The sequence below is a fragment of the Lonchura striata genome, chromosome 30 (genome assembly GCF_046129695.1).
Source record: "Lonchura striata isolate bLonStr1 chromosome 30, bLonStr1.mat, whole genome shotgun sequence".
Taxonomy (NCBI): Eukaryota; Metazoa; Chordata; class Aves; order Passeriformes; family Estrildidae; genus Lonchura; species Lonchura striata.
In genome coordinates, this window is record NC_134632.1 from 4,481,912 (window position 1) to 4,952,206 (window position 470,295).

General features: G+C 51.8%; 28 protein-coding genes and 6 long non-coding RNA genes across 46 annotated transcripts; 18 read left to right on the forward strand and 16 right to left on the reverse strand.

Annotated features, from left to right (window-relative positions):
- Positions 1-1,651: 1,651 nt before the first annotated feature.
- On the reverse strand, positions 1,652-4,217 carry RPL10A (ribosomal protein L10a). Its single transcript, XM_021536006.2, has 6 exons — positions 4,161-4,217; positions 3,887-3,961; positions 3,725-3,805; positions 3,270-3,418; positions 2,589-2,761; positions 1,652-1,853 (listed from the first exon to the last, which is right to left on the reverse strand). The coding sequence occupies exons 1-6, from the start codon at positions 4,163-4,165 to the stop codon at positions 1,683-1,685; spliced, it is 654 nt and encodes a 217-aa protein (XP_021391681.1). The 5' UTR covers positions 4,166-4,217; the 3' UTR covers positions 1,652-1,682.
- Positions 4,218-4,931: 714 nt separating this feature from the next.
- ZNF76 (zinc finger protein 76) lies at positions 4,932-13,719 on the forward strand. 2 transcript variants are annotated; one of them, XM_077789080.1, is made up of 14 exons: positions 4,932-5,707; positions 6,885-6,965; positions 8,092-8,169; positions 8,316-8,518; positions 9,090-9,167; positions 9,521-9,637; positions 9,875-9,950; positions 10,247-10,372; positions 10,474-10,653; positions 10,865-11,098; positions 11,423-11,553; positions 12,270-12,422; positions 12,512-12,625; positions 12,943-13,719. In XM_077789080.1, exons 1-14 carry the CDS (start codon positions 5,515-5,517, stop codon positions 13,045-13,047), a joined length of 1,869 nt encoding a protein of 622 aa, XP_077645206.1. In that variant the 5' UTR covers positions 4,932-5,514; the 3' UTR covers positions 13,048-13,719. The 2 variants fall into 2 exon arrangements, with proteins under 2 accessions (XP_077645206.1, XP_021391685.2); XM_021536010.3 differs by lacking the exon at positions 9,090-9,167.
- Positions 13,720-14,384: 665 nt separating this feature from the next.
- On the forward strand, positions 14,385-24,816 carry DEF6 (DEF6 guanine nucleotide exchange factor). The gene is made up of 11 exons (XM_021535998.2): positions 14,385-14,514; positions 18,256-18,396; positions 19,828-20,013; positions 21,313-21,540; positions 21,620-21,766; positions 21,934-22,042; positions 22,124-22,422; positions 22,807-22,973; positions 23,170-23,368; positions 23,760-23,850; positions 24,079-24,816. Exons 1-11 carry the CDS (start codon positions 14,419-14,421, stop codon positions 24,288-24,290), a joined length of 1,875 nt encoding a protein of 624 aa, XP_021391673.2. The 5' UTR covers positions 14,385-14,418; the 3' UTR covers positions 24,291-24,816.
- Positions 24,817-25,860: 1,044 nt separating this feature from the next.
- PPARD (peroxisome proliferator activated receptor delta) lies at positions 25,861-44,471 on the forward strand. Of its 3 annotated transcripts, XM_077789081.1 has the most exons (8): positions 25,861-25,897; positions 28,771-28,864; positions 38,462-38,690; positions 39,370-39,521; positions 40,210-40,348; positions 40,927-41,129; positions 41,454-41,904; positions 42,304-44,471. In XM_077789081.1, exons 3-8 carry the CDS (start codon positions 38,561-38,563, stop codon positions 42,549-42,551), a joined length of 1,323 nt encoding a protein of 440 aa, XP_077645207.1. In that variant the 5' UTR covers positions 25,861-25,897; positions 28,771-28,864; positions 38,462-38,560; the 3' UTR covers positions 42,552-44,471. The 3 variants fall into 3 exon arrangements, with proteins under 3 accessions (XP_077645207.1, XP_077645208.1, XP_077645209.1); XM_077789082.1 differs by lacking the exon at positions 28,771-28,864 and having other exon boundaries at positions 25,862-25,897; XM_077789083.1 differs by lacking the exon at positions 28,771-28,864 and having other exon boundaries at positions 25,868-25,897; positions 38,576-38,690.
- An 896-nt stretch (positions 44,472-45,367) lies between these two features.
- Positions 45,368-47,838, forward strand: LOC110473434 (putative E3 ubiquitin-protein ligase makorin-1). Its single transcript, XM_021535971.2, has 8 exons — positions 45,368-45,423; positions 45,901-46,020; positions 46,119-46,405; positions 46,618-46,712; positions 46,824-47,044; positions 47,287-47,397; positions 47,480-47,648; positions 47,701-47,838. Exons 1-8 carry the CDS (start codon positions 45,368-45,370, stop codon positions 47,830-47,832), a joined length of 1,191 nt encoding a protein of 396 aa, XP_021391646.2. The 3' UTR covers positions 47,833-47,838.
- A 1,536-nt stretch (positions 47,839-49,374) lies between these two features.
- FANCE (FA complementation group E) lies at positions 49,375-55,419 on the forward strand. The gene is made up of 12 exons (XM_077789084.1): positions 49,375-49,598; positions 49,833-50,454; positions 50,537-50,581; positions 51,134-51,193; positions 51,274-51,417; positions 51,493-51,616; positions 52,154-52,229; positions 52,351-52,417; positions 52,513-52,638; positions 52,761-52,850; positions 52,979-53,081; positions 55,166-55,419. The coding sequence occupies exons 1-12, from the start codon at positions 49,375-49,377 to the stop codon at positions 55,234-55,236; spliced, it is 1,752 nt and encodes a 583-aa protein (XP_077645210.1). The 3' UTR covers positions 55,237-55,419.
- Positions 55,420-59,027: 3,608 nt separating this feature from the next.
- LOC144247676 (uncharacterized) lies at positions 59,028-59,754 on the forward strand. Its single transcript, XR_013341255.1, has 3 exons — positions 59,028-59,077; positions 59,447-59,523; positions 59,688-59,754. It is a non-coding gene; the product is annotated as an uncharacterized LOC144247676 (long non-coding RNA).
- An 84-nt stretch (positions 59,755-59,838) lies between these two features.
- On the forward strand, positions 59,839-63,815 carry LOC110473436 (inositol 1,4,5-triphosphate receptor associated 2). Its single transcript, XM_077789021.1, has 11 exons — positions 59,839-59,857; positions 60,045-60,120; positions 60,363-60,390; positions 60,967-61,107; positions 61,217-61,348; positions 61,626-61,773; positions 62,214-62,266; positions 62,825-62,875; positions 62,976-63,058; positions 63,146-63,259; positions 63,562-63,815. Exons 1-11 carry the CDS (start codon positions 59,839-59,841, stop codon positions 63,719-63,721), a joined length of 1,005 nt encoding a protein of 334 aa, XP_077645147.1. The 3' UTR covers positions 63,722-63,815.
- Positions 63,816-68,690: 4,875 nt separating this feature from the next.
- Positions 68,691-77,542, forward strand: MICAL1 (microtubule associated monooxygenase, calponin and LIM domain containing 1). The gene is made up of 25 exons (XM_021536008.3): positions 68,691-68,728; positions 68,806-69,084; positions 69,738-69,945; positions 70,028-70,135; positions 70,300-70,398; positions 70,476-70,631; positions 70,838-70,938; positions 71,204-71,461; positions 71,858-71,973; positions 72,056-72,182; positions 72,454-72,526; positions 72,930-73,080; positions 73,153-73,340; positions 73,445-73,551; positions 73,634-73,684; positions 73,782-73,859; positions 74,186-74,360; positions 74,455-74,537; positions 74,647-75,103; positions 75,222-75,313; positions 75,477-75,575; positions 75,692-75,785; positions 75,863-75,962; positions 76,073-76,146; positions 76,251-77,542. Exons 2-25 carry the CDS (start codon positions 68,824-68,826, stop codon positions 76,379-76,381), a joined length of 3,387 nt encoding a protein of 1,128 aa, XP_021391683.2. The 5' UTR covers positions 68,691-68,728; positions 68,806-68,823; the 3' UTR covers positions 76,382-77,542.
- SMPD2 (sphingomyelin phosphodiesterase 2) lies at positions 77,354-80,800 on the reverse strand. The gene is made up of 10 exons (XM_021535975.3): positions 80,592-80,800; positions 80,044-80,140; positions 79,881-79,957; positions 79,577-79,670; positions 79,399-79,488; positions 78,999-79,081; positions 78,697-78,829; positions 78,522-78,626; positions 78,288-78,444; positions 77,354-78,067 (listed from the first exon to the last, which is right to left on the reverse strand). The coding sequence occupies exons 1-10, from the start codon at positions 80,639-80,641 to the stop codon at positions 77,724-77,726; spliced, it is 1,230 nt and encodes a 409-aa protein (XP_021391650.1). The 5' UTR covers positions 80,642-80,800; the 3' UTR covers positions 77,354-77,723.
- Positions 80,801-84,811: 4,011 nt separating this feature from the next.
- Positions 84,812-96,921, reverse strand: TEAD3 (TEA domain transcription factor 3). Its single transcript, XM_021536003.3, has 12 exons — positions 96,677-96,921; positions 93,292-93,356; positions 91,340-91,402; positions 88,623-88,634; positions 88,151-88,288; positions 87,901-87,944; positions 87,737-87,798; positions 87,295-87,398; positions 87,008-87,181; positions 86,020-86,160; positions 85,666-85,818; positions 84,812-85,147 (listed from the first exon to the last, which is right to left on the reverse strand). Exons 1-12 carry the CDS (start codon positions 96,810-96,812, stop codon positions 85,034-85,036), a joined length of 1,206 nt encoding a protein of 401 aa, XP_021391678.1. The 5' UTR covers positions 96,813-96,921; the 3' UTR covers positions 84,812-85,033.
- Positions 96,922-113,318: 16,397 nt separating this feature from the next.
- Positions 113,319-121,431, reverse strand: TULP1 (TUB like protein 1). Its single transcript, XM_077789022.1, has 16 exons — positions 121,425-121,431; positions 120,760-120,969; positions 119,900-119,945; positions 119,421-119,434; positions 118,366-118,488; positions 118,116-118,265; positions 117,224-117,361; positions 116,866-116,970; positions 116,595-116,759; positions 116,370-116,488; positions 115,978-116,151; positions 115,562-115,674; positions 114,978-115,086; positions 114,685-114,783; positions 114,231-114,402; positions 113,319-113,452 (listed from the first exon to the last, which is right to left on the reverse strand). Exons 1-16 carry the CDS (start codon positions 121,429-121,431, stop codon positions 113,319-113,321), a joined length of 1,878 nt encoding a protein of 625 aa, XP_077645148.1.
- A 1,895-nt stretch (positions 121,432-123,326) lies between these two features.
- FKBP5 (FKBP prolyl isomerase 5) lies at positions 123,327-142,281 on the reverse strand. Of its 2 annotated transcripts, none has more exons than XM_021535999.3 (12): positions 142,162-142,281; positions 136,208-136,284; positions 133,731-133,848; positions 132,732-132,876; positions 132,381-132,523; positions 131,392-131,506; positions 128,143-128,299; positions 127,583-127,673; positions 126,733-126,816; positions 126,099-126,284; positions 125,084-125,323; positions 123,327-123,724 (listed from the first exon to the last, which is right to left on the reverse strand). In XM_021535999.3, the coding sequence occupies exons 2-12, from the start codon at positions 136,216-136,218 to the stop codon at positions 123,617-123,619; spliced, it is 1,398 nt and encodes a 465-aa protein (XP_021391674.1). In that variant the 5' UTR covers positions 136,219-136,284; positions 142,162-142,281; the 3' UTR covers positions 123,327-123,616. The 2 variants fall into 2 exon arrangements, with proteins under 2 accessions (XP_021391674.1, XP_021391675.1); XM_021536000.3 differs by lacking the exon at positions 142,162-142,281 and adding an exon at positions 142,104-142,122.
- Positions 142,282-151,018: 8,737 nt separating this feature from the next.
- On the reverse strand, positions 151,019-152,024 carry CLPS (colipase). Its single transcript, XM_021535976.3, has 3 exons — positions 151,917-152,024; positions 151,324-151,446; positions 151,019-151,244 (listed from the first exon to the last, which is right to left on the reverse strand). The coding sequence occupies exons 1-3, from the start codon at positions 152,022-152,024 to the stop codon at positions 151,119-151,121; spliced, it is 357 nt and encodes a 118-aa protein (XP_021391651.2). The 3' UTR covers positions 151,019-151,118.
- Positions 152,025-153,785: 1,761 nt separating this feature from the next.
- LHFPL5 (LHFPL tetraspan subfamily member 5) lies at positions 153,786-158,390 on the forward strand. Its single transcript, XM_021536020.2, has 4 exons — positions 153,786-154,270; positions 156,823-157,059; positions 157,797-157,829; positions 158,089-158,390. Exons 1-3 carry the CDS (start codon positions 153,859-153,861, stop codon positions 157,811-157,813), a joined length of 666 nt encoding a protein of 221 aa, XP_021391695.1. The 5' UTR covers positions 153,786-153,858; the 3' UTR covers positions 157,814-157,829; positions 158,089-158,390.
- An 812-nt stretch (positions 158,391-159,202) lies between these two features.
- SRPK1 (SRSF protein kinase 1) lies at positions 159,203-182,481 on the reverse strand. 2 transcript variants are annotated; one of them, XM_021536013.2, is made up of 16 exons: positions 182,408-182,481; positions 182,262-182,322; positions 173,491-173,609; positions 172,501-172,609; positions 172,020-172,107; positions 171,771-171,858; positions 170,266-170,372; positions 169,449-169,614; positions 168,431-168,456; positions 167,720-167,936; positions 167,026-167,454; positions 165,472-165,572; positions 164,453-164,560; positions 163,102-163,171; positions 162,556-162,648; positions 159,203-161,722 (listed from the first exon to the last, which is right to left on the reverse strand). In XM_021536013.2, the coding sequence occupies exons 1-16, from the start codon at positions 182,418-182,420 to the stop codon at positions 161,538-161,540; spliced, it is 1,980 nt and encodes a 659-aa protein (XP_021391688.1). In that variant the 5' UTR covers positions 182,421-182,481; the 3' UTR covers positions 159,203-161,537. The 2 variants fall into 2 exon arrangements, with proteins under 2 accessions (XP_021391688.1, XP_021391689.1); XM_021536014.3 differs by lacking the exon at positions 182,408-182,481 and adding an exon at positions 177,093-177,363.
- A 160-nt stretch (positions 182,482-182,641) lies between these two features.
- On the forward strand, positions 182,642-184,415 carry LOC110473468 (uncharacterized). The gene is made up of 3 exons (XR_002465880.3): positions 182,642-182,777; positions 183,289-183,418; positions 184,023-184,415. It is a non-coding gene; the product is annotated as an uncharacterized LOC110473468 (long non-coding RNA).
- A 3,765-nt stretch (positions 184,416-188,180) lies between these two features.
- MAPK14 (mitogen-activated protein kinase 14) lies at positions 188,181-212,143 on the forward strand. Of its 2 annotated transcripts, none has more exons than XM_021536019.2 (12): positions 188,181-188,517; positions 195,154-195,283; positions 197,337-197,395; positions 197,761-197,872; positions 198,386-198,415; positions 198,834-198,881; positions 199,312-199,426; positions 200,375-200,446; positions 205,807-205,886; positions 208,485-208,563; positions 208,834-209,007; positions 209,779-212,143. In XM_021536019.2, the coding sequence occupies exons 1-12, from the start codon at positions 188,402-188,404 to the stop codon at positions 209,844-209,846; spliced, it is 1,083 nt and encodes a 360-aa protein (XP_021391694.1). In that variant the 5' UTR covers positions 188,181-188,401; the 3' UTR covers positions 209,847-212,143. The 2 variants fall into 2 exon arrangements, with proteins under 2 accessions (XP_021391694.1, XP_021391693.1); XM_021536018.3 differs by lacking the exon at positions 205,807-205,886 and adding an exon at positions 207,879-207,958.
- LOC116184504 (uncharacterized) lies at positions 188,967-195,629 on the reverse strand. Its single transcript, XR_004149262.2, has 3 exons — positions 195,519-195,629; positions 190,518-190,614; positions 188,967-188,996 (listed from the first exon to the last, which is right to left on the reverse strand). It is a non-coding gene; the product is annotated as an uncharacterized LOC116184504 (long non-coding RNA).
- A 1,263-nt stretch (positions 212,144-213,406) lies between the features above and the next one.
- Positions 213,407-224,113, forward strand: MAPK13 (mitogen-activated protein kinase 13). Of its 2 annotated transcripts, none has more exons than XM_077789088.1 (12): positions 213,407-213,869; positions 216,810-216,939; positions 217,291-217,349; positions 218,390-218,498; positions 219,387-219,416; positions 219,858-219,905; positions 220,817-220,931; positions 221,286-221,357; positions 221,841-221,920; positions 222,360-222,438; positions 223,341-223,517; positions 223,590-223,609. In XM_077789088.1, the coding sequence occupies exons 1-12, from the start codon at positions 213,751-213,753 to the stop codon at positions 223,598-223,600; spliced, it is 1,029 nt and encodes a 342-aa protein (XP_077645214.1). In that variant the 5' UTR covers positions 213,407-213,750; the 3' UTR covers positions 223,601-223,609. The 2 variants fall into 2 exon arrangements, with proteins under 2 accessions (XP_077645214.1, XP_021391691.1); XM_021536016.3 differs by lacking the exon at positions 223,590-223,609 and adding an exon at positions 223,809-224,113 and having other exon boundaries at positions 213,410-213,869.
- On the reverse strand, positions 218,484-231,670 carry LOC110473467 (uncharacterized). 2 transcript variants are annotated; one of them, XR_002465875.3, is made up of 4 exons: positions 231,441-231,670; positions 230,343-230,463; positions 227,706-227,836; positions 218,484-221,089 (listed from the first exon to the last, which is right to left on the reverse strand). It is a non-coding gene; the product is annotated as an uncharacterized LOC110473467 (long non-coding RNA). The 2 variants fall into 2 exon arrangements; XR_002465876.3 differs by lacking the exon at positions 231,441-231,670 and having other exon boundaries at positions 230,343-230,697.
- Positions 231,049-248,514, forward strand: BRPF3 (bromodomain and PHD finger containing 3). 2 transcript variants are annotated; one of them, XM_077789087.1, is made up of 13 exons: positions 231,049-231,193; positions 231,326-231,378; positions 234,159-235,561; positions 236,424-236,580; positions 237,958-238,089; positions 240,001-240,129; positions 240,474-240,786; positions 241,853-242,116; positions 242,271-242,748; positions 243,605-243,702; positions 244,246-244,343; positions 245,805-245,959; positions 246,256-248,514. In XM_077789087.1, the coding sequence occupies exons 3-13, from the start codon at positions 234,177-234,179 to the stop codon at positions 246,437-246,439; spliced, it is 3,393 nt and encodes a 1,130-aa protein (XP_077645213.1). In that variant the 5' UTR covers positions 231,049-231,193; positions 231,326-231,378; positions 234,159-234,176; the 3' UTR covers positions 246,440-248,514. The 2 variants fall into 2 exon arrangements, with proteins under 2 accessions (XP_077645213.1, XP_077645212.1); XM_077789086.1 differs by lacking the exon at positions 231,049-231,193 and having other exon boundaries at positions 231,274-231,378; positions 242,274-242,748.
- A 1,865-nt stretch (positions 248,515-250,379) lies between these two features.
- Positions 250,380-261,085, reverse strand: TBC1D22B (TBC1 domain family member 22B). Of its 3 annotated transcripts, none has more exons than XM_021536023.2 (13): positions 260,991-261,085; positions 257,199-257,255; positions 255,956-256,272; positions 255,075-255,254; positions 254,544-254,614; positions 254,021-254,149; positions 253,748-253,813; positions 252,830-252,944; positions 252,263-252,369; positions 251,830-251,905; positions 251,465-251,592; positions 251,151-251,246; positions 250,380-250,681 (listed from the first exon to the last, which is right to left on the reverse strand). In XM_021536023.2, the coding sequence occupies exons 1-13, from the start codon at positions 261,044-261,046 to the stop codon at positions 250,553-250,555; spliced, it is 1,527 nt and encodes a 508-aa protein (XP_021391698.1). In that variant the 5' UTR covers positions 261,047-261,085; the 3' UTR covers positions 250,380-250,552. The 3 variants fall into 3 exon arrangements, with proteins under 3 accessions (XP_021391698.1, XP_021391697.1, XP_021391699.1); XM_021536022.2 differs by having other exon boundaries at positions 255,956-256,296; XM_021536024.3 differs by lacking the exon at positions 260,991-261,085 and adding an exon at positions 257,979-258,054.
- A 1,128-nt stretch (positions 261,086-262,213) lies between these two features.
- On the reverse strand, positions 262,214-274,107 carry PHTF1 (putative homeodomain transcription factor 1). The gene is made up of 18 exons (XM_021536026.2): positions 273,969-274,107; positions 273,844-273,900; positions 273,696-273,765; positions 272,327-272,485; positions 271,794-271,953; positions 271,365-271,487; positions 270,402-270,561; positions 269,165-269,335; positions 269,006-269,083; positions 267,564-267,776; positions 267,119-267,247; positions 266,420-266,692; positions 265,792-265,923; positions 265,584-265,670; positions 265,025-265,180; positions 264,539-264,634; positions 263,841-263,966; positions 262,214-263,491 (listed from the first exon to the last, which is right to left on the reverse strand). The coding sequence occupies exons 1-18, from the start codon at positions 274,005-274,007 to the stop codon at positions 263,471-263,473; spliced, it is 2,250 nt and encodes a 749-aa protein (XP_021391701.1). The 5' UTR covers positions 274,008-274,107; the 3' UTR covers positions 262,214-263,470.
- A 1,965-nt stretch (positions 274,108-276,072) lies between these two features.
- RSBN1 (round spermatid basic protein 1) lies at positions 276,073-292,555 on the reverse strand. Its single transcript, XM_021535977.2, has 7 exons — positions 292,204-292,555; positions 288,016-288,686; positions 282,277-282,414; positions 281,722-281,864; positions 280,708-280,875; positions 279,487-279,595; positions 276,073-278,928 (listed from the first exon to the last, which is right to left on the reverse strand). The coding sequence occupies exons 1-7, from the start codon at positions 292,553-292,555 to the stop codon at positions 278,485-278,487; spliced, it is 2,025 nt and encodes a 674-aa protein (XP_021391652.1). The 3' UTR covers positions 276,073-278,484.
- A 1,466-nt stretch (positions 292,556-294,021) lies between these two features.
- On the reverse strand, positions 294,022-310,233 carry PTPN22 (protein tyrosine phosphatase non-receptor type 22). The gene is made up of 21 exons (XM_031506974.2): positions 310,112-310,233; positions 307,319-307,427; positions 306,286-306,362; positions 305,287-305,382; positions 304,924-304,962; positions 304,458-304,529; positions 304,321-304,380; positions 303,793-303,935; positions 302,978-303,044; positions 301,889-301,966; positions 301,273-301,365; positions 299,896-299,972; positions 298,219-298,952; positions 297,108-297,194; positions 296,848-296,978; positions 296,159-296,186; positions 295,708-295,788; positions 295,311-295,414; positions 294,614-294,644; positions 294,443-294,514; positions 294,022-294,130 (listed from the first exon to the last, which is right to left on the reverse strand). Exons 1-21 carry the CDS (start codon positions 310,196-310,198, stop codon positions 294,066-294,068), a joined length of 2,331 nt encoding a protein of 776 aa, XP_031362834.2. The 5' UTR covers positions 310,199-310,233; the 3' UTR covers positions 294,022-294,065.
- Positions 310,234-311,110: 877 nt separating this feature from the next.
- Positions 311,111-317,531, reverse strand: AP4B1 (adaptor related protein complex 4 subunit beta 1). The gene is made up of 10 exons (XM_021536027.2): positions 317,315-317,531; positions 317,009-317,233; positions 316,802-316,932; positions 316,443-316,590; positions 315,800-316,296; positions 315,049-315,132; positions 314,039-314,142; positions 313,674-313,881; positions 312,872-313,156; positions 311,111-312,462 (listed from the first exon to the last, which is right to left on the reverse strand). The coding sequence occupies exons 1-10, from the start codon at positions 317,425-317,427 to the stop codon at positions 311,987-311,989; spliced, it is 2,271 nt and encodes a 756-aa protein (XP_021391702.2). The 5' UTR covers positions 317,428-317,531; the 3' UTR covers positions 311,111-311,986.
- Positions 317,532-317,639: 108 nt separating this feature from the next.
- Positions 317,640-319,957, forward strand: DCLRE1B (DNA cross-link repair 1B). Its single transcript, XM_021535978.3, has 4 exons — positions 317,640-317,932; positions 318,044-318,188; positions 318,863-319,042; positions 319,119-319,957. The coding sequence occupies exons 1-4, from the start codon at positions 317,744-317,746 to the stop codon at positions 319,955-319,957; spliced, it is 1,353 nt and encodes a 450-aa protein (XP_021391653.2). The 5' UTR covers positions 317,640-317,743.
- A 5,623-nt stretch (positions 319,958-325,580) lies between these two features.
- On the forward strand, positions 325,581-349,984 carry HIPK1 (homeodomain interacting protein kinase 1). 2 transcript variants are annotated; one of them, XM_021536028.2, is made up of 16 exons: positions 325,581-325,711; positions 326,627-327,704; positions 332,256-332,379; positions 334,339-334,458; positions 335,188-335,274; positions 336,108-336,292; positions 336,579-336,741; positions 337,090-337,312; positions 338,142-338,263; positions 339,804-339,938; positions 342,401-342,543; positions 342,695-342,877; positions 343,392-343,607; positions 343,870-344,108; positions 344,442-344,578; positions 345,448-349,984. In XM_021536028.2, the coding sequence occupies exons 2-16, from the start codon at positions 326,629-326,631 to the stop codon at positions 345,931-345,933; spliced, it is 3,639 nt and encodes a 1,212-aa protein (XP_021391703.1). In that variant the 5' UTR covers positions 325,581-325,711; positions 326,627-326,628; the 3' UTR covers positions 345,934-349,984. The 2 variants fall into 2 exon arrangements, with proteins under 2 accessions (XP_021391703.1, XP_021391705.1); XM_021536030.2 differs by having other exon boundaries at positions 342,404-342,543.
- Positions 349,985-355,911: 5,927 nt separating this feature from the next.
- LOC116184500 (uncharacterized) lies at positions 355,912-358,003 on the forward strand. The gene is made up of 3 exons (XR_004149258.2): positions 355,912-355,931; positions 356,755-356,856; positions 357,716-358,003. It is a non-coding gene; the product is annotated as an uncharacterized LOC116184500 (long non-coding RNA).
- A 2,338-nt stretch (positions 358,004-360,341) lies between these two features.
- CD55 (CD55 molecule (Cromer blood group)) lies at positions 360,342-365,184 on the forward strand. Its single transcript, XM_077789023.1, has 8 exons — positions 360,342-360,426; positions 361,712-361,903; positions 362,397-362,588; positions 362,780-362,876; positions 363,045-363,130; positions 363,379-363,579; positions 364,840-364,899; positions 365,117-365,184. The coding sequence occupies exons 1-8, from the start codon at positions 360,342-360,344 to the stop codon at positions 365,182-365,184; spliced, it is 981 nt and encodes a 326-aa protein (XP_077645149.1).
- A 5,460-nt stretch (positions 365,185-370,644) lies between these two features.
- On the forward strand, positions 370,645-401,399 carry LOC110473441 (complement receptor type 1). The gene is given in 46 exon segments (XM_077789024.1): positions 370,645-370,717; positions 371,319-371,498; positions 372,063-372,245; positions 372,412-372,591; positions 372,722-372,904; positions 373,407-373,589; positions 373,756-373,935; positions 374,066-374,248; positions 374,476-374,715; positions 374,982-375,173; positions 375,419-375,518; positions 375,850-375,935; positions 377,124-377,318; positions 377,658-377,837; positions 377,927-378,118; positions 378,276-378,375; positions 378,531-378,616; positions 379,795-379,977; positions 380,336-380,515; positions 381,136-381,318; positions 381,452-381,634; positions 381,727-381,909; positions 382,496-382,687; positions 383,195-383,377; positions 383,579-383,770; positions 384,003-384,102; positions 384,629-384,714; positions 385,435-385,614; positions 386,290-386,385; positions 386,743-386,925; positions 387,106-387,285; positions 387,682-387,711; positions 387,856-387,931; positions 389,958-390,012; positions 390,573-390,720; positions 391,553-391,744; positions 391,968-392,064; positions 392,693-392,778; positions 393,124-393,330; positions 394,026-394,208; positions 394,722-394,910; positions 395,010-395,201; positions 395,495-395,521; positions 396,161-396,227; positions 397,710-397,807; positions 399,567-401,399. Coding segments are annotated over 45 exon segments (6,660 nt in total). The 3' UTR covers positions 397,801-397,807; positions 399,567-401,399.
- Positions 401,400-403,643: 2,244 nt separating this feature from the next.
- LOC144247680 (uncharacterized) lies at positions 403,644-415,185 on the reverse strand. The gene is made up of 2 exons (XR_013341269.1): positions 414,538-415,185; positions 403,644-411,637 (listed from the first exon to the last, which is right to left on the reverse strand). It is a non-coding gene; the product is annotated as an uncharacterized LOC144247680 (long non-coding RNA).
- Positions 415,186-436,386: 21,201 nt separating this feature from the next.
- On the reverse strand, positions 436,387-450,278 carry CD34 (CD34 molecule). Its single transcript, XM_021535981.2, has 8 exons — positions 450,051-450,278; positions 443,370-443,513; positions 442,295-442,548; positions 442,123-442,215; positions 439,325-439,472; positions 438,761-438,807; positions 437,896-438,060; positions 436,387-436,587 (listed from the first exon to the last, which is right to left on the reverse strand). The coding sequence occupies exons 1-8, from the start codon at positions 450,094-450,096 to the stop codon at positions 436,387-436,389; spliced, it is 1,098 nt and encodes a 365-aa protein (XP_021391656.2). The 5' UTR covers positions 450,097-450,278.
- Between the last annotated feature and the right edge of the window lie 20,017 nt (positions 450,279-470,295).

Genomic DNA, 470,295 nt, shown 5'->3' on the forward strand with positions numbered 1-470,295 from the left:
AAGATGCGTCAGTTGGAAAAGTCTCTCCTGATTCATCCCAGCTGTGGATTTTCCCCTCCTGCCGCCGGCTCCCAGCCTGTTTGGAAGCTCCACATCTGTGGGCTGAGCTGTTTGTCACTTGGTCGCTGTCTGAAAGCAGCTGCTTTAATGCACAAAAGCTGCTGTAGGGATCTGGAGGGGTTTTGTGGCTCTGGGACAGTGGCACAGACCAGTGACCTTCGAAAGGGCCCTTTGCGTTTAGAAGGAAAAAAAACACCAGCAGCAAAAATAAAATCAGCCCAGGAATGACCAATCCTGCTGTGGTGGCCTGGAGTGCTACAGCCCCTCCTGCCCACCAGAGCTCATTAACTTTGATTAACTCTGCATCAGGACCGTGGCTTGTCCTGGCTGTCACCTGTGTCACTTCTGCTTCCCTGTTGTGGAAGGATGAAGTGGGCAGCACATCCTCCTGGAATGGCCAAAGGCACCTGGAAATGGTGCTTCCCCCTTCTCCTTTCATCAAATACCTTAAAAAAGTCCCCAAAATTCCACAGGGCCCTGGAACCACCCACCCCGCAGTGGCCCAGCCCCACTCCTCACCCACCCCCACCTCAGAATGGGTTTGAAAGGCTGAAACCCGCGTCAGCCACCTCGGGGATCAAGGTTTTAAAGCAGTCAAGAAAAATTAAGGGTTGTTGAGGTTTTGGCTTTTTTTTTTCATGGAGTTATTTATATCTGCCTTTTGCAGCGGGCCAGGACTTGCCATCTCCAGCAGAAACTATTAAAAGTGATGAGCAAGATGTAGTTCATGAAGTTATTTGCACTTGATTAAAAGAAAAAAAATTGTTATTTGAACTTTGTAAAAAGAAATGTTTGCATTTTGTATTGTCTTTTTTTAATTATTAAATGGAATTTCTTGGTGTTGTGTTGATCTTTCAAAAACTGGCTCTGATGCTTATTTTAAAGGTTTTTAACAGCAGGATCCAGAGCTATTTTCATTGTTTTGTTCCCTCAGATGCTGACAAGCTTTTCCAGGGCCTGAAGTATTTTTTCTCCCCCCCACAGAAGCTTAAATGCTGCCCTTCCCTAAGCTCTCCAGCCCCTGCACAATGTATTTATTTATGCACATTATTTAAATGTAACAAATTTCATTTTTAGCCAAGAACACGGAGTTAAACCGGCTCAGAGGGAAGAGGGGAAACACCCTCTACCTCAGCCCCATCCCCTTGCTGGGCTGCAGCTCTGTCCCCTTCAGCACCCCTGGACCCACAGACAATGCCCAAGTGCTCAGGAGCTGCACCTGGGCAGGTGTGGGCTGTGAGGGGCATTTATTTAAACACTTCTGCTGCTCCTCACCAGCCCTCCCAGAACAGGGCTGGGCTCTGCACAGGACTCAGGTGAGCTCTGCACCAGGTAAGGGGGACACAGGGGGATCTGGGGGCCACAGCCCAAACTGCTGAACCTGCACCTCTGCTCTGGGGGCAGAGTGGAGCCCTTCCCCCTCCCTCTCTGAATACAGGGGGGATGAAGCTCCTTCCCTCAAAAGCTCCAAAATCCCACTTGGAATTCATCTCTCTCAACACAGCATCTGAGCATTCCTCAGGAGGAAGGGAGCAGTTCTTTAGCAAACCCTCCCCGAGGAGCTCTGGAGGAACAAAACCACACACAGCCATGGATGTCTGGAGGGTTTATTGCTGCCCCCCTTAGTAGAGGCGCTGGGGTTTCCCCATGGTGCTCTTGATGTACAGAGCTCGCACGTTCTGCCAGTTCTTCTTCAGCAGGGACACCAGGAAGTTGATGGCCAGGTGGATGTTGTAGACGAGCTCGTCCTCTGTCATCTTCACGTGACCCACAGCCACAGCCAGACAGAGCACCTGGGGACAGACACAGGTACAGCTTTCACAGGCCAAAGCAAAGGTGACCGAGCTGACCCACTCATCAGGAGTTGGGCTGTCCCATGGTCTGGACATGCTCCCACCAGCTTCACTTTCTGCCTCTGGGGCCAGCCCCCAGCCCTCTCTGCACTGTGGCAGAGGCCAGGCCTCCTCTCTGAGCCCTGGAAGTCGATGCTCCCACTTCCACAGGCTGGAGGCAGAAGGATTTATGAGTGAGCCAACAGGCCAAGTGTCAGGACATCGTTAACTCGGCTATTCTAAATGCTCAAGCATTTGCAAACCCTCACATCCGCTGTGGCCTCTCAGATGTGCTCCCACGATCCCCACAGAGCTGCTCCCAAGTGAATTTGGACAGAGTCGAGTCCCAAATTCAGCCCCAGCAAAGCCCCAGTCAGGCTCAGCCCCCCAGGGACACCTCTGGCCAGGTCCCACCCCATGAGCAGCACCCACGTGCTGGGAGCATTAATTACACTGGATTGTGCTTGGCACTGAAGCATCCAGTAATTTCTTCATCATTTGCTCCGAGATCCATCAACCACAGTTAAATTATTCCTCCTTCCTTTCTGGCTGGCCACGGAACACTCCAGGTACCATTTCTCCTTGCTGGAGGGAACCAGCTACAGCTTCAGGAACACTCGAGGGACACCTACAGCCCAACCCAGAGACGGCAGACACGGAACAACCCCCAGGCACACAACTGAAGCCATGCTTTACCTTCTTCATCTGAAACTTGATGGTCGATTTGACCTCATCCACCTTGGCCACCAGGTTCTCATTGTGGGTGAGCAGAGAAGGGAATTTCCCAGCTTTGTTCAGGCCTGGGCCCAGGATTCGAGGAATTTGTTTGATCAAGGACTCAGAGGCCAGGAAGGCATCGTACTTCTTAGCTGCAAGGAGACAACCAGGGGGCTAAGGATGGGCTAGCCAATAATTACATAATGTATGGCCCATTATGAACTATGGGGCGAGCTCCTGTCTGCCTGAGGAATGCACAAGAGGGACTCTGGAGCTCCCAGGAAGGGAAGGATTTTCTCTCCAACCAAAAGAAATGAGCACATTTCATTCTGTTCACACAAGAACTGCAGGACTAAAGCACTCTTGCTTCTGGCATTTCTCAGCTTTTGCTGCCCTCCAGCTCCCTGACCAGGTACTGAGGGACATAGCAAAGGATAAAACTGTTGACAGGATCATTTTGTGTCTCCCCTTTCATTGGACAACCAGCCCCATTCCTCCAGTACTGACCTGTCAGACCTGCACTGGAAACAGCCTGGTGGCTTTTCTGAAGAGTTTTTGGGCAGATTTTGGTACTGGAGCTGACTCTGCTCAGCTTTTCAGCTCTGTAACTAACCGTGGCATAGAAATCTGAGCATAGGGAAAAGCCTTATGGACACTCACCCAGCTTCTTCACCAGCTTCTTATTTTTGTTGAGCTTCTTCAGAGCTTCTATATCCATATGAGGGATATCAACTGCTTTGGCCTCATCGCAGTGCTGCTGGTCCCCCAGCAGACAGACCGAGAATTTGGGCCGCGGCGTCGACTTCAACCTGGGCAAGGAAGGAAGGTCCGAGTCAGAGACCGGCCAGCACCACCCGCTTGTGCACGGAGCCAGCACGGAGACACCTTACCGCAGCACGGGGCATCCTGCACAGCCGCTCACCTGCCGTCCCAGCAGGCCGGTGGGGCCAGCCCGGGGGCTGCCGCACCTCCCCTCATGTTTTAAGACCCAGGGTCAGGGTCCGTCCGGCCGCCCCCTCTGGGCGCGCCGAACTCCCCGAGCGGTTCGGCGCCGCGGCGGCCCCGAGCGGGCCGGGCAGGGCCGAAGGCTGGGTAGGAGCGAGAGCATGGCGAACCTGACGGTACCGGAGAACCGCTTGTCCTTCTGCGGGTCGTAATTCTTGAGGCTGATCTGCAGCTCCACCGTCTCCACGAACCTGCGGGAGGCGGCGGGTGAGGCCCGGCCGGGCACGAAGGGGGAAAGCCGGGGGTGACACCGGCGTGTCCGCGGCTCTTACTTGCGCTTCTTGGCACGGCTGCCGTGCAGCACCTCCTTCACCGCCTCGTACAGGGTGTCCCGGGACACTTTGCTGCTGCGGGGGGAAACGGCAGCGCGGGCTCAGGGCCGGCCCCGCCCGGGACGCGGCCCCGCGCCCGCCTCGCTACCCGCGCGTTCCCCCCGCGCTATCCACTCCGAGGATCGCGCCTCGCCGGCCGCCCGGCCGGCCCCGCAGCCCCCGGCGGGCGCGGATGGCGGCGGATGGCGCGGAGCAGACGCTGGGCCGTACGCACCTCATGGCTGCGGCTGCTCGGAGCGAAGGGGCGGAAGCGGCTCCGGCGCGGTATAAATAGTGGAGAGCTCTCGCGAGACCCGAGCGCGCGGCGCGGCGCCATGTTGGGAGCGGCGGGGAGCGCATCCGCGGCTGCCCGGCCGCATCTCCTTCCTTGTTAAATAAACAACCGGGACCCCTTTGCCCTCCGTCTCGGGCCACCAGGACAGGAATCCCTGCGTCGCTTCATAATGTATCCCAGGAGGCCTGGACTGGCCTCAGCGGCCGCAGGGAAAGAACTGCCGGTCCAGGCTCCAGCGGTGCCTGCCCGGTTGCCCGGCCGGGCAGCGAGACCTTTTGGCTTCAATGTTGGCACCGCGCATGCGCTGCCGGCTGGGGGGGGGGGGGGAAGCCCCCCCCTCCCCGCCGCGCACTGGCCGCTAGGCGGTGCGCGCGGGCCGCCCCGGAACCTGTATGGCGGGCGGGGCCGGCCGGGCGCGGGCGGGAGCGCCGCCGCTATGCGGGTTGCGGGGTGGGCGGCGCCGCGCGCGGTGCACGTCGGGCCGGCGGCGGACCCGGGCCCGGCGGGTCGCTCAGGTCGGTGTGGGGGCTGGGGGGCGGCGATGGCGGCCGGGCCCGGCGCCGCCTCAGCCCCCGGGTACCCCGCGGGGGGAGCCCCCCGTGGCCCCGCCGCCCCCGGACCCTCCCCGCTGCCCCCCGGTTGGCTCGGGGGGACGGCGGTGCGAGGGCAGCCCCGGGGGAGCCTCCGCCGGGTGCGGGGGGCGCGGGGCGAGGCGGCGGCGGGCGCGGACGGGGCGCCGCGCCTCGTTCCTACTGCACATCAAACCATCAGAAAGATTGGGCTGTCTCGGAGGTGGCCCAGGATGAAGGCGCTGTAGCGCCTGTGAACGATAACCCATCAGCAGGGAGTCTCTTCAGCGGAATGCTCTGGCGGGGGTGTGCAGGCTTTAGCATCATTTGCTTAGAGCCTGAAATTCTATCCCTCGGAAGGCTGGGAATTAGCCAGGAAAGGGAGGAGAGGAGGGGGAATAAAGCTCATCACCCTGCCCCTCTCTCCTGCAGCACAGGACGTGCTCAGCCTGTAGGATCAGGATTTAAAGTAGCTGGAAACCCTGCGGATCATTTGGAGGACGGGAAGGGCTCGAATGTGACAGTTGTACCATCTCTAAGAAGAGTTTGTCACTTCACTGGCGTGATAAGCTTTATTTTATATTTGGGTGTGGAATAGATTCTTATCCCTGCCTGAGCATTGTCCATCTTAACCCTTTATAACCTCAAAAGTTTTTGATTCCATTCAAGCCTTTCCTAGTGTGGAGAGATTAAAGGAGGAAGAGAAACTAAGGGCAGAAACTGAAATGGAATTGTTCTTTTTACTTAAGGCTCGCAGCAAAGACGACGACCCCGTGTCCCACGGGCCCCTGGCTCTGGGCCCCAGTGCTCCCAGGCAGGATCCATGTCTGGGGAGTCGGGGCAGGATGGAGAGCCTGGGGCTGCCAGCAGTGACCCTTGGGGATGGCACCACGGCCTGCCTGCAGCAGGCTGCCAGAGGTAACAGAGCCTCGGGCTGTCAGGGCTGAGAGGCTCCTCCTGGCTCTGGAATTAGAGTCAGACTCACCAGGAGTGCCCCTCACGGCGTGGGAGCTGCCACACGTGCGTGGCCACTTCACACGGGCAGCTGGAGACTGCTGGATTTGCACTGGAGTCGGATGTAAAATAAAATACAAATCAAACATGCCTCTGGTTTAGAAATGAAGCTGTGCAGATGGGAGAGCTGTTGCTGTAGAAAATAAAGGTGCTGTTCAGACCAGGAGAGCCCCGTTCTTCCCAGGGTTGCTGTGTAACTCTGCTCCACCAAAACTTCCCCTGGGCTGAGCAGGTGGTTTGGCATCACTGGTGTGCACAGGGTTTGGTTCACAGCAGTGCTTTCCCTGCTCAAAGGTGCCAAATTCCACACCTGCCCTTGCTCTGGTGTTGGTGAGGTGCCCCTTTCTCCACCACCCACTGCTCCCAGGAAGAGGAGCACGCTGTTTGCCAGCCTGCAGAACAGGATGGAGGAGTTGTGCAGCTCTGTGTCCTGGGGGTTGCTCTCCTGCTTTATTTTCTGTGCAAACTCACTGCAAGTTTGTTACACGTGTGCAGCTGAACTGTCTTGGAACCACCAGGTTGTGTGCCCCCCTCTCAAACCTTATGCTCCAGGTGAAAGCAGCCTGGATTCTCCATGTTCATTGGGATGGAGCAATCTCCACTCTGCACCAAATCTTTGGGTAACTAAGTCATGCTTCCACGTTTGCACAGTCAGGCTTTGGCAGAGTCGAGCCTCTATAGCCCAACACTGGCAGCACTTTAGGCCCCTTTAGGTGCTGTAATTGTTTCCTAGCAGTTGATCCTCTGCCAAAGTAGTAGATAAATCTCCCAGCACTTGCTGATGCTGCTGAGCACACCCAGTTGATCTTTCCTTCCAACACAAGTGTAATTGCTTTCTCTGTATGCTCTTTCTGCTCCTTGCCACGAGGAGCTGTGAGGGGCAGCTCCTCTACAAGTGATTCCTGAGGGTCTTTGTCATGTGTCTTGTCCAGACAAGGGCAGTGCCAGCATTTTTGGGAAGTCAAGTGTCTCTGTGGGGGAAAGCTGATCCCTTACAGCCTAGAAGTGACAATTCATCCCTTTTGTGGGACTGTGGGAAGCTTGTGGGACAGCAGCTGATGGTATGTTTTAACTATTCCAGGTGAAAAGCTGATTGAAGGGCAAGTCATTGAACTTGAAGATGGGACCACAGCTTATATCCATCAGGTGACAGTTCAGAAAGGTGAGGAGCACACATTGCCCTCTTTCTGTTTGGAAGGACACTGTAGATGTGGCTGCAGCTCTCAGTGCTCCAGGATTTGGGCTCCTCTGTCTGTTCCAACTCCCAAAAGTCCATGTGAGCGCAGGGCTTCTTTGGGGTTTTCTTTCTTGTGGTTTTGAGGCTGAGTAAACAAGGACATTACCTGCAAAGTCTTTAGCAATGTGATGAGAAGGTGAATTTGGGTGGAGGTGGAGGCAAATGTTTCAGTGTCATTTCACCTGTGGGCTTTCCCTGTTGTCATACCACAAGCCCAGTGAGCTGTGCTGTGTTGGTGCCAGCCACAGCACACACAGAGCTTGTTTCATGTGGGAGCAGCTGGGCAGGAGTTTCCTCTGAACTGTGAGATAATACATTACTTCTGGAATAGGTGGTGGTGGTGGGGAATCATGTGGGGATTGCTGGGAACAATGCCACCTTGACCGATCAGCCACCATCATCTCTGAAATTAGGTGACATTAGTCTGAGAGGTGTTGGGAACCCACTTCATGTGGCAGACACCAGAGTGGCACAGAGGAATCATCCTTGGCCATGCTAAGATGCAAAAGGGCAGGTAGAAAGAGCTCTGTTACTTTGTGCAGTCCTTCCTTGATGCTCCCAAGCTCCTTGTATGCCACCTCCCTTTTCTGTTCTCCAAAGGCTGCTTGAAATGGATGTTTCATAGCTGGCTGTGTCCCTTTCCCCCCTTCACCCTCTTCCCTGCCTTCACATGCACAGTGAGGGGGTTCTCCTCACCCCTGCTTCCCCTGTCATGGGATGTTTGTGTTCTCCTTCACACACCCCTGTGCCAGAGCCATCCTTCTTGATTATATCCCCTTCTTGCTGGGGCATAATCTGGCATTTTGAAACTATTGAGACACTGCATCACTCCTTTGAGCAAAGGAAGAGGCAAATCTGTGCATGAAGCCTTGAAAACCTCATCATTCACATCAGAAAAGCTCAAATGGTGTCTTAAAACCTACAGCTGTGGTTGCCTTTCAGGGCAAGCAGGCAGCCCCGTGTCCTCTCCTGCCTGGCAGCCTCAGCTGCCACAGCACTCCCCATGCTGAGTCCTCCAGGAAGGTGTGTGGATGTTTTTCTTTTCTTTTAGAGGCTCTGGCTTTTGAAGATGGGCAGCCAGTGGTGCTGGAGGATGGCAGCATGGCCTTCATACACAGCACAGCTAAAGGTAAAGCACTCCCTGCTCTTTCCCTGGCAGCTGGAGGAAAGCTGCTGAAATGTCTCAGATTCCCAAGGCTGGGGAGATGAAGCTCTTTTTTTCTGCCTCACACTGAGTTTTTTTTCAGCTCTTTACCTGAATGATTCCTCTTGCAGAGAGTTATGAGCCTGGCACATTCCAGGCTGTCCAGCTAGAGGATGGCTCCACTGCCTACATCCACCGTCCTGTCATCGTGGCACCTGGCAGCACCATCCTGGAAGTGCAGACAGAGCCTGGGCTCCAGGAGTTGGCTGGGGAGGAGGAGGAGGATGGCTTTGATGTGGACACCATGAATGCATTGCAGCAGTATGGCGGGAAGGTGAGGGCACAGCATCTCTTGGCCTGAGTTTGTGCCCTCCCTTCAGCAGTGCTTGTGTGCATCCGTCTGTCAGCAGTGCCAGCTTTGAGAAAGCAACTGGACAGGGCTCCAGTGGGAGTGCCACTGCTGAGGGGTGCCTGGGGACACAGAACGGGGCTGTGGGGTCCCGTGGGGTGCTGGGCCTGCCACCCTTAACCTGCTGCAAGCTCAGGTTTGGGGAGGGAGGAGAGCTGCTGTGACACAGCCTTTGGTGTGCCAGCAGTGGCTAAGCCATGGCCACTGTCCCCATGGGGACGAAGGCCTCAAAACCAAAGCAGCTTCAGATCCTGATGTGCTGTCACTGCAGTGCCCCACCTCAATATCCCAGGTACTGCCTTTTTCTCCCACCTCTGTAGTGCTGAGCAGCAGGGGCTGTGTGCTGGCAGCGCTGGGCTGGGCACAGACCTTCCTGCTGTGGCAGGCCCAGCCCCTGCTCTCTGGGGAAGGGTGGGGTGGCACTGTGGCTGTCACTGCCTTCCTGCTCCACGCTGTGCAGGGACACACAACAGTGCCTGTGCTTCTTCACTCACAGGGCTCTGATGAGGAAGAGGAGGCAGTGACAGACACCTGCCATGTGAAGAGTAAAGACTCCAGCAACATCTCCTCCCAGGTCTGAAGTTTTCAGTGACTGGAACTAGGCCGAACTCCTCTTTGCCAGTAATTATAAAAATGTTGTGGCTTCTCTGCCGAGTTAGCAAATGCTAACTGCACATATTTCAAATGCTGACAAAGGGAGTTTCGTGTCTGAGAGCCCCCAGTGAGCTGGGGGGTGGGAGGAGGAAATGCAGGTTCCCAGAGCCCTGTCACCTGGGCTTCACCATGTGGGTACAAGCTGGTTTGTAGGAACATGTTTTTGGAAGATAACTGCAAGAGTGCATATGTATGGCAAGGAGGGAAATATTTGTGTGGGCTTGGTGAAGCTGTGGTGGCTTGCTGGATTGATTCCAGTACTTCTCCCAGCAGGAATTGCAGGAGGAGGAGGTGCAAAGCCACAGGAAGGGGCAGCAGGTCGGCAGCAGAGCTTTCCGCTGTGGGTACAAAGGTTGTGGCCGCCTCTACACCACTGCCCACCACCTCAAGGTAAAGCAGGTGACATGGCAGTGTGCAGGCCAGACCAGTCCCAGGTAACGCTGCCAGAGCAGAATGTTCCCTTGTGTACAGCTGAGTTACGTGCTGAGCTCCCCAAGAGGCCCAGATGTGTCAATGGGCCAAGGTGAAATCCAGCATCGAACTTCACATTCTCTCCACCAGCATTTTTCCACTGTTCTTCTTCCTTCCCTTGGACATCATTTTAAGGACCTGTTCTTTCTTTTCCAGGTACATGAACGTGCTCACACAGGTGACCGGCCATACACATGTGACTTCCCAAGCTGTGGGAAAGCATTTGCTACAGGTAACAATTTTCTGTTTGAAGCAGATCTCATCTTCTGTCTAACCCAGTAGAGCACAATATCTAGAGCATCTAAAGGAAGGGAATCACAGCACGGGAGCCTGCTGGGACTTCACTGATTGTGGGCAGATAATGGTGGAAGCAAGGTTGGAAGTGGTGTTGGGGTTGGTTATTTCTTCCCTTTCAAGCTTTGCAGACACAACACGGACGCTCAAGTACATGGACTGAGGGGTGGTACTCAGCTTGTCATGGTGTTTCCTTCTCATTACAAAATGAATTGTGGTCTCTGTCCTGGACAGGGTACGGTCTGAAGAGCCATGTGAGAACACACACAGGTGAGAAACCCTACAAGTGTCCAGAAGACCTGTGTAGCAAAGCCTTCAAAACCTCCGGGGACCTGCAGAAACACATCCGCACACACACAGGTGAGCAGCGCGGGAGGAGAACTGCACAGAGGACAACCCAGAAAAGATCTCCAGGTGGCTGCATGGTGGCAGGTCTCACCCACAGCTCTCTGTCCATGCAGGTGAGCGTCCCTTCAAGTGCCCCTTTGTGGGCTGTGGCCGCTCCTTTACCACGTCCAACATCCGCAAGGTTCACATCCGCACGCACACGGGCGAGCGGCCCTACATGTGTGCAGAGCCTGGCTGCGGCAGGGGCTTCACCAGCGCCACCAACTACAAGAACCACATGAGAATCCACACAGGTAGCAGGGAGCCAGCAGCAGGGAGATTGGTGGGGCTGGAATGGCCATTTCCAGGCTGAAGGTCGGAGGGGTGGGTCTGGGAGTGGCCAGGGAGTTGGTTCATTGGATTGATTATTGTTCCAGCAGTCTGTCTCCAGCTATTTGCTCTGGTGGGGAGTCCCTCCCCAGAGCATGAGGAGGGTGAAGCTGAGCTCTGTGGCCTCTGCCCTAGGAGAGAAGCCATACCTGTGCACCGTGCCGGGCTGTGGGAAGCGCTTCACAGAGTACTCCAGCCTGTACAAGCACCACGTGGTGCACACGCACTGCAAGCCCTACACCTGCAGCAGCTGCGGCAAGACCTACCGCCAGACCTCCACGCTGGCCATGCACAAGCGCAGCAGCCACGGCGAGCTGGAGGCCACCGAGGAGAGCGAGCAGGCCCTCTACGAGCAGCAGCAGCTGGAGGGTGAGTAGCTGCTCCCCCATGAAGGTGTGGCAAAAGGGAGGGAGGTGACAGCGAGAACAGGCGCGCCCCTCTCAGACCCTGTGCCTCCCCGTAGAAGCCGGATCTATTGGAAGGTCCTTGCTGTAAGTCAGAGGTTGGGAGCAGGCCCCTGCCCATTCTGTGGTACAGGAGAGATAAAGGTCCTTCTTCCCAGGCCATCACTGGGCTGGTGTCATCGTGGTCTTGTGCTCTTCTGTGCTAGCCCTTGAGACCACAGGCAGGTCCAGAGGCCAGGCATGTGCATTCACACCCTGATAATGCTGCTCTTCCCCTTCTCTGATCCAGCTGCTGCAGCTGCTGACAGAGGCTCTCCACTGAAGAGTCAGCATATTGCTTTCCTGTCAGAAGTGGAGGAAGATGAAGAAGATTCTGTGCCTACACAAATCTCACTTATCTCTCAGGATGGGACAGAGCAGGTATGGACACAGACAGCCTCCAGCATGTCAGGGACAGCAGTTATTATCTGAAGTGAGATTCTGCCTCTACTCAGCCGTGGTGTTCTTTGCAGGGTCTTTTTGCAGCATTTTTTTCAGGCCTTGGAGCTTCCTGGTCTCTTCCTGCCCTGAGGGCTCCCTCCAACAGCCTCATCCACTGCTGCAGTGCTGGTTTGGGGGGTCTCTGGTCCAGGTGCCCCCCCTTTGCTGATGGGGGTTCTGGGTGTTTGTGTGGTGACTGGCAGCCCTTGGCTCCCTGCAGCTCCCCAGCTCTGCTGACCCAGGCTGGATTTGGAGATGTTTTGTCATCACTTGGATACAGCAGTGCTTTTCTTGAACTTCCCTCCACCAGCTGCCCCTGTGCTGACTGCAAAAAACTTCCTCCTGTGGCACGGGGCAAGGGAAACAGCTGCCACCAGTGACCTGTTTCCTCTTAGCCTCAGATGCTCCTGCTGCTGCCATGCACAAAGCTGTCCCCATCGAGGCTTGAGACAAAAGGCTGAATGGGAAGGGGAGATGTGGTGGAAGGGGGAGGGCTGGAGACCCAAGCTCTGAGTTGTCTGTTGTCACTTTTATCCATGGCACTGGGCAAAGTTCTTGAGTCTTGCAGAGAGTCTTGTTTCCTCCCTACCCAGAGCCATGCATTGCTAAACTCAGGAGTTGCCCAAGACTCCCTGAGCCTCTGCTGTCATCCCCAGGTCAGTCTGTCTCAGGAGGAGCTGCAGGCCCTGGGCAGTGCCATCGGTGTGGTGACGCAGAGCGGGGTCCTCGCCGTGCCCGAGGGAGAGCTGCCAGGTGGTGACACGGGGGCCATGACTGTGGCCAGCACTGATGGCAGCGAGGCACAGGAGGTACAGACAAAGCTGGGAGCGTCCCTGCTTCCTCTGCTAGAAGAGAGCTGCACTTTCTTTTAAAACATGATTAACTGAACTTTTCCCAGGTGACCATAGTCGCTTCTGGGGCAGTGGTGTCAGAGGAGTCGGACATCGCCCCGCTCTGTCATCAGCAGGTGGCATTGCTGGCCACCTCCCATGGCACCCACATCGCTGTGCAGGTACCACAAGGCTCTTGCCACCGTCCCCTTCACTCCTGGCCACTCGCTGCCTGCCCTCTGGCCCTGCTGCATCACTGCTTGCCCAGGGGCTTGCTCCTTAATTCCCAGATGCCCTGTGTGCAGAGAACAACAGGGACATCCTGCTGGGAGTGCAGAATGCTCCTTTGCAAACAGCCCTTCTGCATCTTGGCCCTGTCTGCCCTTCTGCTTCACACCTGTGTCACCCACCTGTGTCATCCTCTGTCCAGTGGGAGCCACCCTGAGGTGCCTTGTGGGGGTTCAGCACTCACTGTCTCTCTCCCCGTTCCCTCCCCCAGCTGGAAGAGCAGCAGAGCCTGGAGGAAGCTCTCAGCATGGCCACAGCAGTCATCCACTACGAGCCAGTGGCACCTGACACAGCCCTGCCTGGGAAGGGGAGCTGAGGCCAGCAGAGCAGCCGGGGCAGGGGGAGTGGCAGCCCCAGCCCGCCGTGTGCAGGGGTGGCAGGGCAGGGACAATGTCTGAGCCAGTGCCAGCGTGTGCCCTGTGCCAGCTGGGGCAGCACAGGGCTGGGGTGACCTGTCTGAAGGGGAGGGAGGGCAGATACACTGGGCTGCTGCCTGCTCCTGGGCTCTGAGCAGCAGCCCTTTCTTCAGGGGCACTTCCTGCCCTCTCCCTCAAGGAATGGTCCAACAACTTGGCTTTCTTGCTCACCCCTCCAGCTCAGGGGCAAGCGGGCAGCACATGCACAGAAGCAATAAAGGCCCATCAGAGCAAGGCCAGGCTGTCCTGAGCTCGGTATGGAGGGTGAGCAGTTCCTGCCACTGGAGCCAGCGCTGGGATGGTTCCAACAGCAGTTCTCCCATCTCTTTGTCACACTTCCTTTTCAAACAAGGCTTCCATGGCAGATTCCTTGGCTGTGGAGCAGAGCAGCCAGCACTTGCCAGGAGCTGAGCTAGATCTGGATGTAAATGCTGAGTTGAAATAAAAACAGATTTAAAATTTGGTTTTTAAAAGGACCCCTCTTCTCTTTGGTGGAAGAGAGGTGGATGGTGGTGTTCAGCAGCTGTAAGGATTAAGGACATTGAGATTTGTGGAATTGACCAAACATGTCCTGCCAAAGCAGCAGCTGTCCCAGAGGAGGGCTGGGAGCAGGGTGAGCTGTACCCTCGGAGCCCTCAGCATGTGGCTTGGAGGGGTAAGACATGTCCCTGAAATCTCACATCAGGCCTTGGCTCTTCCAGGGACCCCTGCAAGCCTAGATTTAGGGAACTGTGTCTGTGAACACATCCTATATCCTCCCCTGAGCTGGGGAGAGAGACCTGGGCTGGTGTCCTGCCCCCAGAGGTGCCTTCAGTCCTTTCACTGCCCTGGGTGCTGGGTGGACAGAGCCGGAGAAGACCTCTGAGATCCTCGAGTCCAGCTGTAAACCTGAGCCTGGCACAGGCTCCCGGCAGTCGTGTGGCTCGTGTTTTAGACATCCCAGAGGAGTTCGTAGAGAAAGATGTTTCCGCGGGCACAACCCGAGAGGATGCCAGGGGCTGAGTCTGCGCTCGCCCGGCGAGACCGATCCCTTCCGAAGGCAGCGCTCTCAGGGAGGGAAAGCTGCTGCTTGAGCCAACACAAAGATTCCTCTCCCCAAAACGCAACTTAGGACGGATCTGGGCCGCGCTGGGCAGGAGCGGCGGCGGCGGGGCCGGGGGCTCGCGGGGCGCCCCGAGCAGGCGGCGCTCCCGCCCCGCGTCCCGCCCGCCCGGGCGGCTCCAGGAACCGGATCCGCGGGCTCGGCAGAGCCGCCGCCGCCGCCGCCAGCCATGGACCTGCGAGCCGAGCTGCTCAAGTCCATCTGGTACGCCTTCACCGCCCTGGACGTGGAGAAGAGCGGCAAGGTCTCCAAATCCCAGCTCAAAGTGAGTCCCCCGGAGCGTGGAGGGAGGGTGGGCAGCGAGCGGCGGAACGAGCCCCGGGCTGCTTTGCATCCCCGCGGGTTTCCACGGAGAAATTGTTAAATATTATGATCTATAAGAGCTTGTTGTTGCTTCCACGCTGGTTCTGGTGAAGTTCTCAGGCTCTGTGGCATCTCCCTTTAAAAAAAAAAAAATGGGCTGGGGGGGAATTCGTGCTCAGAGGTGTTTTCTAGGTGAAAACGGTAAGAAATCTAAATTTTAGTTATCAGTTTATTGTGCTTTTTATGGCCAGCTAAGAGCCCAAACTCTGTTCACGTGTTCTTGCTCGCCGGAGCACCTGTGTTTCTCCTTGCTGAGCCAGTGGGTCAGGAGGTAGGGACAGGTTGTTTTTTAACAAAAACTCCTCAGTGGTGTGTCTAGAAGTAACAGAGCACTTTAAAAAACTCTCTACTTTCCCCTCTCCCCACTCTTAGCGGCTTTCAGAGGGCTTATGCTCTCAGCCCTTCATTAAACCCATCATAGCTTTAAAAATCTTTTTGTTTGCCCCCAGGCCAGGGTTGATGGAACTCACCAGGGAGCCCCTTGGCTCTGAAAATAATTTATTTTTTAACCTTTGCATACGGTGGGAATGTGGTTTTTTCATCCGTTTTGGTTCTTAGGCTGGCACTGGGGTTGGAAATGCTGCTTGGTACCAGGGTCTGTATGAGAGAAGAGACCTGAGCAGGAACATGCTGAGCACAGGGAGGTATTGCATCAGGACATGGCAGCTGCTGCCAGTCTGCGAGACCGTTTTGAACCACCGCAAAAAAAAACCTTTTCCTCCATTCCCTTTATTTTATAGGGCTTCCCCAGGACAGGCTGCAGGGAAGGTGCTGGTCTTTGGAAGGGGAGTGTGTTTTGCTCCAGAATTAAGAGTTTGTTTGCAGGGATCTGGAGGAGAAGCAGCGGGAGGCAGATTCTTCCTGCTCAGCCTCTGCGGCTGAGAGCCTTCAGCTGCCCCCCAGAACTCGTGGCATGTGCCCTGCGAGCCACGCTCACCTGCTAAAACTGTAGAAATAGCTGAAGGAATTAAGGAAAATCCTAAAGTAGGCCAGAGCTTAATTCAGTTTGCTAATCCCTGAGAGGGGCTGCTGTGTTCTTTGCTCGGTGCAGAACCTGGCCCGAGCATGGGGTGGACCCAAAACCACCAGCAGTGCTTGTCTTGAGAGATCTTTATCACCAGTGACGATGCTGAGACCACAGAAACTCTGATTTTAGTGGCAGTTTCATGGACAGTTCATGCAGGGTCTGCAAACCGTGGTGTAGGGGCTGTGGTGATGCTGGGGATGGCACCTCCAAAGTGACTTTACCCAGGGGGACACTTGAGAGGGGAAGGGATGTTCTCCCATACGCCTTTGGTGATGGGATGGGTTGGTGGCACATCATTGAACAACACAGCTCAGCTCAGCTCTGGATGACTTTCCCACTGTCTCCAGGCCAGGGAGATCTTGTTTCCACCCACAAAAACACTCGAGTTTGCCCCAGCCTACACAGGCCAGCCGTGGTTCAGTGAGAAGGAATCTGGGGTCTCGCTGCTCTGAGCAATAAAGTGTTAAAGCCACCGAGCCCTCTCCAAACCCCTGCAGGGCTGCTGAGCCCTGGGCTGTGCTCTGCTCCCTCACCCAGGCATGTTGCTGCACGAAAGGGCTTGAGCAGGGGTGGCAGAGACACGGGGTTTGTGCCTAGGGGACAGAGCCAGCCCCAGAGCTGGCCTGGCAGAGCAGGGGCTCCGGGCACTGTTCTGGGAAGGTGTCGGGGTTCCCAGCATGAGGATGCAGCTGTGGGAAGCCATTGGGCTCCTTGCAGGGGCACTTCTGCGCAGGCAGGCATGTGCAGATGCTGTGGGAGTGTAGGGGTGTGTGTGTGTGTGTGTGAGTGTGTGTGTGTGTGTGTGCACAGGAAGGAAGGACAGCTTGCGGTCGGGTGCTGCGCGCCCAGAGAGGTCGGGTAGTTTTGCTCCCAGCACAGGCACACCACCAGCCCTGCTCTTCTCTTGGGAAGCGTTGGTGCTCTCAGAGCCATCGCATCCCCCTCGCTGGCCGGGCTGGAAGGGCTGTGCATGTAGGATGGGGTGTGGTCCCTTCAGGGTGGCCATGCGTGCCTGGAAATACCGAGCGCTGCCCTGGTGCTTTTGGGCACCTCTGCTCATGGGTGATGGGTGGGAGAGGGTGGAGAACAGAAACAAGGCTGCTGCTCGGAGGAATCCAGGGCACTAGGAGGAGTCAGGCTGACCCCTGCCCTCCAGCCATCCCCTGCATGTCACAGGGGAACGGTTGTACCAGCAAGCCTTTCCTCGCATCCCTCTCCCCTGCTGTTATTCTCCTCCTCCTGTCGCTGTTTCAGAGCCTGCAAGGGTTTCTCACCTCTCCTATCTCCAGCCATGCCACCATTGACCAGGCCAGGGCTTTCCTCCCCATTTGTCAGTGGAGGGGCTTTGGGTCACAGGGTGCCAGGATGGGTGGAGGGGCTCAGGGTGCCCCCCACAGCTGGGATCACAAGTGAGACCTCACAGGACTCTTTAGGAGTGCTCTGGGAGGAGGGGTGAAGCATGGAGATGAAACGTTGGAAACAGAGAATGGGATACGATTCTCAAACTTTGAATTCATCCTAATGGATTTGTGACCTTTCTGGAAGATGTCTGTGATATTCCCAGGCCTTCCCACCACTGTGTGGACCCTGGGGCTGCACTGAGCCCCAAAAGGCACTGTGCAGCAGCAGTGCTCGGGGCTACAGCCCTGTTGTTTGAGCACAGGGTGGAGTCCTGCTGATCCCATTGGTCCAGAAGGTGGAAAAGAGAATGAAAATCTAGTTGAGCAAGAACTGTCTCCAGCTGCAGCAGCCATCATGGCCTCAGGCCACTCCTCTGCTGCTGGGAGGAAATTTCCAGCCCTGCACAGAGGAGTTGGGATGCTGTTCCATCACCTCCAGCCCCTCTCTTGAGCCCTTGGCAAGCTGCATAAGCAGATCCTGGTGCAGTGGTGAGGTGTCAGTCTGGGACGCTGGTTTGACCATCTCTTGCTTCTGGGATGTAAAGGCAAGGAGAGCACCACCTGCCCAGCATCACAAGCTAGAGATGCTGGTGGTGCTCATGGGCAGCCTTGCTCCAGGCTTTCCAGCACATGGGAAATCCATGAGCTTGTAAATATGCTTTGTTTAGGGGGATTTGAACTAAGCAGGCTGTTGGCAAGCCTTGCTGAGTATTTCTGGGGATGGTGTGTCTCCAGATCTCCATTGTCTGCTTCCATTCCAGACAAAACCTTTGCTTAGTTTCTCACCAGTCTTTCCTATTTTCATGTTTCCATTTTTCTGTGTCCCCAGCAGACAGTGGGTGCTGCCAGGCTGGGCTGTGGTTGTGCCAAATGCATAGCTTGGGGTGGCTTATCAGCTTTTCTAGATCAGAGCGAGTCCTGTTCGCTCTGAGAGGTTTGAAACAGCCCTTTCAAGAAAGAAGTTCCTCATATGCCAAGAAAAGAAACTAATGTGGGAAAATCCTCGATTTTTTGCCTGTTTCTAAATGATTCTCTAAAGTTTACATTTGGAAATGATGCCAAACCCAAAGCTTGACTGGATGCTGTGGCTGCTGGGAGGTGATGCCATGCAGGGCACAGTGCCCAGGGGGGTGAGGGAGCGGGTGGCACCTTGGGGATGTGCTGGGGCAGGGCTGGAGGTTTGCTCACCTTCTCACCACCCCTTGTGCTTGGCCAGGTGCTGTCTCACAACCTGTACACGGTGCTGTGCATCCCCCACGACCCCGTGGCACTGGAAGAGCATTTCCGCGACGACGATGACGGGCCAGTGTCCAGCCAGGGCTACATGCCTTACCTCAACAAGTACATCCTGGACAAGGTGAGCTCCTTGGTCATCCCCCAGACCTGCTGCTCCTCACGTGAGAACCCTGAGGTTCCTGGGGGCTCCCCTTAGCTCTTGGAATCACATTCCTTGGTGGGTGGAAAGAGGATGCAGAGAGATGGGGAGTGCTCAGACGAATGCCAAAATGAGTGAGAAATGTTTAATACTCAGCGTCTCCCTGGCAAGGATGAAGTCATCCCTTTACGTCACAGCTCTGGATGGAGCAGCATCTCTGACCACATTTCCTGAAGGGCTCAGAGAGAGAAATCAGCCCCTTTTATCCTCACCTTTGAGGTGTGACCTCATTTGGTAAAGAGGAGAGGGAGGAGGGCGAGCTGCAAGCAGGAGCAGAGTTGGGGTGGGTCGGGGCTTTCTCCCTTTTTTTCTGCAGTTCAAAGACACCTTTGTCTGGCACTGCCAGAGGTTGGTCTGTGGGTGCTGTTTCTTCCAGGCACGTGAGGAGAGGAAGAATGACTGACAGCTTTCTTCCACTGTGTGCTCACAGAAAGGGGCAGGAGCTGGGTGCAGTAACCCTTCACTCCCCTGGCTCTCCTGATGTTCTTGTCCCTGTGCCAGTCCTCATCCCTGTGCCTGTCCCCATCCCTGTGCCCATCTTTGCCTTGCCCAGAGCTGGTCAGCAGCTGCCCAGTCTGATCCTGGTTCAGATCTTGGCTGCAGGGATCTGGTCTGCAGCAAGCAAGGGAAAAGCCTTCCCCAGCTCCCTCAGCCCAGAGCAGGAGCTGCCCAAGGTCAGCCCAGCCTAATCTCTCCATCACAGAGTGGCCAAAATCCTTCCAGTTGCTCACATGGTTCTGTGGGAGGTGATTTTTAAACCCATCCCTTCTGGTTTCACCATGGCTAATAGAATCCCAGAGGCAGCCTGAAAAGAGGGAAGTGGGTTTTCCTAGTAAGAGACGTTTTTAGCTTTTGCCACCCAAAGGTTTTCCTCCAGCTTTGCTGCTACAGGCCACAGTTTGCTCCTGTGGTCACACAGCTGGGATAGAGCACCCAGGGACAGCCAGAGCTCCTCTGATCCCCATTCCAGTTGACCCATCTTCACCAAACGTTGTGCCTGGGGCAGCTCACAGTACCAGGACACAATTAAAGAACAGCAGCAGGGATGAGGCTGGTGGAGGCACCATTCCTGCTGGCTGCCCTTGGGTCAGCACTTCCCTTCACTCCTCAGTTCCTCTTTGTGGTTAAATGGGAAAACAAGAAACCCCAAATCATGGAGGCACTGGGGATGAGAGCTCCACATCATCCTGCCTGTGCTTCAGCCCAGGTTCCTGCTGGTGCTGCCTATCACCCCATGCTTCTCACTGGACAGATTTTAGGAGTGAGGGACTCTTCTCTCCAGCACTTCCTCCCCTCAGAACTCCCCTCTGTAGCTCTTCAGCTCCCCACTCACCCCCTGACTCCTGCCTGCAGGTGGAGGAAGGCGCTTTTGTCAAAGAAAACTTCGATGAGCTCTGCTGGACCCTGACGGCGAAGAAGAACTACAAACCCGACCGGAATGGGAATAGCCTTGTATCCCACCAGGATGCTTTCAAGCTCTGGTGTCTCTTCAACTTTCTGTCTGAAGACAAATATCCTCTTGTCATGGTGCCAGATGAGGTAGGACCTGCCTCTCCCCCCAGCCCTGTCCTCCCAGGGCTCCATGTGCTGGCAGAGCTCCATTTGTGGGTGACACTGTCACTTCCTGGCACATTCCACTGTATCCTGCAAGATGTGGTGCTCCAGGGGATGAGAGAGAGGAGGCTGGGGGTGGGACAAGGGGCTGTCTGCCCTGGACACCCCTGCTGTGCCCACAGCCACCTCCACTGCCCAGGGAGAAGAGGGGGACGTCAGAGGGGAGACCCCTCCAAAGTGCTCCAGCCTAGAGCAGACCTGGCTGTCCCTCTCCATGGCCACCCCGTGCTCAGCCCCTGCCCAGCATGAAGAGTGCTAAGGGTGAGGTGCCAGCCAAAGAAAAGCCTAGCAGTAATCTCCAAATTCCACAGCATTTAGAGGGGAAGGTTCTCCTTTTCTCTGGGGTCAGATTAAACCCCCATGAGAAGGGGGGCAGATCTGAGGAGAATGCACACGTGCAGAAGCCAAGAGTGGCCTCAGCAGGAGGAACATGGCTGCTGTTGCCTTCTTCCCCATCAACCTTCTGAGATCAGCAGAAAAGTCAAAATTAAAAAAAAAAAAAAAAAAAGAAAAAAGAGGAGAAAAAAAGGCAAGAAGCACCGTGCTGCGCAGATGTAGGAGGGCGACCGCACTTCCTGTGCCCTGGGAGAGGTGTTTCCTGTTCCCCAGACCATGAAAAACTGAATCATCCTGAGCACCAACATTCAATTCTTGCCCTTTTCACAATTAAATGACATAAAAAAATCCAGCATGGTGTTCTGCTGTGTGTCACCTTCCTGTGTGGCTCCCTGCAGTCACCCACTGGTCTCAGTCCCCAGACTGTGGGCAGAGGAGAGCTGGCAGCAAAACTTGAGCTGGAGTGGGTCTTCCCCACACCATGTCAACCCTTGACTCTTTTTATTTGCAGTTTTAAAATGATGCTCCTCTCTATAGGGACCTGTCCCCCTGCTCCTCCCCAGTGATTTTTGGGAAGCAGTGGTGCCGAGCTCACTGTGGCTGTGAGACATCAGTCCTGAATGATGTTCAGCAGTGCTGGCCTGTACTCCCTCAGGCTCTTGACTGCTACAGAGATTTTTCACTCTGCAGACAAACTAGCCAAAACATCCCAGCTTTGGGGTTAAAAGGAAAAACCTCTCTGTAGAGGTCAAACTTGAACCCAGTTCCAGTCTCCTGAGCCAGCCTGCTGCCTGGGATGCCATCACAAAGGGTGATCCCTCTGGGATCTCCCAGCTGGAGAGAGATGTGGCCTTGGGCTCTCCAAATTGTGTGTCCTCCTCCCCACAGGTGGAGTACCTGCTGAAGAAGATCTGCACAGCCATGAACGTGGAGCTGAACTCCTGCGAGCTGGATGATTTCCTGTCCCAGGAGCCGCAGGGGCAGGGCGGCCTCACGGTCTGGCAGTTCCTGGACATGGTGAACTCGGGGCGCTTCCTGAGAGGCATCGAGCAGGAGGCCATCAGCATGGCCGTGGAGGAGGTGTACCAGGAGGTCATTGAGGATGTGCTCAAACAGGCAAGGAGCCCACATATTCTGGGGCATGAGCTCCGTCCTGCTCCCACCCTGTTTTGATCTCTGTGTCTGTCGGGTGCAGGGCTACCTCTGGAAGAAGGGCCAGCTGAGGAGGAACTGGTCAGAGCGGTGGTTCATGCTGAAGCCCAGTGTCCTGTCCTACTACATGAGCGAGGAACGGAAGGAGAAGAAGGGGAGCATTGCGTTGGACAAGCACTGCTGCGTGGAGGTACAGCCCCGGGCTCAGCTTGGGGACAGCAGACTGTTCAGACCCCTGGAAGGGAGACCCAAGAACACACAACTTCACATCCCTGAGCATGGGAGAGCCGGTCCTGTGGCTGAAGAGGATAAGGTGGGGTACGGGGGGTCAGGCTGTGCTGTCTCCTCTCCCTGCAGGTGTTGCCAGACAAGGATGGGAAGAGGTGCATGTTCTGTGTGAAGACCTTGTCCCGCACCTACGAGATGAGCGCCTCGGACACCCGGCAGCGCCAGGAGTGGACGCTCGGTCCGTGCCCACCCCATGCCCCTTCCCCAGCTTCCCCCATGCCCCCTGCACGTCCCCACTGAGCGTGCCCTCCCTCTCCAGCCATCCAGACAGCCATCCGGCTGCAGGCAGAGGGAAAGAAGTCCCTGCACAAGGACCTGAAGCAGAAGCGCCGAGAGCAGCGCGAGCAGCGCGAGCAGCGCAAGGCGGCCAAGGAGGAGGAGACACAACGGCTCAAGCAGCTGCAGGAGGAAAAGGAGAGGAAGCTGCAGGAGCTGGAGCTGCTCAAGGAGGCCCAGAGACAGGCAGAGATCCTGCTGCAGGAGGAGGAGCAGCGGCGGAGGCAGCAGCACGAGGAGATGCAGAGGACCCTGGAGATCCAGCTGCGGGAGGCTGAGCAGGTGGGTACATCCCACATGGGCCATGGTGCTCATGGGGTGGGTGCTTCCTTCTCCTCCTGGGCAGCCCAGAGGTTTGGATGTACAGTGCTGCTGCCACCCATCACCTCTGGGCTCTGCTGTGCCTCAGATTCCTTTGAGCAGGAGATAAGGGCAACCTGCTCAAGGGGCTTTAGCTGGGGGACAGTGAGAGGCAAATTCTGGTGTCAGGCTGGACAAAGAGTCCGTTTCTGACCTCAGAGCCAGCACTGGCTCCAAATGACACAGCCTGTCTCCTGAGCAGGGAAACAGCTTTGCTTTGGATCTGTCACCATGGGCTGCCCCTGCTCTGGGTTCTGGGGACACTGGTGGTGGCCTGGACCACTGATAGCTCCTGTCCCCCCGCAGGCTCGTGCCTCCATGCAGGCAGAGATGGTCCTGAAAGAGGCAGAGGCAGAGCGGCAGCGCAAGCGCATCCTGGAGCTGGAGGACATGCAGGGGAGGCTCCAGGAGGCCCTGCAGCAGGAGGTGAAAGCACGGCAGGACGAGGAGGCTGTGAGATGTGCTCAGGCCAGGTAGGACTAGGGCATCCCTCCCCCTCCTTGGGCAGTCCTGCTCCCAGGGCAGCAGGTGGGCGTGGGGGTGTGCTCCCCAGGGCAGCTCAGTGCTCCCAGGGTGTGCTGGTGACTTCCCAGTATGCAAGCTGGGACAGGGAAAGCTGGTGGAAGAAGGGGCAGGGGGACATCCTCACCTCTTGCTCTTCATTGTCAGGCTACTGGCTGAGGAAGAGGAGAAGCTGAAAGAGCTGATGAAGCTGAAGGAGGAGCAAGAAGAATATATCATCAAAACTCAGAGGGAGAAGCAAGTCCTCAAGCAGGAGATGGAGAACAAGAACAAGTGTCTGGAAGAGGCGCAGAAGCAGCTGGAAGAAGTGAGAGTGAACAGGCAGCGGGTGGACCAAGATGTCATGGTGAGCATCACATCCGTGCCACATCTCCTCACATGGTGAACCCAGGGGACTTTCCAGCCCTCCCAGAGTCACCTCCATACTGGGGAGGACCAGGCTGGAACTGCCGTGGGGGTTTCTGAGCTGTGCCATGTGCAGGCAGGGTGTGATGCAGTGGCTGAGACAGGACAAGCGTGTCCTGCCCTGGGGACAAAGTGTTGCTGTCCAAAGCAATGTTAACAGTGGGAGTGTGTGAAGAGGGAAGGGTTGGAGGGGGAGCAAAAGGTCTAGAGGTTGGTGAACTGGGTCTCCATCCCAGAGGGAACCTCCAATCCAGGCTTATTCAGAGAAGGCAAACACGTGCCCATGGTCCCAGTGGGGCACCAGCTCACCCCTTTCCTCCATCCCCTGCCAGGCAGCCCAGAGGAAGCTGCGACAGGCCAGCACCAACGTCAAGCACTGGAACGTGCAGATGAACCGGCTGATGCACCCCATCGGGCCAGGAGGTAGGAGAGCAGCTGACCCAGCTGACCACCCTTCCCTGGACCTCCCTGTGCTGGGGCATGAGCCCAGACCCCCACCCATCTTCCCCTTTTTGGGGGCATCTGGTGGCTGGAAGGACTCTCAGAGAAGATACCGTAATGCCTCCGGCAAGGAGGGACTCCACAAACCTTTTCCTCAGCTGAACAGTTTGGGTCCCAGGTAAACAATTCTCTTTTTCTGTCCACCCCCAGACAAGCGAACAAACGTGAGTGGAGGAGTCTTCGCCGGCTACCAGCCCCTTCTGTCACGGAGAGATTCTTCCCTCAAACTCAAGCAGAGGGTGGAGGATAAAGGCAGTGACCCCACGAGGGAAAACAGCAAGGAAAACGTGAGCAACGGTGGGAACAGCAGCGTGTTGCCATCTCCAGATGCGGACACCATGGCCACAGAGCCCACCAATTAGCCCAGCAGGATGGCAGAGCCCAGCTGGGAATGGCAGGGCTTGTCCCTCCAAGTGGACGGTCAGTGTGGCCATCTCTGCATGGGGACCAGCACAGAGCCTGCAGGGGACTGCATAAGGTAGAGATGCTCCCATTTCCATCAGTGAAGAGCTGCAGCCACCACGTGCCAGGAGGATCAGGCAGCCCAGTGTTGGGGAGAGGACACTGGGACCTTCTCCTCTGGACTGCAGGACTCAATTCCTCGTGCTCTGTTTTACACCCTCTACTAAAAAAGAGACGCTGATGGGTCGGGACCCTGTGGCCCAGGGGCTGCAGTTTCCTCTTGGTTTCTACAACAACCCTTCTGCATCACTCACTGTGCTCCAGGGTGTGGGTCTTTGTCACCAGCCATGGACACCTGGACCTTCTTGTCACCCCCACACCACATCAGGTGTCCTAACTACAGCTACCACTGTGTTCCCTGGCTGTGGTTGGTAGTACTGGAGTCACTTAGCAGAAATAACCAATAAAGCTTTTGGAGCCACTGGCCACAGACCTCCTGCTGCACACACTAGCGGCCCTGCAGGCACCAGCCCCCTTTCCTTGGCTGGGCAGGGTTTGGATTTCCCTTCTTGTGTATGAAAGAGCCTTTTGAAAGGAATCAGCCACAACCTGTGAAAAGTGGCCCCACCAGCAGATTCTTGGTCGGTGTGTGGAGGGCCAAGAGGGACACAGAACAAAACAAAAAAGCCCCAATAACACACCATCATTTGGGTTAGTTTTTCAAGCACCTATGTATAAATATACAGTCCAGTCAGCTGTGCCTTTGGGGTGTTTCTAGAGCCAGGGTCGCCTCTGGAACAGGCCCCGGGGAGCGACTCCATCTCTGCACTCAGACGAGCTCAGTTCGTTAGCGATTGTGATCCGTTTCCTCCCGGGCCTCGAACGGTCTCACAGGGTCTCTCTCAGTTTTTTTCCACCGAGGCCGAAGGGGCCCGGGACAAAGCGCTCAGTGTGCCGGGCCCAGGCCCACGCGCTGACGCACAGCGGGGGCACGGGCAGGGCAGTGCAGGCCGAACATCGCCTCTGCCCCCTTCCCTCCGCGCTGGGACACCGCGGGGCGGCCCTCAGCGCTGTCCCGTGTGGGAGCCCTGCCCGCTCCGCGCCATCCCGGCCGGGCTACCGGGACACAGGATCCCGCCGCTCCGCACGGGTTTTGTGGGCTCAGTGAGCTCTTCCCAGCTCCGCCTCGAGGCTGGGTTATTGTCTTCCATCGAGGCGCCGGGGGGGGTCACTGGCAGCGCTCGGGCTCCTCGGGCGCGGAGCAAAACCCCGTGAGGCGGCGGCGCCGCCATGTTGGGCGGCCCTCAGGGGGAGTCCGCAGCGCCTACACTTCCCATGAGGCCCCGCTCCGCCGCGGGGCGCAGTGCGGGCGGCTCCCGCCAGAGGGCGGTGCGGCGCGGGGGGGGTTTGGGGGCGGGGCCGTTGCCGTGGTGACGCGGGCGCGAGGCTCCCCGGCGGCGGCGGCGATTGGCCGCGCGCGCGCGCGGGGTGCGGTGGCGTCAGGGCGTGCGCGGTGACGGTGAGGGGGGGCGGGGGGGGCGGCTGCGCGAGCGGGGCCGCGCGCGAGGTGAGTGAGGGCGTGAGGGACCGGGGGTGTGAGGGACAGGGGCGTGAGGGGCTGGGGGTGTGAGGGACCGGGGCGTGAGGGGCTGGGGGTGTGAGGGACAGGGGGTGTGAGGGGCTGGGGGTGTGAGGGACAGGGGCGTGAGGGACAGGGGCGTGAGGGGCTGGGGCGTGAGGGGCTGGGGGCGTGAGGGGCTGGGGCGTGAGGGGCTGGGGGTGTGAGGGACAGGGGGCGTGAGGGGCTGGGGCGTGAGGGACAGGGGGAGTGAGGGACAGGGGGTGTGAAGGACAGGGGCGTGAGGGGCTGGGGGTGTGAGGGACAGGGGCGTGAGGGGCAGGGGGAGTGAGGGACAGGGGCGTGAGGGGCTGGGGGTGTGAGGGACAGGGGCGTGAGGGGCTGGGGGTGTGAGGGACAGGGGCGTGAGGGACAGGGGCGTGAGGGGCAGGGGGAGTGAGGGACAGGGGGCGTGAGGGACAGGGGGTGTGAGGGACAGGGGCGTGAGAGACAGGGGGCGTGAGGGACAGGGGGTGTGAGGGACAGGGCTTGGTGTAAAGGGGACACGGGTGTGGAGAGCTGGGGCGTGAGTGGCATCAGTGACTTCAGGCTGTATTTCTTGGGAAGTCATGGGGGACAGAGGACGATGCATGGCCCACACGGGAAGAGGCTTAGGAGGACGGTGTGTCTGTCTCCTGTGCCAGGGTGGGGTGGTGGAGGGTGCCAGGCACTGCAGGAGTTTGGGGCTGGAAGGAGGAGAAGCAAGAGGGTCAGGATGGACCCTGAGCAGAGCAGGGGCTGCTCCAGGAGGAAGGATCTGAGAGTCCTTTCTCATCCCTCATATCTGCCCATTCTGCTCCCCCCTGCCCTGATATCCCATATGAAGGACATATGTGTGGGAAGGAATCAGATGTGCTGTAGGGTCTGGACAATGCCCATCATGGTGCTGCAGAGGGGCCTGAGCTGTGGCTGCCCCATGAATCAAGAGTCCCAGGGCTGGCTGCAGTGTTGCTCTCTAAAACAGTGACCGGTGGGTTGAGGCAGCCCATGTCCTGTTTCTTGTTTCTGCTCTCCTCTCCATGCAAATCCCTCGTTGCCATCAGCAGAGTATCCTCCTCTGTACAAACATGCTCCAGGCTGAGGTGGGAGATTTCCTGATGACTTGCCATGTGTCAGCCAGGGACAGCAGGGGAAGCAACCAGGTGGGATGTGCTGGCAGGTTCCCTCCATGCCCTGCTGAGCTGGTGCAAGTGTTGCCTTGTGTGTGGTGTGATGGGCATGTCCTGGCATTTAGCTGTGAGTGGGACAAGGTGAGCTAGGCATTTAGTTTTAATTCTCAGATCTGTGGCAGCAGAGCGCTCTGGTCTGCAATGAGAGAGAGCTCAGGGTGTGATTTATGCACTCCCTGCATGTGATTCAGCCCTCGTTGACAGTGTCAAGGCTAATGTTGTGTTACTGAATTGGGATGAGCTTTATTTCTGGTGGAGGTGGAGAAGGCCACCTCCTGATGTGCCAGTGGGGCTGGAATGACTTTAGTGTTGTTCTTTGTCAGAGAGATTAAAGAGAAACTTTGTCAGGATTGTTTAGAAAAACTGTCTTCCATATTGGGGAAGGGATGAGAAACCCGCTCTGCTGTGAAAGTGAAGCTCCTGAGGGCAGCTCTGTGGCCTCACTGGTGCTGGATCCACGCTTGGCAGAGCTCTGTGCTGTCCTGAGCCCCCACCTCTAAACAAGGACAATCACTGCCTTCAAGAGGATGTGGCTTTGACATCACTGATTGGGAAATCCTGATGTGATTGATGCTCCAGTGCATGGGACTCAGGTTGTATTTTTGGATCCAACACTTGTGACCTCCTCTGGATGTACCTTGATCCTGTAGGGAACACCCTCCACACTCAGGCCACACTCAGCTTTTGAGGCAGGGAGTTAATGTTCTTTTTTCATCTCTCCTGGACAGCTGCAGCTGTCGTGTCAGACCTGGAAGGATGTGCTGCACTGGGGGTTCACTCTCAGCACAGCACTCACAGGTTACTGCTGAGCTGCCTGCCCTGGTAGGGGCTGATGTTGTTGGTTTGTTGCTGGTTTGTTGCTGGTCCCCAGCTGCCTCATGAGTTGTCCCATCTCAAGGGCAGCAATGCAAAATGGGGCTTTTCATTGGAGTGGGAGGAGCAGATGAGTCTGGGTAATGTCAAGGAGGGTATGTGGGTGCAAATAGCATCATGTTCACAACATCTTTGTTTAATGTTTTATGTCCAGTTAGTCTGCATAACTCTCTAAAAATAGGACATATTTCCTCCAAGTCCTCTAGTTCAAAGCCTCATAAGCCATTTTTTTCCGGCATTAGTATCTTCCTTCTCTTTTGAGTCTGAAATTCATACAAGGCTAAGTTATCAGGAAAACTAAGAAGAGTGAATGAACTCTGTTGAATCCTTAAGTTTCAGCCACCCAAGAAGAAATTCATTAAAGTTGCAGGAACTTTCTGGCAGCCTCTTGAAGGTGTATTAAGCAAGCTGAGTAAACAAGCAGCCTGGTGGCCACCATAGTCCTTTTTCTAGCATCAACTTTGTGCATTGTCATAAGAGCTCAGGGTCATCAGCCTCTGGCTGCAGGTGACTTATGGCAAAGGTGACATCCATGGGGAGGGGATGGGGCTGTCTCTGCTGGGACACCCCAGGGTTTGCTCTGCCTCCTGTCTTGAGACAGATGCTGCCTGTGGCAGCAGCACCCTGGAGTCACCCTGACCCAGGGTTTCAGCGTGCAAAAGAGGGAGTGTGCGTTTAAATTTCAGAGCTGCTGCTGCTGGACCCAGCCCAGTGCTCCCAGCGGCATAAATATCTGGCCTTCAGCACAGCCGTGGAAACTTGCTGTCTGTCCTCCTGCAGATTGCTCCAGGTCTCGGCTGTCCTGGCTGTGCTGACATGGTGACCGAGCGGTGGCTTTCGGCGGCAGGCAGACAGGGACAGCTGCTCCGCAGAGGTAACCCTTCCCCTTTGCATGCGGGCCACCAACCCAGGCACTTAGCAGTGTTCCTAAAAACCTGGGGTAACTTCCAGCAAGATTGCCTTTGTCCATGAGCTTAAACTTTCTTAAATTTAATTTTAAATTTAAACTCCGTGCCTTGTTTTTGTTGTGTTTCTGAATATGATCTTATGGATTACTTTAGGAATACACTGTGAGGACCATGGTCTAATGCTGTTCCCCTCAGCTGGCTCTTTCTGTCAAAGCATAGTGACGTAACGTTTCATTATTTCAATGATGTTGATGACTGAAATTGGCTGTTGTAGAGGGAGGGCACATGAGATCCAGGACTGCATGTGGGTCACCAATCACCCAACAATCCAACACACGACCCGGCGGTGGTGCCGGTGCTGTCGGTGTCAGACAAAGCCAAGCAGGTCGTGGCAGAGGCAGGACAGGGCTTTGGAGGAGGTGGTCAGCAGGGCCATGGGCGGGCACTGTCCTGCCCACAGACCTCTGAAGTGATTCCTGGAATCAGCAGTGCCATGGCTGTCTGCATGTGGCTGTGGGTGTGTGTTTGCCTCAACACAGGTCTGAGGTGTTGAGCTGTCATGGGTTCTGTGTCAGATTAGTGCAATCGTTGCTCCACCTCTGTTCTGGTATTGAAGACAGACTTCCAAGGATCTTCACAGTGTGTCGAGAGGATTTCATAATGAGCCCATGAGGCTTTGCTGATCAGAAGAGCATTGTTGTATGGAATTGTTTTCTGGTGTTGATGGGCTCTGTCTTTCTTGTGTGAAGCCTTTTGAAAAATATGTATTTTTGTACAGTACATCTTGTTGCTCTTTGGGGACTATTTCGTCTGTGGCTATTGAATTATGGACTGGAAATCTGCAAATGTTCTTGGAGACTGAAGGACTGGCACAAGAAGAGGCTTTTGGGCTCCTCTGAACAACAGAACCTGACACACAAATGATGTTTTAATTGGGTGAGATGATGTTACAGTGTTTATGCCTGAAAGGTTATTTGCTGTCAGAGCCCAGCCTGGCTTGCCCTGACAATGACATTTTAGATGTCAGGGGTTTTGTGGTTTGTACCAATTCTTTTGCTTAGAGCAGGAACAATCTGATAACCACAGATTTTGTCGGGCTGTGTTGCTGCTTCTCATCTTCTTCGGTGCTGCAGAGTAATCTCTGCTTTTTCCAGAAGTCTCTGTTCAGAGATGCACTACTGCAGTAATTTTGGAGACTCTGGGAAAGCCTGGACAAACAGAAGTGATTTCCATAGTGAGGACAAGTAAGATTTTTCTGTAGAACTAGTTTTATTTTTTTGTTAATTACTCTGCAATGTGCTTGCCTTGGCAGAATGCCTGGGAAATTACTTTACCAAAGCAGGGTTTAGAGAGGAACAATTGATGAATCCTTTTGGTCAAGGAGATTGTGAAGTGCATCTTCCCCAAAATGTATGTTTTGGGATGATGTTCACTGGAGCCCTGCTTGACTGCAGGAAGGGTTCAGAGCAGAACTGACTCAAGATGTAGCTTAGTTTCATTATGACTTCTTGAAATGCTTTAATATCCACAGTTTCAGTCGTACTGTCTGGAAAATGTCTGTGTTCTCCAAGGCTTAGCCAAGAGCTTGTGAACATCTGGGATCGTTTTGGTCAGGTCTATTTGGCTTTGCAAAGGGCTCTGAAATGCATGTGTATGTTGGGGTGCTTTCCTGGGGATCTCACAGAAAGGCTCTGCTCCAAGTTTAGAGTTTTGGAGGGTCTGTGGTTTGCAGGGGAATCCTGACCATGGAGGAGGAAGCGGCAGGATGAAAGCACAAGCCAGAAACACAAGAATTCATTCTGGTGCTGGGTGAAGCCAGAACCCACCTCTGGGGCTGGGTAACCCACAACCTGGTAACCCCCAAGTTATCCAAAGTTGTTGCCATCAGGCTGCATTTCCTGATTTGCCCTGGTCTGGGAACTGGAACTTGAAATAGCAAAAACCAGAACATGCATGCTCAACCCTTAACAGATATGTGGGTTGGAGACAGGGAATGATTTTGGTGATTTGAAAGGGCAGATGAGCTGATAGGGAAGCATTTCTTTGATGGGCTGTTAAGACAGACTTTACTGTGAAACACATGCCTATCTCATTAGGACAGGCTTTGTCAGGCCTTTCCTGGCAGAGGTTGTGTGAGATGGCTTCAAAATAAGCAATGCTTTGTGCAGTCATCTTGTTGACGGGAACCTAAGCCCAAATCCCTGTCCTGCCTGACTTTTTACAAGTGTTTTTCAGTGCAACTCTTGATTTTATCCTAATGCATTCTGGGATATTTCTGAGAATGTCCAAATCAGCTTTTCACCTTAAAGTTGTTTATATGGGTTCTGCTAGAAATGTTGGCTCTTGAAAGCTGTTAACCCCATGAGGGCTGATGGTCAGAGACACACATCTCTGAAAATACCCGTGGATTGGTTCTCATGTCCGTGGGGTAGACCTTGTGTTGTGGAACTTAGGGACACGGGGATCTCTGGAAAAGGGTTGTTGGTGAGCATGAACTTGAGCCTGCTGAGCTGCCAGCAGCTGGCTGTGTGAGGAAGCAGTAGCTGTTGGCTGGCTGTGAGCTCTGTGGCTCACCCTGTACCCCCAAGACGATGCCAAAGGCATGAGGATGTTATGAAAGGTGCGAATGCTTTGCTCAAGCATTTTGTTTTCTGGGGGCCGAGGCAGAAATCCAAATGGTCAGAGCACCCTGTGAGTCTTGGCAGGATCACACTGACACGGTGGCTGCTCCTTTCCCTGCTGAAAAGGCAGGGGAATCTCTGCTGTCCAGGCAGCTATTGCTATGTGAATGTGGCCAAAAATAGTAATGAAACAGCATTCCCATCTAGTTCCCGACAGGGTGTTGTACTAGTTTGTGTGGAAAAGCAACTCTGGTGTTCTCTGGGGGTTTTCTTCTGGGGATTTTTGCAGTCAGACTGGGACCCCTCTGTTTTCCTGCTCCGTGGCTGAAGGGGAGCTGCAGCAGGCACAGCAATCTGCTCGATCCGTCTCGCTGCGCATGTCCTGGCCCTGCTGAATCATCAGAACTTGTGTCTGGGCACAATTGCTCTCTGTCAGCTGTGTCCTGGGATCGGAGTAGCATGGCTGGGGCCAGGATATTTTGCTAAAGTCTACAAAGCCAAGTAGCACTTTTCTGGGAGTCCAAGTGTAAACATAACAAAACTTACAGGCTGATGGATTTTTTTTTTCCTGGTTAGTCCATGGGATCTAAAATCTGTTGCTGCAAAAAGGAGGAGGCTTGCTATTTGTTTTGTGGGCATTTTTCTGCATCTGAGAGCACTGGCAACATAGCAATAAAACCTAGGGGCCTGCTCGATGTTTGGCTCCAGACAGAAGGCTGCATGCATGGGTGTGATCCTGACTCATTGGCCCACTGCTGCTTTTCTACCCCCATTGCTTTTCTGGGGAGCTGATTGCCCCTTCCAAAGCACGGGTGGCACTTGCTGGTGTCCCAGTGATCCTGAGACTTTGGGGAAATCGAAGCTGTGTGCTGGTGTGCACAGCACTGCCAAACTTGGCCTCACTAACCACCAGCAGTGCTCCCGTTCACAGCCACAGCTTGTTCCACTCGCCACTTTCCTGGAGTTCCATTTCAGTGCTGCTCTGAGCCTGTGCCCACTGTTTGCCTTGGGATTCTGTGAGCTCCTCCCTTACCAGCCCTGTTCTATAATTACTGATGTTCCTGAAACTGGATCCTTCCACGTGTCCTGCTCAGGTTCATGAGGACAAGGGGTCCCTAAGCAAACTGACTGCCTTGGAGTACAGCCAAGAGGGCTTCAGCAGTTTGGGAAAGCATCATCTTACAGTGGCTCATTGAGTTCTAAGCCCCTCTTTAGCCTCCTCACCTTTGGGATGCTAAAGGAAAGGGGAATACTAGACAGCTTCTCTGCCATGCAAGTGCCAGGTTTGCAGTGTGATTCCAAACCATTGCCACAGTTTCACAGCCACCTCTGCAGCGCCCCGGGCTGTGGGGGAATGATCCTCTCTCCTTGCCAGACTTAATGATCTTCTCAGATAGCAGCACTTCTGTGCCATTTCAAGCGCTGAGAAGCCCCAGTGGTGTCACCTTTCCAGTACCTGCTTGTTTCCTGGCTGCTGTCCTTGTTCCGATGGGTCAGACCAACGTGCCCTCCTGGCCATAGATACTTGGGGCTGTCCTGAGTTGACCACTAAACACAAATACCAATCAGTAGCTGGCAGAATGAGATGTGCCAGTTTATTTCCTGAAAGTCATCCTGGAAATGCCTTGTACAGGAATGTAAAACAGGAGAAGATGGTCACAAGCAGTGCAGGGAGCTGACCTGGGGCTGAGCAGGCCAGACCTGCGAGTGTGACTGCAAACAGGTGTCAAAATTTGTGATACAGGAATAAACAATGACACTTGGCACTGATCTATTGCTCTGCACTTCCAAAAATGCCATCTCCATGAGCTAATGCAGCCAGGGAATGATCAGGAAGGAAGCACTGTAAAAGTCCTCGTTTCTTTGTGATGGGTTTTGGTTTTGGTTGGGTTTTTTTTATAGTCAAAAAATGGAAATAGGGGACCTGACCAGATTTGCTGAAGGTCATGGAGCAGCACTTCAATTACGAGCTAAGAACTGTGCAGCTTTTCCTTGCCTGCCCTGCTGCTGCCCTTCAGCCACGAGCCTGATGAGGGCAGGGAGTCCCTTTGCTGGGAAGCTGTTGAGGGATGATTTTTCAGTCTTCCCAATCTGCCATCTCAAGATTTTGGAGCACATCCCATGCATGCTTTCTGCTGAAGCCAGGGACGGCTGCAACTCCTGGAGAAGAGCAGCCGAGCAGACCTTGCTTTGTGCATGGCTGAGAATTCAGTGCCCAAAGTCTGCTATTTTTCTGTGTCTGCAATACCTCTTACACTCTGAACAAAGCCAGCAGCAAGTTCCTTTTGGAGCAAAATGTCATGACCTGGTTTTGGGGACAGCATCAATCATGGTACAAAAAGAGAAGAATCCAGCAAGTTTCGTAACCTTTTTAATGAGCTGGCTATTTCTCCCCGTCAGTGCCCAGGAAGTGGGTGAGTTGAAACGTGCAATAGATGCGTGATTCATTTTGGCAAGCCAGGCTGCTCAAGGCAGCTGAGGGAATCTCCTGCACCCTGTGTCACAAGTCCCACAGTAATTAGCAGCAGCTAATGGTCATGGCAGCTCTGGCAGCACCCCTCTGCTTAATGAGCCCAGCTCACTCTTGGAGGAGCACAGGTGGTCCACACTGAGCAGCCTTGGAGAAAGAATCACAGGACTGGGCTCTGGGGCATGGTACAGCATCTGATGCTTCAAGGGGAAAAATCTGTCCCAGAATATCCACCCTGGCCAGTGCTGTGTGGGAAGGCTCTTCCTTGCTAGCTGTAGTAGTTTATTTTTGTGTGTAGCCTGCCTTGAGGCCAAGACTTTGAGTAAGGAAGGAAACACGCAGCTACTAAGTGTTACTGAGATCTCATTGGCTAATAGGGGGGTATGCTGATCTTCCAGGAGCAAACATAAACATGTTTTCAGTGTTTGTCTCTCATGTCTTGTACTCTCAGTTACCTTTCCTGTATTGCAGCATCTGCTTAGCTCTTATTTGGCTTTTATTAGTAGTAGCTGACAAGTAGGAGGAGGAACAGAAACTGGTACTTGATCAGCAAATCTTGGAAGCAGTGACACAACCTAAGGAAGTCTGCAAAAGGTGGTCAACGAGCAGCAATCACATCTCTTTTGTGGATTCAAGTCAGTTTTCAACTGTGGATTCAAAATGTGCTGCACATCACAGTGCTCAGTTCTCATCTCACCCCTTATGTTTCTTTTGGCTTTGAATTTGATGAATTTTCTTGTCCAGAGGTATAAACACAAGTGAGGAGTGCTCCCATGATATATTGGTTTTCCTTTATGACCTCCTTTATAGTACAGTTGTATTGAACAACTGCTTTGAGCAGATCAACTCTGTGACTTGATTCTTGGGAGGTTTGGACCTTTCTTTGGTGCTTTGCTTTGCATGGAAACTCTGAGCTTGGCTCCAGGGTCTGTGTGCTAATCAGCAGGATTGGCTGCCAGGGGAACTGCCAGGCCACAGGGACACAAGCTGTTGGTTGATGATCTGGAGGCTTGGATCTTGGTCAGCTCTGGAGAAGTACTACCTTCTTGCAGGGAATCCACACTGAAGATTTATCTCCTTTTAACTTTTATTCCTGTTTTTTTCCTCTCCTGGTTGTGCCACGTCTCTCTCCCTGTTCCCACTGATGGTTTAGCTTGGCGTAGATGCCAGCTTCTAGGAAAGACAAACCTGTTGCCCAAGCTGTTTGCAGCCAGCAGGCATCAGCCCAAGCCCAGAGCCAGCAAACAAACCCTCCCTGCACCAGCTGCAGAGGAAGCTGCTGGCTCAGCCAGGGTTACCAAAGCTCCTTGGAACAGGCATTGAGGCAAGGGCACAGCGAGTCATGAGATGCTTGTGCTCTTGCTCATTCCCATCCTGTGGGAAGAGGAAGGGAAACAACTTTGCTAGATTCTCTGGATATACTTAGGAAGAAATTCACAGTCTCCATCCTTGTTTCCATCAGTGTCCTGTGACAGCTGCCAAACGGAAAAAGGGGTGGGTGTCTAGGGTAGGCAGGAGTCTCTACCCATCTTCCTGCAGCTTGAAGCTTGTGTGCTGTGCTCTGGCACAGGACTCAGCCAAGAGGAGGAGACCAAGTTATCCCTTCTCCTGCTCTGGCACCTTGACCACTGAGTGTGGAGGTACCAAACGGCTGGAGAGGTCCAGGGGTGGAGATGGGCCCTTTGGCTGTCCTTTGTTGTCCCAGTGATGTCCCACAAAGATTCTGGGCTGTGGTGCTGGCAGGGCAGGTCCCTCCTTGTGCTCACACAGAGAGAGTTTGGACAAACTCTGGAGAGCTCGAGCTTCCCAGGCCCCCCTGTTCCCCCTGAAGGGGTTGCAGGGGAACAGAGGGGAGCATGTGAATCCTTGGTGAATCTCCACAGTCTCTGCCTGCTACCCCAGTGCCCTATCTGGCATGGGGACAAGGGCTGAGGTCCCTCTCCTGCCGGGGGCTCTGGTCCTCAAAGGGTGGCATAGGCCTGGCCATGCCCAGCCCTTTACCCAAGGCTGCCTTGGCCTTTCATCTGCCAGAGGCAGGGGCTGCGGCCTCCTGTGTCAGCTCAATCCGTTTTTCCAGTCCTCTCCCTCTATCCCAGTTGTTTAGAAAATGGGAAGGGCTGAGGGAGAGGCAGGTGTGCAAAGAGTTCCCACAGCTTCCCTCTGCTCAGGCCCCTGAACTCTTGGCCTGCAAGGAGATGTACAAACAATACATTCGGAGCCTTTTGGTAAAAGCTTTTCTCTCTCTGGCTCTCTAGCCACTCTCAAAGGGTGGGATTCACATCCATATCCTTTCTGTAACACCTTTCTACATGTGAGGCCCGTGGAGCTATCTGTCTATGTCTCATCCTCTGCTTTCCTCCTCCTCACACCCATCCAAGACGGACTCCATGCACAGTTTTGGAGTTGCTTTTTTGGGTTTTGAGGAGCAAACTGCATGCCAAAAACTCACTGCCTCCCTGGGAGCACATGGCCCTGAGTAGAGCCAGTAGATGGAGGACAGCATGTCAGGGATGTGCCCACATTATTCCAACATGTCCCATGAGACATCTGGGGCAAAGCAGAGAGCTCTGTCTGCAGTGGGTTTATAGCAAGGGGCTTGTGCTGGATACCAGGGACAAAGAGAATCTAATGAGCTGCTCATTAAGCTGCTGCAGGATGGATTTTCCACTGTAGACAAGCTTCTCCTGCCACAAGCTTCTCCCACTAACTGCTCTTCCAGGCAAAAGTGTTTCCCTGATGTTTGTGTGATCATTTATATATAACCCTGAAAACAGTGAAGTTCATTACCCTCCATCTCCAATGAATAAGTTTTCCTGCCTGTCTGCCATGTCCCACTGTGTGGGATGTGTGAGCAGAGGCCAAGGATAACACTGCCCTTCAATGGTCCCTCAGTGCTCGTGTGGAGGCACGGGAAGGGAGCACCCCCCTGCCTGCTCCTGCTGCCAAGGAGCACAGGGCAGTGTGCTCACTGTTGCCACTAATATACCTCACCTGGAAGCAAAGCCACCTGTCCTGCAGTCTGAATTCCCAATGTGGAGGAGAAAAATAAAGCCCCCTCAGCCACAGGAGACCCAGGCTCTGGTAGGGCACCAGCTCCAGGGATGACTTGTGTCCTGACTTTGTGAGGTGTCTGTGTTCACCCTCCCACCTGCAGGTTTTGTTCTCTCCCTGAGCTGCTTCCTTGCTCTTTCAGGGAGCTCTGACCTTGATGTCTTTCCAGCAATCCAAGGAGTTGGCTGCAGCTCAAATCCGAAGTGCCAGGTGTGAGGGTCTTCTCTAGAAAGGCAAACAAATCCAGGGAGTCCTGGGTCACTGCTGCCCTTCCCCAGCAAGCCCTGAGTTGTGCTGTGGGCTTGGGCATGGGGCATGGACCATCCCAGAGCTTGGGGTTGCCCTTATACAAGGCCCCTGCAATAGCCTGCATTAGTTTAATTTGGGTCTGCAAATTGAGGCTCTCTTGGTTGAACCTGGATTTCAGTGGCTTTCCTGATGGGTATTTCTCCACTTAAAAATAACTCTCTTAAGGAAGTGGATGGAACTTTACATAAGATGGGCTTGAGATATTAATTATTCAAGGAAGAGTCAGTTTAGGAATCAGGATCCAGCATGGCTGGGAGGGAGGTGGGATTGTGGGCTCTTTGGGATGGAGTAAGGCAAACAAGGAGCGGAAGTGTGTGGGGGAGGACGGGGCCGTTCCTCCCACAGGAAACCCGGGATTAAGACACTGGTTGGATTGTGTGGCTGTTGGGATTGCACTGCTGGACCCCGTGGCTGAGCACGGCCGGCAGCTGCGCAGAGCAACAGCAACACGTTCAACCCTGCTCTTGGCAGAGGAGCCAAGTGAAAACAAACACAGAGGCTGTAACTGGCAGCACTCTGACAGGAAGGAGTGCGAGTGCAGGGCCGACAGGAAGCCATCAGTCTTGCAGATGGCTTGCATGGGCCAGGGACTTTTAGCCACTGCCTGCTGCTGCACTGAGCTCTGCTCCCCCAGTATCTTCCACCCATGGGCACAGTGTGTCCTAATCAGCTGCTGCTCCCAATCCAGGCTCTGCCATGGCTGGGCAGGGACAGAGGGTGAAACCAGCCCTACTTTGATCCTTCTGGAGGTGTTGGCTCTATCAGAGCCTGGCTCTGGCTGCATCACATAGGTCACTGTCAGCTCTGGGGGACGTTATCTGGGGCAGCATTTCTGCTATGGGACTTGTAAGTTGGGGACCCTTGATCCCTGGGTGGCATATGGGCTGATTTGTGGTCTGCTAGGCTTTAAAAACAATTCTGTGAGCTTTTGCTTCCTTGAGTCCTACAGAATGTTTATTCCACAGTGCAAAGGGATCTTTAAATGGGCCCTGCTCTGCATGTCTCACTGGCTGAGGAGCAAGCACAGAGCAGGACTGGTGTGGTTGGTGACACTGCCCTGCTGCTGAGCTCCTCCGTGCAGGCACTCAGTGGCCTCTCTCCATGTCCTGCAGGCTAGCAGGAACAGCCTGGTGGGGTCCATCTTGGATAGACGCGGATGATGCCAGAGCTATGACAGGGATTGCAGTCTTGGCACTGAGGGGTGATCAATTATGGAACAACTACAGGAGGAAGTACCTGAGGTCAAGGAAGAGGAAGAGGAAGAGGCAGTGATGGTGGCAAGTGGAGCCTCAGACCCAACTGGAGGACCAGACAGCTCGCTGCCTTCAAGCAGCTACACAGGTGAGTGGAGCCACAGGATCTCATCCTGTGGAACATCTAGTTGCCCACAGCCTCCAGGCAGCATGCTCACCTGCAAGGACAGAGGATCTGTCCCTGAATGGAGTTCAGCTGAACTGAACATTTCACATTTATTTATGAAATAATGCTCCAGGTTATGGAGAGGCTTATTTCTTCCTCTGAGGTCACTGCACATCCATTGGCAATGGGTTTTGGAGTGGAAATTATAAGGACAGGCAGGAAACATTGTGCTTCAGAGCAAGGGGCCTCCCAGGGTGCTTGGGAATGCTTCCTTGGACACTTCCTGGGGTTCTCAGAGCAAAGTGATTGTAGGAGGTGGGAGAGATGGTTTGTAGATGCAGAAAAGCCTCCTCCAGAGCCCTTGATGTTCCAGCTGGGATGTCCTGTGCCAGCAGCCAGCCAACAAGGGATTATAAAATCTGCTGGTTGGAGTTTCATTGCCAGGACATGAATGCCAGAGGGAAGAAAGGAGCATTGATGTGGAGTCTGAGCTGCTGGGGCATTCTTGACTCTGTTCATGGCATTTGCCTGCAGCCAGTGCCAGATTCCAGATGTGATACCAGGGGCAGGCAGGACAGGGCTGGAAGTTCCTCCTCAGCCACGGCAGGAGCTGGGCCTGTGGCTGTGACACGGAAGGACGTGTCCCTGTGTGCGTTTGCAGACCTGTCACAGAGCTCCTCTCCCTCGCTGTCGGACCAGCTGCAGATGGGCTGCGAGGAGGCGGCGCTGGGAGCGCTGAACGTGGAGTGCAGGGTCTGCGGAGACAAAGCCTCGGGCTTCCACTACGGCGTGCACGCCTGCGAGGGCTGCAAGGTGAGTCCCAGGGACAGCTGGGTTCTGCAGCACCAGCAGGGCTTAGATCCCAGCGACTGGGCTGCCTCCTCACACAAGCAGATTTGCAACAGAACAGGGATTTGGGATTGATTGTAAAAAAACTCAACCTGTCTAGAATGGGGCAAGCATAGGCAGGCAACAAATGCTGCCCTGGGAAGGGGACTGAGACCTGTATGGCCCAAACCTTGCATTGTCATGCTTTGCTTTGTAAGGCAAATCCATCTGTCCCCAAAGAGACCCTGATTTTGCTTTTAAAAATAGCTTCTGTGCTGCAAATCAGCAGTGAGCTGTGAATTTATCTCCCTGGGATCACTGGCTGCAGCTTGGATGTTCCTCTGGAATTCTTTCCCCTGCAGCAGATCCAGCAGATTGCGTTAGCAGCCCAGGTCCTGCCAGACATTCCTGCAGGCTGGGGTTGGCCCATGGCTTGTTCCTCCATCCCTTTCTGTGGGCTGCTGACACAGTCACAGCACCAGGCATGGGGTGCCCTCACACCTCTTCCTCTGCAGCCCCTTTCTGCCACTACATGGGATAGAGACCCTGCTTGCATCACAGAGACCCAGGGCTCCCCCTCCTGAACCTCCCTGAAGCTCCTGGGGATAACAAACCAGTCTGGTCCCAAACCATAGGCCCTGCTGCTCCATGTCTCCCTGCTCCCTGCCTGCAGGGTTTCTTCCGCCGGACGATCCGCATGAAGCTGGAGTACGAGAAGTGTGAGAGGAGCTGCAAGATACAGAAGAAGAACAGAAACAAGTGCCAGTACTGCCGCTTCCAGAAATGCCTCTCGCTGGGCATGTCACACAATGGTGAGTGTCACTGCTGCCCACAGGCCTGGCCAGCTGGGTGGCACAGGGCCAGCTGCCCTGCTGTGAAGGGTGCCCATAGCCTCCTGTGCTTTAGTCCATGGCTCTTCTTGCTAGGTGATCTTTCAAATCTAGTGCTTCAAGCATTTGACTCCTCTTCCCCTTTTTCTGTATGAGAAAGGGCTGTTCATTCCCACCATGAAGTGCAGCTGCTGGCATGTGGTTGTCCCTTATGTACTGGCCCCGAGGGAGCTGGACACACAAATTGTTCTGTGCTGGGACTTTTAGATTTCATGTGTGAGAATCTCAGACCCAGACAAGCAAAGGTGTTTATGTGAGAAGCAGGGTTTGAGCAAGAGCCCAGAGGAATGGGATGGGATTCTGCTGTGAGGAAACAGCAGTGGATGTTTCGTGAAGGTGTTAGTGCTGAAGGAACTGCAGCCTCGAGAAGCATTGTGTTATATAGCTGCAGGTGTTCTCCAGCAGACCTGTCTGTCTGCAGTGGCAGAACAAACTGCTGCCTCTCTGGATGCATCTCCTGGGGTTCCCCTGCTGTCCTGACCCCCAGTTTTGCCCCCCAGCCATCCGCTTCGGGCGCATGCCAGAGGCAGAGAAGAGGAAGCTGGTGGCAGGGCTGACAGCAAGTGAGATCAGCTGCCAGAACCCACAGGTGGCTGACCTGAAAGCTTTCTCCAAGCACATCTACAACGCCTACCTGAAGAATTTCAACATGACCAAAAAGAAGGCAAGAGGTATTCTGACCGGCAAGGCCAGCAGCACCCCAGTAAGTTCCCTCCCAGGGCAGGTGGGGTTGGCCATGGCCAGCATGGGGGACTGTTCTCTGGGAGATGGTTCACATCTCCCTGCTGCCATAGCTGTTCCCCATGCACCATTTTCACCTGGGCTCTGCATGTCCTGCCCCTTGCTGGGAGAAACCCCATTGCTCTGCACACTTGTGCTGTGGTGGGTGGGTGCAGATTAGCTGGGCACTGTCAGCCCCAGAGGCAGGGCACAGCACAGGGACAGGCAGACAAACGTGACTGTCCTGAGCAGAGCTGGCACCTCGAGTCCCCGCAGCAGACTCCTAACTTGCTTCTTGTTCAAGCAGCCTTTCGTGATCCATGACATGGACACCTTGTGGCAGGCAGAGAAGGGGCTGGTGTGGAAGCAGCTGGTGAACGGCATCCCCCCCTACAAGGAGATCGGGGTGCACGTCTTCTACCGCTGCCAGTGCACCACGGTGGAGACCGTGCGGGAGCTCACCGAGTTCGCCAAGAGCATCCCCAGCTTCGTAGGCCTCTACCTGAACGACCAAGTGACTCTGCTCAAGTACGGGGTGCACGAGGCCATCTTCGCCATGCTGGCCTCCATCATGAACAAGGATGGGCTGCTGGTGGCCAACGGGAACGGCTTTGTGACCCGCGAGTTCCTGCGCAGCCTGCGCAAGCCCTTCAATGAGATCATGGAGCCCAAATTTGAGTTTGCTGTGAAGTTCAACGCGCTGGAGCTGGATGACAGTGACCTGTCCCTGTTTGTGGCTGCCATCATCCTGTGTGGAGGTGAGCGGGTGCCCTCGGCCGTGCCGAGGTCAGGAAGAGTCTTCCCTAGTTAGAGGTGGCTCAGAGGGGGCTAGGGGAGCTGAGCTGCAGCTGGGCTTGAGGTCAGCCAGGGATGTCTCGGGCATGAGAGAAGAACTGAACACTTCCAAAACTAAAGCTTCTCTGTGGAGGGGATGCCTGGCAAGCTTGGACCAACAGCAAGGAATGTAAAAGTGGCATCTCCTTTCTCATGTGCTGCTGTGGGATACATTGTCCAAGGGCACACTTCTCCCCTTTCTAGCTGATGAGGTTAGAGTCACAGTGGGTGGGTTACAGTCCCTGGCTCCCTTTCCCCAGGAGCAGTGTGTACTTTGGAGGGCTGCACCATGACCCTGCAGCTACCATGCTTCCTCTCCACAGACCGCCCTGGCCTGATGAACGTGAAGCAGGTGGAGGAGATCCAAGACAACATCCTGCGAGCGCTGGAGTTCCACCTGCAGTCCAACCACCCGGATGCCCAGTACCTCTTCCCCAAGCTGCTGCAGAAGATGGCTGATCTGCGACAGCTGGTGACAGAGCACGCCCAGCTGGTGCAGAAGATCAAGAAGACAGAGACAGAGACATCTCTGCACCCACTTCTACAGGAGATCTACAAGGACATGTACTAAGGACCTGTTATTTATGAGAATGAAGCCATGGATTCCCATCAAGACTCTTTGTACAGAAACAAAGAAAACCCTTCCCAGTGTCTTCCATTTCTCCTACTGGAAACTCTTTTCTATGTGACCCTGACATACGGTACGTAGGGCAAGATGCCGTCAGGATTTGCAGGTGCCTCCTGCTCGGCCAGGGCTTCCGTTAACACACACTAACAAATCTGCAACGCTGCTGTTCCCATTCCTTGGCCAGCTCCAGCTGCTCCCGGAGTGGAGCAGCCACCCAGTTTACGTGGCTCAGGCAGCAAGGTCACTGTGGCACCTTGGGTCCCCAGGGTGGGGAGCCCTGGTCCTTAGGAGGACCAAGGGGGTGCAGGGGCCAGCGGGGCTGACAGCAGCACTTACAGGTGTCTGTATTCTTTTGTTTGTTTGCACTCCAAGGACATGGTCCTGAGCCGTGAAGTCTGGGACAGTGTGATGAAAGGATGTTTCTGTCTTTCCCAAAGAAAAGCTCTGGAGTATTTGAACACGGGTAGGGCTGTCCCAGGAGAGACCCTCAGCTGCAGCCCCCACTGTGCTCTGCAGTGTGTTCCTGTCTCCCCGTGGGAATGTGTGAACTCTGCCTTCCTGGGTGCTGTGTGGGAGCCTTTGCTCCTGGCACCCTCGTTCCGTAGGGAACATGTCCCTTGGCACCTCAGTAGAAGAGAGGCTGGGATGGGGAAGTAGGAGTGAAAGGATTTGACTCCTTAAAATTCACCTTCAGAGCAGAGGCATGGAATCCGTGGCTTCCACAGGCTGCTCTGCACAGACATGGGTTACAAAAAAGGTGTGTGGAGGGTCAGAGGCCTTGAGCTGGTCAGGGTTTGGTGTCCTGCCTCAGTTTCCCCTCTGTGAAAGGGACCTGGATTGTCACATGCTGTCTGCTTAGAGCAGGAGCACCAGGATCTGTTAGTGCATTGGTTGCAGAGCTTTGCAGCTGTAAATGCCAAGGATTTATAAACAGGGAGGGGGGTGGTTGGGATGCTCACAATGAGCAGGAGCTTCCCAGTGAGCGTGGCTGTGTCAGGGAAGCTGCCAGTCCACCTCTGCCACTGTTCCCAAGAGTGGAACAGCTCCAGGCTTAGAGGTCTGCCTGATCCCAGCACCATTCTGGGACTTTACCTCACAACTTCTCACAGCTGTAGTGAAACACCACGGTGCTGCCTGGGCCAGGCAGACCCCTGGTGTGGGGGCTGTGTCCCCTGGGCTTTGGGCAGGGGGAGGATGAACCTGAGAATGGCTCAGTTTCCCTTTCAGGATAATGGTGTCTCACCTAAGAAGCAACACTTCTCTGTCTGCAGCTCCTAGTCCCTTCTGTCCTGAGCAGCCTTATTAAAATACTGATATTCCCTAGGAGGGGTTGTGGGAGCAAATTATTCGGTTTTATTTTACTTTCCTCTTCTTCAGGGTAGCAGATTTCCCTGGTGCAATAATTCCTTTAAAACCCAAAGGGGAAGAGCACTAGGCTTTCCCTCCCTATCACAGGGCTGGTTGGTCCCAAACCTCCCCCTGCTGCCACACTCCTCAGTTTGCCGTGCCTCAGTTTCCCTGCCCAGCCCTCCCCTCCCTACCTCGAAGGGGTATTGGGAATCACCGTTTCTGAAGCACTTTGAAGCCCTCTGGGGGAAGGCACTGGAGACATGAGTGTGCTGGTGGGAGCCCAGGGATTTGTCCTTCCCAAAATCCCGGTGGCGTTCCCACCTCGGTCGCAATGCAGGACTCGTGCCCATCACCTGGGAAACTTTTTGCTCTTCCTTCCTCAACAGTATAACAACCCTCAAACTGAAATGTATATTTTTGCTAGAAGTACAAACCTCCAAGTGTTTTTAATAATATAAATAGTGTCCACAGACTGACTTGACTTTAAATAAATCTGAACTAAATATTTAAGAACCTTTTAGCGTCCAGCCTATCTTTATGGGCTTTCTCTCAGCACCTGGAGACAGCTGTCGGTGGGAGGATTTCCAGCAGAGGCGATGGGATTTGCTGGGATTTGCCATGATTCCTGGGTTTCGGTAATTCCCAGATCTCGTACCTGCTGTGGTTTTCTTGCCTGCAAACCTGAAGCAGCAGAAAGAGGCAGTGTGGAGCAGGATCCCAACCTCAGCTGGATGCTTCCTGCCCCAAATGCTGCGGGCGGAGCTGGAAATGAGCTGAAAACACCGGGATAAGGGGAACAATGAGCTCCGGGGCTGTCCTTGGCTGTGGTGAAACACCTGAGAATTTGCAGAGGAGCCGAAAACCCTCAGGCTCCCCTGGGCCCGGCTTGAGTGCCTGGGGGCAGCCGTTCCGCGGCTCCCTGCCTCTCCCATGCAGCGGGGGGCACGTGGAGCCGCCGTGTGCTGGGCGGGGGTCCCAGGGGACCTGCCTGGGCACCCAGCGTGGTTACAACAGCCAGCATTACATCATCCAGCCGTTCCCAGCGTGATGGGGGAGAGAACTGAGAGAGAAGTGAAACCCACAGGCTGAGTTAAAGACAGTTTAGTAGGACTGAGAAGGAAGGGGAAATAGTAATGGTAAAAGAATTGGAATATACAGAATGTAGCGATGCACGCTGGAGTGGTGCCCCCGTGCAGGCTCCTCGCTGCAAAGTCCTTGACTCACTGTAAATAAGCAGTGCTCAGCGGCCGGCTGCTATCAGCCAGCCCGGGATTGTCCTCCGCCCCAAACACGTGTCCCCGCCAGGGGAGAATTATCCCAGCCGGACCCGGGACTCCCTGAGGCCATAAATAGCCCCGAGAGGTGGCCCAGCCCTCTTCGCTGCTAGGGAAGAGATGGAGGTGGGCTCGATGATGGCATCTGGACCGTTAAGGGCCGAGGCAAGCTCTGTGAGACCCCTGTGCAGGTAAAGGCTTGAGGATGGGCTGGCTGGGAGCAGCTTTTGGGGGAGATAGGCTGGAGATGGGGCTCCTCGCTGTGGGGGTAGGGAGTGGTTCGGGATGGCCTTGATGCACCTTTCCCGTTTCCCCACCCCCCCGCCGGAGCTGGGGGTCGGCGGCAGCGCTCCAGCCAGGACCCCCCTTCCTCCAGCCCCAACTCCTGCCCTTCTCCCTGCCCCAGCCCTCGGTACCGCTGCTCCCCCACGCCGTTCCTGTCCTGAGCTTCCTTTCCTTGGCAATTAGCAGGAAATGAGGCTGGATGGGGCTGGGAGGACCCTGGATCCTGCCCTGGGATCTGCCCTGGCCAAGGGCTCCCGAGCCCAGACACCAGCCGGGGGGCTTCCAAAATACGTCCCCACCCAAACAAAGCTGGTAGCGAGGGGACGCTAGGGCAGGGCTGGAGCAGGGTCTGACCCCATCTACACGGCTCCCCTGGCTAACAGGAATTTTGCCCGTGGATTCTGTCGGTGGGGCCAGAGCTGCCGCTTCTCACATGACAGAGAATCAGCCCGGGTCTGCAGGTACTTCCAGCGTGGGTTTTGCCGTTACGGAGAGCAGTGCAGGTAAGGAAGGGCTGTGATGCCACGAGGATGGGCTGGGAGCCCAGAGGAGTCATGCTGAACTGATGGGACCCTCTGTTTCTGTCCCTGGGCTCCTCCAGCTACCAGCACGTCCAGGAGGAGCCAGCACCAGTAGGGACCCAATATGGTGTGATGCCTCACTGCCACTGGGGCCAGGAACCTGGCACTGAGCCCACAGCCATGGACTGGGACCAGGGGGGAGCCCAGTGCACCGTGGCCCACAGCAGGACATGTGTGGCCTTCAAGTTCCCCAAAATGGAGGCAGAAGTGGAAGAGAAAGACAAGAAGAACACCCCATCACTTGGTAATGTCCCCCATGGGGACATCAGTGGAGAGTTTGTCCCCACAAAAGCTCAGAGTGCCTCAGGTAGGTGCTGGGCTGCCCAGGGGACAAGTGGGGTGACACTGGGGTGGTTATGAAGAAGTTGCCTGTGCATATTTCTGCCTGTGACCAAGCCTGTGTCAAGCTGGGCTGTGGAGAGCTCTCCAGTGTGGGGACTGTCACTGCTGAAGCTGCATGCTCTGAGCAGCCCACCCAGCTCGCTGAGCTTTTCCCTTCTAAGAACTCTCCTCCAGCAGGCTTGCAGCCACAAGGACCAGCACTGGATCCAGACTCCTCTGACCCCAAAGAGGCAATTTTGGAGATGGCAACATGGACTGGTGACCCTGCAAAGGTGGGTTTGGGGTCTCCTGTGGCCGGGTATTCCCTTGTGGTCACCTTGTGGTGTTCCCGAGGCCAGAGCAGTGACAGAACCAGGGGGTTTGCTGTGCTGCTCTGCTTGCAGGTCCCTGCAGAGCCAGGTGCTGTGGCAGCCCTGGCCACCACCGCAGCGCTGAGGGCCCAGAGTGAGTCTGTAGTGTGTGGCATCTGCATGGACAGGGTGTATGAGAAGCCACTGCCAGAGGAGCGGCTCTTCGGGATCCTCCCGAACTGCAGCCACGCGTACTGCGTGGGCTGCATCCGCAAGTGGCGGCGCAGCCGGAACTTCCAGAGCACCGTCATAAAGTGAGTGCAATGGGGACGTGGCAGGGTGGTCACCATTCCCCCTCCTGTGCCCTGAAATTCTTCCTTTGGTCCGGTGATGTGGCTTCGGGATTGGCGTGAGTTTCCTTTGGGAACAGGCGCTTTGGAGCGGTGACGGGTATGGGGGTGCTGGGGGAAGCTAGGGCAGCAGAACCACCCAGTGTGGGTGCTGAGCCCATGCTCCCTTCTTGGGACACCCAGCTGCACCCATCACCCTCATCCAGGGCCTGCCCAGAGTGCCGGATCACCTCCAATTACTACATCCCCCACAAATACTGGATCTCAGATGTGGGTGAGAAGGAGCAGCTCATCAGAGCCTTCAAGGCACGCACAGGGTGAGTGTGCGGCACTGCCCCAGGGCTGCGGGCTCTGTGCTGCTCTGGGAGCTACCCTCACACTATGCTTGGAATCCCACAGGAAAATCAGGTGCAAATTCTTCCTCCGTGGCCACTGCCCTTTCAGATCAGAGTGCATCTACCTGCATGAGCTTCCTGCCAAGTGCCTGCGGCGGCACAGACAGCGGCAGCTGAGGATGCCCACTGTAAGTGGGGTGGCACATCCCGGGGCTGGGCTGGGCACCGGGAGCGTGGCTCATCCTCCCTCCTCTGCTGCAGGTGTTCATCCCTTCTTCCTCGGAGAGCTCTGACGAGGAGGATGAGGAGCTCTGCACGCTCGAGTGGGCTCTTACCCTGGCCATGCTGGAGACAGAAATTCCCCACTCGAGTTACGGCCACGAGATGCTTCTCATTGACTTCATCGATTCCGACTGAGCCGTGGGGGCCACGCTGGGCCTGGGTGCTGGTGGTGGCCTGGACCCGTCCCTGGGAGGCAGAAGTGTCTGCTTTGACTCTGCCGTTGTTTTGGGATGGCTCCTGCCGCGGGGGTGTTGCAGGGATGGGGTGGGATGGGGAAGCAGTTCTGTCTGGCATTTATGGGTGCACCGGGGAGACTCAGGGCACAGTCCCACTGCTCTTGCCGTGGTGCCCAGGGGAGACCCACGGGTGGGGTGGGGTGGGGTGGGTGCTGGGAGCCAGCGTGGGGGGGTCCGACATCCACGGGCCGGGCAGCAGGGGGGCACCGTTTTAAACTCTTTTTAGCCAAATCCGGGAATAACGAAATAAAACGGGTTGTGTAAGGCTGCGCTTCCGGGTGCCTATGATCTGTGGGCTGGGGGATCCACCCTCGCGGGAGGGAGGGGAGGCGGTGTTTGGGTTGGAATTTAAGGAATATTTGCATAAGTGAGCTCGTTTGCCGCGCGGGCGATTTGCGTTTCCCGGGGCGGGGCCGGAAGCGGCGCCTTGGGACAGCGGGCGGGGACGGGGCGACAACCGGGAGGGTGCGGGACAGATGTGAGTGTGCGGGACAGATGTGAGTGTGCGGGACAGATGTGACTGTGCGGGGACAGATGTGAGTGTGCGGGGACGGGGAGACAACCGTGAGTGTGCGGGACAGATGTGAGTGTGCGGGACAGATGTGAGTGTGCGGGACAGATGTGACTGTGCGGGGATAGATGTGAGTGTGCGGGGACAGATGTGAGTGTGCGGGGACAGATGTGAGTGTGCGGGACAGATGTGAGTGTGCGGGGACGGGGCGACAACCGGGAGGGTGCGGGACAGATGTGAGTGTGCGGGACAGATGTGAGTGTGCGGGACAGATGGGAGTGTGCGGGGATAGATGTGTGTGCGGGGACACGGTGACAACCGGGAGGGTGCGGGACAGATGGGAGTGTGCGGGACAGATGGGAGTGTGCGGGGACAGATGTGAGTGTGCGGGGATAGATGTGTGTGCGGGGACACGGTGACAACCGGGAGGGTGCGGGACAGATGTGAGTGTGCGGGACCGATGTGAGTGTGCGGGACAGATGTGAGTGTGCAGGGACACGGTGACAACCGGTAGGGTGCGGGACAGATGTGAGTGTGCGGGGACGGGGCGACAACCGGGAGGGTGCGGGGACAGCCGCGAGTGTGCCCGGGACTGCCCCGTGTCCATCTGTGTCCTGTGTGTGTGACCGTGTCCGGCTGTGTCCCGTGTATGTGACCGTGTCCAGCTGTGTCCCGTGTATGTGACCGTGTCCAGCTGTGTCCTATGTGTGTGACCGTGTCCAGCTGTCCCCCGCGTGTGTGACCGTGTCCAGCTGTGTCCCGTGTGTGTGACCGTGTCCAGCTGTGTCCTATGTGTGTGACCGTGTCCGGCTGTCCCCCGCGTGTGTGACCGTGTCCAGCTGTCCCCCGTGTGTGTGACTGTGTCCGGCTGTCCCCCGCGTGTGTGACCGTGTCCGGGCTCCCCGTGTCTGTGCAGCCCCCGCCGCAGCGATGGAGCCCCGGTGCCCGTCCTGGCTGCAGCTCTGCCCCCGGCCGTGCCGCCTCCTGCTGCAGGCTCTGTCCTCGGGCCCCGCCGGGGCGATGGCCGCGCTGCGGGTGCTGCAGCGGGGCCAGCCCCACGAGGGGCCGGGCCAGCCGTTCTCCTGGCAGGCTCTCACCGCAGCCCTGTGCGCCCAGGAGCCCTGCCTGGAGGGGCCAGAGGACAGCCTGGCTCTGTGAGTTGGATAAGTTTCTAAAACTGGGTGTTTCGTGGGAGTTTTGGGTGTCAGGTGCACAATCTGGGAGAGCACATCCGCTTCCCCTGGCGCACTGGTCCATGCGTGAAGCTGAGGTCACAGCAGTGACCCACTGGTGTCCCAGAGTGTGTCTGCTGTGGGACTCTGCTCTACGGGGCGGGTTGGGCTCAGGACGGGGGAGTTTGCTCTGATCAGTCACCTCTCCTTTCCCAGCAAGCCACGGCTGCTGCTGCTGCCCGTTCTGTGCCAGAGAAACCTCCTCTCCCTGCTCCTCGTGGTGCAGGATGCAGTGCCACGGGACTGCCTTGAGCAGCTGCTCCAGGCCCTGGAGCAGGATTCCCATGTGGATCCCTGGGTGCAGACGCTGGGGGATCTGCTCCGGCGGGGACTGAAGGCAGAGGAGAGCTCCCCATGTCCCCCTGCCCTGTCTTCTGCGTGCCAGCAGCAGCTTAGGGGCCTGTGCCAGAAAATTGCCCAGAAGAAACCAGAGGGGCAAAGAAAATTGAACTGGTGCTTCAGCAAGCAGCCTGGTGCCCCTGACTCTGTGCCTCAAGGTGGGAAGCGTAAGGAAGTGCCAGAGGAGAACCTGGAGTTGGACAATGAGAGAGAGGGGAAGAGGTTGTTGCTGGAGGAGGCGGCATTTGAGCCCCTGGGGCCCCAGGAATGTGGAGATGAGGCAGGGGTGGAAGAGGAGGTGCCTGAGGAGCCTTCAGGGGATGCATCTGCTCAGAGCACAGATAAAGCTGCTCGGGACAGCTCCCAGCAGGATGCAGCTGGGGAGCTCAGGAAGATTTCCCAGACAGAGCTGGCAGCCGAGGTCCAATCCTTTGTCCAGGTACTGTGTAGGGTTTGCTGTCCCCTTCCAGCCACTGAGCCTTTACAGCCTGATTCCCATTCCTTCATCTCATTTCCCTCAGATGCATGGACAGGGGCTGAAAATGCTGCTGCTGCAGGAGTCCAGCGTAAGTGGTTGCTTCTGTCTCTGTCCTGGAGCTGATGCTCTAAACAGGCTCGTGTCAGGGCCTCAGGAGGGGTGGAAAAGGAGGTGGATTTCACAGAGCCAACTGGATGGGGATAAAAAGCCCTGTTGCTACCTCCTCTGGGCTGGGGATACCAACACCTGCCTGCACCCTGCAGGGGTGAGAGGCTGCCTGTGGGCTCAGTGCTGACAGACATGGGGGTAAGGGAGAAGCCCTGGAGCTGCATTTTGTGTGTCGGTTTATTTGGTGCTGTATTTTGTGTTGGCTTATTTGGTGCTGTATTTTGCGTGTGGGTTTATTTGGTGCTGCATTTTGTGTGTTGGTTTATTTGGTGCTGTATTTTGTGTGATGGTGTATTTGGTGCTGCATTTTGTGTGTGGGTTTATTTGGCGCTGTATTTTGTGGGTCGGTTTTTTTGGTGCTGTATTTTGTGGGTTGGTGTATTTGGTGCTGTATTTTGTGGGTCGGTTTTTTTGGTGCTGTATTTTGTGGGTTGGTTTATTTGGTGCTTTACTCAGGACAGTTTCTCTCCAGCACTCCGAGCTGCACACCCTGCCCAAGCTGAGCATCCTGAACAACTGCTCCCCCAGCCAGGTGAGCCCCAGCATCCCTGCTGCAGCTGCTGCAGGGGCCCTGCTGCTGTCCCTAATGTCCCATCCCCTCTGCACCCCCAGCTCGAGGGGCTGTGCTCCTTCCTCCAGCTCTCCACGTGCCCAGAGCCCTTCCTGCTGCGTTTCTGCAGCTGGCTGCTGGCTCTGAGCCCTGACCTCAGCTACACCAGCGCAGCCATCCTGGCAGAGCAGCTCTTCCTCAGGCGAGTACGTGCCAGGGCAGCTTTCCTGCTCCCCGTTCCCCTCTCCACTGTCCCCACCTCCTGCCTTTTCTGTCCCCAGGTCCTGTCCCTCACCCAGCCGCCTTCCCGACACCTCATGGCTGCCCTGACTTCGTTTTGCTCCAAATATTCCCATCCCTTCTGCCGTGTGCTGGTGGCTGTGGTGCTGCAGGGGCCAGGGGAAGGTGTGCTGGGCTGGTGGGAGGTGTGGCTGCTCCTGGGAGCTGGACAGGGGCCCCAGCTGCAGAGTGCTGTGCCCTGGGTGGCATTTGCCATGTGTAAGGAGGCCTGGGGCTGGTTTTTTCAGGGCAGGGGAACACCTGGGGGTTGGGATGGGAGATGGGTTTACAGATGCCCGAGATGGAGTGGGAGGGCTGGCCAGGCTGGCTTCTGGCTTATTTTTTCCCAAAGGACAGTTGCCATACCTCCATGATTGGAGGGCTACTGACAGCTCCTAATGCTCAGGCCAGTGCTGCTGTGAGGAGAGGGTGAACCCCTGCCACAGTGGCATCCCCTTTTCCCAGAGGCTGGTGCTGTTTAAACCTTTGCTGCAGCTGGGCAAAGGAAACAGAATTATCCTGAGCAGTAGCAGGGGGCACTCTGTAGTTTCTGCCTGTCCTGACTGGGACATACTCCTGTGAAGAGGTGCCAGGAAGGGCCAGGTACATCCCCATGGATTTGGCAGCCTCTGGAGGCTCTCCCCTGCTGCTTTGCCCTTGCAGGTGCTGAGCAGACCAAGCTGCTGTGCGAGCTCGTGGAGGAGTGCCTGGAGCCACACGCTGTGCAGCTGGTGCTGAGGTGAGGGGTGACAGCTCTGCTTTGGCCTGACGCCCACCTGGGTGGGTCCAGCTGGCTCCAGCCCTCTGGGAGCACCAGCAAGGCCACGGAGCAGCACCTTTCCTCCTCACCATCCTTCCAGCCAAGTCCTGGAGGTGCCTTTGTCAGAGAAACTCCTGCCAGTGCTGCAGGCCGTGCTGGGGCGGCAGGTGAGGGGCCCACCTTGTCCCACGGGTTTCCTTGATGGCTCCAGCAGTGCTGGAGCAAGGACCCGCTCTCCTGCCTGCTCCTGGCTCTGTTCCAGGAGGTGCTGCCCCCGGAGCTCTTGGATCTCCTGGTCCTGACCCTGTGCCAGCAGGCTCCAGCCTTCGCCACCTCGCTCAGCTTCGCCAAGCTGGTGACGGCCGTGCTGACGGCGTGTCAGAGCCAGGTGAGCCCGGCCAGGCTCAGCTCCTGCAGCTCCTGGGGCTTGCCTGAGGTCCCAGGTGAGGTCCCAGCTGGGCTCCAGGCAGGGCAGGGCCCTGAGCTGCTGCTGCCTCCACCCCAGGTCAGCCCAGCTCACCGGAGCAGCCTGGCTGCCGTGCTGGAGAGGAGCAGTGCAGCTCTGAAGAAATCGCTGCAGGCGGTGCTGGAAGGGGCCAGGTGAGGTGGGACAGGGCAGGTTCTGCACCCAGGCTGGGGAACCAGAAGGTGCCACGCCTGCTGTGCCAGAGCTGTGAATGGTGGGTACGGCAGTGGCTTCTCTCTTCTTGATTTTTGTCTTTCCTCAGGTGACAGCCAAAAGGAATCGTGAGGGGTCAGCTTCCTTGTGTGGAGGACACTCATTGCACAGCAGCAGCCACAGCCACCCCTCCCTGGCTTCTCCCTGCTCAGGTGGGACCCTGCGAGTGGGGTCTGTTCCCCCAGAGTGCCCAGGGCTGCCCCTGGTCTGAGGGGCTCTTGCTGAGCAGTGCCATCCCAGCCCCCCCACACTCCCGGGGGCTCAGAGGGGTTTTGGTTGAACAATTCAGGTTTTTCAGGTGTTTCTGTGTGTGTTCTGCCTCGGGCCTGCCACACTCTGCAAGGTGACCTGGCCCTCCTGTGCTGGGGCAGGGCTGTGGGGGCCAGGCAGGACACAGCCCACGGAGAACTTCCAGGCCCTGGGTTCTTACTGCCCAAAACCCATCACTGAGCCAGCACAGACATTGGATTGAGGCTGCACGAAGTTGATAATTCTGGATTTAGCTCACTATCTTGAGCTGGGCTGCTGTTTGTATATCTGATCTGCTGGGATTTACAGACCTCTGGCTGCAGCAGAGTGGGATTTTACTGAATTCCAGCTGAATTTAGCTGGGAAATTTGAGTGTTCTGCTTTAAATCCACCTTTCTATCCTGTTTGCCTGGCCCGTGAGGGGCCCTGCTGACACATTTCTGGTGATGATGACCCTACTCATTGCCCTAATAGAAAATCTTGTGTGGCATGACTCTGCTCAAAGTTCTGTCCTGTATTCTTGAAAATACCCACTGGAAACCTCATCTAGGCACCTCCTGGTCTGAGAACTGAGAAGAAAAGGCTGGGACAGAGTGGAGACTCAGGCACGTAGAGCTAGGGTTTCAGTGGAGGTTTTGAATCATTGCATTCAGGAGCTTCAGAAACTATTTAAAAATCCATAAACATCTACAAAGGGAGAAGGAGAATTAAAACTTGCAGGTGTGACTGCTCCAGGTTTGCACAATAATGTTTATATCCCAACCAGAGGAAGGAAACTCTGAAGCATTAGGTGACACTCTTAAGGCTGAGAGCCAGATTTCTTTATATAAGAATCCCTTAAGCTATTTTAGGTGACAGGGGACTGATGAGGCTTCAAAGTCCTCATTAGCTGCAGGATAGAAACCTCCAGGGAGCCAGATTGTTGATGTGTTTGCATTCCAGTGAGTTAGTGGCTGAGTAAAGTGAAGCTATTGTAGGGCTGCCCAAAATACGACATAAATAGAAATTGTGCCATGATCATCAAGGTCTAAGCCCTGCTCTTCTGGCTTTATTAGGTAGCAGGCTCTGATCTTTGCAGTTTCCCTGCAGAGCTTCTACCAAGTGTCCTCGGTGTCATTGTCCCCAGTGCTCTGTCTGGCTGTGGCTGTTGGTCACATGGAGGTGACCAGTGGCTTGTGGCAAGTCCCTCTTGGTCCTGTTTTTGCTCTTGGCTGCAGCTCCTCGTGTGCTGTGGGTTCCTCTGAGGTGTACATGCAGATAACAATCCTGTAAGGAGAGCTGGGAGCACACCCTGGGGACACTGCACATGCTGGTGGAACACTTTATATGGAGGTTGGCAGCACAGAAAACTTCACTTTTGACTCCTCTTGACCCTTTAAGAGCTTAAAAATCCATCCTGAACAGTGCAGAGAGGTGGATGCAGCATAAGACATCAGTCAGATTTTATAGTTCAGCAGAACCTTGGCCAAGGGTGGCAGGAGTTCCAGGACTGGCTTTGTCCTTGTCCTGGTTTAAGAGTGGTGATGGTGAAGGGAATGGTCTGAAGCTTTGTCTGAGACCTTTCCTAGTTTACTTGTGATAATTGGCAGTGGTTCCTTACCTGCTTCCTCTTCTGTTTGTAGAGTTTTACTTCACATTACAGAGGGGAATTCCCTTTTTGGCCTAGTAGTTCTTGGGTTTTTTTAGAGGAAATTCTTCATATGCAGTTGCATGGGTTGTCTGTCCACTCTGCTGCCTCCACACTCTCCACAGGGATTTTTGAACCAGTTTCATGACAGGATGATTCCTCCACTGCCCCGGTGCCTTCGTGGGGCTGTGGTCAGGCAGCAGTGAACCTTTGGGGTGAGCAGGCTTGTTAAACACCAGACATCTGAGCCATGCTGGGGCCTTGGGCCATGCAGCACCTTGTTGGAAAGGGCTGAAACTCAGTGATTTTCCTGAAAATGCCCTGTCTCCATCCCCCAAGGGGCTGCCCTTCTCCAAACAGGAGCTCCAGGTTGTTGCTGTTTCCCCTCCTGCAGCAGTGCCAGGGGTCACCCCACTTCTCCCTGGAGGTAACTGCATGTCCAGTGACAGCCTGCTAATCTCATGTGTAATCCCCAACGTGCTGATGCAATTCTACCTGGAAACCTGGGGGCTGTGACACCCAAATGTGAGGCTGAACTGCTCTGGGGGAGGCTCAGCAATATTTATTTTTTTCACTTGGGATTTAAAACTGAATAAAAAGGAAGAGCAGTTTTCCTTCTTGTCTGTTTGGTGTTTTTTGTTTTTTTTTTTTTTTGCCAATAACCTTTTAATCATAGGCAAGGATCGTGTTCTCTCTTGGGTAGCCTGGTTCCTGTCAGCTAGGGAAGCCGGGGCCACAGAAAGGTGAATTTGAGGGAGGGCTGGGCTGCTGTTTCGTGGTTGGGCCCCCGCACAGACCTGTAAGTCACGCTTGCCACATCAGTGGCAGCAGTCAGCGTCAGTCTGAGCAGCTTTCTTCCAAGAAGTGAATAATCCAGATGACCACTCTGTGATCTGAGCTGGGAGTTCAGCTCGGCTTCAGGTGCCCTGGGAGGTGCTGCTGCCGTGAGGGACCTCGCTGGAAGGAGCCCAGGGGACAAAGGCACAGCCACATGCTGCCACCCACGCCCCTGGGCTGGACATCTCCCCCGAGGGTCTCGTTCCTCCCTGCTGGACAGGTCTGTGTGAGGGGAACTGGGCTGCTTTTCCTTGCCTGAGGCTCTGCGATACCTAGATTGCAATCACCATTTAGCTGCTCCCAGCTTAAAAAATAAGAATGCCTAAAAATCCCGGCATGCTTTTAGTAAATGCTTTTAGAGACTCTTGGTTCGTGAACAGTCAGGGACATTGCCTCTTGTGAGCCCTCCCCTGAGTGAGGGAGGGAACAGAGGCAGCAGTGAGATGTGTCCCGGGCTCTGTGTGCCCCACGGAGCCTGATGTGCCCCCTGGTCCAGCTGCTGCTCCTCTCTGCGCGGGTTCCCACCTCACCTCCCCCTGTTTTGTAAGACCTGGGGCTGCATTCTGGGCTCGCAGGTGGGTCAGAGCCAGCACTGGGAGATGCTGTTTGCCCTCTCAGGGCTGGAGAGGTCTGCAGACCCCCTGGGCATGGGGGGAAATCAGCAGCAGCCCCCAGGTAGTGCTGAAGGTGGAGCCCGAGTCGCTGTAAGCTCCTTAGGGGAAGAAAGCGGCTTTAGAGGATGTGATGGATTTGAGCAAAGGGGTTGAACCGCGGATGGGGCAGTGGGGGGATGGCTGGGGGGGAGGTGGGGCTGCTGAGAGGGGCAGGAGGGAAGGGGGACCCGGGCAGAGTGGCTTCCCTGCATCACCCAACAAGATGCTACAGGGGCTCCTCATCAGCCGCTCGGGTTTCGCCTGGTGCGGGACCCCCATGAAAGCACCGGGGGGATCCCCCATCTCTCCCGGCTGCCCGGGAGCAGGGAGATGCCGAGGCTGAGCCCGCAGGCACGGAGGGAGCAGTCCTGCTCTTTCCCGGCTCCCGGAGCGGCTGCGGGACCCGGCCCCGCACCAAAAGCAGAGGTTTCCTGGCCACCTGCAGACCACTCTGCCCGCCCTGGCCGGCGCGGGGAGCTCCCGGCCGCTCTCTCGCATCTCCTTTAAAGGCCTTCTCTCCTCGGGCTCGGCCCCGCAGCTCCGCTCGCCGCTGTGCCCGCGGGGAGGCTCCGCCAGCAGCCCCGAGCCGCGGAGCGCCGGCCGCGCCGCGCCCCGGAGCCGCTGCCGGCTCTGGGCGCCCAGCAGAGCGGAGCGGGTCCGAGCTGGGCTCCAGCATCTGCCTTCGGCTGCCTGGGAGGAGATCGGGCAGGTAATGATGTCCCGGGGAGCGCCGAGTCGAGGGAAAGCCCGGTCTGGCATCTCAGGGGGTTCCTTATGCTAAACCAGCGGCGTGTCTCGTATCTTTTCCATCTGTAACGCAAAGATAAAGGAGCGAGCGTCTGCGAGGCTCGGAGCTGTGGGAAGGCAGCAGGCGGCAGGGTCTGCCGCAGCTGGGATGGATTGAGCACTTAGCAGCCGGGACCAGCCCTCCGGAGCGCTCTGATGCTGATGGTGTGATGAGTTTGGCTGATCCCTGCTGGCTGGAGACGCCCGAGCCCCTGGGTGGAGGTGTCAGCGACAATTCCCACTGTATAGGTGTGAAATGGGCTGGCTTTGGTGCCAAGTGCTGCTTTTTACACCTCCACCCAGAGCCGAGTGATGGCCCTGCTTGGAGCTGGGCTGAGCTTGGCCAAGGCTTTCCACAGGGCTTCAAGCAGTCCCTGCTCTCTGTCCCCCTAGGTCTCTCCTGCATTTCCTGTCCTGGACAAAAAAAATCTCCTTCTGTCCTAAATCTGCGTGTCCATGGGCCCAGCCTGCGAAGGGTCACTGTGGGACAGTCCCTTGTGCACAGTGACTTCACGCTGGGGCTTCCTGCATCCTTCTCTGATCCTTTAAACATTGCAAAACAGCTGACATGGGTTGTCCAAGCTCCCTTATATTTGGAAATCTTTTCTATTTGTCTCTCTGGGAGCTCAGGGACCTGGAGAGCAAGGGTTGCTCACACCGGTTGGTGGCTGCAAATCTATCTCCCCCCAGGAAGCTGACCCACATCACAAACCCAAAATGAGGATTGCCCTGGGGGAAGGAAATGGGGCTGGCAAGAAGGAAAGCCCACCTTCTTGCATTGAATTTCTCATCTGCCTCGCTCGGTGCCCGCCCAAATCCCAGCAGATTCCTCCCAAATCGCAGCGGGCCTCCCCACCTCTTTTCCCACAGATGCCTCCACGCTAAGCAGAGGAGCTCCACGCTCCTGCTGGGTGAGAAAACACTTTAAAAATATAACATTTAGAGGCGTTCTCCATCTGCGCGCAGCTAATGTGGGTCTCTCCCGATAGGTGTGCTGGTCCTGGAGCCTCGGCACTGCCCAAATGAAGCCGCTCGAGGGGCAGGGGGAGGAGGAGGCGGCGCAGGCACCGGCCCAGGGGCGCCGGCGGCGGCAGCGGCAGAGGACGAGCTGCCGAGCCAGCCCCTCGCCTCGGAGGTACGTGCCCAAAAAGCTGCCCCAGCGGCCCCCGGGGTGCTAGCAAGGATGGGACAGTGGTGGCAGTGCCAGGCAAGGGACGCTGAGCATCGTTCTCCTGCAGCCGCTGCTCTCGGGCTCGCCAGGAGGAGAGGGAAAAGCTCTGCTGCAGCCCTTTCCAGAGGCAGGGGGAAAAGTTTGGGGGTCCAAACCCTCTCCCAGTGGGATGCTGGGCTCCAGCGTGGGGCTGCTGAGGGCTCTTTGCACAGCAGCTCCTGCGTCTCCACGCACTGGTGACCTGCCGTCCCTGGTGGCCTCCAGCATCAGTGGGCAGGGATGCTACAGAGCTGCCGGACCTCCTGGCAGCCAGGACAGGGGTTTGGGATGATAAACATATCCCAGTGCGCTTTTAGGGGCGCCTGCCATCCCCGTGGGGTGCTGTGAGATGGTGCCTGCTGGGCTCTGGGTGAGTTGTGGTGCTGGAAGAAGCCGGCTCGCAGCGAGGTCCGCTTGGCAGCCGGAGCAAAATTTAAAAAAAAAAAAAAATTAAAAAAAAAAAAAAAAAAGACCAGGCTGAGGCAAAGTACGGCAGTGGCTGGTGACTCATTGCTGGCTGGAAACGGCTCCGGCGGGTCCTCAGTGGGGCTGTGCGGCGGCGGCAGGAGCCGAGGGGCGGCTCGCAGAGCGGGCCGGGGACGGAGCAGGCTGCGGAGGATGCTCGGGAAGGAGCCAGGTCCGGAGCAGCCCCATCGAGGGAGCTGGGGGAGCGCGGGGGGTGCGATGCTGCCGGTGCTTCCTGAGTTTCTTTAGGGTTTACCCGGGATTCCCTCCACAGGGAGCAGCAGGCAGAGCTCTCTGGGCTCACCACATCTCCGGGTGAAGGTAAGGGCAGCCCAGGTGGGGATGGGGTCGCAAGGGTGGGTTTGTCACCTTCCCTCCCTGAGCAGCAGGAGGGTGTTCCCTGGCCTGGCACCACACCTGCAGCCCCTTCCAGCCCTGGGACCCCAACACCATCCCCTGGATTTGCCTCACCAGCTGCAACCCACCCTCTGCACTGGATCCATTGCTCTCCTCCTCCTGACCTGGTCCAGTTTGGCTCCAGCTCCCTTTATCCCATAGGGATATTTTGGGGAGTACCTGCCAGCTGATGCCCCTTGGTGCCAGGGGCAGCTTTGGGGGTCTCTCCTGAAGTGGGGTCAGGCTGGGGAGGGGTCCCTGCTGCCCAGCTCCCAGCACCCTTTCTGTCCCCAGGCAGGATGAGCAGTCCCCAGGGACAGCCAGGTGGGGTTTTGGCCAGGAGTGAGCAGAGTGTGGAGCAAGTCAGCCAGGTGAGAGGGAGGGGAGGGTGAGAGGGAGGGGAGGGTGAGTGGGGCCTTCCCTGCCTGGCTCCTTGGGCTCAGCCAGGCCCCCCAGCCCCTCTGTGCTGGTCCTTTCGGGGTGCTGGGCAGCAGCAGGGAGAGGTTTGCCCCAGCTGCACCTTTGTGCCCCTCAGGAGCCAGGCAGGGCCATGCAGGAGCAGGCTGTGCACCCTGGGGACAGTGACAGGACTAAACAAGGTGGGTGAGACCCCGTCCCACGTCCCAGCTGGGTCCCCTTAGGGGAAGGATTGCAGCCGCTGGGGATGAGCATGGGAACATGTTCTGATGAGAGTCATCTCCTCCGGTGGGGACATGGGGAAGGGGACACTGGCCTGGGAGGAGCTAAAGCCCCTCTGATGCTGGGGGAAGGATTGGGATGGTTCCAAAACAGGGGCACCTACTCCCTGCTAAGACTGGAGGGCAGAGGGAAGAGGAAGGTCAAGGGAAAGCCCTCACGTGTGGTCTCTTGTGGCCCCACTGCCCTCCTGCAGATGCAGAAACCCCAGAGGAGCCGCTGCTGAGTCTCCCCAGTGAGCTCTCAGTGCTGGACAGATTTGGTTTGCACAGGTAAGACCAGTGAGCACCTGCATCCCTCTGGGGGCTCCAGGACAGGGGGGGTTCCAGGGCACAGCAGGGCTCAGAGATTGGACTTCCCTCCTTTTCCATTGCACAAGAGCTGCTGTCCACACAATGGGCACTTGGCTTCCCACTTCTGGTGGTGGCTGGCACCCCTGGGAGCAGAGCAAGGGCATTTTCAGCATGCAGCCCCCATGATGCCTCCATCCCTGACAGCACTTCTCTTTCTGCAGGGTGGCTTTGACCGAGCAGGATCTGGAGGTGAGGGCAGCTGGGGGCTGTGGGTGGGCTGAGGAAAGGGGACACAAGGACGGACCCTGCTGGCTCACAGTCCCACGGCCGTGCCCTGCTCCTTCAGGCACCGCAGGCCCCTGGCAGCCACCTTATCAACCCTTTCCCAGAGATGCTTTTGGCATTTGGAGGCAGCTGCATTTCCACCAGCCTGTCCTCTGCGTGCCCGGCAATCCCACAAAGTGCTCTGCAGCCGGGGAGGCGGCGGGAGCCACGCTAATAAAAATCATTTCCCTGCGAGTGCCAGGGCTGAGTCAGGCTCAGCCGGCAGCCGGGACCCGCAGCCAGGGCTGCTCCTGCCAGGAGGGCTCAGGATTTCCATGCGTTATCAGCTGCCTGGGGGACCCGGGCTGGCATCTCAGGGGACTGTCCCCAGCATGCAGCAGCCTAACTGGTGCTGGGGCAAGGCAAGTGCTAATTATCTTTAGCACTGGCCTGTTTGGTGGCACGCTGGGAGCTCTGTCTGTGCCTTGGGGACAGCAGCACACGGCCCTGGTGGTTTTCTTTCTGCCCCCGTGTCCCACCTCTCACCTCCCCACACTGCAGGCAGCCTTTGCCCACCTCGCCCTGGCTTTTCGCTGCGACGTGTTCACCCTGCAGCAACGGGTGCTGGTGGAGAAACGGGCACGGGATGCAGCAGAGGAAAACATCCAGGAGGAGCTGGGGCAGTGCCGGGCTGCCCTGGAGGTAGGTGGGCACAAGGGCAGGGGGCTGGCACGTGCTGGGGTCATCCAGCCCCAGAGGGGTTTGGGCACTCCAAGTGCCAGCTCCAGCAGCTCCATCCTTTCCCCCACAGAGGCTGGGCCGATCCTGTGCCAATGCAGGCTGCAAGGAGACGCTGCAGCAGCTGCAGCACAGCCTGGCCGTGCTGTCAGCGGCCGTCGAGAGGGCAACCAGTGCCGCAGAGAAGCTGGGGGCTGTACACCAGGTGTGCACACAGCCCAGGGCTGGGAATGATGGAGGTGCTCCAGATGGGCTTGGGGTTTGTCCTGGGCTCACTGGGGTTTGTCCCTCCTCCTCACAGCGCTGGCCTTGACTCCTGTTTGCTCTTAGCAGGGTGCAGGGGATCCACCCGCCTGCCCGAGGGGTGGGAAGGGGATGCCCCTGCAGTGCCCGGTGGAGGCAGCACGGGGGGCACAGGGAGGGGCTGGCAGAGCTGCTCCTCAGGAGGCAGAGCCCTGATCCCCCGTCCCGCCTGGCTGCAGGAGGCACGGATGAGCCGAGCAGCAGAGGTGATGGTGCAGCACGTGGAGAACCTGAAGCGGCACCAGGCGCGGGAGCACGCAGAGCTGGAGGAGATGAAGCGCCTGATCCAGCAGAACTCCCGCAACCGGCAGCTGGCAGAGACCCAGGGTGAGGCGGGCTCAGGGATGGCACGGAGCAGCCCTGCAGGATTTGGTCCCGAGCCCCTCGGGGGGGATCAGTGTGACCCTGCACCGCAGAGCCGCTGGTGGTGTGAGTTGAGGACTGGCAGTGGGGAAGGGAACAGCTGATGGCAGTTGTGAGGGGACAGTGGGACAGCAGATCCGTGTGGGAGCAGGTGCTGGTGGCCAGAGAGCCACAACCCAGCTGGGAATGCAGGGCAGGGGGCCCCATGCACAAAAAGGACTCTGTTCCTGAACACCAAGCCCCACACGTGGCACTGTGTGCACGGGACCAGGTCCCCCTGCCTGGGGCACCACCTGTGCCAAGCACAGCACATGGCCAGGACAGCTTTCAGGAGCTTTGTGACTGTCTGCATCCCCCATCTTGGTGCTGGGGGATGATGTAAGGCAGATTCTCTTTGCTCCCAGATGATGTGGAGCCACGGCTGAGACCTCACCCCCTGAAGAGAACTTTCCAGCAGGTAACTGGTTCCAGTTCAGGAGTCTTGGAGCCACTGTCTCCCCATGGCCTGCTGTCCTCCCTCGACTGGCTGTCCCCACACACCCGCCTGTTCCCAAAAATGTCACTGCAGCCAGCTGCTTGCTGCAGGGAAGATCTGCTGGAAATGCCAGGGATGAGGCAAAATGTAGGGACAGCCTCGGAGGGCTGTTGGTAGAAGGACAGGATGCCCAGCAAGCTGAGGGCTGCCTGTGCAAGAGATCTTAGGCAGATCTTTCTTCCATTGCAGGGTCACTGCAAGAGCCACAGGCTTGGCTGTTCTTTAGCACCAGCTTGAATCTGATCCTGATCCCCTTTATAGCTCCAGAGGGAGGGGAGGGGGTCAGGCAGCCCCACCAGGACAGCTTGCAGCAGTAATGACAGGCACAAACCTCTTGGCTTTGACCTGCCCTGGCTTCCTGGCTTCCCCTCTTAGCTCCAGAGGGAGCTGGCAGTGCCCCGTGGTGTCCCTTGCCCGTGCTGGGGAGGTGCTGGGGCAGGAGGAGCTGCACAGTGCTCACCCCCAGCCCCTCTGTTGCAGGGGTCTGCCCGCCGCAGAGTCAGCATCGCCGTCATCCCCAGGCAGCTCTTGGTAAGGACGTGGCTGGGGGGGACAGCCAGGAGCCGTGTCCCCAGCCTCGGTGCCACTGGGGCTCCGTGTCCCCACTGATGCTCCCACCCTCGGTGCCCAGCCAGGTGCCAGCCCTGAGAGCCGAGCAGCCCCAGCGGGTGCCCTGGAGCCAGAGGGGGCCCAGCGCTGGCCCAGCAGCCAGAGGTAACTGCGCTGGGTGGCCGGGCAACGTGGCACCAGCTGCCACTGCCCCGTGTGGGACAGCACCGACCCCGTCCTCTCCCTCCCCAGGACTGAGCTGGAGCCACAGGGCCAGGACAGCGCCGTGACCGGGAGGCTGGTGGCAGAGGCAGATGGCAGAGGCTCAAACACAGGGAACGAGGAGCCAGAGCAGCTTGGGCTGACGTGAGCAGCACCCTGCGCGTGCCCAGCATCCCCCCATGGCTCTCTGTGGTCCCCAGGTGGCCAGCACTTGGGCAGGGGGCTGGGGGATTTGGTGGTGGAAGGCTGGGATGTTGTTTGGCTGCCTCAGTTTTGCCCACACATTGTGGGTTGCCCACGCCCTCCTCAGCCTTGTTCACTCGGGTTTGTAAAAGGGCCAGTGAGGTTTGGGGCTGAGTTAAACATCCTCCTTGCCCCCAGACGGGGTGGAGGTGGGATTTGCTGTCCCCCACGGATGACAGTGTCCCTGGTCACCTTCTCCCCAGGTCCAAGGGGTCTGCAGCGGAGCTGTGGCGTCCCTGGCTCTTCTTCCCACAGCACTACTGGGTTTTCTTCTGGCTGCTTCTCCTGAGCATCGCCTTCCTCCTCCTCGTCCGTGCCCTGGAGTTGCAGCGGCTGCAGTCTGCAGCATCCTCCAAGGCCTAGCTGGACCAAGGAGGAGGAGCTGAGAGGCGTCTCTGCTCCTTCCCCACGTCCTAAAACACCAAAACACTAGAATAATAAAATGGGAGGAAAAATGGGGGAATTGTAATGACGGAGCAGGGGCTAGGATCAAAGGTAGCATCTGTGGTAGGGTCCAGGGTATGGTTGGCACCTCTGTCTAACCATGAAGGGTTCAGGGAGCTGCAGCAGCTCTCACTGATGCTGTGAGCTGCCTATTCTCAGCACATGGAGGGATGCAGGAGTGCTCTCACCCATCCCCTGCGCTGGGGACAGCTCGGGCTGGCACGGCCGTGGGTTTCTTTAGAGCCACGTCGCTCAGTGCCACCAGATGCCCTCAGCCCCTGCTGTAATTCACACCTAATGCTGCTTTGCTGCTGCCGGGGGACAGCGCTGGGGCTGGAAGGCGCAGGTCGGTGATCAGCCTTTCCCAGGCACCACGGAGCGCTCACAAACAGAGGGAGCTGTTCCCGAGCGCCTGGGAAAAGCGCTGGGTTTGACACAGACGTTTCCGTGTCCGCCCAGCCTCCCGCGGCCCCGAAACTCGGGTGGGTTCCACTGCACCCGGAGCCAGCAGCTTTGCAGGGACCAGCACAGCCCGGCCGAGCTGCCGCGGTGGCGGCTCTGCCCCGGGATGCCCAGGAAGGCTGCAGAGGGCAGGGATGGAGGTGCGGGGCTGGTCACCCTGCCGGGTGACTCAGGGTGACCGACACAACCAACGCCCGTTTGCCAGCTGGCCCCGTGTCCCTGAGTCACCGTCCCCAGGCTGTCCCCGTGCGTCACAGCCCCCTCGCCCTGACACCCGTCCCAGCGCACCGCCGATGTCCAGCAGCACCCCGAGGACACCGCCACCAGGAACCCCAAAAAGCACCCGGCCGGCAGCGATCTTCGGCCACCCCGGGGCTCCCCCGCCCGCCCCAAGGTACCTTCACCCCCACACGAAATGGAAACGCAATCCCAGAAGTTTCCAGGCGAGCTGTGGTGGTCGGGGTCCGGAGCTGGCACTGGGTGGGTTCCCCCCCCCCGTCCCCCGGATCCTCCGGGGTCCCCAGCACCCTCCTGGCCGGTTTTTGGCTGCGGGGGGAGCGGCACAGCGGGAAGGGGGTGAAGCGCTTTGGCTTCATCACCCGAGTCTTTTTGCTTGCTTGGCGAAAAGTCTGGTTTCTCACCCTAAAAGACAAAAAAAGCCCAGCTGGGGCTGCGCTGTGCCGCTCGTCCCGCTGTGCCAAACCTCCCGGCGCAACATCTGCAGCGGCACAAAGAGAAGCGGCCCCGGGGCCGCCCCTCTGCCGGCACCGCCCGGCCTGGGCGCCCCCGGCCGCGGGGGAGGCTCGGGCAGCCGAGGGGAGGGGAAGGCCGAGGAGGGGAGGGCAAAGGAGAGAGAGGAGGGCCGGGCCGGCCGGCAGCTGCTGCTCGCAGAGCCGGAGCTCGTTTCCTGCTTGCTATCTCTCCCGGCTGCGCCCAGCTCCGCTCCCTCCGCACGCCCCGGTCCGTGCCTCAGTTTCCCCCCGCGAGGGGCTGTGGAGGTGAGTGGAGGGTGAGGATGGGCAGAGCATCCCTGGGTGGGGAGGGCAGGGCTCTGCTGCCCCCCGGGCCCGCGTCCCCCCGCTCGGTGCCAGCATCCCGAGCGCCGGTCCCCTCCGCCCGCCCCGCCGCGAGCATCGCAGGGCGGGGACGGGGGTGGCAGAACCGAGCGGTGATTCTGCCGTGCTGCGGAGGGCTCAGCCCCCCGACCCCGTGTCCTGCTTGTCGCTGGGACGCTCCGTGGCAGGATAGCGCTTTTTCTCCGGCTGACCCCTCCCCACAGCCTCTCTCAGAGGCAGCGGCGTCCCCCCTGCTCCATCCCCGCTGCTTTTCCCCTCCAGCCGCTGACCTCTGCTGCCCCGGGGACAAAGGGGAAAGAGATCCCCCCTGCTTCTCCCCCTCCACCAGTGCTCCCAGCGATGAGCAGGACGGGCAAGAGCTTTGCTAAGATCCCTGAGGGATGCTGTGTGCATCATCAGGGTGATGTCTTTGCCACAGATGTGCTTTGGGCTAAAGGAGAAGTAGGAAGAGGAAAATGATGTAGGGTGTGAAACCTGGCCGTGACCAGACTTCCTCTTCTTACCAAAATTCAGCTGCAAGAGGCAGGTCCTTCCGTAGGCTGGTGTTGGGCAGGGGTACAGGCTGAGCAGCAAAAATAGGGGGCCACCTTTGCTCCTCCCCAAGCGTTGTCTGTGCCCAGGATGTGGCCAGGCTCTGGTGTGTGGATCCCCAGCAAAGCCTAACCCAGGTTTGTCCCCCCTCCTCAGCCCTTCCCCCCGTAGCTCCATGCTGGGGCCTCGCAAAGCTGGGGTGTGCTCATGCACCCACATCCCTGCCTCAGACCAGAGGAGCTCAGAGGGATTTTTCCCTCCCTCCAAGGATTCAAACCCACCCAAACCAAGGCAAGTTGCTTTGGCTTTGGCCAGGGTGGTCTCCCTGCCCAGTAGCACACCCAGGATGTTTCTCCTGGGCACAATAACGTTTGCAAGAGCTTCCAGTGCCTCCATCCCTTCCTGACACCCTCCCAGTTCAGCTGGTGGTTGGAAGTAAGGGCTTTGGCCAAGCTGTTGGGTGAAACCCTCTGTCCTGCCTTTCACTGGAGGGGCTCTCCTGGGGTCCAGCCCACCTCGGCAGCCTGGCCTGTGGTGTCCAGGCTGGATCCCAAATCCAGGACAGCCCGTCCATGCTGGGAGCCTGGATCCCAAATCCAGGACAGCCCGTCCATGCTGGGAGCCAGCGCAGCGGTGGCAAGGCGATCTGCTGAAAATCCTTCCAGCTTTCATCAACTCTGGATGTCCTTTCCCACCCTATTTCCATGTGCCTGGGAGCCACGTGAGCCCCCAAGCAGCTTCCCCCACCTCCTCCCAAGAGGCTGCTTCTCCTGCAAGGGCAAGAGGGACACCCTGACCTGCAAGGTGGGGTGCGGTGTCCCTGCTCCAGGGGTGCTCCCCGTGTCTCAGACCCGGGTGATGTCCCCACAGACATTTCTGCAGCCAACCAAAGCTGCCATGAGATGAGTCAGGGCTGGCTGCAACCCCCCCTCCTCCCCGCTGCTTGCAGGAACAGCGTTAAGGGAAGAAATGCAAAAGGCTTTGATGGAAGGAGCAGAGCCCGAGGCAGCCTGGCACAGGCTGTGCCCTCCTCCACTGCCGCTGGCTGGGCTGAGAGCTGGGGTTTTGTATCAAGCCTGCAGGAACTGAGTTTTCCTAGGAGTTTCTGACCTTGCTTGCAGTTGTCCAAGGGGGTTTGAGCATGCCAGAGTGCTGGCAGGATAATTTTTCTGTAGGAAACTGTAACACAAGGCTTCTTGTTCTGCCTCCTCTGAGCCTCCCTGCCAAAGCGTAGGGGCTGGAAAGCTTTCCCAGGCAGCACGCTGCCCCTGGCATCGTGTCCAGTGGGAACCAAGGCTGAGAAATTGGCTTTTTTCAGAGCCAGGGGCTGCTGAGGCTGCAGCAGATGCTCCCAGCCTGAGCAGCTGCCTTTGCCCATCTCCCCGGGGCTCCTGTGTGGTGACCTTGGCAGGTGCCAGGCAGTGACTTGAGCTCCTGGAGGACAACCCATCTGCATGGGGCACTGCTGCCTGGCAGCCAGTGCTGCCTGGGCAGCCTCCGTGGTACAAGGATGGGTGGGAGCAGTGCAAACTCGCTGGGGAGGTTCTCAGCGCTGCCTCAGTTTCCCCAGGCTCACTAGCAGCGCTCAGGGGAGGAGCAGAAACCTGTCCTTAGGTCTCACAGGCCTTATGAATGCATAGGCCATGTCCTGTGTCCCCACGCTGGCACTCTGGTGTGCGCCAGCCCCTGCTGTGCCCCACTGGGTGGCTTATCCTATGTCTGCCCAGGAAGGAAGGGGTTAAAATGCCCGGATTTCCTGAGTGTGGTGCTGGAAGGGAAGGTGACCTGCAGAAGTGATTAGAGGGAAGGTGACCCGCGGAACTGCTTTGCAAGGCACGTTCTGGTGTCGGGAAAGTCCTGAGTGAGACTGAACTAGAAATCCAGCCAGAATTCGGTCTTTTCAGCCAAAATTTAAGCGCTTAAGCGACTCCTTTCTCCGCACACCCCCAGCCTCCTCCTCCTGCGGGCTGCCTGATTTATTCACGACATCCTTGCCCCGCTGCAGTGCTGCCACGTGCCCACGATAACACCCAGGGGCGAGAGGGCAAAGAGCTGCGGCTCAAAGGTGGAAGCTCCTTGGCAGCACCGTGTCTCTGCGGGCTGGGGGAGCCTTTCACAGCCCCGGGGCTTGGTGACAGTGGCTGGAAAAGGCAAAGCTTTGTTCTTCGTGCTCGGGCTGGCAATCTGAGGGCACGGGGCAGTGCTGGGGGTGACACAGACTGGTCCCCTGGGAGATGCCAGGGGTAGGGGGTTTTGGGATGCTCAGGAGGAATGTGCTGCACCCCTCCTCCCACGGCTTCTGTGGCATGATGGGGCTGCTTGTAGGGTGATTTGACTTTTATTGGATTTCCTCACCGGTGCTTTCTCTGTGCTAATCTGCTTCCACCCGCTCCAGGAGCGCTAGAAGGGGAGCTGGGGGAAAAGACCACCCCATTCCAGCTGCACAAGCCAGGTCGGCGGGATGGACCCGACCCTGCTCCCTCTGGCCCCAGGGCTGCTCTTGCTGCTTTCTGCAGCAGCTGTGTGGCTGATTCCTAAAGCCAGGAGCTCCCTCCCATCCCCCCCGGTGAGGCCGAGGCTGCGGAGGAAGGAAGTGGTGTCTTCTCTCCAAAACAACTCGCTCTGCTCTTGGCTGTTGCAGGTACCCGCTGCATGGAGGAAGCCACTCACTGCTGCCACAGCCCTCCCCATCCCCTGCCCTGACGCCACCGTGGCTGGGTGACACCGTGGCTCTGTGGGTGCAGCATCCGGGGACGGTTCCATCACTGCTGCCGCAATTTTGTGTGTGCCGGTTTTTGACAGCGCCGTCACCACCCGACAGCACCCGCAGCGGGGAAAGCTGGCACTGAGACACCAGGTCTGGCGTGGGACGCCTCTGTGGGTGGGGATCCAGGAGGGTCCCCTCCCTGCTGACCTCTGCTGTCCCTCTGCCAGGCTTCTGGGTGACACGGGATGAGCGTGCCGGCCGACGAGCCGGGCAACCCGGCCCATGCCATCTTTGAGAGGTTCCTGCGTGCCGGGGAGTGCCGCGAGGTGCTGGGCTGCTTCGTGGAGCTGTGCCAGCAGCTGGGGCTGCAGGGCAGTGGGCTACAGCTCTACCACGGCCTCAAGGCTGCCCTCAACTACTGGAATGCCAAGGCCCTGTGGAGCAAGCTGGATAAGAAAGCTGGGCACAAGGACTACGACCAGGGCACAGCCTGTGCTGGCACCAAGGTACTCGGGATGTGGGGTGAGGGGTTTGGGTCTCTCCCTGTCCTGTGTCCTTGTCTTGGGTGAGAACATCCCTTGGGAAACTCTGGCTCCCATCCCAGGAGGATGCAAGATGTGCCAGGCGGGGAGGTTGATGGAGTTTAATGGGACAGGAAGTTAATTAGCACTGCTCAGTTCACCATGGCATGATGCCACCTCAGTGCCACCCAGCCAGCAGTGTCCTTCCTCCTCCCAGCTGCCTCTCGCTGGGGACATCCCATGGCAGGGCTGAGGGAACTGTCAGGTCCTTGCTGGGAGATAGGAGCATCCCAAGTATGATGTCCCCTTGGGGACATCTCTTCCCTGTCTCACAGATGATGCCTTCTGTCCTGACTGCTGTGCCCTGTTCTCCCAGCCCTGTGCAAAAGCTGTCAGAAGACCAAACCCATGGCAGGCCCGCAGGACCTGCACCTTATCTCACCCAATGCTTTAATTGCTGCCATTGCCCTGGGAGAAGGCAAGGTTCAGGGGATGGGGGGCACCACGGTTTGCAGGGAAAATCAGGCAGAAAAGGGAAATACTGAGGAGGGCCAGATCCTGCCCCAGCAGGGGAGGTGCTGGCGCCGCCTTTGGAGTTCACTCCAGCCCTGCCTCCTGTCTGTCCCGTGCCGTGGCAGTGCCTGGTGGTGGGCGCCGGCCCCTGCGGGCTGCGGGCGGCCATCGAGCTGGCACTGCTGGGTGCCCGCGTGGTGCTGCTGGAGAAGCGCGACTCCTTCTCCCGCAACAACGTCCTGCACCTCTGGCCCTTCACCATCCACGACCTGCGGGCGCTGGGCGCCAAGAAGTTCTACGGGCGCTTCTGCACGGGCACGCTGGACCACATCAGTGAGTTGCAGGGGGACCAGGCTGGCTGTGGGGAGCCCAGGGACTCGGGGGTGCAGCCCTGAGGATTGCTCTCCCCTCCCAGGTATCCGGCAGCTCCAGCTGATCCTGCTGAAGGTGGCTTTGCTCCTGGGGGTGGAGGTGCACATCAACGTGCGGTTCGAGGGTCTTGTTCCCCCCACGGGCAAGGCAGGTACGGTATCTGTGCAGGGTGGGTGGCATTCCTGGGGACAAGGACAGGGCTGTGGGTGGTCACTCTGAGCCCCCCTCTGCTAGCCCTTTTTGGGGGGAATGAGGCGCAGCCCTTTCCCTGCTCCCTGGGGAACAGCACGTTCATGACCACCCCTCTCCCTGCAGGAGGTTGGCAGGCTGTGCTGCAGCCCAGTTCCTCTGCCCTCACCAACTACGAGTTTGACGTCCTCATCTCAGCTGGCGGCGGCAAATTTGTCCCTGAAGGTGACAACAGGTGTCCCTGCAGCCCCAGGACCAATTTGGGGGGCTGAGTGGGGGCTCACGCCTCTCCCCTCCCGCAGGGTTCAAGCGGAAGGAGACGCGTGGGAAGTTGGCCATTGGCATCACCACCAACTTCATCAACCGCCACAGCCGGGCCGAGGTGGAGGTGGCCGAGATCAGCGGCGTGGCCCGAATCTACAACCAGAAGTTCTTCCAGAACCTCTACAACAAAACGGGTCAGTGGTCCCATGGTCCCAACCCCCACATGTGGGGTGTTGGGGGATCCTGCCCCCTCCTGAGGGAGCTGGAGGCTCAGCTCCAGGATGTCCCCAGTAATGGGGTGCGTGTCCCCACATGGTGCCCCATTGCAGGGGACATCTGGTGTCTGAGCCCAGTGCTGGGACACCCCATGGCCCTGGCTCAGCCCCTTCCCTGTCACCAGGCATTGACCTGGAAAACATCGTGTACTACAAGGATGACACTCACTATTTCGTCATGACGGCCAAGAAGCAGAGCCTGCTCAAGAAGGGGGTCATCCTCCAGGTGAGAAGGGCAGGATCTGGCCCTGGGACCTCACAGCAATGGGCAGCTGAAAGCCTTGAAAGTGGGATGCAAATTGTGGATGCTGGTTTAACTGCACACCCCTGGGGTGGCAGGGGCTGCAGCTGCTGTTGCCTGTGCTGCAGGAAAAATCCTTCCAGGATGCTGAGAGTGCAGTGGCACAGCTGCAGCCTAGAGCTGGGTGCTCCCAGGCTGAGGGACAAACATCACCTCCCACATCCCAGTCAGCTTCACCCCATCCCCACAGGACAAAGCGGACATCGAGAGCCTCCTGGCCCCGGAGAACGTGAACCGGGATGCCCTCCTTAGCTATGCCAAAGAAGCTGCCAACTTCTCCACCAACTACTGCCTGCCCCAGCTGGAGTTTGCCCTCAACCACCGGGGCCTGCCGGATGTCGACATGTTCGACTTCACCTGCATGACGCGCTCGGAGAACGCGGCGCTGGTGCGGGAGCACAACGGGAGCCGTGTGCTCCTGGGGCTGGTGGGCGACTGCTTGGTGGAGGTGAGAGTTTCCCCTGCAGCCCCACCTCACGCCCCCATTTCTCCTCTCCTTGCGAAATGCATTGGTTGCAATATATTTCCCCTCCCTAAGTGCTTCTCATCCCAATTGCCCAGTGCACTCCATCCTTGGGCAGGCTCTCAGGAGTGGCATGTTTTGGGGAGGTTATCCCCTTCTCCAGCCCCACCGATTTGGGGTTGGTTCAGGATGGAGGAGCAGCCCAGCCCCTCCCCAGACGCAGCCGTGCTGGCTGGGGAGGAGACGGCCACCCGTCGTCTCCGTGCGCGTCCTGCCGCCGCTCCCTCTTTCATCCCGGGCCAAGCCTGGCAGCCGCCAGCCTCCTCCCAGCTGCCCGACCAGCCACGCAGCTCCAGCTCAGCTCTGCCCTTCCCTTTGCAGCCCTTCTGGCCGCTGGGCACCGGCGTGGCCAGGGGCTTCCTGGCCGCCTTCGACGCAGCGTGGATGGTGCGGCGCTGGGCAGCCGGGACACCCCCGCTGGAGGTGCTGGCCGAGAGGTGAGTGTCCCCGTGGCGCTGGGCTGGCTCTGGGGCGCGTGAGGATGGCAGCAGTGATGCCAGCCCTGTCCCTTGCACCCAGGGAGAGCATCTACCAGCGCCTTTCGCAGACATCCCCAGACAACACCAACAAGAACATCAGCCAGTACAGCATCGACCCGGCCACGCGCTACCCCAACATCAACCCGCAGGCCATCAAAGCCAGCCAGGTACCTGGCCAGGTCCTGCCGTGGGACAGCCAGCCCAGCCTCTCTGGCTGCCAGGGTGACACTAATTTACCAGTCCCCTGTCCCCAAAGGGTGTGAGACTGAAGCTGTTAGTACACAGGACATTGAATGTGTTGCCCGTTGTGGATGGTGGAGGGTTCTGGAGAGTTGAGGGGGGGTGTCCAAGTGTCCCCCTTGCCAGGGCCACCTCCCTGCGTGGTGCCATTGGCTCTGTACAGGCGGTGACCCACCACTGATATGTCCCCGTTGGCAGGTCAGGGACCTCTACCTCGTGGGCATGGTGGAGGTGGACCACAAGAGGAAGAGCGAGAACCGGCTCAGCACCGGTAGGAGCGACCACGCCTGCCCCGTTCCTTCCAGCAGCCCATGCCCAAGTAACTCCTGCCCTGGTTCTCCTCCCCATCCTCGTTTCTTGCACCCTGGCCTGTGTCCAGCAGGCTGTCCTGGTGGCACCAGTGGTTTCTGTCCCCTCTGCTTGTGGCCCATTTGGGGACACAGGCCCCTGCTGCCTTCTGGGGTGGAGGCTGTGCCCCTCCAGGCTGCACTGATGCTGAGCCATGAAATATTGGACAGATGGTTCCTCAGCATAGTTATTGAGACTTGTGGGGAGGGTTGCGGGGGCCAGGGGGTGTCTCAGCTTGCTCCCATGGGATCCCTGCCCTGTTAAAGCAGGGAGTCTGAGGCAGGAGGTGGACTGGGGGGTTGTGTCCCCTCTCTGTGCCTCCCCAGTGGCCCCTGGAGCTGTCTCTGAAGAGCTGCTGAGCTGGTGCCAGGCCAGCACAGCTGGATACCCTGGCGTGGCTGTGACCAACTTCAGCACCTCCTGGACCAGTGGCTTGGCCCTCTGCGCCCTCATCCACCGCTTCCGCCCCGACCTGGTGTGAGTGCCTGGGAGCCCCCAAACCCTCCACCCTGCAGAGCCCACCCTGATGGCAGCCACATCTCCCCACAGGGACTTTGACTCTGTGGAGCCCCAGGATGCCATTCGGACCCACCAGATGTTGCTGGACATAGCAGAGCAGGAGCTGGGCATCCAGCCTGTCCTCTCCAGTGTTGAGATGGCCACCATGACAGAGCCTGACCGCCTGGGCCTCATCACCTACCTCAGCCACTTCTATCAAATTTTTGGGACCTCTCCAGGTGTGAGATTTTGGGGGACATGTCCCACCCTGAGCTGCACTGGGGCTGGCTGAGCGCTCTCCTCTGTTGGGTGGGTGCCACCAAAATGGCTATGTCCTGTGCAGAGGTGGAGGTCAGCAAGAAGCCACTGTCTCCCCGAGGCACACGAGGGGCCATCCTCTTCCTCAGCAAGCTGCAGAAGAGCCGGACCCTGGCACACAAACGTAGCCAGGTGAGGACCCCCACCCACACCCTCACGGCACACCAAAACCCCGTCACACTCCCCACCCTTCCCACCCCGTTTGGATTTGCAGGACGGTGCCCAGAAGGACAGTGAGGTCAAGAGGAGCCGCAGGGACACTGAGGTGGGCCTGCCCCAGGTGCCCCAAGGGGGGCTCTGCTGGGGTGCAGCTGTCCCGGGGGGAGAGTGGGGGGCTGACCCTCCCCTCGGGTCACTTGTAGCTGGACACGGGGCTGGATGGAGACACTCAGGACAGTGCCCACAAGCTGCCACAAGCCACCGTGATGGACCCAGGGCAGGTTGGTCCTTGCGTCACCTTGGGATGGAGGGTCCAGCTCAGGGCAGGGGGGCACCTGGGAGGGCACCAGTGGCTGGCAGGGCCAAGCCAAGGGCTGGGAGCAGGGCTGCACAAGCGAACGCCCACATGTTCCCAGCTCCTCCCTGCCTGTTTCCTGACCCGACTGGTTTTCCGGAGCCTTGCCGCTGCCTCACCCATCCCGAGCGGACCCAGCGCGGCGAGAGGGGCAAAGCCCTGCCCCGTGCCCCCATGGCTGCCGGCACAGCCACGGGGCAGGGTGGGTGCCAGGCCCCCGGTGCCAGCCCTGCCCGTCCTCTCCCCCCTCAGCCACCCAGGGAGAGGGCAGGGGAGAACAGTGATGCCTGCTACTTCTGCGGGCGCCGTGTCTACATCGTGGAGCGGGCCAGCGCCGAGGGACGCTTCTTCCACCGCGGCTGCTTCCAGTGCCGGCGCTGCGGGGCCACCCTGCGCCTGGGCGACTACGCCTTCGACGAGGAGGATGGTGAGGCGGCTTTTGGGGAGAGGGAATGCTTGGGGCACGACTTCTCCACCTTGCAGGTTGTCACAGGAGTTCACCCTCCCCTCCCCATGCCCAGGTAATTTTTACTGCTCGCTGCACTACCCCAATCCAGCCGGCATGGACCTGCCCCGGGATGAGGCTTCAGCACTGCCTGATGGGGTAAATCACCCTAAATTCCTGTAGGTGATGGAGGAAAGGCAAAATGTTTAGGGGGGGTGGTTGGGTGTGGCCCTGTGCTGCATCACCCCTCTGCTCTGCTCTGCCACAGGATGCTGATGCTGCTGCCCGCCCACCCCCAGATGCTGGAAGGTCAGGTGTGTCCCCCGTGGCGTGGGCACCCAGTCCCCTTCAGCCCACTCCTGCAGCCCCACAGGCAGGGGCAGAGCCTGGGGACGCTGAGGACACTGCGGATACTGGTGACATGGAGGAGCAGGAGCTGCTGGCACAGCCTGGGGGGGACGTGAGGGAAGAGGAGGCTCCCAGAGCGGAGCCCCAGGGGACAGCAGAGGAGGGTGAGGAGAGTGGGGGCAGGAGGAAGATTGTCCTTACACCACTGGAGAAGCTCTGTCTGTCCACACTGAACCTCACCAGCGAAGCAGAGCCCGAGCCTCCACCGAAGCCAGCTCGTCTGCGGCTCCAAGCAGCACCCGAGGCCCTCCCTGCCCTGCGGCAGGGACAAGGCGCCTGGAAGGAGGAGGAGGAGGAGAAGATTGACATGGAGAAAGGTAGGTGGTACAAACTGGAGTCTCCAGATGAGCAGAGCTTTCAGTCCCTCCAGGACCTTGCTGTATCCCACATCTTGCTCGTGAGGAACCAGCCTGAAACAGTTCTTTTCTTGGGCAGACTTGGAGGAGAGTGACAGCGAGGAGGGGGAGGGAGAGGAGGAGGAGAAAGAGGAGGAGGAGGACACAGGCCTTGGCATCATGAAAGAGATGGTGAGGATTTTCCCAAGTGATGGTGGCACCACCAGCACAGGTGGCAGATGGGGCTCTTGCTCCTCTCACAGAGGCATCAGGTCTGGCTCAGCTGTGGCTGCCAAGGCAGGAGGTGCCTGGTGCAGGGACTGACCCCCCTGCCCGTGCCACCCTCCTTTCACAGTACCCAGACCCCAGGGAAGAGGAGAAATACCCCACCTGGAAGCGCACGTTGGCCCGCCGGGCCAGGGAATCGCAGATGAAGAGGTTCTGCAGAGCCCAGGTAACCTCACAGGGGAGAGCCAGCGTGGCACTGTACCCTGTCCCCTCCATCCTGCTGCTGGTGGCCACATGCTGGCAGGTGCTGGCCTGCAGGTGAGTGCTGCCCTTCTCTTACAGGCCATCCAGAGGCGGCTGGAGGAGATCGAGGTGACATTCCGGGAACTGGAGCAGCAGGGCATCAAGCTGGAGAAGTTACTCCGGGATGAGAACGGTAATGCCAGGGTGGACAGAGCCCTGTGACTCTGCAATGGGGGTCTGCACCCTGCTGACCACTCCCCTGTCCTGCAGAGAGCCCGGCTGACCAGCAGACACAGTGGACAAACCAGCTGCTCTACCTGGTCCAGAAGAAGAACAACCTGATGACCGAGGAGTCGGACCTCATGATCGCGTGAGGCTTGGGGGATGCTCCCTGGTCGGTGTGGGGGCTCAGCTCACCCCAGTCCCCTGTAAAGCTGTACCTGTGTGGGTACTCACAGCACACCCTTTTCCTCCCCACAGGGTGCAGGAACTGAAGCTGGAGGAGCAGCAGTGTCAGCTTGACAAGAAGCTCCGGAGCTACATGAACAAGGAGGGTGAGTGCCAGCGTGTGCCAGGGAGAGGATCCCTTTGCACCGTGCAGGGAGCAGGTCAGGCCTTGTGGCCTTCCCAGCTCTACTGTGGCCCCCTGCACCCACAGATGCCCTGAAGACACCCGAGGATGAGAAGGCTGAGCAGGAGATCCTGAAGCAGCTGGTGGAGGTGGTGAATAAGCGGAACGTCCTCATCCAGTTGCAGGAGGAGAAGCGGCTCAGCGAGCTGCGGGCTTGACCTGCACAGCCCCAGAGCCACCACGTCCTCCCCGGGGACAAGCAGAGTGTGTGTGAGTGAGTCTGGGCTGGGCATCACTCTGAGCTACCTCTGGAGGTGGCGATGCCCCAGGTGCCAGCAGCTGCCACAGCAAATCCAGCTTCCCGCTTGCCAAAGCCTGTCACGGAGGGGCCAGGCCCGCTGGTGGATGCCCGCAGGAGGAGACACCGAGAAGATCTCAGCCTTGGGGTGCTGAGAGGGCATTCCTGTGCGTGGCTGGATTGCCTTTGCCTCGTGCTTGCTGGAAAAGAAGACTCGCAGGGGACTGCAAAAGGAGGCTGTGGTGGCTCCCAGCAGCAAGGAGGTGATGGCCACCAGAGCAGATGCCATATGTGCAGGGGCACCTTCCCTTGAAGCCAGCCTGGGACATCCTTCCCAGCTGAGGGCATCCATCCCAGTCTGGACTGTCCATCGCAAGGGACATCTGGCTGTACAAGATGGGGCCAGTGACAGACAGACTGGGCTGGTCCAGCTGCTCTGCACCACTGCTTTTGGATGCCACGTCCACGCTGTCCCCAGCTGCTGCAAGAAACCAGGGGCAGAACCCTACCATGAACCCCTTGGGCCAGGGAAGGGCTTCTTGTCCAGGAGCTCCTGTGGGAATTGTGCTCAGGGCCAGCACTGTTAACACCGAGGACAAGGGACACCAGTGGCTGTGCCGTCCTTGCCCCTTTGGGATTTCTTCTGCTTGGCCTTTGCACAGACCTCAGATGCCCCTGGAGTCCCTGGCTGTTGCCTCTGTGGCCAAATGGTGCTCACGTGTCAGGATGGGGGTCCCAGGCATGGGTTCCTCTCTTAGCAACACCACCCTGTGCTCAGCCCTCATCCTGCCATTCCCCTCAGCACCTCCTCCAGCCCTCCCTGTGTTTGTACCAGCCCCAAAATCCTGCTGCAAACTCCCTCCCTTCAAATAAAGCCCCCCTGACCTGGTGCCAAAGGTTAAAATATCGCCTTTATTTTCCATTAGTCAGGACTGGTTGCCAGAACAGCCACCAGTGTAAAATTTGAGGCCACCCCAGGCAAGGGGAGCCTCAGTGTCTCAAGCCTTCCAGCCAGGCCAGTGGGTCCCTCCATGTACAAAAGAGTGTATTTAAAAAGACAGCAATAAAAATCTGCCTCCGTTGTGATTTTCACAGGGGTCAATGCAAAAAATCTACCCCAAAAACCTTAATTTCACCCAGAGGCAGCTGTCAAACCTGCACTACTGCATTGCTGCAGTGCTGCTTGCCTAAGAACTGATGCTGGATGAAACAGGGGACATGGTGTGACCAAGGGGACATTGTGGGACACCCCGAGGCTCAGCTCAGCCTTCGCTGGGACGCTCCTGCAGGGCCCTCAGCACCATCCACATCTGGTCCTCGGTGCCGTGCAGCATCTTCACCTCCATGGTGTGGAACAGGTGGAGACCGCTGGCGAGGACGAGGACGCCGAGGGCGAGGAAGGCCAGCAGGCAGAAGGAGAGCTTGGGGAAGGGCTGCTCTGTGCCCAGTCCAGCCAGTGTGCCCAGTGCAGCCACGGCCTGGAGCAGCAGCAGCAGCAGGGCCAGCACGGCCATCCTGCCCGAGGAGTAGCGCTGCTGCCGTGCTGCCTGCAGCCCCACGCCCACCTCTGTCCGTGCCTCTGTCACCACATCTGCCAGTGCAGGGTCTGTGGGGAGAGGGGCCCTCAGCAGGGTGGGATCCCCAAATACCATCCCTATACCCCCCCATACCACCCCAACAGCCTTCTCCCCATCCCCACTGCTCTGCAGCCCTCCACAAGCAGCACCGCAAGGAGAAACAGCCCCAAAAAACTCCATCCACCTCCACCAGTCCATCCACCAACCCCTCAGCACATAGTGGGTGCTGGCAGCAGCCCCCCAACTTACCAGCTGTGCCAAGGGTGGCACCTGCAGGCTGTCCCTGCCTCTGGATGTGCAGTGTTGCCATCACGGCTTCGTGGTCTGAGAAGGGGATGTCCACGCCTGGGGCTCGCCCCACGGTGGTCTTCAGCTCTTCACACTTCACCGTGAAGCTGGAGATGGCCTGGGTGAGGGGACAAGGGGGTCACACCTGTGCCTCACCTCCCCAGTCACAGGTGGCGGGCAGACACTCCCCGGTACCTTGTAGAGGATGTAGTCGATGCGGATGCCCAGCGGGAAGGGCAGCAGCTCTGACTTGTCAGTGAAGCAGTTGTCAGGGACAAGGGTGCAGCCGTTCTTACAGCCCTGGGAGGAGAGCCTGGGTGAGCTGGGGGCTCTTGGTGTGCCTGGGACCCCACGCAGCCCCTCGGCTCACCTCAAAGTGCGTGGCCTCAGCAAAGGCGTCCCGCAGCCCCGTCCAGCCGCGCAGCAGCCGGATGCCCACATCTTCAGGGTGCATGTTCAGGTCCCCTCCCAGCAGCACCACGTCTGCTGCCTTCGAGGTGTGGCTGTGGGGACAGGGGTGGCTGTCCTTCCCTGCCCTGTCTGCCCAGTGCTCCTCCACCTTATTCCTGACTGGGACTGGTGCAAACGGGAGCTCTCTGGGGCAAGCCCCAGGGGCAGGGGTGACCACACACGTCCTGGGGACATGCAGGGGGACACCCCGCAGCTGCTCACCGGATGAACTGTGCCAGCTCCCAGGCCTGCACCAGGCGGTGGGGCAGGTAGGCGTCCTTGTCCCGGCAGTACTCGGCGTGCAGCTGGAGAGAGAGGGAAAGCAAAGGGGCTGTGACTCCTGCCCTGCTCCCAGGCTCCCTGCAAACCCACCCAACCCCTCCAAACAGTCCCTGCCAACACTGTCTTTATGTCACCCCAACGGGGAAGAGCCTGGGATGCTCACCCCAGTGCATACCCTGCTGCCCTGAGTAATAATTTATTAAATCAGTGAATAGTCCAGGGCAGAGGGTGGAGAGCAGTGGTTAAAGCAAGGGGACAGTAAAGGAGGAATATGGTCACTCATTGCCCTCTTCCCCACTGTTCCTCCCATGCTGGCTGGGTTCTTCCCTGGGTTGCTCACGTGGGTGACGTAGATGTTGAAGATGATCCCTGAGATCTTCATAATGACGAGACCGACGGACTTGCCGCAGAACCAGTCCCCGTGCTGGAGCTGCCCAAGGGGAGGAAGGGCAGGTCAGAGCTTCTGAGGCTCTGTGGGGATGGACACCATGGTGCCACGTGTCCCCCACCCCACTTACCATGTAGGGGTACCCGTTCAGTGAGTACTGGTAGAGGAGTGTGTCCAGAATGGGGAACCTGGAGAAGACGCAGAGGCCGCTGCCGATCACCCCACTGTGGGAGGGAAGAAGCAGAGTGAGGAGACGAGGATCCCAAAACCTCTGCCTCGCCCTAGCCCTGGCCCAGGAGGACTCCCCAGGTGCCTGGGTCCCAGTGTGCTCCTGAGAGCATCCTGCTGCCCAGGCATGGGATCTCCCACAGCAACAGAGGTGGCACTGGCACTGCCCCACAGACAGCCCCGGGGGCTGACCTTGCCCTTCTCACCTGCGGAAGTAATGGGAGAAGGGATAACAGCCTGCCAGCTTCACCTTCAGGTCACTGTAGTCCTGCTCGCTCCACACCTGGAGGACAGAGGGATAGGCTGAGAACAGTCGTGCCCATCTCCCGGGCTGGGAATGGGTGCACTTGGCTCACAAACTGCCCTCACCTCCTGGAGCAGCACCAGGTCAAAGCCCTCCTGGCGCAGCGTGTCCCCGATGAGCCGGACGCGCTCCTGCCGCCGCTTGCTCAGGTAGCGGATGGCCCTGCAGACAGGGTGACAGTCACAGCCTGGTGGGGACAGGGTCATGGGGCTGTTGGGGCCCACTGTGACCCAAAACGAGGGAGAGAAAGAGGGCTCCAGTACCAGCAGAAGCAGGATGCAGGTGGGAAAGACGGGAACAGGAAAGGGCCATGCGAGGACATAGGGACAAGATGCAGGGAGGCTGTTTGGGGACAGCTTCTCCTGCCTGCAGAACTGAGACAACTCATCCTTGCTTGGGGTGCAAATGGGGTTTTTTTCTGGGGCTAACAAGCACGGAAGAGACAGGAGGCACTACCCAGCCAAGCACCTCATGACCCGCTGGGGCAGGGAGAGTGGTGTGACCCCAAAATGAAGGGGCCATGAAGGTAACCCCAAGGTGGGACCCCCCCCAGTGTGGTGCCCCCATCTCCACCCACACTGCCTGGCACGGACCTGGCAAAGTCTGGACTCACCAGCAGTTGAGGTCGAAGATCCGGAGGCGCAGGGTGGGCTCTCCCTCCATCGCTTGTCGGGGCTCTGGGGGGCTCAGCGGGCAGCGCCGGGCAGAGGGGGGACCTGCAGGGAGCGGGTTGGAGTGGCAGCCCCCAGGAGCCCGTGCAGGCTGCAGGACAGAGCCAAGCAGCCAGGCCAGGAAGGCGGAAGGGCTGAGCCAAGGCCAAGGCCAGGAAGGAAGGAAAAGTGCTCGGGGTGCTCCATGACTTTCATCTCCTTTCCTGCACGCAAGGACCACCCCAAACCCCAAACTGCCCCCGTACAGGGATCCATGTACCCAAACCACCCATGCGACCCTACACGCAGTGGCTGGGGACACCGGTGGGTCAGGGATGGGCTGCAGGGCTCAACCCCTCTGCCTGGCAGTGAGTTGTGTTCCAGGATGGGCTTTCCTCCTGGTTTCAAAGTGGAGCTGCGAGGCACGGGCATGGGACATCGTCACACACCTCCCCACTCGGGAAGCCCAGGGATCCTTTTCGGGACCCCAAACCCCGCAGCAGCCCCAGCGCTCCGCCGGCTCCGCTTCCCTCCTCCCCGAGCCCCGTGAGATTGTCCAATTTCCGGCTTAGAAGCTAAAAAGAGCAGCCCCGGAGCTCCGGGATGGCGGTGCGGGCAGCCGGGCTCTGCCTGCCCCGGCGGGATTACCCGGCGGGCTCATCCCGATCCTGAGCCGCGCTAATTAATGCCGGCGGCTTCTCCCGAGCCTGAGCCCCCAGGGGCGCTCCCCGCGGGATGCGGCGGGGACAGGAGCGGGACAAGGAGCGGGACAGCGGCAACAGGTGGAGCGGGGACAGGAGCGGGGCAAGCGGGGGGACAGGAGAGCAGAGAAAGGAGCGGGGCAAGCGGGGGAAATGAGAGCGGGGATAGGAGCGGGGCAAGCGGGGGGACAGGAGAGCGGGGATAGGAGCGGGGCAAGCGGGGGGACAGGAGAGCGGGGATAGGAGCGGGGCAAGCGGGGGGACAGGAGAGCGGGGATAGGAGCGGGGCAAGCGGGGGAGCGGAGCCGCAGGAGGTTCGGAGCTGAGGAAGAGCGGAGCCGCGGGACGAGCGGGGCGGCGGCGGGGTAAGCGGAGGAGCGGGGCAGTGGGAGGATCGGAGCAACAGGCGGAGCGGGGCCGGGAGGAGCGGAGCCGCGGGACGAGCGGGTTAGCGGAGGAGCGGAACAATGCGAGGATCGGAGGAGCGGAGCAATGCGAGGATCGGAGGAGCGGAGCCGCAGAGCATCGGAGCCGCAGGACGAGCGGAGCAACAGGCGGAGCGGGGCCGGGAGGAGCGGGGCGGGCGGCGGGGCCGAGCGCGGACCTGCAGCGGGCCGGGAGCGGCGGGGCCGCGGGACTACGCGTCCCGGCAGGCAGCGGAGCGGGGCGGAAGGGGCAGGACCGGCACCGGGGCCGGGGGGGTGAATGGGGCCGGGAAGGGTGGAGGAGGCCGGGCAGGGTGTGCTGGGCGCGCCGGGGTGCGGAGGGATGGCGGGGCTCGGGGGTGAAGCACGTCGCGTGTGTCCCTGGGTGAAGGATGGGAGCAGCGAACAGCCGCGAGCAGCGCTTGGAGGGGGGCTGGTGAGTGGTGGGGCAGAGCAGCTCCCCCTAAAAGGTGATCCTGAGCGCAGGGATGCTGCGGGAAGGCACAGGGAAACGTCTATGGCCAACCCAACTTTTCCCAAGCAAACCCTGCAGCAGTGATGCAAACTAGGGCAAAACACATCCTGGTACCCAGAATTGGGGTCCCAGGAGAAGCGTTACCCAGCCAAGGGGTTACATGGGACGTGGCAGCTTTCGTAGTCCTGGCTGTCGAAGAAAATACCAAGAAATAAAATAGGAACTTCAGAACTGCTTGAGCCAACCCATGAACAAATAATTTTAATGGTTTTTTTCAGCAGACCGTAGTTTTACCGGAGCTCCACAGTCTCCTCTCTTTGAAGTTGGACAGATACAGTAAACACAACAAATATATGATACAACCCATCACAGCTGGATTAAAAAAAAATACACAAAAAATATAATACATAAAAAAATGGATTTTTAACATTGTGGATTGACGCAGCTCTAAAAATGGTGATTGTAACCCTGGTAAGCTTTACAAAGTCTTTAAAAAAATAAAACAGTACTTCATGTGAAATTCATAAATACACTGGAGGCGAACGGAGGGGCTGGGGGAGTTGAGAAAGTGTCTCTGGGATCATGACTAAACCCCAGCCAGGGCTGCTGGGGGCACCAGTCTGTGTGCGTGGGGTGCAGTGTGAGCCCTGGGCTCGGTGCAGGCAGGAGGGAGGGAGGGATGGAGGCACAAACCGGTCCAGTTAACAAAGAGCTTCGTCCCCACTGGGGCTGGGAGCGGGGCACGTCTGTGTTTTATGGTGGGGGAGTTTTGAGTTTTCATTCCCAGAGTTTTGGATCAGTGAGTGAAACAGAGAAAAAAAAAAAACAAACAAAAAAAACACCAAAAACCTACAAAATGACAAACAAACATGCTACATATGAGAACTTGGCCAAAGAGCCCCAGCACAGCCCTGGCATGGCTTGCCAGTGCCTGGCCTTGGATTTTTCCCTCTCTCTTTCTCCTTCTGCTCCGTCTGCCCTGCTCACAGCAGCCACCTCAGTCCAGCCCCACCACTGAGCCCTTGGCCTGGCACGGGGCTGGGATGGCTCTGCCCCATCCCACAGGGATGGGTGGCTTTTCCCAGCAGCAAGATGTTGAAGTCGCCATGCCTCACAGCACATGTGGCATCAAGGTGGCAGCCAAGGCGCTTTCCTGAGCTCTGGGGCTATTTCTGCTCCTTGCACTGGCAGCACTGAGCCTAAACCTGCCCTGTGCCCCTCCCAAAGTAGCTGCAGTGCCCCTCAAAACACTCCTGCTCTCCTTCCCACTGCCTTCACTTCCCTGCCAACATGAGAAATCCATCCAGACCTGGCCACCTCGGGCTCTGTGCCCCTGCCACCCTGCTCCCCGCCACCTCTGTCCCCTCTGTGACCCTTCTGCACCCTGGGGTTGCTTTCCCCAGACTCTGCCCTTGCAGTTGCAGCCTCAAGACTGGGCACTCTGCCTTGGCTTACTTTGGGCTGCAGCCACAAAAATACCTCCAAGCTGACCCAGTCCCTTATCCTGGCATCCCTCCTGTTCTCTGTCCCCTCTCTGTCCTTTCTGTCCCAAACTCTGCCCACTGACAGCTTGGCCCTGCATTGCTCAATTTATTTTTCCCCTCCCTGGCCACTTCCCACAGGATGCAGGAGAGCGGATGGAGCAGTTTGGAACAGTCATTGCAGAAAAAAAGGCAAAAAAAGGTGAAGGAACAAAGAAAAAAAAAACCAACAAAAACAAAATCTGGAACAAGGAAAATGTACATATACCGAATAAATCAAGCAATCTGCCCTCACTGCTCTCTACTCATGACTCCTCAGCAAGCGACCACAGTGGGGACTCTGAGCCTGGGCCACCCCCCAAGTGCAATTCCTGAAAGTACACAGCTCAAGGAATCCCCCACAAAACCCAGCCAGAGATGGAGGCATCCCAAACCTTTCCCTAAACAAGACACTTCCCGTGCAGGGTGGGAAGGGAGCACCTGGGCACTGCAGAGGGCCATCAGCCTGATTACAAGCATGGTATCTTTTTAAAAAGTATTAAAAAAAAATTTAGTTTTCATTAAAAAAAAAAAAAAAAAAAAAGGGTAAAAAAGGAGCCATAAACCCCCATGGTTTGCATTGTCAATGCCCTCATGCCCTCACTGCCACTGTTCCCAGTGCCCCAGCTGGGCGTGGAGAAGGAGCATCCCTGGGGGGTGGCAGTGTCCCCCTCCTCCACTCTGCCCTGCCCTGCACGTCCATCCCCACGTCCTCCCTGGGCCGTGCCACGCGGTGCCAAGGCTGCTGTCGCTGCTGTGCCCATCAGTTTCAGACCTGGCACGGTGCTGCATCCTCCTGACCGTCAGTGCTCGCTGCCCTCCTCTCCACTCAGGACTGGGGCCACTTCTGAGCGAGGCTGGGGGTGGAAGGAGGGGTCGTCCTCTGCTCCAGCATCCTGCTGTGCTGCTGCTGGCACGGGGGATCCTGGCCTTCATCAGTAACACTGAGGGCTGCTCTCTCCCTCTCCAGTGCCAGATGTGGGTTTCCTTTCTCCCTACACTTCCTTTCCTATTCTTCTTGTCTTTTTCTTTTTTCTTCCTTTTTTTTTTTTTTTTGGTAATTTTGTTTATTTATTAAAAAAAAAAAGAAAAAGAAACTGTTCCTAAGTAGAAAACATCTGCGATCACAAGTCAGTCATTTTTGGCTATTGGTTTTTCTTCCTCCTCCTTCTTCCTCCTGTCTTCAAATGACTTCTCACGAGGCAACAGGCACGGGTGGCATTTCTGCACGGCCCCCTCCCTCCCCTGCACGCCCCTCGTGCCCCTGCCTGTCCCCAAGGGCCCCTAGTCCTTGACCAACTTGTACACGTGGTGCTGGGCGCCGTGCTCGCTGGTGGACACCTCGAAAACGAAGGCAATGCAGAGCAAGGTTTCCTGGGTATCCCTGTTGGTAACAACCTGCAGCAGAGCAGAGGGTGTTAGGGGAGTGCTGTGCCCGTGCTGTTATCTGGGGGGGTTGCATGGGCTCAGCCACAGCCACTTCGCACCATGAAAAGATTTGCTACCCGTTATTCAATTTAATTGCACCATCAAGACTTGCTACCCAGTTTTAGGGATGTTGCACAGGCTCAGGAACAGCCCAAACTGCACCACCAAAAATTTGTTTGGGGGAGGTCGCAGCCAGGCCCAGCCACTGCATTTGCGCCACCAAAAAACTGCTACAGATTATTTGGTTAAGTCAAAGAAACTCAGGCACAGCCAATTTAATTGCACCCTATTTTTCTCCCTATTATCTGGAAGATTTGTCCAGTTTTGGGCACGGCCACTTTGTTTGCAGCACCAAGATCTGCTGCCTGGAACTCAGGCTCTGCGTGGGCTCGGGCACAGCCAGGTCTAAGCAGGGCCAGCAGGGTGGATGCAAGTGTGGGCTCCACACTCCTGGTGTGACACACCGCCTGGAAAAGGAGGGGAGGTACCTGCAGGATGGTGAAATTCTCCAGGACACTGTTCATCATGTACTTCTCTGGGAGGTGCTTGAGTTTGTGGATGAAGTTGATCATGTACTCGCACATGGGAGACCGGTGGATGCGGTAGACGAACCGGCCGTTCTCCAGCCGTGCATACTCCGTCTGCAGGGGACAGCCAGGGTGAGCAGCTGTCCCATGGCTGCTGGTGCCCAACTGGCACATGACAATGTCCCCTCCACTCCACCCATAAGCATGGTATAGGCACCCATGTGTCCTACACCCAGCTCTGGGTTTTTTTCCATCCCAGGACCCACCGTGCACCAACCCTGACCCCTTCCCGACCCTGTGGGGCACGGAACTCACCTCCACCTTCTCCACGACCTGCTTCCCAAAGGAGCACACCTTGGTGGAGACTGTGATGGTCATGTTCTCTGCACTGCTGTACTGGCTGCTGACACCATAGAAGGTCCCTGGCCCGTCCTGGATCGTGCTGTTCAGATCCGCCTGAAGAGAGGAGAGGGACAGAGGCTCCCGTGAGGCACCACCACGCCCAGCTCTCGGTGGGGACGAGGGACACCAGCTTTCGGAGCTGCCCAGGATGCCACAGCCCCAGAAGCCTGTAGCTCAAGGATGACCTGTTGGAACTCAAAATGTCTCTCAGACATTTTTAGAGGTTCCAGGCCTTGGTCAGAGGCATTCTAGACCCTGGCAGGCAGCTGCAAACAGCTGTGATTTTGAGTTTGAGCCATGGAATGAGTTACCAACTTTGGAGGTGGAACAAGCAGTCACAAAGGGTTAGATAGGATAGTAAAAGTAGTTACAAAACAGAAGGGAAATTTTTTAGTATTGTATAGGGGAGTTTTAGCACCTGTACAGGGGGGTGTTTACTTTGTACATGGGGGTCAGAAGTTCTAAGATGGAGGAAAGTGGGCTGATCCTCTTCTTCCTCCTCCTTCTTCCTTGCCTCCATGTTCTCGGTGATGTTGGCATTCACAGATTGGTTTAGAGTAGAAAAGCACTTGGTAATATAGGTAGTAGGTATTGGGGAAAAACTGTAAACATATTATATGTAATATATCATATAAAAGATAGCAGCAGCCCTGGGTGGGGGGAGAGAAGAAGAAGACACCAGACAGAGAGGGTGTCAGAAGTTTGTGTGTCACAGCCACAGCCCGAGAACACAATCTGTTAGATAACTAGCAATAAACTGCCTTGAGACAGAACAAGAGGCTGCGGAGTTTTTCTTTGGAAGCTCGGGTTGGAGGAGAGACTTCACCACCACAAGAGACCCCAGACCAAGCCCAGGGTTCTCACAATGCCCCTCCCCACCCTAACCCTCCCAGCAGCATACCCAAAACTTGACGAGAAAGAAGGAGTTCTGGGGCCCACGCTCATAGAGCTCCTTGAGGCCGCCTTTCTTCTCGGGAAACTTGTCGTAGATCTGGCGGATGTCCACGGCCTCCAGCAGCGGGTCGCTGTACGAGGGGTTCGTCTGGCCGATGTGCACGAAGAGGTGTTTGCTGTACTGTAGGGAGCGGGGTGGGGACAGCAGCACGAGAGGTCAGGCGGGAGCGAGGTGCCGCGGGGCACGGGGAGGGACGGGCAGAGCCCGGGCGGGCTGGCGGAGGGGACCGTTACCGTTTCGGCGTCCCGGGGCACCTCCATGAAGGCGGAGTACTCGAGCAGCCGGAGCTTGGCGGAGGCGATGGTGCGGTCCTGCCAGACCGGCACGGCCGAGGCAGCTGGCGGGAGTGGAGCCAAGGGCTCGTAACCTGGGCCGGGGGAGTGACACGGGGGTGGAGGGGCAGCCAAAAACCGGGGTGACCCCCCCTGCAATGCTGCTGTCCCCACTGCATCCCCCACCCTCTCGTAGCGCCCAGCACAGCGTGGCTAAAACATGGGGGTACTGGGTGGGAAGGGGCTGGAGGGTCCTGCTCACTTTTTGCTGGATTTCAACCCAGGATTTTCCCCCATAGAGCTGGGGAGGAGACACAGGTGGGGGGCACCGTGCGTGAGAGGGGACAAATATGACCTGGCAGGGACACTGGGTGCCCTCCAAGGGGGTAAGGACGTGACTTACTGGCTAGTGATGGAGGTATGGGTGGCTGGATGGGGTAAGCTGGTTGTGCAAACGGTTTAATGCTGGAAAGGAAAAAGCATCATCAGGTTACCAAGCCTGGGATGCCCAGCCCCTTGCCAAGGTGGGGTCCTGCTGGTGCCAGGTGTGGAGGGGTCTGTACTTACTCCTGAGAGGGTCCAGGCTGTCCTGGGATAGGCCCACTCCAAAACTGGGGAAACAGCACAGGGAGGAGTCAGTGGTTTCTGACTCCCCACTCCTAACATTTCCTTCCTCACCTGCTGCAAACAGCAGGGAGCCCTGCATTGCCCCCACGGCTGAGAACGGCTGTTGAACATCCCCCTGCCCCGTGTGCAGCTCACAGTGTCCCCACCACCCCGGGGTGTCCCCGTCTGGGGGCCGTGGGGCTGTCCTCACCCTGGGGGCAGCAGAGAAGACGGCCTGAGGAAGAGGAGGAGGGGGGCTGAGCTTGTTCTGCAGGACGCTGGCCGACACGATCTGCGCCGAGGACATGGAAGCCATGCTCTGCAGAGCCTTGTCCTTCGAGACCTGGTCCTGGGGGGAAAAGGGGGGACAGGGGGGAGCAGGGTTACAGGGGCAGACTGAGCTCCCTCATGCTCAATTCAAACATGTCTGACAGGTTTTGCAAAGCCAGCAGCCAATCCCACAGCCCAGCCAGGGACGGGTGCAGAGGCATCCCCCCACCCCCTCTCAAACATTAATAAACAGCTGAAGCTTGCCAACATCCTCTGGGCAAAAGCTGACGGGTCTGGAAAATGCCCCCTCCCACTGCTGCTGGTGGCCCTCCCTCCTTGGGGATGGCCCCTCCATTGGAGAGGGCATAATGCAATGGAGAACAAAAGGAATTTCAGACTCAAGCTCAACTTACCAAGTTCATGGCCTGTCCGCAAAAGAAAGGAAAAAAAAAACAAGGTTAGAGTGTCATGGGAACCTTTGGGTACTCTGTACACTTCCCCTGAGTCAGTGCTGGTGTCAGCTGGGGCAAAGTTAATTTTCTCCATGGCACAGGCATGGGGTGGCATGAAGAGAATTAACTCTACCCAGGCTGAAACCAGCAGAGCTGGGTATCCCCCACCCTGGCTCATCACCACAGCCCGACCTGGGGAGTGAAGCCCCTGACCTGGCTGGTCACCAGGGGAGGCACAAGGTGGCCTAATCCCACCAGGAATGGGATGCCAAAGCCTCCCACCCATTCTTTGAAGAGGTCACTGTGGTGAGCCAGGCCTGTGCCTTTCTTGGCTTTTCAAAATCCCCTACAGCCTCCTCAGAAGCCCCCAGTGCTGGTGGCTGGGGCACGGAGAGGAAGAGCTGCTGGGATGCCCTGGGACGTGGGCACCAACTCCCCCTGTGCTGTGTGTGCACTGACAGAGGAGACCAATCGTTTTTTCCTTTTGCTCCAAAAGTCACAGCACTGCTGGGCAGGAGCTCCAGGGCTCCCAGGTCCTGCCTGCAGCAGGGCTGCTCCTCCACCTGCATTGCTGGGACACGTTCATGCTGGTCCCAGAGCACACCCTCCCTCTGCTTTTCCTCTGAACTTTCCCCAGGGATCAATGCTTCATTTATTTTCACCTGGGGCAGGGCAGGAGGGTGGGCGTGCAGCCACACGCCGGGAGCACGAACACACACATGACTGCAGCTCAAAAATACAGATACTGCTCGTGGCTGCAGCTCAAAAATACAGATACTGCTTGTGGCTGCAGCTCAAAAATACAGATACTGCTCGTGGCTGCAGCTCAAAAATACAGATATTGCTTGTGGCTGCAGCTCAAAAATACAGATACTGCTCGTGGAAGTGTCTTCATCCCACAGGACAGTGCTGGCTGAGGGCAGGGGGCTGCCTGCACTGATCTTGAGAAGGAATGTTCTGTATCCTCCCAGTATTGGTCAGGGGGATCTCTGCCCTGGCTGCTCCATGCCAGAATCCTTCAGGCAGCAAGGCTGGAGATGAAGAGCACAGCCATAGACCCCTGGGGTAACTCCTGCCTCCAGTTCCCCCTTGCTCTGCACTGTGCCATGTGGCAAGGAAAGATTTTATATTTTTTTATATTTTATTTTATTTTATTTTATTTTATTTTATTTTACTTAATTTTATTTATTTTATTATTTTATTTTATTTTATTTTATTTTATTTATTTTATTTCTTATTTTATTTTATTTTAATTTTTTAAAGGCTTCTGCTGCTGTTGACCCTGCTGCCTGCCCCCTCACTTCCCCAACTGCTCCTCTTGGGGCTGGAGACTGGGTTTAAGACATACAAGCCCAAAGGAGCATCCCAAAATAAGGTTCAGATGCTCTCCCTGGCTTCTCCTAGCAGACCAAACCCTGGTCTGGTGGTGGGAGCCCTCCTGGCATCCCTCTCATGGGGCACTGGGGCTCCTGCTGAAGGATTTGGGGGACATGTCTTGCTGGGCTCCCAGGCAGCACAAGCTGGAGTTTGTTGTGAAAGCTTTGAGGATGAAAATGCTCCAGCTCTTGGCAGTGCCCCTTGCTGCCAGCTCTGCCAGCGGCCTGCACTGCCAGCCTCAGTGCTGGAGATGGACACAGCAGCAGGACAGGGGCACCTGGTGATGCCTTTGGCACCTCAAGGTCGGCAAGGCTGAAAGATTTCCTGGGCTCCCACTCCCACAGCGAGGCAGCAAATCACCCCTGGAGCCAAGGAGCTGCTCCCTGCTGTGACAGTGCAGAGATTAACTGGGGCACATGGAAGGAGCTGGCTGTGCCCAGGAGGTGACTGTGCACTGAGGACCTCTCTGTCCCCCACCTGGCATCAAGCAGGGCTTGGTCCTTTGGTGATGCCCTCAGTCCTGGTCATGCCCCTCCATCATCACCCTCCCCGCTGCCACCACGAAGTTTGGTGGGAACAGTTATGGAAAGGTTAGTTGGGCTCCAGTTAGGAGGAAGGAGAGAAGGAAGGAAGAAAAGAAAAGCCAACCAGAAAAGAGAACGATCAATTTTTTTTCTCACTTGGCTCCCTTGGCTCCTGGCACTGTGGCCTCGTCCCCAGCAGCATGGCCCCAGCTGGACCTGCTGCCACTCACATACATCCCTGTGGTGCCCCTGGGCTGTGCTCACACCCTGGTGCATCACCCTGGGCTGGCAGCCTGTGGGGACCCCTGGGCCCCCCACATCACACCAGAAGCTGTTCTGAGCTGGGGCAGGCTCCCTGGTGGAGGGGAGTGGGCTTTGCACAGCTTGCCTGAACCCCACTGTGCCTCACTGGCTGCCCTGGGGGGCCCTTCTCCTTGTGGGAGAACCCCTGATGGCCCAAAAAAGGGAGCAGCCTTCACACATCACCAGAGGAGGGTTTAAACCCACATGGCAGAGCCCTCGCCTGGATGCAAAGGGGGATTTTGGCACCAATTCGCCCTCCTGGAGGAAAGGGAAGGGCTCTGCTGCCCCTCCTTGCGCTTCTCTCGGGGCATCCCACAACGACGCCTGTGAAAACCATCTGACCCAAGGAGCCAAGTGAGGGGGAAGGAAAATAAACACCAAAAAAAGAGAGGTAAAACAGGAAAGCAAGCAGCACACCGCAGAGCCGAGTGCGTTAGTCGCCAGCAGGCGGGGGCCAGGCGAGGCAGGGCGTACCTTCAGCTTGGACTGAATCTCACGAGATTTCCGTCGGGCAAGAACCTGCAAGTGGCTAGAGACCTGCAGAGAGAGAGCAGAAGGAGAGGGGGAACAGCAGAGCCGTCAACCAGAGGAAAGGAGGAGGAAGGAGAGGGGCTGCCCATGCTCACAGAGACACCGCCGCGGACACCTGGGCAAGGGCGCCAACGTACCTTGATGCCAACCTGGTACTCCCGCACCTTCTTCCGAGCTAGAACCTGTATGTGGCTGGACACCTAGCGCCCGCCACGCCGTTCGGAAAGGAAAACACAGAGAGCGTGAAGATCCGTTCCCCCCGCGGGCGGGCTGCTGTCCCCGGGCCTACGGAAACGGGGGAGCGCTCTGGCTGCTCCCGGAGCTGCTGGGCGTCCTGCACCCGCCAAGAGCTGCAGGAAGGAAAGCTGTGGGGCACCCCGCTGCTGCTTTGTGCCCACCCCAGGCTGGGGTGGAGCTCCTTGGTGTAAAGCTGCTGCAGTTGAGAGGGTCCCCGTTTACCACCTCTTGGGGACAGACAGACCCTGCCAGCACCGTAAGCCTGGCAAGTTGGAGGTGCCCCGGGCCTGCAGGTCCAGGAGGGACTGGCACATTGCCCCAGGGCTCATGCATGTGGGAAAGGTGAGAAAAAAGTTGGGGTTTTGTGTCCAGGCCCCTGTAAGAGCAAGACCTAAAGAAAAGGGGCTGATGTCCAGGCAGTAAAGGCACAGCGTGGCTGAAGGGCCATCCACAGGAAGGTGGGTGTCCACACGCTCACAGGGCTTCAGGGCAGATTTTGGCAAAAATCTGCTCCCACCAGTGCCAGGCTGTCCAAGAGAAGACAGCAGGCTGCCCAGGAGATTACTGCACAGTGGGATCAGTGCTCTGAGTGCTCTCTCCCATGGTTTTCCTGAGTCCCCCCAGAACACTGCATCCTTCCCCCATGGAGGGGGGTCCAGTTAAGTCTTTAAGCCAGAAATGAAGCACTGGTCTGAACATAAAACCAGTGGCCAGACCCTGGTCCCTCTCCTTTCAACTTAAGTCCTGGAGGAATGACCTCTGCAGTGTCTGGGGACCAGCATCCCTCTCTTGTGGGGACTTGTGGCCTGGGACAGTCCCAGAATAAGTGTCCCAAACCCAACCATCTCCCTGTGGTGGGGGATGCTCCCAAGCATCCAAGGCCATGGGCTCTGCCTGGATGGGTGGCCTGGCTCCCAACTAGGGGCCACCAGGAGGGAAGAGCCACTGGACTCATGACAAAGGGACAAGTCCCATCGAGGGCTGCAGCAGGCCACTCCTCAGACAGGTTTGGTAAAACAAAGGCTTGCAGGGACCTCTGTGTGCTCCTGCCCTGCCTGCATCCCTGCCTGTCCCAGCATCCCACCAGGCAGGGCGGTGAGAGCAGGGCAAGGGCTCTGTGGTACCTCCAGCCCCACCAGGACCAGCACCACAGCTCCACACAGCCGGTCCCTGACCCGTGGCTGGCATGGGGATGCCTTGCTCCCAGCCCATGGGGTTTGCAGTGCCTTTGCTGTGGCACCTGGCACAAGTGGCACAAAGCCTGGCAAGGGGCAGAGATAGGAACAGTCCCCAGATCCAGAAGGCGCAGCAGAGAGACCCATGCAGGCACACACAGACACACACACACTGCCCAGAGAGACTCTGAGGGCTCCTGTCACCCACAGGTGCCCCCAGCCAGGCGGGGGGCCCGGGTGCTGCCTGCCCCCACACCCCCAGTTTCACGGCATCCTGGGACTGAGGAAATCCCAGGGGTTTTGTGCTCACAGATGAAGCTCTTTGCAGAGGATGGGAGACCTGCTGGCAGCAGCAGTGGCTTGAGGAGGGCACACAGATGATGAGCATGCAGCTGGACATCCGCTCCCCCTCGGGCTTACCTGGCACCGCCTCCCACCCCGCCCCAAGACCACCCCAGGAGAAAAAGCAGAGCAACGCCTCACCTGCTTCCTCGTCCGTGTCTTCCCCGTTCGCAGCTTGATGTAGCGGGCAATCAACTCGTTACGCCCTGCGGGCAGAGCCTGGGGTCAGCCCCGGCACACGGGGGGCATCAGCCCCAGGATCCCCGCGGGGCATCAGCCCCAGGGCCCGCGGGCATCACCCCCAGAGCCCCGCGGGCATCAGCCCCGGTACATGGGGGGCATCAGCCCCAGGGCCCCCGGGGGATATCAGCCCCAGAGCCTGTGGGGCATCAGCCCCAGAGCCCGAGGGGCATCAACTCCAGGATCCCTGGGGGGCATCTGCCCCAAAGCCCGCGGGCATCAGCCCCAGAGCCCGCGGGCATCACCCCCAGAGCCCCGCGGGCATCAGCCCCGGTACATGGGGGGCATCACCCCCAGAGCCCGCGGGCATCACCCCCAGAGCCCCGCGGGCATCACTCCCGGACCCCGCGGGCATCACTCCCGGACCCCGCGGGCATCAGCCCCGGACCCCGCGGGCATCACCCCCAGAGCCCGCGGGCATCACCCCCAGACCCCGCGGGCATCACTCCCGGACCCCGCGGGCATCAGCCCCGGTACATGGGGGCATCACCCCCGGACCCCGCGGGCATCACCCCCAGACCCCGCGGGCATCAGCCCCGGTACATGGGGGGCATCACCCCGACCCCGCGGGCATCACCCCCAGAGCCCCGCGGCCCCCCGGCTGCCGAGGCCGGCGCTGCCAGGAGGTGGCGCTGCCGCGACAGCGTCGGGGCGCGCTGGGGGAGCCGGGGGCGGCCGGGCCGGGCCCGGGCAGGGCTCCCCCGCACAGGTCACAGGTTCGATACCAGCCGCGGGGTCCGAGCGGGGTGGCGGCACCAGGGACCCCCCCCGCAGCCCTGCCTCAAAGCACAGCGCCCCTCGAACCCACGGCAGAGCCCCCAGCAGAGCCAGCGAGCGCACCCCGGGCATCCCTGCCCGCAGGGGACGCGGGCTGGCCCCCCACCCCCGGCACCCCGCTTCCCGTTCACAAGCCGGGCTGGCCTTTCCACCAGTATTTCCTAACGTCCTGGTCTAATTCGAAGCAGAAGTTGCTTTTGCGCCACATTTCGGGGGCCAGCTGTGGCCAATCTACGTTCAAACGTCAGAGCAGCTGGGAGCTTTCTTCTCCCGGCCCCGGCCCCCGCCGCCCCCCCCGCGCACGGGGGCAGCCAGGCACGCCAGATTTATTTTAATGGACCAGATGGTCGCGGTTGGAACTTGTCGAAATGCCCTTGGAGCGGGTTTCGGCTTTAAAAGAATAAAAAAATCCCTTAAAAAAAAAAAAAATACACCCACCCCCCCGCCCTCCTCTTCCAGCCCCATTGGCCCCCTCCCAGCCCCACAGCAACTGGGCCCTCCTGGGGGACACACACATGGGGACAGACAGGGCCAGGTGCCACGCAGAGACAGCTGCCCCTTGGGGTGCCCGCGGCAGACAGGAGCTGTGGGTGGGTGACAATGGGGGTACCCCTTGCACAGCCAGAATGGCACCCCGGTGTCACCCTGAGGCACAATTCCCACCCTTCCTGCCTCCCAGCCCGTGCTGGCTCCCTCCTTAGCACCCAGCAGGGGCCAGGTCTTCAAGGGTGTCCTTTAAGCCAGGTGAGATGACACCTGTAGCAGGGACCCTGCTGCTGACCCCCAGTTTGGGGGTACGCCTTCAAAACCCCCCTCTGCACGCCCTGCTCCTGAGTCCCATCCTCTGCCCCCCATACCCTGCCCGTGGGAATGAAATAGGGAGAAAAAAATACTGGAAAGAAATGTGGGGCCTTCCTGGAGTTGGTGAGCCACTGCCGCCCTAGTGCCCAGCACGCAGGGCCAGCATCTCCTGCACCCATCCTGCCAAACACCATGCCCAGGGCTGCACCCTCACACCATCCCTGTGCCCACGTGCCCTGCCCCTTGTCCCCTTCCCTGTGATTCATCAGGACCGTGCCATTCCCTCCGAGAGGGCACGTCCTCCTCCAAATTACCACATTCCCCAAATTCCTCTCCCCTGACACCACCACGTGAACCAGTTGGACAGGCTGGGTTAAAAATAACCCGAGCCTAGCAAGGCCCAGGGTGCCCGTGCTGGGTCCTGGCTCCCCAGCTCCCACCTCGCTCTGCCACCCCCACAGTGCTGGCACCAGCGTGCCAGGGGCTGGCACCGCCATGGGCACCCATGGGACCCCCAAAAAGAGGGGTGCTGAAGGAGAGCAGAGGCACTGGCACACCATTATGCTGCCTGATGGCATTGCCCATGCTGGCAGTGCCCCCGGCACGCTGGCTAATGCCAGCCAGGGGTCCCGGGGGTCCCAGTGGGGAGGTGCTGGGGAAGGTGGGGGGAGATGAAAGGCCGGCAGGGGCTGCTGCCTCTTTAAGCAGCTGCCAGATGTCTCTGAAAGGCTGGAAAAACCGGTTGGGGCGTGCTTCGAAGGGCCAGGCTCCCGGCGGCACTTCAGCTATTCCCAGAGAAATCCAAAAAATGCATAGGCTTGGGAAGCCCTGTGCTCCCCCGCCTCCTCCTCACCCCGCTCCTCCAGCAGCCCCGATGCCGTGGGTTGGGGGCCCTGGCAAATGGGGTGGCACAGGTAGCTGGCACGGGTGTGGGGACAGTGGCAGAGTGCTCTCCAGCAAGCCTCGTCCCTTTTGCCCCTCTCCAGTGGCGCTGGGGGAGCCATCGCTGCGACAGCAGCATCCTGGGCAGGTGTATTTTGGAGGCTGGGGATAGAGATGCCAGCCCTGGTCCTGTTGTCACCATGGGGTGCTGGTAATATGGCAGCCTGCTCCTGACTTTGTGGTCACTGGCCCTTGGGGGTGACATCATGGGACGTGCAGGGCAGGAGGTACCAGTCCCTCCCCTGGCAGGGACAGGAGTTTTGGGAGACACTGGAAATGAGGCCGACACTCCAAAATCATCCCCCCAGCGGGGCTGACCAGCCCTGCTGCCACCAATGAAGTCACCAAAAACTGAGCAGGGTGCAGGTGGCTCGGGGTGGCTGAGTGACCCTTGCCACAGGCTGCTCTGGCCACCAAGTCCGGTCGGGGAAGGTTTGGGGAGCGCTGTGGAGGCACAGGGGAGCAGGAGGGCTGGGGCTGCCCTGGCCCCGCAGTCCCGCGCCCGCTCCCTGCCCGACGGCTTCACCAAACCAGTCGGTCCGGCAGGGCCGAGAGAGGGAGGGAGCGGGAGGGAGAGCCAGGGCAGAGGGAGGGGACACAGGTCACCGCCACCTCCCCAGTCCTGCTCCAGGATGAACCCGAGCCAGCTGCTTTCGGGGCTGGGGGATGCTCGAGGGCGATGCCCCAGCATGAGTTTGGGGCAGGAGGTTTTTCAGCTCAGCCCTGGCCGGCAGCGCGGTGCCTTGGCGGTGCCTCCATCACTCACCGTACATCTTGCCCTCATCGGAGAGGATGATTTTCCTCCGGCCGCAGGGTGGGTAGATCGCCAGCGCCTCCTGGAAGCTCTGCTCGATGTCTGGACTCCACACTCCCTCGGCATCATTGTCCAGACTCTTGTCCATGCCGTCCTGGCCATCTTCCCGCCCCTCCCCAGGGCTGCCGCTGGCGTTCCAGCTGTTGGACGCTATGGTGCTGGCTGCTCTGGGCTCCGACCCTGAGCCCCCACGGATATGGGACAACCTGCTGGGACACAGGGGACACCTGTCAGAGCCAGGAAGCCTTGCTGGGGCATGGGGTGCAGTGGGAGCACGGGGCCAGGTCCGTTCATGGCCCTAGCCCTGCTCTCACTTGCACCCAGAGCAGCATCTCGTTGTACGGCATCAGACACACAAACAGGCTTTCCTTGGGGGCAGAACAAGATTTCTACGAGTACTCCCAAATCCAAGCCACAAGTGACCACCCAGGATCCACCCAAATAAAGTTTGGGAAGAAAACTGTCCCCAGCTACTGTATTACCCATACAAGGAACTTGGGCACATGCTGTTTATGGCTGACACCTCGGGACAGGGTGGCAGCAGCCCCACAGCCTGTGAACCCTGACCCTGCACCAGTACCCACTGCCAAACAGCAGTCTCCTTGGGCAAGCTGGCCCAAAAAACATCCCTAGGCCCCAAAATCCCGGCTCCACCATGCCTGGCAAAGGCAGAGCTGGGATTTGAAGGGAGATGCTGAGCAGCTCCAAGCCAGACCCCACTAATGGGAACCAGGTGGCTGGAGCAGTCCAGCAGCCCTTCCCCTGGTACCAGGAGAGGCCCCCCCACCCTGAGGATGCTCAGCTGGGGCCTCGAGCCCTCCCCAGCTGGTTGGGTGATGCTGGGGAGCCTTCAATCCTCCTCCTCTTCCTCCTCCTCTTGCCCAGCTCCCAGCGCAGCGTTTCAGTGTTTTGCAATAACATGTTTGGCGGCAGCTGCCGGCGGTGGGAGCGGAGAGGTGTCTCCTGCGCCGCCGCGCTTCCCGGACGGGCTGGGAGTGTACAAAGGTCTCCAGCACAGACATCTCCTTTTAAAGGAACTGCTGAGCCCGCTGGCTCAAGTGCGCTGCGAGGCCTTGCTGCTTTTTTTTTTTTTTTTTTTTTTTTTTCCTTTTATAAAAAAAGAAACTTAGCCCCCCCATCCCTCCTCTCCCTCGTCGCGATGTGATGTCAGCCCCTCCGGTCCCGCCGCCCGTCCCTGCCCGCGTCCCCCCCGCCGCCGCTCCCCCTCTTGCCGAGCGCTGTGGCCAAATAAGGAGAACTGGATTGTAGGATGGAGCCAGCCGGCCAAGGCAGGGATGGCGGCAGCGCTGCCGGACGGGCCAGCGGCACCCCGGCTGTGCCCGCTGCCGGGGGCTCCGTGGGGCAGCCCCCGCAGGGATGCAGGCTCCAAACCCTGCCGGGTTTTGGGGATGGGAGGGCAGGGGAGCAGCGGGACCAGGCACGGCACGGGGACGGCGGGGTTGGACATGGGGACAGCCCAGGGGACCCTCACTCGCCCCATAGCCCAGCAAGTGCATCGGGGCTCTGTCCCAGTGGGGCACCTACATCGGGGTGCAATGCCTTGGTGCTGAGCCCTGGATGCTTCACAGCAGCCCGAGACCCCCTGGCAGACCAGGACCCCCAGACATGGGGGAACCTGAGGCTCCTCAGCTTCTGCAGCAGCCCAAGGCCCTGCAGCCCCCAAAGGCCTCAGTGGTCTCAGACCCCACAGCAGCCCCGTGACAAACCCAGACCCCTCAGCACGGTGGCAGCTCAGGAACCCCCAGTGTCACAAAACCTCAGTGTCAGGAACCCTGCAGGCCAGTGCCAGCCCAGGAGCCAGCAGAATCCCCCGGGCTGCCATCAGCTCACCCTAACAGGGGAAAGGCCCAAGAGCTGGTGCTGGAGGGTGACTTTATAGGGACCCACTGGATTCCCTGGCCTCCCCAGCTGACGGGTGTTTTGGGGCCAAGGGAAAAGATATAGGGCTGAGAGCAAAACCAGCTCGGGGCTGGCTGCACCACCGCAGGCAGCGTGCCCGGTGCCCTGGGTCACCGTGCCAGGCACTGTCTGCACAGGCAGGGTGACACTGACCCCACACCCTGCCTGTGACATACGTGTCCCCCTCCCTTGGAGGTCCCCAGCCCCCTCCCAGCCCACTCCCCCTCCAGCAGGGAAATCCCAGCCCAGCCTTTCCAGGGAAGCTGGGAGAGGAGGGAGGGTGATGCTGGGGCCCCGGCCAAGGTGCGAGGAAGCAGCTCCTCCTCCTTCTCCTCCTCCACCGAACCTGCTTTTGGCCAGGCGAACATTGGATTTCCTGGAGGGAGGGTGCATGCACCGCGCTGACGCAAGGCACGGCCGAGCGCTCCACCCTGCCCTTACAAAACACCAACAACAGCAGCAATTAGGGAACCGGCACGGCTGGACGGCCTGCGGACACCCTGGCCAGACCTGCTCAGCACAGGCAAGGGGACTGGACCAGCCAGAAAACATGTCACCAGCTCCTGCCTCCCAGCTGCTCCCCAGGGACCAGGGCTGGAAGACCACCACTCCCACAGCACAGGCATTTTGGGGATGCCAGGACCGCTGAGCCACATCCCCAGGGAATGCTTGCCTACTCTGAGGATGCTCACACGAGTGGGGATGGTCACTGGTACCCAGGCCAGGAGGGTGTCCCCACTTCCAGCTCACTCGCCCCTGACACCCTGAATCTGTGCGGGGCACACGCTCCAGTCTGCAGCTTCAGAGGGTGATGGAGGGGGCTGCACCCTTGTGAGGTCCCCCAGTGGTGCCCACAGCAGGCAGGGGAGGATGCCCCCAGGGCAGCCCTTATCTAAGGCTGCCCAGGAGACTGGGATGGTGTTCCCAGGGCTCCCAGAGCTCGGTCCCAGCACCACGGGCAGGGGACATGAGGCAAACCTGGGGCTTGAGCAGGCAGCGGGGCTGCAGGCAGCCACTCAGTTGAGGGAGCTCCTTGGGGCTGGGGACCCTGCTAAAGCTACAGGAAACCTCCTAAAACCCTGCAAAAGCAAAGGGGGACACAAAGAGAGAAGGGCATATAAGAAATGGGTGTTTTGTGAGGGAAGGAAATACTTTGGAGGCAGTGATGCAGTCAGAGAAGCACCGTGGGCACCCTGTGAGTGTCAAAAGACAGGAGCAAGGTGCTGCTGGATCCAGCACAACCAGCTGCGATAGGGATCGGGGTCAGGGATGTGCAGGGTGGCACAGGGGAGAGCACCTGGGGCTGGGGACATTGTGACATGGGCAGAGGTGCCCGTCACTCCCACAATGCCCCCGTGCACCCAGACCTCATCCTTGAGCCATGCTGCCGAGCTGGGGGACAGCATATTCCTCTTTCCCAGCATGGTCAGCCCCAAAAGCATCATCCCATCTGGTGCACCATGAGGCACACCTCCAGCAGCCCTTGCACTGCCCCGAACCCTTCTGCCCTGCCCAAACTGGGACAGGGGTGGTGGCTGTTGTCACAGCTTCTCCTCAAACCACCTGGATTGGAGGGCAAAGTCACCAGCACTCGCTTCACAAGGGGGATTGCAGCACAGCACATGCCCAGCTGGCACTATCCAGAGGGACAAGGTGTGGGGCAGAGCAGCCCCAAGGACTCCTTCTTACCTGGGGCAGCCTGTGGCAGGGGACATTGGGACAAAAAGACTCTGCAAAGGTGCTGGGGACACTGCGAAGGCAAAGAACCCTGCAAAGACAGGGAGGGGGGTCCAGCTGCATCCTGGCTCCATCCCGCCTCCCCGTGCAGGGGGCCCAGGGCAATCCAGCCCTTCTCCCTCCCCCCTGCACCCAGACCCCACGGCAAAAGGATAAAAGTTCATGACAAGCCTGGGCAGGATCAGCACAGAGCAGCTCAGCCCCGCACCGGCTCGGTGCCGCCTGCACCAGCCCTGTGGGGGAGCATGGGGCTGCTGTCACCCCCTCCCTGCCACCGTGACTGATGGCACCCACACTCTGGAGGTGAGGGGGACACGAGTCCCCACCCTCCCTGGTGCTGAGCGTGCAGCCCCTGCCAGGGACTGCTCTGTGAGACCTCAAAGCTGGGCACCCAGCTCCTGCGTGTCCTGGCACACTGGGGCTCAGCGAGGGCACAGCTGGGGCCCTGACACTGGCACTGATTTGTAGGCAGGCAGAGGATTTTCCTCATTTCAGGCAGGGGAGCGCTGGCTGGGGGCCCTGTCCCTGCTCCTGCCTGTCCCCACCTGGTGACACGGCCGGGAGGAATGCTGCCCACACGGTCACAGGGCCACCAGCTCTGCAGAGCCCCTGCAAGGAAACCCAAAAGCTGTGGAGCTCCTGGGGGACACCAGCAAGACCACAACACACCAGAGAAGACGTTGCCGTGCCCACGGCAGCACACAGAGTGGGATGCTCTTGGCCCTGCCAAGGATGACCCCGCAGCTCTTCACAGGAGCCCCACACCCCTGGCACCCTGCCCAGGGACCCTTTGGGAACACCGTGCCCCATTCCTGCCCGGAATCACCATCCTGGCTGGCCCATGGCTGTCCCAGGGACTGGCAGAGCTCACCCAGGCGGGTGGCAGCGGCCGAGGGCGGTGGCAGGAGGTTTGTTTACACTGTGCTCCTGTTCCAAACAGCTCTCAGGCTGCGCTGAGGGATTCCCTGGCTCGTGCAGGAAAGGGTGGCCACCCTGCTCTCTCCCACCCAGGTTTGCACCTCTCGACCGGCCACGTCCTCTCTGACGGGTCCCCCTGGCACAGTCTGGGGACGCAGCTGGTGGCAGAGCACCAGGCCAGCTCCCCGTGAGACAGCCCAACTAATTTCCTCCCCTGTATCACTTCCTGTCCCTTCCGGCTTGGCGGGCGGCTCAGGAAGCAATCGGAGTGAGGAAACCGCAGGAAGCCACGTGGCAGCATCCCACCAGGGTGGGAAGAACTGCCAGGGCTGCCCCAGGCTCCCCATGCCCCCCAGCTCCAAGGGGTCCCCTAGCTCCCAGCAAAGCCCTGAGCTGGCAGGGATGTGGCTGCTCCTTGCTCAGCCGTGCGAGGCTGAGGGATGCTCAGACCCCTCATCCCAGGGAGCTGTGGATGAACAAAGAAAAAACGTGAGCGATTTGCTCCAAAAACATTTGGGGTAGAGAGGAGGAAGGGGATGAAGCAAACCCAGGGCACAGCTCCCTCCTAATGGCAGAATCACGGGCATCCAAACCAACCCCTCCATCCCCTCCTTTTCTCCAGTCCTGGCAGGGTGGCACAGCTGGGTTTCGGTTTCTGGAGGACCTGAGCCGGTTTTGCTCGAGTTTTCAGGCTCAGGACCCGAGGGCAGAGGACAGACGGACACTGTAACCCGGCGTGCCTCCCTGGCCCAATTACGCTGCCCTGCCCAGCCAGCACGGGGCGTTTCACCCAGCAGCGCATAAATAGAAAGCTTTTAGAGCATTAATTGCTCTCTGTGTTATGAAACGAGCTGGATGGAAACAACAGGGTTGGAGTTGCCTGCTGGGGATGGGCCACCCCCATGCTGTCCCGTGACACCCCCAGTGCTGGTAGCCCATGGCACGGCCGGTGCTGGACGCAGCAACCATTGGGGACTGCTGAATTTGCCAAAATATATCCATCCCAGGATGTCTTCTCCTCAACATCCCCCGTAGATGAGCTCAGGGTGACCAACAAGTCCCAAGTCCTTGGGGATTCCCAGCTTGTCCCAAGGGAAAGCCAAGAGTCTCTGGTGTCAGGGGGCACCAGGGAAGCTGGGTCAGGCAGTTCTGCGCCTGCAGTGGGACAGTGTCCTACCACTGGGGCCAGCCGGGCATCCCAGGGACCCCAGCAGCCTCTGTCCTGCTCCTAGGAGGAGAAATGCCTCCACAGAAGAGCTCCAGGTGCTGCTGACCCCATTTTATGCCATTGCAGCAGGGCCAGGGAAAACGTCTCCCAGGGGACACTACCAGGCAAGGAGGAGGAGGAGGAGGAGGAGGAGGAGGAGGAGGAGGAGGAGGAGGAGGAGGCGGAGGAGAATGAGGAGGAAGGCTGCAATGAATTTCACACCTGCCCCCAGCTGCCTCCGCCCCCGTGAAACCCAAGCCTGCCCAGGCAGCAGCTGTACCCACTGCCCGCCCTGTGGCACCCGCTGCCGCACAGCTCCCAGCCAGAAAAACCCCGTGGGCTGGGGGGTGTGAGAACTGACTGGGGGGGATCAGCTCCTGAGACACCGGGCAGAGCTGTCAGGCATTGCCACCCCAGCCGAGACACGGAGATGTTCCTGGCTGCCAGAGTCTGACACGGAATGTGGCACTGCACTGTCACCTAGCCACTGGCACCCTGTGAGAGGCATGCCTCCCTGCCCTCCAGCTCGAAGCAGTGCCCAGCTGAGGTCCTCCAGGAGCTGCAATAGAGGTACAAGCTGCCCTGCAACAAACCCATCAGTGACTTATTCCCAGAAAGGGCTATTTTGATTTAGCACCATTTTACTGCCATCACCCCAGACAAGTCCCAGTGAGCAAATCCTTGTGCTTGCCAGGAGCGTGCTGGGAGCCCGTGGCAGCTCATCGCCTTCTCCCAGCATCTCCTGCCACAGCCCGAGCCGAGAGCTGGAGACGGGCACAGTGACTCCAGCTCCTGCAGATTGAAAAATTGCTCTGGAATCCTCGGGGAGGAAAATTGCTAAAAATACATGAAGGCGGTATTCTTGGTAAAAGAAGGAGCTCCAGCAAGGAGCGTGGCCCAAGAGTGCCAGGGAGCCCAGCAGAGTGTGTTAGACCCCTGCCCAGCACGCTGATGTCCAAACACCGCAGCTGGACCCTGACAACTCTGCAGTGCCACCCATGCAAGGCTGCAAGGGGACACGGCATCCACCCCATGCAAGAGCTGGAGCCCAAACTCGTGCCAGAGCTGGGCACAGGTGCTGGCAAACACAGAAAGCAGAACCCTGCCCAACTCATCCGCCAGCACAAAGCCGGGCAGGGAGAAGCGGGGTCTCGGACCAGACCTCTCCCGGACTGTGAAGCGCCCAGATCTTCCTGCTAATAAAAACCCGACGCTCGGTTGGGTCGGGAGCTCGCATGCCTGCGTGCGGGTGTGCTTCTTCCTAAACCCGAATTGCCTAAGCGGGCGGGGGGGAGGCAGGAGCTGCCTGCCTCTGGGGGAAGGGCGGGCGGCGAGGAGCTGGCATGGGAACGGCAGCCCATCCTCCACGCACCCGCGTCTGTAAACTTTGAACATCTTCCGGAGAGAAGTTAGTGGCTATTGTGAACAGCTGGATCTAATTTTACGAGGAGCGAGGAGGAGACAGTTGTGGGGAAATAATAAGGCTTGGCGCTCACAGGCGAGGATCCCCGAGCCCGGCCAGCCTTCCTGCCTCCGCCGGGGCAGCGCTGGCGAGACGGTCACGGTGAAACTGAGGCACGGAGCAGCGGATAATGCCACCCGGGAATCCGGGGCTTTGCCCTTGAGTGTTTCCCCGGGCCCACCGGGGCACGGCTCTTCCTCGGAGCACCAAACTGGTTGCCAGCCCCACGGCAGCATCCTCAGAGCCACGCTCACCCAGCGCTCACTGTGGATGCTCGTGGGCACCGCGGTGCGAGTGCGACATCTCCCTCCAGCCGGCTGCTTCCCCTGAGGCTCTGCCCACCTCCTAAAATTAGCTGCGGCCCCGCTGTCCCCTCCCCGGCCACCCCCCGCAGCCCGGGGAGCTCTGCCAGCACACGCTCCGGGTCCGTCCCGGTCCCCCGGTGGCAAAGGGGGAAGGGGGATCCAGCAGCCTCCTCCATCACTCACACCTCGCTGCCACCCGCAGCCAGCGCCTCCCGGGAGCGGCGCGGTCACCTCGGTGCCTCCGGCTCGCAGAGTGTGCCCGAGGGTGAGCTCTGGGTCGGATTTATAGAGCAGAGACCCAGCACAGCCTGCGACACACCCAGTGCCCCGCTGGGAGGTGGCAGAGGTGGGCACGCTGGGTTTCCGTGCTGCTGTTGTCCCATGGCAGCGTAACGGGGGGACGCTGAGGGTGTTGGAGCATCACATCTGTTTGGGACAGGATGGGGGGACGAGTTCCATCGGGATTTGTGTTGCCAGGATGGGACGTGCCTCGTGCGATCACCGCGTCCCCAAATCCTTCGCCCGCAGGTACAGCTGCACCAGCGTGGAGCCCTGTGTGAACGCTGTCACCACAAAGCCACCGACCCCAAGAACGGGACCGTGGGGTTCACGGCCTGTCACCTCCAAAGGGCTCAGCCTCATGGGCTCATCAGGAAACCCTGCCACGAGCTGCACAGGGAGCCCAAAGTGGCACCAGCACCGCACGGCGCCCTGCTCCCACCACCACGGCCAGGCCAGCGGCTGACCGGCACCACGAGGAGGTTTTCCCGGGGCCCCTCGCTCCCATTTCACAGGCGGGGAAACCCGAAGCAGTGGGAGCTGCAGCAGCATGTCCAGACCCGCAGCGGGATCCGGACGTGCGTTATCGCGCGGCCGGGGCCGCTCCTGCCGCGTGCCCGCTGCAGGCTGGTGCGGGGCACGGGGCATGGCCCCGCCGGCTCACCCCATCATTACCTTCCCTCCCTCCCTCCAAAAAAACATTTCATAAGTCGCCACGTGACGGTGGCAACAGCGAACGCCCATGCGCTTCAGGTGTCTGCCCCAGCCACAACACGCAGGTGCCTGGGCTTGGCCCCCACCCCAAATATCACCTTGGACAAACAGCTGAGAAGGTCAGGGCACGGCCTGGCCGCTCGGCAAATCCCCCGCGGATGGAAGCTCCCAAAATCAAGGGTGGTGGATTCCCATCCACCACTGGCGCTCAAGGTGATGTAAACACTGTGGCCACCCCGCCAGCCTCTTGCCATAGCCATCAAGGATTTAATGAGAGAGGGAAGCTCCTAGAGATGGGAGATTTTTTGGAAAGCATCCTTCCAGTTCAGTGATGGATGGAGAGATTCCAACCTCACAAAGAGCCTCAGGATGGCTCTTGCCACACAAATCCCAGCAGCACCCCTGGTTAGGGTTTTGCTGCCACTTCTCCCTTCTTCCCCTCCATTTCCCACTCCCACAGACAGAAGAAGAGTTACGAACACAGGAAAACATATTTTACCCCCCAACAACAGCCCAAAATTGCCCATTTAATGCCATTTCTGGCTGCTGCATGCCTGCACCCAGTCTCACCACCGAGCTCACCTGCCACCAGCCTCGTGCTCTGTGTGTGTTTGATGGGAGCTGCGCGGTTACTTGCTTTTTAATACATTAATTATAGCTGATTACTCCTGCCACCCCCACCTCCTCAGTGCCATGACCTGCTCACACACCGCCAGGAAAAGGCTCCTTCCTTCGGCACAGCGCCAGGGCCACCGGGACTCGCCTCCCAACCCACTTGGTGGTGGCAAGATGGGGATTAAACGGCGATTAAGAGGAGATGCTGTTTCTGATATCATGATAAACAGCCACCGCATGGCATGGCAAATGGATGCAAGTCCCTTTTATTGATGGAGCTGGAGGATTCTGCTTTGGAGGAAAGGGATTTTAGATATGGGATGACTGCTGGAGGGTTATGCTGTCCAAAATGCCCTGGTTGAAACATCCTCTTACTCTGAGCTGGCGGGGGCTGCACCCCAGTGTTGCAGCCACCTTGGGCAGGACAAGACTCCTTGAAATACCTGGGTGCCATTTATAGAAGGTGGCTAGACCCGCTGTTTTCAAAGGGTTATTCCTGTCAGAAAATCCAGTGTGGTGCCAGCCACATGCCCACCGTGGGGAGGTAGCTGGGTGCTCGAGGTCCCTGGGGATGGCAATGTCCCCCTGTGTCACCCAGCTGTGAGGAGGAGCCTCTCACCCCACAGCCATCTGCAGCCTCTTCCCGTGGGAATGCTGACCCTGTAACACCCAAACAGGGTCAAATCCAGTGCCTTCTCCCCATGGGACAGTCATGCTCATCCTCTCTGGTGGGGAAATGCTGGGGCACTGCCACAGTGACCACCACCTGCCCTGTCACCAGGGTCCCAGCCCCCCTACCCATTTCTCTTCTGGCTTCACCACCGAGTGACCTCGGCAAGCCCTCACCCCTCAGCCGCTTTGCGGTCTCTCTTTCCCCCAGTCTTGAGGGAAATGACCCCCAAGGGCTGTGGGCTGTGAGGCCACAGAGGCCCCAGTGCCAGTGGGTGCATCAGGGCTGCATCAGCCTGGCAAACCCCAACTCTCCACTCAGCATCACGAGCGCTCCAGCACCGGGGGGAGGTTGGCAGCCGGGCTGGCAGGGCCCCCCAGGGTGGCCGGGCACTGCCAATGCCCTGACTCACGACACGCACGTACCCGCGCGGGGTAAAGCGATAGGAGGGGAGCGAGGATGCCGGAGCCCAAAATACCCCGGCGTGCCTGACACAGGAGATTATCGCTTCGCTGATGGGACTATCGCCCAGCCCGGCTTGTCCCGGCTCCCTGCAAAGCACCAAAACCCCCCAAAATCTCAGCCTTCACCTTTCCCCCTGCCACCCCATGCCAACCACCCAACAGTAGTGAGCAGCTGCAGGGTGGCCGCCACACCAGCCAGGCCACTGGTATCATTTCCAGCTGGTTTCTCCCCAAACTGTTTTTTTTCTCAGTCAGTAGAAGCCAAATGTGTTGTACAGGGCCTGAGCAGTTTCGGGGGGTTGGAGGTGGGTAGCTCTGCAAGGGCTTGGCCGTATTTTCCTCCCAACGGGGTTAAGGGGAAAAAAAACAACACCAAACCCAAGGAGGGTGTAAAAATAAAACAATAATAATAATAATAAAGATGACACACTGCTGAAAATTATACATCTAATTGCCGCCTTGTTAGCAAAGCACCCCTATGACGAGGCACAAAGTGTTTAGCATACAGTCAGTGCACGATCATCCCCTACATGCGTGTGACACACATGTAGCGTGACACGCGGGTGACCCCGCACCTCACCCGGGACCCTCCCCGCCGCTTCCCCGGGGGGCTTCGGCCGGGGCGGGCAGTCGCCGTCCGCGGCGAGCGGCGCCCGCCCCGACCGCTCCCGACGTGCGGGCACAGAGCCCCTTTGTCACCCGGGGATGCTGCCCCGGGGACCCGGCGGGCACCGGCGCGGGGGCAGCGCAGCCCCGACGGGGCGGCAGCCCCGGGACCCGACGGGGGGAGCGAAAAGAGCCGGGCCGTGCCCCGCCACCAGCGCACAGCCCATCGCGGAGAGCCCCGGGGGGAGGCACCGAGCGGGGCCGGTGCGACCCCGCCGCCATCCGCCGGGGCTCGGGGCAGGCGGAGGGCTGCGGGCCGGGAGGAAGGAGGGGCTGGAGGAGGAGGAGGCGGAGGAAGGGGGGTTGGGAGTCTCTTCCCGACGAGCGCTTACCTGCTCCGTGCTCCGGAGGGGCTGGGCCGGCCGCGGGTGCCGGGAGCGGGGCCGGGGCCGGAGCGGGGCCGGGGCCGGGCCGGGCCGGGGCGGGCGGCAGGAATGCGGGGAGCGCGGCGGGCTCCCGGTCCGCGCACGGAGCCAGGCGCAGGGACGGGAAAGTTTATGCGAGGGAGGAGCGGAAAGTTGGGAGTCAATCAGGAGGCGGCGGGGCCGGGCCGGGCCTCCTCCTCCTCCCCTAACCTCCTTCTCCACCTCCTCCTCCTCCTCCTCCTCCTCCTCCTCCTCCTCCTCCTCCTCCTCCTCCTCCTCCTCCTCTTCTTCCCGGCCTTTCCTCCCGCTCGACCCTCCCGACCTCCCCGTCGGGGCAGTGGGGACGCGGGACTTCCCTTACACAGGGAGCTTTATTTTTTGGGAAAGGGCAGCCCTGCAGTTCAGCTCGGCCTGGGTTATGGGAGCGCCCTCTATGAGCCTTCCTCACCTTCCTCCTCTTCCTCCTTCTCCCGCCAGCATTCCCCGGATGCGGCCCTGGGATGCGGCCTTTGGCCAGGGCATGCAGGTGCTGCTGTCCCGTCTCGTCCTGTCCCGTCCGCAGCCAGCCAGGGTCACCCGTGCACAGCTTCATCCCCTTCTGCACCTCTTCATCGCCCTCTGTGCTCACCCTCATCCTCCTCTTCCTTCCCATCCTGACATCTTCATCCCCCTCCAAACACCCTCATCGCTCTCCTCATCCTCACACACACACACACACACACACACACACATTCTCAGTCCCCTGCATCCCACCAATCTGCAGATTCCCCGTTTGTCCCAGACACGCACCCCATGGTGCCCAGGATGGGGATTTCAGCCCACACTCTTTTGGGATTTCTCAAGGGAATTCAGCCAGGATCTGTGCCATGGTCACTTCCTCTGAGTGAGCTGATGGGTGGTAATGTGCTAAGCCACAGCAAGCAGAGCAGATCACATACAAACCCCTGGCCATGACCCAGCCTGACCATCAGGAACTGCAGCCCAAAAGGGGCAAAAGCCCCAGTCCCCCTGGCCACTGGGCCAGCACACACCACAGGCCTGTGCCACGGTACCCAAAACCCCCAGGGATAAACCAGGGCGAGGAAACCTCCCAGCACCCTGCTGTTCTTTGCATCCCATTCCTTCTAGAAACATATTTTTCTAATTTTCATCGTCAGCTCGGTTGTATTCAAGCGTTTTGGGACAAGACAGCCAATGCTTGAGTCCGTGAAGTGACAGGCTCTGAAGCATCCAGCGCATTCAGCAATTGTGTGTGATTCATAAAGCCATATCGCATTCTTCCACCCTTGGCCTGCTGCTAACTTGTACGAAATCTGGACCAAAAACTGCAACAAAATGGCTGCTATTCTCCAAGGGCTGTTCAGAGCCTCGTTACTCATCCCTTACTTGGGCAAAAATGACATTGAGTGCTCCTGGAGATGACAGCCTTAATTGAGTTCAATAGGAGTTTAGGCTGAGTAAGGCATGAGCAAACAAGTGTGCATTAGCCCATGAATAAAAAGCCTGATCCACAAATGTTTAGGAACACATGTAACACTGAGCAGGGGAGAGCTGAGGGGGTCACTGCTGCTCTGGCCTTGCCATTTGGGCAGGGGTCTGGCTACAGCATCCAGCAAAACTGATAGTGATGCTGGGATGAGCTTGTTCAGGAGTGCAAAGGTTCAAGGCTGCCTCAGTGGTTTGTTTCCATTCTGCCTCTTAATTTTTATTTATTTTCCTCCTTCTGAAGTCCATAGTCCTCGTTTCTGCTATTTTTTTGTTCACTGGTGGGAACAGCAACTTCCTTTCTCAAATTATAATATAAAAGAGCTGCAAGCTGCAATGCCATAAATAATATTTTCTTATGGCCAGAACATCCAAGTCTAGGCAAGACACCAAGAACAGCTACAACATTGTAAAACTCTAACACTTCTCCAGAATGGATTCACTAATTAAAAAATTACTCCTTTTAAAAAGCAGTTGAAAAATATTGGCTTTCCCACTGCTGCCTGTCGCTTGCTGCATCGAAAAGGAGACCATCCTGCAAAGCTACAGCTGAGCTAACCAGCAAGCAGTCTGCCTTTCCCTCTAAAAAAGGTCACCAAATAAATAGAAGGGGAGGGGGAAGGAAGAGGAGAACACCTCATTGCAATCACTTCTTTAATTCATTAAAATATTGCCACTTCAAAGCTGGAGAGAGATCCCCCAGGGCTGGGGCCATGGCAGCTCACTGGGAAGCAAACAGCTCCAGCCCCTCCATTGCTGGAAAAGGATTTTCCCAGTGCTGGTCTCCCCTCCCACACCCCCCAGGATGTACCAGCCCTTCCCTCCTCAGGTTGCCTTCCTGGTGGGGCATTTGCCTCCTGGAACCCATGGAAATATCTGCCAGCCCCTCCAAGAGAGCAGGGCTTAGAGCTGGGTGCATGGAGCCCCCCAAACCCCATGGGTCTGTGGAAGAGGGAGAAGCCAGTGGTTGGAGAAGAGTCCCCACATCCAGCTCCCTGCTCAGCTCTGGACCAGCACCTTTCCACTCATCAGCACGGGATGGGGAGGAACCATGGAGAGAGCCAGCACTGCAGTGACACTGGTCCTGGCGGGGATGTGCTGCTCAGCAGCGAGGTGGGGCCTTGGTTTTATCCTCCCCTTTGCCTTATAAGCACCACTGCAAAAATAAAACACATTTCCCAGGAGGTTCCCTTGAGGAGCTGACGACAGTCGCCTGTGGCCACTGGCCATGCTCGGTGCCCTGCACGAGCATTTTGAGGGGTTAAATCCACGCCTGCAGCACCAGCCCAAAGCCAGCACCCCTAAAATGAAGCTTCAGAAACCTCAAAGTCTCACACTGCAGGGAAAACATCATCCCTGGCGATAGAGGAAATCCTTTCTCTAAGGAATACACACACTTTGGACCCAAACACCATTGATAAGGCTCTTTCTTCTTCTTTTTTTTTTTTAATCTTTTCTTGCAGCAAGCATTCCTTTCACACCCACGCACACCCCAGCATCCTCAGCCATTGGCCTGCCGGCGCATCCGTCACACTTTCCACGGGCCAAAGTAGATACACATTTCAACTGCTTCCATCCCTCATCTCCTCTGGTGTTAACAGCCAGCGCAAACAAAGGGCCCGAACATCCATCGCCCCATTAAATTGTTTTCATTTGTTTCTTCTGCCGCAGTTGGTTTGCGTTAGAGGGTTTGTAAAAGGGATTTCGGGTGGGCGGCTGATGCAGCGGCTGCTCTGGCATTGGGTGGCACCACATGGGACACCCGTGACAGGGATTTTTGCTCTGCCACGGGCAACGGGCCAGGGAACCTGGAGGGTTTGCAAGCAACAATGGGCAAATGGGAAATGGAAATTTTCTGGGTGAACGGAGGGAGAATCAACCTGGGGAGCAGCTGGGATATCAGCAGACAGAATCTGGGGAGCCCAAACCCCTCTCTCTCACCCGGCTGCTTCTTTTCTCCTTGCACTGGAGGAAATGGGGACGAGCATCAGCTCAACCGTTAGCTGAGCTCGTCCCGATTTCAAACAGATGTTGGGTTTGTGGCTGGATTTGGGCAGAAAGCTCTTGCTTTCCCCACATTTGCTGGCCATACCTCGTCAGGGACGCTGGTCCCGAACTGCTGTGGCTGGTTCTCCCTTGAGCTCACAAGATGTTCTCTGAGCTCACTCTGTGGGGAATGGATGATGTCCCACGTGGGCTGGCTTGTCCCCAAGTTGTCCACCTCAGCCTGCCTCACCATGAGCCTCTGCCCAAGAATCATGAAACCCAGATTCATACAGCTGGGGGAAATCTCCACTCCCCTCTATAAAGCCACTGGAGCAGATGTTCACCAGTGGTCCAGCAGCTCATGGTCCCCCTGTCACTGTCATCTGTCCTCAGCTCCAGGCTCTGGCCACGGTGATGTTGTGACACTGCCCAAAGAGGATGAGCATCCCTCTTGCACAATCACATCCATCTCATCCATCCTCAGCCTTTCTGCTTCAGCTCCCTCTCAGCTGCATTAACTTGGGGGGCCCATATCACCCCCAGAATGGGGGAACAAGCCCTTTGTGTCCTGGGAAGGGAATCCCACATGGTTCTGGAGCCAGAGTGTGAGCTGAGCAGGTGAGAAACAGCCCCAGAGTGTTGAGGATGGTGTTTCAGGGCTCCTTGGCACGCTGAATTAATCAGATTTGTTTGTGCAACCGAATCCTTACCCCATAACTACTGAAACTGGGGGCATGAGCTGTCCTGCTCCCAGTGAGCTGCCTCTCTTCAACATCTCCCCACCAGTCTGAGACAAGGGATGGCACCTTCTGTCCACCACCTCTCATGAATGAGAGCACCAGCGAGGCAGCTGTGGGGACACCTGGGGCACGTGAGGTCTGGAGTGGCATCACGGAGGAGAGGGGCAGCGAGAGCTGAGGGCACGGGGAGCTCAGCAGGGCCCGTCTGGGTGCTGAGCGTGACTCAGCACCGCACCACACCTCATGAGTCACTCCACTGCTTCCTGGTGCACCCTGACTTTTCTCTTCCAGGTCTCTCCTGGCAGCATTGACCCAGCTGGGCCACCTGCCAGCAGTGCAAGCTCTGCCTCACGTGCCTACCAGCCCTCCTCTGCTGGCACTGCCACCCCTCAGCACGTGCCTGTGCGCTGTTGGTGCCAGGCTGCTTCTTAGGGACCCAAATCCCCAGCGATTCCTGGGCAGTGAGGTGAGACCCAGTGGGTACAAACACACCACGGGCACCAGGCATCCACTCACACCAGGGCAAAATGGGGCAAAAGAGGAGCTTTGTGCTTGCTGGGCAATGAGCTGAGATGGGGGCTTTTGCTGGAAGCTTAGGCAGAGCCCACCAGCATGTGGGCAGGGATGAGGAAACACAAAGTGAGGAGACCACCTACCCTCTTCTCACTGGGAGACTGAGCATAAACCATAACAAAAAGAAATAGAAAAAGAAAAAAGAATATGCCAACAAAAACAAAACAAAACAAAAAGTGGGGGAGGGTGGATGACTTTCCAGGATCTGAATCCAAAAGGATGAGACAGGGATTGCAGTCAGCCTCATCTGCTGAATATGAATATACCTCCAGCCTGGCTCTGCCATCGCCCCAGCCCAGCGATTTGCCCCAGCTTTGCCTGGAGAGGGTGGCTGCAGCTGGCTGAGCGTCCCACAGCACTCGGTGGGCACCAGGTGCCTTGAAGCACCCCAGGAAGAGCCGTGACTGCGAGAAGGTGGCAATGCAGGGAGAAGAACAGGACAGGGATGCGGGAGCATCCCCGGGCAGCCTCGTGCTCCGGAGCAGGAGCTACTCGCAGGCCAGCTTCCCGTCGAAGCTGGAGAGGGCGATGGCGAAGGCCTGCACGGCACACAGGGGGTAGCTGTAGTCCATGGTGAAGGCGTCGTCTGCCACACGCCCAAACTGCATCACGATGTAGTCAGCTGCGGGAGGGAGGGCCGGGCTGTCACCTGTGCACCCAGCACGTCCAAAAGGAGCTGCCCAAGCACCCCCACCCAAACCTGGCCCGCGACTCCAGCGCTGGCTGCGCTGTACTGCAGCACAGGTCACCAAAAAGCATCATTTTCCCGTGGCACCCTCTGGTTCCTCCAGCATGCCCGTCCCTGGGTGCCACAGCCCCCCCAAAGGGACGGGGACCCCACTCACCCCACCCCCCCTACCCCGTGGGATCGCTGCTGCTGGAGGGCGGGTGACAGGAAATCTGTAAAAATAACCAGGGGCCCTCAAGAGGCTTTTTCTGTCCCGTAACCCAACACCCCGGAGGCCAAGGGCTTCTGACTGCGCCGGACAGGTGACGAGCAGCCGCATCCAGGCAGAGCTGCTGCCACCCCTGAGGGACGTCCCCGAGGCACCGTGCACCCCAGGGTGAGCCTGCCAGCAGCGTGGGCTGTGTGCTGGGGACAATGCTCTGGGCTGACTGGGTGGCTGGAGTGTGATGGGTGCTCAGCACCCCACAGGATCTGTCCTTGCCCTAAATCTGGCAACAGGAGCCCCACGTGCCACCCCTGCCAGCGCCAGGGCCCAAGGGCAGCTCCTGCAGGGAGTCCTGTCTGGCTCCATCCCAGCTCCAGCAAAGGCAGGCAGGACTCCAGAGCGTGAAAAAACTAAACTTCAACAAAAACAGTGGGAGCTGGGGCCATGTCATGAGGCAGTGCTCCTCCACCCTATCCCCTGTCCCATCCCACCCCTGTCCCAGCTTACGGTCACTGCTGTGCACAATCTGGAAGTTTTTGACAGAGGCGTGGGTGACCCGGCCGTGGAAATTGAGGACGTAGGATTGGGTCTCGTCGTTCCACACCGGGGCTTTGTTGTGCAGCTCGATCACGTTGTCCATGTTCCTGTTCTGCCATCGCATCAAGAGGCCGTCGTTATCCTGGGGAGGGGCAAGAGGGAGGGGAGCAGAGTTGGGGTGACCCCTCCAGAGCCCTGCCACCTCCTGTGGCTTGCCTGGGGGATGCTGTGTAGCAGTACCCAGCTGGAAATGGGATTTATCACGGAGAAAAAAATCAGATACCATGTCTCCCACCTCCCAGGGACACCTTGAATTTCAGGGACAGCTGAAAGCATCTCCATGCCCCAAGATGGGTAAAATCCGAGGTGGTGCCCAGCAAACCCAGCTCCCAGGGAGCTTCTCCCTGTCTGGCCCCTGACTTACGTTCCGGGGCCGGATGGGCACCCTCTCACAGTCAGCATTCATCCCAGGGATGATGACAGTCATCTTCCGGGGGCCTTTGAACCCTAAAACGTTGGTCTCCTGCAAGAGAAACCCTGTCCCTAAAACCAGCAACCGCTGCGGGTTACGGCCGCTCATGGGGGCTGAACGAGGGCTCGGGGGTGGCTCCAGCCCACCCCACATGTCTGCAAGCCCCAGTGAAGGGGTGCAGGGTGGGAACCCCTCTCTCCCTGCCTGGGGGAGCCAGGGAAGGCTCCCTGTGTGGCTGCTCTTACGTAGACCACGGCCGAGAGCTCCTGCCGCACGTTGGACCAGTCAGCGTTGGCCCGGTCGGGGTTGGCGCCGTTGTCGAACACGGTGAACCTCGTGCCCATCAGGTTGGATCTGCAGCCAAGGGAGGGACGTGGCCCTGGCTGATGCCCCTGAGCCCCCACCACTCCTCTCCAGGCACAACCTTGGTGTTGGTCTGGCTGCAAACCCCCGGTGCTGCTCCCCACCACCGCCGACCTTCCCACTCTTCAGTGATTTTCTGGGGCTCAAGGAACCCCTAAATCGGGGTGTGACAGGGTGCTGCCACCACGGGGACCCCCAGCACTGCTGTGTGGCTGCTGGCAGTGCAGGCTGGGACTTGCCAGCACCTTTTCTAGCCGTGACCTGTCTGCTGGGAGGAACCGGCCAAGCTTGTTTTCCCCTCTCAGCCCCCCACCACTCTTCAGGTCAGACACGGCAGTGGGAAACGCTGAATTTAACCTCCTGTCTGTGCCAGCCCTAGCTTGGGACAGCCTGTAAGTCATGGAGTGAGAAGAGGGTGCTGCAGAAATGGGGTGCCACCAAACTGGGGTGCCAGCTCTGCTCCTACCTCAGCTTCCCGATGAAGTTCTCTCCACCCCGTGACAGGTCAGTGGGGTCGATGGAGATGAGGTAGTTGGAGGTTTTGCTCTTCTTACGCTTTCTCCCAGCAAGGAGGAACACCTGGCAGAGCAGTGGGACCGTGTGGGAACGGGACATTGTCACTGCCAGTGCCACTGCTGTCCCCCACAAGGCACTGCTGTGACCTTGAGCAAGTCATGAAGATGCTCCCCAAAATACTGTCTGCGTTATGGGGCAGGAGGGGCTGAGCCCAGCCCAGCTTCAGCACGGCTCTCTGGCCACTGTTCACTCATCCTCCAGGCACCACCCACAGGGGATGCAGGCAAGCATCCCCCAAACCCTGAGGGTGCTGTCTGGGATGGATGCAGAGCCCCAGAGGTCTCCATGCCCCCCACCCCAAATCACCTTCTTGTCATTGTCCAGGTGAAGGTAGTAGGTGGGGTAAAGCCCCCGGTCCATGCCCCTCTTGTCCCGTGTCACCCGGCACTTGACGGTCACGCCCTGCGGCGCCGGCTGCAGCACGAACTCCTCCAGGTTGTCCACCTCGATGACAGGGGACGGGGGCCTCTCCTCCTTCTGCTGCTGAGTGAGAGGGGATGGTGATCCCAGAGCCCCCCTCCCTCCCCAGAGAATTGCTCCTTGCTATCCACCCCCCGGGCTCTGCAGCTGGTGGCTTTGGGGACACTCTGGTGGGTCTCACTGGGGGATGCTGCAAACCTCCTGACCCACCCTGAGGGGAAGAGCTCCTCTTCCCCCACCCTGAGGGGCTCCCCATGGCTCTGAGGGTTCTTTTGTACCTTCTTTGATTTCTTTGCTTTTCCCTTCTTGTTGGAGTTTTTCTGCAGGGTCTCTGGGGTCTCCTCCTCACTCTCAGCTCCTTTGGGAGGAACTGCTGACAGAAGGGAGAAGATCCTGACTCCACTGAGCCCCAAAATCAAGCTCAGCATAGACCCGTGCCAACACCGATTGTAACCCCCTCTCCATGGCCAAGCTCATTGCAGCTCCAGAAGCTCCACCAGAACCTACCGCCCCCTCCAGTGCTGGGCTCTCACCTTTCTTTTTGGATTTTTTCTCTTTTGGGGGGTCCCCACCAGTCTGAAAGAGGGATGCTGGGTTTTTCTTCTTCTCTGACCTAATGGGTTTGGTGCTGGAGTCGGAATCATCCTCCTCATCACTGCTGGTGGAGGCTGTGAGGGACATGGGGGGACATGGTCACACAGCACCGGGGGCTGTTGGCTCAGGGTGATGCCATCAGGCAGCAGGACTGGCTGCCACCTCCTGCTCGTCCCATACCTTTCTTCTTGTTTTTCTTCTCCTTCTTCACCTGGAACACGGACATTGGCTCCTTCTTGGTACTTTTGGCAGATTTGGCTTTGCTGTCAGGGTCGCTCTTGTCTTCTGCTGGGACAGAGGAGCTGGTGAGCAGCCAGCCAGGGGATGGGAACGGGCAGTGACGGGGACAAGGAGGGGACAGGGTCAGAGCAGCAGAAAGGGCTGAGCTGGGGGGAGATTGCCTGGGGAGGGGGCGATGGCTCTGCAGCCCCTGAGCCTCCCGGGACAGTGACGGGGTGCAAGACACTTCCTTCATCCCAGGACAGATCCCAGGGGCAGCAGAGCTGGGCTTAAGCCATCCCTGTCCCTGGGCACTCACCCTTCCTCTTCAGCTTCTTCTCCCCCCCGCCCGAGAGGGGCTCTTTGGGAAGCTTCTTCTTGAGCTTTTTTGGCGGGTTTTTATTCTCCACCTCCTCTTCCTCTTCCTCCTCATCCTCATCCTCATCCTCTGCCGGCTCTGCCCAGAGGTGACCACGGCATCAGCCAACACAACGTCCTTTGGTGGGGGGGGACCTCAGGCTCGTGGTGAGCGAGGAGGGTCCGGCCCTGGGCGGTGTCGCTGTCCCCCCGGTGGTGACCCAGGTCCATCCCTGGGCGGTGTCGCTGTCCCCCCGGTGGTGACCCAGGTCCATCCCTGGGCGGTGTCGCTGTCCCCCCGGTGGTGACCCAGGTCCATCCCTGGGCGGTGTCGCTGTCCCCCCGGGGTGGTGACCCAGGTCCATCCCTGGGCGATGTCGCTGTCCCCCCGGGGTGGTGACCCAGGTCCATCCCTGGGCGGTGTCGCTGTCCCCCCGGTGGTGACCCAGGTCCATCCCTGGGCGGTGTCGCTGTCCCCCCGGTGGTGGCCGGGGCCCCGGCCGTGTCCAGCTCCGCGGCCGCGGCCAGAGCGCTCTCTCGCGGCCGCAGCCTCGCCGTGCGGAGCCGCTTTTCGCTCCGGTGAAGTGTCCGGACACCTCAGTGCCACCTACCCAGGGAATGTGTCACCCTCCTTTCCCACTCCCCCTCGATTGCCAACTCCCCCAACAAGGCAATGAGCGCAGGTCCCCTGCCACATCCCCGTTTCTCCCAGGTCCGTAGCTGGGTTTTAGCCAAAAAAGCTCTGCCGGGGATGTGCAGAGCCCCAGCGGAGCCCCAGCAGGCACTGGGAGCACCAGGACACGGTCCAGGGGGACACGAGGTGCCACGAGCCGGGGTGGGTGTTGCCTCCGCACCTTGTGGCTTCTTGGAGCCCTTGGGCACTTGGGAGCGGGCAGCCAGGCTTTCCTTCTTCTTCCGAGGCTCCTTGGTGAATTTAGAGGAAGGGTCCTTGTCGCTCTCCTCCTCTCCCTTCTCCTCCTTCTTCTTCCTCACCTTCTTCACCGCTGTGGATTTCAAGAGATGCACACGAAGGAGAGCGCTTCAGGTGAGGGATGGGGCACCCCATTTCCCCATTTCCATGGGGGCTGGGGGGTTTGTGCTCACCCTGTGCCGGGGCTGGGGGCTCCTCTGCAGCCCCTGCCTCGCTCGGCTTCTTCACCCGCAGCCGCCGCGGTTTGGCCTCGGGCTCCAGCCCAGGCTCCTGCCTCTTCTTCTTCAGCTTCTGCCCTCATGGACGGTGCTGCAGAGGTGGTGCCAGCCTTAAACACTTTTTCCCTTTCCCAGGCAACCCCTGCTCATACAGCACTGGGCTCCTTTCAGAGATACAGCCGGGTTTTGCCCCAGCCCAACACAGGGCACCCTGACACCTTCCGATGTGTGACTTACCATGGGGCAGCCCCGGGGAAGGCAGAGGGAGGAAAACAGAGAGGTCTGTTAGCAGACAGACAGAACATCTGCCCTGGGCCAGCCCTGGACATGAGGGATGTGATGATGGTGCTGCTGTGACACCGTGCAGCACAGAGGGACAAATCCCACTGTGGCCATGGGGACCCTGGCTGGGAGCCACTCTGGGCACCTGAGCTGGGACAGGGGACACAGGGGACACAGGGACAGGCAGACAGCCTGGCCTCCCTCCTCCATCTCCTCTCATGCCCGCAGGAGGCTCCTGTGGATGGCAAGGAGGTCAGCAGGAGCAGGGAAGCAGGAGGATTAGGCACAGCACACCTAATCCTGGTTAGCTGGGGCTATAAATAAAATAAATAACCCCGATTTACCAAATACGGAGCATGTGGGTCAGCACCTGGCTCTGGGCAGGAGGTATTTGGGGAGTGGGTGTCAGCTCAGGGCTCTCAGAAAGTGATCTCAGCAAATCCAGGTCACCAAGGCTTCCACTGCCCAGCAGAGCATCTTCCCCCTTGCAGGGGTTTTGCTTCTCCCACGTTCTCCAGGGCGGTGTGTTTCACAAAAAGTGGGATCATGATGGATCCCAGTGGTTCCCAGGACTGTGAATTTGGGGAGGGGGAGCTGGGGGCTCCATGGTGAAGCTAGGAACTGGCTGCTTTCTTCCATGTCATGAGCTCATATGGAAAAGCTCCTTTGCACCCCCTAATCCCTTAAGCAGCTGTGGGGTGGGCAACCACTCCCTTACTTAACAAAGCCCTTCAAGGAGGAGCTGTTGATTAAAAATTAAATTGGGTGGTGGATGAAAATGCTGCTGAGACCCTTCCAAGGCTGGGGGGCACGTGGGGCTGTTCTGAAAGGCAGGGAAGGGGGGTCTGGCTTTCAAGGTCATGGCCTGGGGAAAGTGAGTCACAGTTTACAGCTTAACTGAGGGGCTTAATTAAATTGTTACTTAAGAACTAGCAACCCTCCTCATGGGGTGCATCAGAGTGATGGAGGGGGGATTCAGAAGGATGCACAAAGAAGGGGTAGCTGTGCAATTGTCTATACCCACCTGCTCTGGAAGGGGTTCCCAAAAATCTCACGTCCTCACAGGCTGCAGCAGCCCAATAGAGCAGCCCAACCAGCCTTGGTGTGGACTCTGGGGTTTGAGGGTCTCTGATGTCCCCAGCCCTCGGGGACAGCGCGCAGCAGGGGATGGTGGCACATGGGATGGAGAGGAAGGATTTTTTCTCACCTGTTTGGGCTTGTGCTGCTGGGGGCTCCCTGGCTCTTCACTGGGGCTGTGGGGCACAGAAACCAAAAGGGTGGTGAGGGCTTTCAGCCCTCCACGGAGCCTGAGGGCACGAGATTGCCCCAGGTTTTGGTAAAGGGGGAAAGGTCAGTCTTTCATTTGGTGCCAGTAGCATTTCCCCCTGTCTCGACATCCTCCTTCCTAACAGGGAACACAGGACAGGCTCTGCCTCGGCCGAGGGGGACATCAAGGAGCTTAATTTGGGGATCCCCACCTAGCAAACTTTTCCTCTCTGTAAGTGAATGAGCATCACCCCACCAGCCCCCAAAGAAACAGCACCGTAAACATGCTCAGTAAACTGCTCTGAAACTGAAATCAGGAGAAAAAGGTGCTGGAGGAGAGGGGAGCCCACTGGGGGTGCCCAGCACGTCACCCACCCTGGGAATCCCACCCTGGGAATCCCACCCTGCCAATTCCACCCTGCCAATCCCACCCTGGGAATCCCACCCTGGGAATCCCACCCTGCCAATGCCACCCTGGGAATCCCACCCTGGGAATCCCACCCTGCCAATGCCACCCTGGGAATCCCACCCTGGGAATCCCACCCTGCCAATGCCACCCTGGGAATCCCACCCTGGGAATCCCACCCTGCCAATGCCACCCTGCCAATCCCACCCTGGGAATCCCACCCTGGGAATCCCACCCTGGGAATCCCACCCTGCCAATGCCACCCTGCCAATCCCACCCTGGGAATCCCACCCTGGGAATCCCACCCTGCCAATGCCACCCTGCCAATGCCACCCTGCCAATCCCACCCTGCCAATCCCACCCTGGGAATCCCACCCTGGGAATCCCACCCTGACCTGTCGGCAGCCCAGACCTCTCGCAGGATCTCCGTCTGCAGCGGCATCGCTCCCGGCACGGCTCGGCTCGGCTCGGCTCGGCTCGGCTCAGCTCGGCTCCGTCCTGCCCTTCCCCGCCCCGCAGCCCCGGGCAGGGCCGTGGGCTCAGTCCCAGCCGCAGGAGCCGGAGCGGCCTCGCAGCATCGGCCCGGCCGCCCCCGCGAGTCCGCGCTGGGAGGAGGAGGAGAAGGGCAAGGAGGAAGAGCAGCTGCAGCAGGCGATTAACTTTATTTCTCCTGAAAGTCGGCTAATAGGATTTCAGGGGCTGTCAGCCAGGCTTACTGGGAGCAGCTGGCAGGGGAGTGACCACAGGAATGCAGGGGGTCAGCCGGACCCCCAGCCCTGGCTGGTTGGGGTCCCTGCACAGCGCAGCCAGCGGGCAGAGCAGTGGCTCTCACTGCATTTAGGGTTATCCTCCCTGGGTATCTTTGTTTTCCACCCAGAAATGACTTCTTGCTGAGTGAAGAGCAGGATTTGGGCTGCTCCGTGTGAGCTGTGCATGCTGCAGGGGAAGGCAGCATCCCTGGCTCTGGGTGGTGCTGAGGTTTCTGTGCTGAGGTTTCACTGCTCTGCCCTAACCCCTGTCCCGAAATCTCTTTGGATGTGTTTCATCATCTCCTGCTCACGTCTCATCTCCTCATTACACTTGAACATTTAACATTGAACATGTAACTCTTGCTGTCCCCCCTCAGAGGGTCCCACGGACGCTGTTGGGTTGCAAAGCCAGACAAGCCAAGTGTCCCCAGGGTCCCCACAGGACCCTCGGCCAGCCCACCACGGGCCCCTCGAAACCCCCAGCCCGTGCTTGGTGCCACTAGATGGCATTTGAGCACTGCGCACCCACCAGCGCCGGGAACTTCTAAATCCTCTCTACAAAACCCTCCTGGTTTCCCTTTCATCTCTAAACCTCATCACCCGCAAAAGCTCAATTTCTCTTCCAAGAGACAGAAAAGCACCAAGCCAAAATAAACCAAAAATCTGCTTAAAAACGGGGAGCAAGCCCAAAAACTGCAAAGCAGGTTGGTGTTTTTTGGTGTTTTTGGGTTTTTTTCCTGTTGAGATTGTTTCCTATGGAAAATGTGGCTTGGGCTGCCCCCAAATGACTTTTTTGCCCTGCAAGAAAACATGAAAAGCCCACGTTTTGCAGAGGCCCTGGGTCTCGCAGCAGACTCCAGGGAGGTGCATCCCAGAGTGGTTGAAAACCCAAGAGCTGGGTGAGCAGCTGGAGCAGCCACGGGGATGCTGTGCTCCTCCTGCAGCTGGGAAAGCAGACAGGCTTGAGAAACTATGCTTCAGGTACCACCTGATGGGACTAGAGAAGAGGAATTTTAACCAAATCCGGCTTAGTCTGCCGATATTGTGGAGGGGGGTACAAAAGAGGGATGGGCAGTCCTAATAACCCCCTGTCTCAGCTTTCTGTCCTCTCCCCACCCTCGGTCAAGGAGCACAAATGACTCCTCCACCCACTCAGCTGACCCCCAGGAAAACCCCTCCTGAAATAATACACTAGGGATAGAGGAAAAAAGCATAAAGATAAACCTCCCAGGCTGGAAAAACAGCTGGGATCCCCAAAGAGCATCCCCCAGCCAGGCACTTCCAAAGCATGGATTGCTGGCCCTTCACGGGCTCTCCAGAGAACAATGGCACTGATAAAAAGGGGCAGCACCAGCTCTTGGAGACACCAATAATTCCTCAGCTGCTTGGGCATCTCCCCTTCAAGGAGTACCCACCCATCCTCCCCACAGCCACCCCATTTCCTGGGCAGGATCCAGAGAAAGAATACTATTTTTTTTCCTTTAATTTTTCTTTCAGTTGTTTATTTTCAAGCTCCAAAAGGGGTATTATTATAAAGACAGGAAAAATAACAACTGGAAAGCTGTTCTGATGGGGTAGTGACGGTGTCCCTTTAGGATGGACAGGGCTGGTGGCTGAGGAGGCAGCAGCAGCTCCGGTGCAGGGACACGATGCACCTGGGACCCCCTCACCATGGGAAAGCTGCTCAGTGACAAACCCATGGCACCAGCTCGGACCCAGCCAGTTGCTTCCTGAACCACGTGTCAACCTGTTCTTTTATCTTCCCCACATACAGATCCCAATAAAAGCAATAAAACTCCCATTTAAAGCTGGGAGCCAAGGGATGGGGTGCAGGCTGTGGGCTGAGCGCCTGCAAAGCTGGACAGGCTTTTGCTCTCTAAAGAAACAGGAACCAGCTCCTCCAGAAGGTAAAACCCGTGTGTGCCCCCCTCCCCAAACAGTGCTTTAAAGATTAATCATGTCCCCGCACCCAGGGGCTGCAGCAGGGGCCATGTGGGTTCTCATCCTGGCTCTGCCCTGCAACTTTTGGCCACGGGCAAGGAGTCAGCAGGAGACAAAGCCAATCCCTGCCCCGGGGCTGCTCTGGGACAGGCAGAGGCAGCACTGCAGTGTACCAGGAGCGTGTCCCACATCCCAGCTCCTCTCAGAGGATGCTGTGCTGAGAGTGGACACACAGCCCAGGGAGCTGGAACAAGCTGTCTACGGAGACCTCCCAGGAGCCAAGCGTTTTAATTTATCATGATAATATTATTTTTTTTCCTTTTTCCTGCTGTTTAAAAGGTGTTTGTTCCACGTGCAGTGGTCCCACGGTGTCCTGCCGCTCCTGCTCTGCCCCCAGGGCGGTGGGACGGGGTCGCTTTTCTTTGCGAGGTGCTTTTGGCTTCCACGATCACACAAACTGTAACAAGCTTTACAAGAAAACACTGGCAAGTCCCAAGGTTTGGCAGCAACCTTTGTCAGTGTGGGCTGAGGGCACGAGGCTATCCCATCCCCTCCTCCTCCATCATACATGTCCTTCAGCCTCTTCACCCTCAGCACCAGGAGCCTGAGGTCCTTTTCCACGCGCTGCCTTCTCCGCTGGTTTTTCCACACCGGTTTTGCTGGCTGCTTCCTGCCAAACAACAAACAAAACCCACTGAGCTGGAAACAGGAGAGGGAAGGGGCAGGCAAGTGACAGGGATGCTGGAATTAGGCTCAGGCAGTCCAGCCTGGGAGAGGAGAGGTAAAATTGCCCCCCACAACTCCCCCGTGCCCACTGAGCAGTGCAGCTCCCACCACTGGGCTCTGATTCCTGGGCTCAGTGGCTGGTGGAGGTTAAAGCTCAGCAGCCCGGGCAGCTCTTGGGGAAGGTGTGGGACCCCTGGGAATGATGTGACCCACCTCGCCAGAAGCAGGGTGCTGACACAGAGTGAGGATGGATGCATGGAGGGAGGGATGGAGGGATGGATGGGTGGATGGATGGATGGATGGATGGATGGTGGATGGATGGATGGATGGATGGATGGATGGATGGATGGATGGATGATGGATGGATGGATGGATGGATGGATGGATGATGGATGGATGGATGGATGGATGGATGGATGATGGATGGATGGATGGATGGATGGATGGATGGATGGATGGATGATGGATGGATGGATGGATGGATGGATGGATGGATGGATGGATGGATGGATGATGAATGGATGGATGAGGAGGTAAGTCAGCAGTGTCAGAGTGGAGATACAGGACTGAGCCGTGGGTGCAGCCCATCAAGAGGAGCACTCAGGCACAGGGAAGCCTCCTGCCTGCTCCAGCAGTGACTGTGCCCATCACAGCTGGCCACACAAGCCAAGCACAGGCCCAGCAGCTGGCCAGGCTGGCGCTGCTCCTAGCCCAGGCCCCTGGCCTGCTGCTCCCCAGGGGCTGCACCAGTCACTTAATCCACAGCCTCAACCTCCAGACACCGCTTCAGAATAAAAATGACCCATGCAGATGGCTTGCAAAGCCGTGTCCTCTCTCGTTACAGTACAGCAGGTTTTGTTCAGTGGAATTTTGGATGAGAGCCTGTTCTGAGACAGCGATCTTCCCGCCTGAGCAGAGGAGCAGGTATTGCCTTACCAGCTTCAGGAAATCCACACTATCATGTCTCAAAATACTCCTGCCAGAGATGGAATGATACTTCATTTCACTTGTGACCAGGAGTTCACCAACACTCTCTAGCTGGGAGCAGCCAGCTGAAGTACCAATGCCAGCCCCGTTCTCAGCCCCTCTGAACTCACACTGCAAATGCTTTTATTGGTGATTGAGCACCTGATGGCACCCTCTGCATAAGAGAGACCAACAAGTAAAACACTTCTTCCCACTGCAGTAGGCTCTATCCCTCTATCCTGCATCCTGACCTATAATTTAATTCGGTTGAACCCATCTCTCCTCATCACAAACCCTCAGTGCAACACCTGGATGGCCAAAAACGAGCAGCACTCACCTTTGCATCCCTCTCTGCAAACTTTGTGAACATGTTGGCGTAGATCCTCCGGTCCCGCTCGTTGTGCTCCTTGGTTTTCTTCTGGCACACGGAGATCTGGGACTTTGCTGCTTTGTTCTGTGGGTTCACCTCCAGCACTTTTTGGAAGTCACATTTGGCCAGCTCGAACTCGTTCATCAATAACCTGGCTTCACCCCTCCTGTACAAGCCTTTCTCATTGTCCTGGTCCAACCCCAGAGCCTGGAAGCACACACAGGTCCCTGTGAACATCTCAGAGCCCTCCCAAGAGATCCCCTACAGGCAAAGCCTCAATAAATCTGTCAAAATTAGGACAAGGTGGCTTCAAATCTCCAGAGGACTTGCATCTTGCTCAACAAAAATTGCCTCATCTCCATTAGCAGCTGGGAGATCATTAATATAGTTTTATTATCTCTCCTTGCTTAAAATACCCCTAAGTGTGGCAGGGATATTCCTTCTTATACAAAAAGAAATTTTAAAAAACTCCATCAAACTCCTAGTGAGAACATGCAGGAGAAGAGGATGCTTCATCCTCCAGGCTCATGCTGATGCCTTAGGACTTTAACTTTTATATTTTTCCTATATTTGTAATCCTGTAATTCTTTAGTGTATAACTCTAAACTCCATATACAGTGCTAGCTGCTCTTCTCCCATTTTGGTCAGACACAACAATTCCTCTCCATGCCTGGAATCAAGGACACCTCACTGCATCAGACTCGCAGAGATGGAAACAAAAGTGAGTTTTAGGGGAGAAAACTTGGGGTAAATTACTTCATTACCTGAAGCTGTAATTGGAGGATCAACCCCCAGTATGCAAATGGACCAAACTTAGAAAAAGTGTGAAAACCCGTGACCCATTGTCATTTTTTTTGGGTTTAACCCCTAAATGCACCTCAAGGCCCTTCAATAAATATACCTGCTTTTTATTCCTTTAATTTTGCCTGGCCCCTGGTTTTGGGTAGCCCATGAAGGTACCAGTTTGTGGTGACCCCCCTACCTTGTCACAGCACTCGACAGCCTTGGCGTACTCTCGCAGCTTCAGGTAGCACATGGCCAGGTTGAGGAAGGCAGCCAGCAGGAAGGACTCAGAGGCTTTGGACTCCTTTTCAGACAAGCCATACTCCATTTCCAGCCAGGACACAATCTTCCCATACTGAATCACTGCCTGCAGGTATTTGCCTTCCTGAAAGGAGCAAAAAGAGGCTCAGTCTTGGCCCTGGCATGTGCCGTGAGCAGGTGACAAGTGTCATGTGGGGTGTTCGATAAATACAGGAAAGGAGGAGGATCCCGACTCCTCCAGAAGCAGCAGGTTTGGGAAAAGATGAGTCAGAACAGGGGGGAGCTGGGATGCTCCAGCTGGGAAGGGGAATGCAAAGCCCCTCAGCACTGGCCCTGGCCTGGGAAGGGTTTGATCTGCTGTCCTGCTCTGCAGGGAGCACCCAGAGCCAAGGCAATGCTGGGAAAGGATGAGATGTCTCGGGGAGCACCAAGGAGTGAGAAAAAGGCAGAGGCAGAGCAGGACTCGCCTTCCCCAGCCCTGTCTGGGGGCACATGGCTTCTCTGACACTGCTGGCTGCCAAATTCAGTCCCAGCTCCCCCCCTCTGCCTCTGCCACCCCCAAGTTCACAAACCTTGAAGTACATCGTGCCCTTTTCCTTGACCACAGCTGCCTGCTCCAGCTTCTCCTTGGTGTCCATCTCCCACGACTCCTTGGCCTGCAAAGGAACACTTGGAGCACTCCCAGGGGAGCAGAGCAGCCTCCCCTGCCCCAGCAGGACCATGCCACTCTCTGGGACAGCTGGGCACGCTCAGGGCTCATCAGGGCTGTACCACAGAGCCTGGAGAAAGGTGCTGCCTGCTTTGGCCAGGGTGATGGCACAGGCAGGGGACCCACGCAGGGATGTGCAAATCCCATGGGCTTTTCCTGCATCCCATCCCCAGCCTTCTCAAGGGTACAACAGGCTGGACAGACCAGCTTTTATCTGTGCAGTCTGGGGGGGAAATTAAGTGGGGGAAAAAGGAGAAAATTGGAAAGAAACTAAAAGGAAAATAGGAAAAAAAGGAGAAAAAAAGGAGAGAAAAAGCAGAAAAGGGAGAAAAATAGAAAGAAAGTAGAAAAAAGGAAAAATAAGGAGAAATGAGGAGAAAATAAGAGAAAAATGGAGGCAAAAAGGAGAAAAAAGGAGGAGGAAAAAATAAAAAAGAGAAGGGGAGAAAAAAGGAAGAAGAGAAAATAATATTAAATAAAAAGAAAGTACAAAAGGACAAGGTTAGGAACAAATAAGACACCCAGCCTTGGACCTCAGCCACAAGAATAAAACAAACCAACAGAGAAGAACAAATTAAGAACACGAAGCTCCTCGGTGACGTCTCCACTTCAGCTGGGGTTGGGCTGCAGCCACGCCAGGGACAAAGGCTGGAGGCTGCACAGGCCTTGCCATCCCTGCGACCAGGGAAGGACAGGAGCACCTCTGCCCTCACCTTCTCAAAGCTCTTCAGGGTCACCTCGTACACCAGCTCCGCGTTCCCCTGGATGCCGAATTTGGGCTTCCCAGCCTCGCCGAAGCCGTACCTGCAGGGCAGGGGGAGGCACTCAGAGGAGGGGGAGAAAGCTTTTTTTCAGCACAGCTTGCCCATAAATGCACGCTCAGGTTGCCACCCGCAGCTTTCTAACATTTTGGGGACAGGGTGATGTGACTCTCCGCGAGCAAAGGTCCCTGTGGATGTACAATGCACACACTGGGAACCAGCACTCCTGGCTGCATCAAAACCATTTTTTTACACAGGCTTCTCTCCAGCCCTGGGCATTTGCAGGGAGACATTTTTATCTCAGACACTGGACTTGGATAAAGCCCTTTCACCTGGTTTTATGGTTTGTTTTTTTTTAAGTATCTCAACATTCCTGTTTACACGCCACTGGTCACCCCTGCTGTTCCTGCTGGTGTCCTCTGAGACTCTCCTGGAGAGTTTTCAGGATCACCATCTTCCACAAGGGCTGGAGGCTGGAACTCACTCAGCAGCCCTGTGGAGATGCTCCTCACCGTGGGCTGAGGTAGAGGATGCAGTGCTCTCCCCTCTGCATCTTCTCCAGGGCCTTGTCAATGCCGATGGGGATGTCGTGGTCCTCCCCTTCGCCCACCACGAATTTCACATCCTTGCAGTCGAACCTGCGGCCGCCGCAGAATCCCTCCAGGTGAACTGCAGAGGGGCAAGAGGGGCAGGATGGCACCCAGAGTCACCCACACCTTGGAGAAAGGTGGGCTCCAAAGCGCCTTAGAAAGCATTTTGTAAAGCTTCTCTCCCAAAACTCAGCAGAGCCCGGAAGAGGGAAGACCCAGGGCTGGGGGCATTCTGGAGAAGAGGGATGGGGAGGGCTTGGGAGCACTGCTGAAAAGCAAGGCAGGCATATCTTGTCCAAGCAAGGACCAAACAACAGATAAACATCGTGACTAATATGTTCCCCTCGTACTCAAGTGCACGAGTCGAGTCTTACTGGAACTGGATATTGCTGCTGGCACGGCGCCAGGCAGAGTTTATCACGGTGATTACAAATCTTCTATACTGTGCTATACTGCCTTGACTCCTGCCTCCAAAACAAGGCCATGTTCTCCTGACTCTGAGAACTCAAAGTACAAGATAAACTTTTTTTTTTTTTTATTTTTAATCTTCAACCAGGGGCCGTGCTGTTCCAGCCCCAGACGCTGGCAGAAGCGCCGGCAGAGCGGACACTGGGTACCTGGCACACTCACCACCTGGCACTCCTGGCTGGCTTTCCACAGCAAGATTATTCTTTATTTATTCAAACCTGAAGACGTTCCAGGCTTTGGGGATGCTTTTGCAACCTTTGCATTCTGCTTGCAGGGTAAAAGGCATACACACACGTGCAGGCAGGCATCAAGTAAAAGCAATTTCACAAGGGACTCCTACATGTTGTTGGGGGGTGGGGAAAAAAAAGCCAAAACAAACAACTACAAAAAAAGCTTTGTAAGAGGAAAAAATCACAAGTGTTCTTAAAGGTTTTGCAGCCTGCAAAGACATGAGCTTTACCTTTGTTTGAGGGGAACAGAATGCAACCTGAGATGCTGCAGGGCACTGAGCATCCTGCTGTGGTGGCAGGTGAGGGGCAGGACAAGCTGGGTACAGGAACAGTTGTGAGGGTCTGGGCTCTGCACAGGAGAGCTGCACCCTGGGCTGAAGGAAACCTGCGTCCATCCCCTGCCCTGGGACCCACAGGAGTCCTTAGGGTGAGAGGCATGGACCCAGCAGACCCGGCAGCCCCCATTCCAAGGGCAGGTCCAGCTGCCCTAAGAGAACCCAAGGATGGGTTCCTCCTGCAGGAGCAGGACGCCAGGCTCTGCCCTGTCACCCCACTCTTGCCACCAAAGCCGTGCTGGGACTCGAGCAGAGGATGCCCAGGTGCTTGCCAGCTCCCTGGGACACATCCTGCAACCATCTCTGGTGCACAGTGACCACGGCAGTCAGGCTGTGAGCTCACCCAGCTTGGGATGAGGACAAAAAGCAAATCCAGCTCCTCCGGGGACAACCCGTGCTTCTGCACTGCCCAAAGCCAAGCTGGCAGGTGTTTTAGGCACGGAAAATGTGGGAAATTCTGCCTAAAATACAAGTAAGCCAGCCACCCCACAGCACCGTGCATCTCCCTGCACCTCCCTGGCGAGCACAGATCCGCAGTCCCTGACCCCAAAAGCTCCCCAAGGTCCCACATCCCCTGCGGGATGAGGCAGGGATGGGAAGCTCCACTTTAAAACAGGATGCACGAGGGGATGTTGTGATCCTTCCTTCCAAGGATAGCTCTGCTCTGTTTTAATTGCACAGAAAATACACCGAGCACGGCGGGGGGAGGAATCTCTGCTCGGGTTTCCAGGAGTGGGTCAGCTGGTTCAGCCGCTCTTGGATTACAGAGAAAAAAAAGTCACTGAAGGAACATCACTCCGGTTGCAGCTCTGACTTATTGTTCTCTCAGTGCCTGCAGCGATTTTGTTTTTGAAGAGCTGAGAACAGAGTGTACTGAGTGCGGCTGGCACACGAACTTGATGTGCTGACAGCAATTTGTACTCAGATTAAAAACGGAGAAGGAGGAGGGGTGTGGGGGGAAAGGATGTAACAAAAGCTAGAATGCCAGATTTCAACTGCAGCACAGGTTTTAGGGACCAGAACTGGCATTTAGGGTCCGTAAAACTTCAAGCCTATTAAAACCCAGAGGTACTTGCTCCTGGACGAGTGATTTATTCCAGCCTAATTCCAGCACCTCCCAAACTACACAGCTGAGGTAAAGCATCACAGCCCTGCCCCAGGGGGGACTGCTGTGTCCCCACACCGCTCAGACAGCAGAATTTGAGTCAAAATCTCATTTTTCCCTAAAAGAGAGTCTCGTTAGAAGAACCAGCCACTTAAAGCTGCGAACTTTGTAAGCTCTCACAGATCAGATTCAATTTCTCAGCTGATAGAGGGACTTCAGGATCTTTGTGAACAGGAGCTCTGGAATTAAGAAAAGGAAGTGAATGCTTCCCATATGGAACAAGCCCTGTGTGTGTGTCTGAGCAGTTCCTGTGAAAGAAAAACCCCAAACCCCAGTCTGCCCTCCCCTGTCCAGCCCCATGGAATGTCTGCTCCAGAAATGGGACCAGAAGAGGGAGAACCCAATGGGATGTGAGCTCCTCATCCTCCCGTGGCAGCTGAGACCACCCCAGCCTCAGCAAACCCCTTGAAATAATTTCCTTCCCCTCACCATCAGCAGCCCCGTGGCCATAAGAGAAGGAAAAAGCCCTGCTCTATAAGAAATGTGATGAGACCCCCCCAAAAATACCATCAACACTGGAATGAGGAGGCCAAAGAAACTGCTGGGCATCCAAAATATGTAGCAAGTGTTGAGGGAGGAAGGGCTGGCAGCTGGAGGCAAGGCAGGGCCAGGGGTTTTGGCAGATCCCAGAGCACCCTGACCACTGCTCTGGGATGCAGAAGGGCTGGGGGAGACAGCAGAGCCCTGAAACCCCACGGGGCTTTGTTCTTCCATCCTCCCCCAGCCACTGCCTGAGCAGCTCCAGGGTTTTCCTGGGCTGGTGGTTCTCCAGCCAGCCCTGCAGGGCAGAGGCAGCGCAGGGGCTGGCCAGGGAGAGCTCAGAGGAGCAGCCCCAGCTGCTCTCCATCCCCTCTGGCCCCCGGCTGGATGTCACTGCACCCCACAGCACGCACAGCCACCTTCACTGCCAGCAGCTCCTCGCCAGGGATCAGCTCGGGACAGGCTGGGCCCTCCCACCAGGACCAGCACTCACTCTCCACGGTAGCACCTTCATTAGGGTTGGAGTAACCTTCTCCCTTGCTCTTGATCCTCCGGATTATTCCTCCATCCTCAAACAAGTCCTCGCCTTTGAAGTCAAGCAGCTCGACCTAAAAAAAATAATAATAAAGAGAAAGTGGGCAGAGAGTAGGGAAGGGGAAAGGAGAAGAGAAAAACAACAGAGAGCCACAAAGCAGCAGTTCATCCCCTGGCTGGAGAACCAAGCCAGCGAATTCTCCGTTCAGCTGACGAGCAGAAGTTGCCCATAAAACCCAGATCCAAACCACAGCAAAATACACGTGATTTATTAGAAATGGGGACTCATCCAGTACCTGCAGCATAACACAATGTAACAGCAAAAATAAGTTTATTGAACCTGTAAAGGTACAATACAGCTGCTGCTGGAAGATGCTGTGAAAGTCCCCCAGTGTGGGCAGGAGCTTCTCCATCATCCTCTGATGGGACCAGCTCTGACCCTCAGCTTAGTCCACACCCGACCTGAGCCTTAATTTAGGACAGACTCCCTCCTTCTGTGTCCCCATGAGCCCTGCCCAGGGAGCCCTCTGTGCCAAAACCTTAACTTTCCTACCACCCCTCAGCACGAATGTTTTTTTAGCACCTGGAGGCATTTCCCAGCTGCTTTCTCCTTCCCATGTGCATGTTGAAACCAGGAATCTGCCCACTCCCCGCCCCAGCACCAGGACTCTCCTAAGCTGGAGTTTCAGTCCCAGCCTTCCAGCTCAGACACACATTTCTGAGAAAGCCCTGGCAGCAGTTCCTGGAGCAGAGGGACACGTTTCAGGAATCCAAGTTGGGCTGGTTATTATTTTTTTTTTTTTGGTGAATTTTTTTTGTTGTTTGGGCTTTGTTTTATTATTATTATTATTGTTATTAATTTTAATTTTTTTTATTTCCGAGCTGGCTGGCAGGGCAGAAAGGGAGCGAGCTTGCTCAGCCACACAGCAGCTCAGCAGCATTACTTGCCTCAAAAAAGAGGGTGGCATTGGAGGGGATTTTGGGGGCGCTGCCGGCAGAGCCGTAGGCGTACTCGGGTTTGCAGAGCAAGTAGCAGATCTCTCCCTTCTTCATGGTGGCCACCCCGATGTCCCACGCCTTGATTACCTGACCTAGGAGAAAGGCAGATGTCAGGCAGGAGGGAGCAAGCCAGCAGCAAACCCAGCCTGGGTGCAGCGAGGATGCACCAAAACAAAACCTGAATTCACAAGTGATTTAAGGCAGGGCTGACACTGTCCTGCAACAGGATCAGCTGCTCCCCCTGCCCCAGGGTGGTCCCCCCTCCACCACCCGGGGATGGACACCCCTGCAGCAGCTCACCCTTGCCCAGGCTGAAGATGAAGGGCTCGTTCCGGTCGCGGCTGGAGTCGAACTTTTTCCCGTTGGCCAATTTCCCTTTGTAGTGCACATAAACCTTGTCTCCAATCATGGGAGACTCGTCCTCACTCCCAGCTCTCTTAATGATCTGAGACAGAGAAACCACCTGTGAGCTGGGGCCATGGGACAGCAAAGATGCATATGGAGAGGGAGGGAGATACACACGAGCATTTACATTTAAAAAATATATTTATACACACATGCATATACACCCCAGGGCTGCTCTAAATGACAGGAGGCAGCTATTCAGTTTGCCCCTAAATTTGCCTGTCATCAGCTCCTAAAAACAAATCTCAAAGTGGAGCCACAGGAGTGGAGCTGGACTGGGCTGGGAGCAGAAACCAGTCCATACTGGGGGGATAAACACCGTGGCTCCAAACCTGCAGTGAGTGCAGCTCCACTCACTCTGTCCGTACACATTTTACTCCCAGGGGTGTGTCAGTTCACTACTCACTCCTTGTCAACACTTTTTTCTGAACGCTGCAGCCGGGAACAAGCAGTTCTCGAGCTGAGGATGGAGCAGGGGAGGATGCTATTCTTGGAGGAAAGGTCCTATTCAAGTGGAGAAGTGTAAGTGCTGAGGAGCAGAAGTATCCAGAAACGGCCCTGAATATGAAAAAGGGGCCGTGGAGCAGACTGGATGACCTCAGTAATGCGCTCTTTCTAATGTTTGTGAGTCACACACAGAAATGCTTTGTGGATTTACAGCTAATAATCTGATTAGGAACACAATAGCAGTGAAATTCATGGAGCAGCCTGGGCCCACCAGCCTCAACCACCGCTCCATTCTCCTTTACTCCGAGCAACGCTCATCCTCTTTGCCTTGGAAATGAAAGAACTCAGTCCTCCAGCCCTGGAGCTGCGACCCTGAGGGCTGGGGGTGCAGGAAGTGCACCCCAAAGTGCAGGAAGGCAGGATGCTGTTGGCAGAGCCCCCCCTTACCTTCAGAACCCCTCGGTCCTTGGATGGTGTGATGTCCTCCCCACGCTCGGCCAGAGCTGCTGCCTGCACCTCCCCTTCACTCTTGGTGGCCTCATCAGTGGTCATGGTGTCCTTGGACCTGGGGGGACACAGCACACACCCTGTCAGCCTGGCAGGAGCAGGGCAGCTGCTGGAAGAGGAAAGACAATGCACAAGCAAGCATTCTCCCCAAAAATTAAAGCAAGCCCAAATACCAAAAGAATCCCAGCTATTTGGGTGGATAAAGAGAAAATTCTACAATCTAAGGAACTGGAGGGGTTTTGGGCAAACTGCTGGAGCACTTCGTTCCCAAATGTCACCACATAAGCAGCCAAGGTGCCAGAAAAGCCACGTTTTCCATTGAACACAGACTTTTTCCAATGGTTCCTGGTGAAAAAAAGAATTGCCTACAGTTTCAAAAACATATTTCCTGATGATTTCCTTCAGACCATGGGGCTATTTTGGTAGCTGCACTGCTGGGTGACACATCATCAAGGAAACATGTGACGGAGAATTAGAAAGCGATGGGTTTTTTAAGACATAAACCAGATCTATTAAAGCCACTGTAATTGTGAAACTTTCCCACAGTCTTCAGCGTGGAAGCTGATGTTAACCAGCAGGAGAAATCATTCATTTGGGGGATTCAGAAAGAGCAAAGAAAGGATGTTTTCAGCTCCAAGGAGAGATAAGTCGTGCTGCAAGAAGAATTGCTTTCCTCGCACCCGGGTGGAAAGGGAAGGACTGGAGGCCAGCCCCCCCAGCACAGGAAGCCACTGAGACACAAAGAGCCCTGAAATGGAAGGAGCAAAGAGAAAAATAAGGGAACTACTTGTTGCAAGGCTCAATTATCACAGTCTTTTAATGGGATTCTGTTCCCTTTCCTCTGTGCTGCTGGGGTTTCAGATGGGAACATCTTATTAAAAAAAAAAAAGCATTTAAACGGCAAAGAAACGTGTGGTGAGACCCATTATCTCACAGGTATTTATTGGAAAACGTGCCATGGGTTACTTTGGAAGAAATGTTTGATGATGTGGGTGGTGAAGCACTGGTTACCCAAAAGTGTGATGGACACCCCATTCCTGGGAGCATTTGGGTGAGTTTGGACAGAGCCCTGAGCAACCTGCTCTAATCTAGCTGGACTAGATGACCTTTAAAGTTTCCTTTTAATGCAAACTATTCAATGATTCAAAGATTTGGGTGCTGGGATGGTCTGCACGCCACCACAGCCTTCCTCTTGGAGAGGAGTGAGGAGGAGGTGGTACCCATCCCAGCACCGTGCACCAGCTCAGGACTTCCCAGCACAGACCAGACCCAGCACCAGGGACACACCACCCATAACCCACCCTTAAGGACCAGGAGAAGCCCAAAAAGCAGGGAAGCAGAGAACCACCACCTCGTGGGGACAGAACCTCCCCCAGGTCCACCAAGCAGCCACCGCCGGGATGCAGGAGACAGCCAGGGAGGTGCTGGCTCCGGCTTTGCCGGTTGCTAAATCCCACCAAGAGACATCTAAAAATACACCCGACGCATCCTTCTCATTATTTTTCGACGTAAGCAATTAGAGGAGTCATCCAGGGAAGCTGGCCAAGGCGGGCGGGAGGGGAGACGCTCTGCGTCAGCAGCAGTGGGAGGGAAGGAGCCCACAGGACCCAGCTTTTAGAACGTGGCCCACGTTAGGAAAGAGCTCACCACTCCTCCGTCCAGCAAAAACAGCTCCAACTAGGTTAGGGAAAAGAGTGCACTGCTCCCACTTATCTCCCAGTTGGAGAGACAGGAGGAGGCTGGCCACGGGCCAAAATCCCAATTAATTTGAAACAAACTGTTGTAGGGCAAAAAAAAAATAAATTAAAAAAAAATCTGCTACTCCCTGAGGTTTTAATAGTGAGATGTCACCCAGCCTGAATCTTCTTGTTTGTATGCTCTGGATGTAGGGAGGGATTAATTAATTACTCTGTGCAAAAGCGCCTGGTGTTTTCTGACACCCCAAGCAGATCCTGCTTTCCTGTTGCTGCTGCAACCCACAAGATTAATGCTGTAAGTCTGCGAATGAAGCCAGGATAAACCATCCTCCCTCCTCTGAACATCCACACCGCTCATTTCCCTGGGATATAAACACCGATGGGCCGGGGAAGCAGAGAAATAAATAAAAACAAGCTTTTTAATTTTACAATTCCCTCTCCACACAGGTGTTGCTGTCTCCCAACACTGAGGAAGAGGTGGAAATTCAGGGGGGAGAATGGGATGCAGATGTCTGACCCCGGGCTGAGGACAGGCAGGTATCACACATGCTAGGGTTTCACCAACCACACCATCCCCAGCCACGTTTCCCAGAATTCGGCATACCGGGAATTCGCCAGCTCCAAATGGAAACTTCATGTTGCAGATCCCTCCCGGAGGCTCGCAGGAGGGGAAGGGGACAGGGAAGAGCAAAGGCTGGCCAGGGTTTTGAGGGGTCTCACCTTGCCACCATGCAATCCTTGGAGAAGGTTTGAAGGTGCAGGGAGAGTCCAGGCCCAGGGACACAGCGGGGAAATACCTGGTAAGAAGAGAGGAGGGGGACAAAAAGAAAAAAAAAGATGAAAAAAAAAATTCTTTTTCATTCTAAAACAGGATTTCAGAAGAAGAAGGGAGAACAGAGCAGTTTTGAGGCACAGATCGTGCTCCACCATGTCAGAGATGGGTGATGAAGATGATGGCCAAAACCTGTTTTGACTCGCTGTTTCCACAAAACAGCATCTTACCATCATCTTTAAAAAAAAATAAATCCCGTCCAACTGTTTCACTGGGATGAAAATTAACAGGATGAAAAAATAAGAGTTGGCTGCCCTGGGGTTTGTTTTTTTTAAGACCCACTTAGCACAAAGCACTTTCACTTCCACGGCACCACAACAGCCCTAAAAGCTTCAGATTGCAACACAGGAGGGAGTTGCTTGAAAATGCAAAGGTCAGGCTTGAAAAAAAAAAAAACCAAAAAACAAATCTGAAAGCCCAGCAGGGGGATGTGGGGCCCTGGATCCTGGTGATCATCACCCCAGATGCCAGCCCCTCGAGCTGGACAGCAGCACAGGGCTGCACAGGCATCCTCCAGCCCCAGCACAGCCTGGTAACGAAGAATAACCCAATTAGTGCAGCAGCTGCCTCTCTCCGCTGACCCACAGTGGATTGCTTCCCCTTCCAGCACAAGAACTGCTTTTTTCCTAATAAAATCCCTTCTTGCTGAGCAAGCTGTGCCTGTGCAGCAGGAGAGGGAAGACCAGAGCAGTGATTTCTCCTGGATGAGGGGGTTTGAAGACACCTCAGGGCCAAGCTGCTGAGCAGAGACCAAAGAAGGTGATGGTAATGAGTTAAAATTGGGATTTCTAACAAAATATTACTTTCCTAAGATGGACAAACAGCTCCACATAATCCTCAGCTGCATCCCAACACATAAGGACACACCTAGACATTGAGTGCTAGTTCTCACACTCATACATCTCAGTTAATTAATTTATTTATTTTTTTTAAATCCTGGCCACTTTCTCGCTCTCCTCCAAAATAAGCAGGGAAGCCATAAAATTGAAAGTTCTGTTCACCAGCTAAGAGCTCCCAACGGATCCATTTATGTCCCGGGGTGCAAGCGGCCAACATCCCGGCGGGGCAGCCACGGCAACTTCTGCTCAAACGAAAAACCAAAATGCAAACAGAGCTGCTGGGACTGCCCAGCACCCTGAGGAACCCCCATGGCACCCAGGGTGAGCTCTGAACCAAAGCACAGCCCCTGGTCTCCTGTGTCCATGGCCAGTCCGTGGAGACCCTGGTGCCACCCACGCCGTGGGGACACGTCAGAGGGGGATGCAGTCCCCAGACACCTCCCAAGGACCAGGAGGTACCTGCCTATTACCTGAAAAACACCAGCAGGGGAAGGTTTTAAAACAATTAAGAGGATAACGAAGTGAAAAAATCAAACTACTGCATGCAGCTCACTTTAATGCAGCAGTGGATGCTCCCATCACACTGGCTTCATCGTTCTGCCTAGCTAATATTTGTAAGCTTCTGAAGTGGTTTTATTTAAGGTTCAAGCCATCAACTAATTGATTTTTTTTTCCTAAAATATGTGGAATAAGAGGCTGTTCCTGAGCTGCAGCGAGAGGAACAAGTGAGCAGGATGGGTCACTAACCCTGCCAGAATAAATATCTCAGGCAAAAGCAAGATGGGTTCAGTGTCTCTGCATCCCCTGGAGCGAGGTGAGCAGGCCCGTGCCAGCAACACACAAAAGACCTTCAGAGAGGAGAGGTTTTATCCCCCCAGTTCACAATATAAACCCATTAAAAATAATCTGGCTCTTCTGCTGGTTTTCTAGCAAAGAAATGGTCGCTTGGTTTTCCCAGGTCGCTTCAAAAGGAAAAACAAAAACCAAATCAGAGGGATAAAGTTCCTCTGAACTCTCTTGTGAGCAGCCTGTGGTCCATCTCCTCCAGAGTGGGAACCCAGAGACACAACACCCTCCACTCCCCATGCCAGAGGGAATTAAGAAAAAAAGCAGCATTTTCTTTTCTCCTCCCTTATTTTGAAGGATAAACTTATACCAGGGAAAACAAAATCCACAGACATTTATGGGTAGCTGCTGTCCCCAGGGGAGAAGGTGCCAGGGGCAGGGTGAGGCTGAGGATTCAGCTCTGCAGCTCCTTTCCTACCTGCCCCCAGCAGGGATTTCAGCTGTTTCCACCACAAAAATCACAGCAAGCCTCTGCCACGAGAACAGATCCTCAAAACACTGGAAAAACCAGGAATGCCCAAAACCTTTGCTCTGACCAGGAGGGAGAGGCAGCAGCCTGCACCCATCCTGCTCCTGAGGGGCTGGCACAGCTTTTGATGATGGCTAAAACGGAATAATCAAGGAAATATGGTAATAATGAATGGATAAAGAGCTGTTCCACACCAGCCTGAGCTTCCTGGGAGATGCCTGGCAGGGAGGCCAAGCACCTTAACAAGCTCAGAGGCCACGAAACAGTGGGGAATGCAACCTCCTAAAGCTTTCACAAATTGGGATTATGTAACTGGACAGGAAAAATAAATAATATAGCCAAGCAGGTTATATAAACCATCTGTAAAATGTGAGAAAGTACTTGACATCCCACTACCCACTCCTTGGCACCCTCCTGCTGGGTTTTCTGCCACCAAAAATGAGCGGGGTCCTTTCAGTCGTGTCTTCTCCTCTGGTCAAAACAACCAGGGACAACAGACCAGATGGGCTTTTTGGAATTAAATATTCCACCTCTGGCTGCTGAATGTGAATTTTCCCTCCCCGTGCAGCACACCAAGTGAAGTCCAAGCCCTCCACAGGCGACTCAGAGCAGCCTCCTGGCAGCAGCTACACAGTGCTGAGAAAATTGAATTTCAAGTGACAGCTTGGGGGGGGACTAAAATAAATACAAAATGGGAATAAACAAGGAACTCCTTGTTTGCCAATTCTGTTTTAATTTAGCCTTTTCTCCGGACTAAATGTGGCAATTAAACTTGGATCTATTAAAATGTGTTTGTTTCTTTGTTTTCCGAGCAGCTTGCAGCCAGGTGACCCCTGGCAGTGGGAATGCTGTGCTGGATGATTTATCCCCACACACCAGGGCTCAGCAGCACCTGGAGCATCCCTGAGCTGAATGCCATGAGGGGAATCCCCAGCTCAGCACCCAGCACCGCCAGCAGCAGCTCTGGCACCCAGAAATAACTCAGCACCCAGCACCATCTGCACCAGGGCGCTGTAAATGCCAAATGATTCTGGGCAAACGGCAATTCCCAGGGAAACGCCAGCCTGCTCGGGTGCCAAGTGAGGATTTCTTGGAGAAACATCACGAGGGGACAAACTGCAGGTGGGGAGGGGGGTGGCAGTGGCATCGCTGGGGACGCTGCGAGGAGCAGCAGGGGCAGATGCCACCACAGCCTTGGGGACAATGCCAGCACAGGGGTGAGGACAGGCTCTGACACACTGGTGTGCACCACCTGGGGTGGGGAGGAGGCTGCATCCCACCTGGGCTCCTTTTTGGGGTGGTGTCACATCCCAGGAATGATGCTCTTGGTCAGGCAGTGCCTCCCAGGGCTCGTTTTATTCAGTGGTTAAATTTCATCTAAATCAAAAAGTTCTTGCAATGAGAATATTTTTCCATCTAAGGACAATACTGCTATTTACAAAGATGGGACACTGCAGGTAGAAGATGATTTAGCTGCAGTCCCTCACAGTCCTGACTCTTCACTTCTGACAGTTACTTTACCATTATTTTCCTAATTTTCCAACGCACTCGCTTGCAAAATCAGAAATCCTTACTAATCACAATTACTGGTTATGGAAAAAGCCTGTCAGCTCCATGACAAACAAGTTACATGAACAACTTGTACGTTAGAGCACTCGTGGCCACTTCTTTACACCCACAGGCACAGAGCATTAAAATAAAACCCTTGCTAAGTAATATCTATTTCCCTTTTACGTGCACAAGATCAGTAGGAGCTTCACAGCTCCCTCAAGGGGCTGCAGCAACTTTATAGAAATACATGTAACCAAGAGTGAGTATAAAATAAAATTGATATAAAATAGCATAGAATGAGAAATAACTGAGGACAAACTATTTTTCAAACCACTTACAAAATATTTTTCCCCTGAGCCAGTCTGCAGCCAGCCCAAGGAAATTTTGGTGCTGACCATCTCAAACCTTCCAGCAAACTTTCTCCTTCTGCAAGCAGGTAATTAATTAAAACACACGTAACTACACAGCAGTGGTGTTCCTGAGGGATGCAGTCTGCTTTTTATTCAGTTGTCCTTATTTTTGGCTCGTCCCAGCAGGAAGGTGCTCTAACAGTGCTGGGAAAGGACCTCGACATGACTGAAATGTGTGCTGGGCAAACACAGCCTTGGGAAGATGAGATTATTTGCATTTATTAAAAATAAAAAAAAAATTAAAAATAAAGCCCAAAAATCCCGAACAAACAAGGAAAGATAATTGCATGAGCAATTATCCTGGCAGACATCTCTGTTCTGAGCTGGATGGGCACCACGAGCAGCCTGTACCACCGGACCTCTCCATCCCCCAGAGCCACCAGCCACGTGCTATCACCTCTCCCTGTGCACTTCAGCAGAGGAGAAAACTTCTCCACGACTCCCCAGAAATCTGCTGGGGATTTTTTCAAGGACCTAAACCCACCCAGGACCCCTCCACCCCCTCGCTGTGCTGCACAGCTCCAGGTTGTGGACGCTGCTCCCTCTCTGGCAGGGATTTTCTGTCCCCTCCCCAGCAATTTTGTCCCATTTTCAGAGTACCAGGCTGGAAACGCAGCCCAAGTATCTCGGAGTTGCAGCACTGGCACCCAAATCAAAGCCACAGCACCTTTGGGAAGACAGAGCAGAAAAGCCAGATAGATACAGGCTCTGCCAGACCTTTTTAATGATTTTCTTCTCCTCAGCCCTTCAGCAGGACAGGGGAGGAGGGAGGCAGCTTGCTCATGTTTTAAAGGAAGCGGCAATTTGTGCTTTCAACTCTTTTTTTTTTTTAACTTTTAATTCCAGTTCCCAGGTTGGCTTTGATATCCCAGTGATGTCCTCAAATCCACCTCAAGTTTAATAGCTCGTTAGGATGAGACACTATTTAAACTCTAAAGCCATAAAGTATCAGCTCCTGGCTTTTTTTTTTTTTCTTTTTCCCCATTATGTTTTATTTTTAAGCATACTTTTATTGTTTGCACCGTTGGGGACAGAAATTCGGTTCAGCTTTGGAGCCTCAGCTGGAAGCCGCAGCCTGGGGACACACCGATGACAGACAAATCTCCTACGAGTTCCTACAGCCCATTGTGTAAAATACAGTTTCCTGGGAAGAGCAAGCTCACTCGAACGTGAAAACAGAAGCTCTGGAAGAGTTTTGATGTGAGGAGAGGAGGAGAAAACGCAGAAACTTTTTTAAAAATCACATTTACCCTGTGCAACCACTTCTACCTGCTGCCAAAGGCTGTGCGTAGCGATGCACACACCCTGCGGGGTCTCTCTGCTTAAAAGAAACGCTCCGGCTGCTCCCGGGAGCCTCGGACGGGGATGGGGAGCGGGGAAAGCAGAAATTCCCTCCGGTAGCGGCGGCAGCAGCCCGGGATGTGCCGGAGCATCCCCGGGCACCGCTGCGGGAGCTCCTCCCGGCATCCCGGGGAGCTCCGTGGGGCACGGACCCCGCTCCTACCCTCACCGCCACCATCCCCTTCCCCAGCGCCCCCGGCCCGCTCGGGACAGCGCTGTCCCCGCTGTCCTGTCCCCGCTGTCCCCGCTGTCCCCGCTGTCCTGTCCCCGCTGTCCTGTCCCCGCTGTCCCCAAGCCCGCGGTGCCCCACGCTCACTCAGCCGCTCACCCGAGCAGCGCAGGGTGCGGCAGAGCGGGCACGGCGCTGCCCGGCCCGCGGGTCCCACCTGTGGCAGTGGCTGTCCCCGCTGTCCCCGCTGTGGCCGTGGCTGTCCCCGCTGTCCCCGTGGCTGTCCCCGCTGTCCCCGCTGTCCCCGCTGTCGCTGTCGCTGTCGCTGTCGCCGCCCGGCTCCGAGCGGCCCCCGAGCCCGCCCGGCCGGGCCGCCCCGCCCCGCGCCCCTGAGCCCGCCCTGCTCGCGTCTTATTGGCTGAGCCGCCTGTCCGTCCCCAATTCCCACCTTGCCATTGGCGGCGGCGGAGGCGATATGCAAATCAGAGCGCTGTGCCCGCGCGCTCGCCCGGGTGGCACCGGCGGGGCCGGGCGGGAGCGGGGACAGGGACAGGGACAGGGACAGGGACAGGGACAGGGACAGGGACAGGGACAGGGGACAGCCCGGCCAGGGTGGGACAGGGGACAGGGACAGGGACAGGGACAGGGACAGGGGACAGGGACAGGGATAGGGACAGGGATAGGGACAGGGGACAGGGACAGGGACAGGGACAGGGACAGGGATGGGGACAGGGACAGGGACAGGGACAGGGACAGGGACAGGGAACAGGGACAGGGACAGGGACAGGGGACAGCCCGGCCAGGGTGGGACAGGGGAAGGGATAGGGGACAGGGGACAGGGACAGGGACAGCCAGGCCCGGGTGGGACAGGGGACAGGGATAGGGGACAGGGACAGGGACAGGGGACAGGGACAGGGGACAGGGACAGAGACAGGGGACAGCCAGGCCCGGGTGGGACAGGGGACAGGGATAGGGGACAGTCCGGCCCCGGCGAGAGCGGGGACAGGGGACAAGGGACAGGGGATAGCCTGGCCCCCCTGTCCCGGCAGGGAGCGGGGACAGGGGACAGGGGACAGGGGACAGGGGACAGGGGACAAGGGACAGCCCGGCTCCGGCAGGAGCGGGGACAGGGGACAGGGGACAGGGGACAGGGGACAGGGGACAGGGGACAAGGGACAGCCCGGCTCCGGCAGGAGCGGGGACAGGGGACAGGGGACAGGGGACAGGGGACAGGGGACAGGGGACAGGGGACAGCCCGGCCCCGGGAAGTGCCCGCGGTGTTTGACCCCGGAGCTCCGTGCAGCGCTGGAGAGCAGCTCCGTGCAGCTCCGCCACCCGCAGGGCTCCTCAGCCCCCCGTGGGGCTGTCCCCACCCCGCGGCTTCATGCGACCCCGCAAGGACACCCCAGAGCCGCAGGTGCCCTCGTTGCCCCCCAGCTCCCCGGGGTGGCCCGATCCCTCCCAGCTCCTCCGGGAGTCGCAGGAAACACCGCGCAGAAGAGTGAAAAATTGCCTCAGAGCTGGGGACAGAGATGTGGGTTTGGCGGACAAGCGGCTGCTGGAACACGCAGAAATGTTCCAGTTCGGGAAGAAGGAAATAAGGTTTTTGTCAAGAGCTGCCCCAAGAATAGCGCCCCGGGTTAGAAATCAGCGCTTTTGTGATCATACACCTCATCGCTGCAGTGCCTGAGCAAAAAAAAATGTTGGGGGCAGATTTAAATTGGGACATCTCTGAGTGTTTTTATGAAGTGGTCACTTTTTACCAAGTTTGTGCTGTAATGAGTGCCTGCAGCTCCCAATCCGCATCCTCATTCCCAATAAAATCTTCGGGGCCAGGCTGAAGGCAGCACTGCCCTGGTGGGTGTTTTCTCACAGGTCTGCTCTATATGCTGAGTTTGATTTCCCCAGCTGTAATTTATACACCGGTGTCACTCAACAGAAATACAGAGTGAAAATTAAAGCCTACTTTAGAAAAGGGGGGGAAAAATTGTTTTCATGGCATTTAATTTTCCCCCCGCTAAAATAACCCTGGTGAATCTTGCATGTGGTTTCAAACATTTCCCTCCCGGCTTTAAATTTCCAAGAGCTTTAAATATTCATTTACAAAACAAAATTAAAATATTGTGGGTTTGCAATACCAGGAAAATCCACAGCACAATTCCATCAGGCCCCTGAGATAACACCAAAACCCTGAAAAACCCCATGGGACCAATGGCAGCAATGAGGAAGTTCAGCCTAGTTTGTCCTTGTACTATAAAAATGGTAATTTTTTTTTTGTTTGCATAGAACCCCCCTCCCCCAAAAAAATACATGGGAATAAAGAATCAGAGTTGCTTTTTTAGAAAATAAAAGACACCTTCCAAATCACTGCTATGCCAGTGCCAGACCCCCCAGCTCACTCTGTTTCTTGGGTGGGGAGATGTCCTAAAGTCTCCCCTCTCCCAGGGCTGGGGTCTGCCCCGTTCGCCCCCATCCCTGTAACACAACCTGGAGGAAATCTGTTCCATAAATAATCCTGTTTGGCTTTGTGACGCCTGCCGGGGGTACTGCTTGTTCCCCCTCGCCCTCCAGCTGGCCACACATGTCCTGCCCCAGCCCTGAGCCCAGCTCTGAAAGGACAGGGAGTTTTGGGAAAAGTCTGGAAGCAGGGAGCAAAGCCAAGGAACCTTCTCTGCTGGCTCCCCAGCACCTCGTGTGAGGTGAGAGCAGCCTTCCTCCAAGGGAGAGAGAAAAAAAAAAAATAAAATAAAGCAGGGGATATTTTTATTCATCCTTGTCTTCTGCTAAAAATAACCAGCGTTAATCTGCCTGGAGAGCGTGGGGAGGAGAGGAGTCCCTCCACCTTGGCTGCACATAGAGCCACATCAGTGAATCTCCTGAGAGCGGAGGAAGTGGCTTTTCTCTTTTCTCTTGGTTTCCTTTCGCGTGCGGCAGCACTGCTCCATGGTCCCGGGGCAGGGATCCTCCCCTTCCCGGCGGATCAAACCCATCCTTCCCCTCAGAACCCGGAGCAGCAGTGTCCATTTTGGGGCTCCGAGCAGCGTTTCTTGCGGCCCGGCGATGCCCGCGGTGTGCGCGCCCCTCGGGGGGCCCCGTTCGCCGCTGGCACCGGGGGCGCAGCGCGGTGCCGTGCCCGTGGGAAGCCGCGTGTTTACGGGAGGTGCAGCCGGGGCTTGCACAACAGGCGCCGGAGAACAGGAGAACACCGTGTCCTTGCTGTGGGTGCAGCGCAGCTCCCGGCAGGAACGGACGGACGTGGGGACATGGGGACATGGGGACATGGGGACGCGGGGGATGGGGCAGGAGGGCAAAACCTCCTGCTTGGCATGAGGAGTGCCGACCCCGGCGATGCAGAGCAGCTGGAAGCCGCTTTCTGGCTGAAACTCGCCCCCAAATCTCCCTGCGGGAAGGCCGCTGGGAGGGATGCTGGGTGTGGAGTGACCCAGCCTGGGGCAGTCCCTGGGGTCCCTCCCGAGGCTGCGGCAGCCTCCCCCTCTCTGCCCGGACTCACGGCTCCCCATACGACTTTTTAACAGCCGAGGGGCCGACACATCCCCCTCACACGTGGGGACCCCCAGGGAAGTCCCTGCTCCGTCACAGGCCTGACCCTGCCCTACCCTGCGGTGTGGCCAGAGCCGGATCTTTCCAGGTGCATTCTAATCCATAAATTACCAGATTGTGGCCTAAATTCTGGCCCTTGTTGCAAAAAGCCCCCAAGCCAGCAGACAGGGGCACCTCCCTCCAGAGGCTTCGCTGATCCTAGCTCCATCCCTGAGCTCCCATTTTCCTCACGGCGCTTCCTTCCAGGCACCGGGGACAGCTTTTACTAGAGGAAAGGACGCAAATATTTCCCCAAATTATTTCCCTTCTGAGGAAATGAGGAGAATCGCTGCTTTCCCCGGCTGGCAGTGAGCAGCAGAGAGGTGGACAGAGCCCAGAGCTCCCCCAGCCCTGCCGGAGATGCAGCCCCACAGCAGCAAGGGCAGGATGCAGCAGCGGGGCCGGAGCAGGGAGGATAAATAAAGTCCGGCTCTGCCGTCCTGGCTTGTGGCCACTTCTAACACAAAGTACATTCCGGTCTGGACGTAACGAACTGTACCAGCCTCCGGCGGAGAGGGCGGGTGCCTGGGGGTGCCTGGGGGTGCCTGGGGCTCCATCTCCAGCGTGGGGGTGCGAGCTGGCAGCACCGGGGGTGGGCACAGGGGTGACGGGGGCATCAATCCCCCGAGGACGCTCCGCTGTGAGGAGGCTGGGTCCTTCCATGCAGATGTTCCTGCCGGACGGATCCGAGACCCAAGAACTCCTGCAGATCGCCCTCAGGTGCCCCAATGCTTGCGGCGCCGCCCGGAGAGCGGCGGGTCGGGGGCACAGCCGGGCTGGGCACAGAGCGTGGCTCGGGGGTCAGCGCTGCGGCTGAGCCCCACGAAGCCCCGCCGGGGTTTCGGAGCCGCTCTCAGCCTCTCCTGGCCGGGAGCCGCCGCGGCCGGAGCGGGCCGTGCCCCTGCCGGGAGCGGCACCGGGCGGGCGCGGTGCCAGGCGCCGGGACGGGGACGCGATGTACCGGCCGGGGAGCGCCGGGAACAGCCTGACTCAGCGCCGGGCCGCCGGGGAGGCACCCGGCCAGCGCCAGCCACGGCCCGGCGAGCGGCTGGGCTCGCCCGGGGCTCCTGGCTGCCGCGCTCCGGTGTGGCCCCAGCACCACCGCCCGGCAATCCCCCCGGCAGCCACCAGCAATGCCCCCAGCATCCCCCCCAATGTTCCCCCCAGCACCTCCCAGGACCCCCCCGCCATCCCTTTCAATATCCCCTGTAATATCCCACCCCAGTATCCCCCCACCATCCTCCCATCATCTCCCCCAGTGTTCCCCCCAGCACCTCCCAGGACCCCCCGTCATCCCTTTCAATATCCCCTGTAATATCCCACCCCAGTGTCCCCCCAGTATCCCCCCAGCATCCCCGCCAGCATTCCCCCCAGCACCTCTCAGGACCCCCCCATAATCCCTTTCAATATTTCTCCTAATATCCCACCCCAGTGTCCCTCAGCATCCCCCCAGTATTCCCCCCAGCACCTCTCAGGACCCCCCCGTCATCCCTTTCAACATCCCCCCTAATATCCCACCCCAGCATCCCCCCCCTGCTCCCCCCATGTCCCCCCCGATGTCCCTGCCGATATCTCCCCCCTCATCCCCCCGGCCTCAACCCCCGCATGCCCCCAACATCAACCCCAGCACCCCCAGAGTGAATCCCCATCAATGTCATGGAGGTATCCCCCGGAATCCTCCCCTCCTCACCCTCGCTCTGCTCCCCCGGCCCAGCTCGCCAGCTTTTCAGGGAATTTAAGGCTAAAATTACCCACTGAGGGGGAACCCAGCTGCAGGGAGCACTTCCCCCCAGGCTGGCAAAGCACCCAGCCTCCAACACCCCCCGAGCTGCTGCAGCCCAACATCCCTTCCTTGCCCTCCCCACCTCTCTGTCGTGCACCACTTCCAGCAGCTCAAATTATTCAGGAGGAGGATTTTTTTCCCACTTGTGCCCTCGTGGGCAGCATCAGGGGGGGCTTGTGGAGATCTGTGGGTGCCTGGATGTCCTCCCAGGGCCACTTCTGCATCCCCATGTCCAGTTTGCAACCTCCACCACTGCCCTGAGCTGGGCAGTCCTCAGCCCTCGGCAGCTCTGGGGGGATATCTCAAGGGACCCCACTTCCAGCCCCAAGGCCAACCCTGAGGATGGAGGGAAGACTGAGATCCTCGTGCCAGGTTTGGGAGCCCCTGGGGCTGATGCTTGCCTAGGAGGGGTCCCTGTCCTTCAGTCTAATCCTTCTCCTCTCCCAGCTTCAGGAGAAAAAAATCAGAGTGGGAAAACAGGAGCATGTCTGTCATTTTTCCCTCTGTCACAGGCAAAGGCAAAGCCAAAGCAGACGAGAAAAATCATCAACAACTGGTTTTGGCAAGAAGTGGCAAACCAGAGCTTTCCATGAATTTTTTTTTTCTTTTTGCTAGAAAGGTTGCTTTTCTTCCAGAGAGAGCTTGAAGGATGGCTTCTCGCCAGCTTCATCCTAAAATCATTTCCCTGGCACAGTGAAAACCTGGCCCAGATTTAGGAAAACCCTCAGCCACAGGATCAGCCCCCCACATCCCTGGGGTCTGCACCCCATTGTGCCCCATGGCTTGGAGCTTGAGGGGGTGGGGGCAGACCGGGGCATCTCCCCGAGGATTTGGGATTCCCCAAATCCCTGGTGCAGGCTGGGGTGTCCCACACCCTGCAAGGATGTGTTCCATCCCTCTGGATGCTGCTATGGCCAAGGGACACCCCGAGAGGGGCTGCTGCCCCCCCAAGCTGCCCCAGCCACGGCTTCGCCCTGAGCACCACCAGGGGTCGAGGCTTGTGGGGGGCACCAAACCCCAGAGCCAGCAGCAGGCAGGGAGCCCCAGGTGCCTCTGTGCACCCCCAAACCCCTCTGGGCACTCTCGGATGGCTTTGGGGGACCCCTCAGGCACAAGCAGCCCTGAACCGCCCCACAGCCCCCCCTGTGCCCCCCAGCCCGAAGCCCAGGGGTGCCTCGGACCCTGCTGCAGGGTCACCATCGTCACCCCAGGCTGCAGCAAGGTGGGGCGCGCAGTGTGTGGGGACACGGGGTTAATTAGGGGTTTTCCCCTGCTGAAATCACTGTCCTGAGCTGGAGCTGCAGGGCTGCTGCCTGTCCTTTCCACCGTGGGGGCCAGGGCAGCTCAACCCCCCAAAAAACACATTCCCCCCCTGCCGGGGCTGGGGCTGGCAGCCTCTGTGCCCCCGGGGCGAGGGCTGAACGAGCAAACATCCACAAACACACAGACAGACAGACAGACAGACACACACACACACACACACACACACAAAAGTTTTCCTCGGAGTGTTTTGCGAGGCTGGGAGTGGGGTGACTTTGCTGGGGGTGTCTGCAAAGCTGGGCATTGGGTGGGCACCCCACTGGAGCTGCAGCGAGTTGGGGGTGCAGGGACGCCCCAGGAACGGGCAGAGAGGGAGTTTCAGTGCATCTGCGCAGAAATGAAAAAGAACTCGAGAAGGAGAAAAAGAAGGAGAGGAAAAGGCGGTGCTTGGGGGCGAAAAAAAGGGTTAAAGCAGAGCAGAGGAGGAGAGGTGAAGGCCGAGGGCTGGAGGAAGGGGGGGAGGCTGGGGAGCGGGGCTGGGTGAGAACATCCTGTACCCTGGGGTGACAGCGGCCGGGGGGCGAGGGGGCGAGGGGCGGGGGATGTGCCACACACCTCCTGGTGCCCCGCAGGGGCTGGGCTCGCACAGGGGGGACGATCCTGCTGATGGGGTGAGGCTGGGGAGGGTCCTGGGCTGCCCTCACCCCCAGCGTCCCTTCAGTCTCATATTCCCCGCTGCTCTTTAGCCAAGCACGGAGAGCCCTGTGCAGGGCAGCGGAGGAGGAAGGGGCACCCCAATCCTTGTATTCCCCCGTGGCCCAGGTCTCCCCGCAGGGAATCTCGCTGCAGCAAAGCCCTCCTGCACAAGGATGCCCCGCTGGCACCGCGCTTTGCAGCTGGGGCTGTCCCCACCCTGCCGGGGGTCCCCCTGTCCCCAGGGCTGGCAGCACCCCACAAGCGCCGGGGGCCCCTTCCTGTGTTTGTTAAGACGCCGTGAGTCAGGCGTCTGGTTTTCGGTTTAAGCCAATATTTACCAGCCCAGAGCTGCCAAAACAAAGCTGCGGCTTCACCAGTAAATATAGGGCTGAGATGGGGCGGGGGGAGGGAGATTTATGCGACCCCCACCTCAGCACAGCCACCCCCTCCCCACCTCTCTGGTGCCCCCATCGTCCTTCTGCCAGCGTAGGGACCCCACAAAAAAAAAAACGGCGACACCACAAAACCCCATCGAGCACACACCAGGGGTTAGCCCCAAACATCCCTGCCCGTCCTCCCAGGGGACCCTCGGCAGGAGCAGAGGGGTGGCAGGGCTGGGGGCATTCCGGGGCTGCGCTGTCCCTGGGCGGGGGTCCCGGCCGGGCGGGGGTCCTGCCCGCTGCCGGGGCTGGGCGCTGCTCGCATCCTGGGCACGCAGGGCTGCCCCGATCCCGGGCAGTGCCAGCCTCTCCGGGGCGCTCCCGCTGCTGGGGAGCAGCTGCTGGAGCGGGGCTGGGAGCCCGCAGAGATGAGGAGCCCAGGGACAGACCCCGTGCCCCGTGTGCCCTCCCCTCGCTCTGCCCGGGGCTGGCTGGATGCTGCAGGACAGGGGCTGCTGTCCCCGTCCCTGTGCCCAGCTCCCCCCACCTCATCCTGCACCGGTGAGGACATGGATCTGTATTGCCAGGACCACCACGACAGGGAGAACAAGACCCTTCAGATTCTACCCACCCGCCACAAGCTCAAAACTAAATTCCAGCTCAGAATTTGCTCCTCTCTTGCAGCCCCTCTGAGCCAGACTGGCAGGGCCAGCAGGTCCCTGTATTGCCCCCCATGTTCCCCTTCCACAATGGGGACTCCCCCCAGCTGTGCCACCCTCCCAGATGTGTTCCTGGTGTTTCTGCAGCTGCAGATCAAGCTGCCAGTCACCCTTGTCCAGAAAAGAAAGTTTCCTGCAGCACCTCCTCAGCTGCCAGGGGTTGCCCCCAGCCTTTGTGGCCTCCCCATCTGCTGCAGAGCCCTCGGGGCAGTGGGGAGTGGTGCTGGAGGTGCCTGGTTTTGTGATCCCCCAGGATAGAAAAGCATGGGGTGAAGCCTGCATTGGAGAAGCCAAGAACTCCCTCTCTATGATGCCCTCATCTCCTGCTGCTTCCACAGCTCTGCCAGACAGGCGCCTCCTCTTCCTCACCAAGGCAAGCACAGCCCAAGCAGCTCCCTCAGATCCTGGGGCTGCTGCATCTTCCCCTTCCCTGCATCCCCTTTTTCAAACTCCCCTTGAGCAGAGCTCAGCCCATGGCTCGCTGCTGGCCTAGCCCACTTTGGTGTATGATTGCACACAATACAGGTAAAGCCATCATGTCAGGGTGGCTTCTTCCAGGACCTGCTGCCCTGCTGTCCCTGTCCTGGGCCAGGGACCTGGCTTGAGTGAAAACACCACCTTGAAGCTTGGCAGAATCTGGTCTTAATTCAAATTCTCCCACAGCCAGACTCAGGGATGCCTGGAGAGGGGGAAAGGCAGGGTGGCAGGGGCAGCACAGAGGGGCACAGCGGGGGCTCTAGAAGTCCCGGGGGTCCTTGCAGACGCCGAAGTTGCTGTTGGTGATGGAGCCCACGATGGTTCTGTTGGCATCACAGGACAAGCCTCTCTCGCAGGGACACTTGTAGTAGACCCCATAGATGCTCTGCAGGGCACAAGGACTCAGTGCAGCGTGGGGGACGTGCCCCATCCCTGCCCAGCCCTGGGAGCAGGGCAGCACCTACCTTTGGAGAGCACTCCTGGGACTCTGCTGCCTTCGGGGCACATCGGGCCAGGCTGAGGCCGTTCTCCCGGTGGCAGCAGCCGCTCTTGCACTGGACACTCTGCAGGCACAGCTCCCCAATGTCCTGCAGCACAAGGCAGGGCCTGAGCACCTCTTTGTTCCCCTTTTTGTTCCCCTTTAATCTCAGCCTGGCTGGGAACCCATGGGGTTTGGTGCTGAACACCAGCTCTGCCTTTCGGCTGAGGCTCAGCACCACTGCCCCCATGCCCCAACCTCCCACTCTGCAGCATTTCCACAGTCTGGCCCAAAATACCACCCACCAAAGTGTATTTTGCAGGACTCACAGGAGGGCTGAGACACCAAAGGGAAAGCATTTCCCCTCCCCAGGCCCTGTGAACCATCCAGGGTGTGGGTCCTGGCTGGCTCAAGCAGCTGAGAGCTTGTCTGATCCATTTTCTGAGTTCCTTATAACTCCCCAGGCTCCAAGTCCCCTCACAGCACCAGAAAACCCAGCAGACACCTCCAGCCCTCCGTGCGTGTCCCCTGCAGCAGTGGGAGCATCCTGTGCCAAGCCCAGGGCTGGTGCCCCCTTACCAGCCTGAAGGTGAGCTCTTGCCCTTGCTCCTGCTCTTGCTGTGTCAGCAGGGCTGGGGTCAGCACCAGCAGGGCCAGGAGCAGGCAGGCAGGCAGCACGTTGGCCATGGTGGGCTTGCTGTGGCTGTGCCACGGGGCCAGCAGGTGTTTTATAGCCCCAGTGTCCCCCAGCTGACGTGGCTGCTCCTATCACACCTCAGCCCGTGGCACCAGGGCACTGCTGCACTGCCCAGGGCAGGGACCCAGCGATGCCTGGGCAGCCAGGGCCACCAGATCCTGTTCCCAGGGCCACCAGGTGCTGTTCCCATGTGACTGTCCCCACCGGCCATGTCAGCCTGCCCTGAGCAGCTCCTTTGGCCACAAGAACACAAAATAATGGCACTTCTGTGCTTCTTTTCCCTCCTCTGCTTCCCGCAGTGGGCTGCGGAGCTGAAGCTCTCTGGAATGCCCTCCGTGCTGGGTGCTGCTGATGGTTCATGGGCACACTGAGGGCTGGCTGCCATGGCAGGAGATCTGCTCCATGGCAAAGCCACCAGATCCTCCATCTCTCAAATGGAATCATGGACACCAGGAAACTGCAGGAGGAAGTTCATATTGTGCAAGATAGCACAGCCCCCTGCAAGGACCCAGAGCCCACCAAGGTCCCCAGCCCAAGGGCCAGCACCTCGGCCTGCCCTGCCAAATATTTGCTCTGCGTTTCAGTCCTTGGGGGGGTGGGGCTGCTGAAAGGAAACAACCCTGGGAACAGCACAGATTTTCATGCCCACAGTGGCTTGGCTGTTCTTGGACATGATTAATGGCCACATAGCCCTGGCCTTTGACAGCCACAGGAGTGACGGCCAGCTGAGGCTGGCCCTGGCTGCAGGGTGACTGTCACACTGTCACGTGCAACTGGTGCCCACGGCAGGAGCTGAACCTGTGTGGTCTCTCAGGATGCGGGGCAGATGTGGCTCCTGGAGAGAGGTGCCAAGGTGGCTACAAGTGCCTGCAGCCCTCTGGGGCTGCCCATGCTCCTCTGGCAGCAGGACATGGGCCCTGGGCAGAGACCTGGCCTTGCCCAGGTGCTGGTGGCACGCTGGTGTGCCCTGCTCGCAGGATGAGCCATCTCCCTTTCTGCAGCGGAGCTGTGGGGATGTGCCCTCCCTGTCCTCCCTGCCCGTGTAGGAAGACCCTGGTGACACGGGCTGGGAGGGCAGAGGGGAGCAGCCAGCAGAATTTGGGACACATCGCAAGGCACACAGCAGCGCCTGGTGACATCCTGGGGGTCACGGCACAGCCCCTGGCACACTCTGGGGCACACGCTGGAGGTCAAGGCACACCCTGGGTCTCATCCTAAAATGCCTCCCAGGGCGTGTGGCCCATGCTGGGGCACACCCAGGGGTGCACGGTGCAGCCCGGGCACATCCCCGCACCCATCCCTGGTGTGCAGGGCACAGCCCAGGGCGGTACTGGGGGCACAGCGGGGCACGGAGCGCACCCCTGAGCGCACTGCAGGGCACAGGGGCACAGGGGCACAGCCCAGGGGCGCAGGGTGCACCCCAGCACAGACCACGGGGTGCGCACCGGCGATATTCGGGTTATCCTCGGGCACACGAAGGAGGCGGAGGGCGAATCCCGAGAGAGCATCCCAGGCACGCAGCGCGCATCCCCGGGGCTCGCTCCGGGAGCATCCCGGCAGCGCATCCCGAGAGGCACCGCCCGCCCCGGCTGCCGCAGCGGGGTCGCTCCGGCTCCTCCCGAGTCCTCCCCGGTTCGCCGGGGGTGGGAGGAGGTCTCGCCGCCGCCCCCCGGGGCGGGCCCGCCGCTGCCGGAGCCTCCCGCCGCCCCCGCGGCCGCCGGGCGGGGCCGGAGCGGGGCCGGGGCCGGAGCGGGGCCGGAGCGGGGCCGGAGCGGGGCCGGAGCGGGGCCGGGGCCGGAGCGGGGCCGGAGCGCTGCCCCCGCCATGTCCAAGCTGCTGCCGGCGCAGGAGGCGGCCCGGATCTATCACACCAACTATGTGCGGAATGCGCGGGCCATGGGGGTGCTCTGGGCCCTCTTCACGCTCTGCTTCTCCATCCTGATGGTGGTGACCTTCATCCAGCCCTACTGGATCGGCGACAGCATCGACACGCCGCAGGCCGGCTACTTCGGCCTCTTCTCCTACTGCATCGGCAACGCGCTCACCGGTGAGCTCATCTGCAAGGGCAGCCCCCTGGACTTCGGCACCATCCCCTCCAGTGCCTTCAAAACTGCCATGTTCTTCGTGGGCATCTCCACCTTCCTCATCATCGGCACCATCCTCTGCTTCAGCCTCTTCTTCTTCTGCAACGCAGCCACCGTCTACAAAGTGTGTGCCTGGATGCAGCTGGCAGCGGGTGAGCGGCGCTGGGGAGATGCGCGGGGAGCGGGGGCTGCCACGGGCCGGCCCTTTTCCCTTTCCGCCCTCGGTTCTGCTGGGGATGGGGCTTTGGCCAGTTAAGAGACCTCAGTGTCACCTCCGTGCCATTTGCTCCCCTTTGCTGGCTACCAGTGGGGAGTTTTTAGTAAAAAAACTCCTTTTAGAGCAGTTGAGACACGGCAGACTCGCCGCATGTCGGGTGATGCTTCCCTGTGCTGCAGCCCAAACCTTGTGGCTGCCAAAACTTACCTGGGGCAGCTTCTCCCAGCGCCGCTGCTCCTGCTCAGTCGCAGGGAGGCTTCAGAGGATCAGGTCGAGACAACCAAAAAAAAAAAAAAAAAAATAAATAAAACCAAACCCAGGGCACAGAGCGCTCTGCTGTGCTCGGCATCCTGCAGGAACGAAGCAGGGAGACAGCGGGGTGATGTTTGCTGGCCCGTTGATTGTAGAAACTCCCTGAGCTCAGGGAATAACGCACGAGGAAGATGAAACACGAGGAGGGCACTGACTGACTGGTTTGGTGCCATCACTCGCATTTTCGCACTTTGCTGGGCGCTTCTCAAGCCTTCCCCGAGGCACTTGAGACACCTGGTAACCCAACTCCTGCGTTTCCCCGAGCCTCGGCTGAAACCCGAGCCGCCTTTGGGCTCCTGAGTTGATGCGAGCGCTGCCGCCCCAGGGAGGGGCAGCGGGGCTTCTTCAGCTCCCGGCTAAAGAATCGAGCTCGAGCAAAGCTTTAGATAAGAAGCTTGGGGCAGCTCAGCCTCCTGGGGAGCAGGAGCAGAGACAGGCTTTGCTGTGGTTGTTGGGGGTTTTATGTTTTTTGTTGTTGTTCTGGATGGGGGAAGAGGAAATTGTCACAGGCAGTTCTGGCCAGATGGACAGGTACTGCTGCATTTTAGGAATTATTTTAAAAAGTGCGCAGGCTAATAGAGGATCCGTTTCCTGGTCTTTGCTCTGAACCAGGGCACAATTTCACAGAAATTATTTCTTTCCCACTCCCCCCATTTCTCTGTTAGTTACAGGGAAGATTTAATCTGTATGCAGTTAACCTTTCCAGGAAGAGAAATCCTCTCTGCAGACCAAGGAAGCTGCCTGCTCACCTTGCTGCTGGTTTGTCCCCAAGCCAAGGGAAAAGAAAACATTGGCAAAGGAGAAGGCCACTGCCCCAGAAGGGGGTTCTGGTTTACTGAGCACCTGGTGGCAGAGAAGGGGCACAGGTGTGGGACAAGGTGCATTTCAGGAGGCTGCAGGTGTCCATGAGGCGCAGGGACAAACATCTGCTTGTCCATCACGGGGTTGTGTGAGAGGAGTCAGGGGCTGCCTCACATCTGCATCACTTACTTCCAACGTAAGAGTGGAGCATGTGAAGGGCTTTTGTTAATCATGTCCCAAAACCTTGTATATGAACTCATCCCAAGCCTGGTCATTGTTCTTGTCCAGTAAATACAATTTCTCTGAGCAGGGGAAAAAGGCACTTCTGAGATTTTGGGGTATGAGCCGTCCTTCACTGGGGATGGTGCAGCTGACATGCTGGGGACCCCGTGGCCAGGCTGGAGCAGCTCCCAGGGTGGGTGAGCTCTGAGAGCAGTCACGGGAGCTGCTGCTGGAACCACCACAGCTGAGCAAGCAGAATTCATCTGCCCACAAAGCTGCTGCTGACAGCAGCTCTACCTTAGCAAACCCCAAGCTGGAACCAGCTGCAAGGCGCTGGGCCAGGGTCTCCCTCTCGTGCAGCCTAAACCCATTCCAGTTTTGTTTGGAGGAGATTTCCTTGGTGTGACATGGCCAGGGCTCTGTGCAGAGGGAGCAGAGACGTTGCTGGGCAACGCTGAGACAGGAGATGCTGGTGCTGCACGTCCTTGACTCGTGGGAAGGCAGCACAGCAGCTCCTGCTCCTCCCTGCCCGTGCAGCAGAGCAGAGCCCAGGGGGGTGAACAACCACAGTGCCTTTGAGGGACGAGTCTGTAGTACCTGATGCGTTTGCAGCATGATGTTTGCTCCTCCAGCTGCTCTCTGCACTTCAGTGTTGATGCCTGGAAAATAGAATACATCTTTCCAATTGGGGTGAATATAAAAGCAAACCTTTAGTTGAAAGCTTTCAGGTGAACAACGTGGTGAAAAGTATATGTGGTATAGTTAATTCTACAATTTTTATAAGGTTAGGAGATTAGTGCACTTATCATACACTGTTCAATTAAAGGTTAGTTAGTTAGGTAATAATTCCTGTGGTCCTGACCCTCTGGGAGCAGTACAGAGGTTTCTTTTGCCCCAGTTTTGTTATGTCTGGTTTGGAAACCAGAACATTCTTGAACTTGGTTCTCTTCTTGGAATAAGACTAAACAATATATAGGAATCTATTTATAAGGTTAGCTTACTGTTCCTAAAGGTAAGAAAGAAAGATAGAAAATAAAACCCACTAGAAGTTACAGCAATCTACAAAGCTCCGAATTTATGTAAAACATAAAAAGCTAAAAATCTGAGGCACTGTCATCAGCTCAGGGGCCCGATGTCCCCCTGTCCCCGCAGCTACAGGGCTGATGATCGGCTGCCTGATCTACCCCGACGGCTGGGACTCGAGCGAGGTGAGGCGAATGTGCGGCGACAAAACGGACAAATACACGCTGGGCGCCTGCACCGTGCGCTGGGCCTACATCCTCTGCATCATCGGCATCCTCGACGCCCTCATCCTCTCCTTCCTGGCCTTCGTGCTGGGCAACCGGCAGGACAACCTCCTCCCCTCGGATTTCAAAGTGGAGAGTAAAGGTGGGTGTGCTGGGATGGGCCCCTGCACAGCCACGCAGCCCCACGGGGTGATGCCTTGATGCCCAGAACAGAGGCAGCCTTAAAGGAATGAAGTGGGGATTTACTAAAAGCCTTTCAAAGGATGCACCTTGGGCAGTGCAAGAGCTCAGCCACGGCTCCACCCAAAATGGATGGCTAGTCACGAGTTTGCACACTTTTATAAGTTTGGTCCATTCCTGCACTGGGGTTCATTGCCCAATTCCAGCTCCAGGTGATGCTGTCCCATCCTCCCAGTTTGCTCTCCTCAATTTTCTGTTGTTTGCACTTTTTGAGCCTGGAGCTGCAGCGGTGTCCTTGGTTCTGGGGCTGGAAAAGGATTGTTTTGTGTGACTGAGCTGTGAGGAGACCTGCTGACACTTTATATGAAGTCCAGGGTTAAATACCAATGCAGTACAGAATCTGGAGAATGTGAAAGCTCAAACTTAAGGCATCGAGGTCCTTGCTGTTGCTTGGGTGGATGGTGGGTGGCTTCATCCCTGCCCCAGTCACTCACTGCTCGGTAGGGATGGAGAGCCAGCAGCAGGCAGAAAATTGTTGGAGAACAAGGCAGGAACCCAAATTCACCCAGATTGCATTTCCCAGGCCTCTGGGGCTTTCTCATCTTGTTTTAAACATCTTCGTTTTTGAAAACAAACCTGCAAAACTCACTCATCCTTTCAGTTTTACACACTAACTCTGCAATTCTTTTTGTTTTACAGAAGAGGGAAATGACTGACAGAGCTCATCACCACGTAAGTGATAACCCACACAGATTTTTAATATTCCCAGCATGCACGATGTCACTGTTGTACCCTGATTACCAAAGGATTGACAGCTGATTTGGGTGCTGGAGTCACATTGGTTTTATTTGTGGGGAAAGAAGAAACAGTCTTTGCTTTGCCTCCCAAAACTGGGAAAGCAGAAACCCTTGACAAGTGCAAAATAAAAGCAGCATAAAATTTGAAGTCCTACTACATTTCCCAGCAGCTGCCTTACTCTTTCTGTTCCCAGGGACATCCAGAGCTCTTCTTCCATCAGCCCTTTTCTTTGAAGTGACTCTTCTAGGAAGCTTGCACTTAACCAAATTCTGTGGATTTTCTACAGCTGTTTTCTTCACCCATGGAGCTGCTCTTGGCTCACAGCTCTTGTGGAGCTTATTTGGTGGGAAGAGCCCAAAATGGACATCAGAGTTTTTCTGAGTCCATCAGCAAGAGGGACAAGAGGGCAAGGATGACAATTTGCTGCTTTTTTAGGGGGTTTGTACACCTTCTTTCAAGGAAATTATTTATGAATTAAAAAAAACACCACCAAAACATCAGTGTTTTGGGTTTTGTGCTCGTCTCCTGAGGGCAGAGGAAACCCTCTGCCATATTCAAGGTTGCCCTTTCACTGGAAAAATATCATGACAGACCAATTTCTAGCTGGGCAGGAATCACCAAACACAACCTCTGGAAAAGGGCACTTTCCTGGGGAAAAAAAACAAAACAAAACAACAACAACAAAAAAAAAAAAAGAAAACCAAACAGCAAAACCAGAAACCAACGTGCTGAGCTGCAGCAGGCCTGGGACAGCACCTGCAGAGCAGAGCAGATGGTGCCAGTCAGCATCAACTCCCTGCACCACCCAATTAATCTGATTAAGCCATCATCTCCCATCCCATCCAACACCCACCCACAGCAGCCCTTGGCACAGCCCATTTCTGCAGAGGACAAAGCAGCTGTTACCTGGCCAGAACCCCAAATCAGCCTGCATTACAATTTTCATCTCTACTCACTGTAAATTGCTGGCTCCTGCAGCACTCGGTTCAGTTCTAACAAGCACCTTCCAGTTTTAGGCTTCCCTCTAAAATTTAAAGTGGGAAGGTTTTATTGAGACTTTTGGCTAGATAAGACAGCAGAGATATGACAGACTTGAAGAAAAATGTATTTTAGAATGGAAAGATTTCAGCAGAGTTGTCCTATTTTTTACTCTTCTCCCCTTTTTAAAATAGATCACAACACCAGCAACAAAATCTTTACCTCTCTCATTCTGGTAATGAAAGCTGACTGTTCACAAGTGAAGCAAATTGCATCCCTGAGCCCCTACTCAGAACAGAATTACAAGGGGAATGTATGAAGACTAGGGCTCAGTTATTAAATAATCTGTTTATTGCAGGGCTTTCACAAAGGAAACAAACAAACAAAAAAAGACAAAGCACCCAAGTAGAAAGAATAAAAATGTATTTTCCTTCAGGTTTTAGACTGACACAGCAAGTACAAATCCTTTAGTGTGAGCATGTCACAGCAATTTGGAAATGGAACAGACCCCAAATGAACGAGCAGACGGTACAAGACTGAATCATGACAGCTTCTGCAGGGCTTCAACTCACAAGCTGGCTCTAGCCTTGGCTATCATGGCAAAAAAAGCCCCCCTCCAGTCAGGGCTGGCAGAGGGAAGGGAAGGAAGGATGGGAAGGAGCTTTCAGCAGTCAAAGAGTGCATTTCCCTTGTGGGAAATGTTCCTTCATCAGCCAGTCTCAAGTAGGCAGGACTGGCTGAGCTTTCAAGACCACAGGAATTGTTTGCCCTGCCAATGTTATCTTCACAGTCAGTTGGAAACCAGTATTGTCTGCAGTCCTCCTGTAACAGAACATAGAAATGACCCACAACTGCAAAATGCCAGATGAAAGGAGAAAAAAAACCAAAAGAAAAGGTTAACTCAGTTTAAAACACTTTTTGGTATGTTACCTGCCTTTCTTTTTTTATTATATGCATAGAGAACCTGATCTACCACTAAAGGAACATGCAGCATGATTTGCATAAATAAGCCAAATCAGGCTCTGAGCTGGAGAAACTCTGTTCAAGTGGATTAAATGACCTGGTTTGTGAGTGAATGATCCTTACAGTTCCCAAACACACACAGAGAACTGACATGTAACAGTGGTCTTGGCAACTTTGGCAATGGAAATGGTCTTGGATAGCATCTGCATGGTCTCCAAAAACTTCTATCCTCTGCAAGCCACCACAAATCCAAAGGCCTGTTTGGTCCAGAGTAAGGAGGTGACTCTGAAGTCTCAATGCTGCCAAATCTTGCTTAGAGAAGAGTGGGATGCACTGAATCTGTAACAGGATGGGCAAGCCATCACAGAACTATTAAATGCCACAGTCATTTAACTTTTAATTAAAATTAATCCATTTAACCCATTATATCCAAACCCCCTCTGAGAAGGTTACACAGAAACCCCATAGAACATTTCTTACTTGGGGTAACTCTAGAAACAGCTTCTAATCCAGTATCTATGTGGAAAAGTCATTTCTCTTCCACTTCTGCTAGCTCTCTTCTTGTGCTAATGGCCCAGATAATAAAAGGCAGTCCCATCCTGGGAAGTTATTTCTGAAGGCCTGCACCTGAAGCAAATTAAAAGAAATCTTTACAGTGGAATTTCAGATATTGATTTTCAAAGTCCAGGGCTGCAGCATGGCTGTGATACAGGTGCTGCAACCCTTCCCTTGGGAAAAAAAGTGAATGGTCAAAAATGAAAAGTCAGAGCAGACTGCATCAGTGAAAGCCAATCTCTCAGGAATACCACCTCAAGCAAGGCAAAAAAGTGCCAGTAAGGGATACAAAACCCCAAAAACTTATGGCTCACTATAATGTTAAGAGTTGCCTGCAATAAGGCTCTGTCTGCAGGCTGAGGGTGCACCCATCTGTTTGCTGAGGGTTGTGCGTTGAGTCAGTTCCAGCTTATGCTTATTTTGCTTGTCACTTTTTAGTCACAGGCGTTGTGTGGAAGTAGAAAACATCACCAAATCCAGAAACTATTCTGACTATCAAGGGCACGGGGAAGGAGAAAAAGTAAATGGACAGGGCACTTTGGAGGAAGAAATAAAGCATACTAAAACCTAGGTTTAAAAAGCTCTTTCAAAAGCAGCTAGAACTAAATAAACGTTTCTGACTGGAAAGCAAAAATACAGTAGACACCTAGAGAGTGATGGAGGATTGCAAGGTCTTTGCTCTACCAAGGATCTGGCACCACCTTGATGCCAACTGTTACTTCTCACCCCATCAGTAGCTACTGAATCAACAGTGGGAAAATTGACTCCTGAGTCAGTGAGATCTTCACAGGAAGAAAGGAGAGCTGGAATTTAGCTAAGGGAGATATCCGAGCACGGGTGAGCTCACATCTGTCACACACGGTGAGGAGACTGAGGAAAAATCTCTTATTCTAGTCAATTAGTCTTTGGTGAAGCCCAATCAAGGCAAAAACACAGATGATGCCCACTGGCTGAGGAGAGTCCCCATTAAGTCACACAAACAAACTCAGCAGAACAGGTTAGATTTATCTAAAATCTTGGAAGCCTTGAAGGAAGAACTCCACACTGAAAGTGAACAAGGAGAAAAATGGATCTGGGAAAGGGCAGCTGGGTGTGTAGGCTATGCTGTAAACCAGAGTGTAACGTTGTGGCATTGCTTGGAAGCTTCTAGGAGTTAAGCCAGGGGTGCCTGAGACATTCTGCTGCTGTAGCTCGTTTCTCTGGGATCAGCTCCAGCATAGGGAGTAAGAAGTCTGTGAATGCAGCTGCCTCATCTTGGGACCACTCGTATTTTTCCACCAACACTTCAAAAAGGCCCCAGGGCTTCAGTTTGGTGATGTGCTTCAGATCACCTGAAAACCCAAGACAAATGGTTTAAGTGCAAGATACAGGAAAAGAGCAGCTCAGTAAAATTGGCTAAACAGCTAAACATGACAGAATGAACCCAGGAACTGTTGTAAGGGAATACAAACTGCTAGGGCATGCTGAAGAGAGAAGTCAATTTTATTAAACCCTCTTTTCTATCTGCTTTAGAAGCCTGTTGTCAAAGGAGTCTTTTTTCACCTCCTGCTATTTCAGATGCCCTATCAGCAATTATCAATTTCATTAAATCACCAATTATGCTGCTTGACATGACAGATAAACTCTGCCACTGACTCTGGGATACACACAATGCATGGAGACAGCAACACACTACTAATAAAGAAGGACTTGTTTTTACAAAAAGAATTATTAAACTAGGTCAAAACCTAATTTTTTGACTCAATACATTTCTGGGGTACTCAGGACTTTATGATAATGTTCTGTGCTCTGAGCAACATGGTTCATGCCAGAAATGGAGTCAAGCTGTCTAGAAAAGCCTTCAAAACTGACTTCCCACCTCTAGCTGACAGAGATCAGCTAAATAAAACCACATCAAGTTTGACAAAACAGCTGCTGTGCTGTTCCTGTACCTGCTGCATTTGATCTACACCAAGATGCTGTAGGATGCTTTTAGGAGTAAGATAAGAATGCCTCACATTTAGCTGCAGTTTTACTGATAAAGCATTTCATGAAACAAAGGAAAAGATTTAAAGATGCCACCTTTGCTGGCATCTATTTCTAACAGGCATTTCCAGCAAGACACTCCTGTCTATTTGGGCAAAGGATGAGGGGATAAAGTGATACTTGCTTTGTTTCCTTTTACCTTTTTTGGTGAAAAACTCCTTGGAATATTTTCCTGCCAAAATGAGCTTGCGAGGTATTTTCCCCAGAAGTTCTATGATCAATGCAATATGATCTGCATGTGAAAAATAAAAAAAAACCCAAAAAGACAATGAGATTCATCCACACAAAACCTTTCTATGCTAGTTTCATGCTCTGGAATATAAGGATAACTACACAATCCCTTAAAAATTACTTTGGAAACCCACCTGAAACCAGGCCACACCAAGCAATAACAAAGACAAGGAGCAAGGGGAAAACAAATAGGGGCAATCTGAGGCACAATCAGTTTGAAACACAAGGTACAGAACCCAGCAGCAAGAGGAATGCAAATCACCAGAACAAAGCATGGACTTCATTGTACAGTGTTTGACTGAAGAGGCTTGAGCACAGTGGCTGCTGATTTGGGTAAATCATCTTTTTGCAAGGAGCTTTTGCATTGCTGATTTTTAAGACGTGGCTCATTTTGAAGAGGCAACCATTGGATTTCAAGTCCCATTTTAAAAAGGAAAAACTGAGACAAACAAACCTTCATCTCGTGAGTAGTCTTCCCCAGAGTGAGGCTCAAACAGGTAGTCCCCTGTTGCCAACTCAAAGGCCTAAACAAACAGAAATGAGCACATCAAATCACTTCAAAACACTGTAAGATGTGCTGCAGGTTGACTCTGCAAATCTCTGTGGGCCAGAAGTAAAGCAGTGGGAAAGAAAAAGTGCAAAACTACAGTAAACAGCTGTAATCCTAAATACTCCATTACAGCCTCAAATGTGCAGTGACTTTGCTTTAAAAGCTGCATTAAAAGCATCATAGGCACACCTAGGATGAATTATGGGTGCAGGGCCACCAGTTAAACACAAAGTTCAGGTATTTCACATGTTTGGCCTTTCCTCTTCCTCTTCAGAGTTTTGCAAAAATAACACTAAGTCCAAACTATAGCTTCTGGGGTTGGTTATTTTTAGTTTGTTTTGTTTTGCTTGGGGTTTTTTGGGGATTATTCCCTCTCCCTAATTTTCCCATGTTTTTCAAACAGTTAATCTCTGAACATCTGTCTGTAGAGACAAAAACACATTTTAAATGAGAAAAACATCTGCACTCATTTCAACTCACCACTCCTAAATTCTGTAACACATTCACTTGTACTCAGAACACTGCCCCTGACCTTCTGTATTCTCAATTTTTTAAGAACTGCTGGTGCCAAACAATGGAATCAGGCACACTGTGTAATTCAGGCCACATGCTCTGCAGAGAAAACATGAACTTCTGCATTTTCTTTTGCCACATTCATCAAAATCTCAGCTTGTTTTCCAAGACAGCAAAAATGTCTATTTTTCCAAGCTTAAATTATAAAACCCAAGCTTTGATTTGTTGAAGACACAGAGTGGAGACACCGAAGAGGCACAGGCAGTAACTGGCTTGACTGATTTTTTTCATTGTCATATTCTACATTTGCCAGCTGTTGAAGGAACAGCTTTGGCCTCATCCCAGCATTACTCAGACGAAAGATCAATTCCAAACCTGCAGAGGATGATTAAAATTAGAAATTATACTTGTGAAACAGTGCTACGTGAAGCAGAAAGGCTTTTTTTTTTTTAATATAAAAAGACAATGTGTTCAGAATTGCCTGGTTGTCCTGTTTTTTCCAGAAAGCATGATGGCAAAGTACAATCACACTTGAAATCTGCTGATGCTGGAGGACAAAACCTTCAAAAGGAAAGCCACATGTGGAGAAAAATAGATAAATTTACAAAACAACTCTGGTGTGGAAACCTATGATTCAGCAAGTCTGGAAGTTGACTGAACACTGCTAAGGGATTTTTGCCAGTCCCTCAGCAGCTCAGAGGGCAGGCACAGAGGAGGGATGTCCCCAGCTGGCAGGACTCACCATGCAGGCTGTGCTCCAGATGTCTGCAGGGGTGTTGTACCCCGAGCCTATCAACACCTCCAGGGAGCGGTACTGCCTGGTCTGGATGTCCTCGGTGAAATGCTTGTGCTAAAGAGAAGAAATGTTTTACTCAACAGCTCAAAACTGCTTAGAAGAGGAGAATCAACAACCTGGAAGGCTAGAGTGGATGAAAGCTCATTGCCATTACATTTCAGCTGCATTTTACATCCTCATTAACTATTTCCTTATATTCCTCTAAGTGCTGTAAATGAGATATTCCTCCTCAAGTGGAACAGCCCAGCAATTCAGAGGAAAGCAAGTCACAAAACCAGAAGAAATGAAGACTCTGCAGCATCTCCTACCCAGTCCTGGCAGACAGGCCATGGTCCTGCTACCTTAAAGCAGATAAGCAACACCACTGTGAGAAATCACCTTGCCAGGCACTGCAAGCCTGACTGCAATTCTGAGTTGAGACTCATCTCTCCCAACAGATTTGAAGTGATTTGCCATTTTAGAATCCAAGTAAAAAGAGCTATTTTTTTATATTTGAAATGTCAAACATTTGAAAGAAGCACAGCACAACCATCAAAGAATAAAATTGGGAGTTTTATGGTGAGAGTCTTCTTTCATGTGCTTGTGAAGGCACTGCAATGGTCTGACAAGCTGCAGAACCAGCATGTCAGAGCAATTGTTTGCAATGTTGTAGGCTCTCCTGGAGACTGAGAAACTCCTTCAGCAGTTTCACACAGCAGATTTCTGCACTCTGTGTGTGACGTGGCTCACAGCCCTACAAGAAGTAATGAAATGGCAGTGAGAAACCCAAAGCATGGACTGAAATCTTCTTTTTAGAGGATCATTTCTTTGTGTCTCTGCTTCCCTTCTTTTTTCTCTGTCATAGTTTCAAATTGTCACTGCTTGCACAGCCAGGTCTAAGGATGGGTTTTACAGATTATTTTCCATCTTGGCAAACTGGCTGAATCTGCAGCTTTAAAAAGTCAATGTGAAAAGACCAAACTTACCACCCAGCAGGCGTTTCCTAGGTCAGCTATCTTCACTTTGAGCTTATCTGCATTCTTGGGCTCAAGAGGATTAAGAAGGAAATTCCCAGCAGCTGATTTTCCTAGAGGCAATGTGTACAACAGCTGATTAAAGCTACATAGGCAGTGTCACCATCTGTCACCCAAATCCTATCAACCTCTCCCCAGCCAGGAAGTTTTTCTGATGGATCAGAACTGTTCCCTCCCTGATGCTTGGGTATAAAAATGAGCATCATTCTGCACTATCAACAACATCAATTAAGACCCAACTGGTGTCATTAAGCAGAAGGATAAATGAGCATATGCAACAGTGACTATTTCCCAGAATTTTTTGCACAGCCTGTCTATATTTAAAAAAAAACCAAACAAAAAAAAACCCCAAACCCTGTTGAAATAAAGGCATTACCAGAAACAAAACAAACCTCACAACCCCCTTTAAGCCTTCCTAAATCTTTGAAGGAAGGTTCCCATGTTACAGCATCTTTCTGGCATACCCCTCATTCACTGCTGCAACACAAATACAAGAGCTAAAGGAAGTATTGGGAAAATGGAATGACACGATGGAGAGCAAAAGTATTAAGTCACTAAATGACGTCCAGCTGTACCTCTGAACCAAAAATTTGGGAGAGTTTGAAGCTGTAAATTTGGGAGAGGGCTGTGAGAAGCAAAAATGTCAGTAATCTAGCAGAGGCATTCAGCAAAGTGCAGTTCAAGTTTCAAAATCTAAATTTCTCCTGTTACTTTTCATCCATATAACTCCCCTAGTGGTACTCTGGGCAAGAAAATGCTGGAATAGTTTTTTTTTTAGTAAGTACAAATGGTAGTTTTACCCTCCTTCTCCAAGCAGATATAGATCACATGGCAAGGACAGAAAGATGCAAGAATGGACAGTTTTACCAATTCATATTTTTATCACATACACACCTGGAATGTGTTTAAATTGCTGTACACTATTTCATGCCTTATTTTCTCCTAAGCTTACAAGACACAATTTTTCCACTCTGAAGAAGATAATATTTAAATAAAAGCATTAAAATAAATTTGGTTTCTTTCCCCACACTATACAAGCTTTGTTTCAAGGCTGCATTTTCTGGGAAAACACCCATCTTGAGCAACAGAGAGAAGTTACCTTTGCTCCATATTAAAAACCAAACTGTCAGAACATACTGAACATACCTATCCCTTAATTTAACACCAAGTGACAATCTGCAGGCTTAATGAAAATTACATTAGCAGCACGTGATTCAAAGGAGGAAATGTTCCTCCACTGAAAACCAAAGGCACGGGTGTTTTTAAAAAGTAAGAATATTTATGCAATCAAAAGTCAAAACTGAGGCACAACTACAACCAACACCTACAAAACAGCAAACATCTTGGAGTATGATAATCAGGTTAATTACTCCTGGCAGGAAAACTCTCAAACAGGTGGTTCTGATCATTTCAGCCTACAAAATGCACATCTCTATTCATATGATGAGGTGTTGTAAAGAAATCTCCCCCACCAAGGAGCCCTTTCTTACAAGGTTCCTCTTATACCTTTGTTGTCTGTCGGGCTGTTATTCTCATTCTCATCCTCTGAAGGGATCTCTGTCCTGATGCTTTCCTGGAAATTGTTGATCTCCTGCTCCCTGAACGCCTGCTTTTGGTTGGGTATGGGCTGGCACACCATGGAACCCTCTGGGACCAAGGGCACAAACAAGTCCAACATTGCTTCTTGGGGGCTGATCTCTGAGTCACTGTTGTGCTGACTGTAATTACAGCTGTGCAAGTTCTCAGTCTTCTGTGTGTGAGGGTGGTTTTCACAGTCATTGGCGTTGTGGAGGTCGTCCTCGAGCTGCACAGACCCCTCGTTCCCAGAGTCTGTCAAGTCTGTTATCGGGATCACTCCATTGCAGTTGATTTCTCTTGCATGTTTTCCCACACTGCTTTCCATGAGATTGGATCCCTCCTGTCCAAGGGCTTGTGCTGCAAGAGGGGAAAATGAGAATGTAGCAGAATATGTCTTAATAAATAGCTGGAAGATGTTCAAGGGCACCCTGAGGGGTAGGGAGTACTGTAAGTGTAACTGAACACAGCCATTCACTCAGATTGTAACAGGAGATTTCCCAGTCCCATCACAAAGACAGAACAGGTGAAATGACAACGGCCACCTCTGCTAAAGGTATACACCCTCCTCACACCCCTGAGACAACGCTGTCCATGCCATGTTGGCAATGCTTTAGCTCCATACCTGGCTTTTTGCTGATACTTTCCTCTGATGGACTGACTTTTATGAGCATTTCCAGAGGGGTCTGAGCTTCTTCCTCCTCCTCCTCAGGCTGTGTCTGCTCAGGGTTTGCTTCCTTCTCCATTTCCTCTATCTCTTGCATTCGTTTCTCCAACAACTCAGCCTGTCTTTTCTGCTTCTTTTTCAACTTCTTTTTCTTATTCTTTGACATTTTGTCAGCCTACGCAGTAGCAAGCAGAGAAATTGGACTTAACATTTTATACTTCAATAAATTTAAAATGCACCAAGGTTTAATTTATCTTAGAGCTAAGGAAACAGTCTGTGATGAAAATGATGGAGACAGCTCCTCTCCCAGATAAAAAGCAGCTATTCTAGGTTTTGAACCACTTGTCTCTGGCTCTAATGAGTACATTTTTGCCCTGACCTGAAAAACCTACATTATTCTCCAAGTGAGGAAGATCTCAGACTCCACAGAACAGTCACTTTCCCAAGAGACCTTGAGATCACCACAAGAACTCCTTGTTCTGGTGATAAATGAGCTAATACCATTTACAAGTCCAAGACAGCATTGAACCTGATGCCCATGCCAAACACAAATCCCACTTCTTCCTTCTTACATGAGACTGCTCTCTCTTAATGCTGACTGGATCATGAAACAATGCAGGAGATACTATCAGTAGATGCATACTTACAGGTGAAAGCTACTACACTTACTGGTTTTGGCTGTGGTGCAGTACTCACTGAAAGGGAAAGGAAAATCAGTAAATCAGTATGGCTATACTCAACAACTGCAACTGCATTCTGAATTTAAGGTACATTTTTCCTATGTGGCATGATAACAGCATTTTAATGATATCAGCAAATGTGATTTTGAAGGCTCATTTATCTACAAAAACACAACAATAAAAAAAAAGATAAAAACATCAAATGAGCAAATGCATAATTCAAGTTTCAGACAGGAGACTTGCTTGACTGATATCAAAGACTTCCTGCCACGTAGCTTCATTTACTGCATGTATTATGCATCCTACCCAAATGAAAATGCAAATCAAAGCATTAAAATACCAAACTTCAGGGAGCTTCCTTAAGCTAAAATCTGCTGTGATCAGTTCAGCTCAATGTTGGTGTTGTAAGATTATGACTGACAGAGCCTTCCAATACACACTGCAGTGATTTTTGAAAAGTGCACACAACTACAGATGGATGTTCCGAGGAGGAACACAAGAGAATTTGCCCTCAGATTTTTAAGGATGTTTGCATGTCAAGGAAGCTGGTTTTGTTAAGTTTTCCAGACGTGTGCAAACTGACAACAGGCAGCTCATCTTATTGAGACTCTCATCAAATACATTTCCAGCATCATGCAATGAAAGGTAATAAACTTTTGAAGGAAATGAGGATTCTGCCACATTTTTACACCAGTTCCATATTGAGTGCATCAACATTGTGTTATAGAAGACTGACTTTGACTTTACCAGTGCCAGATTAGCTGTTGTTAAAAGTAGGCTCCAGTGTGCATTTATCCTCCCTCTTGTTTTCTGACACAGACTGCCTTCCCCATCATCTGAGTTACAAATTATGACTTATTTCCCAATTTACACTCAGGTTTTCAAAGGTTACTTGCATTATTGTTCCACCATACTCAGGAAGTTCTCCTTAGTGATGATTTGGGGGTATGTGGGAGAAACAGCATCAATTTTCAGGGAAAAAAAAAAAAAGAAAAAAAAATAATCACCTGCAGAGCCAGATGGTGGGGGAGCCCCAGATCTCTGCCACTCTGTTGCCTCTGCAGCCAGCCTGCGAATGTACTGGTCATTCACACACAGCAGGATGTTCTCAGGCTTTATATCTGTGTGGATGATTCTACATTTCGTATGCAAGTAATCCAGACCCTGAAGAACCTGCAGGCAAGGGAGAAGGAAGTCAACCATTAGACAAAAGAATTGAGAGCAAAGTGGAAATGCAAAAGTGCCTAGGATGGCAAATGAAGCTGAAAAGGTTTGTGTGTTTGAGAATACTCCAGGTCAGAGCTGGTGTGATCACTGCTTATGACCCAGTTCCACAATAGCAGATTTGCATACAGATTCCAGCTACCATTTAAAAATACCCTATTTACCCTCATAGCTTAACTAACCACAGGTGAAAATCCAATTTTAATACTCTACAATAAAATCACACTTTTCTCCTCCCCTGCACCTCCCATGTAGAAAGGTGTTTCTTCTTAGGCTACCACCCAGTAAGGAGAACCAGTTTCTCCTGCTCTTCCCATCATTAAGCACTGTGCTCACTGTGACAGCTTTAAAAAAAAACTTCACTTAAGAGGAATGACTGAGGTAAGAAGAGGTTAAAAGCAAAAATCATCACTGTTTAAGTGTCAGAAAATAGTATCTGCAGCAGAAGGGGCTTGCAGTAGAGAAAAGAAGTACTAACCCAAGAATATTTTGTTGCATGGAGATACCATGGGTTTTTAACTTTGTTTGATTTCTGAGAGAGATCAGTGAAAGATTTTTAACTGGGTCAAGAGGAAGAGTGCAGTCAGAACTGGAAGTTACCTGCTGGATGATTTTTTTGACACAAGGGAGCGGAAGACCCTGATAATTTGACTTGATGATCCACTTCAGGAGATGATGCCCTAGAACTTCAAACACCATACAGATATCTGGAACTGAATCAAGGAAAAACCTGGACATCCAGAGCCAAGGAGCCCCAAATTCCCAGGACTGAGGATCAAAAGAAATCCAAACCAGTTAAGCACTTCATATAAAGAACCCTTATCCTTCTGACACAGCTTGGAAAAGCTGCCTTCCTCAACAGCATCATTTTATCCTACACAACAGTGCCATTACCGAAAATAAAATGAAATCCAGAGGGATGGAGCTGCACAAAGGTCCCACTGCAGCAGGAGCAACCTCCTGCTTTCAGTGGGAGCCAGTTGCACAAATGTACATCAGTATTCACTGTATGTTTTGGAACAGCCTACGCTTCTGCCCCAGGCAAAACTTGATGCCAGATCTCTCTGTCCCAGCATTACCTGTAAAGATAATAAAATTTCCATTTCATAAGTAATCTTCAGACCCATAGCCACTTTCTTTGCCCTCCTTTGCCTCTTTACCAGCAAAATAAACTTTTGACAAGCCTGGATTTCAGCTATATTTATATGATCTGCTTTTTAGCTCTAAGATCTCAACAGCTACAGTAACTCCAGTGACATATTCAGTACAGTGCCCCTGTTTTAGAAGCCAAACTTCTATGAGTTTATTAGGCTTCTTTTCATCTACACTGAAAGTACACATTTCACAAGAATGGAAGAAATATTTCTAAGCTCAAATCAACATTTACTCAGAAAAAAAAAGTTAGAGAAAAGAGAAAATGCATTATAGGTCTACTTTTTATAATCTACAGCTCAATTCTCTCAAGCAGCCCAGCAATTCTCTCTGAAATAAAATTTAACTTATCTTGAAGTGAAAACAATGCATGAACGCCCAACTTTGAAATTGTGAGGATCCATTATTACCACTTGCTATAAATCACTGCCTATAAGAAGGCTGTTCCCACAACTACAGGCCACTGTCAAGGCAATGCACTGCAAATATCCTAACAATGCTGATAAATTACAAAGTAAGATGTTTCCATAACTAGATAACCAAGCTTATTTTCAAGTTATAGATGGCTCATTCACTATTTTCAGCTCCTGGTTTTAACATGCTGTACTGCTTTACTGAAATAACAGGTTCTTAACAGGCTGCTTGCAAAATTGAGGGGTTGAGGTAGATGGGGTCTCCTACCTCCAAGGTACCTCTGACACAGCCACTGGGTCCTGATTCACAAATTGGTGGCAGAAGATGAAAAGCACAAGCAAGCAGTGCTGACACAAATGACACCAGCCTGAATCATCACTCTGGATGTGAGCTCAGCAGGCAGTTTGGAGGCAGAGCCTCCTACACCAGGTTTCCTTGGGCAGGGAAAAGGATGCCTGGGCACTGCTTGCCAAAGCAGGGCAGCTGCCCAAGAAATTCCCATCTTTTCAATTCTTGGCTTTTATTCCACAAAAGGATACGGGATCCATTCACTCCTGAAATCTTGAAGTCATCTAATAACTGAACAACTCTCTCTTTGCTTGGATCATCTGGATCACTGTTGCGGACCTGCAGAGAAAGAGGTTATTTTGATATCAGATCCACTGCACTGTTTGGTTCCTACACAAATTCTTGATGATCTGGAAATATCAAGCACCTGACAGATGCAAACTCACCAAAATGGAAAAAAAAAAGAGTAAAATAAAATTGAGTCCAACCCAGGCACTCACCGATTTCAGCAATTTGATTTCATCCAATGCTGTTTCTGTGTAGTGCTCTGCACTCTTCACCACCTTCATTGCCACAAATCTCCTCCCTCTGTGCACACATGGAAAGTAAATTGGGAACTGTTAATGTTCAAAGAACTTATTCTCCAGGATTATCCCAATTCTTTTGCATGCAAGAGAGTTTATTTCACACATCACAGAAAAATAAGATTTAAACACTCAAGAGACTGCCCAGGAGTCTTTTTAACAAAAGATTCACGTTAGTAATTTCTCAAAATATGGAATAATAGGTCAGAGACACAACAACTCTTCCCACAGATACCATTTGTCCTGTTGAGTACCTCCCACACAATAGCAGAAAGGACTCCTGTTCTAGGATGTAGACAGCTAATGCTTTGTGTTTTTTATCTACAAGTAAAAGGATATTTTCTGCTCAGGTTTGTGCATGACTGGCAGGAGCACCAGCTGGAACAGGAGCACTTACTGAATGTCCCAAGCCAGCCACACGGTGGAGAAATGACCCCATCCAAGCTTCCGAATCACGTGGTAACGTCCATTGAAGAGATCTCCTATTTTCACAAGGTGGTAACCCCCTGGAAAAACACAAGAACCAGAGAACAGGTGTGGGGAACAGGCACCACAATCACTGCAGCACCACAAAATACTTCCCTAGTGAAAACACCTGAAATCTCCTAGGCTGATTATCTTTAGAAAACACAGGTTGTGATGGTAACAGAATCTTCCAGCTAAATCTCAGCACTGCTTTTGTATGCTCTGACCCTAGAACGTGAAAGAGGTACTGCAACCAAGATCCCAACAGCTCTCCTTGCAATTCTCCTGACTGGAAGGCACTCTGAAAGTTTCCACTGAAAACAGGCAAGTCTCCTCTGCACCCTTCATATCTCTGAAGCTACTGATGATACAGGGGGATTCCATCACAGAAGCAAAAATATGAAAAGCCAAAGATGGAACTGGCAGGAAACAGAACAAAGAGAAGAAAATGTGATTTGGTGTTTTTATTTGTTCTATATTTCGTTTCTGCTCAGAGAAACAGGGGAAGGCTATTTGCAGAAACAAATTTTTCTGAAGAATGGATATCAAGATAATGATCTGATCTTCAAAAGAAAACTGAAGAATATTAAAAGGTTTTGAAAGTGTCCCTTTTACAATGAAATAAAAGTAAATGCCTACTTGCTTTTATCAATATTGAAAGTCCTCTGGCACAGAAGAAAAGTTAACAGCTTTAAACTTATGCATTAGAAACAGTTCTGCAACTCAAGTCTTGACTGATAAGAGATGGAAACTTGGAGACCACCTTCTCCATTTCACGTTGGCTTGAAAAATGTTATTATCGTCATGCAAAGTACTCTTAATGTAAGAGAAAGTCTATTTTCATTCTCTACATCAAATGGGAAATGGAGGGGATTCCTTGACTGCATTTAAAATAATGCATCTTAAACAGGCAAGTGCTCACCTTTACAGTAATCATTTGGATCCTCTTGCTCATCATCATCTGATCCCAGGATTTCCTCCTCTGGCTCTGGAAGTTCATTCTCGGAATTAGCAGCAAGGCCCCGGTGCTGGGTGTCAGGTCTGAAAGAAATCACACAGAATGTCACACACAGAGATCACACACATAGATCACGCTGCATGTCACACACAGAGATCACACACATAGATCACGCTGCATGTCACACACAAAGATCACACTGCATGTCACACACACACAGAGATATCACACTGCATGTCACACACACACAGAGATATCACACTGCATGTCACACACACACACAGGGATCACACTGCATGTCACACACACACACAGGGATCACACTGCACATCTCACAGAGAACACACAGCAGTGCTTTTATCCCTAAGCTAAAAGTAGACAGAAATAATTTTTGCCTACTAGTGAGAGATGCACCTTAATGCCCTAGATCCACTTTCATAGTGGAACCAAGCAAAGTCCACACAAGATAAGTTTTAAAAGCTTAGTGATCCCACCAAAATATTAGCCTCTCAACCCCTTCTCTGCCTTTCTCTGAAGCAGATTTGTATTTTATTTGTTATCCTAGGTAAAACTTGAGAATTTAAATATTGATTAATTTTATTTTAAAGACTAACATCAATTAGTTTTTTATTCTTTTTCGGGGGAAAAAAAAGGTTAACCAGTATTTTAGAACTTGTGTCCCTTTGTTCCTTTCACATTCAAGGTCAAACGAATATTTAACAATCCTTCTGCTTCTAACACTTTAGAACACTAGAGCCCCTAATCTCAACATTTATTTCTCCCATTCTCAAGGGGCAAGCTGCATTTTTAGTTCATCTCTTGACTCAAGATCCAAAGTTTATTACAGTTGTCTGAACTATGGAGAGTGGGAGGACGCAGAGCAGATGTTCATTAAACCCTCCCGAGAGCTTGTGATTGCAGAGGGATTGGAATCAGGCACTAAGGTGGTGAAGGTTTTTCACTCCCACATTCATAAATAAAAGTGTTCATTTTATGTGTTTAACTTTCCATCAGATGTGCTACTCTGAGCTCTTGCTTGTGAAGCCCGTGTCAGCAAAGGCCACCTCTATGCTCTCAGACACTCAGGCTGTGCTCCCCAAATAAAACATCTCCTGTATCTCAGCTCCTCCATGGCATCACACTGATCACAGCCAAACAGCTCATGAAAGGCTAATACCAAAATCAGGTAATTGATTTACTTTACAAAGCATTTCAGGGAATGATTAAATACCTACAAAGATTCAATATACCTCTGTACAAAGCAAACATTTACAATGAAAACAATGCCTACAGACCACTTGCTTTGGCAGGATTGAAGGGCAAAGAATGCAAGAATATCAACATTGAGTTTCCTCTCCTCAGAAGCACGAGATAGTAAAAAAAGCTGGAGTTGTCCAAAGAAGTGGGCAGCAAACTTCATCCCAGCAGTGACACACAAGCACAAGATAACATTCTTTACAGAGCGTTCCACAGTGAATTACAGGAAGTTTATTCCATTGAAACTATTGTTGCAGGGAAGCAGCAGATAACACTGAGGCCCTCTTTAAAATTCAGCTCATTTTGCTGCAAGAAGGAAGAACTGCCCACCCAGTGGCCATGCCAGCAACACAGGCAGGCCCTCAGATGCAGTTTTGACAACTTAGTCCTGAGCTGGACTCTTGAAAATCATATCAGGGCCGTACTAACTCATCTTAATCCATGGAAAAAATGTAATATTTTACTTTGGAATAGTTATACAGTAGAATGAAAGTTCAGCACTGACCTACTGCTGAGACTTCACACATTAAACACATCGCTAACACGTTCGAACTACAGCCATGTTCAACGTCATAAAAAGGGAAAAAAATCTTGCGCTCCAATCTGATGATGACTAAATTTCACTTAAAATCCACAATTCAAGTTCATTTAAACAAGGAAGAGCTACAAAGATCATTCCAGGCAAAGCCCCACCACCAGACATTTACTTTCAGTCTGTTTTCAGTAAGTCCTGCTGATTTTTTTTTAATTCAGGAATAGCATAGTGGTCTCAAACCAGACTGCCAAGCTAATGAGAATTCTATTAAGAACCTTGCAGCTTGATCCAGCCCTGAGATGTTTAGTATATAGACCTTTTAGTCACTGAATTATAAGTCAGGGATAGGAAGAAAGAAATCTGTAGAGATGTTTAGTATTTAGACTTTTTAGTCACTGAATTATAAGTCAGAGATAGGAAGAAAGAAATCTGCAGTAGGGGGTGCAGAAAGTCTTAGAGCTTCTTGAAAATTGCTGCATTCCGTTGGGGACAATTGAGATACAAATAAAGTCACACGTTATCCCCAAATTAAGAGTGGGCAGCAAAGACAAGAAGCAGCCACAGACAGAATGGTGGAAGGGGAGATTAGATGCTTACAGACAACAAATCCTATAGACAGGGTAAAGAGAACAGGAGGTGGACAAAAAGATTTTTAAGCCAGGAACGTCACACATAGCGTGAGTAGCAAAGAGTAATTCTCCCCAGTGCTGTTTTGGGATTTTCACATTTTTAACTGCACAGGATGAAAGGGATTAAAAAGGACTCTAAAGAGAATTGCCCTGAAGTGGCAGTGATGCAGACAAACACATCACGCCATTCTGCAGTCCCAGTGCTTCTCAATAATAGCAATTCCATGCATGGAGGAAGAAGTTACTGGAAGCACTAAAGCCCATTCTCCTGGAAGCTTTCTGTGCCCCTCCTAAGGGGCTGAGTAATCCTGCTGCTGGCAGTCTCACACACGACACGCCCTGGAGTCTGCAGCTGAGTCTTTCATGGGGATCCAAAAGCATTTCACTTCCACATTAGAGTCTATGATACCAACTAATGTAAGAAAGCCGAATTCAGGTCACACACATCTCTACAGTGCTATTTCCCTTATGAAATCACCTCCAAAATACACCTCATTCTTTTGCCTTCCTGTGAAAATTTGTTTGATGTTATTGCACACCACCCTGTTCTTCCCCCAAAATGACCGTGTCAGCCAAAGACAGAGATTAAGAGAGAATTAATCAGTGCACAACATGTATTAATATCTAAGAAAAAATTATATACAAAAGCACTAGCCTCATCTGTCTGCTTTGCTCACCAAGACAGTACTCTAAAAGGCACAAAAGGCTGTTAAAGACAGCAGAAAAATCCATGCCCAGTGTTTAGATGGTAGCTGAAACAGCTGTTGTCAAAATTTCAAAATGCAGATAAAGTATATAAAAATCCCATACTAAATGATTGTTTACACATTAAAACCCAAGTGTTCTAGGGTTCTTTTTTCTTTTATAGCCACCTCTGATCTACAGAAGAACACTGTGATCACCTTTTCCTTTTGCTCTCTCATTGTGCTAATTAATCATCAGAATGAACTGGATCTGCAGGGTCTCTCTACAACTACATAGCAATATTTTACTTAAGAAAAACAATGTGGAACAGAACAGCTAAGGCAAAACACTAAATCTTCTATGGAATTTGTGTGAATCCACATCGAGAGAGACCCTCCCAAAAGTCCTTATTCTCTGAAGAGCTGCAGATTCTCGAGACAAAATTAGAGAGGGGAACCTACCTGCAAGAAGCACGGCCTCCCATGGATAAAGATACTCCTGAAGACAGCCCAACAGTTTTCGAAAAAGCCATCAAAAGTCAGACACCACAGTGCTGGGGAAGGAGGGGGACATCAGCAGCAGGCAGAGGGGCTGGCTCTCCTCAAATGCAGCACAGCTTTTGCGAGTGAAGCAGGAGGGATTTGCCTCCAGCACCCAGCTGCAGCTGCCCAGCACTGCATTGCAGGTGAAGGGCCGTGCAGCAAGGCTGGGGCTCGCTCTCAGCTGATCTTCCTGCAAATTCAGTCATGTCAGGGGGGTGATCATAAAGATTCATCCCCTCCTCTTGATGTCTACGTGTCTCTTCTTCCCTCTAATGAAATTAGAAATTCAGGCAGATACTTCGTTTCATCTTCCTCAACCAGCCGGTTTTATTTGCCTATTCAATAGCCCAGTGGATTCAAAGCTGGGATGAAGACAAGGATCATGGTAATTGTCGACAGAGCAAGCCTTTTGATAGAGGAATTCCAGCACAATAACTCAGCAGGGAAAGAGCATTCAAAGGAAAAATAAATTTTCTGATGTAATTCTGCACCTCCCCTTCCAGAGTTACAAGAAAAACTTATCCTTTATGTTTAAAATGACAAAACAAGCAGAAGGAGTCAAATCTTCTTTAAAAGGCTGGACTGAGTATTTTTCACAGCAGCGGGTACTTAACATCATCTTCCAACAATGTACAATTCCCAGTCATTTCCTGTGCCTGTTTATCCTGCTGGTTTATGTAAGTGACAGGGGAAACAAGTCACCAACAATGTGACATAGCAAGTAACAATTTAGAGATTTCTCTCCTAGGGAGCACTTTATTAGTGAAAAACACAATGATGCTGCCCCTGCAAGCAGGAGGTTTAAAGAACTGTCTTCATCCAGTTCTATGTCTAAAATATTTTCACCTTAAAAGCTCACAGAAGTCTGAATATGCTTTTAATGGTTTAGCATTACCAAACCTCTTCATATTAGAAAAGGAACTAAAAACATTCAAAATTTTCCACTGTAGACAAGATTTTGCTCCATGTTCACTGAAGATACCACCCAACCCCTGCAATGCACAGCAGGGATGGTGAAGTTATTTGCAGGAGCTAAGATTTGAGTCACTCACTTGCTCCTTCCAGAAGGTGTTAAAGCAATTTGGAAAAACACTGTGGAATTCTCTTGCCAGTTTTCAGTGGAATCACTTATCTGGTCCACATACAAGGCAAAAACTGATTAAGAAATCTCAGCCACACAATGTGAGTTCTTACAGGTTTGCAGAGAAGGAAGGGTACCCTCTATAAATTACCAGACACACAGCCAAGTCTCCACATTCAACTTCACCATCAACCTCTGAATGTCTTCTTTGCTCCAATAACTTACATTAAAAAAAAAAAAAAAAAAAACAAAAAAACTTGAAAGGAGATGTTTGGTTTTCCTATTCAAGAGCATTAAGAGTGACTTCAAAATTTTGTTATGGACAGAAAAGATTCTTCCTTGTCTCTAAAACAGCAGAAATACTGTCCATGCTACTTAACTATTTGCCTTGAATAGATACAGACTCCTTCCACCCTCAAGCAAGGAAGGCAAGTTACATTTAAAGCAAATCACTTTTGTCACACCCATCATCCTTAAATACATACTAACAAAAAAATATACTCTCCTTATTCCCGTGTCTGCCACTCCCTTGAATTTGCAAAAATGACACCCAAGTGCAGGAAATTGAAGGGAACTGCTTTCCTAATTTTAAGTAGCCTCCAACCCAGTCTTTATAAGCAGTGTCACCTCTATTGGTGCGCTCAAATTACACACACGAAACGCCCCCAAGCCGAACGCAGTTCAGTGAACGCAGGAGGGATGACGAACCCAGCTCCCACTGGAGCTTTATCTGCTCCCAGCAGGCACCAGATAAAGGCACTGCAAACACTCCACGACTCTTCTTTCCACCTTAACCACCCAGCCAATGATTTGCCGGGCTGCACACCCAATACAGCAGGATCTCACTTAAGGATTCCGTGTTTTCATTTGAGAAGAAGCTCCATACGGCACCGTGAAAAGCCAGGATTTAAAATCCCTCTCCCATTTCCACATCTGTGCATGGGGACAATGTCTCTTTAAGGAAGAACGCTTGCAGGCTGCATCTCATTACTATTTCTTGGTGTGTCTGTAATTTCAAGTTAAGGCACATCTAGTGAGAATGAGTGCTCACACGAAGATCTGCTGGCAAACCTCATGCTCAATGAATATGGTAACCGAGTACACACAACTTCCAGCATGAATCCAGGTCTGAAATGATCCAAGTGTTTTCCTGCTCGTATGCAGCAAGCCTTTCTGCTCAAGCAATCCCAACTATTTTGGGGAGAATGGTGGGGGACTTATGAGTGTACAATCCATGTTATTTTGTGATTATTGCAACTCGCTCACTGTTGCATTCCTATTTTTGTGAATAAATAACTGGTGTTTTCTGCCAGTAAGGCAAATCCACAATAGTTGCTGCTATAGAGCACTCATCCCAGAGCTACAGGAACACCACTGCCAAGAATTTAGAAGACTGGAGATGATCAAACATTTAGTTTTTAAATACAACTACTCAGAGGCACCAAGACACACTTTTGATTAGCAGATCTGTGGGAGCTCAGTTTGAAGATAAGTACTGGCTTTCATATAAGAAAGGTATTAAAACACAAATAACAGGCAATCAAGTTTCTTTCTTCCCATCCCCACTCCCCCACACAAGCACTTAACAAGCTGTTTGTAGAACTGGCTGATAGTCCAGCTATCACAAACCAAGGGATTTCTATGGAAACCAGTAAATTTCAGTTGTGTCCTGTCATGGTTTGATAATCACTTCTGTATTTGAATGAAAAAAATTACAAGGGCAATGGAAATTACAGATATCTCACCTTCAGAATTCCAAGAACCTCTGCCTGCTCTCTTTCTACAGGAGAGTGTTAGGAGAAATGCACGCTCTACTTCATTGATATAAAATGAAACTTTTAAGACAGGAAGGAGTGAAAGAAATAGGATCATCCTGATTTGGCAGAAAAATAAGAACGTGATTGACGTTCCTATAAAAATATATATTCATTTCAAAAACATATATTCATTTCCTATTAAAAAAGCTTAGACACGGAATCATAATTATTATTTACAAGGTGTTTCTGTAAATCATCAGTTTAGACTAGTCTCGTCTAAACCAAGCAAACAGCAATATTAACTACTGGATGATGAAAAAATAAGTAATTTTCCAATTTCTTTTAATGTTTGGGGGTTTTTTGTTATTTGTTTTTATGTTTTTAATGATATTAGGTTTAAAAGCAGCTGTAGCTCATTTTTAAAATGAAAGATATTTTGAATTGTTTTTACTTCCTTCAGAACATTCTCTGCACTTTTATATAATAATTCAGAACACTAAACTCTACTTTTTAAATTCATTGTTTCATGCTTTCTACTGCAAATGTAAAGAAAAAATGTATTACAGAAAAAAATTGCATGTTTGATCTAAACTATCATGGAACATCAGATATTAAAAGCACATTGCATGTGGTTTCAAGTATAGATTTTATGAAAAGTCATGAAACAACCCAGTTAAGCCTATTTTAGAAGATTTAACTAGAGCAGCTTTTTATTTAAATAGAATAAATGTTGTGGAACTGTACCTAAACTTAGAGACTGACACTGAGTTCATTTAATTACACAGCATAAAGCACATGCAAGTTTCTTTCATTTCTGAGATACAATCTAATAAATTTATGGTACCAGGGAAAAGAGTTGAAGCATAAAGCGTAAGAATATAAACACAGCATTTGAGAAATAACATTACTCTGCACTCAAATCAAGGTTAGTGGCAAAATCAAGAGCTAACTGGCAGTGCATTCAACCTGTCCTGAATATGTGGTTAAAAAAGACTTATAAAAAAACCCTAACATTTATCATTCAGCAACCTCAGAATCTACACAGATATTAGCCTTCCCAGCTGCACTGTGGACTCTGTTGGCAGAATCAGTATTGCTGGTCTGCAGCTAGAGAAAGAAAAAAAAAATAACATGTATAGAATTAGACAATGGATTATTCATACAGAAATTAGAGAAGGAGGAGAGCAGTTCACAAATTGTCCTAATGCTACCTTCAAGGTATACCAGGGACTCATATGGAAAAGGATGGAGCCATAATGCACGTCTCCCAAACACTTTGGTTAAGGCTCCTCACTCTTCAAAAGCCCCATCTCAAAACCACTGACTCTTGGCTGAAGGCAACAAGAAAAAAATATTTTAAACCCCTGTGATGTGTCTGAGGAAGTGGCTGAGAAAGCATTACTCTAGGCCTAAAGAAAAAACCCTCCAACTCCCACTCCCAAAGCCTTAGCCTTACTATCTTTGGTCCTAGGCACCTTCAAGAAAGAAACATCCTGAGTCACGGGAGATTTTACAGAAATAAGCAGCATTTTATGGAGTATACAGAACCAGCTCTAGGACTGACATCACCTTTCTGTAGAAAGGAATCCATGAGCAGCACTGAACATAGCACTTAGTGCAGCCTGCTGAAAGCCATTGTTTAGTATTTACTCGAGTTCTTGTAATTTCTACATTTGCCTCCAAAAGTTCCCCACACATAAAGACTCGTGACATTCCTGCGGTAAGACAGAAGCCACACGAGAGCATCAAAGTTAGAGAACGAAGTAAACAGCACATCACGGCATTCTTTCGGCAAGAAAAAAAAAAAAATCTCAGGGGGAAAGAGAATCAAGAGTGGGGAGGGAGTGGAGAGAAGCTGGTTCCTCAAGCCGGCAGCTGCTGAAGCGCCCCGGGGGCTGCAGAGAGGGGACGCTGCCATCTCCCTCCAGGACACAGCCCGAGCCGAGGGCAGACCAGCACCCGCAGCTGCGTCCCTGAGCACCACCGCGACCCCGGGGCCGGGTTCCGGGGAGAGACAGCGGAGGCAGAGCCTGCCGCTCCCCGCGCAGCCCGCGGAGCCGCGGCCGGAGCCGGCGGCGAAACGGCCGCCCCGTGCCCGCCCAACCCGCCAGAAACCGGCCCGGCGCCGGGGATCCGCGCTCCCCCGCCCCGAGCGGCCCCCGGGCCCGGCAGCCCCGTCCCCGCGGGGGCGGCCCGGGGAACAAAGAGGCGGCGGGAGACAGCGCCCGAAGGAGCCGCGGCCGCACTCACTTCCTCTGGGCCTTGTCCTTCTTGGCTTTGGTCCGCTTCTTCCGGGCCTGCAGCGCCAGCACTGAGGGAGAGAAGGAGAGAGAGGCGTGAAGGGCGGCGGGCCCCGCGGGGGCCCCGCGGGCCGGCGGAGGCCGCGCCGCGCTCACCTTTCCGCTCCATGGCCGCCACCGCCCGGCGGCCCCGGGCGCCTGCGCTGCGCCCGCCGGGCTGGGCACGCGCGGCTCGGCCGCCCCCGGTGCGGAGCCGCCCCCGGCGCGGAGCCGCCCCTGCCCCGCCCGCCCTGCGCGGCTGCGGCGGCGGCTGCGGCGGCGGCTGCGGCGGCGGCGCACGCTCGGGGCGGGGCGGGCGGTGCTGCCGGTAGTGCCGCGGGGCGCGGCGCGGGCTCCGTTTGGCACCCGCCGCCGGGGCCGCTCGGGGCGTGCGCTGGCCGCCCGCGCCCGCCCCCCGGAACACGAACAGCGGCCCTTTTCCCTGGGAGGAAAACTCGCCAGCCCGTTCCTGGTGTCGGTTTGTAGGGTGCGCTGGCACTGTCAGGGCAGCACCAGTTTGATGTAGGGGCAGCTGGGGTCTGGGACACATCCTTCGATTTTCGGATTTTTTTGCAGTCAGCCACCCCCTCTGGGCCATATGCCCCTGGGCAGAAAGACCAGCCCTTTTCCCTGTGAAGGAAAACTCATCAGTCCAGGTTCCTGATGTCAGTTTGTAGGGTTTGCATGGGACTCTCAGAACAGCACATGTCTGAGGTGGTGGCAGGTTGTGTCTGGGACACATCCTTCGCCCTTCAGATTTTTGCAGCCCACTCAGAGCCACAGGCCCCTGAGCACAAACAATGTCACTTTTCCCTGGGAAAGAAAACTCCCCAGCCGAGGTTCCTGATGTCGGTTTGCAGGGTTCCCTTGGGACTGTCAGGGCAGCCCAAGTTCGAGGTGGTGACAGGTTGCATCTGGGACACATCCTGCACCGTTTGGAATTTCAGGAGGTGGCCATGATCATCTGCATGTCTGAGGATCTGTTTCTTCTTGTTCAGTGCAGTGGGAGAGCAGCCTGGGTTTCTGCAGCAAGCCCTGCCAGGAAAGCATCGTGTCATCCCACCAGATGGGAAGAACATTAGAACATTGCTGCATGCAAAACAACTGATCTTGTTGCAACTAGGTCAGGTAAGAACTTCAGGCTGCTAACAAAAATAGGCCTTTAAACTCTGACTTCTGTGGATGTTTAGAGGTATAGGTGGAATATTTGGCTATAAAGCAGGTGCTTTGTCACTTCACAGCCCATGTCCAGGGATTTGTGCTTGGCTGAACACAGAAGCCTTGTGTGTGTATGTGGGAGCAACATTATGGGGAAAAAGATCAGGATTGACTGGACTTCCTCTCAGCAGGATATTTGTTTTGCAGCATGAATACCCATGACTTGCATGCTGACATTCTGATGTCTGATTTGTCCACTGGTGCTAAACTCTGCAGTCATTGCAATAGGAAGGGAAGATTTGGAACTTTGCTGAACAAGAGGAAAAAAAAAAAACCTTTTAAGTTTTCAGTGGAGACCTTTCATGGTGCCAATAGCTAGGAATCCATTTCATCTTAAATCAAAGCTGTCATAGGAGAGCCAATAGAATCTGAAAATTAGGGCTATGCCTTTCATGGGTTTTACATTACTCATTTTGAACAGAGCTGAGAGAAGCTTGGCATGAAGCCACTGTCCAGAACAATGTAGGGAAGCATATGTGGTTTGAGAATTACTCAATACCATTTGGGCCTTCAGTTTTTCCTGTCTTTCAGTCCAAGAAGATCCAGGATTCAGTTTTCTCTGCAGTTAAGAGACTCTACACAGTCTTCTTGAAAATCCAAGTTCATATCTGGATATAACTCTTAGCCAAGGGTGGCCAGAGTGTCAAGGTGGTCAAATGCAGTTCCCATAACAAGGTGACACCACCTGAGCAGCGAGAGGGCCCTGCTGGCATGGGAGCACAGGACAGCCCAAACCTCCAGCCCTCGAGGAACTGGGCTCACAGGGACTGCTGGAGGTGACACCCCTGAGCTGCTGTGGGTCCCTGCTGCATTCCCAGGCAGCCTCACCTCAAAGGGGGCTCCTGTGGAAACAGTCACCTCTGTGAGGGTGCTCCCCACCTTCCTGCATTAAAGGGAGACTGGTGAATATTTAGTGTCACCTTCATTCTTTGAAGCTTTTTCTATGGGGGAAGAGTTTGAAAGGTCAATATCCTTGCATTAGACTATTTTGTGCAATGCCAAGGTGAGGGAGTTAAACAAGTGGTTTCATGAGCAGCAGAAGTCAGGAACCCTGCTTTCCTCCAGATTTGGGGAGGGTTTTCTTCTCCTTCTTGCCTCGTTCAGGTGTAGGACCCCAGCACAGGATGATTACCCAAGACTGGATTCTTTCCCTAGGTGGGACAACTACTGGAATATTTTACTCAGAACAATTGCTTTTCCTGGAATTTCCAGCCACCTGCCCAATTCAAACTTGGCTGAGACAGCTACCAAGCTTAAAAATTATTGCAGAATACTGACAGAAAAGGCATAAGCTCCAGTTCTTCAGGAAGTCAAGCTATCTCTGTTTTTCACTTCCCCCATCATCCCAAAGACAGCTGGTGCAGTAACCTCTGGAAATAAAAAACTTGGAGCTTTTGCCCTCCGCTGGCAGGATTCTCACTCTGTCAGAGAAATAAAAACAACAACAACAAAGTCATTCCCTCCTGCAAAACTCAACAGGATGCTTCTCCAGCTTGCACACAAAGATGTCTTTGCCCAAACAGGAACACAGGACTCAAAGCAACAAACTGGATTATCAATCCATTACATTTGTGAAAAAATGGAGAATTCAAAAGGGGATCTACCCAGCCGCATTTCCTCAACTCCATGACAATATTTAAGTTACTGGCAGGATAATTTAACGTGAAGGCTTAAATGTCAAGCCAAATATTCTACCTTCTGCTGTTCAGCCTGACTTCAGCAAGCTGTTCTGCAGTAGATTCTAACTCACCCAACTTTCTGCCTGTCCAAAGCAGCCACCTGTGTCTCTGCAGTGCTCTTGTGTGGCCTCCTGTGCCCACCAAGGTTTGCTGTGTTTGCTCTCTGCAGGCACAGGTGTTATCCCAGAGCTGGCACACACCATCCATCCCAGGCAGGCACCTCTGTGCCCTTGCATGCCACTCAGATGAATCACAAATGCTCTGTGTGCTGTTCACCTGATAGCTGGAGAAGCACAGAGCACTGGATACATCAGTTGCTTGACCTAATTAACACTGCAGAAAAAAGAGGGGATGGTATTTTGATTCCTCCTGTTCTGACCTAGAAGAAAACCACATAAACACTGCATCTGGGCAGCAAAAATTAACAAACCTATCCCACCTCCCCAAAATGAGACAAATGTTTCCTGAATTAAATTATTTAGTGAGTGGGTTAAATCAGGACTTGACCTACATGATATATTTCCCATGTATGTGTTTGAATCAAAATTTCCAGTAGCTAAACTCTGACTAACCCCACCGCCCAGTGCTCCTTCTTCCCCCTTTTAATTCCTGGCATGTTGGTGATTTTTTTTTTTTTTTTTTTTTTTTTTTTTTTATTCACAACCCAAATATAAGTAAGGCTTTTGACATCCCTGAACTGTGAACAGTGACCGTGGGGACTCACATTAACATTACAGAGCTGTGTCCCCCTCCATAATTTCACTGTCAGGGTGGCTCTGCTGACAAGTGCATACAAAATGGAGAACAGAAAAAACACATGAAACAGGGAAGTGGCAAAGAAACAGGGAAAAATCATGAGGAAGCAAGGCAGACATTTTTCTTAAACAATGAGCTGGAGGAAGAAATAAAATATATTTTCTTATTAGACAATGCAATGATAAAGTTTCCAATAATATTAGCAAAATTCTGCCTTTGAATTCTGGGCAAAACTTATTGTATTACATCAGGTAATTTTGGGTGGACAGACTCTTAACTCTACATCACATGTCACAGTTATACACGATTCAACTCTTGCCATCAAGTGATTTTGTTTCTCTGACTCCAGAATTTCATCCAATCTCCATCTTAGATTTTTAAAGATATTAAATGACAGAACAGAAGGCTTTTGCACAATGTAAATGATCTCACTATTACAGAAGGTAACCTTGTTGACAAGTCTTCATGGTTACTGAGAAAACAACACCAACTCAAACTACAGCTCTGTTTGCCTGCATTTATCACCTGAAAATTCCTTTACAGCAGTGTAAGCTGGACAAGACCCGTAGTTTCAGGCTTCAGTACCACACGTGGCTAAGCTGATGAAAGAGCTGGTTATCCAGAAAGAGAAGCCTGGCTCCCCTGCTTTCCTTTCCCTGTGTGGTCCTGTCCCTTTTGGCAGCAGCAGGCTGATAGATTAGCTCACCACACCTTGGAGAACCTCACCCAGTGGCTCAGTCTTGAGTCTCAAGCCTTGTCCCCGTCTCAAGAGAACAGTTTAAGTTTCAGTACACACTGAAACAAAGCCCAGATAAATGATGAATAAGAGATTCTGTGTTTACTTTCATAGGAGGACTTAGCAGAACAGAAAAAGCCATAACCACTGAGAGTCCAGACTAGATCCAAAAAGAGATTCAGAAAGAAAACTGCAATATTCATAGTCAAACCAAACTAAAACAAAGAAACAAAAGCACAATCACTGAGACCTGTTTGTTCTGATACCACAGCAGGGACTCCAGCATTAGATTTACTGTCTTGTACACATACACATCCCCAGCCACTCCAAACCACAGCAGGGCGAGGTGTGTCTGACATCCTTGAGCACAATCACCCTTTTCAAGGCAAGGTCATACATGCAAAACTAACAGCAAGAGTTTGCAAATTAAAGGTGTTAAGAATCCTAACATACCAAGAAGTAGTTACTTTATAGGTGCAAGCAGTGGTAACTTTTAAGTGTTTACTCCTGTGGGCTTCAATGACTTACACCACCATAGGAGAGGGTGCCACTTTGTGTAGAGAAGGGGTTTGATATGGGAAGCCAAATGTTTTAAAAGCAAGCTTCCGTGACCCATTCAGAATGTGTGTATCTTGCTAACAATTCACCTTTCTAAAGCTTGAGATTAAAAGCTAAGTGGCCTGAACATGAATTATTTTCTGTGATATTCTGTACTTACTGTCTGGTGAAGACACCATGGGTTCCACTCCAAAGTCAGCTTAATCTGCCGCACTTAATAACTTTAGACTTATGCATGTACTGGAAAGCAAACACATCTGTGTCTTTGATACTGCAAGGCCTTTTGAGCAGTATTGAGACGCAGCTTATTCTCAAAAAACACAGAGAACGATCAGGACACTGGGAAATGTGTGCAGCGCGAGCTTAGCTCTCCTCAACACCTCTGGAAGGGAACAAACCATCCTCGGGAAGTTTAGAAACAATTCACACCAACTCGCAAGCTTCCGCAAGCATTCTCATCGATTCTCCTTTTGTTTTTTCACTTTCGGAACACCTCGGGGAGAAGCGAGGCGCTCGCTGAGGCGCGGGCGGTTCGCGCCGCCCTCCGCGCCGCTCTCGCGAGACGCCGCCGCGCGGGCTCCATCTTGGGCATCGGTGCGCGGAGCTCCGCGGGCGCGGCCGTGCCGGGCCGTGCCGGGACAGCGGGGACAGCGGGGCCGGCGCTGTTTGCGCTGTGTACGAGGTCGCAGCGAGGGGCGGAGGCGGTGGCTGCGGCGCCGCCTGCGCCGTCCCACCTGCGGCGGCAGCGTGTCCCCGCCCCGCGCGCCGGCGCCCCCGCCTCGCTCGCCGCTCGGCCGCACGACCGCCGGCCGCGCCTCTCGGGGCCATCCAGCCCCTCGCGGCGCTGCCCGCGGAGGGAGAGAGGGAGGGAGAGCGGCGGGGGAAGGCGGGGACACGGCCGCGCTCGGCCTCGCCCCCCGCGGCTGCGGCAGCGGGGCGGGGCGGGAGCGGCCGGCGGCGGCAGCGGGGGCGTCGCTGCTGCGGGGCCGCCCCCGCCCGGAGCGCCGAGGGGAGGGAGCGAAAGGAGGAAGGAAGGAAGGAAGGAAGAAGTCGCTGGTGCCGCTGCAGGAGCAGGAGGAGGTAGTGGCGGCGGCGGTGCTGCTGCAGCCGCAGGCAGAGCCTCCCCCTCCCGCCGGGCCGGGCGGGGCGGGCTCCGCAACCGAGATGTCTCAGGAGCGGCCCAAGTTCTACCGGCAGGAGCTGAACAAGACGGTGTGGGAGGTGCCCGAGCGCTACCAGAACCTCTCCCCGGTCGGCTCCGGGGCCTACGGCTCGGTGTGGTGAGCGCAGGGAGGGGACGGGGCAGTGCGGGGGAGGTCGCGTTAGGTCGCTGCCCCGCCGCCCTGCCGGGTCCGTGCGGGGCGGGCACCGCGGCGAGCGGGGCTGCTCCGTGCCCCGGGGGTTCCTGTCCCCCCGGCCTCCTGCAAGAGACACTTCTCCTCCCGGGTTTACGCGCGGTGCTGCCGGGAAGCCGCAGTCTCGTCTTTGGAATGCGTCGGGGATTGCACCACATGGCAGGTGGCTCCGAAACATTTTTGCAGGGGAAGATAATAATGTGTCCTTGCCGGCTCCCCCCCGTCCCGCCCCGAATGAGCTCATATGGATATATTTCAGTGACTTACGGACATATTTCACTGTGATTTCTTGCAGTTTGTAGGTGGGCAGTGCAGAGGGATGCAGCCTGGAAAGCCCCCCCCGCCATAGGTGGCTTTGCAGAGCTAAGGGCTTGGCAGCTCTTGTCCCAGTTTTCTTTCTGGACCTGAAGAATAAATTGTATTTGAGTCAGTTGTATTTTCATCCGGAATTTGTTGATAGGCAAGAAATAGAATGTAGGGAGGGCTGTTTTTGTATTCCTGACTTGTTAATAGTGGATTTACAAGCACCGATATTTTATTGGCAATAATAGATGAACACAGGAGGACTCGTTTTATTGCTATAGAATTACTGCAGCATGTGCTCCCTGGGAGAGTAAAGTCCTGCTATGAGACCTGCAGGAATACAGGGAGCTTGAAGAGTTTAGTTTTTAATGCTTACCTAATAGGAACAAACCAGGCTGCATGTGTGAGATACAATGCGTCCTTAATTTGTAGCTTCTCTGCTGGACTGCGGTGGATCATTAAACATAAATAGAGCTGCATGCTTGGCTTAACCTTAAAGACAAGGTAGTATTTGAATCGGTTTGACTCTTAGACTTTAGCAGTCATTTAGTTAAATGTGCACAGATTACTGCCTCCTTTGATTAAGAAACATCTTCCACCTGAGTCTTTGGGTTTTATTCTGTGTTCTTTGCTTCTGTCAAAGTGTGAGCAGAATTTTGAAATATGGGTGCATAATTACAAAGCTGCTTTGCTGTTTTGTTGGAGCAGGCATGCATATGTGTTTATTAATGTATGCAAATTTACATTATGGGTATCAGTTTTATTATAAGGAGGGACACATGCTGCATTCTCTTAGTACAGAAAATAAGCTCCTTTGGACATGCTACAGTTTTAATGAAATGCTCAGCTGTTCTTAACCTGTTATAAAATTGTTGGTAGAGTTGAGCTTAAATAACTTGCATTTTTTAAAATGCTGTGATTGAAGTGTGCAGAGGCTTGCATTTCATAAAAGTAAACCAGGCTGGTCAATTTTGTAGTGAGAATAACCAGTATATTTGCTGAGGTGTGTTTTTGGTTTGTTTCTTGTTTTTTTTTTTTTTTTTTTTTTTTTTTTAATATAATTATAGAATAATTTTGATTGGAAAGGAATAGACAGGTTTCTTTTGGTGAAAGAAGAACCTTGTTGACACAGCTGATAAATACCCCTGTCGGTGTCACAGAGTTATGCAACTTCTGAAATGTAATGGGAAATAAATTTGCTTGGTGCCTTGTCCTTTGTATTTTAAGGTTGATTCTACATCATATACCCCACTCCTATTTTCTTTTCTCCCTCCCTGTAAACTCCACTGTATAAGTAATAGTTGCAAAGTTTGTTTTCAACCAGTAACTAAAGACTTTGCATCATGAATTTCCTGTTCTGCTGTGTCAAAACTTTGAAAGATTGTGCAACTTTATTCAGACCAAGTGAAACAGTTTTGTATTGGAAGCAATTTCAGACATGTGGCAGACTTTTTTTACAGTCCATGTTAATGGCTTCCTGTATGTTCTTCTAAAAATAGTTTTCAGAAAAGATATAGTGATATGGAAAGTATGTCAAAATTGAAAAATTCAAGAAAACGACAAAAACTTTTGCATATTTATGGATGCTTATTAAGCTACAAGTGGTGATGCATATTACTTACGGTATTCCTGCGAGGACTTATTCTGCTCTGTCCCTTTAGAGATTTTTTTCCTCTCCAGTAAAAAGCCACCTAATTTCATTTGGTGTTTGGTGTATCCCTGTTGGGATAGTACATAGTGGTGTTTTAACAATCCTTAAAATGGTAAATCTATTTTCATGTATGTTCACTATTATTATATTCAAATGTAATCAAATGCTCTGTTGTTTAAGTTGTCAAAATGAGGCATTTGAAAATGAGGCATCTCCAGAAAGTGGAGGGGAAAATGAATAAAAAAGGAAGCATTAAGCTGCCAGATGAGTCACTTAGACTATGGAGCTGTTGTAAGCTGCTTTGAATATGGCTTGGAACTCCCTAATACACAAACCTGACAACTGGGGAGTCAGTGGATGGAGGGAGAGGCATTTTCTGCAGGACTGCCTGAAGTGAGAGCAAATATTGCAGTGTTTTCTGAGGGGTGGTGTGCAGTGTTGCAAGAATGAGGTTCAAATGGCCAGCTCAAGTATTTTTCAGGATCTATTTTTTAAGAACTACAAGTGTTAGAGATACAAATAGGGATTTGTTTCCAAAACTTAGAGAAAAATCTACGCATATCCTCAGATTGATTCTTCCTAAGTCACGTAACAATTGCCATGGCACCTGTTGTAGGAAATGCTGTTTCATTCATTCTTGCAACATTTTGTGTATTTATTCAACACAGTCTTTTGCATGGCTTTTGTAACCAGGCCTGCATTGAAAAAAAGAGTTCCTGATATATCCATTTTGTAATATTTCACGTAGGGAGAGGGGCCTAGACAATACAACATCTTGCAGTGGGAAGTTGCTGAACAGAGATGGGATTGATTGGTGACTCACACTTCACTTGGGGAGGATTGCTTCATTTCTTGCGTGTGCTGGAGGGAAGTCTCACAGTTCAGCCAGCTCTGAGCTAAGCAAAATGGTGTTTTCACAAATTTCCCATCAATTTCTAAAAGGCTGTGATGCACATTTGGTATACTCTTAGTTTACTTAATTGTTATATTTTTGCAGCTGTTCTTTGTTGTATTGATGCCTTTGTAATATAAGGGGTTTGGTTTACTTGCTTTGCAAGCTATCTGTATTGCCTTAATTAAAGGCAAATGCCTCAAAATCTTGCATAAGATCTTTTTTTATCTTTTTTTTTTTTTTTTTTAATACACTGTCAGGTGATACAGCCCTCCAAAACCTGTGATTTCTTCCCATTTCAACCCACAGTTGTACTAACACGGAGTCTGAATTTCTTGGATACAGAGAATTCTGGAGAAACACTATAGATTTAAGAAATTTTAAAACATTAGGGTCTAGAGGAAATGAAATAACCCTAAATGCCACATTTGTGGAAACAGTTCCTCTGTGGATTTTTTTCCTAATCCCTTATCAAAGCGTGCAAGTGCCTCCAAATCCTGTGGGTGCTTGGAGGGACAGGTGCCTGCTCCTCCAGCAAGGTGTGGTAGATCTGTGAGGAGTGATAGGAACAGAGCTGTAAAACTGAGTGGGATGAAGCAGCCACACAGGAAGGATTGGCAGAAGATGTGTGGGGAGGGGAGAGTTGAGTAGGAGAAGGGCAGGCACAGAAAAGCTGTGAGCAGAGCTCTGAAAGGGCTGGCAAGGAGCTTGGACTGTAGGAGAACTTGGTATTTTAAGAAGGGAAATTAGTGAGAGCACATCTGTCCTATATAGGGAGATTTTTATTGCAGCTTTCTTAGGAGCTAATCTAGCACAGGAGAATGTTTGCAATTGTTATAGTGTGTTGGGAGGGTGATGACTAAAGTGCAGGTACAGAAGGGACTGCAGTGAATAATAGACTGCCAGGTGCTGTGTTTTCCTGTCTGATTAGGAGTGCATAAATTAACTTCCCAGGTAGCACTAAGGAGATTCAACTAGCTTGGGTATTTGCAGAGGCACTAGCAATGAGCCGCTATATTTAGCAAACTAGTCTTTGCACAAAAATTGACATTCTGATTATTTAATATTTAAATAAGTTGTGCTCATAAGTAACCTTGTTACTTGGGTCTCTAAAGTAATTGTTTTCTTCTACCACCTGTGTTCTGGATTCAATTCAGGTTAGATCAGAATTGTAATTTTAGCTCACTTAGAGTGAGGTGGATGCAGTTTGTTTGCCACAGCACAGTACTATGTAAGAGGTTAAAAAAAAAGTGTGATAAATTCTAAATTTGTGCTGATCTTGTTTTAAAAGGGCTTTAAAACTGTGGATCATGCAATTTTTTCCTAATTGGGCTTCTTTAGCTGAAATGTGATCGGTGTAATGCAGCTGTTTTAAAGTCTGTGATGAAAGGCAGCTTAGTGTTCTGTAAAATTCTCCAGCTGACAGCTGTTCTGTAGCTCTGCAGGAACCTTTAGCCAGTTATCTGTATTGGCAGAAAATTACTCAGCGTGATTTATCTGTGGGGAAATAGTCTTTAGGCCTCAAATATGACCAGACTTTTTGTGTTCTGACTTTAAGTCTAGATTGTGAATGTGCAGTTATCCACAATTTTCTTTCCTGAGCTTGTGCATTGTGCTGTTTAACCAGTACTGCTAACTGCATTTCCCTTGGAGATTGTACAGCTACTAAAACAGCACAGTGACTTGATATGACCCCAAAAATGTAATTTAAAACCAAACGTGAAATTGAATTTCATCTGAATCCTGAAATAACTTATGTCTGGTGGCTCTAAAAGCTCAAAATCTTGGAAACCAAAGGAGAAATTTGACTCTGGATCTGTGGAGGTTTGAGATGCAGGGGATCCCCTTCTTTTCAAGATGAGTTACTGGTATTTGCTGCATTTTGTACCTGAAATGTTTGGAAATTGGTGAAGATCCATGACTAATTTACAACAGCACATGCTGAGTGATGATGACTACTCTTATTTTTGCTCTAAGTCCTAGAAAACACCTTATGTATCAGTAAAACACTGGCATGTATTTTCCGGCCAAACTAGGAATATTTGTGTGTTGCAAGATGGTGGTTCTTACCCAAGGCTGAAAAAAATTGAATTCTAAATTTCACGAAGCATTGCTGCTTAAATATTGATTTTTTTTTTTTCCCTAGCGATGTGTGAAAACTTGAGAATTTGAAATCAACATTAAAAAGTGAATGCTTGATGGCTCCTCTTGTGTGCCTGGCACACAAGTTATCCTTGTAAAAAAGTTATCCTTGTGTAAAGGATAACTTGCATGTGGAAGTAGTTGCTAATGGGTGTTTTTTGAGCCAGTGTGATGTAGCTGGAGTAATTCAGCTCTGGCAGGTTGCTGCTGCTGTGACCTGGTGTACTCCTGTGTGTTTTCCAGAGAGGTCTTTCCACTCTGTGCATGCCCTTTATAGAAAGGGAGATGTTCTTCTTCCACTGTGCACAGAGGGTTTTTCCATTCCCTGCCAGGGCTGGGGGAAGGGTCACTGCTCATAGGAGGGTGCTGCTGTTGTGTTTTCTATTTCTCATGAACTTCACTTACCAAATTCCTTGGAAACTGGGCAAATTTGAGCTAAGGAGTCTTTCTGCAGGTTTATTCCTGGTGGTTGCTTTAAAAGTAAATGACAGCTGCCTTTATTTCAAATAGCTCCTTTGGTGGGGTGGGCGTTGTGGTTTGCATATGCAATTGTGGGTTTATTCTAGGACTGCTCTTGTGATTGGTTTTGAGCTTTGTTAGTTAAGCTTTATATTTCACACTTTATCTTTATGAATATGTAGCATTCCTTTTTGCTTGATGTTTATCAAGAACTAGTGCATACTTACTTTTAAATGGAATCAGGAGTTTACCTGAATCATAAATAGGACAGGAAAATCAACCAGTATTGTCCTTATATGACTCTTTCCATGCCAGACTTTCCCCATATTGATTACCTTGAGTGAAGTGTTGATTTCATATCCTCTCTTTCTCCTCCTCCTTCCTTTTGGACAGACCTTTATAAGTTGCATAAGAAATTACTTAAAATACAATTTTACTGTACTATATATATATATTGTTACTGAGTAGGATTAAATAAGTCCTCATGGGCTCTTAAGAAAAAATACTATTCGTATGTACAAGGTTTCCACTAAAGAGACAAGTTTTGGTAATGTACAGCTACGTATCATTCATTCACATGCACTTTTTTACAAGAACTTGGTGATTGGACAGGATTTACCAAAGAAAGTTAATTTCAGCTTCAGTTATGATTAACAACAATCATAACTGATTTTATTAGGCACAAGTCCTGGATTTTTGTGTGAATTTAAACCACAAAAATAGTATATTGAGCATAGCATTTTGTGACCAAGTGTGGTGTTTGAAAGTATGTTTAGGAATAGTGATAGTTTTTACAAGTACTCTTCTCTCCAGAGTTTTAGTGCTTAATTATGTTTAAGAGCACTTCAGACAGCAAAGTCATAAACATTTCTCTTTCTACAAGAATTCCCTTTACTGTGTGGACAAGACTCATCTTTTAAACATTTTCTCCAGAAACCAATAATTGTGTAAAATTGTGAAGATTTTGGGTGGCATGCAGGTTATAGACCAGGATACCTAGAAATAATTTGAATTGGAGGAATGGCGTTGCCTGTAACTCAGTGTCTAGAACAAGTGTGAATTTGAAGGCATTCATAAAGGGTTAATTTGCTAATGTGGTTGCTCTGTGTTGCAGTTCTGCCTTTGACACAAAAACTGGTTTGAGAGTGGCAGTGAAGAAGCTCTCCCGGCCCTTCCAGTCCATCATCCACGCCAAGAGAACCTACCGGGAGCTGCGGCTGCTCAAGCACATGAAGCACGAAAATGTGAGTGCAGCAGAGGCTTTCCTCAAGCTGGACTGAGCATCCATCAGGATTGCTTTTTTCTTGGTGCATATGGTTTTTCCCTCATGCTGAATGCAAAGCTTGCAGTAGTCCAGTGTATTAGAGCTGTAGAATATCATGCAGAGTAACAAAACCAACCCCAAAAAACCCCACAATGACAAATTTTGTATGGAAAAAAAATAGTATTTTCTAGAATAATCTCAAAATGACTACTTACCAAGGATCATAAGGATTTGGGACACAGGTGGTGTCACATTCTCTTGGTTACTTGTAGTAAACTGCAGTTTTTGTAGTGTTAAGCATTTATTTAAATAAAGAAAAATTCCAAAGTTTCTTTTTAGTGTCTTCTGGAGGGTTTTTAACAATTTTTTCTTTTGGCTTGCCTGTGTCAGAAAGTTATGAAGCAGACATTCATTAAATTCCTGTGGGTAAAATAGGGAGGAAAAAAGGGGTGGTGATGAAGGGGTGGAAATTAGATGGCTGTTTATATGAGCCATCTACTTAAATCATCAACAAGGAAACAAACATGAATGTGGCAAATGTAACATTGAATTATTTTTTATAAACCTTCCACTTGGTATGGAGAACAATTGCCTGAGCATTTTGCTCTGTGCGTGACAATAACATGCCAAAATATTTATACTGCATAGTGTTTGGAACAAATTCTGTGTGGAGTGGAGCAAAAATTCTCATAACCAGCTCTTGGTTAGAGTTGTCAGGACATCAAGAAGAAAGGAAGGCTCTTGATTTCTTTTGTCCCAGCAAACTCTGGCTTGGCAGAAGGGGAATACTCTTTGGACATGAGCTGAGCAAAGCCAGGACAGTTACCTGGCACAAAAAGCCAAGCAAGCATAGTCTGATTGTAAGGCTCTCCTTGGTTGATCTGTTCAGAACTTCTGCTGTGGCAGGAATGGTTGTGTGGTGGTTTCTGACCACTGCAGTCAGCATCGGGTAGCCCATAAATCATCTTGATGTTTTTAGCGTGGCTCACATCCCTGGAACTTGTGTTGCACTTGTGTGCTACTGTCAGTAATTCTTCCTGTGTAATACCATTGTCTCAGCAATGGTAACTTCTGGTCCTGCTTAATATCCATACAAATAGCAAAGGGTCCTTAAGATCATTGAGTTCTACCTCCTGCCATGGCAGGGATATCTTCCACTGGACCAGGTTGTTCCCAGTCCCATCCAGCCTGGCATTGGACACTTCCAGGGATGGGACAGCCACAGCTTCTCTAGGAATCCATTCCATGGCCTCCCCACCCTCACAGGGGAGAATTTCTTCCTAATATCTGATGTACATCTGCCCTTTTTCAGTGGAAGGCCATTGCCCCTTGTCCTGTCATAACATAGCCTTGTAAAAATCCCAGTAGTACTCAGGAGTTTCTTTTTCTCATGCCTGAGACATTCTTCAAATAATAAAGCTTTATAAAGCTAATAAGGTTAAGCATTGAAATTTACTTTATGACTACAACTGTCTGAGACTCATTAATATTTTTGATTGGCATTGCAAAGAGCCTATCTTTAATAAAAGGAAGTTAAGTCGTTTTTACAGATATATATATATTATCAGTTCATCATCCCTTCATTTATCTGTGGGAAATTTATGTAGGTTGTGATTTAAAAATCCTGCAGAGATGATCAGAGCTGGTTCAGGCAGGCATATTAGTGCTACTGTCATGACTATTTAGACTACAATTTTATTAAAAAAAAAAAAAATTGGTTTTATGGGGTACAGAACACACCAGCAAATGTGGAAGGTATGGTGCTTTGAGGGGCTTGGACATAAGGTGTTTTTTAATATCTTACATATCTAGTTCATGATGATTTGAGCAAGTAAATGGAGCTGCAGAGCTCTCACATGTGCCTGCCTCAGGTTTTCAAGTTCCAGGAGGCCTTGTTAGCTTGCATAAAGCACAACACTGAACAGATGGAAATGAAACATCTACTGGAATAAATACTTCAGTGCCACAAAGGGTCTCAGTAACTGTAGTATGCTATAAATATATTTCACAGCTTTTCACTGTTTTCTTTTTAGGTGATTGGCTTATTGGACGTGTTCACCCCTGCCAAATCACTAGAAGAATTCAATGATGTGTAGGTAACTTCTCTGAAGATTGCAACAAAATGGTTTTTTGTATCTCCTTACACCTCCCAGGTTATGACAGAAATATTTGTCTCTTTAATTCATCTGCTATCACTCACAAAGAATCCTGAATTCCAGCACAAAGTTATAGTATATCCTAAGCTGTTGGACTTGTCAGAATTGTTCACTTACTGTGGTTTACTGCCCAATGCTGTTGGAATCACTCAATTTGCTGTTATTTAAAGTGTCACAATCTATGTTTCATTGAACAACGTGCTTTGGGACAGTCAGCTCTGAGACTGGAGATTTATAGGGAATTATCCTAATCCTATTCAAGAGATTGCTTCATAGCCCACGTGTTTGCTTTTGTTCACAGGTACTTGGTGACACATCTCATGGGAGCAGACCTGAACAACATTGTGAAATGCCAGAAGCTCACTGATGACCACGTGCAGTTTCTCATTTACCAGATCCTTCGAGGCCTGAAGGTGAGTGTTCCTGTCTTCCCTGAATGGGGACAGCTCCCCATGGGGGGTGGGAGTTCCTGGTGCATGTTACATCCTCAGAGATTCAGATGTGTGCATATGGCTTCTGTAACTTCCCTAAAGTATTGTAGAATAACACTTTATTATTCTTCTTTCACTTCTGCCTCTCTGGAGCTCTGCATCAGTAAGGTTACCTATCATTTTTGTGTGCTCCTATGGGCAGAGTCTAGAAAATGATGAACTGTGATGCCCTCTGATCTGGCAATGGATTTTCCATTTCCTCAGTTTTGTTTACTTGTGTTGTTCCACTCGTGTGGCAGCACTCCTGGGTGTTCCTAAGGAGAGGCAAACTGGAACACCCACCTGGTGGAACCCACAGACACACAGCTGGTTCCTTCTGCAGGCAGACTGGAGCATCTGAATTGTGTGGGCTGGGGTAGGGCACTATTTTGCAGGGAAGAGATGAGGAGGTGGCTGCTTGGACTGTTACTTAAATTTTGTCATCTTATTTTACAGTACATCCATTCAGCTGACATAATACACAGGGTGAGTATTCATTCTAAGATTGTTTCCTGTAGTGAAACATATCTTCAAAAAATGAAGCATGAATTTTACAATGTAGTACCAAGAGAAACCAGAGAAAATTTTCTGAGATTTTGTTTTGGTTAAGTAGTAAAAAGATTGAACAGGGGGAGTGGTTGTCAAGATCCATAATTTTCCTTTGTTAATTAGATCTCTTAAATACAAATATGCAGCACTGGTGTTGCCTTTATCCATTTTTGGTTATATGTGACACTTCTGAGAACCACAGAAGAGATTTCTGACTCTGATAAAATAATTTATCCAAAGTTAGTATTTGCACTCAGTTAGAATTTCTATTTTTATCTCCATTTACAATTTTATCTACTTCAGGCTTGTGGAACAACACATACTCCACTGTTAATGCTGATGTTTAATTTTTTAGGATTTAAAACCCAGTAACCTAGCTGTTAATGAAGACTGTGAGCTGAAGGTAATGTAGTTATAAAATCTGATTTGTTTGACTGAGATTTGAGTGAATGTAATGCGAATATCCCTTGCATCTTAAGTGTCAAAGCAATTCCTTTTGAAAATACTTCCATAGAAAAGTAATAATATGCTTCCCAGCTGTAGAGTTGTAAGGATGTGGTTTTTGTATCTGACCCCGTGTTTTTAGTGAATCATCATGAAAGTGCAGAGTTAACAGCTTTAGTTTGTGTTTACTTGTTTTGGAGACAAGATACCCAGACATAATTCTGATTATGTTGAGTCCTATGCTGTTCTAGCCTAGTGTCTTCTCACGGGTTGTGAAATTTGGTTTCATAATCTGTTTTTGCAGCTCTCCCCTCTCGTGTGCCCAGTTCAGTGACTGTGCTGGGTGGTTTGCACTGCTGCCTGCAGTGGTTGTTGTTCTGTGTTTGCAGATCCTGGATTTCGGGCTGGCCCGGCACACGGATGATGAGATGACCGGGTACGTGGCCACCCGGTGGTACAGAGCTCCCGAGATCATGCTGAACTGGATGCACTACAACCAGACAGGTAATGCCTTTAGCCAGCACAAGAGTTGTGTTTTATCAAGTTTCTGAATTGTGAGGAGGGGGGAAAAAAGGGGTTGTCCTTGCACGTGCTCCTCCATTTGATTGCATAAGTTGGCACTCTTGATAATTATGCTTTGGAGTTGGTGTTTGAACCGCTCTCTGTCAGTTGGAAGTTAAGAATCATTGTGATAGCATTCACCAGGATTATGAACCTTTGAAACTGCAATCAGCAAAATATTGTCAGCACTTAGCCCTTGCTTTTCCTAGCAGAGTGGTTTTTAAAATAAGTGACTGGAATGCGTCTGGTTGAGGAGAATGTCTGGAACTATAGTGTGAAGAAATGATGAAAAGTGGACAAATCTCCCATCCTTTCCTCTCCTGTTAGCCCCTTCTTCACAGATTTATCTTCCTCACAGTTTCCAGTAACTTCTCACCAGGAATACTTGCAGATCAGGTGCAGAGAAGAAAATCACAGTCTGAGAATAGTTCTTGTACAGGAGAGCACCAAAGAAAATGATGTGCCACCCCAATTTCATATATCAGTATCTTATGGGGTTTTTTCCCCCTCTTGCATGTGTATAGGCTTGTCTTGTATCATCAGTGAAATAGTTGGTGGTTGTTTGGGTAGCATTTATGTAAGGCAAAGCCATTCCTCAGAGTCCTCTTGGACAGATTTCTTCCTCGTTGCTGGTTTAGATTCCTCCCCAGCTCTTTGGTGTTCAGGTCATGTTATAGTCTGGAAGGGAGAGTTGCCTGATCTTGAAATCTGTTATCTGTACAATTTTTAGATGACACAGAACAGTATCAGTTAGCTTGCAATGTATTTCAGGTTGCATCAGTGCCATGAGACTGTTTCAGGACAGAGCTGTTTGCCCAGGTTGGATGGGATGGTTCTGCTCAGGCTGTATTTTTATGCATCATGTTTTGTTTTCTGTTTTATTTTGTTCAGTTGATATTTGGTCAGTGGGATGCATTATGGCTGAGCTGTTGACTGGAAGAACATTGTTCCCTGGCACAGACCGTATCCTTTAGAAGTAATTTCTTTTTTTCAAATTGAAATTAGATCTTAATTTTCACATAATTGACAAGAAAATAAGTTCTGGGTTTAGTTATGGACTTTTGTGTGTTTGTTTTTAAATTAATAGCTTCTTTTAATCACAGTACAAAGAGGTGAGTTCTTGATTTTGCTGCACATCTGTTCCTCTTTATTTTCTGTTGTCCTCATTAGATTTATATACTCTTTGTTACTTTCCTTTAAGTTTATTTAAATTTATTAGTTGAGTTTCTAGCTAATACTTGCATGGATGTCTGCCAAGAATCCTCTCATGCTTCAGGTTTCTTGCAAATGTGATTCCCTTCTGGCCTCTCTTCTTTTCTCCTGGAGGTATCCTGGCTGTGAAAGCAGTGGGTTTGCAGATTCTTTAGTGCCAAGGTTCTCATTAAAATTCCTCTGAAATGTTTAGGTTCCATTTCCATGCTTGACTGTGAATCTTCTTCCACAGTGTGCTTATATTGATGTGAAAATTCAACCTTGAATAAGATCTTTCCAAAATATTTTTTTTTGCCTCATCAGAGTGGACTGGGTAGGACACTTTGGCAAATTTGAGAGAACTTTGTGAAATTTGGTCATATTTTCCCCAGGAAATTGGAAGTGAGACTTGATGGAAATTGGGAAATTGTTGCACTTAAAATTTTTGCTCAGCCACAGAAGGTTGGGGTGTAATTTGCTACTGGCAAGATTTTTCATTGCCTAGAAATTTGGCTTTCATTTGCCAGAGAAAATTACACTGCCCACCATGTACCAAAGTTTATTAGTTCAACCACAGTTTGTTCATTTTAATAACTTCTGTTAATTTGTTAGTATTTGTGTCAGTTAATTCAAGTATGGTAACACTTGATGAAAAGAAAGCTGGTGTTGGAATTGCTGCCTTCTGTTTATTTACCTTCAGGAAGCATCTGGGTTCCAAAACTCTCTCCTGAGGAGAAGATTTCATTCCAGCTTTCACAGTGTCACCTCTCTTTTCAGTGTGCTTTAACTTTATCCTCTCCTCTCTTTCTGCTTGACTCCATCTCATCATTTCTCTCTAAATTTGTTGAATTTGTTGTACTGTGCTGTGTAGTCATCTCTGCTGTATTTTGCTGTTGTCAGAGACAGAAATTGAATTAAATAAAAGCTGGTGTATTTTTATCTGTTGATTCAGCATGTGTAGGTTGATTTGAACAGATTTTTTTTTGTTTCTTTTAAGAAAAACTGAGATACCAAGAATTGTTCGTTCAAACAAAGCAAAAGCCTTTAAGCCGTTACCATTATTTAACCCTAGCAACAGTGACACTTCAGATTTTAAAGAACTTGACTCTTGCAAGTAAAATATTTGTAATAGGATTTTCAATGTGTAAGAAATGCTGCACGGTTTTGATTTATTTTGTGGTTTTTATGAATTGAACAAAATGGTGACCTTCCAAGTCTGAGAAGTTTTTTCGCGAACTCTGTTCTTAGCTGTAAATTAAAGCCACTGATATCTGCAATGCAAAATGAAGTTTACTTCTAGGATCTAATTTATTTGCTTTATCATAATAAGGTACTTCATTAATTTATGTCTCCCAGCAGATGCTTGTAATGATTTACTTCAAATGCTCAATTTCATTTGCAAATGGCAGTAATGCTTTTTAATTAAATGCTCTTTCTGTTCTGAGTTGCTTAGATTTAAGAAAAACAGACCAAATCCTTTCCTATCTTAGACAAAACTTTGTAGTACTGTAATTCTTTCAATCCTTTTGTTTGTGCTTTTTGATCATGAGATTAAAACTAAAAGGGGAGTGGGGATGGTTCTGAATCTTGTTAGTGCATGGAACCCTTACCCAAGGATTGGATGGCTTTCACTCCAGATTTGCTGACAGCTAAAGACAGCAAGGAGAATTAAGATAACAGTCAGTTCCAGCTTCTTTCTGTCTTAAAGGTTTTTTGAAATCTTTATGTGTACATTATTTTAGGAGAGAGTTTTAGGGGTTTTCCAGGTTTAGATCCTGTTGGGTAGTTCTGGGCTCTTAATAATTTCATTGTACCCACAGATCTGCCCTTGTAACTCCTGTAGTGTCACTGTACAATTGCTGACTTACTGACTTTGGAGTTAATATTAACATGAATAATTCAAGGTATGTTTGCCTTGTGTCCAGTTGCCAAGGATGAGATATATCCAAATCTACTGCAGTTCTAGAAAATTCCCTGTGCAGTTGGAGGCAATGTGACTCTGTGTTGCTGGAAACTGCTCCTGTTTGACAACTGAACATTTGAAACAGATCTTCTTTTTGGTCTCAAGATGTAAATTTTCTCAACCGTGTAGCCTTAAATTTCCAAAATTAGAGTGACAGGATATGTAATGGCTTCTCAGGATGATCATCCCCCCGTTCAGATGGTTCTCTTGTTTGAAGTGTTGGTCCCTTTCAGCAAGGATTTGGCAGAAATGCTGTGATGTTATTTACAGTCCATCACATATTTCTTTGTACAGCTGGGGATGCACCTGTTCAGTGCAGGTAAGCTGTAAATTCATTTAATCAGGTAAGTAATAAAGTTGGACTCTGAAATTATGATCTTCAGTGCTGTCTGTGATGGTTGTGCCTCTGATAAATGAATGTTGAGTTTAAACTTCTGAATCTGTAGAGATTCTAAATACAGCTGTCATTGACTTAAAGAAAGAATTGTGATACTCTTAGGAAAAAACCCTGTGGTTAATTTGGGCTTAGCTCTGCAGGATTGCTGAAGTACTTCTAATATTTACAACTGAATGTAAGGTAATTGAATTATTCCTATTGTAATCTAAGGGTAGAAGCATTTGGAGGAAAGATGGATCTCTAATATTGGTAAAATCTCTGCCAGTAGGTGGAGAAGGGGATCAAGATTGTGGGAAAGAAGTCAGAAACCAAAAAGTGAGCTGATGAAAAATCAGAATCCTTCAGGCATTCCAACTCAACATATTCTGTGCATGGGAGACTTACCTGAGGCTTTCTTGTTGATATTGTTGTATCTGTCTGATGCCAAGATCAGTTTCTGTTAAACATATATATTAAACTTTTACAGCTCTGAATGTGAATATTCATATAAATAAGTAGGAAAGTTGACTTTGCTTGAATGCTTGGCTTGCACAAAGTCATATAAAGTAAAAATAAGAAAATCTTGATTTTTCTTGTACTAGTTTAGCATTTTTGCATGATTTGTGTTTCCTTAAACTCTGGAGAGTTTTTTTTTTTTTTTACTGTCTTTATTCAGTATTATGAAACTTCATGATAACTAACCAGTCTGAAATTACATATTCTTCTGATACACCTTATTCTTGCTTGTGATGGCAGCTAAAACAACTTGGAATTTTGCTTTGCCTGAATAAGCTGTTACAATCTTGTGAGATTTGCTGTTGGTGGTGATAGCAGGTTATTTACTGAATTTTAGAATCCCTCATCAGTCCTTGGGAGTACCTTGAAGATGGCACTTGGGGTTTGCATGCTGTGCTTTCCTTCTCCATGCACATGTGGTGGCGTTTTTCTTCTGCTTTGTATTTACTGAATCTCTTTCCTGTCTTTAATTGCTTGTGGCTCATTTCTCTGGGAGGTGATGGGCCCTGTAGTTAAAGATTGCTACAGTTCAGCAGGTTATAGATGGCAGGCTTAAAACCAGAAGCAGGGTTGGGTTTTGGCACTGCCAGTTCCAGAGTCTGTGTTTTTTCTTATTTATCTGAGAAGTATCTTCCACTAGCAAACAGGGCAGCAATATTGTTGGCACACCAGTGCACAGGCTTTTAAATGCCTTTAAATAACTTAAATATTTAAACTGAACTGTGGCATATTAACACTCTAAAATTTGCACTTCAACTGCTGCTTGCACAAGAATAAGTGAAAGAAGTAAAGACTGTTTTAAATAGCTCTGAAGAAAATCTAATTGAAATGGGCTAGTTGTGGTTAGTAGAGTGCCCTTTGCTAATTCTCTTAAAGGAGTGGATACTTTGATCTCATTTTAAGCATTGACTCTTCAGAGTTTGCAATTCAGCTATGCTAAATCCAGCTAGATACTGGGTTTACTTTTAGATCTTGAGTAGCTAGAAGTTTGACAAGTAACTTTACAAGTGAAAAAATAATTCAGCTGTTCTGACAAAGTGCTAATTGCAGAGCTCTTAATTAATTTGATAGATAAAACTTTGGTCTAAAGTTTACCTCAAAAGATGGTGGCTTTAGCAAAGCATTGGTAATTTCCTTCATACAGGGTTTTTTTGTTTTCTAAGGTTTTTTGAAGTTCTTGTTGTACTCAAAAGATACTCTAAGTAGGAACTGCAGCTGTATCTTCAGCCATCAGGGAGGCATTGATCCCAGAAAACAAGATTGTCTAAAAAATTTGTGTAACTACTTTGGTATAATTTTAAAAGCAAATATAAACATTATGGAGAGTCTGAATTCCCTGTGGAGGATAATTCAGGGAAGAAGGGAGATTATGCATTGATGGTTTTAAAAAGGATGCTCTGTGTCTTCTTAGTGTCTTGAGATTTAGCCATAAAAGTGTCTTTGATGGATTTTCCCCCCTCAGTCGTGTGTTTTGTCACCCAGGCCTTGTTAAAGGGGACAGCTCAGGCTGGCACGTGGCCTGCTGGGAGCTCTGCTCCTGGTAGAACATTCTTTCCATCTGCAGTGTTCCATCCTGAGAGCTTTCCACAGAGATGTGTAAAACCTGAGCCCCTGCTCTGTTTCTCCCTGCTGCTCCAGCAGGTCTGGAGGGCAGAAGGGATGTTCAGGTGCTTTGATCCCCCTGCCCTGGTGGTCCCCAGGAGGTGCCAGGGCAGGAGCCTGTGCCAGCTGCAGCAGCTCAGCTGCCCTGGCCGTGGGCAGGGTGTGCCCATGATGAAGTGATGCTGCAGGGTCCAATCATTTCCTTACCTCCCGAGCTTTAGAAGTGGCTGAATGAGCTCACAAAAAGTTCACAAAAAGCCTTGACTTTCTTCTTAATACAAGTGCCTACCCTTTCCAGCCTTCTGCTTTACTTCAGCTGTCACTAATGCAACCTAATCCTGTGAACTGCAGCTTGGTGTGGGGCCTGAGGGGGTGAAGGGAGCGTCAAGGGAGCCCATCTTTGCCAGTGGGGCTAAAGATTTCTGTTCCAAAATAGTTCAGGATGCAGTGCCCAATTCCATGCATGTGGGATATCTGTAGACAAGATGTTCAATCTGTCTGATACAGAGAGAGCTCAGTTATATTCAGTTGTAACAACAGGAATGAATATGGTTTGCCTAAAACAGCTTTTCAGTCAAGGCCTTGGCAAGAATTAATTTTCAACATTAATAGGGTGATGTGTTGCGCTTTTCATTTTGATTTCTCCCAGCATTTTCCTTTATGGTCCATCATTAGATATTGATCAGTTGAAGCTCATTTTGAGACTCGTTGGAACCCCAGGGCCTGAGCTTTTGAAGAAAATCTCCTCAGAGTCTGTGAGTTTACACTTTGATTGTAATATCTGCCCTTTCAGAAGTCCCAAGTTTGTGTGTTGTTCTCCTGTAGTCTTATCTGTAGAATGTGTTGGGATTTATTTTTTGGTTTTTTTCTTCCTTTGTAATTCTTTGCTCTTGGATGGCTTTAAGTTCTTATGCTTTGTGTATCTTTATTATGATTTTATTCTTCCATATTCTCATTTTACTGCTTCGTGACTTTTCTCTCAGTTTGTGGGTTTATGCTTTGTGATTTATTGTATCATCAGGTGTTACTGGGGAAGTATTTTTCACAGCTAAGAGCTTGAGGCTTGTCTCAGTTATTATTTCTCCAGATTGCACACCCAGGGATCTTTCTAAATAGGAGCAGGTGTGTTATCCTCTAAACACACACAGTCCCTTCTGTAGTGTGATTAATTTCTGAAGCACTGCTGCCATATCTTTGTTTTTGTAGCAGAAAATGCCATTTAGGTGCCTTTCTGTAGCAGCTGTTCCAGGGCACACAGCAGAGTCTGCTCTTCACTTGTGCTGTGTGGGGTGTTGCTGTATGGAGCCCTTTTACCGAGGGAGCAGCACAAAGGCTTCCTGCAGTCACTTTGGGAGGGTGACCTCCATTTTCAGCCACTTGCTGTGCTGCAGGAATCTTGAACTGGGAACTTGTGCAAAGACAGTGTGAAACAGCCTTTAATTCTACCTGTTCCTGAAGGAGGAGTGAATAAATCGGAGCCAGGGACTAACAGGTGAATGCACAGTGAGCACTGAGGTCACTGCTGTTCCTGAGGTGCAGCAGAGGATCAGAGCTGTGGAAAGTGGTGAGAAGATTATGTTGTGCTGCAGCTTAATGTTCTTGTAAGGGTAATTGTAAATACAAATGTGAGATTAGCCTTGAATAAAACAAATGAAAACATCCCTGCTGAAGGGATGTGCAGTGCAAATTGGGATAAATTGGTCAACTTGCTCAATATGCCACCAAAGTAAAAAGCCCTGGGATGTCCCACCTTTGGAGAGGTTAGAGCTGAATAACCCAGATTGATTTGGTTGCCCTGTGAACTGACCTTAAGGCTTCTCTGATGTTATAAGTACAGGGGATTAGCAAGAGACATAAGATGGAAGGTTGACTAAATTAAGCAGAAGATTAATTTGCATGTGTAAGTTGAAGTGGGTCTTTTTTTAAACATTATTGCACAATAAAAATAATAATTGCTCTTATCTGGGTCTGAAGCAAGTCTGTATGAAAAAAAGGGCAGTAAAATGCTGTTTCTACTCTTTACCCATTGTATGGGGGAAGCAAAACTCTTAAGTGTTTGATGGTTTTGCGTGTCACTATAACAAATTCGGGTTTTCTGCTGCATTACTTTACTGACTCTGACTTTCTCTGTTCACTGATACCTGCTAACTCTGTTTTATACAATGCTAATGTTTTGCTAATTTTGCATTCAATGCTTCCTGTCACCCAGCCCACATCAAAGGGCACTCAGAGCTGTTCAAAGATGTTAGTTGTGAGCCAGTTTCACTTTGCACCACAAGAAACTTAAGCACTTTTTATGAAGCAAAAGGGGAAAAAAAAGCTGGTAACCAGTGCAGAGGGTCGAGTTTTTGTTTCTGTTTTAATTTTGTTCATTTTCCTGAAGCTGTGTATAGCTGCACAGCTCAGGGAAAATTTTGTGGAGTAGCTTCAGCCACAGGAAATGTCTACTCTGATGGCTTAAAACTGCTGGGAAATGTGAACACAACCTTGTTGGAGTGTGATGCTAATTGCACTGGACAGAAATACTTTCTGTACTGGCAGTTACCAACTGAGCAGTGATTCTCCATTGCTTTAAGTGTTCACTCTTGTAATTGCTGAACATTTCAGGTAGCTGAAAAAATTAGTGGACCCTGCCTGTGTGGCTTTTGCCTTGTGGTTTGCAGAAGAGATGCTTTTGTATGCGACTGTTTTCTGTTTGAAATGGTTTTTGCACTGTTTTTAACAAAGCCCTTGACGAGGCACTTAAGATATTAACCAGCTTCAGCAGATCATGCGTCTGACGGGAACGCCCCCTGCATATCTCATTAACAGGATGCCCAGCCACGAGGTGAGATCTGAGCAGAGGAAGGGGATGTGCAGGGCAGGGCTTCACTCAGAGTGTTCACCACTTCTGTGAATTAAAGCTTGCATGTGGCATGGGGTGGGCAATTAACTACCTGCTCTTCTGCAAGATCTTTGTACTAAATGAAGATGTGAGATTTGGACAGTGCGTGCTCTGCCACAGATGCGTAGGACTCGGGAGAGCCTGGCTGTGAACTGGTTTTGCATGGTGTTCTGTGTTGTGCAGCTCAGCAAGGGACAGCAGGCTGCACCCAGCCTTGCTGGGACACCAGGGAGTCAGCTCTTCCTGCACATCTCTGCTTTCCAGTCTTGCTTTACCACAAGTAATATCAGCTCTTCCTCTACTGTCTTGAGTGCCTTAGTTGGGGCAGAGTAATGTTGATGTGCTTAGTAGGTGTCAGAGTAAGCAAGGAGACAGACCATAATAACCAGTGCTTCAGGATGGTTGAAAAGTACTTGGTCTTGCTGGCTGGATATTGTCTGATACTTCAACAGAGCATTTATTTCCACAGGCAAGAAACTACATCCAGTCTTTGTCTTACATGCCGAAAATGAACTTTGAAAACGTGTTTATTGGTGCCAATCCCCTGGGTAAGACCTGTTTATTAAATTTTCCTGAAACTGAAGGTAGCATGTCCTGAGACATGGAGATTCCCAAAGCTTTGTTCTGGTTGCAGGAGTAGTGCAGAGCAGGGTTATGTTTACATGTGGACCAAGGGTGTAAGAGGAAGGAAATGCTGGATGATGGCGGGTCCTGAGAAACTACAGACTGCTCATCTATGTTGGGCTTTTAGAAGCTTTACATTTCAGAGTAGTCACACAGCTCATGTGAGAAATCCTTTCTGTCTGGTGCTCTTGCAGCCGTGGACTTGCTGGAGAAGATGCTGGTCCTGGACACGGACAAACGCATCACGGCCGCCGAGGCGCTGGCCCACGCCTACTTCGCCCAGTACCACGACCCCGACGATGAACCCGTGGCAGACCCCTATGACCAGTCCTTTGAAAGCAGAGAACTTGAGATTGAAGAATGGAAAAGTGAGTCTGGGGGAGGGGAGAGACAGTAAGCTTCTCTTGTGGTTGTAAAATCATGGGATATCCTGAGTTGGAAGGGACCCACAGGGATTATGGAGTGCAACTCCTGGCCCTACACAGGGGTCCTGTACAACCCCAGAATCTCACCCTGTGCATCCCTGAGAGCATTGTCCAAATGCTCCTGGAGCTCTGGCAGCCTCGGGGCTGTGCCCATTCCCTGGGGAACCTGGGCAGTGCCCAGCACCCTCTGTAGGAAGCTTTCCCTGACACCCAGCCCAACTCTCCTGACAGGGCTCCAGCTGCTCCCTTGGGTGCTGTCACTGCTCATAGAGAGCAGAGATTGGAGCTGCCCCTCTCAGACTTGGATGAGTCTCCCCTCAGTCTTTTCTCTATCCCATGAGCTGAGATTCAGCTAAGCCATGGTTAGAGGCACAGCAGAAAGTTATAAAAATGTGGGCATTCTGTTGATTCTGTCATTACACCAAGTGAATCTACCTTTAGCATAGTCCCTGGTAACTAACTACTACTAGGAGCACACAAACATATCCTTGTTTTCAAACTTACATCTCCTCAATGCTCTGGAAGTATCTTTTATTGTGTGTGTTGGTCTCTGAGAGTGGTGTAACCATCCTTTTCTTGTCTTAATTAAACAATACTTTTGTTTTAAATGCTGTTAGATCACTTGAGATGGTTGCAGGCTTTCTTGCATGAAGGTGCGTCTGGTAGTGTTGTCCTAGTCCTGCTGCTAAGTTTCTGTCCCACTTCTCCCCCCAGGCCTGACTTATGATGAAGTAATCAGCTTTGTGCCACCCCCGCTTGACCAAGAGGAGATGGAGTCCTGAGAAACTGCTCTCTTCTGTTCGTCCCACTTCACTGTGAAGGGAAGGCCTTTTCATAGGGACTCTCCAATTATCGTTCAAGTGCCTCATCACAACAATATTCTCCTTAGTGGAGGGGTTTTGTGTGTGTTGAACTGGGGAGGGAGGGGGGAGGGAAGGAAGCTGAGTCTATGTAAACATGCTGCATGCTCTTGTATTCTGTGTACAGCCTGGGGCAAGCCTCTGGAGACCTGTTCTGACTGCACTTAGTTCTTCCAGAGTAACAGTGCACCACCAGTCTGCACTGCTGGGGTGAGGTGAGGAAGGTGACAGTTAAAGGTTTGGTTGCAATCATTGCCATTTATCAATTCTCCTACAACTGAGTAACCTCAAAAAGAATGAAAGTTGGTTTACAGGTTTAGAGAGTCCTCTGTTTTCTTCAGGACTGAAGGTGGGGTTGAGGGATGTTCTTGTTCAATGCCAGGTGTCTGATTTACATCCAGATCTTCCTGGTACAGAAGAGTGTAGAGGCCTTCCAGCACCTGATTCTTGGAACATGAAAAGATGTTTGAAACTGTAAATATGTTTGTGCCTTAAATAAATGGGGAGAGAGAGGAAAGGAAGTCTGGGGTGGAAATCTGACCCACTGTTCTTGAGTGAAGGCTCCCAGATAGCAAGGCATGAACTCAATGTAATTGGGAAGAAACTTTGAGGCAACAACTTCAACCCCTGGATTGGGTATTCCTGTGTTTTTCACTTTCCTCCTCCTCTTGTTCTGAGGCTTCTCAGCATTATCTTCCAGGAGCCAGAGGTTGGGGAAGATCCTTGCTAGCCACATGTTTGTGTATTCTGTTCCCTACAAGGTGGTGTGTTTTTGCATGTTGTAGCTGTATGTGCATGTAGAGCTGCTTGATTTTTGTCCTTACTTTTTGGGGATGGCACTGGGGGCAGTTCCTCAGACAGTGCCATAAAATCACAGCACCCTTCCTCCTGTGCTGCAGCTCCTTGTGAAATACCTGCCATCCTGGAGGCTTCAATGAGGGAAGGATGTTGTGTCCAACAACAGAGAAACATGCACCTTTTTCTTTGTTCTGACCTTCTCTCTGCAGAGGAGGAGAGCTTGGGTGGAAAGGCTTCTTGTGAGATCAAGTGTAAAAAATGTTCTTTAAAGAAATGACTATAGTATCTTGTGAACTTAAGTTATTTCCTGAAGAGATTTTTTTTTAGAAATATTGGAACCCAAAGCAAAGAAATAAGCATGCATAAACACACAATCACCCTTTCACTGTCTATATCTATAAATACAAATATTTATATACATAAAACTAACATTTACTAGAAGTTTTTTTTATCCTCTCACATAAGAGCTTCTTGGCTATTTCTTAGCAGGTTGATCTCTGCCCAAGGAAACATGAGAAGGGAGTATGTTTGAATACAAACGTGGTTCAAATATTTTGTATTTTCTAGGACTCTGCATGAGTGAAGTGCCCAGAGTTAGAGAGTGGCAGGAGGGAGGTTTCTCAGCATGTTTGTGTGCTCCATCTGTAGCTGGGGAACTCAGAAGCCCAATTTTAGGGCTTCTGGAGGAAACATTTTTAGACTTTAATTTGTTGCAGGCATCCTGTGTGGGCAATGTACCCGTGTATGTGAGGAGAAAGGCTTTTGCAGTATTTTGTATTCTTGTTACCTGTGGGGCAGAGAGTGTTTTTGTAGTGTTTTTGCCCCATGTTTGAAGAGGCAGCACAAAGGGATGGGACGTGGATGACAAAGCCATTGATTCTTCCTAGGCTACTTCCCAGGGATCTCTTCAGGCCAAAAGTTCAATAAAGGTCTGGGCTGAGATGAAGAGAGCAGCTCTGTTGTGCTCTAGGATAAAACTCTCCACAGCCCAACAAAATCAAGACAAAAAAATGCCCCTTTTCTGCTGGGCCAGCAGTCTGGGTATTCAAATAAACATGTAGATATACTATTGTAAACCTACAGCAAGTTTATTTTTATCAGCCATTTTCTGTGTAGATGCTACAGTGTGATTTCATGCAGAAATATTGCTAAAGATTTTTAAAAACTATTGGTGTTGTGTGTGTGGGTGTGTCTGTGTGTGTGAGTGGGAATGGTTCATTGGAGTCTGTCCTCTGAGGGAGCCCCTGGGGCACAAACTCCCTGCTGCCAGTGCTGTGCTGTGCTCAGCCTGCCTGGGCATGATGCTGCACCCAAAAGCAGAGATCTGCTATTTTGTTTCTATCCATGAATTTTGCTGTAATTGGTTATGCCAGATAAGATGTCACAATACCACTGGTTAAAAATAAAATCTATTTTTCAGATTTACTGCACTGCTGGTACTTGGAAACCTCTTGCACTGAATTGTTGAGTTTTAGTATGGTGTGAATTTCTCTGCTGTGCTGTGGGGGATCCTGGGTGTGGTGGCTGGGAGGGGACAAGGTGGCTGGTGGCTGACTCTGCTGCCATGGGGCTTCTTGTCCGTTTTTGCACAATTCCAAAGTTTCCTGTTTGATTTGGTCACAGAGTTAACTCAGCACAGCCCAGACATGCCCCAGCTATTCAGGACTCCCTAATTGGGTGCTGATTGCCTGCATGTGCACCAACAGCTGAGCAAGGTGTTCATCAAATAACCCAGGAGTTACATGTTTGCTTAAGGACCTAGAGCTTTTGCTGTGACACCTCTTGCTCACAGGTGTATTTATAGACCCAGCCAAGCCCTGGATTATTTCCAGGCTGTGCTGCTGCTGCAGCTGGGGCTCATTACACAGATACTGCCATGGTGCCTTGTCCCTGTTTGTGTTCATGAACAGCAGGCTCTGGGGCTGTTTGAAAAGCATAACGGCCAGTGCAGTGGTTGCACATAAAGCTGGCACAGTGAATTTTCCCCACACCCCTGATTGTACTTTTCCTGTAGGGACACTTTTGCAGGTGACCTGTATGGAAGGAGCAGAGGCTCAGGGCAGGGTGGAGGGCTTCTGGTGTAGAACACTGTGCAAGCAGCTAGGCTGGCTTGGTAAGGCTCGGCTTAGTCACTTCCTCTGAGGAGTGGGGAGGATGCACCTCCTGTGTGGGAGCCCGACCTGAGCCTCCTCATGCTGGACAGAAATGTTGAGATGCTCTCTGCTTACCAGAAATGGTCCTGGTGGGCTGGGGTGCTGGGCTGATTGGTCACAGACACGGTGGTGAACGTGGGCTTTGTTTTGTCCCAGAAGAGCCAGGAAGAGCTGAGAGCTGCTGCGGGAGATGAAACCGCAGCAAAGCCTGGGGCACAAACCACGGGGATGTTCCCATCAGCTGCTCCTGCAACCCTTGCAGCAGTCACTTGGAGAACCTCAGCCTACTTTCAGCACCTCCCCACGCTGCTGGGCAGCCGGGCTCGGGAGAAAATCGCCATCGATGTGCCCCCGTGGTGTCCTTTGTCACGAGCCTGGAGCTGTCCATCGGCTTTGAGAGGATGCTCCTGCGTGTCTGACGCGATGCTGTCTGTGGCTTCTCCCTCGGATTCCCCGGCTCGACGAGTCCTTACTCATCCCCTTGTTTGGAGGAGGGATTTCATAAGCCTCTGTCCGAGCCCCGTGAGGATATTTCTCGGCTGATGGAGCAGCAGAGCGGGAGCTGTGGATGACAGGGGCTGCCAGAGGCGTGCCCGAGCGGGGCTGGCTGTTCCCCCTCTGCAGCAGAGCCCAGAGGCACCTGTACAACACCGAGGCGTGTCAGGAAACCTGATGCCTCACCTCTGCCAATGTGGAGGCGGAGGGAGGAGGGCCCAAAGACATGTCCCTTCACGCTCGCAACAGCTGAAACAGAGAAGGAAACTCGCTAGAGCCTTTTTTACCAGCGCAGGAAGCCTCCCTGTCCCGCTCTCACCCTAGAAGCCCTCGCGTACTCCACTACTCTGGGGGGGTGGCTGTCCCACACCCGTCGTGCGATGAACATCGCAAGGAGAAGAGGCTTTTACAGACAGGAGGTGAACAACACGCTCTGGGAGCTGCCCAGGAGATACACATCCCTGCACCCGCTGGGCTCCGGCGCCTACGGCTCCGTGTGGTGAGTGGGGTCCTGCTCGCACCGCCCCGGCTGGGGGTGTTGGAAGTTCCGTGCCGGGGGGAAAACGAGGAGGTGCTTGGCAGCACCCCTCCATTAAGGAAGGACATTTGCATGTGTGATGGGAGCAGGTTGTCTCCTGCTCCAGCGCACGGCTGGAGACTCGCTCGCCCGAAGCGAATGGTCAGCCCGGGTGGGCAGAGAGCGGGCAGGGCAGCGGTGCCAGGGCAGCCGAGAGTCACCTCGGCACTGCGGACAGGCAGATTTTGAGCTGCTTTGGACTCGAGCTTGCGTTAAGGTTCCTGTCTGCTAGCACAGGCTGGAGGCGGGGGAATACCTGGGTGTCTGGAAGAGATTTGTTGGCGATTCCAGAGGGGGGAGATGGATCAGGGTGTCCTCGCTGCTCAGTACCAGGCGGCTGAAGCAGCTGGACAATACAACCCCTACACTGATACAGTTTCCAGTTTGAAGTCATAAAGTGGATAGAAATGATTGTAAACCAGGATCAGTAACAGACCGGGTCTTCCTTCAAGACTGATGATAAACCCCAGCCTACAAGAGAGCAGCAGGAGCTGCTGTTAATTATTCAGCCAGGCAAAGGTGCCTGAAGCAAGAGCAAGCACAAGGCAGACATTGCTGGGTTTGCACTGACAAACCAGAGATGGGCAACCTGAAAGGTTAAATATGAAACAGTCCATTGATAGTATCTGAACAGAGCCCTTATTTCATAACATGCTGAGCTAAAAATAAGTTAAAAAAAAAAAAAAGGTGTGTCCCTCTTCATAGGTGTTGGGCAAAGTCTGGCCTGCTACTGGCACTAATCCTGAAACCCTGGTGTCCAGGTTTTGTCCTTTTTTTTTCTAGCTTCCAATTCCAAAGAGAGGCACTTACTCATCTCAGGCTGCCCAGATGCACTTATGCTTCTTAGATTCTTAAGTAGGTCCTGCAAAATCAGGCAGGATTAGACTTGACTTTTAATTTTTATTTGTACAGTGTTCTATGATTTTTATCACAAAGAAAATCAGGAAGAAAAATAAAGACGGGACACACACACACACAAAAAAAAAAAAAAAAAAAAGGAAGAGATAAATCCTTTCAAGTTTCCTTGCCCAGATGAATAAAACAAACATCAAAAGAAATCTGTACTGGTCCCTGTAAAACTCTCGGCTGTTCTGGAGCTCTCAAGAAGGGAGGTTGAAGCAGCCCGGGGGTGCGTGGTGGTTTTGAATGGACAGAGCTCAGACAGGAAGACTCGATGCCGATTCCTGTATAAAGTTGAGGCAGAAAATGTGGAGTTAGGATTTGCTGTCCTCTGCTGGGAATTGCTGGGAAAAATTGCTATTGCGGCTTTTACACCTTCTTGAGCAGCTGAGAAAGTAACTCAGGAGAAACAGCAAAGGCTTGTTTCTGCCCTTATTAATTTGCCAGAATCTGTAGTGATTTGGCTTCCAGCTGAGTATAAGTGTGAAAGAAGAATCTTCTGACCCCTCCAATGCTGGTCTTGCTGCTCTCTGCCAGCCAAGACAGGGACACAGCTCTGCCTGCCCCAGGTCACCCCAGACTGCATCTGTTCACTAAATCTGTGCTGGGGAGAGCAGGGCTCTCCCAGCTGCATCGACTGGATCGGCTCTGGGCTGTGCTGTGCAGGCTGAAGCTCCACCAGCAGCTCTCCTGTGTTGGGTGCTGGGGTTAGATGCTCTGTAGGTCAGCAGCTGGGAGGACACTCTCAGATTGGGAAATCTGCCTTGAATTCTGCAGTTTGACTCCCTGGTCTGAGTCCTTCTTCTTATTTTCCTGGCTCCTCCAAAAATTTTACGCAGTGCTGTCCCCTCTGCTGACATCTGTTGAAGTCCTGGAACGGAGACAAAACTTCACTGGGAGTCCTCCTAGGACACCCTGCAGCACCTTCAGCATTTCAGCTGCCTTGTGTAGCTGTTCCTGCACTTCCTTTGCTTCTCCTGACTCAATATTTGTCACTGCAAGGCTGGAGGGTGCAGCTGGAAGCCATGGGATCGAACATGATGATTTACAGCTCTTCTGTTCCTCTGGGAGATGGGATGGGGATTTCCAAAGCAGTGGAAACTGCTCTGGAAATTCACTGTGGGATTTGGCAGGAAAAACCTTTTTTGTCATCTGTTTGCCTCTTGGGAGGGGTCAAGGAGGTGCTGAGACACCCTTGGAAAACACCACTGAGAATCCTGAATTACAGCTGTCTGTCTGAGGACCTCCCTTCCCTCCTTGGCAATCTGAGCAAGGAGCCTCCAGAGGGAGAGGAGCTGTCACGGAATTGCTGCAAACAGCCAATGTGGCCAGCAGGAATAACACAGCATGCTGCAGCAATGGCTGCTGTACCAGGTTTTCATCAGCTTCAGAGAATAGTCTCATTTTCAGCCAGACCTGCTCTTACACAGAAGCGAATATGTAATCAAGGATTCTGAACACAGCAGGATTAATTGCAGCAGTGTTTTCAACATGTGACATCCACTGTCTTTGTTCTAGAATACAGTGAAGGCAGCTGGCCTGCCCTAAAAGACAACAACCTCCAAGCAGATGGCAAAGCAGAAATTTCCATATCTTGATTCCCTTATCTTCATGCATTAGGGAAGGAGAAGGCAGTTAGAACTAATTCTGACCTTTAAGCATTTGTGTTTCCCTTTTCTTTCATCTCTGTTACCTCCAGCTCATTTCTGCATGTTGAAGGGAATAAAGATGAGCCCTTCATGCTTTTCTTGGTGTCCAACCTCATCCCTCAAAGAGCACAGGCTGCCAAAGCCACACAGGGTAACACCTCTGTGTGCAGAGCTCCACTGAGCTCCTCAAAGGACCTTTCTCTGCTGTCCTTCCACAGGAATCAACTCTTCTCTAGGAGATGACCTGTCGGGTTGCAGAATCTGTTAAAACATACTACTAACATCAGATTGGTTTTTTATTTGCCTGCTGCAGTTCGGCCATAGACAAGAAGACGGGGGAGAAAGTGGCCATCAAGAAGCTGTGCCGCCCGTTCCAGTCAGAGATCTTTGCCAAGAGAGCCTACAGAGAGCTGATGCTGTTGAAGCACATGCAGCATGAGAATGTGAGTGCCCATTTCTCCTCTTCCTGCTGACACAAGAGGTGTTTCCTTGATACCTGGGAGCAAGTCCTTTTTGGTGGCATCACCTGTGTTTTAATTGACATTTGGTATGTGCAGGTTGTCTCAGGGTTTACCTGTGACCTGTTTGCTGTGCTCAGGATGGAGCAGGTGTGTAATGGGTGAGCCCAGGTATTAGTAAGAGGGAAAACATTTGTGCAGCATCAGTGAGGAGTCCCTGGGTTCCTCAGATGGAATTTTCTGTGTTCACCCACGTGTGCCAATGGAGAGGTGATAAGTGCTATGTGCACAGCAAATGCTTTCCAGATTTAAATGTGGGCTTCTCTCCTTCCTCAGGTCATTGGGCTGCTTGATGTCTTCACCTCCACTGCCTCCTACCATGGGTTCCAGGACTTGTAAGTCTGGAGTTGTTTGCTCTGTATAGACTTAACTGTTTTCCAAGACAGCTGTGTCTTAGCAGCAGCATAACAGAGAGGGTTGAGATGCAAAGGGACCAGATTAGAATCCAGGCATCCCCAAATAACGCAGAGAACCCAGAGCACCCATCAGCTCCCATGGCTGACACACCCAGAACACGTAAACAGATCCCACCCCTGCTCCCAGCTGGGACACCACAGCAGGCACAGACCAACCTGTGCAATGAGGATGTGTTACATTCCATGGTGCATCACACCTAGGGTGATCCAAGTCACTGTGTGACTGCTGAGCTGAGGGGCTGCACTCAGAATGGGAGAAGTATTGTTCATCAGGCCTCAGGGCAATTAAACTTAGAATTTGAAAGATCTGTCCTTCTTTTCCTCTTGATTCTGGCTAGTCTCAATTTTTTTGGCATTTTCCCTCTGTGTTCATGGTCATGTTGGACAAGTCCTTTTTCCTTCCCCATCACTGCAGATGAGCAGTGTGTGCCTGGGTTTGGGGTTTGGCTGATGGCTGAGTGTTAGCAGCCTGCAGGACGAGCATGTGAAGGTTCTCAGAGCAGCTCCTGCAGGAAGACCATCAATTAGCAGCCTCAGCAGGCAGGTACTGAAGAAAGCTGGATGTTGTCTTCTGAGGCAGGGCTGGAGAACATTACAATGACAAATTTGGGAGCCAATGCAGCTCCTTTGCTGTGTAAGACGTTTCAGCTCCTGGGTGGTGAAAGGCTGTACAAAATTGAACTTCACTTGAGGTCTAAACTAATTCAGGATCCTGAAGATCCTTGTTCTTACTTGACCTCAGATACCTGATTTCAGAGAAGGAGAAAGAGCAATTTTCAGAACAGGTTGAAATTCCAACTTCTCTTAAGGATGTGCTAGTTAGCCAGGAACTGTCACAACAACTCATCTTCCTTACAGTGAGTTATACAGCCAGAAAAGCAAACCAAAGTGAGAACAAGGCTAGCCTGGTCCCCTGCATTTTTCTTCCAGACTCAGGGCCTTGTCTTACTGCCTTTTAGCTACCTGGTGATGCCATACATGCGGACAGATTTACAAAAGATCATGGGACATGAATTCAGTGATGAAAAGATCCAGTACCTGGTCTACCAAATGCTGAAAGGGCTGAAGGTAGGTGGGTCTGGAGGAGTTTAGTGACTCCCTGTGTCTCCTCTGTGTGTCACCTCTGGGCTGACCCTAACTAAACTCCCCTCCAATACTGTACAGGAGGATGTGGGGAGTTTATGGCATCCCCTCAGAACAGGTATTGGCTGTTGAACCATTCCTGTTCCAGCACACAACAATAAAATGAGTGTTTGCTTACATCAGCTGGGTATCAGAGTAATCAGCAGCCACAGGCCTTGGGATGTTTTTTCCATCTTGCTTCTTGCCCAAACCCTTAGCAAAACTCTGCACAGAGAGGGAGAGACTGGCAGCAGCAGGAGCTCCTGCAAACTCTGGGATGTAGAGACAGAGCTTTCCAGCTGTCCTCTCACATCCTTCACCTGGAGTCACAGCAGTGGCTTACAGGCATCAATGGGTTCACCTCAATCACCCCTCTCCCCCAGTCACTGCTACCTTGTGTTTAAATAAAGAGGGAAAGAACACACAGAAGGGTTGACTGGTATGCTAAAAACCCTGAAGTCAGTTTTGCAATTTTATGGTTTTGGGCCAAGATTATTTTTGAACACCCAAAACAACCATGTTCTCATGTCATCTGCTGTAACCTTGATGACTTTGATAGTTTGAAGCTGTTGCACTTGCTCTGAGGAGCTATTGCTTCATCCCTCCTCTTCTCCTCTATGCATCTTCTTTAGACTGGCAATATCATTGTAAATACTGACAGTAATTTGGGGCAGAAATTTCTCTTTCAAACTGCTTCCCTAGGGACCAGGGACCTGTAGAAGGCTGCAGAAGTTTGTTCTCAGCAAGTTCTTGTTTATAGCTCTCATTTCTCTGCTGGAGAACAGAAAATTTTGTCTGCTGGTGATCACATTGTGGCTCCTCTTTTTATTGCAGTATATTCATTCAGCTGGCATTGTCCACAGGGTAAGTTCATGTGTGTTCTTATTCTGATTTTTGTCTGAGAAACACAGTATAGTCATAAAGTTAATAAATTCCTAGCCATCATTTCACTAATAGCATTGTCTGCTCTATTTTCCATCCTGTCTGCTCTATTTTCCATCCTACATCCCATATATGTTTGGATTTGCTAATTTGTGTGGCATTTTGAGAAAATGCTGTGTCTTCTAATGAGCTGAGAAGCATTTTATGATGCTTTTTGAATTAAAACGGTTTCAGAAAAGAATAAAATAGTAATCTAATGCTGTTCAGTATAGCAGGCATGGTGTTTATTCAGTCATTTGCTGCATTGATACTGAACCTGGGGTGTTATGCGACCCCATCAAAGGCAAGCAGAGGTTCAACTGAGAATTGTGTTGATGCATTGCAGCTTGAATCATCCAATTTTTCTGCTCCTGTCTGTTGTAGGACCTAAAGCCAAGTAACCTGGCTGTGAATGAAGACTGCCAGCTGAAGGTAGGTGGCAAAGCAGCACTTTGCAGCACATCAGCTCCTGGAGGAACTGCTCTGCCAGCAGGAAATTGGCACTGTCATGTTTCCTCCTTCCCCCTGAGCCACCATTCCAGGCGTTGTGTTCCTTGGCGGCTGCAGCAGTGGGAAATACTCCCCTGCTGATGTCACTTGCTGAATCAGGACACAAGACCTCAAATGAGCCTTCTGTCACTGTAATCCCCACGGATAGCAATGTGTAATGACTTCCTAGAGAAATTCAGCACTGCTGAGCAATGCTTGAGCAGGTGAATGATCCCTGAAGGGTAACTGGATTCAGCTGCAGTTGCCCTTTGGTTCTTATGGACATTGTGGTTGTGATTCCAGACAAAGTCATTTTCAGGATTGCTCTGAAGGGTTTGCTTGCTGCTGGCTGGTGTGGCGCTCTAGCATGCATTTTCTGTAATGTATATTTCAGGGAGTGGCTCTGCTGCCCATAAAGATTGGGTCAAGCTTGTTCATCTGCAGCATTGAGGGAGAGGCCATGCTGTGTCACCTGCAAGGTGCTCTTATAGGAAAGGGTGAGCTGTAGTGACCTGGGAGCACACCTTCACCACCAGGTCACAGACCAACTCCAATAAAGCACACTGACTCAAAACTTAAGTTCAAGAAAGGCAGAGACCGTCCAGGGAGCACAAAGCACTGATCCTTTAGCAGGGTCTTCTCATGACAACAGGTTTTGCAGCTGGCTTGCAATTTACAGTGGAATTAAGACATATTAATTCTTTGAACCATCCCATGGGTGTCTGTGGTTTAGCTTTGTTATTATCTGATTGGAGCTACTCCATTTTCTCTTAGAAGTAGAGTCTCACTTGCCCATAGGATTTCTCTTTTATCTCCTACCTTCCCTTCTCCTTATTCTTCTTTTGGCACTGCAGATCTTGGATTTTGGCTTGGCCAGACAGGCTGATGCTGAGATGACTGGCTATGTGGTCACACGGTGGTACAGAGCCCCAGAAGTCATCCTGAACTGGATGCATTACAACCACACAGGTGAGCAGCCCTGCCCCAGCATGTGACTCCCTGGTGATGAGCTGGGGGATCCTGCTGGCTCAAATCTCACAGAACTGTCCAGTTGTTTTTCCTCTTTTTTTGTCAGTGTTCCCTGGAGCAGAGCAGGTCCCAGAGGTATTGCACAACTCCCAGTGCTGCTGCTTGCAGGAAATGATGAAAGCAGAGATTTTAGCAGCATAGAAAAAACAGAGGAATGGGGGAGGGAATGAAATTTAAATCAGTGCTTGCTACAAGCAACAGCAAAAGTGACAGCCCCAGCAACCACTGCTGCCTTTTAAATGATTTTTTAAAATTTTATTTTCTTCCTTTTTCCTTCTTTTTCTCTCTGAACAGTGGATATCTGGTCTATTGGCTGTATCATGGCAGAAATGCTGACTGGGAAAACACTCTTTAAAGGAAAAGACTGTATCCTTTCAAGCTGATCCTTTTGCCTCAGCAGAGTAATAATTCTTAGTGTGTGTGTGGAAGGGTTTTTATGAATGATGCTACAGAGAAAAACAGGTGTCAGTCTGGTTTATCAGGAGGTAATCACAAAGACCAGTCTTTTTGGGGAGGAAACCAGAAGGGGACATCAGAAATACACCTCTGTGGTGGCATGGTTCTTCATCAGCTGTTCAAACTTCTGTGGCCACAGCTCCATTCCCAAAGCTTTGCATATCCTTCCAAGCCCATGGATGTGTGTCCTGGCATAGTTGTGCCAGGAAAATGATCTATTGATGGAAATGCCATTTCAGGAAGAAGGGCTTAGAGCTCTTTTTGCCAGTCTAATGAATCTCTACTTGTGTGACTGTGGTGGGTTTGTATCATGAGCTAATCGTACACTTCTCGCAGGCTGAGCTGGGGTGGGGGTTTGCTCCTCAAAGGCTGATCTTTAACACAGCTTGCCAGACCTGGATCAACTGACCCAGATCCTGAAAGTAACAGGGCATCCAGGAGAGGACTTCTTGGAGAAGCTGGAGGACAAAGCGGTAAGGAAGTTCCTGTGGCAGAGGTGTCAGGGGAAGAGCTTGACTTGTGTTTGGCATGGGAGAGGTGCTGCCTCCACAGCAGCAGGGAAGTGCAGCAGCAGCCTTTCCCCCTGGAAAGGGAAGCATTTCTCTGTGCTGGTGGCACATCTGATGGACGCGGTGCTGTGTTGGGAATGGCTGTGTTTGGCAGGGACTCCCACATGAGGTGCCTGATGCCCCAGCAAACCAATTTTCTCTGTTCTGCTTGGCTCCTAAAACATAAGTATTTTTCTGTCTTGACCGATAAAAACAGTTCCTTGTAAACTGTTTGCTGAAATGGGACATATTTGGGATGCTTTGCTCTTCTCTTCATTTGCTTTTGCTCATCAGAGCCATGAGACGGAGAGCTGTATTCCACACCTGTCCACGTGCAGTAACTGTGCTCTCCTTGCTCTTTCAGGCGAAGAGTTATATCAAGTCTCTTCCTAAAATCCCCAAGAAGGATTTGTCTGTGCTTTTTCCTAAAGCAAATCCTCAGGGTAAGTAATCTCCAGCATTTCTCATGAGTTTTCACAGTTGGAAGGGAGGCAAGCTGACTGCCACGGACCCAACTTTATTTCTCCTTCTCATAATTTTTTGCTACTTTTTTCCCTTGCAATTTGTGCCCCTGCCTTTCCTCAGGAAAGTATCAGTTAAAAGCAGAATTATCTTTTATTGGCATTACAATGGCTATGTTCTGCTGTTCTTGGCCATTTACTACTTTTTTTTTTTATTATTATTTTTAACTACAGTGTAGAAACTGTTCATTGAATACCTGGATCTAGCAATATTTAACAGACAGCTGATGTGAAATTTTCAGGGTAAGAATTAGTCTCTTAGAAAGAGCTCTCTTCCCACATAGGTTAGTGGTGAGAGCAAGCAAAACTCTTCTAGAAACTGAATGAAAGAAAGTCTTAAAATGATAAAACCAAGTGGGAATGGGACTGACAGACAAGTCAGCATCTGAGTTTCCTGCCCTCCTCTCTACCAGGGATGTATAGGTTTCTATGTTTTTATACAGATTACTCATGTTAAGACTCCTTTGAGATTCAGGTCTCTGAATGAAAGCAAATGATTAAAATTGAAAAATATCTTGAGGTTACTGGCTTACTCCTCATGTCTCTGCAGCCCAATCTGTGCAGCAAGGCTTATTCAGGTCTAATTTGGTATTTCTGCACAATTTAACTTGTGTTAGTAAGAGCTTCCCTGAGGCTGTTGTTGGGCAGACTTTGCATCCCCACTGATGGGAGCTCCTTGCTGCCTTGGCCAGGTTGAGGATTCTCTTCACTGCTCAGGTCTGGAGATGAAACACTGGAAATACCAGTGCCACTCCTGCAGGGTTCAAGCACAGGGTGCCTGTGCTCCCCTGCACCTTGCCTAGCCTTGTTCCCATCCTCTACAGCTGTGGACCTGCTGGACAAGATGTTGCAGCTGGATGTGGAAAAGCGCCTTACGGCAACACAGGCCTTGGCTCACCCCTACTTCGACCAGTTCCGAGATATCGAGGAGGAGACAGAGGCACAACACTCCTATGATGATTCTCTGGAACATGAAAAGCTTTCAATAGAGGAGTGGAAAAGTAAGAAGTTGATTTTCTTTGAGGTTCCTGTCTAGCATGGGACTTCCCTACCCCTCTTTCTTTCCTGTACAGATGCTGAGTAAAGCTGTGATTGCCTGCTGATGCCTCATGGTAGTGCAGAGATCCCTTGCTTTCATCAAAAGATCCCTCCAGCTCTTCAGACAGACTTTTCTTTCTCCTTTGTCTCTTTCAGCTGCCACTAAATGCCTTTTTCTGCACATCCAACACTCCAACTTTTATTTGTGTCCTCTAAAATCACACATTAATGGTTATTTTGTTCTGCTTTTCAAGAGCACATTTACAAGGAGATCTTGACCTTCAGTCCCATTGCACGGAAGGATTCAAAGAAGAGAAGTGGGATGTCATTATAGCGATGGGTGCAGCTGTGGATGGGATTCAGTTCTCCTTGATGACATCAGATTCATTCCACACTGCGTTGCTGGTGGCCAACTTTTGGCCTGTGGGACCTCTCTCTATGTGCCAACACAAGGATGACACTGTGCTGTGGGCATTGGACTTTGTTCTATAAAGGGGAAACACCCCAGACAATTTTCAACATAAAAGACAAATATATTCTTGTTGAAACTTTGAGAGAATTTTACATGGTGTTTCCTTTTTTTTCCCCCCTATATTTGTCCACTTGAGAGAGGATGGGTTTCATTCTCATTAGTCTTTTCAAGCACAGAGTTGAATACATTAATTATGGATGAGGTAACAAAAAAAGGTAAAATTGGCTGGGAGTCCTAAGCAGAAGGATCAGAAATACTGAATTTCAGCATAACAAGACCTTAACTGATTTCACTCTGGCTGTGTCCTGCTTCCCTGAGCAGTCACAAAGCACCCAGTAGAGCAAGGCTGCTGGAATGGTGTCAGCTCCAGGGCACCAGGGGATCACCCTGTGTTCAGAGCAGCGATAAACTCATCCTCTCATCCTATACACACAATTCTGCTCAGATGCTTCCTCTCCAAAGAGCCACTGCCTCTTTTCTTATTTTTCCCCTGATTATTTCATCCCTGGGTTTTGATCAGTGCTGTCTCCTCCTCACTGCCAGCAGCAAACAAAGCCTGGGAATTAGAGGCCACTTCCTACGGACTGGGAGTCCCAAGCAGCTGCACAAGTTACTATGAATATGGATCTGCAGGACGTTTTCCAGCCTGTGCTGAAACTTGAGGATCTGCAGATCCACAGCTTACCAATACAGTCACTTGATAGTGCAGGCACAGCTGCTCGTTGTGATAACACCTTTGGACTGCAATACCTTCCCTAGGGTGATCAGGCAAATTCAGCCAATCATTCCAAAGTCCATCCCAAGGGATATGTGCCAAGAGCCAAGGGCCTTCTCTGTATCAGAGCTCATACCACAGAGTCCCCAGGACTGGAGAAAAGTATTGAGAAGGTATTTGACCTCAGTAATACATACAGAATTCTCAACTCCCCCTCTCTTCTATAGCTGCTGACTTGGTTTGGTTTGGTTTAGCCAGGTTGTTTGTTTTCAGTACTCTCTAATTTTCTTCTTAAGTAATTTTCAGTTTTGCTGTAGAGACCACAAGTAAGGAAAAACTGCAACATTTCCAGAATTTTCTGGTCTCTCTTCACTGGTAACTGGGCAGTGATGTCATGTTGCTTGGCTGCCTCCCTGTTGCAGCTCATGGCATGCAGCACTGGGGATAACCCTGCAGTGACTGCAGCTTTTTGATAGGATGGTGTTGATGTTTGCCTGCTGTAGCTGCACAGATGGTCCATGATGATAAGGTTTCTCTTGGCTTGCATCTGTCTGGGTCATGTACAAGGCCTTTGCTTCACTCCTCTCTTAGGTAGGGGAAGTGAGCACAGAGCTGTTGTGGTGTGTCCTCAATTCCCTGGAAATTAAATGTTTTCTTATGCAGCACTCTTTTGTGAAGAGTGCTAGGGAGATGCAGTAATGTTCTGCTGCCTCTGTCCTGAAAAACACAGCTTGATGAGTTTAGGTTTCATCCTTTCCTCTTGCTAAGGAACAACCTTAATCTTCCTTGAATGGCAGAAGGCAGTTCTAGCTCCATCTGTCAAACTGCAGCTGGAATACTGTGCTTTTGAATCTGACCTGGCTGCCATGTGCATAATCTTGAACAGAGGTTGGAGAGAAGCCCTCTGCAGCTGCCATCAACATCTCAGAGAGCTGCAGATGTTTAGAGCTGCCTGTGCCAGGGTAAAATGAGGCTTGGTGCTTTGCAGCAGAGGGTTGCTGTCCAGGTGAGTGTTTGTGAGTGCACAGGGAGATGTTTCAGGGCTGTGGGTGAAGCCCTCCTGACTACATGCAACCCTGGACATGGAGAGGCAAAGAAGTCTTAAAAGCTCTGTCTCGTATAAATGTAAGTACCTCTATGGTGACCCTTAAAGTAGAGATCTTTCTTTCAGAAAGTCATCTCTAAAGTCAAAGTCATCTGCTAGGGCAAAGAACCCATCCAGACAGAACTCATGAACCACAGTAAATGGGAATGTAGGGTATTTCTTAATCATTTTGCCCTCCTTCAAAAGGGGATAGGTAAACCTGAAGAGTCTTCTGTCTCAATAATGATGGCTGAGGGAGGAAACATCTTCACAATAAAGGAATGTACTGAGCAGTCTGCTGGTAGTTGAAAAGGGACTTGGATAGTTGTAGAAATAATTTAAAATGTCCTTTGGGAATTGTCTGTCTGAGCAGAGGACAAGCATGAAGAGGCACTGGGGACATGTGATACAAATAGGTGTGAGAAGAACAATTGTGAGCATAACCAAGTAGGGTACACAGATTCTGCAAACATCAGTCTCACTTGTTTTAGGGATTGCACATAATCTTCAGCATCAGTCTTTCTGCCGAGTATACAGCCAGTTTCAGGGAGTGGGTTTCTCGGTAGGTTTACACTTACCCTGAATGCTCTGAAATTGCAAGAGCAATCCCAACAGCTGCTGTGTGGGCTCCATGCTCTGGTTTCATTCATTCACCCACCAAACCCATACAGTGACAGAACACTCTGCAAAAGGATTACCCAATACCCCAACAAATATGGGGAGCAGGTGCTCTGTAAGTTCAGGAACCCTGGAGGTGTATGTATATTTGGTTTTTTGTGGTATGTATAATCCAAGAACTCAAAATAGACAGTAGAAAATGTAGCAGGTTGGTAGTGGAAAGAGTATCTGTACATACCAACCATCCCAGTGCTCCTACAGCATCTGAGGACGCGTTTCAATGAACAGCAATGAGCTGCCAGAAGGGGGAGGTGGGGAGAAATTCTATTGACATTTCCTGAAAGGAATTTGAAAATCACCTGCTTGACAGAGCCAGTGACTCAGGCCAAGGCTGGAATCCTTCAAAATCAGCACCAGAACCGAGAGGGGGTGTGTGACCCTGACAGACACTGTGAGTCAAAGCAGAAATTACCTCATGCAGAGGTGCACGCAGTGCCCGGTTGATGACTCACACTGACACATCATTCATGGACATTCCTTTCATTACAAGTATAATTTACATTCTTAAAAACACAAAACCAAGTGATAAAAATCCCTCAGCCATTAAGTGGTCCAAAATTCCATAAATCAGGCCAGCCAAAAATATGTTTTACTGTTTGTATTAAGTTTCTATTATATAAATTTACACAGATATATTTATGGCATTTTTGTGCCTGTCTCAGATAACTTACAGATGTCTAACCTGGAATACTATTTACTTGCTATTCTTACATTAATTTCTGACTTCTAAACATCTTTCTTTAATTTGGAAAATAAAGCCTTCAGAAACAATCTTTCTCTGTAAGTTTGACAGTTAATTAGGTCTGTGAAGTTGCAACTTTATGGGGCCTATTTGTTAGGTGTACATGTAAATGGGAAAGAAAAAGAAGATGAAGGAAGAATTATTTTATTTTCTTAAGAGATGCCACAGAATCAGAGGATTTTTAAAGACAGATAATAGTAGCTGTGTTTTGGATACCACCTAGAAACCTTTCAGTGCATAATTTTGAAAATTTCCACAGCCACTTAGCAAATTACTTATTTTATCCTGTAGGAAAAAGACATGTTATCTGTTTTTATATTTAACATTTTCACATTCTAGGTAGCAGATAAACAAATAATGTTAATATTTTAAGTATGTGACAATGGAAAGAGGAAAAACATAGAAAATTATAAACACATCTGAGAACTCTAGTGAGATTCTGTACAAAGGATGGTAATACCTTTTCATATTCCCATGTCTTGCTGTTGCCTGAGCAACCAGGGAAAGCGTTCCTAATCCTCTGCATTTTTCCTGTATCATGGGTCAGCAGTGTTGGCTGGAAACGTGATTATGGCTGTTTTTCTATTTCAGCTGAAAGAAACAAGACATGAAAGATTGAATGAAGACCAGAATAGCCACTAGTAATTTGCTTTCCCCCCAGAAAGGATGGACACTCGCTGCACTAATTGTACTTATCATGGAATCATTCAGGTTGGAAAAGGTCATTAAGATCGAGTCCAAATCTACACTGGAAACATCAGAATTTCCAGGTGAATGCAGTTTAGGGGATGTTTTGCCTGATTTCTCTTTACAAGGCCATTTTCTGAGCCCATGAGCTTACACAGCTTTTAATGATGATGTTCAGCTGGTGCTGGCTCACAGCTGATTCAGTCAGCTCTCCTTTATTGTCGGAATGTACTCCATTAAATAGTACTGAAGGGTTAGTATATTTGCAACCCTCATTGATTTGCTGTTACATGAAAGTCAGTTAACTTCTTTTAGCCAAGTTTGGCTGGAAAACTAAATATCCTCCTGCCACAAACCATTCTTTCAGATCTGTCTTCAGAACACTTCGACAGAAAAAAATGTTTTAAAATTAGAGAACATTGAAATTAAAAACATAAGAACCACTGAGGAGATAGTGCTGGGTGCTTGTGTGACCTCTCTGATGTTAGTGAGGCTGAAGAGTGTTATAAATATATGTATAAAATTCCAGTGAAAATACATGGCAGCTGAGGCTTATGACTTTTGAGATATCAGGGTTTAACCTTTAATGCACAAAGGACCTGTATAGCAATTGCTCTAATTTTGGCAATTCTGAAGAAAACAGCAGCAGAACAGCCAAAAAGAGATACAAATATAAGTCAGTTTTGAAGCTTCATAAATCAAAGAAAAAGGTCATCTCTCAATTTTAAATGATACTTCGCTTCCCTTTTAAAGTATGTATTATATACTTGAATAAACATGAAGAAAACTGTAATATGAATGAGGGTGCCCAACTCTGTTTGAGGTATCCTGGCTGTTGCTTTCATTTGAAGCAACTAATTTTGCACTTGCACCCTTTAAAAACTGGGACAGCAACTAAATTGAATTAAGCTGTGCCTCTGGGAGTTGAGAGAAGTTCAGAACTTTCTTTTCAAATAACACGTTAGTTCCACGGCTTTGATATAAAGTGAAATTATGTATAACTTGTTTTGATGTTGTAACACATGGCCCTCAGTCATCAGAGATGTCTGGACATCTCTGTGCACAAGTCATCCCCAGTGTTCTTAATAGTGAACCTAATGTAATTATAATAAACTAATTCCAGTGCAAATTTAAGAGTATAAAATTTCAAAACTAAGGTAAAAAATTAAAGAGTTTGCAAAAGCTGGTCATATTAAAAGATAATAAAAAAAAGTCAAGTAAAACCCAGTTAAAATTCCACTTCAAGAAGAAAAACCATGGAATGTCCTGGGCTGGAAGAGATTTAACATCTGTTTGCAGTCTCCTGCTGTGGGACACCTTTCACTAGAGCAGGTTACTCCATCCAACCTAGCCTTGGACAATACCAGGAATGTGGCAGCCACCGGCTTCCCTGGACAACCTGCTTCAGTGCCTCACGAGCATCACAGAGAATTTTTTTCCCATTACTCAATCTAAACCTCCTCTTAGTTTGAAACCATTCCCCCTTTCCCTGTCCCTCCATGTTCTTGTAAAAAGTCTCTCTTCATCCTTACTGTAGGCTCCTTTCAGGTACTCAAGGGCTGCAATTAGGTAACCCCAAAGCTTCTCTTTTCCAGGCTGAAGAAACCCAGTCCTCTCAGCCTTTGAAGACACTCATCAATTATTGAAATTATTTTATATACTGTTTAACCAGGTTGTTTTAGGGTTTGTTTTATCCTTTGTGGCTAGGACCATACTGTTATACAGCTGTTCTTTTGAGGGCGAGATCCTTTGTAAATCAGTGAGTTTATTGGGAATTTATTTCTAAATCCTTGATATTTTTCAAGCAAAAAAAAAAAAAAAAAAAAGACTAGTTTTTATTTATTTTCAAGTTTTGATATGTAAATAGCAGACCTGTAAAAAAGTATATACCATATATACACAGTAAATACTTCAAAGGGATATGTAAAGACTGTTCAGCAGTAAGTCACATCTTTCTCTTTGCATTTCAAGCTGCAACAGCTCTGGTCCAACCTGAGTACTTTGCAAAACAGACTGTCACAGACTAGCTGCTCTTGGATTCCATGGTTAACATACGTTAAGAGACAAAAGATCTCCAGTTGGACTGTAAATGAGGGAAAACAACATTCTTTGCTTCCTTCTAAAACAGTTAATTCTATAAATTCAGATGGTGATATTATGCAATACTCTGCGCAGAGTGGGAGGTGGAACGCACATATGCTCAAGTATGTGGCATGCTCTATAAAAAGTAAGTGTGGGAGCCTCTGCAATTCCTATCTAAATTCTTATCTCAGTTGCTAACTTAACTTCTTCCTTGTTCAATCCCCTCAGTCCCTCTCTTGCTTGTCCCTCCAGCCTGTCACACCTCTGCATGTGAAAAGGCCATCTGAAATATTACTCTACAAAATAAATACGGGCTCTCGCTATTTACATTGTTTGTTTGATGTTGCTTGTAGACTAACTGTGGCAGGCAAAGGTTCTCTGGGAGTGTGGCCGGGTTGGACTCTGGCACCCGACCATGCTTCAGGGTGTTTCCTGGGACCCCACGCCTCCTGCAAAAAAAAGTGGGCTGCAAAATCAAGGCACCCCAAACAAGCCAGGGACAAAAATCCCACTTAATTTCCCGTGGCCTGCCGGGGGAGGTACCACTCACAGCCAGTACATCTACACCCGAGCTCCCAAACCCCAACCCCGCGGATGATGCGGGGGGCAGGCGAGGCACAGGGCGAGCCCGCTCCGGCCTCCGGGAGGCCGCGGCTCCCCGGTGCTGCCTGGTCAGCTACGGAGGGGGAGAGCACCGGCAGCGGCGACCCCCGCCCAAGCCGCGGGCAGCGCGGAGGGACCCCCCGGCAGCGGCCGGGGGCCTCCCGCTCGGCGCGGCCCGGGTGTGGGAAGGCACCGGGGAGGGGCGGGCGGTGCCTGCCCGCGGGGGGAGCGGAGCGCGGAGCCCCCTCCCCCGCTGGCCGCTGGCTGCCGCCTCTCCCCGCCGCTCGGCCGGCCCGCGCCGCCACCGCCGCCGCCTCCATCTTGAGCGTGTGTCCCCTGCTCCCCCCCACCCCGCCTCCACAGCACCGAGAGCGTCGGGGGCGCTGGAGCCCCGGGGGGGAGCGGGGGGGAGGTGAGGGTGGTGGGGGGCGAAGCGGCACCGGGGCCGGAGCGGCAGCGGCGGGAGAAGCGGCGGCGGCGGCGGCGGCGGCAATGAGGAGGCGGCGCTGAGGAGGCGGCAGGAGCCGGAGCGGACGGAGCCGACATCTTGTGCCCTCCCCTCCCGCCGCCGGCTGGGTGAGCCCGTCCGCCCCAGGGGGGAGGGGAGGGGGAGGCGGAGAGAATTTAAAAAAAAAAAAAAAAAAAAAAAAGGAAAAGAGAAAAAAAAAAAGGAAAAGAGAAACAAAAACAAAAATTTCCCCCCAAAAGGAGGCGGCGGCAACGGTGGAGAAGCCGCGGCAGCGGCGCGCCGAGCCGGCCAGGTAAAGCTCTGCGCGGGAGGCCGCGACACCGTTCCCTCAGGGGTCTCTCCTCCCTCACACACCCCCGCGCCGGGGTCGCGGGAAGGTGACCGGGCGGGCGGGAAGGAGCTGGGGGAGGCCGGTGCGCCGCAGCCTGCGGTCCTCTCCCGCGTCCCTGCTCCGTCTCCGTGCGGCGAGAGCGGCCCGCGATCCCTCGCCGAGGAGGGGGCAGCGGCGGAGAGCGCCCGGGGCCGGGGAACGGGCAGCGCCGTGTCAGCCGGGCCCCCCCATTGCCGCCATCTTGGCCCCCCCTTCTTCGCGGCGCGGCGGGGGCGCCGCCCACCTTCTCCCACGCGATTGGCCCAGGCGGGGCCGAGCGTACCCGCCGTTAGCCCCGCGGAGACTCGCGTTGCGATTGGTGCTGGCGCTGTGATGGACGGCGGCGGCAGCCAATGGCCTTGCAGCCCTGCTGCGCTCGCGCTGCCCGCTCCCTGTCTCTGGAGGCTGTGGCCGTTCCGTGGGGAGACGCGGCCGCGGCTCGGTCCCGCGGGTTCATCGCCTTCTCCTCCCCCCGGGACGGTTTCGTTCCTGTCCGGGTCCCTGCCGTGCCTTGGCTCGCAGCGCTGGCTGCTACTGGAGTTCCCTTCAGGGAGCCCTCGGTGCGCGGGGTAGCTCCTGAGAGGAGCTCCCGACAGTGCCTGACAGCTGAGGGCATGTCACCGTTCCCTCAGCGGCTGCTGAGATCTGACACCGCTCATGGCGAGCCCTGACTTTATACCTGAAACTTCACCCATGGCCCGTCTCGTGCTCTGCCTGTTCCAGAGGGAGGGCCTCTCTCAGGGGCCCTGCATCTCCATCAGCTTGGCTTGGTTACAGCAGCACCAGGGCATTGATAAAGATCGAGATCTCTGCGTGTGCCAAGGCAAGCAGCTCTGTCACATGTCTTGGGCACCGACACAATTCGTTGCAGGCATCAATGTCAGTGTGAGGAGCATAAACCCTTGGCAGGAGTGTGAGGGGACCATGGGCAAGCACAGATGTGGCAGGAACATGAAGGGACATTGTCAAGGGCAGCAGGAATTTTGCTGGTGTTTTGGTTGGCAAAAGGTGCAGAGGGGACTGCAACTGCTTTCGGTTGTTTCTTTCCTCTGGCATCCATTGATTTTATCTTACAGATGTGTTTTTTAAATAGCTCCTGGAATTTGCTCCTTCTTTCTGGAATAAGCTTGGACCTCTTATAGGTCCTGGTCCTGTGAGATGCTGCATGCTGTGGCACACAATTGAGAGTTTCTGGAACTATGTCCTTCATGGAGTACAAATATTGCATTGGCTGAGTACAAATAGTGGGTTTGTAATGTGTTTCCTTGTCTGTGGGTCCCACAGAAAGGAACTGAATGCGTGGATTGCTTTAAATAAGGGTGAGGTGCTGGTTCAGGCCTCTGCATAGCAACAGATAAGCTCTGGGCTGGCTTATCTTCTCACAGAGAATTTACATTTGCTTTTCTTTGTCTCCTTTCTGACTTCTTTCAGCCTCAGCTTGTTTATTCCCATAAGTCATGTTCCCATCCTTGACTCTGCCCTTCTCTCTTGCATTACTCACTTGGCTTCCTCTCTGCTTTCCCTCTTGCCAGCTCCCTCCTTCACCCTCCGATCTCTGAGCTGCAGCCACCATGTCTGAATCCTTCCCCAGACCATCTCCCCAGGCTTCTCCTCTGCTCCCCTCTGACAGGCACCTCCTTAATGTCAGCAGCCGACTCTCAGCTAATTATCTGGCTTGCTGATTAGCAGTTTGTGCGGGCAGAGCTGGCTGGGGCTTTTTGTTAAGGCTCTGAGCAAATGCCATTTCACGGCTCCTGGTGCTGGGAGCTGTCTTGCTGCTTTCCTGCTTGGAGCCCTGTGGACTCTCCATAGCCAGGTGACTCAGGTGGATGAATGGGAATTGTGGCTCCAGAGGGGCTAACGCCAGAGCTTGTAAGTCCATTCAGATCCATGCTGCTTGTTGCCTTTTTATCCTTCTTTGCTTCCTCGTGGAAGAGCAGAAGGGCTTCACATCTTGTCTCTGCTGCATTGCTCAGTTCATCCTCTGGTTCTGTTTGTGACCCTTGACAGAAGGAAAAGCAAAGCTGGAGGATGATTTTTCATTATGGGACTTTGCATCTGCAGTGTCAGAATGGAAGGATTGGTGGTGGCAGCCCTGAGCTGTGAAACCTGGAGGAGCTCCCTCCTGGATTGAGGGAGAACCATTAGTTTTCTCATCTGGAGCTGACAAAAAAAAGAATTAATTTGGAAATAGCATTCATAAGACCCGAATAGTGCATTCCTTTTCACCTGGAAAACAACCAGCACATTTGGGAATATAAATGAAAAGTCACAGGCAAAAGAGCAGAGGAGAACTTGTTGGTTTGTGTGAGCTTGATATGTAAATGGTGCAAGAAGATGTGAACAATGTTGTTTGAATTTCAGGGGATCTGAATGGTTTGCTGATCTGGATGCACAGCAGACTGTTTGTATATTGTGCTGTCAAATTATTTTGAGGTTTTCTCACTGGTGGTGTGGTAGAATGTACATCTGAGGTGCAAATAGAGGAAGTTGGAGGGTGCTGTGCTCTGATACACATTGCAAGAAATGGCTGATATATCAAAACCTGCCTGTATCTGAGGTGTAAAGACTCGGGAAGCCTGAAGTTACTGGAGTGTCTGGTAGGAATTCATACTATTGCAGCATTGAGTGAGTTTTTCAGTCTGTGCTGCTTCTCGCTTGTCTCCTTGTCTTACCCTGTCCTCTGTGCTGTTGTGTCCCAGGGTCTCTGGACCACAGGGATGAGGAAGCCTCGGAGGAGGTGCCGGCAGCACCTGGAGGGGAGGCGTTCTCCCTCGCCCTACAGCCTCAAGTGCTCGCCCACCCGCGAGACGCTGACCTACGCGCAGGCCCAGCGCATCGTGGAGGTGGACATCGACGGGCGGCTCCATCGCATCAGCATCTACGACCCCCTGAAGCTCATCACCGAGGACGAGCTGACAGCCCAGGACATCACCGAGTGCAACAGCAACAAGGAGAACAGTGAGCAGCCCCTCTTCACTTCCAGATCTAAGAAAACACCTTCCAAAGGCAAGAAGAAGGAGTCCTGCTCCAAACATGCGCCGGGGATATCTTTGCATTTGCCCCAGCCCAAGTTCCGTGTGGTGGACTCCTTCAGCCAGCCAGATGCCCCTCCCCTCCCTGCTGCCTACTACCGGTATATTGAAAAGCCTCCCGAGGACCTCGACGTAGAAGTGGAGTATGACATGGATGAGGAGGATCTGGCATGGCTGGAGATGGTCAATGAGAAGAGAAGGGCTGATGGTTATGGGACAGTTTCTGCTGACACTTTTGAGCTGCTGGTGGATCGGTTGGAAAAGGAGTCGTACCTTGAGAGCCGAAACAGCGGGGCTCAGCAGTCCCTCATCGATGAGGATGCCTTCTGCTGTGTCTGCATGGACGATGAGTGTCACAACAGCAATGTCATCCTGTTCTGTGACATTTGCAATCTGGCCGTGCACCAGGAGTGTTACGGTGTGCCCTACATCCCTGAGGGGCAGTGGCTTTGCCGCTGCTGTTTACAGTCCCCTTCTCGCCCTGTGGATTGTGTCCTTTGCCCAAACAAAGGGGGAGCCTTCAAGCAGACCAGCGACGGCCGCTGGGCTCACGTGGTCTGTGCCATCTGGATCCCAGAGGTCTGCTTTGCAAACACTGTGTTCCTGGAGCCCATCGAAGGGATCAATAACATCCCTCCAGCTCGGTGGAAGCTCACATGCTGTATCTGCAAGCAGAAGGGCATGGGAGCTGCTATCCAATGCCACAAGGTGAACTGTTACACTGCCTTCCACGTCACCTGTGCACAGAGAGCCGGGCTCTTCATGAAGATTGAGCCCATGAGGGAGACCAGCATCAACGGCACGACGTTCACCGTGCGCAAGACTGCCTACTGTGAGAGCCACTCCCCGCCTGGCACGGTGAGAAGAGGGTGTCCAGCTGCTGGTGGTGATTGGCAGGAGGTCACTGTGAAGGAGGAGGAAGAGGAGGAAGCCAATTCTGGCCCTCCCAAAGGGTCTGTGAAGAAGAACCAAGTGAAATTGAAGCAAAAGATCAAAAAGGAACCCAGTGACACGACCAAAGGGCGTTCATCCATGCCTGTGGTGGCCGTTGCACAAATTCCCTCTTACAGGTGAGTGCTGCAGGTTTAGGGAAGGAGTTGGACAGCTGTAGCTGAACAGGGTCTGTTTTAAGGACTCAGTCCCTCTCACTGTTGACCTTGGAAACACTGAATCTTCAGTCAAGGCTTTAGCAATAGCTGTTTTCAGAGTGTCTGCAGCATAACCTGTGGCTGGGTTTCTTCTGAGTGTCACTGTGGTTTTCTGGCTTTGCTGAGCAGCCATCCCAAGCTGTTGTGTAATGCAGACTCTTAGGTGGTCCCTAATAGAAAATACCCATCTACCATGAAGGCATTTTTAAAATACTTGAGGCATTACAGGTTGGTAGGCAGGTAGGGGTCATCCCATTATTAAAATTATTGAGATCTCATTCCATAGTTTCTTAACTCCTCCTCATGCAGAACTAGGTAGTGCTGAATTTTTGTTTGGTGCCTTAGGAGGTGTGTTGATGTGTCTATTTTAACAGATAGGCTGATAAGGCACCATGTGTAAGATAAGAATGGTAAGCAAAGGTTAAAATAGGTGATCTGTTATTCTTGGACTCCTGTCAAATTAATTTCCCAGGCTCCAGATTAATAACATCAAACTTAAACGGCCCCTGGAAGGTTCTTGACACGGGAAGTAATTTTGAAATTAAGGCTTGGAGCTGAATGGATGATTCCATACTTTGTGCTGTGGCCACTGCTTGGTGGGACCCTCCAGTAGGAAAAGGGGGCACATCTGTCTGCATGTGAGGAGATCCCAGATTGTCCCAGTTTGTGTGTACGTCAGAGTGAGCATTGACACAACCCTGCAAAGCTTCATCAGGAGACGCTGCGCTCTGCAAAGCCATGATTGCTTTGCAGCTGGCTCCATGACACCCTGTGCTTCCTTCAGGCTGAACAAGATCTGCAGTGGGCTCTCCCTGCAGAGGAAGAACCAGTTCATGCAGAGGCTGCACAACTACTGGCTGCTGAAGCGGCAGGCGAGGAACGGGGTGCCCCTGATCCGGCGGCTGCACTCGCACCTGCAGTCCCAGAGGAACGCCGAGCAGGTACCGCTGCTCCCAGCGCGGGGGGCAGCACTCACAGCTTGCCTTCCAGGAGGAGATGAGCTTTACACGTGGCTGGGAGGGGAGCAAGGGTGAAGAGATCCGTTTTAAGCCTCTCTCGATCTCCTCTCGGTGTGCTCATGCCTGAAGAACTGAGCTGGTGTATTAGGGGGATATCCATGATGCCACTAAAGTTGCTGTTGGTGAGACAGCAGGTGGGAGTTTTTCCTCTGAGTCAGAAGACCCAGGGTTGTGCAAGGGTGTGATGGGCTCTTGGTGGAATGATCTCTTATATGAATGATTAAAACAAATTCCTTGGAGTGAGTAAAGAAAATTATTTTAACACCAGAATTATGGCCAAATTCCAGTTCAGGTCATTCTCCCTGCAGCTTTAATTTCTGTCCATCCCATGCACATTGAGATATAATTATCAATTCTGGAGTCTTTATGTCCTCTTTTGAGCTGGCATCTGTGTCCTTTTATCTTGGTGCTATTAAACAACACTGCATTTGGCATGAGCAGCAGTTGCTGGAGTAATGAAGCAGTAGGACTTTACCCTCTAACACAGCCTGTCAGGAGGGATTGTATACAATGTATTTCTATTGTAGTTGGAGGAATTTGTAGACTTTCGGTTTGCAAGAAGACTGCTGTGGGTGCTAAATAAAAAAAATATTCCCCACTCATCAGTGCAGAGCTTGGGAAAGTGCAGCATTTCCTTTGTGTATTAAACTGGCAATTTACATTAAGTTCTTAGAAACAAATATCCTATTAATATAAACCATGAAGATCTTGGGAAGCAATTGTTCTGTTTGCAATCATGAAATTGTATGCACTTGAGGTATGTCATCCAAATTACTAAAAAATCTACAGATTTAGGAGAGGACAGATGATTGTGTTGTGAAGTCACTAAATAGTGTCTTGGAAGGTGTGAGCTCATCTCCCACTGTTGGCCATTCTTGGCAAATGTCTTTCCATGGCTCTGTTTTTTATGGATTACAAGCTAGCTCTATTCTCCCCTGCTTTGGTTGCCTTCCCTTGAGACTGTAAGTGCTTTGGGCTGCTGCTCCAATGCATAGGAAAATTTCCAGCCTCTGTAATAAACTTAGATATAAAAGCAGGGAGGGTGTAAATGAGCACACACTGAAGTGTGTTCCCAGGGTGAAGCTGCAGGATAATTTGGGGTAATTTCACAGCTAAGGTAAAATCTAGAAAAGCTGATGTTCTCTCTGTTAGACAGCTAAATGTTGGAGGAAGGAGGGGACATAGTCTGAGCAAGAGACAAGGCAGTAAGAGGAAGACTCTGAGAACAACTCCCTAGAAAAAGAAGGAAACACAGGAAGCCTATGGTGTTTTTTATCTCACCCCACTCATACTTTGCAGAAGGAGCAGGATGAGAAGACCAGTGCAGTGAAGGAGGAGCTGAAGTACTGGCAGAAGCTCCGGCACGACTTGGAGCGGGCTCGGCTGCTCATCGAGCTCATCCGGAAGAGGGAAAAGCTCAAACGGGAGCAGGTAGGGAGTTCTGACCATCCAGTTCCTGCTCTTAACTGCAGTCCCATGCAAGCTCTCTGTGCTGCAGGAGGCTCAGGAGGAGCATAACAGTTTTTCTTGAGCCTTTTCTTCTTTTGACACATTCTGACTGTTGGGTGTGCAGAGCCACCTTGCCCTGTGCCAGTCACACATTTGCACTGTGCAGCCTCTGCCCTCAGAACCAGGGCTGGGCTGCAGAGTGCTGACAAAATGTATTTGCATCATTAATAGTGGATTTGATTCCTGACCTACAGAACCTCTTCTGTTTCTCAGCATGGACCAAGTGTTTTGCAGAACAGAAGTTAAGTTTCTTTCATGATTATTTCAGGAATTTGGTAACACCTTCTCCAGAGAGAAGTCTAAATGACAATTTGACATTAATTTCTGAAGCTAAAAACTCCTGTGGTTTGTCCTCTAAGAACATTTTTAGAAAAACAGTTTTAAGATGGAGACCATTTACTAATTTTCCAATTTCTCCTTTGACCTGTGTGCACATCTCCAAAGTTTCACCAGTTGCTTCCAATGCTTGCCAGCCTTGCTTGTCTTTGCTATCCTTATCTTGTTCGTTGCTGCACCCACAGCTGTGCTCTCTGGCTATGGTATCCTCCAGGGCAGCTCCAGAAAAGGCTCACTGGCACACAGTGAGCCTCTGCACATCCTCAGGCCTTGCCTGGGTACTTCCAGGCTGTCTGCAGGGAGAGGGAAATCAGCATCCTCTGTGATCACAGCTCCTCTGAGAGCAATTTTTCCATGGCCAGAAACTACCCACAGCTTTTCTGGAGTCCTTTTGATGGTTCATTTGCTGCATTGTCCTTGATTTACATTTACAGTTGCTCAGCCCTCATTGCTGTGTGAACATATTTTAAGTAGGAGGAAAAAAAACCAAAAACCATTATTGGGCTTTGTTTGCTTTTGATATCTTGATAGAACTCTATCACAGCTGGCTAAATCCATAAAAGCCTATAGAAACTGTGATGTGTTTTTTAAAAGGATAAAATACCACAGGAAAGTAAATCTAGTTGGGCTCTGTCCCAGCCCAGCTTTTAGGTGAGTGCAGAAGGATGCTCCAGAATTGTGCATCTCTGTTTGGTTTTTTTCCTGTTTTGGGGGAAAAGTGTGGTCTTTGTCTATATTCATTTCCTCATTTATGCAGTCTTGTTGCTGAGCACATCAAATGCAGTTTGCTTTGTGTTAACAGACTCGCTTACCTTTGTTACTGAAGAGTTGATTTAATGACATAACGAGTGATTACAAGATCAAAGAAATGAAGATGTTAAAGGACAAATACTTTTATCCTGTTCTTTGAATAGATTTTCCATGCAGGAGGTTTTCAGTGCTACAACTTGTTTGTTTGAAATCAAACAGTATTAGAGACTTCCTAAAGGATAGAAGGAACTGTATTAGGAATTTGCAGACATCTAACCACTGTTGTTTGGTTTCTGCCTTGAAGTCTGAGAGCTTATGTCTTCAACTTTGTTTTTGCTCTCTATTCTTAATTATGGATGTTGTTCATATAAATGCCTGCATACTCTTAATTTTTATATAATGTTGCTAATTAGCATAATAACAATATCTTGAGGCAGGGAGTTCTCCAGGATAATTTACCAGGCGTGAAAGCCTGTTTTCATTTTTAATTGTGGTATTCTTTAACTTCCTGGGGTTTCCTCTTGTTTTGACTTTGTGAGATTGAATAAACAGGAGTTTCCCCTGTAAAAGGATTGGACTGGGCAAGGTACATGGAGAGTGCAAGGTGTTTGCCAGAAGTTCTACAACAATGCCGGCCTGAGGTTTCCACCACTGAGTAAAGCTAGGGGGAAGATTCAGAGGAATCTGGAGGGAGACACCACCCACGGATCCTGTCCTCAGTGGGTGTCCTCATGGCTGTGTTCCCAGGTGAAGGTGCAGCAGGCTGCCATGGAGCTGCAGCTGACCCCTTTCAATGTCCTGCTCCGCACAACCCTGGACCTGCTGCAGGAGAAGGATGCTGCCCAGATCTTCACAGAGCCTGTTAACCTGAACGAGGCAAGTCTCTTTCCTAGAGGTGCTTAGTGGGTTGTAGATGAGTTTTTCTGGGCAGAAGCACAAACCACCTTGTCTCAGGCTGCTGGTGGACTAAAAACTGTCTCATAAAGGACTCATGATGTGTCCAGGACAAAAAAAGGGTATTTTTTTTCTGAAAGTTTAGCACATTTTGGATGAGTAATGTTTTGCAGAGCTAGGGTGTGTCTGCCTTGCCTGGGTGACACAGAAATGAACATCTGTTGCTGCCTCTTGCCAGTGGAAAGGGCATTAAGAGTGCTTGTGATGGGTGCGCTCTGGTTGGCTAGTAAATGGTTTTTGTAATTGTACAGGTTTTATATGTTTAGGTTCCAGATTACCTGGAATTCATTTCCAACCCAATGGATTTTTCCACCATGAGGCGGAAGCTGGAGTCCCACCTGTACCGAACCTTGGATGAGTTTGAGGAAGACTTTAACCTTATAGTTGCCAACTGCATGAGGTATAATGCTAAAGACACGATTTTCCACCGAGCAGCTGTCCGGCTCCGGGACCTCGGGGGAGCGATTTTGCGTCACGCGCGGCGCCAGGCCGACAGCATCGGCTTTGACACTGGCGTGGGGATTCACCTGCCTGAGTCGCCCAAGCCCCACGACTTTTACCGCTTTTCTTGGGAGGATGGTGAGTAATGATCAGTGGTTTTTATCCCCTCAGGCAGATCATAGCTTTAGTTCTGAGCATGCCCTTCAGCCTGCATGGAAATTGTGGCCATTCTGCATAGGAGAATTTTCCTATCCATCTGTTTACCTAGGCACATATAGAACTCCTCTAGAACCCCAGAGTGGGATTTCAGGTGAGCTGGGCACTCTGAGCTAGGTGCAGCTTAGCTCCAGCTCTCCTAGTGCATGTTGGTGTTGGCAGAGCCTTGTAAACTGCCCATGCTCTTTGACTTGTGCCAGGAATGTCTTACCAACTCACTAATTTAAATGGCATTGCAAACTTGGGTCTGGGATTTTTTGCTGTGAGGAAAGCTCACATATTTAATTGTTAACTGGCAAAATGTACAGCAGCTGGGTTAGATGGAGCACTGAGGGCTGAAAGGGGGTGATGAGGGGTGAAGGTGCTGGGACCTTAGCAATCCTTCTAGCTGAGTTTTTCCATTCCCAACACAACCTCATCCATTCCCACAGTCCTCTTGAGGCAGCTCCAAAGCATTGGTTGAGTAACTTGGCTAAACTTAGTACAGCCATCAAGCACACAGAGCTTGCAGTGTGCCATCTGGTTCCTAAATGTTGAAGGCCACTTGGGTACAGATGGACGGTCATTATGAAATTTGTGTAGGTGTTCAGCTGTCTGTCCTGCTCCAGTGGATGCCAGCCCTCCAGCAGAGCCAGAGGAATGGAAAATATGTTACGTTTTGGCCCCTTATGTTTGCGGTCTGATTTTGTCATTTAATCTGACAATGAAATAGATTTCTGACAAGGGCCTAGACCACAAGTTGTTCTGTGTGGGGTGCAGACATATCCTTTCACTGTTGCCCCCGTGGCAGTAACAGGAACTGAGGGATGGTCAAGTTGAATCAACTGCTTTTTATCCAAAGAAGGAAGTCCAAGCTCCAGTTATTTCCCCAGCCTGAAGTGATTGATTCATAGACAGCATCAAAGGGAATGAGGCCTGGCACTGGCCCCAGGTGCTTCTCCAAGAAGCCTTGCTCCTTCCTTCACTGTTCCCTTCTCTTGTGCTGCAGTGGATAACATCCTGGTCCCGGAGAACCGGGCTCACCTGTCGCTGGAGGCGCAACTGAAGGAGCTGCTGGAGAAGCTGGACACGGTGAGCACCATGCGCTCCAGCGGCGCCCGGACGCGGCGCATCCGGCTCCTGCGGCGCGAGATCAACTCCATCCGCCACAAACTGGCCCAGCAGCAGAGCAAGGCCCTGCCCAACGGGGACACTGTGCCACGGGAGGGGCTGGAGACAACATCCAGGGAAGGGGATGAGGAAGGGGAGAAAGGTGAGCAGCGGGATTTTGATTCCAGGTCTCTAGTGCTCGTCAGCAGTCAAAGCCTGCTGTTTCTCCTGTGACTTTAGGGAAAGATGGGAATGCTGTTGGTAGTTTTGGGAATGACTCTTGCTAAAATGTTCAAGCAGATTCTTTATTCCTTTAGCAGATGGTGCCAAGCTCCCGTACCCTCCAACCCTGGAGCCCACAGGACCTGCACCCACCCTCTCAGAGCTGGACTCTCTGCAGGACCCTCCAACACTCAAACCCATCAGTGAGAGCAGGTCCCTGAACCAGCTGCAGAGGAGGATGGTGTCGGACAGGGAGCTCTTCGACAAGAAGGCTCTGCAGCAGGAGAGCCAGGCTTTCCAACGCCTGCTGTCCAGCAACGGCCTCAACGGCCTGGCCCTGTCCCCTGCAGACAGCCCTGCCAGCCCCGCCCTCAGCAGCGTGGGCCGGCGGACATCGGTCCTTTTTAAAAAAGCCAAGAACGGTGTGAAGCTGCAGAGGGGTCTGGAGTGCTCCCTGGAGAACGGGGAGGAGCACAGGCAGGGCGGGCAGCACTCTCCCTCCTGCCCCGACGGGGAGCGCCAGGCGCGGAAACGCTCTGCCCTGGGCAGTGGGCTGGTGCTGGAAGCCTGCAGGTGAGTGGCCCAGGCAGAACTGTTCCCTGAAACACCTTCTGTGTCTGGATTAATCTCTCTGATTCTGTTCTTTGACTTCTTAGTTCCAAACCCAGCCCAGACTGTTACTTGTGTATTGACTCTAAAACACAAAAAGCTGCTGGGTGTTCCTCCTGTCCTCTGAAGCTGCAGGTCCCAAAAGCAGTGCTTGATTTTTCAAGCAAGTGGATGTGTGTTACACTGCTCTTTCTCAGTGCATGCACATCCTCTCTACTGATGCAGTTCCTGGGAACCAAAACTTGGAAAAACTTCAGATTTTCAGTTCAGCACTGCAGGAAATGCTGAACTTTTACCACCTACTAAATATGTGGTTTCTTCCTCTCAAAAGTTTAAGAGCAGAACTAGGCACTTCAAACATGACTGAACAGAATTAAAGCAAGCACCTGACGTCTTCTGATGTCTCGTGGATAACTTGTGTAATTATTCTATCCAGGAGCAGCTCTGTTTGCTACTTTTTCTCCAGTCTTTCTTTTCCAGCACCAAAATCACTCACAATAGGTTGCTTTTTAGAAAACTCTAAAAGAAAAAAAATTACAATATGTGAAAAAATATGATTGCTTGAGGTGGAGGTAGTCCATTTTCTGAAATGTTTGTAGTAAGAGGATGGAAGGATGTTCAGGATACGGGCTGACAAAGTCCAGTTTGATACTGGAGTTTAAGTTTAAGCCTATACACAACTGGTGTTCTTTTCATGTCAGTGTTGCACCAGTGCTGTAGTTTTTCAGGATTTTAACCCAGTTTGGGGAATCCATTGTCTCTGTTGTCCAGGGTAATCTGTTTTCTCCTAATGCCCTACTTCTCCACATCTTCCTGACAGTGGTTTGATGCCTCCCAAGCGGAGCCGAGGGAAGCCAGCTCTTTCTCGGGTGCCCCTCTTGGAGGGTGTGAATGGAGACTCTGATTTTAGTGGCTCAGGTGAGAATTGCTGCCCTGCACCCACCTGAACCAAAGCATCTCGAAGCACACCAGGAGCCAGTCCTGCACAAACTACCCAGGCTGCTTTGTTACAGATTTAGGTTATTGCATATAGCATTTTCATTACTCCTTTTCCAGGACCAGGACTGGCTGATTTCATATCTATGACCAATTCCATTGTGGGGCCATTTGATTTCAGTGACTCAGTCTGATTAACGTTTCTGATTAACATGAAGAGTTCATGTGAAGCCACATGATCCATGATTTAGGAGACTGTGGCTTTATCTTAGTGCTGAACCTGACTGTACTGACAGAGCACAAAGAAGGCTGGAGTTTGGTACATGCTGAATTTTATCATAAACACCCAGTTCATATAGATACAAACAAGTGATTTTCCTTGTTGTCTTGTCAGTGTGCTTTAAGTACTGCAGTTGTTCATCTGTTTTAGTTGATTGCTACTGAGATGAGGCCTGGGTGAGATGACAGTGTGATTCCTTGTGTTTTCTTGCTGGCACCTAAGCTCTGTCTCCTGCTGTCCCTTAGGCAGGCCTCTCCTGATGTCCTTTGAGAGCCAGGCTGAGCTGGAGCCCCTGGAGCTGGTGTGGGCCAAGTGCCGTGGTTATCCCTCCTACCCTGCCTTGGTAAGTGCCCTGTGGCTCTCCCACAGCCTCACCCTGCAGCTCAGGTAGCCCAGAACACAGTTCTGTTGTGCACAGTAACCAGACAGAAAAGGAAAACTTCCCAAAATAATGTAAAATGTGCTTTTTGTTTCTCCTTTCCCCTTTGCACAGTGAATCTTCCCTGTGCTCATTGTTTCAGAGCTTTGCAGAGGATTCATAAAACATTGGTCTCTCATTGTCAGGGGTAGGAGCTCTTTCCTCTCCTCTGAGGAAAGTCATCAGTACTGTGGGGATGAGAAAACCTAAATTTTATAAATGCAGGCACTGGGTTCTGCTGCCTGCACGTTTTCCTGTTTGGTGAGCACAGCTCCATCTGTAGGTGCCCAGCTGGCCCTGTCATGCCTACATCCTCTTGCAACAACCATATGTTTGATTTGAATATGAGCATATATGCATGTCCCTTGAATGTTATTTCTTACTGTTTATCTGCCTTTGCATATTTATCTATTAATAAATAGATAAATATCAAAAAGAGCAGATTTTGCTGGAAGTGTGACTCTCATCCATGCTCTTACTCCTAGTGGGAGCCCAGAAGAGGGACTATCCATGGATTTTCTGGCCATCCTGGCCAGCCAAAGCAGTTTTAGTTCTCCACGTGGCTACAGCCAGAGTTAAACTGTGGCTTAGAATGGATTTAACCACTGAGACTGCCTCCAAAAAAGGCTTTTTCTATAGCAGCCTGTTGTGGTGGCAAAGTGTCTTAATAAATTCCTACAGATGGCCAATGTCAAAGCCAATTTGCTTTTTCAAGGCCTTAGGAGGGGAAGAAAAACAGACTGAGTATTGCAGCCACCTTCTGCTGTTTTCTTGTGTGCTGACATAGCACAAAAGTGCACATGAACATTTCTGCTTTACAGGGGGAGAATTTGTTGTGACTTATCTTCAAAATTATTGTAGTCTCTGTTTCCCTGGCTTGATGGTGCCAGAACTGCTTGTCAACTCTCAAAATATTTGGCCTGGTTCTGATCTAATGCAGTGCAAATCTGAGCAATGCCACTGATGTCAAGTGAGTTGTCCCAGAATGGAGCTGTTGTGAAATCACATTTGCCTGTGGAGTACAGCAGGAGCATTGCATTTATTTGGAGTTTGGTGTGAGGGAGGGAAATGCTTTGCTGAACAGAATAACACTGAGTTTGTACTGAATTACACATTAGTGTAAAGGCATTTACAGCCACACAGAACCACACACATCCATTTTTCAAGATGGGGTGCCTGGCTTTGGGACTGGCTGGCTTCCCTCCCACAGGGGAAGCCTCAGGCTGAAATTTTTTTTTAGAAAGAGATACTGAAAAAAACCAATTCTGCTTACCCACCCAAAGTAGACTTAATTTGTCTAGCTTGGATACACTGAAAGAACAGAAGAATGCATTCTGTTCATTGCTTGGAAGGATTTTGTGCTGAATGTCCTCCCCGTGTCCCCAGATTATCGACCCCAAGATGCCGCGCGAGGGTTTGCTGCACAACGGAGTCCCCATCCCTGTGCCCCCCATGGATGTGCTGAAGCTGGGGGAGCAGAGGCAGACAGAGGCAGGAGAAAAGCTCTTCCTTGTCCTTTTCTTTGACAACAAGAGAACCTGGTGAGTGTGTGCACACAGCTCCGTGATGAGGGGGAGCGAGAAGATTTAACATAATCTTTGGGATGTGGGAGCACGCAGGGATTATGATGATGTTACATGGAAATTGGGGAATTTAAACAGGCAGAGAGAAGTCTGTGCTCAGAAGGCATTCTGGCTGCAGGGACTTCTATGTCAAATGCAGAGATTTAAACATTTGTACCATCGTTGTGGGGCATTGATGATGGATAAATACATTACATGGGTGTAACTGCTCCTGGGGAGGAGGTGACAGCTCTGTGCACTCCTCCCTGCTGCAGGCAGTGGCTGCCACGGGACAAAGTCTTTCCCCTGGGCGTGGATGACACCGTGGACAAGCTGAAGATGATGGAGGGACGCAAAACCAGCATCCGCAAGTCGGTGCAGGTGGCCTACGACCGAGCCATGATCCACCTGAGCCGAGTGCAGGGGGACAACCCCTTCATCCCAGCCACCTACCTGTGAGGGGCTGCCGGGGCAGCCTCCTGCTCCTCCACACCCACTGCACTGCAGAGTGCAGCACCTCCAGCAGCTGTCAGCACGCCTCGGAGCACCCTGAAATGTGCCAAAAAACCCTGGTCCAGCTCCTTCCTGAATGTGTCTTGCTGAAGAGCTGGCAGGAGATGAAATGTAGTCTACAGGGAGTAAGGTAGGTAGGAAAAGCTGACAGGTGACAGGAGCCAAGGTGAGTTGCTGTGGTGAGCAGAGCACACAGCACTTGGATGTTGGGACCTCATGCACCATCCCCTGCCCCTGCCTCTCCTGGACTGCCAGGGTTTTGGGTCATCAGCCAGTCCCAGGTAATGCCTGGGAACCTGGCACCCCCAGGATTCTTTACAGAAATCCCAACTGGACTTTCTTGTGCCAAATTTACCCTAACCATCATTGGCCTTTTCAATTTTCTTTAAATCATTGTCCTATCACATAAAACCCGCACAGAATCATAGCTGGGAACTCTGATTGTGATTCTCCTGCCTAAGTCCATTGTGTTTTCATGTTTAGATTTTTCTCACTGCATTTAGAAAAGCTTGAGATTTTGGTAACCTTCTCCCCCTGCACATTTTCATGCACAGATGCACAGAGCTTTAAAGATGAAAATCAAATTACCTGATCTGTGTCTGTATGTATGTCTTAGAAATTGATTTTGTAGTTTCACATTTCAGCTCTGGTTTCTGTGACTCTGCTTGTTGCAGTAACATTTCATATCATGACTTAGCACAGTACCTAAGAAAATATAACTTCCTTTTTGTAAGAAGTAATTTTGGAGGTGGCTGTTGAGCTGAAGCAGCTCTTCAGGCACTGAGGTTGATCAGGGTTGAAGGGAGATGCATCTTTTGTGTTGGTTTATGCACATTTGGTGTAAGGCTCCTCTTCCTTTTTTCCCCCTTCCTCTTTTCTGTCTCCCTGTTTTCCTCTGCCACATTTTGGACTGAAACCAAGCACTGAGCAGAGCACACATCCCTTCTGCTGTTTCACCTTCTCCCACACGTGCACATCCTTCCCTGGTGTGTGGGTCTCCAGTGTTGTCATCCAGCTAAACCCAGACAATCCCTGTTGGTTTGGGTTTGCATTGCAGAAAAACAGGGACAAACTGATGTTTGGGAACTTGGCGACTAAATCTTTTCTATTAGCCAAGGACTTTATGATTTCTCTGATCTCTTCTGTTGCATATCCCTCTTTGCTTTCCCATTTTAAAGAGCCAAAGGTGCAAAGCAAGATTGTAGATTGAAGATCATCATTTTGCTTTTTAACTCAGTATTTTTAAATTATTTTTAACTTTTTCATACTGAAGAGAATGTGGAGTCAAAATAATAATAATTAATGATAATGAATAGTAGGGAGTAATCACTGCCATTTCTACTTGCTCTACTTTTTTAAAATACCACTTCTTATACATTGGGGCATGGAACTGCAGTTGAAGGAATTTTAAGATTCCTTTAACATATAAAGATGGGGCATAGGAGTTTATAAAAATATTAATAGTGATAATAATGCCCATGGAGTGTGGCTAGGGAAGGATGTTGTGTATATAGTTGTAAAATGTTCTAAATTATTTAGACCTATTGTCACCATTCTTGAAGTCCTCAGTTGTGTTGCTGGGTCTTTTATATGCACACAGTGTAATTTATTTAAAGGAACATACACTTTTCCAGGTGGTAGCTCAGCTGTGGACTAGTGACCTGTGTATATGTTTTAAGGTCTTGGGAGTTGGTCTTCTTTTTTTTTTTTTTTCTTTTTGTTTGGTTTTTAAATGAGTTTAGAATTTGGATTGGCTGATATCCTGTTGTTGCTACAGAACCTAAATGTTACTGTCAGTCTGCTGTAAAGCACAGATTGCTCTATTTATTGTAGAAAGTGAGTTTATTTGCTTTCTAGAATTGTTTATATCAGATGGTATAAGAGAAGTAATAAGAAAATCTATGCTTGTAAAGAAAAAAAAAAGCTAATTTTACCTACTATAATCTGACTGTCTGAGACTATATTTTCTCTCTGAGAAATAAATGTTCTAATGTATGGAAAAAAAAAGCAAAACAACAAAACATCACCCTCAGAAAGAGTTCTTCCTTGCTAACGTTGTCCTGAAGTCCAGAACTCACCGTGATGGCTTTTAGTGATCCCAGTGGTCCCAGGTACAGGTGGGCAGAGCAAGGACAGGGAGGTGACACAGGGAGGGGTTTCTTGTTCTGCCTCCATGTCCTGTGTCCCCTGTGCAGGGGGTGACACCACTGGGTGCTGCATGGAGAGGTCTCACCTTGAGCTGGTTTTGTTTATTTGTAGGTTTTTTTTTTTTTTTTGTTTAGTGGGAGATTTTTGAATTCTTTTTAAAATTGATGTTAAACTAAGGATCACTCTGTTTTCTCAGAGAAAAACAACAAAAGGCACACACAAACCAAGTCCAAATGCCTGAGAAAAATAAGTCCACCTTAGGAAAGTGACTTTGTGAGATACTGTTTGGAGTTTTATTGGCAACAAGGTTCTGCCTGTCACATGCTTGGCCCGGGCCTCACTGCCTGCTGCTTTCTTCCCCTGGGAACAGAAAGGGAAACGTGGAGGCCTGGGAGCCTCCAGCCCTGCCAGGAAAGCCCTGGTGGCCCAGCAGAAGTGCTGGGAGAAGCTCAGGGTGGCCCAGATCCACCCCCTCAGGCCTTCCCAGATGCAGCCCTGGCACAGCACAGAGGTGCTGCCCACGGAAGGGGCTGGCCCCAGAACCACCCCCAGCTGCTGGAGCTGACAGCACCCAGAGCAGGGCCAGCCCACAGGGACGCTGGGGGGGACAGCAGCGAGAGCTGCCCTGGCTGCTGGGGACAGCCACTGCTGCGGCCAGGACTGCTCCTGCCCGAGTGCAGCCCTGGCACAGCCCTGCCGGGCCCGGGGGCACTGCCAGCACTGCAGCCCCGTGTCTCCAGCGGGCTCTGCCTTGCTTCTGCTGGCAGCTCCCACCTCCTCCACTGCCCAAACCCTGAGAGGCGTTTCTGGCACACCTCGGGCAGAGCCAGCACTGCAGGAACACATCAGGGTAGAAATCTGCAGCTCTGGAACAACCGCCCCACCCTCCAGAGGGGTTCAAAACCCTACAACACCACAGCCAGGCATCCTTCTCAGGCGTGGAGAGGATGGGGAGAACAAGGGGTTCATGTTATAAATATAAAATCTGCTACAAAGAGAAGACATATATTGTACATCTTTGACCCATATACACAAGAACACAATATACACAGAACGCCTCGGAGGAGTGGGGACGTTGTCAGGAGGTTTTTGAGAGATGTTGCTCCCATACCAGCACCCCCTCTCTGCCTTCCCCACACTCTGCATGGGGCTGTACTCCCAGAACATCAGTCACCAAAAGTTCCACCAGGCTGGCACGCATCATTCCAGGTGTGTGTGGATGGAGTGGTCGTGGCCCCTGTTGTGCCTGCCCTGCTGCCCTGGGGGAGAGGTAGGCAAAGAGGATGGAGAGAAGGAGGGAGGGCAGGCACGAGGGACTCTCTTGTGAACCCACAAAGTGCTTGGGGGGGTCTCTGGACCCTCCTGGAGCGAAGGTAGGCCCTGAGAGAAACTTCTTGCCCTGCCACCCTCGTGGGGAAGGATTCTGCGGCCAGGCAGGTCTCTGATAAGGCATTTTCATCTGGGACTTGGTGCAAATGGTGTCAGAAGAGAGGAGGGAGCAGGTGGGGCAGCGCACGTGGTGCAGGCCAACGGGAGGCAGCAAAGCTGAAGTGGTCCCAGCCAGACAAGCCCAGGACAGGGAGTGCAGAGGACAGGAGGGCTTCGTCTCTGGCTCAGTTTATCTGTAAAGCTTCCCCCATGTTCTCTCTTGGCCCCTTGAAGCCTCCCTTCCTGGTGTGAGCCACCAGCACGGAGTGAAATACTGAGAGTCGTCAAAATGGCACATCCAGGCGCATGGAGTGGCAGACAGGCACACGTTCAGAGTTAAGACAAGAGTTCAGGTGAGCTTTGTACAGCAAAGAGCAGCTGCTGGCTGGAGTGTCCGAGGACTTGGGATGACAAAAATGCCACAGTGATCAGATCGGGCCAGGACAAGGGATGGGCACAGGAGAGAGGAGCCAGTCTGGGCACCTATCGGCGGTAATGGTTTGGGGCATCTGCAAACATGTATTTGAGTCTGTAGGCTTCAGCCAGCAGCAGCCCAATCTCTTCATTACCCCAGTGTATCGTGGGCAGGTTTTGTAGCAACATCAGAAGGCCCTGGAAGAGGGGAAGATGCTTAGTTTGGAGAGGCTGCAGGCAGAGCACGGATCCGGTGCGGGCTTGGGGCTGGCCTGAGCAGCGGCAGCAGCGCTCAGTAACTTTTGCTCACCACACTTGCAGGTCTGAAAGGCTCAGGGACAACATCAAGATGTGTTTGGGAATAGATCTGAACCAGTGAAGCAGCCTAAGGCCTTTGGAATAAGGGTGCTGTTACAGGGTTACAGCTGGGCACAGGAGGGCAAACACTTTGATCAGAGCTGGAATGGGATGTCTGAACCCTCCAACAGCTCCATTCTCTGCCCTTATCACCAAGGCTTAAGTTACTTCCAGGCAAAGCTCCTGAGACCAGATGATCTTGAAGCCAGCTCTGACAGCTGGCTATGTCCACACTGGGCTCCCAACCAGAGCAATTCCCTGCCCTCTACATCCCCTCCCCAGGGAATCACCCCCAGCCTCAGGGTCTTACTTGGAAGTCTTCCTCATCCAGGATCTCCTTCCGCCACTTGATCAAGAAGGCAGCACAGACGTACAGGTGGAAATGGGAGAATCCTTCTGGCTCTGACTGTGGACAGCAAAACTCTGGGTGAACCCCTGCAGTTCAGCTGGAGAACAACCCCCCAGACACAGGTGTGAGGCACCCATCGTCCAGCTGGCTGCAAACATCCTGGGGCCACACTGCTTTGTGTCCCTCAGCACCCCAGCTGGTGCCAGACCTTTGTCCCCGTGGGGACAGGGACACAAGTGACAAGCCAAGCAGAGAGGTCAGTGGAGCCTGCATACCTGGTAGGTGTCCCAGAGGCGGATGGTGCAGCGCAGGGGCAGCTCCCTCATGAGCAGGTTGTTCATCCAGCGAAAGGCAAACTGCAGGTACTCGACCTCGTACTTCCTAAAGTGATTATGTACCTGCTCTGAAACAGCACATTTCACTTACACACCTGGGGCTCACAGGGCCCCAGCTCCTGCACGCGGCTCACTGCACAGTGGCTTTCACACACTTTCAGGCGGAGGCTTTTTTCTCCCAAATTCCTTCTTTCCTCACCCTGTGCTGTCACCAGGGGGTTTTTGGCTGACCCTGCCCTGAGAGTTCTCCCAAAGGAGGCCTCCCTCTGCTGTGACAAACCTGACCGGACTCCCGTGTCGCCTACCATCGATCCGGCTGACCAGCTCCTCCAGGGCTTTCACTTTCTTCTGGATCCCTGGCTGTGCAAAGGTGTAATTGTCCTGTGGGGAGAGGCCCTGAGTCAGAAGCAGCAGCTTGAACAAGAAATGATCAAACCCAAATCAGCAGCTGGACAGTTGGGATGAGATTCCCATGAGCCAAGGAGACAGGGCTCATGAGCACCGGGACTGTCTGCCTGCTGTGAGTTCCCTGGTCAGGATGGGACCACCTGGACAGGCACAGCACTCATCTCCCCAGGATTTCACAGATTAACATATTTAGTGAGGAAACTAAAGTCACTGAAGTAGCAAAACCTCCCTAATGCTGGAGCATGCAGAACACACACACACGGGGAGAGGAGACAACCACACTGGCACCCCAGCGAGGGCAAAGGAATTCCTGTGGCCCCAGAGGCTCACCTGTATCCCATCCAGCAGCTTGCTCATGCACCAAAAGCTGTCAGCCTCGATGCTCCGTAAAACATCCTGGGACAGGTTTGTCACGTCAAAGTTTTCCACATCCTCCTCTGCAAAAGAGAGAGAAGAGCATCAGGGAGATGGAGGACACCAGGGACATCGGACAACCCCAGGGGCTTTATCAGGCAAAGCTTTGCAGGAGCACTGCAACACTCTAAAAGTCAGGAGACACAGGGCTGGCCCTCCTGGCTTGACTGACCCAGCAGTTCCCTCCCTTTTCTCCTTGGGAAGAGAGCACCCACCACGCTGCTGTCAGGCCACTAAATCAGATTGAATAACAGGGCTAAGCTGGCCCATTTCCAATTTCAGAGGCTCAGCAATCCTGGCAAGCAACCAGGGAGCAGAGATACAGCAAGAGGTCAAAATATAACTCCAGCCTGGCCCAGGTACTCTGAAGGAAGAGCACATCATCATCCTCTTCTCCAGCAGAGCAAGTTTTTCTCATGCCAGCATTTCACACCACTTCAAGCCCCACTGTCAGGAATGCTTAGAGCAGCAAGTGTCACTTACCAACATGCTCAGAGAGGAACACAACAAAGAATGGGGTGACCAGGTCATTGATGCCCTGCACATAGCCGCTGGCTGGGTGGCGAATGGCCCAGATAAACAGGATTCTCTCAAAAATCTAGAGAAGAACCAGGGAAAAAGCAGGTACCTGCATTAGCCATGCACAAAGGGAAGGCAGAAAAGCATAACTGCTAAGCTCAAAGAGTGCAGACCATGCACTAACAGGCTTTTCTGTAGCAGGAAGGTAATCTTAGAAGCATAAAAGTCCTGTGCCATCCACAGATCCCACATGCAGGCCAGCCCACTCTTCAGACAAGACAGCCCAGGCTCCTCATCAAAACCTCTACCTGAAGAAATGCAGACAGAACTTTTTAAGACCCAGGCACCTTAATATCCACAGGACAGGGCAGAGCAGCCTCCTTGGCTGAACATCAGGTGGGAAGATGAGGTATCAGCACAGTCACAGCCACCAACATTCCCAGACTGCCCCAACCCCCTGTGCTCTGACACACCACATACACACTCTGAGCTCCTTTCCAGAGAGGACAGCTGCCCACACCTCCTGGCCACCTCTGGAACCCATCCCTGCCCAGGTTGCTCCCATAAAAGAGGTTTTGAAGCAAAACAGAACTATCCTGTGTTGTGGTTCAAACACCTTCAATTTGTCTCAAAAGCTTCAGGTTTTCTTCCAGCTCTTGGCTACATCTCACCAAGACAGAGATCATCTCATAACCCCCAAGCTCCAAGTCTGATGGCTTTCAGAAACGTGGGACAAGACCAGACAGTTCCAGGAGGTATTTGCATCAGGAGCTGTCAGGCAGGGAAGTTTCCCCACAGAGTTCACTCCCTAGGAGCAGTGCTGGCCTCACTCCACACACACATCCCATGGCAGATGCAGGGCAGGAGCTTCACCCCCCTTACCTCCTGCACGAGTGGCTGCTGGAAGAGGGGAATGAGTGGGTTGGTCCTTGGAATGTCAATGTGGATCTGGAAAAGAAGGTGGGTTACAAACACCAGCTGCACTTTCCAGGGGCACAATGACTTGTCACAGGCTAACAGAGGGGAATCCACCATGAGTGTTCCCCCAGGCAAGAGCTGACAAGCACAGTGAGGGCTACAGATAACAGCTGTACTGAGAAAATCATCTGCAGTCTGCTCTGCTCATGTGCAGGCAGGCAGGAGGAGGGTTCCTACCTGTCTGTAGGTGTCCTGGTGGTGCTCCTCATTCCGGGAGTCGTAGTACTGCTGGATGAAGCCGAAGTACTCCTCCCTCTTGCGCTGCAGGGTCAGCTTGCGGCGCTCTGAGTTGGCGGGGAGGTAGCCCTGCATTGGGAGAGCTCAGCTCAGGGCACAGCCTCCCTCCTCACCAGCCCCGAAATCCTGCCAGCTGTGCACAAACATCAGGCACACAACCCGGGAGCTGGGGAAAGAGCTTTCATGGAATTTGGCCTTCCTAGCCCCTGAGCTTGGAGTAACTCAACTTCATCAGGTCCAGTTCCCCAAAAGAGAGTGAACCACCCAGTGCCCACACCAGTCTGGGCTTTGAGCTCCAAGAGGATGCAGCAATGGCACTCCCTGATCAAAAAACCCTACAGCTCACCTGGGCACTGGGAACATACAAGCAAGGCTGGCTATGGGACACAGGGAGGTGCAGGAGCACTGTCCCTGAGGTGGCACAGTCACGCCAGACTCCGGTGTCACAGCTCCTGGTACTTACTGACAGCAGTCTCCAGGTCACAGGCCGGACCTCTCGGGGCACACCAGGCCAGCTGCATTTTCTCAGCTCATCTGCAAACGGACAGTGGTGGCAATGGATTAGATCCTAGGCACGTCCAGGCACCACTACACCTAGAAGGAGAGGAAAGCCCAGTCTGCTCCTGCAGGCTCTGGAGACAATGAGCCTCCAGGAAGGCTCCCACACTAGCAGTGACTGGGGATGTGGGTCTGCTGCAAGGAGAGCAGAGATTATTTCAGCCCAGCTCGGGCACAGAACAGGGAGCTGGAGGGTCACCAGTGTGCCAGGACCTCAATTCTCATGCAGAGACAGCCCCCAACCATCATGTGCAAGATGGGCAATGATTAGGGACAGACAGGGAGGGGTTGGAGGACACTTGCCAACAGGGCGATTCCTGCAAACACCCATCTGCTACAACTGCAGGCAGTGATTTTTTCCACCCCAAAGCAGACCTGATGCAGGCAGCAGGCCCCTTGTGCCCTCCCCTGCCCACCCTCATTGTGCCCCACTCACCCAGGTCGGTGTTGTGGCTGGAGAGGAGCTGCCGGAACTTCTCCAGGCGCGTTTTCTCCCGCACGGTCATGGGGGGAGCCCCGGAGGCATTTTGGTCAGAGATTCGAGCCACAAGGGGAATGACAGGCCGGAGGGGGAGGGACTGCTGCTTCTGCAGGGGGCTCCTCACACAGGCCTCCTCTAGCAAGGAGCAGAGGCTGCACTGAGCTGGGGATGGAGGTTGCACCTCTCCAACCCCACCTCGCTCCCACAGCCACTGTCAGACACTGCAGATTTCACCTTTCTGTTCTGATCAGACTGCACTCCACACGTGGACAGGACACAGGAGACAAGGCAGAACTGACATTCAGATCTGCTCTGCTCTCCAGATCCAAATATCAATCAAGCTAATTGCAAGTGCAGAGCCAGGAGCTGATGGGCTGCCAGTGCCATCTCCTGAGGTACTCTCAGTGCACAGGCAGACAAGGCAGTGAACAGGGGCTGCTGCTGCCCAATTCCCTGCTCAAGCTGTGTCAACATGACCTCACCCAGACTTTTGCTAAGAGCAGCACACCAAACCACCCTGGAAGCAGACAGTGAGCAAGTCTCAGCAAGAACTGAATAGATCTCAAAACTGACATAGCACCCAGAACATGGAATACTCTGGGGCAGACATGCCTGTATGCAGGCTATTGAGCAGCTGAGGACACAAGCATTAAAGCCAGGCCTCTGAAAATGGCTCCTTGGAGTACAGGACACTAAAAGAAAGAAAAAGCCTCTGTCGTTTTTACGGGCTGTGCCACAGCCTCTTGCCCACACTGGGAGTAGCAATGAGGAGGTGAGTTCAGTGGCCAAGTAAGAGAGCACTGGAGCAGGAGGCTGCTCCTGAAGATGGCTCTTACCAGAGGTCCTGGAGAGCTGGGCCTCGCTGCTGGACTTGATGACCTTGCAGTTGGTGGGCAGGTCCCCGAGGGCAGGCTGGCACCGCTCGGGCTTCACCCGCAGCTTGCTGTGGTTCTCCAGGACCTGCGCTGCCGCGGCCTTGGCCACTTTAGAGTTCAGAGTTTGCAAAGAGGACGAGGAGGAGGAGGAGAAGTCCTCGTCTTCATCATCCCCGATGTCCCAGGCGTCGCTGGTACTGCGGGCAAACTCGTGGAAGCTGGAGGCCTTCTTGCTTTTCATGGGCAGCCCACTGGCCTTGGAGCGGTCCTTGATGAAGCTGTGAGCCAGAGGAACAGGAGCCCTGCTGTTGGGTGAGTTCATTTTCTTTCCTTTCCCCACGCCCTCACTCCAATCAGCCAATCCCTCTTTCCAGTTTCCCTGCTCCTCCTCCCAGACCTAAGGAATATGTTAAGTCTCTCTGGGCTGCCCACTGTCAGGAGTGGCTGTCACAGTGGCAGCACACAGCTGGAGAGGTGCCAGCCTTCCTGGCTTGGAAGGGCAAATGGGAGACAGGTACAATTCCTCCAGCTCTGCCTTCCCCACCCTACACAAAACAGGTAGATTAACACCCAAAAAAAGGCCTTGCAACCTGGAGAGAGGCATGTCAGAGGGTAGACAGAGCAGGTCTCCTTCCATGGACACTCCCCAAACAGCTGCAGTTGTTCCCACAGCCAGGCCAGCCTGGGTTTTTCCTCAGGCACAGAAGGAATTTACTCTTTAGCTACAGGAGCCAAAGTCCACCACCTGAAGCAGGGAACTTCTACCACTACACAGCACGGGACAGGGATAAGGAGGCAGTTCAGACCAGGAATTCTGCCTTTTCCTGATGGGAAGGCTGCTGCAGCTCTCCAGCCTTGTAGCTGCTGGGCAGTTTTACCTCCCTTTCTTAATTCCTCCAGCTCCAAAGAGAAGCAGAAGGATCAGACACTGCTTAAAAAAGAAAAAAATGTCTGTTTCCTTTGATGTGGGTGTTACTGTATGGATTTCTGGCCATAAAGGGCACCAGCAGATAATCTCTCCCTGCAAGCTTCCACAGAGCTCAAGGCAGCACCACACCCCTTGCACTGCTGTCCTTCTCTGTTGCAGTATCACAGTGCCAGGGATGCTGGAGACCTCCACCTACAGCAGAGCTGCCAGGCCTTGTGGCTGCATCTCCAGGAGACAAACACTTGCTTTTTAAACACTTATTTTTTAAACACTTACTTTTTGGTGAGCCGGGAATCCAGTGGAGGATGCTGTGCTCCATAGACAGGCTGAATGCTGCAGGAAGGGGAAAAGAAAAAAATCCAAGATGCTGTAAAAAGAGGTCCAACAAATAATCTCAGCCTAAACTGGGGTCATGCTTCTTGCCTGCTATCAGGAGTTGAATAAAAGCCCAAAAGCAGCTTCACAAACCTTCTAACTTACAAGCCTTAGATCCAAAGTGTCACATGCAGATGAAGATTTGCTCTTTGCAGTAGCAAAGAGAAGCCTTGTTTAAACTCTTAGGCCCAGTCCAGCCTGAGCTGGGATTTGAGATCTGCTTTTTCCTGCACCACCAGCTCACTCCACGTGGCCACGTGTCTCAGTCTACCTGCTGCACACACTGACACTTGTTCCCTTTTCCAGTTTGGGGAGCTCACCCTCCCAGGCTCTGTGGGACAGGGAAGGGCTCCAGGCAGTGACCCTGGGGCTCCTCCATAAATGTACTCGAGGGTTTGAAGCCCATGCTGGCTCTCAGGATCACAGCCAGTGCCATGGAGGAGGAATTCCTGGTACAGTACGTGGTTTGACTCAGGTCCAAATCCCAGTTTAATCAACTACTTCCTATGTGGCCTGAAATGAGTCACCACATCTGGGTCCCTGGTTCTTGGGACTCACGGGACAAGGAGCCTGAGGGCTCCAGGCCCTACAAGGGGGGCATCACCTCAGAGAGGAGCTACTAAAAAAAAGCTCATCACTGTTTTTACAGACCCTGGAGGTGAGACAGGGATCCTGACTTACCACCTGCATTGGAGGAACTATTCGCAGCCACCCCACCCTGGAAAAGAACCTCTGGAAAACAAGTCCTGCAATGCCATGGCACAGACAAAGGCCCTTTCAGAGCTGGCACACAAGGAACAAGCTTCTCTTGGGTCAATAGAGCTGGCCTGGTTTCTAGGAGCTGCAGATGGTGCCCAGCAGTAAAATCAGCAGAGCCCAGCCACAGAAGAGAGGGATGGCAGCCTGGTGCAGCTGGGAACAAGCTGAGGATGCAAAAGCAACAGGTCCAGCTGGCAGGGGAGAGATGCAGAGAGCCAGGGAAGAGGCTGGAAACAACCACAGCACAGAGAGATCCTGGTGGAGCAGCCCAGCCAGGGGTGGGCTCACCACTGCAGTGGTTGTCCCTCGTGGCTGGAAGTCCTCACAGAGTTTATCCATCGAGGATTAAGCCTAGGACAGAATGTGATGACTAATGAGCACCTGGAAGTCAGGACTGCAATTAAGCAGAGGCACCTCCACGTGGACATAGCAAAGAGATGATGAGGAGTGAGAACAAGCCCTCCAGAGCAGCATTGCTTCCCAGGGACGTGTGGCAGCTCCCTGCAGCACAGCAGCCAGCAGAGCCTCTCTCTCCCATGCCCAGAACCAAACTCACACTGTCCCAGGATGTCCAGCAAGGTTCCTCCTCCCTGTCAGGGACCCACAGGCTGCCAGAGGGGAACTGCTTGACCAGCCTGGGAAGGCCTGGGCTTCACAAGACCCATGAAGGATGTGTGTTAGAGAGAGGAGGGGATGGGCAGCCAGTGCTGGGGGAGGAAACCCTTTCCTGGGGTTCTGAATCAATGTTTGACACAATGGCAGAGGGTGCCACCTGCACACAGCTCTTCTTGAAGCCTTACAAGCCAGACACTCTCCAAGAAGAATCTCAAGCTGATCTAAGCTGTGCTCCCAGCCTGACTGGACGAGTGCCCTGTTCTGTCCCAGTTTAAACCCTTTGGGACAGGCATTTCCTGCTCCCTGGATGCTCAGTGTAGGGTACAAGGGGTGACCAATGGTGTGAGGTACAAAGGCTGTGCTCCCTGTGTGACACCTCCCAGGATCATCACAGGGTGTGGGCTATTGACACTGCAGCAGAGCACAGCCTGAAACACCACTGCCACTGGACACACACACATTTACTTCCAGCAGGCTGTTTCTCCCCTTTTAAAACAGCATTTAAATAACCCCAGCAGACCTTGCCTGCCCATCTCTCTAAAGAGCAGGGAATAAACAACACATCACAATACGCCAGAGCACTCGGCCAACACATCCCTAGAAAATTACCAGGCAGAAAATTCCCAGTGCAAAAAAGCCACAAGACAGCGCTGTAAAAACAAAACAGCATTTACCAGTTCTAAACTTACACCTAAAATCCACCCTAAATCTACAGGGAGCAAAAGCAAATAAACTTTATCAGCAAATAAAAGCTAATACAACTAAGTGACCAAACACACAAAGTGTCATGGAAAAGGAAGCTAACACAGTATCCAAGTCCCTACAAAGCCTCCCTCTGCCAGATTGTCAGGGGAAAGAAAGGAGAGAGCCAAGAATCTGTACAGGAGGGTCTCTCAAAGCTCAGACAAAAAAGAAGAAAGGGAGGTTGATGTTTAGTGACCATGGGTGAAGGACATCCCACCTCACCCTCGGAATCAGGCTGCTGAGGACCTGTTGGTGGCTGTCCCTGGAAAGAGCCAGCACACAGGAGGGAACAAGGATGCAGGAGACCTGCCAAGCAGGCAGGCAGGAGGAGGAGAGAGCACTGCCAAAACCTTCCCCGTGCAGCGTCTCAGGCAGGCCCGGCTGCCGGCCAGACCGGTTCACCTGGTTTGAGTTTCCAAGGAAAGCTCAGAAGTCACCAAAAGGAGAAGAGGAGAAGGTGCTGTCCACGACCACCAGCTGAGAGCATGGCTGACAGCTTCGGGTAAGAGGCAGGAACAGCTGGGAAATAACCCAGGGAAAGCACAGGATTCTCCTCCCACAGGGGCAGCAGAGGAGGAACAGAGCCCCTTGCTCTCCCTCTGCTTACCACAGACATGTTCAGCCAACCTGAAGGAGCTGCACATGACAAGCAGATGAGTGAAAGCACTTCAGAAAGAGATATTCAACTGGGCCAGCAGGATTTAAAACTTACTAAGCATTTCAGACTGCACCCATACCCCAGGAGGCGAAGGGCAGGGTTCAGATAAGGCAAATGAGAGCAAAAGTGAGGAGCACCAGGCAGGAAAAGCACTTGAGAAGCCTCCACAGAGAGGCTGATGCCCTCTTTCCACATCAGCCTTGCTCCCGAGGCGCTGTAGGGAGCCTCTCCATCAGCACCAGCCTCTTCTTCCCAAGCACCATGTCAATCACTCATTTCGCTTGTTTCTCCCATCCCTGAGAGGAACATCACAGCCAGAGGAACCGAGGCAGGGGAGGTATAACCAGAGCCCTCCAAGTCCTTCCCCTTGAGCAGAGGGGGACCAGGAGCGCCATCCCACAGAGCTCAGGGTAATGTTAGGGTTACCAGGGACACCCCTTTGGGACACAGCTGCTGCCACCCAAGGCGACACCCCTGAGGACTTTGGGAAGGACGAGTTTCCTTCAGTTGCTGTGGGAAGGAGGAGGGTACAGCCCTGGCTCTGACCTGCCCCAAAGAGGCCTCCAAGGCATCCTGCTCCCTCCATCCTGCTTCCCACAGGGGGCACACAGGGCGTCCCCGCAGCCCCACACCGCCTGCCCTGTCCCACAGATGGGGGAGCAGCTCTGCCCCTGCCCCTGTCCCCTGTACATTGAACCTTCCCGCAGCAAAATCACCTTCCCACACCTGGGGTGGCCCTGGCATCCCCCCAATTCCAGGGAGGAACCCCCAACCAGCTCCTCAGCCCCGCAGCCGGGCCAGATCCTTCTGGCACCCCCGACCTTTCCCCTCAGCCCCCGAACCAGGCCGGGTGACAGCGCCTTCCCCGGCCGGAGCGCAGGGGGGGCGCGGCCCTCACACCCCTTCCCGGGGCTCACCTGCCCGGCAGCTTGGCGCTGCGCTTCCAGAACTGCCTGCCGCTCTCGGCCGCCATGGCGGAGGGCGGGGCGGGCCCGGCGGGCCGGCGGGCGGGGAGCGGAGACCCCCGGCCGGCCGGCCCCGGGCGCGGAGCAAGGCGCGGCCCCCGCAGCCGCCTCAGGCCCGCCCGCCCGCAGCCCGCGCCGCCGCCATCTTGGCTCCGGCCGGGCCCGGCGCCGCCATTGGCCGCTGCGCGCGAGGCGTCGCGGATCCACCAATCGCAGGCGGGCACAGCCGCGACGCGCGGGAGGGGGCGGGGCTTGCTGCGCCGGTAGGGTGGGAGAGACCATGGGGGGCGCGGGGGGGACGCGGGCGGCACCACCCGGCTCCTGCCGGGGGGGGCTGAATGACATTTTCGGGGTTTTTGGGATTTTCTGCTTTTCCAGGGAATTCGCGGCGCGGTTCCATTCCCGCCCTGGATCCCGCTCGCCTGTCGTGTGGGGTTTTAGGTCCGGTGAGGTGCCTGCTTCGGTCTGACACCTGGAGCAGTTTCTGTTCAGACTTTTAGAATTAAATAAATTAAAAACTTAATTTTTAATTAATGGCATTTTCTGCACCAGACGCTATTATTTGTCTTCTTTTTATTTATAGTGCAAAAAGCCCATAAATAGTGCTCCAGATTGGAGTAACACCTCTCATATTATTACTATTATTCTCCACCCCACTTACTCCCATATGGAGCACTGAAGAATAATTATTAATGAGTAATTATGCAAATAGTCTATTGTATATGCAAATTAAGGGACAAAATCTTTTCCTACTGCCACCCCATAGTAAATACCAAACACCTGCAGCACAAAGAACTGCAAAAAAAGCAAAAATAAATGAAAAGGAAAACCATACACATATAGAAAATAAGAGTATGTGTACATTGTACGAGTCAAAACCCAAACAAGCCCTACCTGTGTGGGATTTCCCTTCCCAAGACCTTCCTCTGCGCTTCCTGCATGCACATGGCCTTGGAATGCTACACAATGGCTGGATGTGCTGGGTGTGAACATTTATCTCCTGCACACACACTCCTGAGGTTCTGACTGCAGACACCTGCAAATCACTCATTATTTTTACACAGATCTTAAAACCCAACTCCAGTTCACGGCCTGTTGGTTCTGCACTGTCTAAACCACGGTCTTGGTTGGCTTTCAGGGGTGTGAGCCAGATTTTACCCACAAACATGTTGCCGTTCTGGAAAATAAATGTAATTTATTATTGGATATTGACCCCCCCATTCCAGTAACAGATGTTCAAAAAGATGGTATAAAAATCATCAATTGCTGTAGAAACCGTTGGTAACGATGAAGTGCTTGTCCTGCAGGTTTATTTGCACATTTTGCTATATAAAAATGTCACCTCCTTTTACATCTCACAATTTTTCCTTGTACAGAAAATAGCTGTAAACAATTTACTACCAAAAATTCTTCTGCCATTTCACCCTCCCGTGAAGGAATGAGAATTTCCTCCGTTTTTGCTCTTTTCACTACTAATAAATAGGAGCTATTGGAGCCAGTGAAATGTTGCAGAAGCCTTCAAATGTTCTCTTGTTCTCCACGACCTTTCTAAGCGTGAACCTGAGGAAGTCTTTGCCAAAACTGGTTTTTCCCCCAGATTTCCTCCCCAGGTGTTCAGGGTGAGGCTCTATTGCAGTGCTGGGCTGCAACAGCTGAGCACGGAGCAGAGCTGCTGTCCCAGCCAGGACAGGATGGAGCTGAGCATTCCAGGGAACAGATGTGGCAAAACATCCTCCAGCTCGTGAACCTTGCCTGTTGTGTGTTGGGAGTTTTTTCTCCTGTAACCGCTCTCCTCCAAAAACACTGATCATTTCTTTGCAGCACAAGCCACCAGCAGGATTTGGGATTGGCAGCAGGGAAGGGGAATTCAGGGGAATTCACCTGGTGCATCCTGGGCTGCTTCAGGATGGAGGCAGAGCCTTGAGCACACAGAGCTTTAGGGAAAGAAAAGCTCTTCAGCACAGCCAGCTCAGTGCAGCAAAGGATTCTCAACCTGGAATATTCCAGTGCAGCCCCAGGAAGGCTGACTGGGCCAGGAGGGCTCAGTCCCTCCTTGCCACATGCCCAGGGACCAGATTTTACAGAAACCTGGCCCCAGCCACAGCCACTGGTGTCCCCCCAGCTGCAGCTCTGGTATGGCTTTAGTGTTTGGTGTCCCACAGCAGTTCCTGCTGGTTCAGTGCCAGCTGCCAGGATTTGGCCCCATTAATCCAGTTTTTCTGTGCATGCCATGGAATGACATCACTGATGAGACCAGTTCACTCTGGATGTTGTAGAGCAGTAAAGCAGAAAGAAAACTTCTGATGCATACACTGAGAATCTGTTTAAAAATTGGAATTACAGATTTCTGTCAGTTTTCTTCTTTCTGCCCACACTGCTGGTTCTCTTCTCTGGTGTCTGGTGGAGATGCCCAGGGCTGATGTTCTGCCAGCTCATGGTTTAATTTTCCATAACTGCAAAGAGATAAGAAAGGGAGTTTGGGTCTAACAGGAATGGTCTTCATCTCCAAGCAACATTCTGTGTCTCCTGCCCATCTTGCTCTGCTCAGTGAGTTCCAGTTTCAGGACGAGCCACAGGAGGACTGGGATAAAGGGAGGAACCCTGGATTCTCACAGCTTCACCTGAAGGGAACTGAAACTGAAGTGAGCCCTGTCCTTCCCCCCAGAACTGGCTCAGGGAGGTGGGGACACACCCAGCAGGTTCTGGTGTTTGGGTTCCCAGTGCAAACCCAGGCTTCTCTCAGGGCTGTGGCCCCAGAAGTGACCCCAGAGATGTTCTACTGGCTGGCACAGGGACACTTACTCTGATATTGAACCCCAGCAGGTCACTGATCACTCCTGAGACAGCAGAGAGGATGACAACCCGTGTGATGTTGTAGATCAGTGGGTTCATGGTCAGTCCATACAGCCTGAATGGACTATCCAGCTCCTGCAGTGACAGGACAAGGGTCCATTAGCACTCCCAAACACCAAAGAATTAATCCTCTGACTTTTACCTGAGCACTGGCACTCCAACAGACTGGGCTGCCTCTGTGTCCTTTCTTAGATACAAGTACAGGAATTGTCAGTGCTCCAGAGACATCTCCTGCTGAATCCAAAATCTCTGCAGCACCCCAACTGCCCCAGAGCCTGACACTCCAGGCTGCAGAATCACCCAGCCCAATCCATGGACTCTCAGACTCTGCTCACTGCTTCCCAATCCTCTCCCTGCTGCTAGCAGTGAGCTCCAGCATTAGAGCTGATGAAGAAAAATGAGACTGAGCAGTCAGGAGAAGCTGTGCTCACCCAGCCTCTCCTCTCACTTAGTTAAACCACTGCTCATCGAGTTCTCAGCACTAATTACCCACACTGGCCTTGTGCTGCTCCCTTTCTCGTCCCAGCTGCAGCAGCACTGAAAAATCCCTCTGTGAGCACTAACTCCAGGAGCCAAGGGAAGGCCACATGACATTGCCATAATTCCCTGCTGCCATCAAATTCAACCATTCAGGCACAGCATCTCACCTTCAGCAGCTTAGTGGACAGTTTCAGCACATTGTTCACCAGAGAGAGCTGCTCCTTCTTGTTTGGCTTCTTCTCCATCTTCAGGTACAAGTTTATCTGTGACAAACACCACAGGCCAGGGGTTGATATTCCAGCACTAGCCCCCAGCTGAGTCCTATCTAAGGGAAATTGGAGCCATTTTTGCAGCCTGCTGTCACTCCTGAAGTAGTGAATTTAGCACTGATAACATAATTTTTTTCCAATTGTTTTGGCTAACACACATGAACCCAGAGACAAAAATAATCTAGAACTTTGAAGTTTGAGTCTGGCCCAACAGGACTAGCTCATCCCCCCCATGCTGACCAGTGCTTTGATGCCTTCTGGCCAACACAGGGGTTGATCCATACATTTTAAAGTTTGATTCCAGTACTTAAGCTGGTTTGAAATACAATAATTATACCCAAACAAACCACAAAGCCCAGGGGAGAACAAGCTGAAGGGAGCTACCTGCTCAGTGAGCAGGATGGAAATGTTGCTGTATTTTTTGTTGGTCTCAGAGCCCAGAGATGCCAGACGTAGCAGAAAGAGGAGCAGTGCTGCTTCCCACATCAGGAACTCCCAGTTGTAAGCTGCACTCAGAAAGGTTTTGTGACCCTTAAGAACCTGTATGGGGAGAAAACAAAGCACCAAATGTCATTGACAAAATGCCTGTTCTTGGGACAAGTGCACAAGCACTGCTCTTGCTCCTCCTCTGCCCAGTCCTGGGTGCTCCACAGCCACTGACAGCTCTTCCCAGGAAGTGTAAATCACTCCTGAGATGGGCTTACAGGGAAAGGTCTCATTTCTAACCTGCCTTTAGCTTGGAATTGGATATTTTTTCCTTCTGCTCAGAAAAAGAGCCTTATTCCTCCTCTTCCCTCCTTCTATCCAACTAACAGGCAATGAAGACAATTCCCTTGTCCCACTGACAGTCTCAGCCAAGCCTTTTGTAGGCTGGTGAAAGAAAAACCTCCAGCACTTGGGAGGGTTTTCCCTCCTTTATAAACCACAAAGGTGAAAATCTCACCTGGGCACAGCAGATAAAAGCAATTGAAAGAGCCAGTAAAAAGACTGAGGACACCACAACATCCACAGACCTCTGGGGGCCTCGTCTCTGCAGGAACAAGGACACAGGGTCAGGGCTGAGTGTAGTGTGCAGGCAAAACCCACCACAAACAGCTGGCACTGGCACTGGCACTCCCTCTGCAATAACCAAACCCCAGATCAGAACTCACCTTCAGGTAGGACCGAAGGGATAACCAGATCTTGATGTTCTCCACTTTCTTGAGCCTGAAGTGAGGGATTTCATATTTCCTGGCTTTCCTAGCAGATGTAATGTGACTGAAGAGCTTGGCAAACAAAAACCTCTGCAAGTTAAAACCAGAACCATAAATTAGTGTAAAACAGACCAGATTGTTTGGGATTCTTAGGGTCACTGGGTAAGCTCAGCATGAGACCTGGGTGCTCAGCAGTTGTTGTCATAGAATTCCAGATTGGTTTGTATTGGGAGGGACCTCAAAGCTCATCTTTTCCAGCCCTTGTCACGGGCAGAGACATCTTCCCTCTCCCAGGCTGCTCCAAGCCCTGCCCAACCTAGCCTTGAAGACTTCCAGGGACGGGGCAGCCACAGCCTCTCTGGGCAACACAGAAGGGACAGAGTAAGACTTTGGGGACAGGTAAGGGGTGACAGGGGAGTCAGGAATGCTATTGATAGGTATAATTTGTGACTGATCAATAAGAGCCTTCCCAGGCTCCCCTCCCTGACCTTGGCAAGGGCTGGGATGAGATGAGCTTTAAGGTATTCATGCCATTTTTATTTCTGCTTTCCAGGTTCCTGAAAGGCACCAGGACCTTTAAACCCACCTGTTTGTAGGTTCTCTCAGCAACACACATCATGAAGAAAAACATCCAGGTTAAGCACAGCCTTTCCAGAAAGTTGATGGCAGATAAGATGAGCACAGGGGCGCTGATAGGGGCTCCACAGAAGATGTGCAGAAGCTCCATCAGAGAAATGGAGCAGAGCTGCTCCAGGTTATCCGTGCGGAACAGTCTGTAGAGGAATGGCAGGAAGGCCAATCCGATGGTGATGATGTTTCCCAGCATTTGATATCCCACTCCCTGCTGGTGGGCATTAACCTGGCAAGCAGGAATAAAAATGGGATGATTACCTGGGGTTTGCATCAGAGAGAATGCCTGTTGTTGTGGTGGCATCAACTCAGACAAGCAGTGGGTTCCCCTTCCCTTCACAGGACAGAGCCTGAAATAATTCCACACATTTCAGTCCAAACCCAAAACTAATCAACCAAATAATCAACCCCCCACTTTCAGCACCCTGCAGAGACAATCAGTGATAAGTAGCACTTGTCAGTCTTCAAGAGACCTCAGAAATTTGGTGGTTAGGCAATTTTCCAGTAAGAATATGTGGGACAATCATCTTTGCAGCTGGGGAGGGACCAGTGTCATACTGCCCCTAATATTTGCATGTGTAGCTGTTTCCAGGGGTTTTGGTGGATGTTCTCTGAAGTGTGAGGGAGAGGTTGCAATGCCGCACAGCCTCCTTACCCTGCTCATGATAATCCCACTGATTTCCAGCACAGACATGTCCACCTTCTTGCAGTCATTCCCTTCCCAGATCAGAGCACTCACTTTGGCAGACGCTGGGCTGGTGTTTTGCAGCCAAAACAGATGGTTCTAGAAAAGAGAGAGGAGTGCAAACGCTGGGTCAGCTCTTTCTGTCTTGCTGTAAGAAATGCCTTTGCCTAGAATGCATTTGGATTGAGGGGGAAATTCCAATTTGGGTGAAATTCTTTGTTTTGGGATAAGCAGCCATGCAGAGGGGAGGGATAGACTTAATCATTAATCACTGATATAATTTCGAGCACTCTAGCCTTCCAGGGTGACTCTGGCTTCATCCAGGCTGCCCACCTTACACCAACAGCATCCTCATGTGCCACTCATTTGGGAGACAAGGGGAAGGGGGAGAAGATCCTGGATGGAAATCACCAACCTGCTGGAAGACGTCTTCCTTCAGGTCGCGGCGGGAGTCGCCGCAGGGGGAGCGCTCCTCGCTGTCGCTGGTGCCCGAGGAGCGGCACTCGGGGCCGTGCAGGAGATCGTCCCACAGCATGTCCTCGGTCTCCGAGTCCTGCCGGGTGCTCTCCGAGTCCCGCCGGCTCCCGCCGCAGCTGCGCGGCCCCGCGCTCAGGCACGGCCTGGGCTCCTGCAGCAGGAGAGGCCACAACCGGCACCTCCTCACCACCGTCCTCATCATCATCATCCTTCTCTTCCTCATCATCATCATCATCCTCCTCCTTATTGTCCTCCTCACCGTCCTCATCATCATCATCCTCCTCCTCCTCATCATCATCATTCTCCTCCTCCTTATCGTCCTCCTCCTCCTCTTCACCGTCCTCATCATCATCATCCTCCTCCTCCTCATCATCATCATCCTCCTCCTCCTTATCGTCCTCCTCCTCCTCTTCACCGTCCTCATCATCATCCTCCTTCTCCTCCTCCTCCTCATCATCCTCCTCCTCATCATTCTCCTCTCCTCATCATCCTTCTCTTCATCATCCTCCTCCTCCTCAACATCCTCCTCTCCTCATCGTCCTCCTCCTCTTCTCCCCCAGTTTCCCCAAGCTTTGAGTGCTCCCAGTTGCACCCACACAGCGGAAATGGTTTAAGACAATGTTTGGGGAAAGAGCATTTCGATACCAGAACTCGCACAGAGCCCATTAATTCCCCATCCCCATTCCCAACCTACAAAATAAAAACTGCTATATTCAGTTTAATATAAAAATGTCCTTTTTTATGCCTTTTGCAGAATCTGTTTTAATATTTCATTTCTATTTTGTATTAATTTATATATCTCCATATTTATAACTTGATATTCACATATTTATATTTTATTTTCAGGTAGGGTGAATGGCAGGGACAAAAAACCAAAATAATGAAGTGACTGAGAATGTCTCACAGAATAGATTAATTCCTTCATTACAGGAGTTGGACTTGTTCCTTGTGGGTCCCTTCCAACTCAGGATAGTCTGTGATTTTAAAATCAAAATTGATTAGCTTAAAAGCTGCAAGCACAGCCCTGCCTCCCAACCACAAGAGCAATTGCAGCAGCAATTAGAAGCAGCTTCAACTGCCCTTTGCTGCCAACAGAGTTAGTTAGTTATTTGTTTGTTTGTTTGTGGTTTGCTTAACAAAGCAGCACAATCAGGACTGTGAACACTGTGAAGGTTTATAAAGCTGCCAAGCAGCAGGGAGGGAAGAGGTCACACCTCGCACCTGAGAATTCTGAAGCACAATCATTTCATAAGTGTCTGTTCTGATGGAGGGGGGTGGAACGAGATGAGCTTTAAGGTCCCTTCCAGGCCACCCCATCCTCTGATTCTGTGAGCCCTGCCAGGCCTGGGAAAGCTCCCTCTCCTGACTTTATGACCATACCTGCCTGTATAATGTGGATTCCAGTTCAGACTCCACAACACTGTCAGAGTCTCTGGCACCTTTCAGGGCTTGCTTGACCTGCCAGGACCAAAGGAAAAACCACCTCATTATCCACAGCAAATCAGGGTGTGGAAAACAGCACTAATCCCACCTGGGTACCTGTGAGACAGCCTGGTTGAGAGAAACCAGAGGCCTCTTCTTCTCCTCGTAGCTGTTGTCACTGGAAGCCCCTTCCATGCTGGGGCGTAGCAGGATCCTCTGCGCCACGGCCTCGGCATCCTCCTCGCTCGACAGCTCGTCAGAAGCACCGTCCCTGTTGGTGCCATCCTCCTACAAATGCAAAGCCAAGGCCCCACCAAGGACCAGCCTGAGTCCCATCAGAGGCTCAGAGGCAGAGCTGCCCCCCTGGCACTGCCCTCAATGCCACATGATCCCCACAGAACACACAGAAACAGAATTCTCTTGGCATCAAAGACTTCACAGATTTTAACTCTTTCCCCCTGCTCTTGTCTTGCCTGAGAGGTAATGAGAGAGAATTTTGGGTGGGTGGATTTGGAGTTGGAGAAAGGGCAGCAAGAGGACGATGCAGCAGCAGCTCTTGGCTGTCTGTGCCTTACCAGCAGCCTCAAGCCCAGATGTATCTGCGAGCTGAGGGGTAACAAACCCAAAATCCTGGGCTGTGCCCCTACACTGAGCTCTGCCTCCCTCCAAACTCCTTCACAGAGAGGAGGTGGGATGGCACAGTACAACAGAATTCCACACAGGATCTATTCCAAGTTCTTCATGTGGAGTTAGCACACTACAGGCCCAGAGGAAACTCAAGAGTAATTCCCAAAATCTTTATGTTTCAAAGCTTTCAACAGAGGTCATCATGCTTTAGCTCTTTCTCTTTCCCCAAGGGAGGTCTCAGTCTTGCAAGACAAAATATTTTATGGAACTGCTTTTGAAAATGGCCAATTTAGTCATCATCAGCACTCTCCCTTAACTGAACACCTTGTGATCAGAAGTGTCAACAATTATCAGAGCACTCTGGTAAAACACACATTCCAGACTGTCTGTCTGACCATACTTGCTCAGGCTGGGCAGGGCTGGAGCACCCTGGGACAGTGGAAGGTGTCCCTACCCACAGCAGGGGTGGAATGAGCTTTAAGATTCCTTCCAGCTCAAACTATTCTGGAATTCTATTCTATGATTATGAAAAGAAAGCACAAGCAACTTTTCAGCTGCTTAGTGAGAGGCAGAAAGGGGTTTCTAGGTTCTCTAATGCAGGGAAAGATCAGCAGAAGGAGGGAATATCTTGTATTAGATCAAACCATACAGTTAAATACCAACACACTTTTGGGCACACAAAGAACACGCTGAAACTGTGCTTTCAAAGGATCTCCCCTGGCAGTACCTGATGGCTCTTCTCCCCATCAGAAAGTTTACTTTTCTCTTTGGAGTGCAGCAGCCTGTGTTCAGATCTGGCCTGTCTGGGTTTGAAGCCATCACCCACAGCACTCACACCACTTTCTGTCTCAGTCCCTTTCTCAGCTACCAGCTTTACTGTTCTATTCCTAGGAGAGAAAATACAATTAAATGCTTTTATGTCAGGGAAAAACTCTTTGGTGTAAAATAAACTGGTCTTCCCTTGTCACATATGTGCAGCATCAAACAAGATAGCTAAGGAATAAATAATTTCCTTTGGCAGGCTTTGTGGGCTGAGTCTGTTAAAAGATTTATATCTGCTTCACTCTCACTCAACATGTTTTCTGTATCTCTAATAGTATCTTAAAACTTCTAAATCAAGGGGAAACTTTTCATTATTTAAAAAAAAAAAATGAGAGCAGTTCTAAAAACAAAAAGTTCTGGTGAAGAGAAAGCACCTGTGAGCTGGAAACTCACCAAGAAATTCACCTGGGAAAACAGGAGAAAACAATGAAATATTATTCCATACAATCTCTCCTCCATTTCCTTGAGTTACTTTTAGAGAAGAAAGGTGCCAAAGTGAGAAAACTGTCCAAAGCAGAAGCCACAACTGCTTTTGGAAATCAGCTAAAACAGCAATATAATCTGAGCACTCACTCAAACAAGGTCACTTATCTGATTAATAAAAATAAACTCAACCACATTCTACAGCTCATGTAACACTTGGTTTCACATGATCTAATTTTATACAGTCTAATTTTATATGATCTAATAAGGACATACTAAATATTCCTGAGGAATCAGCTTCCCACATTACCATGGAAGTTTTAATTCAAGAAAAGACTGACAGGCTGTGGGGATGTCAGTGACAGCACATGCTGTGCCTTCATCCTCCAAGTACCAAATTGCTGCCAGTGTCATGAGCAGCACAAACCCAGCAGGAACCACGTACCTCCTCTGGAAAAGCAGGCTGGATAAATTGGTCAGCAGAGATGCAGAGCCAGACTGCTCTTCCTTGCTGGTTCTGTCAGAACACCAACTGCTCCCATCCACACCCACAGGTTTGCGTAACTTCCTGAATTTTAAGACAAGGAGAATTAAGTTGGTGTAAGAAGCTACTTTAAGGCCTTCTTTAAAAGATCTGAATGAGACTGGAACAGCTTTTTGGATGGCTTTTTTTCTGAAGCCATGCAAACAGAATGTATTTTCCAAATACAAAAATTCTGCCTATACCCCCAGCACATCTGGGTATCCCTGGGAAAGGCACAAGGGACAAAATCAGGAGGGAATCAGGTTTGCTGCAGCCACCTGAAGGAGGAAAGCTGGGTGCAGCCCCAGCATGCCCAGCTGGGAGCTCAGTGAGGGCCCTGCTGGTGCTCACCTGCGGCGCCGGCCGAGCCCGTTGCTCCCTGCAGCTCTGTTCACCTGCGTGGACACGATCTGGCAGTGAACTGTCCCCAGCAGCAGCATAAGGCACAGGGGTCCCATCACTTCACTGGCACTCACAACAGGCACCATGAAGTACAGCACCACTGCTACAACTGGAAATGGGGAAAGGCAAAAATTAAAGAGTCTGTTTCAACTATTTCTTTTTATTCTGCTTTGTTGTACTGTTATTTAATTTCTGCAATTGTTATTGTTGTATTGTATTGTTGTTGTTGTACTGTTACTTAATTTCTGCAATTACTAGTGCTACACACCATGAAACGCACATTAAGTAGATTCCAGACAAGATCCTCATGCTTTAGATTACGGACTACAAAATCACAGCCTCACTAAGCTTGGCTAAGCCCTCTGAGCCCATCGAGTCCAACCACTCCCCCAGCACTGCCAGGGCCACCCCTAACTCATCTCCCCATCTTTGATGTCACATTCTTTGCAGGACAAGGTTTATGGCACAGCCTGTTCCCTCACCTTGCATAATGTAGAGCACCAAGAGCCATGTAAAAATTCGCTGGGAGGTGACCTGTATCCACCACTGGCTGAACAAGGGGAAAAACACCACTCTCACAATTCCCTTCCTCGTCAGAGATGTCCAGGGAATTTCAGGCTTGGCTTTGGCAAAGGTAGAGCCTTGGAATTAAAGGAGAAACAAGCCACCATTAACTGTGAATCACAAGAACTCCCTTGCTGGAATTCCCCTCTGGGCAGCCCCAGCCCTGCCACAGGGCTGAGCAGGGGGTGACAGCAGCCCAGTTTCAGGCACCATTCAGAGCTGCACAGTTCTAGCAGACACAGCTACAGCAGCTCCTTGTCTTCCCTCAGAGCTCTGGCTCTGCCCTTCCCTGCCCACCCAACCCTGCTCCCCCCGAGCACTCCTGCAGGGCCACCCCAAATCCTCCTGCCCTGCTCTCAGGTTTTCAGGGGGCTCCCATGGCAGCAGGGCAGGTTCTGCTTCCCCCACCCTGCACAGAGCTGGGATGTACCTACAGAACCATGGAATATCCTGAGCTGGAAGGGATCGCCAAGTCCCTGCAGACACCCCAACAATGCCACCCTGGGCATCCCTGGGAGTGTTCTCCTGGAGCCCTGGCAGCTGTGCCCATCTCTGGGGAAGGAACCTTCCTGATACCCAATAAAACTGTGAAAAACATATATCTAATGATTGGCTTTTCACAAATGTTACAATGAATATTATATGGTGTGATGTTATAAAGTTATGCTGTATTAATTCTCTTAAATAGTGTGATAAGTGTAGTTTGGATTACAACATAACGTTAAAATAGAAAGTCTATGATATAGAATTTGTTACAAGCTCAAGCAGAAAGATGAGATAATCAAGAAACTCTTCACACAGAGATGTCAGGGAAGGGGGCCCATGAAAAGTTACGGCCTCCTTATCAGAAAAGACAAACATTCTTCCACCTTCTCTCCATCTTTTTGGAACCACCAGGATTAAGGAGAATTTGACAAAAACCAGAAAAGTTCTTAATTTGCAAGGAATTTGTGCCTCATGTATGAGATAGATGAATATGCAACAGGCTGTTGCTTTTAAGGTAATTCCTTTGTTCACAAGAGATGCTTTTTGTGACTTAGTGACCGAGAGCATCCAGACATCCGCAATTCTTTGCTTTTTACTGTCTTGTAATTGTCCTAACTCTAAAACTTATCACTCTAATTGTATTATTATTTTTACAATTATTTTATTATTATTAAGCTTTTAAAAATTGTAAAAACCAAGTGATTGGCGTTTTTCACACAAACCCTCCTGTGAGCCAGCTCCGGCCGCTCCCTGGTGCCATCCCCGTCCCAGGGAGGAAGGAACAGAGCCAGCAGCGCTCACCGCTGATCAGATCCACGTCGATCAGGTCGGGCTGGATGTGCCCCTTTTTCTTCGGCTTATTCTTGAAGCCCTGCGGGGAGGAACACACGGCCGAGTTAGCGGCGAGGGGAGCGGGGCACACCCTCCCTCTCCCCCCCGCCGCCGGTACCTTCATCTGGGTCTGCTCCACCGCCTTCTCCCATATCTGCTGGTCGTAGGCCCCGATCTGTGGGGAGAGGAGGCTGAGGGCACGGCCGGGCCCGCGCCCGCCCGCCCGCCCCGCGCCGCACTCACCTTCTTCTGGTACCATGAAATGGCATCGCGGCAGGCCATGGGGAGCGGCGGGACCGGCACCGACCCCGGTACCGGCACCGACCCCGGCCCGGCACCGACCCCGGCCCGGTCCCGACCCCGCTCCCGTTACCCTGGAAACCGCCCGGCGCTCGACTGGCTCCGCCTGCCGCCCCCCCACCCAGGCAGCGCCAGCCGAGCGCCGAGCGCCGCCCCGACCCCCCTCCAAACCACGGACGAAAGAAGCGCCCAAGCGGGTAAAGGACAAAATCAGACTTTTGTTTATTTAAAAAAATACTTTACAGGAAAAAAATTCTATGCATTCCGCAGGACTATTTTACAAAGAAATAGCTTAACGGTTTGACACTGGTGTACAGTCAGCTACCGACAGCGCGGGGGGGCGCGGGGCCGCCCCCGCACACGCGCGAATGTCAATAAATACACTAAGGCCGCACAAAGCAAACAGTCGTCCAGGCAATTGTACACGTCCTCTGGAGGCAGAGACCTTAGATAAATTAAAACCACAGAAAAAAATAATCGTAGCTGCCAATCAAATCAAATTAAATCACGAAACAGCAATACAGGAGTCGGTATCTTTACATGTTGTACAGAGAAATCGGGAAAAAGCGGTGTTTGAATGCTCGGGGTGCCCTGGCCGCTGCTCGGAGCCCACGGGAAGGGACAGAACACGCTCTGGGGGACAGGAACGGTCCCTCCGCTCCTCTCCCACCCCCGGCAGCACGGCGGAGCTCAGCACGCAGCTCCTTCCCAGCCCGAAGCGCTGGAGCGCTCGGGGAAAGCTCGGACAATTTGCCTTGTCCCGGGGAACTGACCTGAAACACGCAGGAAACCTGGCAGAGCGCAGCAGAGCCCTGGGAGAAGTGTCCCTTAGAATGCCCTGGGGACACCTGCTGGTGTCCCCGCTCCTGGAACAGAACCTGCAGGAACCTGCACACAGCGACCTGGAGCTGGTCTAGAGGAGAGAGGAAAGCAAAGGCAGCTGCCAGCTCAGCTGCACGCTGCATTTGCTAGTCCATTTCTAACAAAACCGAACCACTCTATCCCTGGGATTTTTCAGTCACCAGCACTTGATTTAAAGTCGAGCCTAAGCCTCGGTTCTGTTTCACACACAGAGCATTTGGTCAGTGACAGCTGTCTCCAGCACAAAGCTGGAGTATTTTCTACCTGACACACATCACCGAGCAGATCCTCACAAATGGAGCACTGAGGATTTGCAGAACTGACCAGCACATTTGTATTTAGGAACTGTGCTGCATCTGCTTTCCACTGAGGGTAACAGAATGTTAAGGTGTTGGAATGGACCTTAAAAATCATCCAGTCCCAACTCCCTGCCATGTGCAGGGACACCTCCAGCTGGGCCAGGCTGCCCAACCTGGCTTTAAAAACTTCCTGGACTGGGGCATCCACAGCCTCCCTGGGCAACCAGATCCTCACCACCCATCACATTTCTTCTTCATCTCTAACCTGAATTCCTCCTCTTTTGATTTGCATCCATTCCCCTTGTCCTGTCACCCAGTTCCTGATGAACAGCCCCTCTCCAGCTGCAGCCCCTGCAGATCCTGGAAGGAGCTGTGAGGAGTCCACACTTAACAGCCCAAAGTTCCTCAGCCTTAGAACAAGTCATCAAATGTGGCTCAAAAAATCACATCAAATCAAAGGTGATGAGCTCATTAAGAAGCCTGGTTTAGGAAATCTTGGAGAAATTCAAATAGCAGCTATTTAACATGAGATACTCAGAAATATTTACTGGATTTGTTCTGCTCAAATACTAAGTGGCCTGAACTTGTTACTTCCTCTCTAAACTACTCTAGCTCATTAAAAGAAATCAGTGTTCTACAGGTCTTGTGCTGGGAAACATTTGCATTTGTCCCATCAAGGCTTTGTTCTGGGCAACTGAAGCAATGGCTGGGGATGAGCAGCTTCCCAAGCAATTCCTCTCACACTTTACATCCAGAGTTTAGATGGAATTTGAAGCCTGTCAGTTTGGTTAAAGCACAGCAAAGCTGAGCATGGATTTAGTAAGAGATTCTCAAACAGCTTGTTCCTCTCTCCCTCAGTCTTCCAAAGTAGGATAGCATCAGCAACATTCAGGTCATTCAAAGATACCTTTATTTATGTGCATTTAAATCTGACATTAGGTTTTAAGTTAGTAACTGAGCAGAGCACAGAGAGCATGACGCTATTGGTCATGTCCCTCCATGCAGGAGGAAGTCAGCATTTTCCTGGTACTATAGGCTGTTGTCACAGATTTCACTAAAGCTACAGCTTGGAAAGCAGCACAAACCACCCTAGTCTTCCTTCATCCACTTGAAAACGTGCTGTTAGAATTTACAGAGGACTTCCAAATGGATTCCCTCTTCCTTCCATTGCAATTTTCCCAACAAACAAACAGGTTGGTGCACGAGGGCTCTCGCCCTGCTTGCTCTGCCTCTGCAGGTCCCTGCAGGTGTGACAGTTCCTGAGAGATCAGTGCTGGCTGCCAGGGACCAGGGAAGGCACCCCGGGGACGGGACGGGCAGGAGCAGCACGGGAGAGGCGGAACAGGCACGTGGAAGACTCGCAGACTTGGTCAAAAGGAAAGAACACCCCTGGGGAATCTTTGAATGTGAAGGATGAACTGAAACCACTATTGCCTGTGAGGAATTTTACTTTGCACAACCCTTAAAGCTATGAAATTCCTCTCAACATAAAAAGTGGAAAAAACCCACCAGAGAACTGACGGCTCGTCTCTGAGCCGCGCTGAGTCATCTAGAATTTCTGCTAAGATTAAATTACACCCCTGCATGAATCACATTACTTCTCATCATAAAAGCTTTCCATTCTAACACCTTATTTACACAGATTACTAAACGAGTCACTACCACTTCAATCTGTAAATTAGTTTTAAATTGAAATATTTCCTAGTCCTCATTTTTGTACCGAAGACAATACATACATACACATAAGGAGTAATACAGGTTCTAACTAATCACTGCAGTATCTTCTGAGGATTATTTCTCTATCAGTTTAAAATAGTGACCTCTACACTGAGGTGCTAATATGTATATAAAAGCCTACACAAACAATATTGCACAAAGTAAGATTTATAATAGAGTAACATATTTTAGAGACCCTTATAAAGAGAAGAGTAATAATTGATATTAAAAAGATGCATCCAGAACTAACACAGCATCTTTGCTTTTGTCTAGTCTAACATAGTGTTTCAAATCTTTCCTCCCCAGTGAGGATTAGAACAAATAAAGTTATCTGGAGACAGCTTAAGTTGCACCAAACCCCAACTTGTACTCTAAATGTGGGGAGGGGGGAGGAGGGAAAAGGGACTTTTCCTTTTGATGACTGGAAAGGGCAGTAATAAATGGGGTGAGTGAAAGTCAAATACAGGTTACACGTTAACATCCAGAAATATTGAAAGATTGTTTAAAAACTGTTGATAGCTGACACTCTACACATTGAGCACGTGCTGCTGATTTTTCCACAGTAACTGGGCACCCAGGAGCTACACATGGAAAAAGCAGTCCAATGCCAAAATACTTTTTATTGTGAAATACTAATACAGAACTTACACAGTAAGGCTGTCCTTATTCTAGGGAGTCAGGTATCAGCTCAATGCTTATTATATTAAGTGCATCAGTACAAGGGAAATTGTGGATCCATTGGACACGTTACGACCCGATCAAAACAAGCTGCCAAGTTGGTTAAGTATTTTAAAGCCTTAAAGTGCTCAAAGATAGCAGTTTCCTCCACAAGACTACCAAGAGGTTCTCTAATTTTGACACTAGCATTTATCACATTCAGGGAAGATGTATTTTGGAAGCAAAAACCCCCACACCAAACAACATAAGCAGTGCTATGAGAAGTGTTAGGTCAGTAAGTCATTGCATTTCAACAGGAATCAGACACTTGCTTCAGTTCTTTTTACAGGTCACCCTTGTAGGAACTGTAAGAAACATCAATTTCTATAGCTTGTATATAAACCAACATGTCAAGAACAGACATACCGAAAATTCCACAAATCATCAAAAGTGCTGTGCTTTCTCTATTTTTTCTTTTTTCTTTTTTTTTTTCCATTTTTTTTTTTCCTTTTTTAAGCAATTAAAATGAGATGGGGAAATCACTTTGCAAGTCTTCTACAAAAGCATCACTTTCTGGTGAAGATTAGAGATAAAGTAAAAGTAGGGAAATAACACTGACCAATGGAGCTCAATCATTTCATATTCCTGGAGGAATTTCAATCTGATTTTGAGAAGATATTCAACATCTCTTTACTTAAACAGAAAGAAGTGGTAGACCACTGTTACAGGTTGTACTAAGGGGTTAAAATACAACTTGAATTTTGCATAATCTGTGTAAAAAAGATATGCTTGACATTTTGGAATGTCACCTTTCTTTATAGAATTATAGGCAAGATTTCTCCAATAAAACATAAGCCAGTTATAAAACTATAACTTCACATCAAAATTTTAAAAAGTTGTTTAAAAAATGTTTGAATATATACATATCACACAGAAGAGCCTGCATGATCCTGTGGATTGTGTTGCTGATCAGACTCTATTTTAAAACCTGGAAGGGGCTGCGCCACCTGATCTGGTTGCACAAGTCCTGATATTGAAGAAACAGAGGAGAGCTGAATTTCTATACCTGGTTCTTCAGACTCTATTTTTACACTCACTCCTTGGGGTTCACCTTCTGCCTCTGTATTTCCAGGAACATCACTGTTCAGGCTTGAATTGCTTTCTGCTTTTGGAGAAGTCTCCCCCACGGGGTGATACTGTTTGAGTCTGATGTGCCAGGCTAAGCTGCAGACTGCTGACACTGTTTTGAACTGGTGAATGACATTTCTAGGGATGAAGTAGATGTCATTGTCACACAACTGAATCCTAGCATAGCGAATGCCTTCCCGTCTCATTTGGTTTAGTTTGGCTTCGTCCACCCATTGAACACACTGGGAGAAGGAGAGATGGGAAAGTTAGTGGTAAACTCTTCAAACAACTCAGCATCTTCCTATTTTCAAGAGAATTCATGTCTAAATAAGAATGTCTCTGTTTCATGGGTAAAACTTCAAATTCAGAGGAAAACTGGACTTTAAAAATACAATTTCTCTGATGTCTTGAGAGGACATCTTGAGAGGAGAATGAAAAGGTTTCTGTAGTTACAGTTAAAAACAACAACAATGGGCTGCACTGTTTGGGCTGACAGGACTGAGTTTAGATGTTTCCATAGCCTAAGACAACATCAGAAGAAGCAAGAACAGGCACATATGGCTTAATCAACAGGTTGTTTCTATAGCACATGCTGGGACTCACAGAATGAACCCCAGCTTGGAGGAAAGGAAAAGGTCCCTTCCAACTCAACTATTTTATCCTGAAACACAAGGAAATTCACCCAAGAGAGCTGAGAACTGAGAGGATACTAAAGGGCTGACTGTAGGGAGAAGCTGGGATCTGTCAGAAACTCCTCTCTAAACAGCAGGAAGGAGCTGTCACAAGGGAAGATTTGATACCTGAGACACTGGAGGTTCATGCAGGTCCAGCTGAAGTCTCTGCACAACGTCAGTGAAGTCTTCAGCATGAAAACAAACCACATCTTTGGTTATACGAGGCTGGTCACTCCTAGAAAAAAAAGAGAATTCCAGGAATTTTTGAAGTATTTGAGTTACAGAGCATTCCAACTCTTCCCAGCAGAAAGCTTCATTGAACCAATGACCTGCTTGAGTGTTACACTGTGCACAAAAGCTCAACATTCTCAATAGTGTATTATTTTGAAAAACAGGTATAATTCATATATTTCCCTTTTTTCTTTCTCCATTTTTGCTGCATTCACAACAGAAGGGATGTTTGCATGGACAATGCACTGAAAAGCCCGAGAACCAGGTTCAAACTGCCACTATCAAAGTTCTCTGTGTTGTAGGAACCACTACTTGCCTCAATTCTTCCATTCTATAATTGAATAGAATAATTCTGCATTAAGGGAAAAATACAAAATTACAAAGTAATACTGAAGTTGAAGCAGTGAGGAGTTTTATTCAACAATATAGGAAATACTGGCATCTTTTATTCTAATGATAATGCTAATAACGCTATCCAATTTCTAATGTAATTTCTAACTATTATTATAATGATGCAAGTCCAGTTTCTCTGCAAGGTCAACAGCAATATCCTGGGTACATGACCTGAGAAAGCACTGCAGCTGTGAAATTAATTACACTGAGCCCTTAGACTACAGTTACAAAAGCTAGAATTAATATACCTGCTCAGGAAAGGAATAATCAAGGATGACAGTCCAAGTTTAAGGCTTTTGTATATCACTAAAATATTCTGCAAGCTGCTGTTCCAAATTTTTTACTGCCTCAAGATGGAAAAATAAGACGTACACAGCTTGAGGTTTTCAGCTCTGTGCAGCTTTTGACCCACAGAATGAACTAGGTTGGAAAAGACCTTTAAGATCATCTAGTCCAACCTGTGACCTAACACCTCCTCATCAACTAAACCATGGCACTGAGTGCCACGTCCAGGCTTTATTTTTAAAAATATAACATTTTTTAAAACTAAAGCCACGTCCAGGCTTTATTTTTAAACACATCCAGTGATTCCACCACCTCCCTGGGCAGACAATTCCAGCCATTGCTACATTATAGGGTTTAAACCATTTATGATTAGGTTTATTTTGAAAGGATTTTTTTTTTTTTTAGAAAAAGAAGTGTTGCATCCCAGCAGCAACTTACCATTCCCCAAACTGCACAGCCTTGAGCACCCCGACAGCAGCTGTGCTCTGCCAGTCAAAGCCCTGCCCCACGTGGTCAGCGTGAGCTCTGGTCCTGTCCTCGAACAGGACCTCGCGGGGCTCGCTGGTCCGAGGTAGGTACTGCAGGTTCTTGATCTCGTTCATGGACCTGCAACAGCAGAAAAACACACACTAAAAATGTCCCTGCTGCTCAAAAATTCACATTTGTATTGAAATAATCTTAAAATTCTGGGTGCTGCAGGCTTCAAGGGAACAAAGGACTTCCCTCTGATTTTTTTCTAGGTGTTGATTTGGTGAAAGATCAAAACAAAACCAGCAAAGTACAATTCAGGTTATAAGATCAAACTTTATGAAACAAATCAAATCACATAATGTTTGTGTTTACTTGTGCTGAAAGATTTCCTCCAAAAATGTACCAGTATGTAAAACAGAGCTATCTTACAGAAACGGAGCTTCAGTTATTTGGGAGTACATCCAAATATTCTTCTTGAAATGACAACTAAAATATACTTCCAAATCTCCTGAAATTTGTTTTAGAGCACTCTTTCAGAGACAGAAAGCAAGAATACACAGTAATTCATGGGCAGGCAGTGTAATAAGTGCTTTAGCACTGACTTTAGAAGGCAGCAGGAGCAGTGGAAGGATCTCTACTGTTTTACAGCATTCCACATGCCCTCACCACCAAATTGGTTCACAGAAATAAGAAGAATTAAGTCTGCAGGATAATAAAAAGAGGTTTTAACCTTAAAGCACTGATCTAGGATATGTGAGAAGTACTGAAAGATACTGTCAGAAGTAGTGAAATAAAATAACCACCAAGGGTAACATTTACTTTATCAGCTGAGCCAATTTGAAACAAAGTGAAAGTGAATCTTAAATGTGAATTAGTCCTCTGAAGAGCCAGTTACACATCAAGTATTTAGCTTTTGTTCCCAAATCTGACAGACTTAACTGCAATGTTCTACCTCAAGTACAAAAGGACCCCAAACCTTACCGGCGCCGTTTGAAGGGTGATTTTGGCATATCAGCTGTGGGGATCATCTGCTCTCCCGGCCTCACCCACATGATGGGCCCATCATCACTCTGGGACCTGCACTGCAGTCTGAGACTGGAAAGAGTCCCCCAGGGCAAAGTCATCTAAAAGAAAACAGGAACAAAACAACCCACAAAATACACATAACACAAAACACTGGGTGAGATAGAAAAATTAAATGATGCTTTTGGTAAAACTGGTTCAAATCTGCTGTCAAAAAAATTGCATAGAAACTAAGCAAGTTTGAGAGGTAAAAGATATTCAATGCTAATTTTATCAAGCATAGTTTTTAGGGAAGTAGAAGTGCATGTATTGCAAGTATATATAATAAACTTGATTATTTTTAATTAGCCACCTCATTCCATGCCTTTCAATTGGACACAGGAAAGAATGAACCTCAGTAGCCCAAATAAGCACATCAATAAAGAAAATACCTTACAGTTCCTAATTACTTGGAAACCTAACAATTGCTTAAATATCTAAAGTGCTCTGAACACACCAAAAGTTACTGCTTACTCTAAGAAATGGAGATTCTTCCAACATATCTAGGAATTCTGGGAAGTAGTCCCCCACTTCTTCATCCACTGCTCCCACCAGGCTGATCTGGCGCATGGGTCCTGCTCTGTAGGTGCCACAGCAGTACGTCCGATTGACCTGAGGGCCAGACAGGAACACAACACCAGCACAGCTTTAGTTCTCTCACAGGAGGATAAAAGTGACTGATCTAACACAGCTGGGATCAATCTTGAACTCCTCTACATCTGTTTCAGCAGATGTGCCTTTGGAAATATGCACAGGGACTGTTTAGAACAGAAGAGAAAGAAAGGACTCCTGCCTGTACTCCTGACAGGAAATCCTTCTGGAGTCTGAACAACAGCAAGTGAATATTTGACTAATTCAGGAACAATTCAGCACTTCCAGGCTGACTTGAGAAAACAACCACACAAGGCTTCATTGTGACTCAGTCTCTCACCAGCAAGCTTCAACTCTCCACTAGTTTGTGCATTTGGACTTTTGCTTCTTCATTTCAAACCGGATGCTCTTGGGATATGCACATTCCTCAGTTCAGTGCTGTCCCTGAGGTCCTTCCTCTGGGACTGCAGTGAAAAACCTCAGGGTCTTTCATGCAGTGGTTCTGGTCATATTATACACAGGAAATTGGACAAAAAACAGATGAAATGAGGAGTTTAGCTGGAAAGCCAGTGCTCATGCAGAAGAATTTTAGGATAGCCATTTGCAGTAGAACCTGCTGTCAGTGCTGGGGTCAGAAAAACTTTAATCTCACAGCTCGTGGACATCCTGTAGGACACAGACTGTCCTACTTTGCTGGGTCATCTGGAAACTTCTCTTGTGAACTTCCTGTTCCCAGAGGAGAGGCACTGGCAAGACTCCAGTGTTCTATAGCCTCATCCTATGGACTGCAGCTGGAATGTGCCATATGGCCACAGAGGAGGTTCTGCACAGACACCACAGATAACTGATGTACAGAGCACAAGTTTTACAGAGCACAAGTCAGCTGTGCCTGAGCCCCAGCCTTCCACCACCCTTCACTGTTCCAGGGGTGAAAAACTGCAGCTGCTCTCCATGGCTGAGTGGTGGGACAGGACAAACAATTACTGGTAAATGTGCAGTTTAACAGTCATGTTCACCCAATGTTATGCATTTTAGAACTCCACTTATAGATACATGGACATAGCAGCTTAGCTTTAAGTTTAGTTTCAGTTTTGCATGTTTAGCCAGCAAACCAAACGTCATTAAACTACTCCATGCAGTTGTTAAATTAGGAGAGACTAATAAAGAATAAAGTTACTGCTGCAATTTTATCCTCCAGTAGCAGCCATAGATATTTCACAATTATACAAATTTAGCTCACTCTATTTGCTGAATGCAGTTCAGAGCAGAGCAGGAGCACTGGAACACCGCAGCAATATTTTTGTTCTGTGCATCTATAGAAAAACTGAGGACTGAAGTGTTCTGGTCCTTATCCAGTGAAATTTAACTGCCTGGCACTGTTTGTGTTAAGTGGAGACAGACTCCTTCCAGATCAGTTCTGTGCTACTGAAACCACCTGGTGAGAGTCACTAGTATTTTACAGGTGTTTGTCATGAGTTAAAATGAATTATAATTCCATATGAAGCTTTTTCTTGTAATGTTTTCAAAGGAAGTGAAAAATTGGAAGCTTTAACTTTGTTTTTTTTTAATGCACTGGAACAATAGAAAAACAGACAAGTACTCAGGACTTATAAAGCAAACAGAAGAAATACTTAAGGGAAACATTTGATTTCAATGCTTTGCTAGTTTTCAATATAAACTAAAGGAATATACACACTTGAGAATTCAACCCAGGACATGTTTACACTGACAACATGCACCAACCCACAGCAATCCCCAGCAGGCTGTATTATTCATCTCAAGCACCTCAATCACAGGGGATGTAGTCTACTAGTTCAATATACCATAAAAATCTTCACAGCAGCTCTCTCATTCTTAATTCCTTCTGAGCAGCAAACACTGGTTAGGCCAGTGGTCTCAAAAATATGATGCAATCTGAAAGAACAGGCACCTTTCTCTCCCTTTACAACTGCATGGTTTAGTGTCCCATGAGTACACACCCTGCTTGCTGCACTGCAAGGTGCTTTGGTGTTTCATTCACCAGGTGCTCCAGATTCCCTCTGAGCTCTGTTCACTCCACAGTCACCTGTGTGCACCCCTCATTGCAGGGAAGAAAGCTGAGATGATGAAATAGCTGAAGTCACTTCATTATATCCATTAGGACGTCTCTTCTCTCAGTGATTTTTATTTTTGTTTAAAGTTCAACTCTTGTTTAGGAATTTAGCCAGGGTCACTCCAGTTCACACAGCTGCCAGAAGTCAGTAACTTATTACCACAGCACCTCCCTTGCTATAATTTGTTCCCTGTGCTGCTTTAAAAGCAGCAGTGGATCACAAGCAGTCACTGCCACTGTTTTTACTGTTGCAAAAGGACAATGGGGCCAGTAAGACTGCTCAGGCAGCCTGTGCCCTTTCAAATGCCACCCAGCCACCACTGCTCTGTGTACCCCCTGCTCCACACACCAACACTGACAGTGAGTTATGGGCACGTTTAAAATTAGCTCCAGTGCTCATGGAGACATTTTCTCTTGCTGCACCACGTGCCTCTCAGTGTTTCCCACACTTGGGTGAGAACAGAAGCAGACAGGCAGTGCTTCCCGGCAGAGGCTCAGAGCTGCTGTTTATTTGAATGCTCCCGAGGCACCCCGGCCTCACCACGGGTTAAGTGAGCAGCACAGGATGAGAAGAGGACACACAGATGAGGAATCAGCTGGAGACAAATGAGGTTAAGTCTCTGAAGTTTCTCTCCAGTTGCAAGAAAAGCATGAATCAGTTGACAGCAACAATATTTCAGCATGCCAAGTCAGCTATAAAACCAACCACACAAAACCTTGGCTACAAGAAGAAAGCAAGAACACAAGGCTGGCTCCTGCTGAAGGACAATGAGGCACAGCAAGGGTGACATGCTTGACTAAAATCTGACATAGTGCAGGACCACTGGGCATTGTTTATATGGCTTTAGTGACAAACCAAGTGAAGGATGCAGTACAGATGCACAATTTCTCCATTTCATACTTTGATAGCTACTGTGAAAAAAACAGAAATTACCCCTCCATAATCAGAGATGTTCATATGGGGTAGGCAAACTACCCCATATGATGTGGTTCATGAACCACAGCTGTCAGGAACAGAGCAACCTATTCTGAACAGCAGGAGTAAGAAAACTTACCCAGTTATCACCTGTTGGCTGCTTCTCTCACATTCTTCCCAGAAGGAAGAGCAGCTTATGCAAAACCTACTTCCCCAATTCTCTTTCCTGGCCTCTTCCCAGAAACCCCACACACCCTCTGTGACAGTGTAACTGTTCTTTGGATCAGAGAGAGAATTCATCAGGCAAGTTGATCAGTTGGGAAAAAAAGCAGAAGTGGTTTTTTTAAAACTCTAAATATATTCCCATTCACTGAGTGGAAGCAGTTGTACAGAAACAAGTGATAAGGAAAATAAGAGTTCATTCTAGCTGCACTGCAAAGAACTTCCAAATTAAAGCGTGCCCTTATGTGAGGAAAGCTTACAAATTTCTGCTCAGTGATTTGAGTCTTGAAAGCTCTCAACCCAAGTGAAAAACTCCACAATAAAGCTGAGCTCCAGTACTGAAGTATTAGAACCCATGAGAGCCAATGCAAGAAAAAATCCTCAGGACTCTAAAACTTAATTATTTTAAGATACCGAAACCAAACATTTAGGTAACAAATACATATTGGAGTGCTTTGCTATAAACTCACTGCCCTGAGAACAAAGGAATTCACCTTGCAAGGCAGTTAATTATCACAAGACTTACCAAGTCCTTCAGATTAAAGTCCTTATTTTGAATACTACAATTCAGTTTCTCTAAAAACACAAACCAGTTGAATGTCATGCAAGCCAAAGGTCACATTAACTTGCAGTTTACAAAACAAATTTTGATTTCTGAACACTGAATCTTCAGGATTCAAGACTCCCTAAAGCTCCCAAACCCCTTGGCACAGGTCAGCGCAGCAAAACAAACTCATGCACAGAGAAGGAATCCAGAATGGAGGCAACTTAATCATAAATAACCAGTGTTACAGCATACAATAGTGCAACATGTTTAATCTGCAAAAGCACAACTATGAAGTGCTTCTGTACTGCACAGTTCTCTCACAGAAGGGTGAAAAGTGAAGCTTGGCCAATCTGTTCAAGCCTCAGCAGAGCTGCCAAGGAACAGCAACACAACAGCCAGATTCATCATCCCCAGCCCTCGAGCAGGGCACTTCTCCATTCCAAGCCAAGGCAGCCTGCAAAACTTGGTGAACCCACCACAAATTTCTATGTTTCTTCAGCTTTTCCATCATCTGTATTCCCTGCAGAGCCCTGCTCCAGCTGCCTGTGACAGCTCCCCTGCTCTGTTTGCTGAGGGAGAACTGCACTAACACACTTCAGCCAGAGAGGATTAACCAGGTCATGCTGAAGCTGGGTTTAGAGAAGTGGTTTAGACCAACTGAACCTTATGTCATGACTCAATCTTAATCAAGTTTAGACAGTGCTTAAAATAGAATTAATTGAAGTACCAGCAGACTATAGCCCAGCAAAGCCTCTTATTTATTACCATACATTCCTCACTTGTATTTATAGTGCCAGTATTCGTGTTCACAGGACATTCATTGAGCAAAAATGCAATTGGTAAACATTCTGGAGACTGTTTAGCCATTTCAGGGGTCATCACATGTACTCAAGCCAGAATGCAATCAGGAACTAAAGAACACAGATAAATCACTAACACAGAAGACTTTAAAGCCTGACCTGTGGACACATTTCACATCTGCAGCACACAGGTGCGTGCTGTGCAGAAGTGCTATTGCCCACAGCAGTGGTTAGTGAACTAGTAAATGTAATTAATGTCTCAAGTAAAGACCTTAAAGGTAATCAGCAGTTTGGATCCATTCTCAGACTAAAAAGAAAGAAGCTTTGTTCCATCAAAAAGAATTTTATCTAAACTGTAATCTTGTGGTATACTCATCACTGCTAAAATCCAAGAGACTTTCATATGGGAATCTTAAAATTAGCTTAGTTTTTACTGTTGCATCCCTTTAAGTTACACGGAGATACAATTTCAGAATTTAAACTAGTTTAAGCCTACCATGGAAACTGAGGGAGTAAATAAAACGAAGCTCCTTTTCAAGGGAATTAAAAAGATTCTCTAACCACTGACAAGTTAGAAAGTTTAGACAGCACAAGCTACTGAGGGAATTAAGATGTTAAAAACCTTGGGAAACAGATATACTGAAACATGAAAAGTAACACTGCAAAAAAACCAAGTCACATCTCTGACTAGAAAAGCAGTGTTAGCATTTGCAGTCTGTGCAATTCTTGACACAGACTTGGCTGTTGTTTTGAACAATTTCAGTGTTTTCCCAAGTTTAGAAGAAAAAGATGCTCAGTGCAGATCTTCCCTCAGGTCACAGGTAGCAGTGTCTGACGTGTGATTCACCAGCTACCAGGGAGCACAGAAAAGCTTTAAGCAGAAGCAGGAATACACAGCACAGCAGTGTAGTATAACATCACCTTTCTTCATCTGCTCAGAAAATACATTTGTGACTTGCCTATTTTAAATCACGTCTGCTCTGGGTTACTGAGATTAATCAAATCTAGGTATTGTGCAACATTTATGCATTTGAATAGTTCTTACCTGAGAGTGAAAATTTGAAATTGTTGTAGTTTCAATGTCCTTCTTGCCCAAAATTTCCATTTTTACTGGAGTGTTTGGAAAATTAAAAGCAAAGTAATCCAGGAAGTCTGGTAAATAGGCAGCTGCTCCATGCACTATGGCTAAAGCATAGTAAGCTGCATTTTTATCATTTTCACTGAATGACAACGCAAGAAACTCTTCTGCAAATCTCTCCATCTCCACTGGAGACAAAAATGAGAGTTCATCCATGTAAGCGTGCAGGACCAGGGCACCTCCATTGGACTGATGCTCCTCGTGAATGAAGTTACTGAATTTAGTGCCAGTCTTCAGGAAGCTGCTGCGGACAGAGTGCTCCTGGTGTGTCACAAAGGGGGTCTGGACTCCCTGGGGTATCCGGTATTCCTGCATGCCCAAGTTCAGTCTGCACAGCTGCTCATCCTTCAGGTACCTGAAGGATTCCTTGCTCATTTCCAGGCTGTCACACTGTCCTTGAGACAGAGTCTCCTTGTCAATGCGAGTGAGCCCAGCACACACTGTCTGCACCTCTTTGTTGTACATCTTCAGGCGTTTTCCCCTCACATCTTCCCGGTGTTTCTTTTTCTTTTTTTTCTTTATCTTCTTCATAATAAGACTGTCAGCTCGCTGGCTTTTGCCATTTTCATCTGGAGTTTCTGGCAGCAACAATAAAGAGAAGATTAGAGTTCTGCAGTTGCAGCATATTCACCCCAAAAGAATTCAGGCCACTCACTTGCTGAAGCCATGTATTCCCAGGGAGACCGACCAGTTGTAAAACATTGCATTTTTGGTTGTATAATTAAGTCAAAAGTCAGTACCTATAATTATACAAATAAAGCCTTGAATTAAGGAAACCTTCCAAAATTCTAGCTTAATATTTTAGAAATACTTCCATTTTAAACAGATTTATTAGAATACCTTTCAAAGGAGTCTGTAGTTCGGGACATCTATAATTAAGTACGTTAATAACTTCTGACATTTAAGGCAGTGCCATACAGGGGAAGAGGATAAACAAGTATGTGTAACATTTAAACATTAAGACTTTCATTACTGAACACTTCCCTGATTTTGGATACATGATACAGAAGCAAACAGAGTAGCACTGAAGAGCTACAAGCTTTACTTACATTTAGAGAAGAGCTACAAGCTTTACTTACATTTAGAAGTAAAAACACTTAAGTAAAGCTTAGATTGCTGATCTTTTAAAATTAAAGGACCCAAATCATCACATCAATGGATTCAGTCCTGTAGTTAACGATTCAGTTAATGGAGAGAAAGAAATTAAGAGCCTGTTTCAGTTGTTTGGTTTTATTTTTAGGTTAATCAACCTCTAAAAGGATGAGAGCTAAAATGTGAAGTAGTAGCTCTGTCAGGCAAAATGGAACAGCTTAAGTTGTTCTTCTTTCAAGAATAAAAACTAATTCAAATAACATTTAGCAAGGGACAAAGGTAATTAGAAAATTTGATGGCCCAGCTGTTACAAACTCAATTGCCAATACAAGATTTTAACGTGCCTGAATCAAAGAACCATTCCATCCAACAGTGTGCCCATAAATCCCCAGGAGCTGTGTTAGCAGGATAGCCAAGGCGATGAGAACAACCTGCTGCTGAAGGCAGCACCTGACTAAAGATGCAGTAACTAAAGTTTTACTATTTCCCCTCAGAACAAGGCTTTGTCCTAATGAAATTTCCTTTCTCTGGCTGCACACTGGTATTCCCTCTTTATTCTCTTAGAGTGCTAAAGTTAAAGAAAAAAAAACACATTACACTCTTTTATGAAAAAGGGTGCAGTGATAAACAGAGGCAGCTCCAGGTTCTTCAGTGTAACCAGTGTTTAACTGGATCATTACTGGTTTGGTCTCGTTACTGGAGAGGGCTGACCTTCATAACAGCCTGGAGTAAGGAACAGAGTTACTCATGGAGCAAAGAAAGAGCTGATTGCTTAATCCTCACTTCATACAATAGTCTTAGGACCTGAAAGACAAGTTTTCAGCGTGCTGCTGCAGCCCTTGCAAGCAGCAAAGGCCCCGATCTTTCTAATTCAGAGAAACCAGGAAAAGCAGGGCGGTATCACTTGTTCTGGGAAGCCAACTGAAACGGTTCTTGGAATGAGGTTTGCTGCAAGGCTCGGATGCGAGGAGCACACGGTTTGCTCAGTCACTGGGCTCTAGAGCACAGACATTGCTTTACTCACTGAGTGAACGCGCAATTCACACACCAGTATTTGTCCTGGTGGCACCAGAGATCCCAAGCTGCAACTAAATAATAATTTCATGCCACCACTGCACTGCTGGGAATACTTCCCTATGTACGTTTCTAAGAACATTTAGTTGTTAAAGATTTCTTATTGTAAGCATTTCTGATTTTACATATAGTTTTAAAACCTCAGACATTTTAATTCAGAGTATCTTCCTGTATGAAACCATGTCCTAATAACAGACAGAAGAATCCTTGCATTTGGGAACTTCCAGTGAACATGTATCTGTTTTCAGGATAAAAGCTGCCCTGGCTGCTGCTGGATCCATTGAACACAGCAGAGTCTCACTATTACAGTGAGTAACTGCTGTATTCAGTGAAGCTAAACAGTGACATTATAATAATGCCTGGCAATCCTGAAGGAAATATAGTTTTAATTATTCCTTTAAATAAACAGAAGGCCTCCAGCACCTCAAACACAAGGAGGCTGTGGACAGGTCACTAAACTAAGGGCTCCACAGTGAGGCAGAGTGACAGCAGTGCCAATAACTCAGCTACTCTAAAATGATCAGACATCCCACAACAAAAACAGAATCATTATTAAACAGTAAAAAAATGGGGGTTTTCACTGTCACCTGGGGCCACAGATAAGCATGGGACAGTCAATGTAATAGATAATTTAATTAGATTATACAGCAAAATAAAAACAGATAGTCAGGGAAAGAAATACAGCCCCATCCCAAAAGGCACTACCCCTACAGCTGAGGACAGGCAGTGAAGAGCTTCAGATGAACAAGCAGCTTTCCTTTACAAATCTGGAATTTTGATGCTCATTTTCACGCTGTTTAAGCCTTCATTAAGAGGCCTAATTTAATTCTGGGTTAGAACTGACACAGTGACACTCCACTCTACAAAGTTACATCGCTCCAAACTTTTGCTTTATGAATACTGATAAAATTTCAGAGGTTTATAATCAGAAGTTTTTATAGTCACTATTCAAGCACAGTGGTGTGGAAGTATTAACCAGAGGAGAAAAACCTCTCCTGGTACTAGTTTTGCCTGTTCTTAAGACAGTACTACCTAGACTTTACTCCAGACACTTGACTTCTGTAAGCAAGTGCATCTTTGGTTTCTTTGGCACAAAACCTGCCCATACACTCCTCAAGCATAATTCACCACATTATATTTTTAATTACAGAACTTTTGCTGTTATTTTCTATCTATGTTGCTCTCTCCAAGAAGCTTTTTACTACAACAAATCTCTGAGCAGAACCAAAACAATCACTCTGTACTGTTAAAATAAAATAAACAAAACTATGCACAGCACATACTAAAATCCAGAGTTTTTTGGCCTTTCAATAAAAGAAAACACAGAATAATTCGGGCTGCAAGGGACCTCTGCAGATCATCCAGCAAAACACCCCTGCCAAGGCAGGGTCACCTGGAGCAGGTGACACAGGTTTGAGTTTGGAATATCTCCAGACAGGGAGACTCCAGGACCTCGGTGGGCACCTGTTCCACTGCTCTGCCACCCTTCATTGAAAGAAATTCTTCCTCGTGTTGAGGAGGAACTTCTTGTGTTTTAGTTTCTGGCTATTCTGCCTTGTCCTGTTGCTGGGCAGCCCTGAAAAAGAATCTGGCCCCATCCTCTGACAACCGCATTGGAAATATTCGTATGGAATCACGAGATCCCTTCTCAGGCCACTTATTAAAACCAAACAATTAAACATTTAAAAACAAACCCCAACAAACCAGCACCTCCTCACACTTTAACGTGAAGAACCCTTCACACCCTCAACACCCGCACGCTGCACCTGTGACGAGACCGATTCTGACAGCAGCAGGAACAACGCGGCCGCCCCGCGCTCCGTGCCCGGGGCAGCCCCGCCGCCCTCCACAGGTGCGCCGGGGCCGCAGCGGCGCCGCCCGGCCGAGCCCGCCGGGGCACCGCGACCCCCGCGCTCCCCCGCCGCTCACCTCGCTGGCTGGGCCGCCCCGCCGCGCCGTCCGCGGGGCTGCCGCGCCTCGCCTTGTGGCCGGCGGGCTCGGCGTGGTGCCGGTGGTGGTGTCGGCGCTCCCCGGGAGGCGGGAGGCTGAGCGGGGAGAACGTGAACAGCCCCGCGGCGGCGGGGAGGGCGGGTGGGGGCAGCGGCTCCGCCGGGCCGGGCCCCGCCAGCAGCGCCTGGCTCGGCCGGGCTCGCTTAGCGGCCGGCGGTTCACCGGGTGCCGCCCGCCGGCGGCGGGGTCCGCGGGGCCGGGCGGGCCGGTCCGCTGAGGGCGGCGGCGGCTCCTCCGGGGCCCGCGGCACCGCGGCGACCTGCGCGGCCATTTCAGGGGCTCCCTCACACACATTTAAATGGCCCGAGCGCCGGGCGCCGCCGCGCACGCGCCGCCCGCGGGGCACCCTGGGACTTGTAGTTCGGGGGCGGCGGCGCGGGTCACGTGGGCGGCGGGAGGAGGGCGGGAAAGTGCTGAGGGAGAGCGGAGGAGGGGTCAAAAACTTTTATTTCAATGGCGTTTGGCGCTTTTCTCAAAGTGCTTCGTCCATTAAATACCGGCCGCGGGGTGCTGCGGAGGTTTTCCCCATGAGGGAGATGATGCGGAGCTGTTGGAGCGAGCTTAAGGAGGCCATCCCTGCCCGTGGCTGTGGGATGGAATGAAATCATTGAATCATAGAATGCGAAGGGTTAGGAGGGAACTTAAAAATCTCGTTTCACCCAGTGCCATGGGCTGGGGCACCTTCCACGACAGCAGGTTGCTCCAAACCGTATCCAGCCTGGGAGAAACAGGAATATAATTTGGGTAAAGGTTTTCACTCTTTTCTGCTGTTAAGAAACTCTGTGACCACAGTAATAAAAAAGGCAATATTGGCTATTCCCCCAACTTTAAACCAACTGAGTTTTCCATTCCAGCAGTGGTCAGCAGATTCTTCTTGACCAAATTCCTCAGATACCACCTTGGTTGGTGGGGTTTTTTTGGTGTTTGGTGTTTTTTTTCCTGTCTTTACAGGAAAATAATATAAAACAATGTTCAGCATCTTTATCCCTCCCCACTGATAGAAACATCGGTGGAATCTGGTGAGGAATCTTGTCTTCCCTGTTCCCACCTGAAATTCTGTGCTGGAGAATCACCAATCCTTGAAAACAGCATTGCTTTAAAATACAATAATATTTTCTTGCTGTCATGGTGTTTTGGGATTTTTTTCCACCAGATAGAAGAGCAGCTGGGTCAGCCACTTGTGCAGTTGCACCGGTTTCATTTCCATGGGATCAATCACTGTCCCAAATCCTATTGCCCAGAAATCCAGACAAATGCTCTGGTTCGCCCAGATGGGGGGGAAAAAAAAGCTTATATTATTTCTAAAATTTGGGGTGCTAATTCCCTCTTAGTCCAAGTAATGTAAACATTTCAGTGTCTTTGATTAGAATAGACCTACAAATGTGAGAGAGGGTCTTGGTCACCTCACTCTGCTCCGTTTGTTTCCAGTTCATTCCAGAGCCTTCACTGGGTCCCATCATCAGTTTATGCTCAAATCCGTCCTTTTCAAGTGATTACATTCCAAAACACGACAAAAATATGTTCTTCCTTAGGATAAAACTTGTATTCCAAGGTTTACCTTCCATCCCATTGCGAATGAACTGAAAGCTGCTGGTACTTTTACATTCTTGACTTTAAAACTCCAGTTTTAAATTCAGTGAATGTGCAAGTAGTGCCTGAGCTGCCAATACCGTGTAACAGCTTTGGATGTGTTTATTTTGGTGGAAGCTTCACTGGGATGGGCATTCCAAGTATTTCAGGATGACTTCACAAATCTGCAATGCCAAGTCTGTAAAATACATCTAAATATTCCATGCTGGGGGTGGATTTCTTGGTCCTTTAGGTTTTGAAAATCGATTTGCAAAGCCTAGGAAGAAATGATATATTTTTTAATGCAACAAATTCTGTATGTTGCAGATGTTGATTATATAATCCCTTAAAATAACACAGGAATTGAAGGAATTGAAAATACTTGCAATTTCAGATCTTTCCCAAGCTTTAAGATATGACAGAAAAGCAACATCCCGTAGTTGCAAATGAAGTTGTAAATGTGTAAAACCAAAATCTTTAAAACCCAATGAGCATTATTTGAAATATTTGTCGTTTATAAGTGTTCTGCCTGGCATTTAGACTTGCAAGAACCAGGTTCTTCCTACCAAAACATGAGAGCAAAACATACCAAAGTTAAGGAAAGACCTCGAAGAGTTTGTTGGGGCAGGTTCTGATGATTTTGTTAGTGGACTGCAGATGCCTAGAAATAAAATATGAGGCTGGAGCAGCTGGTCACTGGCCCCACACATTTAAATACTTGTTTAAAGCCATTGCGAAGATATTAGCCTGAAAAACTTACTTTTTTTCACATTTTTCAATATTTTCAAGCTCTGTAAAAAAAAAATAGAAAAAGGCTAGTTGGAAAAAAATGTGTGAAGCAGTGGATCAGCTACTGTGGTAAAGGGAATTTGCTGGTAATGCACATGTGTAAAAACACTGATAAATGTACATGCATAAATAGATCAGCTACTGAGGGAATTCACTGGTAAATGTACAAGTATCACATCTCATAAAAAGCAAATTTTTTGCCACGCTCTTTGGCTTTTTCCTTGTCATCCCAAATGCCTCCAGTTTGTACTTACTTGCTGTTTTCCTCAAGCGCTTTTCTGTTCCACCATTGCACCCCAAAGTACAATCTCGTGGGGATAATTAACAGGAGGCTCAACAAGAGGGGGCTGGCCATGGTTCTGTCCTTGCAGGACAGACTCAGACCCCGCTGGAGCAACTTCTTCCCAGAGGAGCTGGCACTCCAGGTGGATGGAGTGCCAAGGCACAGGCGCTGGCACGGGCAGGGCTGGGTTTCCCTGTTCCCAGTGCACACAGGGTGGGTGTTTGCAGTTCTACACCAGAATATTTGTATTACTCTTGTTTTCTTGCCCTAAACACAAGCTCTCTCAAAGCAGGCCCTGTTCCCCCAGTGACCAGTGAGAGAGCAGCACCAGCTGTGCCACAGCTCTTCTCTCTCCCTTTTTTTCCACACCTTTTGTTTCTTTTACCTTGCTCCTCCTGAAGCATTTAATGAGTTCTTTGGATGATGTTCCTGAGCCCTTGTTCTCCAAACCTGCAGGACTCAAGGAATTTCTTGCAGCAGGCTGGAGACCTGGGAACATACATGATACATACATTTTCAGTGGTCATTCACAAATCCTCCTGATTTTTTCCAAGTGCTTTATTGCTGCTTTTCATCTCCACTAATGCAGCACTTCTAGAAATTTTCTGCAGGTTCCCTACTTGTGTTTATTTTCATTGCATTTGCTGAACTCTCCTGCAGGGAAGTGCTGAAGCAGTACCTGGTGAAGCTTTGAACAAGTGGGCCACGCTCTCAGAAACCTACAGGTTTAGGTGTGAGTGTAAAACCTCAGTTCCATCCTGAGAAAAGAGCTCAGCACTTACTTGCTGCCTCAGCGAGAACGAACGACTCCGGGGTTCTTTCAGGAAGCGGAGGAGGAGAATTGGAGCAATCCTGGGTTGTCTCTGAGAAAGCAAAGATAAAAGAGTTGGTTACCTAGCTTTAATATATATATATATATATATATATATATTAGAAGCAACCAGGTAATCTCAGTTGTCTCAAAGGAAACGCATAACATGCAGACAAAGAGGAGGCTGCAAGGAACACCCTCATGAACAGGATGAGGCAGGAGCTGATTAGGAAACACAAAACTACCAGTTCACTTTGTTGCAGAACTGTTTAGTTCTGGTTGGAGCTATTTAGTTGCAGAACTATTTAGCAACAATTTCCGTTGCAGTGAGCACAGATCCTAAACACTTTTACTAAGTAAAGCAGTTTCAGAAAAAAAAGCAGGTCTTAATTCCCAAGATTATCCCAGCGTTAAACTTTTACCTGTTTGTGGGCTCCAAAGCTTCACGCTCTGGAAACAAAAAACAAGGCAGGTATTTAAAAGTCCCACATCCAAATGTTGTTTTCTTGCACACAAGGAAGCCAGAGAAGATGAGGAAAGGATGTGATGTGCAAACACCCTCCCACATACACCTCCACACTCGTGTAGAGGAAGACAGACTTGTGCCTCATTCTTCCACTTCACAGAGCTGCCACTCAGCTATGGGATGATCAACAGATGCCTAAATTTTGTTCAGCTCCTGTTGGTTCCACAGGGCTGTGTCAAGCTCAGCAGAACACTAATGTCCTGTGTTCATTATCCTTCTCTAAGTAAGGGACAATATGTTTATTACCCTGTATTGGTCTTAGAATCCCAAAAAGTAATGTTTGGATTAAAGTAGGTGTTGATAAGAACCCATCTTCTTTCCAATCCTGAGCCCTGAAATCCCTGAAAGTGTTCAAAGCCAGGTTGGACAGGACTTGGAGCAACCTGGTCTAGTGGAAGGTGTCCCTGCCCATGGCTGGGGGGTGGAATGGGATTTTCTTAAGATATTCCATAATTCTGTTATTCTATGAAATAATTTATGGCAAATATAAAGTTCCAAGAACTAGAGTCTTTCTTAGAGAAGGAAATATGGTAAGGAGATTGGCATAGGAATAGTGCTGGAAAAGAGGTGAAAGGCCACTCTCACCTTACATGGTCTCAGTCTCACAGGGTCATGAAACCCCTTTGAGTGAGACTCACCACTCCACTCCCAGGAGGTTCCAATATTTGGATTTCTGTCTGGAATCTGGAAATCCGGAGTGGCCTGAGGAAACTGCCCTAGAAGCAATTGAACACCAGAGAGATCATTCCTCATCCCAGGCACTGCCAGATGCTACAGAACCACCCCGGTGTTGGGTGAGCCCTCAGTGCTGCTCAGACCCACATTTAATGTTGTTCATCTCTCACCTGGCTCACTGGCCACAATGAAGGACTCCGGGGTGCGCTGGGGCAGGGGTGGAGCATCATCATCATCATCAGGCTGTGGCAGGGGGGCTGATTGGAGAGACACAGACAGGTTACTGGCATGGCAGGACACGAGGGCACCACAGACCTGTGTAGGGGAGGGGGCTGCTCCTGCCCTGCCACACACCAGAGATTAAGGTTAAACACTTCTAAACTGTGGTTAAACATCCAAATAAGTCCCAGCACCAATTGCACGAGGAAAATGAGCATAACCCAGCACAGAGCCAGGCATGCAGCAGGTGGTTCTGGTGCTGCTTGGCTTGGGTTGCACCTCCCAGGACTTCCCAAGGACACCGGATAACAAGCATGTCTTTGTTCCATTGAATGCTGAGGGGCCTGGGCAGGACGAAGTGGAGCAAGTACCAAAGCTGTGGACAATAGGAAATGTCCGACTGGACCGGACTAGCTAGAACAAGGAATAATTCCACCTTCCTCATATGACAGGTGATGGATTTCAGGCTGCAGATCTGGGCAAAACACTTGTGTTGAAACATGGAATCATGGAATGGGTTGGGTTGGAAGAGACCTTAAAAGCCATTTAGATCCAACACCCCCACCATGGGCAGGGGTGTCACCCAGGTTGTTCAGGGCCCCTGAAGTCCTGGATCTCTCAATCTTAGTGAGATTTCAGTGTCCCCCACATGACACTCTACAGCAAAGATTGGGGTTTGACCTGAAAACTAAATCCTCAGAGAAAAGCATTTCTGGGAGCTTTCTGAATGCTTTTTGGAGCACCTCGGTGCAAGAATTGGTCAGCACCATCCCTGCCTCCCTGTGAGAGCTGTTCTGAGGTCACACAGTGGTTCAGGGCAGCTGTGTAAGTCAAACACCAAAGTGACACTGCTCTAAAAATGTTTGTGGGGAAAAAAATTCAGGCAGGATGAAAAGTGTGAGGATGAAACCAGTTGCTCCCTCAGCTCCCATGAGAGCCCAGTCCTGAGGAGCAGCTACAGACCTTCCTGGACACCAGATGACCTCACTGACCACTCCCTCCAGCACACCCCAGTCCAGAGTGAGCTGGTCCCATGTGTCCCCTTGTCCCAGCAGCACTTACCCGAGGAGAAGATGCTCTCCTGGTTCAGGGGGACGTGGTGGGATGATGGGGAGCTGGCTGTGGTGGGCTCTAGCGGGGCACTGGCAGAGCACGAAGGGAGGAGCTCATCCTGCCCCTCCAGAAAGGGAAACACGGGGGACACAGAGTCATCTGGAGAGAGTGATGAGAAGTAGGGGTCTTCTGCTGAGCACAGGGAAGGGTGAGGGCATTGCCTCTGCTTCCTGTGGCCTGGGGGGCCACCCGCTGCTCGTCTGGAGGGGTTCAGGTCCACAGGTGAAAATCCATCCTGGAAGCTCGAGTGACAGGCTTTTGGCCACTGGGGACTCCACACAGGCTTGGCATCCCCTGCATCCCATTCCCAGGCTTCTCGCCGCTGCTCCAGTGCTAGAGGGGTCGATACAGTCCATGCCAGAGGAGCTCTGGCACCAGGCACCCTCCTGCCTGCTCCCTTTGGGTCTGGCTCCAGCTCCAGCTCCCAGCTGCAGCGTTTCTGAGGGACATCCCCAGCAGCCCAGGGCTCGCCAGCAGCTGCCTTCCTGCAGCTGGAGAAGTTCAGAGCACCGAAGGAGATGGCCTGTCTGATGGGGGGCATGCCCCAGGCAGAGCTGGGCTGTGCACCCGGGGCACCCAGAGGGGGCAGGGATGCTTTGCCCTGTGCCACCGGAGAGAGATGTTGGTGCTCATCCTGCTGCTGAGGGAGATGTTGGTGTGGAGCCTGCTCCTCTCGCTCTGAGCTGCAGTAAAAGCACAATAAAGTGGTGTGGAGTCAAAGCCATGGAGGGCTCAGGTAATTTTAGCCCACTAACAGCCCACAGCACTGCTCCCAGGAGCAATTCCTTCAGGAATGCAGAGCCCAGCCCAGCCTCGAGCAAGGAGCACAGGGAAGGACTGTGCTCCATTTCAACACTGTTAAATGATGAACAGAGGAGGCCTCTTTATGTCATCAAGCTGAACCAAAAGGCAAAATTATTTACAGAAAGCAGACACTGTAATCCCAAACATGTCCACAGAGAGATCCCACCACCCTTGGAAGCTGCTGGTATTGGGAAGCTGCATCCTCAGGATTGCTATTCCTGCAGCAAGGGGCACTGGAGTGGAACATGCAGATGGAAGAGAGGAGCAGTGTGGGGGCATTCCATGCCAGGCAGAGGGCTGGGATGATCCAGCCTCTGTGTTCATGAGACCTTTTTATACTCTTTTGTACTGTTTTATACTGTTTCCAGTTTACATGTGAAACCAGGGCAGAAGAAGGGGACAGATAATGGCACACAGGGAAGAGGCTGAGACACATCAGTGAGAAAAGCAGGAATTATTAGGAAATCAGAAAAAGTTTCTTCACTCAAGGGGTGATGAGGCATTGCAACAGGCTGCCCAGGGAAGATGGAAACACCATCCATGGAATTGCTCATAAAACATGCAGATGTGGCACTTGGGCACATGGTTCAGTGTTGGACCCGGCAGTCACAGGTTAATGGTTGTGCTCAGTGGTCTTAGAAACTTTTTCAACCTTTATGATTCTATGAATTATGTTAGGAACAAACATGAGAGTCAAAGTGGGACTCAAGGGAGGCAGCAGATCCTGCGAGATAAAGTGTTTCAGAGCACACATCAGCAAGTGAATCTCTCTGAAATTGTGTGGGTGACTACAAACACCAACCAGGGATACTTGTGCCTTACCAGGTGAGTAAACTCAGGCCATAAATGTCTTCCACTGGAGTCGGGACTGGCTTGGCTACAGGATGCCCTGCTCCTTCCTGGGGAAAGGAAATGTTTGCAAACAAGAGTGAGGAGGCAGAATGTAAAGAACACCAATGTGCTGCTTCAGGAGCTGGGATTTTTGCCAGATCCTTCTAATTTCTAAAGCACTTGGGAAATGACACCAAGGTGGAGCTGAAAACTGCAGACAGAACTTCCTGAAGGGCAACTCTGCCAGCACCTTTCTGAAAGGAGGGTACAGCGAGCCCTACAACCATCCAGCTGTGCCAAACAGCTGGCAGGCAGCCTGTGCAGACACTCTGCCTTCAGGAGCCCACACTGGGCAAGCTGGGTGCTGGTTTTGTGCATGACAGCAGCTCATGGCCATCCCCATGCTCTGCACAGTGCCCTCAGAGGACAGGGAGGTTTAAGGGGGCGAGAGGTTTGGGCAAGAGATACAAAACCACATCCTGACTTGAAAAGTCCTCTGCATTTAGTGTCAACCCAGCCCTTTGTGACCTTTGCTCACAGGCTGTCCTTAACCAGTCCAAAAAGGCTTTTCCCAGTTCTTTTCTCACTCAGAATGAACTGCAAATCATATGGCAAAACTGAGGCACGAGTCCCATTGCAGGATCCCCTTTCCAATTTTTTAGATGAAAGTTTCTGACAAAATGAGCTCACTGTGACCTTCCAGGCTTTGTTGTGATGCATTTACTTTCCTGGATTTGATCCAGTGGAGCTCATGTCAGCAGTCACAGAACAGCAAGAGCAAAGAAAACCTCAACCAGAGATGTTTTGGCTATTCCTGTTAATATGCAACTTCACACCAAGACCACATTTCTTTTCCTCAGAGGTGTAACAGATTTGTGAGACTTTGCCATGTTTTTTCACAAGATATTTCCCCCATGCCCTCCCACAGACAGGCTGTAGTGCTGATTCCCTCACTAGCACACATGAGCTATCACTTTCAGCCTCACTGCCTTGTGATCCCAAGCTTCCCAACCTGGACCTTCCCAGCCTGGTCTGAAATTCCCCCAAGTTTCACTGGCACATCCCCATGGAAATCAGTCAGTCCTGTAGAAAATTTGTGGTGTTCCATCCACTCATAACATTAAACAATTATAAAAATATATAGAAAATAGAAAATGGCTTTGAGACTGAATAAAATCTAGGTCTTGTTTGTGAGAAGCATTGCACACTGAGGGGAAGAGTTGGATTCTCACGGGTTAATGTCAAAAGAGACTCGGTTTGGGTATCAAGGGGAGCAGAAAATGTGGGAGTTCACCCCAGATCTGCAGCAGGAATTGAGGTTAGAGCTGGAATGCCCAAGAGGCAGCGTGTGTGTCCTGGGACTTTTACCTGTGAAGCAGCAGAATCTTTCTGGCCATCGAGTGCTTGAATCTGCCTTTTGAAGAGCTCAATCACCACATCGTAAACCAGCTCATACTGCTCCTGCATTCCAGACAGGCACAAAATGTCACAGCCAGCACCGCTGGGACCTGTAAATGGCCACCTCTCCCCAAGCAAGCATCACCCTGAGAGAAGCTGCCTTTCCTGTCTGTTGGCAGGGTGTGAATTTTGAGAAGAGGCAGAAGCCACAAGTCTCCCAGGGTTCACACTGAAGCATTTTAGGGGCTTTTGAGGTGTGCAAAAAAACATTGTTCTGCATTGAGCTTCCTCTTCAGTCTGTTGCAGCTGAGTAAAGTTCCCACTTTATTGCCTGGCCAGTCGTGGTCTCACAGTGTAAGCATTTGATAAATCCCACTGTGAGCACTGGCCCAGCAGTCCACAAGGAAACGCTCAGCTACCAAATGAACTTCTGCCAGATCATTGTTCTGTTCAGAAAAGGGACTTTGCTCAACATCTCCCAGCTCCCACCAGCACCACTGCTCTGGGTTTCCCTGCTGTGAACCCTCCTGGGGGAAAGGCGAGGTGCCAGCACGGAGCAGCTGCTGGTGGCATTCCCCAGACACACCTTGGTCTGCACTATGCAGGGTCTTTGTGTGCGCATTTCCTGGATCAGGCTGAAAACACTGAAGTTCACTGGAACAATCTGGTGAGAAAGAGAAAAGGGCAAAATGGTTTTAAACTGAAAGAGGAGAAATTCAGGTTTAATATTGGGAAGGAATTCTTCCCTGTGAGGGTGGGGAGGCCCTGGCACAGCTGTGGCTGCCCCTGGATCCCTGGAAGTGCCCAAGACCAGGCTGGATGGGGCATGGAGCAGCCTGGCACAGTGGAAGCTGTCCTTACCCATGGAAGAGAGCTGGAAAAAGAGGATTTTTAAGATCCTTCTGACCCAAATCTTTCAATGAATCTTTAAATGAAATCTTTAAATGAAATCTTTAAATGAAATCTTTCAATGATTTCTATGATTTCTCTGATAAAAAATTACAGACAGGTCTAATTCCACGAATCCTCCAAGTCATGAGGCAGTTCAGAGCACTGTCTGAAATCCAGGCCTGCTGCTGCAATAATTTTTAACAAAGGGCCTACTTAAAGTTCTATTTTATTTATTACAAACCATCCTCCTCCCTGCTGTCTCACACTCCACAGAACATACCCTTTTTATAACAGCTGTGGGCAGCACGAAGGACATGACACTGATTTCCCAGCTGGATGGGCTCAGGGAGCTGAAGAACACAGCAGGCTCTCCTCTGAGTCCCAGCACCCGCCCTGAGGCCAGGGATCACTGCCTGTGCCATTATTGGAGAGTCAGAGTAAAGCAAATTCAGTGTTTGGAAACACTGAATATCTGATGTGTGAGTGTGGAGAGACAAACGAAGACAGTAAAGATGTATTGAAGGGTGAAGGTCAGCACAGGGCCAGAGGGAGCAGGGGAAGGGGGATTCTGCCCCACTGATGATGCTGTCAGTGCCTGGAGAGAGGGGAATGGCACAAACTGGGAGTGGGGAATCAGCACTTTGGCTCTCCAGTGAGGCCGTGGGGAGCTGCCATCCCCCTGAAATCCCCCCGAGCGCAGTCAGAGGGGGTGAAAGGCAGAGGGAGGGCTGGCGAGGCACAGAGGGGGCAGGAGCCATGGAAGGCAGCGGGGGCTGCCACTCACCCCGTCCTTCAGCAGCTTCTGGGTGTAGTCGATGGCGCAGATGACGCCGGTTCTGCCGCAGCCAGCACTGCAATGACAGCCACAGGGCACAGGCTGGGCACGCTGTGCTTCTGACAGGGGTGTTTGGGGAGGACCCACAGCCACCTGTGACCCTGCAGGATGCTGCAGCTTCAGCCCACGCAGGGCTGTGCTGCACGGGGTTGGGAGGCGCAGCTCATCCCCTGGGAACAGCTCTCAGCCCTCCTGTGGTGACCAGCCACACCTGGACATGGCCAGTGGTGGTCTCCGAGCCAGACATTCTCACTCCCTGACAGGAGGGTGTAGCCAGCTGGGTGTTTGTCTCTTCTCCCAGCTAACAAGGGACAGGACAAGAGGAAACAGCCTCAGGTTGCCCCAGGGGAGGTTTAGATTGCATGTTAGGGAAAATTTCTCGACCAAAAGCATTGTCAAGCACTGGCACAGGCTGCCGAGGGCAGTGGTGAAGTCACCATTGAACAGATGTGTAGATGTGGCACTTGAGGACATGGCTTAGCAGTGGTCTTGGCAGTTCTGGGCAAATGGTTGGACTTGAGCATCTTAAGGGACTTTTGGAACCTAAACAATTCCATGGCTCTGTGATTCTATTGCTGGCTGCCTCCTTCCCTGTCCCCTGGCCATGCTGGCTGTCCTCAGAGGAACCCTTTGCCTCAAGGCTCCCTACAAGAGGAGCTTGGCTATGGGCTTGGCCAGCTTCCCTGCCCTGTGACCCCTCGGGCCATGGGAGCAGGGGGCTCTGGGGGCCAGCAGCCCTTGCCTGTGGCAGCCAGGTCACCCACCTGCAGTGGATGCAGACAGGGACCCTGTCATCGGGCTGGTAGCAGCGGATGTCCCTGACCAGCTCCAGGATGGGCTCGATGGAGGAGGGGACGTGGTGGTCTGGCCAGTTCTTGTAGTGGAAGTGGTAGATGGTGCGGGTTGCCTGTGGGAGAACAGCAGTGGCAGGGTCTGGCATGTTGGCGTGGCAAGGGGAGCTGCATTTCTGCTCCATCCCCAGATCCCAGCTGCATCAGCAGGCAAAGGGCAGAGCAGCAGTTTGCAGTTGGTTTTGCTGCAGGAGCTGTTTGATGACATCCTTGGCCTCACTTATACGAAGCCTGATTTGCCATGACTGACAAACAGCTTCAGAAACTGAGGTCTGAGTTAATGAATTTTTTACTTCCTTTGTTCCCTCAACTGCTGTCAAATCTAATTCAGCATCCTGAGCAATGTAAAATTTTCTGCACAAAATGTACCGTATTTTAATATATTATTTATATAAAAAAGCCACCCCATGTACATTTTCTGCCTTGACCTTTCCTCCTTACCTCATTCAGGGTCACCTTTAAAGTTCTAATCACATACTCATTCCTCTTCTCCTCAGCCTCCTGCAGAAGAAGGAGTCAGAGTCAGATTTTCTGTGGTGGCCCGGGGTGGGACAGGGTGCTGGGGTGGCTGCACTCACACAGGTGATGGAGAAAGGGCCACAGTGCAGGGGGGAGCTCTCCACCTCCGCCCAGTACCGCTCACATTTCTTCTGTTGGGACAAGAAGGATGTGTTTGGTTATTCCCCACTGGCCCAGCTGTGCTGTCTCCTTTTTCAATTTTCAGGACAAAATTCACTCTGGGAAGAGGCTCAACTTTTGCTGCTGTCCAGCCCCATCCTCCCCTTCCTTGGAGCTGCCTCTGTGGGTTTTCTCCTTCCAGGGAGATTCCCTACACTACTGGAAATGGCTAAAGAAGTTCATGGAGTCAGAGACCATGGTTTGGTTGGAAGGGACCTTAAAGATCATCTCCTTTCACCCTCTGCCATGGGCAGGGACATCTCCCACGGGACCAAAAACCAGTTTATATCAAACAGAAACTCACTTCAGTAATGGGATTTAATAAAAATCTGCATCTCCCACCCCTCATCTGTGACAACTACTCACCTTCCCCATTTCAAACTCCATACAAGCCATGACCACGACCTGCAGGAAGAAGGCTCATTAGAGAAGTCTGAACATGAGTTTCTTATCCAGGCAGCAAAATTAGACTCTCTCTTGTGGGTGTTTGTCAGTGATGAGGAAACACCATGGGCTGCCTTCCCCCAAGCCCCAAGTGCCAGACAAGTCACACTGGGACATCACCCACAGCCTGGCACAAGGACCCCAGCCAGAGCCCAGAGGCAGGGACAGCCACCAGCAGACCCTGCCCTGGCACGAGTCCCACTGCCTCAGAAAGGACTTCTGGCTGTAAGGACAACTTTTCTTAAAAATATAAACTTTATATTGAAATATAAACCTGCACCTTACCAGGACTTCATACTCCCAAATCATCCTCCAAAAGTCAGTGACAGTAGTGGGCAGAGGACCCTGGGTTGCAATATATGCTCTTGGCCCGTAGACACCCTGGAACATTCAAACCAGACATGGGGACATCTGCAGAAATAAAGTCATTCCCCTCTCTGAATTTGCTTCTATCAGCAAGGCCGTTAAGGACTTTCATATAGTTGAATTTTGGGCACATACATTAACTCAAGCAGTGGTGTGCAAACCAAAGGCTGGGGAGCTGGGATTGAGCTGAAATCTGCTCCCAGAGACCAGCACCAGTTCTTCCAGCACCTCTGGGAGCTTGGAGGTGATGTGGCCACAGCTGTGCTGCTGATGGCCAAAGAATGAACTGTGATCCTGTTGGGAAGGTCTGATCTTCTGCAGACAGGCTACACAGAGCCCTGGGCCACTGGTCACCCTCATGGAGAATGAAGGGAACTATCTATCTATCTATCTATCTATCTATCTATCTATCTATCTATCTATCTATCTACCTATCATCTATCTATCTGTCAGTCAGGGCAGGGCTGAAGGCCCAGGACAGCCCCAGGGCTCGTGGAGCTGCAGGTGGAGCACTGTCCCACACTGATCTGCCCTGTTGCTCGCCCCAGCAGTGGGTCCCAGCCATGCAGCACTGCAAGGCTTCCTGCCTCTGCACTGGTTTCAGCCCAGGTGACTCTGGCCACAGGCATTTTTGCACCACTGTCACCCACCAAAGGCAGCAACGGCGACGAGGAAGTTGGGGCTGAGAACCACAGACTGTTCCACCCCCAGCATGAGCGTGTCCCTTGCCCTGTAGCCTGGTGCCTCTGTGCTGCACAGGAGGTTTCTGGAGGGCTCGCTCATCTTCTTATACCACTTATCCTTGAGCACAGCCCAGAAACTGCTGCAGAGCCCCTAGCCTGCTCCTCCTGGCACAACCCACCGAGCTGGCACCACCAACAACTTTGCAAGGACAAAACACCACAACAAAAGGCAAACCTTGATGAAGTTGGCATTGATGTAATGAGAATCTGCGTCTGATGTAATCAGGGACAGCTCCACTCTGCTGTGGTCAACTGCAAAAGTGGGGGAAGCAGTCAGAGTCTGTCCTTCAAGGTCACTGAGCCCTTGGAGGGCAGCACCAGGGGCTCTGGGGGAGCACTCAAGTCAGAGAGCCCATCCAGGGTGGGTGGGTGGCTGTGCAAGCAGCTGGTGTCCCTCCCACACCTCCCACAGCCCTGCTGCTACCCGCACAGGGGATGGACAAGATCCTTTTGGAGGGTGGGGGAGGTTTTAGGGGAGAGCTGCAGGTGCTGCCACTACCCCAGTGCAATGCTGATCCCCTCTGACCATGCAGCAAGCCAAGCCCAAAAGCACCTAACAGCACTGCAGACTCAAACCAGCTCTGTGGGGTCTGATACAAAGGTTTGAAAGCTGGACTCCATCCTGGAGGTCTTTTCCAACCTTAATGATTCTGTGATTTACTTTCTTTTCCAAGTTGGAGTGGATAAAAGAGTCAGTCTGCTCTGATGCTGGGACAGAGTCCTTTGGAGTCACTGCACCAAGCCAAGCCACAGCAGGGTTTGCCTGTTGCCTGCTTTGCACATCATTGCTGTCCAAAGGCCTTTGGGTGCAAGTGGTCACAGAGCTAACCAGAAAGCTTGCAAGGATTATCACAGGAGGATGTGTTTCCTAGTGAATAGAAGCTCTTCTGTCTGTGGAAATAGCACAGAACCACAGAAAATCCTGAGTTGGAAAGGACCAACAAGGATGATCAGGTCCAATTCCTATCCCTGCACAGGACATCCCCCAAATCCCACCATGCGCCTGACAGTGCAGATATGTGCCCAAGTCCTCCAGAGCAGGCACTGCAGCAGCCAAAGCCCTAAATCTGAGCAGCAGGACTCAAAGCCAACAGACAGCAGTGAGATGCTCACATACAACCACTGTGCAGGCAGGCAGCAGAGAATGAGAACAAGAAAAGCAAGAAAAACAAAAGGCTGAGTAGGAACATGTGCCATTTCCAACCTACAAGGTAAGATGTCCTTGTATCTGTTTTTCTTGACGTTCTCTGGCTGCTCAGATGCTGCTGTAGGGTAGATTTTATCCGCTCTGTACTTTGTTGACTGTCTCTTCAGCTTCTGTGATAAAAGAGTGGAACAAATTACAGCAGACGTGCTACAGCCAGCTCACTACTAGAGAGCACATGAAGGTCTCCAGGGGTCACGTTTGCTACCACAAAGCAAGGCTGGCACCATTAATTCTTTCCTGAGTGGCTTTGCTCAGAGCAGGAACAGAGCCAGAACCATCTGAGAGCCCCAGCAGAGGCTTGAGAAGGATGGAAAGTGTGTGCTGAGGCAGTGCCCACACGTCGGTTTGTGAAGTGACACAAAGTGGGTGAGGCCCAGGGGAGCCACTCTCAGTACAAATGGCACCCAGATCAGAGGAGTGACAGTGTCAAAGCACCTTCAGCGAATGATACCAGAAAAGACAGGTAAATCTCTTGATTTTTCTCACTTTGGTAGAGGTGCTCCCATCTGCAGCTGGAAGCAGTGATGCTCAAGTCACTAAGGGAGCACAAGCAACTGGGGCAGAGTGGCTCCATGGACTGATGAAAGACAAGGAGTCCTGGGACAGACCCTTAGGGCTGCAAAGCTCTCATCTCTTTCATTTTAAGGATAAAGCTGCAGCACTCACAGGGAGTTAAAGCATTTTTCTTCTGGTAAAGCATAGAATTTTATTTCACTGCCACCAGCTCCTACATAACACACACTATTTGTTACCATCAGTTTCAGAAGCACCATTCTCATTGCATTTTTTCTTTCCTATTTTTGTGTCCAGATTGCTGGCTTTTAATATTAAATTGCAGTTTTAAAACACTAAATTCAGCCACAATAGAAGCTAAATCTCAGAGATCTGATGGAATGAGTGAGGGAGGAGGTACAGGAAGCTCAGGACAGTCCATGTGTCCAGTCTCGCCAAGGCCCTGAATCATCTGACTTTTCTGTCCCTGAATAATCTGACATGAAACAGCTTGGGAACTGCCTAGGCATGAAAAAGGAAGTGGGAATCACAGAATCATGGACTACCCTGGGCTAGATGGGACCCATAAGAATCCTTGAGTCCAACTTCTGGCCTTGCACAGACATCCCAAAATCCCACCCTGTGCCTGAGAGCGTTGTCCAAATGCTCCTGGAGCTCTGGCAGCCTCGGGGCTGTGCCCATTCCCCGGGGAGCCTGGGCAGAGTGCAGATGAGACTGCAAACAGAACAAGGGGACTCTAACAAAACCCCTATCATTTATAGTAACATCACCACAATTTGCCCATAAAAATGCTTGGTCCCACAAGGAGAGGGCAGGAATTGGGGTGGAGGAACGCCACTGGATATATCTGTCACGTCTGGAAACAAGCCAGCACGATGGCCTGCTGAGGCCGCTGCCTTGCAAAAGCGGCCACAAATCTGGTGTCTCTGAGAAGATCTTATCCCATACAACAGGAAATGCAGCCTTGACCATTTCCACCTGCCATTTTGGTCAGAAATTAATACATCAGGCTGCTGGAGACAGCCTGAGCAGCAGGGCAGAGCCCACTGCCTCACACACGCAGACACCAGGCGGAGCGAGGGGAAACTCAGCAGGCTGTGACAGCGCTTTGTTCCATGGAACAACGGGCTGCCACTGCAGGCTCAGATTAATCACTTCCCTCCACCCAGACACCTGGAAACCAAGCACGCAGCTTTCCCCTGAGTGTTTGAAGTGCCAGTTTTGCTGGTATGACAGAGCAGGGCTGGAGCTGGAACTTGTGTGGACCCCTTGGTAACCTGGAGCCCACTGCCCGGGTCGGTGCAGTGTTTGACACCTCTCAGATCTCACAGAGGTACCAGTTTTACCCTTCCCTGTGTCTGTGAGAGCTGGGCAATGTCACTGCCCTCAGAGCAGCCCAGCCAGCCTGTCAGAGCCACCTGCCTCCAGCTGAGGCACCAAGAGCCACTCCAGCCACCAGCTTTAGCCATGAGATGGTGCATTAGCATCCGAGCCTCACCCCTGGCACCCAAACCACAAAATACATCAGAGAGCTCACAGATTCAGGGCAACACAGAACACAGAGGGTGGTGGGAGCCATCAGCATTTTGTGCAGCTTTTGCCTTGAGGGAACAAGAAAGCAGTTTCCAGGAGGAGCCAGGAGCACTGCTGGATGTGGAGCACACAGGTCCCAGAATGGCTTAGGTTGGAAGGGACCTTAAAGCTCCTCTAATTCCACCCCTTGCTGTCGGCAGGGACACCTGCTGCTCTCCCAGGTTGTTCCAAGCCCTTTCCACCCTGGCCTTGGACACTTCCAGGGATGGGGCAGCCACAGCTCCCTTGGGCAACTTGTGCTTTATAGAAACAAGGACAAGCTAAGTCAAGGTGAAACCAGAGATGCCTGGCAGGAACTCGTGTGCCACAGGTCTAACAGATTGCAATGGGGAGAAGGGGAAGAGGCTCCATATTCCTCCCTGTATCCCCAGTTGTGTCACCAGGGCCAGAGGCTCCATATTCCTCCCTGTCCCCCCAGTTCTGTTACCAGGCAAAGTGAAACCGTGTCCCGACAAGTGCATTCACCAAGCAGAAAACAGGAAGCACTCGGGTGATTAGTTAAAAAGCAAACAGTTCAAATGCAAACTATTAATTTCCTATCATGTCTTCACATTCCTCTTAGCCCAATTAACTTCTGGGTGTCTGCTGTAAAACTCCTAGAAAACCTCACTGTTACAGGTTTGAGAGGTGACCGAGCGATTCCCCCGACATGAGCTGAAGCGCTGAGCCAAGCCTTGAGTGAACTCACCAAAAACTCCTCTGCAAACTCTCCTCGGCTGAGCTTCTTGCCCTGGGCCCTTTCCAGGTTCTGTAGCAGGATCTCCCTTTGGTCCATGGTGCCGGAGCGTGCCTGGCCTGGCCCTCCTGGGAAGGGACATGTCAAGTGATCCGCAGCGGAAGGCGCCGCCGGGGAGAGCTGCCTGTGGTTTTCTGACTTCATCACAGCCCCAAAGGAAATTAGTGCGTAGCAGATAATCCTGGTCAAACACAACAGAACACACGGCACAGGGCCCTGGCACCTCCATTCAAACCAGCCCCACCTGGCACGGGGTGGGCAGCACTGAGGACAAGGGTAGGGACATGCTGGACACCAGTCCAAGCCCCCCACCACCCCAATTCCTTCAGCACCGTGTCCAGCCATCACTGCCAGGGGTAGCCAGGGGTGAGCACAGGGGGCAACTGTGGAGCATTCACATCCCAAGGATCTGTGCTTCACCAGGAATGCTTTGAGCCTGGAATGGGGCTGGAAGAGTCCATAAAACAGCATGGAAAATCCACAGTTCCCCTTCACGCTTTTAACATAGAATCCCAGAATGGTGTGGGTTGGAAGAGAACTTAAAGCTCATCTCAATGGGCAAGGATACCTTCCACTATCCCAGGTTGCTCAAAAGCCCATCCAAGCTGGCCTTGGACACTTTCCAGGGATGGAAGTTCTGGTGTTTTCCACTTCAGCTCTCCCTGAGGACAGGAACACAACACAGCTCTGGCAACTGTCAGCAGGAAACCTGCTACAGCTAACTGGTGATCTGCCTTTGAGTCCATCTGCAGGTTCACCCTTTACAGTAATTTGGCATTTGAGGCTGAGATTAATTTATTGCCCAATTGCTCCTTAAAGCTTTGCTGCAAGGAAGGTCAGAGAGAAAGGCCCTGTTGGACACAGAGGCAGGAGCTGGGCTGCAGAGCTGCCCTGATCCACAGATCACTCCATCCACAGTCCTGAGGGTTGAAAGAACAAGAAACTCCAGAATCAGCCAAGAATTATTCACCTTTTTATTAGGGAAGTGTGTTTAACAGTGGCAGGGATTTGGTGAAGTGCATGGGAGGCACAGTGCCGTTTGAGGGTACAATCGAGTCATTCAAAGAAACCGAAAATCAGAAATCAGAAGAGGGTTAAAAGAAGCTTGTGCTCCTCACAGAGTACCCTAAAGCCCTGTTAGCTCAATCTCACTGTGTACATCATCCTGAATGAAGGAGCTGGGGGGGAACTTCAGAGAGAATTCTCACCTCAGTACCACATTTCAATTAAAAACCCACATCTGTCTCTTGAAGTGTTGGTTCCAGCAGTCAGGATGTCCCTGCCCACCCTCCTCTGGCACAGCAGAACTCTGCTCACCCCAAAGCAAAGCTACTACTGAAACCAGACAGCAAATTAAAACAAGTGTAAAAGGAGCTAAGAATGAAAGATTCTCTTCTCACTGCTCTGTTCCTCTTAATGTGAGGTAAGTGGCAGAGTCCTGGTGCCTCTGGTGTTTGGTTTGGGTTTTTTTAAAATTATTTTTAAGTCTCAGGAAAAAAACCTCTCCAAAACACACCCCTGAATTCTGCTCACTTCTGGTTCCATCAGTGATGTTTGTGCCTCGTGACACCCACCACAGATGCCACCAGTCCTGTGACTCACACCAGTGACCCTGTCCTTTCCCCAGCCTGGGGGAGGGCAGACCCTCCACCCTGCCCTGTTCCCCAGCCCCAGCTGCAGCTTCCCCCACACCACCTGGGCTTTCCAGGTAATCTGGAAACTCTGCAGTTTAAAACTACCAAACCAGCACTGGGTAGGGTGAGAGAACGCAGAGAAATCAAATTTTCCTGTGCTCTGAGCATGCATCCTGCTGGGAGCAGGGACCAGTCAAGACTCCAGTCCAGCCACTGCCTCCAGGACTGTCCTCAAGGCTGAGATGAAGGATTGCAGTGCCTCTGGCTTTGCTTCAGTTTGCTTCACTGAAACCTGCAGCTCTGAATCTGCTGCCTCAAGCAGGAGCTCTGTGAGGAAGAGGCAGCCTGAGTCATCCTGGGCACTCAGATAAGCTTTCCAGGGCTGGGCTCCAGCTTTGCTCATGGCAATGGTCTGGATGTGCACAACACGAAGGGCTGTCTGGATGGTGTCTGCATGGACAGGCCCACACCAGGGCAGAGAGAGCTGGCAGCTCGTGTCCAGGCTCAGCCAGGTCTTCTCAAACTGTTCTGCAGTCAGGGAAACATCAGGAATCAAGCTTAGGCTGCCTGCATCAGGATGAGCCTTGAGGAGTTCTTTATTCCCTTCAGACATCAGAGTATCAGGATGAACCTCAGGGACTTCCTTATTCCCTTCAGAAACCAGTGATTCTGAAATGAAAGCACAAACACTTGTGAGATGCAGCTCCCAGCTCCACAAAGCCCATTGGATGGAGGAGGGCTGGAACCCCAGTGCCACCAGCAGCATTTCCTGGGCTAGTCAGTGACCAGCCACACACTGCACACCAAATCCCCAAAGCCCTCTGACCTTTTTCCAAACAAACCCACGGGAGAACATCTTGGCTGCCCAGAGCAGCTGGGGCTGCCCCTGGATCCCTGGCAGTGCCCAAGGCCAGGCTGGACAGGGCTGGGAGCACCTGGGACAGTGGAAGATCCCTGCCCATGGCAGGGGGTGCAAGAAGAGGAATTTCAAGGCTCCCTTTAACCCAAGCCATTCTGGGATTCTGTGATCTGCTGGCAAGGGGAGAATGGCTCCCAGAGGAAGGCGAGGCAGGTTTACCTGTGTCTCTGCTGCTGGAGTCAGCACAGGGAGGGCAGGAGTAAGAGGGTTCCAGAGGCTGCTGAGCAGTGGCCAGGGCCCAGCGCTCTCTGCCATAAACTGTGGCCAGAGTGTTGAACTCCGAAGCCCAGGCATTGACAGGCTGCTTGCTCTGGTCCCCCAGGAGCCCCATGGAGGGGTCAGACTTGGGGCTGCACAGGACCCTCCTCACTTCCTCCACCCCAGACTGCAGAAGGCGGTAGTAGAACAGCCCACGGTCTCGCACGGCCATGTCCTGCTCCTCCTCTGCAACCACAGAAATGCAACCCAGGGAGGATTCTGTCAGCCACACTGCCCCTCAGTACTAACACCTCATTGTTAAAGCAGACTGTCAGGCATACAATGCAAGCCTGCTTACAGGCAGACAGCCAAAGGACAAGGGAGAATGGTTTTAAACCAACAGAAGGCAGGATTAGATGGGATATTGGGAAGGAATTGTTCCCTGTGAGGGGGGAGAGGCCTGGCACAGGGTGCCCAGAGGAGCTGTGGCTGCTCCTGGATCCCTGGCAATGCCCAACGCCAGGCTGGACAGGGAAGGTGTTCCTGCTCAGGACAGGGGGTGGAACTGGATGATCTTCAAGGTCTGTTCCATTCTGATTCCATGACTCCACACTCATCAGCCAGCCATGGGCCAGGCAGCAGCCCAAGCCATGGAAGCACCTGGAAGCAGCCTGGACGGCCTCCTCAGAGCCAGGGCACTGACACAGCCTGGGGACACAGCCAGAGCAGGTCCCTCAGAGCTGTGGGGATGCAGGGAACCCACCAATGCAGTAGTAGAGCAGCCTGCCCAGCATGTCCTGGCACTCGGCGGGCCGGGCCAGGAACAGGCGCAGCAGCGCCGTCAGCAGCTCCATCTTCACTGCTGGGAACGACTCCGACTTCACGTTCTCCACAAAGTCCTCCAAGACGTAGGGAGCATTGGGGATCTTCTCCCCATGGGTGCCCAGGAGCCAGATCAGTGCTTGTTTGCCCTGAAGGAACCACAGGAACACCAGCAAACAGCTGCTGTGTGCCACGTGTTGGCACCAAATAAGCACAATGGGAGAACAAATCTGAGGATTTCTGATTTTTGCCCCCAATCTCAAGGCAAAGGGAAGCTGAGCAGTCGTTGTCCATCCTCCCCCTCACCTCACTGTCCTGGATGGTGTCCTCACAGCCAGGCAGGGCCTGGCACACGGCATCTGTGCACTGGGGACACAGCCAGGCCAGGTCCCGGAAAGTACGGACCACAGCTGCAAGAAAAAACAAGTTATCAGCATCCCCCAGGAGTTATAAAAACCACTAGAGAAAAGAAAAATCATTTCAAACCCCCCCTACTCAAGGGGCTGTGTAAATCTCTGCCAGGAGGGTCAGTGCCCTGCCTGAGACTGTGATTTGAGGCATCCTCCTTCCCAATCCCACGACTGCATTTGTCAGAGCAAAGCTGCACCAGGTCTAAAATAAAGCACTGAGACTTCAGATTGTTCCTCTGCTGGAGAGCAGCCTCTCTTCTGGTCACTGCCAGCCTTTAAAAAGCCTCTGACTCATGATGCTTCAGACACACGAGGTTGGAATGACAAATTAAAGCTGACCCCGATTCAAAATGAGGCTCATGAACTTTAGGTCAAAACTTGAAAGGTTTTGCTGCCCACTCAGGCACACCAACAGCTCCTGAGATGGAATTGAACAGCTGAGTGCAAGTGTGTGGTTTTCAAATCTGAGAGCAAGACCAGTTAAAAGAGAACAGCAGGAACAGCAGCGATGTGAAGGTGGATCTGAGGGCAGAGGAGAAAAAAGGAAGCTTGGGCACAACTGCATCAGACTATTATGTGAGGAACAGAAATCACAGAGATCAAAAAGATTTATTAATCATCTTGGCTCTCAAATAGACAGCAAGATGTCTCTGCTGAGCCCTTCACTCCCTGAGTCAGCAGGTGGCAGCCAGAAAGAAGCATGAACACAGCTACAACCCCTTCCCCTTTCCCACAGAGAGCAGCTCCTGCAGAAGGAACACACCTTACACCCCTCAACCCACCTGGAAAACTTCCAGCTGAAGGTGCCAATTAAACTGAAAGCCAAGTGTCTTTGAGTTTGGGATCACGAGCTCCAGCAAAGGCACCTCCTGAGAGCATAAACCAGCAGCAGCCTGCAATGGTTACCTGAGGTGATGTGCTCCTGCTGAAGCCCCAGAAGCTCTGTCAGAATCCCCACACACTGCTCTGTGTATGTCCTGGCAATATTGGCTGCAAGGATGCCAAAAAGACAAAAGAATCAACCTTCTAGCAGAGTGAAACAGGAATCATAAACCCAGCTACTCATCACAGTCGCCCTCCTTTCCTTTCTGACTACTGTTTCTGGAAGTGTGGCCACATGAGCTTGTTCTCCACACCAGGGACATGTTCTTTTTTTTGAGGCCATGCCTCAGAAGATTTCTGAACTTTCCTTAAATATAATACATCAAAAAAGGCATTTTATCATACTCCAACTTTCTCCTTAAGAATACTGTAGTAATTCACCTATTTTTAAAGCTCACAAAACCAAAACTATCACCTTAACTCTCCCCGCACCAGAACTCAAAGAACAAGCAGGTATTAGAGCTCCTCCACCCCCCGCACAGCCTCACTGAATGCTAGAAGGCTCATTAACAAGATGAAATTACACATTTTGTCTAGAGCATCTCCTACAGCATGAGATTCAAGGACTTTCTGCACAACCTGAAGCAGCACAGCGCCAGGACTTGTGAAACAATCAGTGCTCCAGAAACTCTGACACAAACTGCTCCTGGGCAGGTGGGTGTCCATGCTGCTGCAGCACAAAGCAGTGATTTGGTGCTTGCCCAGGCACTCCTCAGCAGAGAACAGCCCCCCTGAAAGGTGCAGGGCTGCAGCCAAGCCAAGGCACAGCTCTCACCTATGGCAAAGATCGCTCCCTGCGCCAGCTCCTCCGACACGTCAGTGCAGTAACCCTTCAGCTCCTCCAGCACCTGCTGCACGTTCTCATCATTCACCAGCTCACACAGCACCTCCATCTTCTGGCATTTGATGTAGTGGGGCTCCGAGTAGGAGCAGAAGAACTTTTTGTAGTGGCTGCTGAAGTGGCCGGGCAGACTCCTGAGGATCTGGCGCACGTGGCAGAGCGCGGTGAAGCAGAGCTCTCTGCTCTCCGAGGTGCAGGCAGACAGCAGCGGGCCCTTCACCCGCACCAGCACATCTGCCTGCACATCTGGGTACTCCCTGGCCAGCACCAGGAACAGCTTGGTGGCTGCCATCACCACGCTGGGGCTGCTGCTCTTGAGGTAGCCGTCGAGCAGGTTGAGGATGTCGAAGAGCTCGTCCTCGCTGCGGGGTTTGTAGCGCAGCAGGAAGGTGAGCACCTCGCTCTGCCCCCACTGGTCCAGGTCAGGCATCCTGCCAGGGGCACAGGGGGCACGAGTCAGGGAGGGCAGGAACATCTGTGCAGAAAAGGCTGCGTCCCCCAAAAACTGCCTGTCTGCATAGAACGCAGGAGAACAAGAGAAGCTCCCAGCATCATCTTAACGCCAAAGAAAACAAACCTGTTGAGAAGATGATGGGCAATGGGTTTGTTGATGACAACACCTCCCTCCTTCTTCAAAATCTCTTCCAAGGCCCTCAGACAGTTCACGACCACAATGGGGTCCTGGTCACGAAGCAAACTGTACAGCTCGTTCACCAGAGCACCATCTGCAAAGCACAGAGCTCCTGCCTTCAAGATCTGTTGGCACACTGCAATTTTCTCAGTCTTTTATTAATTACCTTTAATTACTTTCTCTCTCCTGCCCTGCAGCCACAACGCGGGGGCAGCGCAGGGACCCCAGGACAGCCCTAAGGGCTGAACGTGCATCACGACCACAGCACCTGCAAATCCCCAGCCCCACGGCCACCAGCCACTCACCCACTTCGCAGTCCCCCTGCAGCTTCACCATCTTGGCACAGCCCAGCACGGCCACCCTGCGCACGTAGGATGCCTTGTCCCGCAGCCCGTTCACCAGCGGCTGCTGCAGGTACTCCTGGATCCCGGGCATCCTGCGGGAGGCCAGCCGGCCGTCAGCGGGGCACGGCGGCCAGGGACACGCCCCGGGCCGGCCCCGTTTCGCCGCACCTGAGTCCGCACATGGTGCGCAGGGCGAGCCCCCGCACGGCCGGGCTGGGGTGCGCGCAGTCCTTGCGCAGCGAGTTGACGGCGAGCAGCGCCAGCTGCGGCTGCCGCGGCGCCTGGGCGCGCACGTAGAACGACACCAGCTTCTTCTGCAGCACGTCCGCCACCGCGCCCGCCTTCACCATCTCCGGGAACAGCCCCGACACGTCGGCGCCCTGCGCCATCAGCCTGCGGCGGGCACGGGGCTCAGCGCGGCCCGGCCGCGGCCCCGCGCCCCCCGCCCGGCCCGGCCCGGCCCGGCCGCCGTACCGGATCACGCGCAGCACGGCGCCGCGGTACCGCGCCGGGTCCGCCTGCACGTGCGGGTTCGACAGCGCCCGCCGGAGCTCCCGCAGCGCCTCCTCGCCGCCCAGGTACGGCATGGCCCCGCGCCGGTCCCGCTCCTAGCGCCGCTCCCGCTCCGAGTCCCGGGACCCGCTGCCAGTCGCAGTCCCGATCCCGGGTCCCGATCCCAGCCCTAATCCCAGTCGCAGTCCCGATCCCGGTCCCAGACCCCAGGATGCAGATGCGATCGCGATCCCGATCCCGATCCCGTTCCCGCCCCGCCCGCGTGACCCCCGCGCGCGCAACCCCGCCCCTCCCCTGGCGCGCGGCCCGGCCCCGCCCCGCGCCGCCCGCGCGTGCGCGGCGCTTCCCGCCAAAAGGCGCGTGAGGGGAGCGGGCTCCCCGTCCGCCGCCATGAGTGGGTCGGTGCTGGCCGGGACCCCCATCGCCGTGGACTTCTGGAGCCTGCGGAGGGCGGCCGGCGCCCGCCTCTTCTTCCTATCCCACATGCACTCGGACCACACGGTGGGGCTGTCCAGTACCTGGCATCGCCCGCTGTACTGCTCCCCCATCACTGCCCGCCTCCTGCACCACCGCCTGCAGGTAGGTGTGGCCCGCCTGGGCATCCCCACCCGCCTCATCCCCACCGCCTCATCCCCACTCGCCTGTCCCCTGTCATCTGGCCTGCCCAGCCCTCATACCTCGCCCCTGCAGGTGCCGACGTGCTGGATCCGGCCGCTCGAGGTGGGGCAGAGCCATGTCGTGGGTGAGGTGACGGTGACACTGATCGACTCCAACCACTGCCCTGGCTCCGTTATGTTCCTCTTTGAGGGCACCTTTGGCACCATCCTCTACACAGGTACAGGGCAGGTTCCCGCAATTACAGAATCACAAAATGAGTCAGTTTGGAAGGGACTGCAGTGGGTCACCTGATCCTGTTAGCGTTCAGGAGCACACATAATCAGGGGATATAATTATATGCAGGTGCTTTTATTGAAAGAGCTCTGGGAAACGGGTACAGATCCAAATCTGAATCCGACATGACTTTTGAGCCGAAAGTATTTTATATTCTATCATTATATAACTTACATATTAATTATTAAACTTACATTGTTTTATTGTATACATTGACTTTATTGAAGCATCAGTTTCTTGTGATCTTTCTCAAGCCTCTGACTACCATTTCTCATGATTACTCTTACAATTAAACAGTAATTATATTTAATTACTAAATAATCATCACATCTATTAATGATATAATTTATCATGTACTAGTTACACAGGTGCAGTTCTAGCAAGCTACAAGGCCTACACTATCCCAAGGTATTTTTTTCAGGGCCTACTAAGCTTAATTTTCCTTCTAACCCTAAATCCCCATGATTTAAAAACCCTTTTACTATCAGTCCCAATGCCTTGCTCAAGCAGGGTTGTCCCACAGCACATGGCACAGAATTGTGACCAGCTGGTTCTGAAATATCCTCAGTGAGGGAAACTCCACACCCTCTCTGGGCCCTGCCATCCCTGTCCTTGCAGGAGATTTCCGCTACACGAGCGCCATGCAGGACGAGCCGGCGCTGAGGGGCCGCCACATCGACCGCCTGTACCTGGACAACACGCACTGCCAGCCCCAGCGGGCGCTGCCCTCGCGGGCGGTGGCCACCCGCCAGGCTGCCCACCTCATCCGTGCCCACCCAGGGCACAACGTGGTCATCGGTGAGTGCTGCCCTCCCTTCTGCCAGCACGGCTTGTGTCCCCCTGCGCTGTCCCTGAGCTGCTGCTCCCCCGGCAGGTGTGTACAGCCTGGGCAAGGAGACGCTGCTGGTGGACCTGGCTCTGGAGTTCAGCACGTGGGTGGTGGTGAGCCCCTGGCGCCTGGAGCAGATGCGGCTGCTGGAGCTGCCGGATGTGTTCACCGCCGAGGAGGGCACGGGCTGGATCCGTGCCGTGAATGTCACCGAGATCTGCTGGGACACGCTCGTCACCTGGAATGCACAGCACCCCACCATTGCCATCATCCCCACGGGCATGCCCGTGAAGGTCACCCACCCCAACATGCACCTCATCCCTTACTCGGATCACTCGTCCTTCGAGGAGCTGCGCGAGTTCGTGAAGTGGCTGAGACCTTGCTCCATCATTCCCATTGTGAAGGGTGACATGTGCCAGGATTACTTTCAGGAATACCTGAAAGTACCTGAAAGCTCTGCTCCCCAGGTGCTTCCTGACTTCAGAGTCCCAAAGCCCATGCATGAGTCTGGACAGCAGCAAAGCCAAAGGAGGGGGCAGAAACCCACAAATGTCCGGAAAAGATCCCTGGGGAGTTCTGTGCCTCGAGGGGTTGTTTATGAGTCCCCAGAGAAAAATAAGGAGAAACCTGAAGCATTTACAGGTGTTAAGGTTCCTCAGCACGACTGTGAGCCAGGTCTCTGCTCAAAAGAAGGCTGCACTTGTCACAGAGGTGAGAGGGAACAGCTGGGAAGAGCAGGAGCAGCACCTGTTTCCAGTGAGCACCTTGCAACTGGATTTGCAGAGCAGTATTTACTCAGTCCCTTGAATGTTGTAAAGGAGTTTTCTGCACAGAAGTTTGATCAGCTGGTAGAAGACTTTCTTCGGAAGGAGGACGCGCCCTGAAAAATCATGTAGCACTGCTGGTGCTAGTGCAGCAGGTAGCAGTGTTTCATTCTGCTCCGTGCTCAGGTTTCCCATTAGGAGAATGGAGCTCAGCTTGGGGCTCTACTTTCTTTACCTCTTTATAGAGGACAAAGAGGAAACTAGAGCCAGTTTGTAGATGGTACTTCTTAAAAACTTAATTATTTTTTTTGTCTCTGTATCTGCTGTGTCCCCACACTATGCTGGGCACTGTGGTCCCACTCTCTGTGTGCCTTGTGTTCACCTTTTGCAGTGACTTGCCTGTCCCCTGTTAGAAAAGTCACTGAGAGGTTGATTCAAGCAGAGCTGCAGAGAGTGTGAGCTATCTGCAGCTGAGAAATTGATAGCTGGAATGTGATTAAAGGAGCAAGGGGGGAATCTGAGAGCCACAAAGATTCTCCTTTTTGTTAAGTTTATGATACTTCACTGATAATGAGCAGTTCATTCCAAAGTGAATTATGCATGTCCTGTATTAAGGTGCATTTTAAAAATAATGCTTAAAGAAATCTAGAAAATGAAGTGCCTTGAAATCTGATATCTGTTAATGTACAAATACTTCCAGCTTTTGCATCCAGCCAGCCAACTGCAGCTGGATGTTGTCCTGCTCTCCTGAAAGTGCCATCTCACTGCTAATTATAAGTGTTTTTTTAGGTTTGTGGCTAGGAGAAGTAGGAATTTTCTGGGTTATTGAGTTGTGGGCTTTGCAGAGTGGGTCACTAAATTCTCTGCAGTCTCTTGCACCTCTGAATTCTGTTTGATTGTAAAGCACTCCTGGTAACTACCAGTGTTCTGCCTTCCCATTCTGCCTGCTCTTGTCCTGCTGTGGCAAATTGAATGGGAGATAAAAATAAAACATTAGCATGGTGGTGTGAAGTGATCAGTCTGAGCAGCATTGTTTGCAAAGATTGTGACTGAACAGCAGAAGTGGCTCTGTTAGAGGCTGGGCACTTTCCCACTCTGGATCAGCTGCAGAGCCCTGGCTGGCACAGCTGGGAAGTGTCTGTAGTGTGACAAACCATTGGGTACCCACTGCAGCTGACTGTGCCAAGCAGCACTGCCAGCATTTCAAATTGGCCCCTCATATGGTCAGGGCAGCTGGAGTGGAAATGGTCACTGGACACTGTCCTGGAACAACAAACCAGTTTGTTCCTCAGCTCTCTTGAGCCGCCTTTTGGTGCTGTCTAGGCAAAGTGTTTCAGAATTTTCTGAACACAGTGTCCTACAGGGCCTTTCCAAGCGGCAGCTAGATGGGTTGAGTTCCCTGAATTGGGACAGAAAAGGAAGTTTGCTCTTGGAGGAGAGCCAGGCCTTGTGCAAAGCCAAGGTGCCCCTGGATGCAGCAGTCCCAAACAGCGCTGTCTGGAACAGTCAGTGTCCACAGCCGGAGCGGGGACGTTTGGAAAGCTGTTTGTTTGGCAAACATGAATCCTGACTCCCAGCCCTGTGCTTTCCCAGGCACGGCAATCTTTGTCCCTGTTACATGAGGAGTGCCTGTCCCTGGAACTGCTGTGGCTCTGCCTGCCAGCTGCCACGGGGACGTTGGAAGTGACAGATCAGTGTCCTGTGAGCGGCACACAGGGCAGCTTGAGCCTCTTGCTGTGGGCCCTGCTGTGTCCTGCTGCTTGGAGTTTTCTGTGTGGATGATTTCCTTATCAAACTCAACTGCAGAGCTCTGTCAGGTGGGTGTGAGTAGAGACACCTGCACGTTTTGTAACATGGAAATGACAGTGCTGTGCTTGTAGTGTGCTGGCTGCTGCTGCCTGGGAGATGCAGGCTGTTATTTAAATATTGTTGAAATTCAAGTGACTCATTTGACAGGCAGGGAGTGAAGCACTGCCTGAACTCCCAAATTCCAGGTCCTGCTCTGAGCAGGCTCTGCACTGCTGGGGAGGAATGCTCACCTTCTGAGTCACTGCTCCACTTGGGCATGTTGCAAATAACCTGGGAGATCTGATGTTTTGTGGCATCCAGCCTTTCCTCTTTTATTCTTATCATCTATTTATTAAAGTCAATGAAGTGGAGAACCTCCTGGTCAGCCTCTGGGCAAAAAGGAGTTGTAAATGGTAATTCTTTACAGAGGTAAATCTGAGCTTTAATCATGCACAAACAAGTGAACATTGCAGACTTCAGAGTCTGGGGATCTGCATCCCATTTCTGTGTGCTCAGTTAAAGCTGCAGAATAAAATGCTGGCTTCACTTTCTAGAGCTGAAAATGTAATTCCTGTCACTTAAAGAGGGAATTATCCATCATGCCGAATCAGGGCAACCTAACATTTCTCTTTGGCTTTAAAAGGCAATAGATGCAGGAAAGACTTGACCAACAGTTTGTTGGAGACCTTTGCCTCAGCACAGCAGGTGCACAAGGCATTTTAGTGCCAAACATTTCTTCCCTGTTAGGTGTTTAAATGCTACTTTTGTGTGCTATCCTAAAATGCTGAAAAATAAAATGTGTCCTTGTGGGGAAAATTGGAATTGCTGACTGTTGGGGCTTCTGGACATCCTTCAGCTTCCCCTGAAGATGGGTTTGGTGATGGACCTGGCAATGCTGGGTTAAATGATATTAAATGAATTTTCCAACCTAAAAGATTTCATGAAGTCTCCTGGCAGTAAATATTTGGCTCTTACAGGCCTTGTTCTCCCTCACACTTGTCTCCATGATTTCCCTCCTTTCCTGCCCCCCAGTCTGGCTCACAGGGGAGCAGCTGGAGTGTCATGGAAGCAGGCTCTGAGCCTGCTGCTCCCAGCTCACCTGCACTGCTGCCCACACGTGTGCCTTGCTCACAACAGTGGGAAGGAGAAGCTGCAGCCCAGCAGTTGAGGGATCTGAGGGCTGCACGCTTGGAAACTTCTGTTATCCTGCTAGGGAACAGAATGTGCTCTGAGCAAAGTCCTCCCAAATCTCTACACACAGAGCATGCTCCAGGTCTTATCTCTGCTCCACAGTTAGGAACCAAGCCCCAGTGGGGGGAAGCAGCTAGGCCAAGGCCTTGCAGAGGAACAAGGAACAAGCTGAGTTCCCTTTGGCAAGTTTTCAGTGCTGTTTTACCAAGCTGTGATCAAATTCTGGCATGTTGTGAGGGCAGGTTCTGGAGCAGAGCTGCCTGGGGAGGGTCAGTCACTGCACTATGAACAGCTCAGGTGGCTCTAACTTCTCAAAACAGTAGGAGAGCAGAAGGAGAGCCCTGTTTATGCTGTGGAGAGGAGAAAATGCTCTCTAGGTTGTTGTCGAGAGGCAGAGCTAAAGCTTGCCTTGCTCCTGTGCTCCACAGAGACAAGTGTGTAATGTCACCTTGCAGGGAACACCCAGAGCACTGCTGGGTTGGGTTTCTGACTGTTTCCCCAATGACAAGGCCAAAGCACTTCCAACAACTTCTCCCTTCCCTGCTGCAGAGCTGCTCTCTGTTCTGCAGCACAGGGGCTTCTTTCCTAGATTAAAAATCTGCAGTGGTGAAAGCTTTCCTTCACCAGAAAATGAATGAGTTTACATAATTAACAACACAGTGTGTTGTCACTTTGGACTTATGCTAAAGCCTAAAATCATTGTGCTTTTTTATGGAGTCTTCTGTAAAGGTCTAGAACATGTTGAAAAGGTTGAGTCACCTCGATCATTGTGTGAGCTACTGCCTTCAAGTGAGCTCCTGTGGATGTTCTGTGTGTGTTTGTGATTCTTTCTGCTGAATTTGGGCTCTTTTGCCATGGCCACTGCCGTGCTGAAGTTCTCACCGTGGCTTTGCCTTTGGCCAAGCCCCAGCCTGAGGCACAAGCAGCCATGGGTTGTGCAATAAAACCTTTGGGACAGACCTTGACCAGGAGCTTCTTGGCTGGGACTTGCTGAGCAGATGCTGGGGGAGGTGAGGATCGTGTTCCATGTGAGCCTGCAGAGAATCGTGCCAAGAGGACTGAGTCCTCCGTGCAGGACTGTGACCTGCCTGCCTCAGAGGGTGCACAGCTCCTGGACAGTGTTCTGCTGGAGGGGGTTCACACTGTTCATGTAAGCAGGAAGCTGGGAGAGGTTTTATAGAATCACAGAATGGGTTAGGTTGGAAGGGGCCTTAAAAGATCATAAAGTTCCAAACCCTGCTGTGGGCAGGGACAGCTTCTACTACACCAGGTTGCTCCAAGCTATGCCCAACCTGGTCTTGGACACTTCCAGGAATGGGGCAGCCATGGCTTCTCTGTGAATCTGTGCTGAGACCTTACTACCCTCTGAATAAAGAATTTTTTCCCAATATCTAATCTAAACCTACTCTCAGTAGGAATTTTGTTAAGAGTATTTGTAATTGTTATTTTTAAATGTTGTCAAGTTTTGTACGAAAGCCAATAAACGTCTCTGTGACACTAACTTTGGAAAAGGTGAATGGAAATGCTGTGGAGTTCTTGAGTGGGTGATGGTGACCTGATCGGACTAAATCTCTTCTTGGAATCATCTGGCCTGGTGCCACCTCCCTGCGCTGGCAGGGCCATCGCAGGTCACACGGCACAGGATTGTGTCCAGATGGGTCTGGAATGTCTCCAGTTAGGGAGACTCCGCACCCTCACAGGAAAGAAATCCTTCCTCACGTTCTGGTGGAACTTCTGAGCATCAGTTCCTGCCCGTTCCTCTGGTGCCATCGCTGGGTCCCGGAGCAGAGCCTGGGCCTTGCTCTGACACCCGGAGCGCGGCCCGGCTGAGCTTCCCGTGCCCGGCCCGGTCCTGCTCGGGTGCCGGTGCTGTCCTGTTGGGTTCCCTGGCCCGGTCCCGTTCCGTTCCCCGGCCCGGTCCCATTGGATGCCCCGGCCCGGTCCCGTTCCGTTGCCGGTGCTGTCCCGTTCCCCAGCTTGGTCCTGCTCCGGTGCCGGTGCTGTCTCGTTGGGTTCCCCGGCCCGGTCCCGTTGGATGCCCGGCTCAGTCCCGCTCCGGTGCCGGTTCTGTCCCGTTGGGTTCCCCGGCCCGGTCCCATTGGACGCCCCGGCCCGGTCCCGCTCGGTTGCCGGTGCTGTCCCGTTGGATGCCCGGCTCAGTCCCGCTCCGGTGCCGGTTCTGTCCCGTTGGGTTCCCCGGCCCGGTCCCATTGGACGCCCCGGCCCGGTCCCGCTCCGTTCCCCGGCCCGGTCCCGTTCCGTTGCCGTGCTGTCCCGCTCCGTTCCCCGGCCCGGTCCCATCGGACGCCCCGGCCCGGTCCCGTTCCCCGGCCCGGTCCCGCTCCGTTCCCCGGCCCGGTCCCGTTCCGTTGCCGTGCTGTCCCGTTCCGTTCCCCGGCCCGGTCCCATCGGACGCCCCGGCCCGGTCCCGCTCCGTTCCCCGGCCCGGTCCCGCTCCGTTCCCCGGCCCGGTCCCGCCCCGTTCCCCGTCCTGTCCCGTCCCGCCCCGCCCCGCGGGTCCCGGCCCGCCCCGGCGCTTCCCGCGGCCCCGCCCCGCGGTCACGTGCGCGCTCGCGCGCTCGGGGCTCGGCTGGCTCGGCCTGTGCGGGCGCTCGGGGCCCGGAGCGGCGGCGGGAGCGCGGCGGGGCCGGCGGCGCTCGGGCCCGGGGCGGCGGCGGCGGCGGGACGGGGCGGGGGGAGCCCGGCCGGGCCGTGAGGGCGCGGCGGAGCCTGGCGGCGGCGGCGGAGCGGCCTGGGGGCTCCCCCCGGCGAGCGCGGGCCGAGCGGGCCGGGCCGGCGGCCGTGGCGGGGCTATGATGAGCCCGCTGCGGGGCTCCGCACCCCCGCGTGTCCCCCAGGCAGGTCCGGCCCGCGGCTGAGAACCCCCCACCGGCGGTGAGTGCGGGCGGCGGGGCCCGGCGGGGCGGGCGGGCCCGGGCCCGGCCCTTCCCCCGCGCTGGGGCTGCGCCGGGCCGGGGCGGCGGCGGCGGCGGGGCCGGGCCCGAGCCCCGGTAACGGCCCGGCCCGGCGGGCGCTGCCCCGGGGGCAGGCTGGGCCTGCCGGGCTTGGGTTTCCCACCGACTCTGTTTTTACAGTGCCTAGGAAACAGGCCTGGGGACGGCAGCGTAATTCTCGCAGGGTCTTCCCACTTCCTGCGCTCCCCCATCCTCCGTATTGTTTGCTCCAGTGCTTGGGGGTTTTTTTAGCTTGGAGAAAAGGAGTGACCTTATCACTCTCTGCAACTCCCTGAAAGGAGGGTGTAGCCAGGTGGGGGTCGGGCTCCTCTCCCGGGTAACGAACGGCAGGACAAGAGCACAGAGTGTTTAGCTGCGCCAGGAGAGGTTTAGGTTGGACAATAGGAAGAATTTCTTCACTGGTTAGACGCTGGAACGGGCTGCCCAGGGAGGTGGTGCAGTCACCGTCCCTGTAGGTGTTTGAGGAACTGGACGTGGCACTGGGCGCTCTGGTCTGAGTGGCAGAGTGGTATTTGGTCACCAGGTTGGACTCGATGATCTCAGAGGTCTTTCCAAGTGAATTGGCTCTGTGATTCCTGTCGTGTCCTGGGACTCCTTTAACCCTTCGAGATCTGGATAAAGAGCTGTGTGCTTCTCAAATGCAGTAATCCCACTGTACCGCCTCGCTCAGTGGTGCCTTTGGAGGCAGCGGTTACAGAGGTTCCCTTCCTCAGTGGTGGGCACCACATGGTGTTCAGAACAACACTGGGTTTTTGTCATTCTGGGTTTTATGCAGATAGAGGATCTTGTCCATCCCAACCTGCTGCCCATTATGAGTTCTCCTCTTCCTTTCCAGGTATGGCCTCACAGCTGCAGGTGTTCTCCCCTCCGTCAGTATCCTCGAGTGCCTTCTGCAGTGCCAAGAAACTGAAAGTGGAGCCGTCTGTCTGGGATGTTTCAGGACAGAGCAGTAGTGACAAGTATTATACCCACAGCAAAAACCTCCCAGCAGCTCAAGGGCAAGCCAGCTCCTCTCATCAGGTAGCCAATTTCAGCATCCCTGCCTACGACCAGAACCTCCTTCTCCCCGCTCCCTCCGTCGAGCACATCGTGGTCACCGCGGCCGACAGCACCGGCAGCAGCGCCACAGCGTCCTTCCAGAGCAGCCAGAGCATCACCCACAGGAGCAACGTTTCTTTGCTGGAACCATACCAAAAATGTGGATTAAAAAGGAAAAGTGAAGAGGTTGACAGCAACGGTAGTGTGCAGATCATTGAGGAACATCCACCTCTCATGCTGCAAAACAGACCTGCGGTGGGTGCTGCGGCCACGACCACCACGGTCACCACGAAAAGCAGCAGCTCCAGTGGGGAGGGAGATTATCAGCTGGTCCAGCATGAGATCCTGTGCTCTATGACCAACAGCTATGAGGTCTTGGAATTCCTGGGACGAGGGACGTTCGGGCAGGTGGCGAAATGTTGGAAACGTAGCACGAAGGAGATTGTAGCCATCAAAATCCTGAAGAACCACCCTTCCTACGCCCGGCAGGGCCAGATCGAGGTGAGCATCCTGTCTCGCCTGAGCAGTGAGAATGCCGACGAGTACAACTTTGTCCGCTCCTACGAGTGCTTTCAACACAAGAATCATACATGCCTTGTCTTTGAGATGCTGGAACAGAACTTATACGATTTCTTAAAGCAAAACAAGTTCAGTCCGTTGCCCTTGAAATACATCCGGCCCATCCTGCAGCAAGTGGCTACTGCCTTGATGAAGCTGAAGAGCTTGGGTCTGATCCACGCTGATTTGAAGCCAGAGAACATCATGTTGGTGGATCCTGCACGCCAGCCCTACAGAGTGAAGGTGATAGACTTTGGGTCAGCCAGCCACGTGTCCAAGGCCGTGTGCTCCACGTACCTGCAGTCACGGTATTACAGGTAAGCACTGCCCTTGCTCACTGAACCAGGTCAGGCTGATCCTGCTGGGGCTTCCTTCTACAGACACTGAGCTTTCCTGTCTAACCCCAGCTGAGGGGCAGCAGGAAATCATCAGCTCTGCATGTTTCCTGGAGATTTCTTCTGAAAGTTGGATGTAAATAAATAGAATATCTGTCTTAGGGTGGCCTAATCTGCAGCCCAGCACCTTCCTTTCCTCCCCGGGTCAGTGCACTAAGTTGATTTTACCCTGAACACTGTATGAAGTGGCAAACTGGAGAAGTGTTAAGTAGTGCATTTGAGGTTGTCCGCTAGGATCTGAAACTTGTCCATTAACCTTGGACATTTAGAAGGGAGAGAAATCAAAGGGATGCCAATTTCTATTCACTTTTGTTGCTTCTGATTCTTCATCTTTGTCTAACCCTCTTCAGGAGCACATGACTTCCTGTGTCAACCCTGGCTAAGTCATGCTTTCATGAGACCTGCAGGTCCCTTAGTGCAGTGATGAGAAATATCTCTGCTTCCCTTGGCAATATGTGGAGATGTCTTCTACCCTACTCCTGCCCAAGAATTAAAAATAAATTATGGCCAGAAATGTTAAAACTCGGAAACTGTGCGTTAAACAAGCTGTGACGTTTCTTTCAATTATTCCACCAGCTTGGCTCTGTTAAGTCTGTATTTGAATTTAAGTACCAGCAGACTTCAATAAATGGATGCAGAAAGAACTTCTGGCTTCAAAGGGCAGTGAAGAGTCTGTGCTGTGTTGTCAGGGTTGCTTTGGGTGGAATGTGAGCTCACTTGACGCAAAACTCAGAACTAGTATCTAGTCCTTCCAGCTGGGACCAGACAGGACTGAGACACTCCACCCCACCCTGTGTTTCTGCCCTGTTTGATGTCTTCCCTGGCTGCTCACTTCAGTTTTAAAGCCTGGCTTATTGTAGGTTTGCTCTGCTCATCCCTCATGCTCCCTGTGTACTTGCTCCCTTTGTTTTTGTGTTGTTTTTCTTTTTAACTAACAGCTTTCCATGACATTCCTTTCATGTGATACAGACTTTTCTTAATCCATTGCTCATCTTTGCTCAGCTTGTTGGCACCAATCTTTCCAATTCTAAACTATTGATTGCTATGGGATTTTTTTTGTAGTGCAGTTGTCCCCCGTGCCCCACAGCTCTGTAAAAAACACTCACTCTCTCTAAAATACATCATCAGTTTTGTTGTTATTGCACAGAAAGGTGACCACTGGTCAAGAATCTCCTCTATCTGACTTGCCACATGTGTTAGCAAAGCAGTTTGGGGAGGCCCATGGTGCTCTCCATTTTCTGGTATCTCAGAAAACAGATTTAGCTGAGGAAAAGCAGGGGGGGTTGATAAGAATCTTCCAGGGGCTGCAGGGAGGGAAATTCCTGCTCCATCTTTGTGTGGGGCACTGGACTCCAGCCCCTTCAGCTCCCTGGGGTGACTGACTCTGCCAGAAAGGCAAATAACCTGGGATTAGGTGACGTTGGACTGTCTGCTTGGCTGGAGTGAAGAATGCTGTGATGTGGAAATGTAGTATTTAGTGATATGTAATTAGTTTAATGGTGATGATTACTAAAATCCATAATCTAGGATTAGATTCTGGTGCTGCCTGTGGGCCAGTGTGGAGCACAGACTGTAGGACTGGACAGTTTGGGCCATGAGAAGGTGGCCCTGAGCGCTGGGGGAGCTGCAGAGTGCAGGAATATCCATTTCTCACCTCTGCTTTGGGCTCCATGACCTACTTCTGTGCCAGCCATGCTGGCCTGGGGAGCAGCAGTGCCTGTGCCAAGTCTGACTCTGCTAATCCAGCTCCCTGCTGGCCCTGCTGCTCCCTGCATTGCTGCACTTGCCCAGGCCCTGTGTTCCCACCCTCCCGAAGCACAGGTGCAAACATGGGGTGTTTGGAAATGCTGGGAGGGAGTCCTGCAGTTTTCTGGGGGCTGCTGTGAGTCCTTTCTCTTCTGAGAGTGCCTGAGTGTATTTGTTAGCTTTGGGAGGCAGTGCTTGGCAAGCATCTGTGCAAAGAGTGTTGTTGATTGTATTTCAGAGAGCTTAAGATGGTAAAATCACTTTAATCTCTGGCAGAGCAGCTCTGGAAGTGGCCTCTGCCTGCTGTCCTGGTTCAGCTCACATCTCATAAGGCTGCTCATTGCAGTGGTGTAAAAGGAGATGAGAGAAATTCTGATTTCCCAGCCCTGTCCTGCAGTCAGAATGAAATCGGGTGGCTCATGAGAAGTTCATTTATTTAGTTACAGGGAATAAAATACTAGATTTCAACTTGCTATCATCATGGTATTGAGATTTAGGAATATGTGAGTCTTTTCCATCCTGGAGTGAAAGACCAACAAGCTGCTACCAATCTCTGTTTCCACTGGAATTGCTAGGGGTTTTTTAGCACACTAGAGAAGGATTAGCATGCTCTGCATATTCCACAAGCCATCTATATTTTAGTTTGTTTGCCAGTGCAAATGCAGCATGCCTTATATGACAGGTCTGGGTCCTTTCTGAATTGGAACTTCCTACATCAGGATAATCAAAAGGGGCAGTGCAGTTTGCTGATGATGTCTCATAAAGTAATGGCAAGGAGGGCTCCTGTGTAAATGTATGAATTATACTTTTTCTCCTTGTGAAGAAAGAGATTCCTCTGGTTTGCACCTCTTAGCCTGTAGAAAATTGTACCCATTCTAGCATATTTCCTTAAAATGTAAATGTTAGCAGGACAGTCAGCATTCAGATATCAGCTACTGCTTGTACTTGTACAATCATTTTATATTTTCACATGTGAGAAACCTTTCCAAAGCCAACAACTGCCAGGATCAGCCAAACAAGAACACCACTGATCTAGAAGCAGATCAGTGTTGAGTGGAGAGTGTCATTATGTCTTAGCTTGAACATTATGTCTTAGCTTGAATGATCTATTACTCTCATTACTGGAGGTGTATCATGCCTCTGGTTTTGGGGGCTCAGACATAATAGAATCTGAATAATAAAGAATAAATGTGACCTCACTGCAACAGGCAGCTGGTTCAGCTGTTTATCTTTTTTATAGAATCCCAGACTGGTTTGGATTGGAAGGGAGCTTGAAGCTGATCTCATCCCACCCCTGCCATGGGCAGGGACACCTTCCACTATCCCAGGTTGCTCCAAGCTCCATCCAGCCTGTCCTTTTCTGATCTTGTGCTTTCTCAGGTGCCCTGTGCCTGAGCAGCTGGGCTGAGTGCCTTTGTTTTGGAGAGACCTGTGTAGACACCTAAAATAAAAGGTGTATCTGTGTCACCGTGGCACAACAAAGGGTGATTAATTGGGGAGTCACTTCTTGCGAACAGTTGGGAGGCTGAGGAGTCGAGGAGGGCGGTGTCAAATTTACTGACATCTGTACATTATGCAAACCCTGGTTTTTAGAATTCAGTAGAGGGACCAGAGCTGGTTTCAGAGCCTTTTTTAACAACTGAAGTATCCATAGTGTAACACCAGAAATGCCACACAAGCCCTGGGGCATGACGAGGAAATGGGTAGCCTGGAGTTTAGGGCTTTTCTGTCTTCCTTTGCTCTCGTGTTAGTTATTCATGATGAAGGTCAAGGCTTTTGTATTTCCTGTACTTTCCAGGGTAAATTCCCACAGCAGCTCACCTGGGGTTTGCAGCACCTGGGGTTTTGTGCTCTATGCAAATGTAGGACCAGAATTTCTCCTGCCGGAACAGCCTCAGTTTGTTTCAGAACTCTGTGTAGGTGAAGAGCTGTACTAAAACATCCTTCTGTGTTATGAGTCAGCTCCAGACAGAAATCTCCCTGAAATTCCAACCTGTTAGAGAAGCAAACCCTGCTTGGAGTGTGAGGTTTTTTTATCACCTCCCCTTGAAGGCTGGGCCAGACAGGTGCCTTTTGCATTAGGTGTGGTTGGGTGCACAGAAACCTGAAACACAACCTCCAGCTGGGCTCTCTGCATCCATTTTAGACTCGAAACTCTGTGAGCAAACCCTGCATGAAAACCTGCTGATAGAAACCCAGCTGCTCTCTGAGGAGCTCCTTTTCCTGGCTCTGCAGGTGCTCTTCTTTCCTACATGAAGCAAGCAGCTTCCTGCAGCTGCTTACCTGGGGTCTCAAGACCTTCTCCTAGAAAAGTCTCTGTTTGCCAGAGCTTTTCTTTCCAGTTCTTTTAGGATAAGCTGGAGTAGATGATCTTGAAGGTCTCTCCATAATTCTGTGGTGCTGTGTGCTGTCTCAGGGACGTCTCACATGCTGTCAAGTGCAATTAAACTGATTACTCAAGGAGAAGCTTTATGCAACTGTGATATAAAGGCCTCCTAGGAGCTGGGGGGCACCGTGGCAATAAAAGAATCCACCTAAGTGAAAAAAAATGTTGGGATCCATTAGGCCACCCAAGGAAACAACTTCTGCTTTAAAGTGAATCATTTATATCCACACAGATTTACTTGTGTGTAGAGGGGCTTTACCCAGAGTGGTTTACTGGGAGGAAATGCAGCTTTCAGAGTAGAAGATTTGACTTTGGTCTTTTCTTTCCTTTTCACTTACCAGAGCTCCTGAGATCATCCTGGGTTTGCCGTTCTGTGAAGCCATTGACATGTGGTCACTGGGCTGTGTCATTGCTGAGCTGTTTCTGGGCTGGCCTCTGTATCCAGGAGCATCTGAGTACGACCAGGTGAGAGCACGTGGGGGATGTGGCATCTTCACATGAAACCATGATTTTCTGTGTTCAAACCCTCCTGGACCCCTGTGTCCTGCATCAGCTTTCATCAGTGCACATTGCTGCTGTCTGAGCTCATTTTCTCTCCATGATACTCCCATTGTCTCTGGGCAGGGAGCACGGAGTTCTGTGTGTTTTCACTTGAGCTGAGTGTATCCTGTCCAAAAAAAAAGGGCCAGTTTGCAGTTAACCTCTGGTTTCCAAACCCATAAACTGTTGAAACACCTTCCTGCCAAAGCAGAAGCGAGGTGTGTGTGTGTCCTGGTGTGAAACACCCTCTGTAATTTCACCATGAGGGCAGTTTTTCCATGTGGGGACAGAGCAAGCCTATCATTCCTGCCCTGTTAATACCTACAGCAACCTTGAGTTTTTATGCAAAGTGTGAGCCTCAAGCTGTCTTTGAAATCCAAGGGCAAGACTCTGAGAGGCATCTTGAACTAATTAGTCCTTTCTGTGGATACTTGGCATTATTACCTGGCCTAGTCAGTGCCTATAAAAGGACAAAAAGTCTGTGAGAGGGGTTTTTTCCAGAGTAGCTTTTCCACTGGGGCTTTTGTGGTGGGATCTTGTTGCAGTGCTTGGTATGGTTTTCCTTATGTGATAAAATACATGAAAACTTACTAAGTGTCTTACATGTGTCTTCCCAGCACTGCAAATTTCCGAAGGAAACGCAGCAGTACCTTAATGAGCAGAATGAGTTAGAAAGTAGCTGAGGCAGGGCCTGGTGGTTTCCTTGTGTTCTGAGTTTTGTGTAATTCTGAGAACCTTATCTGCTGCTGTAGGTGGCTGGGGAGGAGCTGCTTTTTCCATTGCTTAATGACAGGATTTTGCAGCCCTCTGTGAGGCAGCATGAGGTGTGACTTCATGGGGTTCATTTTGATGTCTGAATTTCCCTTGAAGACTGAGGATGACTTGGCTTGCATGTTTTTTGAGATTCTGCAGCAGCAAGTGAAAGTTGAGGTGGAACTTGTGAGAGGACCTCTCCAAGAATGAGTTCATGGGCTGGGGTGGGATTTACAGCTATTTTTTTAAACATCTTTTGGCCGTAAAGCAAAAGTTACGTCCTGTAAAAATAGAACTGCTGCCTGAACTATGGTGTAGATACAAGAAATATTCACATGCAGACACTTGGATCCACCTTGGCGTAATTGAAAAGTGAGCCCATAAATTCACGTGATCACAAGCTGTGACAGTGCCCTGTTTTGGCACAATGACATAGCAGGAGTTTGGCAAATAAGAAATGCTAAGGACATGTAAAGGATCTGTACTTGATGGTCTGTTACCATCATAGTTACCTTAACACTGTGGAGTTATTAATAAATTTGCTATTTTCTTTCCTTTTCAGCTTACCTTTTTATTTGTTATCTCTTTACCAGTGTCATATCAATACCATTCAATACCAAAATTCTGAGCCAATTTTTTAACATGTAAAAATAAGTATATTAAATGTGTTTGAGGATATTTGGTTTTGGTTTCTCGGTCAGTGGGAGCTTTGCCATGATGTTATTCTGAAACTGTGTGCCTAGAGTATTGTGTAAACAGGCACTGCTTGGATAATCATGCCTTTAATTATTTATACATACATGATAAATTCTGTGGTATTTTCCCCCTCAAAACATGTATTTCTTACGCTGTTTACTGTCTTAAAAACGTACAGTCTGCTTGCATATACATTAGCATAAAATATTCCCATAAGATAAGGAAGATGCATTTAAAACCTAAAATTTTTGCAAAAGTGATTGCAAAAGTGGCTTTACAAATACTTGAGATGGTCCCTTTAATTTTGCATATCTGGGCAGTCTTTCTTTACAGGTAATTTCCTATTAGCTTTGAACAAACCTGGCTGTTAATTACCCCATTAGTTGTGAATTCTTCATGGTGTGGAGTCCTCACTCTTGTAATTTTCTTTCCTAGATTCGTTATATTTCACAAACTCAAGGCCTTCCAGCGGAGTATCTTCTCAGTGCAGGAACGAAAACAAGCAGGTTTTTTAACAGAGATCCAAATTTGGGATACCCACTGTGGAGGCTCAAGGTTTGTCTGTCTCTTCCATGCCCAATTCTCTTTTGTTCCTTGAGGATTTGATAGAAATTCCCAGCCAGTTTTGGCGTGCTGTGAAAACCTTGTGAGTGAGGATTGGGTTTGAAACGTGGCTGCCTGGGGGTCTCTGCAGAGCTCCTGCTGCTGCTCTGCCAAAAGCAGCAGTGATGGTAGCACCAGCAAAGGGTGGGTGTTCCATCGTGAGATAATGGCTGCTTATTATGGGCTGCTCATTCCCAGGGAAGTGTGTCATCCTGTTGTCATCTCCTGACAATCCAACCAGTAAAATATGGAGTATTTTGTGGTGGGTTTGCGAGTTTAACAGGAATCTGGTTTTGGGTTGGCAGAGGACAGGAAAGAATGGGATTTAGGCCTGATTTGCCTTTGAGCAGCAAAAAGAAGGGAATTTTGCCTTTCTTCCTTGTAGAAGAGGGATTTAAAATATTTAAAGCCTTTTCTCTTCCTCAGTCAAAAACCTTCAGTTCTTTTGGCTAATGCACTACCCAAGGAAGCCTTGAAATGAAGTCATCCTGTTGTTAATTCAGCTTTGCAATGAGTGATCTTTCCAGCTGGGGGAATGGGATCCCAGGGCTCTTTGGGTTTGAGCTGCTGGTGTGTGGTGCGTCTGAAAGCAGCAATTGATTATCTGCCTCAGCAATTTCTTGCTGCTTTTTCCTTATCAATACTCAATATCTCAGTTTGTACTAATGTTTTCTTTTATAGACCCCAGAAGAACATGAGTTGGAAACAGGAATAAAATCAAAAGAAGCTCGGAAATATATATTCAACTGTTTGGATGATATGGCGCAGGTGTGTGGGGATCTTGGGACACAGAAAACTCATTAATTTTCCACATATAATTTCCTAACTTCCATTTTTTGGAGGATCTCTAAAAATGAGGCTCCTGTGCTGGAGCAGCCCGTCTTTTTCCATTGCCAGTTCAAAGCACTAATGGAGCTTTACAGTGGTGCCAATTTGCATCAGAAATCAGTGGATTAAAAACAGACAAAATATTAATTATGAACCTGTTTAAAATGTTTTGTTTTCTTATGTGTGTTAGCAGGAGTGTGCCCAGTCTGCTCTCAGTATAGTAGAGCAGTAGTAGAGCTGAGCACCTTCAAATGTGTTTGTAGGATTAAACCTCTTATTAGACTTTGGAAGTAGTGACACAAACTGCAGATCATTCTTATATTCATTCTCTCTTTAGAGATAAAATGAAGGAATATCTGAGTGGTTTTAATATCATGAGGCCTTAAATCTTAAATATCAATTTTCTGTCATTTTATAGCTGTTACCCTGAGGTTACATTCTGTGCAGAGAAAGTAGAATCATCCTGGCTTGCAGCCCCTTATAGATTCCCCTAAAACATGAGGGCATTTTGCCAGTGAGTGGAGAACAAAGCCTGGTTGGTCCCACTGAATAAACCCAACTCCATGTTGAGATGAGAATTCCACATACAAGCTTGACTTTCTCTCCTAGAATGAGCAAAGGAAAGGCAGAGTGTTAGCACTGTCATAGCTGGAATGGGTCTGGCTAAGAGACAGAAATGCTTGATAAATATTTCTGTGTGATGTGAGGTTATTGAATTGTTAGGCAGCTGTTAATTTGATGCTTGTGTGAACTGCTCCCATTTGATTTTCCAGGTGAATATGTCTACAGACTTAGAAGGGACTGACATGTTGGCAGAGAAGGCTGACCGAAGGGAATACATTGATTTGTTGAAGAAAATGTTGACAATTGATGCAGATAAGAGAATTACTCCACTGAAGACTTTGAACCATTCGTTTGTTACAATGGCACATCTGCTGGATTTCCCCCACAGTAACCAGTAAGCTGCCTTGGATGGGTTGTTCTGTTTCAGGATTTGTGGAATCACTGAGCAGCACTCCCCAGCTTTCTGTCAGTGCTATTTTCTGCAGTTCCTGGCTGATCTGAAAATAGCAATGGCATGTGTAAGGAATGGAATGTTCATAAGCTTCCTTTTCATGTTTTAGGACATTCTTTGTTGGTTTAAAAGAACCTAAACCTAAAGCAGGTGCATAAAGTTGGGAATCTGTCATATCTGTGTCCTGTTTTTACAAATCTGATGTTTTCCTTCTGTCATTCTGTTCCAGTGTGAAATCTTGCTTTCAGAACATGGAGATCTGCAAGAGAAGAGTGAACATGTATGATACAGTGAATCAGATCAAGAGCCCTTTCACCACTCACGTTGCTCCTAACACAAGCACAAACCTGACAATGAGCTTTAACAACCAGCTCAACACAGTACACAACCAGGTACAGCATCTTGCACCTATTTTATCCTAATCAAAGGCAGGGGGTAGGCTGATTTGGTGCCTTCAGGCCAAATTTTAAGCCACTCTCCAAAATTCATAGTCTTGTCTCAAAGTCTAATTTTCCAAAACTCAGGCCAAGGAGCCTCTTCATGTATTGAAAATTTGTCAGTTCAGCAACATAAGTTAGTTGGGTGCAATTCATGTTTTTTGTTCTGTGTTGTTTAATCCTTTTACCTCAAACATTTTCCAGGTACTTTCCTCCTAGTTTAATATTGATGGTTTCTGTTGTTTGTTTTATAACAAAAAGAGATAAAATTACAGGCGATAAGTGATTTTTTCTTTTTTCTAGGCCAGTGTGTTGGCTTCCAATTCCACTGCTGCTGCTACTCTTTCCCTGGCCAACTCAGACGTCTCTCTGCTCAACTACCAGTCTGCCCTGTACCCATCCTCTGCAGCCCCAGTGGCAGGAGTGGCTCAACAGAGTGTTTCCCTGCAGCCTGGAACCACCCAGATCTGCACACAGACAGACCCCTTCCAGCAAACCTTCATTGTTTGTCCCCCTGCTTTTCAAAGTAAGCCAAGAACCCTTTGTGTGATGCTGAGGTTTCAGCCAGTTAAGGCAGGAGAAGCTGTGATTTGCACCAAACTGAGAAAAGCCTGACTCGAGCAGAGCTCTCTGTGGGTGTCACACGGGGCTCTTGCATCAGGTGGAGGTGCAGAACCAGGTCAGACATGTGCAGGCAGCTTGATTCTCTTCCAGGTCGTGCTGGAACAGGTGACAGGATCTTGCCTGCCTTGGTTGCAGGCTCCAGCTGGTTGCTCAACCAGTTTTTCCCCCCAAACTGAACACAGCAGCATTCCACAGAAAGCAGGGAACAGAGGAGCCAGACCTGCCTGAAAATCAGTGTGTCTTGGCTGTGTTTGTTATCTCAGGAGTAAATATCTTGTGTTTGAGCCTCAGTTCACAACCTTGGTGCAGGTTTTTGCTACCAGCAGATTGTCACAGGTTGTGGGTCAGTGAGCTTGGCATGGGCAGCTCTGTTCATGCCTCTGCATCAGGGTTCTGTAGGTATGCTGATACCTGGATTGTTGTAGTCTGGAGGATTTTGTGACATGGGAGCTGATGGTGTAAGGCTTGAACTTTCAGCTTGTCTCAAGCAGGTTGGAATTGAGAGTGTGTAACTGTTTCTGCAAACCAGGCTCCACAGAGCTGAGCTGGTGAGGGCTGGATCCCAGTGTGCAGAAGTATTTACTTCAGCTGGTGTTTTACTGGGATTTTGTCAAAGCTTTTCTATCCCTCAATCCGACCCTATCCTCTGCCCTTACCTAGCAGGAATTTGATTTTTGGAAACAAATGACAGACTAGTGCAGCAGCTTAGTGACGTGTCTTGTCCTCCACAGCTGGACTTCAGGCAACTACAAAGCATTCTGGGTTCCCAGTCAGGATGGAAAATGCTGTCCCAATTGTGCCACAAGCACCTGCAGCACAGCCACTGCAGATCCAGTCTGGAGTTCTCACACAGGTAAAAAAAAACACCCCAAACCCCTCATAGGCTCAACTGCAATTCCACCATCCAGGAGAACCTGCCTGAATGCAGGGGGTTCTCAGGACACACTGAAAGGTTAAATGCAGCTCACTTCTCAGACAGTATTTTCTTGTTTTGTTTTGTTTTTCTGGAATATTTAAAGTCTGAACTATTTGATGTCATGTGCCTCCCTGGTTTTAGGAGTTTGATTTAATAATGGGAATAAATATGTGTTTTTCAGCTGCTAAAAACAGGCTGTATTTTTCAGGCATGGACACTGCCTGTAAGGCAGTGCTGGTCATTTTTGCCTACACTTTAGAAACGTGGCAGGAGAAATCATTGCTGTGAGAAGTGAGAGCCCGGTAAACAGAGGTGACAACACAGATTACTCATGCTAAAATTTCATCTTTAAATCAACAAAATTATTTCTCAATCTTTCTCAGTTAGTTACATTCTTAGTGTAAATTATTATGTAGCAATGACATACCTCTTTCTGCAGTTTGCAGTTTAAGCAACATGCAGTACCAAAATTCACAAATCATTCTAAAAATGGTATTTTAAATATTAGTAATGTGTCATAAATTAAAGCCATTTAAATTTCCAGAAAGTAATCCTTTAATGTACAATAAGTGGTGATTCACAAGTTTTATTCACTGAAAACTTATAGTTGCCTTTATAATTAAGTGCTTTTTTATTTATTTGCATAGTTTTAGTTTCTACTGGCGTTTACACAAACTCTGTTAGTTTTACTCTTCAGGCAGTATGTTGCACATACTGACCTTGTAGAGGAGTAATTTTTAGTTTGTTCAGTCCAAATATTTAGGTGGCATTCTATGATTGCTGGTTTCTTTTGCATTAATGATACAGGTCACAGTATCCAAAAAGCAGAATCCACTTGAAGGCCCACCTGAATCCAAGAGTGCAAATTGTACCCCAAGAATCTAATTTAAATTAGACGTTTGATGGAACTAATACATGTCTGGGTGGTTTCATCACTGATAACTTTGCTCTTTCATGACACCAAAGACCTGCTGTGCCTTCTATGAAATCCCATAGTTTTACATTTTCTCAAGAGTTCCGCGTGTGGATTTGAAGTGCAGGGAGCTGCCCGGAGTGCAGTCTGTGCCATGGCTAGTGCAGCATGGCTTTCACTTGCCCTCTGGGACCCAGTGAAGTGCCAGTAAAGTGCCAGCAGCTGAACTCACTCTGACTTTAGAAATGTGTCATCAGAGAGACATCCGTCCCCAAAGTTTTCCCCAGCTCGTTTTGACTTTTGAACTGTGTCATCGCAGAGGTCCTGTCCCCAAATTTTTCCCCAACTTGTTTTGGCTTTTGAACTGTGTCACTGGAGATTCCCAGCTCCTCGTGCTCTCCTCAGGGCCGTGAGGGTGCCTGTGGAGCCGTGCAGGGTCTGGGTGCCGGTGCCGGTGCGTCCCTTCCGGCACGGTGCCCCTCGCCCGGCCCTTGCCCAGCGCACCGACCTGCACGTACCTGCCTCAGCTCGTGTGTTTCACTCACTGCCTGATCTACATTTCAGGGAAGCTGTACACCACTAATGGTAGCAACTCTTCATCCTCAAGTAGCCACCATCACGCCGCAGTATGCGGTGCCCTTTACCCTGAACTGCGCAGCCGGCCGGCCGGCGCTGGTCGAACAGACGGCTGCAGTACTGGTAATTGCCTCCCTTGATTGTGTTCACTAACTGAGTTTTTGTTTTAACTTAGACTTGCAGAGGGCATGGAAGCATGTGCCATCTTGTGGCTGTGTTCTTGCTACATCTTAATGTCTTGTTGTTTTCCTCCCCAACATTGCTGAAGCACTGTCTGACTCTGACGTTTAGTGTGGCTCTGTAAAGAATCCAGATCCATTGACTATACCTTTGCTAGCCTAATATTGAAAGCTCTTCTAAACTAGACCCTAGAAGAGTTGTAATCATTCTTGTTCTTCACGTACTCTCCTATCTTTGCCTTTTGATTGTGGAATACAAAGGAATCAGTCTTTAGCTTGACTCTGCTACAGGTACCTGGATGGCCAGAATTTGACCTACTTGGCAAGTTAGCTCCATATTTTGTTTGCAACACGTGTAAAGCTGCTTTGTATGGAGAAATGTTTCAGATCATTAAGCACAGGCTAAAATCTCTAATGACAGCAAATCCTTTAATGTATTGCTCTAGCAGTTGATTTCTCTTAACCTCTCTTGAACATTGACAATAATTTTCTGGCCTTTTGTTATTTATAGCAAATCGCACATAGCTTGCTTCATCCAGATAAAGATTCTGTTCCTCACAGATACTTTCAGTTGATATGTATTTCTTGGTTGAAATTAAAGGTGAGCTCTAGTATCCAAAATGGCTATAGCTAGCTTTTAGGTCATTTGGAACAATTTTAAAAAAGGATGGGGGAAGGGAATGAACACACCTTTAAGAAATGTACGTTTGCAAAATTATCCTCTTCTGTATTCGGGCACCTGCATCAGAACAACTTTGCAAGTGCCACAAAGAAGTCATTGTAAAACTCCAGAATCAGATCAGTGAAGCTTATGAAAACATTGCAGTGCACTGAAGTGCTGGTATCCTCACATGTCCTTCAAAGCACATTCCATTGTGTGAACCATGTTGTTTCTTGTGGCTTTAAAGTGGTAGTTTGAATGTCATTTTCTTCTGAGAGGGAGAGCTCTGCTGAAGTGGAATTTGCTCGAGTCATACCTATGCTGAAATTTAAACCCACTCATTTGAGTTCTTGTGAACCAAGTGAGCTGCTCCCTGGTTCTGGGGATGGGAAGGCAGGAGAGTGGGATTCTCCTGGTCACAGCTCTGAACTAAACAGACCCAGAGGTGCTTCTTCTTTCCTCCTGTTGAATTTTGATTGCTGAAAGGCTGCAATCTGGGCTCCAAAAACAGCAAGGGGTGACTATAGCAGAGCTTGGGACACAAGTGAGTTGGTAGTGATGTTTTCCAAAGTGTATTTGGGCTTTGATTCAACAGGCAAATTCTGTTCTGCTGTGTGTGTGCAGTGGACTTGAGGTTCAACTCCCCTGTACAGCAGTGGAGGTCAGAGCCAGCTGTCTCCAGACTCTGAGCCTGCATTCTGAGTTTCTCTGGAGGACTTGACTAGTTCTGTTTGGATTCTGGGAGCCTTTGGCGTGAATTTGCTCACCTTTAGTGCTTCCAACACTTCTCCCTTGCTGCTTCCCCTGAGTTTGCATTAGCCATTTGCTAAGCTTTGCATATTTTTGTCCTTCCTCTGTCAAAACAGTTCGTCGCTTGGAAGGCCCGATTTCTGCCTCTCATTGGGAATTTATATCTTGCTGTATTAAACTCTCTGCTTTGTCTTGTGCAGGTGTTGGCTTTTGGAAAGACGCATGGTGTGACTTTTAACATATTTCTCTTTTTATTTTTTATTGTTTCAATGTTATTGTTATTATTATTATTCCGCTTACGTTGGCAGAGGTTTTAGCAGCTCTCTGCTTTGAAGGCTTCTTGTTCGGATCTGGTATTTATTTGTACTAAGTGGATCTGTTGCTTGCAGAAATACTGAATTTGAAAAAACAAGTTTTGCAGTTTAAGTTGCATCAGAGAAAGCCATATATTATCAAAATCATGGAAATATTACGCTGTCAAATTTATTTGGATAAATTTGATAATATTAATGAAATGAACCTGCCTTCATGTAACTAAATTATCTCTCAGTGTGGCTTCTCTTAAATGCTTCAGCTGAAGTGGGTGAATTTCCACAATAATGACACCATCTTGGCTCTCTCAATGTGAGCCCTGCAAGGCAGAAAAGCAGAAAGGACCAAACTGGTTTCATATTTTGGGACCTTTCAGCAGAACAGTGTGTAATTTATGTTGAGAAAGAGTCCCAAGCACCTGACAGTGCAATACCCGGCTTCATGTGCAGCACAATATAAACACTGTTTTCTCCAGGTGACAGCAGTGATAAAAGAGATCAGCAAAATATTGGGGAAGCTCATTCCTCTGGTTTTCTTGTCCTTGGGAAAACATGCAAGGATGACCTGTATCTCTGCAAGCTAACAATCCACCCCAGTGCATTTATTGCTTGGAGAAATCTCTGCCTGCCCCTTGCAGGAGCTGAAACCTAGTGATCCTCGTGTCTGTGTTTGTTGTTTTGCAGCAGGCCTGGCCGGGGGGAACCCAGCAGATCCTGCTCCCTTCCACCTGGCAGCAGCTCCCAGGGGTTGCTTTGCACAACTCGGTCCAGCCAGCGGCCGTGATCCCAGAGACCATCGGCAGCAGCCAGCAGCTGGCTGACTGGAGGTAGGGATGGCAGGAGCTCCAGCCTCCTGCCAAGTGGGAATGCATCCATCACAGAGCCCACAGCGGCTCCCTTCCCCTCGGGCTCGCTGCAGCTCGTGGTTCCTGCAGTGTAGTCATGGGATTTGGGTCTCTTGTTTCTTCTCTGCTCCAGGAATGCACATTCCCATGGAAATCAGTACAGCACTCTCATGCAACAGCCATCTCTGCTGACCAACCACGTGACATTGGCCACAGCACAGCCTCTGAATGTTGGGGTTGCTCATGTTGTGAGGCAGCAGCAGAGCAGCAATGTGCCAGCAAAGAAGAACAAGCAGCCAGCACCGAGCACAGCCAAGTAAGGATTCCATTGCTTCCTTTCCCAGTCCTAGAAAAGCCATGAGCTTGTTTGTGGAGGTTCCCTTTCGGTGTGAAAAAGGCATCTTCTGATCACAGAGGCATTGAGGGTGAAACTTTATTGTGCTACAATTGAATTTAAAGATGTCTTGGAAAAAGCCTTTCTGCTGTTGTGGCTGATTTAAATTACATTAATTTCAGTGAGTGCAAGGACATGGTTGACCAAGTGCTTTGCTGTCCTGATCAGAGGGGTTTTACACTCCTGGGGTGTTGGTGCCATAGCAGTGCCAGTGACAGAAGTGCTGAAGGAGGGGTGGCAGTTTCTGGCAGTGTCCAGGTGGATCAGTGCCATTCAGAGCATCCCCGGGTGCCTTTGGCTGTGTCTGTGACACTTTGCTGTGTGAGTGTGTGCACTGAGGTTCTGTTCACGTATTTGTGTTCATGCTTGCATGCTGCTGATGCTGTTTGTCCGAGCCTGTGAGCTGGAGCTGAACCCTGCTGTGCTTTCCCTGCAGGCCCAGCTCCTCTCTAGAGCCTGTGCCCACCCAAGTGTACTCTCTGATCGGGAGCAGCCCCCTGCGCTCCACCTCCTCCTCCTCCAACGTGCTCGTCCCCGTGCAGGAGCAGCACCAGCCCATCGTCATCCCCGACACGCCGAGCCCCCCTGTCAGTGTCATCACCATCCGCAGCGACACCGATGAGGAGGAGGACAGCAAATACAAACCTGCCAGGTGGGGTGTTCGTTTGGGCTGTGCTGGGCTCAGCTCATGCATCAGGGAGAGAGGGGAACACAGTGTGAGAGCCCTGGGCACGCTCAGAAGAGCTGCATAAGACAGAATATTCCCCATCACATCTCGCTGCTGTTGTGCCTGGAGTTAATCCGAGTTTTATCTGACAAGGAGGGAGGGTGTGAGATGCCAGAGAGAGAACTGTAATCTGGTGGGCAAAGCTAGAACGTTTATCATTTGTATTTTGTCTTTTGTCCCCCTGCAGTTTGGGTATGAAGCAGAGATCCAACGTCATCAGCTACGTCACTGTCAACGACTCCCCTGACTCAGACTCGTCCCTGAGCAGCCCCTATGCCCCAGACCCCCTGTCCTCACTCAGGAGCACTGGGGGGGCCCTGGAGCTGCCCAGCAGAGCTGCTGCTGACAGCTCCAGCTCCCGCACCATCATCGTGCCACCCCTCAAAATGCAGCTCAATGACTGCATCGTAGCCACCCAGGCTTCAGGTGGGTATCTCAGTGTGCTTTGCCAAGGCTCAGGTGCTCTCCTGTCCCTGTGACACAGTCATCCTGGCACTTTTGGACTTGCCACAGTGGGTCTTTCTCAGCTTTAGGTTTCACAGCTGCTGTTCTGAAAGCCTTGGTCTGTTTTCATAGTCATTGATAGATTTATCTTTCATTTATATGTGGCTGCATTTAGGAAGATCTGTAACCATTCCTGATGGTTTCTTAGTAACTAAAGCACAGTCTGTGTGACAGAAACAGTCAGCTTGGTGCCCAGAGCTGGTTACCAGCAGCGTGGGAAGGGGAGGAGTGGACTGAGCTTGTGGCATCTTGCAGGCATCCTGAGCAGCAGCAGTAAGAGCAAGCCAGTGGCCTCGGTGAGCGGGCAGTCGTCAGGATGCTGCATCACACCCACGGGGTACCGCTCCCACCGCGTGGTCACCAACGGCGTGCAGCCCCTCAACCTCAGCCAGGTGAGCCCACCTGCCTCTGCTGGCCTGGGGATGCTGCAGAGCTGCTTTAGGAACGTCTGAGGCAGGCAGGAAGGCTGGCTTGCAAGAGGATCAGGAGTTGAAAGAGCAACTTTGGAGCTGGTTCTGTCCTGGGCTGGTGGGGAGTACAGGGGGGTTTCTCAAGGCAAAGGATTTGTTCCCGTAGCAGAGGGCAGGAGAAGGAAGTGTGGTTGTCTCCATAGTCTCTCTTGGTGCTCCTTGTCACACCTGACTTACAGCAGCTCCTTCCCGCCACTCAGGAGGGTGACACCAAGGTCCAGAGTAACTTTGAAAGCACAGTATGAGGAAATTTTTTAATTCTTTACCTTTCTCTAGACCTCACAGAGTTCCAACCAACCAATAGGTTAAGACTGGACTTTCTCTCTCAAACTAACAATTGACACCTGAGATCTTTGAATGTTTCAATTAGAAGATTGGTTTCACTTCATTTTGTGGCAGGACTTTTGATCTCTGAGTCACACTGCAGCAGCCTCTCAGAGGAGAGGGAGTTGTTACCCCTGCAGTTCACTTCTGGCATGGGCACCAGACTGGTTTTGTGGTGCTAAAACAGGGCAGCCCTGCTGCCAGCCTCCCAGTGTGCAGAGGAGTTGGTGTGTGATGAGTTCTGGGGCTGGGTCAGATCTAGGACTTGCCCGGCTGTGGTACCTCCAAAGTGGCACTTTGTCCCCACTGTGGAGGAAAAGTGTCACCTCTGTCCCTGCGGAAGTGCAGTCACCTTCTGAGATCTGCAGGTGTGTCAGGGGGGATGGAGGTGTCCATCAGGGGGCTCTGGCTGCCCCTTGCTCACCTGAGCACGACCACTAACCTCATTTCCTCCCTCCCCTTGGCAGAACCAGCAAACCACAGTGCTGGCCTCCCAGGAGAGAAACGGCAATGCTGTCCCACGCCGGCAGCAAGCTTACGTGGCGCCCCTCACGTCAACGATTTCTCAGGCTCCCTACACGTTCCAGCACGGCAGCCCGGTGCATCCCCACCTGGCAGCAGCCACGGCCAGTGCCCACCTGCCCAGCCAGCCCCACATGTACACTTATGCCCCCAGCACCGCTGCCACGCTGGGCTCCACCACGTCCATCGCCCACCTGTTCTCCCCTCAGGGCTCGTCGCGCCACACCACCTACGCTGCCCACCCCAGCACCCTGGTGCACCAGGTCCCTGTCAGCGTGGGGCCCAGCCTGCTGACGTCTGCCAACGTCCCCCCCGCCCAGTACCAACACCAGTTCGCTCCCCAGTCCTATATTGGTGCTTCCAGAGGATCTGCTATTTACACTGGATACCCGCTGAGCCCCACCAAGATCAACCAGTACTCCTACTTGTAGTTCCCAGTGAAGCGCTGTCCTGCGAGGGGCCTGAGAGGTTGGAGAGGATTTCAGGTGAACCTTTGCCTGGGAGTGACTGCCTGGTTTGTGTTTCTCCCTGATCTGGTTGTATGTTGTTCCCAAATATCTCTGGTGAGTTCAGTCACTAACTGAGCAGCATGCTTTGTTACCAGTACGAGGGTCACTAATTAAGTTTTTAAAATTTTACTTACTTTTTATAGATGCTTTTAAAAAATTCATGGTCACATTTATTTAAAATCATTCTGTTGTGCTAATCAAAAGGGGTGTCAAATCAGTGTCTCAACAGACAGATCCTGATGTCTTTTTTAACTTGTGTAACTTAAAAAAATTTGCAGATTCTATTTTAGCAGCTTGCACAAATCCATGTTGCCACTAAAAATTTAGTGCATGTTTATCTCATTACGTTGCTGGGGCAGTTTTAAAATCAGATTTAATATTTTAACATCTCTAATTCACTTTGTCTTTAACAAATTGCTGGTTCTGAAAAGCCATTACATCTCCATATATGTTTCTGTCCAAGGTGTTTTGTTTACTCCTCTGCTTTGTTTAAGGACTGGTAGAGGCAGCTGCCTTATGCCAGCAGCACGATACATTCAGGAGTCCTGTAAACCCTGGAGTCTGCTTTGTTTTCTTGAAAATTCTCCATAACCCAGCTGAATTTTTGTTGTGTTCATTGCAGAATTCTTCTAAGTGGTTCAAACTGTATTCAGGATCTCACTGTGTGACAGAGCTCAGCAGCTCTGTCAGGGTGTTGTTGTCTCCAGTTGAGAGTGAATAATGCAGCATTGCTCTAAAATTTGGTTTCTGCAGCTTAATAGATGCTGGCCCTATAATGGAGCTGGATTCCTTCACAGAAGCACAGGGCTTTGCTTTGTTCTGTTTTCCTTAATATTTTTGCCTCACGTGATTAATTTAGGAGGGAGATGAATTTGAAATACAATGAAACATCACTGTATTGATGTGTACAGCTTTTTATACTCCTGTGAGCGTATCCTCCTGGATATGTCAGCAGCTACTCTAAAGCGCTCTTAATAAGACTTGTAAACAGTACGTGCATGTAGGAATTGCAAGGAAAAAAAAAAACAAGAAAAAAACAAGACAAAAAAAGAGAAAGAAAAAGAAAAAAAAGAAAAAAAAATCCAGATTTTAAAGTTTATTACTGAATTTAAAACTATTTTAGAAGTTTTGTATTGGTGGTGTTTTAATATTTTACAGAAAATGAAATATGTACATATTGATTAGAAAAATATAACAAGCAAAACTTCCTGCTAACCCCAAATGTTCTGTCTTTGTAATCAAAATGTGTAGTGATTATACTTGAACTCTGTACTTAGTGTTTGTCTAATTCTTAAACGTTCCTGGGGATGGAAGTGTTGTATCCTTTGTATTTAAACCAAAATGAATTGATTCATGTTGGAATGTATGTGATATAATGCAATGGTTAGAGCTCATCACTGTAGCACTGAGAGAGGAGTAGAGCTTCACGAGAGGAAAGGATACCTTGGATTTGTTTTGCACAGGTATGTGTGATGAAGAGTTGTTTGGTGTGTCCCCTTATTGTAGTGCCTTAAATGATGATGTAGTGTGACTAGAGTTTACAGTGAGCTTGCCTTACGAGGGACCAGCAAGCCCCCGTCGAATTGAAGCAATTCACCCACCCAGCTCCCCCAGCCAGAGCAGCAGGATGGTGCAGAGCCCTCTCCCTGTCACCGCCTCATCCCAGCTCCGTTCTTGTTCCCAGTGAAGCAAAGTCCCCTTGAAGCTTTCCCCTGAAATGGCACATGTACTGTTAGTGTCTGTCAGTGCATTTCGGATAAGGTAGTGCTGGGAATGCATTGGAATGTTTAGTCTAATATTGCAGAAGTGATTAAATACGTGCAATCACTTTTATTAGGTTTAGTGTAGCGTTACCTTCCCCCACAGGAATAGCAGATGTGTCGTGTAAAATATTGCTAGCTTGGTGATAGAATATTTATACCAAAGAGAGCCTGCTGTAAAGCACATAATACCATTAAAAAGTTTTATAATGCTACTGCTAATGTGGAGTTGTTGGGAAGGTCTGTCAGCTGTAGCCCTAGTTAGCGTTCAGAGGAAATACTCACTTTGGATAATCAGTGCAGGTTTTGGACTACGCTTTGTTTTCTTGGGTCCCTTGTACTAGGAATTATTCCTCACGTAACACATAAAGTATCTTATCCAAAAGGATGATATAAACTGGTTTGAGCAGTCGTGTTACTGCAGCAATAAGAGGTTTGGTAACCTTGAACCCCAGTTTATGTTCCGTCCCAGCGGGAAGGAGGCCAGTCCTGAGCTGGCCGTGGCCAGAAACGCCCGAGCCATTTCTGCAAGCCCACGTTCCTGCTCGCAGGAAGCCTGGGCTGGCCTGAGGTGCAGGACGAGGGAGGGCTGCAGGGCTGTGGAGCTGGGCGGTAGCATTAGCCCCCGTTGATGTTCAGTGTGTTTGTAGTCGGAGCACTTCCGTGAGCGTGCGGAGAACCAACCTTGCTGTGCCACGTCGTTGCTGCAAACGATGCTGTTTGTTGCTGTAGGCACTTTGTTGCTTTTTTTGACATTGCTTGTGTTCAGTACTTGCCTTGAGATACCTCTTGGGTACAGAGTTGTGCCTTTCCACCAAAAGGCAAACCAAGCTCCAACTCCCTGTTTCACAAATAGGACTTCATGGAAAACACAAAGAGGAAAAAGAAAAAAGACCTCTAGCAAAATCTGCTAATAATTTTGAGAACTTGCCCTCTTTCCCTTAAAAAAAGCAGCTTGAAATGTCCATTTTGAGGACCTCGTAACACAATTAATCCAAATCAAATGTATTCCCAAAGCACGGTGTAATCTCCTCCGCTGCCCGAGTTCCCAGAAGGGTTGGAACGGGGAGGATGAGATGGAAATGATGTAGGTAAAATCAAACGTGCTCCATTTGGAACAAGCTGTCAAATAATACTCCAGAATTCCTCTGTGATACACAGCAAACCCCACCCCAGCAGGGCCAGGGCCTCTCAGTCTGGCCCCAGTATATGATGCCAAATTTAGATGTATTGTGTTCTGCTCTAAGGAGACACATCCCTTCTTCCCTTGCATACCCAGCCTCAAATTGGGTTCAAGAATTGACTCTCCTCATTGTCAGAGCCTGCTCCACATTTTTGGAGAGAAGTCTGCTATCTCTGGATAGGAATTGGCATCCTTTAATTTTCTTCACAACTAGTTTGGGATTCACCTTTGGAATATTTGATAGCCAGCCGGTGGTCCCAGCTAGGTTTGTCTGTGTGATTCTTGAGCTGTTCAATCAGTTTTCTCTTACCTGACCTGTATTTGCAGCTGTGTTAGCCCCTACAGAGGCAACTCCTGAGGCTTTCCTGCTTAGCACCTAATTGATGGGATGCAGTAATTTACCTCTGACTCAGCAATTTCTTTTAGTACATGAAACTAAATTGCTTCTAAATGACAGGATTGGCACAGCCCTGCTTTCTTTTTTTAAATTTTATTTAAACTTCTGAATGGTGCCGCATGTCCACATGGTTGTTTGTTGCTAAACTTTATATAATGTGTGATTTCAGATTCAGCTTGAACTATATCTATCTCACTACATGTAGCAGTACATTATATGTAATGTTAGTATTTCTGCTTGAATCCTTGATATTGCAATGGAATTCCTACTTTATTAAATGTATTTGATATGCTAGTTACTGTGTAAAATTTAACTTTCTTTTATGGTTGTGCTCTTCCTTTTTACAAGCCGCTAGATACAGGTAGTTTCTGACAATTACTGATCTATGTTTGTATTGCTGATGTACTTAGGGGGTATGTAAAAATCATTTTAACAAAAGAAATAGATATTTAAAAATTTAATACTAACTATATGGGAGAAGGGTCCATTGTGAAAACATAGTTTATCTTTGGATTCAATGTTTGTCTTTGGTTTTACAAAGTAGCTTGTATTTTAAGTATTTTCTACATAATATGGTAAAAATGTAGAACAATTGCAATGCATCAATAAAAAGGGTTAATTTTCTGTACTCTATTCATCTGGTCACTTGGTCTGTTAAGGGGGGTGGGAGAGGAGTTTGGGGGTGTCGATGGTGCGGGATGCGGATCCGGGATGCAGATTTGGGAAGCAGATTTGGGATGCAGATTTGGGATGTGGATCCGGGATGCGGATCCGGGATGCAGATTTGGGAAGCAGATTTGGGATGCAGATTTGGGATGTGGATCCGGGATGCAGATTTGGGATGCAGCAGCACTAGGTGGCACACTCGCTGCACCGCAGCATCGCGGCCCCGGCTCCCATCGGCCCCAGGAGCCCCCGGCTAGTGCCCGGCTCGGCTGCATCCCTGGCACAGAGCTGCAGTGTCCATCCATCCATCCATCTGTGGATCTGTCCATCTATCTGTCCATCCATCCATCCATCCGTGGATCTGTCCATCTATCTGTCCATCCATCCATCCATTCATTATCCATCATCCATCCATCCATCCATCCATCCATCATCCATCCATCCATCCATCCATCCATCCATCCATCCATCCATCATCCATCCATCATCCATCCATCATCCATCCATCATCCATCCATCCATCCATCCATCATCCATCCATCCATCCATCCATCCATCCATCCATCCATCCATCCATCATCCATCCATCCATCATCCATCCATCCATCCATCCATCCATCCATCCATCCATCCATCCATCCATCCATCATCCATCCATCCATCATCCATCCATCCATCCATCCCTTGTGCAAGCAGCCCCAAAGGCCAGCAAGTGGCCGGGCAGCCCCGACTGGGGGCAGTGACCAACCTGCCATGTCCCACCCACCCCTGGCACCGATGGCTCTTCCCAGGGGACACCAGCACAGGGGCCAGGCAGGGGGACACGGGCTCGGGGGGACACAGGTTTGGGGCCGGTGCCCGTGGTGCTGGTACTGCGCTGGCACCGTCCCTGCCCGGGGACAAACCCGCTGCCCTGGCTGATGTCACTCGGGACATGTCACAGCATTAATGGAGATGCAGATGTGGCTGCTCACAGCCGTTCCTCATTACCAGGAGTCAGGCAATTAAAGGGAAATACAGCAAACGAGAAGGAAAATGCTTTTCTTTGCTTGACGGACTGTGCTGACAGCACATCTGTGGTGCGTTACCTGCCAGCAAATAACTAAGGAGGTGTTTCCTACCCTGGATGCAGCTTGGGGCTGAACGGGGATTTTTCTTCTCTGGGATCGTAGTTTTGGAAAAACTCTGCTGCTCATTGCTCACTGCCAGCCTCAGTACAAATAAGGAGCTTGGGGCAGGAGGACCAGGAGGCTCTCCCCGAGCCTGTGAGTGACAGTTCTCCCCACCCTGGCTGCTCGCCGTGTTCCTGACGGAGATTTCAGCTCCGTGGGTGTCCCCGGCTGCAGAGGCTTGGTGGAGCCTGCGGCGCATCCCCTCCCAGCCCTGGCAGGCAGCGGGGACAAGGAGCAGAGCACTCGCTGCAATGAAGGCTGGAGCACCAGGATGGGGGGGACCCCCCGGCCCCCCGGGCTGTGGGGCAGCCTCTGGCCACCCTGTGCTGCTCCTGGCTGTGCTGGGGCTCCTCAGCATTCCTGAGGCTTGTGGTGAGTACGGGGTGTGGGAAGGACCAGGGACACCTGGGGATGCTACCCCCAAGCCTGGGGTCAGTGCTGTCCCAGATCCAGCCCTGGCTGGTGCCTGTCCTGGCTGGGCCATCCCAGCCACACTCCTGGGGCAGGGAAGGGGATGGAGAAGGGGCTCCTCACCTGAGGAGATGTTCTCCTGCCGCAGGTGACTGCGGGCCCCCTCCTGCCATGACCCACTCCAGGCCCTCCAGCAGCTCCAGCAGCTTCCCGGTGGGATCCAGGGTGGTGTTCACCTGCGCCGAGGGTGCCCGCAGGATCCCGGGGCTGCCGGACACCATGGAGTGCCTGCCTGGCGACATCTGGTCCCGGCTGCCCGATCCCTGCGGCCGTAAATACCCTCCTTTGTACCCGAAACACGGCCCGGGGTGGCATCCCTGTCCCTCCTGCTGGCTGCCCTGCGCTGGCACTGTCCCTGTCCCTGCCCAGGGGACAAACCCGCTGCGCTGTCCCTGTCCCTGTCCCTGTCCAGGGCACAAACCCGCTGCACTGGCGCTATCTCTGTCCCCTGGCAGCTGCTGGTGGCCTCAGGGCTGGCAGAGGGCTCAGTCGGGGCTGGGGACTCCTGTGCCCCCCAGCCCGTTGCATGTGCTCCCCATGTCCTGCTGACCCCTCCCCAGGCTCCAAGTGCCCCTCCATCCCCGCTCTGGTGCCTGCTGCAGGTTGGCAGCCTGGCAAGGAACCCGAATTCACCTGCCACGGGCACCAGGAGCTCTCCAGACATCCCTGTGGTCCTGGGGAGTATTTGGGCAGCTCCTGGTGGGCAGCTCTGTCCTTTCCTTGGCTGCCAGGGAGCTGCTCTGTCCCAACCAGGCTGAGGTTTGCTGCCCTGTCCAAGGAGGATGAGAGGAGGAATTTCTTCTCTGTTGGCACCAACGTGAGCTACGTCTGCCGGCCCGGCTACGAGAACACCTCGGCGAGTTCCCCCTCCAGCACTTGCCTCGAGAACCTGACGTGGTCACAACCTGCTGAGCTGTGCAGGAGTGAGTATTTCTGCTGCCCCCACACCCCAAAAAAGCAGCTCTGGCTGCTCCCAACCTGCATCCCAAAATGCAGCCCTGGTCATTATCATCCCAACAGCTCCATTAACACGAAATTGGGTGGATAATCCTTGTCATTCCTATTTCAGGTTGAACAGCAGAAGATCAGTGATGTTCTTTCTGTTTTTTCTGCTGGTATTAATGGGTCTGGTTTGATTTTCATGCTAGGGAATGTTTGGTTGGGCTCGGTGATCTTCGAGGTCTTTTCCAACCTTTTTGAGGTCCTAAAGATGTTTTCAGTGGGACATGGCACAGGCAGGGGACAAATCCCCATTTGCTGTTCTAGCACTGAACCTCAACATGAAGGCAAAGAATTCTCACCATGGAATATTGAGACTGGTGATGTGACAGGAATATTTTTTCACAGTCGAGTTTCCAATCCACTGAGATGGAAACCCTTCTGTAGGTGTGGAGCACTGTGGGATCCCTACCTTGCCCTACAGCTGAGTCTGGCTCCTGCCAGCCTGGCTGTGATGCCCACGGAGTAAAATTCTCCGGAATCTTTGGGAATACCCCTCCAAGCCTGTGTCTCGTGTCCCATTCAGCCTTTTTTGTGCCCCCAGGGAGGTCCTGTGGCACCCCGGGAGCGCTGCCCGGGGGGAGGATGGGGCCCCTCCTGGACCTGCAGCTGGGAGCACGAGTGGAAGTGTTCTGTGAGCGTGGGTGAGTGCTGGCACACGGCTCCAGAGGGGCACACAGCTGGAGGGAGGCCACCAGGCTCAGGATTCAGGGTCACATTTTCCTCCCAGTGCCACCCAGAGGAGCTCTGAGTGTCCATCCCAACAGGAGCAGCTGGTTGTACTCTCAGCTGATAACTCTAGACTTCAATACAAGTTATGCAAAATATTTCAGCTTAAGATAGTTGAGATATATTGGAAAAAAAAAAAAAGGGGTTACATTGGGATTTCTAAAATCCATTAAAGTTCAGCTGGAAAAGTGCAGTGAAGCACAATTTCCACAGTCAGGAGCTGACTCATGGCTGCTGCCTGCTTTCAATCAGGGCCCAAATGCAGTGAACAGCCCTGACATTTTAATCTCTTGCCACTGCAGCCAGAGTTCCTCCCTCCCAGCAGGAAGCAGCTGGCATCATCTGGCTGGTGCTGCCCAGCTCCAAATGCAGCAGAGGGGTTTTGTCTCTCCCCTGGGATGTAATTGGAGGAAACAAGAGCGTGTCCCACCCTGCTGGGGCTGAGCTAAACCTTGGAAACCCACTTCAGGGTGGAGGATTCTGTTGCTCATGTAAGTTAGATCAGATATTATCCATCCTGGCCAGATGCTGAGGGTTTCTGCACAGGAGGGTGATTCAGAATGGAGAAGGTGTCAGCTGTCAGAACACAAAAACCATGCAGAAGCCACTTTAATTAAATATGGATTCATCCCTGCTGCCCCTTGCTGCTCCTGGAGTACATGGAGGATCCATCTGAATCCCAGAATCCCAGACTGGATTGGGTTGGAAGAGACCTTAAAACTCATCCAGGGACACCTCCCACTGTCGCAGTGGCTCCTCCCGTGTCACCTCACCCCGAGGTGACAGCAGCGAGGGAAAGGTCCTGGATGGGGACGGGGCAATCCCAGCCCTGCTGTGGGCCAGGAGCAGGCAGGGATGGAGCCCTGAGCCAGCAAATCCCTGTGGGAATCCATCCCTCAGCTCAGCCCTGTCTGGCATTCCCAGAGAATTCTGCCAGCCTCAGCTCCGAATTCTCCCTTCCCTGCCCTGGGAAATGCAGCGTCAGAGCAGAGAACACCCAAAATAGATGAACACAGATCCTGACAGCAGTTCTGTTAAGCAGCAGTGTCAGCATCACTGCTTGTTTGAAGCTGCCTTTCCTGCACTCCTGGTCATGCTCCTACTGGAGGTGGGTGGGAAACATTCCCGATTTTCTCTCATTTATTTTAGGTACAAATTAGTTGGGAATAATATCATCTGGTGCCAGCTGAAAGGAAACGATGTTGAATGGAGCAAACTTCCAACTTGTGAATGTGAGATTCATCTTAAATTGTGAGGTTAAACCTTTTTACTTCACCCCAGCAGATCCTGCATCCCGATGTCCAGTCCAAACCTCTCTTTGGATTGTTTTTGTTGCTACTCTGTGGCTGATCTGTCCCCAAGGGCACAGCTGAGAAATGCCCATTCTGCTGCTATTTCAGCAGCTTTGTTCCCTCAAAATCAACATTTTTGTCATGACGGAAGGGGATGGGGTGAGATTTCCAGGAATCCTGAGCGTGGCAAGCTGCTGGTTATTTGTTGTGGCAAATAAAGAGAGGGAGAAAAGTGTGAGAAGAGAAACACTTGGGGAACAAACCAGAGAGAACTGGGGCAGGCAGCAGTGCTTTAGCCACCTGCACTGTCCAGTGCTAATCCTCAAGAACCTTAGGCAGACTCAAACATTTTGTATTTTTTATTAAAACCCAAGATTTTAGCAAACACATTGTCCTTCCCTCCTGCAGTAATTACCTGCTCTCCACCCCCTCCAATCAGCCACGGGAGACACGATGGGGAAGGCGTTGAGATTTTTCCTTATAACTCCACGGTGACCTACAGCTGTGATCCCAAATTCCAGCTGGTTGGGAATGGGAGCATCCAGTGTGGGAGCAGGGACAAAACCAGCGGGGTCTGGAGCGGAGCCACGCCTGAGTGCAAAGGTGGTTTCATCCCAGTTCAGTGGCAGATAGTATTTATTATTCGTTATTTGTTATTTGTTATTTGTTATTTATTGTTTATTGTTTATTATTTATTATTTATTATTTATTATTTATTATTTATTATTTATTATTTTTATTTTTTATTTTTATTTATTATTTTTTATTTTTTATTTTTTATTTTTTATTTTTTATTTTATTTTTAAATTTAATTTTAATTTTTAATTTAATTTTTTATTTATTTTAGTATTTATTTTTAGCATGTATTAATTAAGTTTATGTATTATGTACTATTTATTATTTAATGTTTATTGTTTACTGCTTACCATTTACTGTTTACTCTTTATTACTTAGCGCTTATTGCTTAATATTTATTCCTTAGCATTAATTACTCATTATTTCCTACTTAGTATTTAGTATTAGTTTGGTATTCAGGGTGAACCAGCTTAAAATATTGCGGGTAGGAAGTGCAGGAGGGGTCAAATGTCAGTCGCAAGGACATTTTGAAGGGAAAAAGGCAGAGCTGGGCAGGGGCTGGGCGGGCTGGGGGAAGGAGGAGTGGCCCGAGCAATTCTCCCTCTTTGTGCCCAGAGAAAAGCTCAGCTCCCGGACTCGGAGCAAAAGCCGCGGAGGGGAGAGCTCCTCCCAAAAGTGAGTTCGAGTGGCTCCGCACTGAACCACATCCCCCTGCTTTTGCTCCTTTATCCTATATTTCTAGGAAAGGCCGCCCTGTGGATGTCACCCCGGGAATTCTGTTTCCTCAGGTCGCCAGGGCAATGGAAGGCAGCCCTCTAAAAAGGTTCTCACGTGGGAGAGGAAGCTCAGCCTCCACAAAAAGGCTCTCCAAAACACCATCTCCCCCTCCCAATCCTCTTTCCTCAGGAAACCAGGTCAGTCCTGGAGGGACAACAGCATCAGCGGCGCTTCCTGGTTATTCCCATCCCCAAAACCTGGAATTTTCATTTTTTCCCTCCATATTTCTCTTCAGTGAGCAAGAACTGGGCTGTCTCAGAGTTCAGATTCGTGCTACCTTTGTACAAATCCCCAAAATCCCATTCTGTGTTCAGCAAAGGATCCATGTGTCCTCCAAAGTACATGGGGGTCCTTCCCCCACCTGGCTGCTTTCAGAAGTTAAAATGGCCCAAATTTCCATCATTTTGTGGAAGTGAGTGGGGTTTCTTTTCATGTTCTTTTCTTCTGTAAGTTTTCTCTGTATAATTTATATTTTTTGCTGGTTGGGCATCTGCTTCACAGCTCAGCTTTGACTGCACCGACCTCCTATTCTCATAAAAAGCTTTGCTTTGTCTGAAATGCATTTTAATTTATCAATTATCTCCTTGCCTTCATGTTAACACAGATTTATTTTTTTAAACTCATTATTTGGGCATTCTGAAAAGCAAGAGAGGACTTTGTACCACGTAGCCCTGAGAGTGCCAGGGCTCCGAGGTGCTGATGCCAACCTTGCTCCCCACAGGGAGCTCATGCACAGCCAGGAGGAGCTGGACGTGGTGGAAGTTCTGGCCCTCCAAATTCCCCACCCGCTGCAGAGGATAATTTCATTTCATCCATGAAAAGGGTGAGTGGTGGCTTTGTGGGAAGTGCTGGGAGCTGCAGTTGTGTCACTGTAAGTGAGGAAGACACAACACCCACCAGAGGGTCTCAAAATCCAATTAGGGGATGGTGAAAAGTGTTTCTCTGGTGTCAGGGTTAAACTGAGTTTTCCCATCCCTGAGTTTTGTCTTTTGGGTCAAAACCAGAAAATCTTTTACCATTCCTGATCTGTTCCAGAAGTGGTCACACTTATTAGGACTCTTTCACCTTGCTTTAAGGTAAAGGATGAGCTAAATCAGGTCTGTCCCACCTATAAGATGCAATCTTTTAAAGATGATGTTTTAACATTCCAGGAAATCGATGGAAAATTTTTCCTAAAAGCATTAGCTGATTTCCACATTTGCTCCTCCCGTTTGAGCTTTCCTCTCAGGGATTGCCTCCCAGCATCCCGAGCCAGCTGTGATTCCTGCCGATCCCACCAGGGTTTGGGAGGCTGTGCTGTCCCAGAAAGCGCCGGAGCTGCTGCAGGATTCCCCGGCTGTCCCGCCCAGCCTGACGCTGTGTTTCCAGGTTTTCTCCTCGCTGGCAACACCACAACAAACCCTAAACACAGCCCCAGCCTCCCCGCGGGGCTGAGCTGCTCCCTTAACTTCCCTGCAATTCCTGGCTGCGGGATCCAGCTGTGGGTCCAGCTGCCAGCAGGGAAAAGCAAAGCAAGGACTTCCCTGTCCTGCCGAGTTTAGCTCATTTCTTTTAGGAAACCACGGTACTTGGGATATTACACTGTTTAATCTTTATATCTTGAGTGGTTTAAGCCTTTTCTTTAGCAAAAGCTTCTTCTTGTATCAGCCCGGAGTTCCTTGCAGTTTTTATTTCTACCACAGGAAGATAAAGCCAGTGTGGGCCGGGCAGCTCTGATCTCGTAACGCCAAGGAGCCACTTCTGCTTTCCAGAGGGAGGGAGGCAGCTCAGTGAGCACGTCAACCACGCACAGACCCAGAAACACAACTCCTAAATATCCTCCCCAGCGTTGTCACCCTGCCACAGAGGGACTGGAAAAGTCATGTGTGCTCTTTCGGCTGCCTACCCCAATTTTATCCTGTAAACACCTAAAACTCCCAAAGACTTTCTGGGCTTTTATTTCTATTTAGTAATAAATGGTAATTGTTTATAAAGGGCACTCTGTGAATTCAACTCTCCTGCTGTTTTCTCATCACATTTTATTCTCTTTTTCAAGAAGGTTTAAGGTATATCCTGGCAGAGCTCAGATTCAGTGTTCTGTCAGTTCTTTATCACTGAACATTTATTTTCTAAATGCCATCCACAGCAATTTAAACTTGGCTACATATTTTTAAAAAGTAGTAACGGAGGAAAGCAGGAATGTGTGGGAAGTGGTCTGGAAAGGCAGCTGAAGTTAAACCTCCCCTAATCCTGTTCAGCCACCCCGAGACTGAGCCCTGCAGCCCCTGAGCTGAGGCTCATCCCAGGCAGACCCAGGGCTCCATCCCAGGAGGTTTTGGGAGCTGAGGCTCAGCCCAGGCAGACCCAGGGCTCGGTCCCAGGAGGTTTTGGGAGTTCAGGCTCAGCCCAGGCAGACCCACGGCTCGGTCCCAGGAGGTTTTGGGAGCTGAGGCTCAGCCCAGGCAGACCCATGGCTCCATCCCAGGAGGTTTTGGGAGTTCAGGCTCAGCCCAGGCAGACCCAGGGCTCCATCCCAGGAGGTTTTGGGAGCTGAGGCTCAGCCCAGGCAGACCCAGGGCTCGGTCCCAGGAGGTTTTGGGAGTTCAGGCTCAGCCCAGGCAGACCTAGGGCTCGGTCCCAGGAGGTTTTGGGAGTTCAGGCTCAGCCCAGGCAGACCCAGGGCTCCATCCCAGGAGGTTTTGGGAGCTGAGGCTCAGCCCAGGCAGACCCATGGCTCGGTCCCAGGAGGTTTTGGGAGTTCAGGCTCAGCCCAGACAGACCTAGGGCTCGGTCCCAGGAGGTTTTGGGAGTTCAGGCTCAGCCCAGGCAGACCCAGGGCTCCATCCCAGGAGGTTTTGTGAGTTCAGGCTCAGCCCAGGCAGACCCAGGGCTCCATCCCAGGAGGTTTTGTGAGTTCAGGCTCAGCCCAGGCAGACCCAGGGCTCGGTCCCAGGAGGTTTTGGGAGTTCAGGCTCAGCCCAGGCAGACCTAGGGCTCGGTCCCAGGAGGTTTTGGGAGTTCAGGCTCAGCCCAGGCAGACCCACGGCTCGGTCCCAGGAGGTTTTGGGAGCTGAGGCTGAGTTCCTGTGGAAATGCCGAAAGCTCCAGCGCAGTTTTTGCTGGCAGGTTTTGCCGGCCCCCTCCCTGGGGCCGATTCCTGCGCTGCGGGAGGGTGGCAGGTGGCCGGGCAGATAAAGCCGGTGGCCCTCGGTGGCCAGGCAGGCCCGGAGCTGCTATCGCGGGCTCAGCTGCCGCCCGGGAGGAGCCGCGGCTCCTCCAGCTCCTGCGGCAAACGGGGCAGCAGATGCGGGTGCAGAGGGGCAGGGCTGAGCCCGGTGCCCGGGCAGGGGGCACAGACCTCTCCTGTTCCCTCCTCAAGCAGAAACAGCCCGGCTCAAAGGTTCAGCCTGTGAGCAAGGGCGTTTCACCGAGCTGAAGCTGCAGCTCGTGGTTCTGTGAGCGCAGCCACTCCCTGCGGGGGCTCAGCATCGCGCATCTTTGCCAAATACTTTTCAGCATCTTCCTGCCCCGTGCCAAGGTCACTGCCCTAAGCTAATGCAGAATTCCCCAGAATTTAAAGGTGGTTTGTTTTTTCTGCCTGTTAACAGATTCCTTTTGCCTTATGCAGCCACCATCCCCACTCAGGCCGGTGAGCTGTAAAAATGCAGCCGAGGCATCTCCGTGGGATTTGTCGTCGTGTTTACAAGGAAGCATTTACAAGGAATATGTTATCCAAGGTGCTGGATTCCTTCCTTAGGAAAACACCTCTGCGTCTCATTGCAAATGCCTTTGTTACGTCTGATTGGAGCTTAAATTGGAAAGGAAAATAAAGTGGAAATTGGAAAGGAAAATAAAGTGGAGATAAAAAAAAAAAATACTAAAGTAAAAGTGTGCTGCTCAGTGGAAACATCGCTGTTTCCTGGATAACAAGGGGAAACAGGAAGGTGCAGGTCGGCTGCTGCCGGCTGCCCTCGGACACATTGCCCTTCCTGCCCTCTTTGGTTTGGGTATTTTCTTTTCCTTTGTGACTTGGCAGCTTTGGAGGGAGGGGAGTCTTTCCTGGAAGGTGCCGGGGGAGGCAGGGAAGGAGAGGCTGAGGCAGCGGTTCCCGGCCAGCCGCTCCAGGGGATGCCAGGCGTGGCTGGCACCGCGCGTCCCACACCCAGCCCCGCTCCCCGCCGGGCTCACGGCTTTCGTCAGAGCCTTCCCGGAGCCGGGCTGAGCTCCGCTGAGCCGGGCTGGCCGGGAGCGGCGGGCGGGGGCCCCGCGGAGCTCGGAGCGGCCCCGCGGGAGTGGCCGCGCTGCCCGCGCAGTCCCGGGGCAGCCGCGATGGGCTCCGGCCGCCGCCGCTCGCTGCTGCCGCTGCTGCTGCCGCTGCTCCTGCCGCTGCTCCTGCTGCTGCCCGCGGCGTGGGGTGAGCCCCTGCGGAGGGGTGGGGGCTGCGGGGAGCCCCGGGCTGGGCGCTCCGTGCGTGCCGCGGGTGGGGTGCGCGAGTGTGGGATCCGTGTGCTATCCACGGGAGCGTGGGTTATCCACGGGAGCGTGGGTTATCCACGGGAGCATGGGATCCGTGTGCTATCCACAGGAGCGTGGGTTATCCACGGGAGCGTGGGTTATCCGTGGGAGCATGGGATCCATGTGCTATCCATGGGAGTGTGGGTTATCCCTGGGAGCGTGGGTTATCCACGGGAGCATGGGATCCATGTGCTATCCATGGGAGTGTGGGTTATCCCTGGGAGTGTGGGTTATCCACAGGAGCGTGGGTTATCCATGGGAGCATGGGATCCATGTGCTATCCATGGGAGTGTGGGTTATCCCTGGGAGCGTGGGTTATCCATAGGAGCGTGGGTTATCCGTGGAAGCGTGGGTTATCCATGGGAGCGTGGGTTATCTGTGTGAGTGTGGGTTACCCATGGGAGTGTGGGTTATCCATAGGAGCGTGGGTTATCCATGGGAGTGTGGGTTATCCGTGTGAGCGTAGGTTATCCATGGGAGTGTGGGTTATCCGTGTGAGCGTGGGTTATCCCTGGGAGTGTGGGTTATCCGTGGGAATCTGTGTGATCCGTGTGCTATCCGTGGGACCGTGGGTTATCTGTGGGAGCATGGGTTATCCATGGCAGTGTGGATTATCCATGGCAGTGTGTGATCTGTGTGTTATCCATTGGAATGTGGGTTATCCGTGGGAATGTGGGTTATCCATGGCACTGTGGATTATTCATGGGAGTGTGGGATCCGTGTGTTATCCATGGGAGCATGGCTTATCCATGGCAGTGTGGGTTATTAATGGGAGTGTGTGAGCCGTGTGCTATCATGGGAATGTGAGTTATCCATGGGAATACGGATTATCCATGGGAGTGTGGGTTATCTATGAGAGCGTGGGTTATCCATGGCAGTGTGTGTTATCCATGTGCATGTGCTCCATGTGTGTTTGTGCTCCTTGAGTGCTCCCTGTGTGCTCTGTGTGCTCCTTTTGTCGCTGAGTGTGCTCTGTGTGTGTGCTCTGAGTGTGTGCTCTGTGTGTGTGCTCTGAGTGTGCTCTGAGTGTGCTCCGTGTGCCCCAAATCCCCATGTGTGCCCCATATCCCTGCCCCTGTCTGTGCTCCCTGTGCCGCCCTTTCCCACCGGCTCCGTGTGTGCCCTGCCCAGGGTACAAAAGCAGCAGCAGGAGCCCCGCTAAATCCCCGTTTATTTTCCCACAGGGGACTGCGGGCCGCTGCCAAATATCAGCCACGCCGAGCCCCGAGGGGACACCAAACAGCAGCAGAGCTTCAGTGTGGGCTCCACAGTGACCTTCAGCTGCCTCCCGGGTTACACCAAGCTCCCTCTTCTCCCTGACACCATCCGGTGCCTGTCGAACTCGCTCTGGTCCAGCCTGCCGGAGTTCTGCGGCCGTGAGTTTCCCGTCCTGACACAAGGAGGGTGCGGGCTGCCTGTGGAAACACCCACAGCTTTGGCAATCGCCGCCTCAGGGGCCTCCTCGTCACACAGGATGAAGTGGTTTGGCCACTTCGCTTGCTGCCCCTTTTTCCTGCGCTCCACCGAGGCCCTTGTGGCACTTGTGCGTCAATGAAAACAGGAACAGCTTGGGAAGAGCATGGAAAAGGGGAAGGAGTGCAGGGGCAGAGCGCTGGGTGACCAAAGGGTTAACCAGGCAGGGAGGTTTGGTTTTGGGGATTTGGAAGCTTCTCCAGTGAGAACTGGCTGCACTTTCCCACCTCAGACAATTCCCTGGTGGAAGTGGCCAGGGAGGAGAAGGGCACTGCCCGGGGTATCCGCGTGCTCAGTGAGGCTCCTGCCCACTCGGATTTATGTTTGCAGCTGAAAGCAAACCATTGTTATGTTCTCTCTGTAACCATCCATTTTGGGTGTCTCTGTGGTGGCCAGGCAGCTGTCCCAGACCCAGATCTGTGTCATTTGCTGCGATATCACCAGAAGATAAAATGCAGAATTTTTACGCCGTTAACACCACGGTGAGGTACATTTGTCTCCAAGGTTATGAAAACACCACGGCCCAGCCCCCCACCAGCACCTGCCTGGACAACTTAACGTGGACAGAAGTCCCTAAACTGTGTCAGAGTGAGTGTCTCCATGTTATTTCATTCTCTCCAACGCGGTGTTCCAAGTGCCACACCTGTACTTTAAAATCGCTCTTCTCTAATGACATTTAGCTTGAAATACCATTAATTGCCATATTGCCATAGAAACTAAGCCTGTGGGGTTTTTCCCAGCTTCAATAGTGTCCTAAGGATAATCTCATTCTTTTATAGTTAAATCTTGTGGCGTTCCAGCCAGTCCAGAACATGGCCAAGTTATCCTAGAAGATCATCAGCTGGGTGCAACAGCCAGTGTGGTTTGTGACCGGGGGTGAGTGTGAAGCCCCTGCCCACTGCCTCCCAGTTGCCTGGCCAGAGTCACTGGGGTGTGAGCTGGGACGTGGGGCTCTGCCCACGCGGAGTCCTCAGCACCTCTGTGGTGACACATCCTCGGTTGGTGGCAACAGCTGATTTTGGGATGTGCCTTTTGCCCCCACAGGTACAGATTAAAGGGAGCATCACCTTCCATCATGTGTCTCCTAGAAGGAGACAAAGCTGTCTGGAGTCCTCTTCCAGTTTGTCAGGGTGAGTAAGTTGTCCAGTGCTTGGCTAGAAAAACCAAATATTCCAACTTAAAAATTCCAAATTTTTGGTTTACTTCACTAAGTGAAGTCAGGTCAGCATCTCTGCAAGGGGACAGCTGCTGTCACCAGCAGGGAGTCCCCAGGAGCATCACAGGTTCCTGCTGCCTGTGAAAGCCTGACAGAAGCAGTGCCTGCTGCGAAGAGCTTCCCAGGGCTCACCCCCTGAGTTCTTTCCTCTTTCTCCCGCAGTTATTTCCTGTCCCCCTCCTCCAGCCATCCCCCACGGGCAGCACAGCGGGAACAGCTCGGAGGATTTTGTGCTGGGCTCCGTCACAACCTACAGGTGCGAGCCGGGGCTGGAGCTGGTGGGGCAGGACACGCTGCGCTGCACCGCGGGCGGCGACAGCGGCGACAGCGGCACCTGGAGCGGGGCCCCGCCCGCCTGCCGGGGTGAGCACCATCCCCTGCTCCACCATCCCCTGCTCCACCATCCCCTCTCACCATCCCCTCTCACCATCCCCTGCTCCACCATCCCCTGCTCCACCATCCCCTCTCACCATCCCCTCTCACCATCCCCTGCTCCACCATCCCCTCTCACCATCCCCTGCTCCACCATCCCCTCTCACCATCCCCTGCTCCACCATCCCCTGCTCCACTATCCCCTCTCACCATCCCCTCTCACCATCCCCTCTCACCATCCCCTCTCACCATCCCCTGCTCCACCATCCCCTCTCACCATGCCCTCTCACCATCCCCTCTCACCATCCCCTGCTCCACCATCCCCTCTCACCATCCCCTCTCACCATCCCCTGCTCCACCATCCCCTCTCACCATCCCCTGCTCCACCATCCCCTCTCACCATCCCCTGCTCCACCATCCCCTGCTCCACTATCCCCTCTCACCATCCCCTCTCACCATCCCCTCTCACCATCCCCTCTCACCATCCCCTGCTCCACCATCCCCTCTCACCATGCCCTCTCACCATCCCCTCTCACCATCCCCTGCTCCACCATCCCCTGCTCCACTATCCCCTCTCACCATCCCCTCTCACCATCCCCTCTCACCATCCCCTCTCACCATCCCCTCTCACCATCCCCTGCTCCACCATCCCCTGCTCCACTATCCCCTCTCACCATCCCCTGCTCCACCATCCCCTGCTCCACCATCCCCTCTCACCATCCCCTGCTCCACCATCCCCTCTCACCATCTCCTGCTCCACCATCCCCTGCTCCACCATCCCCTTCCCCAGCACCATCCCCTGCTGGGCTGGTATCTCTCCTGGCCCCATCCTGTCTGCACGGGCGTTCTGCAGGGTTGGTTTCCAGGGCAGCAGCACAAGGTGCCAGGCTCTGCTGAGGAGCACCAGCAGCACAACCAGACACGGTTTTACATTTTCAAGAGGAACGGGCAGAACTGTAATGAAAAATGTGTGAAATTATCAGTGACTGCAAAGCTGCTGGAGGGAACTGAGAAAGGGTTTATTTATGTCTCGTGTCCAGCAACACCCAGGCAACAAAGCCAAGTGGAACAGCAGAATCCCCTCTGTCCTTAAGGCCTGGAGTGGCACAACAGGTCCCTGCCACAGCCTGAGATGCACAAGTCACCTGCCTGTGTGATGTCTACTCCTCTCTGAATTATTTTATATATTATGTGCAAGTTGAACACCATATAAAATCATATTTTGAGTGGTTTTCCTTTGTCTCTCCCTAGTTAAAACCACAGCAGAGGCAAACCAAACCAAGCCCTCAGAAGACAATCCTTACTGGCTGGGTAAGAACTCCATTTCTTAGAAGTCCTGTTAATTGCACCACATTTTGGCCTTCGTATTTTTAACATCCTTTTCATTATTTTCCTCCCCAGCAAGCATCCTCATTCCGAGTTGCATTGGTAAGAAGCTTAAAATTTAAAATGTATTTTCCTACCCCAAAGCTGTTTGCTGTTAAATACCTGGAGTCAATGGTTGATTTCACTCTCCCTTCTTTGTTAGCTCCCCCAATAGCCCTTGGATTTGTAGCTGGTATCATCATGAGACGGAAAGAGAGTGAAAAGCAGTAAGCTGCCCCTTGAAAATCATAACTTTCCCTGGGCATTTTTCCTTTCAAACCTTATGCCTTCAGTATATTTGCATGGTTAGCATGATTTTTCCGTGTTGTGAAGTTTCTTTTTATTCTACAAATTTCCCCTTTTCTGTCTCTCCAGCTCTTATAATGTGAATTTACAAAAGCAGGAGAAGAAGGGAAGGGATGCAGCCATGCACCCAGAGGTTACAGATGACAAGAAGCAGCCCAAGCCCTGGAATTCCTATTTTTGGTAGGTTTGCTTGTTCACCTGCCCAAAAACTTGTGCCAGACTTCTGACTATAGCCAGGGGTCTCACTGCTGCTGAGCTCACCTGTGCCAAAGATCTTTGAGCACTTTTTGACTTTGAAATGCCACGATGAGCACCCTGCTGCCCAAAGGGTGCTGCACAGGAGGGTTTGGGGTTTGCTGGCTGCAATCTGGGCGGATTTGCCCCGTCTCTCTCACCCACAGCCACACAGGGAACTGCCACGCGTGTCCCAGCTGTGAGGAGCAGCTCCACGGTGACCTGGCCCCTCTCTCAGAGCCCCCACGCCACCACGGCTGTGCCACCTGCCAGCACTGGCTGAGCTCCCAGCCCCAAAAACCCCGCACCTACTCGGTGCCCAGCGTCGGTGACGGGGACAGCCAGAGCGCGGCGGGCACCAGGTACGGTCCTGCTGCCCTGCTGAGGGGAGGAAAACAAGGGCAAAGGGGGAGGAAGCATTTTTATGTGGATAAAGTGAGTTTTGCAGCTGGAATTTGTGTGGTTCCTGTTTTAGCAGGAGCAAGGATTTGATGTTAGGGAACTGTTGGGCAGTCGGTGTTTTTGGAAGGCCACACACCCAGGCTGTGTTCTTTCTCTCTCTCACTCTCTGTGTTCAGCTCTCCTGCCAAAGCTGTGGATGTGCTGAGGGCAGATGGCACAGCAGAAGTTGCTCCGTGGTGGAGTGAGGCAGAGCAGCCCATGGACCACAAAAGGTCAGCCTTCCACCTAAAAATACCCAGGTGCCACAGCGGGCATGGACAAAATCAGCAAATTTCAGAATGGAGTAGAACTGTGCTTATCAGAGAACCCCAGAATGGTTTGGGTTGGAAGGGACCTTAAAGCTCACCCCATCCCACCCCCTGCCATGGGCAGGGACACCTCCCACTGTCCCAGCTTGTTCCCAGCCCCAGAACCACGGCCTGGAAGGCACAGCCACACTCTCAGTGCACATCCTCAACGTTCTTCTCCACAGTGACCACGTCTGCCCCATCTGTGAGAGCTGGCTCCGTGCCCACACTGGCCAGGGTGGCAGCAGTGCTGTGACACCGGGGGAGTGGCAGGATGAGGGGTGAGTGCAGGCAGCTCCTGTCCAGCTCCTGTCAGCACTGCAGCGTGTGCCCAGTGCCCTCCAAGCTGAGAGGTCGCTGCCCAGCTTAGAATAAAAGTAGGTGCAGCGTGTGGATGTTGGCTACTCCCCCTGTGCCAGGGTGGAAGTGTGGTGCCTGCTGAAGCAGAGATGTGGAACTGGGTGGGCTTTATTCAGATGATGCTTGTGAGGTTTCCCTGGGTGTCTCTGGAGCAGCCTGTGCTCCTCAGCTGTGCTCACCTCGTGCTCTTTGGAGCTCTGGTTTTGGCTGAGCAGCAAAGAGCCCAGGTGAGACCCTACAGAACCTCTTCGCACCCACTGCCCAGTGCTTTTCCCACCTGTGGGTGTGGTTCATTTGCTTGTGGCAAGGTAAGGTTTGGGGCCAGAGCAGTGGTAAGGTAAAGCTGTTTGCTCAGTTTATTTATTTATCTTCTGTGAATCTGGTGCATTCTCAGCTTGACTCCTTAACAGAGTCACCATTGACAGAGGCAAATTCGTATGAAAAACCAGATAAACATGGTTTGACATGTGCATCTGCTTGCTTTGGCTTTGGGAAGTGTGAACTCCTTGTTGCTGCATTTGCTTCGGGGTTTTTCCATTTATTCCTGTGAGTGCCTGTCCCGCTGGCTGTGAGCCCCAGTCGTGGGGGAGCTGGTCCAGCTCTGCATCCTGTTGGAGCTCACAAAGGGAAATGGTGACGGAAAGCAGCTTCTGTGGGTGCTGGAGCCTGTGCAGGGTGGTTTGGAGGGTGACAGGTCCTGTCACAGGGACTCAGCCTCACCTCTGTCCCCACAGCCCCCAGGGCCCCGTCTGCCCGCCCTGCACGGACAGGCAGCTCCTGTTCCTTGTCCAGGGGGACACGGCCAGCAGCCCCGTGTGTCCCCTGGCCGGGGAGGGCACCCCGGCCCACCTGGTCCCTCTGCACAGCCCCGGCTGCCACCTGTGCCCCGTGTGCTCGGTGCCCAGCCACGCTCACCTGTGCCAGCCCCAGCGCCTGGCACCCACGGTAGGAGCTGCCCCCCAAACACCCGGGGTCCCTGGGCAGGGGCAGGGGGCTCCTCAATCCATCCCCCGGCCCAGGGGCTCCCCCTGATTCCCGCTGGATTCCCGGTGCAGGAAAAATCCGGGAGCTGAGGAGGGAAGGGGAGCCCGGCAGGGATTCAGCTCTGAGTGCAATAAAGCGACTTCACCTGAGCTGGCAAGGAGGCAGAAAAAACAAACATTCGTCAAACCCACCTCTGTGTTGGTTTAATGACCACTTTTTTTTGTTTATTTTTGTATGAACAAAGTATTTTTGCAGCTCTTAAAGCGAGACTTTAAAACGTCACTAAATGTTTCTTTGCTCAAGGAAAAGAATTTCCTCTTTGCACAATCTTACAAGATTTATTTGTATTTCTTAAATGACTTCTTTTTAACGAGGTTATTTTCCTAGCGTGCAGACAAAAGTACAAAATTTACAGTATTTATAATAAAACTGTTTTGTAAATAAAAGGAATATAAAATAAAGAATATTGGTCTGGGGTTTATTTCATATTATTATTTCATCTTTTATTTAATATTATTATTTACTATTATTATTTAATATTATTATTTCATATTATTATTTCATATTATTTCATACTAATCAAGTCTTCCTTAACAGAGTCACCATTGACAGAGGCAAATTCATGTGAAAAAACAGATAAACATGGTTTGACATGGTCATCTGCTTGCACATAGAGTGGCTTAAATGATTTTGCACTCTCATTCTTTACCACATGTAATCAAGTTCATTAACTGCTTCTGCTCATTTAATTGCTGCTGTTGCACTGGTGTCCAGTGCCTGAGCTTTCCTGGGAATTGTGATGAGGGAGATGGGGCAGTGCTCTGCTTTTCCCTCCTGAGAAAGTGGCCTTGAAGCAGTGACTGCCAGGAAAAAAACCCTGGCACTGCTGTGTGGGACTGGAGTGGTTTGGGAGCCACCTGGAATTCTGCTCAGAACTTCTGGAATTCTGCTCAGAACTTCTGGAATGCTGCTCAGAACTCAGGGCAGCTCTCCCTGAGTGAAGCCACGGAGATGCCAAAGACTTTCCTGCTGCCAGAGAGGAAGCTGGAGAAATTCCTGTGCTTGGGGTCCCCCGTGTTTTGGGTTCTTCAGCACCACTGAGGGAACCCTGAGCCTGGTTGGGGTTGGGTTCAGGGGGCTCTGAAGGGTCCTGAGGTGGGAAATGCAGCCCCTGCTGAGAGGATGAGCAGGGAATGTCCTCCTGAGAGCGAGCTTTGATCCCAGGGGGATGTGTGAGTTACCTCTGAGAACTGACAGCACTGGAAACCACCCCGTGCTCAGGGCTGGGAGAGACCCCCAGGACCACGGAGTGCAGCCCCTGACCTTGTCCTGCAGGATTTGGGGCTCTTGCCCTGCCCGTGGCAGGGCTGGGGACAGCTCTTGCTCTCATCCCAGGTAGGTGCAGATGGACACGGAGCCAAATCCTCTGTGGGGAGCAGGACACAGCCCCACAGCTTTTGGGCACTTTGTTTTCATCCTGCCTGCCCTGACCCACTCGTGGCTGTGCTGAGGATGTGTGTGAGTGTGGAGAGAGGCGAGGGAGGGACCATGTGGCAAAATGCCCTGGATTTCTCTGGCTGATGGAAAGGCCACTGAGGCATTGCTGTCCTTGCCTGGCTGTAACTCAGCTGGCTAAAGATCACTGGGCAAGCTGAAGAGGTGTCATAAAATGGAGTTAACACTGGAAGATTTCTTGTTTAGAAGGGAAACACCACTGTGGTGGAATTTTGATTGCCTAAACCTGAGGCATTCAGAGTTTCAGCTGCTGGTAAAGCAAAATGCTGAGGTTTGGGGTTTTGTCTGCTGCAGAGGTAAATCACTCATCTGGGAGCTTCTCAAGATTCACGCTGGGAACAGGAACCATCCAAAATATGTCTACGACAGACCTTTGGTTTCTCCATTCTCCCCTGCTAGCAGGAACACGCCTCTGATAAGAAGGAAACCCACAAATAACCATTTCCATGCACACATCAGCCCTGTTCCAGACAGACCCCCAAGTTCTCCCTTCCCAGCAGAGCACTGTCCCGCTCAGCTGCCACAGGGGCACTGCAGATCCTGTTTTTTCAGCCTTGCAGAACAAGCACTCGCACATTGCTGGCTATTTTTATTTCTCTCTCACATAAGCCGTGTGAGTGACTAAATGGACAAAATAAAACCTAAAACCTCGCAGCTCTGGGTTGTGTTTGGTTTTGCTCTTTTAATCCTAGCACATTTAATCCTACTGCATAGCCCAAAGTGATTTCTTTTCAAATTATTTAACATGTGATTTGGGGATCAGATTGGAATTACCCCCCTCACTACCAAATGAAAGGAATTGTGAATGCTGAAATATTGTTTACAGGTGTGGTCACCAAAATTTACCATTATGGAGAGTTTATTTACTGTCTTTGTAATCAACTGTACATCATTCTTCTTTGTAATCTGCGTACAAATGACCAAGTGCAATTGTGAAGAGTGAATGTTGGATTTGTAAGTATTGGAAGATCTCTGTCAATAAATGAGATTAAAGGACTCGAGCAGTTCATGTCTTGCTGCCTGCTTTAGGCCCAGGAAGTGTCACCTATGTCAGCTGGGGATCTGGAGCTGCTGGGGCTGCTCCTCCATCCAAAAGTCCTGGCTGGGGGTTTATTCCTCCTGCCAGTGGGGAGGGATGAGCCCAGGTCAGGTCAGGAGGATTTGTGTCCCCAGCTGGTCCCTTTTTTACGAGAGGAGGGAACTCCATCCCATCCCTGGGCAGGTGAATTGTGCCGTGTCCCTCAGGTGCCACCACCGTCCCCTGGGGCTCTCTGCACCTACAGCACCTCTGCCTGCACCCAGCCCTTCTTAACCCCTCTTTGCACACCCTCCCCTGCCAAAACCACCAGCAGCAGCAGCAGCCTGGGGCACCTGCAGCCTCCCCGGGGTGCTGCTTGTGCCTGCACATCCTGGGGAATCCTCTGGTTCCTGTCCCACAGGCCTGGGAAGTCCCCCAGCAGCGTCTCTTCCTCCCACGGGGGCAGTGGGGGGAACTGGGGTGCCCATATCTGCCCCGTGCCCCCGGGAGCTGCCACTGCCAGGGATGGTGCCCATCCTCAGCCTCTGCCTGCTGGGCAGCTCCGCTCTGCTCCTCAGCACCGCGCCCGGGGCTCAAGGTAAGGCAGAGCAGCAGCTCTGCTCCCCTGGGGCCTTCCTCCCACAGCCTCCTGCTCCTCATCGCTGGGCTCTCCTCGCTGATCCCCGGGCTCTTCCCTGCGGAGGCAAACGGGAGCCCTGCCCTGGTCCCAGAGCAGAGGGATCACGGAGCCCTCGGCATCACAGAGCCCCCGAGCTCCTCTGTGGATGGCAGAGACCCTCTGGGGTCATCAGAGCCACAGCTGGCACATCATCAGAGCCACAGCTGGCACCCCCAGCCCAGGCTGGGCACCTTCCCCAGCCCCCTGGCACAGCACAGATCCCTGGGGTGCCTTTGGGTCAGTCCTGGGCTGCCCTGTCCGTGTTTTCCCGGGTGGGGTCGGGCCCTTAGGAGGGGCTTCAGAGCCTGCAGAAAGGCCAGGAAAGGCTGGCTGTTTGACGTGAAACCCTGGACACGCAGATTTTGGCAGCTGAGGGGGCAGCGGGGTCCCTGAGGAGCACAGGGAGGGTCCTGCTCCCCAGGGACCCCCACCCCAGCTGCAGCCCCCCCTGCTCGTGGGCACCGGGCTGCACAGACACGCTGCAGCAGTGCAGGGCAGCATTTCCCTTCTCCCTGCCCAGCTGCCCTGTGCCCGTTCCCACGGGTGTGGTACGGGACCGTGTCCCCTCGCCGCTATTACTACCGGACGAGGGACACCGTGAGCGTCACCTGCAGCCCGGGCTACACCCTGCGGGGCCCCCGCAGCAGCACCTGCGGGGCTGCCTCCAGGTGGGACCCCCCTCTGCCGCAGTGCAAGAAGGGTGAGTGTCCCAGCGCCGGGAGCAGCGCCGGCCGCGGGGAACCTCCCTCCTGCTTCCTCTCACATTCACTGCAAAGGCAGAGCCGGGATGGATCTGTCCTGGCTGCGCTTCCCAAGCTTGGCTGGCAGAGAAACGTGGGACACGCTGGGTGGGACATGGGGAGGCTGTGCCCTGCCTGGGGCTCCGAGAGGGATGGGGAGAAGAGAACCCCGTGGGATGGCAGGAGCTGGATCCCGGGGGATTTCTGACACTGCTCCTGGGCAGGTGTGGGGCAATTTCACCTCCGTTGTGGAATGGAAAGTAATCACAACTGCTCGCTGCTTCCACGTCAGTGTGGATCCTTCCCAAATCCCGTGATGTGCCCGCAGTCCTGTCGGGACTCTCATTACTGGCAGTAATTTCTTTCAGGTGCAGCTGCACCTTGAGAGAACTAAAGCCTTGACCCAGCAAACGGAAGGCAGAGCAGAATTCAGAGATCACCCTGCTGTTCCCCGAGCTGTGCCAGCAGCACGCAAACCAGCACAGAGCACAGCCACAGGACGCTTTCTTTCCCTCCCTCTGCAGAGGTGACATGTCCTCGGCCACCGAGCATCGCCAACGGGCTGCACAGCGGGCACTCCTCGGGCAGCTTCTCCCGGGGCGTGACCGTGTCCTACAGCTGCCGGCAGGGCTTTGAGCTGCTCGGCAATGCGTCCATCACCTGCGCCGACTCCGGGCTCTGGAGCCGGCCCCTGCCCCGCTGCCGAGGTGGGTGGGTGCCCCTCCTGGGCCGGGGGGCAGGAAGGGTGCCGGGTGTCCTGGAGGAGCAGAGCAGGGGGGTTAGGGCACTGAGGGCACGGCAGGGAAGGGCTCTGGGTGTGCAGGGTCCGGCTGATGCAGCGAAGTTTAAAGGATGCTCTCACCGCTCCCGCAGCGATCGGCTGTCAGGCACCCGAGGTGCAGAATGGGAAGGTGCACAACGCGCAGAGCACCTACAGAGCTGGAGAGACCCTGCACTTCGACTGCCACCCCGGTTATGCAGCCGAGGGCTCTGACGAGGCTCGGTGCCAGCCCGGGGGCACCTGGGACCCGCCGGTGCTCGTGTGCCAGAGGGGTGAGTGCAGCTGCTGCTCAGGAACGGGGGTGCAGGCAGGGATTGAGCCCATCCGTGCAGCATCACTCTGCCTGCCTTCCCCTCGCTCCCCGTTCTTCCTCTGAGCTGAATTTCCATTTCCCTCCCGCAGTCCGGCCGTGCCCGATGCCCCCGGAGGTGGCCAATGGAAAACACAACGGCCAGGACAAAGCGTTTTTTACCGCTGGAATGTCTGTAAGGTACAGCTGCGATCCTGGCTATTACCTGGTTGGAAATGCCGCTGTGTCCTGCAGAGCATCGGGGAATTGGAGCCAGCCCCGTCCCCGCTGTGAAGGTGAGTCTGGGCTCTGTCCCAGCAGGGGACACACTCAGTGTGGCTCTGAGCACAGGGGACATCAAATACCTCATCAAATCCACTGAGACCTTCAGTGAGAGACTAAACTCCATTTTAATGAAATATACGGGTTTATAATATGTAAAGAACAAGCTAAAATCCACGATCCAGAGCCAGCACTCTCCTCCCTGTGCTCCAGTCACAGCCTGGCTCCAGTACATCCATGGATGGTGACAATGCTGAGACCTGGCATAGACATGGGAGGGACACAGCTTTTAGGTGGAGAACAGCTGATTTGAAACGAATCATTTCAATACTCTTTGTCCAGAAAAATCCGAGGAGAGACAGGAGATCCTAAGGCTGCTGGCAGGATGCAGCTGGCAGTGCCTGGGGTTCGACCCCTCTGTCCTCCCTAAGTGTGACATGGGGGAGGGCGGGGCAGAGCTGGCTCCCCAAAATCACCTCTCCCAAACTCTCATGAGGTTTCCCCCTCCCTCTGCAGAGGTGACATGTCCTCGGCCACCGAGCATCGCCAACGGGCTGCACACCGAGCACTCCTCGGGCAGCTTCTCCCGGGGCGTGACCGTGTCCTACAGCTGCCGGCAGGGCTTTGAGCTGCTCGGCAATGCGTCCATCACCTGCGCCGACTCCGGGCTCTGGAGCCGGCCCCTGCCCCGCTGCCAAGGTGGGTGGGTGCCCCTCCTGGGCCGGGGGGCAGGAAGGGTGCCGGGTGTCCTGGAGGAGCAGAGCAGGGGGGTTAGGGCACTGAGGGCACGGCACGGAAGGGCTCTGGGTGTGCAGGGTCCGGCTGATGCAGTGAAGTTTAAAGGATGCTCTCACTGCTCCCGCAGCGATCGGCTGTCAGGCACCCGAGGTGCAGAATGGGAAGGTGCACAACGCGCAGAGCACCTACAGAGCTGGAGAGACCCTGCACTTCGACTGCCACCCCGGTTATGCAGCCGAGGGCTCTGACGAGGCTCGGTGCCAGCCCGGGGGCACCTGGGACCCGCCGGTGCTCGTGTGCCAGAGGGGTGAGTGCGGCTGCTGCTCAGGAACGGGGGTGCAGGCAGGGATTGAGCCCATCCGTGCAGCATCACTCTGCCTGCCTTCCCCTCGCTCCCCGTTCTTCCTCTGAGCTGAATTTCCATTTCCCTCCCGCAGTCCGGCCGTGCCCGATGCCCCCGGAGGTGGCCAATGGAAAACACAACGGCCAGGACAAAGCGTTTTTTACAGCTGGAATGTCTGTAAGGTACAGCTGCGATCCTGGCTATTACCTGGTTGGAAACGCCGCTGTGTCCTGCAGAGCATCGGGGAATTGGAGCCAGCCCCGTCCCCGCTGTGAAGGTGAGTCTGGGCTCTGTCCCAGCAGGGGACACACTCAGTGTGGCTCTGAGATCCTCCCAGAGGGTTCATTCCACGTTTAGTGTCTCATGGAATCAGTTAATGCCAAGCCTTCCTACGGCTGGGGAGGTTTGTGTGGACTTCACGCTGATTTTGTGGCTCCCACATTAACAGCCTGTGGTTTTGTGTTTTCTTTTGCTGCGACTCCTCCTGCACACCCTCATTTCCAGAGACTGTCTGCATCAATCCAGTCGTAGACAATGGAAGGCAAGTTGGTGGCCACGGTTTTCTCTCTGCACCCGGGCAAACGGTGACATTTCGGTGCCACGATGGTTACAGCCTGCAGGGCAGTGCCAGCGTGTCCTGCCAGGAGGATGGCAGCTGGCAGCCCCCCGCTCCTGTGTGTGGCAGAGCACTGCCTCACCACAGCTCCTTCACCACGTCTCCAGGTACCTGACATAACCCTCAGGGTACACTGCTATCTTATGTCCCCTAATCCTGTTTAAAAAATGTTGTTAAATCCTTTGAGGGGAAGATTTGAGCCTATCCTGGGAAAAGAACCTAATCCTCTGCGACCCTTTGGGAAAATGTGTTTGTGTATTAATGGCTATATTAATAAAAATGAACATTTTTGCAAGGCAAACTAAACCCCTTTCGTCCTAACAGTGCTCTTTGTGTGCTTGCCCCTGATGTGCCTGTCCTGCCTGCTTCTCACATCTCTTTTCTCTCTCACTAGGTGCTTGTGGTGCTCCCACAAGGCTGCAGTTTGCTGAGCTAAATGAGGAGCATAGAAATGCCATTGAGTTTTCTGTTGGGAAGACTGTGCAATACACTTGCCTCCCTGGATATGCTAAAGTCCCAGGAATGTCACCTACTATGACATGCCTTGAGAGTGGAGTGTGGTCAGAAGCACTAGAGTTCTGTAAAAGTGAATAGCTCCTTGATTTGGTGTCTGTTGTTGCAGGAGGAACAGGTCTCAGGTTCTGTCCATGCTGCCAAAACATTGATGTTATTCTGAATATGTGACTAGTAAAGCCATGTAACTCCTTGAAACTGGAAACGCGTGTTGGGGGGAACTGGGGATGCGGGCAGGGGACTGGAGGAATAATTGCATATTTTGTACTGTGATGTAGAGAGACAGGAGCCCAGAATAAGGGTGCTCTCCTTCCCCAGGGAAACAGTGTGGGCACCCTGGTGAGCCTGTGAACGGCAAGATCATCTCCCTGACAAACCTCCAGTTTGGGTCTACAGTGGTTTACAGATGTGAAGAAGGGTAAGTCCTGGTTTGGAGGTGGATTAGGTAAGTGTCATCCTTTTAAAGTGCTCATTCACTCCCAGTAAATGGATTCTGTACAGGAGCCCCTGTACAGGGTTCTGTACTATTGTGCCTATACACTATAGTGTGTATACATATATTCACTATATATATATATATACATGCTATAAATGCTGGGAAATGGGTCAGGCAGAGCAAGGAAGGAATTTCCCCTTCAGGGCCACAGCTCTGCTGCCAGCAGGGCTGCTGCCACATCCCAGGAGGTCGGGAGGAACAGTCACTCCAGCTGAAATGGCTTGGGGTGGATGACCAGTGCTTTTCCCACCAGGCACAGGTTAATTGGACAGGCCAGCAGGCGCTGTGAGATCTCGGGGGGAGGTGTTGCATGGACTGGCCACGTTCCCCTCTGTCAGCGTAAGTAGCTCATGGCTCTGGGGGTTTGCATGGATCTGGGAAATGTTTTCCAGCAGAGGCTGCCACATCTTTCCAAAGTTTCACAGGCAATTTCCCCCCTCTGTGGGCAGGAAATGGGTCCTGACTGACACCAGGAGCCCATGGCAGGAGAGGAAGGGAAAACATGCTCAGCTTAGGGGTTGTTTTGTCAGACCCAGAGAGACCAAGGGTCAGTCTGAGGAGAGCCAGGGCCAGCAGTGAATCCCAAAATCCCAGACCGTGGCTTTGCTTCCTCTCTCCACCACTGGTGAGTGCCCAAGAGCTGCTGTGCTGCTCCTCAGCAATCCCACCTGGGCGTTTCTCTGCTGACCAAGCACAGTGGCTGATCAGGGCCGTTTCATATGAAGAAATAAATATTTACTGGTACATTCTGGGGTTTTAAAGCGCTTCCCAGATTCTCCAGGAAGGTGTGAACCACTGGTGGCACACAGACTGTGCCTGTTGCACAACCTGGCACCAGGGTTTTATACAAGTGATGCAAAATAAGTATTTGATTTCTTATTTCTTAAAAAGTAGAAAATGCAAATGATGCAGGTGTTTCCTCCACAGAGTTTTGATTACTACTCTGTTTTCTAGCTGCTGGGGGGTGGGATCCTGCTCCCAACAATCTCTCACCTGGGAGGTCACTTCATCCCATCTTTAGAACAAGTGTTTGTGCCCCGCAGACTGAGGCATTGCAGGTGCTTTGGTGCCGAGTTGAGGTTCTGCACTGTAGGAATGTGCCCCTGTTGATGGAGTAAACAAGTTACCCTTTGTCTTGTTAAAAAGGAGAAAAGCCCAGAAGTTTCTCTCCTCAATTTGGTTAAAAGATGCCTCATAGAGACTTAGAGACTTCACCTCAAATTTAAGGACAGTCAATTGGACAGAAGCCAAAAAGTCCTGCTTAGGCAATTCCCTAGAAAAGAAGAGAACAAAAGAAGTAAATCACTTTTATGAAGTGCTTTTAGCAGGAGCAAAAACCTCTTGCCCTGGGTCGGTTTTTCTCTGTAAAGAGCTTTTTTATTAAAACTTTTTTGTTTCCAACACTGCCGCAGGAGCCATCCTGCTACTTTTATGCCACCTGAGGTGGCTGAGCTGTCATACAATGCTTGTCTATGAGAGCTGGCAAGACCTGGCTCGAATAGACAGAACATCCGTGCTCCTCTGCAGGCATCCCCTGCGAGCCGCCTCCGGACATCCCCCGCGGGCAGCACTCGGGCCGGCTGCTGAGCGAGTTCCACTACGGCACGGCCGTGACCTACAGCTGCCAGCCCGGCTTCCCCCTGCACGGGCACCCCTCTGTCCACTGCACCACCCGCGACGGGCACAGCGGCGTCTGGAGCGAGCCCCTGCCCGCCTGTGGAGGTGGGCTGGGCTGCCCGAGCGACAGGGACCCCCCGAAATCCTCCCAGCACCGCTGCTCCGCGTTGGGGGACACTGGGAAGGTCCAGCCAGCTGGAATTCTTGGCCCAGCAAGAAGGGTTGGGGCCAGGCAGAGCAGGGGAGGCTGGAGGGTCACCCCGCTGCCCCAGGATCCCCTTCGCCCTTGGAGATGTTTGATATTGCAGGATGCAGGCACAACATCATCTCTAGGGAGAATGGTTTCCAGGCTTTTGTCTTAAAATTGCAACCCTTGGTGGCTTCACAGCCGCCCAGCCCTGCCTGAGGGCCTGCTCTGAGCACCTGCACCTCTTTCTGTTCCAGAGGCGAGCTGCCCTGTCCCACAGATCCAGCACGGGAGGATCGTGGCTGCCAGGTCTGCCTACGCACACAGGGACACCGTGACCTTTGAATGTGAGCCAGGCTATGCCATCCGTGGCCACAGAGAGATCCAGTGCCAGCCAAACAACACCTGGGAGCCGCCTGTGCCCGTCTGCGAGCAGGGCAAGTGTCCCAGCAGGGCTTCACCTTCCCCTGCTCCCCAAATCCTCCTTTTGTGGCTCTTTAACACAGGGTTGTCCCTGTCCTGGCAGCTGGCTGCAGAGCCCCGGCCAGGCTGGGCTTTGCCGAGCTGAAGGAGCCCTACAGGAACCGGACGGTGTTTCCCGAGGGGAGCAGGGTGGAATTCGTGTGCCAGCCTGGCTACAGCCAGCTCCCGGGGGTGTCAGCAGCCATCACCTGCCTCAGGAACCAGACGTGGTCTGCAGCGCTGGATTTCTGTAAAAGTACGTCCTACGAGTGCTGAGAGCCTCGAGTGTGAGGCTTGGCTGCTTTTCCGTGCCCCTCCAGCCTTGTGGGCATCTCTCCTGCTCTCTGTGGTGGCAGCCCTGGCTGGGGTGTCAGCACAGCTGAGGGCTGAGGGAGGCTGGCATTCCCTTCCAGGGATGCAGTGCCCCAGCCCGGGGAACCCAGCGAACGGCAGAGCTGTTGTCCTGACAGATCTCCTCTTCGGATCCAAAATTAATTACACGTGTGACAAAGGGTGAGTCTTGCCCCGGTGAGAGTGAAGTGGATTTTCAGCTTTACACAACCCAGTTCCCAAGTCTGAACTCTTGGCTGCCACTCGCAAGGCTTGTAAAGAAATCGCAAGTTGAAAAATCTCACTGTTATAATAATTAATCCTTCTGTGTGGTCCAGGTACAAGCTGGTGGGAGGCTCCCAGAGAATTTGTGAGGTCTCTGGTACACATGTGGCATGGAGTGGGGATCCTCCAGTCTGCCAGCGTAAGTAGGCCACCACAACAGGCCCTTGGAGATGGTTTACGAGATAAAGTGGAACTTCTTTCAAGCCAAAGGTTTTATTGCAAAAGATTTCTCAAGTCACTGAATGTGTACAATATTTTCCTTTTTCTTTTCCTTTTGTTTTGGATATGCTTCTGAAAATGGTTTCAAAGATATTTTATTTATTCTGGTCCAAACCAGGAAGAAACATTAATATTTTAAACTGCCTGTTAGTGGGTAAGTACTTCTCACTGGCCAGTCTCTCTGTGCACCAGTGGTTATGGAAAGGGAGGTAAGAATTATCCCAGCACCTCCAGGCATAGTCAGCAAGGAAGTGACTCACAGGAGGGGACAGATATTCTTTCCCATGTGTGATTTTGTTCCATACAAAGTTCATTCCTAGAGAATTGTGTCATTGCGTCGCTGCTGAGGTGGTTTCCCCTCCAGCAGTGCCCTTCCTGGGCAGTGTGGGCAGTGCTGACCGTCCCCTCGTCCTGCCCACAGGTCTGACCTGTGCCGCCCCTCCGGCCGTCCCCAACGGGACACACAGCGGGGGCTCCAGGGACACCTTCTCCCTCGGGGACGTGGTCACCTACACCTGTGCCCCGGGGCTGGTCCTGGCTGGAGGAGCCTCCCTGTCCTGCACCTCTGTGGACGGGGAGCATGGCACCTGGAGCGGGGCAGTGCCACGGTGCCAAGGTAGGGCTCGGCTGTGCCCACAGCCAGCTCTGGCTGTCCTGGCACAAGGGACGGCCACGGCTGTGGCAGGGCCTGCACCCATGGGGAGACAGCTCACACGACTGATTTTATTAATTCACAGCAGTTAATGTCAGTGTTCAAAACAACTCGGAGAATTTACACTTTTTTCAACATTTTTCTATGCATCAAATACTTATTTGGTAGTGCTTTACTATAACAGCTTTTTCTTTTTGATGCTGCTTTAGTTTTGATCACAACTTAATTTGATGTCTTACTTCTGTAAAAGCTCTAAAAACCAGGATGTTGGTCTCTGAGGGAGAAAAGAGCTAAGCTCCTGGAAAAGTTACATATGACCTTGATATGACCTACATAGGACTGATTGCACTTGTGCAATCTCCCTCCCCTGCTTTCAGAAGGTTGGGGCTTTTGGTGGTTATCTTGCCCTGCCCTATTTCTCAGCTGCCTTTCCTCGTTCCCGGCAGAGGTGACGTGCCCTGCCCCGCCGAGCATTGCCAACGGGCAGCACGGTGCCAGCCCCGGTGCCAGGCACAGCCCGGGCTCGCTGGTGCTCTACACCTGCGCCGAGGGCTACTCCCTGCTGGGGAACGCCTCCATCCGCTGCACTGCCAAGGGCACCTGGAGCCGGCCCCAGCCCCGCTGCCGAGGTGTGTTCGTGTGTTCTCGTGCCTTCCTCTGCCTGTCCCTCGCCTCCTTCCTCCTCCTTGGCTCCTGGTTTAGTCACTGCAACCAAACCCCCAGGGAGAGGCAGAGAGCAGAGGTGCCAGGGGCAGGAGGAGCCCCATGTGCCCCTGTGGGTTTCCCTTTCTGTTCCTGCTGTGTACACAGGTTCAGGAACAGCAGAATAATGGTATTTGTGTAAGAACAAGAGTCAGTAATGTTGAAATGCCCATGGCAGTGATGGCAAGGCCCAGCAGCAGGTGCTGTCCCTGCCCAGTGCCCCTCCACAGCCAGGAGGGGTTTCACTTCCCCAGCTCTTCATATCCTCGTGCTCCTCCCTTCCAGCAATTGGCTGCACCAGGCCAGAGATGGAGAATGGAAAAGTGACAGGCTCAGAGACCACCTACAGCCTGGAGGACACTGTCATCTTCGAGTGCAACTTTGGTTATGCCTTGAAGGGCTCGCAAGAGTCTCAGTGCCAGTTTGGGGGCAAGTGGCACCCTCCTGTCCCCACCTGTGAGAAGCGTAAGTGCGAATGAGGGGCAGCGTGGCAGCTGCTTTCTGATCCTCTGTGTGCAGGCAGAGGGGCTGCTCTCAAGGGCTGGAAAGGAAAAACATGCACGTGTACATCCTGCCATCCTCCTAATCCCCATCCAAACCCCTGAACAGGCTGCCTGGGGAGGCGTGGGCATCATCTGGCACCATCCCTGGAGGGATTTCAAAGACACGTGGATGTGGCACTTGGGGACATGGGCTAGTGGTGGGCTTTTCAAACCTAAATGTTTCTGTGATTCGGACCCTTGGTAAATGCAGGGCTCTTCAAATGAGTCCACAGAATCCAGGCTGGTGCCTGGTATCATTCACAACCACAGAGACTCCAAAGGAAGTTATTAGGGCTATGGATAGAAACTAACCACTGTAGTTGCCTAAACAGTGAGAAACTATCATTTTTATGTCAATAAGCTCAGAAAACATGAAGGCTGGAAGGTAAGAGAGGTTGGGATGGAAATATCATTCAGTAACAGCCGTCATTGCTGTTGGGCAGAAGTTAATGTGAAAGAACAAAGTTAAAAGGCTGCCTCACCCTATGGGGGGGTTTGTGGTACCAGCTCTTGGCTAGCTGGGATGTTTTCCCCTCCTTGCAGTGCCTTCGTGTCCTTCCCCTCCAACTATCAGAAATGGCCAGCACGACAGCAAGGGTGTGACAGAGTTCATCCCTGGCATGGCAGTGAAGTACCACTGTGACCCGGGCTACGTCCTCACCGGGAAAACCACGGTTTCCTGTTTGCCATCGGGAGTCTGGAGCATCCCTTACCCCTGGTGTGAAGGTGAGCTGCAGATGCTGTTACCCTCAGTGCAAAGGGAGGGCACTGTACCCACACAGCCTCCCAAAACCAGAGGAGGACCCCTCAGCTCTGGCAGCCAAGCCCCAGCCTGAGCTCTGCTGCTTTTCCCTTCCAGCCATCACCTGCAGCAGCCCCAGCATCAAGGACGGAGAGGTGGCTGAGGGCCGGAGGGCTGTGTACCACCCTGGGGACAACGTCACCTTCCAGTGCCACCCAGGCTTCGTGCTGAGGGGCAGCCGTGGGGCCGAGTGCCAGCCCGACAGCCACTGGGTGCCTGCTGTGCCCACCTGCCAGCCAGGTGAGCCAGCTGTGACGGGCTTTGCCGTGGTACCAGCGCTCCTCCTCTGGGTGAAACCCCTAAAGCTCTGCTCTCTGCTCGTGCCCTGGCAGTGCGGCTCTGCCCTCCGCCCCCCGTCATCGCCCACGCCACGCTCAGCGCCGAGCCGGGGATGAACTTCACCAGTGGCACCTCCGTGAGCTACAGCTGCCAGCCCGGCTTCTCCCTGCTCGGGGACCCCTCCGTGCTGTGCACGGCCTGGGGCAACTGGAGCCATCCCTACCCACGCTGTGCAGGTGGGGCTGCCTCAGCATCCATCCCGTGCTGGGCTCGGCATCTGTCCTGTGCCAGGCTCAGCATCCAATCTGTACCATGCTCAGCATCCATCCCGTGCCAGCTTCGGCATCCATCCCATGCCAGGCTCAGCATCTATCCCGTGCCAGGCTCACCCTGGCTCAGGCAAACCTGCCAACCTGCAGGATTGCATGGTACAGGGAGAACCACAGCAGGAGCTGTGCTCACTTTGGTGGCACTGGGAATAAGCTGGTGGCATTGCTCAAGTTTCCCAAAAGGAGATGGGCTTGGGTGTTTTAAATATTGAAATTAAAGATTTCTGTACTTTACAGCCTAGAGTCATGTGAAGGCACCACACTGACCAAACTACATTTTGGGCATTGTTTTATCCTGTTTTTGTAAGGCCACATAAATTCGGTGCCTGTGTCCTTACAGGCTGAGTGTTATTTGATGCAGACAAATGTCAGACTACATAGAAGATGCATTAATAACTTGGGGTTTAACAGTGCCTATCAATGCACCTGTTTCTCTCTAGCTGCATTTCGCAGCCAAGGATGTATTTCTCATGCCCGTTTTGTTTCTTGGCAGCTGGTTGTGGCACACCAACACCGTTGCTATTTGCTGAGCTAAGCCAGGAATATGAAAATCAGACTGAGTTTCCTGTTGGGATGACTGTGAACTACACTTGTCGGCCTGGATATGTGGAACAGCCACAGATATCACCAACTATCACATGTCTTGAAAATCTAACGTGGTCTGAAGCCCAGGAGTTTTGCAAAAGTAAGTTTTGTAGCTGCTTCTAATTGGTTTAAATTGTTGTGCACTGAAGCCTTGTAATTTCCCCTTCACCACTCCCTCCTTTGGAGGGTTTGGGCAGACTCCTGAAGATAGTGATTCTTAAAATCAGCTCCCTCCCATGGGCAGGGACACCTTCCAGTATCCCAGCTTGCTCCAAGTGCTGTCCAGCCTGGCTTTGGACATTTCCAGGGATGGGGCAGCCACAGCTGCTCTGGGCACCCTGTGCCAGGGCCTGCCCAGCCTGAGAGGCAGGAGTTCCTTCCCAATATCCCATCCATCCCTGTCCTCTGGCAGTGGGAAGCCATTCCTGCCACTCCATGCCTTGTCCCAAGTCCCTCTCCAGCTCTCTTGAGCCCCTTTAGGCACTGGAAGAGGCTCTAAGGTCTCCCTGGAGCCTTTTCTTCAGGCTGAACAGCCCCAACGTCCCCAGCCTGTCCCAGCATCATGGCCCTGCCCTTTTCTCAGTTTTGCTTTGTCCTCTCTCCTTAGTGCTGCAATGCCCTTCACCTCCAAATATTGACAAAGGAAAGCACGACAGCCAGGACCTGGAGGTTTTTCCCACTGGGATGGTTGTGAACTACAGCTGTGACCCTGGCTACAGCCTCCAGGGAGAGGCATCCATCTACTGCACCAACTCTGGCAACTGGAGCCTCCCTCTCCCTCAGTGTGCAGGTACACTGTGGTTCTAAGCTTGGAGTTATGGATAGCTTGGGAGTTTCTGCCTGTAGGACTCATCCTCACCCTTCCCAAAATTCCAAATCCTTTACCCTCCCCTTTTTTTACCCATTTTGCACAGCGATTTTAAGCTGTACGTAATCAAAATATATTTGAAAACTATTTTTGTAGTTGACATCTCTGTTTCTCCCCTGACAGGTGGCTGTGGTGCTCCTCCAAAACTCACATTTGCAGAGCTAACCAGGGAATACAAAAATCAGCTGGAATTTGCTGTTGGGGACACTGTGCACTACAGCTGCCGGCCGGGACACTCGAGACGCCACGGAGTGCCCCAAACTCTGACTTGCCTCCAAAACCACACGTGGTCTGAAGCCCTAGAGTTCTGTAAAAGTGAATAGCTCCATCCATTTGGTGTTGGTTATTGGAAATTGTCTGTTTTGTGGGTTTTTGAAGGAAAGATTCGTACATGGCTTTACTAGTCACATGGTCTGGGCCGCTTTGGGCCATTTTGAAATCACATCTTTATTGGTGGCAGATCTTGGACAGAGCTTTAAGGTACCTTCTCATAGTGTGTTACACAACCTCAAGAGAGGAGTTTAAACTCAGCCTTGTTCTTTCCCAGGGAAGCAATGTAGACACCCAGAATCTCCCAGGAATGGCAGAGTTGTTGTTCTGACAGATCTCCTTTTTGGGTCAACCGTGAACCACACGTGTGATGAAGGGTGAGTCCCACACTGCCTTTCCTGACTCCGTGTCCAAATTTGGTGTTGGGTAAAGGATCAGAGCTCACTCCTCTGCACAGCTGTTCTCCCACAGAAGACCTGAATTGGAATTTTGGTTCCAATTATGCCGTAGTTGCCTGGTCCAGAAAGGGAGAATTGTCTCATTTTTCCCTCCTGTGCTCAGCAATTAATTTGCAAACCAGTTTCAGTTTTCCTTCTCAGATGGCCTCGAGCAGGAGCTGAGAGTGGGAGCAAGGCCGTGCTGCAAGGAGGCTCCAGCCCTTTGGAAATCATTTGGGTCCTGATTTATCACCTGGCCAATCTAAGCCAGAGTTATGGGGTCAGTGCTGCTCCTCTTGGATCTGGGAAGAAGGAACTTGGTGTCCTTCATTCCCACATGTCGAACCAGCAGAGAGACCTTGGTGATCAGCTGGAATCAGGAGGCTGCAGAAGGAAACCTCTGGGGAGGGAAAAACACGAGCTGAAGGGCTTGGTATGAACTGGTATTTCTGCTCTGTACCTCCAGGTACAGACTGGTTGGACAGTCCCACAGGAGATGTGAGATTTTGGGACGAGGTGTTGCCTGGACTGGTCTGCTTCCCATCTGTCAAAGTAGGTCACCACTACATTGGGGCCAGAATTGACATATTAAGTCCTTAAAATTAAAAAGCATTTTCTTTAAATTAATAGAATTAAATGAATAAGACTATTAAAGCATGATATTCCTCTGGGATAGTTTGGGGTATTTTTTTTATGCTTGTATGTTTGGTTTCTTCTAAAAATCCTCCAGATGTAGGCTTTTGATCTGTCATAGCAATGCAGACTGAAGGTTGTGAGATGCCTGCAGGGACTTGTCCCTTTTGTTTCACAACAATAAGTAAGAAACCAAGTTAAAAATGTGTTTTGTAATAGAAGAGTGATATTTTGAGTACCACTGAAATGGAATTTTCCAAACACTGTACTGTTATCTGAAGCACAAGGGTGTTTTGCAGGGGTTGATCATTGTAATTAGTCTTTTCTTTAGATGGACTTGCTTTGGAAGGCACGAGGCTGGGATTGTAAAACATTCATGAGATTGAATTTCTACCCCATTTCATGCATTTCTTAGAATATATTCACACTATTCTGTTTATAGGCATAGAACTATGTTTATATATAAAATACTTTGGTACCCTTAAGGTACCTAGAAGAACTTAAACCCCTCAGTTCTTGGAATTATTCTTATCTGAATCTCTAAGTCCTGCCTGTGAAACTCCTCTGAGCACGCTTTATGATGTGTTCATTACAGCACCCACACGGCTTTGCATGCCTCAATAGGAGTTTCTCTTTCAGGGGTGCTGTGCCCAGCCCCACAGATCCAGAACGGGAGGGTGGCTGTCCCCAAGCCCCGCTACACCTACAGGGACTCTGTCACCTTTAAGTGCCACAGAGGCTTCACCCTGCGAGGCCACCCCACGTCCCGGTGCCGAGGTGACAGGAGGTGGCACCCACCCGTACCTGTCTGTGAGCAGGGTAAGAATCAGCTCTTGGCCGTGTCGGGATTGCACACTCCTCCTGGTGTCTCCTGCCCACTCAGCGAAGCCAAAGTTGCTTTTATTTTTCCTGGTTATTCCAACCACTTTAAGGAGAACCCAGAAATTTTTCCTTTCATTTATGCCTCTCTTCACACACAGGAGATGAGCCAGGGCTTGGGTAATGCTGTAAGTACTGGCATGATTTGCACTTTCTCACACTGCTTGTTGTAATCTGTGATCTGCATTCTCTTAATTCCCTGGAAATGAGGAATTTGGTAGCTGCAGGACACTGACTATCAGAGAGCTGTGAATTTTTTCCTGGAAATGTAACACCAGGATGATGGGAAATGAAGGTAAATGTGTACATTTTATTTGCTCAACCATGTTTTTAAACTCTTAATGCTGCATTTAGATGGAGTGTCAGAACATTATCACCACCCTGATACCACAAGAAAGCCAGGTAGGTCTCTTACCAGAAGAGGCAAAATTTGATTTACTAATCACTAACTCCTCCTCCCAGCCTGTCCTGCTTTTTTGAGGGAACTTTGCAGAGGCTTGGGCAGGGCTGTTGGGGTCAGTGCTGTGGGAGGGAGCGTTCAGCCTTCCCCAGCTGCTCAGAAGTTTTCCCTCTTGTCTCTCTGAGCTCTGTTTTGATCTGCACGTCTGTTTTCAGTGCTGCACTGCTCCAAGCCTGCAGATATCACCCACGGGTCTTTCCGTGGCCCAGCAAAAGCAGTTTTTACTGTGGGAACATCTGTAAACTACATCTGTGAGCCTGGCTTCTCCCTCCTGGGGACAGCATCCATTTATTGCACAGCCTCTGGAGCCTGGAGCCATCCCCCTCCAGTCTGTCAAGGTGTGTTTTGGCTGCAGAGAGAGAATAAAGGACATTTAACAAGTCTTGCCTTGGGGGATGGTCTGTAGAAAGTCTAAATCTGAGTACAGAATGTGTGGTAAGAGCAAGCTCGAGTTTTTGGCCTTTCCACAGCCTGCTGGAGTTATGGGGGTCCAGGCTGTCGAGGGCAGAAATTGGAAGGGAGCAGCTGAGGCTGCAGATGGACAATGCCTCAGTCACTCCCTGGCCACCCTCCAGCACCCCGTTGATTGTCCCTCCCTGACTTTCCAGCTGGGAAGTGTCTGCAGCCTCCAAACATCACCAATGGGAGGCTGAAAGGCGACAGCTCTGCCGCCTTTCCCTCCGGAGCCGTTGTATCCTACAGCTGCGATCCTGGTTACTCCCTGCTTGGGAACGCTTCCATCACCTGCACGGCCTCGGGATCCTGGAGCCAGCCCCTGCCGCGGTGCCAAGGTGTGTCTGTGCTCCTTTGCTCTTTGGAATTCCATGCGGGACTGAGGCACCTTCCCAGTTCTGCAGAAGGAGAATTAATTCATGGCAACACTCAGAAGGAATTCAAGAGCAATGTCCTAAATAACCCACAGCTGTGTTTCTCATATTTTGTGTCCCCTCTTTTTACTGCTTCCAATTCAGAGATCAGATGTGAATTCCCGGATGTCCAAGGTGTTAAAAAAGCCATTAAAGGAAATACTTATCGCTCTGGCACTAACATCACTCTTGAATGTGACGATGGTTACATGCTGGCAGGCATCAGTCACACCCAGTGCCAAGAGGATTTCAGCTGGGACCCTCCGGTGCCAGCCTGCAAACTGAGTGAGTGGAATATAAACAAAGCAAAGATCAAACAGAAGCATACAAAGGCATTCTAAACATGCAAATTTCTGTCGGTATTTTTTTTTAAAAGGAAGTATACAAGGGTGTGGTTTGACGAAATCTGGTGTTGTGGGTCTTAGCAGTGAGACATTGGCATGGGGAAGCTGTGGCTGCCCCTGGGTCCCTGGCAGTGCCCAAGGACAGGTTGGATGGGATTTGGAGCAGCCTGGGACACTGGGAGGTGTCCCTGCCATGGCAGAGGGGTGGAACTGGATGAGCTTTAAGATCCACTCAACCCAAACCATCCTGTGATTCTAAAGGGTTTATTGGTACTGATTAAAGACAGTGGAGAGAGGCTGTAGTTTGCTGATTTTCCTTTTTTCCCCTTCCCTCCAGCATCCCCCAAGTCCGGGTCAGTAGGCCTAGGTAAGCAGCTTGCAAACATTTTTGTCCCCAGCTCAGTAGCCTCAGTGGCACAGCCTCCCTCTGCTTACACGGCAGATACACCCTGTCGTAAATTCAGTGTGCTTTACACACATAGTGAGAATAACCCATATCCTTCTCCCTCAGGAGTGGTAGCTGCAGCAGTTCTGCTGCTCCTGGGGGCAGGTGTTGTCTGGAAAATAATTTCCAAGCAGAAGGAAGGGTAAGGCAGCTCTGGCTGTTTGTTCCTGTCGCTTGGTGCCAAGTCCCAAGCTTTGTATGCTTGATACATCTGAAATATTTGCCTCAGTGTGTCTGGGCCTTGTAACTCTGTACCTTCAGCTCAGGCTTGCAAATGATACAACCTGCAACTCATGGTGTGGTTATGTCATTTTATTTCAAACCGTTCTTTCTGAAAAGAAACCAAACCGAGTGTTCTTTTACAAGGCAGTTCATTGTTTTCTTCTTTTTCACATAGCTATTATCATACGTATGAAAACTATAATTACAGAACCCCCCTGAACCCAGACTCTGAACACAGAGGCTCGTGTCTGCCATAGGAGGTATGGATTTATATTCCTCAGCACAAAATACCAATTAGAGCTGCAATAACTATACTGTCATTTGTTTATATTGCTGACTGTATTGTCTCCTTGACTGAGTATTTTCCTAACACAATCATTCAAGCAGAAACCTCTTTCCCTTTTGTCTTCTGATAGGATATTTTCTTTTGCTGAAAAGAAGATATTTTAAACATATTGGGGTTTTAAACCATCCTATTTTTATTTCTGACTTCGCCCTCAAAGTATTTCTTTAATTTTCCACAATCTGGATGGTTGGTGTGCACAGGTCAGACTTCCAGACCAGTCCTTTCTTCTGACTTAAAGCTGCTTTTAATCTGTACAGATTATGAGAAAGCTGAAAAACTACCTCATCCGTAGTAGAGTCAGAAAAGGACTGAACTTGGTTCCTGGGTTTTTTTATTGCTTTCAAACTTGCTACAAAGGTATTTTTACTTACAAGTGAATCTATTTCCTGTGGTGGATCTATTGTAGCCAGCAGTGAATTTTCACTGTTAGCAGCACCTCCCCTCCAAAGTGGGACATGTAAAAATATCAGTTTTGGGTGATTTCTTTGAAGCAAAGCATTTCCCAGAAATTCTCTCCTCCCATTCCGGGTGGCGATGGAATCTCTACACATCAGTACAAAAGCAGGAAACTCTGATTTCAACACCAGGATATCATCTCTTTCCTAGGCTGGGATCCCTGCTGCTGCTAACCAGGCACCGGGCTCGTTCCCTGCAGTGAGGAAGTGCTGCTCACGTGGAGACTGGAATTCTGTGGCAAAAAAAAAGGGACATTTTACTGTAAATCTTCAATGCTCTTCTGCTCTCAGTAGTTACTGAAAGGATCTAAGGAGGCTCAGACTGCACGCAGTGTGGGTGTTGCCTCGGAGGGAATTCTGTGTGCTGCTCCTGATGAAGAATATTTTCTTTATCCCCAAAAAACTGGATGACCAAGTGGATAACCCCAAGCCTTGGTAGGGAGAAAAAATGAATAATGCACTGGCCATAACCCCCATTCCCTGTCTCCCTATGCTCACCAAAACATACCTGCACAAGGGTGGGAGTAACCATATGTTAATTAATATCTTAATTACAGCTGTATTTACATCTTTATTTCCTTCCAGCAACGCTTACATGCAGTGTTCCTCTACCAATGCTTAACCTAATAAAAGCTGTTTATAGCAATCCTGTGTCTTCACTTAGTCCTACCCAGAACTTTAAGTGTTTTCTGTTTTGTTGGATTTAAATTTTTTGGCTGTTCTATTTTAATGCTGCTCCGCCAAACACAGGATTTAACTTCCAAGGCGAGCGTCCCTGCACAGGGGTGCCCATCCTGAGCTGGCTGTTATTTTTAATTAATCCCTGTTGATGTTCCAAGTGTGGCACCTAAATACCCTTAGATTTTTTTCGTCTTTGATGTTCCAAGTGTGACACCTAAATACACTTAAGATTTTTTTCATCTTTCCTTGAGCTGCCCATGGAAGGATTCGATCTCCTTGCAGCCAGGGACGTAATGCGCTGAGGGTGTTGTAAAATGTGGAATATATCCACATATGCCAAGATTTCTTTAAGTCAGGGTGTCCTTTGGTGGAAGATCTTTGTATACTTTCAATCCTAACCCATAAAAAAGGAGCAGGCAGGAGCACCCCTTAGTCAAGGGCATCCCGAATGATCTCGCTTTAAGGAGGAAAGAAATCAAGGTGCTGATGTATGTATTTGGCAAAATACTCGAGGCCCATGTATTCTTCAGCTGAACAAAGATTATTATCCTGCTAAAAACCCCACTTTGGGGTCAAACAGCGCCTTCCCTCAGCATGCGTTGAACTGAGCCGTGACTGCGTCATCCGTGTGGGAATTAACTCATCCCAACAGAGCGGCTGCGCCCGGAAACCGGCCCAGCGCTGCGGCGCTGTGTGCCACACCGGCACGGGCAGCTCCGCCCGGGGATTCCCGGTGCAGAACACCCCGAGGGGCCCCCAGGCCGCCGCGCCGCTGAGGGAGCCCGGCGGGCGGGCGCGGCCATGGCGGCGGCGCGCTGAGGGCGGGCGGGCCGCGCTGAGGGCGGGCGGGGCGCGCTGAGGGCGGGCGGGGCGCGCTGAGGGCGGGCGGGCCGCGCTGAGGGCGGGCGGGCCGCGCTGAGGGCGGGCGGGGCGCGCTGAGGGCGGGCGGGGCGCGCTGAGGGCGGGCGGGCCGCGCTGAGGGCGGGCGGGGCGCGCTGAGGGCGGGCGGGGCGCGCTGAGGGCGGGCGGGCCGCGCTGAGGGCGGGCGGGCCCCGCCCTCACGGGCCGCGCACGCGCAGCCGGCCCCGCGCTGCGTCTCCGGCGGCGCCGGGAGCGAGCGGAGCGGCCGCGGCCGCGGCCCCGCGGCGGGGATGGGGCGGCTCTCGGTGCCGCCGCTGCTCCTGCCCGTGCTGCTGCTGTGGCAGCTCGGCGGGGCCCAGGATCAGGGTGAGAGCGGCGGGCGCGCGCTCCGTGCTGCCCCGAGCGGGCGGTGCCGGTGGGGAAGGGGCGCGCGGAGCGGCGGGCGCGGCGCGGAGCCCTCGGGGGACCGCGCCTGGGAGGAGCGGTCGGGATCGGGGTCGGGAATTAAGGTCGGGATTGGGGTCGGGATCGGGGTCGGGGTCGCGCCCCGCTGCCGCTCCGGTCCCCGCGGTGCTGAGGGAGGCTCGGGGCTCGGGCGGCAGGAAGGAAATGGCTCCAGGGCGGCGGTGCGAGCACGGGGGTTTGGGCGGGTTCGGATCTCACAACTGAGGCGCTCTTTGGGTGGGAAGCCGCTTCAAATCGCATCCGTCCCACCCCGCCCTGGGCAGGGACACCTGCCGCGGAGCCTCTGTCCAGCTGGCTTTAAACCCCGCTTTCTGTCCCTTAGACCCGCTTTCCTTTTCCCTTAAGGAAGGACAATGAGCTCTGTGAGTGGGGCTGGCTTCTTTGTTTTTCATGCAGCAAACGAAATGGGTGTACAGTGAGTGAAGTCGTGTGTTTAACTACAGAAAAACCCCAAAAAAACCCAAAAAAAGGCAAACAGGCAAAAATCTGAAAATAGGATCTGGAAGGAAGTGCATTGTCTTGGGTAAAATGACTAAAGAACTTGAGGAAACAATGTGTAATTTGCCCTATACTAGTGTAGAGCTGGACGCAGTTAAAACCTAAATTAAAAAATTGGGAACGACTTAAATATATCCTTAAAAAGCTGTTCAATTACTCTGCCTCCTGTGCTGAAACAAGTGTGTTTCTCTTCTTGTTGCTAAGGTGCTCTGTTGCTTTTTCCTTCCTCTCCCAGGTACGTGTCCCAAGCCAGAGCGGCTGGAGTACGCAGAGCTCAATGAGCCCTTCAGGGAAATGCAGAATTTTCCACCTCAGAGCAAAATCTCCTTCACCTGCCGGCCTGGATACGTGAGGGTTCAAGGGATGTCACTGACCTGGACATGTGGTGATGACTTGCAGTGGTCACCCAAAGGCGTGTTCTGTATAGGTAATTTTTTGTACCCCTTTTTTCCCCACTTACTTTTAGCAGTTTCAGTTGGCTTGCAACTGAAACTAGAGTTTTGAATTAGGGTTTTGCCATATTTTAAATGAAGCTTGGGAAATACTGGTGTGGGTAAGAGCAATAAGTGTCAAAGATTTTAGTCTTTGTATGTAACTATAAAGATGTAGATTTTTTTTTTTCTTTTCTTTTTTTTCCCCCCTTCCCCCAGCGAGAAAATGTGAGTACCCAGGAGAGTTGGAAAATGGTCATTTTGATGCAACAGATCTTACATTTGGCTCAGTTTTGACATTTTATTGTAATGAAGGGTAAGTGTTTTGGTGAAGTTAATGATTCCTTTTTTATTTTTTTAATGTTTACACCAGGTTTGAACCAAACCCAAATTTTCTATTCCAGTTCTGATCTGAAATCTGAATTCTACCTATAGCAAATGAAATTACAGCTAAATTTAATTTGATTCCCTGGTTTAATTACTCTTTGCATCAACCCTAAGCTTTTTTGTGAGATTCTGCAGAACTGGTGACTTCTTTTAATGCTCCTGTGGCAGAAGAAGTAGATATAAATTGATCATCCTTCATTATTGAATAATTAAGTTAACAACACTAAGGAGGGCTTTTTTCCTTTTCCTTGAGTATTAGTAATTTTAGGATTATTAGAGGGTATTTTTAAAATTTAATTAGTAATTTTAATATTAGAGGGTATTTCTGAAAATGGTAATATTTTCACAGTTCCTTAGTGATGTCTCTTTATTTGTTTTGTTTTCAAAGTGAGACTGTCAGCCAAATAAACAAGATTCTGTTCTCACTACAACAAAACCTTGCTGTGTTATGCCTCTGTAACCACAGAACAGAATTATTGATAAGAGCTGATTTTTTGGTGCGTGTTGCAAAAAAGAGAAATTTAGGTTTCACTTCTTCAAAATTTTTACCTGTCTAGGTACAGAATACAGGGTAAGGAAAAGATTTCCTGTGATATCATGAATGGACGTGTTGGCTGGAGTGGAGCTCTGCCTTACTGTGAAAGTAAGTAAATTATTGCTGTGTTTGATTTTCTGTTCGGGGGGGTAGTTCATTTACAAAGAGCTGTGCCACCAATTTTCCAGTACAAAAAATGATGGGAAAACAGCGATTATTTTTATCCTAGCTACTTGGGATGTGCCTGAGGAATGACCACTGAAAAATGTCCGTTTTGTGGTAATTATCTCGTATTAAAATCAGCCTCTTGTTGAAGCTGAGGTTCTGTAGCGTGGCTTCGAGTGGCTGCGTCAGATTTTCAATGAAACAACTGGAAAATCAAGGCTTGCTCTTTGAAGTGAGCCAGCTAACACGACAAAACCAATTTGACCAATTTTTGTGCTTTATTTACAGAAATTCCTTGTGAGCCACCTCCCAAAATAGCCAACGGGGACTATGAGGAAAGCTCCAGCTACGTGTACCAGAGCTCAGTGACCTACAGGTGTCGGGATGTGCCCAGGGGCAGTGATCCCTTCTCCCTCATCGGCCCAGACACGATTCACTGCACAGCTGATGCACACTCAAATGGAGTCTGGAGTGGGCCACCTCCACAATGTCGAGGTTGTTGGGATTTTTCATTCTTTATTATTATTATTATTATTAATAATAATTTTATTATTTATTTATTATTTATATTATTTATTATATATTTATTTCTTTATTTATATTTATTATTATATATTATTTAGAATAATTTTATGATTCTGTTATTATTATTTCATTCTTTATATTCTTTATTATATTTTTCATTCTTTATCTATTATCATTCTTTATTCGCTGTCCCTTTCCTTGGAAGCGGGGCGGGGAGAATGGACTTTGCCTCAGGAATGCTCTGGCACAGTTCCAGTGGAGATTACATCAGCATGGTGGATATTGATGGATTAGAACATAGATTATAACTAAAATTTAAGTTAAAGCTTGAAAAATACGTGTTTTGTTGGCAGAAGTGACAAGGCCAAAGTGAAGGAACTGGGAGACCACAAATCCTGCAGAAAAATTGTGTCAAGGGCAAGGATGTGGGGGCTGGAGTAGGACTTGTAAAAAACTAAGGAAGAATCCTGTTCCTAAAAACACAGCCACTATGGAAGTGCAGGAATCAATGTTTTTACAAAGTCTCTCCAAAACATCTTGGGGAAATTGGCACGTAGGGAAAAGGATGTTGTGTTTGGTGCAATGTTTGTGTTAACAGATGTTTCCGAGCTTTTTTTTCATGTGCTAACAAATGTTTGTGCTAACAAATGGTTCGCCTCTTTCAGTGGTCAAATGTGAAGAACCTCGAGTTGAAAATGGGAGAAAAATATCTGGATTTGGACTTCCCTACAGATACAAGGACTCGGTTGTGTTTGAGTGCAATCAAGGCTATTTCATGGTTGGAGAAATGGTGATTACCTGTGAAGAAAACAACACCTGGGTTCCTCCAAAACCAACTTGTGAGAAAAGTAAGACTTTTTCTGTGAAATTCCCTTTTCTCTTGCGTGTTGAAAGTGTTTTGGTTAAAGCAGAGCATCCTGGTGTTCTAGTGATTTCATGGGTGAAGGCAGGAGAAAAGATGTGGAATACAGGAAAAAATACTTGATACAGAGAATTAGGAGTATGCACAGTGAGGAAAGCTGTGGTATCCTTCTAGAGCAGTTGAATTCTTTCTGTGTGTATTTTTATGCAGCTCTTCAGCTCCTACTTTCTACAAATTATTGTAGAGCTCAGAGGAATAATGAACCAGTAAGGATTTCTGAGCTGCCACATCATAGGATTGTATGACCTTAATGAATACCTACAATGATGTTTAAGTTTTCTAAAGGGAATATTTGTGCTTAAAATTGGGGTAAAGTTAAACTTCTGACATGTGCTGAGCTATTTTTCTTACATGAAGGCAGCTTGTGTTTGTGGAATGAGTTACTGTGTTAGGAAATAAACCTTATTCTCACTAAACTTGTTTGAAATTCCTGCATTAGTTACTGCAGATGTGTGTCCTGCCCCGAAGATCCCCAATGGGGTCCTGATTCCAAGCAAACCTGCCTATGGAAAAGGAGAGTCTGTCCAGATCAGGTGCAATGCTGGCTGCTCCTTCCCTGATGGCTCTGCAGAGGTGACAGTGACCTGTCAAGAACAGAGCTCCTGGGGTGCTTTACAGCACTGTGCCTGTGAGTAAAATTGCTAAAAGCAGGAGCAGACTGACGAGTTTTAAATATCTGATGTAGTAATACATTTTTAATTTTTTTTCCTCCCCTTTTTCTTTCCAGGTGAGTCTGAAGGTTCTGGTTCCACTCCAGTCATAAGTTATGGGACAGTGACACATGGACAAAAACCTTCCTACCATGTGGGGGATTTCATTACCATTGAGTGCTACACGGGGTACACCTTGGATGGGGAGGCTCGCATCCAGTACATTGGAAACAACCAGTGGGTGCCTGCAGTGCCAACCTGCCAGCTCAGTAAGTATGGGCTGCAAAAACTCCACTGGCATGAAAATACACCTGAGAGAACAGTCCTTTTATATTCAGGAGAAATAATTTATTGCAGCTCCCATCTTTATTTGATGTGAAAAATAGGGTTTGTTAAAATTAATTAAAATATTCGTATTCTAAGTTAAATATTGTTATTTAAATTAGTCCGCTTCAAAGATAGAAGTACTTGATTTGAAATAGCTCTGTGAATATTTTTATAACAATGTTTGATTAAGAAGCACCTATGTTCCTCTTGTGATACTGATTCCTTTTGTTTTTAGGTGGATATATTATAGCCATCATCTGTGGTAAGTATTTTCTAAAACCTTAAAAAAATACAATACAAATAATATTTTTTAATGTGAAAACCCGTTTTTTATTCCAATCACCTGTGACTGCAGCAGGGTGATTTTGGAGTTCTGGATAAAGCTGCATGATTCAAAACAGATTGCTTAGCTATTATAGTTTAATTTAGTGTGAAATGTGTATTTTCTCACGTGGTGAGGTCACATTTCAAAAGCAGTTTGCAACAACTTGGCCACTTGGATAAATTTCAGAGCTTGGGTTTACTGGGGGTGTGAGTAAATAACTGCCAGTGAACAGAAGTGTTCAGCCCATCCTCTGTCCTTGCTTTTGTTTTCCACATTTGTATAAACTTGTAAAAAGTAACGCTGGGGCCTTGTCATTCCTGTTTTAGTTTCTGAGCTGGTGGCGTCTTGCCATCTTGGTGGTCACTGGTTCTTCTATCCTGAAGAATCAAATATTTAATTTACATGGCTCATTCCATAAATAAGTTGGGTTATGGGGATTTTTTGGGAGGTAGAGGTGGGATAGAGCAGTGGATGAAAACAAGGCTATTTCTGCAAATTTTTTGTTGCTTTTTTGTGAGCTGAGATGATCTTTATCACTCTAAGTTCCTTTTTTTTCCACTTTAATTCTTCCTAAAGTGATTGTGGTAGTTGTGGTGCTCCTGGCAGCCTTCTGGATCTACAAGAAATTCTTCTCACAGAATGGGTGAGTAAGCTTTCTTTTTATTAATACTGCAAATTCCCAAATGACTGAGCCAAAGCTGTGCTGATGTTTAAGTTTCTTGAGCTTTGTGTGCCCTTTCTTTTTCAAATGTCTGATTTTGTGTGAGCTCCTCTCAGCAGCTGATGGAAGCTAAAGCTTAACCATGAATTTCACTTTGGTTTTGGATCTGTTGTTCAGCTAAGCTGCTAATTAACACTTGCACTAATTTCAAGGAAGGAAAAACCCTGTTCTCAAGCTTGTGTTTGGCAGTGTCCACTTGCCAAGGAAAGTATTTTGTCCATCTGCTTCAAACGTTTCAGTTTATGTCCTAAAGCCAGGGGGAGTCTTGGTTGTGTGGGCTTGTGCTGCCAGAAGGTTTTCAGGTTTTTCTTCTCTTCCTGCAGCCCCAATGTTGGTGTCCCTATGTTAAAGACTTGCAAAATCAACTGTAAAATACTAGATTTGTGCATAAGCAATTAGTCTTCTGTTTTTAATGAGACATGTAGGGTGTTTTAAACTTTACCTTCAAACCAGCTGAGGTTTATGTGTGGTTTTTGATGGAGGGGCAGGAGATTTAAATTCCTCTTTGTGCACTGCTTTTTGCTGTGATGTCTCGTTTTATCTTCTGGAAAAAAACCTTTTTGTTAGAGAAATATTTTGTAAAATGCAAAACACTGACAGTCCAGAGCAGGTTAGGTGGTACACACACAGTGTCACGATGAGCATCTCATCAGAGCAGTGTTGTCTTCTTCCAGAATCTGTTGGGATTTATCTGGAGTACATGAAACAAAGGAAGGGATGCTTTAAATGAAGCAAACCAGGCTATTCCTGTGGCTTGTATTTGTAATTAAGTCCACACATAGGACTTGGCAGAGCCCTGGAGGTGGTTTATATCCAGTGAGGTTTTAGCCTTAGTGGCTTTTAAATAGGCAATGCAGTATCAGTCCAAGGGCCAGGGTGGGCTGCTGAGCAATTTGGTGCTTTTGAGCCACTGCATTTATTCAGTGCTTGGATATTCTGCAGCCTGGATGAGCCTGGGAAGAGCTCTTGGCAGTTCAGGGCAGCGCTTGCTGCCTTTGCTTGTGGAGAGACTTCTCAGGGCGTAGAAAGCAGGAGGGATCTAAAGCAGCATCATCAAAAATTAAAGACTGTGACATTCCTGAATATCTAACAGCATGAAAAGCCTTATTGTGTCTAGTGCTTCCCTTCATTTTCCTCTCTGTGAACATCTGACTGTCAAAGCTCTTTCTTGTCTGAAAACCCTGATCTCATCTCCTTTCATGAAAGCCTCCATCTCCCTGTTTAGTGTTCTGAGTTCCTGATGCAGCTGAGCCTTTGTGAGCTGTTGTGCTTCCAGCCCCTGATCCTTGCTGGTTTGTAGCCTCCCAATGCCAGCAGATCTTTCCTTGGCCTCTCTTTCTTGTCTGTGTAAAATGCACTTGGATGGGACATTCAATTAGACCTTTCTCCCTTTCTGCTGTTCAGCTCCTACACAGTTGATGAGAGTTGCAAGGACATTTGTATTTTAAAAACTAATGTCCCAGCTGAGATGGAAGGAACTGCACAAATGAATTAATGAAAAGGTATAACTTTCCTCTTCGTTTGGACTTCTTGCAATGCAGCTTAAGTGTCTTTTTTACTGTGGTTTACTTAGAATTTTAGGAGTGTGGAATCCATTTAGCTGGGAGCTTTGGCTTCCTGTAAGAAAGAATATCTTAACTTTTCATTCATTTTAGGAGAACAGGATATAATATATAGAGAATTATCATTGAGCAGTGTCAGTAAGAGCTTCCAGTGATTGTAAATCACATTTCTTGGTGTTGTGTTCGAAGAATGAGTAGCATATTGCCTACAATACTCAGAAGAATGTCTGCACCCATCCCCGTGGTGAGTTACTTTTCTTGGCAAATAGTTTAATTCCCTGTAATTAGAAGCTGGAACCACCTTTGGGCACTAAAACTCTAAAGGTAGTTTTGCATCCCTTCAGAGAAAACCAGATGACATTTCTCACAATTACTGATTCATCTGCATTTTTGCTTTCTAGAAGAGAATAAATGAAGGGTCTAACAAGGATCTTTTGAAACCTTCTTATGAAAAGGTGATTTCTTTTTCAAATTCAGAGTTCTGTAGCCCTGAAAAGAATGAAGATAAACTTGCTTTGAAGCTGATGTCCTCGCCTGTATTTTAACCTAATTCTCACTCCAGTGAGACTCATGTGGTGAATGTTGGGGTTCCTCCTGCACTTTTGTAGGGTTAAATAAGCTCTTCCAAAGTCTGGCTGTTCAAACCTTGTTTGAACAGAACACCTTGCAGCTCAGTTTCACTCTTCCTTGCCAGTGTTTTGTTGTTCCTATCTCAACAGAGCTGGAACTACAAATATTTTTTTAAATCGGCATCTTATCTTCTTTTTTTTGTTGTTGTTGCTTTTCTCCATTGCACAAATTCTGAGGAGGTGATGGGTTCTCTTATTCCAGCTTAATGCAAAGGTCTTTTCATGTGCATAATCTTGATTTTATTGACTTGTGAAGGACAGGTGAATTTTCAATATTTTTTATGAGCTTTTATATGAACATTAAGCTTGGAGTTTATTCCAAAATAATGTATAGATTGAGAAATATCATCTTCACTCTAAAGAAAGATGTTTCTAATTAAGATAGGATCTGTTTTCTGGGTTAATTTTGCTTATTTTTGGAGACAAAAAATGAATCAGCAGATTAGAATAGAATTCTTCATTCCAATCTTAATTTTTACACATGATAAGAGAAATTACTGTTCTGGTGTGTCAAAATGCTGGTAATTCTGGAGGTTTTCTTATGGAATGTGGAACTCCTTAGAGACTTGGAGTAATAGCACTGAGGTTTTTTGTTAAAACAGAAATAATTCAAGAACATATATAAGAATGTCATTGTGAATTTTAATTCTTGAATGTTTAGGTATTGTAAGGTTGCTGTTTGTGGACTGCAGAATCAAAACCCACACTAACTTAATATTTCATTTTTGGTCAGAAAATATATGCTAAACAACACATTGTAATTAAAATGAATTCCAGGGTGCACCTGGTGGAATGATGGGAATCTTGGTTAGTTTTTGGTAATACCAGTCATCACTTGAAATGATCCCTTTGGATCAAAGGCTCTGCTGCTCCTTGGGTCATTCCTGACAGTTCAGTAGCTGAATGAAGCTAAAATCTCCTCAGTCCAGCAGTTGAGAGAGGCTAAAGAATGACCCAGTTTGTGACTTTACCTGCAGCTTTAATGACAAAACTAAGGATGTGCTTTCAGTGTAAATGTAAAACCTCTTGCAATGTAAAACCTCTGATTTGACTTGTTTTTTTGTTTGTAGGAAACGTGACGGCACTCCCAGTTCTGCCGAATATAAGATGTGTAAAGCATGACTGCCCTTTTTGGGGGGTGGGGGGGACCTTGCAGTGGGGTACCCCTGTCAGAGCTGCACAAAGACTGATTGCCCTGTCCATGAGGGCCCTGTGCTGTGTCTTGTCTGCTGATGAACTGGAGGAGGAGATGCTTGATAGGATAAAGAGTGTGTGTGCATATAGATAACACAGATGCTGCTTTGCCTTCTGGGCCCCTGCTCGTCCCTCTGTGCATGTGAGCTGGGGGAAAGGCAGTGCCTGTAGCATGCCAGAGTCTGGGGTGCTGCAGTGTCCCTGTCCCCCTGCCAGCTGCTGCTGCCTGCTGCCTTCAGTGCCACCTCTTTGCTTGCAGAAGATGTCCAATATTCCCCTCTCTCCTGCAGAGCTCTGCTCGCTCAAACCTTCCCATCCCTTTTTGCAGTAGAGGTGGTGTAAATGGTTCTGTTGTTTCCTTTGTACTCTGAAATGTCTTCTTGCTCATTCCCTGAAGAGTCTGGTGCCGCTGAAGGTGATGTCTTTTGGAAGCTATCACAGTTAAGATCTTATATACTCTACCTCTTTGTCTGCCAAAGTTGGTTGCTGTATATATATTGAATTAAACTGTGCCTTGAAATCAGAGTTTTATGGCTTTTCCTTTGCTTTTAAAAAGGAAAAAAGCCATATATACTTCTGATTCTTTGCTATAATCTCCCAAAGACTGCAGTGGATTTGTTGGAGCTGAAAACTGAGGGATTCTGTAGCAAAGGCATCCCCTGCCTGTTGACAGGAGGTCCCTAATTAAAGGAACTGCTGAGAGCTCAGTTGTGGCTGTGTCCTGTTGTGAGCACAGTGGAAGTTCCTTAGAGTTCTCGATTTTAGTGAGCTTTGATGGCAGTTCTGGAGATCTTCTGTTGCTTTCAAGGGTGGAAATGGGTGCTGTGTGATCCACCTTCCTTGCTTTTTTACTTGAAGTCACATACTCCGCATTTCTAACCTCTGGCTGCAGACTGGGATGTTAAATCAATCTCTGAAAAGCTGGATTTAGGATCAGATTCCTGTTTAGAAGCAGAAGCTTTTCCCTGTCACTCACTTTTCATGTTAAAGGAAAACCAAACCAGTTCAGTTGTGTGAGCACTGGTAGATGTGGTGGTCTCTTGTTTGCTGCTTGTTCATCAAATGTTTTAGTCCAAATTCCGACTTCAGGAGCCCCTGCCACTGTGTCTGCCATTAGTTTAGAGTCACTGCTACTTCTAATTCCTCAGCAAACCCCAAATCTTAACTAGAACAGGTTTTAGCTCCATGAATCTCACTATCAGCATACAGGCAGCTCCTGATTTTCTCAAAAACCCAAATAACCTCACTTCAGATGCTTGAGGCAGCATTGAAAGTGCTCTGGCTTGTCTGTGGCTGCTTGGCACTGCTCTCCCTGTCATCAACAGATTGTCGGCGTGGCACAGAACTGTTTGGGGCTTTATAGGGCTTTTTGGGACAATCCCAGCAATCATATTGTTGGAGTTCATAATAGGCTCTGGTTATTAGAAAGGGGCTTTGGCTCTGCAGAAGGATTTGCTGTTCGTGGCCTGGCTGATACCTCAGTTTGAGAGTTTGTAAACACTGGGATGTGTGACTGGGACTGAGTGTGGTGCTGGTCAGGAGCTCAGCTTGCTTTTTGTGGCATCTGCAACATGCTGATATACACTGGAATGTACTTTATTGGGAAGTGAAATCACTGTAAAAAGTGGCTGTTTTTTGCTCTTCTTTCTGGATGTAAAGATTAGAGATTATTTGTAAAATTCCAAATAAAAATGTTAAATTATTTAGCAGTAAGTGTTTGTCTTTCATTCATCACTGTGCTGAGCAGCTCTTCTCCCATTGTTATCCAGATGATTTTTCATGTCCCAAATATCAGGTAGAAACTGCTGAGATTGAAGTTTGCAGGTTGTGCAGAGAGTTACTCAGTGGTTGTATAGGGGATGGGTTTTAATTTGCTGAACACCTTTTCCTGTTAGAATTGCAGAGAATTTCCCAGAACCTCCAAAATTTTACAGTGTTGACTCCTGAAAAAATTGGTGAAAAGTTGATGGAGAAGTGTGTGACAAATGCAATCCTTAGGGAATACAGCTCTAGTGACCTGTGACCTGTGAAGGAGAGTGGATTTAGGAATTGTGTGAATTTGACACTTGAAATGTACTGAGCTTCCATGTGTGGAGTCGGGTGCCTGATAGAGCGAAGCCTTTCAGAAAAAATAACTTCATATGCTGTATTTCATTGCAGTTTGTGGTTGTGATACTCACAGTGAGTTGGTGTGGAAATGAAGCCAGGCTGCACAACTTCACACTGTGGAGTTTGGGTTTGCAGTGAGCATTGAGGGGATAAGCAGAGTTTCTAGGAATGGGATGATCTTTAATCTTCCCTCCAACCCAAACCATTCTGGGATTCTGCTCTGTGATTCTGTGAATCTGACTTAAACACTACAAATTAATTTGGCCTAATTGTCTTGAGTCCTGTGGTGTGTTTCTAAAACTCAGTGCTGCATGAATTATTTCCTTTTGGAGTCTGGAACTGATAATTAGAGACGTGAGCTCTGTGCTAAGGGAAAGGCTGCATGGAATAAAAATGTGTTGTTGCCATCTACTGGTGACAGGGGCAGTGGGAGTAACAATACAGATCCAAAGTTGTGTGGTTTAGGGTTAAATAGTGTGAAGTGACAGTGCTTGGTGGGTTTTCAGTGTCACACTTAAAATCAGTATAAACTAAACCCTGCCCATGGCAGGGGTTGGAACTGGAGGATTTTAAGGTCCTTTCCGAACCAAACCATTCTGATTCTCTGAATCTGAATATTTCCGAGGGTGGTGAAAGTGGAGCTGGGGGCTGAAATGAAGAGACTTGCAGCACTTAGATGTTGTCCAGCAGGGAATCAGGTGATCTCTCTACCTGAGACAGAGCCCAGGAACATAGAGCACACAATTTTATTTAAAAGGAAAAAAAAATATCTGTGTAAAGAACAGGTTAAGGCAAACAAACAGCACATGGAGTAGAAGTGGTCAGAAGGCTGGGTGGCTGTGTTGTCACACCCAGGCCCTGGCTTGCTCGAGTTGAAGAAGCTGAGTTATGTTTGAAGAGATGCTTCTCTCTGTCTGGAAGCATCCCATCCTCACTTGAAGGGGATGCTGACTGTCCTCCTTGTGTGCAGGATGTTCAGCCTGTGGGGGAACTTCAGGTCAGAGAACAGCAAGCCAGTGGTGTTGGGGAGGCCAGGTCGTGCTCTGGATGGTGTTTGTTTGTGGCCTGGGGGGTGAGGGAAGGAAGTTTCCCATTGCTGTTGCTTTTCCCCCTACATCATAACCGATTTCAAATGGTGCTAGACAAAAACTGAGACTCTGAACACCAAGAGAAATCGGTCAGCCTGTGTAAGAGACGTTTTCCTGGCTCAGAGAAGGATCCTCTTGTAGATGACAGCTATGCATTCTTTAGAGATGACTACTCAGTGCTCTGATCAAACCTTCATCCATACAGGGATCAGCTTTTCCATGTCTGGGAACACGCTGGACAGCAGGGAGGGCAAACAAAGAGTTCAGCTTCGTTCTAGGTTGGGATGCAGGGCTGGAGAAGTGAAATATTGCTAGGACGTACCAGCAGCAAACTGGAAAATTATGCTAGAAAAAGGAGCAGGTTCTGTGTGTGCTGAGAAGTGATTCTGGAAAAAGGAGTGGGTTGTGTGTGTGCTGTGTGGCATCCTCATGATGCCCGTGGCAGGGGCTTGGAACAGGATGATCTTTAAGGTCCCTTCCAACCCAAGCCAATCTGGGATTGCTGAAGGCACTTCTGTGTCTGACTGCTGAGGTCAAATGGTTGGGGGAATTTCTGTGTTTGCAGAGCTGTGGAATGAGAATCCTGTGGTGATGGGGTCCCCAAGTAGAGGGTGGAAATCCTTTTGCTCTGAGGCAGTAAATTAAAGGTTGATCTTAGTTTTTGGGTATCAAACATACTCTGCCTGTCAAGGTACAAGAGATACCACGTTGGTTTTCATGCAACTTGCGGATCACTTTACTCTGGACAACTTGAACTCATATCCATTGTTTATTAAGCAGAAGTACAGGAGCAGGAGGCTGTGCTGGTGTGGCCCTGGCTTGGGAGGGTGCATACAGTGGTTGGAGAAGTGTCTAGAAATCAGATGATGTTACAAAATGGATGGCTGGCAAAAAAATAACCTTTGGAAAAGGGGCTGATTTGAGGAGCAGAGGATGTTGAAGTGAGCAGGTGCTTGGTCTCCTCCCACGCTGTAATTCTTGCTCCTAGAACACTGATTTCAAATGGTGCTAGATACAAAGTGGGAAAATCTAAGCCACCATGTGAAACCAGCTTCCAGAGGAAGACACATCTTGTGCATGGCTGCAGGCTGAGGGAGAAAATCCTTCATCTCCACCGTACCTAGAGAAAAATTATTTTATTTAATTTTATTAAATACCAAGACAGTTACCTTGGGCTTAGCTACTTTATGGATACACTTATTTTGTGGCATCTTGTGGATGGTTGAGGCTGGTCTAGGAGAAATTAAATATGTGGTGAGGAAAACCCCCAGCCTGGCAGTGAGTGTTGTTTCCTGCCCTAGCCAGGTGGAATGCACTCAAATTCTTCCCAGCAAGTGATGATCAAGGTTTTATTTCTTGCTAGTGCAGAGCACGATGCTGATGGGGTGAGTGTGGGAAGTTTGTGTGGTACAGGAACACTTTTTCCATTTCACTGCAGATGAAACCAGGCTATAAGCCTCATTCTGTCCAAGATGGAGAGTGTTCTGGCTTTCTGTCACTCACTGATCAGAGAGTACAGGACAGATCAGGTGCTTTTTGTGACAGGGAAAGGAAATGTGAGTGTCCTGATGGAACTTCCTCTGCCAGCAGTCCCTGTGCTTTAAATAAGCAAGGACTTGCAGACTTTTGTGAGACAACTTTTAAATTCTGCAGGCAGAATGAAAATAAATTGGATTGAAAGCACTTTTGAGTGTGGGTCAGAACAAAAAGGGAGCATTCACAAATTGAACTGTAAATGGTTCAGTGGAAGTTGTCGAGGAAGGAGAGTGTGAAAATGAGTGGCTGATGGTTCCTGGAACTGCAGCAGGGCTGAGCACTTAACCTGCAGTGTCCACAGCTCAGAGCAGAGGGACTAGAGGGGGTGTTGAGAAGCCTCTGAACTCCACACATGCATAATTCAGGAGCTATCAACCCTTGGATAAGTGTCTGACCTGTGCTGGAGTAGAGGCCAATGTGAAATGGAACAAAGCACAACTGGAGGCAGCAGTTCCACTTATTGATGCCCTGGGGTTTTGGCAGCTCTGTGTATTCCTGTTGTAACCACATCCAAAAATCTGCTCCGGCGCCTCCATCCTAATGCACACTCCCAGGCAGGAGAGGGAGAGCTCAGAGACAAGAGCTTGTCCTTCCAAGAAAGAGGGGTGGAGGAAGGGGAAATAGCTGGACTAGATTCCTGTGTCTGGATATTTACTGACGTTTCTAAATCCAGTATCTGGGGCAACAGGGTGAAAGACGAGTGGAAAGCAGGTTCCCTCCCCAGTGCCTGCCATGTGGCACAGTTATTTAGGAGGCACCCTCTATTATCAGGTGAGATTTACTCCTGAAAAGCTGCACCAGGAGTTGCTGCTGAGGAGAGGCAGCTGCAGGACCACAGACTCACAGCAGCGTCTCTGAGAAACAGGGTTACAGTGAGCTTTGCTTTGGTTTTTCCTTGCCTTGGTAGTAAGCATTGCAAAGAAATCTTCATTAGGGTTTTGAAAAATAGCTGGAGTAAAATGTCACTTAACTTTGTGCTGCTGTAAATGGGGAACTTGTGTCCAAGTATGAGACTTAGAAGGACTGAACACCCCTGCACATCTTCCCCCCCTGCAAAGGAGACCAACCTTTCCCGAAATATCATGCAGCAGTTGAAGACCAATGGCTCATTTATTATTTATAGTTTTGATAAAACCAGGTTTCACTTCAGCATAATTAAGATGCTGCTGCCCCTCCTCCAGGATACCTGGAGTTTGTCCTGTTGCCTTCACCAGCTCCCCAGAAGGTGTCAGCCCTTCTTGGCAAGGTGCAGGTGCACATTTGGGAAGGGTTCATCCGTCTGTGCTCTCCTTCCCAAGGCTCCCAGTGTGTCTGGGCAGGAGGAAGGAGCAGTTCAGGATGCTGGGAATGTGCACATGGGCAGGAAAACAGGAGCACAGCATGGTTTGGGTTGGAAGGGACCTTAAAGCTCACCCAGTGCCACATCTGCCACGGGCAGGGACACCTTCCACTGTCCCAGGCTACTCCAACCTGGCCTTGGACACTCCCAGGGGTGGGGCAGCCACAGCTGCTCTGGGAATTCCATCCCAGCCCCTCCCCACTGTCACAGGGAAGGAAATGAAGCAGTGCTGTTCTCAAACTTTGGCTGTGTGGAGAGCAGCAAATGCTGTCACCTGTGCTTGCCTTTATCACAGTGGTCTGGACATTCCAATAAATAACAGTAGGGAAGGTACAATATCATTCTGTGGGTTTTGCTCCTTTTCAGATGTTTTAGTGGCAGTGCTGTTCTGTAGCTTCTTTCAGAGGAACAATTCAAAGCTTTTAATGGACTTCACACTGCTTTATACATTCCATAGGAGACAAAGACAAAAAGGGAATCCCTGCCTTCCCTGTGAAAGGGAACTTCCTACCCTGAGACCTTCAGTCTGCAGGAACAAGGCCAGCCTGGATGTCACAGACCTGATTTTGCACAAGCTGCACCTTCTATAGAAAGGCAGTTCCAGGGCTTTTGCAGAAAGCAAAACAGATCTCAGTGTGCATCATAAATTTTTTTCCTCCATTTTCACATCACAGGGTGAAACTCATGGTTCACCAGGCTCTGCTCTCCCCTGGAGAAAATAATCCCTGTTTTACATGCTGAGAATCTGAGCTTGATGCATCATCCTCCCAGTGAAGGAATGAATCAGCCCAAGGCCAGGTGCAGGACAAGGGGTGTGACAGTACAAGTGGTGACCTGTAAGGGGAATGGAAATGAATGAACTTCTAAGGTTTCAAAAAAAGCCTCCTCAGCGTGGGGAGCCTGTAACTGCATCTCTTTGTTGTGCAAGTCTGGTGCTGCGTGGGTCAGCTGTGGACAAATGTGCTCTGACTTGCACTGGGGGCCAGTCCTCAGTGTGGAACACTTGGTGTGTCAGAGCACCGGCCTGGGCTGAGGGAAGGCAGAGTGCGGGCTGCACTGCTTAGGAAAATTGGTATTTGTGCCTAGAGATGCCTCTGGAGAGGCCACTGCTGTTATGGGCAGCAAAAGCAGGTACTTCATGAGTTTAAAGCATAAGGGAGATGCTTTTTTCCTTTATTAAGACCACAATAAAAACTCCACATTACAATCCTGAATTGAACTTAGCCTATTCTTTCAGTCCTCCTTTTGCAGCCTTACAACTGCAGTACAAATGGAGTTAGACACTCTGTGTCTGAAACCCCCCAAAACCCAAGGCAGGCTGAACACTGGGACAGGATGGGGGTAAAAGCCTGTGGAGCTTTGTGTCCCTTTTGACTGTGAGCAGTGGGACAGTCAGGCCTGCTTGGTTTGAGTCACTGATTTCAATTCCTGTTAAGGGGAATCTCTCAGAGCACGCCGCGGTGTCTGTTTTAGCATGGTGACCATTAGAGGTGTGCTTAGATATTAGTGCTGTAGTTCCCCATCTTGTGATCCCCTCTGCTCATCTGAAATTGCTTTGACTTGCCTGGAGTCATCCAGTTCTCCCCCAGCTTTGCTCTCAGGAGAGTTCCTGGGCAAACCCTCAGCTTGTTTGGAGGGCACAGGAACTGCTGAACCCTGGATCCTGTGGAGGATTTCAGATTTCACAGGGAACAGCGAGGTGAAACTGGGCAAGCTCAGGAAGAACACTGTACTTTCATGGCTAGAGGTCAGGGGAGGGCAGTAGGAAGGAAAACTCATCAAATTTAGCCCTACACAGCCTGAGTGAGCAGCACGTTGCAAAACTCACTCCACTCAAACAAATGATCCACCTAGGCACCTGCAACCAGGAAGGCCATTTTCTATTCCTAACTCCTGTACCTAAGCATCACTTTAGAATGTAAAGTACTGATTGCAGGGCTTGAAAGCTCTCACAGGGAGATGATTGTTGTGATTTGTACAGTCAGTTCAGGAACATGGTGTTCCCCCAACACCACCACTCCAGCTCCTCCAGGTAATGGCAAGGGAAGTTATATTTTTCTTTTGTATCATTCTAGAGACAAAAGAATGTCCTGTGCCAGGGAGGAGCATAAGGAAACAAACCCAGCCTGATGTTCACTGAAGTATAACCTGCCTTTAAACCAGACATCTGAAATCAAGCCTTTAGTTTAACAGTACCTGCAGTACAAGGACCTGGCAAAACAGCAGGAGAAAATCACTGACCAAACACTCCTGGCTGACTCCCCCAGGCACGTGAGCTGCTGGTGTGTCCCTGTTCCCAGGGTTTCCATCATTCCATCCCTGAAACATCCCCGTGTGTCCAAGAGCCATTGTCAGTGGATACCCAAATGCAACAGTGGCTGCTGTTGGACTCCTGAGTGCTGTGAGTGTTTGTGGGGGGAGCTGGAGAGATGAGCTTCACTCAGAAATAGCTCTTCCTTGGAAAGCTGGAGGGCTGAATCACAGTGTGTTGGCTCAGCTTTTAGCAGACGAGCCATCACATCTGCCTCCCTGTAGGCGAGGAGCCGTCACTGGCACCAGGACTGGCAGCCAGGTTCTGTCCCTTTGGAAACCAGGGAATAACCATGGGGAAGGCGAAGGCTCATCATGAGCAGGGTCAGGCTGGGCGCTTGGCGAGGTGGGCTGGCAGCTCTGGGAGCAGGAGGGGGCTGCTCCCCCTGTCCCTCTCTGTCCACAGAACCTGCCCCCCAGTTGAACTTAGGGCACTAAATAAGTTCTTTTGCTCAGAGGCATTAACCACTCCTCTGCTGCCTGGGAGGCTGAGAGAGCCAGAGCCAGCCCTGAGCATATCCATGGCTGGTGTTGTCCTGAGACAACTGAAAATATGAGTGAGATGGGCAAACAGGAAGACCAGGGAAAAATGGGGAAACCTGGGAGGGGACAAGACAGCTCCTGAGCTGAGGTATCTGACACTGAAAGCACCTGAGAGACACCCCTGGCTTGACAGGCTCTGGGGAGCCTGCACAGTGCACCTGATGGCCACAGAAATGCAAATGTACACAGAGATTTTCTTCCTAGAACAGAGTGTGAGCTCTTAAATACGTGTCACTCCTGGTTCCCAGCAGTGCAGAGGAAGTTTTTGGGGAAAAGGGGATGAGGGAACTAGTGGAAAGTTTTTGCAGCTGGCAAGAAACAAATTACAGATATGGATTTTAAAATCTTACAGAGACATAGGATTTTTTTGGAGCTACAGTTTTGGGCTCAGTGCCCCCACTGCTGCAGTAATGTTAATTTTCAGGCCTCCCCTCCAGGTTCAGGCATGGGCACAGTTGCAAGAGAAGTAGATTGGGAGTTCCTGAACCAACTGGTTGCTGACCATGAGTCAGGGGAATGACCTTGCAGCAGGCGGTTCATGGTGCCGCTCTCGGAGCCGTGCCAGGATAAACGGCACTGGCATCTCTGAGTGCTGGTGGAACCATTTTGTGACATTCCAGCTTGGCCTTTTCTACTGCTGCCTTTGCACAGAAATTGTTTGGGTGGATGGGAATGGGATAGTGTATTCCCTTTTTTCCTCACAGCCTGGGCTTGGGACTATCTATATAAAGAGATAAAGAGGACATGGACAACTCTTGCCTACATCCTTGTCCATTAACATCAGCATTACAGATATTTAACCAAATTAAATCTTTCCCTCCCAGCCATAACCATATTAAACTGTAAGAAAACACCATGATAAAGTTTTAAAAATCCTACGCAGCAGCACTGAATTTTCTTGATAGGTCTGGGAGAGATTTGTCAGAGGAGAGAGGGTAGAACACTTGGCATTTAGACATTTTAATGAATGTTCCCAAATAAGAAAAGAAAAACATTTGCTTGTAGACTTTAAGCTTCTCACAGCATCAGAAAGCTCCTGACACAGAGCCCAATGCTGTATTTGTATAACATGGAAATGAACAGCAGCAGCAGCAGAGCTGCAGGCTCCGAGCCTGCTCTGTGAGCAGCAAAATGGCCAGGGGTGCTGGGGCTCATCCGAATTCCTTCACCATTTGGGGGGTCACTAGGTGGGTGTGATACCCCGACCCTTTGGGTGTGGCTCAGACTCTGACATCAGTATGAAAAGAATGTTTCTAACCATATTCAAGCTTCTGCCCCCATCAGCTCCACTCCCTAAAGCACCGACAGGAACCAGCAGCAAAATTCGTCTGCGTCACAGATGTAACATGACCATCGGCAAAACAAGAGCAGGAGGAGATCATGGCTGCCTCGTCCCTCACAGAGCCTGCCTGTGCTAGCAGACAAGAAGAGGTAATGCTTCTAAATTTCTGTCATGGGCATGTGAAATCCTGCCCTTCCTTCCCCGAATCCTGTGGTCGCTGAGCGGTCAGAACGCCCGAGAAAATTGCGTGTGTTTTGTCGGCGTGGTACCGAACGCTGCGTCACGATGCTGCACCAAGGCCGAGGCAGAGCAAACCCCACTCCCCAGAGCAGGGAAACCCAGATACAGGGAAATGAATCAGCTCATACAGTGCCACACACACAAGTGTCAGAGGGAGGGAGAAATCACAGCTTTCCCCAGTCCTTTTGCGGCACTGTGCAGAAAACGATCACGGAACAGTTACCCAGGTGCAGCTCACGGTGACAGTGCCACCCCTGTGCACACAATCACTGCTGTCCTACAGAAATGTGCCATGTCCCCTTCTTAGCCTTGTTTCCTGCCAGTCCCACAGATTTACCTGCTGACAGTAACCTCAATTCCTGGGTAATGAGATTTACAGCTGGAGTTTAACATTGAAATAACTCCTCTTTTATCCGTCTCCTTACCCTCCCTGCTTTCAGGCACAGTTAAACCATCACTGTGGCCAAAACATGGTGGCAAAAGGAATTAAACCAAATACATCCCTGCTCTGAACACACTCAGCAGCCAGTGACACCTCCTTGAAAGCCATGAAACAGCACTAGCTTTACAAAGTCAGGGCTTCTCCACCCCACAGCCGTGATGGGGAAAACCACAGAGTTGTCTCAGGAAAACAGGCTCAACCCACCCATCATCCACACAACCCAGCATCGTGCCTTAGTCCAGCTCCTGGCTGTACAGAACCCCCTCCACAGCTGCCTGGGAGTGTTCTCATGTGTGTGTGTGTATTTATGCCTGTCTGTCTGGCTGCAGGGACTGCTGTTCTTGTTGTTCCCTTGCTCTGCGGATCTGGCGCTGCGGGAGGCAAGGATGCTCGGAGGGAGCCAGCTACAGCCAGCGAAGGCTCAGTGAGTCAGGAGGGGTTGTGATGACTGCAGTAAGAGGCTGAAATTCCCTACGGAATCTGGCAGGAAAGGAGGGGAAGGAGGAAAGATGGAGATGGGAAGGAGGGAAAGAAAGTGGGGAGTGGCACGTACAGTCTGTTGGGCTCTTCCCTCCCCGTCCCTGCGCCGCACTGCCGTTGGAAATGGCGGCCCTGCGCAAAGGACGGCGTCGCGAAAAATCCGCAGCGCCTGCGGCCTTCGCGACCAAACCTCCGAAATTCTGTTTGGGGTGTAAATCCAGCCCTTCCCTCTCTCCCTGTCTCCCAGAGCACCCTGCAGAGGCCAGGCTGCAGCCCAGGCGATGGGGACGGCGGCCATGCAGTGCATGAGCCCAGTGGTTGTTGCTAAACAACCAACCCTGATGCTGGAGATGGCAGCCTGTGAGTAACAGAGATTAAACTCTCCTGCTAGCACATCCTGAAACTTGGGTAAGCCTCAGGATGATGAAAGGCTATGGAATAATGGTCCCTCTTGTATGAGAAAGCAAAGTTACCACTCCACTGCATAATCGGGAGACTCCCTCGGCCAGAAGACCAAGCTCAAGGCTGGCTGCGTCCTCAGCACTTCCAGGCAGAGCTGCCATCTTCATTGCTGGGCGCTTTAAGAAGAGAGGTGAAAGAATAGTATAGTAAATGGTTACGAGGGAAAGGTGTTCTCCCCTTCACTTCCTTATCCTCTCTTTCGAGCTGCTCTCTGCCCTCAGTCTCCCATTCATCCTTAACCAGTTCCCAATCCTTCCGTCCTTGCTTTCTAATGCTGTTACTCTTTTGCAAACCTTTACAGACCCATCACTGAAGGCAGTCTCCATCTCTCTGTGATGTTACCAAGCCTGTGGCAAACCCACACTTGTGCAAACAAAAGCTGACTTTGGGCAAGAGTCGTTTTCATTTCTTTAACTATTCCCACAACATAATTTCCAGGTGCAATCCCTGCCCCGAGCAGTTTACAGTGCTGCTCCAGCACCTCGCAAGGGAGAAGGAAGCAAGGAGAAAAGCCCTGAACCCCAGTACTTTCCCCTGCACCGTGGGCTGCAGCTCTGACACGTCGTTGTCGCGACTGGACGGCGAAACGAGACCTCCTGGGAGCACCCATGGGTGAAGGGCTGCGCCCAGCACACCCAGCAGTGACCAGCTCCTGCCCGAGGGACGCCTGGCATCCTGGGATCAGAGGTGGGCATGGAGCGAGCAGCGGGCAGGGAGTGGTGGGCAGGGAGCTGGGAGCAAGCAGAGAAGGGCAGGGAGCAGGAGGAGCAGACGGGCAACAGACAATGAGCAGGCAGGGAGTAGGACAGGGGCAGCTGCTGGTGCTGAGTACTGGGATCAACATTCAGGTTGCAGAGGGCAGCCCAGCGCTCACACGGTGCTCTGCTGACAGCAGGGAGCAGGCAGGGAATAGGGAGCGGGCAGAGGGCAGCGGGCAGTGGGCAGAGGACAGCCCTGGTTGTACGGCTGCTCCGCTGACACCCGTGGGCCAGGAGCAGGGCACTGAGCAAGGCAGGGAACAGAAGGAGGGAGCGGGCAGTGGGCAGTGGGCACGGCCAGTCGCACGGCCGCTCCGCTGACACCCACGGGCAGGGAACAGAAGCAGGGAGTGGGCAGTGGGCAGCAAGCAGTGATAGAGGGCAGAGGCAGCCCCGCTCCTCACCCACTCTGCTGACACCCGTGGGCAGGGAATAGGAAGCAGGGCAGGGAGCAGGCAGGGGATAGGAAGCAGGGCAGCGGGCAGTGGCAGTTGCAGTGGGCAGAGGGAAGAGGCAGCCCGGTCCTGCCCGCTCCGGCCTGCTTCTCTGACACCTGCGGACTGGGACAGGGCAGGGAGCAGGCAGGGAGCAGGCAGGGAATAGGAAGAAGTGGCAGAGGGCAGGGGCAGCCCTGTTCCGGCCGCTGTGCTGACAGCCACAGGCAGGGAATAGGGGGCAAGGAAGGGAATATGGAGCAGGGCAGTGGCAGTGGCAGTGCCGAGGGCACAGGGCAGAGGCAGCCTCGCTCTGGCCACTGCACTAACAGCCGTGGGCAGGGAATAGGAAGCAGGGCAGTGGCAGCGGCAGTGTCAGGGCACAGGGCAGAGGCAGCTCCACTCCCCGCTCTGGTGCGGCGCTGACAGCCACGGGCAGGGAATAGGAAGCAGGGCAGCGGGCAGGCAGTGGGCAGGCAGGGAATAGGGAGCAGGGCAGCGGGCAGGCAGGGAATAGGGAGCAGGGCAGCGGGCAGGCAGTGGGCAGGCAGGGAATAGGGAGCAGGGCAGCGCGCAGGCAGTGGGCAGGCAGGGAATAGGGAGCAGGGCAGTGGGCAGGCAGTGGGCAGGCAGGGAATAGGGAGCAGGGCAGCGCGCAGGCAGTGGGCAGGCAGGGAATAGGGAGCAGGGCAGTGGGCAGGCAGGGAATAGGGAGCAGGGCAGCGGGCAGGCAGGGAATAGGAAGCAGGGCAGCGGGCAGGCAGTGAGCAGGCAGGGAATACGGAGCAGGGCAGTGGCAGTGGCAGTGTCGGGGCACAGGGCAGAGGCAGCCCCGGTCCCCGTTCTGGTGCAGCGCTGACAGCCACGGGCAGGGAATAGGAAGCAGGGCAGCGGGCAGGCAGTGGGCAGACAGGGAATAGGGAGCAGGGCAGCGGGCAGGCAGGGAATAGGGAGCAGGGCAGCGGCAGTGGGAGCGGGCAGTGTCGGGGCACCGGGCAGAGGCAGCCCCGCTCGCCGCTCCCCGTCGCCGCTCGCCGGCCCCGCGCGGCCAATGCGCTCGGCCGCTCCACCTGCCAGCCCCGGCGCGCCCAATGGCGGCGCGGCCCCGGCGCTGCGCCCGCCCCGGCCAATGGGAGCCGGCGCTGGCTCTCGTTAATGATGCAGCAGTCCAGGGAAGACTATCACATGTGAGCTGGCCGCCTGCCAGCATGGAGACACCGAGAGAGCAAGGTAAACAACTTTCCAACGCCAAAATGATGACATTTAATCCCTAAATGCTGGCTTCCCGGCTCGACTCATCTTTAACCCCTTTCAGCTGGTGTGGAAGCGTCTGGAAGGCACCCGTCTACCTGTCCCCAGTGCTTTTAAAAACTGGACGACGTGCCCTGCAATGATCACTGCGTCACCGTTTGCCACTTTGCGAACTACGCAGTGACAAACCTCCGAGCTCCGAATCGCAGGGCGCCTGTTAACCCCTGCACCAACCCCTCGCTGACATGCCAGCCTCCAGGGACATGGGGGGGGATAAAAAGCCCAGACAAACCGGGAAAACGGCAGTCTTTGCAAAGTTGTCATCTCTCCCCCATGACTACTAGCCTCCTCTGCAGTACAGCAATGCCGGCAGGAGTGACATTAGTACAACCTGTGCCGTCGCTCCATTGAGAAAACAGCTCTGACGCAGAACAGAGCAACCCTACCCAGCCAAAATAATAATAGAGGCACTTTGGGATCCGAACTTAGGGACGCCGGGGGAAAGGGACGCCCTGCAAATAATCCAAATACGTAGCTGCAGCTCCAGCCCCATCCTGATCAAAGGGTACGTACGTGAGGGAGACGAACCGGACCGAGGAGCCGTGCCCGTGCACCATCTGCGCAGTCCTCAGCCCTCCGCTCGCTCTGGAGCGCCGCAGAAGAGAAGGTTCCAGAAATTTCCTTCCCGTTAACCCTTTCGGTGTCTGCCCACTCTCCCTCCCCGTGGGATTAAGCGCGCCGGGTCTCCAGCATCGTCAATGGGCGAAGCCTCCTACGCCAAGCGAGCCCGAGTACGAGGTGCAAATGGCAGTGGATGGTGGCAGGAGCCCAGTCCGTGGTGTTGGTGCCACTTCTCTTCCTGGAGCCCTCTCTGCCTCTTTTGCTGCCTCTCTCCCCTCTTGCTGCAGCAGGGCTGTTGCTGGTAGACCTATCGACGGAGCTTGCTCTCTCACTCTCTCGCTGAGCTCTGTGACGCAGCTCTAAATTCTCCAGCCTGCTCCTTGTGTTATAAGAGCGGAACTGCAGCTTTCCAGGGAGCCCGTGCCAGCGGTGCCAGGGCCAGGCAGACCGGAGGGAACGTCGCTCCTGGACTCTGCACCTTTTTTTGGCAATTATTCTGTTCCTCACCTCTGTTTCTTCGCTTCCTCCCCGGCTCTCAGCCTCGCATCTCCTTCTCTGCTTCTGAGTCATACTTAGCAGGTTAACTCTTTTAGGATTGGTAGTCAGCAGTACAAATCTCGAGCGATAGCAGCTGAAACCACAGCCAACTTTTTTGGTGTTTTCTGCTTTAAAAAAACCAAAGCAAATCTTGCTGGCTCTAAAAAACAAAAACATGTGCACGCACACACACGTTGCAGTAGAGAGTTGGTGCTTTCTGATTAACTGTTTCAGTGACAGGAACCACTTCTTGACTTCCTGAAATTAAATATTTTAGGCCCACGTCTTATAAATCCTCAGCAAGCAGATCCTCTGAAGCACAAGGCAGTTTAAGAGGAGCTGCTGCTGTGAACAAATGCAGGACTTGTGGGCATGAGGCTACTGCTGGCCCCACAAGCCCCTGCTCTGCTGGCCACAAAACGCTGATCTGAGCATGGTTTTGCTGCTGGGCAGATGCGTGGCGTGAGATAAGGTGCTGAAAGTGCTGGAAAGCCATAGGATCTTCTTAATCTGAACAGCATTAATAAGTGTTATCACACACACAGATTCCGAACGCTCGGCGTAGGCAGGGGAACTAATAACTGCGCTCCTGGAGTCACCAGAATCCAATAATCCCCGACAAAGACAGTCCACAGGCAGCTCTGCATTTCAGCACAGCAGGCATCATCCCCAGGCAAGGAGCCTTTTGCAGCTGCACGCTCTCTCCTCGCCTCTGCCCCCCAGATCCCTCGAATAACTGGTGCCTCCGGCCAGCCCCGGCGCCCGGCAGGGGAAGCAGAGCTGTGCCAGCACCGGGAAGTGTGGAGGAGGATCCGTGGTAGGTGCAGCTCCTGGGAGTCAGGGAAGCTGATGGAGAGGCAGGCCTGTGAGGGAGTTGATGTGCACACACAGAGCAGTGAGGAGCAGTCCGTCAGGAAACACGGAATGCAGAGAGATCCCTGCTCCACTCCTCCGTCTGCCATTTTAATTCTGACTTCAGAGCCGGCTGCGAGCCTTGGGTTTTTCACTACAACCAAAGCTGAAGTAACCACGGTTTTTTCTCCTCGCAGCGTCTGAAGAGCCTGAGCTATTTTGGGATTTGTCTGTACTACACTGAAAATGACACCTGTTACGCACAGACACAAATGAGAAAAATTACAAGCGCCCGGTTCCTCTGATGGGATCCCACGAAAAATGGGGTGAGATCCCGTGGGTCAGGGCTGGGCGAGCAGCACGGGCTGTGCCCTGGGGAGAAGGGGATGACCCCAGTGAACTGAACAGACACCAGTATGAGAAATGTAGAAAGTCTGTAGTAGCTGATGCAAGGGGAAATCAAGCCTCCATGTGACCAGAAGAAGTAGTGCATGATCAACTAAATGCCACAATACATGGCTTCTTATGCAATCGAGCCCATGGGACTCCAGGCCTTACACATCCACTTTGTGGCCAAAGCTGCAGGGATTAACTCCTTCCTTAATGACTGGGAGAGAGCACAGGCTCCTGAAATGAGTCATCCCCCCGGGCAGGCCGGGCTTTGCTGCGCCTGGAGCTGCCTGCGCTGCTTCCAGTCCCCCCCGTTCTCTCAGGAGCCCCAGCACGCAGGGCCAGGGTGGATTTTCTGGGTTCCCACGTCTCCCTGGTGGTTTGCAGCACGCTGTGCTGGCAGGCAGAGGCCACCTCGAGATGCAGGGAGCTCCAGACGTGACAGATGAAACAGCAGAGCGAGATGAAAGCTGGGAGCCTCAGAAAGGAGGCACTTCACTGATGCTTTCGGCTCACACTGCTTTTGTCAGGCCTGTGGTGCGGTAGGAAGGTGAAACCAACTTTGATTTATTCCAAATTACTCTTTCTGGTTGCTTTCAGGGGAAATGCAGTGTTTATTTTACGGTTTTCTTTCCTTTGAAAACCACCAGCCCTGGAATGTTGCTGTCTTTGCCTGGCTCTAGGTACTCGCTGGTGGCACTCAGGCTCCCAAGGAGAACTCAGAGCTGTGCTGCACTGGGGAACAATCAACTGTGTGAGAAATCTTGGGGCAGTGGAAAACTTCAGCCCTCACAACTGAGTGATGAGGCCTGAAAACATAAAGTCATTTTCTGACACTCTTGGGCAGGATTCGGTATTTTCTGGTTCAAACATCTTTGACACTCCACTATAAAAATCTAGGCTGCTTTTCTGGTTTAACTGGAGCCCATTTCCATGTGTTGCTACTGGTTTGGGTTGGGTTTTTTTTTAGCTTTTTTTTTTTTTTTTCCTTCCAGACTTTAAAAGTAGGAGGCAGAGCTTTGGTTTTGTAAGAACTGCCTATGAGGGTGCAAAGTCCTGGGCTAGAAAGCAGGCTTGGAAAATGGGAATAATCCATGGCTGTGGTCTGAGACAGTGGAGATCAGTGTCACTGTAAGAATGTGGCAGGGTAGGAATCTCTTCCAAAACTGGGAGTGACCCCATGGCTGACTACAGCTGGGCCCTGAGAGCTTGCAGTGATGATTAATAGAATTAAGAGTTTTTATAGTGCTGAACATTTTGACAAGATTTCAGGACTTGCAACTGGGATGGCTTGGGCTGGGTATTTGGGGGAAATGCCACTTTTTTGAGGAGAGAGGGCGGGGATTGACCCTCCAGGCTGTCATTGACAATTCCCTCAGCACCACGAAAGGATTAGGGAGCGATTCCTCAGCTTCCAGAAGGAGTTTGGGCTTGCACTGCTTCTTTGCCAGGCTGTACCTGAAGGTTCATCCTCAGTTCTCCAGCGTCTCCAGCAATTTTCTGCTGTCACGCTGCAATGACCTTAATAGCAACAACAAACGGAGTCTGACACTCCCCAAATCTCACCCTCATGCAGATCATTATTGCTGCTGGGGGTGATAAAATAACCTGAGGGAGGCCCTTGGTGTTTTGAGTGCTGGAGGAAACCCTCGTGGTCATGCCTGCACTTCCAGCTTCCTGCTGGGGAAGCCTTGGCTCGGGTTTAGGTTTAAATGCCATCGGCCACACCTTCCCCCAGCCCAGCGCAGGAAGCACGATTGTTAAAATCAGGGCATGTTCCTGTTTAACTGAAAGGCTGAGATAAATAATCCAAAGGCCTCGTTTATGCCAAGCGAATTCCTGCCCGGGCCGGAGCAAGTCTGGGCAGCTGTAAATCTGTAACCCCTCGACCTCGCAGCCACGGAAGGGGAGTCTTGGCACATCCCCTCGGGAGTGGCTGGGCACAAACGGAAGGAGCAAAGAATCGGGCAAAGGTGGACAGGGCAATGGAAAAGTTTCTTCACTTTACCAACCCAGAGGCTTAAAAGCTGCTTTAAAATGCAGAATAGTCAGTTTGTTAAGTGCTGATGTGGGCTAGCTCTTGTTGGATTTGTCAGTGATACCTCATCCTTACAAAACAGCCTCGGTGAGGAGCGGAGTCACAACAAACATTGAGGTTTCGTTTTTTTCCAAAAGGTTTATTGTTTTCCAGACGAGCTTTAGTGAATTCCAGAGAAATGGCCAATGAGTCCTTTTTTCACCAGCCCAGCAGAATCACAGAATGGTTTGGGTTAAAAGGGACCCTAAAGGGTCCTCATGAAGGGACCTCATCCAGTGCCACCCCTGCCATGGCAGGGACACATTCCACCATCCCAGGGTGTGCCAAGCCCCATCCAACCCGGCCTTGGACACCTCCGGGGATCCAGGGGCAGGCACGGCTGCTCTGGGCACCCTGTTCTATTTGGAACACTCTGCTGCCCTCCCTGGGGTCCCAAGCAGCAGGAGGAAGAGCAGCAGGCAGATAAAGAGCAGCAAACCCCTTCGCAAACAGTTTCAAAGTCGATTCCGTGCATCTGTTTGGGTGTGCACAGCTGAGAGTCCCACAGAGAGCGGGTGGGGGTTCACAGTGCCCCTCGGGAGGTGGTTCAGGGGAATTGTGTGGAGCAGCTGGTGCTGGCATCGAAAGCCGGCGCTGCCAGAGGTGTGGGACCGTCGGGGATGTGTTGGCACGGCTGTGCTGGCATTGGGGAGTCCCATTTGCATGGAGCGTTTGCATTCTCGGTGGGAACCCAGCCCACGGCACAGAGCAGGCGCTGAAATGGGAGCCCGCAGGTGAAAACCTGGCCTTCCCTCTGAAAACCTGGATTTTTTCCCGTGAAGTCTAAGAAACCCAGCTGGAAGAGCCGGGATCCTTTTCAAAGAGGTGGCACCGCGTCAACATCCCAGCCGCTTCAGAGCACCGCTCAATGGCCTGTGCTGGAGTCGGTCGGGGTATCTGGGATCCTCAGCCCACCCCCGAATTCCCGGTTGGCACAGGGACCCCCGGCAGCGCTGGCAGCGGCTGTGGGGGCAGCGTTCGCTGCGCTCCCGATGCGAGGAGCCAGCAGCGCGGAGACAAAAGGAATTATTTCAGCTATTAGCTGCTAAGAATAGAGGCGGCGGGGGTGCTGAGGTGCCTGACAGCGCAGCCGGAGGAGCAGCGATTGCAGGGGGAGCACGGAAATAGCCGCGCTCCAGCTCAGCACCCGCAGCTCCCGAGTGAGTCAGCCCGGCCCGGGGGGCACAGCTGCGGTGGGCAGGGTCCGGACCGGGCTGGGTCCGAACCGGGCAGGGTCCGGACCGGGCTGGGTCCGGACCGGGCAGGGTCCGAACCGGGCTGGGTCCGAACCGAGCAGGGTCCGGACCGGGCTGGGTGTGAACCGAGCAGGGTCCGGACCGGGCTGGGTCCGAACCGGGCAGGGTCCGGACCGGGCTGGGTGTGAACGGGGCTGGGTCCGAACCGGGCAGGGTCCGGACCGGGCTGGGTCCGAACCGGGCAGGGTCCGGACCGGGCTGGGTGTGAACGGGGCTGGGTCCGAACCGGGCAGGGTCCGGACCGGGCTGGGTCCGAACCGGGCAGGGTCCGGACCGGGCTGGGTGTGAACCGAGCAGGGTCCGAACTGAACCGGGTCCGAATTGAGCAGGGTCTAAACCCGAGCAGGGTCCGGACCGGGCTGGGTGTGAACCGAGCAGGGTCCGGACCGGGCAGGGTCCGAACCGGGCAGGGTCCGAACTGAACCGGGTCCGAATTGAGCAGGGTCTAAACCCGAGCAGGGTCCGAACTGAGCAGAGTTGGACTGAGCAGGGTCCGAACTGAGCAGAGTCTGAACCGAGCAGGGTCCAACCCGAGCAGGGTCCGGACCGGGCAGGGTCCGAACCGAGCAGAACCGGCCCCGAGCTGGGTTTGCGGGGCAGCTTTCGGCACGGGAGCCTGGTTTTCCCCGCGGAGCATCTTCCCCGGCTGCAGGAAGAGCCCCGAGAGCCGCGCTGGCTGCCGCGGGCTCTGCTGAAGGTTCCGCTCCCCCGGGTCCCGCTCTGGCACGGGCAGCAGGATTTGGGAAAGGCAAACATTCCCGGCCTCTTGATGTCGGTCCAGCTGTGTTCCAGGGTGTTTTCCCAAGTGCTAATCTCGAAGTTCCCTTTGCAAATACCTCATAAAAGGTTAAAGATACGCGCGGCAGGTATTTAAATGCGGGGTCAGTGAATGGTGAGGTGATCGGAGATGGCTTTAGCAGCTTGTCCTGGTGCTGTTTAACAGAAATATTTTGGTATCACTGTGTGTTTTTATCCAATATAGCTTGAAAGAGGCAATTTTCCTTCTGTGCTGTTTGTGCAGCGCAGGGTACAACACATTCCTGATCTATGACGGGGTTTCCAAACTCCATAGTAAAATGAATAATAATGATAGTAAATGTTGTATAACTTTTTTTTCCTTTTTTTTTTTTCTTAATACAGCAACCTTTGTATTACTTCTGTGTTGGATTTTACAGTTATTGTACATAGGGGGAAAAAAAGATTTTTTGAAAAAACAAGGAATAACAATGAATTGGGAAAAAAAAAATCAAAACAAAACCCAAACAAATTCAAGGTTTGTAAGAAAAGAAAAATCAGTGCTGGTGCCACTGCAGAAAGAGTCGAGCTGGACAGAATTAAACATCTCAGCTGGAGCGTGGACAGGGCAGCAGACAGCTTGCTAAAAATAGATTAATCCCAATTACAGCCACACTTCTGCTTTCCCCAGGTTCCCGGTTCCCCGTGCACGCTGCGGGCAGTGAGTGGAGAGGGTCTCGGTGCCCGGGTGGCCGCAGAGGGGCCGGGGGCACTCGGTGCCTGTCCTTGCATAACCCGGGGGCTGGGAGGGTGGCAGTGGCAGTGACAGTGACAGTGACAGTGGCAGTGTCCTCTCCTGCTGGCCTTGGCTGCCGCTCCAGCTGCCCAGTGCGGCTTAGCTCCGCTCCCTGCTGCAAATCTGCTCTGCTGCTGACCCGAACTCTGATAGTGACCTGAGCTCTGACAGTGACCCAAACCCTGTCACTGACCCAAACTCTGATAATGACCCAAACCCTGTCACTGACCCGAACTCTGATAGTGACCTGAGCTCTGATAGTGACCCAAACCCTGTCACTGACCCGAACTCTGATAGTGACCCAAACCCTGTCACTGTCCCAAACTCTGATAGTGACCTGAGCTCTGATAGTGACCCAAACCCTGTCACTGACCCAAACTCTGATAGTGACCCAAACCCTGTCACTGACCCAAACTCTGATAGTGACCCAAACCCTGTCACTGACCCAAACTCTGATAGTGACCCAAACTCTGATAGTGACCCGAACCCTGTCACTGACCCAAACTCTGATAGTGACCTGAGCTCTGATAGTGACCCAAACCCTGTCACTGACCCAAACTCTGATAGTGACCCAAACCCTGTCACTGACCCAAACCCTGTCACTGACCCAAACTCTGATAGTGACCCAAACCCTGTCACTGACCCAAACCCTGTCACTGACCCAAACTCTGATAGTGACCCAAACCCTGTCACTGACCCAAACTCTGATAGTGACCCAAACCCTGTCACTGACCCGAACTCTGATAGTGACCTGAGCTCTGATAGTGACCCAAACCCTGTCACTGACCCAAACCCTGCCACTGACCCAAATCCCGCTGCTGACCCAAATCCCGCTGCTGACCCAAACCCCGCTGCTGACCCGAACCCCGCTGCTGACCCAAACCCCGCTGCTGACCCGAACTCTGCAGCTCCTGCAGCCTCTCTGCTCAAAGATGGAGCCCTGGGCACCTCCTCGGTGCCAGGCCCTGGCTCAACCCCTCAGCTGGGCTGTGCCAGCACTCCCAGCTGCTCTGATTTCCCCCGGGCCAGGCTCGTGCTCTGAGCCCACTGCTTCTCCTCAGCAGCGTTGCAAAATGTTTCGTGGGAAATAAACAGATTGAAGCCTCTGTTTTCCAAACTGTGGTAAGTTTATTTGTCCCATCCAGTCTGGGAAACTCTGGAAAACAACTCTTTTCCCAGCCAAGGGATGGATATTAATTACCAATTTAAATATTTAGCCAGATAATGAATTCCTTCAGCTATAACAACTTAGTTTTGTTTAATCAGAAACCAGGAGTGAATGCTCTGGGGTTTCTTTTCATTTCTGTGGCAGAAATCAAACTTCAATATCTTGGATTTACCTGAGAAACAGCTCCTGCAGTTACAGGGGGAACAGCCTGGACTTCATTTAAATGTCTGAATGAGCCTGGTAGGATATTTTATTCAAAAATTGAAGTAATGATGAATGCCAGGACACAGCCCTGAGAGAGGCAGGATTGTGTCCAGGCTGGCAGGCAGCTCTGAGTGGGGATAAGGATTTGGATGTGCTGAGGAGCAACAGTATTTTTGCTTAGAAGTGATCAGGAAATATTTCAATTTACACTTTTAGGATTCAATTGCCCTTTGCACTGAAATGCAGATCCAGGATTTGGCTTTTTTTTTTTTTTTCCTTTTAAATTAAACGAGAAAGACTCAGTGCAGAGCACTCAGTGGGCTGCTGGGCAGAAATTCCCCTGTTTGCTTCCCCAGGAGAAGTCCCACGGAGCCAATCTCCTGGAGCCCAGCTGATGCCAGGGCAGAGTTGCTGCCTGTCCCACAGTCCTGGCTGTCCCTCCTGCTGTCACCTCCCAGCTGCCTGGAACTGCACCCTGAGTACACAAAAACCTCCCACTAAAAGTTCCGCCAACCTTGTCATGTAGCAAAGCGACATTTTCCCACTGGGAAATGAACAAACGTGGGGGGCAAAAAAAAAAATAAAAAAAATCTGTCGGGGCATTCTTGAGCAGCTCGTTCAGCTTGGCAGCGTGGCCAGGAGCATCCCTGCCCCTGTGCCCGTTCAGCTTGGCAGCGTGGCCAGGAGCATCCCTGCCCCTGTGCCCATTCAGCTTGGCAGCGTGGCCAGGAGCATCCCTGCCCTTGTGCCCGTTCAGCTTGGCAGCGTGGCCAGGAGCATCCCTGCCCCTGTGCCCGCCGCTCCCGGGATCAGCTCGGCAGGGTGAGCATCTCCTGGTGCCTGGCTGGGAGGGCACATCCCTGCCCGTGGGTGCTCTGCCCGGAGCCGCTGCTTTTGCTTTTTTTCCCCCAATCGCGGCAGGGATTGGGAAATGCGCCGTGATTGATCCCGGAGTGTGGCTCGGCACCCACGGGCGCTCGGAGCCGCCAGACGCGCACGGAGCGGCTCCGGCTGCCCGGAGCCAGAGCTCACCGATGATTTACCCTGCTCCGAAATGGAGGGGAAAAAAATCCCGAAGTGCTTTTTATTACCGAAAATGATCATATTTGGGATTATCATATCCACCAGCCCGGCTGGCGCTGGCCGGGCTGTTTTTTCTGCTGCTCCTGCTGTTCTTTGGTGCTGGCAGCGCCGCCGGAGTTTCTGCCTGCCTCGTCTCAGCCTGGAAACTGGACTGGAAATGATTTTGGCCGGGGATAAATTGGCCTCAATAATTCGCTTGTGCAGCGCTGAGCCACAGTGGCCTCTGGGTCTCAGCTGAGCCTTCTAAAAATAAAGAGTTCTAAGCTATTATCTTATAAAATACTTGGAAAAAACAGGGGGCAAGATGGGGATTCTTTCACAGCTGTTTTGGCCTCAAACTGCCAAAATTTATTATTTTTTTTTTTTTTTTTAATGTGTTTTCTTGATCAGTTCTCTCCATAGCCTTTCATAAAAAGAGGGTTCACAAATTTAGGACAGGTGTTTTGTACTTCCATAGAAAAACTCATTTGAAAACCACCAGTAACTTCTAAAATCCAAGCTACCAGTAATAAAATGAAAACGAATTCTAAAGCAGTATTTTAATGCATGCATTGATTACTCTTCCCAGCCTGGAATTATTTTGCAAACAAAACTCAATTAGAAAATGAATGTTTCTAATTTTTTTTTTACTAAGAAAAAATGGATGTTGCCATTTTCCAAGATATTTTTGATTTTTTTCTTGCTTAGCTAATTCTCATTAATCTCATTAGTGCCACCACAGTGGTGCTGGGCTGGGTGTGCCACCGGCCCGAGGTAACCCACAGCCCGGTTCTCCACCCGGAGCCGTGGCAACCGCAGTTACCTGGCAGAGGTGTCTGCCACCCCCTGGTAGTGACACCCTGCTCCGGCCTGGGATCCTCCACCTGCACGGCCAGCACAGCCCAGTACAGCCCAGTGCATCCCAGTACATCCCAGCACAGCCCAGTACAGCCCAGTGCATCCCAGTGCATCCCAGCACAGCCCAGTACAGCCCAGTACATCCCAGCACAGCCCAGCACAGCCCAGTGCATCCCAGTGCATCCCAGTGCATCCCAGCACATCCCAGTACATCCCAGCACATCCCAGTACATCCCAGCACATCCCAGCACATCGAGGTGAGTTTTAAGGTCCCTTTGATGGCCCCCAACCCAAACCTTTCCCTAAATCCTTTTCACAGACACAAGCCGGGGAAATCCATCCCGCTGGCGTTGGGAGGGGATGCTCGGAATGGTCCAGGGAGGTTCCCAAGCTGGAGCTGCAGTCATTCCACGACTGGGGAGGATGGCAGCGGGGGAACCACCAGAGCCAGCACAGCTCAGGGGAAGGAAAGGCAGAAATCTGGGCTGGAGACCACACAGGTTCATTTGGGAAGGACCTGCTGCCTCCTAATAACCTGTGACAAACCCACCCAGTCCCCATCTCCATGGAAACTCCTTCCTTCAAAGCACTTCCAGTGCAGTTTACTCCTTGTTCCTGAATTCTCTGCTGGTTTGGAACAGCCCTCAGGGCTGGAGGGCTGGACCAGAGGAGAGGAACCAGCTCTGCCTTTGGCAGCAGGGGACAGGCAGAGCTTCTGTCCCCTCGCAGGAGACACCTGTGGTACCCTCAGGTGAGGATGCAGAAAAGGAGCAGCCGCTTTTGGGGTTCCTTGTCCTCCCTGGGCAGGGCAGGCAGAGCTCAGAGGAGCCACCCGGGGTGAGGGCACCCTATAAACCCTGCCCCAGCCTCCAGAGCCCTGCTGGGGCACAGAACTACCCCAAAAGCAAAAATTCATTAATGGACCTTGAGCCCAGCACAGGACATGTCTTTAGGGACTGGGAACGGGGGTGAGAATCCTTCTGTCAGCCGGGCCCTGTGTGAGAGCGAGCGGAGGAAACCTAAGCCGTGAAATATTAAAGTTCCAAAATTAAACCTTGTTTACGTAACGGCCGGGTCACCGCTGCTGTGGAACACGGGAGTTTGAACCAAAAAAGGCCCTTCCCAGCAGGCACTGCCCTGCTGCTCTCTGCCAGGCCGGTGCCCACGGCTTTGTGCTGCTCCCTGCCCTGTGCAGGGGCAGGACCTGGCACCTGGAGCCGGGCACTGCTCCCGGGGCTGCCAGTCCTCCTGGTGCCCTTCCCAAAGCTGCCATCCCTCCGAGTGCCCTTCCCAAAGCTGCCATTCCCCGGAGTGCCCTTCCCAATCTGCCTTTCCTCAGAGTGCCCTTCCCAAATCTGCCATTCCCCGGAGTGCCCTTCCCAAATCTGCCTTTCCTCAGAGTGCCCTTCCCAAAGCTGCCCTTCCCCGCAGTGCCCTTCCCAAAGCTGCCCTTCCCCGGAGTGTCCTTCCCAAATCTGCCATTCCTCCGAGTGCCCTTCCCAAATCTGCCATTCCCTACAGTGCCCTTCCCAAAGCTGCCCTTCCCCAGAGTGTCCTTCCCAAATTTGCCTTTCCCCGGAGTGCCCTTCCCAAATCTGCCATTCCTCAGAGTGCCCTTCCCAAATCTGCCTTTCCTCAGAGTGTCCTTCCCAAATCTGCCTTTCCCCGGAGTGCCCTTCCCAAATCTGCCCTTCTCCAGAGTGCCCTTCCCAAATCTGCCCTTCTCCAGAGTGCCCTTCCCAAATCTGCCCTTCCCCAGAGTGTCCTTCCCAAATCTGCCATTCCCCAGAGTGCCCTTCCCAAATCTGCCCTTCCCCAGAGTGCCCTTCCCAAATCTGCCCTTCTCCAGAGTGCCCTTCCCCGTCCTCTTCCATGGAGCACCTGCAGCCCCCAGCTGCATTTGGTGGCTTTAACCCACCCAAAAATTCCATCTGGGGCTGTCCCTGCCGAGCCAGGAGCCGGAGCTGATGGTCCCGTGGGTCCCTTGCAGCTCGGGACATTCCATGATTCAATGGTTTTTTCCTCTTTGAAATAAGGAATAAAACTGTCTGCAGCCTCTGCAGAAAACAGTGGAATGTCCTTGCTGCTTCAGCCTGGCTGATTACAAATATAACAACACAGCACACCAAAAATAAAAAAAATTTAAATGCAAAATATAAAAAAATAACTTCATGGAGCTTCCCCCCTGCGGTGTCTTTTAAAAACTTTCTAAAAAGCCTTTTACCACATGGCTAAACACACCTTTATTTATTATTTTTGAAGAAAAGGGCATTAAAGAACTTAATCCAAACTAAATATTTAAGCAAACAGCAATTAACTAACAATGATGAATGGTAAACAGTCCTAGTCCCACGCTAGGCCGGGACTTTAAAGCCCGTTTATCTAAGCTAAAGCTGCTCAAGGGGAAAAGCAAGTTTATTGAGTAAACTTTGTCTCAGCCACCTTGCTATTAAAGCAGTCCACAAGCAGAACCTGCATCGTATATTCTGGGAGGGAAAAAAGGAGCAAGAGCATTACAGCCCATGGCATGGAAGTTACAATGCTGTGTGGAGCAATTATCCCTAAATAGAAAGGAAAAATACGAAGTTATAAAGCAGCTCCTTCCACCCCCCTGGCCTTGGGTGAAAACAGGAAGAATGAGAGACCCCTTAAATTCCACCTGATGTTCCCATTTGGCCTGGGCCTCTCATTCCCACTTATCCACTGGGAAGGAGGGAGCCTGGGCAGAATTGCCTAAGACTTTATCCACTTGGATACTTTTTATTACTACTACTACTATTATTATTGTTATTCTTATTCTTATTATTATTATTGTTATTATTATTATTATTATTTTACTACTACTACTATTATTACTATTATTATTACTACTATTATTATTTCTTCTATTTGAATGTAACATAATTATGATATTATTATCATTATCATTATTAGCATGATGATAATTAGCATTATCACCATTACCATCACTACAATTTTAATTATTTTTACTATTATTTCTAGTATTCCTATTTATTAGTATTCCTATTGATGCTATTAGAGAAATCATCATCATTATCAGCGTTATCATGATTTTAAATAATCTTCATCACTCTGGAGAGGGGGGACCGTGCCCGGGGCTGCGGTGGGGGGGTCCCGGCCCCAGCGAGGAGCGGGGGGGAAGGATGGGAGTGGGGGGCGTGGGGGCGAGCAGCGGGTGAGTAGGGGGTGAGTAGAGGATGAGCAGGGGGATGCAGGGGGTGAGGAGGGGATGTTCATGGGGGACGCAGGGGATGAGTAGGGGATGAGCAGGGGATGAGTAGGGGGATGCAGGGGGTGAGCAGGGGATGTTCATGGGGGATGCAGGGGGTGAGTAGGGGATGTTCATGGGGGATGCAGGGGATGAGTAGGGGATGAGCAGGGGATGAGTAGGGGGATGCAGGGGGTGAGCAGGGGGTGAATAGGGGGATGCAGGGGGTGAGCAGGGGATGAGTAGGGGGATGCAGGGGGTGAGGAGGGGATGTTCATGGGGGATGCAGGGGATGAGTAGGGGATGAGCAGGGGATGAGTAGGGGGATGCAGGGGGTGAGCAGGGGGTGAGTAGGGGGATGCAGGGGGTGAGGAGGGGATGTTCATGGGGGACGCAGGGGATGAGTAGGGGATGAGCAGGGGATGAGCAGGGGGATGCAGGCAGGGGATGCGCACAGGAGGCGCGGGGATGCGGTGGGATGTGCGCAGGATGTGCGCAGGGACGCAGCTGGATGTGCGCAGGATGTGCGCGGGATGTGCGCGGGGATGCAGCGGGGTGAGCGCGGATGCGGAGGGGACGCGGGGGGATGCGCGCGGGGGTGCGGCGGGACGAGCGCGGAGATCCAGCGCGACGTGCGCGGGATGTGCGCGGGGATGCGGCGCGACGTGCGCGGGATGTGCGCGGGGATGCGGCGCGACGTGCGCGGGATGAGCGCGGAGATCCAGCGCGACGTGCGCGCCGTGTGCGCGGGGATAGAGCGGGACGTGCGCGGGATGTGCGCGGGCTGCGCTCGGGCGGTGCCCGGCCCCGATCCCCCCGCCCCGCGCCCGCGGTACTCGCCTGGCGCAGCATCCCCGGCCCGGTCCCGGGGGGCCGCGGCGAGCCGGGGCGGGGAGGAGGCGGCGGAGGCGGCGGAGCCCCCCCGGCCCTCCTGGATCCCTCGCAGAGGCGGCGGCCGCGGGACCAAGGTCACCCCGCAGCGACCGCAGCTCCCAGGAGGCGGCGAAATCCCGGGAAAAGGCCCGGGGGGAGCGGGGGAGGAGTGAGGGGTCCGCTCCAGACCCCTCCGAGCCGCCTTCCGCCAGCATTTTCCTCTCCTTCCCCGCCGGAGCTGGGATGTCCCATCCCAAGGAATGACAGCGCAGTTTTTGAGAATCCGGCGCACGCAGACGCGGATCTATTTCGGGATTAAAAAAAAAAAAAAAAAAAGCAGCAGGAGGAGAAATAAATGTCTGCCGGTCGAGTTTAAAGCGCTGCGTGTTCCTTGCAGGGCTGCAGCCCCTGCGTGTGCCACTGCACATCTCCGGGACCACCTTCCAGGACCTCCGCGGTCATGAGTGGGTTTGATGCTCACTCCCTCTCAGGAAGTGGTGGGATAATCATTCCCATTTAACGGCCGGGAAACTTGGCACAGCACACATTAAGTGATTTGCTGACAGGCACACAAGAAAATTGCGCTAGTCAAGCGTTCTCCCAATTATGCCATCCTTGGAACTGCATAATTTCCCTGCGTGATTCCGAACACGGCTCAGACTCCCCGGGCAGAGTGCGCGGCTCGAACCCCGCCTGTGTCCCCTCCGCGGGGCTCCTCGGGCACGGAGCCGGGCACAACGCGCAGGTATAGCCCGGGGGGCACCCGAGAGGTCTGGGGAGGCGGAGGGATGCTCGGCTGCACAAACCCCCGCTCCAAATTCCCCGAGCTCCGCTGCACCTCCGCGCCCGCAGGGTTCCGCAGCCCAGTGGAAATTCCCCAGCGGTGCCGGAGCCGGGGCCGGCAAAAGATCCCTGGAGGCAGCCGGGGCTGGGGCGCTGGAGCCGGGGAGCGTCCCGGCCCCCGGAGGGATCCTGGGGAGCGGGGAACCGGGGGAGAGAGGCTCTGAGGAGAGGGGAATTGGGGGAGAGAGGCTCTGAGGAGAGGGGAATTGGGGGAGAGAGGCTCTGGGGAGAGGGGAATTGGGGGAGAGGGGGTCTGGGGAGCGGGGAATTGGGGGAGAGGGGGTCTGGTGGGGAATTGGGGGAGAGGGGCTCTGGGGAGCGGGGAATTGGGGGAGAGGGGCTCTGGGGAGCGGGGAATTGGGGGAGAGGGGGTCTGGGGAGCGGGGAATTGGGGGAGAGGGGGTCTGGGGAGAGGGGAATTGGGGGAGAGGGGGTCTGGTGGGGAACCGGGGGGAGAGGGGGTCTGGGGAGAGGGGAACCGGGGGAGAGGGGGTCTGGGGAGAGGGGAATTGGAGGAGAGGGGGTCTGGGGAGAGGGGAATTGGGGGAGAGGGGGTCTGGGGAGAGGGGAATTGGGGGAGAGAGGCTCTGGGGAGAGGGGAATTGGGGGAGAGGGGGTCTGGTGGGGAACCGGGGGAGAGGGGGTCTGGGGAGCGGGGAACCGGGGGAGAGGGGGTCTGGTGGGGAACCGGGGGGAGAGGGGGTCTGGGGAGCGGGGAATTGGGGGAGAGGGGGTCTGGGGAGCGGGGAATTGGGGGAGAGGGGCTCTGGGGAGCGGGGAATTGGGGGAGAGGGGGTCTGGGGAGCGGGGAATTGGGGGAGAGGGGGTCTGGGGAGCGGGGAATTGGGGGAGAGGGGCTCTGGGGAGCGGGGAATTGGGGGAGAGGGGGTCTGGGGAGCGGGAAATTTGGGGAGAGGGGCTCTGGGGAGCGGGGAATTGGGGGAGAGGGGGTCTGGGGAGAGGGAAATTTGGGGAGAGGGGGTCTGGGGAGCGGGGAATTGGGGGAGAGAGGCTCTGGGGAGAGGGGAATTGGGGGAGAGGGGGTCTGGGGAGCGGGGAATTGGGGGAGAGGGGCTCTGGGGAGCGGGGAATTGGGGGCGCAGGGATGGGGCCCCTCGCCCTCCCTCCCCGCGCGCTTCTCCAGGCTCCCCTGCCCTCATTCCTGCCCAGCCTCCTAATCTGCGCCAAGTGGGACTGCCGATGAGGGCTGCGATAAATTTAGAAAGAAATCTTTGTGCGGGTCAGAGGAAAAGCCCGGCGGGCGTGGAGGCGGCGCTCGGCGCTCCCCGGGCTCGCTCCCCGCCGGTCCCGCTCGCACAGCCGGGGCAGCCACGGGGCTCCGGGCTGGGCCAGACTCTGCTGCGGCTTGTGAGCCAAGGATGCCTGCGTTGGAAAGAAAGATTTTAAAGTAATTTAGTGGGAAAGGAGCGGGAGGAGGCAGCGCTGCCCCGGCGCTTGACATTTCAGCCAGAGCCTCTTAAAGAGCAAGTTCGCCTTCCCCAGGATTTGTTTATAAGCAGGAGCAGGGACAGCGGTGGCTCCTAATTCCTCTCTCAGGCTCCTGCCTGCCCTGCCTGCTCCCTCCCCATCGCTTTGCTTAATCTCTTAAATTGTTTAAAAAAAACAACAATAAAACTGTGGCATTAGCGGGGCGAAATCCCCCGTGAAATCACCAGCACAGCCCCACGTCCCTCTCTAAAATCTCAATGTTTCAAACCGTTTTATCATTTGCTGGTAAATTATATTGTACCAGCGCGAGGAAAGGAAAAGAATTTTCTGAATGTATTTCCTTTAATAAGCTATTAAGACCTTGTACTGCTAATTAAACTATTAATTAGGGGTATTATCATTCCTAAACACGTTAGCATGTTGCCAAAGCAGCAATAAGCCTCTGGGGCAGGCAGGAGATAAGGAAAGAAGGAAGATGCAAACATGAAGATTAAAAAAAATATGAAGAAAATAAATAAAAAGAACCAGAAATAGCAAATAAATAACTAAGAGTCAGAAAGGTGACGTATTCTTAATTTATAGGAATAAAAAGTAACTTGGGAACCAATTTCCTATGTGCCCTTGGGGCATCTGTGTCTTACACAGGACAAAAAGAGACAGGACATTTCAGACCTTTGTTTTTCTGCAGTCAGAGCAGTAGAACCAGAAATGGAACCCATCTTCCCCAACACCAGAAGTTGCCATTAGAAAATGAACAGAAAAACTATTCAAAAATGGTGGCGTTTTCCTTCTCCAGAAGAAAAACACAACAAATTTTCACCAGGAAGATTTAACTCCAAGGAATTTCTGCATCTGACTCCACGCTGACCCACAAACAGCACCCCTGGCTCATCCATCCTCACCTTTTTTAAGCTGAAAAAGAAAGTTTCCAGCCTCACAGCACTTGGGATGCTCTTTGCACGCTGTGAAGGTGTTTCCTCCTGCCCTGTGGCTCCTTCAGGAATGAGGAGGAGTCTGGGGACAGCTCTGCACCACCCCGAGGTGCTGCTCCCACAGCCTGGGACTTTGGGACCTCAGTCCTGGCCCCCATCCCAGGGTTGGCCGCACGTTAAAATGTTTTCAGACCCCAATTCCTCAGCATTTGCCTCCCACAGTTGATCTCAAGGGATGGATAATCTCATTTACGTCTGTTACTACAAATCAAAACCAGCAGCAAATTAAATGGATCTGAAGGCCAAGATTAAAGGCTCCAAACACACGGGAAGTGCCTGTGATGCAAAGAGCTGTAAATAGAATTTGTTTTTTTTTAAAGAGGATGATTGAAAAGCCCTACAGAGATGCTGCTCTTTTACCTGGAAAGCAAAGACAGGATTATGGAAGTTTTAAGGCTGGAAAAGACCTCTAAGATAAAGTCCAGCACTGATCCAGCACTGCCAGGTCCACCACCATGGTTGGAAAAGCAGGAAAAAAATCAAGATGAGCTTGATCATCACCCATTTCCAGCTGTGGGAAAAGCCTTTGTGGCCAGCTGATGGTGGCTGAGGTTTGGGCTGGCTCAAAGCTGCTGCTCCGAGGGGCTGTGTTGTTGTCAAGGCGGGACGGGGATGAAGAAGATTCAGCAGGCTGTGAGAGTAAAAACTCCGTTTATTCAAAATACACTGCTCTTTTATACAGAGCTCCGCAAGGGCCAAATCCATTGGTTCTGGAGTGAAAACAACTCACTCCATTGGTGCAGAGTGCTTGACGCACAGTGATAGAACTTAACGATAAACAAAGTGAAAAACAAGAGAGATAAAGAATTATTTACATTCTTTCCCAGGCTTTTTGCTTGGGTAGAAACTCTCGTTTCTCTCTTGGACTGAATCTGAGTCCCACATGGCTGAGCCCAGCTGGTTCCCCGGCTGGGATTCCAGAGAAGTCCTGGCCCCACCGGTGCTTCTCCAGCTTCTTCTGCATCAGCCCCTGAGGTGGGGCCCAGGATGTCACCAGAGCCCTCCCGAATTCCCTGGTCAGACCAAAAATCCCGCGTGGCCTTGCAGGGGATGGAGCAGCAAAACTGAGGGAGCTCCCACAGAGAAAAAGAACTGCGGGATGTGACACCGAGCAAGCAGATGGGAAAGGGATGGAAGGAAGCCCCGCTGGAAAGGCCACGGGATGCTCCCCGTTGCTGGAATTCGAGCTCCAAGCCCCGCTGTTGGCATCGTCCTCCCGGAATTCCGTGCGCCGAGCCCGGGGCTGGATCGCAGCGCCCAGGACGCGGTTTTTGGGAGCAGCAGCCGCCGGAGCGGAGCGCGGCCGGCAGAGCGCAGCACCGCGGCGCGGATGCGGCGATCCCGAGCGCCTCTCCTCGCTCCCACCTCCCGCCAGCGACGGCAAACACAACAATTCTGCTTTTCCCCATCGCAGGAGCCGCTCTTGGCCTGGAAGTGCCGGTGCTCTCACCTGCTTTGACTGGGGGAGGATGAAGCGTCCAACCGAGGGGTGCGGCTGAGAGAAATGAATTAAAATTTGTTTTCCGGCAAGAACTTGGCTTCAGCAATGCACCTTCAACTCGCGGTAGAATTTTGAGGTAGTTCAGACAGGAAGGTGCCCCCTCACTTCTGGGAAAAATCTTTGAAGGATCTGGGGGCTGCTTGGGCAGGATGGAGAATGGACACAGACATGGCATCCAGTGGAAGTGCTGCATTTCTATTTCTATTTCTATTTCTATTTCTATTTCTATTTCTATTTCTATTTCTATTTCTATTTCTATTTCTATTTCTATTTCTATTTCTATTTCTATTTCTATTTCTATTTCTATTTCTATTTCTTTTCTATTTCTATTTCTATTTCTATTTATTTCTATTTCTATTTCTATTTCTATTTCTATTTCTATTTCTATTTCTATTTCTATTTCTATTTCTATTTCTATTTCTATTTCTATATTTTTATATTTCTATTTCTATTTTCCCAGCCTTTCCCAGACGTTCCTAGTCATTTCCAGCCTTTCCCAGCCTTTCCCAGCCTTTTCCAGCTTTTCCCAGCCTTTTCCAGCTTTTTTTCCCAGCCTTTTCTGCTGGCTCAGCACCGGCCCTGCTCCCGGCGTTTTCCCCAGTCTGGCTTTGGAGGAACCTTTGTTTTGCCAGAGCCTTTGGCTGTGACCTCCTTGTCCCCGCCTGGCTGCAGGACAGACCCTGAGCTGTGAGGAGCCCACCTGAGTTCGGATTCCACCTGCAGCTCCTCGTGCTGATGAGATCAAGGGCTGCCAGGAGAAAAGCTGGCCCCAGCTCGCTGTCCCACCTCGCAGGCTCATCAAGCCTTCCCTGGGACAGTCATTTGCTTTTCCCGCAGCTCTTCCCCTCGCTGCCGGAGGTCAGGCTGCCCCAAACCCCGAGCCAGGGGCTGGGCAGTGCCCCCCGTGCCAGGAGCAGCAGCAGGGAGGGTCGGGCACCGCAGAGGGGAAGGGAACCAGGGGAGATCCCCGCTCCCAAAGCTCCTGCCGCGGAGCATCTCCACAAGAGAAGGCGCCAAAAGCTTCCCTGTGCCCCAGTGAATTTCTGGGGCAGGGATTGTTGCTGGTTATGGCAGAGTGAGGGAGCCCGCAGAGAATCCCAGGACCTCTGAGGCTGGAAAATCCCCCCAGGATCTGGATCCCCACCTTGTCCCCAGCCCTGAGCGCTGAGTGCCACGTCCGGTGCCACCTCCAGGGATGGGCATCCAAACCCCCCTGGGCAGCCCCTTCCATGGAGAAATTCCTGCTGATGCCCACCCTGCCCCTCCCCTGGCGCAGCTTCCCTGCTGCCAGGTCAAACCCCAGCCCTGCACATCACTCTTTTATTTTTCCAGGAATTAACTGCGTGTCTTAAACATCAAAAAGAAAAAAACAAAACCCAAATCAAACAAACGAGGTGTAACAGCCTGCTGCACGTCACTCATCCTGCAGACGTTTTTTGGGAGAGGAATGTGCTCGGAGCAAGCCAGAGCCTTTAGTCATGGGATTTCTGCTGGGAAAGAACCTCTCCGTGAGGCGTTGTCCTCCCATCCTGCTGGCAGCAGCCAGAGCCACGCATCCCGCGGGGATGAACACGCTGCTGTTCCAAGGACACAACTGAGAAACCGGTTTTTAGTACTTAATTATTTTTCTTTTTCAACCGGGATTATTTACAGTGAGATCTGGGAGAAGCAATTCACACCAAAGCAAACAGCCTGGAATATTTTAATTGTGTTAAAGCGAGTCTTGCACCCACAAAAAACAGCCCCAGGTGGTGATGGGTGCTGCTGTCGTTGCTTTGAGTGCTGTACCAGAAAAAAACCCCTTCCCCTCAGTGTTCAGCACCGAGAGAAGCCTGGGATGAATTCACTCGTGAGAGGGTGGATCAGCTTCAAGGGCCAATTTTGGGCTTATTTGGGGTGTGGAGGTCGCTGCTGGTGCTCGTGGTGAGCCACCAGCCCTCCTGGGCTGGCACCAGCAGCACGGGGCTGGCACAATCGGGGCTTGGCTCCCTAAAAATGTGCTTGGGATGGGCAACAAGCCTGGCCCGGGTCCCTGGCGCCCAGCGAGCTGCCAGGAGCTCGAGGTGGCCCCAGCAGCGCTTCCCTGGGGAGCAGGAGCAGCACGGAGAGCTCAGAGTGCTCCTGTTGCTGCTCCTGGCCTTGGAACTTCCCACTCTGAACTTCCCATGGCCCACGGCTCCCTCTGGGAGCCCTTTGGCCCCTCTCCTGCCCAAATTCCTGCCCCAGGTGCCAGAGGGAGAGTGCCCCAGCCCCAGGGACCCACAGAGCCCCACAGCCCTGCCCAGCCTTCTCCATCTCACTCAAGGGATAAATTGCTGGCTCTGCCTGTCACAGCCCCCAGCCCCTGGCAGGGGGAGGCTGGGGAAGGTTTTTTCCCTCCAAAAAAACCTTCAGGACACAGTCCTGGTAGGATTCAAAGAGAAAGAAGTTGACATTTCAGCCAATTCCACGTGGAAAGTTTTACACACAGCTTCAGCAGATTCTGCTGGAGTAGGAAACAGTAGAGGAGCCCTAAAGACAGGAAGGGGTTAAATGCCTGATGGTCTCAGAAGAGGAAGAAATCCTGCACTTAAACGTAAAGATGAGATTATAAACAACTCTGTTAACCAAAACTATCTGAAACCTGAGAGGCTTTTGTCACTGCAATCCCAATTTAAGTACTGTAGTCAGCCTAACATATTGCTACCAGAAATCTGGGCTGCTTGGAGTCAAACTGCCTCTGCCTAAAAGCTGGGGAGGGCGAAGGGCACGGGCATTTGTCCTGATGTTCTTCTGACAACAAAGGCAGAGAACAGCTGCAAAAAAAGTGTCCTGTGTGGTCAGCAGGAGGAGGAGGAGGAGGAGGAGGAGGAGGAGCTGCTCTTTGGCAGCTCTGGCCCTCCACGTGCTTTAGGCTGATTTTGGAGTCCTTCACAGAGACGAGAATAACGATAGCGGAGGCAGCACTTCCCCGGCGGTGCAGAGCCCGGCCGTGCCCGGTCACATCGCGGTGTCGGCGGGGCTGCGCTGCCGGCCCGGCCGGCCGCTCTGCGAGCCCGTCCCGTTCTCCTGCGCGGCCCCGTTCAGGCTGGGCGGGCTGGGCGGGCTGGGCTTCTCCTGCAGCTCCGCTGGCTCCTGCGAGGGCGACATCAGCATGGTGTTGCCCTGGCTGCCGCTCTCCGTGTAGTAGGGGTCTTCAGCCTGGCGGGGACACAAGGGACAGAGTCACGCAGGGGAAGGGGCTGGGCTGGGGGCAGGGGCTGCCCACCGTGCCCAGGCAGGAGCGACAAACAGCCACAGGGCAGGGCACTGCTGCCAAGGAGGGGAGCAGAGCGCCTGAAGCCATGCAGAACAAGAAACCACCCAGGAAGTGCAGCTTTTCCTGCAGCGCCTGCAAGAGAAGCGTCAGGTTTTGTTGTTTTCTCCTAAGCAGGTTTTGGAGCCGGCCTTGCCTCGGGACAGAAGCTCTGCCGGCCGCTTCGGCCAAGGAAAAGTCACCATCGAATGGAAATGATGGAAATGGTCTCTTTTTTTCCTTCCCTTGCCCGGTGAAGTGCAGAGCTGGCTGCCAGGTGTGACAGAAGTGCAGAACTGCAGCGCTGCAGGGCTGGGCGCTGCTGTTGCTGTGAGGAGCAGGTGCCCCAAGAGAATTCCCCGGGTGTCCTGCAGCCCTGGAACTGCCAATCCCAGGTGGCAATTCCCAGCTGGAATTTCCTCAGCAGCATCCAGCACTGGACTTCACTCAGTGTCTCTGCCGTGGGTGGGCTGGACACGCCTCACCTGCAGCTGGGGCTGGCACTGCCAGGGTTCCCATGGCACACGGTGCCACTGCTGCCAGCACCAGGGGCACGGAGGCAGTGTCCCTGCCTCTGCCACAGGCATTTCCCAGCTCTGGGGACATCCTTCCTGGCCGGGAAATGCCCCGTGGCCTCCCAGGACACCGCTGCCCACGCTGGGCACGGATGGGGAAATTGTGGCCCGGCCTCACTTTACACAGAGGCACATCCCCAAAAGTCACCGGAGGGGAGGAGTCCTCAGGGTCAGCCTGCCTGGAAGGGGGAGAATGGAAATAGGAAATTTCTGCCTCTTTCTTTCTTGATATGTTTTATTACCATGGCCGGTGGGGAGAAATTGCCTTTATTACAGCACGGGTACAGACACGGGACTCACACAAGGAATGGGAATTAAAGGGCGCCGCTTTTAATGAGAGACTCATGAGGTTTCAGGGGCTCTGGAGGGGTCTTGCTGGATGAGCTCTTACTGCTGAGCAAAAAGAAGTGTTTGTTAGACCTGGCAGGGAAGGGGGCGGTGCTGCTGCAGGAGCTGATTTTGGGAGACGAGAGAGTTCCCCCTCCCCCTGTGCAATGCCCCTGCCCTGCCCGGGCTGTCCCCCGGCCTGGGGACACAGCGGGGTGAGTACAGAGCCACAGGGGTGGGGATGCCCCTGGGGTCCCCCCTGGGCTGCCGGGCTCCTCTCTACCTGCGGCTCTGCCACCTGTAAGCACTGACCAGCCTCTGTCCCGCGGGGCTCCAGCTGCGCCGCCTCATCAGGAAATATCCAGCCAGCCCCAGGAACGCCAGCAGCAGCCCAGATGTCACCAGGGCGATCAGGGTCTTCTGAGAAGGGTCCCGCTGGCTCCTCGCACCCTCCTTTTTAAGGGATTCTATTCCAAACTGGAAAAAAAAAAAACCACACCAAAGGGAGCTGGGAGCGGGACAAACAGGAAACTTTTGCATCTGCTGCACAGGCTTCAAACAATGCTGCTCGCCACCTCCTTGGGAAGCCGCACGTCAGCAGAGCTGGGCTCTGCTGCCCCAGCCCTGCCCCAGCCCTGGAGCCCCCACAGGCTCCTTCCCGGCCTGGAGCCTCCCGTGGCACAGGGAATTTTGTCCTCTGGAGCACAAGGTTCAGAGCACCCGGCTGAGGTCTGCCTGAGCTCTGCTGTTTGCACCCCGAGACACAGCTGGGGCTGGGGCAGCCTCAGGGGAGTGCTGGGGGAGGAATTCCCTCATGCCAGCCTGGTCCTTTGGAGAAGCCCAGTGCCAATTGCATCCTGAGAGTTCTGCTTCTCTCCTTCTGCCTCTCTTGTGCTGCATCACAGAATTCCAGGCTGCTTTGGGTTGGATGGGACCTTAAAATTCCTCCAGTGCCGCCCCTGCCATGGGCAGGGACACTCCCCCCGCCCCAGAGTGCCCCAAGCCCTGTCCAGCCTGGCCCTGGACACTTTGGGGGTCTCTGCACTCATCAGGCACCCCCAAACTGGCAGGTCCACACCTCAGCGTGTCCCCCAGCTCAGCTGACCGTCCCAAGCTCTCATCCCTCCAGCCACCTGGCCAGGCAATTTCTGCAGCCAAATTTGCTTAGGGGATTTACCTTTTCCCAGTGAGACTTCTGGAGCGTGTTCAGCAGTTTGTCAGGATCTGCGAGGTTGGAAGCAGGAGAGCACATCACACAGGTTACACACATGAAATGTGTTCTGCACAGAGGTTACACACATGAAATGTGTTCTGCACAGAGGTTACACATGTGAAATGTGTTCTTCACACGCATGAAATGTGTTCATCACACAGGTTACACACATGAAATGTGTTCATCACAGAGGTTACACACATGAAATGTGTTCTGCACACAGGTTACACACATGAAATGTGTTATTCACACACGTTAGACACATAAAATGTGTTCTGCACACAGGTTACACACATGAAATGTGTTCTTCACACACGAAATGTGTTCTGCACACACGTTACACACATGAAATGTGTTCTGCACACACGTTACACATTCCAGACACGGATCACACACTCTGCAGCTCAGGGCACACCAAAGAGCCTGCAGGACCCCAGCAGAATTGCAGAGTTTCTCCTCCCAGGATCTGCCCCACAAGAACCCCTGTCCCACTGCCCACTCCGTTGTCTGGGGATGCTCTGCACTGACCTTCCTCTCCTCTGAGGATGAGGAGCAAACAGCCCCTGTCCAGGCTGGATGGAGTGAGCTGGATCTCGCAGGGGGACTCCACGGTGTGGGTTCTATTTTCACATAGTGCTTGCCATAAATCCGATCCCTTCCTCTGCAAAAAGTGCTCCTGCCAAATTTTCAGAAAGAAAAGCCATTAATCCAAGTAAACGGAGCAATTCTCTGCCTTGGCCACGCTGGTGGAGGTGTTGTGCTTTCCCATTTGGATTTTGGTGGCCTGCAAAGCTGAGCTGGGTGTCAAACCCTCTCCTCCCACTCCAGCACTGCCCAGACCCCCAGCACCTTGGAGGTGGAGGTGCTCATTTCTTAATGAAAATAGATTATATGGAAGTGTTATTAGCAACTCCTGAAAATGGCATTGAAACAGAGCTAAATTTAGGCTCTGAATCGCATGGCAAGTCTCCCCAGTTTTTGGGCTGGAACAACTGAAGAGCCCTATTGTTTCAGAGTCCCAGGCAGGGGCTGGGAAAGGAGGGAAATAACAAAGAAGCATTGAGCCTTCCTGTTTAGGAAATGTCTTCAATGTTTTTGCTAGGTTGCTGATCAAAGGCTAGGTAAAAAACCACATTTCTCACATTTTAGAGCTGGACTGGCTCTGGTGGGGGTGGGAGGGGGGGAAGAGGAAGAGGAGTGAGGAGCTGCAGCCTTTGTGGGCCAGTTTCTGGATCAGACAGGATGGGTTTCTCCTCGGGACTATTCTCAGCCACAGCCAGGCTCGCAGACGGAGCCCAGCTTTGCCACAACCCTGCTCAGCCTCCCTGACCCCTCCTGTGCCCACCCCAGAGACAGAGAGCTCCTCGGAGCCCTGCCCTGGGCTGGATCCCACCCCCTGTCCTGCCAAGGGCTCAGTGCCCTCCTCCCTCTGCCCGGAGCTGCCCCAGGACCATCCTCGGGTCCCTCCGTCCTCTGAAATGCAAAAACACAGAAACTCCTCCACGGGAGAACAACAAACAAATCGTTTTCAGCTGTTTCTATAGAGCTTGGCTCAGGGGGGAGGAAGGCCGGGATGGAACAAGAGACCCAAGTGTGTATTTTCCTTTCTGTGCTGTGGAAAGAACTCATCGGAGTGTCAGAGTTTCCCTTTGCAATTAGCGGCGCCGGTGCCAGCTGATTGCTCATTTGCCTCGGGAAAGGCCAGCGGGACAGAGGGACAGAGGGACAGAGGGACAGAGGGACTGCTCTTATCTGGTTCCTGTATCAGCTGCAGCCCCTGGTCCCACCCCGGGGTGCTGAGGGGAGGCTCTGCTGTGGGGTGGGAGCCTCCAGAAAGCCCCGCAGGGAGCTGGGGGTGCTGGGGGGTTCCACAAGGAGGAAGGGCTGGGCTGTGCTGCTGTGGGATGCTCTGATGTGCCCTGGCATCCATTCACACACCCAACCCGTGCCCAGCCGGGGCAGAGCCCACTGCATGGCAGCTGAGAGGGAACCACGGGCACCAGCAGGGGTTTCCCTCTGGGTCGCTGCTCCCTGTGAGCAGGAGCCAGCCTAAATGAGTTTAATCACTTGTGTGCAGCAGCACGGCACAACGACAACATTAAATCGTATATTTTACATAGATCTCGCACCCGGGGCATTGCTGGCTCACAAGACCCAGCAGCATCCACCCTTGGGGCAGGCTGTGCCTCCAGTGGGAGGTCAGAGAGGTTTCTTGCTCCCTCCCCAGCAGAACCCCCTCTGCTGCTACAAACGCCCCATTCGTGGTGCACAAGGCCAAGGCTGGTGACAGAGAGCCTGGGATTCCCTCAGGAGATGCTGGGGACGCTGAGCAGCTCCTTGCAATGCCCTGTTTTCTTTCCTAGGCCACTTGGCAAGACAAAAAAAAGGCACTTTTGTTTCTAACAGGGGAGAGGAAGAAGAAGAACAAAGGCAGCTTCCTGTTGGACACGGTGGGAGATGCTTTGGAAGCTGAACTGACCAGAGGAAAAAGGCAAAAGGAGGATGTGTGCAGCCAGGAGGTCTCACTTCCCCTGGAACTGCTGGGATCTCTTTGGGATCCATCCCTTAGGGATCCATCCCTTTGTGATCCAATCCTTTGGGATCTACTCATTTGGGATCCATCTCTTTGGGATCCATCCCTTGGAGATCCATCCCTTTGGGATCCACAACTTTGGGATCCATTGTGTTAGGATCCATCCCTTTGGGAACCACCCCTTTGGGATCCATCCCTTCGGGATCAACTCCTTTGGGATCTATCTCTTTGGGATCCATCCCTTTGGGATCCATCCCTTTGGGATCCACCCTTTTGGGTTTCATCCCTTTGGGATCCTCCTGGCACTGTCCCCTCCTGCAGCAACCCCAGGGGGAACTGCTGGGAGCCCCCCACCCCAAGGAGCCCCCGGGGACACTCGGGGACACTCAGGGACATGCAGGGACACTCAGGGACGCTCAGAAACATGCAGGGATGCTCAGGGACATGCAGGGACAATCAGGAACATGCAGGGATGCGCAGGGATGCTCAGGGACACTCGGGGACACTCAGGGACATGCAGGGACACTCGGGGACACTCAGGGACATGCAGGGACATATGGGGACACTCAGGGACATGCAGGGATGCTCAGGGACACTCAGGGACACTCAGGGACATGCAGGGACATACGGGGACACTCGAGGACACTCAGGGACACTCAGGGACATGCAGGGATGCTCAGGGACATGCAGGGATGCTCAGGGACACTCAGGGACACTCAGGGACACTCAGGGACATGCAGGGACATACGGGGACACTCGGGGACACTCAGGGACACTCCTCAAGGACACTCACGCAGGTGCTGGACTCGTTGAGCTGCAGGCAGAGGGTCCCGCTGTCCCCCTCCTGCCCGGGGCGCCGGTGGCAGTCGATGGCAGGGACGGGCGGCTGGCAGGGAGAGCACACGGGGGTGTCAGTGCCCTGCTGGGCCGGGGGCTGCCCAGCCTCCCCTGGCACCCCTCCTCACCTGGGCGCTGGTGGCCCGCGGGGCGGTGGTGGCTGGCACAGTGGGGCGCTCCGGGGTGGCCGCAGGGCTGGGGGGAGCGGGGGTGTCCGCCCCGTCCTGGGGCTGTGTCGGGGGGCTCAGGCTCCCGGGGACCCCTGAGCTCCCTGGCGGCCCCAGGGAGGGGCCCGGCAGCGCTGTGGGGGCCGGGCTGGGCTGGGGGCTCGTCCTCAGCTGCCCCAGGAGCCGCGGCGACGTCGGGCTGGCGGCACCTCCAGCTACGCAGAGAGAAGGGCACAGAGAGGCTGAACCCCGAAAACTCAGCGTGGGCATTGCCCTGTCAGCCAGCAGCAGGAGCCATTGGCTCTCTGAGGAACCCTCGTTAGCCCTGGTTCTGCTGCCTAATTGCACTAATTGCACAGTCGGGGGCACAGCGGGCTCATTTCCGGGCCACCAGGGCAAAGGTGCCATTGCCACCCCGCCCCTGGCATTGCCACCAGCTCCTCCTTGGCCCCAAGGAGGCTCTGACCCCAAAGAGCAGCAGGGAAAGGCTCCCTGCATCCTCCCATCCCTTCAGAGCCCTCCAGAGCCTGAGCTGGGCCTCCCATCATGGAATCCCACACTGGTTTGGGTTGAAGGGACCTTAAAAATCCCACCCAGTGCCACCCCTGCCATGGCAGGGACACCTCCCACTGTCCCAGGTGCTCCCAGCCCTGTCCAGCCTGGCCTTGGGCACTGCTGGGGATCCAGGGCCCCCCACCCTCCCAGGGAACAATTCCTAATTCCCAATATCTAATGTAAACCTCCCTCCTCCAGCCTAAATCCATTCCCCCTCATCCTCTCTCCCAAAGGGACTCTCACAGGTGCCTCTTCCCACATGTGTGGAGAGATGAACATTACTGAGCTCTTTGTTTTGAGCAGGACGGGGCTGAGCTGCCTGGATTGGGCATTTTTTTGGATGGAATTAAAGCTTTTGACCATACTCAGCCTCTATTTTCGAGAGCACAAACCACGCCTTAAGGAGCCCATACAGTTAATAAATCTAATTATGGACCCGGAAAACTCCAGGAGTGACAGAGGGAAGAGGGGGAGAGGTTACCAGAGGTGGGCCTGGTGCTGCTGGTGTCCCCCGGCGCTGTGCTGGCAGCGGTGGCACTGCTGGCTGTCCCTGTGCTGCTGTCCCTCGCTGCCAGGGCCGTGCCCGCCGGGCTGGGGGTGGCCGTGGTGCTCCCAGCAGTGCAGCCTGAGGGAACAGGGAACTCTCAGGGGCTGCTGAACCCCCAGCCCAGCCCTGAGCCCCTGGGGGAAAGCAGGAAAGCTTGAGCTGCTCTCCCAGATTGGCTTCTTCTGGTCCCAAAATGGCAGGGGGCACATCTGGGAGAGGCTCAGGGGTGAAACTTTTTGCCTGGGTGAGCAGCAGAGGCTGGTGCAGCCCTTGCAGGGGCTGCAGGGCTCAGAGGAGAAGGACAGGCTCTGCCCTCACTCCACCCCGTCCTCAGCTCGCTGGTGGATGCACAAAGCTCTGCACAAAGCTGGATTTCAGAGCAGTTTGGGTTTATAATCCTGGGAGGAAAGAATCAGGACTTGGAAGAGATCACTTGTGTGCCTCAGGATAGATAAGTTGGATTTACAGTTGCAGGCACAATCTCAAAGTAAATAGAAACATTCCCACTGGCTCGGGATCAGCCCTGACTCATGAGCGAAAACATCTTTGGAGGTAAAGCAGAATGTTTGGAGAGTGGTTTGCTGTTCAAACTTAAAGTTTATATATTGCTTCCTGCTGCCTTGCAGAGATCACACTTCCAGCTTTTCCTTCTGAAATGAGCTGTGCGAGTCAATGAAAATGCATTTCCCCCCATTCCTTAACTCCTCTCTCCCTAAGATCTGTTCCCACTTTTAACAAACAGCTCCAGTCTCTACCCCAGGGCTCTTGGTGTTTAAGATTCTTATCCAGGCACTAAGGAGAAAATCATACAGAATGTGTTGTTTCATTTGTAGCTCTGCCCAGGGGAACCCCAGCTCCAAGAAAAGTTACTTCATCCTCCCAAACCACCCTGAGAGATGGAGCAGCTCTGGCAGGTCCTGAGCAGGATCTGCTGCCAGGGAAACAGCGCCGGGCACTGGGCATGGGCCTGGCAGGAGCTGCTCTTGGCTGGGTCAGCTCCACAGGGCTGCAGAGTTTGGGAAGAGCAAAGCCCGAGGCCACCGGGGCTGGTTTTGGCCGTGGGTGGCAGGGGCAGAGCTGGGCTGCAGGGGAAATGTGGGGCTCAGACTGGTCCTGGGGGGCTGCCCATCCTGATCCATCCCATCCTGTCCATCCTATCCATCCCATATCCATCCCATATCCCATCCCATCCCATCCCATCCCATCCCACCCCATCCTACAGCTGCTCTGGGGGCCCTGCTGAGGTGCAGGTGTCTGGAACTGGAATTTGGGTTCTGGCACAGCTTTGAGTTCAGGGGGAGAAGTTCCCTCTTCTCCAGGACAACTCAGTTCCAGCTGGTTAAGTCCCCGAGTTTTCCTGCTGACTTTTAACACATGAAAAGCAGGAGGCAGCACCGTGTGCCCAGAGTAAGGAGCAGCCCAGAGGCAGAGCCAGGCCTTAGGCAGGGCCAGGATTTAGCAGAGCCAGGCTTTAGCAGAACCAGGCTTTAGCAGAACCAGGATTTAGGAGAGCCAAGATTTAGCAAAACCAGGATTTAGGCAGAACCAGGATTTAACAGAGACAGGATTTAGCAAAACCAGGATTTAGCAGAACCAGGATTTAGGCAGAGCCAGGCTTTAGCAGAACCAGGCTTTAGCAGAACCAGGATTTAGCAGAACCAGGATTTAGGCAGAGCCAGGCTTTAGCAGAACCAGGCTTTAGCAGAACCAGGATTTAGCAGAACCAGGATTTAGCAGAGCCAGGATTTAGCAGAGCCAGGATTTAGCAGAGCCAGGCTTTAGCAGAACCAGGATTTAGCAGAACCAGGCTTTAGCAGAACCAGGCTTTAGCAGAACCAGGCTTTAGCAGAACCAGGATTTAGCAGAGCCAGGATTTAGCAGAGCCAGGCTTTAGCAGAGCCAGGTTTAGGCAGAGCTCAGCTCTGTGGCCACCAGCAGGACACTTCACATCACCAGAACAAAGCCTGGCCCTGACCTCCGCAGGTGCCTCACCCAGCACCTCTGAGCTCCTCCAGATGTTTGCAGAGCACCCGAGCTGCTCCTGATCAAAGCCTTTTCAGCACTGAATTTTGGAGTGGAGGCCTGGCTGTTGCTCAGTGTGATCTGGGAGAGGAGCTGGCACTTTGGATTTCTTCTCCTTGCCTTTCTTGGAGCATGTGCAGCAGCTTTCCCACAAAACATGGATGAGGGTTTTTTTAAAGTCTCTGGGCTCGTGAGATAAATAATGATCCAGATGTGGGCTGGATAATCCACGTGGTGCTCAGCTAAAGAGGGTTATTTATTGCACCATACATTTTTAATGGCTTTATTAAACTTTGTCAGTTTGTTAGGATTGAGGGTTTAGAGTTTAAGCCAAGCTATTTATTAACCTGGGAGAAATCTTCACCTGGCAATGCAAGCATGTGCAGGAGCAAAACCATGCAGAATTGGGAAAGAAAATTGCACTTCCCAGCAGCCATCGTGTTCACACCCCTAGGTTTTAAAAAGTAAATGACTTCTTAAAGGTATTCTAATAATGGGGCTTAGGAAGGATCTTAGATTGAATAAAGAAAAGACAACAATATAGATGTTAAACTTGCCCCAAGACTCATCCCTGAGCACTTTGCCAGGGCCACAGAAAAGCTCTGTGGTGGCAAAGGTTCAGGAGAGAGGAGGGGAGTTTCCACCACTGGATCCCAATCCTGCACCCACAGCAAACAGGACCCGGGGAGGGGAATCCCGCTGGGAATCTGCAGGACCTGCTCTCCTGGGCTGCTCCTGCCTCAGTCTCCTGCCTCAGCCCGGGCACAGCTCCTGCTCAGAGGAGCTCTGGAGCTCTGGGATGCAGGAGGGGAGCTCTGGAGCTCTGGGATGCAGAAGAGGAGCTCTGGAGCTCTGGGATGCAGGAGAGGAGCTCTGGGATGCAGGAGGGCAGCTCCGGAGCTCTGGGATGCAGGAGAGGAGCTCTGGGATGCAGGAGGGGAGCTCTGGAGCTCTGGGATGCAGGAGAGGAGCTCTGGGATGCAGGAGGGCAGCTCTGGAGCTCTGGGATGCAGGAGGGGAGCTCTGGAATGCAGGAGAGGAGCTCTGGGATGCAGGAGAGGAGCTCTGGGATGCAGGAGAGGAGCTCTGGGATGCAGGAGGGGAGCTCTGGGATGCAGGAGAGGAGCTCTGGAGCTCTGGGATGCAGGAGGGCAGCTCTGGAGCTCTGGGATGCAGGAGAGGAGCTCTGGGATGCAGGAGAGGAGCTCTGGGATGCAGGAGAGGAGCTCTGGGATGCAGGAGAGGAGCTCTGGGATGCAGGAGAGGAGCTCTGGAGCTCTGGGATGCAGGAGGGGAGCTCTGGGATGCAGGAGAGGAGCTCTGGGATGCAGGAGAGGAGCTCTGGGATGCAGGAGAGGAGCTCTGGGATGCAGGAGAGGAGCTCTGGAGCTCTGGGATGCAGGAGGGGAGCTCTGGGATGCAGGAGAGGAGCTCTGGAGCTCTGGGATGCAGGAGGGCAGCTCTGGAGCTCTGGGATGCAGGAGAGGAGCTCTGGGATGCAGGAGAGGAGCTCTGGGATGCAGGAGAGGAGCTCTGGGATGCAGGAGAGGAGCTCTGGGATGCAGGAGAGGAGCTCTGGAGCTCTGGGATGCAGGAGGGGAGCTCTGGGATGCAGGAGAGGAGCTCTGGGATGCAGGAGAGGAGCTCTGGGATGCAGGAGAGGAGCTCTGGGATGCAGGAGAGGAGCTCTGGAGCTCTGGGATGCAGGAGGGGAGCTCTGGGATGCAGGAGAGGAGCTCTGGAGCTCTGGGATGCAGGAGGGCAGCTCTGGAGCTCTGGGATGCAGGAGAGGAGCTCTGGGATGCAGGAGGGGAGCTCTGGGATGCAGGAGGGCAGCTCTGGAGCTCTGGGATGCAGGAGAGGAGCTCTGGGATGCAGGAGGGGAGCTCTGGGATGCAGGAGGGCAGCTCTGGGATGCAGGAGGGGAGCTCTGGAGCTCTGGGATGCAGGAGAGGAGCTCTGGGATGCAGGAGGGCAGCTCTGGAGCTCTGGGATGCAGGAGGGCAGCTCCGGAGCTCTGGGCTGGGGGATGCCGAGCCCTGGGGCCGGAGCCAGCCCCGGCTCCCCCAGCAGCCCCTCCAAGGACTCCAGCCGGCATTACTCACGCCTTTCCAGCTCCACAGCTCTCAGCCATGTGGCAGGAATTCAAGCGGGTGGAGGCCCTCTTCCCTCTGGAAATATCTGATAAAATCCCTTCCCTCCCCCTTTTCCTTCGCCCAGACAGGATGTGGGTGTGGGGCCGGGGCCGGGGGGCTGGGGGAGCCCCCCGAGCTGCCCCACCAAAGCCAGCTGCTGCTCCCTGGCCTTCTTTGGGACTGGGGCCTCTTGGGCAGCCCAGCGCCTTCCCGGGGCTGAGATTTCTCCTGGCTGGAGCAGCAGCCTCTAAAGGATGTTAAACCCGAGCAGCTGGAAGTTTTAAAGTCTCTTTTCCCATTCCTGATATTCAGAACTTTCATAAGTGCTGCAAAAGGAGTGGAGGAAAGAAAGAATGTGTGAAAATGGCAAGAGAAGAGATTTTTCTAAAAATCAAGTTCGGCAGAGATGAATGAAAAACATATAAAAAGCAAAGATGAAAGGTGAAGTGAAAGAAATAAAGTGTTTTTATTAGGTACAAATACAAATACAATCCATCCTGCCTTTTCCATGTTCACTCTGAGACAGGCACAGGACAGCTCTGCATGTGCTTTCTCCATCCCCAGCTTGATCCAGCTTTCTCCATCCCCAGCTTTCCAGCACAAGCTGCTCACAGCATCCTCCCAGGGGCTTGGGAGGGTCTGGGAACTGCAGCCCACTCTGGCTGGCTGCAAACCCTTCCCTGAAACTCGGCAAGAGCCCCAAAGAACCAGGCAGAGGCCCCAAGGAGCATTTCCAGGGATTTGAGTTGGGTTTCCCGGGGGATTTTCTCCCGTGGGGTTGGAGCAGGCTGCTCCTGGCTCTGCAGCCCAGACCCCAAGCTCATGAGAGCAGGTCCTGCCCGCAGATTCCCAGTGGGATTCTGTTTGCTGTGGGTGCAGGATTGGGATCCAGTGGTGGAAACTCCCCTCCTCTCTCCTGAACCTTTGCCACCACAGAGCTTTTCTGTGGCCCTGGCAAAGTGCTCAGGGATGAGTCTTGGGGCAAGTTTAACATTTATATTGCTGCCTTTTCTTTATTCAATCTGAGATCCTTCCTAAGCCCCATTATTAGAATACCTTTAAGAAGTCATTTACTTTTTAAAACCTAGGTGTGTGAACACGATGGCTGCTGGGAAGTGCAATTTTCTTTCCCATCTCACCCAAAGTCGCCCCTCCCCACATCTGCAGGACTCCTGCCGTGTCCCAGTGTGGCACAAAGGGATTTTTCCTATGGAACTCGTGCCTTTGGCTGGAGCTGTCCTGGGAGCAGGAGGAGCTCCCACCCTCAGCAGCGCTGCCAGCAGCAACTTCAGCCCCAAGCCAGAGCTGGGACTTCCACGGGAGTTGCACAACTGGAGGGTTTGATGGATCCTCTGGGACTCCCCACGCAGCTGAGGAACCAGCAGAGCCCCGAGGATGATTGTTCCCAGCAGCTCCACTGAGAAGAACCAACCTTCCCCCTCCAGCTTGCAGGCAGGGATGTCCTGCAGGAGGGATGCCCGTGGGCTGTGCAAGCACGTTTTGCATCCAGCATTAAAGCCCCGGCTGCCCAGTGCTTTGTCTGTCCAAAATCCGAGCTTTTTGTCACTTTTCCACCACTTTTGTTCTGCACAAAGAGCTAGAGGTTTGGAATTGGAGGTTTGAAGCTCGAGGTTTGCCTCACACCTTTGTCTCACACCCTCCGCACACTCCACACAGCCCTGAATGTCATTTTTATCAAATAAAATTGGGATTTTTTTCAGTTCCTTTAAAAATAACACAGACTGGAGGCTCAGCCAGCAGCTCAGGTGAGCAATTTACCTGGGCAGCCAGGGGAACATGAAAGGAGCTCTGTGAAACAGGAGAACAAAACCCAGCGAATTGCTGCAATAGCTCTCTTCACTCACATTTCTGTGAGTAAGAAAAAATTACATTTGAGGAGACACCCGCAGGCTCCTGGCTCCTGTCCCAGCACACCAGGCAACACACAGAGTGCTGCTTCACTTTTTCAGTCCTTTTTTATTACCTCATGGCTGTTGAGTTTGGGACCAAAAGTGATAATATTCCCCTAAAATATAACCCTTTAAAAAGCAGCACCTAGAGGAAATCTCGGTGCTGCTATTCATTGCTCCATATGATGAATATTTGAAGAGCTGCGATAGGGGATTTTAATATTTATGGCGACTCATTTGATTTCCAGCGACCGTTTGGTTCCAGCCACAAAACAAAAGCGTGGCTGGTTCAGCCCGGCGCGGGCTGGGACACAGCTGCTGCTCTGTGGCTGCACCCTGCCTGCTGCTCTCCCATCCCCTGGGTTATCTGGGGGTTTGCAGGAGTCTCCATCCCCACTGCTGCCCCGCTCAGAGCAGCAGGGAGGTTTTTGGGTGGCCCAGAATCCCAAACTCCTGGAGGAGAAGCATCTTCCCCCCGGCTGCTGCTCCCAGGAGCTGCCCCAGGGCCGGTCCCTGCTGTGAGCGGGCTTTGGGGCGTCAGTACTCACCAGCCAGCTCCAGCAGGCAGGCGATGCACAGGAACCTCCACTTCATGGCTGTGGGGATTGCCAGAAGCCCAAAAACCTTCCCTGCCCCGGAGCAGCGGGTCCGGCCGGGCCAGCGCCGGCTCCTCACTCCCGCAGCAGCTCTGAGCTCATGCAGCTTGGTTGGAGTTCAAGAAGCCTTTGAGATCACTCACTTGTGGGGTGGGTTTCTACTTCAGGGGTTGTGCTTGTGGCTCAGGACTGCGAGGTGGAGTTTCTCCGCTTTGATTTCCCAGTTTTATATAGTTCATGGCAACCTCACTATCACTTAGGTAATTTTCTCCTCCCCGCTTTCCTGCCAGCAGCTTCAAAACAAACAAAAGATCAGCCCTCTCCCCAGCAAAGGATCCCAAAGGCTCGCTGGGATTAACTCTTTCCTGAGAGCTGCTGCTTTCCTGTCCAAGGGAGGGCAGGGACGCAGCCTGGTGCAGCTGGATGCGGGAACTGAAGCTGGATGTGGGAGCTGCAGCAGGATGCAGTTGCTGCAGCTGGATGCAGGAACTGAAGCTGGATGTGGGAGCTGCAGCAGGATGCAGTTGCTGCAGCTGGATGCAGGAACTGCAGTTGGATTCAGGAACTGCAGCTGGATGCAGGAGCTGCATCCCGAGCAGGGATGTGGGGAAACCCAGGTGCAGCCCAGCGAGCCCCTGGCGTGGTCCTGGCACTGTGAAAAACAGGGCAATGCTGGAAATGGCTTCAGAATCAGAAATTTTCTCAGCAAATTAAGCAAGGAACTCAGGGATGTGAAATCATCGCTGAGCTGAGGAGAAGAAACTCCATTAGCTCCGCTAAATTGACTCCAGCCAAGGAGATGGCTCAGGGAGGTCTGGGGCAGAGGAAAACCCAGAGGCGAGAGATTCTGTGTTAAACCCGGAGCAGGAGCGGGATGGGAGAGCAGGAACCACCCCGAGCTCCTCAGGAAAGCTTTGTGGGAGCCCTGGGAGCAGCTCAGAGCTCTGGCTGCACTTTTATTGCCAGGCTCAGCCCCAGCCAGTGGGAAACTTGGCTCTGGCTCCTCAGTGCCTGCGGACACACGTGGGAGCAGCTCAGGAAGGGCAGGAGGAGGGATGCTCTGTGTCCTCACCTGGGGTGTCCATCCCTGCAGGGTTCCAGGCCAGCCTGGATGGGATTTGGAGCAGCTGGGATAGGGGAAAGTGTTCCTGCCCATGGCAGGGGGTGGAATGAGAGGATCCTTAATATCCCTTCCAACCCAAACCTGTCTGGGAGTCAAATAGCCTTTGGGTATAAAAAAATAAAAGATGAACACTTGGGAAACTCAACTCCAGTTCAGCATTAATTCCATCTTTTCTTTTACAGCTGGGTGACGAGGTGACTGAAGGAGTCATTGGGAACAGGAAATTGAAAAATGAGGTGGACAGGAAAGAAAGCTCTGGAAAGAAGGATGAGGAAGCTCTTACTCAATGTGTTTTCTTTTCCTGGATGCTCCTGTAACACTTCTACAGTCACAGAATCACAGAAACTGCTCTGGGTTTTAAGGGACCTAAAAACTCATTGCAAGCCCCTGCCCTGGGCAGGAATGGCCATCATTTGGCTTCAGCCAGAAAAGGATTAAAAAACACAAAAGAAAGAACAGGATGGTGTTACCTACAAAGAAACCCTCAAACGGTATTTCCACATTTATTGTAGGACAAAATTCCAGTAGCTTTTGCTTTTAGCATAGTACAGGATTTGGATGAGAGGATGTTTAAATGTCCCTTCCAACTCAAAGCCTTCTCTGATTCTGTGTCAGGAAAATGTTTCTTGGAAGGAAACATCTGTAGCTCAGCAAAGGGCTCCAACATCTATATAAAGATTTCTGTTATGTTCAGTAATCTATTACTGGCTGACAGAGACACACAGCTCTACGAAAGGCCAAAATATCCAGGTAAAATATGGTCTAAAACATGAGTGTGGGCACAGCCCTGCTGACTCCAGCACCTCCCACCAAGAATTTTCCCTTTTTTCCCCTTTTTCCTCCCTCAAACACGACGCACGCATTGGGAAGCGCCTGACTCAGTGTGTAACCAGGTTTTACATTGCATAGCAGCCCAGAAAATGAATTCAGAGACGAGATGTGAAAGGCAGAGCGAGACAAGATTCTTATTTAAATAACAGATATGTTTTTGTCCATGAAAGTGAGAATTTGGGTTGAATAGCATGACTGAAAATCAAAGTGCTAGAGGCACAGAGTGGCTGGGGTTGGAAAGGACATGAAAGACATCTCATTGCACCCTGCTGGGGACAGGGACACTTTCCACAGCCCAGGCTGCTCCTGGATGAAAGGAACCAAGGGGATCATCCAGCTTTGGCTGCTGGGTTTGTGTCACCTTTAAAACCAGCCCAGAAATAGAGAGCTGGACTAAAATAGGCCGTGGCCGGGTCTGGCAGACACCGTGCACGGGGAGCTCGTGGGTTTGTGCTCCAGTGGGAGCTGGTTTGGGCTGGAACGACATTCCCTGTGTCAGAGATGTGGGATTTCATTCCTATTTATGCACTACGCCTGTCAGAGCATCCCACAGAACTGCTTTTGGGAGAGTGGCTCAGCTAAGCACAGGGAAATCCAACATTTCCTCAAAGGAAGAGCCACAAACCCACAAAATAAGTGATTTATTAAGATTATCCTTTAACTGAATGCACTGCCCTCAGAGGATAGGAATCGTCTGATGGATTTAGGGATGATTTAGGGCAGATTTAGGGATGCTGCCATCCATCCTGGCCATTCCTGTGGCACAGGAATTGCTGTGCTGGGCACACGGCAGAGGTGGCAGTGGGACCCTCCTCCCCCCAGAGCTGACAAAAATCTGACCCAGCCTAACACAGAGCAGGCCAGGCTTTGTTGTTGGGTGTTTCTGTGCACACAGCTCTGAACATATCCTAAACATCCCAAAACTCCAGCTGTGACCAGGCCCTCCAGCCCTTCTGTTGATTCCATGAGTAGGAGACGCCAGCTTTTCCCGTGGACACAACTGACTCGAGCGTGTTGTGAGCAAATCCTGCAGAATTCTTTCCTTTCTCCCAGAGCCCCAACACATTTTTATAGCCAGAAACTGCAAGACCACAATAAGGAACATGCCCTCAAATTATCTCGCAGCACTCAGCATCAGCTGTATCAGGTTAACAACGCCTGAGCCAATTCCAACCCAACATTTCGGGGATCAAGTGTCCAAATTTTTGTGCAGCACAGCGATGAAGGCTCGCTCACACGGGCTGGGATTTTGTCCAAGCGTTTAAGGGTGATTTAATTTAATTGTGAATGATGCAATAGACATATGGCTGGGAAGCTATATGCCAGGAAACATGTTTTCTATAAGTATTTTAGCAGGCAGATGGCACACAATGGTTTTGGTGTAGTCATTTCCTCACCTCTCAGAAGTTACTATTTTGGACAGATGAAATAATCCCATTCCCACCATCGTCCCAAGGCAGCAGCACTGCTGACCTGGAGGATGTGCAGTGTTGGAGGGTTATTTCTGTGCAAAAGCACATCAAATAAATCAGCCTTACACCCACCTCCCCAGTGCCAGTTGTGTTTCAAAGCATTTTAATAACTTTCCCACTTAAACTGAAGGAGCAATAACTCTCCACAGCACTTCCAGAGGCACGTGGAGGCACTTGGAGCAGGGCCACAGCACGGGGAAACCCCAAAAGACACAAATTCAGCATCCCAACCCTCGGCAGACTGCCCCATTCCCAGACAGAGCAGCTCCTTCTGGAAATGACTCCCCTCCCCTACACCCAGCACGCTCAGCCCCCAAAAACTGCTGATGGAGGAGGAGGACGAGATGCTGCAGGAGGAGATCCAGCTTTGGGGATGGTGGGCAGCCAAGCAGAGCATGGAGCTGCAAAGAAAATGGGATTTAGTGAAGTTTGGGTTGTTTCTCCTAGGAAAATGCTGTTGTGATCACATCCGCTTTGGTGCAGCACCAAATCCTGGTCCTTTCCTTCCTGGAACCTTTGGTTGTCTGCAAGAGAGCACAAACTCTGCCCTGAGCAGGCAATTCCTGAGGGATGGATGGATGGGACTCAGTTCCTGAGGGATGAACAGGTGGGATTCACCTAAAAAAGGGCCAAGAGCCCCAAAGCTGCCCCGGCAGCATCATCCTTATTGTGAATTCCTTAAAAACTTGTCACCCGTTGTTTTTCTCGTGCTGGGATTTGCACGGTGGTGTAATTATCTTGTAACTCTGGGGGCAGGAAATTTCCTTCAGAACCTCCATCCCAAGGCTCCTGCCAGGGCATCCTTTGTGGAAAGGCAGCTCTGGAGAGGCTGCTGCCTCAATTTCTGCACCAGAGTGTCCTGAAGCACAAAAGATCCTGAGAGGTCTCCCTGAATCCTTTTTTTTTTTTCTCCTCCAGGCATTCCCAGGACTTCAGTGAGAGCCTTTCCCCCCTCAGCACCAAAACCACAATTTGAGGGGGTTTTTGGGTGACTTGCAGGGCTGTTGATGGATTTTCGTGTGCCCTCAGCTGAGTTTTTGCCGTTCTGATGAGGAGATAGCATCTCCAGGGACCTCCTTCTTCCCGTCCGAAATCCAGGAGGGATTCCTTCCCAGGACAACAAAGGGCTTTATTTAGCCCTGGAGCTGGGGCAGCCTCGCTGGTTTCCTGCCTCTGCTGCCCCAACTCTTCCCAGGTCACTGCGGCTCTTCCAGCCGAGCATCTCCCGCCTCCGTGCCCATCCTGTGCCAGAATTCCATTCTCCCACCCAAAAACTCCTGCTCCTGCGGCCGGGAAAAGCATCCCCTCCCTGCTCCTTCTCGCCTTGTTTTTCCAGGCAGTTCCTCCTGACTCGCTCCAGGAGAATATTCCGAATATTCCGAATATTCCCCAGGGGCTCCGGCTCGGATTTGCAGCCTGCCCCTGCAGCGGGGTCGCAGCGCTGCCAATGGCCGAGGAGGCAGAGAAGAGCATCGCCTTCCCTCCATCCCGCAGCAGCCTCAGAGTGAAAGTCCCAGCCAGAAAACCCTCCAGCAGATGGTTTGCCTGTGTGTGCACCGCGTATTCGCTTTATTATTTGAAGATATTGATTTTAGCAGAATGATCATCCCGAGCAATTTGTTTTAATAGACCGCTTTTATTAACAGTGTGTTAGACTTGCAGCAGCCATGAATCTTTCTTTCTTTCTTTTTTTTTTTAAGAATTCCAAGTGCTTTTTGGAATAAAATGTATGAGCTGAAGAGCAGAAGTCTGAGATTCTGAAGGTTTTTTTTTTTTCAGCTGTTTTGTCTTGGAGAAATGATTCTGCCCTGTGTAAGTGGCTAAGTAGTAGCTGTGCAAGAGGGTGATAAATAGCAGAGCACAGTTAAATGCAGTTGGAAGGGTTATGAAGAGGCAAGAGTTTGCTCCAGTTAAAAAAAATAGAGAAAAAAAGATAAGCCTTATATATGTATGGATTTTAATTCTAAAACCAGTATTTCAATTGCTGTCTCATGCCTGGAAGGGTCCAAGGCCAGGCTGGACAGGGCTTGGAGACACCTGAGAGAATGAAAGATGCAGGAGTGGAGCTGGAGGATTTTCAAGGTTCCTTCCAACCCAAACCAGCCTGGAATTTGATGATAATCCCGTGGGAAGAGTAAATGAGTGAATGACCCATCTCTGCAGGGTGCAGCTGTACCCCTGTGTGCCATCAGCTGCACCAAGTGGGATCTTGGGCAGCTACTCTCTGTGTGTTGAGGTACCAAGCCACCCTCAAAATCTGGTTTTCTTTTTTTAATTTTTATTTTTCTGGAAATTTCCCCGTTAGTTTGAATGTTCCGAAATGAGTTGAATATCCCAGGAGCAAGAGGGAGCTGCAGGAATGTGAGAGGGCAGAAAGGAGAGGACAGAGCTGGACATTCCTGTCCCCATCTGTCAGAGCCTCCGATGATGCCAGAGTCTCGTTAACCTGATTTCATTAATTGCTTTCCCCTCCAAAATGTTTAACTATAATAAACAGCAGCACCATTAAACACTGATAAAAATCATTAAAGCATAAGTCTGGTAATTCAGGGCGAAGATTGGCTCCTCCATCCAGGTGTGCAGCCTGCTAATTGCAATTTATTTCTCTGTTTTTGGGCGTCATAGGAACATGTGAGCTGGATTCATGGCTGGGGCATGAAATCCGTCTTGTGGATGCTCCAAGTGAGCAGAGTCTGAGAGGGATGAGATATTTAATTTAAAATTTAATTCTGAATAAACACTCTTTGCAATGCTGCTCATTCTAAATGCAATTATGGAATCGTGGAATTGTTTATATTGGAAAAGAGCTTTGAGATCAACATTCCCCAGCATTGCCAATGCCAGCCATGGCCTCACGTGCCACATCCACACACCTTTTAAATCCCTCCAGGGATGGAGACTCCACACACCTTTTAAATCCCTCCAGGGATGGAGACTGCACACTGGGCTGTCTTTTCCAATTCTTGACCAACCTTTTGGTGGAAAAAATGCCTCCTCTTGGCTGCTTTTCTGTGTTTAATTTATTGTCTTTACAAATATACTTCAAATGCAGCCACCTGATGGGTCTCCTTGTTGATCCCAAGTTTCCACTTGCCAGAAGCCTGGCTGGCTCCTGCTGAGCATCCCCTGTGCCCAGGGAATTAGGGGAAGAAAATCTCACTTCCATTGCCTTTGTTTCCAGGGAGAAACAAAGGCAATTCCCCTCCAGCTGTAATTCATGCAAAGGAAGCACAGCCTTAAAAATACCAAAAAAACAAAAAAACACAACTTTGGTGGTGTTTCTGAGAGAGAAACCAAAGGTGTAATTAGGAAATAAAGGGATGGCTTTGAGTAAATAGCAGCTGAGTGCCAGGAGCTCCTGGAGCAGCAAGAGGGGATGGAACCCAGCAGAGGGGATGGAACCCAGCAGAGGGGATGGAACCCAGCAGAGGGGATGGAAATGCAGCAGCAGAGGGGATGGAACCCAGCAGAGGGGATGGAAATCCAGCAGAGGGGATGGAACCCAGCAGAGGGGATGGAAATGCAGCAGCAGAGGGGATGGAAATCCAGCAGAGGGGATGGAACCCAGCAGAGGGGATGGAAATGCAGCAGCAGAGGGGATGGAAATCCAGCAGAGGGGATGGAAATCCAGCAGAGGGGATGGAAACCCAGCAGAGGGGATGTGAGCCCAGCAGAGGGGATGGAAATGCAGCAGAGGGGATGGAACCCAGCAGAGGGGATGGAACCCAGCAGAGGGGATGGAAATGCAGCAGAGGGGATGGAACCCAGCAGAGGGGATGGAAATGCAGCAGAGGGGATGGAACCCAGCAGAGGGGATGTGAACCCAGCAGAGGGGATGGAAATGCAGCAGAGGGGATGGAACCCAGCAGAGGGGATGGAAATGCAGCAGAGGGGATGGAGCCCAGCAGAGGGGATGGAGCCCAGCAGAGGGGATGGAAATGCAGCAGAGGGAATGGAAATGCAGCAGCAGAGGGGATGTGAACCCAGCAGAGGGGATGGAACCCAGCAGAGGGGATGGAAATGCAGCAGAGGGGATGGAAATGCAGCAGAGGGGATGTGAACCCAGCAGAGGGGATGGAAATGCAGCAGCAGAGGGGATGGAACCCAGCAGAGGGGATGGAACCCAGCAGAGGGGATGGAAATGCAGCAGAGGGGATGGAAATGCAGCAGAGGGGATGGAAATGCAGCAGCAGAGGGGATGGAACCCAGCAGAGGGGATGGAACCCAGCAGAGGGGATGGAAACCCAGCAGAGGGGATGTGAACCCAGCAGAGGGGATGGAAATCCAGCAGAGGGGATGGAACCCAGCAGAGGGGATGGAACCCAGCAGCAGAGGGGATGGAACCCAGCAAAAAGCAGCGGAGCAGCCCTGGGGGACGGGGCTGCACAAGGCTCTGGGCTCCACCCCAGCAATTGCTGCTGCTGAAGTGCTGCTCCTTCCTACCTGGGAAATGAGGTCCCAGAGGGACGAGGCTTTTCGGTGTTCAAAGGAGGATTTGTTCAAATGCAGGGACGGAGCATCCTCGGTCATTACCGACTCCTGCTGCTCCGACCCGCTGCTCTGCAAACCGCCTCCCAAGCCTCCTTTTGTCTGGGGCTTGAAGTCCTGTCCTTGTTCTTAAAGGGATAAATAGAAAAGAAACAGGAATCTAAGAGCCACTTCTTTGGTTTGTCTCCTGAAGGGAAGGATGCGACAGCAAAACTATTTTAACTGCAGTGCCAGATGACCTGAAAAAATGACAGGGCTCTGCCAGCAGTTACAAGTCACAGCTAAATTCAGACACCACTTATTTATTGATGTGTTTGTACAATAGGAGTGGCTGGGAAGGCTGCAGGCTCCCAGGTACCTTCTGATGGCTCATAATAAGCGCAGACAACACAGACCCGTGGTGAATAATAGAACAAAAAGCTCCCGGGATGGCTGGGAATCAAAGTGCATATGGAAGTAGATGGTATCCAGTGAAACCTCCCGGGAAGGGGAGCGAGGGGCAGCTCAGGAGGAGTGGGACTCACTCACACTCGGTGGGAACATCCCACAGAATTAGCATTTTAAATCACTCTGCTGTTTTACCCCACAAATCACGGGGTGTCTCACACAGTGCTGCCCGCAGGCTCTGCCTGAAGGAGCACTGAGAGGGGGTTTGGGTGGAATATGGGGAATAAATCCTTCCCTGTGAGGGTGGGCAGGGTGCCCCATCCCTGGCAGTGCCCAAGGCCAGCTTGGACAGGGCTTGGAGCAGCCTGGGACAGTGGAAGGGGTGGGATGGGGTGGGCTGGGATGAGTTTTAATGTCCTTTCCCACCAGGCCATTCTATAACTCTGTGAATCCATGGCTGCATGAAAAGGCATCCAAATTGTGGGCGCCACCCCAAACGTTTCTTCTCAGTCTTGAGGTGCAAAAATAGATTTATGAGAGAATAAAAAAACGCACTAGGAATGACCAAGGTGCAGAACTTCCTGCAGGAGCAGTTAATGACTCTGGGTGCTCCCAGAGCAGCTGGGAGGGCTCCAGGCCCAGGAGAAGCTTTCCTGGCACAGCCCAGTGTCCCCTCCACGCCCAGGGTGGCACCTGGGTGGCCACAGCAGGGTCTGAGTGCTGCTCAGTGTGGTTTGGTGGGACTGAGGGAATTCACACGGGGAGTTAGGGATGAGGAATGCTCTGAGCTGAGTGTTTTTTCCACCTAAAAGGACTTTCCCTTCCCTCCTGTGGGACACAGCTCCCCCAGCCCCATCTGTTATCTCGGGGAGGCGTTGGTGATGGGAGGTGACGCTGCATCATTTGCAGAAAGCTCTGGGGTGGCAAAGGCCACACGATCGATGTGGGCAGGCTCAGGCTCCACCACTTAGCAGGAATGCTTCAGAGAGAGCCTTGGAAATGCAGAGCCCGTCCTGGGACCTCTCCCGGCCTGTTTCAGATTAATTGTTACACGTTTGCAGGTCTGTTTTTACGGAGGAAAGGAGGTTTGTTTGCTTTTCCTCCCCCTGGAGTTTAACCATCATCTTTTCTCATTAGGAAGGTGGCAGGAGGTCAATAGAGGCTCCTGCCTGGGTGAGACTCCTCCGTAATTTGGAAGGGAAATTTCCAGAGCTGCAGTGCCCGGGGCACCTTGCACAGAGTGTTTGAGAGGAACTCTGGCCCACACAAGCCCTTCTCCAGACCAGCTCCTTGTTAAACACAAAAGCTTTACAATTACCCAGGCATAGGGGATAAATTGTGGCTCTGCTGCTCTCCAGGATCAGCTGCTGCCTCCCTGCTTGTGGAATTTTATTGCCAAGCCCAGGAACAAAGGACAGCAAACCTCCCCAGGCAGGGTTTGTCAGCCCGTCCTGCCCAGAGCACGGGTCGAGAGCTGCCTCCCCTCCCTCTGCTTCCTCCTCCTCGTCATCGCTCTTTCTGCTTTTTGATTCCCTTAATTATTTTGGAATCTGGAGAATAATCCACAGTCAAATCCTGCAGAACAAATTGAACGTCAGGTTTCCAAGCCCTCCCGATAAAGCAGATGGCATCACAGGCCCGTGAATCTCCTCCCAGCTTCCAGGGCATCCAAGGGCTGACAGATTATCCATTAAGGGGCAGATTAATCCTGAGCTGCACAAACAGAGGGAAGGAAAAACAGGTTTTTGTCTCCCAAACAGGGAAGAGGAAGATGCTGGTGTGGAGAGGGGCAGCTCCAGCTGTGAGGAGCTTGTGGAGCAGGAGAGGAGCCCAAGCCTGGGTGTGCTCCAGCCCCCCAGGGGCCAGGAGAAGAAAAATAACTTTGCACTGGGCAAGGCAGGGCTGATTATTTCAGCTCCTGGTTATTTCTCTCCTTTTTCCAGCAGGGCCCAGCCTTCCCATGGATCCTCTCCCCATTCTTTTTCCTGCTGGCCATTTTAGCCAACTCTCTTTGTTCCAGCAGCGGCCACCCCACAGCCAAGTGAAGGGTTTTTGGTGTTCCATGAACAGGCAGGGTCCCCCCAGTGCAGCATCAATGCCATCCCCTCCCCTCCCTGCCACTGATTTGCTTGGCAGGTGTGAAATATTAATTGCCTCGCATGGGAGCTTGGCTCACTGTCTGTCGCGTTTGACTGAAATATCATTCTCTGCTGCAAATATAATTACTGGGGGTCTGGATTTTAAAAATAGCCTCTCGCCCGTCTGTTAATTAGGAGCCACGCTTTGCTACACAACGAGATATTTTGGTTAATTATAAAAGAGAAAAGGACAAATTTGTCACGTCTTTTGTTTCCGTTGCGCCGCGGCTCCCGGTGGCGGCGGAGGGGAGCTGTGATGGAGCTGCTCAGCCGACAGCACCAGATGTCCCCAAAACGGGGAGGGGGCCAGGGCTGCTGGGGGCTCGCAGCTGAGGGGGTGCTGCTGCCCCCCCTCAGCGCAGAGGAGTTCCAACAAAGGGAGGAAAATTCACTCAGAGCACAGAGCTTCGCCCAAATCCTCCCCACGATGCCCAAGGAGCCTCATGCAAACCTGAGTTATTCTTATTAAATGTCCAAAGGGCTGAGCTGAGGCAGCTCCAGCGCCCAGCAGAGCCTCTCCTGCCCATCCTTGGGCTGCCGGAGGTGACACAGGTGACACAGGTCCATCCTTCCCCCCATCCTTCTCCAAGTGAGAAATTCCATCTTCTCCAGATTGCCCACACCACTCTTGACACCCATCCCTGGTTTCTTCCTTAAAAAAAGAGGAAAAAAATCCCTGTCCAGCACAGAAGGAGGTGATGAGTTTGGGAATGGTGAAGGTGCTGGCAAACCTCCCCTCGGCCTAATTAATGATGTGTTAATTACCCCCCAGGAGATTCAGGATCAATAGAGGTGCTGCATTCCTGCCAGGCAGCAGCACAGGGAGAGGGAAGGGCCCAGAGTGGCTTTGCTGGCCACAGGATCCCAAGGAATTCCCAGTTCTTGGCCACGGGATCCCAAGGAATCCCCAATTCTCAGCCACGGGATCCCAAGGAATTCCCAGTTCTCGGCCACGGGATCCCAAGGAATTCCCAGTTCTCGGCCACGGGATCCCAAGGAATCCCCAGTTCTTGGCCACGGGATCCCAAGGAATCCCCAATTCTCAGCCATGGGATCCCAAGGAATCCCCAATTCTTGGCCATGGGATCCCAAGGAATCCCCAGTTCTTGGCTTGTGCCAGACACCAGGCACCATTCTGGTCAGGAAAACCCATTTTAACACATTGAAGTTGTGGAAATAAGCAGATCACCCCAGGGACAGGGAGGATGAGGAGGAGCCAACAGTGGGAATTTATGGAAAATCACCTATTCACGGTGCCATGGATTCCCTCCTCTTTTCCCAAGTTTTAGTCCTGGGTGTATAAAGGATCAGCAGCTCTGCTTTGCCCTAAAATGCACTGATAGATTGTTTCCTAATTATTTATGTAATTATCCAGCATTTCAAAGAATCCATGATAACAGCTCAAATTGATGTAGTAAACAAGGATAATAATTATTCCAACAATATTGAACGGCTGTTCTGTCAAATAATCATTTCATATAGATGAAGAAGGCGTTCAGAAACAGCACCATAATTCATGATGCTTCCAGATTAATGTCACCAGAGTTCCTCATCCCGTTCCTGGAGACAGGCAGAACTTTCTGTATGGAAAATTAAATATGTATACACAGAGCATATCGGAAGGTATCATACATCAAACTCCATAAGAAGCAATACAAAGAGAGGGGAGAAAAAACCCACTTTTTTAGCCTGGAATGGTTTTGCAAGGATTTCACTGCTACAGAGAATTCTGCAGGTATCAAAGTAATCAGGAATAGAAAATGTTGTCTCTAAAACAACAGCCTGGAGGACATCTTTGGGTTCAAATTTCATTCCAAGTCTTCCCTCAGTAGTAGGTATAATAATAATAATAATAATAATAATAATAATAATAATAATAATAACAATAATAATAATAGTTCCAAAAGAGCACTGGAAAATCCCACAAAATGAACTGCAGCAAATCTGCACTTCCCTTCTCCTCCTGCTGATCCTTTAGGAACACTCATAAAAGTGGCACAAATTTCATGTCCTTGTGATGAAGACTGGAAAATAAAGCCTGGTAAAAAACTGCCTGTGAATTATTGAAAGTGTAGCTCATTATAACGGGAGAAATGAACCTTTATTTTCAGTAAGTGACACAGGAGCAGAAAAACGTTGGGATAATGATGCTCAGGCAGAGCAATTATTTTTTTTTTGTGATAGAGAAGCATAAAGTTGATCACTTTGGTCACTGTCTGACTGGGGTTGTGGTGTGCCCAGCTCGGAGATCAATAAATCAGGAGGGTTCCTGGAGCAGGAGCTTCTCCCTGCTCGGAGCTGAGGTGCTGGGGCGTGTTGTTGTAGGACACGTGAAAGCACGACACGAGCCACTGCTGTTTGCAAGGTAAAGAAGAGAATTTATTTCTCTGACTTCACCTTTTATACTTTCCCAAAGGTGACAGTGGATTGGAGAGTGAATGGGCCACCTCTCCAAAGACGTTGGACAAACCACCAGTACATCAAGTTTCTCCACCCCCATAGAGGAATGCAAAACGATATGTTGTTTATAGAAATGGTGTGGGAAAGTTCTCCAACAGAATGTCAACTCAGAAGGCTTTAGGAAATCTTAAGAATCAGGGTGACAGGGGTGGGTGCCTGGGATGCTGCAGCCTCACCCTGCATCCTGTGCCCGAGTCTCTGACAGCCCCAGCTCCTCATTTCACAACTGTCTGACACAAACACTGTGATTTGGACAAAAGCTCAGGGTTTGCACGTCCCACCCTTGGCCGAGTCCAAGCTGAGGGTGTGAGGCTCTTGGTACTGATCAGAACCAGCTGCTGCAGCAGAGAGGGGAATCTGGGGGCTCTTTTTTGTACTGAAAAGGACAACAAAAACCTGCAGGGGCTCGGGCTGTGTGGCTGGAGCTGTGCTGGGCTCACCTTTCAGGGGGATCCTCCCCAGGGAGCAGGGGGAAGAGCAGGGAGCTGTGGCACCTCTGCTCCTGCTCTTTTCCCAGCACTCCTCTCCCCTGGCTCTGTTTTGGTGACACTTCCCCCATAACCCGTGTCAAGAGTGACGTGACATAACTTTTAGCAAGGGGAAATTTAAGGCTTAAGTGCCTTTAAAATGCTGGCATCAGTCACCAGGCTGTGCTCTCTCTCTCTGAATATTACACCCATTATATGTAATTCTTTCTCCTCTTGGAGAAATATTAGCATGTACTTTTCTCCCTGTCAGTCATTTCTTTTGACCTTTGCACCAGCAGCCGCCTCCAAGAGGGTCCCATTCATTCTGATGTGCCTCCCTGAGCCTCTGTGAGCAGCACTGGGGAGCCAGGTGGGAGCAGGATCCTCCTGCTTTACCTGGGAATGTTCCCTCCAGGGAATTCCAGGCCCTTCTGGCTCAGAGGGAGGCTCCCCTCACTCACTGAGAGGAGCACACTCGGAGCAGCCCACGAAGTTGCTGAAATGCATTTATCCCGTTTACTTCACGGGTTTCTTTCTGCCACAGCAGCAGCTGGTCCTTGCAGCGTCGTGGCTGTGCTCTGGGGCTCCCATCACATCTCCAAAATCCAGCCCTTGCTGGCCCTCATAGCCCAACTCCTGCACTGCAGAGCATCAGGGCAACTCAAGGGGCTGATCCAGAGCCCCTAAAGCGTTTTGGGGTGAGAACCATCCCCCTGAGCTCATAAATTCTCACTGAATTTTACCTTTCTTTTCCAAATGAGGCAAAAACCCCTTAAAGCTCAGAAGGAGGAAGATACAGAGCCTTGTCCCAGCCCCAGGTGCCACTCTGAGGACGAGCTTTCAGATTTTAAAGCCAGTCCATTTACAATCCCCTGCCTCTAGACACAGATCAGGATTTTTATTCTTATTCTTTGGTTTTGTTTACCATTTACCATTTGTTTACCATTTGTTGCTCTGCTACAGATGCGGATCTGAGCTGGCAGCTGGGCTGGGAGGCCGGGACATGGCAGATCATTATTCCAAACCTTGTCCTCGGCTTCATCCCCGGCGTCTCCCGAGCTGGAGAGGGCTGTGTGTGTCCGTGTGCCCGGGCTCAGGAGCACATTTGGGCATAAACAGGCAAAAGTTGGGCCAAACAATATCAGAAAGTTCTGTGCTAAAGCAAACTGATACAAACCCGATCTGAGTCCGGCGTCAGTCCCCACCCAGTGCGAATCCCCGGATCCCTCCCAAGCCTGGCAGCGCTCCTCTCCCACCCCAGCTCCGAGGCAGCCGCTCCAGGAGCAGCGCAAACAGGGAAAAACGTCCAGGGAAAAACGTCCAGGGAAAAATATCCAGGGAAAAACATCCAGGGAAAAACATCCGGGGAGAAATGTCCAGGGAGAAACGTCCAGGGAGAAACGTCCAGGGAGAAACGTCCAGGGAAAAATGTCCAGGGAAAAAGGTCCAGGGAAAAACATCCAGGGAGAAACGTCCAGGGAAAAACATCCAGGGAAAAAGGTCCAGGGAAAAATGTCCAGGGAAAAAGGTCCAGGGAAAAACATCCAGGGAAAAACATCCAGGGAGAAACGTCCAGGGAAAAACATCCAGGGAAAAACGTCCAAGGAAAAACGTCCAGGGAAAAACGTCCAGGGAGAAACGTCCAGGGAAAAACATCCAGGGAAAAATGTCCAGGGAAGAACATCCAGGGAAAAATGTCCAAAGAAAAATGTCCAGGGAAAAACGTCCAGGGAAAAACGTCCAGGGAAAAACGTCCAAGGAGAAACGTCCAGGGAAAAAGGTCCAGGGAAAAACGAACTCTGGGAAGCCACCAGATGGCAGCCGGAGCGGCAGGATGAGAGCATCCGGAGCACCTGCTGCATCCCCTGCATCTCCTGTACCCCCTGAACCTGCTGCATCTCCTGCATCTCCTGTACCCCCTGAACCTGCTGCATCTCCTGCATCTCCTGTACCCCCTGCACCTCCTGCATCCAGAGCGCCTGCTGCAGCCCCTGCACGTCCTGCAGCCCCTGCACGTCCTGCATCCACTGTGCGTCCTGCATCCCCTGCACGTCCTGCATCCCCTGCACGTCCTGCATCCCCTGCACGTCCTGCAGCCCCTGCGCCTCCTGCAGCCCCTGCACGTCCTGCATCCCCTGCACGTCCTGCATCCCCTGCGCGTCCTGCATCCCCTGCACGTCCTGCTGGCACGGGCAGCGCCGGGGGGCACGGGCAGCGCCGCTGTCCCAGGCTGGGGGCACGGACCGGGCGTCGCCCCCGGGGATCGGAGCTGCGCCCTGGGCGCCCGGCAGCAGGAGCGCTCCGCTACCATCAGCCGCGCGCATGAATTATCCCTGTAATTACAGCGTGCGCAAATGGCCCCGTGTTAATCACTCCAGGACGCTAATTGCTGCGGCCGCCGCCCCAGCCCCCGTTCCGCCCCACAGCCCGAGGTTCCGCTGCTGCTGCAATCCCTGCCCTGTTTGCGGCGGGGATGTGCAGAGGGGGCTCCCCAAAACCCGTGCTGACCCCACTGCCGGCCGGTGTCCCCGAGAAATCCCCTCGCTGCCTCCGCGGCAGGCGGTGGCCGGAGCCGTTTGCTCTAATGAGGCTCTTTTGTGTTCTGCTCCCGCGGCTCTGGGGCCGCAGTTGTGGCAACAGATGCTGGGGGAGAGAAGTTCCAGTCTGGGAGCTCTGGTCCTGCTCATTACAGCCTCTGCGAGAGGCCACTTGCACCCCAAAGCTGCTGTTTAATGAGCCTCGCTCAGCAGCCAGCATCAATTAATCCTCAAGCACCTCGGCTGGGGCTTGATAAATGCAAAGCCAGTGAGTTAAAGCAAAAATAAATGAAGAGCAAACCCTCCTGAAATGCCCCTCCACAGCAATCCTGGGCTGTGCCATGGGGTGCTGTGCGTGTATCCCACACCCCACTCCCTGTCCCTGCAGTATTTCAGAGGGTTTTTCCCTGAAATGCAGGGCGAGGAGGAGCTGCAAAGCCGCCCAGAGTGGAAACAGGGACCTGTGCAGATGTGCTCAGGGCTCGGAGCAGCTGCGATCTGCCAAAGCAAGTGGAAAATGCGAGAGAACGTTTTACAGCCCCTCGCAGGGCACAGGGCCGGGCACACGCGTGGGCAGGGCTGGCCCCAGCCCCCAGGGCCCCTCGAGTCCTTGCAGGCTTGGAGCAGCGTTTTTGTGTGCTGGAAGGAGAGGATTTGCAGCTCTCAAATCCCCCCTGCCAAAGGCTGCTTTCATCCCCAGAGCAGTGAAAGGCAATTGAGGGGGACTGAGCCGAGCTTTGAGCTGCAGGGAGGCCACAAAGCACTCGAAAGTCTCCTTCCCTTCTAGGTCAGTGCTTTGCAGACGGGTCAGGGATCCACCTGCACGTTTAACCCCTTTTTGAAGTGAGAACCCCTCGTTTCCAGGGCTCGGCAGAGGTGGGAAAGCTCAGTGCACTTCAGAGCTGTGCAGTGGATTTTTCTGCCCTGCAGCTGAGCTGAGTTCACCGAAGGTGCCCCAGCTGCACAGGGGTGACTGTGGCAGTGCCACCACGGTCAGGATCCCTGCTGGGGACAGCAGCTTCAGGGCTGAGGTGAAGCCACACACCTGGGAGCAGTGCAGGGTCACCTGCCAGCTGGGGCTGGCAGCTGTCAGACATTCCCAGAGGTGCTCCAGGGATCTTCTGGCATTCTTCACCCAGCAGGCCTGAATGTGTTCCCTGCTGTGGGTTATAAGAATTCACTCTTACACTCTAATTTAATGAGGTGTCTTAAATGTGGATTTAATCACGGCATTAAGGTAATGGTCACTGCGCTCCCACTGCAGAGTGCAAACATCTTTCCTGAGCAGACAGCTCTGCTGCATCCTTATTAATCCAAAAATCATCTCCATATTAATCACTCCACAGATTATTACTCTACCCATATCCATTGCCAAGCTGCTAATCCTCCAGCTCGTGCACGGGGGGCATTGGCTCCCCACCAGCAGCTCCTCCGCAGAGGGAGGGAGGGAAGGAATTCTGCCTTGTTCCAGAGGTGCAGCCTCGGGAGCTCCCCAATGCACGGCTCCCCGCCAATTCATTAGTGTGTGTGTGTGTGTAAATGAGGTGTTTGTTTGAGCCCTGCAATTAGCACTGCATTTCCTACACCCGCACCCTGCCCAGGCACAGCGAGCTCCAGCAGCTCCGGCCCGGGAGGTAACAGGATGCAGGAGTTACAGCATCTCCAGAGGGCGATTTGCCTTCCAGAAACACTGGTCTCCTTAATTCCCAGCAGGGGAGGTGAATTCCATCCTTCAGCACGGTGAGGGCCATCATTCCTCGCTCCCAGTCCTTCTGGAAGCATCCAGCCGTGCTCCCGTGCAGGGAAGAGGCCAGCCAGGCACGCAGCATCCTCTGAGCTCCCTCCCAGGGTGCTTGGAGCATCCCTGCTCCTTGATCCGTTCCTTCGGTGCTTTGTTCCGTGCGGCTTGCCTTGAGCCACGTCCCTCCCAGGAAGGGTTTGGGCACGCTGCCCCGGTCTCCACCAAGGCTAAGATGTTATTTGAGCACATATAAAACATGCACGAGGTCCGTGACCCGGGCTGTAAATCCCTGTACGGCCCGAGGCGATGCCTTTGTGGGCAGCTCAGAGGCAGCGCAGGTTCCCGCTGCAAAAATCAAATGAACGTCAAAAGAATCCTAAAAAACGCGTGCGGGAGCGCCTCTCCCCTGAGAGCATCCCGACACTTCCCTTTGTGCGGCGGAAAAAAGGAACTTTTAAGCATTCCCATCTTCTCCTCAAAGCTCAGCCTAATTGAGTGCGAACAAAGGAGAAAACGCTTTCTCCTCTGCAGGCAGGCGGCGGCTGGAGCGGAATGACAATGCCAGGCTGTGAGACAGCCAGCCCCGGCGTCACCCGGCAGCTCTGCCACCCTCCGGCGCCCGGCACGGGGGTCCGTGTGCCCAGAGATAGCCCTGGCATGTCCTGGTGGCTCCTGAGCATCCACTGCCACCTCAACACGGGGGTCTGTGTGCCCAGAGATAGCCCTGGCATGTCCTGGTGGCTCCTGAGCATCCACTGCCACCTCAGCACGGGGGTCTGTGTGCCCACAGCCAGCTCTGGCATGTCCTGGTGGCTCCTGAGCATCCACTGCCACCTCAGCACGGGGGTCTGTGTGCCCACAGCCAGCTCTGGCATGTCCTGGTGGCTCCTGAGCATCCACTGCCATCTCAATGCAAGGTATCCGTGTGTCCAGAGATAGCCCTGGCATGTCCTGGTGGCTCCTGAGCATCCACTGCCATCTCAGTGCAAGGTATCCGTGTGTCCAGAGATAGCTCTGGCATGTTCTGGTGGCTCCTGGAGAGCACTGCCACCTCAGCACAGGGGTCTGTGTGCCCACAGCCAGCTCTGGCATGTCCTTGTGGCTCCTGGAGAGCCACTGCCACCTCAGCACAGGGGTCTGTGTGCCCACAGCCAGCTCTGGCAGCTCTGCCCAGCATCCCAGGGACCCCCGGCCATCTCCCACCCCTTTGACATGAGGGGTCCGTGTCTCCAGCCAGGATTAAGGAACGGATCCATCTCTGGTGTTTCTGCAGTGCTGAGGCTCTCAAAGTGGAATTAAATCTCCCAACACCCTGGCACAGGTGCCCAGAGCAGCTGGGGCTGCCCTGGATCCCTGGCAGTGCCCAAGGCCAGGCTGGACAGGGCTTGGAGCAGCCTGGGACAGTGGGAGGTGTCCCTGCCAGGGCAGGGGTGGCACTGGATGATTTTTAAGATAATTTCCACCCCAACTCATTCTCTACCATTATTCCTGGTGCTCAGCCCACAGACAAGCCCATTCCCAGGAGCAATAAAGGCGAGCAGGCATCATAAAACTCCAGTAATCAAACGTGAAAAGAACAGCCCAATTCATTAATAGCCAGACAAGCTGATAGAGACATTCCTAATTATCAGATATTACCATGGAGTTCATTTTTACCTGAGTTGTTTAAGCCTGACCATCCTCCTTCCCTTTTCCTACACACGTTGCCCTGGGGCAGCATTGAACATTTGTAATTAGATTCCTTCACTGGAGTTAATTATGAGGTGACAATAAAGCCTGAGTGGTTCCCATTTTCCTAAGTGTAATTTGGGAGTAAAAACAACCCCTTTGTTTTGGCATCAATATTTGTAATTTTAAGTTTAACATGAACCTCGGGGTGTACTCTTGATCCAAATAGATACAGACACGTTCACGTTGGATTATGCTGTACATCTATTTTATATTGTGTTTTATACTTTCACATTATTTTATATCCACTTGCCTGCACAGACCTGTCAATATTCTGGAGCATAGACAAGACTTCTCTTCAGGATGATCTCTAAATTAATTAATGAGTTTTCATCATGTCAATGTCAGACTGAGACAACATCGATATTTTGCAGATTCCAGGCTGACCTGGCAGCCAGGGTAATGTTTTATGTTTTATTATTATTACTTTAAAATTTTAATTAAATTATACTTTTTATAGCCCCAGCAGGTGAAGGGTCCCAAATGTCCCTTGGAAAGAGTCTGGAGTTGAGAGGGGGGGATTTAATGTGGGTTTTAGTGATCTGCTCCACTTTAAGCACTGAAGTGTCCAATAACACAGAATTAAATTTCCATAACAAATGAGTTGGCCACTTAAATATAGCCAGACCCTGCATAAATAACGAGCAGGGTTTTTGTGGCCGTTCTTGCCAGTCTGAGATCACTGTCTGATTCCATACAATTCCATGTCACCCTCCAGCTAAGCACTCACAGAAGGGAAAAGATGCTGAAATTTAAACAGGTCAAAATTAATGCCACGACTGTATTTGATAATTGGAAGTGTCACCTCCATTAGCTCGCCCTGAT

What these genes read in the sequence shown, in the direction of transcription:
- BRPF3 (XM_077789087.1), top strand. Translation starts at nt 234,177, where the DNA reads ATGAGGAAGCCTCGGAGGAGGTGCCGGCAGCACCTGGAGGGGAGGCGT. An exon ending in GCACAAATTCCCTCTTACAG is followed by an intron (nt 235,562 to 236,423) that starts GTGAGTGCTGCA and finishes TGCTTCCTTCAG; the next exon opens with GCTGAACAAGATCTGCAGTG. An exon ending in AAAAGCTCAAACGGGAGCAG is followed by an intron (nt 238,090 to 240,000) that starts GTAGGGAGTTCT and finishes CTGTGTTCCCAG; the next exon opens with GTGAAGGTGCAGCAGGCTGC.
- LOC110473436 (XM_077789021.1), top strand. An exon ending in TGACCGAGCAGGATCTGGAG is followed by an intron (nt 60,391 to 60,966) that starts GTGAGGGCAGCT and finishes CCCACACTGCAG; the next exon opens with GCAGCCTTTGCCCACCTCGC. An exon ending in CGCTGGCCCAGCAGCCAGAG is followed by an intron (nt 63,059 to 63,145) that starts GTAACTGCGCTG and finishes CTCCCTCCCCAG; the next exon opens with GACTGAGCTGGAGCCACAGG.
- MAPK13 (XM_021536016.3), top strand. Translation starts at nt 213,751, where the DNA reads ATGAACATCGCAAGGAGAAGAGGCTTTTACAGACAGGAGGTGAACAAC. An exon ending in TACCATGGGTTCCAGGACTT is followed by an intron (nt 217,350 to 218,389) that starts GTAAGTCTGGAG and finishes ACTGCCTTTTAG; the next exon opens with CTACCTGGTGATGCCATACA. An exon ending in CAGCTGGCATTGTCCACAGG is followed by an intron (nt 219,417 to 219,857) that starts GTAAGTTCATGT and finishes TGTCTGTTGTAG; the next exon opens with GACCTAAAGCCAAGTAACCT.
- HIPK1 (XM_021536028.2), top strand. Translation starts at nt 326,629, where the DNA reads ATGGCCTCACAGCTGCAGGTGTTCTCCCCTCCGTCAGTATCCTCGAGT. An exon ending in AGTCTGGAGTTCTCACACAG is followed by an intron (nt 338,264 to 339,803) that starts GTAAAAAAAAAC and finishes TCTACATTTCAG; the next exon opens with GGAAGCTGTACACCACTAAT. An exon ending in AGCCCCTCAACCTCAGCCAG is followed by an intron (nt 344,579 to 345,447) that starts GTGAGCCCACCT and finishes TCCCCTTGGCAG; the next exon opens with AACCAGCAAACCACAGTGCT.
- FKBP5 (XM_021535999.3), bottom strand. An exon ending in CATCTTCAGCCTGGGCAAGG is followed by an intron (nt 132,524 to 132,731) that starts GTGAGCTGCTGC and finishes CCTTTCTCCTAG; the next exon opens with GTCAGGTAATCAAGGCGTGG. An exon ending in CTGTCGAGTGCTGTGACAAG is followed by an intron (nt 125,324 to 126,098) that starts GTAGGGGGGTCA and finishes GTGTGCTTCCAG; the next exon opens with GCTCTGGGGTTGGACCAGGA.
- DEF6 (XM_021535998.2), top strand. Translation starts at nt 14,419, where the DNA reads ATGGACCTGCGAGCCGAGCTGCTCAAGTCCATCTGGTACGCCTTCACC. An exon ending in TTGTCATGGTGCCAGATGAG is followed by an intron (nt 20,014 to 21,312) that starts GTAGGACCTGCC and finishes TCCTCCCCACAG; the next exon opens with GTGGAGTACCTGCTGAAGAA. An exon ending in GCGCCAGGAGTGGACGCTCG is followed by an intron (nt 22,043 to 22,123) that starts GTCCGTGCCCAC and finishes CTCCCTCTCCAG; the next exon opens with CCATCCAGACAGCCATCCGG.
- CLPS (XM_021535976.3), bottom strand. Translation starts at nt 152,024, where the DNA reads ATGGCCAACGTGCTGCCTGCCTGCCTGCTCCTGGCCCTGCTGGTGCTG. An exon ending in AAGAGCTCACCTTCAGGCTG is followed by an intron (nt 151,447 to 151,916) that starts GTAAGGGGGCAC and finishes CTTGTGCTGCAG; the next exon opens with GACATTGGGGAGCTGTGCCT. An exon ending in CCCAGGAGTGCTCTCCAAAG is followed by an intron (nt 151,245 to 151,323) that starts GTAGGTGCTGCC and finishes TGTGCCCTGCAG; the next exon opens with AGCATCTATGGGGTCTACTA.
- TBC1D22B (XM_021536022.2), bottom strand. Translation starts at nt 261,046, where the DNA reads ATGGCGGCCGAGAGCGGCAGGCAGTTCTGGAAGCGCAGCGCCAAGCTG. An exon ending in GCTGGTCAGCCGGATCGATG is followed by an intron (nt 251,593 to 251,829) that starts GTAGGCGACACG and finishes GTGCTGTTTCAG; the next exon opens with AGCAGGTACATAATCACTTT. An exon ending in TGGATGAGGAAGACTTCCAA is followed by an intron (nt 250,682 to 251,150) that starts GTAAGACCCTGA and finishes CCCCTCTTCCAG; the next exon opens with GGCCTTCTGATGTTGCTACA.
- DCLRE1B (XM_021535978.3), top strand. Translation starts at nt 317,744, where the DNA reads ATGAGTGGGTCGGTGCTGGCCGGGACCCCCATCGCCGTGGACTTCTGG. An exon ending in TCCTGCACCACCGCCTGCAG is followed by an intron (nt 317,933 to 318,043) that starts GTAGGTGTGGCC and finishes TCGCCCCTGCAG; the next exon opens with GTGCCGACGTGCTGGATCCG. An exon ending in AGGGCACAACGTGGTCATCG is followed by an intron (nt 319,043 to 319,118) that starts GTGAGTGCTGCC and finishes CTCCCCCGGCAG; the next exon opens with GTGTGTACAGCCTGGGCAAG.
- PTPN22 (XM_031506974.2), bottom strand. Translation starts at nt 310,198, where the DNA reads ATGGACCAAAGGGAGATCCTGCTACAGAACCTGGAAAGGGCCCAGGGC. An exon ending in ATACAAGGACATCTTACCTT is followed by an intron (nt 306,363 to 307,318) that starts GTAGGTTGGAAA and finishes CCACTTTTGCAG; the next exon opens with TTGACCACAGCAGAGTGGAG. An exon ending in GGAGAGCATCTTCTCCTCGG is followed by an intron (nt 297,195 to 298,218) that starts GTAAGTGCTGCT and finishes CTCTCCAATCAG; the next exon opens with CCCCCCTGCCACAGCCTGAT.
- PPARD (XM_077789081.1), top strand. Translation starts at nt 38,561, where the DNA reads ATGGAACAACTACAGGAGGAAGTACCTGAGGTCAAGGAAGAGGAAGAG. An exon ending in GCCTTCAAGCAGCTACACAG is followed by an intron (nt 38,691 to 39,369) that starts GTGAGTGGAGCC and finishes GTGCGTTTGCAG; the next exon opens with ACCTGTCACAGAGCTCCTCT. An exon ending in TGCCATCATCCTGTGTGGAG is followed by an intron (nt 41,905 to 42,303) that starts GTGAGCGGGTGC and finishes TCCTCTCCACAG; the next exon opens with ACCGCCCTGGCCTGATGAAC.
- MAPK14 (XM_021536019.2), top strand. Translation starts at nt 188,402, where the DNA reads ATGTCTCAGGAGCGGCCCAAGTTCTACCGGCAGGAGCTGAACAAGACG. An exon ending in AGATCCTTCGAGGCCTGAAG is followed by an intron (nt 197,873 to 198,385) that starts GTGAGTGTTCCT and finishes CTTATTTTACAG; the next exon opens with TACATCCATTCAGCTGACAT. An exon ending in TATTGGTGCCAATCCCCTGG is followed by an intron (nt 208,564 to 208,833) that starts GTAAGACCTGTT and finishes GTGCTCTTGCAG; the next exon opens with CCGTGGACTTGCTGGAGAAG.
- FANCE (XM_077789084.1), top strand. Translation starts at nt 49,375, where the DNA reads ATGGAGCCCCGGTGCCCGTCCTGGCTGCAGCTCTGCCCCCGGCCGTGC. An exon ending in ACAACTGCTCCCCCAGCCAG is followed by an intron (nt 51,194 to 51,273) that starts GTGAGCCCCAGC and finishes CTGCACCCCCAG; the next exon opens with CTCGAGGGGCTGTGCTCCTT. An exon ending in GCTGCAGGGGCCAGGGGAAG is followed by an intron (nt 51,617 to 52,153) that starts GTGTGCTGGGCT and finishes TTGCCCTTGCAG; the next exon opens with GTGCTGAGCAGACCAAGCTG.
- LHFPL5 (XM_021536020.2), top strand. Translation starts at nt 153,859, where the DNA reads ATGTCCAAGCTGCTGCCGGCGCAGGAGGCGGCCCGGATCTATCACACC. An exon ending in CTGGATGCAGCTGGCAGCGG is followed by an intron (nt 154,271 to 156,822) that starts GTGAGCGGCGCT and finishes CTGTCCCCGCAG; the next exon opens with CTACAGGGCTGATGATCGGC.
- RPL10A (XM_021536006.2), bottom strand. An exon ending in AGCCGTGCCAAGAAGCGCAA is followed by an intron (nt 3,806 to 3,886) that starts GTAAGAGCCGCG and finishes CGCCTCCCGCAG; the next exon opens with GTTCGTGGAGACGGTGGAGC. An exon ending in GAAGCTGGTGAAGAAGCTGG is followed by an intron (nt 2,762 to 3,269) that starts GTGAGTGTCCAT and finishes GTCTCCTTGCAG; the next exon opens with CTAAGAAGTACGATGCCTTC.
- CD34 (XM_021535981.2), bottom strand. Translation starts at nt 450,096, where the DNA reads ATGAAGTGGAGGTTCCTGTGCATCGCCTGCCTGCTGGAGCTGGCTG. An exon ending in TCAACGAGTCCAGCACCTGC is followed by an intron (nt 439,473 to 442,122) that starts GTGAGTGTCCTT and finishes AAAATTTGGCAG; the next exon opens with GAGCACTTTTTGCAGAGGAA. An exon ending in AGAAGTCTCACTGGGAAAAG is followed by an intron (nt 438,061 to 438,760) that starts GTAAATCCCCTA and finishes TTTTTTTTCCAG; the next exon opens with TTTGGAATAGAATCCCTTAA.
- PHTF1 (XM_021536026.2), bottom strand. Translation starts at nt 274,007, where the DNA reads ATGGCCTGCCGCGATGCCATTTCATGGTACCAGAAGAAG. An exon ending in GGTGCTCTACATTATGCAAG is followed by an intron (nt 271,954 to 272,326) that starts GTGAGGGAACAG and finishes CCCCATTTCCAG; the next exon opens with TTGTAGCAGTGGTGCTGTAC. An exon ending in GTGGGATTATCATGAGCAGG is followed by an intron (nt 266,693 to 267,118) that starts GTAAGGAGGCTG and finishes CCTGCTTGCCAG; the next exon opens with GTTAATGCCCACCAGCAGGG.
- TULP1 (XM_077789022.1), bottom strand. An exon ending in GCCCCCAGCCCCGGCACAGG is followed by an intron (nt 118,266 to 118,365) that starts GTGAGCACAAAC and finishes TGAAATCCACAG; the next exon opens with CGGTGAAGAAGGTGAGGAAG. An exon ending in GAAGAAGCTGAAGAGGAAGG is followed by an intron (nt 116,971 to 117,223) that starts GTGAGTGCCCAG and finishes CTGTCCCAGCAG; the next exon opens with AAGACAAGAGCGACCCTGAC.
- CD55 (XM_077789023.1), top strand. Translation starts at nt 360,342, where the DNA reads ATGGGCTCCGGCCGCCGCCGCTCGCTGCTGCCGCTGCTGCTGCCGCTG. An exon ending in CCTGCCGGAGTTCTGCGGCC is followed by an intron (nt 361,904 to 362,396) that starts GTGAGTTTCCCG and finishes TGTGGTGGCCAG; the next exon opens with GCAGCTGTCCCAGACCCAGA. An exon ending in AGTCCCTAAACTGTGTCAGA is followed by an intron (nt 362,589 to 362,779) that starts GTGAGTGTCTCC and finishes ATTCTTTTATAG; the next exon opens with TTAAATCTTGTGGCGTTCCA.
- TEAD3 (XM_021536003.3), bottom strand. Translation starts at nt 96,812, where the DNA reads ATGGACAAGAGTCTGGACAATGATGCCGAGGGAGTGTGGAGTCCAGAC. An exon ending in TCTTCTCTGCTGCCCCCAGG is followed by an intron (nt 87,945 to 88,150) that starts GTGAGGACAGCC and finishes CTGTTTCCCCAG; the next exon opens with TTTTGGAGTGGGCCTATCCC. An exon ending in TGCCCCGGGACGCCGAAACG is followed by an intron (nt 87,182 to 87,294) that starts GTAACGGTCCCC and finishes CGCTCCCTACAG; the next exon opens with TACAGCAAACACCTCTTCGT.
- LOC110473434 (XM_021535971.2), top strand. Translation starts at nt 45,368, where the DNA reads ATGATGGCATCTGGACCGTTAAGGGCCGAGGCAAGCTCTGTGAGACCC. An exon ending in CGTTACGGAGAGCAGTGCAG is followed by an intron (nt 46,021 to 46,118) that starts GTAAGGAAGGGC and finishes GGGCTCCTCCAG; the next exon opens with CTACCAGCACGTCCAGGAGG. An exon ending in CTGGGCTGGGCACCGGGAGC is followed by an intron (nt 47,649 to 47,700) that starts GTGGCTCATCCT and finishes TCTTCCTCGGAG; the next exon opens with AGCTCTGACGAGGAGGATGA.
- MICAL1 (XM_021536008.3), top strand. Translation starts at nt 68,824, where the DNA reads ATGAGCGTGCCGGCCGACGAGCCGGGCAACCCGGCCCATGCCATCTTT. An exon ending in GGGCACGCTGGACCACATCA is followed by an intron (nt 69,946 to 70,027) that starts GTGAGTTGCAGG and finishes CTCCCCTCCCAG; the next exon opens with GTATCCGGCAGCTCCAGCTG. An exon ending in TTGGCATCATGAAAGAGATG is followed by an intron (nt 75,314 to 75,476) that starts GTGAGGATTTTC and finishes CTCCTTTCACAG; the next exon opens with TACCCAGACCCCAGGGAAGA.
- RSBN1 (XM_021535977.2), bottom strand. Translation starts at nt 292,555, where the DNA reads ATGGCCGCGCAGGTCGCCGCGGTGCCGCGGGCCCCGGAGGAGCCGCCG. An exon ending in GGGGCGGCCCAGCCAGCGAG is followed by an intron (nt 288,687 to 292,203) that starts GTGAGCGGCGGG and finishes TGTTGCTGCCAG; the next exon opens with AAACTCCAGATGAAAATGGC. An exon ending in AAGAATCTCCATTTCTTAGA is followed by an intron (nt 281,865 to 282,276) that starts GTAAGCAGTAAC and finishes GTTTTCTTTTAG; the next exon opens with ATGACTTTGCCCTGGGGGAC.
- SMPD2 (XM_021535975.3), bottom strand. Translation starts at nt 80,641, where the DNA reads ATGGAGGGAGAGCCCACCCTGCGCCTCCGGATCTTCGACCTCAACTGC. An exon ending in TCAACATCTACGTCACCCAC is followed by an intron (nt 79,082 to 79,398) that starts GTGAGCAACCCA and finishes CTCTCTCTCCAG; the next exon opens with CTGCACGCCGAGTACTGCCG. An exon ending in TCGACTACATCCTCTACAAG is followed by an intron (nt 78,445 to 78,521) that starts GTACCGGGGAGT and finishes CCCCTCACCCAG; the next exon opens with GCCATCTCCAGCTTCACGGT.
- ZNF76 (XM_077789080.1), top strand. Translation starts at nt 5,515, where the DNA reads ATGGAATTGTTCTTTTTACTTAAGGCTCGCAGCAAAGACGACGACCCC. An exon ending in CATACACAGCACAGCTAAAG is followed by an intron (nt 8,170 to 8,315) that starts GTAAAGCACTCC and finishes TTCCTCTTGCAG; the next exon opens with AGAGTTATGAGCCTGGCACA. An exon ending in CCACTGCCCACCACCTCAAG is followed by an intron (nt 9,638 to 9,874) that starts GTAAAGCAGGTG and finishes TTTCTTTTCCAG; the next exon opens with GTACATGAACGTGCTCACAC.
- SRPK1 (XM_021536013.2), bottom strand. An exon ending in AAGTATCAGCAAAAAGCCAG is followed by an intron (nt 167,455 to 167,719) that starts GTATGGAGCTAA and finishes CCCCTCTTGCAG; the next exon opens with CACAAGCCCTTGGACAGGAG. An exon ending in TCTGGAGCACAGCCTGCATG is followed by an intron (nt 163,172 to 164,452) that starts GTGAGTCCTGCC and finishes CTGTTTGTTTAG; the next exon opens with GCCTTTGAGTTGGCAACAGG.
- AP4B1 (XM_021536027.2), bottom strand. Translation starts at nt 317,427, where the DNA reads ATGCCGTACCTGGGCGGCGAGGAGGCGCTGCGGGAGCTCCGGCGGGCG. An exon ending in GGGAGCGATCTTTGCCATAG is followed by an intron (nt 315,133 to 315,799) that starts GTGAGAGCTGTG and finishes GCATCCTTGCAG; the next exon opens with CCAATATTGCCAGGACATAC. An exon ending in CTCCAGCAGCAGAGACACAG is followed by an intron (nt 312,463 to 312,871) that starts GTAAACCTGCCT and finishes CTTTCATTTCAG; the next exon opens with AATCACTGGTTTCTGAAGGG.